At 39.9% G+C, this 541,796-nt stretch overlaps 17 protein-coding genes, 1 long non-coding RNA gene and 1 other non-coding gene across 37 annotated transcripts; 10 read left to right on the plus strand and 9 right to left on the minus strand.

Moving 5' to 3' along the window:
• The first annotated feature begins 16,419 nt into the window (after positions 1 to 16,419).
• ivns1abpa (influenza virus NS1A binding protein a) lies at positions 16,420 to 26,525 on the plus strand. Of its 2 annotated transcripts, XM_058073188.2 has the most exons (15): positions 16,420 to 16,660; positions 18,970 to 19,271; positions 19,349 to 19,483; positions 19,781 to 19,950; positions 20,049 to 20,124; positions 20,223 to 20,396; positions 20,904 to 21,029; positions 22,423 to 22,533; positions 22,923 to 23,064; positions 23,144 to 23,368; positions 24,551 to 24,672; positions 24,755 to 24,881; positions 24,957 to 25,088; positions 25,180 to 25,353; positions 25,428 to 26,525. In XM_058073188.2, exons 3-15 carry the CDS (start codon positions 19,373 to 19,375, stop codon positions 25,688 to 25,690), a joined length of 1,953 nt encoding a protein of 650 aa, XP_057929171.2. In that variant the 5' UTR covers positions 16,420 to 16,660; positions 18,970 to 19,271; positions 19,349 to 19,372; the 3' UTR covers positions 25,691 to 26,525. The 2 variants fall into 2 exon arrangements, with proteins under 2 accessions (XP_057929171.2, XP_057929172.2); XM_058073189.2 differs by lacking the exon at positions 22,423 to 22,533.
• A 1,807-nt stretch (positions 26,526 to 28,332) lies between these two features.
• On the minus strand, positions 28,333 to 51,565 carry swt1 (SWT1 RNA endoribonuclease homolog). The gene is made up of 17 exons (XM_058073185.2): positions 51,344 to 51,565; positions 51,105 to 51,167; positions 50,942 to 51,006; positions 49,950 to 50,844; positions 49,732 to 49,861; positions 48,067 to 48,168; positions 47,682 to 47,873; positions 45,488 to 45,581; positions 44,174 to 44,415; positions 43,743 to 43,885; positions 43,485 to 43,623; positions 41,616 to 41,755; positions 41,388 to 41,533; positions 39,481 to 39,627; positions 37,156 to 37,222; positions 36,993 to 37,060; positions 28,333 to 29,831 (listed from the first exon to the last, which is right to left on the minus strand). Exons 1-17 carry the CDS (start codon positions 51,344 to 51,346, stop codon positions 29,732 to 29,734), a joined length of 2,736 nt encoding a protein of 911 aa, XP_057929168.2. The 5' UTR covers positions 51,347 to 51,565; the 3' UTR covers positions 28,333 to 29,731.
• Positions 51,566 to 63,951: 12,386 nt separating this feature from the next.
• Positions 63,952 to 120,703, plus strand: anos1b (anosmin 1b). The gene is made up of 15 exons (XM_058074008.2): positions 63,952 to 64,128; positions 79,204 to 79,251; positions 95,684 to 95,746; positions 97,375 to 97,582; positions 98,022 to 98,206; positions 99,907 to 100,036; positions 106,514 to 106,607; positions 108,381 to 108,579; positions 112,484 to 112,622; positions 114,309 to 114,560; positions 115,713 to 115,807; positions 118,250 to 118,412; positions 118,502 to 118,731; positions 118,811 to 118,952; positions 119,946 to 120,703. Exons 1-14 carry the CDS (start codon positions 63,952 to 63,954, stop codon positions 118,949 to 118,951), a joined length of 2,124 nt encoding a protein of 707 aa, XP_057929991.2. The 3' UTR covers position 118,952; positions 119,946 to 120,703.
• A 448-nt stretch (positions 120,704 to 121,151) lies between these two features.
• LOC131129444 (uncharacterized) lies at positions 121,152 to 131,241 on the plus strand. The gene is made up of 10 exons (XM_058073028.2): positions 121,152 to 121,303; positions 122,181 to 123,819; positions 124,933 to 125,041; positions 125,135 to 125,282; positions 125,738 to 125,785; positions 126,521 to 126,598; positions 126,689 to 126,826; positions 127,132 to 127,215; positions 129,820 to 129,870; positions 130,032 to 131,241. The coding sequence occupies exons 2-10, from the start codon at positions 122,370 to 122,372 to the stop codon at positions 130,140 to 130,142; spliced, it is 2,217 nt and encodes a 738-aa protein (XP_057929011.2). The 5' UTR covers positions 121,152 to 121,303; positions 122,181 to 122,369; the 3' UTR covers positions 130,143 to 131,241.
• A 13,566-nt stretch (positions 131,242 to 144,807) lies between these two features.
• pde4ba (phosphodiesterase 4B, cAMP-specific a) lies at positions 144,808 to 293,504 on the plus strand. 5 transcript variants are annotated; one of them, XM_058074368.2, is made up of 16 exons: positions 144,808 to 145,112; positions 159,828 to 159,923; positions 172,561 to 172,799; positions 239,330 to 239,524; positions 239,975 to 240,011; positions 242,315 to 242,385; positions 245,170 to 245,222; positions 271,503 to 271,615; positions 281,710 to 281,803; positions 285,164 to 285,447; positions 285,558 to 285,722; positions 287,236 to 287,335; positions 287,424 to 287,578; positions 287,663 to 287,785; positions 288,972 to 289,154; positions 289,227 to 293,504. In XM_058074368.2, exons 2-16 carry the CDS (start codon positions 159,882 to 159,884, stop codon positions 289,665 to 289,667), a joined length of 2,295 nt encoding a protein of 764 aa, XP_057930351.2. In that variant the 5' UTR covers positions 144,808 to 145,112; positions 159,828 to 159,881; the 3' UTR covers positions 289,668 to 293,504. The 5 variants fall into 5 exon arrangements, with proteins under 5 accessions (XP_057930351.2, XP_057930353.2, XP_057930352.2 ...); XM_058074370.2 differs by lacking the exons at positions 144,808 to 145,112; positions 159,828 to 159,923; positions 172,561 to 172,799 and adding exons at positions 179,096 to 180,433; positions 180,493 to 180,833 and having other exon boundaries at positions 289,227 to 293,503; XM_058074369.2 differs by lacking the exons at positions 144,808 to 145,112; positions 159,828 to 159,923; positions 172,561 to 172,799 and adding an exon at positions 179,096 to 180,833 and having other exon boundaries at positions 289,227 to 293,503.
• trnam-cau (transfer RNA methionine (anticodon CAU)) lies at positions 268,992 to 269,064 on the plus strand. The gene has a single exon. It is a non-coding gene; the product is annotated as a tRNA-Met (tRNA).
• LOC144898346 (uncharacterized) lies at positions 277,022 to 278,129 on the minus strand. The gene is made up of 3 exons (XR_013627248.1): positions 278,023 to 278,129; positions 277,916 to 277,940; positions 277,022 to 277,837 (listed from the first exon to the last, which is right to left on the minus strand). It is a non-coding gene; the product is annotated as an uncharacterized LOC144898346 (long non-coding RNA).
• A 14,188-nt stretch (positions 293,505 to 307,692) lies between the features above and the next one.
• On the plus strand, positions 307,693 to 348,842 carry sgip1a (SH3GL interacting endocytic adaptor 1a). Of its 4 annotated transcripts, XM_078789960.1 has the most exons (25): positions 307,693 to 308,131; positions 321,950 to 322,013; positions 323,593 to 323,617; positions 323,801 to 323,821; positions 324,025 to 324,087; positions 324,195 to 324,258; positions 324,419 to 324,594; positions 329,384 to 329,395; positions 331,349 to 331,370; positions 331,482 to 331,566; positions 332,516 to 332,601; positions 334,749 to 334,817; positions 335,355 to 335,429; positions 335,496 to 336,242; positions 336,454 to 336,575; positions 337,725 to 337,872; positions 338,379 to 338,438; positions 340,962 to 341,021; positions 341,695 to 341,806; positions 343,286 to 343,441; positions 343,874 to 344,009; positions 344,935 to 345,137; positions 345,234 to 345,298; positions 345,479 to 345,643; positions 348,029 to 348,842. In XM_078789960.1, the coding sequence occupies exons 1-25, from the start codon at positions 308,122 to 308,124 to the stop codon at positions 348,049 to 348,051; spliced, it is 2,769 nt and encodes a 922-aa protein (XP_078646086.1). In that variant the 5' UTR covers positions 307,693 to 308,121; the 3' UTR covers positions 348,052 to 348,842. The 4 variants fall into 4 exon arrangements, with proteins under 4 accessions (XP_078646086.1, XP_078646087.1, XP_078646088.1 ...); XM_078789961.1 differs by lacking the exon at positions 338,379 to 338,438 and having other exon boundaries at positions 332,513 to 332,601; XM_078789962.1 differs by lacking the exon at positions 338,379 to 338,438.
• A 4,141-nt stretch (positions 348,843 to 352,983) lies between these two features.
• On the minus strand, positions 352,984 to 355,650 carry insl5a (insulin-like 5a). Its single transcript, XM_058073620.2, has 2 exons — positions 355,412 to 355,650; positions 352,984 to 353,334 (listed from the first exon to the last, which is right to left on the minus strand). The coding sequence occupies exons 1-2, from the start codon at positions 355,584 to 355,586 to the stop codon at positions 353,183 to 353,185; spliced, it is 327 nt and encodes a 108-aa protein (XP_057929603.1). The 5' UTR covers positions 355,587 to 355,650; the 3' UTR covers positions 352,984 to 353,182.
• A 3,219-nt stretch (positions 355,651 to 358,869) lies between these two features.
• pars2 (prolyl-tRNA synthetase 2, mitochondrial) lies at positions 358,870 to 364,676 on the plus strand. Its single transcript, XM_058073387.2, has 4 exons — positions 358,870 to 359,021; positions 360,418 to 360,748; positions 360,932 to 361,177; positions 363,088 to 364,676. Exons 2-4 carry the CDS (start codon positions 360,425 to 360,427, stop codon positions 363,967 to 363,969), a joined length of 1,452 nt encoding a protein of 483 aa, XP_057929370.2. The 5' UTR covers positions 358,870 to 359,021; positions 360,418 to 360,424; the 3' UTR covers positions 363,970 to 364,676.
• Positions 364,677 to 364,775: 99 nt separating this feature from the next.
• On the plus strand, positions 364,776 to 372,022 carry ttc4 (tetratricopeptide repeat domain 4). Its single transcript, XM_058073149.2, has 10 exons — positions 364,776 to 364,993; positions 365,347 to 365,464; positions 365,917 to 366,078; positions 366,171 to 366,248; positions 366,415 to 366,539; positions 368,235 to 368,321; positions 368,411 to 368,652; positions 370,951 to 371,035; positions 371,249 to 371,331; positions 371,800 to 372,022. The coding sequence occupies exons 1-10, from the start codon at positions 364,889 to 364,891 to the stop codon at positions 371,897 to 371,899; spliced, it is 1,185 nt and encodes a 394-aa protein (XP_057929132.2). The 5' UTR covers positions 364,776 to 364,888; the 3' UTR covers positions 371,900 to 372,022.
• LOC131129512 (cornifelin-like) lies at positions 371,979 to 374,076 on the minus strand. The gene is made up of 4 exons (XM_078789965.1): positions 373,991 to 374,076; positions 373,035 to 373,115; positions 372,754 to 372,941; positions 371,979 to 372,679 (listed from the first exon to the last, which is right to left on the minus strand). Exons 1-4 carry the CDS (start codon positions 374,052 to 374,054, stop codon positions 372,488 to 372,490), a joined length of 525 nt encoding a protein of 174 aa, XP_078646091.1. The 5' UTR covers positions 374,055 to 374,076; the 3' UTR covers positions 371,979 to 372,487.
• Positions 374,077 to 384,580: 10,504 nt separating this feature from the next.
• LOC131129514 (cornifelin-like) lies at positions 384,581 to 388,440 on the minus strand. The gene is made up of 4 exons (XM_058073155.2): positions 388,300 to 388,440; positions 386,762 to 386,832; positions 385,042 to 385,229; positions 384,581 to 384,923 (listed from the first exon to the last, which is right to left on the minus strand). Exons 2-4 carry the CDS (start codon positions 386,829 to 386,831, stop codon positions 384,795 to 384,797), a joined length of 387 nt encoding a protein of 128 aa, XP_057929138.2. The 5' UTR covers position 386,832; positions 388,300 to 388,440; the 3' UTR covers positions 384,581 to 384,794.
• Positions 388,441 to 391,420: 2,980 nt separating this feature from the next.
• On the minus strand, positions 391,421 to 399,190 carry ttc22 (tetratricopeptide repeat domain 22). Of its 2 annotated transcripts, XM_078789964.1 has the most exons (9): positions 398,749 to 399,190; positions 396,971 to 397,271; positions 395,392 to 395,447; positions 395,195 to 395,310; positions 394,810 to 394,928; positions 393,415 to 393,576; positions 392,425 to 392,577; positions 392,291 to 392,365; positions 391,847 to 392,202 (listed from the first exon to the last, which is right to left on the minus strand). In XM_078789964.1, the coding sequence occupies exons 1-9, from the start codon at positions 399,009 to 399,011 to the stop codon at positions 391,987 to 391,989; spliced, it is 1,461 nt and encodes a 486-aa protein (XP_078646090.1). In that variant the 5' UTR covers positions 399,012 to 399,190; the 3' UTR covers positions 391,847 to 391,986. The 2 variants fall into 2 exon arrangements, with proteins under 2 accessions (XP_057929130.2, XP_078646090.1); XM_058073147.2 differs by having other exon boundaries at positions 391,421 to 392,365; positions 398,749 to 399,188.
• Positions 399,191 to 403,802: 4,612 nt separating this feature from the next.
• On the plus strand, positions 403,803 to 416,999 carry lurap1 (leucine rich adaptor protein 1). Its single transcript, XM_058073150.2, has 2 exons — positions 403,803 to 404,426; positions 412,226 to 416,999. Exons 1-2 carry the CDS (start codon positions 404,202 to 404,204, stop codon positions 413,057 to 413,059), a joined length of 1,059 nt encoding a protein of 352 aa, XP_057929133.2. The 5' UTR covers positions 403,803 to 404,201; the 3' UTR covers positions 413,060 to 416,999.
• Positions 417,000 to 417,117: 118 nt separating this feature from the next.
• ak4 (adenylate kinase 4) lies at positions 417,118 to 514,484 on the minus strand. 4 transcript variants are annotated; one of them, XR_013627249.1, is made up of 7 exons: positions 507,850 to 508,073; positions 507,613 to 507,761; positions 506,711 to 506,830; positions 501,851 to 502,023; positions 501,346 to 501,464; positions 498,062 to 499,736; positions 417,118 to 417,628 (listed from the first exon to the last, which is right to left on the minus strand). XR_013627249.1 is itself a non-coding variant. In XM_058073725.2 (6 exons), exons 2-6 carry the CDS (start codon positions 507,752 to 507,754, stop codon positions 499,610 to 499,612), a joined length of 681 nt encoding a protein of 226 aa, XP_057929708.1. In that variant the 5' UTR covers positions 507,755 to 507,761; positions 514,338 to 514,424; the 3' UTR covers positions 496,958 to 499,609. The 4 variants fall into 4 exon arrangements, 3 of the variants coding, with proteins under 3 accessions (XP_057929708.1, XP_057929707.1, XP_057929709.2); XM_058073725.2 differs by lacking the exons at positions 417,118 to 417,628; positions 507,850 to 508,073 and adding an exon at positions 514,338 to 514,424 and having other exon boundaries at positions 496,958 to 499,736; XM_058073724.2 differs by lacking the exon at positions 417,118 to 417,628 and having other exon boundaries at positions 496,958 to 499,736.
• Positions 428,988 to 439,511, minus strand: lepr (leptin receptor). The gene is made up of 19 exons (XM_058073736.2): positions 439,315 to 439,511; positions 438,745 to 438,969; positions 437,027 to 437,156; positions 436,444 to 436,625; positions 436,135 to 436,280; positions 435,279 to 435,420; positions 434,308 to 434,468; positions 434,105 to 434,210; positions 433,846 to 433,945; positions 433,334 to 433,548; positions 433,007 to 433,161; positions 432,728 to 432,881; positions 432,582 to 432,664; positions 432,303 to 432,516; positions 431,862 to 432,068; positions 431,550 to 431,633; positions 431,379 to 431,472; positions 430,701 to 430,776; positions 428,988 to 430,564 (listed from the first exon to the last, which is right to left on the minus strand). Exons 1-19 carry the CDS (start codon positions 439,403 to 439,405, stop codon positions 429,746 to 429,748), a joined length of 3,384 nt encoding a protein of 1,127 aa, XP_057929719.2. The 5' UTR covers positions 439,406 to 439,511; the 3' UTR covers positions 428,988 to 429,745.
• On the minus strand, positions 462,796 to 495,198 carry dnajc6 (DnaJ (Hsp40) homolog, subfamily C, member 6). Of its 5 annotated transcripts, XM_058073230.2 has the most exons (20): positions 494,893 to 495,198; positions 488,722 to 488,860; positions 485,570 to 485,705; positions 482,162 to 482,211; positions 480,723 to 480,871; positions 478,333 to 478,455; positions 477,786 to 477,919; positions 476,581 to 476,775; positions 476,366 to 476,483; positions 476,156 to 476,235; positions 475,167 to 475,360; positions 473,676 to 473,702; positions 472,675 to 473,052; positions 472,426 to 472,569; positions 471,018 to 471,119; positions 470,756 to 470,893; positions 469,577 to 469,909; positions 469,344 to 469,492; positions 467,595 to 467,771; positions 462,796 to 463,879 (listed from the first exon to the last, which is right to left on the minus strand). In XM_058073230.2, the coding sequence occupies exons 2-20, from the start codon at positions 488,732 to 488,734 to the stop codon at positions 463,778 to 463,780; spliced, it is 2,742 nt and encodes a 913-aa protein (XP_057929213.2). In that variant the 5' UTR covers positions 488,735 to 488,860; positions 494,893 to 495,198; the 3' UTR covers positions 462,796 to 463,777. The 5 variants fall into 5 exon arrangements, with proteins under 5 accessions (XP_057929213.2, XP_057929211.2, XP_057929207.2 ...); XM_058073228.2 differs by lacking the exon at positions 494,893 to 495,198 and having other exon boundaries at positions 472,501 to 472,569; positions 488,722 to 489,762; XM_058073224.2 differs by lacking the exon at positions 494,893 to 495,198 and having other exon boundaries at positions 488,722 to 489,762.
• A 1,334-nt stretch (positions 514,485 to 515,818) lies between the features above and the next one.
• jak1 (Janus kinase 1) lies at positions 515,819 to 535,245 on the plus strand. 3 transcript variants are annotated; one of them, XM_058073795.2, is made up of 25 exons: positions 515,819 to 516,143; positions 521,249 to 521,459; positions 521,929 to 522,052; positions 522,753 to 522,906; positions 523,749 to 523,912; positions 524,130 to 524,398; positions 524,696 to 524,811; positions 524,999 to 525,172; positions 525,303 to 525,460; positions 525,900 to 526,014; positions 526,121 to 526,319; positions 527,897 to 528,006; positions 528,446 to 528,592; positions 528,686 to 528,773; positions 528,875 to 529,002; positions 529,090 to 529,228; positions 529,820 to 529,971; positions 530,102 to 530,252; positions 530,615 to 530,703; positions 530,928 to 531,120; positions 531,978 to 532,102; positions 533,375 to 533,547; positions 533,647 to 533,764; positions 533,922 to 534,032; positions 535,079 to 535,245. In XM_058073795.2, exons 1-25 carry the CDS (start codon positions 516,138 to 516,140, stop codon positions 535,196 to 535,198), a joined length of 3,534 nt encoding a protein of 1,177 aa, XP_057929778.2. In that variant the 5' UTR covers positions 515,819 to 516,137; the 3' UTR covers positions 535,199 to 535,245. The 3 variants fall into 3 exon arrangements, with proteins under 3 accessions (XP_057929778.2, XP_057929777.2, XP_057929779.2); XM_058073794.2 differs by lacking the exon at positions 515,819 to 516,143 and adding an exon at positions 518,208 to 518,271; XM_058073796.2 differs by lacking the exon at positions 515,819 to 516,143 and adding an exon at positions 518,708 to 519,144.
• The last annotated feature ends 6,551 nt before the right edge of the window (positions 535,246 to 541,796 follow it).

Below are 541,796 nucleotides of genomic sequence, written 5' to 3' on the forward strand. Positions count from 1 at the left end.
TGAGTGTGAATGGTTGTTTGTCTATATGTGCCCTGTGATTGGCTGGCCACCAGTCCAGGGTGTACCCCGCCTCTCGCCCGAAGACAGCTGGGATAGGCTCCAGCACCCCCGCGATCATTGTGAGAAATAGTAAATAAAAATAAAAATAAAAATAAAAATAAAAATAAAAATAAAAATAAAAATAAAAATAAAAATAAAAATAAAAATAAAAATAAAAATAAAAATAAAAATAAAAATAAAAATAAAAATAAAAATAAAAATAAAAATTTGAGAAAAAACACGTTCATTGAAGTCATAGGATCAGGAGAAAAAAAGAAGTTGTAATTTTTGGAAAATTTTATTGCGGAAAAAGTTGTGACAACAAAGTCAAAATATTATGGGCAGGCCTCACAGCTAGGAGACCAGGGTTCAATTCCACCCTCGGCCATCTCTGTGTGGAGTTTGCATGTTCTCCCTGTGTTCTCCGGGTACTCCGGTTTCCTCCCACATTCCAAAAACATGCTAGGTTAATTGCCGACTCCAAATTGTCCATAGGTATGAATGTGAGTGTGAATGGTTGTTTGTCTATATGTGCCCTGTGATTGGCTGGCGACCAGTCCAGGGTGTACCCTGCCTCTCACCTGAAGACAGCTGGGATAGGTTCCAGCACCACCACGACCTTTGTGAGGATAAGCGGTAGAAAACGAATGAATGAATGAATGTCTGTACTTTTTACAAGAGGGAGAAGAGCAGTGGAGAGAGAACACACCCTTGGGGGACGCCAGTGGTGTTGGATTAGGTGCTGAAAGTGATGCTCACCTGCTGACTCCTGTCAATCAGGAAGCTGGTGGGATAGCTTCTGGTGGATGATGGTGTTGAACGCCCAGCTGAAGTCCACAAACATCATCCTTGCATGGGTGCCTGAAGAGTCAATGCCGTGTAGTCCCATGTTTACTGTATCAGATGTAATCATGTGACACACCAAAGAAAGAAGGCATGCCCATACGTCTGTTATTATATGTGTACCATACTGGTTAAGATGAGTATAAAGTTGACTATGGGGTGCAAGAGGGCTGTAATAATGTTAAAAACTGTATTTAGAAGGTTGCAAACAGGTTTTCTGTGCTCTAACTATAAAAACACAGTTGGGTCTGGGACCAATGAAACGATTCACGACTGTATCCAAGCCCTGCAGTACATAAAGTAACCTCAGAAATCTGTTCATTTTCATAAGGTCTATTCTGGAGCTGAAGTGTTGTGTCAGAAATGTTTTTGTTCAAGTCACAGCAAGGTATTGCTCTTGGCGGTGTTTGTTAACAGTAGGTGTAGTAGAACTCACATACCATAAGTCACAATGTCAAAGCACTAAAATGTGTATACAGCACAGCTAAAAAAAAATGTATTTGAGATATGTGGGCGCGTGATCAAGAAGAGATTATTCCAGTTTTGAATCAAGTTTTGTTTATCGTGAAAATAGCACAAAGGAACATTTTAGGAATGTTCTCCTGAAAAAATAAATGTGTTACTGATATTATCTAAAACACTGGAACCTGCTCAAATCATTTTTTTACTGGAATGTGTCATTGCGAAAATAGCATGACAACAATAGATTTGGCATATTTTGAGATAAATATGTTTCCTACATTGTACAATGTTTTGCCATGTTGATGGATATGTTTTCAGATGGTATGCAAATGCATGTAGAGCGAGACAATGCTGACTACCCACATGGCTTTAGTGGTGATAGAAAGATATGAAATATGAAAAAGATATGCTCGGGTCTGGGTGAGACTGGGCCGCATCAGGTTTTCCAAAAAAAAAAAAAACCCCAAAAAAAACGCATTTATTAAAAACAAAAAAATGTAAAAAAAACTTCGCTTTGGTTCCAATTTTCGACAAGAAAAGCTCTGATAAAACATTCCACTGTTCTCAAATATCTTACTTTTATTTTTCTACACAAAATAAGATGAAAAATAAATAAACAAATCAAGAATAAAGAAAATCAATCAATCAGTAATAAATAAATAAATATAATAATAATAATAAAAACTTAAGAAACCACATATAGTTGGTGGGTAGACAAATTATTTTTTTTCAGATTAAAATGAACAAAGCATTATTAGAGCCCTGTAGACATGACAAAACACGACTATAGTCTAGACTAATATAGACTATTTTTTTTATTTACAACATATTGCGCAACTGCAGGGTCTTGAGACACATGCTAACTCGCAAACGAGAGAGCTAGCGACCTAAACGGTAGCCTTCAAGTTATTTCCTTTAAACTTAAACAGACAAAAACTTACCACTTCCACACGGATAGCGAGGATAACTATTAACAGTTATTTAACCTTTAACATGAACATTAATCAAACGTGATAAGTTTTTTTTTTGGGTACACGTGTCGTCAATTGAATCTACATTTTATGAATTACTTTTCACTATCACGATAATAAGGAACAAAATGAACGTCAACAAGTTTGTGTAGTTTTATATTTCAAACAAAAAAAATAAGAACAGCACCACGGACTAGCATGTTTTACCAATAGTGGTTTATCGGTCCAATACCAGCATAAAAATCTGATATCGGTCGATATCGGTATCAGATTATGAGAACCGATATTTAAAAAATGCAGTATACAACACATAGTATGTGTTCATTCCACCACATGAGATATCATGTTGCACTTATTGGTATCGGCTGATATCGGTATCAGCTGGTATAGGTTTTGGAAATTAAGAGTTGAACAATATATCGGTTTTCAGCAAAAACGTCACCTTAACTGTTCGATTTTATTCATCATTTACATGTATTTTGATTAAAAAAATGTTTTTATTGAATTGTTACTTAATTGTTTCTGCATGTAAAACTCGAAAAACTTGTTTTGTGTTAACATTTTTAGCTTTCTAGAATGGATTCATAGGATTTACATGATTTCTTATGGGACAAAAATATTAATGTAAGGTTAGTTTCGGCGTGGGTTGCAACATTGGAGCAGGTAGTGGGCGGAATAAACCATTTTCCATGCAGTACCTAACCATGCCAGGCAGCAACTTTAATGTCTCCTTTTATTATTTTTTTTCCTATTTTACTGGACTGAATGTCCTGGTTTCCAGTAATCAATATACGGTCACACTCGTCAAAGTGATGTAAGATTTTCCTCCACAAGGAATGCTGGTTAAAAGTTAAACTGCATTGTTGATGAATGCGGGTACGGGTGTGTACAAGTTCGCTTGTAGGAGCAACATTACCCGTGCATGGCGGTGTATGCCTGCATGCATTACGTTTTGACCTTGGATGTTATCTGGGTCACCCTTGCTATAGCTAAGCCACTAAGAAGGTCAGACTCGGTCTATTGCAACATCGTCTCTTGAACGGTAGAAAGCTTCTCTTTAAACGATTGAGTGTGAACAATTATTAACTGTTTTCCATGAGGCAATCACTGGCCTGTATACTTGGAAGATGGACTTTGGCTAGTGCTGGATAGCGGTTTCACACTTCCAGTGTCTTGAAGCTGATCATCTTGGGTCGTTTATAAAAGTCAGTCAAACATACCGAGTTAATTTAACATTGGTGTATCATTGTCATACACAGGGCCAGAACCCGCCCCTCCGTGTACGCCAGGCACTCGCTGTGTGCGTCCTTGCCAAAAACGGGAATTCTGCGGCAAGAATGAGCATCGCTGCCGTGAGGCATGCATAGCGTGCTAAGTCAGCCTGGAGCGAGTAAAGACGCTGTGATCGTTGCAGCAATTGGAATTGGCAAGCAGTAGAATAAGAGAATAAAATGGCATAATTCACTCTTTCACCTGTCAGTCCCTGGTTGTGTAATGGTACAGCTGCTGCCTCTTAAGGGTCTGACTTGTTTTTTTATTATGTTAATTTGTTACACTTGGCCAATGGCCAATTTCTCCTATGTATTCATTCATTCATTTTCGACCGCTTTTTGGGCGAGAGGCGGGGTACACCCCGGACTGGTCGCCAGCCAATCACAGGGCACATATAGACAAACAACCATTCACACTCACATTCATGCCTATGGACAATTTGGAGTCGCCAATTGTGGGAGGAAACCGGAGTACCCGGAGAAAACCCACGCATGCACGGGGAGAACATGCAAACTCCACACAGAGATGGCCGAGGGTGGAATTGAACCCTAGTCTCCTAGCTGTGAGGTCTGCGTGCTAACCACTCGACACCCAAACATATTAACACAAAACATACTTTATAGACAAAAATTATAGCTTTGCATATATATGCATATATTATAGTATATATATATAATAGCCGGAATCTATCTGTAGTGTCCTAACTCTAAAAGAGTAACTATACCCACTCTTCACAGAGACTGAGTCATGTTTTTGTGAGCACTCATTTCCACATGATGCATCAGCAAACGGACTAGTTTGTTAGGCACGCTGTCCTGGTCGTATGCTAACTGAGACGGTGTATGAAAACCAAGGTACTGTTGTGTGGGGTTGGCTTTTTTAGAAGACTATATGTTTGTCAAGTTGCACGGGGAGAACATGCAAACTCCACAGAGATGGCTGGGGGTGGAATCGAATCCTGGTCCTCCTAGCTGTGAGGTCTGCACGCTAACCACTCGACACCCAAACATATTAACACAAAACATACTTTATAGACAAAATTTATAGCTTTGCATATATATGCATATATTATAGTATATATATATAATAGCCGGAATCTATCTGTAGTGTCCTAACTCTAAAAGAGTAACTATACCCACTCTTCACAGAGACTGAGTTATGTTTTTGTGAGCACTCATTTCCACATGATGCATCGGCAAACGGACTAGTTTGTTAGGCACGCTGTCCTGGTCGTATGCTAACTGAGACGGTGTATGAAAACCAAGGTACTGTTGTGTGGGGTTGGCTTTTTTAGAAGACTATATGTTTGTCAAGTTGCACGGGGAGAACATGCAAACTCCACAGAGATGGCTGGGGGTGGAATCGAACCCTGGTCCTCCTAGCTGTGAGGTCTGCACGCTAACCACTCGACACCCAAACATATTAACACAAAACATACTTTATAGACAAAAATTATAGCTTTGCATATATATGCATATATTATAGTATATATATAATAGCCAGAATCTATCTGTAGTGTCCTAACTCTAAAAGAGTAACTATACCCACTCTTCACAGAGACTGAGTTATGTTTTTGTGAGCACTCATTTCCACATGATGCATCGGCAAACGGACTAGTTTGTTAGGCACGCTGTCCTGGTCGTATGCTAACTGAGACGGTGTATGAAAACCAAGGTACTGTTGTGTGGGGTTGGCTTTTTTAGAAGACTATATGTTTGTCAAGTTGAAATGTGTACCTGGAGAAAACCCACGCATGCACGGGGAGAACATGCAAACTCCACAGAGATGGCCGGGGGTGGAATCGAACCCTGGTCCTCCTAGCTGTGAGGTCTGCACGCTAACCACTCGACCACCGTATCGCCCCCCTATGTATTCATATTACTCATATTATTTCATAATTCAGGTTTTAATGCATCATTTACTGCCTAAAAATGTGGAGAGGAGGGACCAACGTGATTTTTTTTCCACTGGGCCCAGAACTCCTGGCGGCGCCTCTGTTTGTGAAACAGTCATATTGTAATGGGGGATGGTGGTTGACAATAGAAAACTGTTTTACAGCAAAGCATTCCATAAACGACTGGTTTAGCGACCTATGACGAATGCACACTGTACATACGCACATCATTGGTTGTTAAGCCAGTGCAGTGCATGGTATGATATTAACGAGGTATTGTTTCATCCCTGAACTCATCATCAACATGGAGCTACATAAAATTAATACTGAGTTTATGTAGGAATACATGAAGAAATGTTAGCCCTCAAGTGATGATGTAGTTCTTTCAGCGTGACTTCTGGAAATGCTTTAATGGCGTCATGTCAGAGCTCCTAAGGGTATATGGTGCACTGCTTATCGAGCAGATTTTTGCAGTTCTTCATAGTTACTGTGGGAAAAGCATGTTAACACAGATCTTACTTGTTGGTTACGTTTTACTAAAAAAAAACTTTCAGCAGTTTAATCATAAACGGATGAGTACACGAAAAGAACGCAATTATACATACAGTAAACCTCGTATATATCGGACTCGGATATATCGGAAATTCGCTCACAACGGACAGATAAAAAAGAACCGATTTTTCTGTAACGCATTTCCAATAAAAATTCATTGCAGATATCGGATTATTTATAACGGATTTCGCCCATTTCGGACAAAATCTCCAGTCCCGTTCCAATGCATTTCCATTAAATTTCCCTCGCATATATCGGATGGCCGCATCGTGGCGCTACGATTCGCCGAATCGTGACAGGCTGCTATACGACGTCATTTGCAGCGTTGCCTGCGCGATTTATATTCACGTTTATTATTCAGATTTAGGACAAATATAAAAGTGAGTGACGTCAATAATACTAGCACAGCAGTGAATGAGATCTTAACCTCACTATTGGAAGTAACGTAGGCCTGACGGGCGTAACAGGGCCTAGCTTAATTAACAATTTGTTATGCTCAGAGTCCAACAAAGTTCAATTCTCATTACCTTAGGTCTCTTTTCATTGCCCAGTCCAGGTACATTGGAAACATAGTCAAGGAAGTGCCTTTTTATAACGGATAAAATCCGATATATGCGTAAAACGGACATTTTCCGGTATACGCATATAACGGGTTTCGCTTATATCGAACAAAACCAGTGAGAACAATTGAATCCGATATATCCGAGGTTTACTGTATAACTGTGATATTTGTCTGTATTATTATTTTACATTTTTTTCCATGGTCTCTCTTTCTTCAGTTCAGTAGCAATCCCAGAAGACTCGGCGGTGGATTGGGAGCACAGTAAAGTGCAGCTCTGTGATCTGGATGTTCTTATGAATAATTCAGGTGCACAGATTGTGTTGTAAACATCTCGTCTGGTGACACGCTGTCGTTGTTTCTTCTGCCAAGTATTCCATGTGATGATGAGAATGCGTTTCCGGTATGGGGTGTACCAATTACTATTTTCTGACCGGTCACCAATTAAAAAACAAATGAAAGCATACAGCGTCAGTGTTGAAAAACACTTGAATAATACTTACGTGTTGTTTTAACAGCATGAGGTAGTTCTCTGAGGTAGTGCATTGTGACCGTAAACGGCTAGTCATCCAGTGCCATAAACTCCATCATTTTCCTCTTAGTTAGTAAAAAGGTCAAAACAAGTCAAGCATGGGGAACAGCACGGAGTCTGCATTGTTTGGAATTATCTGAGACAAAACACGTACAGTACGTCGCATGATTAGTTAAGTGTGAGAGGTCACAAGTGAACCTTAATCAATTACAGTATAACTATATCCATACAAACAGTCAATGTTGCCATTGGATGATTTAATCTTTTTTAGGAAATAGATAGTGGTGGATAAAGGTCCTAACTTATTCTTAAAAATCAGATTTTTGCTGACTTGGGATCTGGAATGGGATCAAAATATGTCAAACAATTAACAAGACTTTGCGTGCCTGTTTCAAACAGAAAAACAAATCACTAAGACTAAAATAGATTGCATTTCTCAATGCATAGTACCTATTGATCTGTATCAGTGATGTGGTTCCATAAAGGCACACCTCACTGGGCATTTGAGGAGAATGGCCTCCCTGGCTGACTGTAACAGATTTTCAAATAGCAGTAGCATGTGAGTGTGTACGTGTGTCATGCGGCTTCCTGACTCTTGACTCTTTGGATTCGTACATCCTATAAAAGCGGACTGGTTGAACGGATTGATTAGGTTGGAATGCAGCCATTCAAAATTTCACCATTGCCATTCATCCATCCAGGTGATACTCCACTCCTCCCTCCAGGAGGCATCTTGCTGAGATCCGTTCTGCTCAAGAAATAATGGGTTTATTTTGAGTCTCTCCGGTATGTTCAACATCCATCTGGCCATTTTTTTTATACAGCGTGGCCTGATTAGGGTGAGCTAAAGCCTGTCAGTGGCATGGTACAAATAGACAACCATTCATACTGACATTCACACCAATGGATAATTTAGAGCAGGGGTCTCAAACTCAATTTACTTGGGGGTCACTGGAGCTAGGGCAAGGCTGGGCCGCATCAGGTTTTCAAAAAAAAAAAAACGCATTTATTAAAAACAGAAAAATATACAAACTTTTTCAGTGCTTTGGTTCCGATTTTCTACAATAAAAGCTCTGATAAAACATTCCACTGTTCTCAAATATCTTAATTTTTATTTTTCTGCACAAAATAAGATGAAAAATAAATAAACAAATCAACAATAAAGAAAATCAATCAGTAATAAATAAATAAATATAATACTAATAATAAAACCTTAAGAAACCACATATAGTTGGTGGGTAGACAAATTATTTTTTTCCAGATTAAAAGCATTATTAGAGCCCTGTAGACATGACAAAACACGACTATAGTCACATTTATACTCTTTTTATTTACAACATATTGTGCAACTGCAGGGTCTTGAGACACATGCTAACTCGCAAACTAGAGAGCTAGCGACCTAAACGGTAGCCTTCAAGTTATTTCCTTTTAACTTAAATAGCCAAAAACTTACCACTTCCACACGGATAGGGAGGATAACTATTAACAGTTATTTAACCTTTAACATGAACATTAATCAAACGTAATAATTTTTTCTGGGTACATGATACCATACAGGATCCATATCAAACTTGCGCGGGCCGCACTAACATTAAACTTTCATATCAAGGCGGGGGCCTCAAACTCGTATCCTGCGGGCCACATTTGGCCCGCGGGCCGCGTGTTTGAGACCCCTGATTTAGAGTCTCCGATTAACCTAAAAGTTCCAATAGAGATTTAAACCCTGATCTCCAGAATTAGAGGCAGACCTGCTAAACACAACCACTAACCCCCATGCCGTAGCTCAGCACCCAATATCTAAAGGAGAACCCTTCAACCCTCCAAAGAAAGCTCGTTTTGGACACTTATTGTATCTGCGATTGTTTCCTTTCAATCACGACCTAAGTCACCACAACTGTCTGATCACGCATTCCTTTACGAAAAGTTACGCACCAATCCGATTGAAGATTTCGAGTACTAGTACTACGACGTCCCTGGTTTGAGGCCAGCTTGGACATATCCATACATTTTCTACCTCTTATCGTGTTCCGAGTGTGACCAAGTGTAACCATTCACATTTGCATTCACACCTATGGACAATTTAGAGTCTCAAAGTCCACAAATGACATATAGACTGGTTGGGGAAACTCATCTGAGTAAACCTTATATAAAGAGTCATGTGATGAGTTATAAGCCAGAGTGGCTCCAGGCGTACTGAAGTAACACTAAGGCCAGTATACAGTTCAGCTGTAGAAGAGGCTGATCATGCATTTCCATATGGGTTGTATTTTTGTGTCGTATCTATTTATAGTGACTAATTTCCTTTGCAGAAGTACATACATACATCAGGGAGGACAGTTTTAAAAGTAAGAGACTGGATGATACTGTTCTTATTTTGGACAACTCTTGCGACTCTCTTGTGATGAATTTGTCTCTTGGAACTTATCACTCATCTGTAAGTCACAGCAGTTGCACATCGTTCAGTGGTGCATGGTCGGGGTTTTAAAGGCTGATTTTCCACATTTATCTGTGGAAATCAGGGTGTTATAGGAACATTTCGTTCTTAATTCTATCATCTTTCACTACACAGGTGGCCAGGTCTCCGGACTAATAGTCACTAGAGCTCTCTTATCCGTCCATCCATTGTTTACGGCTTATCCTGTTCAGGGTTCCAGGGAGTTGGCTCCTATCCAGCTGATTTCAGGGAAAAAAAGGTAGACAACACCCTGGAGTCTCCAGTCAAACTATGATTATTAGCTGATTAAAGCCATTCAACTACTCACGCATGAAAATAAATCAGTCCTCACTCGCAGGCAGATCATATTTAGTGGGCGTATTGTCAAGGGTAGGACATTGTTGCGCTGTTGTCGTGGGTTTTGCAGTTAAGGATTTTCCACAGTGGAAAATCGTCTTAGTGCCAACACCTACACAACATTTGACAATGACGTCCTTGTATTCATTCCACCCAACAGAATCTGGGAATGTGGATTGCCTTGCTGCTTGGTGGTATACATGAGAATCAGTGATGAATACAGATGTGATCTGGATGTGTGGTATGCTACTGTTCTGTCATTGAATAACACCACTAGTGACCTACCTAGTTAACATGTCATCTACTTTGGGGTATACACTCATCCCTTGCCACTTTGCAGTTCAAAATGTATTAAATTAGAAATCATCATTGTTTTGTGGTTGAATACAAAAGCATGCATATTCAAATTCTACATATTCTTGGCCTCACTGAAACATTTTCAAGCATAAAAATGGCTAAAGGGCAGCACGGCGGGCAAGTGGTTAGTGCGCAGACCTCACAGCTAGGAGACCAGGGTTCAATTCCACCCTCGGACATCTCTGTGTGGAGTTTGCATGTTCTCCCCGTGCATGCGTGGGTTTTCTCCGGGTACGCCGGTTTCCTCCCACATTCCAAAAACATGCTAGGTTAATTGGCGACTCCAAATTGTCCATAGGTATGAATGTGAGTGTGAATGGTTGTTTGTCTATATGTGCCCTGTGATTGGCTGGCCACCAGTCCAGGGTGCACCCTCTCGCTCAAAGACTGGAATAGGCTCCAGCATCCCCCGCGACCCTCGTGAGGAAAAGCGGTAGAAAATGAATGAATGAAAAATGGCTAAATGAACAAAAATACAGATATAATGAAAAAAAAGATGTAATATGTCGTATTCTACACTGGTCAGTAGGTGTCAGTAATGTCACTGTAGCACCACATATACAGTATTGTACAATTCTGAGCTGCTGTTGCTGTAGTGTAGGCCAGGGGTCTCAAACTCAATTTACCTGGGGGCCACTGGAGCTAGGGTCTGGGCAAGGCTGGGCCGCATCAGGTTTTCCAAAAAAAACCAACAAAAAACGCATTTATTAAAAACAGAAAAATATACAAACTTTTTCAGTGCTTTGGTTCCGATTTTCTACAATAAAAGCTCTGATAAAACATTCCACTGTTCTCAAATATCTTAATTTTTATTTTTCTGCACAAAATAACATGCAAAATAAATAAACAAATCAAGAATAAATAAAATCAATCAATCAGTAATAAATAAATATAATAATAATAATAAAACAGCAAATAATAAAAACTTAAGAAACCACATATAGTTGGTGGGTAGACAAATTATATTTTTCAGATTAAAATGAACAAAGCATTATTAGAGCCCTGTAGACATGACAAAACACAACTATAGTCACATTTATACTTTTTTTTATTTACAACATATTGCGCAACTGCAACTGTTATGTCTTATTTTCTGTTTTGGGTAATATGACTGTAAAGATCATTACAAGGGGTGTCATTTCAGGTCTAGAGGGTTCTAATAATGTTAAAAACTGACTTAGAAGGTTGTAAACAGGTGAGTTGCATTATTTTTGCTGTATGGTGTCTGAATCACATTAGAAAACAATACTATGTCCTATTAGTGAAAGAAGAACCAATGTAAATATTGAACTGGAGGCCAAGAAATAGTCAAATCTTGTTGGTAAAACTGGTGCTAACTGACTTACTAAAGTAGATCATTCTTTTGAAGCATGTAAACCTTTATCTTTGAGAAACCCAAAGGCCCTTTTTATGTACGTCTGTCTGCATGTCACGAGGTCGACCTAATCACTTTATCAGTACTTTATCAGAGAACTCCGCTGACATGGAACTCAATCAATTGATGTCCTTAAAGGGATGTGTAGCTGAGCAATATTGTGCATACATTATGCAAATAATAGCAAGAGCCATCCTATTTGCTTGAATTGATTGGTGGAAATTTGCAGAGCTTTTTAACACTGGTGTTTCTCGAAATGTTTAATCCATCGCCAACCGTGTGTTTGTCTCCAACTGCGTGCACACAGCAGGACTGGCCACGTGTTCCTGCTGGGTGCAGGTACCTGAAATATTCATGGTGTCCTTGTCAGAGTGGATTTCTGCAGCCTCACTGCACAAATCTCTGAAGTTAAGAGGGGCTGAGGGGAGGGATTTGGAGCACCGGAGTCTGGAAGATGTCATATTTTGCATTGCACTATTTTAATTCGTAAATGACACAGCTGCTATTTACATACTGTATACTAGATCACCATTCCTCCATCTGTCACTGCTGTTTGTTAGAGGTATTAATTTAACAAGATGTCTGTCATTTGAATGGTGTACAACTGCAGTGCATTGCGCGAGAGGCAACGTTGTGTAAGTTTGTGATACTGAAGTTGTGGTGTGTGGCGAGGGGGGGGCAGGGCCAGATGTCGCTAGATGATGACTTACCTAAGATACAAATGTATTTCAACAAAAATGTGCTCCCTCGATGCAAATTTACATTGGAAATGCCATATATGTATGAGTGATTAGCGTGGCAATTTTGAACACCTCCAAATACGACAACTAATTAGAAAAAAATTCTGTCCCCCCAAAGGATCATCTCAAAAAATAATTGAGACCCACTAGTGCCAGGGTGTTCAAATTGGCCCTATTAAATGTAATTTAATAAGAAAACTAAACAACAGCAAAAATAAACAGTATTTGTACTAAGAATAAAGTCAAAATATTGAGCAATTTTATCGAAAAAATGTCTTAATATTATGAGGGAAAATAATTATAAACATATATTTTTTACAGTCATAATATAACAGACAAACAAAACAACAAACAAAGTTGTCTATATATTTCTATATAATATCACAAGAGTACAATCATTACGTATATTAAAAAGGACAAAGTCAAAAGGACAAAAAAAATGCAGAAATTAAGAAAAACACCTGCCATTTATATATTAAAAGAAAAAAAGTTGTATTCTAATGAAGAAAAGAGTTATGAGTATAATGTTGTAAGGAAAATTTTAATTTTAGTGGCACAGATTAAAATATTATGCAAAATCCCCATACAAAATAAAGTTGTAATTTGGGGAAAATCAGGTTATTTTGGGAATGAAGTGAAAATATGGGAATAAAGTTATAACATTATGAGAAAATATTATAAGAAAATTAATGAATGTTATTTAAGGAGAAAGTTTATAGAATATTTGACAAATTTTAAAAGGCAAAAATGGGAAAAAAGAAGCAAAAAGAAAAGTTAATTTTAATTAAAGGCATTTTCACCTATAATCAAATCAAACCTCATAGTATAAATCAAGGGCATATACTGTATGAAGTAGGGAACAGTTAGGACTCCCTTGACATATGTACATGTATTCATTCATTCATTCATTTTCTACCGCTTTTTTCCTCACAAGGGTTGCGGGGGTGCTGGAGCCTTGTACATGTATTGGTTTACAAAATATCAAAGTAGCCCTTGGATTTTTTTTTCATTTGTCAGTGGAAATATTACATTTTTGGTGGAAAATGTTTGGACGCCAATAAGTGAATTTTAGGTTGTTTATATTGGGATAAGATATTTTGATGCCATTGCTGTGCTGGACCTCATTTTGTGCATGTATACTTAATGAAAATATAGTGTTATGGTGGGTAAGTACTCTGCATTGTGTTACATTTTAGTGCAAATTGTATTCAGCCCACTGAGTCAGAAAATCTATTCGGTAGAAAATAAATCTAGACCCTAACGTCAAAGCAATTAAGTCTCAATTTATTGTGTCCTTCTGTAGCTTTGCTTACACTATTATTCCTATACTGGAGGTATTTGGCAACATAAGCTTTTATGAGTTTACCTCTTCACAAACCAATTTCCTGCCCATGTTTATGGGAGGGGGATCCACTCTGGCCAAAGCAAACAAAAACCTGACAAAACAAATAAGAGGTGAAATGCAATGCAGGTGCCTCCTGGTAACAGCCCGTCACTTCTTGCCAGTAATAATCTCTATTGCCTTGCCAGGAATGAAAAAAAAAACAGCAGAAGAGTTGTTTTGAACAAATTAATTTACTTGATAGACCAGGGGTCTCAAACTCAATTTACTTGGGGGCCACTGGAGCTCGGGTCTGGGTGAAACTGGGCCGCATCAGGTTTTCCAAAAAAAAAAAAAAAAAAAATGCATTTATTAAAAACAAAAAAAATGTAAAAACTTCACTTTGGTTCCAATTTTCTACAAGAAAAGCTCTGATAAAACAATCCACTGTTCTCAAATACCTTACTTTTTATTTTTCTACACAAAATAAGATGAAAAATAAATAATCAAGAATAAAGAAGATCAATCAATCAGTAATAGATGAATATAATAATAAAACGGCAAATAATAAAAACTTAAGAAACCACATATAGTTGGTGGGTAGACAAATTATTTTTTTCAGATTAAAATGAACAAAGCATTATTAGAGCCCTGTAGACATGACAAAACACGACTATAGTCACATTTATACTCTTTTTATTTACAACATATTGCGCAACTGCAGGGTCTTGAGACGCATGCTAACTCGCAAACTAGAGAGCTAGCGACCTAAACGGTAGCCTTCAAGTTATTTCCTTTAAAATTAATAGCCAAAAACTTACCACTTCCACACGGATAGGGAGGATAACTACTAACAGTTATTTAACCTTTAACATGAACATTAATCAAACGTAATAATTTTTTCTGGGTACATGATACCATACAGCATCCATATCAAACTTGCGAGGGCCGCACTAACATTAAACTTTCATATCAAGGCGGGGGCCTCAAACTAGTGTCCTGCGGGCCACATTTGGCCCGCGGGCCACGTGTTTGAGACCCCTGTGATAGACCCTATCTGTGCTGCGGACTTCTTTGCTTTGTGCATTAAGTTACACTTATACACACAAATTAAGTTTCCCATACACACCACGCTTAGAGGTGCATTCACATACATCATAATACCTTTGTATTAAAGTGATTCATGAAATCTAATCCTATTATGGAGGCCTTGATGCAACCGTTAAGATCTGTTCAGTCAATGCAGGTGAATGGGATCTTCCTTAATGTGCAGCTGTGTGAATGGTTGTGTGTGTATGTGTGTCCTGCGACTGGCTAACACCAGTCCAGGGTGTAGCCTACCCCGAGTTTGGGCCTAAAGTCAGCTGGGATAGGCTCCAGCTCAACTGTGACCCTATACAGTGCAATATGAAGAGGTCATCACTGTGGACAGGTGAAAAATAGCATTTAGGAGGTATTCCAGACCACTGCGGCACAGTGGTTATCCAATATCACTTTTTATAATTAACATTTATTAATCATCATTTGCAAATATTATGTCAATATCCACGTATACGTGGACCCAAATATTCCAATTGCATTTGGTTTATTTGCTCAAACTGAAAAAATAGTGCCAATCCGAATGATTATATAATCGGATTAACAGCGGTGGAATATTCCTTTCCCCAATCCGATTGAGGTATCTTGTCGCCGCTCAAACGGAAAGTTGTCAGGGCGCGTTCTTCTTCTTCTTCTGTTGTTTATTGGCGGTTGGCAAGCAGCTTTCGTGTGCATTAGCGCCATCTGTGGAACAGAGTCTAAACCCTTCTATACGCCATTCATAAGTCCATAAATCAAAAGAAAATATATATCTATATAAAACATGTACCGAATTGAATTATAAAATATTAGCAAGATTGAATTTGATCCTTTCCTGGTTAAATTTATCATATCGCTTGCTCAGATATGACGCAACACGCAGCTCCAGATGTTCTTCAGTTTTAAAAATGGAGGCCAGCAATCGGCACTGGGCTAATACAAAAAGTTTGTTTTTGATCCAAACTACATTTCAAGACTGGACAAACGAAAAACTGGCAATACGGAATTATTCCAACAAGTGAAAGAACAACTCGGGGAAGTCGTTATCACGTGATGTTGATGTTTACGTTTTACTGGGCATGCCCCATTGACTATTCTGGACTATAGCGATGCATGTAGACAAGAGATTGGAATATTCCTTTCCATGTATACCATTGTTTCCGGAAAAGTCATTCAGAAAGAGAAACTCCTCATGTAAACATAGCTACTGTCGAGTGTCCGTGGTGTAAAGACTGGCAGGCCAATGTAATATCGCTAGTTAGCTAGTTACTCCTATAGACTTAGTGATGTTTTCCAATGTAAAAAAAAAAACGTGCCGTGGCTCAAAAAAGGTTGAAAAACACTGTTCCAGACATGTATTTATTGGCAGTCATGTATATATATTTATATGAAATTTGATGGGCGGGACGTAAAACATCATGGCAAATATTACTTTAATATTACTTTAAAATATTACTTTAAAGCATACAACGTATGAAAGTTATCTATTGCGTCAGGAACACGTGTTTGTAAATAATAGGCTACGTGTAATTCGTCAGGCGTTGTAAATTTCATCACATCAAAAGTAGAGGACTCGCCGAACAGACACGTCCCCCTTAGTGACGTCACGGGTGGCGTGGCTAGTGCGCGGCTTTAGTCGGGAGCGCGCCTCGCAGTCACAAAGCTGTACGTGTGTGCAAGCAGAGACCGGACTGTCCGCTGCTACGAGACGGAGGAAGAAGAAGAAGAAGAAGAAGAAGAATAACAAGAAGAAGAAGAAGAAGAAGAAGACACCCAGCAAACTAGCCAGAAACGCTGCCATTTCTCCAGCTACAAACGACCAACTCTGAATTCTTACTAAATATGTCTAATATCGTCTGCCGTCAAACCTTTCAGGTAAGATAATGTGTCGATATACGCTGTTAAATGTGTCGTTAAATGTTGAAAATGGACGTTAATGTGGCATACCTGGTGGATAGAAATGGCTGTCTTCACCCCACAAGACCAGGTGGAAACTGCGGGAAATGGCCCGGCTTTTTTTTTTCCCTCCCCCTTTCCATCCGTCGCTGACAATGTCGTACATTGAGAACATTCTTTTTGTCCTTCCTCGCCAGCCGACCCACCAGTGGGGAATGTTCTGGTTACCGACAATGGCCACAGTGTCATCATTTGTCATTGTCCGCATCGAGTCTGGATTCAGTGGGCCAGCGTGCGAGTCTCGTGGTTGCCGTTGTAGCCGGAAGGCTAACATTGGCTGCTAAATGAGCACCTCCATCTCCGTTTCGAACGCCTTCCCGCGTATTAGCAAGGAGGAATGTTTCGACGGTCAGGGTTTTTAATGGTGCTCTTGTTAGTCGCGCTCCACTGGTGGGATGTACAGTATGTGGGTGGCACACCGCCAAGGCCCCGGTACATTCCTTTAGCAAGGGACCGTTAAGGACATTGTGGCTAATGTGTTGTTTAGCCATCCTTGTGTGACAGCACTGAATGTCATTTTCTATTTTATCACATAGAATTGACATTTTGTCATATTGCACTAAATTCTATTAAAAATGTGTCATTACGTGTTAAAGTATTGATACCGCTGTACTGTCGACAGGTTATTGTTGCCTATTTTACGAAATACTATCGTTAAATCGATTTTTTTTCCCTGCTATGCTAGTAATCATTTACCGTAGAGGTAACAATCAATGTAGGTCATTACCATATGTTATTGCTCTATTTTCCTATAATAGGATTTGACTACTGTAGATGAGTACATTCTGTGAATACACTTCCAATCAAGCAAAATTAAATTATATAATCATATTTTTTCTGTGTAAAAATGCTTTCCCAAATAGTGGCGCAGTATTACTTTAGTGTACATGCAGTACACCGCTTCCTTTACATTTCCATTACATTTTCTACGTCGGTTTAATTGGTGCAGTACATTTCCATTAAAAGGAGGCGACATCCTGCAGTTAACTAGTCTCGCCACATGAGGGCGCTATAAAGAGACATGGGCTTAACTAATCACATGGAAACAGTTATGGTCTGTGCCCCCCCCAACCCACTCCCCTTAGTTTCTTTGCTCTTATTTTATTCCCCAGTTCTTGCTTTGGAAATGACCATTTTGTGGTTAAGTCTCAAGTTACTTTTTGCTTTGTAGTTTAATGTAAGAAAAACTGCACAATTTTATTTTTAATTCACTGTCACTGTTTGGTACTTTCCAAACATTGCACAAGATTATAATTTTACACAAGGTTGATTTTATTCGCAACAATGTGGTACAAATTGTTTATGGTTTTGGTGTGGGTGTCGCTTGCTTGTGGAGCAAGTCGGCAGACGGCTACAGCGGACTCAGCCAAGCGAGAGATTGCAGCTAAAAGCCTTCACAAGTCTTCTGAAAGTAGTTGCATAAGCAGTTAGAAGTGGGTCACTGTTTCCACTCGCCATGCACAGACTGGGAGAATTATAACTTCCAGTGCCAGCGCCGCTGTACATGTGGTTTTAGTGGATTACAAAGAGTCCACAGTATATGCAGTGTGCCATGATTGCTTTGGCCCTGTAAAAATGTTGACACTTGTTATTTTTATTCATCGCTGTTAGCCAGTTTGCCACCCCCAAGGCAATTTCCTGGTATGTTTCCTTTTCCCTTGACTGTTATCACGTCCTTGTACAATTTCTGGTTTTATTTTTTTTGCCTGAAGCCATGTAGTTACTGAGATCTGAGACAATTGGCTATTTTACTCTTTAAAGTAGTGAACTTTTTGTGATCATACAGTGGCACTGGCACATGTGCTGTCCTTTTTATAGGCCAGTGCTTCAGAAAGTGTTCCTATAAGGTGGAGCCAGCGAAGGGGGCTAGTCTTAAAGTTAAGGTGGAGTGGCTTGTGAGCGAGATGGGACGGCGCTGATGCCATAACGACCTATTTAAAAGCACTCGCTTGACTAATCAGCAGGTGTGGGGGGGAAAAGGATCATTTATGTTGCTTTGGGTTCTTTATGCCTAATTAGAAATGCAGTATTCCAATTTCGCTCTTAAAGCGACTGGTGAACTGGTTTTATTTTTTGAATGTGTAAACATTTTGGAGACACAGTCCTGCCACATGTTTGATGAAAGGAAAGGGAGAGCAGTTTAATTTGTTCAGTGTGTTGTTTCCATCATTTTTCAAGGAGCATTGTATCATGCTGGAGTTTGATTATTTTACTCTTTTCTTCTACAGGTTACAATGTATGACCAACACAGAATAAGAACAACTCTATAGCCAACGGGATCCCGAGGACTTGATTACAGTCGCTTCAAGCCTGATAGTTTGCTGGGGTGGAAGCCCTCCCCCTCCCGTCTGCTGCCGCCTGTGTTGTCGACTGGCATTTCTTCTGACAAATTTCTCCATCCCACTCCTCGGGTGAAGAAGACCGGAGTTTCCCTGGAATCTCTTGTCTACTTTGCCTGTTGCCTTATTTGCAGTTCCTGTTCTACATTTTGCCGTGGCACTAACCCGGATTTGAGCTACTTTCTTATTAGGTAAGAAATGTGTGCCGTCTTTATTTTTCCATGATAAAGGAGCATCATGTTAATGTTTGCCCCAATCTTTTCATCAGGCATACCACCCAAATTCAGCCAAAATGATTCCGAATGGTTATCTGATCTTTGAGGATGAGAGTTTCCTGGATTCCACTGTGGCCAAAATGAACGCTCTGAGAAAGAGTGGTCAGTTCTGCGATGTTAGACTGCAGGTATGATCTAAATGCAAACTCACACCACTCGAACACCATGAGCTGAGACTGCTGAGTCACTGTAACGTAAGAGCTCTGTAGTGAAGAGGTTGCAGATGGAGGGGGGCTGAAACGACGAGCTTGAGGATGAAATTTTCAGTTTAAACACAATCCACTTGTTTTATGTGTTGGAAACCTAGTTTAGACTTATAAGAATAGGAAGCTAGAAAATACTGAGTTCCTCTTGTGCCGTTAGGGTTATGTTTTTTTTTATGATGTTTTTTTATTTACGATGGGCATCCCTTTTTGCCTCCCCAGGTTTGTGGTCACGAGTTGATGGCCCATCGTGCTGTGTTGGCTTGCTGCAGTCCATACCTGTTTGAGGTCTTCAACAGTGACATTGAACCCCATGGAGTGTCTCATGTCACCTTTGAGGACTTGGACCCAGAGGCTGTGGAGATCTTGCTCACCTATGCCTACACTGCCCAGTTAGTATCTGTTATTGCCTTTTTAATTTTTAGTTTAAACGGATAATAAATGGAGAATCTTGAGCTTCGGCCTCAACTTGTTTCCGTGTATAACCCAGACTGAAGGCAGACAAGGGGCTGGTCAAGGATGTGTACTCTGCTGCCAAAAGGTTCAAGATGGAGCGAGTCAAGCAGGTTTGATTTCATATTCTATTTCCCTTTGCACTACTAAACTCCAGAACTCATGCTTTTATTGTGAAGATAACAAGAGTTCCACATCTCCACACCCTCAGATTTGTGGTGACTACCTGCTGTCTAAGATGGATTCTCAGAACGCCATTTCTTTTCGCAACTTTGCCAGCTCAATGGCAGATGCTAGAGTTTTGGCCAAAGTGGATGCCTACATTCAAGATCACTTACTGGAGGTGTCCGAACAAGAGGACTTCCTCAAACTTCCCCGTCTCAAGGTGAAATATTGTGTTCATGCATGCTTTAAGTTCTTAAAGTCATTGAAGTGTTGGTGCAGTCATTGTAAGGCATGTGGTTAGAAGCATGTCTTAGAGGAACGTGCAACTCTGCTCCAGCTGCTCAGACGCAACTATTTCTGACTGATTTATTCTCGTCCACTTGTATCACCATATTAGTGCTGCAACGATCCAGCAGTTGTAACGTGGCTGACACTGGACAATCTTGGTATTTTTACTGTTCAGACTTGAACAAGATTAGCACTGTAATGTTAGTCATCTTTATTACATTTCAAAATACTGTGATGGCATTGTTAGTGGCAAGTTGCAGTGTTCCAGAATGTTGTTGCGGAAAGGCCAAATAGTTGTCTGTGCTGCCAAAGAGGAATTGTATGCTATGAGACTCATTTGAAAGCTATTGAGCCAATACGGATGTATTGAAATTTGTGTAGCATACAGAGTTGTTTTCCCACATGCATGCGAACTAAACTCCACTTTCACTCTGTTCAGTTAGAAGTAATGCTAGAAGACAACCTGACCCTGCCCAGCAATGGCAAGCTTTACTCCAAGGTGCTAAACTGGGTGCAGCGTAGCATTTGGGAGAATGGAGAGCAACTGGATCAACTCATGGAGGAGGTCAGTAGCACAGTGTGTGCAGTTTTACCTCTGACAGATCTTCATCCTTCCCCCTCCTTCTGACTCCTCCTGTTTTTGACATTAAGAAGTCATTAAGGGGGCTGATAGAAATAGCATGCTGTTGTCATGCTGCTATGTCAGGATTGTTCTTTTCCCTCTGATTTGTTGAGGTTTTTGCAGTAAGAAACTGTATGCCTGAACCATGCCACAAATTAGAGGTGAGCCCAAAAGAGCCCCTGTTTGCTCTTTTGTTTTGTTTTGTTTCCATTCTTCTCCTTTTGGGTTGTAGTTGATTTTTCTTCCAACCCCATCTAAGTATTACAGTGCTCTTCTCCTGTGAAACACAGAGAAAAGGTTCTTGAAGGTTTGGCCCTTTATTCATCTGTTTCACTGCCACTTGACTATCTGAACAGGTGCGAGTTGTTGCTCCAGAACTAACAGGCACTCCTCCCCATTGATTTATCTCTCCTGTAGGTTTATTTGCAGCAGCAAGGGACCAGACTGAGGAGCCGGGACTGAGCCACCAGGGTAATGAGTCAGAGAAAAGAGAGGCGCACTACTGCCTCTCAGCAGCCTCTCTTTGCAGCCAAGCAACACTGTGCTCCCATCTGTCCATGCCTATTGCACACATGCTTCACATCTTTCACCATAGAAGGAAAGCCGATTTCTTTCAACGACGCCTCCAATGCCTCTTTTAAAATACAAGCTGAAAACGTAGGTTGGAGAACCACTCGAATTCGGCACCAGAAAAGGCATTTGGCTACAGGGCATTACATATTTTTAAAGATATATATTTTAAAATCTTTCCCTTTTTCCTTTTAAAAAAAAAACTTGGATTGCACTTGCTTCATGTACCCTTGAGTGGGTTAACTATTGGAGATATTTCAAGTGGAGAATTTTCAAGTCTTGACTTGAAATGAAGAGGTGCACTTCTTTTGGGGAGTAATACAGCTGCAGTGTACTCCCTGTTATGTCATCTGTATTTGACTGCCGACAGTGGCTGCTATCACAATGCGCAGCTCATTCAGCTGGAGGACCGGTTTCCAAGCAGCAGACCAAGCGAGGGGGCTCGTGTAGCCCCTCCTTGATGCTTTACTGAAGATCTCACTGAATGGACTGTCATTCTTCACCCGATCCCTTTTTGTTTTTAGATGCAATTTAGGGCGATCCCTTGCCAGGCACCTTCTTGGGCTCAAACGTTGAATCCGCTCTGTGCCTCGGCTGCAGTCTATTAAGGGAACTCTTCATCCGAGCAACTGAAGTTGAAGGACTCTGTCCGTCTCTTTCCTCCTCTTCACAGCACTGCCCTCTTCTAATCCCCTTCATGCTGGGGTTTCATGTTTGTTGCCATGGAGACAGCCACATGGGTGTGTTGTTCCTGTTTGTCTTTCAGGTGCAAATGCTGTACTACTCACCTGACCATAAGCTGGTGGATGGAGGGCTGGTGATTGAGGGGCACACTGAGGTGTTTGGTGGCGAGGAGGACCACCTTCAGTTTGTGCAGGTACTCAACAAGCGTGTGCCCAGTTTCACTGCAATGGCGTCATTAATACCACATGTTGGCTGCAGTGCTTATGCTTGGCCATGCAAAAACTACCAACAGCCTGTGGCTGTTCCTATTTAGCCACTACGTACAAAGTTATGTGCCAGCATACGTACATTTTGAAGTCACGGCCTCAGATATGCCAGCGCTTGGAGTTGTGATTTGTGTAGTGGATGACGACTGGATTTTGACAGCAGGGGCGGCGTTGTTGGTGTCAGATGTTGTTGGGTGTTAGTTTTGATGATGAGGAGTAGGCACTGGTGTGGGTAGCTGGAGCTGGCCATCATTGGGCCTGTGGTGTGTGTGTGTGGAGCGAGCTTGGCTTCTGTAGCTGCGCTGTGCTCTTGCAGAAGAAGCCAGTACGAGAGAGTACCCAGAGACAGATGAGCTGCAGTTCCTCGGGAAGTCTTTCACCCTCCAACCAAGCAGCAAATGCTCCCAAACAGACCACCAGGAGAGAGTGGAAGTACATTGCATCCGAGAAGACCACAAGTAAGCCATCTTTAAACTATTCCTCCAAAAATATGAAAGCAAACCATGTCCCCTGTTAACAATGGTGATCTTTTTCTAGACAACACCTACCTATGTCTGGCTGTGCTGGATGGTGTGTTGTGTGTGATCTTCTTGCACGGCCGCAGCAGCCCTCAGACCTCTCCCTCTGCCACGCCCTGCCTGCTAAAGAGCCTCAGCTTTGAGGCTCAGCCTGAGGAGTTGGAGGAGCACCCGTTGTCACCCATGCATTATGCTCGCTCCGGCCTTGGCACCGCAGCCCTCAACTCGAGGCTCATCGCAGCAGGTTGGTATTGATCTATGCTTCACCTCCATTTATGTACAGTGTATGACACACACTGCGGTACCTCGGTTTTCATTAATTTGTTACAAAATGTCAGATGAAACATACATAGACCAAAGAAAATTTTCCCATTGGAAATACAAGCCAATTTATTCAAAAACTATAAAGCTAGAAAGCCCCCAGCTTTTTGCACGTTTAATGCGAGCGGTGACTCGTCCCACTTGGTTTGAAGGCCCTTGAACGAACCATCTAATTTGGTCTTGTAGTGCAGACTGCTAAACTGTATTTTTCCACTTTTCTTTTAACTCACATTTGGTCCCGAATGCTGATACCGCATGGCAATGCATACAGATAAGATCTAAAGACCTTATTGCGTGCTAATGTGCATTTGTGCAGTGCACTCTCTGAAAAGATAAATCAGATGGCTATAATGTACATGGGTTTTCATGTACTTGAACGCCTTTTTTGGGTGACTAATTAGTACGCTGCAAATGCTTTTTTCATCCATTCTCGTCTTCAGTCATGGCCCGATTGACATAAGCCCTCAAGTAGCTGTCCTCTGCTATGCCTGCCAGCACCTTGTAACCCAAATTTTAGCTCACAGTTCAAGAAACTGCTTACATCTAAAGACAAATTACAAGCAATGGACCAGTAACTTCTCTCTGGCGGTCCACATAACTCTGTGATGAATGCATTCACAGTAACTTTAGTCTTGTGGAAGTCATCTGTCAGGTCTTTGAAGCTAAACTTATTCTAAAAAAAAAAAAAAAAAAATTAAATTTCTGCTTAATATTTTTTCCTGCTGTGTTCCCTCATACTACAGTGTGGAACGAGTGTCAAATGCATTACCTGACCAAAAAATGTACTTTGATGGAATTAAATAGCTTCTCGCATTTTTAAACAAGTTGCCGGCACTCGTAACTCGTAAGCAGTTGCAATTAAGTTAAAATAAAAATTACCGGACAGTCGGCATGTTTGGGCACTGAATTTTGCAAAACATAAGAGTATCGGTCAAACAGACTAGTTACATGTGATACTGTCTGACAACAAAACAGTTTGACTGATTAGACATATAGTAGAGTAGCACTGCATTTCAACATAGCAGTCAAACCAAGTAGGAAGAAAGATGATTTGGAAAGTTATTTTCCGTTGGATGTGTGATGGAAGCTTTCTAATTTTCTGCAGGCGGCTACAACAGAGAGGAATGTTTGAGAACTGTGGAGTGTTATGACCCCAAGGAGGACCGCTGGACCTTCATCGCTCCCATGCGAACTCCAAGGGCTCGTTTCCAGATGGCTGTGCTCATGGTATCCAATGTGATGGCATGTTGTGTTCACGTCACACATTCCCAAAGATGAGATGTTACTTAGTGGCTACTCCACCCCGCAGGGCCATCTCTATGTGATTGGCGGCTCTAATGGACATTCTGACGAGCTGAGCTGTGGGGAGATGTACGATCTGCATGCCAATGAGTGGACTCAGGTGCCAGAGCTCAGGACAAACCGCTGCAATGCAGGTGGGCCTGGCTGGTGTGCTTTTACTGTGAAGTCGAGATCACCAACTCCTGGCTAACTTTGTCCTCTCATTGAAGGAGTCTGCTCCTTAAACAACCATCTCTACGTTGTGGGAGGATCAGACCCCTGTGGGCAGAAAGGACTGAAGAACTGCGATGCTTTTGACCCAGTGAGCAAAACCTGGTCCAACTGTGCCCCCCTCAACATCAGTACGTGACCACACAGTTTCCTTTCAACACTTAAGCTAAAATAGTTTCAAAAGGTTTTTTTTTTATATGTGGAAAAATTGTTTATTTTCAGGGCGGCACCAGGCTGCAGTGTGCGAGTTGGATGGCTGTATGTATGTGATCGGAGGGGCGGAGTCATGGAACTGCTTGAACACCGTGGAACGTTATAACCCTGAGAACAACACCTGGAGCCTGATAGCGCCGATGAATGTTGCTCGTCGGGGGGCCGGCGTGGCTGTCTCTGCTGGTAAGCCGATAATAAAGGCGGACCAGGACAACTTAACAAGACAGAATGTTGACTCTGTTGTCCCGACTGTCCAGGCAAACTATTTGTGGTTGGCGGCTTCGACGGCACCCACGCGCTGCGCTGCGTCGAGGCGTACGACCCGGCTCGCAACGAGTGGCGGATGCTGGGAAGCATGACCACGTCTCGCAGCAACGCGGGCGTGGCCATGCTGGGCGAGACCATCTATGCCGTGGGCGGCTTTGACGGAAACGAGTTCCTGAACACGATGGAGGTGTACAACCCCGAGACAGATGAGTGGACCGACTGCACCAAGCCCCTCACCCCCCTATCTGAGTGAAGGGTTAGGAAGTTCCACAGCGCTTCACTCTTTTTCCAAACTAACAGGCTTAGTGACGTAATCAATGTTTCGTGATGTGTGTGTGAACGTGTCTGTGTGTGTGCGCGAGAGTGTGGTTGGGCGGGGCGGGAGGGGGGGTTGTAGGACGAGGGGTCTTCAATGAAGACTAGCTTATATTTAGTGGGGGTGGCGGCTTGTTGCCCAAAGCAACATGAATGAAGCCTTTTCATAATGCGTACATTGTTCTACGTGATGTATATATTGTTACTCATTCCTGTCATATGCCAACATTTACCACACACTTAGTGCTTTTCTTTTTCTCTTCAGAGTGGAAGGTTTTGTCACTTTGGAAGGTTTTCAGATGAAGCGATCTACTACCGGTCACTTAGAAGAAGTGGTGAGGAGAATGGATCTGTTGTGGATGTCATTTTGCTCACATACTAAAGGTTGATTATTTGAAGCCTTATTCACTGCAAGTTCATAACACCTGTAAAGGAATTGTGTGTGTGTGTGTGTGTGCGTGTGACATTTTCAAGCAGCTGGATTGTGTTTTGAATCTTGAATAATGGCCTTTTTATATTTTTATACACTGCAGCGTTCTCAAAAATTAGTAGCAGACGGCTAAAGTCAATAAATCTAACCAGTGCCAGTTTTAGTTCAGTTTTATTGCGCACAAAAGACACGCACAGCCAAGCTTCTGCTAACCAAACATTACTAATGTGATTTAACTCATGTACGTAGATGCAGTTTTTTTTTTGTCAATTTTATTTCTGAAAGGGGTGTTCGGATTCAAATTCACATTTGTAATATTTCTTAATAAATCATTTAAATTGAATTTGTGTCTGGTTATCCTTGAATATTGATCCATAACTCTAAACAGGAGCGACAAAGCCTCCCGCCAGCATTGCAGCAGCTGACTCCCTCCAAGCTTTATTTAGTACCTAGCCTCTTGCGCAAAGGTCAGGTCATGTCTGATCTTCCATGGCTGCCATTTCCTCAGACGACGCTAAGCCACGTGCTTCCTGCTCAGGATGTGCTAAGTTGGCCAACAGTGACAGACCTGTCTAAGCAGATTCCTCAGATGACACATTGCTTCCTGTTAATTGACCAGAACCCAACCTAAACTCAGCTATAATTTACTAGAATCCAACCTTTAATCCGTGTTTGACCGTATAAGAGATTCACTGTGATCCTTCAACTATCATATGCAATGCAACCAATATAATACCTCTTAGCCAAGGCAATGTAGTTTGAGTGCTCATCACTGGCCGTGACCAAATTAACCTCACCCACTCACTTCCTGCTGCGTGACGCATGATGCCCCCAGGCAGTGTGTCAACGCGTGACGTCACCGCACAGTGCCCGTTAATTCCTTCCAGTCACCACACAGACACGTGAAACCGCAATCAGCTTGGATCACACACACACACACACACAGCATGTGTACTGTACTACAGTACTACAGTACTACAGTATGCTTAACATAAGAGTAGTCATTGAAAAATCGACTGTCATTTGGTTCGACAGCGACAAACTCCATATTGATAAACGGAATATTTTCGTGTTTAGAGCATAGGAAGCCTGTTTGACTTTCTAAATAAGGGTTTTTATTATTATAATCTCGTATACATGAAATAAAACCGCTTGAATGAATGAAATAACACCCCAAATAGTCACATTTACGCTTATTCTTTGCTTACATCACATTGCCCCAGCTATGGGATCACTGTAGGGACATATCAGACCGCCGCGCTAGCATCGTAAGCTACCAAGCTACCTAATTAGCCACGCCAATTTATATATATATATACTTTTGTACACATAAAGCGATAGTTCGATTTTTTTTACATGAAGTTTTACGACACCCCCATCAGCAGTGTAGTGCATAAAAAATGACTTACCCCCCACTTGGTCCCATGAGCCCAGTTCTGGTCAGAATTCGGTGATAAGGACGTACTTCCAATTTGTTGCTGGGGACATTTAGGTCAAGTTTGCCTTCTCGAAACAACATGCGTTCAAAAGAGGAATACATTTGCATCACAAAAATGCTTCCTCAAAAAAAAAATTAAACCTAATAATCACTCAGCTTTACTTTCCCCTGTTCAGTCATATCATTGCGCGCCTGTTCATTGTTGTGTAATCTAATGGCGGCGCCATCTTGTTTACGAATGTGAAGAGATCTTCATCATATACATAATGGACGTATGGGATGAGTTGTGCATAAATGTGCGCATTTTCCTACACACAAATGGATAAATCTCATAATTTGCGTGGGAATATTCTTCGGTACACACATCTCTGCAGTGGTTTGCTTCCCAAGATGCTATATTAGAAATAGGCACAAATGTGTATCTAAAAATTATGACTAGCTTGAAACACAAAAATGCTAAGTCTGTTTTCATGGATGACTAAGGAAATGTAAAAATAGTCACATTTGGGAGGTCGAAGTCAAGATATTTACAGTATATTTTTAATTGAAACAATTAATCGACGACTAAAATAGTTGTTATTGGGTAATCAGTTAATCATTAATAAAAAAAAGGGAACTATCATCCTCATAAAATATGGACAGTGGTATAAAATAGGCACAAATGACACAAAAGCGTGCCATTGTTGAAATGTACATTTTTTAATCAAAATATATTTATCTGTGCTGCTTTAAGCTACATCCAATGTGCAACAGCAGCATTATCACAAAGGAACAGTGAAAACATAATACAGTAAAGTCTCGTTATATCGATATTCTCGGGAGTCGGAAAAAATACCGATATAACCGGACTATCCATATATCCTGCGCCGAACTGCATTAAAAGTGGGCAATAATGGCCATAATAACACATGCTGTATAGAATCTATACACACAAGAGAAATCACGAACGCCAGCATGTACATATGAAAAACAGTGATTATTGCAAGCGATAAAAAGATATCTGAATACAACACAATTAAATACATGTATTTGTACGCTTGTGTCTTCGTCGGAATAGGTGTGTATGCTATGTCAGTTGGTTCTTCTCTTGCAGGCATGTGTTTGGCCAGCTATGTGGGGCGGGTTAAGCATGACCTGTGAACCAGGAAGTGCGGGAATCGGTGTGTGTGTGCTGCGCTCTGGTGGTGGAAGTGTGAAAAATAAAGTTGACTGGAAGCAGCCGTTCGCCGTGTTCTTTTTTGGTATTGAAATCCTTAAGCAAAGATTGATTTAAGCTGCTTTTGTATCGATATAAGCAGACCAAATTGGCTGGCGGGAGATGAAAAGGGCATCGTAGTAACCGGATTATCATAATAACCGGGTATCGTACTAACAGAACTAATTATATCATAAAAGACTAGAAATTTGCCGGTAAATGAAAATAGTATCGTAATAAGCAGTACTTCGATATAACCGATATCGATATAACGAGACTTTACTGTACATAAAATACTTTCAAAATATTTGTAAACTATTAAAACATTCACATGGTCCAAAAGTATGAAATTGATTATCAAAAATCAAAATAATCTGTGCATTAAATAAGTGAAAAACCTTAATGGACTGCATTTTATATAAAATGTCAAAAGCATCTCACATAAGTGACCACACCTCTCACCTCTCAAGAGCCAATACTGAACCTGGATATCAATTAGGGGTAGTCAGTGTACAGCTTGTACAGCAGTATAGGTTTAGCATCTACTGAAAATGAGACAACACAGTCAATACCGTCTAAATAGCTGTCAGCACAAGTGAGTGCCAACATTACTGTGTATTGCTTGCATGAGAGCTGCCAGTGCTGGGGAGCTGCGGTTCGTTATGAAGCAGCAAATACTTCAGAATGAATGCAAATTCAGGCTGGCCTTGATTGCTTCCACGACTGAACGTTGGTGCCAACTCAGTTAGGCTCCACCTTCCTTGTGGTCTCAAACAGGATAAGTGGTACAGATGACGGATGGCTGGATGAGCTCCATCCTTGGGTTGATGGTTGACAGGATTTAGGCTCCTTGTCGCCGGAGTACGAAATGAGGAGCGGTGATGGCAGTCAACCGTGACCACTGGTCAGATGGTGGCTACATATTAACAGTGGTGAGTTGACCCGTGACGTGAAGACAATGGTCCAGGACCTCCTTGAGCTCTGTTAACTGGTTCACTCCAACTCGCAGCTTCTCCCTGGGAACACAATGAAGGCGACATGAGGCCATACAGAAAGAAAGAGTAGACTCATCTTTCATCGGAAAAAAGTTAATTTCTTACTTTTTTCCGTTCATTAGCTAAGTTTTATTTATGTCAAGCATAACTTTCACTTTGAAACAAATTTAGCCATACACATTTAGGCAAAATGTGTTAATGTCTGTATGTAAACATGATAACAGAAAATAACATATTTATTAGTAGAGCCCTCTAGGCATGAACTAACACCCCTACAGTCACGTTTACACTTGTATTACCTGATATAGTAAACATTCATTCATTCATATTCTATCGCTTATCCTCACAAGGGTTGCGGATGTGCTGGAGTCTATCCCAGCTGTCTTTGGGCGTGACTGGTCGCCAGCCAATCACAGGGCACACATAGACAAACAACCATTCACACTCACATTCATACCTATGGACAATTTGGAGTCGCCAATTAACCTAGCATGTTTTTGGAATGTGGGAGGAAACCGGAGTACCCGGAGAAAACCCACGCATGCACGGGGAGAACATGCGAACTCCACACAGAGATGGCCAAGGGTGGAATTGAACTCGGGTCTCCTAGCTGTGTGGCCTGCGCGCTAACCACTCGGCCTATAGTAAACATGATAACAGAAAATAACACATTTATTAGTAGAGCCTTCTAGACATGAACTAACACCCCTACAGTCACGTTTACACTTGTATTACCCGATATAGTAAACATTCATTCATTCATTTTCTATCGCTTATCCTCACGAGGGTTGCGGACGTGCTGGAGTTTACCCCAGCTGTATTTGGGCGAGAGGCGGGGTACACCCTGGACTGGTCGCCAGCCAATCACAGAACACATATAGACAAACAACCATTCACACTCACATTCATACCTATGGACAATTTGGAGTCGCTAATTAACCTAGCATGTTTTTGGAATGTGGGAGGAAACCGGAGTACCCGGAGAAAACCCACGCATGCACAGGGAGAACATGCAAACTCCACACAGAGATGGCTGAGGGTGGAATTGAACTCAGGTCTCCTAGCTGCGAGGCCTGTGTGCTATCCACTCAACCGCTGTGCAGCCCAGAAAAAAAACAGATCAAATAAGTCATTCCCATCAATAAATTCCTGGCCATAGTAAGCCAGCAACTGTAGGTAATACGCATAATTTATGGCAGTATTTCATCGTATAAGTCCAGTGTACCTTTTCCGTCTAGGAAAAACAATTCCCAACACCGGGTCTGTGAGAGCAACTTTTCCTGTGACGAAATTCAATGAAATCACCCATGTGCTCTAATTGTGCATCTGTTTTCATGTGGCCTGTTGGATAATAGAATAACCGGACCGTAACATTAAAATGGGAAGTTATTCATGAACGTCGGACATGAGCACCCTCTTGCCAGAAGAAGAGAGGGAATAAAAGGTTGTGTTGTCCTATCGACTGTGGGACGGTCTTGGCAACGGCTGCCGAGCAGCAAAAGCAGCGAGGGAACATGCTGGCTTGTTTGCTTCCTTTCGAACTTTACATAATTTCAGGGAGGAGAAGACGGAGTGTGCTGACTGTTGACAGTTTCCATCCTGCATTTATTTAACATGATTCTTCCACTCATCAATGCAACATGAGTCAATAGTTTTGTCACCTGTGGTTATTTATCATTCCATCCACTGTTGGTTTAAGAAAAATGGTGCATGTTTTCACATTCCCACAGTCACTGATCACAAGATATGAGAAAAAAATTATAAGTGTTTCGAGAACTTTGACCATGCAAGCACACACAGTCACTGGCCTATAACACACACACACACACACACACAGGGTGAGTATGCCAGGGTCTCTTACACAACAGCATGTGACAGGTAGCCACAGACAACGGTCACGTGACACTTCACAGGGATGACATAACTCATTCAAGTCTTCCAAAGAAGACTCAAATAGGACACACTCTGATCATCGCCATGGTGACCGCGTGTTGGTCAGCACAACGGATTTTTTTTCTTCCCAATTAGACAAATGAATGGAGATCCATCTCTTGTTCAAGCCCCAATTTGATAAACATTATCAAGACAGCCATCTCTTGTCTTAAAGAAACACTAACCCTAATCTACTATGTTGACAGCCAAGATGCTCTTTCAGGTCAATGATATTATGCATATGTATTCACATAAATAGGTGGTGTCGCTTTGCTTACAGAAAGAAGGCAGTGGCAAACAAGGCCTATGCTTTTTCCACCTTTCTTACCTATAAATGTTGTTACAATGTCCAATTCCAGTGTTATGCCGATGCCGATACATCAGATATTGAGGAAGACCCGAGTTCAATTCCACCCTCGGCCATCTCTGTGTGGAGTTTGCATGTTCTCCCCGTGCATGCGTGGGTTTTCTCCAGGTACTCCGGTTTCCTCCCACATTCCAAAAACATGCTAGGTTAATTGGCGACTCCAAATTGTCCATAGGTATGAATGTGAGTGTGAATGGTTGTTTGTCTATATGTGCCCTGTGATTGGCTGGCTACCAGTCCAGGGTGTACACCGCCTCTCGCCCGAAGACAGTTGGGATAGGCTCCAGCATGTCCGCAACCCTCATGAGGATAAGCGATACAAAATGAATGAATGAATGTTTACTATATCGGGTAATACAAGTGTAAACATGACTGTAGGGGTGTTAGTTCATGTCTAGAAGGCTCTAATAATAAATGTGTTATTTTCTGTTACCATGTTTACTATAGGGGCGGCACGGCGGTCTAGTGGTTAGCGCGCAGACCTCACAGCTAGGAGATCAGGGTTCAATTCCACCCTCAGCCATCTCTGTGTGGAGTTTGCATGTTCTCCCCGTGCATGCGTGGGTTTTCTCCTGGTACTCCGGTTTCCTCCAACATTCCAAAAACATGCTAGGTTAATTGGCGACTCCAAATTGTCCATAGGTATGAATGTGAGTGTGAATGGTTGTTTGTCTATATGTGCCCTGTGATTGGCTGGCGACCAGTCCAAGGTGTACCCCGCCTCTCGCCCGAAGACAGCTGGGATAGGCTCCAGCACCCCACGACCCTCGTGAGCATAAGCGGTAGAAAATGAATGAATGCCAATCACATGATTTTTTTCACGGAAATGATACTGATCGGTGGCCAATCAATTTGCGCCTCCATAGATGTCTTATATATAGTATAATACTATCTTAACAATGTTCTGGGCTGTGATTATGAAATAATGAGAACCAGCCTCTGACAGTCAGGCAGCAGCATGAAGAGAGGACACATACTGGTAGGGAAGTAAATAGAGCGCTGGCTTGTTTCCATGGCAGCTGTTGGGTTCAACCTGCAGTCACACATAACGCTGCAATTTAGCTGCACAACCATGTGATGATGGGACTGATACCGATGATTTGTTTCTGCGCATAGCATGAAAAGTACCATGCTTTGTTGAGCGTGGGGGTGGCTGTTTGTACTAAAACAAACCATTTACTGCTTATGGGATGAAACTAGCATGTTAAAAGACATTCAGGGGGGTATTACATTAGCACTGTGCTTATGACAGTGCTTATATCATGCAGTGGCATAGAACCACGATGCAATACGCAGAGAAGTGTTTCTAATATTCAATTAGCGTGGTGCAACATTTCCAGGAACAGCTCTCACCACAAACTACACCCAAGAATAATGTGGATATTTAAAAATGTATGCAAAACATAACATTAATATATTTCTAAATGTACATTTTGCCTACAGTTCTTGCACTAGAGCAGGGGTCTCAAACACAATTTACTTGGGGGTCACTGGAGCTAGGGTCTGGGCGAGACTGGGCCAAAAAAATGCATTTATTAAAAACAGAAAAATGAATAAACTTTGCTTTGGTTTCGATTTTCTACAAGAAAAGCTCTGATAAAACATTCCACTGTTCTCAAATATCTTACTTTTTATTTTTCTACACAAAATAAGATGAAAAATAAATAAACAAATCAAGAATAAAGAAAAAAAATCAATCGGTAATAAATAAATAAATATAATAATAACAATAAAACGGCAAATAATAAAAAAACATATATAGTTGGTGGGTAGACTAATTATTTTTTTCAGATCAAAATGAACAAAGCATTATTAGAGCCCTGTAGACATGACAAAACATTATTATTTACAACATATTGCGCAACTGCAGGGTCTTGAGACACATGCTAACTCGCAAACTAGAGAGCTAGCGACCTAAACGGTAGCCTTCAAGTTATTTCCTTTAAACTTAAATAGCCAAAAACTTACCACTTCCACACGGATAGGGAGGATAACTATTAACAGTTATTTAACCTTTAACATGAACATTAATCAAACGTAATACTTTTTTCTGGGTACATGATACCATACAGCATCCATATCAAACTTGCGCAGTTCGCACTAACATTAAACTTTCATATCAAGGCGGGGGCCTCAAACTAGTGTCCTGCGGGCCGCATTTGGCCCGCGTGTTTGAGACCCCTGCACTAGAGTGTACACAGTGACCTCCACACTGTCATTTTTTCTTTTATAATCACTTATTTGCAAACTTGTCTTTCTCGGTCAGTGACCTTGACGCTTGACCGGCCGGATTCTAATCAGCTCATCCTTGAGCACAAGCAGACGTTTGAGTCAGTTGGAATGAAATTCCCTGTGAGCGTTTTTCTGCGATATCACATTTATCAGTCAACAAAATGCCTCCGGCAAGGGCTGTTACTAACACGGCGCGGTGGCATGATTAAGCTAATATTTGTATTTGGAAAAAAGTAATTTGGAACTACTGAAAACTATTTATTCAAAACAATTAGTTCTGAGTTCAGTGCTGAAGTACAGTATTAATCATTAATCGACTTACAGCAATTGTTTATTTTGACTTATTTCTTCACATAAGCCTTGATGTCTGAAAATGGAAACAAATAAATGATTAATGTTTGAGCGTGTGGAGTTGACTGCATTTTTTTCCTTGACAAACATTTGCAAAAATATGTCAATAATCGCAAAGAAAAAGTAAAGAGCTTTAACTTGTTTTTTTATGCTATTTCTTGTTTCACAGTATATTTACTCTCAACATCCTTTTTTTAAACTTTTATTAAAAGACAAATGTAATGTTAAGTAATAGTTATTCATATAAATGTTTTTTGTTGTTTGTGCAATATCATCGTCAGTAAAAAAAAAATAAAATAAAAAATGTTTTAAAAAGCCACAAATGACTCCCAGGCCTCATTTGGGACAGCCCTACTTTTATAGCTCTTCATCAGCGTGGACATGTCAACTCTGTTAGCAACCACAACGCTTGTTGACTACTTAGCTTGTTAGCGTCCTTTGTTGCGAGCGAATGATGGTAATTAAAGAGGAGAATGAGAGAGAGGGAGAGAATGGAAAACGGAGTAAGTGTCTTAGACCAGTGGAGATAATCTCACAGCATCTATAAATGTAAGCGCGTCAGGTCCAAGGGTTTGAGTCCCAAATTTAGCCCCTGGAATCGATTCTGGAAAAATCGCCATAAGATGATGTCACAGTGCGTTTCAAAAGGTCATAAGAAACACTGGTTAAAAAAAAAGAGGGTGGTAAAAATTGTTTGACAATGTTGCCCTGGACACACAGCCGTCTCTTGGTGATTTTAAGAGGAGCAACAAGTCAAACACTCAACAAATAGCATGCATACTTGCCAGGACATGCACCAAGAACAATGACAGACATTTATAAAGATAATACAGCTCAGTTTGGTTGGTATTTGCTGAACAGACATAGAGTACATGCAGACAGGTCCAACAGCAACTTGACTCCTGGACAACAGCTTAAAAGGGGATCGATTGTGCTCATTTTCAGCCCTTTGTTTTGAGTTGTGGACTCCCATAGAGCAGCTACACACAATAACTAGCATATAAAGCTTTCTAGATCTTCCAGATTCTGCACCCCTTCTTCCGTCTTCCCATGGATTTCTTCCGTTAAACGGTTTGTTTAAGTCAGGGGCCTCAAACTCGTGGCCCGCGGGCCAAATGTGGCCCGCAGGACACTAGTTTGAGGGCCCCGCCTTGATATGAAAGTTTAATGTTAGTGCGGCCCGCGCAAGTTTGATATGAATGCTGTATGGTATCATGTACCCAGAAAAAATTATTACGTTTGATTAATGTTCATGTTAAAGGTTAAATTATCCTCCCTATCCGTGTGGAAGTGGTAAGTTTTTGGCTATTTAAGTTTAATGGAAATAGGAAATAACTTGAAGGCTACCATTTAGGTTGCTAGCTCTCTAGTTTGCGAGTTAGCATGTGTCTCAAGACCCTGCAGTTGCGCAATATGTTGTAAATAAAAAGAGTATAAATGTGTCTATTTGTCATGTTTACAGGGCTTTGTTAATTTTAATCTGAAAAAATAATTTGTCTACCCACCAACTATATGTGGTTTCTTAAGTTTTTATTATTTGCCGTTTTTTTATTATTATTATTATATTTATTTATTACTGATTGATTGATTTTCTTTATTCTTGATTTGTTTATTTATTTTTCATCTTATTTTGTGGAGAAAAATAAAAATTAAGATATTTGAGAACAGTGGAATGTTTTATCAGAGCTTTTATTGTAGAAAATCGAAACCAAAGCAAAGTTTATTCATTTTTCTGTTTTTAATAAAAGCGTTTTTTTTTTTTTTTTTTGGGAAAACCTGATGCGGCCCAGTCTCGCTCAGACCCAAGTTATTTAAGCATCTAATACATAGCATAAGATCCAACAAATAGCCACAACAGATATGATGGTGGTGATGGAAGCACATATTTTGTTGCTGTATAAGGAAAACAAAACTCTAACTGCAGCACTACTGTACCTCCAATGTCAATGTCGCCAAACCTCCTGCATTTGTATCAGTACCCCTTCACACGGCGCAGCAAAGGATGTAAATATCTACAGCAAACGCACTTGCACATACTTTGTCGCCGACGTCCTTTACCACAGTAATCAATTCAGCACTGTTGTGCAAACAAAAAATCTGATCCTGTCACTTGCAAATGACAGTGTGGCCATGAATGCTTCATGATCAGATTTTGTTGACAGATTTGATTTTCAAATGTGAACAAGACCTACAGGGCCTCTCTCAGGTCCAACATCAGTGACGTAGTATAACCTGGACTATTTCTCTTACAGTAGATGTCCCAATTTTTTTTGCCCATAATATAATATACTGTGTCCTACCTGTAGTCTTGCAGTGAGAAACAATCCAATAGGTCTGTGTCTGTCAACCTGCAATCCACATCAACAATCTGAAACAAAAAAAAAACAAGCACAAAGGCCACAGTAAGAGGAAAAAAATACATTTCCAGGACTAAAACTAGATGTCATATGAATAGGCAAGGACCTTATTGGATTTGATAATGCCGAGAAGCACCTGCACTTCATGTAAACCAGGAGATGAGGTCAGAACACTAAAAAAAAGAAGAAATACAGTGTAGAAGACTATATATACATATAGTACACATACTACACTAGGCTACACAGCCCTGTGATACACTGGTATGACCATTCCGGAGTGTACTGGTTCGATGGACAAACTATAGTAGGCTTCTAAAAGAGGAGGAGGATGCACTTCCTATTATATTAGCTTAAATGGTTTCCTGTTACTCATAATAAACAGAGAATCAATATATCAAATGTAGGTCACGTCTAGGAAGACAAAAGGAGCATTTATCCAATATCTTTTCAAAATAGCTAGGTAAAATATGGAAATAATAGACAGAAAGAATTAGAGCGATATAAAGCTTGTACTAGATGAATCCAAGACAAACAAGTGATGATACGTCTGGCTGTCTCCTAGGCAACTATACTTCCGAAGCCACAATGCACATGTTTGTGTACAGAGAGGTATATTGTACGCAACCTATAAATAGCATAGATTCCTGCAGAAATACCTGAAGGCAGAACAGTACCAGTAGACCTTTTGAAAAAGAATGTGAGCAAGACAGAGGAGGAAAGAAGAAAAACAGGGCAGACTTGCAACAGGACATGCTACCATGTTACATTATGGATTTGAAGAATTTGCCTGAAGTGCAGAATATTTTAAAAGGGGGCAGCTACACAAGATAACCCGTACAGAAAGCTTTCTAGATCTTCCAGAATCTGCACCTATTCCAGGTGTATTTCCTTTTATTCCGCCTCCGAGCATGCCCACTCCACTGTGATTGGGCTAACTCAGCTTGTACATGGGCACGCCCATATAAGGAAGTCTGGCTCAGTGTGATGTCATAGGGTGCCGGTGTTAGAAAAAAAGTCTTCTTTCAGGCCTCACTTCCAAATGCACAAACCTCATTGGCATCATTAACACGAGAATACAACATTATAACAACATTTATAGGTCATTAAAAAATCACCTTATATTAACATTCATAAAAATATGACATTTAATATTTTGGGAATTACAGTCATTTTATGCACACCCATTTTCAGGGTAGAAATGACACCATAATCTTTCATACTTTTGCAAACTATCCGTGGACCGGCCAATGACTAGCCTATGACTGTCAAGCTACACTACAGGCTACACTAGCTGCTTGTTCGCAGAGCTTACTGCCTTCACTTTTGTCTGTAGTACTTGAAAAGATAGAAGATAAAAGTTGAGCTTTTTGTCATCTGGCAAAGCTTCTGGCAAAATTCGGGCTGGATATTTGCCTTACTTTCAATTAAAAGTTAATTTAAATCTATTGGTTTCCTGGCAGAACCGGTTTTTCAGCATAGTCAACAAATGGCCTACAGGGTTGAGGTTGTCCAATTCCAAAATGGAATGTTTGGAGTTTTTTGGGTGGCACACTCAGTCCATGGCGATGTACAACTTAACCCACTGAATACATTTCCAATACAGGTCCATACCTGACTTAAATACCCTTATTATGGATTATGTTGGGAGTTAGTTTCTACTGACTATTTTTTTTATCAAAGGTGATGGTTTACATATATAAGAGTCATCATATTACGATCATTCCGTAATTTGGCTGCATGTGTGTTTATGTCAATGTTTGTCAAAATTGCACCATTCAAATCGAGTATATCGTTAAAATCCCCCCCGTAAAAGCCCTGACCGTAACTGACACAAACAGTCCCCATAATTATACACTTCATTCTTTTACTTCAAATCCATTGTGGAGAAGGCGTAGAACCCGAGTTCAATCCGAGTTTGTTATTTTGTAAATGCACAAGCACATGTTGCAAAGTCAAGACCAGACAGGAGAGATTCCACGCTACACTGAGTTTAACAGCGTTCAAGTGTATTATGGTCTGCGCCACTATGGGAACGGTGATAAAGCACAGTGAGAAGGTCGAGCTGATTAGAATGTATCCAAAAATCACATGTCTGTGAGATGCGAGTCGGTACGAGACACACAGACTGCAAGGACGAGGATTACAGACGGGCCAAGGACTGAGGGAGAAAACACAAAAACACACCTGCGGAGGCATGAGAAAGGCTTAGTCCTATCTGTGGAAACAAGTTACTTATGGAAAAAACTGAGGCTGACAATAACAGCTTGATTCAGAGCCCACTGTGGCTGATTCTGTATGCTACATTGTTTTTTTTTCCTCATTTGTATTACCGATACAGGTCTGACAAACAAAGCCTCCCTAATCTACATAGAGAAATACAATGTTAACTAGTGAGCTGGCGCTGGGATCAGTGAGAGTGGGGCCTAAATACCTGATAAAGGCTTGCAGCAGCTGTGAGACCATGGAGCACATTTGGCTCAGATATGCCACGGCGTCCTGTGGCGGCGGACGACCTCCTACTGGCAAAGAACTCTGTCTGGTGTGAGGGTCAAAGGCCAAAGCTTTGAACACTTCCAAGCTGGAATAATGACAGACAGCATGACCTGTAGTGTCAGAATACTTCATATAACATTTTATTGTAGTTTTAAACATAGGAGGGGCTTATGTAAGCTACACAGCCAGGGATCGTGTAATGATGTGGGAGGTCTACGTGAAGTAGTATATAGATCACAAAGAATACATCAAGAGCACCGAAAAGTGCATTTTGGATTTGGATGTATAGTAATCTTAATGCGTTTGAGCTACAAAGATCCTACATAATAAAGCCCGACCTGATCAAATGAGATTAAACAGACAGAAGCTTCTGATCACATCAAATGGGCTTTGCCATGCTAAGTTTAAATGACCTGAAACCTGCCTTCACATTACACACTCCACGCTATTTTATTTTTCCTTACTTTTCTTTGCAAAATTTAAATGACACAATGCAGATTTGTTATATAAAATCCATTTATAGAAAAAATTTACCACAATTTCCCGAATATTTTGCCTGACATCAATATATTGTGCGGCTTATATTTTGCATATATACCAAATTTCATTCATTCATTTTCTACCGCTTTTCCTCACGAGGGTCGCGGGGGTGCTGGAGCCTATCCCAGCTGTCTTCGGGCGAGAGGCAGGGTCCACCCTGGACTGGTGGCCAGCCAATCACAGGGCACATATAGACAAACAACCATTCACACTCACATTCATACCTATGGACAATTTGGAGTGGCCAATTAACCTAGCATGTTTTTGGAATGTGGGAGGAAACCGGAGTACCCGGAGAAAACCCACTCATGCACGGGACACACAGAGATGGCTGAGGGTGGAATTGAACCCTGGTCTCCTAGCTGTGAGGTCTGCGCACTAACCACTAGACCCCCGCCCTATACCAAATTTAAAAGACAAAAAAAAATTTCTTCATACATAGGCCTTTGTAGCTGCACAGCGACTCAGTGGTTAACGCGTAGGCCACACAGCTAGGAGACCCGAGTTCAATTCCTACCATGGCCATCTCTGTGTGGAGTTTGCATGTTCTCCCCGTGCATGCGTGGGTTTTCTCCGGGTACTCCGGTTTCCTCCCACATTCCAAAAACACGCTAGGTTAATTGGCGAGTCCAAATTGTCCATAGGTATGAATGTGAGTGTGAATGGTTGTTTGTCTATATGTGCCCTGTGATTGGCTGGCCACCAGTCCAGGGTGTACCCCGCGTCTCACCCGAAGACACCTGGGATAGGCTCCAGCGCCCCTGCGTCCCTTGTGAGTATAAGCGGTACAGAAAATGGATGGAAGTTGTATGTAGTATTCTGATCACTTGGCGTCAGTAAAGGTTCTACATTGTGTGTGTGGAAGTGGTACATTTTCACTTCTTACTTTGTTACTTTGTTCACTCTGTTTGAAACTAGTTAGCTTGGTAAGTTGGTTGCTTGCACATTAAGCTGACTATAGGGGTGTAATTTCATGTCTACATGGTAAAAAGCATACATAAATATGTAGGCATAGGCATGAATATAGGCCGTTGTGCCGCAAGGCATGCTGGGAGCCGGAAGCAGTCCCAGCAACGCTGTGGATGAGAACATATGAGGTGTAGAAAAGAGACGCCGATGTTCTGAAGAACCGTACTGATATTAATAAAAAAAAATAAGAAGACTGGATTAGTTGCACTTTTTTTTTTATACATGAATCTCTTTTTTGTGGAATACTTGATGCAGGCCAGACTCTACCTCCAGCAGCTCCCAGGTAAATCGAACTTGTGCCCCTAGTCTAACACCGAAACTGTTTAGCATGCTCACCTTATTTGATAAACTTTACACCAGATGTTTTCAAACAGGGCCCAGACTTCTTGATGAGTGACATGAGATACAGAGGATTGTTTGGCATCCTCATCCTCATTCATGACAACATCACTGACCAGTGATGTATCCGGTACCGATTCAACCTGAACCAAAAGAAAAGGTGAATTAGGAGGGCTTGTTTCTTGGTTATCAAAGCAGAACAAGCAATTCATGCATCAAGCAGACCTTATGTTGTAGCTTGTGTACAATATTGTCGATTGTAGTAAGGCCTCTGGGCACAAGGCTTGAACTTTTCCGAAATTCCTGCACAAACTCCTTAGCTTCTTGGAGTGTCATCAGTGTTGAACTGCGGTCCCTTGATTGCCCTGAAGACATACATATAGAGAAAACCAGATCTTAAACCATCACTGGGTGATTAAATGAGCCATAAAAACAATGAAGCCTGAAGTTAATGTGACTTAAATAGCACGCATGGGAAAATAATGCATATGCAAGAGGTGTTTAATCTGATTATGTTATGTGTAATGTATATACAGACATCTAAAAATTGCATAAATTTTGTTTTGAAAAAATATAACAAAAACGCAAACACTACAGTGCCCGCGGATATGGTGAAGACAGAGACTTTATTGACATTATTAAGATTCTGAGGTGGATTCAATTCCATTGTGGTTGTAGTTAGATACACCCGCCTACACAGATGCACTGTGAGAGAGCATGAGAGGCACTTCATGCCTCGTGAGTAAGGGTAATTTAATTTGATGGAGTAAAGGGATTGAAAGCCAGAATAAGAAGCGGTACGGAGGACGACTCAGCGGTATACTGACACATATTATAATGGCCTGTTTTAGCAGATGACCTAATTCTGTCTGTATTTCCAGGGAGATCTGGCGCAGTGCAGGGCAGCAAAAAAAAAAAAAAAAACACGTCATTCCCCAGTGGACTGAGGATTTTTTAGCAGAGGATGACTCAGACACTTTCCTTCTGTTCAATCAGAAGGCAGCGAGATGTGTGTTTGCATTTAAACACCTCATCATTTCTACTGGGTGAATACTGCAGGTGGGCTAAATGCTGCTGCAGTCAACAGAAAATATAAATATTTTACAGTAAATGTATTAATAAGCTGCACGGCAGCTGCATGGCGGTTAAGTGGTTATCGTGCAGGCCACACAGCTAGGAGACCTGAGTTCGATTCCACTCTCGGACATCTCTGTGAGGCGTTTCCATGTTCTCCCCGTGCATACGTGGGTTTTCTCCGGGTACTCCGGGTTTCCTCCCACATTCCAAAAACATGCTAGGTTAATTGGCGACTTCAAATTGTCCATAGGTATGAATGTGAGTGTGAATGGTTGTTTGTCTATATGTGCGCTGTGATTGGCTGGCGACCAGTCCAGAGTGTACTCCAGGATAAGCGGTAGAAAATGAATTAATGAATGTATTAATTATGTTGTAAATGTATTGCAATGTATATTATTCCAATTATCTGTAATATATAACATATATAACGCGCAAGATGAGACGATACACAAGATTGGCTCCACAGCAACAACACTGAACCAGATTTTAACAAAAGTACAATGAAAACATAAAACTCAATGGAAACGTTATGGTTTAAATGAATCACCAAACAATGAAATGTTTACTGTCCCACAAATTGATGCTAAGTAATGTTATTATCAATATTTTTGGAGACACCGCTAATGTTATGATGACTGAATATCATATTTCATCTTTCGCATTGTCTTTCACTGAAGTGAAATTGATGTTTGTGACACATTTTCTCACAAGCATTCTGTAAAGTTTGCAGCATTTCTTGAAATGCTGGCTTTTCAATTGTATTGAAGAGCAGCATTTCTTTTTGCGTTGTATTAAAAATGCACTCTCTGTGAACACACACCATTTTTCTGTGGGTTTTTCCAGGATATGTTTAGGCGGATAAGTTCCTTTTGTTTATGTTGCCACCACTTTTGAACAAATTTGCCACTCTGGCTCGTTCATATTGATTGCAATGAGATCCAAAAAACAACTTTATAAAAAAATACAATTAACAGCCTACTTATTCCGCATAAGAACTCTACAAAAAAATGCCCATACCTCGTTTAAAGAAGTCAATGAGATTTAAAACTGTTTGCAGTTTTGGCCGTGGGACGATGAAGCCAAATACTGCCCTCCAGTGCTTTTTAAAACAATGTAGGACGTCTAGAAAAGTCCAGGGTGGCTTTAGGTATACAATCTATAAAAAGAAGAGAAAGAAATGTTTGAAACCATTTTAGGACAAATGTTTGAAACAAGACTCAAACATTGAACTGATATTATATTATATTACACAACACATTGATAAATCGACCCTACCTCTTGCCACAACTCATTAAAAGCAGCTTTCATCTCCTTTTCCAGCACATCGGACAGCACCTCCTTCAGGCAGTCTTCAAACTCAGAAACACATCTGTTTATTTTCTCCAAATCTTCTTCTTCCAGGCTCCGCGTTTTGCCAACTGTAATTTTATGTACATACATTAGTTCTTATATGTATTGGAACTAAAAGTTGTATACTTTCCAGAGATTTTGTCTTAGGGAAACTTATTCATACAGGGGTCAAAAGTTCGATGAACTAGGTCAGAACGATGAAGGTTTTCTCAAAATACTGTATATAAAGATAATTAAAAGACTTTGTGTCCCTTATACTTTTCCCCAGATGAGAATCTGTTATGAAGGCAAAACATGGCGGTATGTGTTGTGAATGCCATCTTATTTCCTGTTCTTCACAAATCATGCCGTCTCACCTTTCTCTGGAAGACTTGAAGAAAGACTTCTTCTTTCTTGAGTATGAGCGAGTGTTGGTGTACAGCTGATTCCCAACATTGGCGAGGACACCCGGAGGTCGATTTGAGGAGCCCCCTGTAGTACGGTGCTCGGTAGGTGGTTAAGGTCGTGTTTTGATCGCTCAACCTCCGCCTCCAGGTCGGTCTTACTCAGGGCCTTGACGCCACTTAGGACGGCCTTACTGCATAGATTTTTATCATTTCTACAGTGGAAAAATAAAGTGTTACATATTAAACAAAGGTTTTCATTGCAGTGGAACGTCTGAATTTGGTTGCTTCTGATGTTGTACAAATCGGGTCAACAAAAGTTTAAGTAAAAAAAAAAAAAATAGGTCATATATAATGAGACTTCATATTTCAGGACACTTCATGTCAGTCAGTTTCAGACCGCGGCTTGTTTTTTTTTTTTAATTGACTGTCTGCATATTCTGTCTGATTAAATATTGTTGCTACATGATCAGAAGAGGGGGAATCGTACGTAGCAGAAAAAAAAAAAGACCATCCCCTACGCCAGGGGTGGGCAAATATTTTGACTCGTGGGGCGCATTGAGTTAATAAAATTGTCCTGGGGGCCAGAACATACATTTAACACACACACTATTTTATGCTTATAATTTTCTAATTGACTGCACGGTGGACAAGTGGTTAGCGCGCAGCCTCACAGCTTGGAGACCCGAGTTCAATCCCACCATCGGCCATCTCTGCGTGGAGTTTGCATGCGTGGGTTTTCTCCGGGTACTCCGGTTTCCTCCCACATTCCAAAAACATGCTAGGTTAATCGGCGACTCCAAATTGTCCATAGGTATGAATGTGAGTGTGAATGGTTGTTTGTCTATATGTGCCCTGTGATTGGCTGGCGACCAGCTCAGGGTGTATCCCGCATCTCGCCCGAAGACTGGACTGGAATAGGCTCCAGCACCCCCCTCGTGAGGATAAGCGGTACAAAATGAATGAATATTTGTCTAATTTTATCTGTATGTTTTCTTTTCAGGAGCACTTTAAACATCAAACTATGTAATTCAAACACTCGGTGGGCCGCATACGGCACCCGAGCCGTAGTTTGCCCGCCCTTGCCCTACTCTGTCATGACCCAATACATGCTTAGACATAGGATTCCTCAACCTATTCTTTCCCATTGACTGTGTCTGGCCTTCCTGTCACCCCAACTAGAACAATCTGCCTGAAGCCACTCACAGTCACATGCATGCATATCTGCAGAGGGCACAGGCTGCAGAAGCAGCAGTCGTGTAGCACTTGGGGGGAGGGGTAACTCACGTGCAGAGGATGAGAGCACTGCCTGGGTACAGAGTCTGGTACTGTAGGCAGCACTGCAGCACTTTGTCATCGTTATTCTCAGCCATCATACTACCTGAGGACAATGACACAGGAGATAAAGAGACGGAAAAAAGACAACAATTTGATCAAATACACTGGTAATGCATTTAGAGAATTTGCATCACAAGTGTTCTAAATTCAATGGATAGATGGAAGCTGCAGTGGGAGAAAAAAATTAAGATTTTCAGTTTATGAGTTACTATGCTCCCGTATTTTGAAACATTTTTGATGAGCAGTAGTCAAGTCTAAAAGTACTAAACATTAAAAATACTGTATTTTCTGGAGTATAAGTAATATACTTAGGTGCATAATGCACCTATAATTAGTGCATAATTAGAAAAAAAACTGGAGTATAAGTCGCATTTTTTGCGGGTATTTTATTTTACAAACTACTTGACCAAAACAGACATTAGGTCCTCTTGGAAGGCAAGTTCTAACAACAAAAGAATAGAGAACAGGATGAATAGATGTAAGATATGCTAACACAATGGCTATTCAGCTACACAAAAAATAAACATGAACAATAAACATGAACAGAAAAGGTGTCCAGTGTTTATGTAACATAAACCGTTTTTTTCATTTATGAGTCGCTCTGGAGTATAAGTCGCAGGAACAGCCAACCTATGAAAAAGAGTGCAACTTATAGTCCAGAAAATACGGTATTTTTAATTTTTAGTACTTTTAGACTTGACTGCTGCTTTTGACACACAGTGTACCATAGTATTCTTTTATCCCGACTTGACTGTGGAGTCCCCCAGGGATCAATTCTTGGGGCCCATCCTGTTTGCTCTGTACCTAGCCTCACTTAGAGTATCCTATCACTTTTATTCAGATGACTAGCAAATTTAACTACCACTCACAAAAAAATGACAATGCCCCCCCCCCCATCCTCTGTGTTTTTCTTTTTATTAGATGTATGTTTTGAACCGGGCTGCATGGCGGTCTAGTGGTTAGCGCGCAGACCTCACAGCTAGGAGACCCGAGTTCAATTCCACCCTCTCTGTCTGTGTAACATGCTAGGTTAATTGGCGACTCCACATTGTCTATAGCAGGGGTCGGCAACCTTTACTATGAAAAGAGCCATTTTACCCAATGCCCACTGAAGAAAAATAGCCTGGAGCCGCAAAACATATAGTATGTTTAAAACAACATTGGAGGGAATTTGGGGGTATCAAAGTAGTTCAGATAAGAAAAGACGAGTTGGAGTACTCTTGCTAGTTTTGGAGATAAACTTACATAAATGTATGTGTAAACTACTGTAAACGTAAAAACAAGTTCCCATGCCGCTGTTTTTAAATTATCTCGAAATTATTTTTTAGATTTGTAGGTAAGTATTACCTGTTTTTCTTCATGTACTGAACTGGATAGCAGTCAGAACTCACTCAGGATGCATTCATGGTCTCAGACAAAGTTGGATTTTTTAAAACTCATTACAAAAGACGTTCATTTTCCCCACTCGGGTGTTAAAAATATTCAAGCATCGCAAAGGGAGCCACAATAAAGAGTCTGAAGAGCCACATGCGGCTCTGGAGCCGCAGGTTGCTGACCCCTGGTCTATAGGTATGAATGTGAGTGTGAATGGTTGTTTGTCTATATGTGCCCTGTGATTGGCTGGCCACCAGTCCAGGGTGTACCCCGCCTCTCGCCCCAAGACAGCTGGGATAGGCTCCAGCACCCCCAGCGACCCTCATGAAAATAAGCGGTAGAAAATGAATGAATGAATGAATGAATGTTTTGAACGGTATTAATTTTACTTCTAGGACTTTAATTTAATTTATTGCACATTCTTGCAATTTTTCAAATGCGCTTCAAATTTTCATCAAGAGCGTATATGTAAATACGGCAAAATATTTCATGTAAGAACATCATTCATGCTGTAATAATGAATTATAAACAGTCAGCATGCTACTACTGCCACCAATTGGCCATATAGGGAAGTACAATCAAATACAATATTAAGCATTGTACATACTGTAGAATAGTAGAAAAGTCAATTATAGTTATTTATTTCAAGTAATATTCTAGTTAGCAGACATGCATAAATTATAATGTGTAATAATTGACACACAGCAGTATGATTACCCCCCCTGCAGGAAATATGAAATAAGAAAGACGGGTTTAACTGCACACTCACTGTTACTTTCAGCAGCCTGCTGCATTGATTGGCCCCAAAGGTGTCGTTCTTTGCTTTTCAGGGAGTTGTAAATGTAGGAAATGGCGGGACAAGCCAAATGGGCCACAGATCCTGTGAGACCTTTGCCCTTTTTTAGGGAATCCAGCTCCTGAAGGACCACCCAGGGAATCAGGACAATTGGTAAACCCAAAGCTACAAACACATAAAATACAGACAAAAGCATTTGTAAGTGTGCTATAGCTTTGAAACCAGGACTTGGATGTTATACGTTTTGATCATCACTTCCACAGCAGTTAATGGGTCTTTGTTAAATAAATGTCATGGAAGAAGCATAGTGTACTTTCAGGAGTGAATGACAAGCGTATTAGATATAAAAAAAAATCACCTCCAAAGCTATGATATCTCATCTTTTTCACATAATCCAAGTGACTGAGGAGAATGTTGGTGTCCAGAACAAGGATGACATCTTGCTGAGCAGGTTGTTTGCCTGTAGAAATACATATTTAAAAACATTTAAAAACGACAACAATTAAATGAAAAATACCATCTTAATTTTTAAAACTGTTTACATTCCGTGTTTGTTATGCGAGGATGAAATACACCTGAATGAATGAACAATGTGAGGATGTATAAACGATTTCCTTTATAACAACCATATGATTTTATAAAACAAACACCGTCTTAGACAACCACAACGTAATCCACCAGGTAATCTTAAAAATGTATGATACTGTGCAGTAATCCCTCGTTTTTCGTGGTTAATTGTTGTCAGACCAGACCATGATTAATTAATTTCTGCAAAGCAGCATTACTTATTTATAATTACAGCACAGAAAAGTTGTTTACAACCTTATAAGGAAGTATTTAACATTATTTGAGCCCTCTAGACATGAACTAACACCCCTATAGTCACCTTTACAGTCGTATTACCCCATATAGAAGACATTAGAGAAAGTCATTTAAGACATAAATGTGTGTTTATATAAATGTGTTCCCTAGGGGGACCTGACAAAGAGGCGGACAGGAAGTAATGTTATTTGGGATTATTTTGCCTGTTGTGAGATAATTCAAACCTGCGGCCATCAAGTCGAGCGCATGTCATGGAACATTACATGCTAGGAGTCCATTGGGCCGGCGCCAGTTGGTACCAGTTAGCGCCAAAGATGATGTGATTGGAGCGTAGTGGCTTTCTGTGGCACCGAATGAATGTTCGCTTCACGTGTTGCCGTTAATTTGGCGCCACAGTGAGCCACTACGCCCGAACTGGCGCCGGCTCAGTGGACTGCTAGCATCATTGGCGCAAATTGGCTCGCACCATTACATTCCAGTGGATTCCAATAGGCGCATTGTTTGCTACATTTGGTTCCTCTTGGTGGACATTTTGCGCCGATTGATTGATGCAAGTGGCGCGATAAAGATTTTAAACATTTTGAAATTTTCTTGCGACCTCACAGCTATGAGACCAGGGTTCAATTCCACCCTCGGCCATCTCTGTGTGGAGTTTGCATGTTCTCCCCGTGCATGCGTGGGTTTTCTCCGGGTACTCCGGTTTCCTCCCACATTCCAAAAACATGCTAGGTTAATTAGCGACTCTAAATTGTCCATAGGTATGAATGTGAGTGGTTGTTTGTCTATATGTGCCCTGTGATTGGCTGGCCACCAGTCCAGGGTGTACCCTGCCTCTCGCCCAAAGACAGCTGGGATAGGCTCCAGCACCCCCTGCGACCCTTGTGAGGAAAAGCGGTAGAAAATGAATGAATGAAATTTTCTTGCCGCCAAACTCAATATTTGTCGCCGTTTACGGGCCACCATGAGCCAGTTTGATCCACTGCACGCCACTAGGCACCTTATTGTCGACACTCAGCACTCTGCGAACTGGCACCAACTGGCGCCGGCCATCTTTTAATGCTTGAAAATGCAGAATTTAGGCAAAAAAATGTAACATTTGTTTAAATATTAATTCATAATAGGCCATATTCAACCACAAAACGGAATGATTTGTGGTGTATTGTGATGTTCAATTCCAACATCTCAAAACCATCCAACTCACATAGAGTATATGTCGTGCTCTCTTCTGGCGGGTCTATGTCCATACCGGTGAGCTCTCCATAGCTCTGTAATACATCCACCTCCAATCTCCTCTCAGACCGGGCAAGGTGAAGCTCTTCCGCCACTTGCATCTAGAGCGCAACATATTATAACAAAAAAAAAAAACAATGACGCCACGATGTCATTATTTAAAAAAAAAAACACAATGTTGTATCTCACCTGGTCACTCTGCTGCTGAGCGATGGCATCGCTTTTATTTAGCGGAACACTTGACAAAGACGGACTCTCATCCTTGCTGTCAAATGCAAAACTTGGAGGAACATCCACAAAGCATGGAGCCTGTTTCAGGTTCTTTGCCGAGGTCTCCGAGAAAGAGACTTCAGTCCTACATGGGTCAGTTCGACTGGTCGAGGTAGCATCACTTGTCTCATCCACGTTTGTATTCACCAGTGTTGGTTGAACCTTCTTTGGTATCTTAAAAGTTGAATGTATATGTGTTAATTTTGTCCGAGCGCTTGATGTATTTGAAATTTTAAAGGACACTTTAGGTATGGTAGGAATAGAAGACGTTTCACTGGTAGAGTCGGTGGATGTTTTTACACCTTTTTCAAATCTCTGCTGGCTTTTCTGGGAGGCGTCTTTGACCGCTTCTGTTTCCTTGTCCTGGTTTGGTTCCTTGGCATCTTTTGTTGAGCGGTTTACTCCAGTCTTATATAGTTCCATATATTTACATTTACTCTTCAGCAATTCCAAACAGTTTTTCCTTTTCTCTTCTGGAACACCGGGACTGGTTCGCTTCTTTTTTGATCTTGGGGGGCTCATGTGGGGAGGTTTTTCATCTGAACTACGCTTTGAGTCTGTTTTTTCTTTTCTTTTCTTTTCATCCGTGTCTACATTGCTTTCTTTTACTTGACTCCTGCTTGCAACTTTATCTTTCCCTGAAATAATAGGTTCCGCTTTACGGGAGCAATCATTGTGGATCGGTGTAGAGGTATTTTTTGTCTTTGTATGGGCCTCGTCTGTCTTAGAGATGTGTTTCTTATATACAGCCTTTTTGATTTGGCGTGTTTCCATAACAGGGAGTGATGCATGTTCTCTGTCTTTTCTAGAACTCCTTTAAGTGGAAGAAGAAAAGCAATACCACAGTCAATAGTGATATTTATATCAATATTGTGACAGGTTTGTCAATAAAAGAGCAACACATATCAAACCTAGAGTGCTTGTTTACATCTTGCTTCCTATTGAACCTTTCACTCTTATGTCGTTCTTTGGATGGCTGAAATGAGAGAACATAAGTGTCAGAAGCCAGATTCACATTAGCACAGATGTTTACACTCAGTAAATTAATGAAACATTAATTTAAAGCATGTTTACCTCCTCCTCTCTAGATGACTTCCTGTGTTTCCTCTTTCTTTCAGACATTTTTTTTCTGCACAGCTTATTTCGAGATAGAAACAACCAGGTTAGGATTATATTTCCGTTCCACATTTGGCTATTAATACAAACACTGCAATGGAGTAAATTTTGAAAAGTGTCTTTATCTGTTGTACATACCTACATACATACAAATACAAAAACACAGCAAATAAACTACTGTAGATAGTTCAACTTACCATTCGTATTGTTATGCTAGCCTTTGTAATCGAAACATCACGGCAGAAAAATCACGGCTATGGTGCTCGTTAATGTAAATCGCTATTGTAGATTAGTCACGAAGAATAAACCATGTGAGGTTTTTAAAATAAATAAATATGGATAATTTCATTTGGTCGGAACTGTACAGACATACCACAGTAACAGGCACTGCTCGTCTTCTTCGACTTGCGGATATTTTGGGCTCGTTGATCGCCACGACACTGCCCCCTAATGGCTACAGAGGAGAAGCACAGGCTGAGAGACATAAAATGCCAGTCAGTTGTTGGTAAAATACTTTCCCTGGTGTTGAAATAAAATTTGCCATTCATCAAATATTAGCGTCTCTTGCCTTGCTGAGGAAGCAGTCACATATGGAGAGGAAGCAGCTAGAGGGGAGTAGACAGCTGAAGGCCAGTGGGTGTGAAATGTCATCTTGACCTTTTTTAATATAAAACAAATCACACTTTACTGCAACTACACATGTCGCCTTTGTGGGGTGGTTAGCCTTATCTTAATGTTAAACTGTTTTCTGAAATATTATTATTTGTGAGAAATGTTATCTGAATAAAAACTAAAAGGGATATACAAAATGTCTTATTAATGTATTTTATTTGGTAAACCGGATGTATTCTACTGTGAAAGGCACTCAACAGGATGTTGTGTGTGTCCGCCATCTTGGTTAGCAAAACCATTGAAAGGTACGTTGCTACTGCTACACTGTGGACTTCAATAAAAAAAGGCAAACTGTAAGTTCCGGAGAAGATATCCGTCACTGTCATCATTGAGAAGCTCTCACAGGACACATAAGCAGCCATTTATAGTCACATTCATCATCAATGTACGTCTCCAAATAGTCTAACAGGCATGTGTTTGGGATGTGGGAGGAAGTCAGTGGAAAGGAGAAAAGGTAGCAAGCAAGGGGGGGAAATGCTGGCCATTCCCCCAAATTAGTGTCATTTGCTGGTTGTAATGGACCTAAAAGTGTACTCCGGTTTCCTCCCACATTCCGTAAACATGTTTGTTAGGTTAATAAATCAATAAACCATAGGCTAATAAATCAATAAATCATTCCTATTCATAAATGTGTCTTGCTTGTTGTTGAATAGCTTACGTATTTGCGTCAATATGGTACATTCCAAAAACATGCTAGGTTAATTGATGACTCCAAATTATCCTTAGGTATGAATGTGAGTGTGAATGGTTGTTTGTCTATACGTGCCCTGTGATTGGCTGGCGACCAGTCCAGGGTGTACCCCGCCTCTCACCTGAAGACAGCTGGGATAGGCTCCAATATAGTGAGGATTAATCCAAAGATATTAATAAAGTATTCAGTCTGTCTGATAAGCGTCATAGAAAACGGATGGACCGCATTGCAATTTCTCTTACTTGCCACACAGTGACACTGTAGCTCCATTGAGGGACCAGTCTTGCTCCTCAAGGCCCAACCAGTCTAATAACTTAACAGACTTTTGAAACAAAACCTGCTTCATTGAAGACTCTGAATGTGACAGATATTTTATGACTAACATGTGGGCTGTGTTGTCCCAGCTGTCTGGGATAAACTCAGACCACTTCAATAGTGAATACTATAAAGGGCTTGTGATGTAAACAATTCTACGCAGTAATGTTAAATACACAGCACACATTGGATTAAATAAGTGGCATGTTTGAAATAGGAAATAATAACTGTTTGGTGGTTCATTGAGTGTGATAATGCTGTTTAGTGGCATGCAGTGACAGTCGACAAAAAGTCACTCAAGCTATCTTGTGATGAAACAATTGTTGCACAGCTGGAGCGTTATTTATTGGCAGGGATAAAGGTACAACAAAATAAAGGTGAAAACAAAATAAAACAAAAACAGTGCTGAAATGCCTCTTAAGTTCATACATCTGATACATCTTGTTTTGAACTTGTAGTTGATTAATAAATCAGTAATAAATAAATAAATATAATAATAACAATAAAACGGCAAATAATAAAAAATTAAGAAACCACATATAGTTGTTGGGTAGACAAATTATTTTTTTCAGATTAAAATGAACAAAGCATTATTAGAGCCCAGTAGACATGACAAAACACGACTATAGTCACATTGATACTCTTTTTATTTACAACATATTGCGCAACTGCAAAGTCTTGAGACACATGCTAACTCGCAAACTAGAGAGCTAGCGACCTAAACGGTAGCCTTCAAGTTATTTCCTTTAAACTTAAATAGCCAAAAACTTACCACTTCCACACAGATAGGGAGGATAACTATTAACAGTTATTTAACCTTTAACATGAACATGAATCAAACGTAATAATTTTTTCTGGGTACATGATACCATACAGCATCCATATCAAACTTGCGCGGTGCTGCACTAATATTAAACTTTCATATCAAGGCGGGGGCCTCAAACTAGTGTCCTGCGGGCCACATTTGGCCTGCGGGCCCCTGCTTTATAACAACCATATGATTTTATAAAACAAACACCGTCTTAGACAACCACAACGTAATCCACCAGGTAATCTTAAAAATGTATGATACTGTACAGTAGTCCCTCGTTTTTCGTGATTAATTGGTGTCAGACCAGACCATGATTAATTAATTTCTGCAAAGCAGCATTACTTATTTAGAATGACAGCACAGAAAAGTTGTTTACAACCTTATAAGGAAGTATTTAACATTATTTGAGCCCCCTAGACATGAACTAACACCCCTATAGTCACTTTTACAGTCGTATTACCCCATATAGAAGACATTAGAGAAAGTCATTTAAGACATAAATGTGTGTTTATATAAATGTGTTCCCTAGGGGGACCTGACAAAGAGGCGGACAGGAAGTAACGTTATTTGGGATTATTTAGCCTGTTGTGAGATAATTCAAACCTGCGGCCATCAAGTCGAGCGCATGTCATGGAACATTACATGCTAGGAGTCCATTGGGCCGGCGCCAGTTGGTACCAGTTAGCGCCAAAGATGATGTGATTGGAGCGTAGTGGCTTTCTGTGGCATCGAATGAATGTTCGCTTCACGTGTTGCCGTTAATTTGGCGCCACAGTGAGCCACTACGCCCGAACTGGCGCCGATTCAGTGGACTGCTAGCATCATTGGCGCAACTTGGCTCGCACTATTACATTTCAGTGGAATCCAATAGGCGCATTGTTTGCTACATTTGGTTCCTCTTGGTGGACACTTCATGCATCAAGCAATCGGTGCGACAAAGATTTGAAAAATTTTGAAATTTTCTTGCCACCAAACTCAATATTTGTCGCCGTTACGGGCCACCACGAGCCAGTTGGGAGGCAGTTTGAGCCACTGCATGCCACTAGGTGCCACGGCAAATTGCATTGCTGCGAAGTGGCACCAACTGGCGCTGGCCAGTTTTTAAATCTTGACAATTTGAACTCCAAAGTTCACCGTACAAATTCCAGTCCTGTTGGGGGGCTCCAATGTCTTCACTGATGGAGAAACCTGGAAAAGGCTTATCCAAACCCACTACTTTTTAATATTAAGGTACTTGAAAAGTACACATGGCACCGAAGCACCTTCAAGCCAAGATCAATGGGTAAATTTATTGTCATCAAATCAGATCCAACTACAGGAGGATTACATTCCTGAGCCACCTGGTGAAAGCTTATGCCAAAGTACGTGCTTGAAAGGAGGCCCCAGTTGATTGTCAAACCTCTGTTCCAGGAGGAACAATGAAGCCTTCTGGCCATGGAACAGTAGACCTGCTCTTTATGCTACATGCTTGTATTACTTTGATGATCGAAAGATAACATACATGTATTATAACAATTCCAGTTACCTCAACATTTTTCTGACCCCAATGTGACCTTAGAAAGAGCTGTGTTTGTATTCTACATGCTCTCATCATTTCTTAGCAAAACTGATTGATACTCTGAATTGGTCAATTGTATTGGACAATCTGCACTCTCTTATGTTGGTCTAATACAGGGGTGTCCAAACTTTTTTTTTTCACCAAGGGCCAAATGAAAGGAGGCAAAGGCCACTTTCATATTTTGTAAACCAACACATGTAGATACTATGCTAAGAAGCTATATATATTTGTTATATAGGTGAAATGGTTTATTATTTGTACGAACACAGGTCTTTGCTTTTTTCCTCATTTTTAAATTTCTAAATGTTTCTTTTCTCTTAAATAATTTTAAATTTCATAATATTTTGACTTTATTCTTTTTACCCAATTTAATTTTCAGAAATGTATTTTGTTTTATTTGTCATAATATTATGACTTTAAGAAAAAAAAAATTTTCCCCTATTTTTGCCAGTGTTATTTTTAATTTTGTAAATGTTTCTTTTCTTTTAAATAATTTTAAATTTTGTAATATTTTGACTTTATTCTTTTTACCCAATTTAATTTTCTGAAATTTATTTTGTTTTATTTCTCATAATATTATGACTTTAAGAAAAAAAAAATCCCCATTTTTGCCGGTGTTATTTTTAATTTTCTAAATGTTTCTTTTCTTTTAAATAATTTTAAATTTCATAATATTTTGACTTTATTCTTTTTACCCAAATTTATTTTCTGGAATGTATTTTGTTTTATTTCTCATAATATTATGACTTTAAGAAAAAAAAACAAATTTAAACAAAATTATTTTTCTTCATAATATTGTGTGTTTATTATCATAAAATTGCAATTTTTATTTTTTTTGCTTTTCCAACTATTTCAACTTTTTCTGTACGTATTCTTCTTATAATTATGACTACTTATGACATGTTAGAGCCACATAAACCATCTATGGTTTTGAGAAGCTGATGTAGTGGTAGCCCAGAGTCAGGACTAAACATGGCGAGGCCGTGTTTCATTTTTATGCTGCCAAAATATGGAACAGTCTTCCAAGATATGTGCGGCAATCCTCAAAACTTGGCAATGTTCAAATCCAGGCTGGATGGATAAATGTCCGTCCTGTCGCTGCCCCTATGATACAGTGGAAGTTGGTTGAAGATAAATAATTATATGCCACTGCTGTCCTCTCAGTAACATTGATGTATGTAAGATGTATACAGAGAGTGATATTATCACCTAGTGGCATTTTATAGCTATTACATTACCATCTGGCTTATACCATTTGGAACTGAAAGAGGAGTGAAATAGCACAGTGAAAAGTGATAAAGTACAGATTAAAGTGTTTCATCATTTGTATAAGAGTACAACTTGGTTATGTTAGGTTTCATACAAAGTGAATTATGTTTGTGTGAGTCAGGACTTCATTTATCCCATCCCCATTTTTGGGGAGTCTTGACTTCTCACTGCCTCCAAAATGTGCGTAGAACAGCTCAAGAGTCTGCGTGCAGGTACGCACATTGTCCTGCCAAATTGTTTAGTAAATCACAATATTGGCGTAAAAAGTGATTTACGCGACTTTCAGGCACTGTTTGTGCGGACACAACCTTTAGAAAGGAAACCCCTGATTGTTGACAGGTGTAGCGGCTCTGAATTTGTGAAACTTGCTGCACTACAGGTAATACTGTATGAGTCTGTTAACACTGACAATGTCGATAGAATAATAAAAATTATTTATAAAATAATAATACAAGAAATACAACTAGAAAATTCCCGCAGAAATTTTGATGGGCTTGCCACCTGTGCTGTGAACCTCGGGCCCGGTGTGCCAATGGCTACCATGCTAGCACCAAGCAAGAAGGCCTCAAGTACCGAAGAGGTTGATGCAGTCCCATAGTGTCCCTACATCATGCCATGTGTCTATTTGCCTTTAGACATTAGTAAATTAGCTTAAATGCTAACATGTTAACGGCTACATGCTAGCACCTAGCAAGACAGCCTCAAGTCCCAAAAGTGTCCAGGGAGTCCGATAGTGTCCCCACATCATGCCATGTGTGTATTTGCCTTTAAACATGAGTAAATTAGCTAAAACACTAAAATGCTAACAGTCATCATGCTAGCACCTAGCAAGACAGCTTCAAGTCCCAAAAGTGTCCAGGGAGTCCGATAGTGTCCCCACATCATGCCATGTGTGTATTTGCCTTTAAACATGAGTAAATTAGCTAAAACACTAAAATGCTAACAGTCATCATGCTAGCACCTAGCAAGACAGCCTCAAGTCCCAAAAGTGTCCAGGGAGTCCGATAGTGTCCCCACATCATGCTATGTGTGTATTTGCCTTTAAACATGAGTAAATTAGCTAAAACACTAAAATGCTAACAGTCATCATGCTAGCACCTAGCAAGACAGCCTCAAGTCCCAAAAGTGTCCAGGGAGTCCGATAGTGTCCCCACATCATACCATGTGTGTATTTGCCTTTAGACATGAGTAAATTAGCTAAAATGCTAAAATGCTAACAGTCATCATGCTAGCACCTAGCAAGACAGCCTCAAGTCCCAAAAGTGTCCAGGGAGTCCGATAGTGTCCCCACATCATACCATATGTGTAGTTGCCTTTAGACATGAGTAAATTAGCTAAATTGCTAACATGCTAACAGTCATCATGCTAGCACCTAGCAAGACAGCCTCAAGTCCCAAAAGTGTCCAGGGAGTCCGATAGTGTCCCCACATCATACCATGTGTGTATTTGCCTTTAGACATGAGTAAATTAGCTAAAATGCTAAAATGCTAACAGTCATCATGCTAGCACCTAGCAAGACAGCCTCAAGTCCCAAAAGTGTCCAGGGAGTCCGATAGTGTCCCCACATCATGCCATGTGTGTATTTGCCTTTAAACATGAGTAAATTAGCTAAAATGCTAAAATGCTAACAGTCATCATGCTAGCACCTAGCAAGACAGCCTCAAGTCCCAAAAGTGTCCAGGGAGTCCGATAGTGTCCCCACATCATACCATATGTGTAGTTGCCTTTAGACATGAGTAAATTAGCTACATTGCTAACATGCTAACAGTCATCATGCTAGCACCTAGCAAGACAGCCTCAAGTCCCAAAAGTGTCCAGGGAGTCCGATAGTGTCCCCACATCATACCATGTGTGTATTTGCCTTTAGACATGAGTAAATTAGCTAAAATGCTAACATGCTAACAGTCATCATGCTAGCACCTAGCAAGAGAGCCTCAAGTTTAGAAAGTGGCAAGGCGCCTCGTGAGGATAAGCGGTTAGAAAATGAAATGTCCCAGGCTGTCTGCTTTAAAAAAGCAGCAGCTGTACCTTTACACCACTGACAGGTGATCAGGTGAATTTTGCTATTTTATTGTCTTATTCTGCTGCCTGCTGTCATGCGTTGTCGGATTACTTGTCTTTTTTCTCAATGCATATTGAAAGTGTATTTGTATGAGGAAATACAGTAAATTAATGTAAATAATTATACTGCAATAATAAGTGACGTCTACTTTTTGTTCACAATATGGAGCTTGAAAGCTCTGTCTGAGCCTCTTTTTATGCTCCTGTCTGTCTGAGCCTCTTTGTGCCTTTCTGACACTCTTGTCGAAGCTTTGGTCTCTTTTAAGTTAATTCCATGACATTTGGCTTCAATCAAGGAGCAAACTCAGACAGACAGCAAATGCTTCAGTTGCGTGTATGTGAGTGATCACAAGCCCATGTGTGTGTATGGGATATTTAAGTATGTGTTGAGAAGGCTCCTTATGCCACTAATGCTTTATTCAGAAACCTAAGTAGTCTGATATGACAATAACCCTGTGGATATTCGGATAATGGGCAACTAATGTGTGTGCTGCCCATTATTCATATGTCATGGGTATGAGTGTGTGTGTGTGTGTGCATATCAAATATTTGAACTGCCTTTTTCCACGTTTGGTATGTACACATGAAAAAACAAACCCCGCCTCTCGCCTGAAGACAGCTGGGATAGGCTCCAGCACCTCGTGAGGATAAAAAAGTATAGAAAATTAGTATAGTGAGTATAGAAAATGGATAAATGGCTGGATGGATGATTAGTTATTCATTCATTTTCTACCGCTTATCCTCATGAGGGTCACCGGGGTGCTGGAGCCTATCCCAGCTGTCTTCAGGCGAGAGGCGGGGTACACCCTACACACCCTCTATGCCCAATATGGAGTCGCCAATTAATCTAGCATGTTTTTGGAATGTGGTAAGAAACCGGGGAAACCGGGATAATGCACCCTCCACACAGTGATGGCCGAGGGTGGAATTGAACTGGGGTCTCCTAACTGTGAGGCCACCGTGCAGCCCTGATTAGTTCTTCAAATACAATATATTTTGACTTTACTGTCGAAAATCTGGGCTGCATGGTGGACGAGTGGTTAGCGCGCAGACCTCACAGCTAGGAGACCAGGGTTCAATTCCACGGTTCAATTCCACCCTCGGCCATCTCTGTGTGGAGTTTGCATGTTCTCCCCGTGCATGCATGGGTTTTCTCCGGGTACTCCGGTTTCCTCCCACATTCCAAAAACATGCTAGGTTAATTAGCGACTCCAAATTGTCCATAGGTATGAATGTGAGTGTGAATGGTTGTTTGTCTATATGTGCCCTGTGATTGGCTGGCCACCAGTCCAGGGTGTACCCCACCTCTCGCCCAAAAGACAGCTGAGATAGGCTCCAGCACCCCCGTGACCCTCGTGAGGAAAAGCGGTAGAAAATGAATGAATGAAGTTCAAAACTGCAGTAAGTGCGCAGGCCTCACAGCTAGAAGACCAGAGTTCAATTCCACCCACTCTCTGTGTGAAGTTTGTGACTGTGAATGGTTGTTTGTCTATATGTGCCCTGTGATTGGCTGGCCACCAGTTCAGGGTGTACCCTGCCTCTCATCCGAAGACAGCTGGGATAGGCTCCAGCACCTCGTGAGGATTAGTATAGTGAGTATAGAAAATGGATAAATGGCTGGATGGATGATTAGTTATTCATTCATTTTCTACCGCTTATCCTCATGAGGGTCACCGGGGTGCTGGAGCCTATCCCAGCTGTCTTCAGGCGAGAGGCGGGGTACACCCTACATACCCTCTACGCCCAATATGGAGTCGCCAATTAATCTAGCATGTTTTTGGAATGTGGTAAGAAACCGGGGAAACCGGGATAATGCACCCTCCACACAGTGATGGCCGAGGGTGGAATTGAACAGGGGTCTCCTAACTGTGAGGCCACCGTATAGCCCTGATTAGTTTTTCAAATACAATATATTTTGACTTTACTGTCGAAAATCTGGGCTGCACGGCGGACGAGTGGTTAGCGCGCAGACCTCACAGCTAGGAGACCAGGGTTCAATTCCACGGTTCAATTCCACCCTCGGCCATCTCTGTGTGGAGTTTGCATGTTCTCCCCGTGCATGCGTGGGTTTTCTCCGGGTACTCCGGTTTCCTCCCACATTCCAAAAACATGCTAGGTTAATTAGCGACTCCAAATTGTCCATAGGAATGAATGTGAGTGTGAATGGTTGTTTGTCTATATGTGCCCTGTGATTGGCTGGCCACCAGTTCAGGGTGTACCCCGCCTCTCGTCCGAAGACAGCTGGGATAGGCTCCAGCACTCCCCACGACGCTCGTGAGGAAAAGCGGTAGAAAATGAATGAATGAATGAAGTTCAAAACTGCAGTAAGTGCGCAGGCCTCACATCTAGAAGACCAGAGTTCAATTCCACCCACTCTCTGTGTGGAGTTTGCATGTTCTCCCCGTGCATGCGTGGGTTTTCTCCGGGTACTCCGGTTTCCTCCCACATTCCAAAAACATGCTAGGTTAATTAGCGACTCCAAATTGTCCATATGTATGAATGTGAGTGTGAATGGTTGTTTGTCTATATGTGCCCTGTGATTGGCTGGCCACCAGTCCAGGGTGTACCCCACCTCTCGCCCAAAAGACAGCTGGGATAGGCTCCAGCACCCCCGTGACCCTCGTGAGGAAAAGCGGTAGAAAATGAATGAATGAAGTTCAAAACTGCAGTAAGTGCGCAGGCCTCACATCTAGAAGACCAGAGTTCAATTCCACCCACTCTCTGTGTGGAGTTTGTGAGTGTGAATGGTTGTTTGTCTATATGTGCCCTGTGATTGGCTGTCCACCAGTTCAGGGTGTACCCTGCCTCTCATCCGAAGACAGCTGGGATAGGCTCCAGCACCCCAGCGACCCTTGTGAGGAAAAGCGGTAGAAAATGAATGAATGTGAAAAATCTCCCAGAATCCCCCAAAGGCGTGATGAATGAATTTCCGCAAAGTAAGAGTCCTTATTAATAAGTGAACCTAGAGATAGAGTATCAAAAACTTGTTTACGACCTTCTAAACATTATGAGAGCTCTCTAGACATGAAACACCTTTACACTCACATAAGCGTCCACAAGGTGGCATAGGTGCATATGATAGGAGAACACAAATGTGTCTTTTGCATTATTTACACACACAAAAACACACAAATAAGGAAACAGTAACATTATGTAACATTAGTGGATTGTTTCCTCTGTATCACACAAAAGGTAGTCCGGGGCTCATCTCACATGTACACCAAATCATGCGTGGGCCTTCAAAACGATTTACAATGTTTTATTTCAATACATTTGAAATACTCTTAGTCCAGAACGTCAGAAGGAAAAAAATCAAAGATGAAAACTGAAAACAGATTTGAGTATAAAACATGATTCATCCGGCTCATCAATCATATAGAAAAACCTTCACTTTTGTCTGGTGTTTTTGGATATGAAACTGCAAATAACATCCATCAAACTGTCTTCTCTTGCAGCCGATTGAACACACCGATGCTTCAGAGTAATAGTACCTCATATAACATTGACTTAACAGCATTATTATAAGTATTGTTAAAGTCAGTGACCTGAATACGTTTTCCACTACGGGGGAAGTGTTAATAGCTTTTGAAAAACTCATTTAAATATACTACAGGTGTAATGGCGTCATAGACCATAATATGGCCAACTGAAAAAACAAATATAAAAAGGCATTCATTCATATAATGTACAAAATATAGTAGTAATACGTACCTGATTATTAGTTGATAGCTTTTTTTTCTGCTCCAAACTTTTTTTTAAAAATAATGAATATATTTTATTACAAACTTCAATTGTACAAAAACAATAACAATATAAGCAGAATTACAGGAACATAAAAGTGCAATTCTACAGAACAATATCAACATAAATAAAAAAAAATAAATCACAAAGAAAGGAATGTGTGAGGGATATTGCTTGAAAATAAGAACAACAAAATAAAAATAGAAAACATGTCACTTAAGCTTGTTTTTCATATGAATTGTTTTTAGAACGTTCTCCAATGTATGAAAGGATTTTCTGTTTTTGAATATCACTTTCGTATAATATTTTCAGTTCAGAAGAAAAACAGTGAATATTTGGTTTGCATAACATGACTCTGGATTTGTGAATATGGAATTTTACTAATAAACAAAGAAATTTCACAGCATTCTACAGATCTTTACGAAGGTTGCATTGTAGAAACAAGACCACTTCCATTTAGTTCAGGGGTCTCAAACTCAATTTACCTGGGGGCCACTGGATCTAGGGTCTGGGTGAGACTGGGCCGCATCAGGTTTTCCAAAAAAAAAAAAAAATGCATTTACTAAAAACAGAAAAATGAATAAACTTTGCTTTTGTTACGATTTTCTACAATAAAAGCTCTGATAAAACATTCCACTGTTCTCAAATATCTTAATTTTTATTTTTCTACACAAAATAAGATAAAAAATAAATAAACAAATCAAGAATAAAGAAAATCAATCAATCAGTAATAAATAAATATATTAATAATAAAACGGCAAATAATAAAAACTTAAGAAACCACATATAGTTGCTGGGTAGACAAATTATTTTTTTCAGATTAAAATGAACAAAGCATTATTAGAGCCCTGTAGACATGACAAAACACGACTATAGTCACATTTATACTCTTTTTATTTACAACATATTGCGCAACTGCAGGGTCTTGAGACACATGCTAACTCGCAAACTAGAGAGCTAGCGACCTAAACGGTAGCCTTCAAGTTATTTCCTTTAAACTTAAATAGCCCAAAAACTTACCACTTCCACACGGATAGGGAGGATAACTATTAACAATTATTTAACCTTTAACATGAACATTAATCAAACGTAATAATTTTTTTCTGGGTACATGATACCATACAGCATCCATATCAAACTTGCTGCACTAACATTAAACTTTCATATCAAGGCGGGGGCCTCAAACTAGTGTCCTGCGGGCTACATTTGGCCCGCGGGCCGCGTGTTTGAGACCAATGATTTAGTTGATAAGGGACAGTTGTGTGTAACAGTTGTGTAGGGTGCAATGCATGACCGCCAAGGTAGGGGGCAGTAATTAGTTTACAGGCTTATAGTTCATGCCTGTATCACCTGTTTTGATAAGTTCTGTGTCCTAATTAAGTCTTTGTCTAAATTTGTTAACAACACGCACTTTATCAAGTTAATGCTATCTTTTAATATTCAAACTCTCTGACAATCTTTTTCGGTCATAGTTTTGCTTCTGTGAGTGTCACAGTACATTTACGAGCCAAGGAGGCTGCACTTGCTTCCGTGGTGGGCGTGTCCACGTGGATCCACTTCACTCACTTCCCTGCTTCCAATCACATGTTCCCACTAAGGATCCAGAGAGAGAACGGGAGCTAGAATAAGCGCTAGCCAAGCGGATTTTTTTTTTTTTATTACACTTAACAGTGCAGTAGGTCCAGTCATGTCAGTTCCTAAGGCAGTCCTGGTGGTCCTGTGTTTGATCATGGCGGTAACGCGGGCTCGCCGGAGTTCAACAGAGCAGGAGGATGTTGAGGAGAAGATGAACAGCGCTAGATGCACCTCCAGGTGTCTCACCTTGCATATGACTCAAATCGCTGCTGCTTTCAGGAACTTCCAGGTAAGTACACGATCCAAATACGATTAGGTTAGGTTATATGCTGTATATTTAGCTGTAGTTTACAGTGGTGCTGAACTGTGTCATACTGAATTGGAATATTTATCACTAAAAGATATGTTACAAATTATGCCTAATTTGTGTAATAAATGTTGTCAAGTTGTAAGAAAATATTTGAGTTACCCCAATTTGTGGGCTTTAAAAAAAATATATATATATATATAAGGTTGACGTAGGGCGGCACGGTGATCTAGTGCAGGGGTCGGCAACCTTTACTATGAAAAGAGCCATTTTACCCAATGCCCACTGAAGAAAAATAGCCTGGAGCCGCAAAACATATAGTATGTTTAAAACAACATTGGAGGGAATTTGGGGGTATCAAAGTAGTTCAGATAAGAAAAGACGAGTTGGAGTACTCTTGCTAGTTTTGGAGATAAACTTACATAAATGTATGTGTAAACTACTGTAAACGTAAAAACAAGTTCCCATGCCGCTGTTTTTAAATTATCTCGAATTTATTTTTTAGATTTGTAGGTAAGTATTACTTGTTTTTCTTCATGTACTGAACTGGATAGCAGTCAGAACTCACTCAGGATGCATTCATGGTCTCAGACAAAGTTGGATTTTTTAAAACTCATTACAAAAGACGTGCATTTTCCCCACTCGGGTGTTAAAAATATTCAAGCATCGCAAAGGGAGCCACAATAAAGAGGCTGAAGAGCCACATGCGGCTCTGGAGCCGCAGGTTGCTGACCCCTGATCTAGTGGTTAGCGTGCAGACCTCACAGTTAGGAGACCAGGGTTCAATTCCACCCTCGGCCATCTCTGTGTGGAGTTTGCATGTTCTCCCTGTACATGCGTGGGTTTTCTCCGGGTACTCCGGTTTCCTCCCACATTCCAAAAAAACATGCTAGGTTAATTAGCGACTCCAAAATTGTCCATAGGTATGAATGTGAGTGTGAATGGTTGTTTGTCTATATGTGCCCTGTGATTGGCTGGCGACCAGTCCAGGGTGTACCCCGACCTCTTGCCTCAAGACAGCTGGGATAGGCTCCAGCACCCCCGCGACCTTTGTGAGTAAAAGCGGTAAAAAATGAATGAATGAATGTTGATGTAAATCTTTCTGATATGATTAGTCCAATAACAACATTTCAGTAGTCTATTGACCTCACAGCACTACTTCTAATGTGGTTTCCTACTAGGATGTTTTTATTTTTATCCTGCCAATTTGTTACCATTACAAGCACTTAAAGTGGTAGTTAAAATGTATATTAGTTTTAGTTTGCAGTTGACAAAATGAGCCATCTCACTCAAATTGCTGTCCGATGTTTCTGCAGCACTTTGTTGTTGTACGGAATGCGAGATTAACAGGGACATGAGGACGTTACCAAGTTTGAAAAGCCACTTATCGTTAACAGCTTCAACATGTGCCGTGGTGTGTAGTGGGTGGGAAAGTCATTAACCACAAAGTTCAGCTCCAATGGCTCTGATGGTTGGGGGCGGGAGGGGCACGTGTTCACATATAAAACCGCAGTTTGGTCTGGTCCTCTGGTCCTCCACCCTTTTGGAGTAGACTCCTGCCACCTGTGTTATCAGTAATGAGAGTGTGAGAAAAGCAATGTTACGTTTCAACCATTGTGAAGTGGAGTGCAGTAGTCCGATATCCAGCATAATACATCCCAGAAACACAGCCTGTGTGAATTTGTTTGCTGTTTTTAGCTTATGTCCATAATGTGCTTACACCACCAGGATTTCCTCACTTTGTCCGCTAACATTCACACTCAGACACAATAATCCCCAAGCCTTCCAGAAACTTTGTTTACAGTTTGCCAGCTACATTTTGTGGTACACTATCCACTGCTCTGTGAATTCATGCCACGTTTTTCTCTATATACTCTGTATTTATCGTCTGCCTTTTTCACTTGGGTGTTTGAGTTCTAAGTACGTGCATTTATCCATCCACTGCCCTCAAATATTCCACCATGGAAATAACGCCATGCACAAAATCCCCTAATGCAGTGAGCCATATTTTATACTTACTAAGACTGATATCATTACAAAGATATATTACTTTAAGTAACACATGAAGTATATATTACAGTCAACACTCCACATCTGATGCATGATGACCAGATTGTGTAAATTGCGATCCCGCTGTGTGCAGTCTCAACATGCTCCTCGCCATTGAGTAAACTGTTTATTGTGTGCTATGTAGCAAGTAGTGATTGAGAGAATGAGGGTGTGGTTTCAGGCACAGCCCATTGCAAATATGATTTTTTTTTTTTTTTTTTGTATCTGCTTCAGCTCTCGACTGTACTGTTTGTTTAGAAGTGGGGATAACTAAAGTGCAGCAAATTCTTACTGAATGACAACATAAGTAATGGATAGCAATGGCGTGCCTGAATGTGTAAGATTAAACTAATTTAAAGACATTTTCTCTAATCGGGTAGCATGAATCTCACATAAGGAAACACGTTTTTTTTTGAAGCGAGGACCGTTTCGTTTACTGTAACTTTCACAGGACAGTGTAGCAGATGACAGAGTGATGAATGAGTGCGGAAGTCAGTCTGTGAAAGAATTCATTCATTTAAAGGACATAGCGTTTGAAAAGAAGAAGCCTTTTGATGATGTCCCCAGAAAGTGGAACTAGTCGTGAGCAAACTAAGTTTTTTCTCATCCTCCTCTGTCACCACACACTGACACAAACACACATTCTTCCTCTGGCTTCATGTGGGTGAACCCTGTGTTTGTGGCTTGCTTAAGTGTGTGTGGCTACGGTCTAGCCAATAGAATGTGAATCACGGCACCTCTCTTTTTGCCGCCTCGCTGGGTTTTCCAATACTTTTCCTGGTATGGTGTCATAGCTTAATTTTATCCCTTTGTCTGGCGCATACATGTTGGTATGTTGTCATATTCCCAAGTTCCTCATTGATGTAACTCCTATAAATACAAAAAAAAAACATCAAGTTCATCTGCACACATGGAGCTTTTTGTACATAGAGTAGATTAGATTAGGCTGTGTGTCTGGAACACTTACAGGTCTGTGGTGCTGATGGTCGAAGGGGTTGAACCAAGGCTGAAGCCCAGTGGGAGCGTGAATGAACTGCTTGTCTTAAGGGAGAGCATTCAGCTATACCTTTATGTGTGTCTGTGTGTTTGCACGACGCGGTAGGTAGCAAAGCCCAGAGGTCGTTCAGCCAGCCAGTCACGCTCTGAAAATGACCGGAGACAACGGTCAGGTCAGGTTGCATCGATTCAGGCTCAGTCAGGCAGTAAGATGGGTGGGAGAGACGGGGGACGAGATGGATCCATCTATCTAAAACAGGGGTCTCAAACTCAAACTCGGGTCTGGGTGAGACTGGGCCGCATCAGGTTTTCCAAAAAAAAAAAAAAAAAAACGCATTTATTAAAAACAAAAAAATTAAAAAAAACTTCGCTTTGGTTCCAATTTTCGACAATAAAGGCTCTGATAAAACATTCCACTGTTCTGAAATATCTTACTTTTTATTTTTCTACACAAAATAAGATGAAAAATAAATAAACAAATCAAGAATAAAGAAAATCAATCAATCAGTAATAAATAAATATAATAATAATAATAACAAATAATAAAAACTTAAGAAACCACATATAGTTGGTGGGTAGACAAATTATTTTTTTCAGATTAAAATGAACAAAGCATTATTAGAGCCCTGTAGACATGACAAAACACGGCTATAGTCACATTTATACTCTTTTTATTTACAACATATTGCGCAACTGCAGGGTCTTGAGACACATGCTAACTCGCAAACTAGAGAGCTAGCAACCTAAACGGTAGCCTTCAAGTTATTTCCTTTAAACTTAAATAGCCAAAAACTTACCACTTCCACACGGATAGGGAGGATAACTATTAACAGTTATTTAACCTTTAACATGAACATGAATCAAACGTAATAATTTTTTCTGGACATTAAACTTTCATATCAAGGCGGGGGGCCTCAAACTAGCGTCCTGCGGGCCGCATTTGGCCCGCGGGCCGCGTGTTTGAGACCCCTGATCTAAAATATCTGATAGAGGCAGTCTTGATGTTACAATGTTATGTGATTTCCATGACTGGAAGAATACGGTACACTAAAAACTATTTGTACTAAAAGAAGTACCATGAGATACCAACAGTATACTGTTGGTAAAGGATGAAGGGTAACTGAAGTATTTTGATTGGTCGACAAAACAAAAATGGAATGTGAAGAACATTAAGGGTGCATTCACACTAAGCAATTTGTACCAAGCTTACGCTGAGATGAGCACAATTGCTTATGCATAAGCACGGGTACTGGAGATGGTACATTATCGATACACCGACATCAACTATTGACTGACCATCTGTAAAAAAATCAACACCATGCTAAAATATTGTTATTAAATTAACTGGCAGGACTTTCTCCCTCATGTAGCTTCCACCACTGTCACCATTTTGCCCACATACGTCATAGTGGGAGCGATATATGAAGTCATATCTGGGTCCATTATTCCAAATTGTACTTTTAGCGAGCCGAACTGCAACTCAAGTGCACGTTTTAAGCATCAGACAAAGACTCGCTTGGTTCAAGAGAAGAACCAGCTGCCTGCTTCTACATCTGAGGCCTCTTTGTCATTTGATCAGGCTGAACGAGGGATGGATGGAGATAAAATTGTTGTGATTGGGGGGGGGGTGTCACCTGAGATTTGGACAAGACATTCCAAGACAGTACAGTGAAACCTCCAAAGTCGAATGTCCCTGAAGTCGTACAATAAAATAGCAGTGAGTGTACCATTTAAAATAATAATGACAATTACAACTAAAAGGTGCTATGCAACATCAAGCAGGTGCTGCCCAAGCGGACTTCAGGCTGCGAGCTGAGCTGAGCTGTTGGATCAGGGCTGTAATGTCTCCTGGGGCCTGGTTGTGTGAACTGAGACTTTTGAGAATGGGTGTGATGTGGGCTCTCCTGTGCTGTGGGTCTGACGCCTTGCGGTAGCGTTCTGAACAGATTGTAGTCGAGCTAGCTCCCTCTTGTTACGACATGTAAAGAGGCTATTACAATAGTCGTCTTGTTGGACACCATGAGTGTAATTTAGAGATGTTGCGTAGTTGAAGGAAGCAGTTTTTCACAATGTGTTTGGACATAGACTGGCTAAAAATGGACACTGGAGTTTCTTATGTTAGTTTTTGGGCTGCATGGTGGTGGAGTGGTTAGCCCGCAGGCCTCACAGCTAGGAGTCATGAGTTTGATTCCACACATGGCCGTCTCTGTGTGGAGTTTGCATGGGTTTTCTCCAGGTACTCCGATTTCCCACATTCCAAAAACATGCTAGGTTAATTAGCGACTCCAAATTGTCCATAGGTATGAATGTGAGTGTGAATGGTTGTTTGTCTATATGTGCCCTGTGATTGGCTGGCCACCAGTCCAGGGTGTACTACTACAGGGTGTACTACAGTTCAGCTGAAGGCTGTTGTTTAGTACATAATACATCATTGAATTGCTGTATTATGTGACCAAGGGGGAGAACATACAGGAACAGGAGTGGTCCCAGGACAGAGCCTTGCTGCACACTGCATGTTAGGTCATCTGGGTTGGACTGGATGTTGTTAGTAGATACCCTGAAGCTTCTACCGGTCAAGTATCTGGTCCCGCAGTCTGTCCAACATGATGGAATGGGTTACCGGAGCGAGCCAACAGAACCAGGACCATGGATCTCCTAACGTGAGAAAAAAATGTAACTTTGAAGGTCTTGATGGCTTCCAAATCTACTGGTATGACAAGGAGATCCCACCTAAGATTTTTTCCACACGACACAGTGAAGAGGTGCCATTATGATTATGATTATGATTTTACAGCTACAGTGAAGAAAATAAGTATTTGAACACCCTGCTATTTTGCTATTTCTCCCACTTAGAAATCATGGAGGGGCCTGAAATTTTCATCGTAGGTGCATGTCCACTGTGAGAGAGATAAACTAAAAAGAAAAATCCAGAAATCACAATGCATGATTTTTTAACAATTTATTTGTGTGATACAGCTGCTAATAAGTATTTGAACACCTGAGAAAATGAATGTTAATATTTGGTACAGTAGCCTTTGTTTGCTATTACAGAGGTCAAACGTTTCCTGTAGTTTTTCACCAGGTTTGCACACACTGCAGGAGGGATCTTGGCCCACTCCTCCACACAGATCTTCTCTAGATCAGTCAGGTTTCTGGGCTGTCGCTGAGAAACACGGAGTTTGAGCTCCCTCCAAAGATTTTCGATTGGGTTCAGGTCTGGAGACTGGCTGGGCCATGCTAGAACCTTGATATGCTTCTTACGGAGCCACTCCTTGGATTTCCTGGCTGTGTGCTTCGGGTCGTTGTCGTGTTGGAAGACCCAGCCACGACCCATCTTCAATGCTCTGACAGAGGGAAGGAGGTTGTTCCCCAAAATCTCACAATACACGGCCCCAGTCATCCTCTCTTTAATGCAGTGCACTCGTCCTGTCCCATGTGCAGAAAAACACCCCCAAAGCATGATGCTACCACCCCCATGCTTCACAGTAGGGATGGTGTTCTTCGGATTGTACTCTTCATTCTTCTTCCTCCAAACACGCTTATTGGAATTATGACCAAAAAGTTCTATTTTGGTCTCATCTGACCATAAAACTTTCTCCCATGACTCCTCTGTATCATCCAAATGGTCATATGCAAACTTAAGACGGGCCTTGACATGTGCTGGTTTAAGCAGGGGAACCTTTCGTGCCATGCATGATTTCACATCATGACGTCTTAGTGTATTACCTACAGTAACCTTGGAAACGGTGGTCCCAGCTCTTTTCAGGTCATTGACCAAGTCCTGTCGTGTAGTTCTGGGCTGATTCCTCACCTTTCTTAGAATCATTGAGACCCCACGAGGTGATATCTTGCATGGGGCTCCACTCCGATTGAGATTGACCGTCATGTTTAGCTTCTTCCATTTTCTAATGATAGCTCCAACAGTGGACCTTTTTTCACCAAGCTGCTTGGTAATTGCTCCGTAGCCCTTTCCAGCCTTGTGGAGGTGTACAATTTTGTCTCTGGTGTCTTTGGACAGCTCTTTGGTCTTCGCCATGTTACAAGTTAAAGTCTTACTGATTGTATGGGGTGGACAGGTGTCTTTATGCAGCTAACGACCTCAAACAGGTGCATCTGATTCAGGATGATACATGGAGTGCAGGTGGACTTCTAATGGGCAGACTAACAGGTCTTTCAGGGTCAGAATTCTAGATGATACACAGGTGTTCAAATACTTATTTGCAGCTGTATCACACAAATAAATTGTTAAAAAATCATGCATTGTGATTTCTGGATTTTTCTTTTTAGTTTATCTCTCTCACAGTGGACATGCACCTACGATGAAAATTTCAGACCCCTCCATGATTTCTAAGTGGGAGAAATAGCAAAATAGCAGGGTGTTCAAATACTTATTTTCTTCACTGTATTTTGTTGTGGATGCACGGTGGAGAGTGGTTAGCGCGCAGGCCTCACAGCCAGGAGTCCCAAGTTTGATTCCACACTCTTGGCCCATTTCTGTGTGGAGTTTACATGTTCTCCCCGTGCATGCGTGGGTTTTCTCCGGGTACTCCGGTTTCCTCCTACATTCCAAAAACATGCTAGGTTAATTAGCGACTCCAAATTGTCCATAGGTGTGAATGTGAGTGTGAATGGTTGTTTGTCTATATGTGCCCTGTGATTGGCTGGCGACCAGTCCAGGGTGTACCCCGCCTCTCGGTTTGCTGTTCATTCTCAGGTTTTTTTCCATTATTATGTCAAAATTATTGTTAAAACACAAGTGTATTTTGACTTTATTTTGTTTTGCAACGGCCAAATTTCCATATTTGAAATGGATTTTCTGCTTTTTGATTCATATAAAGTCTGAAATCTACAACTCTCTGGTCCTCGAGTCAGGTCCTTAAAACCAGAACAGTTTGTTGTGATGCTTGTTGTTTTTCCGTATGTGGGTCTGAACTAACTCACAAATATAGAGTCATTAGTGGCTTCTGTCGGGAAGGTTCAGACCTCAACATGAGCTTTTTGGGAAGAACCGGTGAGTTCTGGTGAGTGGAAGTTAGTCATGATACGTTTACAAGTACGAGCGCGCATAGTTATACATTAGCAAAGTGTATACCTCGCACACATGCTGTTGTTGTGTTTGTCTGTGGTCATCTGGGGCTGATTAGCAGTGTTAATGTCTCATGCGAAATCGACTTTCTACTGCACCGCACCACAAACAGTAACCCCAGCACCCGCATGCAGCCTTGCTTTCCTTCTCTCTCTCTCTCTCGCTCTCTCTCTCGCTCTCTGTATGACACACACACAAACGCACACTTTTTATTGACGCATCTGGTTGAAGTGTGATTTATAAGTCACTCTTGTTTCAAACACCGAAGCCTGTCCACAGATGTGCATGTGCATGTGCATGATGAGAGTGCACAGATTTAAGTGTGCAACCCTCTGTGCTTTAATGCTGTCAATGTTTTCCTGCTGTTCCTATCAGGTTGTTACACTTCACTGTTTAATGTGGACTCTAATGGCCATTAGAGCCATGTGGAAGTCCTTTTATTGTAAGTGTTTCTTTTCCCCGAGTCCAGTCTCTTGTGTCACGGGCTCACTGAGAAATGTCCCTCTATTTTTTAGCTATTTTGTTGTGGCTGCACAGTGGTTGAGTGGTTAGCGCGCAGGTCTCACAGCCAGGAGACCCAAGTTTGATTCCACCCTCGCCCATCTCTGTGTGGAGTTTGCATGTTCTCCCCGTGCATGTGTGGGGTTTTCTCCGGGTACTCCGTTTTCCTCCAAGTTAATTGGCGACTAAGAAAAGTACAAAAAATATATACATATACGTACAATTGAATTTCAACTCGGCTGCACGGCGGTCGAGTGGTTAGCGTGCAGGCCACACAGCTTGAAGACCCAAGTTAAATCCCACCCTCGGCCATCTCTGAATGGAGTTTGCATGTTCTCCGGTTACTCCAAAACATGCTAGGTTAATTGGCGACTCCAAATTGTCCATAGGTATGAATGTGAGTGTGAATGGTTGTTTGTCTATATGTGCCCTGTGATTGGCTGGCGGGCACCAGTCCAGGGTGTACCCCGCCTCTCGGTTTGCCGTTCATTCTCAGGTTTTTTTCTATTATTATGTCAAAATTGTTGGGTAACACAAGTGTATTTTGACTATAGGGGTGCTATATCATGTTTACAGGGCTCTAATGATGTAAAAACTGGATTTAGAAGGTTATAAACAGGTTTTCTCTACGCGAACTACAAGAATCCTACTTTGCGGATATTCACTTATCACGGTCAGGTCTGGAACCAATTAACGCCGATAAACAAGGGACGACTGTAATAAGTAACACAAACCTTTGCCTTTAAATATGGAGGGAGGGGAGTACTTGGTACTGTTGGTAAGTCGATGTTTATGGAGCTACACTAAATGTGAAAATGTCTCTGAAGTATTTGTGTTGATTTTGTGGAATTTCTTACTTGAATTTCTTGCCCAAAGTCAGCTGGGATAGGCTCCAGCATACCCCTGTGACCTTATTGAGGATAAGCGGTATAGAAAATGGATGGATGGACAATACAGTATATATATTTTTCATTGTACTTCAAAGTAATGTTAAAATCTCATCTCGTCTCGTTCCCATGGACCCAATCTTGTGTATTGTCTCGTCTTGTGAGTGTCTCGTGACACCCCAGCAAAGCCATAAATCACTTGATTTACCATCCATTCATCCATTTATCCTCACTAGGGTCGTGGGTATGCTGGAGCCTCACTTGATATATATTATATATTATATTTATATATAATATATACACGAAGCATCAGGTAATACCAACCGCCTTATTTTCATCTGTCTGCTTTTGTCTGTTCAACGTCCTTCCTCGCACCCATTTCCTTGCACGTATATAAGCTCCTTTTTCAGGCTTTCCTCTCTGTTCTTTTGTTTCATTTTCAGCATGTGACCCTTGACCCTTTGTTACACAAAGAAGCAGACAAAGTCACACATGATAAGGCATTACAAAGCCTGACTTTGACCATTGTATTGGAAATGCAGTTCTTCCAGGATTGGCAGTATCTAATATTAGATACATCACAACAGCCCTAGAATGAGTGTGTGTGTGTGTGTGTGTGTGTGTTGGTTAGAGGAAATCAAGATGGGTTGACAACACCATCTCAGTGGTAAGAAAGAGAGAAAAAGAATGAGTATGCTAAAAAAAATTTACGAGAGTAGATGCTTGAAATGCCCTTCTTGAAAATCTGGAGACATTTACGCGTTGTCTTCAGTTCTTAAAATATGTACAGTATTTCATCACGACTGCTCTCAAGCAACATTTTGGCATTTCTTCAGCACTTGATGCTTGATGTGATGAGACTGGAAGGGAAGTGTATACAGAAGGGTATACAGAAAGGCTGGCAAGTAGACTGGATGAAAAGGGAAGAAATGGCCTATGTTATGTTTGTCTTCCATTGCTGTAATCACTCCAAAGTTAAGAAGACAGTGGCAGATTAAACTGCTCAGATCATCCCGATTGAGCATCACGGAGAATTTGATTGATGGAATTCCAGCGTACAGATCCGAGCAGAGTTTAAAAGCCTCACTCATACAAGGTCGAGTGCATTCATCTGGCAACACTACAGTGGCATTCTGGGAAATAAAGGGAATTTGAAATTGAAGCCAAAAGCACTAAAAAACAGTAAGTTGCATTGTTCCATCACAAACTCATTGCTCAAAGAATACAATAGGATGACCTCACTTATGGAGAAATGTTTTTGTCATGCATGCATATAACACATTTACATACAGTAAAGTCTCGTTATATCGATATTCTCGGGAATCGGAAAAAATACCGATATAACCAGACTATCGATATATCCGATCCTGCGCCGAACTGCATTAAAAGTGGGCAATAATGCACTCGACATTGTTCTATAGTATCGAACGTACCACGAACGCCAGCATGTACACATGAAAAACAGTGATTATTGCAAGCGATAAAAAGATATCTGAATACAACACAATTAAATACATGTATTTGTACGCTTGTGTCTTCGTTGGAATAGGTGTGTATGCTATGTCAGTTGGTTCTTCTGTTGCAGGCATGTGTTTGGCCAGCTATGTGGGGCGGGTTGAGCATTCTCTTTTGGTATTGAAATCCTTAAGCAAAGATTGATTTAAGCTGCTTTTGTATCGATATAAGCAGACCAAATTGGCTGGCGGGAGATGAAAAGGGCATCGTAGTAACCGGATTATCATAATAACCGGGTATCGTACTAACGGAACTAATTATATCATAAAAGACTAGAAATTTGCCGGGAAATGAAAATAGTATCGTAATAAGTAGTAATTCGTTATAACCGATATCGATATAATGAGACTTTACTGTACATTATTATTATTCCATCTATCATTTAAGAATCGGTGTCGAATGTGTGACCAAAAGTCAGAAAAGCAATCCAGTACTAGTATGTGATCCTGGTGGAGACATTGCAGGTAAAAAAAAATATCACATTACAGTGGAACCTTGGTTAGCATCATTCATTTGTTCCAGAAGGTCAGACTATATCCAAAACGGATGCTATCCAAAAAAAATTTTCCTATAAGTAAATCTAATTATCTGTTCCAGAAAGCCAAAAATCATGTGGTCATGGATGATCGGTATTAGAATCGGCAGCATAAAACCCTGATTGGATTCATCCCTAGTTGATATCATTAGTTTATCCACAGGAAGCCTGCTGTTGTGAATATGAGTAATGATATTTTCACACTGTACTAAATTACTTCATAAGAATGTAAACATTTGGTCAAAAATCTGACCAAATTTCTTATGGGAACATTTGCCCTGTTAGATTGGAGCAATACATCCAAACAGGGGCTGTACTTTGAGCGACTGAAGTCTTTGGCATGTTTTCGTTTTTCTTCTTTTATGCAGGCTACAGAAATGTGCACGGTTGTCACATCAGATCATTATGGGTTGAACTTTGTCAGTGAAAGAAAAAGCAGAAAATATATGCAAAGCAGGATATGATACCGACCTTCAGTGTCTCCTTTGTCGCCAACCCATTCCCAACAGACTTGACACTAATTTAACCTTTTGGGGGCTCATCATTATTTTAATCCTCCATTGTTGCTCTCCGTCTTGTCGTCTTCTTTCCTCAAAGGAGGTAGGTTTATTTTACCACCGATATCTGTTTGTACAACTAGCGGAGATATATTGTCAATGAAGTGTTAATCATAAATTCTGCCATTGACTAGTAGTAATAGTGGACATTGTATGAGAAGAATGACACAAACAAATTGCCTTCATTTTAGAAGATTTTTTTGAAGAACGGATAATCGGACTCCTGCCCTCCAGATGAAGAAGAAAACGCAACACGACCATGCAGACATGTCCGATGTGTACTATGTTAGGGTCTGTAGCTACAGCGGTAGTTGCCCCCTTATTGTGCCTGGACTGCTTTGTCATCCCTCGAGTAAACGGTTCATACCACTATATCATTGACTCCTGTTTTGTTCTGAATCACATCTCCACATTTGGTGTGATCCGCAACATGAGTAATATGTCATCTGACAACAATACCAGTGCTGCTCAATGCTAACTAACGTTGATGCTATAAAAGTCAATGGTTAAGTTGCCGGACTTTTAGCAACACAGCCCACGCCCATGATGTCACGGAAGCCCGGTTCCGGTTGTCAGGAATAACACAGGACATGACAGTAATTGTACACAGTAGCCGTGCTGAACCTCTCAGACTGCAGGAATAGTATGACGGAAATTTGTTATTGGTTTTGCACACATGCTCAATGGGTAAGAAAGACTATTTGTTGAGAAAAATATTATTGCCACAAATATGCCTGGGTTTTTTGTACAGTAGCTCAGTAATTTTACGGCCAAACACGTTGGTGACTGATTGTCCGTGAATAATTATTAGTGCTTCTGTAAGAATTGGGACACGAGAGACTGATTCCACTCAGGAAATCATTTAATCATCTCTAATATCGGTGTATGGGTGGTTTATTTGTTCATAGAACATAGTAACGTTCTATTTTCTTTGACCGTTTTGACACCCAAATGTAACCAGACACACAACAAGCTCGGTTGAGGCTCAGCATGGCTCACTTAGTCGAGGGTTTAGTCGTCATTAAGAAGGCTTATCTCACTCTCTGACACACATACGCATGCACACAGGACGAGGTTACTCTCTGGAGGAAAAACCCACATAGCAACAGACAGTTGCACAATTTGTGTACACAGTACTATATTTGTTTTGATGCTGGATGGCGACTTCACAATTGTGGTGAGAAAGTCTTTTCTAGGGAAGGCTGCCACATTTAGTAATGTATAAAAAAAAAAAACAACACGCAAGACTACACCCAGTCGTTCAGTTATGAATTCCCGATAACACTGTTCAAACTAAAGAAAATCTACCTACAATGTAGTGTTGGTGTAACTGCAAAGGATGTGTATTTCAGCCATTACACCGGCAGAATCTGTCAACTACTATATTTGTTTTGTAGACATTCATTCATTCATTTTCTACCGCTTATCCTCACAAGGGTCACGGGCGTGCTGGAGCCTATCCCAGCTGTCTTCGGACGAGAGGCGGGGTCACAGGGCACATATAGACAAACAACCATTCACACTCACATTCATACCTATGGACAATTTGGCGTCGGCAATTAACCTAGCATGTTTTTGGAATGTGGGAGGAAACCGGAGTCCGCGGAGAAAACCCACGCACACACGGGGAGACCATGCAAAAGATATGGGCGAGGGTGGAATGGAACTCCGGTGGCCTGCGTGCTAACCACTTGACCAGCGTGCAGTCCGTTTTGTAGACATGTACAGCTGCATCTCAATAATTTAATTTAATTTAATTTAATTTAATTTAATTTAATTTAATTTAATTTAATTTAATTTAATTTAATTTAATTTAATTTAATTTAATTTAATTTAATTTAATTTAATTTGGGAGGAATTTAATTTGGGAGGAATTTAAGGAAGGAGGAATTTAAGGAAGGAGGAATTTAAATGTGGGAGGAAACCGGAGACCACTTAGAAAATTTAAATTTTTTGCATGTTTTTAATTTTTTAATTTTAATTTTAATTTTAATTTTAATTTTAATTTTAATTTTAATTTTAATTTTAATTTTAATTTTAATTTTAATTTTAATTTTAATTTTAATTTTAATTTTAATTTTAATTTTAATTTTAATTTTAAATTAATTTAAAACAGCTTTGAAAAAAATATTTATAGCAGTAGTTCAAAGTGAAACTATTATAATTTATGGATTCACTACACATATTTCCAGTCTCTTTGGCATTTTTTTTCTCTGTTATATTTTCTAAACTACTTTTATAATACTTTATTTCCCTAAAACCTAATCTTGATTTAAAACATAACTGTGATCTCAGTATTCGCATAATGTTGACTAAAAAAAGCAAATAACAGTTTGTAGTTAGTAGTTTTTGCATCAAGTGGAGTCTCCCTCTGCTGGCTACTAGAAAAAATACTACTCTAAGAACTTCTATGACCTCGAGATACTTGTTGTTTTCCTTCAACATATTTAAATATGTGTCTGTATCTGTGATTGTGTGTCTGTGGACAAGTGATGATACCACCCTCTGTCACTGTGGCTTTATGTTATACAGCCACATTCATGGGTTGACGTGACTCACCAAGCAACAACTGTACACACACACACACACACACACACACACACACACACACACACGTATACAGAAGCATAACTCCTCCTAAGTGACAGTGTCTGACCACAAACAGTGTCTTCAGTCATTTATTTTGCACCCAGAGCATAACAGTTTAGTGTGTCTGTCTGCATGATAGTTCAGGTTATGTAATTTAGTCTTTTAAGCAGTATTTTGCTTTCGTTCTGCCTGTAAATTACACAAAATGTGCCACTCAGAATTGTTGAAATGCTGCAAGACGAGCATAAATCAACCATAAGGCCAGAATTTGTGAAAAACTTTCAGAATTGTAGGCAAATTCTTTTGTTTCTCTAATCAAATTTAATTTGTTTTTCTCCCCAGAGTGACCAAGTTTTGGTTTGGTGTGAGAACAACAGACGCTGCGCTCAGGTATGTTGTTACTGTCGTCTACTGTAACTCATAAGGACATTGAATAAACCTCAGTCAACCTCATTGCAGCATCACTGCTATAAATACTGCTATAAATGTGCAACGTTTCTGTGTTATTTGGTGTCTGAGCAACTTTGTTGAGTTGTTTGGGGGCTCTTGACCAAGATGTGTGAATAATGCATATTTTCATTATAACGTTAGTATGCTCGAATAGATGAAATAATGTTGCATGTGGTGTTTGTGAACTCTGTTCACCTTTGCTTCACTAGTGCACACTCAATTTAACCTTTTGAGATTTTTTTTTTCCCCCCCGGTACTTTGTGGGCTGGCTATTCAAGTTTTATATTACTTTTGCTCAGCTGGAAGTCATATTTCTTTTTTTTTTTTTTTTGGTTTTGCCATTCTCTATACATACTCCAAACCCACGTAGTCATTGGGCAAATCAAAAACTGGGCAGACGAATGACCTATTGTTATGGTCACTCACCAGCCATGCTGGACAGCAGCAATAACAACAACTATTATGACCCCCATGGGACACACCCACCAGAGACATAAATAGGGAGACTCAACACACACACAAAAAAAAAACTAAAGAAGCCTTTTGGGTTAAAGGTGAAACATCTTCAACAAAACAACCTCAATTCAACCTTTACGGATCACATAATATCTTTCAGTTAAAATGCTGCTGTAAAAAAGGGTGAAATATGTCACATAGAGAACAAAGCATTTGTATCATGTATAAAATACAGTCATAAAACATTCTGGAAGGTTTTATGAATACAACCGACATAAACCAGTGTCAGGTGTGAGGAAAAAATGGTATGAATAGAATAATGCTGCCTGCAGGAGATATGCTACTATATGAGAGGCCTGCAAGGATGTCTTCTTTTAGGTCTTTATTAGGCTGCAAACAAGTTCCGACTGATCACTAGCACCTCTGCTTGTTGCAGTCAATCAAGTAGTGCACACCATTGGTTCATTTCCCTATAATCTACAGTAAACCTCGGATATATCGGAAATTCGTTCACAACGGACAGATAAAAAAGAACCGATTTTTCTGTAATGCATTTCCAATAAAAATTCATTGCATATATCGGATTTTTTATAACGGATTTCGCCTATTTAGGACAAAATCTCCAGTCCCGTTCCAATTTCCCTCGCATATATCGGATGGGCGCATCGTGTCTTTCTCCTGGCTCCAGATTTAGGACAAATATAAAAGTGAGTGACGTCAATAATACTAGCACAGCAGTGAATGAGATCTTAACCTCACTATTGGAAATAACGTAGGCCTGCCTAACGTAGGGCGTAACAGGGCCTAGCTTAATTAACAATTTCTTATGCTCCGAGTCCAATAAAGTTCAATTCTCATTACCTTACGTCTCTTTTCATTGCCCAGTCCAGGTACATTGGAAACATAGTCAAGGAAGTGACTTTTTATAACGGATATAAATCCGATATATGCGTAAAACTGACATTTTCCGGTATACGCATATAACGGATTTCGCTTATATCGGACAAAACCAGTGGGAACAATTGAATCCGATATATCCGAGGTTTACTGTACTAAATTAAGATTTTTCAAGCGTAAAAATACAGTAGCAAATGTAACAAAAATGCAAATATGACGCATTCAAAAGATGCATTCCAAGATGTTGATAAACTAATGTTACTGTGACACGCACAATTCCCAGATTTGACTGCTGGAAATCATCTGGCAGGCACTATAATCCCTAATAATCCCTACTGTTGCTGCAGTAACCCACGCAAACCTGAAACTCAACTCTGAAACGCCAACAATCATGGTCCGTCCGCCCCTCACTCAGGTCCCCAATGCCACACATTTATAGTAACACACAAGCATTATTTGTCCTTATTTGTCCTACAGTTGTAGAAATCCTCCCCCTGAGGACTCTAAGTGAGTTTCGAATAGAGGATAAGGGAATCTCAAAGAACCAAATCACAGAATGAGAACCAGATTGTTTATTCCTGACAACAATACCTAATACAGACATCCGGGCTTATCTGCAGTCCCTGCATGCCTACAAGTAAGCGGGTCTTATGACAGCGCAGCTGCAAAAAAATATATATATATCGAAAGTATAATTTTTGTATTTGTATTTGTGAGACTATGTGTTTTGCTTTTATCTTTAGCTAACAAAATTGAGCAAATACTTTCACTATACAAGGTAATATGAGTGTAAAGGTGATTGTAGGGGTGTTATTTCATTCTAGAGTGCTCTAATAATGTTAAAAAATGCAGTTAGAGGGTTGTACACTGTTTTTTTCCGATACTCTAACTATGAAAATATTCCATTTATAAATAAGAAATTGTACTTTGCTTATCATAATCATATCTGGAACCAATTAGCCAATACCAATTTGAGTGAATACCTTCACTATATAAGGTAATATGAGTGTGAAGGTGATTGTAGGGGTGTTATTTTATTCTAGAGTGCTCTAATAATGTTAAAAAATGCAGTTAGAGGGTTGTACACTGTTTTTTTCCGATGCTCTAACTATGAAAATATTCCATTTATAAATAAGAAATTGTACTTTGTAGAAATCTTATCATAATCATATCTGGAACCAATTAGCCAATACCAATTTGAGCGAATACCTTCACTATATAAGGTAATATGAGTGTGAAGGTGATTGTAGGGGTGTTATTTAATTCTAGAGTGCTCTAATAATGCTAAAAAATGCAGTTAGAGGGTTGTACACTGTTTTTTTCCGATACTCTAACTATGAAAATATTCCATTTATAAATAAGAAATTGTACTTTGCTTATCATAATCATATCTGGAACCAATTAGCCAATACCAATTTGAGCGAATACCTTCACTATATAAGGTAATATGAGTGTAAAAGTGATTGTAGGGGTGTTATTTCATTCTAGAGTGCTCTAATAATGTTAAAAAATGCAGTTAGAGGGTTGTACACTGTTTTTTTCCGATGCTCTAACTATGAAAATATTCCATTTATAAATAAGAAATTGTACTTTGTAGAAATCTTATCATAATCATATCTGGAACCAATTAGCCAATACCAATTTGAGCGAATACCTTCACTATATAAGGTAATATGAGTGTAAAGGTGATTGTAGGGGTGTTATTTAATTCTAGAGTGCTCTAATAATGTTAAAAAATGCAGTTAGAGGGTTGTACACTGTTTTTTTCCGATGCTCTAACTATGAAAATATTCCATTTATAAATAAGAAATTGTACTTTGTAGAAATCTTATCATAATCATATCTGGAACCAATTAGCCAATACCAATTTGAGCGAATACCTTCACTATATAAGGTAATATGAGTGTGAAGGTGATTGTAGGGGTGTTATTTAATTCTAGAGTGCTCTAATAATGTTAAAAAATGCAGTTAGAGGGTTGTACACTGTTTTTTTCCGATGCTCTAACTATGAAAATATTCCATTTATAAATAAGAAATTGTACTTTGTAGAAATCTTATCATAATCATATCTGGAACCAATTAGCCAATACCAATTTGAGCGAATACCTTCACTATATAAGGTAATATGAGTGTAAAGGTGATTGTAGGGGTGTTATTTCATTCTAGAGTGCTCTAATAATGTTAAAAAATGCAGTTAGAGGGTTGTACACTGTTTTTTTCCGATGCTCTAACTATGAAAATATTCCATTTATAAATAAGAAATTGTACTTTGTAGAAATCTTATCATAATCATATCTGGAACCAATTAGCCAATACCAATTTGAGCGAATACCTTCACTATATAAGGTAATATGAGTGTGAAGGTGATTGTAGGGGTGTTATTTAATTCTAGAGTGCTCTAATAATGTTAAAAAATGCAGTTAGAGGGTTGTACACTGTTTTTTTCCGATGCTCTAACTATGAAAATATTCCATTTATAAATAAGAAATTGTACTTTGTAGAAATCTTATCATAATCATATCTGGAACCAATTAGCCAATACCAATTTGAGCGAATACCTTCACTATATAAGGTAATATGAGTGTAAAGGTGATTGTAGGGGTGTTATTTCATTCTAGAGTGCTCTAATAATGTTAAAAAATGTAGTTAGAGGGTTGTACACTGTTTTTTTCCGATGCTCTAACTATGAAAATATTCCATTTATAAATAAGAAATTATACTTTGTAGAAATCTTATCATAATCATATCTGGAACCAATTAGCCAATACCAATTTTAGTTTTACCAATTCTGTTTCTTTTAAAGTTAAAGTAAGTAAGATATTGGTTGCTTGATGTTTGCATAAACATCACATGAAAAAAAAAAGGTCCGAATGGTACAGATTATTTTGGGACATGTGTAAAAGCACACTCAGTAATTTGCATTGGAGGTTATGTCCAGCAAATATCTAAATAATGACAAGGACAAGGCCAAAACGCTTAAGAAGCCAAGTAAAAGTTATAGATCATTAAAGTAGGTGATGCGTGCGCGCCATGGCAATGACAGAGGGATATTTTTTCCTCTTTACAAGTCAGAGTAACGCCAGAAGTCATTTAAATTTGAATTATATTCACTTTGAATTAGTATTTATCAACAGTTTATTGTGTGTTGAAAAACTTTGATGGTGATACGTCGGGAGGAAAAAAGTGCTTTTTAACATTTTTACGAGTTCAACTTTTTCTCCTAGGAGCTACATTTACAAACCAAATCAAAACAATAATGGTGTTTGTAGTACTTAAATCAAACATGTTTTCCTTGGTTTCAAAGCACATTCCATTTCAATATCTCATAAAGCCTTTTGGCAGCCTTTGTTGTAACTAAGTACCGTTTGACACTGTAATTTGGCAGCTCATATTCATTTTTTCAAATGTTTTCATTAGATTTGATGTGGGTTATGATCCAGACAGTACACAGTACTGACCTGTATTGTCCTTGGTAGTGATGTCCAGTGTCACTCACACATGCAAGGAATGAAGACAACGCAAAAGCCAAGCCAGGTTCATAAAGTCACTTTTGGATGAGATGGGTGTGGAGGAACTTGATGACCCCAAACAGAGCCCTGACCTCAACCCCATTAATTAGACTTTTGACCTTTTTATAAATGTTATTTTTGATGGATGGACACTTTCCCACAGTTACATTGTGACTTCCGCTAAATGCAAGCCAACTTGTTTTTGCTGGCGTTTATCTGTGAGTTTGTGTTCGAAATAACTTCTGAAAAGTTCTGAATGGAATTTTCAGGACTTGTCGGAAATGGGATATGGAAGAACTGATAACATTTTGGAGGTGATCCAAAATCAAAAAAATGTCACCAAATTCAGCCTTTCCCCTACTATTATTATTTTTTATAATTATTATTACCTCAGACGGCTACACGGCGGTTGAGTGGTTAGCGCGCAGACCTCACAGCTAGGAGACCAGGGTTCAATTCCACCCTCCGCCATCTGTGTGTGGAGTTTGCATGTTCTCCCCGTGCATGCGTGGGTTTTCTCCGGGTACTCCGGTTTCCTCCCACATTCCAAAAACATGCTAGGTTAATTGGCGACTCCAAATTGTCCATAGGTATGAATGTGAGTGTGAATGGTTGTTTGTCTATATGTGCCCTGTGATTGGCTGGCGACCAGTCCAGGGTACTACTACTACTTAAACAGTTCTCAGCTGATTCATTTCATTCCGACATCAACTCAGTCTGAACATTCATGCTAAGTTCTCAACTCATTCGAGACATTTAGCCTTCCCGAGGTTAGCCTGCTAACATTAGCATGTTAGCATTAACAGGAAGCTATTGTTATTTTTAACTATTGTCATGGGTATACACATGCGTAACATGGGTTAACATGTAAAATTTAGCATGTTAGCATTGCTAGCATGTTAACATTAGCCTAGTAGCATTTTTAGTAATTTTCACAAGTAGACACATATAAAGACTTGGCACTATCACGATCGCTGTGAGCATGCTAACATTAGCCCGTTAGAATTGCTACCATGCTAACATTAGTATAGTATAATTTTTAGCCTTTTTCCTAGCTAGACACTTACATCAACACTGTTATTATGTTAGGTGTTAGCACGTTAATGTTCGCTTGTTAGCACTGCTAGCATGCTAACATTAGCCTGTTAGAATTGCTACCATGCTAACATTAGTATAGTATCATTTTTAGCCTTTTTCCTAGCTGGACACTTACATTAACACTGTTATTATGTTAGGTGTTAGCACGTTAATGTTTGCTTGTTAGCAGTGCTAGCATGCTAACATTAGCATGTTAGCATTAACAGGAAGCTATTGTTATTTTTAACTATTGTCATGGGTATACACATGCGTAACATGGGTTAACATGTAAAATTTAGCATGTTAGCATTGCTAGCATGTTAACATTAACCTAGTAGCATTTTTAGTAATTTTCATAAGTAGACATGTATAAAGACTTGGCACTATCACGATCGCTGTGAGCATGCTAACATTAGCCCGTTAGAATTGCTACCATGCTAACATTAGTATAGGATAATTTTTAGCCTTTTTCCTAGCTAGACACTTACATCAACACTGTTATTATGTTAGGTGTTAGCACGTTAATGTTCGCTTGTTAGCACTGCTAGCATGCTAACATTAGCCTGTTAGAATTGCTACCATGCTAACATTAGTATAGTATCATTTTTAGCCTTTTTCCTAGCTGGACACTTACATTAACACTGTTATTATGTTAGGTGTTAGCACGTTAATGTTCGCTTGTTAGCAGTGCTAGCATGCTAACATTAGCATGTTAGCATTAACAGGAAGCTATTGTTATTTTTAACTATTGTCATGGGTATACACATGCGTAACATGGGTTAACATGTAAAATTTAGCATGTTAGCATTGCTAGCATGTTAACATTAGCCTAGTAGCATTTTTAGTAATTTTCACAAGTAGACACATATAAAGACTTGGCACTATCATGATCGCTGTGAGCATGCTAACATTAGCCCGTTAGAATTGCTACCATGCTAACATTAGTATAGTATAATTTTTAGCCTTTTTCCTAGCTAGACACTTACATCAACACTGTTATTATGTTAGGTGTTAGCACGTTAATGTTCGCTTGTTAGCACTGCTAGCATGCTAACATTAGCCTGTTAGAATTGCTACCATGCTAACATTAGTATAGTATCATTTTTAGCCTTTTTCCTAGCTGGACACTTACATTAACACTGTTATTATGTTAGGTGTTAGCACGTTAATGTTTGCTTGTTAGCAGTGCTAGCATGCTAACATTAGCATGTTAGCATTAACAGGAAGCTATTGTTATTTTTAACTATTGTCATGGGTATACACATGCGTAACATGGGTTAGCATGTAAAATTTAGCATGTTAGCATTGCTAGCATGTTAACATTAGCCTAGTAGCATTTTTAGTAATTTTCATAAGTAGACATATATAAAGACTTGGCACTATCACGATCGCTGTGAGCATGCTAACATTAGCCCGTTAGAATTGCTACCATGCTAACATTAGTATAGTATAATTTTTTGCCTTTTTCCTAGCTAGACACTTACATTAACACTGTTATTATGTTAGGTGTTAACACGTTAATGTTCGCTTGTTAGCACTGCTAGCATGCTAACATTAGCCTGTTAGAATTGCTACCATGCTAACATTAGTATAGTATCATTTTTAGCCTTTTTCCTAGCTGGACACTTACATTAACACTGTTATTATGTTAGGTGTTAGCATGTTAATGTTCGCTTGTTAGCAGTGCTAGCATGCTAACATTAGCATGTTAGCATTAACAGGGAGCTATTGTTATTTTTAACTATTGTCATGGGTATACACATGCGTAACATGGGTTAACATGTAAAATTTAGCATGTTAGCATTGCTAGCATGTTAACATTAGCCTAGTAGCATTTTTAGTAATTTTCATAAGTAGACATATATAAAGACTTGGCACTATCACGATCGCTGTGAGCATGCTAACATTAGCCCGTTAGAATTGCTACCATGCTAACATTAGTATAGGATAATTTTTAGCCTTTTTCCTAGCTAGACACTTGCATCAACACTGTTATTATGTTAGGTGTTAGCACGTTAATGTTCGCTTGTTAGCACTGCTAGCATGCTAACATTAGCCTGTTAGAATTGCTACCATGCTAACATTAGTATAGTATCATTTTTAGCCTTTTTCCCAGCTGGACACTTACATTAACACTGTTATTATGTTAGGTGTTAGCACGTTAATGTTCGCTTGTTAGCAGTGCTAGCATGCTAACATTAGCAAATATCTCAGTTAATATGTAGATAAAATAAATGTAGGAGGTGTACATCACAATATGGGGGGGACTATGGCGCTAGGTGGAGGTCTGCATGCTTTCCTCTTTTCTTCCTTGTCTCAATTCTGCAACCTTTTTCTGACCATATTATAAAATACTTATCTGGAATCTGATCTTATCTGAAATACGACAGATATGACACAATTGGCTCTAACTGAGTCATGTAGAAATATACATGGATAAAGTTACAGAATAAGGAAACAATGGGAAAGCGTAATGACACAACTGATATTGGTAAGCAGTGTCTCATGAGCTGTCATGTTTTATCTGTTCTTTAGTTCCATCAATTGCCAGACTTTCCATATCAAAGACACACACGCCAGACAGATGTTGTAGCAACATATGGTTTGTGTCACATCTCCAGCAAACCCATGGAAAACTCACTTGGGAGTTCACTAAACCTAAACTGCAGCCCTCTCTCATATTCTTCATCTTTCCTGTTGCCCCTCTTTTATCTCTGCCCTTCTCTCTCTCTCTCTCACACACACACACACACACACACACACTTGCACAGATCTCACACACATGTAGAAAGATAATAATGTGTACCAGGTGTGTGAGGCGCCGTGTTGTCCATTAACAAATAAGCTGAATGCACTGGAAAGGAGCAGCCCTTGTCGTTAAACTTTATGTTTGGTATAGCAGATGAAATTATTTTGTCTTTTGTCTCCTGTGCAGGCAGAATCGAACGGGTGGGGAAATGTGTCAGGCATTGGATGTGTGATGGAAGAGATTCAGCTAAAATGAAAGTAAAGGTATACAAAACTGTGGTGAGACCAGCCATGTTGTTTGGTCTAGAGACGGTGCCACTGAGGAAAAGACAGGAAGTAGAACTGGAAGTAGCAGAGATGAGAATGCTTATTGGCTCAATGTTGTCATTGGGAGTGACCAGGATGGATAGGATCAAGAACGAGTACATCAGAGGGTCATGACATGTTAGAGGCCTCGGAGATAAAGTCAGAGAGGCCAGACTGAGATGCTATGTATTTGTGGCAGTGGTTTGGAGGGGTGGGGCATTAGATTAAATTATTATATAAGCAAGTCAGTATCGGGGCGGCACGGAGGTCTAGTGGTTAGCGCGCAGACCTCACAGCTAGGAGACCAGGGTTCAATTCCACCGTCAGCCATCTCTGTGTGGAGTTTGCATGTTCTCCCCTTGCATGCGTGGGTTTTCTCCGGGTACTCCGGTTTCCTCCCACATTCCAAAAACATGCTAGGTTAATTAGCGACTCCAAATTGTCCATAGGTATGAATGTGAGTGTGAATGGTTGTTTGTCTATATGTGGGATAGGCTCCAGCACCCCTCGCGACCCTCGTGAGGAAAAAGCGGTACCTGGAGAAAACCCACGCATGCACGGGGAGAACATGCAAACTCCACACAGAGATGGCCGAGGGTGGAATTGAACCCTGCTCTACTAGCTGTGAGGTCAACATACTATGTTGTGTATAATACGAAATGAAACTGAGACAGTGTTCAAAAACCATGGCACAATTGTTGAGAAAAACTGAATCACACATAAGGCTACACTGCACTAAGGCTGACGAGTGGTTATTGTGCAGGCCACACAGCTAGGAGACCCAAGTTCGATTCCACCCTCTGTGATTTCTGTGTCGAATTTGCATGTTCTCCCCGTGCATGCGTGGGTTTTCTTCAGGTACTCCGGTTTCCTCCTACATTCTAAAAACAAAACACTCACTTTCACCGAGTGCGGCTGGCATCCCTCTACCGTGGCAGGTGATTCAATAAAACAACAGGAGAGGCCATAGAAGGGCAGTGAGACAAGGTGTGTGTATATTATATAGATATCCAAGGAGATCCTACACAAACTGTGCCCGCATTCAGAAGCACACACACAGTCATTAATCTTAGCTGCTATAGAGTGTTGGTGTGTTAAGCAGCAACATTTCTGACTTCTGACCTAAGCTACGTCTACTCCTCTCTCACACTTCCTTACTCACACGCATAAATCATCGTGTTGCCTTCAAGGCCACAAGTGTCTCTCAGACCCTCTCAAAGAAATACAGTGCGTGTACTTGTGATTTAGAGCTTGCCGGTGACATCTGAGAGTGTGAGGTCTGTACCGCATACATACCAAGAGTGGGTTCAACCTTAATGCATTAGCCTCGGGTCTCTTCTATTTCCACTGTGTACATTGACTAAACAGTGCAGAGGAGGAATTGATATCATTTACTTTGAAGGCGGGGATACTCCACATGTAAATGCATTGTATTTCAAGTTTCATGATGATGGTGTATCAAATCAAATCAACTTTATTTGTATAGCACTTTTCCTGCAAAGAAATGCAACACAAGGTGCTTTACAGAATTAAAACAATTACCACAATTAGGAAAAAGGAAAGAAAAACAAAGAAACAAAAGAATCACGCAATCACACACAGTATGGAGACATGGCATGGCACTGAGGAACAAGGAAACGCCACCTTTGGGGGCCGTCCACACTGGGAGGAGCTGCAGGCCGTGCCATCGGGGGACCAACACCCGGGCCCCCCGACTCCGACAGAGGGGAGGACCCCCAGCCGGTTGGGTCGAAGGGACCCAAGGATGGCACCCTCTCAGCAGACCCGACACAGCCCCCAGGGTGGAGGACCCCCCCTGAGGAAACACTGGAGTTAAAAGCTGAAGACCAAGAGCAAAAAAAAAAAATGACTAAAGAGATAAAAACAAAACACTGGAGTTAAAAGCTGAAGACTAAGCGCATAAAATAGGACTAAAAAGTTAAAAACATAACACTGGGGTTAAAAGCTGAAGACTAAGAGCATAAAATAGGACTAAAAAGATAAAAAACAAAACACTGGAGTTAAAAGCTGAAGACTAAGAGCAAAAAAAAAAATGACTAAAAAGATAAAAACAAAACACTGGAGTTAAAAGCTGAAGACTAAGAGCATAAAATAGGACTAAAAAGTTAAAAACATAACACTGGAGTTAAAAGCTGAAGACTAAGAGCATAAAATAGGACTAAAAAGATAAAAACACAACACTGGAGTTAAAAGCTGAAGACTAAGAGCAAAAAAAAAAGACTAAAAAGATAAAAACAAAACACTGGAGTTAAAAGTGGAAGACTAAGAGCATAAAATAGGACTAACAAGATAAAAACAAAACACTGGAGTTAAAAGCTGAAGACTAAGAGCATAAAATAGGACTAAAAAGATAAAAAACAAAACACTGGAGTTAAAAGCTGAAGACTAAGAGCAAAAAAAAAAATGACTAAAAAGATAAAAACAAAACACTGGAGTTAAAAGCTGAAGACTAAGAGCATAAAATAGGACTAAAAAGATAAAAACATAACACTGGAGTTAAAAGCTGAAGACCAAGAGCAAAAAAAAAAAATATGACTAAAAAGATAAAAACAAAACACTGGAGTGAAAAGCTGAAGACTAAAAGCATAAAATAGGACTAAAAAGATAAAAACAAAACACTGGAGTTAAAAGCTGAAGACTAAGAGCATAAAATAGGACTAACAAGATAAAAACAAAACACTGGAGTTAAAAGCTGAAGACTAAGAGCATAAAATAGGACTAAAAAGATAAAAAACAAAACACTGGCGTTAAAAGCTGAAGACCAAGAGCAAAAAAAAATGACTAAAAAGATAAAAACAAAACACTGGAGTTAAAAGCTGAAGACTAAGAGCATAAAATAGGACTAAAAAGATAATAACATAACACTGGAGTTAAAAGCTGAACACTAAGAGCATAAAATAGGACTAAAAAGATAAAAACATAACACTGGAGTTAAAAGCTGAAGACTAAGAGCATAAAATAGGACTAAAAAGATAATAACATAACACTGGAGTTAAAAGCTGAAGACCAAGAGCAAAAAAAAAATGACTAAAAAGATAAAAACAAAACACTGGAGTTAAAAGCTGAAGACTAAGAGCATAAAATAGGACTAAAAAGATGAAAACAAAACACTGGAGTTAAAAGCTGAAGACTAAGAGCATAAAATAGGACTAAAAAGATAAAAACATAACACTGGAGTTAAAAGCTGAAGACCAAGAGCAAAAAAAAAAAAAATATGACTAAAAAGATAAAAACAAAACACTGGAGTTAAAAGCTGAAGACTAAGAGCATAAAATAGGACTAAAAAGATAAAAACATAAGAAAAGTTTAAAAATATTAGTTAAAAGCCTGATTAAAAAGCTGCGTTTTTAACTTTTTTTTTTTTTAAATATCAACAGTCTCCGCAGTCCTGAGGCTCTCCGGCAGGCTGTTCCACAGGTGGGGGCCATAGTGGCTAAATGCTACCTCACCGTGGGTTTTAGTTCTGGGTTTTGGTATAGCTAAAAGACCAGTTCCGGAGTACCGCAGGGTCCGTGGTGGGTTGATATGGTAAAAGCAGATCAGATAAATACGAAGGGGCAAAGCCGTTAATTACATTTAAAAACCAGTAAGAGAATCTTAAAATCGATCCTGAAGCGTACGGGGAGCCAATGTAGCGACTTTAAAACTGGTGTCATGTGCTCCCGCCCTCTGGTCCTCGTCAGCACACGTGTAGCTCATTCTTACAGTACATCCTGACAGTAAAAATGTTCATTATGCAGTGGTAGTAGTGCTGAAATGGGACTTTTGGTGCAAAACAAGATGAAAATGTGGTTTTCATTTAATAAAAAAAAACATCTAAAGCAGTGTAAACATGATATGACCTCCAGTAAGTAGTCTCTATGTACTATCAACTTAACAGTCCTTATAGTACGAGTGTATCCAAGGGTTATACTATACATCCATATATGCTGGATAGTTTATAGTTGGAGTAAAAAAAAAAAAAAAAGGCAATTCATCCAAATGTTTCTTATTTAATAATGACCTATGCCAGGGGCCCTTGGAATTGTCTAATGATAACGCTCATCATAAATAAGTTGAAAAATGGCCGACCTCACTCAGGGATGAAAGGTATTGGAATCCTAAAACCCTGATCTGAGCATCCCTATGCTTTGCCATTTTCTCCATTGCCAGACCAATAAAGGATGATTTTATTTTTTTTGAATAGACTCCGACTCCTCACCGAGCATTGGAGACAGTAGTAGCAGAAAGATGACTTTACCGGCGCTGTGATATGAGATTATGAAAAACTGAGCTGAAGGTGGAAAAAATTGGGGGGGGGGGATGGGATGCAGACAAAAAAAAGAACAAAGGAGGCGGCATGGGAATGGAATGGAAGGGTAGGGGAAATGCATAATGGTAAAGGGGTGAAGGACAAAAGAGGAGGAATGAAAAATGAAAACATGTCTGTATCTGATCAAAGTGGCAGCAAACGCAAGAGTAATGCACATTGTGTATGTGTGTGTATTTCTTTGTGTTTATGTACTGTATGTAAGTTGTAAGTATGTAAGTATATCTTGCAAAAAGGGGTAGGCATTTATAAGCTTTTGCTTCAGCCTACTCCTTTTGGGCTTACTATCAGATAGTTGAATACAAATGTAAATAATGGAAAGTTATATTTTGATTTTGATTGATGTAAGAAATGCACTGTTATGATTCATATATTTGCCCAAATAAAGCGAAAGTTGTTTAGGACACATTTTGGCAATGGGATTTCTTAGAAGGCCACTCACATGAAACCCAGAAATGGATGTAGCTTGGCCTTAAATTACTTTGCAGATCATCAATTTTGAAGAAAATCAAAGTAATTTTCATGGATAAAACAAAAGCTAGAATACAGCAAGCATACACTGCATTAGTAACACGTAACAATGGGCGGTTTTCCAGGGAGATTTAAGTTTGGTGCCTTGCTCAACACCACAAAAAATAAGCAAAGATGATGAATTAGAGCTATAATACTTTCCACTCATCCAAGAAGACCTTTAACAACATTTTTTTTGTGTGTGTGTGTGTGTGTGTGGGGGGGGATTTTTATCCATCCATCCTAATCATTGTGAGGTCAGCGGTACCAGATGTTGGACACCCTGGTTCGTAATCTGTGTTGTAGTTCATCCCAAAGATTTCGGATGGGGTTTCATCAAAAATGGTTTGAGGTCTTTCCCAACTGTTGATGAATTGTTTGAAAGCGAATAACACTTGAGTCGCAAAACAGCATTTCACATACATTCATTTATTTGTGGCGGCCCGCCACAAATACATTTGGACCGTTGCGTTACCTTTTATAATGGGACTGCTTGTGATTGTAGCTTGTCTGTACAAGTCTGTACAATACATACACATGCAAATGTATTACGTTTTATGGTGCCTGCCTTAGAACTACAAATGAAATTTTGCTATTCTAGACTGAATTTGAAACTGATGGAGATATTCCCGAGCCAAACTGCATATAGTACAGTAAATTTGTACACGTTGGCAAGTCTGCACTAACATTGACAGTACTGCCTGCCTCTCAAAAAGGTGCCTGTCCCTCTATTTGAAAAGCACTGCCTTATACGCACCTGCTCTGTCAGAGAATAAGAAGATGTAGCAGGAGGGATGAGTGTTGTTAACTATATTTAGAGAGTATTCGGACCCTTCTATCTTGTCGCGACTACTGACAACAAGCAGCGGGTCCCCATACTTTGTATTTCTAAACACATTTGTTTACTTTTTGCTACACTGTCCATAAAAATTACATTCACATGCGTCATGGACAGTTATGCAAATAATATGATAGCATCATAAAAAAAAAAAACGTATCCTGCTGGCACGGATAGTCCTGCATTCCTGTGGGATACACTTTTAAACACTACTAATGCATCCAAACTATCTAATACTCTTAACAGATTCAGTGCAGTATACTACGTCCGATTTAGAGTGGTTATAATTGTCTGCATGTACTATGGTGCTCTGTTTTATGTCTTATATAACAATCCATCATTTTCTTAGTAGTAAATATTCAAAACGACACCAGTTTTGTAGGCAATTAATTCTGAATTTAAGACAGGAATGTCTCCAATGTAGACGTCAGCTCTAAGTACCAATGAAAATGTTGGCACTGGGAGAAAAAAAATATGTATTTGGGAGAGAGATATTGATGATATTCTCTGATTTGTCGGCTCTTGTAACGACATTAGCGTTCAAAGAAAACAACAACCCACTTTTGGCAAACTCTGAAAGAAATATTTGACTCCTCTAACTGAAACCAAACATTTTCTCCCCTGATTTAAATCAAATGAACCAAATGTTATGCAGCTCTCGAGACCCACGCTTACCCACTAGTTAAGAACCCAACATGTGGTTTCAGCCGCCTTTGTTGCCGCTACTTGAGGCCCAATTTCAACATTGTGCTCATGTATCGAATCCACTCCTCAATAATAACGATGAACCCTAATGGCCTGCAGTTGTCATTTAAAAAAAATATATCATCACCAGGTTATTAAGAACAGCTGAAGTTGTTTGAGAAGCCATTTACATCAAAAAAAAAAAAAAAAAGGCCATTTATTTGTCGAAATGTGACTTTTTATGGCTTTTTCTTCTGCTTGTTCTTCTCAAATCAATGAGATGCAAGGAACTGGAGAAATGATGAAAGCCAGAAACGCCGGGCAGCGGGCAGACAAAAAGACAGTGAAGCAGAGAGAATGGAGGTTGGGGCCGAAACCTCAGTTTTTATATGGTGTCTGGTTGTAATTTACTAAGAGCCATCATTCAACAGTTATGTCAACCTCTTCTGTGTCGCCTGAACCCTTGAAGGAGACCATCTCCTTTATGTACTCAAACTTCCTGTTCAGAGAAAGACAAGAGTCAAGACGTTTACTTTGCCTTTTATACTATATACTATACATAACATTATATAATTGTGTTATTGTTAATATTACTTATTATAATTAACATTAGCAGTAGTATTAATACATTTTTTTATTTGTATAGCACTTTTCAAAATACTCCAAGACACTTTACAGAAGAATGGAGTTGAATAAAAGCAAGTAAACAAGAGTAAAAGATACATTAAAATACAACATTCATTCGTTAATACACAGCTAAAATAAAAGTAAAAGCGGGGCACAGTAGTATCTCAAAGTGAAAAGAACTATGCAGACCGCCAGCCCACATAAATTTGGACCGCCACAGATACATGTACTTTACTTTTTTTTATTATTTGCCCCCTCTCATAAACAAATTATAATGGCACACAAAAAATCAGCACATAAAGGCACGGAGCCCAGGAAATTTTTAATAACAAAACAAAAAATACTGCAAAGCCTAATTTGTTTTCTTTGTGTTTATTTTTTCATGTCAAGTGCCTTCAGCCATGCAAAGAACTTTGGGAAACCAAGAAGATGCTTTCGCCAAAGTCCTGTGAGGTAAAATAGAGTGTGTGTTGTGTGTGTGTGTGTGTACGTGGATGTGTAGGTCAAAACACACTTTATCTGCACCAAGAACTTGTTTTTGTTGGCACACAAGAGTTGGATTTCAGACTTGAACAGTTCTGTGGATGTTTGTTCACACAAGCTGTCACAAGTACATGCACAAACACACACTTATATACACAAAATATATATCTCTCTTCTGCAGATGTTAACCAAAGCAAATACTTTTGTCTCTGCTGTATGTGTTCTTGTCGTGGAGTGTATATTTGGATGTATTTGTAGTAGGGGTGTTATGCAACGAAATGTTGACATTACTTTTAAGAAAAGTACAAAAAATATATACGAATTTCAACTCGGCTGCACGGTGGTCAAGTGGTTAGCGTGCAGGCCACACAGCTTGAAGACCCAAGTTCAATCCCACCCTCGGCCATCTCTGTATGGAGTTTGCATGTTCTCCGGTTACTCCGGTTTCCTCCCACATTCCAAAAACATGCTAGGTTAATTAGCGACTCCAAATTGTCCATAGGTATGAATGTGAGTGTGAATGGTTGTTTGTCTATATGTGCCCTGTGATTGGCTGGCCACCAGTCCAGGGTGTACCCCGCCTCTCGCCTGAAGACAGCTGGGATAGGCTCCAGCACCCCCTGACCCTCGTGAGGAAAGGTAGTAGAAAATGAATGAATGAATGTAATAATAGACGAGTGGTTAGCGCACAGGCCACACAGCTTGGAGACCAGAGTTCAATTCCACACTTTGCCATCTCTGTCAGTATGTGGATTTTCTCCGGGTACTCCGGTTTCCTCCCACATTCCAAAAACATGCTAGGTTAATTAGCGACTCCAAATTGTCCATAGGTATGAATGTGAGTGTGAATGGTTGTTTGTCTATATATGTGCCCTGTGATTGGCTGGCCACCAGTCCAGGGTGTACCCCGCCTTTCGCCCGAAGACAGCTGTGATAGGCTCCAGCACCCCCGCGACCCTCGTGAGGAATTAATGAATTTCAACTCTGTTACCCTGTTACTGCACTGGGTGTGTATGCTACCCGCCCCGCCTCCACCCACAGAGAGTCTGAAGACTTGGGGCTGACAAAAAGGCTCACTCTGTTCATGCTGTTGTTTTATGGAATAAACATGCTAAGGTGTTTGAGGAAAATGGACACACATGCACATGGCAATATATTAAGGCCGACAAAATAATCAACTTCATTTTCATTTATTGTATGATTCATTGATTATTATGGTAATGGTCATGGTTTTATTTCATTTGAACATGCATCACATAATCAGTTCACAGTTCCACATGTCCAAAAGGAGTAGGAAGAAGCAAAGCTTATTAAATCCTACCCCACTTTTACAATCACTAACTGTTACATTTGTTCACTTCCTGCTTTCCATAATACAGTTTAAGTTTTTACACCTTGTACCGAAGTATTTTCTGTAGTCTACAATGTTCTGTGTAGGCGGCATTATGAATTATCCTTACTGACCTTTTTTGCAGTACATTTAGCGAGTGAAGATTGCTTTTATAGTTATTAGCCCATATTTCCACACAATAAGCGTGGAAACCAACCATCTTGCAATATCTCTAATTTGTAGTGAAAGCCTCTTTTTCTTTCAACAGAAGCAGACGGAGTGTGTGACCAGTCGAGACTTTCTGTCATCTTTGAGGTCATCCCGACAGGGTGACTGCCCTCCACCTCATCGTGCGACTGGATTTGCGGCAGCCTGCGTGGAGAGCTGTTCGCTAGACCGACATTGTCCTTCCCCCAGGAAGTGCTGCTTCAATGGCTGTGGACACACGTGTCAAACACCAGCCAGTCTATATAAAGGTGAACGATCTCCTCAGTAGAAGTAGAGATACTCGATATTGGCGTTCTTATGATATACATCCATTTTTCTATGGGTTGCAGGGGTATGCTGGAGCCTATCCCAGCTGACTTTGGGGTCAGATTGGCCCCTTGGGCACATATAGATAAACAAACATTCACATTCATGCCTATGGACATTCATTCATTCATTTTCTACCGCTTTTTCTCCCGCACGAGGGTCGCGGGGGTGCTGGAGCCTATCCCAGCTGTCTTTGAGCGAGAGGCGGGGTACACCCTGGACTGGTCGCCAGCCAATCACAGAGCACATATAGACAAACAATCATTCACACTCACATTCATACCTATGGACAATTTGGAATCAAACCCAGGTCTTCCCGATCCCCTGACTGTATGGCCAACATGCTAACCACTCTTCATCCGTCTTCTCCTGCTCCTCCAGGTGTTCCTCTGAAGCCCCGCAGAGACATGAGCTTTGTGGAGGATTCAGTGGGCCGGGTGAAAGTGGTGTGGGTATCCAAGTTCAATGTCAGCGTGGAGCCAGTTGTTTACATGCTGCAGTCACGCTGGAACACGGGCATTCACCCCAGCGAAGATCATGCTTCCCCGTGGACAACTGTTGCCATGGTAAATGCATCTCTCACCTCGACATTTTGATATTAATAACAGTTTTATCAAAAGGTAGATACCTCATAACTCACCTTCACTACTTTGGAAATGATGGGCGGTTTCCACCTCATCAGTCTGTTGCCTTACTGTCTAAACCAGGGGTGGGCAAACTTTTTGACTCGCGGGCCGCATTGATATGACAAAATTTACGGGGGGGGGGGGGCAGACTATATATTTTACACGTAACAGTCCACCTGGTATTATTGTATCTGTAAAATTGTCATGCAATCTGCTATTATTATTTATAATTTTATATTTATATTTAAATATTTTAAAAATAATAAAATATTATAATAATTACAATAAAATTTAAATAATAATTATTATATTATTATTATGTAAAATATGCAAATATAATAATAATATTATATATAATTAATATAATAATTAGCATTAATATAATAATTATAATAATCATAATAGTTCTAATAATAATTATAATAATCTAATAATAATCTAATAATTATTATTATTATTATGTGCTTGTGTCCCTTTTTTCAGGAGCACTTTGTAAACCACAGACCATGTCAAAAAACGAAATTGATAAAACCATCAAAAGGTTGGCTCAGGCCATGATGCCAGGTTGTATGTTGAGTTTAAATGAAATACTTTTGGAAAGATTGGGCGGGCCGTATTCAAACACTTGGCGGGCCGGATGTGGCCCCCGGGCCGTAGTTTGCCCATCCCTGGTCTAAACGTTCTCCCTAGCCTGTGTCACACTCTGCTAGGGTAAACCCTTCATGTCAATGCATGGGCGAGTGTGTGTGTGCACTGTGTGAGGTTAGGTAAATAAACAGAGCTTAAAAAGGAACCACTGGCAGCCGCAGTCTTTCAAACGACTTATACTGAACGACTGAATGTTCACTAAGGACTTAAATAGATGACGGCTTGTGTATGAAAGTGTGTGTGTGTGTGTGTGTCAGCAAGCCATGGTATACACATAATATCTGGAACAATTTCAAACATTACCGTGAAACATGTTTTGAATTACTGCCCATCTCTTTTTGTATGTTCATTCATTTTCTACCGCTTATACTACCAAGGGTCGCGGGGGTGCTGGAGCCTATCCCAGCTGTCTTCGGGCGAGAGACGGGGTACACCCTGGAGTAGTCGCCAGCCAATCACAGGGCACATATAGACAAACAACCATTCACACTCACATTCATACCTATGGATAATTTGGAGTCGCTAATTAACCTAGCATGTTTTTGGAATGTGGGAGGAAACCGGAGTACCCGGAGAAAACCCACGCATGCACGGGGAGAACATGCAAACTCCACACAGAGATGCCCGAGGGTGGAATTGAACCCTGGTATCCTAGCTGTGAGGCCTGCGTGCTAACCACTGGTCCGCCATGCAGCCTATATGCAGTTATTCATTCATTTTCTACCGCTTTTCCTTATGAGGGTCGCGGGGGTGCTGGAGCCTATCCCAGCTGTCTTTGGAGGAGAGGCGGGGTACACCCTGGGCTGGTCTATATGCAGTTATGTTCTTCTAAAATAATAAAAAAAATTCTAAAATGCACTTTGAACATAAGCTCAAAAAGGTAATAGTTGGGAAAAAATAACAAAAAAAACAACAAATGCGGTTCCCTGCCAAAGACCATTTAATAACCCCGTTCGTACTGTACATTGAATATGATGTGTTTGTATTTTTAGACCCTCTCCGAGGATGCCCTTCTGTCCGATTTGAGACCTCAGCGTTGGTACCAGTTCAGAGTGGCAGCGATAAACAGCCAAGGCAGCAGAGGCTTCACAACACCGGGCAGACACTACATTTCCAGTAAAGGTCAGACCAGCAACTGCGACTCCATTGTTCCGTATACAGACAGCGTCGTTGACTGCTGAATCTTGATGTTCTCATGAGGCACTGAACATTTTTATTTCTTTCTCTTTACGGAGAGGATGAGAAAGTATACATGCAACAGCATGCACTCTCTCCTTCTAACAAAAGATTCGGGTCTTATTGCTGCTGTGCCAGAGTGAGATGAATTCAAGGCATCATGTGCACAATGAAAGTCTCTCGCACCCACCCAACAGTTCCCTGCGGCCCCCCCCACGGTTGGAGAAGCACTGACTCAGTGCAACCTTGGTTATCATTAATAATTTGCTCCAGAAGGTTCAGTGTTAACCAAAACTGACTCTAACTGAATACATTTTTGTATTAGAAGCTGAAAGCCAAAAATGTTAACACAGAACACATTTTATTGTTTTAAAAAAATGCAGAAATCTTTTTTAATGCATATAAATACATATAATTAATAATTGAAAGACCCTAAAGACCGAGAGAGACCAACACCACCTTCCTGTTTTGCCATGGGTTTATTTCTTGAATTCAATATTGCAAGTATTTCTCACCTCAATAACCAAAAATGGAGCCAAAGAAGGTTGCGAGTGCCAGACTGATAGAGAAAGTGAAAAACATTGCTGAATAGAGGAAGGGTGTTGATCTCGCTGGCACATTGTGACTTTGGGAACAGTCACACTAGTAAAGGTAAATGTAACCTGATTTTTACATTTATTTCTTTCATTCGTCATGTACATACATATAGTTTCATAGTTAATAGTTTTAGGTATACAAATGCTGATAAAAATACATTACGAACATATTTGGACTCATGTAGTGCAGTGATAATACGACATATTGTACAGTAACCGGAAAATGCATCAAAAAAGATTTGCTTACTCTTTTTTTTCTACCGCAGCATAAACATAAAATTCTGGAATTCCTGCATGAAATTCTCCTTGCAGAATATATTGGCCCTGAAATAAATCAGGGCTCGACAATAACGATGTACCGATGGCCCGGGGCAAGTTAAAACAAAATTCGGGCAAGTAAATCCAATCAGTGATATTCCAGTCACTTTGCCATACTGCCAAGAGTTTTTTTTAAAAGCGGTTCTTGTTGGGTGTTGGTAAAACACGGACTGCGTAATTCCGGTGGTAATTTGCAAAGCAATCCTTGCAATGGACCAATCAGAATCGTTTATTTAGACCGCGGTCCGTAAACCATAGTCCGCGTTTTACCCACACCCGTTGTTCGCGATCAACCAATCAGCGATCGTTTGACTACGAAAACATCCATCATGGCGTCGCTGCCAACATCGTCTAATTCTGAAGGAAACAGCAAAAAGTGATGAACCTCTATTGTTGCATGGTTTTTATTCTCCAAGGCAGCATGAAAAACAACTTACTGGCCTGTTGCAGACTTAACTAACTAGCTGGGCGCACGGCAACCGAACTTCTCCTTTTTTCCCCTCTCGTTCCTCTTCTTCGGTCCCAAAACGCCCGCTCCAAGACAGCGAGCTGAACATGACTGCCCCCCAGCGTCCATGCATGAAACTACAGCCCGGAATACAACACACACGCAACGCTACAGTATTATTTTATTATTTTATTTGAGATTCTCATGTGATGCCACAAAAAATTACATGATATCATTATGGCAGTCTTTTCATTTTACATGGGGCAAGTTCGGGCAAGTAGTTCTCACCTTAAGGATTCCCTATGGGCAAGTCATTTTGGTTTTTAATGTAGAGCCCTGTAAATGTTTTCTTTTTTGAGAATATTGATGTGGCATCAATCTCACATCCGTCCTTCATACTTGTAGGGGTCCTTGGTATAATAACTGGAGACAGCGGTAAGAGAGTGAGCTGTTTGTAAACTAGCGAATACAATGGGATCAATCTGTAATAATCTTTAATCTAAATTGTTTCCTTCTTGAAAAAACTGAATGGGAGAACTCAGTATTGCGTGTATTTCTGCAGGCTAAAAAGTATTACATGAAGTCGACTTTTTAGCCGTTCAGCTGTTTCCTTGGCTTACGATAATATCTCTTGAATGTCATTCTGTCGGTTTCATACTATTGGTGTGTGTGTGTGTGTGTGTGTGTGTTAAATGTGGGTTCAGGGTTAAAGGTTAAAGACACACACAGGCATTCCAAATACCATCTGATAGCAGTCAGTCTTGTGTTTCTAGTTCATTAGTCTGATTAGTCAGGGGGTGGGGGTCAGGGGTCAGAAATCAGGAAGCTAGCAGATGTCAAACAGGTTCCTCCTCGGTTCTTCGGGTCTTCTTATGTGACTTTTCCTGATAAATAATACCAAGATGTTTTTATTATTCCTCTACTTGGTGCAGTGATTCACAGTTATTTTTTGTCGTGCCCACACAAGGAACCAAAAAAAAAAAGAATTCAATTATCTGTACGGTACACACTGAACTTGAAACTGAAACCAGGAAAATCCAAACAAAATGGAGAGTATACAAGGATATTCAAGAGTCAAAATGCATTTTGAGTACTATAAATGTGCACAATGAAAGTCTCTCGCACCCACCCAACAGTTCCCTGCGGCCCCCCCACGGTTGGAGAAGCACTGACTCAGTGCAACCTTGGTTAGCATCAATAATTTGCTCCAGAAGGTTCAGTGTTAACCAAAACTGACTCTAACTGAATACATTTTTGTATTAGAAGCTGAAAGCCAAAAATGTTAACACAGAACACATTTTATTGTTTTAAAAAATGCAGAAATCTTTTTTAATGCATATAAATACATATAATTAATGATTGAAAGACCCTAAAGACCGAGAGAGACCAACACCACCTAGTTTTAGGTATACAAATGCTGATAAAAATACATTACGAACATATTTGGACTCATGTAGTGCAGTGATAATACGACATATTGTACAGTAACCGGAAAATGCATGCAAACCGAGGCAAAATTTTGACATACATTTTGTAGAAATCCTCCCCCTGAGGACTCTAAGTGGATTTCGAATAGAGGATAAGGGAATCTTAAAGAACCAAATTATAGAATGAGAACCAGATTATTTATTCCTGACAACAATACCTAATACAGACGTCCGGGCTTATCTGCAGTCCCTGTATGCCTACAAGTAAGCGTGTCTTATTACAGCGCAGCTGCAAAAAAAGTACCTTTCTTTTCTTTTATACACTCGAGGCTGGAGTCCTGGACCAATCAGTTTTCGCCACTGCCCTTGCCCTGACAACAATACCTAATACAGACGTCCGGGCTTATCTGCAGTCCCTGTATGCCTACAAGTAAGCGTGTCTTATTACAGCGCAGCTGCAAAAAAAGTACTTTTCCTTTCCCTGCCCGGTCTTTTATACACTCGAGGCTGGAGTCCTGGACCAATCAGTTTTCGCCACTGCCCTTGCCCTGACAACAATACCTAATACAGACGTCCGGGCTTATCTGCAGTCCCTGTATGCCTACAAGTAAGCGTGTCTTATTACAGCGCAGCTGCAAAAAAAGTACCTTTCCTTTCCCTGCCCGGTCTTTTATACACTCGAGGCTGGAGTCCTGGACCAATCAGCTTTCGCCACTGCTCTTGCTTGAACTGCTTTCATGGTGTTTCTCTTTTTGTTTGTTCGCTGAGGCATCAAGGCATCAAGGCATCTTTCCTTTGCAGGGGCATCAAGGCTTCGCTGGAGCATCAAGGCGTCTGGAACATTCTGCTTTTCCTTTGTTGCAAAGCAAGCTGTCATATGCGTACTCGATGTTTCCACCATCTTTAGCTAGCACAATTGAGCAAATACCTTCAATTTTTGACCTTTAACCAAAAACACGCTAAATGGGGCGGATGCTAACCAAGGCTCCACTGTATTAGTACACCCTAATGTTTTCATCATATCAAATGATGGAGTGACTGAGAGCGAAAAATGACGTAAAGGCCTTTTGGGAAACAACTAAACACATGCTTGCACACAGAAACAGACCAAATCTTTCAATCCTAATATCGAACTTTGATCTGTGCATCAAGGCCAGCTGAGAACATTCTGTGGTCGGTGGGAGGCCTGCCATGGGGGATGTACTTCTAATCAGATACTTTTTGTGGTTGTAATCAAATACAGCATCGGGCAATGAGGTACTAATGAGACACAGAGTCTATGCTGAAAGAGAAGTGACCTCAGGATCTCTTCTCCGAGGCAAACAGTGACTCGTTGTGGTCGTTTTCCGTGTTGTGGTAGCTACCGAAAAAAAAAAAAAGAATTGTCACGCTTCTCCAGTATCGTTCACCTTTGATGCTATTAATCTAATTGTCTGAGTCGAGGTTAATGAGACCAGGAGGAAATTAGCTTTTTCCTCTTGTAGATTTTCTTTCTTCATTTGGCTCCTCAGTTGCTTCCATCCATCTATTTTATATACCCTTTATCTCAGGGGTCTCAAACTCAATTTACTTGGGGGCCACTGGAGCTCGGGTCTGGGTGAGACTGGGCCGCATCAGGTTTTCCAAAAAAACCCAAAAAAAACGCATTTATTAAAAACAAAAAAAATTGGTTCCAATTTTCAATAATAAAAGCTCTGATAAAACATTCCACTGTTCTCAAATATCTTACTTTTTATTTTTCTACACAAAATAAAATGAAAAATAAATAAACAAATCAAGAATAAAGAAAATCAATCAATCAGTAATAAATAAATAAATATAATATTAATAATAAAACAACAAATAATAAAAACTTAAGAAACCACATATAGTTGGTGGGTAGACAAATGATTTTTTTCAGATTAAAATGAACAAAGCATTATTAGAGCCCTGTAGACATGACAAAACACGACTATAGTCACATTTATACTCTTTTTATTTACAACATATTGCGCAACTGCAGCGTCTTGAGACACATGCTAACTCGCAAACTAGAGAGCTAGCGACCTAAACGGTAGCCTTCAAGTTATTTCCTTTAAACTTAAATAGCCAAAAACGTACCACTTCCACACGGATAGGGAGGATAACTATTAACAGTTATTTAACCTTTAACATGAACATGAATCAAACGTAATAATTTTTTCTGGGTACATGATACCATACAGCATCCATATCAAACTTGCGCGGGCCGCACTAACATTAAACTTTCATATCAAGGCGGGGGCCTCAAACTAGTGTCCTGCGGGCCGCATTAGGCCCGCGGGCCGCGTGTTTGAGACCCCTGCTTTATCTGGTTCGGGGTCGTGGAAGGGGCTGCATTAAAAATACAGCAGTGTTACGCAAACTTTAATTTATTTGTGGCGACCCACCATGAATAAATAATGGTGATTATACACGCAGATACGTATATTTGGTGCTACATGTTTCTAACATTCTAATTAGAGGTGGGTCGGTCATGAAAGAACGGGTGAAAAGAACTAGTTCTTTTTTGTGAATGGAATGAACAAAGTCACCGCCCCTAAAATACCTGTTCAGTTGCAAATGCTTTTTTTTTTCGATTGGCTGGAGAGTCGGTTCACCGTTCCTTTTGTTGCGCTGTTGAGTCGGACCGAACGTGAACATGAGTGAACGGACTGACTCGACACGGCTGAACGGGTCTATGCACAGGGGGAGATAATATGCCAACGACCAATTGATTGAAATGAACGGATCTTTTTACTGAATGAACCGGAATGATCTGGCTCACTGAAATGAACATCAGTTCATAAATGGTTCATCAATATCAGGAGATATTAGATATACAGTACAATGATTTGTACATTATCTATCTGCATTAAATGAAGCCAGCACCCTTTAGTCAATAGCTTTGTGTTCTGTTGTCAAATAAGCTTTAAAATATCAGATAGTATTGCACATTTCTTGTGAACCAAGCCAAAAAGTTCGGTTTTCTCTGTTTTGGAGTCTGAACTTTTGAGTTTTGCGAGCATATATGTATATTGTATGGGAGAGAGGCATGCCAAGCTCTTATAAAATGCACTACTGCCACCTCTTGTGATCGTTTTTTCAGCTTTAAACTGCACCAAACATGATCTCTTTTATTGTGGAGTTGCATCATCATCACTTTGGGCCTCTTAAAACATAAAAGATGTACTATGAATACATCTTTAGGAGCGAGTTGTTGGTTTGGAGGCGGCACGGTGGTCAAGTGGTTAGCGCACAGACCTCACAGCTAGGAGACCAGGGTTCAATTCCACCCTCGGCTATCTCTGTGTGGAGTTTACATGTTCTCCCAGTGCATGCGTGGGTTTTCTCCGGGGATTCCGGTTTCCTACCACATTCCAAAAACATGCTAGGTTAATTGGCGACTCCAAATTGTCCATAGGTATGAATGTGAGTGTGAATGGTTGTTTGTCTATATGTGCCCTGTGATTGGCTGGCCACCAGTACAGGGTCGCACCACAAAAGAGGCGTTAGCGTTCACAAAACTGCCATTAGACGGTGAATGAAAATGTAATAACATGATGCATAAAAAGTCTTAAGTGTGAACTTTGGGGATTTATTTTAATGATCATTTTCTCTCTCTGTCTTGCTGCAGACCCGTCACCTCCAGAACCTCCGATAAATATCCAAGTGAGCAACCAGACTCTGGTTTGGATGGCTTCACAAGCGGGGTCCCGCCTCACAGAAAGGTACATTAGAAAATAGTAATAGTGTTTTACATTATTTGCTATGTATTTTTTTTGTGCTTTGCATCATTCCAATATACTGTTTAAAAAAAGAGCTTCATCACATATGTACTGCAAAAAGTAAAGATGCAACATTTTTGAGCCTCCATTGCTCGTACAGTGATAGTGTAGTGTTACAAAAACCACAACGAAATCAGTTGACAAACCAGCAAGAAAAATTTGACTGCAACATCAATGACTTCATTTTTTTTCCAACTTTATTTTTGATCAACAAAAACAGGCCATAACCGCACAAACCACCAAATTCCAAACCTCTAACATACCATAGACAAACACCATAGAATGAAAATGCAGAGACAAGGACACCATTCAAAAACCACAACAGAAAAAAAAGGCAGCATACACACAAAACATAACCCTGAAGAAAAGGAAAAATACCAAAGTTACGACCATCATTCATATCATTCTTCAAAAATGGGCAGCAAATTCAAATGCCCCCGCCCGCCCCTAAACCAACAATAGGGGCAACAGTAGCCTATTCTTAAAAAAGTTGGCCTGGTGTATGTAGGTGTTGTGTCAAAACCAGCATGGAAAGTAGTTTCCTCCCCATCCCTGCTTTGATACTCTTGAGCAGGGGTGTACACCCCATATAGAAGCCTCAGGAAGACCCCCCTAAATCCACCCCCGACGCCCCCATCAGTACATTTACATGCACTAAAAATAATACATGAATTCAGTTGAAACCAGCTTTTTAAAACACATATAAACACCTTAATTAGATCATGTTGGCATTTTACAGTGTGGGAGTGGTTAGCTCACAGGCCACACAGTTAAGAGTTCCAAGTTCGATTCCACTCCCTGCATCTCTATGTGGAGTTTGCATGTTCTCTCATGTGCCTCTTAAAACATAAAAGATGTATGAATACATCTTTAGGAGCAAGTGGTTGGTTTGCAGGCGGCACGGTGGTGGAGTGGTTAGCGCACAGACCTCACAGCTAGGAGACCAGGGTTCAATTCCACCCTCGGCTATCTCTGTGTGGAGTTTGCATGTTCTCACCGTGCGTGCGTGGGTTTTTGTCCGGGTAATCCGATTTCCTCCCACATTCCAAAAACATGCTAGGTTAATTGGCGACTCCAAATTGTCCATAGGTATGAATGTGAGTGTGAATGGTTGTTTGTCTTTATGTGCCCTGTGATTGGCTGGCGACCAGTCCAGGGTGTACCCTGCGTCTCTCGCCCGAATACAGCTGGGATAGGCGCCAGCACCCCCACGACAGTATCACTCGGATACTGTGAACATCCAGCAGCAACACAACATTTTGGCATGACTACTATTTTGATGAAAAATATACTGAACCAGGGCTGCACAGTGGCCCGGGTGGTTAGCACACAGGCTTCACAGCTAGGAGACCCAAGTTCAATTCCATTCTCGGCCATCTCTATGTGGAGTTTGCATGTTCTCCCCGTGCATGCGTGGGTTTTCTCCGGGTACTCCGGTTTCCTCCCACATTCCAAAAACATGCTAGGTTAATCGGCGACTGCAAATTGTCCATAGGTATGAATGTGAGTGTGAATGGTTGTTTGTCTATATGTGCCCTGTGATTGGCTGGCGACCAGTCCAGGGTGTACCCTGCGTCTCTCGCCCGAAGACAGCTGGGATAGGCTCCAGCACCCCCCGCGACCCTCGTGAGGAAAAAGCGGTAGAAAATGAATGAATGAATGACTTGTTGACTTTTCCGCTATAATATGGTTTGACATCTTGCCCTTTCTCTGTAGGTCAGGAGGAAGTGGGCTCACTGTGGCCGTCTTGATACGCTGGGACCCCCCTCGGGAGGGAGACCTACCAATCCACAACTACAGAGTCACCTGGACGTCTCGACATACCACATACAAACCAACAAATACACATACTTTTACACAACCACGTGCACACCAGCAGAGTAAAAAGGGAATCAACAGCAAAGTGACCGAGGGGGTAAGGAAACATTCCCAACCTTTACCAACATTAATTAGATAATTGTGTCAATGTCATATTTTTATTATCATTGAGAAAATGAGAGTTAGCACTCAAAGAATCTATCTTCGTGATAGAGTGAGAATAGTCATGACTATAAGCTCTTTTTAAAAGTATGGGTGGTACATAAATACATATTGAATGACTACAGCTGCCACAAATCATATAAATACAGTGAGAAGCCCGAGTCCTTGGGCGTTATGAGTCATAAAGTCAGTAATGTGTTTGCTTTGTTGCCTTCAGGGACGACTTAAACTTAATCCACCTCTTAATACCGCCACTATTACATCGCAATTATACAAACCATCAATAATGTACAAAAACGCAATAAAACAAGGTGGGGCATTTCAAAGAGAGAGGGATTTTGTGTCTTGGGGATAAAATAATAATTAATAAAAATCAACAAAAATTCGAGTTAAGCCTTTATCTTCTTATACATGGCCGCCCATATGCCCAAGATACATTTCTTCCATTAACTTTAACTCATTCAATGCTTTGCTTCTTGTCTTTTCCATTCTTTAGTAATCAGTAGTAGAACATAATGTAGGGTGCCACAACATAAACAACACAACAAATGGCTGTGTTACATGAAAATATTTATTTTTTAACAAATATAGCATTTAGAATTTTCACATTTGGAACAGAACCGGATGGATGTGTGCATTTGTGCATGCGATAAAGTTTCCCTTCAATGCATAACCTCCTTCACGCTACACAGCGAGATACCTTTTCACTTCCTGGTTTGCTATAGAGCATATATGTATTTGTATGGGAGAGATGCACGCCGAGCTCTTATAAAATGCACTACTGCCACCTCTTGTGGTCGTTTTTTCAGCTTTAAACTGCACCAAACATGATCTTTTTTATTGTGGAGTTGCATCATCATCACTTTGTGCCTCTTAAAACATAAAAGATGTATGAATACATATTTTATGTAGGAGCGAGTGGTTGGTTTGGAGGCGGTACGGCGGTAGAGTGGTTAGCGCACAGGCCTCGCAGCTAGGAGACCGGGGTTCAATTCCACCCTCGGCCATCTCTGTGTGGAGTTTGCATGTTCTCCCCGTGTATGCGTGGGTTTTTGTCCGGGTACTCCGGTTTCCTCCCACATTCCAAAAACATGCTAGGTTAATTGGCGACTCCAAATTGTCCATAGGTATGAATGTGAGTGTGAATGGTTGTTTGTCTATATGTGCCCTGTGATTGGCTGGCCACCAGTCCAGGGTGTACCCCGCCTCTCGCCCCAAGACAGCCAGGATAGGCTCCTCCCACACTCCAAAAACATGCTAGGTTAATTGGCGACTCCAAATTGTCCATAGGTATGAATGTGAGTGTGAATGGTTGTTTGTCTATATGTACCCTGTGATTGGCTGGCCACCAGTCCAGGGTGTACCCCGCCTCTCGCCCCAAAACAGCCAGGATAGGCTCCTCCCACATTCCAAAAACATGCTAGGTTAATTGGCGACTCCAAATTGTCCATAGGTATGAATGTGAGTGTGAATGGTTGTTTGTCTATATGTGCCCTATGATTGGCTGGCGACCAGTCCAGGGTGTACAACGCCTCTCGCCCCAAGACAGCTGGGATAGGCTCCTCCCACACTCCAAAAACACTCTAGGTTAATTGGCGACTCCAAATTGTCCATAGGTATGAATGTGAGTGTGAATGGTTGTTTGTCTATATGTACCCTGTGATTGGCTGGCCACCAGTCCAGGGTGTACCCCACCTCTCGCCCCAAGACAGCTGGGATAGGCTCCTCCCACATTCCAAAAACACTCTAGGTTAATTGGCGACTCCAAATTGTCCAAAGGTATGAATGTGAGTGTGAATGGTTGTTTGTCTATACGTATGTGCCCTGTGATTGGCTGGCGACCAGTCCAGGGTGTACAACGCCTCTCGCCCCAAGACAGCTGGGATAGGCTCCAGCACCCCCCGCAACCTTCGTGTGGAAAAAGCAGTAGAAAATGAATGAATGAATCAGTTAACAGATCAACAAACCTCTACACTACAACGTCATCTGGAGTAGTTCAGAATTTAATATTCAATATTCATGTAAGGACACGACTAAAACATTAAAAATATGAATAGAATATGTCGGACTCACCAGAGATGCTGATTATAGACAAAATCCATCCTCCTTTCCAGATCGCTGCAGACTATTTCTCCGACAGTCTTGCTCTGATCAACCTTTGACTTTTAGAGGTCCCGTAATAAATCTCTTACCATAACATGCACGGGCTTTAGACCCACTTAGCTAATGTGAGCATTCACTTTAAGATATAAAGTCAAACGGGAACATAAACATCAGGGTTTCAAGCTTTTAATGCAAGTGTGCTCATATGGACTTAGCTATCCTAAGTAATGATGGCGATACCAGACTGAGCCCGGTGGAGCCATTTATCTTTAGTCTGGTTCTCTGTTCTGCTTGGCTGGGAGACCTGGAATGTAAATGAGATGTCTTAAACAAGTGTTTCTTACTTTTAGCCGCATCTGCTAGCTCAGGGGTGGGCAAACTTTTTGACTCGCGGGCCGCATCGATATGACAAAATTTACGGGGGGGGGGCAGACTATATATTTTACACGTAACAGTCCACCTGGTATTATTGTATCTGTAAAATTCTTTGTAAAATTATTTATTATTTTATATTTATATTTAAATATTTTAAAAATAATAAAATATTATAATAATTACAATAAAATTAAAATAATAATTATTATATTATTATTATGTAAAATATGCAAATATCACAATAATATTATATATAATTAATATAATAATTAGCATTAATATAATAATTATAATAATCATAACAGTTCTAATAATAATTATAATAATCTAATAATAATAATTATTATTATTATTATGTGCTTGTGTCCCTTTTTTCAGGAGCACTTTGTAAACAACAGACCATGTCAAAAAAACGAAAATTGATAAAACCATCAAAAGGTTGGCTCAGGCCATGATGCCAGGTTGTATGTTGAGTTTAAATGAAATACTTTGGAAAGATTGGGCGGGCCGTATTCAAACACTTGGCGGGCCGGATGTGGCCCCCGGGCCGTAGTTTGCCCACCCCTGGGCTAGCTGAACACACACAGACACGGCAGCATCACTTAGCACATCCTTCATCCTAGTGCTCATTATCAAAATGATACATTTAATAGTTTCGAAACTGCAATTTATGTCAAGTCGGATTTTATGCAATGTGGGATATGCAGCATTAAAACTGATGTTTAAAAAGAAAATTGAAGGAAGCTCTGCTGAATTAGTGGTTATGAATATACGTTGGTCACTTTCATATAATATTCCCTGACATTAAACACTAAAATAGAAATCCAGGCTTGTCTTTCGGAGTGTCGCAAGTACACACACGCACGCAAACAGCTGTACTAGCCATATGTTTTGACTATCTTGGTCGTACTGGAAATACTTCAACCTCGTTTTCTCTGCTAGTCACCGAGGAACTTGCTTTTGACATTTGTGACATTTTGTCACACACACACACACACACACACACATAGCTGTGTTATCGTCCAAGCATCTCTTTGTTGTGGCTGGCTCAGGTTCACACAGGCAGACAGATTTGATTGGCTGTCAGTCAAACATCAGGCTAATGCAGAACATGTCTCGCCTGTCAGTCAAAAGGGAGGGCACACATCTTTGAGTTATAGGAGGACAAAACTGACAATAATGAATAAAAAAACTGACATTGTGGTGGTTTTTGAAGCCGCATACATTTGGCGTGATTTCCACAGGACACCCGGCTAAGAACCTGAAACAACATTGGAGCAGACTTAAATAGTGACGAATCGGAGATTCAGTGGATTTTTTTTTTATTATTATTATCTTTCCATTTTAATGTTATGTTACAGGCTCAGTGTGAACTGTCGCTACATGGTCTTCTTCCTGCCACTTCCTACTTCCTGTCTGTTCAGTCGGTGGCCTACTGGGGTCCGAAGAGATTGAAGAGCCCACGAGCCCACATTGTCTTTACTACAGTGTCTTATAAAGGTAAACACAACAAAACATACTCATTGATGATGTAGACGCAAAAAATACGTTGTGTCGATACGCCGTCATTCTGAATTAAAAAAAAATGGCTGAAACCGCCACAGCATCAAATCGCATCAAGTCCAAGGAGAAGAGAAGATCTCACAATAAGATGTCAAAAGTATGTGAGTACTTTTACACTTAAAGGTAACGATTCGGTGGTCTATGACCTGTGCAAAATGGAGAAAGCGTACCATAAAAGCACTACCGTGATGCACCAGCACCCGGGAGCTGCTTGTTTGGAAGATAAGACACCGTGATTCAGATTGTATTTTTTAATAAATATTTATTACATTTTATTTATTTATTTTATTAAAATGTATTTTTCAATAAATAGTTTTATTTATTGAAAAAAGTTTAATATCTTATTTTTGTTATTATAAGATTCCATTGTGCACTTTATTGTTGTATTGTTCAATACAATTCAGGTTTGAACTTTCATTCATTCATTCACTACCGCTTATCCTCACAAAGGTGCTGGAGCCTATCCCAGCTGTCTTTTGGGCGAGAGGCGGGGTACACCCTGAACCGGTCGCCAGCCAATCACAGGGCACATATAGACAAACAACCATTCACACTCACATTCATACCTATGGACAATTTGGAGTCGCTAATTAACCTAGCATGTTTTTGGAATGTGGGAGGAAACCGGAGTACCATGCAAACTCCACATAGAGAGTGGGTGGAATTGAACTCTGGTCTTCTAGCTGTGAGGCAGTTTTGAACTTGTTCATAAAAATATATTGATTTTATTCATGGAGATAAATTGGAATTAATTTCTATATAGGTCAAATTATGGGGAGATAATCGATAGTCGAATTGAAATCGAATCAAATCGGATTTGAAAATGAATCTTTAGATTAATTGATGCATCGAAAAACAAATTTCTAGATTAATCGATTACAAACATAATCGTTTAACCCAGCTCTTGTGTCCACACATGGGGGCCATTTGCAGCCCACTTCACATTGTAAAACAGGAAAAATTTAGAAATATAGCAAAAAGACACAATAAAAAAAACACTTGCAAGCTAAAAAAACTGACCAGCGCTCCAATACGCTCAAAAAATTGGCCAGAATTGTCAGCAAATGAAAAAAGAGCAGGTGTAAAATTGTATGCATAAACCAAAAACGCAACACAAAACACCTGTGATACAGTGTGCCAGTTTTTACACAAAGCCCCACTTCACCGAGCTGATATTTTTCAACATTTAATAACATTTTCATGCCATTAATTATTGCATTTTTCAACTGAGTCATACATAATTGAGTTTATGATATCTGCTGAATTTGTCAGCAAACTTTAGTCGTTTTTTTTTTTTTTTTTAAACCCACTGGCACATGTAGAGTGTGGAAAGTGGCAAGGTAATAGTCGCCCAGGCAACGTGGGTATTTATAGGTGACCTGTCAGGATGGAAGCCAGCTGCAGCTCAATTATGCAACTGCACAGCAACCATTTCATATGTAACGGTAATCCTGTACGCAGTTTTTAAAAGGTCAGATAGTACTTTGTGATGGTGATAATACAATAAAATGTGTAATTTATGTGTAATGTTTTATCAGCAAACCTGCAAAATAAAATAATTTTTCAGCTTCATTAAATGAGTCACTCATGCATTCGACTTATTTTGTCCTCCCTGTCCATTAGATTCCACCAAAGAAGACTTCTCCAATGAGCTCCCCTTCAGATCTTCCTCATCATCTCCATCACTGCCCTTGCCTCCTTCGGTCTCATCTTCTTCCCCATCTTCTCCTGACCTTCCTATTTTATCTCCTCCCGCTCACGCCGAATCCCCTCTTGACTCGATCGTTCCCAGTGAACTTCGATTGGAGGTTGCCGCCCCCCATTATCATAGCGGTCAGCTGCAGGTGAAGGTGTTCTGGAAGAGGTCTAACCATGGTGGGTTGCTTTAGAAACACACAAGACAAAAATAAAAGAAAAAAATTAAAATTAAAAAAGGGAGTTAAAATTAAAAATTAACTCCCAAAACATTGTAACAGCATGATATTATGACTTTGTTTTGTGTTGAGATGAAGTTATATTATGGTAATGGTAATGGTAATGGTAATGGTTTTATTTCATTTGAACATGCATCAGATTACAATTGAATGCATCACATAATCAGTTCACAGTTCCACATGTCCAAAAGGAGTAGGAAGAAGCAAAGCTTATTAAATCCTACCCCTCCATTTGGTACTTTTACAATCAGTATCTGTTACATTTGTTCACTTCCTGCTTTCCATAATACAGTTTAAGGTTTTTTTTTTGGTTTTTTTAAAATAATGTACCTCATACCGAAGTACGAGGTGATATGTTTGATTCCACATACTGAAATGCTAAGTCCTAGCATAGAAGTGTTTCAAATGTAGTTCTTCCCTGAGATCATATTTCTCCTCTCTTGTAGAGAAGTATTGGATGACATTTTTAGCTAATTTTAGCTAATTTAGCTGTTTGAACATGAACTATATCAGCAAGTTGAAGTATTTGTGATTTTAGAAATAAGGAGTTAGTATGTTCTCTGTAGGCGGCATTATGAATTATCCTTACTGACCTTTTTTGCAGTACATTTAGCAAGTGATTTTTTTTTTTTTGCTTTTATAGTTATTAACCCATATTTCCACACAATAAGTAAGATATGGTAGAACCATAAGTCCATGGTGTAAGCTTTAAAATGTGTGTTAATGGCCAAAAAAAATGACTAAACATTACTTTTACTTAGATGGATAACATTAGCAGATTGTGAGGCTCATAATGTGCATCATGTTCTATGTTTTATGAGTAATTCTTCCATGTTTGTTAAAGAACATTGACCTTGAATGAAAAAAGATTGTATTAAAAATATGGCAAGAAAGGCCGGATGACCTCAGACTGGGACAAAAATGTAGCCTGAGAGGTGCGCTCCTCTCTTTCTCTTGTGTAGATTTTGGCATCCGGACAATAAAAGGACATAGAAAATATGGGTACAAAAACAGGATTTGAACATGTTGGTCTTGCTCCTGCTCACTTACAGTATGCTTGCCCTGACGGCTCTTTTGTTTTGTTGTATTGCAGCCAGACATCGTCACCCCGGCGCATACATTTTGCGGTGGCGTCCACATACCTGCGGTGCTAATGTCACAGGCACCGAGGGCACAGCGAGTGTGCAGGTAAGACCTCTCCTGGCTGATTAATGATGTGTCACAACGCCTTGAAAGTGTTGCATATTGTTGCTTATGTGTGAATGGCAGGTTGGGTTTCAGCACCATAATTCATTTTTCATAATGGACCCCCCCCCCCCATCTTCTGTGTTTGTGTAACCATGTCTCTCAGGCATCAACACTTTGTCCGACATCGCTTTTCTCATCATGTCTGGCTCACATTTCTTTGCTTCTATTGAAATGTGTCGTTTGAACAGACACTGAACACCGACCGGGAACATATAGACATCTCTTCACAGTTATATACACATGGGTGGCCAAAGTGCAGCCCTGGGACCATTTGTGGCCCGCAGCTGTTTTTGTATTCTGAAAATATATAATTTAACAAGAAAAAAACAGCACATTTTTTTTAATGTGCAGTAATTTCACAATAATAAAGTAAAAAATATTTTAATTTTACATGAATAACATTGTAGTGGCACGGTGGTCTAGTGGTTAGTGCGCAGACCTCACAGCTAGGACACCAGGGTTCAATTCCACCCTCGAGCATCTCTGTGTGTTCTCCCCTCCGGTTTCCTCCCACATTCCAAAAACATGCTAGGTTAATTAGCGACTCCAAATTGTCCATAGGTATGAATGTGAGTGTGAATGGTTGTTTGTCTATATGTGCCCTGTGATTGGCTGGCGACCAGTCCAGGGTGTACCGTGCCTCTCGCCCAAAGACAGCTGGGATAGGCTCCAGCACCCCCGCGACCCTCGTGAGGAAAAGCGGTAGAAAATGAATGAATGAATGAATGAATAACATTGTAACATTATGAGGAAAAATAATATCATTTTAGTAGCACGAAGTTGAAATATTTAAACAAATGAGGTTTGTGGGAAATTTGTGGGAAAAAAATATAATCTTGTGGGAATAAAGCTTAAAGGCCTCACAGCGAGGAGACCCGAGTTCAATTCCATCCTAGTTTGTTTTTTTTTTTCAGAGTCTGCATGTTCTCCCCGTGCATGCATGGGTTTTCTCCGGGTACTCCAGTCCAGGGTGTACCCCGCCTCTTGCCCGAAGACAGCTGGGATAGGCTCCAGCACCCTTTTGACCCTAGTGAGGATAATGATTGGGAAATAATCTGATTCCGATATCAACCAATATTGCATTTTTATGCTGATATCGGCCGATAATGATCGGCACCGATAATTATCGGATATCTCTAGAGTAAAGTCATAATTTCAAGAAGAAAATTTACAAGAAAAAACTTGAAATAGAAGTTTTTAGAGAAAAAAAGCTGTATTCTAACGAGAAAAAAGTCACAATACAAAGTTAGAATATTACGGGAATAAATCATAATATTCATTCATTCATTCATTTTCTACCGCTTTTTCCTCACGAGGGTCGCGGGGGGTGCTGGAGCCTATCCCAGCTGTCTTCGGGCAAGAGGCGGAGTACAACCTGGACTGGTGGCCAGCCAATCACAGGGCAGATATAGACAAACAACCATTCACACTCACATTCATACCTATGGACAATTTGGAGTCGCTAATTAACCTAGCATGTTTTTGGAATGTGGGAGGAAACCGGAGTACCCGGAGAAAACCCACGCATGCACGGGGAGAACATGCAAACTCCACACAGAGATGGCCGAGGGTGGGAATTGAACCCTGGTCTCCTAGCTGTGAAGTCTGCGCGCCAACCACTAGACCACCGTACCGCCCAATCATAATATTATGAGAAGAAAATATACAAATATTTATAATGGTATATCTGTGATTGGCTGGCGACCAGTCCAGGGTGTACCCCGCCTCTCGCCCGAAGACAGCTGGGATAGGCTCCAGCACCCCGGTATATATGACGGTATATAGTTTGTAAAATTCCAAATAAACATTTTAGTTTGTACTAATAAGACACTTTTTTTTAATCTCACAAAACTTAAAAATAGCAATTTCTTTCATTCTTCAGTATGCTGCCTTCGGTGGAAAAAGTTTGGACGCCCCTTACTTTCACTGTAGGTTCCCAAATGAACCTAACATGCTGCCATGTGGGAGGAAGCCAGAGTACCCGGAGAGAAAACCCACACATGTAGAACGTGAAAGACACACAATGCCCACACCACATGATTTTTTTTGTGTGTGTACAAAAAAAAACTTGTGAGTGGTGTCCCAGCGGTGACCTCTTAATTCAAGCTGTCATAGTTGATAAGTATAATTGTCCTGTGTGCAATTTGTTGAGGTCATTGAAAGTGATATTTGTTCGCTGAAGTGTATAATTTAAACCATGACATCATCTTTCACTCTTTGATGGTGCCCAAATACGTAGCTGCCAAGTGCAAATTGTTTGCAAGTGGTTTTTATTCCAAGATTAAATTAATATTATATTTGGTTCCCAAAAGAAAAACACAGGTAATATGTCACGTAAAACACTGGGTCTCTCACAAATGTTGACATCTTTTCTCCCTCCAGGGTACCCATTACACCATCAGGGGCCTACTGTTTGCCTGTAAGTACTGGATAGCTGTGGCAATGAAGACTGATCCTGGATCAGAGGCTGTTGCCTGGGTTACAACCCCAACTTGCTCCTCCATTCAGGTCAAAGGAGGCAAGGTTTTACCTTGCAACACTGAAGGTACCATTAATGTTTTTATATAAATAGTGTTTTTATATAATTGAGGGTTTTATTTTAAAAGGTGAATGTTTTCTGTCCTTTTATGTCAGAGCGCCCCCCAGCAGGCAGAAAGGTGGTACTACGTCCTGAGCGGCTAACAGCAGATTTTCATCAAGTCAATGGTACGCTGCTGGCAGTGTTTCGCTGGAGGGTATCCCAGCATGCACTGGACATGGCAGACGTTGAGGGGTTCCAGTTCACTTGGACACTGCAGTCGGGTGTCACCCTGGGAGCAAAACGAGAGGACACGCTTATCTCTCAGACACAGACGGTTGCACCGGTGAGGCCGAAATCATATTTTTTTTAATATTTGTTATAGTTTCCATCTTTTAATTCCTCCGTTGTCTACTTAATTTCAGTCTCAACGGGCAGTGATTGTTGGGGGCCTCCAGAGAGACAGTGTTTACCAGGTGCAGCTTCAGGTTCTAACAACAGGGGGCAGCAAAGGTGCTGCAGTCTCCAAGACGTTTAACACTCCTGCGAATGACACGGCACTGTGAGGTAGTTTTTTCTTTAGATACGTTTATTAACTCAGGGCAACATCCTGAAAAATATTTTTGTATCCATGCCATTTATCCTCACTAGGGTCACAGATATGCTGGAGCCTATCCCAGCTGTCTTTAGTCCGAAAGGCAGACCCTTCTAGACATGATCTAACATCCCTACAGTCACTTTTACACTTGTATTACCTGATATAGTAAACATGATAACAGAAAATAACACATTTATTAGTAGAGCCTTCTCGACATGAACTAACACCCCTACAGTCACATTTACACTTGTATTTTTTTTTTCTTCATTCATTTTCTTATCCTCAAAAGTTCTTATCCCAGCTGAGGCGGGGTACACCCTGGACTGGTCGCCAGCCAATCACAGGGCACATATAGACAAACAACCATTCACACTCACATTCATACCTATGGACAATTTGGAGTCGCTAATTAACCTAGCATGTTTTTGGAATGTGGGAGGAAACCGGAGTACCCGGAGAAAACGCACGCATGCACGGGCCGAGCATGGAATCGAACTCAGGTCTCCTTGCTGTGTGGCCTGCGCGCTAACCACTCAACTTTTTTCTCTTTAATATTTTAAAAATTATAGCTAATTTTTTAAAAATTTTCTTGTGTGTGCCCTAGTCAGCACTTTGGAGTGAATATTGAAATGTACAATGAATGTTGTCATAGGCTGAACGGTGGATATGTGGTTAGCATGTTGGCCACACAGTCAGGAGATCAGGAAGACTTGGGTTCAAATCTCCGCTTGGGCATTCCAAAAACATGCTAGGTTAATTAGCGACTCCAAGTTGTCCATAGGTATGAATGTGAGTGTGAATGGTTGTTTGTCTATATATGTGCCCCTGTGATTGACTGGCGACCAGTCCAGAGTGTACACCGCCTCTCGCCTGAAGACAGCTGGGATAGGCTCCAGCACCCCCATGACCCTTGTGAGGATAAGCGGTAGAAAATGAATGAATTATTACTTTTTTTCTTTCAGATTCTTGTGCTGCAGGACTCTGCTGCACCACTATTTTCTTCTTTGCCAACAACAGCTTGTATGTCATTCAAAATTTGTTCTAATTTCAATGTAAAATGTAGTATCCTCCCTCCCTTGCCTTGATTGTTGTCCATCACTTTTCTAAGTATACATCAATGTTTTTAATGGATCAGGCTACACAGCGTTTTTGAAAAATAATCTAAAAAGTAAAGTCTGTAAGAACAATATATAACACACTTCTCCCAAGCCCAATGTTTACTGGACTGAAGACGTATGCACTCAACTTCACTGGAACCAAATGACGCCCTTATGGAGGTGTTGGCACCAATTTTGTATGATATTATGTAGAAAATGATTTAGCACTGACCTTATGTACAAATAGAAATGTATAGCAATAGATTGTGTTTATTTCAGAGGGACTGCAACATTATCTTGTGTGTAGTTCTTTTTGCTGAGGAAAACAAATCAAATATAGTATATTTTAAATATTTCTATTTTTTTTTTTTTTTTACCTTTGTACTCAAATGTGTGTTTGATACATTGTCGGTCTGTTCACTAATCATGACTTTTCCACAGTTTTATCTGTGCTTGTGGAAGAAAGAGGATTTAAATGTTTAAGAATGTTTATGTTAAATTACCCTTCATGTTGCCCTTTTTTCTGTTTTTTTCCCCCCATTTACTTTAATTCTGTGCATATTTTATTATATGCATCAATTGTTGTATTTATTTTTTTTCCGTCTTTGTTTTTGTAATTAAATGTTCAGATACCGTGTGTGTTAATGAGCTTTGTGAGCAGTGGTATTAAAAAATTAACTACTATAACTAATTATATTTTTAAAGTAAATAAAGCATAACAATAGTAAATTAAGTGCTCGTACATGCTAAATTAATATTAAATAATCATTAAATAATAGTGCTTTTCTTCAATTTCTCTTTTACGAAGGAAGAAATATATCTTTTGTAACCGCATCCAAATTCGATGAGTTAGTAGCAATTACTAGTAGATTAATCCCTCTTAAAGTTAAGATTTTTGTTCTTTTTAAATATTAAGAGCAACACATCTATATTATAGCTATATTAAGAGCAACCAAGAAAAAATATATAATAATGAGGTTTAATTTGATTGATTTTGTTATATTTTGGTTAAAAATATATACTATATAAACCATATCTAAGTTGAGTTACAATTACAGCAGGTGAGTAGAGTCAACACAAGGAATAAGAAGCTTAGTTCGCGTGGGTCCACGGAAAGAGACGAAGATGACGTACGCGTCGTGACGTCATCAACGAGCGCCCACAGTTTGACGCCTGTATCCTCGATTATGGCTAGACAAAACTGTTTCCATCCCAATAACGAGGTAATGTTCACGAATGTTTCTTTTGTACTTTCTCTCTAAGCGTTTATCGTGTGTATATTAAGAATTAAAAGTTCCCACTCAAAAGTTAATCTTTGCCCTCTCGATTCCGTGTCTCTGTTTAGGCTGAGAGCTAGCTAACTCAGTTAGCTTCAGGATCACAACTAACTTATTTGAACGAGCCCGAAATAACATACTCGCTCGCAGATGAATAGATAATTCATGCTGTGTCTTGAAAGATAAGTAAATAACAACGTATGCATCGTCACGTTAGCACATTAATGTCATCACTGATGTGACCAGTGGATTTTATTGTAGTGGAACCTGGGACGGGAGTACACTGCTTGTAATTTACCTCTCTTAAAATTGTCCTTTGAGACTTATAATGTACTTGTTTAGCTGTAAACCATTTTAATGCAGCACCGTGTTAGTAAATGGTAGTATGTTGTAAATATATTTATACGTAATAAATGGCTTCAATTTGGTCTTGAGCTTTCCCTCTCCAAAAACCTTTGCTTCACTCCACCGCGTTTTTTCAAAATTAATTAATTATCGCTGTTTCTAGGTTGACTACGGCCTGTTATTAGTCAAACATATCCATATTTAAGCACATTTTACGTATTCTGGGCCTAAATTAAACCTTTCAAGCACTGAAAAGTTTTCTCTTCAATATGGCATCCGAACTTCGAACTCTGGTTTTCTTTTTGCTAGCATTTATTTTATCTTGACCGCGTATTTTACACGTATATTGCGTACTTTGAGAGTCTGCATCATCAAAACCAATGTTCATATGCGACTGTAATCTTATTGTTGGTTTCACGGCCTGATTTTCACTCTTTTGCTCCTGAACGTCACAATTGCTTCTTTTTTTTCTTATTAGAAGCTGATGGTGGAAGTTGCTGATGGTAGCTACATTTGAGCAACTTTCAGTAATCCCTATTTGTCATCTGTTCCACCTGTAACATTTCTTGGGAAGACATAGAAGACGCAACCGGCCAATAGGGAAGAGGGGATCGGAGTGTGAAGTGGCGTCTTGGGGGATGGGTTTAAAGTGCCAAAGGAGGACGCCATGGTTCACAGCAACTCTGCTTCCCCAATGAAAACAACATCTATTTCAGCAGTTAATATATCTGAGGCAGCACCTCCTGAGCAAGAAACACCGCCTTTAGTGCTGCCTCTGAAAGATACCGAGAAGGACCTCTCTCATAAGGCAGCTAAGCTTGCCTCAGATGGGTTAGATGTTACCTCCATTTCAGATGTCTCCCAGCCGTCTACTCGGACTCCTGAGGAAAATGAGCCCACGGTTGTAACCCCGCTAATAGAACTGAAAGGTAATTCAAGTCCAGCATCGGAGCCGTCTTCTACACAGTCAACAACTCCCACTCAGGGCACAATCAATGGCCGCACATCAGGCAGAAAAAGAGTCCCTAAGGCCTGTGACTGTTGTGGCTCCAATAGCAAAGGGCACACTCTCACACCTTCCGGCAGAGGAAGAGGGAGGGGAAGGGGGCGAGGCAGAGGAAGGGGTGCTGGAAGTAACCATCCAGATACCCCAAAAAGGAAAGGCGAGGACGAGGTGATGACAATTAAAGACTTTGACCTGATAGAGGAAGAATTAAGTGAAGCCGAGGTTCAAAATGACATTAAACTACCAAATAAATCGCCTGAGACTGCTTCTCCTTCAAATGTCACTGTCAGTCGCCTGGATGACCCGGTAACAAACTGTGTTGTGCTGAAGAAGGACAACATGTTGACGGTCATTTCAGCTGTTGCTGAAACAGAACGGAAAAGAGTTGGGGAAGTTTTGGACATTGGACAGCTGCGTTTCCCGGGAATGACTGACAGAGGTAAGGTGTTTGTAAGAGGGAGAGTTAAACGGGGCAGGGGAAGGATGGCAGGTCCATTAGCATCAAAAGGAAAAGTGATCAAACAAGGTGTTGAGGACATTATCGTTAATTCTCAAGAGGCCCCCTCTGCATCGGAGTTGACGTTGCATGAAGAGCAGACGAGCTGCACGTTGGACATTTCACCGATGGGAAATGGAGATGAAATAAGTTTGTCTGAATCAGAAGCTGAAGGCGAGTCACTTGAGGACATAACCCACATGACTGAACCAGGAAATGCAACACTTTCCTCATCCAGGGAGCCCACCTTTCCTTCAGGGCCAGGAAGTCTTCCCAATCACAACTCGGAGAACCAGGTAGAGCTGGATACTGAGAGGACGGTATGTTTATCACCAGCTCTGTCCAACGGAAACGCCAACTCACCCACAGACCACGACCACACATCCACACCCATGGACACGGACGCTGCAAATTCAGCTGTGGTTTCTTCCTCATACCGTGGTCCTATTGCCTTGTGCAGCAGTGTACACAGCTATGCCCTAAGAGACCACAGGTTGTACTGTCAGACTGGAACCTGGGAGAAAGCGGAAGAAGCCAGTCAAGATCTGACAGAGGAACCAAATGCACAAGAGATGGATGGCGATGACCTGGAGCGACTTATTCATTTCGTTCATGGTAAGATATGTTTTGGAGCCCAGGCAGATTATGTTTTTCCATTTAATCAAAAACAGTTTTACATTATATAAGTTCTGTTATTTCATTACAGATTTCAAATTTTTAACCTTTCTTTTGTGTTAGCTTTCTGGTATCACCTCTTATGTTAACGGGTCGGTTTTGACCCATGTATTAAATCAGCTATAAAATACACTAAAAAAACAAGTTACCATCAAATTTGCTTCTCATCTCTTGGTTACCTTCTTACGCTTCCTCATCCATGAAAATGTTGGTTTTAATACTTTTGGTGTAGGCCTTTTTTGTCACTATACCCCTCGATTTCAATTTCCAAAAATGGACAAATGAACCTCAAAAGAATCATATTAATAAATTGAAGGTTCTTTTGTTACATGGATATTACTGAGGGATATAGAACAGCTTCACCACCAGCAACCGTGTCTTCTGGATCATACTCCAAGTTGTCCTCCTGCTCATCTCAATGGCTATGCTGGTCTGTCCTCGCCCTCATTGTCACCAGAAATGTGGTCCAGATCTTGGTTCACTGTACTTCTTATCATTTTTTTCCATGATCCAAAGTGTAAATGTGAAATCAGCCACTCAAATGAGTGAATTCATCTCACATTTCTGGACATTGTTTTTCTGCTGGTATACTGGAAAAGCGGTCAAAATGAGAATCCCCTGAAGCTTACATGATGAGAAGAGGAGCTGGTTGTTATTGTGTTGGATAATTGTACACTTCTGATTACAGTTTTGGCTCAAAATATTGCTTAATAGTCATATTATTATAATTGGGTCAAAACCGACCCTAACAATACAGTGGTCATAATTTCAACCAGACCGTTTTAAAATTTAGTAAAATTTGTTTTTGTTGAAATAGAGTTTCCTGACAAAGTCAAAAAGCCTTGATGCAATAAAGAAATATTATGTGATTCTTTTTATGCATTAAAATGTAAAACGGGTCGACCCTAACACAAGAGGAAGGTTAAAGGGGCATGTTGGCATTTTGTTCTCTTATAATATCAATTAACCAGATAAATGCCTGCACAATTAATCATGTAACTTTGTCAAGAAGTGGGGAAATCTAACCCTCTGACAATGATTTGTCCTTTTCAGAGTTTCTGGAGAGCTTCTACATTAAATATGGCAGTTTTATTCCTCTTAGTGAAACTGATGTCTTGGATTTCCTGAAGAAGAACTGCAACTGTGATGACCTCAGCAAAAAGTCAGTGCATGTGCACACAACATGCATGTTTTATATGTGAAATGATTAATGAAGTCCACCGCCCTGCTCACATCTTAACGTGTTTCCTTTTAGGGCCCTGAACATCCAGGGAGAGATGAAGCGGTACAGGGCAGCACTCGCCTCAGCTCCCGTTGCTGGCTTCATGGTCATGTATAACAAACACACATTGAGCCTGGAAGACCTTAGCACGCTGGAAGAACAGAACTGGATAAATGACCAGGTAAGGACAGCTGGAGATCTGCATGGAGTTATCTTGACATGGTACAGCACTTTCAGTACTGTAAAGTCTGGTGGATAAGCTGCTACATTGTTTTCTTAAGCTTTGAACTCTGCGTTTTATACAGCGGTGCGGCTAACCTATGGCTATATTCTAATCTTTTAACATCTTTACTTCAGAACTATTATTAATTATTCAAATACTGTGCCGCTCATGAGTCGGTGAGGAAATCCTTGGCACTCGCAACAAGCTTGTTAACCCATTGGAAATTTTATACTTACTGATAACACTACATTCATCACACAGCAACTTAACACTTAAGTTGAAAACGAAAAAAAAAACAGCATCGTGAGTTGTTTCATAGCTAACAAACTAACTTCAAAATTTGATTTTATTGTCTACACTGTGATCATTAAATATGTTTTTAATGTTTTTCTTCTTTGTGTCATATTTCTCAGATTATCAACACATATGGAGAATTGATTATGGAAGCAACACAGCAGAAAGTAAGTAAAATTCTGTGAAGGTGACTTCAGGGATTAAAAGGAAGATTTGTACAGAACTTAGAAAGGAGGTTATAATTCACCAATGTTTATGTAACAAAGTTTCAATATACTATACCAGGGGTGGGCAAACTACGGCCCGGGGGCCACATCCGGCCCGCCAAGTGTTTGAATACGGCCCGCCCAATCTTTCCAAAGTATTTAATTTAAACTCAACATACAACCTGGCATCATGGCCTGAGCCAACCTTTTGGTGGTTTTATCAATTTCGTTTTTTGACATGGTCTGTTGTTTACAAAGTGCTCCTGAAAAAAGGGACACAAGCACATAATAATAATAATAATAACAATAATAATAATTATTATTATTATAATTATTATATTAATGCTAATTATTCTATTAATTATATATAATATTAGTGTTATATTTGCATATTTTACATAATAATAATATAATAATTATTATTTTAATTTTGTAATTATTATAATATTTTATTATTTTTAAAATATTTAAATATAAATATAAAATAATAAATAATAATAGCAGATTGCATGACAATTTTACAGATACAATAATAGCAGGTGGACTGTTACGTGTAAAATATATAGTCTGCCCCCCCCCCCCCCCCCCCGTAAATTTTGTCATATCAATGCGGCCCGCGAGTCAAAAAGTTTGCCCACCCCTGTACTATACCATTGCAAACACCTTTTTATACACTTCTGAATATTTGCTTTCTAGGTTCACTTTTTCAACAGTTTCTTCCATAAGCAGTTGGTCGCCAAGGGTTACGAAGGTGTAAAGAGATGGACCAAAAAAGTGAGATTGATGATGTCTTACATTATGAATGAACGCCGACGGTGTTTCAGTCATGCCTTAATCATTTTTTCTTTTCTGGAACAATTCCAGGTGGATTTGTTCTCCAAATGGCTACTGCTCTTTCCCATACACTTAGAAATCCATTGGTCTCTTGTCACTGTCACCATGGCAACCAAGACCATCAATTACTTTGACAGCCAAGGCATCGTCTTCCGACACACCACAGATGTGAGTTCCAGTCCACATGTTGATCTCCTTTTGAAGCAAGTGTGACGAGATAATTTGTCGTTCTGGTCGGGGTTATTCACGTCGAGGCTTCTTTCGCTTTCACTGGTGCAGAAATGTGCCGTCTGTTGGTTCCACAAGAGAAACCTTTCACACTGTACTTGTAGGGAATTCTAAGCTCTGAAATTGGAATGCAATTTTACACCAGCGTCATCCCTTTGCAATTGTTGTTTCTTTTTGATTGTGATTGTTGTCACTGGGATATTATCTTAAGAGGAAATGTGTGTGTCTGTGTGGTCCACTGTCAGAACATAATGAAGTATCTTCAGTCAGAAGCCCAAGAGAAGAAGCAGACTGATTTCCTCAAAGGCTGGAAGATTGCCATCATCAAGGTAAGGAGGTGATATATTGGTTATACAGTGAAGAAAATAAGTATTTGAACACCCTGCTATTTTGCTATTTCTCCCACTTAGAAATCATGGAGGGGTCTGAAATTTTCATCGTAGGTGCATGTCCACTGTGAGAGAGATAAACTAAAAAGAAAAATCCAGAAATCACAATGCATGATTTTTTAACAATTTATTTGTGTGATACAGCTGCAAATAAGTATTTGAACACCTGTGTATCATCTAGAATTCTGACCCTGAAAGACCTGTTAGTCTGCCCATTAGAAGTCCACCTGCACTCCATGTATCATCCTGAATCAGATGCACCTGTTTGAGGTCGTTAGCTGCATAAAGACACCTGTCCACCCCATACAATCAGTAAGACTTTAACTTGTAACATGGCGAAGACCAAAGAGCTGTCCAAAGACACCAGAGACAAAATTGTACACCTCCACAAGGCTGGAAAGGGCTACGGAGCAATTACCAAGCAGCTTGGTGAAAAAAGGTCCACTGTTGGAGCTATCATTAGAAAATGGAAGAAGCTAAACATGACGGTCAATCTCAATCGGAGTGGAGCCCCATGCAAGATATCACCTCGTGGGGTCTCAATGATTCTAAGAAAGGTGAGGAATCAGCCCAGAACTACACGACAGGACTTGGTCAATGACCTGAAAAGAGCTGGGACCACCGTTTCCAAGGTTACTGTAGGTAATACACTAAGACGTCATGATGTGAAATCATGCATGGCACGAAAGGTTCCCCTGCTTAAACCAGCACATGTCAAGGCCCGTCTTAAGTTTGCATATGACCATTTGGATGATACAGAGGAGTCATGGGAGAAAGTTTTATGGTCAGATGAGACCAAAATAGAACTTTTTGGTCATAATTCCAATAAGCGTGTTTGGAGGAAGAAGAATGAAGAGTACAATCCGAAGAACACCATCCCTACTGTGAAGCATGGGGGTGGTAGCATCATGCTTTGGGGGTGTTTTTCTGCACATGGGACAGGACGAGTGCACTGCATTAAAGAGAGGATGACTGGGGCCGTGTATTGTGAGATTTTGGGGAACAACCTCCTTCCCTCTGTCAGAGCATTGAAGATGGGTCGTGGCTGGGTCTTCCAACACGACAACGACCCGAAGCACACAGCCAGGAAAACCAAGGAGTGGCTCCGTAAGAAGCATATCAAGGTTCTAGCATGGCCCAGCCAGTCTCCAGACCTGAACCCAATCGAAAATCTTTGGAGGGAGCTCAAACTCCGTGTTTCTCAGCGACAGCCCAGAAACCTGACTGATCTAGAGAAGATCTGTGTGGAGGAGTGGGCCAAGATCCCTCCTGCAGTGTGTGCAAACCTGGTGAAAAACTACAGGAAACGTTTGACCTCTGTAATAGCAAACAAAGGCTACTGTACCAAATATTAACATTCATTTTCTCAGGTGTTCAAATACTTATTTGCAGCTGTATCACACAAATAAATTGTTAAAAAATCATGCATTGTGATTTCTGGATTTTTCTTTTTAGTTTATCTCTCTCACAGTGGACATGCACCTACGATGAAAATTTCAGACCCCTCCATGATTTCTAAGTGGGAGAAATAGCAAAATAGCAGGGTGTTCAAATACTTATTTTCTTCACTGTATATATATATATAGAGTGGTTAGCACGCAGGCCACACAGCTAGGAGACCCGAGTTCAATTCCACCCTCGGCCTTCTCTGTGTGGAGTTTGCATGTTCTCCACATGCATGTGTGGGTTTCCTCCCACATTCCAAAAACATGCTAGGTTAATTGGCGACTCCAAATTGTCCATAGGTATGAATGTGAGTGTGAATGGTTGTTTGTCTATATGCGCCCTGTGATTGGCTGGCGACCAGTCCAGGGTGTACCCCGCCTCTCGCCCGAAAACAGCTGGGATAGGCTCCAGCACCCTCGTGAGGAAAAGCGGTAGAAAATGAATGAATCATATAGAGCTATATAGAGTGGTTAGCTCGCAGGCCACACAGCTAGGATACCTGAGTTCAATTCCACCCTTGGCCATCTCTGTGTGGAGTTTGCATGTTCTCCCCGTGGGTTTTCTCTGGGTACTCCGGTCTCCTCCCACATTCCAAAAACATTCCAAAAAAATTGTCCATAGCCCCCCACGACCCTTGAGGATAAGAGGTAGAAAATGAATGAATGAATGGTCCTACATAAAACACAATTGTACAACTGTGTGTGTGTATATAGAGTGCCGAAGAAGAATTAGACCAGCACCCAATGTAACGTTTCCACCACCTTTGATTGACCTCGTGTTTTAAACCTAATTTCAAAGATGATTGACCCGTCGTTGTGCATCTGATATCCTACTTTATTGACAAACAAAGGCAATAAAATGCGCAACCAAGCAGTTGTGGCATGTATGAGGTGTGTGAAGAAGCATGCTTAGAATGCTCACAGACGGTCCCGTTATAATGTGTTTATATGTGAGTGGCGAACAGGTGGTCCCAAATTTATCAGTGGCGGGCTGCCACAAATAAATGCATGTATGAGAAGTACTGGTAGTATTTAATACCTCGTTCTGTACCGTACAGGCGTATTGCCTTGAACTAACTGAGACTCACTGACTCCTCAGGGTATTCCTCAGCAGAAAAATGACAGCGACTGTGGCGTTTTTGTCCTGGAGGTGAGACATTATTCTTTACTGCTCCTGTCTTTATCTGTGCATGTTTCATTTTCCTGCCATTTCCTCATCCGTCCTGACAGAATGAGAAATGTTTTCTTTTCAATATGGCATCCCAACTTATCATTTGACTGTGTTTTTTTTCCTTTTTCTGCATGTGCCAGTATTGCCGTTGTCTCTCCGTGAAGCAGCCCCTGCTGTTCAGTCAGGAGGACATGCCTCGCATTCGCAAACGCATCTACAAGGAGCTGTGTGACCGATGCCTCAACTCGTAAACGACCGAACAATGGCCTGCCTCAGCTCTTTGCCGATGCACGCGAGGCTTGTCAGAGGCATCTTACTTTCACCGGGCGCCTGTTACATAAGATCAGCGCACAAGATCACCGGGCTGTTTTCCAACCGAGCAGCAGATTTCTACTCCCAGACTTTGGAAGAACTACTGACGTGGCCTCCTACTGATGCTGGACTCCTTTTTTGTTTTCACGCTGCCTTTACCATTTGCATTCGTCATGGCCAGTCGATATATGAGCTCGTCTTTGGACCAACCGGGTGGATTCCAAACGGAGTGGCTATTTTAAACGTTGTGACTTTTTAAAACTGTATATTTTATTGCAGGACCTCCACAGCGGAACACCCCCCCCCCCCCACCCCCGTGTCTTTTGGTGTTTTCTAACATGTAAATCGAGAAAAAGGAAGTGCGATTCAGTGGACCAACTGTTCACCTAAAACTTGAAGATGGGAGTTGGACTGCTCATATTTGCACGGTTATTGAAGTTTAAAGACTTTAGAATCTCAAACGAATGTACTGCTCATGTATCCTTCCTCGCTGCCTACTGACGGGCGGCGACTTCTTAGTTTAGACGCTAACTACAAACGTTGGCTCCGGCTGTAGAGTTGACTCCGTTTTAGAATATCAGGTTTTTTTTTTTTTGGTCAAATTACACCAAATCGTTTCTTCGTGAAATTCCTCCTTACTTCATGATGCTATTTACCAGATGTTTTAGCTATACTAAATGTTTTTTTTTCAATGTCCATCCATTTGAACTAATGTATGATTTCTCCTTTTTGTTAGTCGGGTGTACAGGTAAAGCTGCCACAGCTACGGGATAGGCATTAGCCAAGCAGTCACCCTTTCAACTGTTAGTTGTAGAAGCATTAAAGCCAGTGCAAAAAGACTCACTGCGAGACAATTGGACCTCGCTTCTTGTTCCAGAGTGTCCTGTCCATCCTTCTTTTTGTTCTTATATTCCTATATTAATCTTATTTGCAGACTTTATTGTACTTTAACTACTGTAAATGCTTACTTTGGCGAAAGACCACATAGAATTCTTTACTGTTTTTTTATTGTTCTTAAAAAGCCAAGACTGCTGCAAACGTGTTTCTCTTTCTCTCATATGTTTTTTTTTTTTTAAATAAGGTAATTTTAGCAGTATGCTGTTTTGATGTTTTATCTGTACTTGAACACCATTTTTTAGAGGATTAAATCCTCCAAAAAAATATTCAAATATAGTTGGTAAATTGCATGATTTTTTTTTTGTAATAATAACGTGACCTCAACAATAACTATTTACCTTCACCTTTGGCCTTTTTCTGTTATCAAATTATAATTTTTCTTTCAAGTTTCAATGTCTGAATCAGAATCGAAAATACATTTAGGGACAAATTGAGTCGCGTACAGTAGTCAACAAAAAGGAAAGTATGTTATTGAGTTGAAATGTTTGAATCATAGGGTTCAATTTGTATTATTAAAATGGTTAAAAACAGGATTGTGACTAATGCAATTGATGGAATATCATTGCATATCATGGAAATTTAGGATTTTGGGAGTTTTCTTGCTGCAGTACTAACATTGACCACGAGATGACGCGCTAAATCAGCAATTATACAATAACAAGTAATGAAGAAAATGCATAAGTGAAAAATAAAAAACTGCACTAAATATAATAATAGATATTCCACTTCTATTTATGCATTGAATAAATACCAATGATATGAAATATGCAGATTCATATCTTTTTACAAAATGTACCATTATTTTCTCTGCAGCATCCTGGAAACGTAGGTGACCTTTAAGAATAATCACAGGATTAGCACATGCATTATGCAGCTTCAGATTATCGTCAAGGTTTCCTCACTTTAGCCAAGCATAAAAATGCTAATAAACCAAGACGTGCATCAGGATGCCTGCACTCCAGCCAGTGTTATGCTGCTCTGTCAAGGCAATTCTATTCATCAAACCTTCCTCATGCAGTACACAACAACAGGAGCTCAATCCAAATCCCTGCTTCACTCACGGTGCTAACAATTAACAATATGTGTGGAAGACACGGACTACGCGGGTATCAAAATGAATGCTTACACGCTAATATACATGCAAAACTATATTAGCAATCTTATTAGCATATTAGCATTATAGCCCACAAGGTATGCTGGGTAATGTCTTGTTGATTAATTCTATAACGGAAGAAGCGGCATCATTGTGAGAGGTGTGTTTATCTCACCCACCAAATCAAATTCATCTTGCGCAGGGGTCTCAAACTCAATTTACTTGGGGGCCACTGGAGCTCGGGTCTGGGTGAGACTGGGCCTCATCAGGTTTTCAAAAAAAAAAAAACGCATTTATTAAAAACTAAATTTTTTTAAAAAACTTCGCTTTGGTTCAAATTTTTGATAAAACATTCCACTGTTCTCAAATATCTTAATTTTTTTTTTCTACACAAAATAATATGAAAAATAAATAAACAAATCAAGAATAAAGAAAATCAATCAATCAGTAATAAATAAATATAATAATAATAATAACAAATAATAAAAACTTAAGAAACCACATATAGTTGGTGGGTAGACAAATTATTTTTTTCAGATTAAAATGAACAAAGCATTATTAGAGCCCTGTAGACATGACAAAACACGACTATAGTCACATTTATACTCTTTTTATTTACAACATATTGCGCAACTGCAGGGTCTTGAGACACATGCTAACTCGCAAACTAGAGAGCTAGCGACCTAAACGGTAGCCTTCAAGTTATTTCCTTTAAACTTAAATAGCCAAAAACGTACCACTTCCACACGGATAGGGAGCATACCTATGGACAATTTGGAGTCGCCAATTAACCTAGCATGTTTTTGGAATGTGGGAGGAAAAACCGGAGTACCCGGAGAAAACCCACGCATGCACGGTGAGAACACACAAACTTCACACAGAGATAGCTGGGGGTGGAATCGAACTCGGGTCTCCTAGCTGTGAGGTTTGTGCGCTAACCACTCGAACGCTGTGCCGCCTCCAAACCAACCACTCGCTCCTAAAGATGTATTCATACATCTTTTATGTTTTAAGAGGCACAACGTGATGATGATGCAACTTCACAATAAAAGACATCATGTTTTACACTCTTTTTATTTACAACATATTGCGCAACTGCAGGGTCTTGAGACACATGCTAACTCGCAAACTAGAGAGCTAGCGACCTAAACGGTAGCCTCCAAGTTATTTCCTTTAAACTTAAATCGCCAAAAACTTACCACTTCCACACGGATAGGGAGGATAACTATTAACAGTTATTTAACCTTTAACATGAACATGAATCAAACGTAATAATTTTTTCTGGGTACATGATACCATACAGCATCCATATCAAACTTGCGCGGGCCGCACTAACATTAAACTTTCATATCAAGGCGGGTTCCTCAAACTAGTTTCCTGCGGGCCACATTTGGCCCGCGGGTCGCGTGTTTGAGACCCCTGATCTTGCGGGTTTAAGTGCTGTATTTTATGTCCTCCCCAAAGCGTCGGAACTCTAAAAAATTATACCCACAAAAGCAAAAAGTGGTGTTTGTCTGTGAAAGATGGTTAAATGTTGCTATTGAAATAATTCCTGCCCTTTTTTCCAATCCCTTTGTCTCTCTTGGCTTATTAAGAAGTCGCTTGTTTCCTGTCTGATGCTTTTCTGAGCAAAGTCCAAATTCAGTTGCAGCTTTAGTTTTGTCCTGAGAGAAATTGTGTTGACATCCGGGATTTTATCGTTTTACAAACAAAAAGTTACATGTAGAAAAATAAAAAAAATAACAATAACTTGTGATACATTGCGTTTATCGAGGTTAATTGTTTAGGAGAACCTGTTTACAACCTTCTAAATACTGTATTTAACATTATTAGAGCCTTCTAGACATGAGCTAACACCCCTATAGTCATCTCTACACACATATTACCCAATATGGCTGCTCTTTCACATCAATAAAAGCGAGTGGAGTATTTTTGTACCGAGCCCCGATTTGCCGATTTATCCTTCCCAACTGAGACGTTTGAACTCTCAACTATTTTGGCAAACACGCTGGGCGGCATCAGCTGTCGGTCCCACATCCTCATCTGAGCGGACTATTTTGCAACAGATGGACATCTTAATCTCCATCATCCCCTTCAGCACCACCACACTTGCGTCCTGAACCAGCACAAGTATTTATTTGACAACAACAATCCCAGCATTGAAGGGGATATGTATGTATATATGTATATATGTATGTAATATACAGTATGTATGTAATCAAATGACACACAGAAGCCATGGGATTTGACTGTTGTTGAGACAATACACACATACACACTTTTCTGTCCTCAAGCCCCAAAGATAGCCCAATCAAAGATCATTACAGGGCTCATCTTCCCTCCTCATTAGCATAACAATACCCTTAACAATAACAATACCAATAAGCGCTAAATATAACATGTAACTGTTATTTACAAATGCCCGCAAGGCATGCTGGGTAGTCCAGCTGCAATATTATGAACCATCAACAATAAAATATTGCGTATCAATAAGCAAAAATGCGACAAAACACAGACAAATGTTGGGAGAAAGTGTACCGTAGTAAGCTACCCAGCATGCCTTGCGGTGGGAATATGTGGCATGGTATTGCACTTTCATTCATTCATTCATGTTCTACTGCAGGGGGTGCTGGAGCCTATCCCAGCTGTCTTCGGGCAAGAGGCGGGGTACACCCTGGACCGGTGGTCAGCCAATCACAGGGCACATATAGACAAACAACCATTCACACTCACATTCATACCTATGGACAATTTGGAGTCGCTAATTAACCTAGCATGTTTTTTGGAATGTTGGGAGGAAACCGGAGAAAACCCACGCATGCACGGGGAGAACATGCAAACTCCACACAGAGATGGCCGAGGGTGGAATTGAACCCTGGTCTCCTAGCTGTGAGGTCTGTGCGCTAACCACTCGACCGCCGTGCAGCCTGGTATTACAGAAAGAAGAGTATTAGCAAAAATGTGACAAAATGGACAAATGTTGGGAGAAAGTGTACCGTAGTAAGCTACCCAGCATGCCTTGCGGTGGGAATATGTGGCATGGGTATTGCACTTATTAACTGTTATAACTGGGTAGTCCGGCTGCATTATTATGAAGTATGAACAATAAAATATTGCAATAAGCAAAAATGGAAAAAAATGTGACAAAACACGGCCAAATGTTGGGAGAAAGTGTACCGTAGTAAGCTACCCAGCATGCTTTGCGGTGGGAAAATATGGCATGGGTACTGTACATATATGTTTGTTGTTGTGCAAGCTACAGATTGCGGCTGATTATTTTGGCTACTCAAGCGTGCCACAGTAGAACAGGGGTTTTAAAAAAATGTTGAAATCCCCATTGGGCTGGATTAAGATGCTTGGTGGGCCTGAAGTAGCCCACCGGCTGCAGTTTGCTCACCCCTGCTCTGGAGTTTTGTTTTTTTTTGAGTGAAGTAGTACTAAAAACAGTCGATTTCCAAGTCATCTTGAATGGAAAAATTGTCCAGTTTGCTTCAATGAGACGCTCAGACGGTTGGTTGTCATGGTAATGGTAATGGTAATGGTAATGGTAATGGTAATGGTAATGGTAATGGTAATGGTTTTATTTCATTTGAACATGCATCAGATTACAATTGAATGCATCACATAATCAGTTCACAGTTCCACATGTCCAAAAGGAGTAGGAAGAAGCAAAGCTTATTAAATCCTACCCCTCCATCTGGTACTTTTACAATCAGTAACTGTTACATTTGTTCACTTCCTGCTTTCTATAATACAGTTTAAGTTTTTTTTTTTTTTTTTTTAATAATGTACCTCGTACCGTATGTGTTCAATTCTCTTTAGTAGTAATTTACTGCTCCAGCTCTGACAACCTCACGCTTTGCTTTGAGAGATGCAGACTTTACACAATTCATTTCAAGAATAGTTTATTGATCCCCGAAGGGGGAACCTTTGCTTCCTCCCACCAACAGAGCGCTGTTGACCTTCTAACTGAGTGAAAACGCGGGCCCATTCTGACGCCCCGTGGAGAGGAATTGTAACCACAACCACGAACAATCAGAGCTCAGTGAGCGCATTGCGGACACGCGTGCTGAGACGCATGGCTCGGCCCTGTGGATTTTCAGGTCAAAACTAATCTTAACTGCTGTATGCTTAAGCTACGTTCACACCGACGCCGAATGTCGCGCTTTGAATCGGCGACGAATTCGGCGTCATTTTTCAAAAAAAATCTCACGATCTCCTCAGATATGTTTATGCTCTGATAAGCTCTGATACGAAATTCGTTCCCGCTTTAGGCGACAAATTATTTCCCGAATCGCTACGGCTACTCACGCTTTGATGCCGATTGATCAGGATTTGTTACGCTTTAATACTCAAAATTTTTTGGAGCATAAATGCTACGTTCACACCGACGCCGAATCGATGGCGAGTTAAATCGGCGAGCAAAGCGGCAGCAAAGCGTAACAAAGCTTAATGAAAGCGTAAAGACCGTAATACAGCGTAAGAAAGGTTTGAGCAATTCGGGACATTCGGCAAGAGAGCCAAAAAATTTTAAACTGTTTAAAAATTTGAGGCGATCTGTCACGAATTGCGTAAAGCGGGGAGAGCGTATTAAAGCTTATCAAAGCGTCACAAAGCTTATCAAAGTTTTGCTCAAAGCGTAGGAAAGCTTAACAGAGCTTGGTTGAAAGGATCAATGGATCTGCTGCATCTTTATATATTGTAGCGTCGTTGCCGACGCTATGGAAATTACACGACTGCGATCGCTGACAAGCTTTTTATTGCACAACAATAATACTGGCTACTGTCGGCCGTAACCACGCCGTTGCAACCACCGCCAGCAACACAACAGTACTTCCTCCACCAGACACGCCCCCACCCCCTGGTGCATTCACAGTCACCCGGAACAGTCGGACACCCAAGAGCACAACGTCAACATGAATATGTCAGGGTCGCTACAATATGCTCTGGATCTCGAAATGTTCCATTGCGTAACAGAGCTTAACAGAGCCTATCAATGCACAAGAGAGCTTGATAATCGTATCAGAGCGTTATTTAAAGCGTGATAAGCGCACCAAAGCTTATCAATGAGTATTAAAGCGTAACAAATCCTGATCAATCGGCATCAAAGCGTGAGTAGCCGTAGCGATTCGGGAAATAATTTGTCGCCTAAAGCGGGAACGAATTTCGTATTAGAGCATATCAGAGCATAAATATCTGAAGAGATCGTGAGATTTTTTGAAAAATGACGCCAAATTTGTCGCCGATTCAAAGCGCGACATTCGGCGTCGGTGTGAACGTAGCATAAATAATAGGATGAGGGTCAAATGTTTGCTTTTGTCTCTAAAAGTGCACAGCGGGATTGAACATGAAAAAGACAGGAGGTAAACATGTTCCCTTTCAATTTGTAGTGATTTTTTTCCCCTCCGTACAGATAAAGATGCTATCATTACCTACACAGCAACAGATGGTATAAACACTCATTCTGAAGAGAAAAGGGTTGATGATGGAAGTAGAACACGATTAGCTCCTCAGCCCAGCGTCTGAAGAGGAAATGGAACATAATGTCTTCATGCAAAAGGTTCTATAGGTTGAGTTGATTGCTGTAGATTGAACAAAAATGCTGCTCTTTGGTCCTGAGGAGATGATTAACCCCTTTTGTGCTGATTTCTGTGTAAGTGTCTACTAGAACCATCGCCATTCAAGGGGATTACGGTCCCCAAGAAACACAAATAATAAGAAAATTATTCATTTATTCATTTTCTACCGCTTTTTCCTCACGAGGGTCGCAGGGGGTGCTGGAGCCTATCCCAACTGTCTCCGGGCGAGAGTCTTTGTAGACCCTGGACTGGTCGGCAGCCAATCACAGGGCACATATAGACAAACAACCATTCACACTCACATTCATACCTATGGACAATTTGGAGTCGCTAATTAACCTAGCATGTTTTTTGGAATGTGGGAGGAAACCGGAGTACCCGGAGAAAACCCACGCAAGCACGGGGAGAACACACAAACTTCACACAGAGATAGCTGGGGGTGGAATCGAACTCGGGTCTCCTAGCTGTGAGGTCTGTGCGTTAACCACTCGCACGCTGTGCCACCTCCAAACCAACCACTCGCTCCTAAAGATGTATTCATACATCTTTTATGTTTTAAGAGGCACAAATTGATGATGATGCAACTTCACAATAAAAGAGATCATGTTTGGTGCAGTTTAAAGCTGGAAAAAAACGACCACAAGAGGTGGCAGTAGTGCATTTTATAAGAGCTCGGCATGCATCTCTCCCATACAAATACATAAATGCTCTAAAACCCACGCATGCACGGGGAGAACATGCAAACTCCACACAGAAATGGCCGAGGGTAGAATTGAACCCTGGTCTCCGAGCTGTGAGGTCTGTGAACTAACCACTCAACCAACGTGCCGCACCTGGAAATTATTGATTTTTTTAATTTGCCCTCAGCATATTGTAGAAGTCAAATTAAAACCCAGCAAAAATGGGAATAACAGTGCAGAAAGGCACAATAGGAACAAAAGCTGAAATGCTGATAATAATAATTAATATACAGTCATCCCTCACTGCTTCACCTCATCATAGTTTTTCAAATATATTGCTCTTTTGTGTTTGATTATGGCCTGTTATTTGTCAAAATATGCATATTTAAATGTCAAAATGGCTGCACGGCGGAATGAGTGGTTAGCACGCAGGCCACACTGCTAGGAGACACGAGTTCAATTCCATCCTCGGCCATCTCTGTGTGGAGTTTACATGTTCTCTCCGTGCATGCGTGGGTTTTAGAGCATTTATGTATTTGTATGGGAGAGATGCATGCCGAGCTCTTATAAAATGCACTACTGCCACCTCTTGTGGTCGTTTTTTTCCAGCTTTAAACTGCACCAAACATGATCTTTTTTATTGTGAAGTTGCATCATCATCACTTTGTGCCTCTTAAAACATAAAAGATGTATGAATACATCTTTAGGAGCAAGTGGTTGGTTTGGAGGCGGCACAGCGTACGAGTGGTTAGCGCACAGACCTCACAGCTAGGAGACCCAAGTTCGATTCCACGCCCAGCTATCTCTGTGTGGAGTTTGCGTGTTCTCCCCGTGCATGCGTGGGTTTTCCCCGGGTACTACGGTTTCCTCCCACATTCCAAAAACATGCTAGGTTAATTGGTGACTCCAAATTGTCCATAGGTATGAATGTGAGTGTGAATGGTTGTTTGTCTATATGTGCCCTGTGATTGGCTGGCCACCAGTCCAGGGTGTACCCCGCCTCTCACCCTAAGACAGCTGGGATAGGCTCCAGCACCCCTCGTGAGGATCAGCGGTAGCAAATGAATGAATGCATGAATAATCATTAAAATAGCTAAATGAAAGAAAATACAAACATAGAAGACACATTCAAATAATGAATATGTCGTATTCTACACAATAATTTGTATTCTAGAAAAACATACATTTAAGACATCAATAAGACGTATTCAGGATTTAGATTTGAGTTTTAGCTTTAAAAGCACGTTTTTTTCCAGTTAAGTGCGATGCGTTTGTGTCTCGCCGAACATTACAGTAACATTACTGACACCTAGTGACCAGTGTAGAATACTACATACCATCATTGTATTTTTGTTCGTATAGCCATTTTTATTTTTCAAAATGCTCCACTTGGGCAAATATATATACATATTTTTGATCAATTATAGGCTGTATTCAACCATAAAAAAACATGATTTATTAATTCATTTACTTTTGAAAAAGTGTGATGGAGTGAAAGCACGAAATTTGAAGCGCAAAGTGGTATTTTTTTTATTCATTCACTACAGTGCAGTGCAGGCTTAAGCTTGACATTATTTCTATTTTTTTTTTCATATGAGATTAAAGCAACGGAAACTCAAAAGACTGACCTTGACATTAAGCAACAGTGAGAAATGCGTACAAAAAAAAACTTCTGCAACTCATCTTATTAAATATCAGTAAATGTAAGCTCCGCTCATTTTTTTTTATCAAGAATTTACTGTGGGAGACTTTAAAAAAAAAACAACGGCAGACATTCACGGGTGTAAAATATTTGCAAACAAGAGACAGATTCTGGCCTTTTCCCACATTATTCAGTCCCTTTATTGAGTGATGCAAGACAGAAATACCAAATTAGTTTTTTTTCCATGTCTGCAAATGTCTTTGAAAATAGAGGCAGATATAGCAACTGAATGAGTTATTAAGGTTTTTTTTAAAGTACAAATCATGCTGTGAGAGTGGGAGACAAATCAAGTTCATATTGTGTCTTATTTTCATTTGACTGGGAAAATAGGAGGAAGAGTGGTTAGCGCGAAGGCCTCACAGCTAGGAGACCCGAGTTCAATTCCACCTTGGTGGGTTTCTTCGGGTACTCCGGTTTCATTACACGTTTTTTTTTCCCCCCAGACATCGGTGAGTTTGTAATTTGCGTGAATGCGGGTAAGATGCTCCCTGTATGCACACTCTATAATGCTACACAGACAGATGCTTATTTACACAAAATAAACATGGTGCTAACACAGTGAAATCTTCTACAAAAGACTGCTGCAGAGTGAGGAGGCATGCCCATATAAGGAAGTCCGGCTCACTGTGATGTCACAGGGAGCCAATGTTAGAATGGGCTCGCTTCCAAATGTGCAAACTGAAACTTTTTGCATTGTTTAACAACATTCTATCGGCATTTATAGGTCAGAAAAGTGGAAAAATAGCATAATAGCATACACGTTTTTTTCCCCCCAGACATTGGTTTGTAATTTACGTGAATGCGGGTATGCACACTCTATAATGCTACACAGTCAGACGCTTATTGACACAAAATAAACACGGTGAAATCTTCTACAAAAGACTGCTGCAGAGTGAGAAGGCATGCCCATATAAGGAAGTCCGGCTCACTGTGATGTCACAGGGAGCCAATGTTAGAATGGGCTCGCTTCCAAATGTGCAAACTGAAACTTTTTGCATTGTTTAACAACATTCTATCAGCATTTATAGGTCAGAAAAGTGGAAAAATAGCATAATAGCATACACGTTTTTTTTCCCCCCAGACATCGGTTTGTAATTTGCGTGAATGCGGGTATGCACACTCTATAATGCTACACAGTCAGACGCTTATTGACACAAAATAAACACGGTGAAATCTTCTACAAAGGACTGCTGCAGAGGGGGAGGCATGCCCATATCAGGAAGTCCGGCTCACTGTGCCAATGTTAGAATGGGCTCGCTTCCAAATGGGCAAAGTGAAACTTTTGCATTGTTTAACAACATTCTATCAGCATTTAGAGGTCAGAAAAATGCAAAATTTGTATAATATATTAATATTCAGATAAGTATAGCCAAAACAACATAACATACCTAGTTTAGTAATCTGCAGAATATGACTTTCTTTCGGGGGGCATTTGTATTTTTTCTCAGTCGCTCCGGAGTATAAGTATCAGGACCAGCCAAACCATGAACAAAAGTGTGTCTTATAGTCAGGAAAATAGGGTACTTTGTTTTTTTGGTTTACATGCGCAACCATAGAGCGACTTTTTCAACCACTTCCAAACAAAGAGCCGGTCACAAAACCTTGCAGACCCGTATGACCCCCTTCAAGCCATTACGGTTTAGGGTTACCAAAGGTTTTCTTCATGACGCAATTTCAGCTCCCTTAGTGATTAGGAATCTCCCCCGTGTAGTTCTGGACTGATCTTTCACCTTTCTCATGATCATTCTTACTCCATGAGATGAGCTCTTGCGTGGGATGAGCTCTTTGGTCTTGCCCATAGTGTGAGTTGCTGAGTCTGTGCTGGTCAATGAACTTGTCACTGATTATATATAGCTCTTTGGTCTTGCCCATAGTGTGAGTTGCTGATTCTGTGCTGGTCAATGAACTTGTCACTGATATATATAGCTCTTTGGTCTTGCCCATAGTGTGAGTTGCTGATTCTGTGCTGGTCAATGAACTTGTCACTGATATATATAGCTCTTTGGTCTTGCCCATAGTGTGAGTTGCTGATTCTGTGCTGGTCAATGAACTTGTCACTGATATATATAGCTCTTTGGTCTTGCCCATAGTGTGAGTTGCTGATTCTGTGCTGGTCAATGAACTTGTCACTGATATATATAGCTTTTTGGTCTTGCCCATAGTGTGAGTTGCTGATTCTGTGCTGGTCAATAAACTTGTCACTGATATATATAGCTCTTTGGTCTTGCCCATAGTGTGAGTTGCTGATTCTGTGCTGGTAAATAAACTTGTCACCGATATATATAGCTCTTTGGTCTTGCCCATAGTGTGAGTACCAGAATTTTTGCTGCCTGATATAGGTTTTTTTTCTATAAAACCAAAAATTCGACTGATTTCCTACCAGGTGATTATGAATTTTACCAATAAGACAAAGCCACAAAGGTGAGATTCATTTTGTTTACCCAAGATAATATGGATCATATGGATGATATGGATATGAATATGGCCTACTAGATGAAGAACGTTTGGACATTGGCTTTTGGTGATTTCCCTTCTATTTTCTCATTCATTTTCTACCGCTTGTGCTGGAACCTGTCCCAGCCAGCCAATCACAGGGCACATACAGACAACCATTCACACTCACATTCATACCTATGGACAATTTGGAGTCGCTAATTAACCTAGCATGTTTTTTGAATGTGGGAGGAAACCCACGCATGCACGGGTTTTGTCCCGAACATGTAAACTACACACAAAAGGTTCCACGGACGGTGGACTCGAACTAGGTCTCCTAGCTGCGAGGCCTGTGCACTAACCACTCGATCACCGTGCAACTAGGTTTCATTCATTTATTATCAATTCCTGTATTGACAAAATTAGAACGTAGGGTTCGGCAGTAGTCCGGAAGTACTCCGGAGTGCTTGGGAGTGTGACCAATCACAGCAGAGTGGGCGTGCCCGGAGGTGGCCCGTGGGTGGATTGAATTATAACAGATTTTCAATGCAATACTTGTGTGTCTGTCAAATAAAGCTACCATATAAATTATATTATATACGTATACCATTCATTCCGTTGTGATTGAAAACAATATAGAAGATCAGGAAGGGCTTCATTAATTCCCCTCTCTTGTGCTTTATGTATGATGAGGTATGATGTGCTGTGATTAACAACCATTAGACTCCTCAATTTATTTAATTGCATTTCAGCACAGTGTCAGACGCTTTCATTAATCACCTGCAATTTCTGAGGGAGCTTGAATATTTTTGTCAGGTTACTTAGCGGAATGCAATTCAGGCAAAGTGAATGGCTTGTTTGGGACTTCATGTTTGTTTTCACACGCATCAAGGATGCAAATGATGAAGGATGAAAATGTCTATTTTCAACTCTTCAAAGGTAAGTCGTGTGGGGTTTTCTCCGGGTACTCCGGTTTCCTCCCACATTCCAAAAACATGCTAGGTTAATTAGCGACTCCAAATTGTCCATAGGTATGAATGTGAGTGTGAATGGTTGTTTGTCTATATGTGCCCTGTGATTGGCTGGCCACCAGTCCAGGGTGTACCCCGCCTCTCGGACCGAAGACAGCTGGGATAGGCTCCAGCACGGCCTCGACCCCCCATGAGGATAAGCGGTTGAAAATGAATGAATAATAAATTTTGACAAACCATCCCGTGTTTTATTGTAATCACAGCTAGGAGACGCAAGTTCAATTCCGCCCTCAGAGTGGAGTTTGCATGTTCTCCCAATGTATGTGTGGGTTTTTTTTCCGGGTACTCCGGTTTCCTCCCACATTCCAAAAACATGCTAGGTTAATTAGCGACTCCAAATTGTCCATAGGTATGAATGTGAGTGTGAATGGTTGTTTGTCTATATGTGCCCTGTGATTGGCTGACGACCAGTCCAGAGTGTACCCCGCCTCTCGGACCGAAGACAGCTGGGGTAGGCTCCAGCACCCCCGCGACCCTTGTGAGGATAAGCGGTAGAAAATGAATGAATGAATGAATGCTAGGTTAATTAGCGACTCCAAATTGTCCATAGGTATGAATGTGAGTGTGAATGGTTGTTTGTCTATATGTGCCCTGTGATTGGCTGGCGACCAGTCCAGGGTGTACCCCGCCTCTCGGACCGAAGACAGCTGGGATAGGCTCCAGCACGGCCTCGACCCCGTAAGGATAAGCGGTTGAAAATGAATGAATAATACATTTTGACAAACCATCCCGTGTTTTATTGTAATCACAGCTAGGAGACCCGAGTTCAATTCCGCCCTCGGAGTGGAGTTTGAATGTTCTCTCCGTGCATGCGTGGGTTTTCTTCGGGTTTTCTCCTCCCACATTCCAAAAACATGCTAGGTTAATTTGTGACTCCAAATTGTCCATAGGTATGAATGTGAGTGTGAATGGTTGTTTGTCTATATGTGCCCTGTGATTGGCTGGCCACCAGTCCAGGGCGTACTCCTCCTGGAATAGGCTCCGGCACCCAATCAAAACACCAAGATGTGTATATGGGCCACCTCTTCTTCCTACTGGGGGATTGACAGCTGTCATACGGTCTCACCAGGAAGAGATCTCTTGATATCTTTCAGTCGCTCTAACAGCCCGCCCCGCTCATCAGTGTGGGGGGGTTGGGAGGGAGGAGGAGGACCAGAGCACCCACCAACCCCCGTTAATGTAGCTTCTTAGTATTTCCACAGCGATAGAGAATGACTTTTCTCGATGCTTTGTGGAACATTTATATCAAAACGAGTGAATCCGAGCACAGGAAGCCAAGAGTCCGGATCAGCCCGCCGAGAGAGGAAGCGTCCAAGTCCAAACACTGACTTATCCCAGCCGAGGATGGCGGAAACAATACGAAATAAGACGGACTGAGCGGCATGTTTGATAAAAAGATGCTCCGTGTCGTCTAACGGAAGAAGTCAGCGGCATCGGGACTCCCTTTGTGTTTGTGTCCCCCCCCCTCACTTCCACGTGTGGAGGAGGCTCAAGGTAGGCTTTGTTTCCGCTTAGCGAACTGTGCATGTACTTTTACTGGGAAACTGGTGCTACCAACACTTTAAACGCGCAGAAATCTATTTCAAGAGAGGTTTGTGTGGTTTTGTTGAAAAGAAAACACTGCTGGTTGTTGTGGTGGTGCCCTTATTTCATCTGTCATACAGCCTGTCAATGTATTGATTGATGTCGACTGAGAGGGGGGGGGGGGTGAATATTATGTTACCAACAGTGATTAGTCGGTTTGTTTTCCATTCTAGACAAAGTACATGTGTTTAGGTGGTCCTGGAAAGCCTGGCAAAAAAAAAAAAAAATCATATTTTTTCCTAAGAAAAAAATGTGCTGAAGCAATTGCAGTTCTTCTAAACTTAATAGTGTCTGACCATGAAAGAAGATTCATTCATTTTCTACTGCTTTTTCCTCATGAGGGGGTGCTGGAGCCTATACCAGCTGTCTTCGGGCAAGAGGCGGGGTACACCCTGGACTGGTCGCCAGCCAATCACAGGGCACATATAGACAAACAACCATTCACACTCACATTCATACCTATGGACAATTTGGAGTCGCTAATTAACCTAGCATGTTTTTGGAATGTTGGGAGGAAACCGGAGTACCCGGAGAAAACCCACGCATGCACGGGGAGAACATGCAAACTCCACACAGAGATGGCCGAGTGTGGAATTGAACCCTGGTCTGCACGCTAACCACTCGACCGCCGTGCTAAGAAGATTCATTAATTCATTCATTTTCTACCGCTTTTTCCTTACGAGGGTCGCGGGGGTGCTGGAGCCTATCCCAGCTGTCTTCGGGCAAGAGGCGGGGTACACCCTGGACTGGTCGCGAGCCAATCACAGTGCACATATAGACAAACAACCATTCACACTCACATTCATACCTATGGACAATTTGGAGTCGCTAATTAACCTAGCATGTTTTTGGAATGTGGGAGGAAACCGGAGTACCCGGAGAAAACCCACGCATGCACGGGGAGAACATGCAAACTCCACACAGAGATGGCCGAGTGTGGAATTGAACCCTGGTCTGCACGCTAACCACTCGACCGCCGTGCTAAGAAGATTCATTAATTCATTCATTTTCTACCGCTTTTTCCTCACGAGGGTCGCGGGGGTGCTGGAGCCTATCCCAGCTGTCTTCAGGCGAGAGGCGGGGTACACCCTGGACTGGTGGCCAGCCAATCACAGGGCACATATAGACAAACAACCATTCACACTCACATTCATACCTATGGACAATTTGGAGTCGCTAATTAACCTAGCATGTTTTTGGAATGTGGGAGGAAACCGGAGTACCCGGAGATGCAAACTCCACACAGAGATGGCCGAGTGTGGAATTGAACCCTGGTCTGCACGCTAACCACTCGACCCCCGTGCTAAGAAGATTCATTCATTCATTCATTCATTTTCTACCGCTTTTTCCTCACAAGGGTGACAAGGGGGTTGCTGGAGCCTATCCCAGCTGTCTTTGGCCGTGAGGCGGGGTACACCCTGGACTGGTCGCGAGCCAATCACAGTGCACATATAGACAAACAACCATTCACACTCACATTCATACCTATGGACAATTTGGAGTCGCTAATTAACCTAGCATGTTTTTGGAATGTGGGAGGAAACCGGAGTACCCGGAGAAAACCCACGCATGCACGGGGAGAACATGCAAACTCCACTAGACCACCATGCAGCCCACTTTTTTTTGTTTCTTTACTTTATTTACCTTTTATTTAACCTACAAATGTATCTGATCATTTTGCCTGACTGTGTATAATGTAAAACATTCATCTTTGTAGGTACTACCTACTGAGTAGTCTGTCTCTCACAAGCATAGTATTTTGGTTATCCATGTACAGTATGAACAGTCCAAAAGACTGACCAGGAGACTACAATAAATACAATAAGTACTCACACCATCAGTCATTTAGTCTGACTTTCACACCTGGAAGCTATTCAGGACTTTGTCATTGTGTCCAATGATCATGAACACCCATTGGTCCCTAAGTGCACATATAAATTATGCTAATTCCGACATTCTTTTATTCTAAGAAATGTTCAGTACCATATACTCAATAGCCTACTTACCTGTTCTGTTCATGTTTTAGTTCTATTCTCACTTTACACAACAGTTTTTTTTTTAACTTGTGGAGTACTGAGTACATACCCTAAGGCCAGTGCCACCATCCTTTCATCCTTTTCATTTTAATTGCAAAAAGCATTATTTAAATGTGTTCAGCTCAGCCACGAGAGGTCCTTTAGGTATTTATGATAAGGAATAGCACATAAAAAACGCACACCGTGTACTAACAGTAATTATAGTTACAGTTTCTTTAAAATACAATCACAAGGATGGCCGTCACATCTATTTATTCTTCTTAATGAGAGCTTAGAAGGTGATGATACCATGCTTGTGTTTGATGACGTGTGTTTTGTAGCCATCGTCGCCCTCAGCTGCTGTACGTACTGTATGTGTTGTTTTATTGCTGACAGCAATGTACCGTCAAACGTGTAAAAAGTCTTTACTCACAAAGCTCTGGAGAAATCCTTCTGTGAGGTCTGGTAATATGTATGTGGTGAACAACCTTCAAGCATCGTAGCGCGACCGGAGTTGTGTGTTTTGATTACTTATGTGCGATACTATTTGAATTTCCGGTTCAAATATTTCAAATAAATGTCAGTGTTTACCAAATGTATGCAATCTATTTGTGGCGGTGGGTTGTAGGGAAGGAAACTGGAAACTGGCGGGACCCAGCAGATATCTGTAGCTGTGTGTCGGATGGATGGCAGGCTAAAAAAATCTTCCACTTAATGTCGCCTATAAACATGGCGCTATTCACGAACATCAAGTCATTACGTTATATATATATATATATTTTTTTTTGCCCATGACACACACATAAAACAGCTTCTCAACCCACACCCAGCAGTTGAGAATGACTACTCTAGATAATACATAATGCATGTGCATGTACTTTTTATGAGAGACAAAAACAGGAAACGCAAAACAAGTACACAGTCGTCCCTCGTATCGATACGAGACAATCTTATTCCAGTGTTAATGATCTCTGGGTGGGCGTCAGAGGTTATAGTGGACTCACACACTGTTTCCACGAGAATCGATCTAGACTCTGACCTTGATCAGCTTCATGGGGTATTAAACCATTTCTTAGCTTGCAGTTTTCAATTATGGAAGCGGCGTGTGTAGTCATCCCCTTGGGCTCCAGAGATCCAAATTATATATCAGTTCCTATTGATCAGGCAAGGCTCATAATGCATTAGTTTATAAAAACCATATGATTTATTCCTTTTGAGAAACCTCAGCATGAAGGCTGTTTATGACTTTGTCTTAGCATCTTTCAACGAGGGATCTTTCCTTGTTGATCTTAGCGGTCCACAAAAAAATCTCAACAGGATCACAGTAGATATTTTCTTCTACCAGTCCTAAAGCCAAACATGATAAAAAAATTACAAATGATTACTATTTTGGTGTAGGAAGACTCCATTTAGTAAGGATCCATTCTTTACGGTAGTGGAAATTCCACTTCATCAACACTGAACTGAACACTTTACCGCTTCTACTCAAGTAATTCTTGTTTATTGTGGTTAATTGGTTGCAAAACCAGCAGTGAATTTCCACAAAGTAGAATATTTTTGCATTTAGAGCATATAAAACCTGTTTGAATGTTGAAATGACTTTCTAAATATGGTCTTTTTAGAGCCCCCTGAACATGAAATAACACCCCTATAGTCATCTTGATCGTCAAAAATTTAACATAACATAGACTCACACACATGGGTTAGCACGCAGACCTCACAGCTAGGAGACCAGGGTTCAATTCCACTCTCAGCCATCTCTGTGTGGAGTTTGCATGTTCTCCCCGTGCATGCGTGGGTTTTCTCCGGGTACTCCGGTTTCCTCCCACATTCCAAAAAAAAACATGCTAGGTTAATTGGCGATTCCAAATTGTCCATAAGTATGAATGTGAGTGTGAATGGTTGTTTGTTTATATGTGCCCTGTGATTGGCTGGCCACCAGTCCAGGGTGTACCCCGCCTCAGCTGGGATAGGCTCCAGCACATTCGCAACCCTTTTGAGGATAAAGTAATGAATAAAAAAAATACAAGTGTAAACGTGACTGTAGGGGTGTTAGTTCATGTCGAGAAGGCTCTACTAATGTGTTATTTTCTGTTATCATGTTTACTATATCAGGTAATACAAGTGTAAAGGTGACTGTAGGGGTGTTAGATCATGTCTAGAAGGCTCTATTAATAAATGTGACAGCTGGGATAGGCTCCAGCACCCCTGCGACCCTTGTGAGGAAAAATCGGTAGAAAATGAATGAATGAATGAATGAATGGTTGCAAAACCAGCAGTGAATTTCCACAAAGTAGAATATTTTTGCATTTAGGGCATATAAAACCTGTTTGAATGTTGAAATGACCTTATAAATATGGTCTTTCCCAATTTTTAGAGCCCCCCCGAATATGAAATAACACCCCTATAGTCATCTTGATAGTCAAAAATTAAACATAACATAGACTCACATGTTAGCATTAGCTTATTTTTTCTGGACTGGATACTTTCTAGTGGCTATTGTCTCATTAGTGTAATATTACTGACTCCTACTGACCAGGGTAAGATACTACACTTCACAATTTTGAATGTGTCATTTGAATGCCTTATATTTGTATTTTCATTCATTTAGCCATTTTTATACTTGAAAATGCTATGCTCATTTTTCGGCCGTTTGTATTGCGTTGTGGACTCCTAAAGAGCAGCTACACACAATAACCAGCACAGAAAGCTTTAGAGATATTCCAGATATTCCATGCTTCCCGCAAAAACGTTGGTCACACTTCGAAGTGCTTAGAAGGACTGCAAACTGTTTTGGATCCCGAATCCGAGCCGGAAGTAGAGACTGGATTGTAGAGACTCCGATTGCAAGCTTGTAGATTCAAGTTGTGTGGTACAGTTCCTTAACGTTGTAGGTTGTCCAATCATTGTGATCATTGTCCATTATTTCCACACCATCGGTGATTGAGTCATTAATCCTTGCATTACATTACAGATGCAACAAATGTCCATTTTTGTATTCATCCAGCCATCACCAAATGAACGTCACTGGGCTTTTTAAGTGGGCTTTGGCTTCACTGATCAGTTTGAGCTGTTGCAGGCTCATGCCCGCAACCCTGCAGGCTAAGTGGTAGTGATATTTAATACAAAGACAGTTGTGTGCGTGCATTCATTTTTGACTGAACTGAGAGATACATGCAGACGGCCTGGGAATCATCTGTAATTGCATCGCTGACAGTCAGGGCACATTTTATGGTAAATGGCTGACTTTTGATGTTTTTGTTTTATATTCTTGTGGCACATTTTCACATTGTATACTCCTGATTGATATTTTAAGAACAGTTAACATTTTTTTTAAACATTTTCTGTCGGATCTTGAGGAGGTAATCATAATGCAAAAAAGAAGAAATGGGATGGAGGCAAAATCATTTTGAGTAAGCAATTCATTGGTGGCGGCATGGCGGATGAGTGGTTAGTGCGCAGGCCGCACTAGGCGCAGCTAGGAGACCCGAGTTCAATTCCATCCGTGGGTTGACTCCAGTTTGTCCATAGGTATGAATGTTGAGTGTGAATGGTTGTTTGTTTATATGTGCCCTGTGATTGGCTGGCGACCAGTCCAGGGTGTACCCCGTGTCCTGCGCAAAGACAGCTGGGATAGGCTCCAGCACCCCTACGACTCTTGTGAGGATAGGCAGGAGACCCAAGTTCAATTCCATCCTCGGCCATCTCTGTGGGTTTTCCGTGGGTTGACTCCAAATTGTCCATAGGTATGAATGTTGAGTGTGAATGGTTGTTTGTCTATATGTGCCCTGTGATTGGCTGGCGACCAGTTCAGGGTGTACCCCGCCTCCCGCCCAAAGACAGCTGGGATAGGCTCCAGCACCCCTGCGACTCTTGTGAGGATAAGCGGTAGAAAATGAATGAATGAATTCATTGGAATTCATTATTTCCAGGATTCACGAAAAGAGTGAGATTATTCCTCTGACAGAAGTCCTTTCTCAGGTGTGCATTGTGAACAGTAGCGTTGTCACACACGAGTCATGAGGGGTGTCCCCCTACACAATCTCCACCGTTTGACACCCCTGCACAACCTGGAGCTCCATTGTTCCATTGAAGGAAAAAGCTCCCCGGATCTTGATGGCACGTGCATGGTCCAACACATTCATTCATTCATTTTATACCGCTTTTTCCTCACGAGGGTCGCGGGGGGTGCTGGAGCCTATCCCAGCTGTCTTTGGGCGAGAGGCGGGGTACAAACCGAAACCGGAGTACCCGGAGAAAACCCACGCATGTACGGGGAGAACATGCAAACTCCACACAGAGATGGCAGAGGGTGGAATTGAACGAACCCTGGTCTCCTAGCTGTGAGGTCTATGCGCTAACCACTCATCCGCCGTGCCCCCGGTCCAACACAGTCGTAACTAAATGCAAGTAGCTGACAGTGTATGTGAGCTGGCCTGGCCAATAGAACACAGTGATGAAGACTTTGTGTGTTTGTAACAAACAGAGCCCTCAGTACATTAAATTAGGAAGAAACCTTATCTGTATTGCCATCAAACCTGATGTAATACCCCGGAAATCAATACTCAATTAGTTTACTGTTGTTACTGACATTCACTTTAAAACGGATATACACTTCGGACGTAGTTTAGTGTTCACCTTAAGTTAACCTACTTCCAATACTGTGAACATGCACTTCTGTAAGTACCTGTGTGTGTGTTGTATACGGTATATACTGTACATCAGAGGTATTCAGGAGTTCCAGGTCTGGTGCGGTCCCACAAAGCTGCATTTTGGGTTAGGATTGAAAAATTGATCTGCAAGATCAGTAAGTGTAAAGTCTAAAATATATGCACAGGTCAAAATGCAAAAATAATTTATTGACTATTGGTGCAGTTCTGGGCGGCACGGCGATCGAGTGGTTAGCGCACAGACCTCACAGCTAGGAGACCAGGGTTCAATTCCACCCTCGGCCATCTCTGTGTCGAGTTTGCATGTTCTCCCTGTGCATGCGTGGGTTTTCTCCGGGTACTCCAGTTTCCTCCCACATTCCAAAAACATGCTAGGTTAATTAGCGACTCCAAATTGTCCATAGGTATGAATGTGAGTGTGAATGGTTGTTTGTCTATATGTGCCCTGTGATTGGCTGGCCACCAGTCCAGGGTGTACCCCGCCTCTCGCCCGAAGACAGCTGGGATAGGCTCCAGCAACTCCCGCGACCCTCGTGCGGAAAAGCGGTAGAAGATGAATGAATGGATGAATGGTTTAGATTAGATTAGATTAGATTCAACTTTATTGTTATTGCTCATGTCACTTGTACAGGGCAACAAAATGCAGTTAGCATCCAACCAGAAGTGCAATTTTTATAAGTACATTAGTAGTAAGTATTGACAGATCTATGTAAATAAAAAATATACAGGCTATGACTATAATACAGTGAGGATATGTACAGGGATATAAATGACTATAATATGGCTATTGTAGATTATACAGATTATAAACAGTATGGATATGACAATATATAATAACAGTAATATGTACAGTATTGCAGTGAAGTGACTAGAGTAGAGAATGGTGCAGGTCGGCATGGGTTTTGTCTCGGTGATCCGCCACTTAGTGTTGATAAAACCAATTTAACCAACTATTGTTGGTTGAATTTGTTGAAAAATAGTATAATACGAGGCTTTTGAATTGCACAGCTGAAGCTAAGATTTGATTTGTGGGTCAGTATTGAAGAGTGAAATAAACGGGGTGAGCTGTAATTTGCTGAGATGCAACTCAGTTGCAGTAATGTGTATGCAAATACAGCTCCCGCCTTCTGGCCCTAACATGAATGGCAGGGATTAAGAAGCAACAGCGGCCTGGTGATTGTTTCAAATGTAGGTTGATCACATGCACGTAATCCTCCGCTAACTATGGAGACTGTGTGTGAAAATGGCATGCAGAAGTGCTTATCTTCTGAAAGGGTGCGAGGCTTTGCTTTGTCAAATGTCACACTGCGTGTGTGTGTGTTACATGAAAGTACTAGCTTCAATCAAGTGACCAAAATGCATTTCAAAAGCGTCGCTGACAAAATATTCCTCTTCCATACCAATCAACATTGATATTTCTGTGGTTGCTATAATGTCATGACCACTGACATAGCACTAAAACGCATAGAATCCATGATTTTTACTGTAAAAACTACACTTTTAAAATGTTGTCAGTGGTGACAGGGTTTAAGTGTTCACTCGCCAGGTTTATCCAGACCAACCACCCTCATCTGGAATGCATACGGTATCTCTGAAAACATCTCACACCATTTTCTAAATGGACTATTCTGTAAAGTGGCCATTTATTCGCAATGTTCTCACTTGGGATCTTATTTTGTATCATTATCCCTTAACATGGCATGGGCATTGGTATATGTGGGTGACTGCTAGGGCTGCAGAGGGATAGAAGTCATCACACTACATTTAATATCGTATACAGCTATCCCTCGTTTATCGCAGTAAATTGGTTCCAGATCTGACTGTGATAATTTCATTTCTGTAGTTGGAACATAGAAAACCTGTTTAGAACCTTCTAAAAAAATTTTTCAGTAGAGCCTTGTAGACATGAACTAACACCCCTACAGTCACATTTACACTTGTATTACCCGATATAGTAAACATAACAGAAAATAACACATTTATTAGTAGAGCCTTCTAGACATGATCTAACAACCCTACAGTCACTTTTACACTTGTATTACCCGATATAGTAAACATGATAACAGAAAATAACACATTTATTATTAGAGCCTTCTAGACATGAACTAACACCCCTACAGTCACATTTACACTTGTATTACCTGATATAGTAAACATAACAGAAAATAACACATTTATTAGTAGAGCCTTGTATACATGAACTAACACCCCTACAGTCACGTTTACACTTGTATTACCCGATATAGTAAACATAACAGAAAATAACACATTTATTAATAGAGCCTTGTAGACATGAACTAACACCCCTACAGTCACATTTACACTTGTATTACCTGATATAGTATACATAACAGAAAATAACACATTTATTAGTAGAGCCTTGTAGACATGATCTAACACCCCTACAGTCACTTTTACACTTGTATTACCCGATATAGTAAACATGATAACAGAAAATAACACATTTATTAGTAGAGCCTTGTAGACATGAACTAACACCCCTACAGTCACTTTACACTTGTATTACCCGATATAGTAAACATAACAGAAAATAACACATTTATTAGTAGAGCCTTCTAGACTTGAACTAACACCCCTACAGTCACGTTTACACTTGTATTACCCGATATAGTAAACATAACAGAAAATAACACATTTATTAGTAGAGCCTTGTAGACATGAACTAACACCCCTACAGTCACATTTACACTTGTATTACCTGATATAGTATACATAACAGAAAATAACACATTTATTAGTAGAGCCTTGTAGACATGATCTAACACCCCTACAGTCACGTTTACACTTGTATTACCTGATATAGTATACATAACAGAAAATAACACATTTATTAGTAGAGCCTTGTAGACTTGAACTAACACCCCTATAGTCACATTTACACTTGTATTACCTGATATAGTAAACATGATAACAGAAAATAACACATTTATTAGTAGAGCCTTCTAGACATGAACTAACACCCCTACAGTCACATTTACACTTGTATTACCTGATATAGTAAACATGATAACAGAAAATAACACAGTTATTAGTAGAGCCTTCTAGACATGAACTAACACCCCTACAGTCACTTTTGGGTAATTACTTTGCTTTTTCAGGCCAGTGATTGGCCAAAATGTGCATGCCAGCTAGGGAATATGTTTTCAACAAAGACTTATGGTAAACTCACAATTTCTTCCCGTTATTGGCTCCATATAACTCTGAAAATATGCAAAACACAATTGAAGAAAACACAATGAATATATTTACACTGTTGTGACCTTTTTTCCCTGGATGAAGTCCTCATATATTATTACCACGTGGGAGGCTTGGAGAGGCTGGAGGCTGATGAATGATGGCCTGTTTCACATGTATCACTCAACATCAAGAATATCTGTGCGCCAATGAATGCTTACATTTCGCTGGGAGAAATCTACTGAGTCATATACACGCAGGTTCATTGTGAACACCCACTGTAGTTCCAGAATATGGTTCTCCGTAAGCTGAAATGTTGTTTAAATATTGATTTGTGAGCAATGGTGGAGCTCTAGGACTTGAGTAAGAACAGTGAAGCAGCAAAGGGTACACATATGCATGACTGTACTGTATTGTCTGTAGGGTTTGTGACATTTTCTTTCATGGATAGTAGTAGTATATAATGTGATATTAAGCTATCCTACTGTAAAAAAAACATACATAGGATTTACTGAAATGCAAATCTGAAAATGTATGTGTCGAACCAAAGTACTATAAGTGATACACATGTTATTTATATAAATATAACATTTGTTGGCTGCACAGCGACCAAGTGGTTAGCGTGCAGGTCACGCAGCTAGGAGACCCGAGTTCAATTCCACCCTCGGCCATCTCTGTGTGGAGTTTGCAAGTTCTCCCCGTGCATGCGTGGGTTTTCTCCGGGTACTCTGGTTTCCTCCCACATTCCAAAAACATGCTAGGTTAATTGGCGACTCCAAATTGTCCATAGGTATGCTCCCTATCCGTGTGGAAGTGGTAAGTTTTTGGCTATTTAAGTTTAAAGGAAATAACTTGAAGGCTACCGTTTAGGTCGCTAGCTCTCTAGTTTGCTAGGTTAATTGGCGACTTCGAATTGTCCATAGGTATGAATGTGAGTGTGAATGGTTGTTTGTCTATATATGTGCCCTGTGATTGGCTGGCGACCAGTTCAGGATGTACCCCGCCTCTTGCCGAAAGACAGCTTGTTTACTATATCGGGTAATGCAAGTGTAAACGTCACTGTAGGGGTGTTAGTTCATGTCTAGAAGGCTCTACTAATAAATGTGTTATTTTCTGTTATCATGTTTACTGTATCAGGTAATACAAGTGTAAACGTGACTGTAGGGGTGTTAGTTCATGTCTAGAAGGCTCTACTAATAAATGTGTTATTTTCTGTTATCATGTTTACTGTATCAGGTAATACAAGTGTAGTGGTGGCTGGCCACCAGTCCAGGGTGTACCACGCCTCTCGCCCGAAGACAGCTGGGATAGGCTCCAGCACATCCGCAACCCTTGTGAGGATAAGAAAATGAATGAATAAAAAAAAAATACAAGTGTAAACGTGACTGTAGGGGTGTTAGTTCATGTCTAGAAGGCTCTACTAATAAATGTGTTATTTTCTGTTATCATGTTTACTGTATCAGGTAATACAAGTGTAAACGTGACTGTAGGGGTGTTAGTTCATGTCTAGAAGGCTCTACTAATAAATGTGTTATTTTCTGTTATCATGTTTACTGTATCAGGTAATACAAGTGTAGTGGTGGCTGGCCACCAGTCCAGGGTGTACCACGCCTCTCGCCCGAAGACAGCTGGGATAGGCTCCAGCACATCCGCAACCCTTGTGAGGATAAGAAAATGAATGAATAAAAAAAAAATACAAGTGTAAACGTGACTGTAGGGGTGTTAGTTCATGTCTAGAAGGCTCTACCAATAAATGTGTTATTTTCTGTTATCATGTTTACTATATCAGGTAATACAAGTGTAAACGTGACTGTAGGGGTGTTAGTTTATGTCCAGAAGGCTCTACTAAAAAATGATTTCAAAGGTCATATTAACAGGTTTTCTATGTTCCAATTACAGAAATTGACTTATCACGGTCAGGTCTGGAACCAATTAACTGCGATAAACGAGGGATAGCTGTATGTATATGATATTAAATGTAGTGTGACGACTTCTATCCCTCCACAGCCCTAGCAGTCACCCACATACCAATGCGCAGCTGGGATAGACTCCAGCAACCCTGTGACCCTTGTGAGGATAAGCAGTAGAAAATGAATGAATTTTCGGTCAAAAACCTAATGTTGAACTTCAGGCTAAATTCAGTCCAATCATTATATTACCCTTTGATTGGATTGACGTTATACTCGGGTGTTTCCTTTATGTTTTGATTATGTATTAAATTAATTTTTGCATATTGTCACAGAAGAGTCGACAGCCAGCTTTTTGACGTCCTCTTTTAGGTGTCCCACTGAGCCAGTCAGTCAACAGGATGCGTACACGCTGAGCTTATTATCTTTGCTCCATTAAGCTGATTTACATCTCCAACAATGATCCATATGACCTTGGCGTGCACAACAGACTGAAGATGAAATATGACAGGATGTGTGCTATGTTTTTTTTTTTTTTGCCCCGACTTTATCCTCAGAGGTCCCCCTCTTGAAATTACACATCTGTGAAGTGTGTGACTGTGTGGTTTATGACCCTGGGATGGTCCTTATCAAGACTATGTTTAGTCGGTGGGTGGATACCACTTTTATAAAAGTGGCAAAATTCACACTTTACATTGCCAAGTCAACCCCTTAACTCATTCTCTACAAAAGATGCATTTATACAATTTAGCAAACCCGAACGCCCAATCCCAAAGATATCATTTACATTTTTCTTAGGTGGAAGAATATGGAGGGCTGTAGTGTACATAAGGTTTTGTATTGCATGGACAAACACAGTTCCGATCCAAATGTGAAAATTGTAAATAGTATAGTAATAATGAAGTTGTTGGTGATGTTGCTTGACATCTTTTCACAAAAAAAGCTGTTTTTTTTTTTTAGTCGGGAACTCATATTTTCCTGAAACTTACCTACTGTATATTTTACTGCTGATTACTAAAGGATGGAAAAAGGTAGAAACTTTCTTTTGGTAGTTTCTATGTTTTTATAGCTATAGAACACAATATTCTGGATGCCTTCTGTCAAAATTGTCTAAACTGTCAGGAATCGAAGGGGTTGTTTTTTAAAAAATGGCTACAATCGATTAAGTAAGTAAGTTTTCCATATCCAATGGCACATTAAAAACTTTTTTTTCCTCTATAACACTGACTTGTAGCTAACCTAATAGCTGTATGAAATGCAGAGACATGGATTTTGAGAACAGAATGTTCTGTGAATAAACATTGGGTGTTTTGTGCAGAATACATTCACTGTGCAGAATCCTAATCTGAAAGAAGGGCAGCTCGAAGGGCAAGACGAGGAGCTTGAGGATGCATTAAAATAAATCATATACCAAACATAATATTAGATTTATGGTTCGGTTTGTGTAGTGTCTTAAAGCAAAACGTTTCGTCATTTATAAACCCTTTTTGTGAGACAAGAACACACAAAAACACGTTCGAGATAGCCACCTCGTCCTGCAGCTTTTCACCAACAATACAAGTCAAAGGGAGTCAACTATTCCGCCTATAAAGCCCTAAAAAACAATATTTTATATACACACTATAACCATGTAGTAACAAGCACATTCATGATAACATACTTTCAAAAGTACTTACAATATTTTGGTCATTCTTTCATTCATTTTGTACCGCTTGTCCTCATGAGGGTCACGTGGGGTGCTGGAGCCTATCCCAGCTGTCTTCGGACGAGAGGCGGGGTATATTTTGGTCATTTTAAGCATTATTGAGAACCTTATCTTTTGGGGCCTGCATATTCACTTTGAATGATATCGACAAGCTTATGCAGTTTGTTTTGTAATAATATATGGAAATGGCATGGCATTAAGCATGTGTGTTGTTAAAAATCTGTTAATTATGTATAAATAATGCTAATATAGATGCAACATGCATATACCGATGTTATGTTTCTGAATTATTTAGACCCTCTGCAACTCTCCTGTCATTTAAATTAAGTGTATGAATGAGATGTAAGATATTCATAGCAACTAAAGTATGCGGGACTAGAAAAATCCCAACTATCCCTTTTAAGTATACCCGAGCAACAAGTGTATGGTAGGAGACCGGGTAAGGGAAAGAGAAGACATCTTCTCGACATCTCCAATGAAAGAGTGCAATTGTCTTCCAGTGGTGCAAAAGCTAAAATGAGATCCCATTTAGGCCATTTAAACCAGACTGGGGTGCACTGTTGTACTGTACTAAAATAACATGTTCTGCTACCATCAAGTGAGGCGGGGTAGTCTTAATAAATTCACAAATAACTTACATAAATTACATAATGCTGGCAGAAAGCTGTCAGACCAAAGTCCGTGCAAAGTATGGACTTATGGATTAAAATACAATTAGTGAAACATGAAGTGAGCTTATTCAACACATGCACATGCAAGCAATTTAATTGGAGGACAAGCGATAAGGAAAGCTAATGGATGGATGGCTGCTGAGGCAGTGCTTTGCTGACTCTGTCTACAAAAGGGAGGCTGACATCATTGCAGCACTCCGGCAGGCACCATTGAACTCTTATTCGTATTGTATTCTTAGGAACCTTTCAAGTGTTAAGTTGCTGTGTGATGATTTTGATTTTTTTTTTTTTTGATGACTCACGATTACACCATGAGTCAGGTTGTTATATTAAGTAATGACATCCAGCAATTTCCAATGGATATGAATGTATGCGGTATAGTGTTTTTTTGTTCAGAGAAAATATTACATGGCAAGCATTTTTGACATTTCTTGAACCTGCTTTTATATATTTGGTTTGCAGGCGTGTATGTGAGACTACTCTTGGTGGACAGCGGGGGGACATACTCGAGGAAAGATGAGAAAGAGCCGGAGTGTCCTCACAGTGTCTCCTAACAAAGTAAGTCATTGTCATATTCAAAGCCATGACTGAACATGCATACGTGTAATTTCGCTAATAAACTGAAGGTAAGGGGCATGGCACAAAGGGATGTTTTGTTGTTGGAAATAATAATGGTGGCTGTGCAAAGAGGTTGAACCCTTCAAGGCCTACATAGAGTTGTTATACTAAGTGTAAAAGATACAATGAGGATGTAACAAGGGTTAGAAACTGTCACAGATGGAAATAAAGGACACAAGCTCAATAATGAGACAGGAGTGAAGCACAAGGATGACTTTAAGGACATCGTTTTTGACTGAAGAACATGAAAAAAAAGCATCAATAAGGTGAAAGAAAAAAATAATGAGGCCTGGTTTTGCTGCTGTCTGACAGGATAAAGCCGAAGTCAAAAAGATGGGGATTTTAGGCGCAGCCACAGAGACTTGAATGCTCAAAAACAAGTAAGGGGGGCTCTTCAGATCAAACTTGCTCCCACAAGAGTCTGATGTAAAAAAACGTAAAAGAAGTTATTTGACCTGATTAAGGTATGTGTTTGTTTTTCACGAACCGAGTAGCACCTGTATGCTTGGTGTAGTCATGCTTCCAGCTGCACTTAGCAGTGGTTGTGGGTGTTTGATAACGTTGCTCAAATAGTCCGTAGCAGAGAATGTGGGTGTGCATTACTCAGTCTCATCTTCTGATGTAAGTTTGAACATTGTGTGCTATTCATTCTGGATCAAAATAACTCTTTTTTTTCCTGCTATATAAATTGAAGGTCTCATATTATGTGTGGCTTGACACATGATAGAGCACTTGATCCACTTTTGACAGATACGACCACGTCACTTCACCTCATTTTATACTATATATGTATTTATATGTTTTTATAAACCTGAAGGTTTTGCTTTGTGTGAGTGGGAAAAAGAGGTGACGACGCGACTCTTCACTAATTCATTTCGCTTCAGAGCTCAGGGAGGCTGACATCATTGCAGCACTCCGGCAGACACAATTGAAATGCTTTGCTTGTACAAATGCAGAGATTTAAAACTTGTATTTTTAGCAACATTTACTTAACAGTGTTAAGTCGCAGTGTGATGATTTCAAAGTTTTTTTTTTTGTAAGATGACACTGTGAGTCAGGCTAATTCATTTCACTTCAGAGCTTTATAAGCCGTAAGAACGGCCACAAGGTGGCAGCAGCGCATTTGATAAGAGCTCAGTAAGGATAGTGTGAAGGGAAAAATCTTCGTTAGTGATACTGATGTTAATCAATACCAATATTCCGATCAGGTCACAACTGTTTGTGGGAAGTTATAGAAAAAATGTCTCAACAAAATAGCCTGATTAATAGTCAACTAAAATAACATAGCACAAAAGGGAGGCTGACATCATTGCAGCACTCCGGCAGACACAATTGAAATGCTTTGCTTGGACAAATGCAAAGATTTAAAACTTGTATTTTTAGCAACATTTACTTAACAGTGTTAAGTCGCAGTGTGATGATTTCAAAGTTTTTTTTTGTAAGATGACACTGTGAGTCAGGCTAATTCATTTCACTTCAGAGCTTTATAAGCCGTAAGAACGGCCACAAGGTGGCAGCAGCGCTTTTGATAAGAGCTCAGTAAGGATAGTGTGAAGGGAAAAATCTTCGTTAGTGATACTGATGTTAATCAATACCAATATTCCGATCAGGTCACAACTGTTTGTGGGAAGTTATAGAAAAAATGTCTCAACAAAATAGCCTGATTAATAGTCAACTAAAATAACATAGCACAAAAGGGAGGCTGACATCATTGCAGCACTCCGGCAGACACAATTGAAATGCTTTGCTTGTACAAATGCAGAGATTTAAAACTTGTATTCTTAGCAACATTTACTTAACAGTGTTAAGTCGCAGTGTGATGATTTCAAAGTTTTTTTTTTTGTAAGATGACACTGTGAGTCAGGCTAATTCATTTCACTTCAGAGCTTTATAAGCCGTAAGAACAGCCACAAGGTGGCAGAAGCGCATTTGATAAGAGCTCAGTAAGGATAGTGTGAAGGGAAAAATCTTCGTTAGTGATACTGATGTTAATCAATACCAATATTCCGATCAGGTCACAACTGTTTGTGGGAAGTTATAGAAAAAATGTCTCAACAAAATAGCCTGATTAATAGTCAACTAAAATAACATAGCACAAAAGGGAGGCTGACATCATTGCAGCACTCCGGCAGACACAATTGAAATGCTTTGCTTGTACAAATGCAGAGATTTAAAACTTGTATTCTTAGCAACATTTACTTAACAGTGTTAAGTCGCAGTGTGATGATTTCAAAGTTTTTTTTTTTGTAAGATGACACTGTGAGTCAGGCTAATTCATTTCACTTCAGAGCTTTATAAGCCGTAAGAACGGCCACAAGGTGGCAGCAGCGCATTTGATAAGAGCTCAGTAAGGATAGTATGAAGGGAAAAATCTTCGTTAGTGATACTGATGTTAATCAATACCAATATTCCGATCAGGTCACAACTGTTTGTGGGAAGTTATAGAAAAAATGTCTCAACAAAATAGCCTGATTAATAGTCAACTAAAATAACATAGCACAAAAGGGAGGCTGACATCATTGCAGCACTCCGGCAGACACAATTGAAATGCTTTGCTTGTACAAATGCAGAGATTTAAAACTTGTATTTTTAGCAACATTTACTTAACAGTGTTAAGTCGCAGTGTGATGATTTCAAAGTTTTTTTTTTGTAAGATGACACTGTGAGTCAGGCTAATTCATTTCACTTCAGAGCTTTATAAGCCGTAAGAACGGCCACAAGGTGGCAGCAGCGCATTTGATAAGAGCTCAGTAAGGATAGTGTGAAGGGAAAAATCTTCGTTAGTGATACTGATGTTAATCAATACCAATATTCCGATCAGGTCACAACTGTTTGTGGGAAGTTATAGAAAAAATGTCTCAACAAAATAGCCTGATTAATAGTCAACTAAAATAACCTAGCACAAAAGGGAGGCTGACATCATTGCAGCACTCCGGCAGACACAACTGAAATGCTTTGCTTGTACAAATGCAAAGATTTAAAACTTTTATTCTTAGCAACATTTACTTAACAGTGTTAAGTCGCAGTGTGATGATTTCAAAGTTTTTTTTTGTAAGATGACACTGTGAGTCAGGCTAATTCATTTCACTTCAGAGCTTTATAAGCCGTAAGAACGGCCACAAGGTGGCAGCAGCGCATTTGATAAGAGCTCAGTAAGGATAGTGTGAAGAGAAAAATCTTCGTTAGTGATACTGATGTTAATCAATACCAATATTCCGATCAGGTCACAACTGTTTGTGGGAAGTTATAGAAAAAAATGTCTCAACAAAATAGCCTGATTAATAGTCAACTAAAATAACAGCACAAAAGGGAGGCTGACATCATTGCAGCACTCCGGCAGACACAATTGAAATGCTTTGCTTGTACAAATGCAAAGATTTAAAACTTGTATTATTATTACATTTACTTAACAGTGTTAAGTCGCAGTGTGATGATTTCATTTTTTTTTTTGTAAAATGACACCGTGAGTCAGGCTGTTGTTTTGAGTAATTGGGATTTCCTCCACTTGACAGGAGGGAGGAAATGAGACAGCGTGGAAGGGTGTAACATGCAGAAGGTTACGCATTGGGAAATTTTAACACATTCATACACACAAAGCTGGTTTTGCTGCTCAAACTACTTTCCATGTTTCCTCGGATCTAATACAACATAACAAATGCAGTATATATATATATATATATATATATATATATATATATATATATATATATATATATGCATGGTGTATAATTGTCTTCTGCGTGTTTGCTGTGGGAAAAACTCAAAGCTATCATTAAGGAAAACTGCCACCCCTGCAATTTTGCACTGAATCACCTCTTTTCTAGTGATGCATCACCACAGATGCAACAACATTAGCATTTCTACCATTCCATCATAGAAATTTGAAGTGAATATTTCAACACCGTATTGCTTTCCCACCAAGTCTCTGGCTCCTCTGCTCCGCTACTCCACATGATTTTTTTGTTCACCTTCCACTGCTTTTGAGCTCGTGTTTACAAGGAGCACAGGTCAAACTGAACAGCTGCTCGTTCTCTAATTAGAAGGCATCCACATCTACGGATGGAATCTTTTCTGGCCATAGAAATACGTAAGTCCTCCATTAGTGCCTGCTGTGATTCCATTGTTTGGCATTCACATCTCTGATTTTTTTTTCTTTCCCTAATGAGCAGGGTTACTTGCTTCTTGCCTTCATGACAAGTCGAAGGTGGTGTGTGTGTGTGTTTGGGGGGGCGCGGGGGGTAAGGGGGGGCACACCATCAGCAGCAACAGTCGTAGTTCCCCATCTTGGTGAACTGTGACCCTTCATTATATTGTTCTGCTTTAATATGTGATCCTGTTAGTTTCCTTCACTATAACACTATTTTCATTCATATCTCCTGGACTGGTCGCCAGCCAATCACAGGGCACATATAGACAAACAACCATTCACACTCACATTCATACCTATGGACAATTTGGAGTCGTTAATTAACCTAGCATGTTTTTGGAATGTGGGAGGAAACCGGAGTACCCGTAGAAAACCCACGCATGCACGGGGAGAACATGCAAACTCCACACAGAGATGGCGGAGGGTGCAATTGAACCCTGGTCTCCTCGCTGTGAGGTCTGCGTGCTAACCGCTCGTCCACCGTGCCGCCCTGTCATGTTGTCAAAAAATATTATTGATTCAAGTACAAACCTAATTTTTAAAAATGTTTTCCTCAACCTAATTTCCCCCAAATTACAATTTTATCTTCTTTGGTTTTTCTAATAATATTTTTTTAAAAATCTTTAATATTTCAACTTTATGAAGTTGAAATTATGTCATTTTCTCTTGTAATATTACAGACTTTATTCTTGGAAAATTACAACCTTTTCTTCTTAGATTATGCATTTTTTTCTCTCAATATTCTGACTGTATTTTTGTGAAAAATTACTGCTATTTTTTCAATTTTTGGTGTTTCTTTTGTTTTCTTTAGAACAGGGGTCTCAAACTCGATTCACTTAGGCCAAAAACAAAAAAACGCATTTATTAAAAACAAAAACATTTTAAAAACGTTGCTTTGGTTCTAATTTTCTGCAAGAAAAGCTCTGATAAAACATTCCACTGTTCTCAAATATCTTAATTTTTATTTTTCTACACAAAATAAGATGAAAAATAAATAAACAAATCAAGAATAAAGAAAATCAATCAATCAGTAATAAATAAATAAATATAATAATAATAATAAAACAGTAAATAATAAAAACTTAAGAAACCACATATAGTTGGTGGGTAGACAAATGATTTTTTTCAGATTAAAATGAACAAAGCATTATTAGAGCCCTGTAGACATGACAAAACACGACTATAGTCACATTTATACTCTTTTTTTATTTACAACATATTGCGCAACTGCAGGGTCTTGAGACACATGCTAACTCGCAAACTAGAGAGCTAGCGACCTAAACGGTAGCCTTCAAGTTATTTCCTTTAAACTTAAATCGCCAAAAACTTACCACTTCCACACGGATAGGGAGGATAACTATTAACAGTTATTTAACCTTTAACATGAACATGAATCAAACGTAATAATTTTTTCTGGGTACATGATACCATACAGCATCCATATCAAACTTGCGCGGGCCGCACTAACATTAAACTTTCATATCAAGGCGGGGGCCTCAAACTAGTGTCCTGCGGGCCACATGTTTGAGACCCCTGCTTTAGAATGTGCTATCAATAATTGTGGGTGCAATAGTTGTGGATCCCAGAGCCACACAAGGCTACACAAGGTGATATTATGTACATAAGGAGACAAATATAACTTTTTGAGTGTATGTTGGTGGTTCATGGAGTGGTTCATTTGAAAAGTCTGAGAGGAAGAGATGTTTATAATCACATTCTTATTTATTCGTCCCTCTCCCTGCACCCCCAGTAAACTATTTGCACATGCCAACCACATGAATACAGCTAAAATGATTTAAATTACCCTCAACCAATTTCACTGAATACATTTTCAATGTTCAAAAGTCAGACAGCCTAAATTCACCAAACATCACATGTCTGCTCTCAAGAGAAAGTGGGCAATTTATTTCTTGTCTTGTCACAGACTGAAAGATTGGGCTATTTTATAACCATTAAGAACAGATGATGAGAAAAGAAAGGAAAGAAAAGGACTCGGAAAATTTTGCCACATGGTTTTATTAATATCCTGTTCTGCTTTGCAATCCTCACGGGACTGTCTTATCTCCATGAGCAGCCAAATATATCAAACTGCATAAACGTATTGTTGCCAAAATAATTCAAAGAGCAGAATCTCAGCTGTTAGGTAGCATAGATATGACATCGAGCATTTCTCATCTCTTCCTGACACTCTACTTTAATAATATCTGGAATTAATCCAACAGAAGCAACATTGTGTCAGCCTGTATATCAGTGCTTCTCAAATAGTGGGGCGTACCAGTAATATCATGAGGGAAAAGATTGTCATTGTAGTAGTCTAGTGTTGAAATATTAAATTAAAAACAATTATTAAAAGGTGTAATATGAAAAACAAACAAAAAAAGTTGTAATTTTTGGAAAATTAGGTCGCAAAAAAAGTTTTTATGCTAAGTGAATAAAGTCAAAATAATAAGAGAAAAAAATTCTTAGTCAATTTCAAAAGTCAAAATGCAATTTCCCTAGAATAAACTTCTACCAGTCATATTATGAGGGAAAAGATTGTCATTTTAGTAGTCTCGTGTTGAAATATTAAAGAAAAAAATAATTATTAAGAAGTGTAATATAAAAAACAAACAAAAAAAGTTGTAATTTTTTGGAAATTGGGTTGCAAAAAAAAATTATTACACTACAAGAATAAAGTCAAAATAATAAAAAAAAATTCTTAGTCATTTTCAAAAGTCAAAATTCCATTTCCAAAGAAAAAACTTCTACCAGTCATATTATGAGGGAAAATATTGTCATTTTAGTAGTCTAGTGTTGAAATATATAAAAAATCATTATTAAAAGGTGTAATATGAAAAACAAACAAAAAAGTTGTAATTTTTTGGAAATTAGGTTGCAAAAAAAGTGATTACACTACAAGAATAAAGTCAAAATAATGAGAGAAAAAAATTCTTAGTCAATTTTAAAAGTCAAAATTCAATTTCCCAAGAATAAACATCTACCAGTCATATTATGAAGGAAAAGATTGTCATATTAGTAGCCTATTGTTGAAATATTAAAGAAAAAATCATTATTAAAAGGTGTAATATGAAAAACAAACAAAAAAGTTGTATTTTCTGGAAAATTAGGTTGCAAAAAAAAAGTTATTATGCTACAAGAATAAAGTCAAAAGAATAAAAAAAAATTCTTAGTCATTTTCAAAAGTCAAAATTCCATTTCCAAAGAATAAACTTCTACCAGTCATATTATGAGGGAAAATATTGTCATTTTAGTAGTCTAGTGTTGAAATATATAAAAAATCATTATTAAAAGGTGTAATATGAAAAACAAACAAAAAAAGTTGTCTTTTTTTTGGAAATTAGGTTGCAAAAAAAAGTTATTACACTACAAGAATAAAGTCAAAATAATAAAAAAAAATTCTTAGTCAATTTCAAAAGTCAAAATTCCATTTCCAAAGAATAAACATCTACCAGTCATATTATGAGGGAAAAGATTGCCATTTTATTAGACTAGTGTTGAAATATTAAAGAAAAAAAATCATTATTAGAAGGTGTAATATAAAAAACAAACAAAAAAACTTGTAATTTTTGGAAAATTAGGTTGCAAAAAAAGTTATTATGCTACAAAATAAAGTCAAAATAATAAGAGAAAAAAATTCTTAGTCAATTTCAAAAGTCAAAATTCAATTTCCGGAGAATAAACTTTTACCAGTCATATTATGAGGGAAATGATTGTCATTTTAGTAGTCTGGTGTTGAAATATTAAAGAAAAAAAATAATTATTAAGAAGTGTAATATAAAAAAACAACAAAAAAAGTTGTAATTTTTTGGAAATTAGGTTGCAAAAAAAAAGTTATTTTGCTACAAGAATAAAGTCAAAATAATAAGAGAAAAAAATTCTTAGTCAATTTCAAAAGTCAAAATTCCAGAGAATTTCCAGAGAATAAACTTTTACCAGTCATATAAAAGGTGCAATATGGAAAAACAAAAAAAGTTGTAATTTCTGGAAAATTAGGTTAAAATGAATGTATATAATTCGGTTATGAGAATACAGTCAATCTGTGACGACAGTAAAGTCATAAAATTACCAAAGAAAAAGTTGAAATATTTGTGACACAAAGTCGTCAGTGAAAAACGTTTTTCCACCTTTGCATCCCACCAATCGTGGAGCAGCATACTCATATGTACATGCGTGTGTGTTCATATGCATATGTGGGTGTTTTCCATTCATGTTATGTGTAGGAAAAGCACTCTACTGCTTATACTGTAAGTGCAGCAATCAGCTTAAGGCTGTGAGGTGCACACAGCTGTAGATAAACATCTTATTTCATACATTACTAATCAGCCTCTTTCACTTAACACCACTCTCATCTGTCTTCTACCAGCCTCCCTCTCAGTAAGGCCTTCACTCAACAGCTGATCCAGCTGTTCCATCCTGTGTCAGACCTCCCTCCCTCCAGCCCTCCCTCTCCTTGACCAAGAACCCGCTTTCTGTCTTCCTTTTGCCGCCCCCTTGATCTTCTTCTCCTGATGGGAAGCAGGTGTTGTTTTCTCAGCTCATCTCGTCATTTCCTCCCTGTTGCTTTGTTGCCTTGGCATCAAAATGGCAAGTGTGCAGAGGGATTAGGGCTTTGGTGGGGGCGGGTGAGAACCAGTGCATGGCCTGTGATGCCACAAAGACGCATCAAATGTTCCTGTTGTCGTACAATTTGGAATTCGACCAAATATTTTTGGAAAAAAAAAAGCCTCATAAATGACACAGAAACTGTAATCAAAAAAATCTTATAGGACTTCAGGTCAGTGAGCATCTGATGGTTGAATTCCACGTTCATTTATGTGGAAATCAGCGATGGTGACCATAAAACGTGAGCTGGACTTGGGAAAGCGACTCCACTTCTGAGTTTTCAGTGCTCATTTCATTTCATTTCAGCCGTCACAATTTAGAGGCTGAAATCAGGATATTTACAGTACGTTTTTAAATGAAACGATTAATCGATGAGCAAAATAGTTGTAGATTAATTGGATCATGGATTAATTATCCATTGCTGCAACGTCACGCCTCATATCAATAATAACTGTAAATAACTGTAATAACTATAAAAGCAATCTTCACTCGCTAAATGTACTGCAAAAAAGGTCAGTAAGGATAATTCATAATGGCGCCTACAGAGAACATACTAACTCAGGGGTGGGCAAACGTTTTGACTCGCATTGATATGACAAAATTTACAGGGGGGGGGGCAGACTATATATTTTACACGTAACAGTCCACCTGGTATTATTGTATCTGTAAAATTGTCATGCAATCTGCTATTATTATTTATTATTTTATATTTATATTTAAATATTTTAAAAATAATAAAATATTATAATAATTACAATAAAATTAAAATAATAATTATTATATTATTATTATGTAAAATATGCAAATATAACAATAATATATATAATTAATATAATAATTGGCATTAATATAATAATTATAATAATCATAATTCTAATAATAATCTAATAATAATAATAATAGTAATTATTGTTATTATTATTATGTGCTTGTGTCCCTTTTTTCAGGAGCACTTTGTAAACAACAGAACATGTCAAAAAACAAAATTGATAAAACCATCAAAAGGTTGGCTCAGGCCATGATGCCAGGTTGTATGTTGAGTTTAAATGAAATACTTTGGAAAGATTGGGCGGGCCGTATTCAAACACTTGGCGGGCCAGATGTGGCCCCCGGGCCGTAGTTTGCCCACCCCTGTACTAACTCCTTATTTCTAAAATCACAAATACTTCAACTTGCTGATATAGTTCATCTTCAAACAGCTAAAATAACGCATACGGCTAAAAAGAACCAATTAGCTACAGTAGCATGGGTGTGAGAGAGAGATTCCATAGGTATATTGTATATTGTCATTTCCATAGTCATTTCATCTAATAGTTGAAGCCATTGTTGAAGTATTGTGCAAGTGCAAAAATAATGTAAGTTTGTTTTGTAACCCAATATATTGACAACCGCATTATGAACAAAACCAAACCATAAAACGTGACTCCAAGGAGGTTTACTAGCTGACAAACCCGATATCTTCTACAATGATAAAGGGCTGGTCATCCAGCGCCATCATTTCCATGACAAAACGCCGCAGTGATAGGAACAAGCCCTGGGCGTTTTGAACAATGCTGGCGTTTTAGGCGGCTGTGACGTTTGTTGTATTGAAGCTGTTTATTTTTCCCTTCATCATGGAATGTTTGCATAGCATTCGGTACAACGAGTAATCAAAATGTCTTCCCCTGAAACAGTAAAGTGGGAAGTCATAACAGGCCCGTGTGTCACATGCAGGAGGACACTCATGATTGGTTATCAGAGCTAACAGCTAGGAGACCCGAGTTAAAATTCCACCCTCGGCCATTTCTGTGTGGAGTTTGCTTGTTCTCCCCGTGCATGCGTGGGTTTTCTCCGGGTATCAGCTTGGATAGGCTCCAGCACATCCGCAACCCTTGTGAGGATAAGAAAATTAATGATTAAAAAAAAATACAAGTGTAAACGTGACTGTAGGGGTGTTAGTTCATGTCTAGAAGGCTCTACTAATAAATGTGTTATTTTCTGTTATCATGTTTACTATATTATATGTGCCCTGTGATTGGCTGGCGACCAGTCCAGGGTATACCCCGCCTCTCGCCCGAAGACAGCTGGGATAGGCTCCAGCACCTCGTGAGGAAAAAGCGGTAGAAAATGAATGAATGAATGAATGTTTACTATATCAGGTAATACAAGTGTAAACGTGACTGTAGGGGTGTTAGTTTATGTCCAGAAGGCTCTACTAATAAATGTGTTATTTTCTGTTATCATGTTTACTATATCAGGTAATACAAGTGTAAACGTGACTGTAGGGGTGTTAGTTCATGTCTAGAAGGCTCTAGTAATAAATGTGTTATTTCCTGTTATCATGTTTACTATATCAGGTAATACAAGTGTAAACGTGACTGTTGGGGTGTTAGTTTATGTCCAGAAGGCTCTACAAAAAAATAATTTCAAAGGTCATATAAACAGGTTTTCTATGCTCCAACTACAGAAATTGATAGGGATATCTGTATATGATATTAAATGTAGTGTGACGACTTCTATTCCTCCGCAGCCCTAGCAGTCACCCACATATACCAATGCGCAGCTGGGATAGACTCCAGCAACCCTGCGACCCTTGTGAGGATAAGCAGTGAAAATGGATGAATTTTCAGTCCAAAAAAATCCGGGTACTCCGGTTTCCTCCCACATTCCAAAAACATGCTAGGTTAATTAGCGACTCCAAATTGTATGAATGTGAGTGTGAATGGTTGTTTGTCTATATGTGCCGTTTGAATCCATGCATATTGTTAAAGCAATTGGTTGTATTTATTATCAACAAGAGTTGAGTAGGTGGTATCCAATCTGCAAGGAGGAAGTGCTGTTGAAGAGAAATGACTACTGTCTTAAAATAAGAACCGATCCACATGATTTGGCTTCTTGTTTGTAAACAACGCTACTGCCAACTGTTGGGTGCAGATGGTGTGAATGAAAGCAACCCTTGCGTGTGTCCGTAAGCCACTGTATAGAGCCATTCCATTCCATGTCGATAAATAATGGTCCAATAGTTAAAAGTCTTGTGTGGCTCACCCGGTTTCCTCCCACAGTCCAAGTGGATATTAGGTTAAGTGGCACTCTAAATTGTCCATGAGTGGACGCATGGTTATCTACGTATGTGTGTGCTGTGATTGACAAGTGGATATTGATTGTCCAGTGTACCTCGCACCTTGCCCAAAGTCAACTGGTATAAGCTCCAGCTCACCCGTGACCTTGTAAAGCAGGGGTGTGCAAACTACGGCCCGGGGGCTACATGCGGCCCACCAAGCATTTGAATCCGGCCAGCCATTTGCTTTCCAAGTATTTCAACTTTAAACATACAAACTGGCAACATGACTTCGGATGTCTTATTTAGTAAAAAAAAAAAGCAACAAAACTGTAAAATTAAATTGCCTAGTTTGATGTGCTCCTGAAAAAATGGACATGAGAACATACAGTTGATAGTATAACACTTTCACAGATAAAATTAGACAAATAATTCAAGGAAAATTATAAGCATATAATAGTGTGTGTGTGTGTTAAATATATGATCTGCCCCCCCAGACAATTTTGTTAACTCAATGCGGCCCACAGTCAAAATATTTGCCCACCCCTGCTGCTGTACAGGATAATGAAAGAATGAAAACAGACACTTAAACAGAGATGTAGTGCCCCCTAGTGGACAGATTCAAGGTAACACATGGAAAATAACTTCAATTTATCTCTTCACATCCAGATAGTTCCGCATGATTCCTTTTTAATCTTCTTTCTAATCTTAATGAGTGATATCTCCCTAGATGAGGCTTATGTAACCTTCCAAATCCTAAAACGGCCTCATTTGCTTATCTCTCTTTTCAGGATGGCAAAGAGCTACCAGATTGTTGCCTCAGCGAATCTTTTACATCTCCAGCATGCACATTGGGGGTTGACCTGCGCCGAGGTCGTAGGCGTTTATCTGGCAACCTGCAGCTGCCACCGTTGTCGTGGCGGCAAGGGGACAGGGCTCGGACACCTGATGATGAAATCATGACCCGGCCTACCTCCTTACCTTTTGGAGCTCCTCCCAGGATAGACATCACACCGGTTGACCCTGAATGGTAAGTACAATGTAGACGGTGACGGGGTGTTTCATCATGGAAACAAATTTGAACACATCCCTTATTCATAACACATAAAGCGACCACATGTCAGATAACCCATGCAGTAAATCCTCACGACATTATTGGCTTGTTTTTTTTGTAGGCTGCCATCTTTACTTCAGTTTATTCATTCATTCATTCATTTTATACCACTTTTCCTCACAAGGGTCACGGGGGTGCTGGAGCCTATCCCAGCAGTCTTTGGGCGAGAGGCGGGGTACACCCTGGACTGGTCGCCATCTGGTGAGGATTCAGTTTCAGCATTGACAGCCCCGCAACTTTGCAGTTTTTGTCCTTTTTTTTTTTTTTGTCTTCCAGAAAACACTCCTCATTCCCCTTAAGTCGGTAATAAGTGAATATTTGATCGCACCCTGGACTGGTGGCCAGCCAATCACAGGGCACATATAGACAAACAACCATTCACACTCACATTCATACCTATGGACAATTTGGAGTCGCTAATTAACCTAGCATGTTTTTGGAATGTGGGAGGAAACCGGAGTACCCGGAGAAAAACGCATGTTGATCATGCAAACGCTACACACAGATGGCGGAATCGAACTTGGGTCTCCTAGCTGTGTGGCCTGTACACTAAACACTCATGCAGCTCGTGATGGAGGCTAACAAGCTAAATCCAAGTTTAAGTTCTAAATACAGTAAAGTCTCGTTATATCGATATTCTCGGGAGTCGGAAAAAATACTGATATAACCGGACTATCCATATATCCGATCCTGCGCCGAACTGCATTAAAAGTGGGCGGATCTTTGATATGGCATGTAATTTTCTCCTTGAGTTCATGGATTGCGTATCTAGCATGCTTTTGTACTACAATAAATTTTGTACTACAGTAAATAAAAATAAACTTAAGCTGTAGTGATTACCGGTTACCGGGACATAATTCACCCCGGAACTATCGATAGGGAAGGTGTTGCCACCCGGAGGGGTAGGCGCGAGGGACGGGTGTTTTCCGCTTTGTGTGTGCTGCGCTCTGGTGGTGGAAGTGTGAAAAATAAAGTTGACTGGAAGCAGCCGTTCGCCGTGTTCTTTTTTTGGTATTGAAATCCTTAAGCAAAGATTGATTTAAGCTGCTTTTGTATCGATATAAGCAGACCAAATTGGCTGGCGGGAGATGAAAAGGGCATCGTAGTAACCGGATTATCATAATAACCGTGTATCGTACTAACGGAGCTAATTATATCATAAAAGACTAGAAATTTGCCGGGAAATGAAAATAGTATCGTCATAGTCAAGTAGTAATTCGTTTTAACCGATATCAATATAACGAGACTTTACTGTACATGCATGCTCCTTGCACTTATTAACAAATTTGAAGTATAAAATGTATCAGGTACACGACTTAAGGGGAATGAGGTGTGTTTTCTGGAAGACAAAAAAAAAAAGGACAAAAACTGCAAAGTTGCTGGGCTGTCAATGCTGAAACTGAATCCTCACCAGATGGCTTGTTTAGCAAGACAGAGCCTCACAGTGTTTAGCGTCACAATTCCATGTGCGAAAAGAACTGATAGTAAAAAAGAGAAAATTAATTAAATTCTACCTGTCATACATCATTGATCAATTGGAGGGTAAACGTCAGAGCACTGTGACTGACAACCAGTCAAGTCGCTCCCCCTTAAGTATGGTACAAACCTCTTATAAAGGAGTCATGTATGTAAGTTCAAATAGTAACTCATCTATGGTAGCATCAACATTAATCACATTAATCTCAAGCCTCATATTTTAAACCTTCACCATATTTGCTGCATTATCATTTCAGAAGACTGATTGACTCGTTTAATACAGCTTTGTTTTTCCACAAAGACTGCTTTAGGCCTATATCATTTGTGGACTTGCAGTGATATTTTTCTCCACAAGAGGGCAGTGGAAACATTGGACATAATTCTATCCACATCCTCACACTTTGCTTTCTGGATGGATATGCAGTAGAATATGTTGAATTCATTCATTCATTTTCTACCGCTTATCCTCATGAGGGTCGCGGGGGGTGCTGGAGCCTATCACAGCTGTCTTTGAGCGAGAGGCGGGATACACCCTAGCCAATCACATATAGCCTGTGCGCTAACCCATTCAATATAAATGATAATTCAAATTGTAAATATAATATTTGTGTAGGCTGCACTGCGGTCGAGTGGTTAGCGCGCAGACCTCACAGCTACGAGACCAGGGTTCAATCCCACCTTCGGCCATCTCTGTGTGGAGTTTGCATGTTCTCCCCGTGCATGCGTGAGTTTTCTCCGGGTACTCCGGTTTCCTCCCACGTTCCAAAAAAATTGTCCATAGGTATGAATGTGAGTGTGAATGGTTGTTTGTCTATATGTGCCCTGTGATTGGCTGGCGACCAGTCCAGGGTGTACCCCGCCTCACGCCCGAAGACAGCTGGGATAGGCTCCAGCACCCCCGCGACCCTTGTGAGGAAAAGCGGTAGAAAATGAATGAACGAATGAATTTTAGTGCTACATTTATTTTACCAACACATTTTGAATCCTTGGTATAAAAACAGCCAATGAAAACGTTTTAATGACTTAAAGAATCCTAACAATGCTAACATTAGCATGCTAACACCTAAAGGTTTGTTGTAGTGCCGAACTCTGAAATTGTTAAAAAAGTCATAATTACACATTTATAATTCATTCATTCATTTATTTTCTACCGCTTATCCTCATGAGGGTCGCGGGGGTGCCGGAGCCTATCCCAGCCGGCTTCGGGCGAGAGGCGGGGTACACCCTGGACTGGTCGCCAGCCAATCACAGGGCACATTTGATTTTACAAGATCCATCTATCCATTTTCTATTCTGCTTATACTATTTAGAGTTGCAGGGGTATGCTGGAGCCTACCCCGGCTGTCTTCGGTACACCAGCCAATATAGACCATTCAAGCTCACATTCATACCTATGTTTTTTGTAATGTGGGAGATTCGAACCCAGATCTTCCCGAGCTCCAGACTGTGTGGCCAACATGCTAACCACTTGATCACCGTGCGGACCAATAACTCTCATTCATAATGTGCAACTATTTGCTTTATCGCCTGTTGTACAAGGCTGTGTCATTGGCCCCCTTGTGTTTTTAAACGTCTATCATTTAGTTCCCACTGCTGCTAATGTCTGGGTCAGCAGCACCTTTCCGAATGTTGTCAAGTCTTAGACCGTGTGTACTATATGTGTGTGTTTGTGTGTATGTACGATATGTGCGTCCATAATTTCTGCACAGCTCTTTTCCTCTTGTGTTGAAAACCCTCTTTTTCCACTACAATTTATTGCAAGTGCTCTGCCAGTGTTGGAGAGCAGAGTGGAGGGTAGGATAAGTTATTTTGGGAAACAGGTACTTCTCCTGCTGATCCATTTTTTGTTCCAAAGCTCAAAGTGCTTTACAGATTCATTCATTCATTTTCTACCGCTTTTCCTCATGAGGGTTGCAGAGGGTGCTGGAGCCTATCCCAGCTGTCTTTGAGCGAGAGGCGGGGTACACCCTGGACTGGTGGCCAGCCAATCACAGGGCACATATAGACAAACAACCATTCACACTCACATTCATACCTATGGACAATTTGGAGTCGCTAATTAACCTAGCATGTTTTTGGAATGTGGGAGGAAACCGGAGAAAACCCACACATGCACGGGGAGAACATGCAAACTCCACACAGAGATGGCCGAGGCTGGAATTGAAGTCAGGTCTTCTGACTGTGCGCTAACCACTCGTCCTATGGTAAACATGATAACAGAAAATAACACATTTATTAGTAGAGCCTTCTAGACATGAACTAACACCCCTACAGTCACGTTTACACTTGTATTACCCGATATAGTAAACATTCATTCATTCATTTTCTACTGCTTATCCTCAAAAGGGTCGCGGCCGTGCTGGAGCCTATCCCAGCTGTCTTGGGGCGAGAGTCCGGGTACACCCTGGACTGGTCGCCAGCCAATCACAGGGCACATATAGACAAACAACCATTCACACTCACATTCATACCTATGGACAATTTGGAGTCGCCAATTAACCTAGCATGTTTTTGGAATGTGGGAGGAAACCGGAGTACCCGGAGAAAACCCACGCATGCACGGGGAGAACTCCACAAGAACTCCACACAGAGATTGCAGAGGGAGGAATTGAACTCGGGTCTCCTAGCTGTGAAGCCTGCGTGCACTCCTTCACCAAATAACTTTGAAAATAACGCTGCTGGGTGTGACGCAGATCCAACTACCATGAAACAGTAAGCACCATGCTGTAGCCTAGCCTAATGCCTAGCCTGGGGGGCCGGTGTGGGATTCAAGTATTTGTCCTGGTTGGGGGGGGGGTAAGGGGTTGCTTCTACCTTCCAGGATAAATATTCGTATCCCTCACCACCTCCCCAGACTAAATCTATCCGATGTAGTTTGAAGTAGCTTTTTTCCCCCAGATGGAAAAACTAGATAGGATGGTTTTGTCCGTGGTGAGTTCAGGTTCATTCAGTTTGAAGCAGCTGTGGGATTTTGCTCTGGAACATATTTTTGTTTCTGCCGTGACTTACTTGCTACACTATGTGTGCTGGCTGTCTCACCCCCCCCCCCCCACACACACACAGACATTATGACTGACAAGAGGTCTCACTCCCTGCGAACACTGTTCTTTTATGGAATACTGTCCTTCTATGAACCGACCAAACACTTTTTCTGCCTTTTTGGAGGCGAGGGACGATGAAAACAGGCTTATCATGTGAGTAATGAATTGAACTTAAACTGTAGCAATGTGGTATCTGTGCTCCATAACTAATGAAACCCCTTTGGATAAGGTCACCTTCAAAAATAACATATCATTGATCATCTTTCAGCTACGGTAGATTTGTTTCCCCTTAAAAGCTCCTCGTGCCTCTTCATTTTTTCCCTCGCATTCGTCTTCCCTGAATGTGCTCTGTTTTCTAAGCTTTTTCCACTCTCCACTCTTCTCTCTGACGTTCACAGACCTTTGTGTATCAATTTATGTCCTCTAATCTGGCCCACAATGCAGTATTGTTTGCCTTCAAAAGCGAGGGCTGGGCTATAAAAGCGGGAGCAAAGGAAAAAAAAAAAAAAAAAAAAAAAAAAAGAAAGGCGGGTGTTATGTAACCAGAAGCAGTACATTAAGGGCTCGCATCTAAAGACATTAGCCCAACACATAGACACACCCGCCCCCATCACCTACACCTGACCCACAGTTAGACGTGCAACTTCCTGTCCAGAGATAATCATAAAGCATATTTTTGTGATGATGTAAATTCTCTTTAGTAGCTGTCCAGGTTTCTCTTCAGTTACTTATGTCGTTGAGAATTCATTAACGCCTTCTAATGGTCTTGAACCTGCCTATTTGTCAAATTTATATTCACTCCTTGAACCTTCTTGAACCTTCATGTCTGCTTGGAGACATGAGATCAGCAGAGAACATTAATAGTGTATACTCACATATAGAGTATTGGGTACATTAATGGGGTTAACTACCAGTGTCATGAAGGTAAGGGTTTTGTTACGTGTATGTTAGCAGGGTTAGGGTTCGACTACTGCAATGTTCATAGTGTGACTTTGTGGAGGGGTTGTGTATAGAGGAACCATTATATTTTATTGGGTATCCTTTAATTCAGGGGTTCTCACTTGTTCTCACTCAATTTGTACAAGGGAGAACATTTTTGTTGGAACCATATGTTACCAAAACAGCACTTGTGCCAAAGATTGTGTGATTGGCGCGTCGTGGCTAGCTATGGCGTAGAATTAATGTTCGCTCGTCATGTTGTCGTTATTTGTCACTACACGCCAATCACATAATCTTTGGCATGAACTGGCGCAAACTGGCACCAACTGGCGCTGGCCCAGTGGACTCCTAGCATCATTGGCGCAACTTGGCTCGTGCCATTACATTCCAGTGGATTCCAAGAGGCGGATTGTTTGTAACATTTGGTTCCACTTGGTGGTGACACAGAGATTTTAAACATTTTGAAATTTTCTTGCGGCAAAACTCAATTTTTGTCGGCGTTACGGGCCACCACGAGCCAGTTGGGAGGCAGTTTGAGGCACTGCACGCCACTAGGCACCTTTTTGCCACAGCAAATTGCATTGGCGCGAACTGGCGCGAACTGGCACCAACTGGCGCTGGCCCAGTGGGCTCCTAGCGTCATTGCCGCAACTTGGCTCGTGCCATTACATTCCAGTGGATTCCAAGAAGCAAACTGTTTGTAACATTTGGTTCCACTTGGTGGTGACACAGAGATTTTAAACATTTTGAAATTTTCTTGCGGCAAAACTCAATTTTTGTCGGCGTTATGGGCCACCACGAGCCAGTTGGGAGGCAGTTTGAGCCACTGCACACCACTGGGCACCTTTTTGCCACAGCAAATTGCATTGGCGGGAAGTGACGGGAACTGGCACCAACTGGCGCTGGCCCAGTGTACTCCTAGCGTCATTGGCGCAACTTGGCTCGTGCCATTACATTCCAGTGGATTCCAAGAGGCGGATTGTTTGTGACATTTGGTTCCACTTGGTGGACAAAGAGATTTTAAACATTTAGAAATTTTCTTACATCCACAGAAAATAAAGTGATCACAGTCGGCAATTTTCTTCCCCCGAGAATGTATTTTGTCCTGTTTTGTTTTCCTCAATGTTGTGGAAGTGGTTAAATAACTTTCATTCAGATCAGCCAGAATTATCGATGCATACAATTTTGTGCATGCGAGTGTGTGGCTTATTCCCAAGGACCGTTATTCACAGTGTTTATTTAAATCAGCTGACCTTTTGCGCAGTGTGTGTGTGTTTCAGTTCCCATTAAGCTGTTTGCCTTTACCGCATGTGCAAATAATGCTTTTTCTTGGCCTGCACTTGGTGCTTGCCTGACTCGCTAAAGGTCACAACATCATGAAAATCACCACAAATCCGCTCAATAGCAAAAAAAAAAAAAAAAAAAAAAAAAAATGAACAACCTGTTACCGAGCCTGCCTGCTTGTCGTCACGCCAGCCACCAGCCTATCCTTTACCGCGGAGGCGTGGCTTGCGCTCGCTTACATGCCTGCTCTCAGCTGTGTGTATCCTGAATGAAAGAGCAAGTGAAGCATTTCCTTGCATGTTGTGCTCCGCTCACCACTCTGCCTGTGAAAGTGACGTGCAAACTGACTCGGGGCTCTGCACACTGCTTTCCACACCGGGAGTGCCTTTTTTGGAGAGAGTTGGCTGTTTTCTCACTGAAGAAGGTCAGTCAAGCAGGGGATGATGGAGAGAGCAGCGCAAGACAGGAGAAGGCAATTTGAAAATCATCTGAATCTTTCATAAGGTGGCTCCTCAACATCACGCTGCGTGGATGGAGAGCTGGTCCTGGGATGTGCTTTTATCCGGAGCCAGCAGTGACACAGAAACATAGCAAGAACTTAACATTCATCTACCCCTTGTGTCCTCCAAGGAGTTAGATGTGACCCTCTTGTGGGTAAACTCGTCTTGTGAGCCTCAGATTAAAACGGCGACCAGCAGGAGAGAGAGAGAGAGAGAGAGAGAGAGGGAGTGGGCACGACCGCTGGGTGCTATAATCCCTAAAACCGTTAAGAACAGCACGGAGGCAAAGCAACCCCAAACTACACAAAAGGTATGTGTGTGCTGGCCTTTTCGGGGGTGTACGACATAGCCTCATTGCTTTCTCTGCAGCTCCAGCCTCACTGTGTCTGGACGTCCAAGAAGAAGACTAAACCACCTGCACATGAATAGCTGACTTTGGACATTTAAAAAGGTCCGTCACACAGGACTTGAACCTAATCTGCAGAGATGTCCTCAAATGAACTGAGTGTCGAGATGGACTCCTGTATTCGGACATTTAAGGAACATATGCATCTCGAGCTGGAGCCCCCAAAGATCCCGGGTGTGGTGGGAGGGAAACGGGGCGCCACATCCCCTAAACTTTCCCCACGGAGCTCCCCGCGGCTCTTCCGTAAGCTGATGGTCAACAAAAGCATCAGACAGAGGCGCCGCTTCACTGTAGCACACACCTGGTAAGGCTGATGGGAGCTGAGCCGGGGCGGGGGGGGGAGGAGGGATGCGGGGTGCGGGGAATACGATGCTGAAAATAGGGAGGAGTCTGTGTTAAACTTGGTACACGCATGGGATGTGACAAGATTATAGAAACGATGGGGAAATGGGATGTAATTGAGGGAAATAGCCTGCAGCGAGTGCGTGGAAAACAAAGATAACGGGGGCAAAAAAAATGACACAGTGGCGCTAATCTAATGCAAAAAATTGAAGAAAAACATACAAAAATATTTCCATATCCGTCACAAAATTGCAAATATTCTTGTCATCATGAGTGAGGCTAAAAATACGACTGCTGTCTGGTGGTTTGTCACTGGGTTAAGGGGTTATGTAATAAAGAAAAAACATCACATGCAGGCTTTCCTGTCCGCTATTTTCCTGTATCGGCTCTCTGCCTGATTTTATACCTAAGTGCATTTTAGTGATGTAGGTCGTATCGGTTTTGGATGGTTATCATCATGCTAAGTGCTGCACGTCAACACAACTTCATAAAGCAACACAATGCATCTCACTCATATAATGTGTCATACACATGATTTATCCCTAAATATTAACCTATGCTTTTTCATCCTCATAAATTGACTTTATGAATGAATCACATTGCCGTTATCTATTTCTGTCCTTTTTTCACCCCACCCCCCACCGTTTCCCGTTTTTTCTGCAGTTCGCTACCACAGTAACGTGAGGGTTTGCCATGTTATGCAATGTATGGATTAGTATCATGGGGAAAAGAACTGCTATGAGTACTTCCAAGGCTCAAGGTGACTCTTGCCCTTAAAATAAAAATAACCACACATTCCATTCAGTGTTTTAGCGACACAGAAATGTTCAACATTTTGAAATTTTCTTGCCGCCAAACTCAATTTTTGTCGCCGTTACGGGCCACCACGAGCCAGTTGGGAGGCAGTTTGAGCCACTGCACGCCACTAGGCACCTTTTTGCCACAGCAAATTGCATTGGCGGGAACTGGTGCAAACTGGCACCAACTGGCGCTGGCCCAGTGGACTCCTAGCGTCATTGGCGCAATTTGGCTCGTGCCATTACATTCCAGTGGATTCCAAGAGGCGGATTGTTTGTGACATTTGGTTCCACTTGGTGGACACAGAGATTTTAAACATTTTGAAATTTTCTTACGTCCACAGAAAATAAAGTGATCACAGTCGGCAATTTTCTTCCCCCGAGAATGTATTTTGTCCTGTTTTGTTTTCCTCAATGTTGTGGAAGTGGTTAAATAACTTTCATTCAGATCAGCCAGAATTATCGATGCATACAATTTTGTGCATGCGAGTGTGTGGCTTATTTCCAAGGACCGTTATTCACATTTTAAACATTTTGAAATTTTCTTGCCGCCAAACTCGATTTTACCCCCAAATATTAACCTATGCTTTTTCATCCTGATTGCGACATCCTCATAAATTGACTTTATGAATGAATCACTTTGCCGTTATCTATTTCTGTCCTTTTTTCACCCCACCCCCCACCGTTTCCCGTTTTTTCTGCAGTTCGCTACCACAGTAACGGGAGGGTTTGCCATGTTATGCAATGTATGGATTAGTATCATGGGGAAAAGAACTGCTATGAGTACTTCCAAGCCTCAAGGTGACTCTTGCTTTCATAAGTATAACCACACATAGGAAGTCAAGTGTACTTTTTTTATTTTGAATGGGATTTATAAAGGTGAAGACCATCTACCAAAGCACTAATCAGCATATGATGAAGTGGCTTGTCACTGCAGGCAAAGAGGAGGGAGGCAGGGAGGGAGTGTTTGTGTGCTAAGGAAGGAAATGAGTTCAGATATAAATCTGGCCCTGCACGTTGTGTCTGCAGGCTGCACTGTTTGTTTGATGGAGAATAGAGATACGGCGATCCTGCCGCTGTGTTTGATTTTTCCTTGCCCATATGTCATCATTGTGTAGCTGATACCGCTTATATCCATATGCATCTACACTACAAACTGCATATGTGTGTGTTCAAATATGCATCATTGCTTTAAAACCGTGTTACGGGTATAATCGCTTCCTATTTCTGTATGACTGGCCTTCTTTAATAGCAGCCAGGGATGTGCTTATCGCTTTATCTCTTCTTGTATAGCCCATTTCTGAGCAAAGAGGGATTTGTGGGGGGTTGGGGATGGGAGATACAAGAGAAAAATGAATTTATTTAGATTTTTTTTTTATATATCTCTTGTGTCCTTTGCCATATTTGCTCATAAATGCACAGTATATGATCCTAACTTGTGACAACACCCATAAGAGTCATTAACAGTCCAGCCTGTTAACAGCCCTGCTCATGATAGTACCCAAGTACCCTTGAGGCCGGCAGTGGAGTCTACTTGTAGTCTTTAAAAATTCCAAAGGGGGAAATAAACAGTCATGACAATTATATACTATATATATATTAGAACTGCAACGTTTAATTGTGGTTAGCGCGCAGGCCACACAGCTAGGAGACCCGAGTTCAATTCCACCCTCTGTTCTCCCCGTGCATGCGTGGGTTTTCTCCGGGTACTCCGGTTTCCTCCCACATTCCAAAAACATGCTAGGTTAATTGGCGACTCCAAATTGTCCATAGGTATGAATGTGAGTGTGAATGGTTGTTTGTCTATATGTGCCCTGTGATTGGCTGGCCACCAGTTTAGGTTGTACCCCGCCTCTCGCCCGAAGAAAGTTGGGATAGGCTCCAGCACCCCCTGCAACCCTCGTGAGGAACAGCGGTAGAAAATGAATGAATGTTTGTTGACTCGGCTGCACGGTGGTCGAGTGGTTAGCGCACAGGCCCCACAGCTAGGAAACCCGTGTTCAATTCCACCCTTTGCCATCTCTGTGTGGAGTTTACATGTTCTTACCGTGCTTGCATGGGTTTTCTCCGGGTACTTTGGTTTCCTCCCACATTCCAAAAACATGCTAGGTTAATTGGCGACTCCAAAATGTCCATAGGTATGAATGTGAGTGTGAATGGTTGTTTGTCTATATGTGCCCTGTGATTGGCTGGTGACCAGTCCAGGGTGTACTCTCGCCCGAAGACAGCTGGGATAGGCTCCAGCACCCCCGCGACCCTCCTGAGGATAAGCGGAAGAAAATGAATGAATGAACATTCAATTGCAGATTAATCAGTTACCCAATTAATTGACAGCTATTTTGGTAATCGATTAATTTTTGGATATAAATATATGAATATCTCAAATTTGAATATATATATATTTTTTTAATTAAAGTTTGTGCATTTACTTGCTATGTCAGTTCAAGGCAGAAATTAAACTGTGGTTTTTAAAACCCCATTCATTGATTAATTGAACAAACAATGGATTAATCTGTTATCAAAAATAATTGTTAGTTGCAGACCTATGTATAGGAAGAGAGTCTCAGCACCTTGGAGCATTTTGTCACGGACCAAACCATGGGTTTGATTTATATTTATTTGGCTCATCTGGGATAGGGTTGTCCAAAGTGCCGCCTGGGGGCCATTTGCGGCCTGCAGCTTGTTTATTTTTGGCCCGAAGCACAATGTAAAAATACAACTAAACAAAAAAACAGTGCAATGAGAATAAGTTGAATTGGTAATACAACCAAGACAGTTTTCTCCCGTGAAAACTCTTTGATTCTTCAGCCTTTAGTGGAAAAGGTTTGGATACCCCTGATCTCCGATTATTCAATTAATCCAAAAAACAAGCTTCGGATTAATCAACTATGAAAATCCTAGTTAGCTACATCCCTAAATTCCATTAACAGATATAATGACTATCTCTTATTTTTCAACAGTCTGGATGCATGTTATTGTAAAGGAAAAATGCAAACGCTTTAAAAGTAGAAAATATGAAAATATGTTTAAAATATTGCATGTTGAGGACAAAACAAATGCATGTCGAGATTGTGTATGTGTATGGTGCTCACGGTTTAATAAAGTTTTTATCAACATGCCTAACTTTTAGTAAGACCTTCTACTAAAAAACTGTTCTTCAGATGTATCAGATGCACTTAAAATGACCAGGAAGCATCCACACATTTTTATTACAGTTATACTGACACATATCTCATCTTTTTAAATATGCCTGAGTCTCTTTCCGCCTCGGGCTTTATTTTTAAGAGACGGTTGGTGAAATTAAGCCTGTTTCAACCTTGATTGCAAGTCAACCAAGTCCTTTTCAAATTAAGGCTGCTTTTCATGTCTCGTCTGGCAGCGTCAGTCATGCAGCTCCCGATTGGTTCGTATGACAAGCGGTTTAATTTTTGGCATGTCAGAAATGTAGTCATCTGTGAAAGAATTATGACGAGACTTTGCCAAACGGTGCACCTGCGTCAAATGGCAAAAACAGACGAGTAAAATCGTGTTATGAAGGGAAGGATGGTGTTGTGCTGTCTTTGAATTCAAACACGGATGAAGGCCCAAACAATTAAGACTAAATGCACTGAAACGTGACACTAAACCAGGGGTGGGCAAACTTTTTGACTCGCGGGCCGCATTGATATGACAAAATTTACGGGGGGGCAGACTATATATTTTACACGTAACAGTCCACCTGGTATTATTGTATCTGTAAAATTGTCATGCAATCTGCTATTATTATTTATTATTATATATTTATATTTAAATATTTTTAAAATAATAAAATATTATAATAATTACAATAAAATTAAAATAATAATTATTATATTATTATTATGTAAAATATGCAAATATAACAATATTATATATAATTAATATAATAATTAGTATTAATATAATAATTATAATAATCATAATAGTTCTAATAATAATTATAATAATCTAATAATAATTATAATAATCTAATATAATAATAATAATAATAATTATTATTATTATTATTATTATTATTATGTGCTTGTGTCCCTTTTTGTCAAAAAACGAAATTGATAAAACCATCAAAAGGTTGGCTCAGGCCATGATGCCAGGTTGTATGTTGAGTTTAAATGAAATACTTTGAAAAGATTGGGCGGGCCGTATTCAAACACTTGGCGGGCCGGATGTGGCCCCCGGGCCGTAGTTTGCCCACCCCTGCACTAAACACTAAACATCACTGACAACGTGTGTGTGTATGTATATATATATATATATATATATATATATATATATATATATATTATTCTCCACATTATTATTTATTATTTATTATTATTATACGGGAGCCAGGCAACGACATTTTGTTGGCAATTTCACTGCTGTGTTTATCTCTGTCTATCTATCGTTCTATCGTTCTATCGTTCTATCGTTCTATCGATCTATCGATCTATCGTTCGTTCGTTCATTCGTTCGTTCTATCATTCTATCGTTCGTTCTATCTATCGTTCGTTCTGTCTATCGTTTGTTCTATCTATCTATCTATCGTTCTATCGTTCCATCGTTCTATCTATCTATCGTTCTATCTATCTATCGTTCTATCTCTGAGAAAATGATTTCGTACGAGCTAGCTAACAATGCACATCATTGGGACACAGCTACTTTGATGCCGAAGCCCTAACAAAAAAATAGTAAACAGTGTTCCATTTTCATAACCAACCTGTATATTAACCGAGTTACAGCAATATTGTTATTGTAGCAGCTAACATACGCTATAGGCCAGCTACTCCCTAGTAATGCTACCTAATGGTGCTGGCACTGTGTTGTTAGTTTTGAAAAGTGAATGCTAGGTTATAAATCATGCCTCGCACATGTATGTATGTATGTATGTTGAGATTCCACAAGCCACCAACAAAACAAACAGGACAGACTGAAGGATACCAGCCTTGTGCTGGAAGATACAGCTATTCCATCATGAGAGCGGAAATTGTTAGGAACTGCTTTGTGTGTGTATGTTGCACTATAGTCTGATCTGCCTAGCACACAGTAACATAATTCTCTGCCTGGGGGAGGGGGGGGGTGTCTTACCTTGTTGGCAGAAGTAGTTCTGGGGTATGTGAAATCAATGTTTTGAATAATCAAAATAAGACAAGATACTGTAAGTATTACATGTTATCATTAATGTACTTGTTCATGCATGATCACAGCATTTATATAAAATGATAAAACATTTTTTAGAGGGCTTTGTAGTCAAAATAGGTGTGTGAAAAATGAAAGAAATATACAGTGAACACATAAGTATTGTAGCAACACCCTAATACAGTAAAGTCTCATTATATCGATATCGGTTATAACGAATTACTGCTTATTACGAAACTATTTTCATTTCCCGGCAAATTGTTCTATACTATAGAACAATGTCGAGTGCATTATTGCCCACTTTTAATGCAGTTCGGCGCAGGATCGGATATATCGACAGTCCGGTTATATCGATATTTTTTCAGACTCCCGACAATATCAATATAACAAGACTTTACTGTAATAGTCTGGGCATTCTTAATATGTCTGTACCATTGGACTCTTTGACTTTCCAAGGTCACAATGTGACTTGTAATATAAAGCCAAGACTTTTTACGGTCATACAGCATCTCCCCCCTTTAGCTGCATTTTGCAAAGTCTTGTGCAATCCATTATACTTTCTGCCCTTGCTGTTGCTCATGGTGGCATTATTTGTCCCTGGTGAACTCCTGACCCACTGGCGCTCAGACAAAGAGTGTTCTGTGTGAGCCAGTCGGTCGGTCGTAGGCCTGTCTCTTTCTCAGTGTGTCTGTCTTTTTTTTTTACACATCTTTGTCTCCGTATATGTCTTCTTCAGAGACATTCTTTGTGCGACTTCCACACTCTACGCTGCCTTCGTTTAGTTAGTTTTCTCATGTCTTTGTTTCTGCTGTTAGGCATTCTTTTTTTGCCTGTTTTTTTTATTCTGAAGCGCCACAGTATGTAAATGTTTGATGGGTGGCTGAGGCGTATGCATGCTCAGTTTTCCACTCACACAAAAAGCATGTCAAAGTGAGGAAGAAACTAAAGAAGAGTAAAAAAAATCACTGTGATAATAGAAGGGACATTAAAAAATTCCCTTAAAGCATTCCTTCTGCAACGTTTATTGAAAGTTCTTACCTTTACATTACAATCTTACTGTTAACGTAATATTTTGCAAAGTAATAAATTACTGTTTACGGGGTACATTGTTGTTCATATTTAATGTCATCTATTTATTCTCCACATTATTATTATTATTAATTATTATTATTTTTCGGGAGCCAGGCAACGACATTTTGTTGGCAATTTCACTGCTGTGTTATTGTGCAATGACAATAGAGAAAGTCTATCTATCTATCCATCCATCCATGAGAAAACGAGTTAGTACGAACTAGCTAACAATGCACATCATTGGGACACAGCTACTTTGATGCCGAAGCCCTAACAAAAAAATAGTAAACAGTGTTCCATTTTCATAACCAACCTGTATATTAACCGAGTTACAGCAATATTGTTATTGTAGCAGCTAACATACGCTATAGGCCAGCTACTCCCTAGTAATGCTAACATTAAAAAAATCCCTTAAACCATTCCTTCTGCAATTTTTATTGAAAGTTCTTACCTTTACATTACAATCTTATTGTTAATGTTATATTTTGCTATGTGTTTTTTTTTTATTGAATTCACCTTCTTTATTGAATTTCTGGCACTTGCACTGGCACCGTATGCAGCTGGCAAGATCTGTCCATAGTGTCCCAAATGGAAAATAATCATCATTATTTATCGAAACGGGGATGTTTTGTTGGGTTTTTGTTAGGATTCCACGGACTTGACCTTTACCAAAACTGAAAATCAAGACATATGATTTTCCAAGGTCACAAAGTGACTTGTAATATAAAGCCAAGACTTTTTACGGTCATACAGCATCTCCCCCTTTAGCTTTTGAACGTCTCATTAGGCAGATATGAGTTGTTCATCCATGCATGTGGATCTGTCCATAGTGTCCCAAATGGAAAATAATCACCATTATTTATCGAAACGGGGATGTTTTGTTAGGTTTTTGTTAGGATTCCATGGACTTGACCTTTACCAAAACTGAAAATCAAGACGTATGATTTTCCAAGGTCACAATGTGACTTGTAATATAAAGCCAAGACTTTTTACGGTCATGCAGCATCTCCCCCTTTAGCTTTTGAACGTCTCATTAGGCAGATATGAGTTGTTCATCCATGCATGTGGATCTGTCCATAGTGTCCCAAATGGAAAATAATCACCATTATTTATCGAAACGGGGATGTTTTGTTAGGTTTTTGTTAGGATTCCACGGACTTGACCTTTACCAAAACTGAAAATCAAGACATATGATTTTCCAAGGTCACAAAGTGACTTGTAATATAAAGCCAAGACTTTTTACGGTCATACAGCATCTCCCCCTTTAGCTTTTGAACGTCTCATTAGGCAGATATGAGTTGTTCATCCATGCATGTGGATCTGTCCATAGTGTCCCAAATGGAAAATAATCACCATTATTTATCGAAATGGGGATGTTTTGTTAGGTTTTTGTTAGGATTCCATGGACTTGACCTTTACCAAAACTGAAAATCAAGACATATGATTTTCCAAGGTCACAATGTGACTTGTAATATAAAGCCAAGACTTTTTACGGTCATGCAGCATCTCCCCCTTTAGCTTTTGAACGTCTCATTAGGCAGATATGAGTTGTTCATCCATGCATGTGGATCTGTCCATAGTGTCCCAAATGGAAAATAATCACCATTATTTATCGAAACGGGGATGTTTTGTTAGGTTTTTGTTAGGATTCCACGGACTTGACCTTTACCAAAACTGAAAATCAAGACATATGATTTTCCAAGGTCACAAAGTGACTTGTAATATAAAGCCAAGACTTTTTACGGTCATACAGCATCTCCCCCTTTAGCTTTTGAACGTCTCATTAGGCAGATATGAGTTGTTCATCCATGCATGTGGATCTGTCCATAGTGTCCCAAATGGAAAATAATCACCATTATTTATCGAAACGGGGATGTTTTGTTGGGTTTTTGTTAGGATTCCATGGACTTGACCTTTACCAAAACTGAAAATCAAGACATATGATTTTCCAAGGTCACAAAGTGACTTGTAATATAAAGCCAAGACTTTTTACGGTCATACAGCATCTCCCCCTTTAGCTTTTGAACGTCTCATTAGGCAGATATGAGTTGTTCATCCATGCATGTGGATCTGTCCATGGTGTCCCAAATGGAAAATAATCACCATTATTTATCGAAACGGGGATGTTTTGTTAGGTTTTTGTTAGGATTCCATGGACTTGACCTTTACCAAAACTGAAAATCAAGACATATGATTTTCCAAGGTCACAATGTGACTTGTAATATAAAGCCAAGACTTTTTACGGTCATACAGCATCTCCCCCTTTAGCTTTTGAACGTCTCATTAGGCAGATATGAGTTGTTCATCCATGCATGTGGATCTGTCCATGGTGTCCCAAAAGGAAAATAATCACCATTATTTATCGAAACGGGGATGTTTTGTTAGGTTTTTGTTAGGATTCCATGGACTTGACCTTTACCAAAACTGAAAATCAAGACATATGATTTTCCAAGGTCACAATGTGACTTGTAATATAAAGCCAAGACTTTTTACGGTCATACAGCATCTCCCCCTTTAGCTTTTGAACGTCTCATTAGGCAGATATGAGTTGTTCATCCATGCATGTGGATCTGTCCATGGTGTCCCAAAAGGAAAATAATCACCATTATTTATCGAAACGGGGATGTTTTGTTAGGTTTTTGTTAGGATTCCATGGACTTGACCTTTACCAAAACTGAAAATCAAGACATATGATTTTCCAAGGTCACAATGTGACTTGTAATATAAAGCCAAGACTTTTTACGGTCATGCAGCATCTCCCCCTTTAGCTTTTGAACGTCTCATTAGGCAGATATGAGTTGTTCATCCATGCATGTGGATCTGTCCATAGTGTCCCAAATGGAAAATAATCACCATTATTTATCGAAACGGGGATGTTTTGTTAGGTTTTTGTTAGGATTCCACGGACTTGACCTTTACCAAAACTGAAAATCAAGACATATGATTTTCCAAGGTCACAAAGTGACTTGTAATATAAAGCCAAGACTTTTTACGGTCATACAGCATCTCCCCCTTTAGCTTTTGAACGTCTCATTAGGCAGATATGAGTTGTTCATCCATGCATGTGGATCTGTCCATAGTGTCCCAAATGGAAAATAACCACCATTATTTATCGAAACGGGGATGTTTTGTTAGGTTTTTGTTAGGATTCCATGGACTTGACCTTTACCAAAACTGAAAATCAAGACGTATGATTTTCCAAGGTCACAATGTGACTTGTAATATAAAGCCAAGACTTTTTACGGTCATACAGCATCTCCCCCTTTAGCTTTTGAACATCTCATTAGGCAGATATGAGTTGTTCATCCATGCATGTGGATCTGTCCATGGTGTCCCAAATGGAAAATAATCACCATTATTTATCGAAATGGGGATGTTTTGTTAGGTTTTTGTTAGGATTCCACGGACTTGACCTTGACTGAAAATTAAGACATATGATTTTTGTCGAAAACCGGGACATACAAACACCTAACATGTTTTGTTAGGTTTTTGTCAGGATTCCACAGACTTTACCAAAACTGAAAATCAAGATATATGATTTTTGTCGAAAATCGGGACATACAAACACCTAACATCTGTCCATAGTGTCCCAAATGGAAAATAATCACCATTATTTATCGAAACTGGGATGTTTTGTTAGGTTTTTGTTAGGATTCCACGGACTTGACCTTTACCAAAACTGAAAATCAAGGCAAATGATTTTTGTCGAAAACCGGGACATACAAACACCAAGGTTCCAGGTTATTGATTCTGACAGCCCAGTGACTAACTTAAAATCATCACCATGTAAACATCATAGAGAGCTTGACGTGATTGTTTCACTACAGGCATCAATCTAAAAGGAATCTAAACAAGCTAGTCGACTGGTTGACTGGCCTAACTTCAGTTGCAGACTCGGATGAGAAGTTGAATCATCTTCCTATGCATGTGCTCCCACATTTCTCTCAATGATCAAGTCCTTAAAAAACATTATTATAGTCATTTCCTGTTTTGACAGTGCTCCTCTAATTACATAGCAGACTGTCAATATCCTTGATGCAAAGAATGATGTCAAAGCAGCTGAATCCAAGTCACTTTCTTCTGTATGAGTACCCTTCAAGTGTTGTTGCAGCTCTGAGTCATGTCGGTGAAACAAAACGAGAGGACAGACAAGGAACATAATGGCCTATAATTTCTAAGGAATTACTTTGATAGTGGCAGAAGTTCAGAATAACAGATAAGCCATTCGTGTTATTGAGCTTTCTTATTGTAGAGCAGTCGTCACCAACCTTTTTGAGCCCAAGCTCTGAACCGAGGTAAGATGCTCGAGCAACTCCGAGAGTCAGTCAGAGAGCCAGACGCTTTATTAATACGCAGTTCAGATTTTCATGCAGAAAATGTCTGCTGTATTGTCTGGTATTGTTTATCACCAACACAGACAGACATATAAACACAAAACGGACAATCATTTCGACAATAGCTCTCGGGATAGCTCAAATGTGCCATTGGTTCTTAGAAGATGCCTGACGTAAAAAAAAAATACAAAGTCCGCTCTGAACAATCCCTGCACTAAATATAAATCTATAATGAGGGAAGCGATCGACCGGGTAAGTCTGAACCATAACGATCAATTTGAGTTGTATCCAAGGATACAACTCAAATTGTCTGAGTATGAAGTCAACAAATTCTCAACCCTATTACACTTTATTTTTTTCAGATTTCAGATTTTTCAGTTTACATCTATGAAGCTTATTGGTTATTGATGCTGAATGATTATGGCAAATATTTTGCTTTATTCATGTGTTTGATGATGGCATGGGAGCCAGTGTACAAGAGCAACACCGATGGAGTCGAATGGATGTGTTTTGGCACCAACCGTCTTTGGCATCATGTTTTCTGCAATGCTTCACAATGCTTTCAGCAGCGATTCCCCTGGCATCGTATTTAATTATCGATTTAACGGTGGTTCATTCAACCTGAGAAGATTACAGGAAAAAAAAAAATCAAACCACGGAGGGGAAAAAACGCTTAGTGGGGGCTCTCTTGACATGTGACAACTTTTGACTTACCATCAGGTCATCAGAAGTCAACCTGCCGATGTGTGAATGGTTGTTTGTCTATATGTGCCCTGTGATTGGCTGGCGACCAGTCCAGGGTGTATGCTCCCACTCGAAGAAAGCTGGGATAGGCTCCAGCACTCCTGCGATCCTTGTGAGGAGAAGCGGTAGAAAATGAATGAAGATCACATTGGAGTACATCCAATTTCTGTATCACAGCAATCATTAATACTAATGATAATACTAATAATACTAATAATTAATAGACTTCCTGTCTAAAATATACACCACATACAAAAAGCTAGGGATATTAGGACCTTATTCAAGTCAACCAGTAATGCTTTTTATGTATCATATCCAATGTATTGCCCTTAGTCACTTAATAACATAATATTGTATATCAGGTTATATAGTAATAACCATAAAAAATGTTGCACAGTTTTGTGAATATTATCCCAATTAGAATAGATGCTCATCAGATGTGTTTTTTCTCGAGGTTCAATTCCCTTTCTTCTAATCTGATCATCACATTGACTCAAATCAGTTTACTTCAAGGAAAGTAACGCATCCAATATAAAACCTCTTTTCCTGCTTCACTGTTCCAATCCTCCTCTTCCTCCACTGCGCCTTTTTCTTCAATCTCCCCTCATGACTTGCTTCAGCACCCTCCATTTCCATCTTCTGCCTTGCTGTGCCGAAGCAGCCAAGCACAAAGTTACCTATTAGGGAATGGCTGAGGGAGTGTATGCATGTATGTGTTCACATGTCTGTAATGTAATTATACTAGCATAGATTGGGATTACACTTTTAAAAAACACTTGTGCCAAGAATGTTTCACAGATGTCAATGAAATACGCCACTAATGGCTCAGTACATTCCCAGACTGGTCACGTTCATTTCTTGAATGTTTGCATTTACAATATTTTTCCGACTATAAGTCACACTTTTTCATAGTTTGGCTGGTCCTGTAATTTATAGTCAATATATACATATATGTATATTATTCAATATGTGTTCAAATGTTAATTCATACTAACTGACATGACCCAAAAAGTAAACATTGACAACCACAAGAAGTAGTTTAAGGCTTTTTGATGACAACAATACGCTGCTGAATGGATACAGTGATGTGGAATGAGATCGAGAGCTTGGTGAACCTGGTTACTGGCTTGTTGGATTCATTGGCTTGTTATGTTAATTTACCCTTTTCACGAGGGTCACGGGGTTGCTGGAGCCTATCCCAGCTGTCTTCGGGCGAGAGGTGGTCGCCAGCCAATCACAGGGCACATATAGTCAAACAACCATTCACACTCACATTCATACCGATGGACAATTTGGAGTCGCCAATTAACCTAGGATGTTTTTTGGAATGTGGGAGGAAACCGGAGTACCCGGAGAAAACCCACGCATGCACGGGGAGAACATGCAAACTCCACACAGAGATGGCTGAGGGTGGAATTGAACTCGGGTCTTCTAGCTGTGTGGCCTGCACACTAAGCACTCGTCTGCTGGTTTATAATTTTGTGAAAAGGGTTTACTTTACCATAACACGATAGTCTTTGGATGGATGCTGGGTTCACGGGCTGATGGGAAGGTTTTTGTTGTCTTGGAATGTTCTGCCAGTTGCTTAAAGAGACGGTATAGAACATACTGTACCGTATACTTAAAGTGCTGTCACTTTTAATCTAACCGATGAAGTGAAATGCTCCTCACTCCACTCTTGCCTCTTTTGTGCTCTGCTCTGCTGTGTACTTTCTTCCAAAACAGGAATCTACTCATGTGTTTCTGTCCAGTAGTAAAGCTGTATGTAATGCATGAACGGTGTGTCATTAGGAGTGAGGAAAAAAATCTAGTGTGATGTAGAGCGGGCAGCGCATTGGAAATGCGGTTAACGAGTCTCCAAGCCAGAAAATTGTAAGATTGAATCATCTGACCTCTCTGTGTGGAGTTTATGTGCATAATTATTGAGTGCATATTTATCTGACTTGTCCCTATATTTTGAAATCACTGCCACAGTAAAAGACTCTTATCCATTTGGCCTTTAAAAAACATGTGACCTTTACCTCTAACATTTATGTAACACTGAGAAATTTCATTACGTAGCATGCCCTCCTCCTCTCATTGTGCCTCCCGAACTCCTTTCCCATCTCATAAATGACTTTGAAAGATGCTTTGTCGGTATTTTATCGTTATTGTATTTTATAAGTTATTGTTTGCTTACAAACCAAATCATTATTGTAGAGAAACATGTTTTTTTTTATGCATCCGTCCATTGCCACAGCTTTTTGGGGGTGCTGGAGCTTATCCCAGCTGTCTTCGAGCGAGAGGCGGGGTACACCCTGGACTGGTCGCCAGCCAATCACAGGGCACATATAGACAAACAACCATTCACACTCACATTCATACCTCTGGACAATTTGGAGTCGCTAATTAACCTAGCATGTTTTTGGAATGTGGGAGGAAACCGGAGTACCCGGAGAAAACCCACGCATGCACGGGGAGAACATGCAAACTCCACACAGAGATGGCCGAGTGTGGAATTGAACACGGGTGTCCTAGCTGTGAGGCCTGTGTGCTAACCGCTCTTCAATCGTCAATAATAATAATCAATAATCCCTAATAAAAACATTGCGGTCGAAACCCAGGGCAAGCTCAACACTGAACCCTGACGTCACTTCCTGTCTGCCATTCACTCTCGTCCCCAAGTCAACACATTTATAGCAACACAGATGAGCATAAAAGTCTTATTTACTCATATTTTGTCTACAATATTGGGTAATATGAGTATAAAGGTGGCTGTAGGGTTGTTATTTTATTTCTAGAGGGCTCTAACAATGTTAAAAATTTAGGTTTTTTTGAACATTTCCTTTTAAAAATAGGCAATACTACTACACGGAAATGAAACCAATTAACCACAATAGACAAGGACTTATATACTGTATATTATGTTTGAGAAAACTGAAATGTGTTACAGTAAAGTCTCGTTATATCGATATTCTCGGGAGTCGGAAAAAATACCGATATAACCGGACTATCCATATATCCGATCCTGTGCTGAACTGCATTAAAAGTGGGCGGATCTTTGATATGGCATGTAATTTTCTCCTTGAGTTCATGGATCGCGTATCTAGCATGCTTTTGTACTACAATACATTTTGTACTACAGTAAATAAAAATAAACTTACGCTGTAGTGATTACCGGTTACTGGGACATAATTCACCCCGGAACTATCGATATGGAAGGTGTTGCCACCCGGAGGGGTAGGCGCGAGGGACGGGTGTTTTCCGCTGTGTGTGCTGCACTCTGGTGGTGGAAGTGTGAAAAATAAAGTTGACTGGAAGCAGCCGTTCGCCGTGTTCTTTTTTTGGTATTGAAATCCTTAAGCAAAGATTGATTTAAGCTGCTTTTGTATCGATATAAGCAGACCAAATTGGCTGGCGGGAGATGAAAAGGGCATCGTAGTAACCGGATTATCATAATAACCGTGTATCGTACTAACGGAGCTAATTATATCATAAAAGACTAGAAATTTGCCGGGAAATGAAAATAGTATCGTAATAAGTAGTAATTTGTTTTAACCGATATCGATATAACGAGACTTTACTGTATTATCATATTACTCACCTCTTATGAAATGTTTCCTGAATATTAATACTTTTACATTTATCCGCATGTGTTTATTTCCAAATAGGCAAGACTCCCATTATATTGCAATAATTCGTATCTAATTGTAGATATTTAGTTGGTTTCAGGGGAAAAAAACAGAATTGTCTTGATTGCAGTTTTTCACATTGACAGAAAGTGCAGCATCATGCTCAGTCTTTAGGCTATCGTGGAAATGTGCAGCAATGCAGAAGTGAGACAGACCCAGTTCAGGGAAGCAGGAGAAAGCTGAAGCTTATCCCAAATGACAATGACAGGGCATATATCGACAAACCATTCACACTCACATTCACATCTATAGACAAAACTGTGATTTACTAATATAGGATGTGGGAGGAAAACTAAAGTACAAGGAGAAAACTCCAAGTAAGGATGGGGGGAAAACATGCAAACACTCAGAGAACATAGTTTGTTCCACATGTGTTTGCCCACACCTGAGTGTTGAGATGTGTGTATGTTTTCCTTTGTGGGTTGCATGAGTGTGCGCTGTCCTTTTAGTGATTGGGTCTGCGTGCACTTCCTGTCTCCTTGACTTATTGTCACCACGGCCCTATGGGGAACCACCACCCACACACACTCACGTATTCTTTGTTAGATGCTCTGTATGTGTGCGTGTATGTGTGTGTGTGTGTGTGTGTGTGTGTGTGTGCAAGTTCATGCATGCTGAAGTGAATAAAATTGGATTTGAAGTTTGTGTTGTGGGTGTGTGTGAGCAGGACACACATTAAGCCTTGGAAAATGTGTAAATAGTCCATGGAAAGTCATTGGAACTGGAATTATTTATTCACATTTATATGTTCCTTTCGGGCGGCACGGTGGACGAGTGGTTAGCACGCGGACCTCACAGCTAGGAGGACCAGGGTTCGATTCCACCCTCGGCTATCTCTGTGTGGAGTTTGCATGTTCTCCCCGTGCATGCGGGGGTTTTCTCCGGGTATTCCGATTTCCTCCCACATTCCAAAAACATGCTAGGTTAATTAGCGACTACAAATTGTCCATAGGTATGAATGTTGAGTGTGAATGGTTGTTTGTCTATATGTGCCCTGTGATTGGCTGGCGACCAGTCTAGGGTGTACCCCGCCTCTCGCCTGAAGACAGCTGGGATAGACTCCAGCACCCCCTCGACCCTCGTGAAGTTAAGCCTTGGAAAATGTGTAAATAGTCCATGGAAAGTCATTGGAACTGGAATTATTTATTCGCATTTATATGTTCCTTTCGGGCGGCACGGCGGTCGAGTGGTTAGCGCACAGCTAGGAGGGCTAGGGTTCAATTCCACCCTTCGGCCATCTCTGTGTGGAGTTTGCATGTTCTCCCCGTGCATGCGTGGGTTTTCTCCGGGTATTCCGATTTCCTCCCACATTCCAAAAACATGCTAGGTTAATTGGCGACTCCAAATTGTCCATAGGTATGAATGTTGAGTGTGAATGGTTGTTTGTCTATATGTGCCCTGTGATTGGCTGGCGACCAGTTGAGGGTGTACCCGAAGACAGCTGGGATAGACCCTCGTGAGGACAAAGCGGTAGAAAATAAATGTTCCTTTCATGTTATTCTCCATAATTGTTTATTTTTATGTTCGCAGTCAAATATTGGCACTACTTTCACATCTGTTTTTAGTTTTCCATCTTGCATACAGACGCTGGTTCTGGCCGTACCAGTTGGTGTGCTGCAACATAAGGTTCCGTGGGTACAAACACATAGCATATTGCTCCTGGAAGCTGTGGGTTTAAAGTGACGAGAGGGACGTTTTTTGATGTTAACAGGCTGTGGTTTTTTTTCACCGTCTCTCATTTCACTTTCCATCATGTTCATCCCATGATTAAGGCTCAGTTTGTCTTCAGTCCATTTTCCGCTCATTAGCCTTTCCTTCCAGCGGTGCTTGTTTAGTTAACGTCAAAGTGATTTACACTAAATGTTACAATTGACTAAATCCAGGATTTTACAGATTTCAACACACAATATCATTCTCAGTCAGTGCTTTAGCATTACCAATTACATTGAAATACTAACCAGATGACTTTCTAACCATTTCTTTTTGGTAGTCTCAGTATTATAATCATTAGAGCTGCAGTACACAGGAAATATAATTAATATGTGAGTTAGATGTTATTGTCGGGACATATACATAGCCTCTTATCTTCATTTTATAGCCTTTAACTGCACCACTTTGTGGATGTTAGATTTCAACTTGCCATATTCATTTAATCTGCCCAGGGCCTTCATAATCAGGAGTGCTGGCCCATGTCACATACACACTATTAGAAATGATGTGTCTTTAACCAAAACTTCAGCGTCACCTCTACGGGCCTTCTAGCTGGCCCACAGTGACATCAGAACCTCTTTGTCTGCTGATTGGTTAATGTTGTGAAGAAAGTTAAACAACAGTTTAACAAATTAAAAACAACACCTGTGATCTGAGTGGTTAGCGCACAGACCTCACAGCTAGGAGACCAGGGTTCAATTCCACCCTCGGCCATCTCTGTGTGGAGTTTGCATGTTCTCCCCGTGCATGCGTGGGTTTTCTCCGGGTACTCCGGTTTCCTCCCACATTCCAAAAACATGCTAGTTGCTAATATGCTAAACATGCTAATTGGCGACTCCAAATTGTCCATAGGTATGAATGTGAGTGTGAATGGTTGTTTGTCTATATGTGCCCTGTGATTGGCTGGCAACCAGTCCGGGGTGTACCCCACCTCTCGCTCAAAGACAGCTGGGATAGGCTCCAGCACCCCCACGACCCTCGTGAGGATAAGCAGTAGAAAATGAATGAATGAATGTTTACTATATCGGGTAATACAAGTGTAAACGTTATTTTCCGTTATCATGTTTACTATAGGCCGAGTGGTTAGCGCGCAGGCCACACAGCTAGGAGACCAGGGTTCAATTCCACCCTCGGGAATCTCTGTCTGGAGTTTGCATGTTCTCCCCGTGCATGCGTGGGTTTTCTCCGGGTACTCCGGTTTCCTCCCACATTCCAAAAACATGCTAGGTTAATTGGCAGGTGACAAAACATGCTAGTTGCTAATATGCTAAACATGCTAATTGGTGACTCCAAATTGTCCATAGGTATGAATGTGAGTGTGAATGGTTGTTTGTCTATATGTGCCCTGTGATTGGCTGGCGACCAGTCCAGGGTGTACCCCGCCTCTCGCCCGAAGACAGCTGGGATAGGCTCCAGCACCCCCGCGACCCTCGTGAAGAAAAGCAGTAGAAAATGAATGAATGACCTGTGATCTTCATAAAATAACACACCTACAAACACTTGCGTGTCGCTCTTACTTACTCTTGTGTGTACATGGTGCGCAAAGCAAAATACTCTGGCTGTATTATGTATACTGCTCTAAAGCGCCAAGAAAAACCTTCCAAATCCCCAAATCTGTCTGTCAGTATTGGCAACAAATGAGTAGATAAGACAGGAAAAGAGCAATGAAGGTTACTTGGTGTGTGCCTTGGCACATATCAGCATTATTGGTATTCTGCTTTAACTCCTCCAGTGTCCTTGTCTTTGAGCCCAGGAATCAAATTGAGCTCTGGTGAATAAATCTCTACCCCACACAAGATTACTTTACTGAGTTTTCGTTATGTTATCCCTGGCCATGTTGCGCACTTAGCCAGATTGACTCGAGTGCCACTCCTTTTCGGTCTCCCCTAAACTTCAACTATGGTCCAGAACACTGCAGAGTGCAAACTCCTCCTACGTACTGTACCTTTAAGGCCATACACAACCTCAGCCCTCCATACCTGACTGACCTCCTCCACGTTGCTGCTCCGGCTAGCTCCCTCAGATCCGCTTGTCCTCACATGGGTCATAGGGGGTGCCGGAGCCTATCCCAGCTGTCTTCAGGCGAGAGGCGAGGTACACCCTGGACTGGTGGCCAGCCAATCACAGGGCACATATAGACAAACAACCATTCACACTCATATTCATACCTATGGACAACCCCATGCATGCACGGGGAGAACATGCAAACTCCACACAGAGATGGCCGAGGGTGGGTTTTGAACCCAGATCTTCTAGCTGTGAGGTCTGCGCGCTAACCACTTGACCGCTGTGCAGCCGCTGTAGGTTCAACAATCCTTTATTTCCCATACTCTGTTATTGTCTGATCGAAAGTCACAATTTGCCCATGAAAGTTGGATAACATGGTTTTTACAGAAGTTTCTCCTTTATAGTTATTGTTTAGTTCCTCATGTGTTCAAAATAATTAATTTTATGCTTCAAAGAAAGGCATAATTGAAGAATTTAGGTAGGCTAGACGATTGGGAGAATTGGCTTCTACTCCCGAAGTGATTACCTGCTCACACTTGTGTGTAGCTAAGAGGATATTTCATGTAATCGCTCTCCTCCATTCCCTCTCCTGGCCCTTGCACCAACAGCTTCTCTCTTCAGTCAATCGCTGCAATACATTTGCTCGACCCGTTCATTGACTTGATTCCGCTCTTGCTGCCTAATAACTGTTATCTTAATTGAAATCAATAGAGGGATATATGTAGAATTGACTGTGGCCAGGAGGCGTCGGGCGATGGTAACTTATCATTTCCAGGTACGATATCAACTGTCTGTCTCACAACACACCTCAGCCCCCGAAATAAAATCATGTTTCAAAAACCGAATCCTCAATTCCGCATTAAGCTTCGACACAGTGTTCTTGTTTTTCTTATGCATTTGGCATATGTGTAGGGACAGATTGTCAGGGAAAAATGGGACGGAGGCAGGGAATCAGATATGTACTTACACTTTGTGTGAGTCAGCTCAGCTGCTACAACACCAGGGAAGCTAGAGTTCGGGTTCCTCGTTGATAAGGAGCCAGAAAAATTGTTAAACAACAATTTATAGCCCAGGCAAAGTATTGACTGAAGATTTAAGCACAGATTCAAACGGTTATCCCTGCTACCTTGACACTCTTTGATTGAATGGCACACAAACTCAACAATGTTGAATACTACTTAGTTCCTTTGGATTCCTTCTAGTAACTGTGGATGTTTGATTAAGTGTAGAATTACTATGGCCAACCATCAAAATCCTGGACTGAATGAAGAGGATAACACCAGAAAAATGGCTTATTCACCTCATGAAGGAGAGACAGAGAGCGCTAGAGAGACTGACAACATGTGTAATGAAGGAATGATGAGGTTGTTCAATTGTGTGACTCTTGTCAAGACGACTTGAGTGGTAATAGTTCCCAGGAGGAGGACGACAAGGCCGGTTGATGAATGACTATTCGTTAACTAGCTCCTTAACTAGCTCTTTAACTAGCTCCATAACTAGCCATATTACATTCACTCTTCTTCAGAAAAATGTCACAACGCGGTGGTGTGGTGGCGACGATGCAGAGACGGGTGCAACATTTTCTAGATGTTTTAATAGTGGCCTTTTTAGTTGTGTCCCATTATGTGCATTAATTACCTGCTTTTTTAGCTGTTTTTTTATCTTTATAACTCACCGAAATGCTGTTTTCATGTCTCACATAAGGATTGTGGATGATGGGAACATTTTTTTTCAATTTTCAATTTAGATTAGATTAGATTAATTAGATTAATTAGATTAATTAGATTAAACTTTAATCTAATCTATATCTAATCTATAGTATGGCTCATGTCACTGGTACAGGGCAACAAAATGCAGTTAGCATCCAAATACTTTATTAGTAAATAAATTACTATACAAATTACTATACTAAACAAATGATCCTGTCTTAGTGGCGACATGCGTGCATGAATATTGGACATCGTAGAGGGACCGAATGATTGTGCAAGCTGCTCATGTTCTGACAGCGAGCTAGAAGCATCTCCAAGGCAGATAATTGGCCCCAGTGACTAAGTGACATCTTTCAGCCCAGCTGTAGGGGATCTGAACTGGTCTTGGCATACAAATGCTGCGTGTGTAGGAGAGCGTTGCTCACCTGGGTTATTACAGAAGAGCCAACTTGATATAGGAAATGAGTTCTCGGGTTCTAAAATAAATATGAATATCATGTGGGCTGCACGGTGTCCGAGTGGTTAGCCTCACAGCTGGGAGACCCGAGTTCAATTCAGTTCCACCCTCGGCCATCTCTGTGTGGAGTTTTCCGGGTACTCCGGTTTCCTCCCACATTCCAAAAACATGCTAGGTTAATTGGCGACTCCAAATTGTCCATAGGTATGAATGTGAGTGTGAATGGTTGTTTGTCTATATGTGCCCTGTGATTGGCTGGCGACCAGTCCAGGGTGTACCCCGTCTCTCGCCCGAAGATAGCTGGGATAGGCTCCAGCACCGTGACCCTTGTGAGGATAAGAGGTCGAAAATGAATGAATGAATTAGGTAGAACTCCAATTTACTGAATGTTCGTGCATTGTTCTCAGAAAATATAAACATGTAAAACTACTGATTGACATATGCCGATCACATGCTTTTCCATGAAAATCGGCCAATAACTATAACTATTGAGCGCCACATCTTTATCCACCTCTGTAGAAAGTATGAATATCATGTTATTTTTTAACATTGTAGCTAAATAAACAATTAGAAAAACATAAACAATATAAATAATTAGACTTTCACAATGTTTCATACTAGTTCCACACGGCACATGTGTTTGTTTTGGCTTTGGCATGCCAGAGGTGATCGGCTTTTGTGATCAGCGTTGAAAGCAAATTATCATCCTATGCATATGCTGATTGTTCAATGATTCTTGGGGAATGTGTTGGAATGTAGAAGGATTTTTTTTTTTAATATTTCATTCCCAGATGCTCTTGAAGCAACAGTTTGCTTACATCTGAAATGTATAAAATGTGTGTTCATCTGCTTAGGCTGCTTAGCATTAATATTATTAAAGCAGAATGCTTACCAAAAGGCAAAAAAAGCACATGTTGAGTATAAAGTCTGCCCTAATTAGCAAAATGATGCACTCCTTGGTATGCAAATCTGAGTTCCAGACTCTTACTGACAGCCACTCAAGCTCACAAAGTGATTTATCGGCATTATATCAACGCATTACTATATTAGTGGGGTTTTCTGAAGGTCATTTGAATGTGACTTTATTATGTTCTGCATTAATTCAAGTGTTGTTTGTCAATTTAGAATGCAAAAATGTTTGATTGCGGTTTTGGAAAATATGCAGGACACCTTTCTGTTTATGTGGCCGTGCGTTGTACTGATGCGGCCATTTGTTAATGACCTTGGTTAACAGATTGGGTGTCAGCCAGATGGGCGAGATCCATATTGAATACAGAATCGTAGCCTGGCTTGCTGTTTAGAATTAGAGTAAATTTAAAATGGTATCCAGCTGTGCTGACGTATATAAATGATTAGTATAGCAACAGCAATTGGGTTAAAAAATTAAACTACCTTTTTATAGTCACAGGCACACACACACACACACACACAAAGCAATTCCCTTCAGTCACCCCACCACTCCTCAATCTATTTGTGTGTCAAGTACCATAAGTGTCCAGATGTCTAGCAGTGATGGGGTGAAGATGAGGGGGCTGATTGTTCCATCTCTGTCCACAATAATCCTGCTGACCTTTTGGGTCTCGCAGGGATAGTCATTGCCTCATCAGTGTGTGTGTGTGTGTGTGTGTGTGTGTGTGTGTGTGTGTTAGCTTAATTATGTGTGCACATGTGAGGGATAGGTTTTTGTGTGGATGTCTGTGACAGCAGTGAAATGCCAGGGGTGGAACTGGTTCTTGTTTCATTCCGTCCACGGAGACAGCTGCCACTCGGTCTCTATGGTAACGAATCGAGCTTGAACCGTGATGTTGAATGTGTGTGTGTGTGTGTGTGTGTGTCTTTGTTAGTTTGACAGAGATGGGTGTGTGCAAGTGACATGCTAAGGAGTGACATTGTCTGTTTTGGAACCCTTCAACGAGTGTAGACAACACATTTGTAATTTAAACTTAAGCAACTCCTCTTCATCGGTGACATGACTTTCCAAGCAAATATTGTATGACGGAGCATAAAAAAAAAGAAAACTGAAATGAAAAAAATGCTGTAATTTTTAGAAGAATAAGGTCAAAATATTAAGAGCAAAAAGGCGTATTCTAAAACAATTGTTTATAATAAACATGCAAAATTATGAAGACAAATAATGCAATTTTAGTAGCATAGAATCGAATTTTAATCATTTTGACTTATATGACTTATATTTTCATTTTTTACTTGTATGTCATTATGACTTATATTTTCATTAATATTTAAACTCTTTGCCACTAAAATTACATTATTTGTCCTCATAATTTGAGGAAAAATAAATTTTTTTCATTTTAGTAGCATAAAAGTGAAATATTTTAGAAAAAAGAAAAATTTTTTATGCCATAATATTATGAGAAACAAAGAAAACAAATATTAAATTGTCATTTTGGGAAAATTAGGTGACAAACAAGTTGTGCTGTTATGAAAATAAAGTCAAAATATTTTGAGAATAAACTCATAACTGTGAGAAAAGAAAAGAACGCTGACATAGTTGGTAGAAAACTGAAGAAATGCAAAAAATGGCTTGATGCATTGATAACAGTTAGCGAGTGGTTAGCGCGCAGACCTCACAGCTAGGAGACCAGGGTTCAATTCCACCCTCGGCCATCTCTGTGTGGAGTTTGCATGTTCTCCCCGTGCATGCGTGGGTTTTCTCCGGGTACTCCGGTTTCCTCCCACATTCCAAAAACATGCTAGGTTAATTAGCGACTCCAAATTGTCCATAGGTATGAAATTGAGTGTGAATGGTTGTTTGTCTATATGTGCCCTGTGATTGGCTGAAGACCAGTCCAGGGTGTACCCCGCCTCTCACCCGCGACCCTCGTGAGGATAAGCGGTAGAAAATTAATGAATGAATTAAATATTTCATGACACCCTTATTTTGTTTACACAATGAGACAAGAAGTGGCAAAGTGCGCTCTTATTTTGAAGGCCGGAAGTGTGTTGAAAATGTCGGTTGATGGTTCAGATAAGCTGGGGGCCTCTCGTCTTTTTTTTCCCATTCAGAACACTTGTATAAACACTCATCCAGCCTGAGTCGCACACACACACACAGAGCTGCACTAGCATGCTCTGCTAAACTAAGCTAACCCAGCTAGCTTCCAACCACGCATTGTGAGAGAGGAGAGTCCAGGTTGTTTCGCCAAATTTTGGTGCGCTTTTCCACTGTCGACTTGTTTTTGGGTTTTGGGTTTTTTGGTCCCCGCTCAGCCAATCATGGGGCACATATAGACAAACAACCATTCACACTCAAATTCATACCTATGGACAATTTGGAGTAGCCAATTAACCTAGCATGTTTTTGGAATGTGGGAGGAAATCGGAGTACCCGGAGAAAAACCCACACATGCAAACTCCACGCAGAGATGGCCGAGGGTGGAATTGAACACTAGTCTCCTAGCTGTGAGGTCTGCGCGCTAACCACTAGCCCGCCGTGCCATCTCCTTCAAGTTTCAATGTATCCAAATTAGCTCGGCTGTTTTTTTTAAACATTCGATTACACTGTGAAAAGAATATTCCAAATTTTCCCGAATATACTGTGTATTTGTATCACCTTGTTCTCAGCACTGACCTACAAATGTCATACCAGACCCAAGATGAGGAATGACTTTGCAGTTGTTGTTCACCTCCCGATTCATCTGTATGGAATTGCCCCTGCCGTGTTTAACGTTGACCTAGGCACCAAAGAAGCCCCCCCCCTCTGTGTGAATGTACGCCGCCACTCTGCCTGCAGGCAGCCTTCACACGACATTCGTCTTCCAGGGTTCCTGCCAACTCTCGCCATCTGCCAGCGTCTTTACAGCGCTTCTTGTAAGGAGTCCAGACGCAGTGCAAAAAAAAAAACAACAGACCCCTCTGGAACACAGAGACATCGCACACGATGACACACACGCGGTTCCCACGAACACGTTCATCCCAGCGACACCTCTTCTTGCTCATCACCATGCAGTGACTGTTGAGCCTGATGAGGATGCGGGTGCTAAATGCCAGTAACTCTCCACAGCCTTAATTAGAATGATGATGCTTGGTGATGACAAAAGACAGCAATTATTCTGAGGTCACCGAAAAAGGGGTCGTGATAGTGAAGATGATGATGACAACCTTCATTAGGCTTTGCCATCGTGATGTTTTGACACAGTTAAAAAGGGGTCACATCTCATTTCATTTCATCTAAGTTATGAAATTCAAATTTATCTCGTGACACCGTGTTGGTCACATTACGCTGGCAACTGGTGACAATCATTAACATAGTGGTTGTGAATAATTTTAGTAAGTCAATACCTAATATCTGGTTTGGAAAATGTGGAATTAATCCATGTGATCGGTTTCGTCCGATCTCACTCAATAACCGCGTATACATGGACCCAAATATTCCAATTGCATTCGGTTTATTTATTTGTAAAACCTTTGTATACACCTCATTCCCAAAGAAAAGTGCCAATCCGAATTAACATATAATCAAATTCCCAGGGATGGAATATTCCTTTCCCTAATCCGATTGAGGTATCTTGTACCTGCTCAAACGGAAATTTCTTCTTTGTGGTGTTTTTCTTCTTCTGTTGTTTATTAGCGGTTGGAAAGCAGCTTTCGTGTGTATTAGCGCCATCTGTGGAACAGAATCTAAACCCTTCTATACGCCAGTTTTTCTTTAAAAATAATATATATATCTACGTATATAAAACATGTCCCGACTTTAATTATAAAATATTAGCAATATTGAATTTGATCTTTTCCTGTTTAAATTTAATCCCGGGTGCGTTCTTTCAGGGCATGCTCAGATATGACGTAACACGCAGCTCCAGACGTTCTTAGGTTTTAAAAATGGAGGCGAGCAATCGGGACTGCTGCGGAAAGTTTTTTTTTTCATCCAAATTAAATTTCAAGACTGGACGCACGGAAAAACTCACAATACGGAATTATTCCAACAAGTGAAAGAAAAACTCAGAGAAGTCAGTATCACGTGATGTTGATGTTTACGTTTTACTGGGCATGCCCCATTGACTATTCTGTTTGATTATACCCTTACGAAAAAAAATTTATTTATCAATATATTACTAAATATATTGCATTATATTATAATATATTATTTTTCCATTATATTTTCCAATACATTATATATTATAATCATATATTTTTGTACATATATTATACAATATATTATATATTCATGTAATATATGGCAATATATTGCAGAATATTCAAATGATTGCCGCTTTCAATATAATGAAATATATTAAATCTAAATATATAATATATGAGTTTATATACCCCAAATTTTTTGCAATTTTAATGTAAAAATATAGTCCTTTTTTGGTCTTGATCGCAAGAGATTTTGTATATGTATCAATATATACACATATATGATCTAGGCATATATTGCAATATATTGGAAAATATAAACATAAGATCCCATATATGGAAATATTTTTCCTAATACATAGCATTATATTTGCCAATATACTGCAATATTTTTTTTTCCATAAGGGTAGCGGCGCATGTAGACAAGAGATCGGAATATTCCTTTTTATGTATACCATTTTTTCGGAAAGGTCATTCAGAAAGATTACATATATGATATATGAGTTTATATATCCCAAATTATATGCAATTTTATATATGTAAAAATATAGTCCTTTTTTGGTCTTGATCGCAAGATATTTTGTATATGTATCAATATATACACATATATGATCTATGCATATATTGCAATATATTGGAAAATATGAACATAAGATCCCATATATGGAAATATTTTTCCTAATACATAGCATTATATTTGCCAATATACTGCAATATTTTTTTTTCCATAAGGGTAGCGGCGCATGTAGACAAGAGATCGGAATATTCCTTTTTATGTATACCATTTTTTCGGAAAGGTCATTCAGAAAGATTACATTTGGAAAGAGGAAAAAACTCGTGTAAATGATCGGTATAGGAATCGTCAGCATCAAACCCATCATCTGATGCGGATCGCTTCAAATGTTAGCGTTTGTATAGCTGTCTGGGTACTTCACGGTGACTGAGAAACCGATTCCACTCCACAAGGGAAACACAAAAGAAACAGCCTTTTAATTACAGCCTTGTTTACTGATGTCAATTTTTAGGACCTCCATATGTCCCAGATGGCCCCGTCTCCTTGTCTGCGTGTCTGTCAATTTCAGCACTCAACTAAGCAGACCTTGCATTTGGAGCAACGGCAGATTAAGTAGTTTAATATTGACTTGCTTTAGGCTTGTGGGTTTTAATGAAGAAACATTTCAGCTCTAACGAGGGACGCATATGCAAGCAGAGTCTGGTAAGCGGTGGGGATGGCAAACAGAGATTACAGGTAATATTTCTCATCCAAGTGGTCCTCGGTTTATGACGGTCCGTTTCATGCTCATTAATGCACCTCCAGAAATTAATTAAAAATTAATTTTGATGTGTAAACAACCCATGAGAGGTAGTTACGGCGCGGTGTGGCGTGGACGAATACAATAGGCTCGGAATTGGCTTCACTTGTCTCACTCGCTTCAGTGTTGCGGCCATTGTTATGGATAAACTCCTGAGCATTATACATAACTGCCAGATCGTTGCCGCATCCTTGAGCATGTTAAAGGATCCCGTTCTCTGAAAACAACGGTAATAAATAAGCAGTGTAGTGGCCTTATTATTGAAATTAAAACATTGCTAGTGCTTTTGTTTACTTTTTTCTGAGTTTCATCTAATCCTTAATTCTATGGCCTTCATGTGTTCTTTATACAGTATTCTGAGTCCAGGAATGGAACTCAATGGTACTCGAACTTGCACATGTTTTAATTCTCAACAGATTTTACTATTACTTGACACAATATAATCAATAAAACAGGATTATTGTTCGGCTGCACGGCAGAAAAGTGGTTAGCTCGCAGCTGGGAGACCCGAGTTCAATTCCACCCTCGGCCATCTCTGTTCTCCCCGTGCATGCGTGGGTTTTCTCCGGGTACTCCGGTTTCCTCCCACATCCCAAAAACATGCTAGGTTAATTAGCAACTCCAAATTGTCCATAGGTATGAATGTGAGTGTGAATGGTTGTTTGTCTATATGTGCCCTGTGATTGGCTGGCCACCAGTCCAGGGTGTACCCCGCCTCTCGCCCAAAGACAGCTGGGATAGGCTCCAGCACCCCTCGCAACCCTTGTGAGGAAAAAATGATAGAAAATGAATGAATTAATTAATTAATTAATTAACATTTAATTGCCGATTAATCAGTTACCCAATTAATTGACAACTATTTTGGTTTTTTGATATAAATATGTGAATATCCTCAGATTTTAGCTTCTCAAAAGTGAATATTTTTTGTATATGTGCCCTGTGATTGGCTGGCCACCAGTCCAGGGTGTACCCCGCCTCTCGCCCAAAGACAGCTGGGATAGGCTCCAGCACCCCCCGCAACCCTCGTGAGGAAAAGCGGTAGAAAATGAATGAATGAATGTAATAATGGACAAGTGGTTCGCGCGCAAGCCACACAGCTAGGAGACCCGTGTTCAATTCCACCCTTGGCCATCTTTGTGTGGAGTGCATGTGTGGGTTTTCCTCCCACATTCTAAAAACATGCTAGGTTAATTGGTGACTCCAAATTGTCCATAGTTATGAATGTGAGTGTGAATGGTTGTTTGTCCCGAAGACAGTTGGGATAGGCTCCAGCACCCCTGCGACCCTTGTGAGGATAAGCGGCAGAAAATGAATGAATGATTATTGTTCCTATAGCATGTGGTGGACTTGGACATCACCAACGCCGCACACGTTTCCATGAGTTTGTCCTCATATGTGAAGTCTATTTCACTTTTGGATGCCCTCAGTGTTGACCACACACAACAGGTTTTTCGGTTGTAAATATTTTATATCTGAATTCATCTGCCCCAGACTCTTTCTGAGTGGACCGTGGAGAAAAAACACACCTCACACCAGATAGAGATAGATCTATCCTAGCTGACTTAGTCTGCCTTAGTCGACCTTGTAGTAGTTACCAACCAATCACAGGGAACATCTCAACAAACAACCATTCACACTCATGCCTATGCACACTTTAGAGTCGCAAATGAATCTAACATGAATGTTTTTGTGCCACATAGAGATTTCGTAACCCGGATCTTCTCACTGCAAGTAGTGGTGGGCAAAACCGTTCATTTCAGTGAACCGGATCATTCTGGTTCATTCAGTAAAAAGATCCGTTCATTTTGGTCATTTCGTTTAATTGGTCGTGAGCCTGTGATCGCCCCCTGTACATAGACCCGATCGGCCGTGTCGAGTCAGTCCGTTCACTCATGTTCACGTTCATTCCGATTCAACACGTGATGACTAATGGTGTGTTGGTCATGAACGAACGGGTCAAAAGAACTAGTTCCTTTTTGTGAACGGAATGAACGAGGTCACAGACAGTGTCGGTCAATCTCTTGGTCTCGGTCTTTCAGTCAGCTAACCCTACCCGCCCACAGAGCGAGGTGCGACTATAGGATAAGACAGGCAAAAGGAACGGTGAACTGACTCTCCAGCCAATCAAAAAACAAAAAGCATTTGCAACTGAATGAACTGAATGCGTATTTTAGGGGCGGTGACCTTGTTCTTTCCATTCACAAAAAAAAACTCGTTCTTTTGACCCATTCGTTCATGACCGACCCATCTGCGAGGCAGAACCATAGCATTTCAGTATGTGGAATCAAACTATGGAATGGATTGAGTAAGGACCTCAAACAATGCACAACGATGAGCCAATTCAAGAAACAATACAAGCAGTTGATGTTTGCTAAATACAAGGATGAAGAGTCTTGAACCAGTCATGATGTGCTATATATATCACTATATTGACACTTACTATGGTACCCATTATGGCATTGGATGCTCATATCACCTTGTACTTCGGTACGAGGTACATTATTAAAAAAAAAACAAAAAAAAACCTTAAACTGTATTATGGAAAGCAGGAAGTGAACAAATGTAACAGTTACTGATTTTAAAAGTACCAGATGGAGGGGTAGGATTTAATAAGCTTTGCTTCTTCCTACTCCTTTCGGACATGTGGAACTGGGAACTGATTATGTGATGCATTCAATTGTAATCTGATGCATGTTCAAATGAAATAAAACCATTACCATTACCATTACCATTACCAGAACTGCTACGCATTTTTCCACTTTGCAGCCTTTGTATCTTATCGGATTGGCTTCTAACTAAAGTATGTATGTATGTACGTATGTACGTTTGTACCGCTCACTTTGATGTGATTTGAACATAGAGAGCAATATAAAAATAACTACTAGCTACTAAATAACTACCTTATGCTGAGCCGGACCTTAATTTCTCTTTGGCCTCATAAAACCGATGTCTTTTAGGGACATGCGCTGTAGTTGAAGCCATGAGAAATGTGTTTTTTTTTTCTGCTTATGTAATGTTAATGTCATGGACTAAGAAAATAACTCTTCATATATAAGTCTTTATATTTCTGTTCAAATTGAACAATATGGTTCCTGATATTGTTCTCATAGGCGACACACAAATGACATATTTTGGTGGTTAATGCCAAATAAAGTTCCATCATCTTTACTGGAGATAACAATATTTCCACTAACAGGACTGGAGTGGCAAATCAGACCAGTTTGTCCACTTTGTACTGGAGACGAGATAAGGCAAAATGAAGTGTTTTTGGCATGGATAATTTGTAGCATGTTAGTGGAGTGGAGTGTGTCATTGTTGTGGAGTACCTCACCGTAGGGGTTCCCCCCCCCCCACACACCCCTCAGCTTGTGCTGGCACAGTGATGCTAAAGAGGACGGATAACCATCCCATGAACTAAATATAGTACTAAATATATCTTTTAAGTGGTCTTGGCTGCTATGTTGTCACAGTGACTGTTTTTCCCGCTGAATGGAACATTTGCACGGTCACAGCCATTTGAGTTGCTCTTTGTGAGATGAGTTCTACTGCATCGTGTGTCCGACAATTACAGTGTAGCCACTGAATCGTGGCTTTTTGGGGAAAAAAACAGCTAAGGCTTATAAATTGGAAGTCATTATGCCGTGAAACTTCAAATGCTGCTGTGGGTATAGTGTCCGAGTCACTGAGTGTGGCTGTGCATGTCTGATAAGCTGTTTGAGACAACGGCATCATATCTGTTAAACCTCAAAGCTTTGCCTTGATTGCTACTTGGATATTTTAAGTACAACCGAATGGAAGTGATAGAAATTTTTTTGTTGTGTTTGCATCATAGATTTATGCTAAGAGTCCACTGTTAGACGCCAGTTGTTGCCAGTTCGCGCCAATGCGATTTGCTGCGGCACCTAGTGTCACCAATAAGGTGCCTACTGGCGTGCGGTGGCTCAAACTGCCTCCCAACTGGCTCGTGGTGGCCCGCAAAAATTTAGTGTGGCGGCAAAAACACCTAAAAAAAGTTTAAAATCTTCGTCGCGACGATTGCTTGATGCAAGTGTCCACCAAGTGGAACCAAATGTCGCAAACAATCCGCCTGTTGGAATCCACTGGAATGTAATGGCGTGAGCCAAGTTGTGCCAATGATATGTTGATATGTTGATATGTTAACGCCAAAAAAATTTATTTGTAATATAATATTCATTTATATGTTCGGATGTGTATGTAATGCTAGAAGTCCACTGGACCGACGCCAGTTGGTGCCAGTTTGCACCAATGCAATTTGCTGTGGCACCTAGTGTCACCAATAAGGTGCCTACTGGCGTGCGGTGGCTCAAACTGCCTCCCAACAGGCTCGTGGTGGCCCGCAAAAATTTAGTTTGGCGGCAAAAACACCTAAAAAAAGTTTAAAATTTTCGTCGCGACGATTGCTTGATGCAAGTGTCCACCAAGTGGAACCAAATGTCGCAAACAATCCGCCTGTTGGAATCCACTGGAATGTAATGGCGTGAGCCAAGTTGTGCCAATGATATGTTGATATGTTGATATGTTAACGACAAAAAAATCTATTTGTAATATAATATTCATTTATATGTTCGGATGTGTATGTAATGCTAGAAGTCCACTGGACCGACGCCAGTTGGTGCCAGTTTGCACCAATGCAATTTGCTGCGGCACCTAGTGTCACCAATAAGGTGCCTACTGGCGTGCGGTGGCTCAAACTGCCTCCCAACTGGCTCGTGGTGGCCCGCAAAAATTTAGTTTGGCGGCAAAAACACCTAAAAAAAAGTTTAAAATCTTCGTCGCGACGATTGCTTGATGCAAGTGTCCACCAAGTGGAACCAAATGTCGCAAACAATCCGCCTGTTGGAATCCACTGGAATGTAATGGCGTGAGCCAAGTTGTGCCAATGATATGTTGATATGTTAACGACAAAAAAATCTATTTGTAATATAATATTCATTTATATGTTCGGATGTGTATGTAATGCTAGAAGTCCACTGGACCGACGCCAGTTGGTGCCAGTTTGCACCAATGCAATTTGCAGTGGCACCTAGTGTCACCAATAAGGTGCCTACTGGTGTGCGGTGGCTCAAACTGCCTCCCAACAGGCTCGTGGTGGCCCGCAAAAATTTAGTTTGGCGGCAAGAAAAATGTAAAAAGTTTAAAATCTTTGTCGCACCGATTGCTTGATGCAAGTGTCCACCAAGTGGAACCAAATGTCGCAAACAATCCGCCTGTTGGAATCCACTGGAATGTAATGGCGTGAGCCAAGCTGTGACAATGATGCTAGGAGGTGACTATAGGGGATTTTGTTCATGTCGAGAGGGCCCCAACAATGTTTTCTTGCCACCAAATAAGTTTTCTTGCCGCCAAACTCAATTTTTGCGGGCCACCACGAGCCACTTGGGAGGCAGTTTGAGCCACTGCACGCCAGTAGGCACCTTATTGGTGACACTAGGTGCCATAGCAAATCGCATTGGCGCAATCTGGCGCCAACTGGCGCCGGTCAAGTGGACTCCTAGCATTACATACACATCCTAACATATAAATGAATATTATATTACAAATTATTATATATATTATAAATTATGATATTACAAAGTCCCTTATAGCCACATTTACACTCGTATATAGTAGACAGAATAAGAGGAAATAAGCCATTTAAAACGTGCTCATGTGTGTTACTATAAATGTGTTCCATAGAGAACCTTAAAGAGAGGCTGACAAGAAGTGTGATGATTTTAGAGAGGAATTTTTATTAAGAATTATTGTGCTTCTTCTGTGATAATTCAAACCTGCAATAAAAGCCTGTTTTTCCGGTGGTAATGTTAGATCTCGGTGTGTGTTACCCTAACACCATTGACACCTAGTGACCAGTGAAAAATACTACACTTTATCTACGTCTTTGAATGTGTCTTTGGAATGCCTTATATTGTATTTTAGTTCATTTTTATGCTTGAAAATGCTTAATATTGGAACAAATATGTGGAGTTGTTGAGGCCAATGTGAGCAATCATTTATTAGCGTCTGTGCTTCCAAGTCAACGTTGGCAGGACCAGAGGTGGCTCGGCTCTGCGGTTGCTCTGCAGTGAGTGACTCAGCTGGATCAAGACCTGTCCGTCTCCCTTTTTTTTTTCTTTTTTGGATCTCACCTCTTTTAATGTGTTGTGCATTTGATCCCATGTCTCTTTGTAAAATATATGTTGCTTTTCTCATTAGATTTCTCTCAATTCTTCTGACTTTGTGTGTTTCTCTGACCATTCCACCGCTCTTTCTTTTCTCGCATCCACTTCCATCTGTCCGTGTTGTCCCTGCAGGGCTTAAGACTGATACAGGCACTTTTTTGTGACTGAGCTGTACGGATGCTGTTTGCACAGCAAATAGCCTTGGAGTGGCATTGAATCGATCTGTTAATGCCTACATAAATCCGCTACACCATAGAAATAATTGGACTCATTTTCTGTCTGAGCACCCTTTATCTATTTGTGGCGAGGACGAGGTATGGGTGTGGAGGTGAGCAACCGTGTTCAAAGGCAGCGATGCAGGGAAAATGTTTTAATCGGTGAAAATGATGGATATTTCAGAGCTTATGTTAGCCAAATGTGTTCATATTCTATTTCCAATGCTTTCCTCCCACATTCCAAAAACATGCTAGGTTAATTAGCGACTCCAAATTGTCCATAGGTATGAATGTGAGTGTGAATGGTTGTTTGTCTACGTATATGTGCCCTGTGATTGGCTGGCGACCAGTCCAGAGCGTACCCTGCCTGTCGCCGGAAGACAGCTGGGATAGGCTCCAGCACCGCCGCAACCCTCGTGAGGATAAGCGGTAGAAAATGAATCAATGAATGAATGTGGAAGAAACACAAATAATTGATACGCACCAATGGTGGGTTATTTTGTAGTTCACACAACACTCAGTAATACATAATGTACTTGAATGCCTCATCAGGACAGGGCACACACAGTTCTTATAAAAATGATGAAAAGAGACAGAAAATATGATTGTCAACATTCAGTATGAACACATAATCCACCCGCACACATGATTCCCTGATCCATGCACAGCAGTCGAGTGGTTAGTGCGCAGATTGAACCAGGGTTCAATTCCATCCTTGGCCATCTCTGTGTGGAGTTTGCATGCCCCCCCTCCTTGCATGTGTGGGTTTTCTCCGGGTACTCCGGCTTCCTCCCACATTCCAAAAACATGCTAGGTTAATTAGCGACTCCAAATTGTCCATAGGTATGAATGTGAGTGTGAATGGTTGTTTGTCTATATGTGCCCTGTGATTGGCTGGCGACCAGTCCAGGGTGTACCCCGCCTCTCGCCTGAAGACAGCTGGGATAGGCTCCAGCACCCCCGCGACCCTCGTGAGGAAAAAGCGGGAGAAAATGAATGAATGAATGATTCCCTGATCCCTGCATGGCAGCTGAGTGGTCAGTGCACAGATTGAACCAGGGTTCAATTCCAGCCTCGGCCATCTCTGTGTGGAGTTTGCATATTCTCCCCGTGCATGTTCTCACCCATTTTCTCCGGGTACTCCGGTTTCCTCCCACATTCCAAAAACATGCTAGGTTAATTAGCGACTCCAAATTGTCCATAGGTATGAATGTGAGTGTGAATGGTTGTTTGTCTATATGTGCCCTGTGATTGGCTGGCGACCAGTCCAGGGTGTACCCCGCCTCTTGCCTGAAGACAGCTGGGATAGGCTCCAGCACCCCCGCGACCCGAAAATGAATGAATGATTCTCTGATCCAAATCTGTCTATAGTTTCCCAATTCTTAATAAAACAAACAAAACACCATACAGAAACCATACCAATGAGCAATGAGGTTTGTCAAGAGCTAAGTCATATGTAAAACTGTATTTATCTTTCAAAAACAAGTGAAAAGCAAAAAATAGTGTTAAAGTTCATACTTGTATCAAACTTCTCCCTGTTAAATAATAGAACTGAAGAACCCCAGGAATGTAAGGCAGCACGTTTGATGAAATGACTGAGTGACAGGCTGACGTCATGAGTAGAGGTGAGGGGAGTCCAGGAAGAGCGTGAAGAAACAGAACAGAGAGAGACTTTGTGCAGATATTCCTGAAAGACTGTCTGCTCTTTGTCAGTTATAATCTAGAATGACGTAAATAGTTCCTTGTGGTCTTCTCTCGTGCAGTGCTGGCATCATATGAATTACGAGACTCCATTTTAATTCTACTGGGTTTTTTTTTTGTTAGATAAAAGCCCCTGTGTGTGTTTTGTTTTGTGTACTGTATGACTTGATGGAGGGACGAAGCTGACGGGAGTAGGAGAGTGGTTGGAATATGATTCCTATACTCAGGTTGCACACAGTGTTCTGTGTGTGTGTGTGTGTGTGTGTGTGAGCACACATTGTATAGCCATGGGCCAAGCTGCACAAAGAACACATTGAATGAAAGAATACCCTGCTGTACACACACAGGAAGTATACCTAAACACACAGAGATCCCACCTTGACGTCACTGCACTACTCTCATCAACTGGGATAACCTGGGACCTCCAGGGGAGTCTGGCCTGGAGATTGTCTCATGACATCAAACTCGTTCTGGTCGCCAGCCAATCACAGGGCACATATAGACAAACAACCATTCACACTCACATTCATACCTATGGACAATTTGGAGTCGCCAATTAACATTTTTCTAATATTTACATTTTAATTTTGAGATTGTGTGTCAAGCCACTAATAAGAGTGGAGCAGATTGTTGACCACAAGCTTTCTAGCTCTTCCAGAATCTGCACCTATTCCAGCTGTATTTCTTTGGATTTCGCAGTAGGGGGGAAACCCCTTTCATTCATTCATTCATTCTCTATCACTTTTCCTCACGAGGGTCGCGGGGGTTGCTGGAGCCTATTCCAGCTGTCTTCGGGCGAGAGGCGGGGTTCACCCTGGACTGGTCGCCAGCCAATCACAGGGCACATATAGACAAACAACCATTCACACTCACATTCATACCTATGGACAATTTGGAGTCGCTAATTAACCTAGCATGTTTTTGGAATGTGGGAGGAAACCGGAGTACCCGGAGAAAACCCACGCATGCACGGGGAGAACATGCAAACTCCACACAGAGATGGCCGAGAGTGGAATTGAACTCTGGTCTCCCAGCTGTGAGGTTTGCGCGCTAACCACTCGACCATTATTAGATTCATTCATTCATTTTCTACCGCTTTTCCTCACGGGGGGTGCCAGAGCCTATCCCAGCTATCTTTGGGAGGCGGGGTACACCCTGGACTGGTGGCCAGCCAATCACAGGGCACATATAGACAAACAACCATTCACACTCACATTCATACCTATGGACAATTTGGACCTAGCATGTTTTTGGAATGAGAAAACGGGAGTACCCGAAGAAAACCCACACATGCACGGGCAGAACATGCAAACTCTACACAGAGATGGCCGAGGATGGAATTGAACTCGGGTCTCCAAGCTGTGAGGCCTGCGTACTAACCACTTGTCCACCGTGCAGCCCATTCAAGAACACTCGGAAATAAATGTGCAAGTTATATCTATGTTTGGTTATGTCGACAACCCTTTATGTTGACAACCGTTTATGTTGATAACTTAAAGGGGTTGGACTGTATTTCAGTTTTATTATTACTAGGATCCGTGCAACCGTTTCCCTTCCGTTACGATATCAATATTTCAGCCTTGGGTATTGCCTGATAGTGATATAAATCTGATATGATATCGGCATGTATTATACATACTTTCATTACTTATTTTGGAGTGCGGAGTGTTGGAAAAGACTGGAGAACTTAAGGACAATAAGTCAACTGTCATGATTTGCAGATGTTTTGGACGCCGTTGGTTGTTGGTTGTTGGTTGTTGGTTGTTGGTTGTTGGTTGTTTCATCTTCTGGTCTTGCAAGGATCCTCATGCTGTTGTCGGTGGTACTGCTTTGGAGGCGGGTTGGGGTTGGTTGTGTTGAACTTCCTTGGTTTTGTGCCACCATGGTGGACTTTTGCATGTCGGGTTTTGCACTAGACTGCTGCAGTGATGGACTATTTGAGTCCGAGTGTGATGTAATCCATTCTCATTGTTTTGCTACTATCCGAATGATATCGATGTCAGATCAGGACGCCACTAATTTTTACAACATGAGTAATGAGGTTTTTGACTTTTTATTTTTTTTATTATTTATTATTTCATGTCATGGCACATACAGGAAATAAGAAGAAAAGGGGACATATGACTAGATCAGACCAGAAAAGAAAACAAAGGCTGAAAACAAGATACAGGATCTTGTTGAAGTTAGGCTTTGTTCAAACCAACCGCCATGGCAACCAGACTGGCGTATGTACAGTATGTATGTCACACTGACGTACGCACGGTGTCAGAGCATGCATGCTTCAGCTCTCTTAACTCACTCCGTGATAATTACGTTGTTGTTCTGATGTCGCTGATGGTCTTGGGTGGTGTGGTGCCCCCCACCCCCCCCAGCCAGTGATATGGAGCCTATCCCACATGACTTAAGCTGAATCCTTAGAGGAGTAGGTTGTAGATACCAGACCGAGACCTGGATTCGAATCACCACTTGTTAGCTTTCTGATGGTTCCTTGTGAGGTAAAGTGTAAAGCCTGTGGAAGTGAAGACCTGGATTGTGAGATCAATCCAGCTTCCTCTGGTGAACCAGAGCCCACGGGTCGATGACCAGAGCGCTGGTAGACTGTGACATGCAGCTGAGCGGTGTCACTATTCTTTGTTCATGCAGTGTTTAACATGACAGGAATACAGTTTGTCTTCATTCCGGAACAAAACACGAATCCTTCTCCTCTGGTCGACAAGAAAAATGCTTCTGGAACAAAAGTAGTGAAATTTTACTCGTTTTAGTTCACTAATAAAGAAAAAGTACATCAGAAGTGCAGATCAGATGTGGTTTCCAAGATACGGTATTGGGTCAAAATAGGATACCAGCAAAAGTGGTAGTTTATGTCTAGAGCAGGGGTCTCAAACTCAATTTACTTGGGGGCCGCTGGAGCTCGGGTCTGGGTGAGACTGGGCCGCATCAGGTTTTCCAAAAAAAAAACAAAAAAAAAACGCATTTATTAAAAACAAAAAAATTTAAAAAACTTTGCTTTGGTTCCAATTTTCTACAATAAAAGCTCAGATAAAACATTCCACTGTTCTCAAATATCTTACTTTTTATTTTTCTTCACAAAATAAGATGAAAAATAAATAAACAAATCAAGAATAAACAAAAAAAATAAATCAGTAATAAATAAATATAATAATAATAATAATAATAAAACGGCAAATACTAAAAACTTAAGAAACCACATATAGTTGCTGGGTAGACAAATGATTTTTTCAAATTAAAATGAACAAAGCATTATTAGAGCCCTGTAGACATGACAAAACACGACTATAGTCACATTTATACTCTTTTTATTTACAACATATTGCGCAACTGCAGGGTCTTGAGACACATGCTAACTCGCAAACTAGAGAGCTAGCGACCTAAACGGTAGCCTTCAAGTTATTTCCTTTAAACTTAAATAGCCAAAAACTTACCACTTCCACACGGATAGGGAGGATAACTATTAACAGTTATTTAACCTTTAACATGAACATTAATCAAACGTAATAATTTTTTCTGGGTACATGATACCATACAGCATCCATATCAAACTTGCGCCAAATGCGGACTTACCACTTCCACACGGATAGGGAGGATAACTATTAACAGTTATTTAACCTTTAACATGAACATTAATCAAACGTAATAATTTTTTCTGGGTACATGATACCATACAGCATCCATATCAAACTTGCGCCAAATGCGGACTTACCACTTCCACACGGATAGGGAGGATAACTATTAACAGTTATTTAACCTTTAACATGAACATGAATCAAACGTAATAATATTTTCTGGGTACATGATACCATACAGCATCCATATCAAACTTGCGCGGGCTGCACTAACATTAAACTTCCATATCAAGGCGGGGGCCTCAAACTAGTGTCCTGCGGGCCACATTCGGCCCGCGGGCCGCATGTTTGAGACCCCTGGTCTAGAGTTTTGACATGAAATATTTTGTTTTTATTTGCAGAAATCTCTCTCTCTGAAGTGGACAGAACGCATTCATGTAGAGAAAGTTTATGAGCAGTCGCAGAAATTGACTTTTGCATCAGTGTTTATTGGAAACCAACTACATTTATAAGCAGCTGGTGGCAAACCTCCTGAGGTCCTAGAAAGCTTTAGGCTGTAATATGTCACCGAAGTTACACTTTTTGCATTCCCGTCTATTGCAGCTATGGATAAAAGATATCAGGGACAGTGGAACCCCCCCCCCCTCCACCCCCACCCCAATTATCAAACCCTCTGTGGAAAAAGTTTGGACACCCCTGGTTTAAACGATGCTTCAAGCTAGTCAACACAGGCCGAACCACAGATCTCAAGTCAAGTGCTTTTCAAACCACTTGTTTCTAGCAGCCTGTCATTCATTTCAATAGTGGCACTCAAATTGGTCTAACAAAAAAATAATAAAATCCTTTTTGTGCGCTTGGTGAAAGCTATTTCATATGTGCCGTCTCAAGTGTGAAGACGCAAATGAAGCGGTTGTACCCACTTTTTTCCAACAAGGCACTTGGAAGCGTGTCGCCTACAAAACATCTAGGGAGAGGTTGTGTATCCTGATGCAGGATGGAGTCGTTGTTGTTTTTATGTTTTTATATAGTGTGTTGCTGCTCTGTGTGACTGTGTGATATCGAGCAAAGTGACAGGAGAAGAAATAAATGATAAATGGAAGATGATGCATAAATAGTGGTACATGTATGCTGTACATTTTACCTGTATTGACACGTATTATACCCTATTTTCTGGACTATAAGTCGCGCCGGAATATAAGTCCCACAAGGCCAAAAATGTATAATTAAGTAGAAAAAACATACATAAGTCGCACTGGAGTATAAGTTGCATTTTTTGCAGTTAATTTATTTTCCAAACTACTTGACCAAAACAGACATTACGTCCTCTTGGAAGGCAAATTCTAACAATAAAAGAATGGAGAATATGCTGAATCGATGTAAGATATGCTAACACAATGGTTATTCAGCTACATGAAAAATAAACATGAACAGAAAAGGTGTCCAGTGTTTATGTAACATATTATCAGCGAATTCAAGAAACGATACAAGCAGTTGATGTTTGCTAAATACAAGGATGAAGAGTCTTGAACCAGTCATGATGTGCTATATATATCACTATATTGACAATTACTATGGTACCCATTATGGCATTGGATGCTCATATCACCGAGTACTTCGGTAAGAGGTGCATTATTTAAAAAAAAAAAAAAAAAAAACTCAAACTGTATTATTGAAAGCAGGAAGTGAACAAATGTAACAGTTACTGATTGTAAAAGTACCAGATTGAGGGGTAGGATTTAATAAGCTTTGCTTCTTCCTACTCCTTTTGGACATGTGGAACTGTGAACTGATTATGTGATGCATTCAATTGTAATCTGATGCATGTTCAAATGAAATGAAACCATTACCATTACCATGACATAACAAACTGTTTTAAGTACAGTAACTGTTTTGTTTTCTTCATGGAAGTAAGAGTAGCCTGTCCTTTATGCCAAACTTTCTCTCTGCTGTTCGATTCCCGTTTTCAGCTGCAAATTTAGGATTTTCTTTTGGGGGGCATTTGTGTTCTGTCGTTCTCAGTTGTCTTTGTAAGCTAACGTCTACTGTTTAAATATGGAATTGTTAAGGATTAGGAGATATCAGTGCGAAAGTCTAGAGTGCCCTCTTGTGGCTGTCTGTGAAATTGTGTTTTTTTTTCTTTTTTTCATTTATAAGTCGCTCTGGAGTATAAGTCGCAGGAACAGCCAACCTATGAAAAAAGGTCTGAAAAAATATGGTATTCTAATTTTCCATATGGTGAAAGAGAATTTTTTTTTTTACAAAAATCTCAGAATTTGTGGTGATCCACTGTATTAATATTGTTATATAGCTGAGAAATATATATAACATAGAAATATTGTTTTTAGATTTTTTGGGGGGAGAAAGTCAGATTTAGCAAGATTTTTACAAATTTTTTCCTGACAAACGCAAATAAATTCTTTGGTTACTCGAAGCTGGGAGATCAGAGATCAGCCATGAAATGTGACCTATACGTGGTCCACCAAACCTGAGCTGATGCCACAACAAGAAGGAACAGTGTCAGTTTCAGAGGGACAAGCAGAGTCATACAACAAGGACAATACAAAAGCTCTGATGAAGACTGGACTACATACTTCTACTTCTATGTACTCTTTGCATTTATCCGATTCTAAGTGCTCGGTCATCACTTTTTACATTTATTGCTGATATATATATTCCTGAACGAGGATGCTTTGAGATCTGTTTGGACCCTTTTGATTGTTTGATACACTTTTTTTGAACACCCTGAAGAGACATGAGATAACCCATCTGCCTTCATGAGACTACTTTGTGACGTCAGGATGCATGGTCTGTGTGATCGAGATCTGTTCATTAATACTCATCTTACACTTTCACCAGCGATGAATCAAGTCAAGTAAGTTGAGCTGAGACTTTGCAAGAAACACATTTATTTTTCCCAGACTTAGCAAGATTATGACGACGTTGTCAACCAGTCTGGAAGTTCCTATTGGTCCTTTCTGCTACCGGCGCCACTCCTGGGTTGGGTATGTGAAGCTTAATGAGAAGTGGGCGGCCTAGGATACTAGGATATTCTACTCTATACATTCAAGTGTACGTATATGGTGTTGTATTTCATGCAAGGTTTTGTAGTAGCTCCATGTGCGGATCGCGTCGAAACCGCGTTTACAGAAAGTCTTAATCGGTGGGATGATGAGGTTAGTAGCGCAGTCAGTTGTTTAAGGGAAAGATTATGATTTGGTTAGAAAAGACGCATTGAAACGCATAACCCCATTGTATACAATACATATTACATATGTGAGAACATAATTCCCATTCATTTTCTATGGGAAATATCTCTGGGAAAAGTCGGAATTTGCAGAAACTCCCTAATCTTCATGACATCTCCTTTACTTCAGAACTACTACCAATGGTTTAAATAGCTTTCTTTGGCAGGAGCCAATCACAAGCCACAAGCTTGTCAATACACCGGAAAATTGCATGAGGTCATTACTCAGTATAACAGTCTAACTTTATAATGCTATAACCATCGCGCAGCAACTTAACACTCACAACTGAACACAGACAGCTGAACGAATCATTGCAGTGCCTCAAAGTAACGCATAATAATAAGTTAAAATAGTTGTTTTTATTCTAAATTCATATTGGTACTTGTATATTTCTTAGCTACCCTTTGAGTGTTAAGTTGCTGTGTAGTGATTTTAGAGTTCTCCCAAAGATGATAAGTCAGACTGTTGTATTAAGTAATGACCTCCTGCCATATCCACCGGGTTGATAAGCTTGTTGTGAGTTTTTTCATCGCTCATGATTGGCTCCTGTCAGATACCTGGTCCTCGTCGACACGTATACGCCCCAAATTTTCCATTTTATGAGGTGTAGATGTGTATGTGACTTAGTGTATATATACTTCATGCTTACCTAAGCCTTTGAATGTGGAAATGATGAAAACCGAATGAAATGAAAAAATTATTGACGCTCTCGTAGACGTATTAAATGAACAATATGAGTATTATTGTTGTTTGTAGTGCTGTAGAACCGTACTGATATATCATACCGAGGTGATCTAAGATTTCAGAAACATCTCTGAAAGGGTGTATGCCTTCTGGCTATCCCAGCGTGATTGTGTGTGACGTCAAATAGAATAGAGTGCGTTGTTGTGCTGAGAGGAGATGCACTCAACAACCGCAGATTAGATTAATAACATGCCCCCGTTTTCAGAGAGGGGAATTGAGTTTATTCAGATAGTGGAAGATAGGAAACAGGTTAAGGAACTGATTGAAAAGGATTTCTCTTCACTGCTCTTACGGTGTATTTTCAGCCTGCTCTTTTTTCCCCCTCGTTATTTTACTAGATTACTTCTTTTTTAGTCATTCAAATAAATAACGATAAATACAATGTGAGGAGATTCTGTGTGACAACATTACATAGGCTTTCTCATTTTAAATACTAATTTTAATTGTGGGCTTAATGTTTTAAACCAGATTAGCTCTTCTTATTGTTCAGTTCTGAAATCCATGCTTCAATAATAAAAAATTATCAATTTTTTTATGCTTACCTTCTACTGGGAATGATCTGAACGTCGCCTCCATCATCTGTCTGCATGTGTTGTTAAAAACGTACCCTTTCGCTCTGTCCCTCTGATCTCTTTGTGCTCTAATTTTAGAGTGAATATCCAAATAGCTTTGAGGGATCATGTGTGTTTTTGTCGGTGTTTATTTATAACGGGCTGCATGTGTGGTTTTGCACACCGGCTGATGTACTTTTATGTCCGGAGTTGAGGAAAAATGAGGATGAGAACTGCCTTGAAGCCAAAAAAAAGGGACATTTTGTCCCTTCTTTTGTCTTTGTCAGTGCACACCATTGAAATACAAATTTATTATCAAGTATACTATAAAGTACATGTAAATTTGCATTATTTCAACTCTGGGTCACAATTATGAGCATTTGTAACACGTATATTAAAACCTTAGCACCCTAAAATACCACTGTAGTAGTTTTCCTGATGGTGTGCACCACCTGGTGGCATGTCTTGCATACTACATCTTGTCATGCATATGAAAGTCAACTGGAGGTGATCAGTCGCAGTAACACAGTGCCCTCTTGTGGTTACTGGCAGAACTGTTCACAGTGGTATCCTGTTTAAGTAGCTTAGCGCTGTCTCAGGTGTTTGTGTACGTGAAGGCACCTTTCCAAGGGTGAATACCTTCACTGAGTGACTATGTTTTGCTTGCCTGAAGAGGATTTATAGTGAAAATCTTCTCTTGGCACAACGATTGAAGGTGAAACACATGCAGTATCATCTTTTGACAGCCGTGCTTGTTTTGCAGTAGTCTTTTTATTTCCTTGCACAATTCTTAAGTTCTTGTGATTGCACAATCACAAAATCACAGTGTGTTCTAACTATAATTCTACATTCTAAAAATTCAGTGGCTGAATTATGTACAAATCAATATGATTTAGTGATTTCATGATTTTGGCGATCAGTCCAGGTTGGACTGGACTTTTTCCACCGAGGGTCACAGATTGAAAAATAAAAGGATGCCAGGGCTGCTTTGATATATTATTAGGAAGATATATGTTGAATATAAGAATGGCAGCTCAGCTTTGTGATGTAGGTGAAAATATAGGTATATATTATAAAATATAGGTATATTATTAGTATGAACTTCAGTGTTTGCTTGTTTTTTCCTACATTTTACTCCCAAACTGTTTCAAGTAAATAATCTTCATAAATTTTCTTTTTTTAAAGTATAATTTTATAAAATTACAACATTATTTTGTTTTGGTTTATGACTTCTGAAAAATAATATTTATATATAATATATTTTTTTTAATATTTCAAGCCTGTGCTGCTAAAAAATAATGTCATTTTTTCTATTACTATTCTTATGTAGCAGGGGTCTTAAACACGCAGCCCGCGGGCCAAATGTGGCCCGCAGGACACTAGTTTGAGGCCCCCGCCTTGATATGAAAGTTTAATGTTAGTGCGGCCCGCGCAAGTTTGATATGGATGCTGTATGGTATCATGTACCCAGAAAATATTATTACATTTGATTAATGTTCATGTTAAAGGTTAAATAACTGTTAATAGTTATCCTCCCTATCCGTGTGGAAGTGGTACGTTTTTGGCTATTTAAGTTTAAAGGAAATAACTTGAAGGCTACCGTTTAGGTCGCTAGCTCTCTAGTTTGCGAGTTAGCATGTGTCTCAAGACCCTGCAGTTGCGCAATATGTTGTAAATAAAAAGAGTATTTGAGTTTAAATCGAGTTTGAGACCCCTGTTGTAAAGTTATTTAAAAAAATAAAATTTTACAATAATAATAAAAAAAAATTCATTAGAATATATTTTTTCTCATAATATTTTGACTTACTTCTCATAAAATTTCAGCGTTTTTTTTCTTCATTTTTTCAAATATATTTTTAAAATGTGTCGCCGACCATACGTCATAGGCCCCCAGGTTGCACTTTGAACATCTCTGCTCGAACTCATTATTATTGTTTTTTTTTGCAATATGGATGCCTTCATATTGACTGGGGGTCCTGTAACATATATCTTGGGCAACATTTAATTCCTATGAAATTATATGCCGTCAAAACAATTCATATTTTAACTGACATGCACTCACTGGCCACAACATGAGGTTGGTCATACTTCAAGCATTGAAAAAAAATCTGATACAGTTGTTGTATTGGATGTCAGATATACAGTATGTTTTAGTACTGTATATTATACCGTACGCTGCAATGTCATCAGGCTCAGCGGCCCCCCTGCAGGCATGCCAGATGCCACCTATTTCTCTCACACACCAACAAGACAAGCACGGCACTTAAGAATGAAGTAATTATCATCATCGTTATTTCTTTTCATCCAGGAAACAAGTCAGGAAAAAAAAAAATGTGAGGCGATACGGAGGAGCTGATATCGGTTAGCCATGCACACACAACTTCGTTCAAGCTAATTGGCTGTTAGATGAGATGGCTGACTCCATAGTCCTGAGAATCCAGTCCGGAACTTGAATGCACCTCTTACTCTGCTGGGCTGCACTGAAGGGAAACACACACACATACACGTACACACATACACACACACATACACACATACACACACACATACACACACCATGGGAGGGAACTATAGGCTTTGCCAAATAGAGAGTCCACAAAGAAAGAGTGGCAGACCATGAACAAGAGCAGAAAGAGTTGCATGATGTGATGTGTGTTGTTGTGTGTGTGTGTGTGGGTATGTGTGAGACATGAGATCAAGTGTGTGTGTGTGTGTATATGTTATATATGCTAGATAACTTTTGAAATGATCATAGCTTTATTTACATTTACATGTAAAGGCTTAGTGTGATTTTTTTTTTGTATGTGTAATATCTGCAAGGAGTGTTTGTGGTTACATGCGTTTAGCAGCTATTGTGTGCATGTGTGTGTCGGGGCAATGTACCGGCGTTCACCTTGTGCCAGGGGAAGGGTTCATTTTGACTTCAGCGAGGAAGTCATCAGGAAACTCCATGCCGCCAACCACGGCCACGCTCACAGGTCAGGACACTAACCACAATAAGACACGCTCGAGCTTATTCTTACTCTGTTTGTGTTGTTCTGTGTACTGTACAGTATTTTAGGTCTCTGCTTGCTTCCTGTATCCATTCAGAGTGACGTCTTACATCCTCTTTTGCACGTGTTTGTATGGAAAAAAAATCAACTTTTACATATCATGTAACATTTTGCCCCTAGAATCGTTATGCAATAGTCTTTCTCATTTTACATTATAGATAAATCATTTTCGGGGCTGCATGGTGGTCGAGTGGTTAGCGCGCAGACCTCACAGCTAGGAAACTAGGGTTTAATTCCACCCTCAGCAATCTCTGTGTGGAGTTTGCATGTTCTCCCCGTGCATGCGTGGGTTTTCTCCGGGTACTCCGGTTTCCTCCCACATTCCAAAAACATGCTAGGTTAATTAGCGACTCCAAATTGTCCATAGGTATGAATGTGAGTGTGAATGGTTGTTTGTCTATACGTGCCCTGTGATTGGCTGACGACCAGTCCAGGGTGTACCCCGCCTCTCGCACGAAGACAGCTGGGATAGGCTCCAGCAACCCCCGCGACCCCCGTGAGGATAAGCGGTAGAAAATGAATGAATGAATGAATGAATGAATTACTTTCGGACAGCACAGCCAGCACAATGCATGCATTTGGAATAAACCATCATAGTGTGGTTGAAGTGCTGATGTTCAACTGTAATTTAAGAGTTTTTTTTTTTAAATATGGCATTTACCATTTAGGAAAATCTGTGTATCATTTTATTCATTAGTTTTTCCATTTAACACCCCCCCCCCAAAAAAACCCCCAGAAAATTATGAATTTTTTATAATTCAAAGCCCCCAAAAAACAAAGCTTTGTTATTCTTATTTAACATCTATTAATTAAATCAAATATAAAAAAATATGAATAACAAGCGTATCAATTTAATTAATTTTTTTTTTTAACATTTTTGTATTTTTCATCCATAAGAGGTTTGGAGCGGGAGGAGCAAAGTGGTGAGACTTTACACTGGCGTTGTGATCCTCATTCATAATTTTATTATAGTAATCCCTCGTTTATCACACTTAATTGATTACAGACCCGACAGTAATAAAGTGATTTTCCATGCAGTAGGATTCCTTATTTTTTAAAAAGCATAAAAGACCTTTTTACGACCTTGTAAATATGCTTATTAACATTATTAGAGCCCTCTAAACATGAAATAACAGCCCTATAGTCACCTTTACACTCCTATTACCTAAACATGAGATACTAATCAGTGTAACATTACTGACATCTAGTGACCAGTGTAGAATATTACATATCACTTACCGTGTATTTGAACGTATCTTCTGAATGACTTGTATTTTAGTTAATTTAGTCATTTTTCTGCCATGTTTAGGCTAGAAAACCATAATTTGATTGTGAATGTCACCTTTCTAGTACCATCTTTACTTCCATCATGTAAAAAACAAATACATTGACATGATTTTGAGACTAAGAATGTAAATATTATATAGTAAATATTATAGTTATTGTGTGTCTGAATTCCATTTCCAGACATAACTCATTGATGCATGATCATTTGTGTTTCCAAGTGAATGTCTCCCATCAGGAAATGAAATGTGAAAAAGTAGGCTAGGTCTCACCTCGGGAGTACTGGGAGTATTTTGACTCAGGTGGAGAAAGATGAGCTTACTGGGATTAGGTGAGGACAAAGAAGTGTGAGAATATTAATGCTTTTTGAGGTGGACTAATTGAGAATGGATCATGTAGGCCTGCCAACGTGTACACGTTTTTTGTACGTTATTAGCCTTAAATATGCTTGTATGCTTCACCGATCTCACGGTTTGTTGTGATTGGCTGGTTTCAGTTTGGAGTTCACTCTGTGCGTAGAAGTTCTACACGGCAGACATATTTGTTTGTTGTTTGCCGCAGTACACCTGAACAATGTGAAGGAATGGTGGCGTTTCGTGTAATTGCCATTGAAAGTCACTAGTCACGTTTGCATGGACCCGAATATTCCAATTGCATTCGGTTTATTTGCTGAAACGGAAAGAATTTAACCTTTGTATACATTCCCAGGGGTGGAATATTCCTTTCCCCAATCCGATTGAGGTATCCTGTACCCGCTCAAACGGAAAGTTGTCAGGGTGCGTTCTTCTTCGTGGTGTTTTTCTTCTTCTGTTGTTTATTAGCGGTTGGCAAGCAGCTTTCGTGTACATTACCGCCATCTGTGGAACAGAATCTAAACCCTTCTATACGCCATTCATAAGTCCAGTTTTTCTTTAAAAAGAAAATATATATCTATATAAAACATGTCGGGCTGCACGGTGCTCGAGTGGTTAGCACGCAGACCTCACAGCTAGGAGACCAGGGTTCAATTCCACCCTCGGCCATCTCTGTGTGGAGTTTGCATGTTCTCCAGTTTGCATGCGTGGGTTTCCTCCCACATTCCAAAAACATGCTAGGTTAATTGGCGACTCCAAATTGTCCATAGGTATGAATGTGAGTGTGAATGGTTGTTTGTCTATATGTGCCCTGTGATTGGCTGGCCACCAGTCCAGGGTGTACCCTGCCTCTTGCCCGAAGACAGCTGGAATAGGCTCCAGCACCCCCGCGACCCTTGTGAGGATGAGCAGTTGAATGAATAAATGAATGAATGAATTAGGTAGAACTCCAATTTACTGAATGTTCACCTTGTGCAGTGGAACGTACATTGAATGATACATGCGAGGGAGACAAAATAATGCTTTAAATACAGTGGTGTTTTGTTTTTGTGTACTAAAAAACAAATAAATTAAAGCAGAGAGAGAAACGTGTTGACTAAGGCGACCATTTTTGTTTTTTAAAGTGCTGAAAATATGCATGTCTATATGTGCTCTGTGATTGGCTGGCGACCAGTCCAGGGTGTACCCCGCCTCTCGCCAGAAGACAGCTGGGATAGGCTCCAGCACCCTCGTGAGGATAAACGGTAGAAAATGAATGAATGAATGAATTAGGTAGAACTCCAATTTACTGAATGTTCGTGCATTGTTTTCAGAAAAGTCATTGGGAAAGATTCTATTCAGAAAGAAGAAAAACTCCTCATGTGAAACTACTGATTGACATATGCCGATCACATGCTTTTCCATGAAAATCAGCCTATTTTTTTTAACTATTGTGAGCCACATCTTCATCCACTTCTGTAGAAAGTACAAGGCTGCTAATGTTTTAAGCAGAAGTACACAGATGGCCCACTTTGTTGTGCAGCACGTTTAGATTGATGGATGCAAACGTGTTTAAAGACACACTCGGCTGCTGGTTTAGAATGACTCCCTGTCTTCATCACTCTCATGCAGTACGTCTGTTTGTATATCCGTGTGCTTTTTGTTTGACACCCAGCATCACTCAAGATGCCCTGCACCATATATAGTACGTTTAGTTCATCAAACACAGCACAGGTGGATTTCAACTAGCATTGGCACACGTCATGTGACTGGATCCTGGATCCTGCACACCATCGGTTATGATGATTAAGCGCTGTCATTTTCAAAGTACCAGTTAACACACCATGATGTGAAATGATGTGACTGGGAGAGACATTGAACATTTTCTATAAACTGTATGGGACTCTAGCTCTGTTTATAACGCATCCACAGTTGGGTCCTCTACCCAAGCCACGATAATCAACACTAGAGTGACCATATTTGGATTTCCAAAAAAACTAGGGCACTAGTCCCGGCAATGAGATACTCTAATGATACTTGACATGTGCTTATTTGGGGGAAAACGTGCCCTCTAAAGTTGTATGAATTTGGCAATTTGAGCCACTGTTGGGTTTGTGTGATGTCCCCACTTTTACTGTGTGTGTTGGTTTTGCTTTGTTTTTAGCTTTTTATAACATTACTTAGATCCAGATGCCGTAGTCTCCCGATGCCAATCAATATAAAGGCACAATAACAAAGAATTAAAACCATGCATATTTTCAGCAATTTAAAAAACAAAAATGGTCGCCTTAGTCAACACGTTTCTCTCTCTGCTTTTATTTGTTTTTTAGTACACAAAAATAAAACATTATTTTGGCTCCCTCGCATGCATCATTCAATTTATGTTCCACTGCACAAGGTGAACATTCAGTAAATTGGAGTTCTACCTAATTCATTCATTCATTTATTCATTTTCTACCGCTTATCCTCACGAGGGTCACGGGAGCCTATCCCAGCTGTCTTCGGGCGAGAGGCGGGGTACACCCTGGACTGGTGGCCAGCCAATCACAGGGCACATATAGACAAACAACCATTCACACTCACATTCATACCTATGGACAATTTGGAGTCGCTAATTAACCTAGCATGTTTTTGGAATGTGGGAGAAAAACCCACGCATGCACAGGGAGAACATGCAAACTCCACACAGAGATAGCCGAGGGTGGAATTGAACCCTGGTCTCCTAGTTGTGAGGTCTGCACACTAACCACTCGACCGCTGTGCAGCCCTGGTTCTCTATATTTTTCATCAAAATAGTAGTCATGCCAAAATGTTGTGTTGCTGCTGGATGTTCACAGTATCCGAGTGATACTGTCGTGGGGGTGCTGGAGCCTATCCCAGCTGTCTTTGGGCGAGAGGCGGGGTACACCCTGGACTGGTCGCCAGCCAATCACAGGGCACGTATAGACAAACAACCATTCACACTCACATTCATACCTATGGACAATTTGGAGTCGCTAATTAACCTAGCATGTTTTTGGAATGTGGGAGGAAAACGGAGTACCCGGAGAAAACCCACGCATGCACGGGGAGAACATGCAAACTCCACACAGAGATGGACAAGGGTGGAATTGAACTCAGGTCTCTTAGCTGTGTGGCCTGCACACTACCCACTGGTCCGCTGTGCAGCCTCTACCTAATTCGAACGTCTAAAAATGCCCAAATAGTGGGGTAAAATAGAGTAGTTGTATTATGTACATCAGGCAAAAAGCCTCCTTCAGACTTGAATTGTGGACAGACTGCTTGGAATTGAACAGAAATGTTCAAACTGTCGCTGTTTACAGACCTTCCTGTTGCTATGAGTCCAAAAGATGACAAGCCCATCCTTTTAAAGGGCAAACTGTGCATACTAGACCAAAAACAATTCAGCTTAGAGTGTCCCAGCTGCTGGCGGATTGACCCCCCCCCGCCACCCCCCACCCAAAAATATCTCCCACATCTGCTTGAGGCCGCATAGAATAACTGAACTAAACTGGCCCGGGAAGCTGCTCTTTAGATTCATTTTCTATTTCTTGCCAAATAGCATTTCAAATTGTTGGCCCATTTTTTGTCATGCAAATGATTTCCAATTTTTGTTTCGCTGGTTTATGGGTGGGGTGCAGCAGTGTTGTGAAGTTTCTGCTTTGACGGTAGGGAACCTATGGCTCGGGAGCCAGATGGGACTCTTTTGATGGTTGTATCTGGCTCTCAGTTTTTTTTTTTGCTAAGGTTTTAAAGTAAAACATTACAGAAATTACAGTGTTTTAAAAATAACATTCAAAATATCAAACTTTCTTAATCCATCCATCAATTTTCTACTGCAATCTGGGTGGCTAGAATCGATGCTAAATGCCTGATTTTTTCTGGGTCAGACACCAAAACGTGATTATTATTGGATAATGCCGTCTCCTACCTGGGTTTATTGATGATGGACAAAATTCCAAAATTAGCATTATGACTAAAATATTATTATAATGTAGTCCAGTCTTTTCTCGACAACATTATGATGGCAATTTAAGATTTAATATTCCAATTAGTCATAAATGCATAATGCACGGTGGTCGAGTGGTTAGCACGCAGGCCTCACAGCTAGGAGACCCACATTCAATTCCACCCTCAGCTATCTCTGTGTGGAGTTTGCATGTACGGGTACTCCGGTTTCCTCCCACATTCCAAAAACATGCTAGGTTAATTAGCGACTCCAAATTGTCCATAGGTATGAATGTGAGTGTGAATGGTTGTTTGTCTATATGTGCCCTGTGATTGGCTGGCCACCAGTCCAGGGTGTACCCCGCCTCTCACACCTCCTTGTCCAGTTCTGCTTTTCAGTTCATGAAATTGTGCAACATGCAAGCTGATCTAATGATCTGTAAATGAGCCCATCTGTTGTATTAATGTGAATTTACTGTGCATGGCTAATGACTTGGCACACATTCGGATGACGTTAGTAACCTGATTTCTATTAATAAGTTCAGTATTCAGTATGGAGCTTGGAGTTTTCTTATTAATGGTATTAATGGTAATGGTTTTATTTCATTTGAACATGCATCAGATTACAATTGAATGCATCACATAATCAGTTCACAGTTCCACATGTCCAAAAGGAGTAGGAAGAAGCAAAGCTTATTAAATCTTACCCCTCCATCTGGTACTTTTACAATCAGTAACTGTTACATTTGTTCACTTCCTGCTTTCATAGTATAGTTTAAGTTTTTTTTTTTTTTTTTTGTCACATACCGAAGTACGAGGTGATATGAGCATCCAATGACATAATGGGTACCATAGTAAGTGTCAATATAGTGATATATATAGCACATCATGACTGGTTCAAGACTCTTCATCCTTGTATTTAGCAAACTACACTGAAAGATCATCAGAAAGATAAAGTTTTGTACCTTCTAGCCGGACTTTGTATGGTAATGGTAATGGTTTTATTACATTTGAACATGCATCAGATTACAATTGAATGCATCACATAATCAGTTCACAGTTCCACATGTCCAAAAGGAGTAGGAAGAAGCAAAGCTTATTAAATCTTACCCCTCCATCTGGTACTTTTACAATCAGTAACTGTTACATTTGTTCACTTCCTGCTTTCAATAATACAGTTTAAGGTTTTTTGTGTATTTTTTTTTAATAATGCACCTCGTGCCAAAATACAAGGTGATATGAGCATCCAATGACATAATGGGTACCATAGTAAGTGTCAATATAGTGATATATATAGCACATCATGACTGGTTCAAGACTCTTCATCCTTGTATTTAGCAAACATCAACTGCTTGTATTGTTTCTTGAATTGGCTCATTGTTGTTCATTGTTTGATTTCCTTACTCAATTTTTATTTTATAAAAGGCCATATCATTCTCAATGTGTTTTTTTTTTTTTTTGGCCAAGAACGGTGGTGCACTTCTAGCTTATTGATTAATAAATGCATATTAAATATTGTCGCAGTTGATAAAATGGGAGCGCATTTCTAAGCAAGTGTGTCAATGAAGACACTAAAACACACGTGGTGCAGTGTTTTGGTTCAGTGCTGTTTTACACTACCATGCTTGACGAATGCGTTTCCAGTTACTAAAAGGCTTAGAATTGGTGATTCATTGATGGTTTCTTTTCGAATTCCAGTCAACTCTACTCGGCCAAAAGGTTTAGAATTTAGCGTAAAAAAAACATTATTGATCCACTCTTTTCTCTCCAAATATTTCATGTAATCCATCAACAATTCAGGTGTACAGTTGCAGTCATTTCAGTTAGTTGGAGCAGCACAGTTGGGAATGGGAACATGGGAATGGAATGTTTTGTCATCCTAAGTAAATTGCTTGGGGGCGGCGGGAGAGAGCTTCCTGTTTTAACAGCAAGAAACTCTTCTGAGAAAACCTTTTATCTTTAATTCTTCCATTTTAAATTAGATAAAGCGTTTAATTTGATGAAATTTAGAAAAAAATAGATCCATTCCCAAAAGCTCCCCTTGTTGTACATCATTTGATATTGAATCATGGAAAAGAGAACAATGACACTGATTCAAGCTGCTGTAGTCAAACCAAAATTGAGTAATTTCCCATCATCCCAGAAATTTCATCATCAAATCTATGAAATGAAACTTTCACTCTCGAATTTTCGGTTTGGGGTCAACACTTCTCATCCTGTCACTTTTTGCATCATCACTCCCGGTCAATATGCAACATGTGTTTTTCCGTAGGTGAACTTCCATAAAAAGTGTGAGAGTGATGATAAGTTCCCAGACAAATACACCCTATTACACAGAAAGGGCTCCCAAAATATGTATTTGTGTTGTTGGACTTAAACATTCAAGTATTTTCACCATAGTACTACTTTTCCATCACTGCCAAAATTCGGAATTAACCTTAAAGTGTCAATCCTTATACAATCCGTTTTCATTTCGGCTAGTCGAATAAGACACATCTATCTATGTGTGTGTATGTAGTGTATTATACACGTGATCGTTTGACATAAAACACCAAACTGACCCGAGGCGAGACGCAGTCAAGCGTTGAATGGATGGTGCAAAGTGCAGGCATGCATGTGTGAACATGTATAATAATAACGTGCATACACATTTGCTTTAGATGTTTTAGACTTGCTCTGTAATGACCACTCTGGTAGAAACCTGTAAAAAAAAAAAATGTCACCCGTACCTCCCTGAAACTCTGTACTACTTTTTTTTGGAAGTGGTGGTAATGTGGGAACTATACTTATTATATACAAATTTAAATCATTAATGGTGGAGAACAGTCTGACAAGCATGCCTCAGTCGTGCTTCATGAGGGAAATATCATACACAAATTGAGTGATAGCACCAGAAAGGGGAATAAACAACAGAACAATAAACAATAATTATAATTATAATGACAGTGGCTGAGTGGTTAGCATGTTGGCCACACAGTCAGGACATCAGGAAGACCTGAGTTCGTTTTTCTCCGGGTATATGTATATGTGTGTTATGCAATTGGCTGGCAACCAGTCCAGGATGTACCCCGCCTCTTGCCCGAAGACAGCTGGGATAGGCTCCAGCATACAACCGAGAAACATAGGGATGAATGGATAATATATAATCCTTATGTGAGGCATGAACATACAATCATTCATTTTCTACCGCTTATCCTCACGAGGGTTGCGGACATGCTGGAGCCTATCCCAGCTGTCTTCGGACAAGAGGCGGGGTACACCCTGGACTGGTGGCCAGCCAATCACAGGGCACATATAGACAAACAACCATTCACACTCACATTCATACCTATGGACAATTTGGAGTCGCCGATTAACCTAGCATGTTTTTGGAATGTGGGAGGAAACCGGAGTACCCGGAGAAAACCCACGCATGCACAGGGAGAACATGCAAACTCCACACAGAGATGGCCGAGGGTGGAATTGAACTCAGGTCTCCTAGCTGTGAGGCCTGCATGCTAACCACTCTCACATGAATACATGTCTTTCTCTTTTCTGTGCATTCTAAAGATATACAAACAGCTAAAAAGAGGCAGGTAATTCATGTACGTAATGGGACACACCTATTCGGCCCTCCAACAACATATTTCATATACATGCTCTGACCATGTAGTAACAGGTACATTCATGATAACATGTAATACTTACAGTATTTTGCGGTATTTGTCATTTTAAGCATTAGCGTAACTTCCTTTTTGGGTACAAACTCAAAAACAAAAATACAGGTCCAATCTGTAGCATTACATTTCGGCTATGGTCTGACGTATTGTTAGCGTGGCGCTAACGCTCTGCGGGTGAGTGTGTGGTGAAGCTAGTCGCCATACGGCTAGTAGCTAACTATTATGGTGTGGATAGGTGTCACTAGTAGCGTGGTTCTTCGGCAAAGTTAGTTAATTTCAATGGTGGGAAAGTTGCAATATCATGGGAATAAAGTCAAAATATTATAGGAATAAAGTCAAAATATAATCGGAATAAAGTCAAAATATAATCGGAATAAAGTCAAAATATTATGAGATTAAAGTCTCAAATAATAATAAAATATTATAAGAGAAAAATTTATGAAGACTAAGAAGAAAATTAAAAAAATTCTCTAGCAATAAATTATACTTATAATTTCACCTACAGTAGATAGATAGACTTTCTTTATTGTCATTGCACAAAAACACAGCAGTATCACTGAGCTGGTATGTAATTTTTTTATAAATAACTTCTTAGCGTATTTTTGTGTATGTGGCACTCACCGGAAAATCCCTTGTGTCAATGTTGTGTAATATCTATAGTTATGTATGATTGACTATTGCAATAAACGGATCAACTTTTGCAACAGATTCATCTCCGGCACCCTCCCCTTTACCCTCTTTAGTTGCCATTGTTCCTGGTTTAAGCCATAAATATGCGTCACATATGCAAAATATGCATAATTCTTGATGTAAACATATTACCATTCATTCATTTTCTACCGCGGAAGCCTATCCCAGCTGTCTTCGAGCGAGAGGCGGGGTACACCCTGGACTGGTGGCCAGCCAATCACAGGGCACATATAGACAAACAACCATTCACACTCACATTCATACCTATGGACAATTTGGAGTCGCTAATTAACCTAGCATGTTTTTGGAATGTGGGAGGAAACCGGAGTACCCGGAGAAAACCACACAGAGATGCCCGAGGGTGGAATTGAACCCTGGTCTCCTAGCTGTGAGGTCTGCACGCTAACCACTAGACCGCCGTGCCGCCAACATATCACCAGTGAAGGATAAAACAAACATGTAAAGACTATGTGGTTTATGTGTACTGTATGTACATTGATTATGTACCTGAATTATCACTTTTTTTATGAATTATTATTGAATTTCTGGAGAATGCATATAAAAAAAATACGTTTCTGACCACACTTTGTGAGGCTTTCGCTTTCCCTTACTTAGGATTTCCAAGCTTTTTTACTGCTTTACTCCAATGTCAAGATGTGCTCCACTTTAGAAAATCCTCTTGCTTACATTCACTCAAGTATTTTTTTTTATTTGCGAGTACAATGCAGTACTCTGCAGAGAGCGGAGGCTACGTCGGAGCACTGACACGGGAAAAACAATTTCAATTAGTCTTCCTGAACGCAGTAGCCTTCGTCTCACTAATTCCTATCAGTGAATGAGCACAGTGCACTGTAGCGTGTCACTGTGCCCTCTCGTACCAGGTCAAGTCTGTGTGTGTGTGTGTGTGTGTGTGTGTGTGTGTGTGTGTGTGTGTAGAACCGAGAGCACAAGACAAGCACGAGCGTGTGTGTAGGACAGCAGTTTATCTCATAAGGGGATATTGATAGTGCTCATGAATTAATCCGTGCTGCGTTGACATCATCCTCCGTCATTCATTTAAACCTACATAAAACCACATTGTTAAAATTAAATATGTAAATAGCATAAAAGTCAACTATATTTTTTGAGAATGTTTTATTACATAGAATATACGTGGGTTTTTATCTACAAAGTATGCCTATGGTATTAGATGAATTTATCAAATATTATGTCTTGCTATGTTTGCAGTTTTGATGTGGAGAATGGCCCATCTGCCAGCTGCAGTCCTCTGGACCCACAGGCATCGCCCGGCTCTGGATTGGTCCTCCACACCAACTTCCCTGGTCACAACCAGCGGCGAGAGTCCTTTTTGTATCGCTCCGATAGCGACTATGACCTTTCACCCAAGTCCATGTCACGGAACTCCTCCATTGCCTCGGAACTGTGAGTAGAACCCTCATGCAAATGTGATTCAGCCTCAATGACAATAATTCTATTCTATTTCATTTGCTTCTTTACCATCTCACCACATCACTGGCCCATGCAAGCTAAGCTGTGGTAGATCACCCAGCCTGATGTTGATCTACTGATGCTGTAGTCCCAGTGGGGGGTTGGTTGTAAACATCCCCCGCAGTAACCGACATGACAATGATTTGAAGTGTCTTGCTCTTTCTCAGCTTACAAAAATAGATTAGTCTTTGAACAAAATGCCTTACAAGGTCGCATCCCTCCACTACTGAAGACTCCCAATTTTGACCTTCCTCCCACTCTCTTTGGAGTCCGTCGTTCTTAGTTGAAATTAAAGTGATGCGACAGCCTCCATCATCCTTGCATACAATGCTAAGTATTTGGTGTTTGTAACTATGTCTAAACACTTTTAATTTGTCCTTGCAGACATGGTGATGACCTAATCGTGACGCCTTTTGCTCAGGTAAATAGTTCTCCATTTTTTTGGTCAAAATTCTTTATTATTAAGTTGTACGCAGTCTGTTCCGATGATGGTAATTGTCCCTTAATTTATTTGAATTTTGTTCATAAAACTTTATTAACTGTAAAGGTAGTCATAAATAATGAGTAATAAGTCTACTGCCGTCCCTCATTTATCTTTATCCCTCTTTATCGACTGTGATAAGTGAATTTTCCCTATGGTGTAGGATTCTTTATTAGTAAATAAAATATATAAAACCTGTTTTAAAACCTTCCAAATACAGATTTTAATATAATTAGAGCCCTCTAGACATGAAATAACACCCCTACAGTCAATTTTACACTCGTATTAACCAATGTAGCAGTGATAAGTGAATTTGCCCTATGGTGTAGGATTCTTTATTAGTAAATAAAATATATAAAACCTGTTTTAAAACCTTCCAAATACAGATTTTAATATTATTAGAGCCCTCTAGACATGAAATAACACCCCTACAGTCAATTTTACCCTCGTATTAACCAATATAGTAGTGATAAGTGAATTTGCCCTATGGTGTAGGATTCTTTATTAGTAAATAAAATATATAAAACCTGATTTAAAACCTTCCAAATACAGGTTTTAATATTATTAGAGCCCTCTAGACATGAAATAACACCCCTACAGTCAATTTTACACTTGTTTTAACCAATATAGTAGTGATAAGTGAATTTGCCCTATGGTGTAGGATTCTTTATTAGTAAATAAAATATATAAAACCTGTTTTAAAACCTTCCAAATACAGGTTTTAATATTATTAGAGCCCTCTAGACATGAAATAACACCCCTACAGTCAATTTTACACTCGTATTAACCAATGTAGCAGTGATAAGTGAATTTGCCCTATGGTGTAGGATTCTTTATAAGTAAATAAAATATATAAAGCCTGTTTTAAAACCTTCCAAATACAGATTTTAATATTATTGGAGCCCTCTAGACATGAAATAACACCCCTACAGTCAATTTTACACTTGTTTTAACCAATATAGTAGTGATAAGTGAATTTGCCCTATGGTGTAGGATTCTTTATTAGTAAATAAAATATATAAAACCTGTTTTAAAACCTTCCAAATACAGATTTTAATATTATTAGAGCCCTCTAGACATGAAATAACACCCCTACAGTCAATTTTACACTTGTTTTAACCAATATAGTAGTGATAAGTGAATTTGCCCTATGGTGTAGGATTCTTTATTAGTAAATAAAATATATAAAACCTGTTTTAAAACCTTCCAAATACAGATTTTAATATTATTAGAGCCCTCTAGACATGAAATAACACCCCTACAGTCAATTTTACACTCGCTTTAACCAATATAGTAGTGATAAGTGAATTTGCCCTATGGTGTAGGATTCTTTATTAGTAAATAAAATATATAAAACCTGTTTTAAAACCTTCCAAATACAGATTTTAATATTATTAGAGCCCTCTAGACACGAAATAACACCCCTACAGTCAATTTTACACTCGTATTAACCAATGTAGCAGTGATAAGTGAATTTGCCCTATGGTGTAGGATTTTTTATAAGTAAATAAAATATATAAAGCCTGTTTTAAAACCTTCCAAATACAGATTTTAATATTATTGGAGCCCTCTAGACATGAAATAACACCCCTACAGTCAATTTTACACTTGTTTTAACCAATATAGTAGTGATAAGTGAATTTGCCCTATGGTGTAGGATTCTTTATAAGTAAATAAAATATATAAAACCTGTTTTAAAACCTTCCACATACAGATTTTAATATTATTAGAGCCCTCTAGACATGAAATAACACCCCTACAGTCAATTTTACACTCATATTAGCCAATATAGTAGTGATAAGTGAATCACAGACATCAGTGTTGCCAGGTTTTTTTTTGTAAAGACACTTGCAAATTCTCAAGTTCCATGTTGTTTTGGGATTGTTTTCCCTGTGATTGGCTGGCGACCAGTCCAGGGTGTACCCCGCCTCTCGCCCAAAGACAGCTGGGATAGGCTCCAGCACCCCCCTTGTGAGGAAAAAGCAGTAGAAAATGAATGAATTTTAGTTAATTTAGCCATTTTATGCTTGACAATGCTTAATTTAGGCCAAAATATTAGGCCAAATTGCTGAAATATGCATGTTTTTTAATAAATGATAGGACTTAATCAATCGCGAAACAGTAGACACTGTTATTTTATAATTCTCAATCAACAGATAATATTGTATTTCCATCAAAAAACGTCCTGAAGTTTAAAAAACAAAGTAAACAAATAAAGGTGATCTCTCTTTCCATGTGTCCAGGTCCTGGCCAGCCTTCGAAGTGTAAGGAATAACTTCACCGTGCTGACCAATGTCCAGTGTGCCTCCAACAAGTAAGTCATTCATTATCTTGCCCGCGATTACTTATTTCAGTCATCTGAATGTATTTTGACCTCACAGCTAGGAGACCAGGGTTCGATTCCACCCACGACCATCTCTGTGTGGAGTTTGCATGTTATTCCCGTGCATGCGTGGGTTTTCTCCGGGTATTCTGGTTTCCTCCCACATTCCAAAAACATGCTAGGTTAATTGGCGACTCCAAATTGTCCATAGGTATGAATGTGAGTGTGAATGGTTGTTTGTCTATATGTGTCCTGTGATGTGTCCTATCGGCCAAAGACAGCTGGGATAGGCTCCAGCACCCTCGTGAGGAAAAGCGGTCGAAAATGAATGAATGAATGAATGTGAAAAAAATCCACAGTCCCACAAAACTGAAGTTATTTGAATCTGCATCATCATCAAGCTACCACAAGAGGGCAGTAATGGACTGCAGGGTCCCCTCCTCTCATAAATTGGAAGCATACACAACACAGAGCATTGAAAATGTCCAAACCCTCATATTCAATCATATTAATATTTCTTCACCATCAGTCCCTTTCTACATTTAGAGCTGTTTTCCAAAGGCTATAATAGTTTTCACACCACAATGATATCAGTGAATTAGCTATCGCACCTCGTCGTGAAAGTGAGACTGCAAATGCAGAGAGGCTAGAAATATGTATGTAGGGCAGCGTTGCCTGTTTTTTTTTTCACCCGCAGTGTTGTGAAGGATGCTGCAAGCCATACAAATATTCACTTGTCTGCTCTGCATCCCATAATCGTCCCTGACCTACATTCAGTCACATTGAGACAAACATTAGAGGAAAAATACATGCAGTTTTACAGTAGAACAGAAGTGTCCAAAATGTAAAGTCATAATAACAAGGAAAAACGTGCAAACGTGATCGAGTCTGTGAGTGGAGTCGGGACATTTAAGTGTGTTTTCTGGGGCCGTGACTTCCTCCCAATGGCCAAAACATCAATGTTTGCTTAGTTGCTGACTCAAATTGACAGCGCTGTGATTGCTTTCTGCGACTCTGCCCAGGATAGGCAGTACAGATAATGAATTGCACTCAAAAGCGAGACTAATGGCTGCGTGCAGGGTGCACGTTGTCTGGGCACTGGTTGCTTACCGATTCATAATGTTGCACAAAGAGAGCCGGGCCTTGTTGGAAAGGATGTTATGTTTTACAAACATCGCCTAAGCATTAGGAATACACTTATTTGAGTCACTAAAATGAAGAATGCGCTTCAAATATATTAGTTTTATCACCCTTCATAACTTGTTAGCTGTCATCAGTCTAAATAAACTGTTCAAACATGTTGAAACTGTTGACACTGACGATGATGTTGAACGTACCTCTTACTTAAGTGCTGACGTTGACAAAATGCTTGACTATCCCTGTTATCCTAAAGCAGACGTATTATGCTCATTTTTCAACCTTTTTGTATTGAGTTGTGGTCTCCTATAGAGCAGCTACACACAATAACCCACACTGTAAACTTTTTTAGATCTTCCAGAATCTGCGCCTATTCCAGCTGTATTTCCTTTGATTTGTGCTTCCTGCCAAATGGGTCTGTTTTAATTTATTCCACTCGGTTGTGATTGGTCACACGCCCAAAGTGCTTCCTAGATATGAACCATATAAGGAAGTCTGCCCCATCTGTGACATCACAAAGGAGCAGTTTTACCACGCCTTTTGAAACCGAGTGTTTTGAGCCATCCGAAACTTCTTTCAGGGCTCACTTTCAAATGTGCAAACATCTTTATTTGAAACTTTGGCATCCTTTAACACGAGAATACAACATTCTAAATACATTTATAGGTCAGAAAAGTGTTAAAAGCATAATAGGTCCCCTTCAACATATGCATATGTTTACTGTATGATCGTAATGTAACAACGTACTCTTAATAACATTAAGATTCCGGCTTTATTGTCATTATTGTCATTATCATCTTCATTCATTCATTCATTTTATACCGCTTTTTCCTCACGAGGGTACACCCAATCACAGGGCACATATAGACAAACAACCATTCACACTCACATTCATACCTATGGATAATTTGGAGTCGCTAATTAACCTAGCATGTTTTTGGAATGTGGGAGGAAACCGGAGTACCCGGAGAACACCCACGCATGCACGGGGAGAACATGCAAACTCCACACAGAGATGGCCGAGGGTGGAATTGAACCCTGGTCTCCTAGCTGTGAGGTCTGCACGCTAACCACTAGATCGCCGTGCCGCCCGTCATTATCATCTTGTGTCATTATAAATATAAAATGAAAATATAAAATGAAAAAAATACACATACTCAGCCGGAGACAGCTGGGATAGGCTCCAGCACAGCCCCCACAACCGGAAAATGAATGTATGAATGAACATATACTCAGCGCAGTAACAATGGACTGCACCATATACACATGACCATCAGCATGATGCAACTAACTTATATAAAACTTATGTATATGCAATTAAATTTTTATTCAAATTATCCTTCCCATTCAAATCAGCAGCCAGAAGAAAGTTCCAGGGGGAGTTATGGGAGGATTTGCAACACGTTTGTTCTTCTGAGGCATATTTTCATGTATTTAATGAGCATGCGAGACTTACTGTATTTAGTACATAAACCTGGATTGTGTTTTGCGAGTGAACAATGGCAATGGAAGAGCAATTGGTAGTGTTCTGTAGCTGAAGTCATATTTACACAGTCACACTTTTAGACATGGGCATATCAGTTACTCCTAGTTTGGCACCATTCATTTGTGATTTTCATTATTTTTGTCATCTTACAGGAGGTCTCCTGCAGCCACAAACCAGCCTGCAGTCACCAAAGTGTGCCTCCCAGGTAAGAACATTTCGGGTTGCAATGCACCTTGAACATTTATACGGAGTTTTGTCAGAAAAGTTCCGGGACAGTGTCTTCCCACATGGCCATCAATCAACCAGCAATTTTTTTTGAAACCATTTTGCTTATTTTGTATGATTTTATCATCCCATTCTGCCTTTCCCCATGCTGTCTTTTTGTCATTTATCACAGTCGCCGACGTGACAACTTTCACTTTGAATGCCGTCACTGTTGTAGTCCAGACTTCTTTCTCATCAGTCTCATTAAGCTAACCAAAACTGATAAGGCAGGCCAATGACAGATGAGAGAAACCTCCCTCTTCTTCTATGGTCACATGATTGTTATTGTGTGCATGTAGTGTATTTACATGTGCTTTGCTTATGAGCAGTTTGGAGATGACAACAACCACTTAGCATACACACAGATGTTTTTTTGTCAATAATAATAATACATTTTATTTGTATAGCGCTTTTCAAAATACTCAAAGACACTTTACAGAAAAATGGAGTTGAATAAAAACAAGTAAACAGTGTAAAAGATAAGTTAAAATACAACATTCATTTGTTTATACGCAGTTAAAACATGAGTAAAAGCGGGGCGTCACACTGAGTAGTCGAGTAACAATTAATCTATTTGTGTTGATGTGACAAAGTGTACTGCACACTTTCTACACTATATATTATGAAGTAATATGGATAATTTGACACACCAATATATTCTTGGGCCGAGTGGTTACCGCGCAGGGCTCACAGCTAGGAGACCCGAGTTCAATTCCACCCTCGGAATCTCCCGGGTACTCCGGTTTCCTCCCACATTCCAAAAACATGCTAGGTTAATTAGCGACTCCAAATTGTCCATAGGTATGAATGTGAGTGTGAATGGTTGTTTGTCTATATGTGCCCTGTGATTGGCTGGCGACCAGTCCAAGGTGTACCCCGCCTTTTCGACAGCTGGGATAGGCTCCAGCACCCCCTGTGAGTCGGTAGAAAATGAATGAATATATTCTTATCGCAGGACTTTAGCACATGCAGGACAGAGACAAATATAATCTGTTAATATGTAAAAAAAAAAAAAGTCATTTTCAGATAATGAAATAAAAACGGTGAAAGTGGAGTAAAAATGACCATTAAGAACCAAAAGAACCATTATAACGAGCACATTACTTTACTGGGTGTGTGTGTGAGCGTGCGTCATGCGGGTGTATAATTGAGTATTTCTTACCCTGATGGTATTTAACCTGTAATATTAGTACAACTGTGGTTTGACAACATGTGGAACTTGAACGAGTGCTTACTGTGACACATATACATTGTGTGTGAGTGTGAATGTGCGTGCGTGAGTCGGTGTGTGTGTGTGTGTGTGTGTTGTTGGGAGGTGTTCCTGTGGCTCTGATTGACGTCAGTGCGCCTTTCTGTGGCTTCTGTTGACTTCCTGTAAAAGCAGATGGACTGACTTTTCACTTCCTTCGTTGCAACCGCAGCTCATCAGGTGCTGTATGTCTGCGTGTGTGTGTGTGTGTGTGTGTGTGTATGTGTGTGTGTGTGTGTGTTGAGGCCTCATGTAAAGACAAACACGCTTGTTTGTGAAATATGTGTTATGTATATCTTTATTGCTTCCGCTAAAGAGGCTATGTTATTACCAGCAACGGCTTGGCTAATTTTCACAGAATTGGATGGATGTGGTCAACATGAGACAAGGAGGCTAAGCTAAACTTGTTAATGGCCGCATATAAACATATGCGCATATTAGTTTCATAAAGTCAAATTAAAAAGACGTATTTGTTAGATGTTCAATTTGCCGAGACACACGAGCCAGACTTGATTGCAGGAACAAGGCTTTGAATCACAAGAATCCCTAATAAAAACACGGGCGTTTGCCAAACTAAAACTCAACTCTGAACCCCTGACGTCACTTCCTGTTTGTCCGCCACTCAGCTCCGCTTTGGAACACATTTATAGTGACATACACCAACACGATTCTTATTTATGTCTTAATTGGCTTATTTACTGTGACTATGTCTACTATATTGGGTGATACAAACGTAAAGGTGACTATAGGGGTGTTAGTTCATGTCTGAAAGGCTCTAATCATGTTAAAAAACGAATTAAGAACGTTATTTGTAAACACATTTTCTATAAGCTCTTAACTATATAAATATGTATATGTTGTTTGTCTATATGTGCCCTGTGATTGGCTGGCGACCAGTCCAGGGTGTACCCCGCCTCTAACCTGAAGACAGCTGGGATAGGTTCCAGCACCCCCGCGACCCTCGTGAGATTAAGCGGTGGAAAATTAATGAATGAATTAATGAAAAAATAATCTTACTTTGCGTGAATTCACTGATCACCATGGGGTCATCGGGTCTGCTCGCCAGCCAATCACAGGGCACATATAGACAAACAACCATTCACACTCACATTCATACCTATGGACAATTTGGAGTCTCCGATTAACCTAGCATGTTTTTTTGGAATGTGGGAGGAAACCGGAGTACCCGGAGAAAACCCACGCATGCACGGGGGGAACATGCAAACTCCACACAGAGATGGCCGAGGGTGGAATCTAACTCGGAACTCCTCGCTGTGTAGCCTGCGCGCTAACCAGTGCCCAGTGCTTGTCAAATCATGACCCCCCTAAAGTACCCCCCTCTAAATGAAACCAGGGAAATGTAACAAAGTATGGAGAGCGTACAAGCATACTCAAGAGTCAAATTGCATGTTGAGTACTCTAAATTTGTACATGTTGGTAGGTCTGCATTGAAATAAAAGCCTATGCCCCATTCTACATTATTATGCTGTCAGCCTTTTGTCTTTTGGCTTCTCTCTTCCAGCGGTGGGTGAGGAGAGGGAAGGAGGGCAGGAAGTGTGAGGCAGGATGAGAAGTTCGGATTGTTCCTGTTTTGTTGTCATTAACAGTCGTAACTTGACGGAAGAAAGGAGGAACTGTGTCTAGATGAGGTTTTGTGTGTGTGTGTGTGTGTGTGTGTGTGAAGGTGTTTGTGTCTGTGACTGTGTGCGTCAGAAAAATAGGATGCAGGGAGACAAAAGCTCATTGTCTCTACCCACACAATGCACATGTTAATACAATGTTATCATACGTAAGTGCACAGGTGAATCTCATTTTAGCTCTCTGGGGATACATGCATGAATTGGTGATGTAATCTGGAAGATAATAACATAAACTATGCATGCTGATGTGGCGTGAAGGCCTTGTGGTTTTAAAAAAAAGAGCATTGTAGCAGCGGCATGGGAAAGTCTTGCATTACAAACACAAAAAACCTGGGAGCCACATATTCCAATTTTTTATCCAAGTTGTTTTTGTTGGTTACAAGGTGTCAGTAATGTTACACACTCAAGCACTGGACTTGGTTGCCAGAACAATAGGATTTTATTGCAGGTTTGAATTATCTCACAAATTACCTCCCTAATGGCAACGATAAAACTCTGAACATCACTTTCTGTGTCCCCGAGCCAACACACACAGGACACAAGTCTTATTTACTCTTCTTATGTCTACCATGTAGTGTAATAGAGTGTAAAGGTGACAATAGGGGTGCTATTTCATGACTAGAGGGCTCTAATAATGTCAAAAAAAATTTAATTTCCATTTTCAATGCCGCTTATCCTCACTAGGTTGATATCAAGGTTGGTATAGGTAGGTTGGTCACAGGGGAATGCTGGAGCCTATCCCAGCTGACTTCGGGCGCGAACCGGCGTACACCCTAGACTGGTTGCCAATATCCCTCCATGCATCCATCCATTTCTGTACTGCTTATCCTCACTAGGGTCGCGGGGGAATGCTGGAGCTTATCCCAGCTGACTTTGGGTGCGAATTGGGGTACACCTTCAACTGGTCGCCATATCCATCAATCCATCCATTTTCTGTACTGTTTATCCTCATTAGGGTTGCGGGGGCATGCTGGAGCCTATCCCAGTTGACTTTGGGTGCAAACCGGGGTACACTCTGGACTGGTCGCCATATCCATCCATCCATTTCTGTACTGCTTATCCTCACTAGGGTCGTGGGGGAATGCTGGAGCCTATCCCAGTTGACTTTGGGCACGAACCGGGGTACACCCTAGACTGGTTGCCAATATCCCTCCATGCATCCATCCATTTCTGTACTGCTTATCCTCACTAGGGTCGCGGGGGAATGCTAGAGCTTATCCCAGCTGACTTTGGGTGCGAATTGGGGTACACCTTGAACTGGTCGCCATATCCATCCATCCATCAATCCATCCATTTTCTGTACTGTTTATCCTCACTAGGGTTGTGGGGGAATGCTGGAGCCTATCCCAGCTGACTTTGTGTGTGAACTGGGGTACACTCTGGACTGGTCGCCATATCCATCCATCCATCCATCCATCTTCTGTACTGCTTATCCTCATTAGGGTCGCGGGGGCATGCTGGAGCCTATCCCAGTTGACTTTGGGTGCAAACCGGGGTACACTCTGGACTGGTCGCCATATCCATCCATCCATTTCTGTACTGCTTATCCTCACTAGGCTCGTGGGGGAATGCTGGAGCCTATCCTAGTTGACTTTGGGCACGAACCGGGGTACACCCTAGACTGGTTGCCAATATCCCTCCATGCATCCATCCATTTCTGTACTGCTTATCCTCACTAGGGTCGCGGGGGAATGCTAGAGCTTATCCCAGCTGACTTTTGGTGCGAATTGGGGTACACCCTGAACTGGTCGCCATATCAATCCATCCATTTTCTGTACTGTTTATCCTCACTAGGGTTGTGGGGGAATGCTGGAGCCTATCCCAGCTGACTTTGTGTGCGAACTGGGGTACACTCTGGACTGGTCGCCATATCCATCCATCCATCCATCTTCTGTACTGCTTATCCTCATTAGGGTCGCGGGGGCATGCTGGAGCCTATCCCAGTTGACTTTGGGCACGAACCGGGGTACACCCTAGACTGGTTGCCAATATCCCTCCATGCATCCAGGTTGTTTGTCTGTATGTGCCCTGTGATTGGCTGGGTGGAGCTGGGATAGGCTCCAGCACCCACCGCAACCCTTGTGAGGAAAAAGTGGTAGAAAATGAATGAAAGAATGAATATATTCTTGGGCCGAGTGGTTACCGCGCAGGCCTCACAGCTAGGAGACCCGAGTTCAATACCACACTCGGCCATCTCCCCGTGTATGCGTGGGTTTTCTCCGGGTACTCCGGTTTCCTCCCACATTCCAAAAACATGCTAGGTTAATCGGCGACTCCAAATTGTCCATAGGTTTGAATGTGAGTGTGAATGGTTGTTTGTCTATAGTATTTTTAATAAAATGAACATTGCACTGCTAGAATTGAGCTGTATCCATTAAATAATGTTGTCATCTGTTTTAATACAAGCATAAGACCAGACGTGAAATGACCTCTTAATTCGGCTGATCTCGATGTGAGGTTATATACACCAGAAACCGCATCTACATTCCCTCCGTGGCTGCAAACCATCTTTTAACACTGAGGTAATGCTGGATTGAGTCCACTACCTCATTTTACGGCCCAGCTACCGTGTCTAAATGTCACTGCTTACACTGACGCTGTCTCCTCTGTCGCACCGGAGGAGGACCACTTTTGAGAAACACAAATTCCTGGCTGTGTTCCTCTCTTTGCTGGTAGTTAATAGGTGTCGGTATTTCTGTCCCATGGCTGTCTTGTGTTACAGGTCTATTTCATTACTTACCGCTATCGGCGTCCTCTAATAGGCACAGTATCTAGCGGCTTGGCAAACCCTGAAACAAGGTTATCGCTGTGGCATCATCCTATGTCATGTTTGGAGGATATTATGAATATGATTTTAGGATGAAATTATGAATAAACATATGGATTTCATTTAAACGATAACCACCATTGAAGCTTTAGCACCTCGATTATCATACAGGTTTAGTTATGTAAGCATAGTTCATAGTTCTCAGGTCGCCGGGCAGTTCTGACGAGGTGCCACCTGAGGGGGGAAACAACTTGTGTGACGTCGTGAGAGCTTGTGTTTCTCTTACTGGAACTGTTTTGACAGCTGACAGGAGAGGCTGTCATTTGTGCAGAATAATCCCTCCTTGTAATTTACTGCAGAGCAACACATACCATGTCATTGCGTGGGACCACGCCTGCCCCCGTCTACGTCAAAGCTGGTGCACATCCAGTGTCTGCAACGAGCCTTGTTCACAAAAAGTATTTAGCAGTTGTCATGAAGAACGTGGAATTTACAGTGTTTTCTTAAAAACATGTTTGAGTGTGACGTGGTTGAGCAAAATAGCAGAACATTTGAATGACACAGTGGAACCTTGGTTAGCATCAGCATCGGACTCTAACCAAAACAGACTCTAAAACACATAAGGAATCATGTAAACCTATGCAGTGTGGTAATTATATGGTAAGCGCCATATTGTTCACTGACTAAAAAATGTATGCAAACCGAGGCAAAAGTTTAGCATCAATTGTATATGTTAACCAAAAAACATGCTAACCGCGCTAACCATTCATTCATTTTCTACTGCTTATCCTCACGAGGATCACGGGCGTTGCTGGAGCCTATCCCAACTGTCTTCGGGCGAGAGTCGGGGTACACCCTGAACTGGTCACTAATCAGCCAATCACAGAGCACATATAGACAAACAACCATTCACACTCACATTCATACCTATGGACAATTTGGAGTCGCTAATTAACCTAGCATGTTTTTGGAATGTGGGAGGAAACCGGAGTACCCGGAGAAAACCCACATATGCAAACTCCACACAGAGATGGCCGAAGGTGGAATTGAACTCAGGTCTCCTAGCTGTGTGACCTGCGCACTAACCACTCGTCCGCCACGCAGCTTTATTTTGTTTTGTTTCTTATAATATTCTGTTTTAAATAATAATGTGTTTTTTTTCCATTAATATTTAATATAACTCTATGCAATTAAAATGACATTATTGTTTTTCCTCATATTATTGCTAATTTGCCCTCTTAAAATTGCATTTTTTTTCTTGTTATAATCCACTTTTTCTGATAATATTTTTAATTTATTCTCGTAAAATTATAGCTGTTTTCTTTATTTCTGCTGCAGTTTTTTCCTTTAATATTTAAACTTCATGCTACTAAAATGACATTAAAATTACCTAAAAATTACATTTTCATAATTTCACTACATTGTACTCATAAAATTATTAAAAAAAATCATTAAATGACAACTTTTTTCTTTTAATATTTTCTCTTCAAATTATTTTAAAATTACTGACAGATAAGATGCTCCCCAGTTATTACTGATAATGAAAGATGATCTATCGAACAGATGGACTGGGAGTGGAATTGAACTCGGGTTTCCTAGCTGTGAGGCCTGCACGCTAACCACTCGAGCACTGTGTAGCTTACCACGCTAACCAAGGTTCATTATTTTGGCACAAAGTTGAGATATCTGTTTTTTGTGGCATCAAACTGTACCACAGTCCACAGAGCCACAAAATCAATATGTCTGGAGTTGTAAATATATAATTTGACTCTAAAGCGCCGGTTATGCAAGAGGTGTAATCGGTCTTCCTTCGATACTGAGAGATGGTGGTTCACAACTGTAGAAGATTGACATATTTTCTGATGACGCGCCTCCTATTATTAACCATCATCAAGTAGTGAGTAGCGCTATGTAGATAGCAGCTTTTTACTGGAAATTATGATGACGGGATATCTCTTTATATATCTTCCTGGCAGTGGTAGCAGGTCTCTAGTTGCCCATCTGGTTCTCAACTGCCTGGATTGTACCTTTGCCAGTGCTCCGCCATCTGTGTTGATAGATAAATTAACATGGTGTGATGGGTTCATGGAAGCACGGCCATGTAAGATAACACGCTAAATGCTGTTGGTTTAAGCCTGGCACATATAGACAAACAACCATTCACACTCACTTTCATACCTATGGACAATTTGGAGTCGCCAATTAACCTATGTTATGTTTTTGGAATGGTGCTGCACGGCGGTCGAGTGGTTAGCGCGCAGACCTCACAGCTAGGAGACCAGGGTTCAATGCCACCCTCGGCCATCTCTGTGTGGAGTTTGCATGTTCTCCCCGTGCATGCGTGGGTTTTCTCCGGGTACTCCGGTTTCCTCCCACATTCAAAAACATGCTAGGTCAGGGGTGGGCAAACTACGGCCCGGGGGCCACATCCGGCCCGCCAAGTGTTTGAATACGGCCCGCCCAATCTTTCCAAAGTATTTCATTTAAACTCAACATACAACCTGGCATCACGGCCTGAGCCAACCTTTTGATGGTTTTATCAATTTCGTTTTTTGACATGGTCTGTTGTTTACAAAGTGCTCCTGAAAAAAGGGACACAAGCACATAATAATAATAATAATTATTATATTATTATTATATTAATATTAATAATAAATAAAAAAAATAATAACAATATTAATTAATATTAATATTAATAATTAAAATAAAAACTAATTAATAATAATTATTATTATAATAATAGATTATTATTAGATTATTAGATTATTATAATTATTACTAGAACTATTATGATTATTGTAATTATTATTAATGCTAATTAGTATATTAATTATATATAATATTATTGTTATATTTGCATATTTTACATAATAATAATATAATAGTTATTATTTTAATTTTATTGTAATTATTATAATATTTTATTATTTTTAAAATATTTAAATATAAATATAAAATAATAAATAATAATAGCAGATTGCATGACAATTTTACAGATACAATAATACCAGGTGGATTGTTACGTGTAAAATATATAGTCTGCCCCCCCCCCCCCCCCCGTAAATTTTGTCATATCAATGCGGCCCGCGAGTCAAAAAGTTTGCCCACCCCTGTGCTAGGTTAATTGGCGACTCCAAATTGTCCATAGGTATGAATGTGAGTGTGAATGGTTGTTTGGCTATATGTGCCCTGTGATTGGCTGGCGACCAGACAGCTGGGATAGGCTCCAGCACCCTCCGCGACCCTCGTGAGGAAAAAGCGGTAGAAAATGAATGAATGAATGATGGGTTCATCATTGACACGTACCAAATGAAGCATTGGAGTTGTCCGGAAAGAGACATTTGAGAGCGTTTTGGATATCGTGTTATTACTATGATTGATATCAGATGGAATTGTATGCATAATATGTACTGTAATGTTATAATGTAATCCTAAATCCTATCATTTCCCTAATTTTCTAATACAAATATACTAAATTCAAGACATGTTTACATAAGATTAGATTTGAATGTGTTCTCTACTTATTTACTTCAAGCAAACACATCTATCTAAATTAGACATGGGCGAATCACAGCCTGCAGGCCGTTTAAACATGCAAATCGTGTGACTGTAGCGGCGTAGCGACTGTAGCATATTATCAAGTCAGCACATCATTCATTCATTCATTTTCTACCGCTTTTCCTCACGAGGGTCGCAGGGGTGCTGGAGCCTATCCCAGCTGTCTTCGGGCGAGAGGCGGGGCACACCCTGGACTGGTCGCCAGCCAATCACAGGGCACATATAGACAAACAACCATTCACACTCACATTCATACCTATGGACAATTTGGAGTCGCTAATTAACCTAGCATGTTTTTGGAATGTGGGAGGAAACCGGAGTACCCGGAGAAAACCCACACATGCACAGGGGTGGAATCGAACTCCGGTGTCCTAGCTGTGTGGCCTGGACGCTAACCACTCGCCAGTTATTTATATTTCAAGAAAAAAAATGCATCTCAGCTTTGTGATATAGGTGAAAAAGTGGATTATTAGTATGAACTTTGGTCTATGTTCATTTTTTTCATATTCCAATTATATAATTTTTCTAATACATTTTCTTCTGGTAATTTTGACTTTATTGCCATAATATTTTGACTTTATTCCCATAATATTTTGACTTTAGTCCCATAATATTATGACTTTTTCCACAGCCAAATTTTCCAAAAATTACTTCATTCATTGTTTTGTTTGCTTTTCATAATATTGTTATTTAGATATTTGAACTTTATTCATTCATTCATTCATTTTCTACCGCTATTATGAATTTATTCTAATGAAATTGTAACTTTTTTTATTAGAATACAATGTTTATCTGGTAATATTATGACTTAATTCCTATAGTATTTTAACCTAATTTTCAAAACATTGCTAATGTAATTTGTTTTGTTTGTTTCTTATACTATTTGGACATTTTAATGACATTTTATGCTACTAAAATGATTTATTTTTATTTATAATATTATTCAATTATATAATTTTTCTAATACATTTTCTTCTGTTAATTTTGACTTTATTCCCATAATATTTTGACTTTATTCCCATAATATTTTCACCTTATTTCCATAATATTATGACAAATTCTCCAAAAAAATACTTCATTTATTGTTTTGTCTGCTGTTCATAATATTGCTATTTAGATATTTGAACTTTATGTTACTAAAAAAATGGAAATTTTGAGCTACTGTTGTATACAAGGTAAGTTGTGCTAAGATAAGCTTACTTTGCATCAAATGCATGTGCTCCTGGTAGCAATGCTAAACCGGCCTTGCGGGTTTAAACGGATTGGCGGGCCTGTATAGAAGTCGCGGGATTACATGGGACGGGCTAGCGCTTGGGGGTTACTCCTCTAGTGGACCAAAAGATCATCAAAAGATGCATTGTGGTTAGTATAGATTGTATTAGAAGATAATGACAACTCATCGAGATGCTTGAGAAATGAAATGCTGAGACCTTGCTACTCTTTTGCTATAATGATACCACTGGGGAAATTCTAAATAAGAACGGGAACCATGGCTCTGGGTCAAGAGGGCCATCAAACTGTCTTATGTCCTTGCAGGTCTCACAGACGTGCTACGATGAAAAGTATTGTGTATACAACGCAGGTCGCTTTTAGATCTGCACGTCTGTCTGTGTATTCACATCCTCACATGTGTGAGCGTGTTTACTAAAGCCGTGTTTGCCCAAACGGTCCCTTGCATGACTCGGTGAAGTTATGAGTGGACCTGTGTTTGTACTGTAAATAAGTCAGAGCTTGCCATCAGTGTATATGTGTGTGTGTGTGTGTACGTGTGTACGTGTACAAAGTTGTGACAGATGCGGGTAGCTGTGTGTTTGCTCTCCGAGAGGATGTGAGGAATATCTCGTCCTTCCTTCAAAACGGTTGCTCTCTGCTTTGGCCGTGCAGATCTATGGCTTGTTGATACGTTCTGACTCTTGGCAGCGAGGTGACATCATCACTAGTCCTTACCGGAGCTTCTTCATCATTCGGGTTGGAGTTGTAGACGGCGTAACAGTTTGCTTACTCACAACTACGTATGTCCATATCACCAATCTGTCAAGATGAGATGTTGGGGTTTGTTTTGGAGACCCAGGAAAACGGCAGGGGTGGGAAAATATTGAAATCGTGGAATATCACGTGAGGAACGAAGGGCCAGTTGGATGTTTCGTAAACCAACTTATGTACATACGTAGATATGCTAAGAAGTTATGTATGTGTATTTCATCACTACTTTGCAATTTAAGTAAAAAAGCATATGAACTTTGCTCTTTTTTTTTCAAAAATGTATTTTGACTGAAATATTTTTTGCAATATGACTTTATTCCAATTATATTTTCATTTTATTTTGACTTTAGTCCTGTAGTATTTTAACCTAATTTTCAAAAACATTGCTAATGTATTTTGTTTTGTTTGTTTCTTATACTATTTTGACATTTTTTTAATTACATTTTATGCTACTAAAATGATATCATTTTTTTTATAATATTATGAATTTATTCTAATAAAATTGTCACTTTTTTTATTAGAATACAACGTTTATCTGGTAATATTATGACTTAATTCCTATAATATTTTAACCTAATTTTCAAAACATTGCTAATGTATTTTGTTTTGTTTGTTTCTTATACTATTTTGACATTTTTTTAATTACATTTTATGCTACTAAAATGATATCATTTTTTTTTATAATATTATGAATTTATTCTAATAAAATTGTCACTTTTTTTTGTTAGAATACAACATTTATCTGGTAATATTATGACTTAATTCCTGTAGTATTTTAACCAAATTTTCAAAAACATTGCTAATGTATTTTGTTTTGTTTGTTTCTTATACTATTTTGACATTTTTTTAATTACATTTTATGCTACTAAAATGATATCATTTTTTTGTAATATTATGAATTTATTCTAATAAAATTGTAACTTTTTTTATTAGAATACAACGTTTATCTGGTAATATTATGACTTCATTCCTATAGTATTTTAACCTAATTTTCAAAACATTGCTAATGTAATTTGTTTTGTTTGTTTCTTATACTATTTGGACATTTTAATGACATTTTATGCTACTAAAATGATTTATTTTTCTTTATAATATTGTGAATTTATTCTCATAAAATTGTAACTTTTTTTGTTAGAATACAACGTTTATCTGGTAATATTATGACTTCATTCCTATAGTATTTTAATCTAATTTTCAAAAACATTGCTAATGTATTTTGTTTTGTTTGTTTCTTATACTAATTGGACATTTTTTTAATGACATTTTATGCTACTAAAATTATATTATTTTTCTTTATAATATTATGAATTTATTCTCATAAAATTTTAACTTTTTTTGTTAGAATACAACATTTATCTGGTAATATTATGACTTAATTCCTGTAGTATTTTAACCAAATTTTCAAAAACATTGCTAATGTATTTTGTTTTGTTTGTTTCTTATACTATTTTGACATTTTTTTAATTACATTTTATGCTACTAAAATGATATAATTTTTTTTATAATATTATGAATTTATTCTAATAAAATTGGAACTTTTTTTTATTAGAATACAACGTTTATCTGGTAATATTATGACTTAATTCCTATAGTATTTTAACCTAATTTTCAAAACATTGCTAATGTAATTTGTTTTGTTTGTTTCTTATACTATTTGGACATTTTAATGACATTTTATGCTACTAAAATGATTTATTTTTCTTTATAATATTATGAATTTATTCTCATAAAATTTAAACTTTTTTTTGTTAGAATACAACATTTATCTGGTAATATTATGACTTCATTCCTATAGTATTTTAACCTAATTTTTAAAAACATTGCTAATGTATTTTGTATTGTTTGTTTCTTATACTATTTGGACATTTTTTAAATGACATTTTATGCTACTAAAATTATATTATTTTTTTATAATATTATGAATTTATTCTCATAAAATTTTAACTTTTTTTATTAGAATACAATGTTTATCTGGTAATATTATGACTTAATTCCTATAGTATTTTAACCTAATTTTCAAAAACATTGCTAATGTATTTTGTTTTGTTTGTTTCTTATACTAATTGGACATTTTTTAATAACATTTTATGCTACTAAAATGATATTATTTGTCTTTATAATATTATTAATTTATTCTTGTAAAATTGGAACTTTTTTTGTTAGAATACAACGTTTATCTGGTAATATTATTATCTGGACTTCAATCCTATAGTATTTTAACCTAATTTTTGCTAATGTTTCTTATACTATTTGGACAATTTTAAATTACATTTTATGCTACTAAAATTATATTATTTTTCTTTATAATATTATGACTTTATTCTCATAAAATTGTAACTTTTTTCTTTTTGGAATGCAACTTTTATCTGGTAATATTATGACTTTATTCGCCTTAAAATTACAGTTATTCCAGCAATTTCTTCTTTCTTATTGTAAATTTTCTTCTCTAATTTGTTCTGACTATGATTCTTGTAACATACGTAAAACTTCTTTCTGCAAGCTTATTTTTCAAAAATTGCAACTTTATTTATTGCTTTGTTTGTGTCACATAATACCAGGAAAAAAAATAACGTCTTTCTTTGATATTTAAACTTTAAAAATGACGTTATTTTTCCTCATAATATTACAATGCCATTCTCATAAATTAGCCATTATTATAAAACTTTTCTCATATTATTTTGAATTACTCCTGGGTTGTTTTTTTTTTTTTTTTTTTTTTTTAGATATTTTTTGCTTTTGTTGTTTTTATGGGGGGGGCACCCTAATTCTCCTGTCATTTCAGGAAGGGACTTTTTTGTCTTCTTTCTCGCCGGTGATTGATAAGACCTACCCTGGGAATAGGAGGGCAAATTAGGGAGGGTCGGGGTGCCTGTTTGTACCCGGGAAATGTATTGCGTAAGAGCTTAGTTCATTGCCACATAGTGATGGAAAGGCGGATGTCGATACGCCAGGGTCATTAATATACTCTCTTTGACCTTTGAACTTGAGCCAGCTCTTAATGGTGGCTTCAGGGCTTAGCTGCTCTTGTTTGTATTGATTTTCTTCATGTGAGGTCTTTTGTGTGTGTGTGTGTGTGTGTGTGTACTATTTATTTTGTGGTAATTCATCAATAAATAAGAACGGACACGTGTGTTCAGATGTGTGACAAGACTGCTTAAGACTATTTTAAACCTCCACCAATACCGAATGCTTAAACAGAGATATTCAAATTTGCTCCAATTTTTTTGATGGATTGTTCCCTCAAAGCATAGCCGCTAGTGTCAGAATTTTGTTTGTTTTTGTTAATCTGCTGGAATAGTTATTGGAATTATTATTGCTTTTCGTTTGAATGAACAAACTTATGTCTATGCAAAAAAGAAAAAAATGGGTCAGTAAAAAGATCAAAGTTATTATTAGCAATCAGGCACAAATAAGTTCCCTTTCACCCTCGCTCATGAACACATTATAATGGGACTGTATAATGCTGAACTCCGTAGAGTAACTTTGCTTCTTTGCAACTGAGAATTAAAAAAAATTAAAAAAAAAAAGATTTGGAGACGGGTGGCACGGCGGTCTAGTGGTTAGCGCATAGACATCACAGCTAGGAGACCAGGGTTCAATTCCACCCTCGGCCATCTCTGTGTGGAGTTTGCATGTTCTCCCTGTGCATGAGTGGGTTTTCTCCGGGTACTCCGGTTTCTTCCCACAAATTGTCCATAGGTATGAATGTGAGTGTGAATGGTTGTTTGTCTATATGTGCCCTGTGATTGGCTGGCCACCAGTCCAGAGACTAAAGACAGCTGGGTTTTTAACGGAAAGTAATCCCACTGTTGAAATGCGACCTGCTGCACATGCAAAGTTTGCAATGTCATAAACAAGTCGTGGTGCCAAATACTCTCCTCAAAGGTCTTTCTCTATATACATGCTGACACCCACTGGATCCCAGCCAAGGGGAGATCCACAGCAAAGTTTTGGGAAAATACCCTATACGTGTGTATATGTGCGTGTATTTTTAAGTTTTTCCCCGCCAAATGTTTTTTTTTTGCACAGATAGTGAATGCATTACTTCAGTATTTATAATTTTTTAATGTACTGTACACCCTACACCCTGGACTGGTCGCCAACCAATCACAGGGCACATATAGACAAACAACCATTCACACTCACATTCATACCTATGGACAATTTGGAGTAACCAATTAACCTAGCATGTTTTTTTGGAAAACCCACACATTCACAGGGAGAACATGTAAACTCCACACAGAGATGGCCGAGGGTGGAATCGAACCCGGGTCTCCTAGCTGTGTGGCCTGCACGGTCGTCGTGCAGCCAGAAAAAAAAATCTCAGCTTTGTGATATAGGTGAAAAGTGTATTATTAGTATGACCTTTGGTCTATGTTAATTTTTTTCATATTCCCAATATATAATTTTTCTGATAAATTTTCTTCTGGTAATTTTGACTTTATTCCCATAATATTTTTACTATATTTTTCCACAGCCAAATTTTTCAAAATTTACTTTTTACATTTTACATTTTTTTTGTTTGCTTTTCATAATATTGCTACTTAGATATTTGAACTTTATGCTACAAAAAAAAATCTCATATTTTTAATATGATATATTTATAATTAACCTAGCATGTTTTTGAAATGTGGGAGGAAACCGGAGTACCCGGAGAAAACCCACGCATGCACGGGGAGAACATGCAAACTCCACACAGAGATGGCCGAGGGTGGAATCGAACCCGGGTCTCCCAGCCGTGTGGCCTGCACGGTCGCCATGCATCCAGTTATTTATATTTCAAGAAAAAAATTGCCTCTCAGCTTTGTGATATAGGTGAAAAGTGTATTATTAGTATGAACTTTGGTCTATGTTCATTTTTTTCATATTCCAAATATATAATTTTTCTGATAAATTTTCTTTTGGTAATTTTGACTTAATTCCCATAATATTATGATGTTTTTTTTCCACAGCCAAATTTTCCAAAATTTGCTTTATTCATTTTTTTGTTTGCTTTTCATATTATTGCTACTTAGATATTTGAACTTTATGCTCCAAAAAAAAAATCATATTTTTCATATGATATATTTATAATTAACCTAGCATGTTTTTAGAATGTGGGAGGAAACCGGAGTTCCAGGAGAAAACCCACGCATGCACGGGGAGAACATGCAAACTCCACACAGAGATGTCCGAGGGTGGAATCGAACCCGGGTCTCCTAGCTGTGAGACCTGCATGCTAACCACTCACACACCGTGCAGCCATACTTGTAAATAATATAATTTGTTAATGAACTGTTATCTTCTTTTACCAATCGTCACCTCTGAGGGGAAATCAGTACTCACTAAAATATGTGCCAATGTATGTTTTTGTGATTATTAAAAATACCTGTTCAGTACCTTTAGTGGGCCGGACAGATTTTTTTTTTTTGCCATACACTGCGAAATCCAGTATCAAAAAACACCACCGGTGCTTATAAAGTTGTCGCTCAGCCAAATATGACGAATGCAAAAAAAAAAAAATCGGATACTAGATACTACACAGGCCTGACCAACTCTAATAAATAAAACTTTCCTTCATTCATTCTATGTGAACCCTTAAAATGTGTATTTGAGTACCGCTGATGTATACAAAGCAGGTACTGAATTCCATGTCAGATTTTAGCTGTGGCCCTCCCCCGGCCAGGCTCAGAAAAGCTGGAAGGGTGTATTCTGCAAGTATTTGAATTATGCCATTGACGTCAGCACGGCCATAAAATAGACGGCTGTCCTTCCCCTGAAGTATTCCCTTGCCAGCAGGGCCTGTTCAGCTCAGTGCAGATGGATTGAAACACACTCTGCCTCACAGACAGGCTCTTTTGTTTGGGTATTTTGGATACTTTTGGGATGCCCTCCCCCACCCCCTTGGAAAAAAAGATCACCATGACTCTTAACGGAAGAGGGCAGAAATTAGAGTTTTTGCAGACATATTCAGAGCTGCATAGTGTCCATGTGGTTTGCATGCAATGACCTCATAATTCGTAATCTCTTATTTAAGCATCTAATTGTCTGCAAAAGGCAGCAGCGGTGGGCCAGAGACCACCCGGGATGCAGCGAAATAAAAATAAGAAGCTTAGCTAAGCGTTAACGTAGCTGGTTATACGCTTATCTTATTCTATCACAGTAACTGGTCATTTGTCTCACTTTAAGGTTTGCACTGTTGTTGGTTGCTTGTACTTTGATTCTGTCATTTGGGTATTGTGTAAATATTCTGCTTGCCAGAATATTCTGGAACAATATTCTGGAACAATATAGTGTAGTAAGTCGCATAAAAGCCACCTCCATCCATCCATTTTCTGGTCCACTTGTCCTCACTCGGATCAAGGGTATGCTGGAGCCTATCCCAGCTGTCTTCAGGCGAGAAGACATTGTCATTAAAGATAAGCCTGGTGAAGCAGCTGTCAGTGAAACATAACAGGCCTGATTGCAACAGGTGGGATAACTCTCCATGATGAGTTTGTCACCCATGTTGATTCTGTTACTAACTCTGGGAATTTCTATTTAGGCTATTTTTGCATAGACAATATTCCCAGTGTTGTTGCTACCCACTGTGGATTAATAGAATAAAATTGAACCACTGTACTAAACAGGCATGTGCGGATTGCTTTTTAGAGGACTCATAGAGCACTCATAAATAGTGTTACCAGTCTGTGCCTTGTAGATATTCCACGTTTCTTACTAATGAGGTTGACATTTGGGGGGTGTTTAATTGATATCTTACTATCTGAGTTATTGTGTGTTATCATTGTATGGTCATATCACCTCGTACTTCGGTATGGGACAAAAAAAAATTATTAAAAAATTAAAAATAATAAAAAAAAAAACTTTAACTATATTAAGAAAGCAGGAAGTGAACAAATGTAACCGTTACAAAAGTACCAGATGGAGGGGTAGGATTTTTTTACTATGGTACCCATTATGTCATTGGATGGTCATATCACCTCGTACTTTAGTACGGGACAAAAAGAAAATATTAAAAAATGTAAAATAATTAAAAAAAAAACTTAAACTATATTAGGAAAGCAGGAAGTGAACAAATGTAACAGTTACAAAAGTACCAGATGGAGGGGTAGTTTTTTTTTTTTACTATGGTACCCATTATGTCATTGGATGGTCATATCACCTCGTACTTCGATACGGGACAAAAAAAAATTATTAAAAAATTTAAAATAATTAAAAAAAAACCTTAAACTATATTAGGAAAGCAGGAAGTGAACAAATGTAACAGTTACAAAAGTACCATATGGAGGGGTAGGATTTTTTTTACTATGGTACCCATTACGTAATTGGATGGTCATATCACCTCGTACTTCGGTATGGGACGAAAAAAAATTATTAAAAAATAATAAAAAAAAAAACCTTAAACTATATTATAGAAAGCAGGAAGTGAACAAATGTAACAGTTACTGATTGTAAAAATGCCAGATGGAGGGGTAGGATTTAATAAGCTTTGCTTCTTCCTACTCCTTTTGGACATGTGGAACTGTGAACTGATTATGTGATGCATTCAATTGTAATCTGATGAATGTTTAAATGAAATAAAACCATTACCATATATTGACTAAACCTGAAAAAATGTAATTAATTGCATGCCAGGTTTCCACAGACAAACTCTTGTGTGTTTAGTTCCACCCTGGTTGGTTCTCCACCAAACCAAAACATATTTTTTGTTCATGTTGATTTTGCAAAACTTTTGTAAATTATTTACTTAGCTTCCACTGATCCATGCTAATCAACCCAAAGGGCAAATACCAGTCAGCATGACACTGAAGCCTTTTTGTTTCCAAGTATGCCATCTCAGGTAACACAGGCATGCATGGTCCACTGTGAAAGGAAAAAAAGAGTGTTCAAACCTGTGGCCAGGAAAAAAAAAAAAAAAAAAAGGTCATGATATGATATTGACATTTTATGGTAGCGGGAGTCAAGACAGACAAAGAGAGGCATTAGCTCAAGGACAAGACAGTGTTCAACTCCCTGGTCCTTCAAGTGGAATCGCAAACATGCCTCATTGACGTCGGCTACCTTATCAAAAAGAGTCAGAGTGTGTAACAAAACACAGGATTTCTGCATCACAGCTTGTCAGTTTGTATGATAGCAGCAGATGTAAGACTCTGAGACTGATGCCTTCAGGGGCTTGGAGAACCCCCACTGATGTCAGTCCGTCCTGGAACTCTATTCACTCTCCTCCCGTATGCGTAAATCCCCATGTCTATCTGTGTGTGACTAACACCAATGTGTGTGGGGGTGGAATCGTCGGGCCTGGGAATTATTACCCACAACTTTTGATACAGCTTTTACGCTATATTGGATTTCACTTTGAATGACAGCTAGGAGACCTGGGTTCAATTCCACTCTCAGCCATCTCTGTGTGCAGTTTGCATGTTCTCCCCGTGCATGCGTGGGTTTTCTCCGGGTACTCCGGTTTCCTCCCACATTCCAAAAACATGCTAGGTTAAATTAGCGACTCCAAATTGTCCATAAGTATGAATGTGAGTGTGAATGGTTGTTTGTCTATATGTGCCCTGTGATTGGCTGGCGACGGTGCAGGCCACACAGCTAGGAGACGCGGGTTCGATTCCACCCTCGGCCATCTCTGTGTGGAGTTTGCATGTTCTCCCCGTGCATGCGTGGGTTTTCTCCGGGTACTCCGGTTTCCTCCCACATTCCAAAAACATGCTAGGTTAATTGGCGACTCCAAATTGTCCATAGGTATGAATGTGAGTGTGAATGGTTGTTGGACTGGACTGGCTGGCCACCAGTCCAGGGTGTACCCCGCCTCTGGGATAGGAGACAGCTGGGATAGGCTCCAGCACCCCCCGCGACCCTCGTGAGGATAAACGGTTGAAAATGAATGAATGAATGAATGAATGAATGAATGACAGCCATTTTCCAATATGGGGTACCGGATCGTCGAATGCGGATGGTTCGCTTCCTGTATGACCATTGTGTCAAACCTTGGTCCGGTAAGGAGTTGGACTTGTTTCCAGTGAGGGTTGGACTCCACCAATGCTACCCATTGTCACTGATTTTGTACACAACTTTTATCGACATAATTTCCAGGTGTAGCCAGTACATGAAGGGGTTCTAGTTTGGTGGCTGCAGAATTGGGTCTCTGCTTTTTCGCAGATGATGTGGTCTGTTTTGAATCTGCTTTGATGAGACCCAACACGTCCAAGTCCAAGTCTGTGGTTCTCACCCGGAAAAGGGTGGAAAACATCTCTGAATAGTCAATGAGCTCCTACCCAAAGTGTTGGAGTTTAACTACCCCAGGTCTTGTTTAAAATTGAGGGAATGATGGAACGTGAGATGGACAGGTGACACTCTGCATTGGTGTGTTGTGGTGAAGAAGGAACTGAGCTGAAAGGCAAAGCTCTTAATTTACCAGTCAATCAACATTCCTAGCGGCAGAAATGAATTACCTCCGTAAGATGGCTGGGTTCTTCCTTAGACATAAAGTGATAAGCACTGTCCTCCGAGAGAAACTTGGAGTAGAGCCGTTAGTCCTCCGCATTGGGAGAAGCCAAATGACGTGACTTGGGCATCTGGTCACGATGCCTCCCAGATGTTCAGACGTTGGTAGGAGACCCAGAACACGTTGGACACTATGTCTCTCAATGACACTAAGACACTATGCTCTGCGTCTTAGGTTACTTTGCCCAGTATCACTGTCCATCCATTGGGAATTATTGTTTTTGTAAATCCAGATTAACAGCCTTCCTGGTCATGCCTCCCCTGTGTACTACAGTAAATCCAACAGAAATGTGTACATGTGTATCTTCTGAGAAGTACAGGGAATGCTTTGTCCCAGCAGAGCGGGGAGACGAGCAGGCAACGAGTGAAAGCTGTTACTCGAATTGTGACTATACTACCAACCAGGGTAGACATTTTTGATTTTTAGATATGCAGTTTGTGTTTTTTTGGTGTGTATACACTGTGTTGCTGACAGAATGGAACGTGAGACCCATTCACAGAGTTTTTAACACAAATATTTAGAAATCTACTGAAAATTACTATTCGGTCACAAAGGCATTTCATTGGGTTTGTGTCATTTGTTTAAAGTTTTTGACTTAATTTATTCATTAGATTAGATTGGATTATTCAGGGCCATTGCCACATTTTCAAGATGATAGAAGATGATATTGGTTAGTCTGTATTGTCAGACATCCCTACATTTTAGTGAAATATCATCGTCAACATTATTATTGTAATATTGTACATAATTTGTATATATTTCATAAAGGCAGACAGCAGACGTGTGTGTCATCCTCACCGAAACCACAAACTCTTTTTTCATAATGGATTTTGCAATTCTGTACATGTAAAGTCTGGATACTGCTTGTAAAAAGCAGAAGAGAGAACTTCAATACACTCTGTGGTCATTGTTAGACTGTGGAACCACATACTGGGGTTTATAGACCATCTTGCATCTTCTTCTCTGTTTCTCATAAAGCAATGGATTGTTATTAGAAGCATGTTGTGGGTTCTTTTTAGTGTGTAACTTACTGGAAATTTACAATGAAAAATGTTGACTATGAGTCTCTTTCCGCCTGTGTGCATGTGTCAAAGGCTGACGTCATTGTTAAGATGGAAGACAACAATGTGCAAGGCAAGGTGCACGACCAGCATGGTTAATCTTCACACATCCATGGTGTAGAAACAACGCAGTGCCCAAGTTTTCATGCGCTACGTCACACTTCCTCTAAGCAGTCAGAATGTGGGAAGTCCAACAATAAATGACGTCTGTCTCATGCCAGTGTAACCCAGAGGTTCAGGATGGTGGTTGATGTGGAAGGACGGGAGCCATGGTTACGGCTGGGCAGGTTTATCATTTGGACTGGACGTCCGATGCAAATAGTAAATATTTACTAAACTTAAATTACTGCCAAAAATATGTTTGTTGTTACTTATAAGGTCAAAGATTACTAACTAAAATGTGTAACTGTAACTTTTTACGCACTTTGACACCATAAAGCCTACTATTTGATTTGTTTAAATTTGTCTCAGACCGGGGCTGCACGGTGGTCGAGTGGTTTGTGTGAAGACCTCACAGCTAGGAGACCCCAGTTCAATTCCACCCTCGGCCATCTCTGTGTGGAGTATATAATATATGACAAGTGTCATGCTTTTGGTAAAGGTGTGCACATGCTAATTAATTACTTAATTAATGGATTTAATACGGCGTACGAGTGGTTAGTAGGAGACCAGAGTTCAATTCCACTCGCGGCGATCTCTGTGTGGAGTTTGCATGTTCTTCCCGTGCATGCGGGGGTTTTCTCCGGGTACTCCGGTTTCCTCCCACATTCCAAAAACATGCTAGGTTAATTGGCGACTCCAAATTGGTATGAATGTGAGTGTGAATGGTTGTTTGTCTATATGTGCCCTGTGATTGGCTGGCGACCAGTCCAGGTTGTACCCCGCCTCTCGCCTGAAGATAGCTGGGATAGGCTCCAGCACTTCCGCAACCCTCGTGAGAAAAATGAATGAATGAATGTTTACTATACCGGGTAATACAAGTATAAACGTGACTGTAGGGGTGTTAGTTCATGTCTAGAAGGCTCTACTAATAAATGTGTTATTTTCTGTTATCATGTTTACTATAGGACGAGTGGTTAGCGCGCAGGCCACACAGCTAGGAGACCCGAGTTCAATTCCACTCGCGGTGATCTCTGTGTGGAGTTTGCATGTTCTCCCCGTGCATGCGTGGGTTTTCTACAGGTACTCCGGTTTCCTCCCACATTCCAAAAACATGCTAGGTTAATTGGCGACTCCAAATTGTCCATAGGTATGAATGTGAGTGTGAATGGTTGTTTGTCTATATGTGTCCAGTCCAGGGTATACCCCGCCTCTCGCCCGAAGACAGCTGGGATAGGCTCCAGCACCCCCCGCGAGCCTTGTGAGGATAAGCTGTAGAAAATGAATGAATGAATGTCTCAGAAAGGGAAACGACTCAATACTGAGGAGGAAACATCTTGCCATATTTGACCTAGAAACGACATATAATCCATTTGTGCGCACACACACACACAAAAGCAGTCTCGGGGAAGTGACTGACAATTGGAGTCATTGTGTGTTTATCATAGTCCATACATCGAAATGATAGCCGAATTTAGTAGCCAAATTGCTATAATTAGCTAACAACTAACATAACTAGTGTGCATGCATGTGCTACGTCGGCGTGCTCAAAGCTAAACAAGAAAAGATTTAATGCTAGCAGTGCCACAAAACAAAACATTTTCAAGGTCTTAGTGTGTGGGAATTGTTCATTTGTACGCACAGACACACTGATGTTCGACCCAAAAGGGGGGCCAGCTGGCTCTGGATTTTTGTTGTAGTTAATCCAAAAGGGGCTGATACTTTCTTTCTTCTTTATTTCCACACTAAATTCAGCCAAGTAAAGTAAACTATCACTACCGAGCTTGCTTTGTGCATTGCGGCTGAGCCACTCGTGCTAGAGCAGAAAAGACCCCACCCCCCTACAGCTGTGAGTTGTCCCAAGCCTCGATAGCGCAGTAGGCAGCGCGTCAGTCTCATAATCTGAAGGTCGTGAGTTCGATCCTCACTCGGGGCAGATATTTTTGGAGCTGCAGTCGCTCCGCTCTGCTGAGTCAAGCGTTGACGTTGTAAGCTCAACAATGCAACATGTTAACTAATGTGTGTCGGCATTGAATGTGGGGGCTGTCTGCTTCCTGCCTGTTGAATGGACTCCGCTGTGTTAATGAGGTGCTGGTGGAAATTCCCTTTTACAATGCATACAATACATGTGTGTGTTTTCAGTCGGAAAACAGTAGTACTATGATTGCACAAAAGTGCTACACATGGAAAATTCAAGGAATTCAAGCTATTTGACTTTGGACAAAAAGTCGTGTTTAATGTCCTTGAAGTCACAAGATAAAAATTGTAGTATCAGTCATTGTTGTTTTGGATTTTAAATAGCATGTTAACAGTAGTAACAAATCTATGTAACGCATTTTATAGCGTAATGAACACAAGCACATCATGGTAAACTCATTCATGACGGCAGAGTCTGACGCTCTTTTATAACTTTATTATTATTTATTATTTATTATTTCATCCTTCTCGTCACATAACCAATTCACTGACACGCCAAACTGTGAGAATCACAACAAAATTACGTAATACAAGTGTAAAGGTGCCTATAAGGGTGTTAGTACATGTCTAGAGGTCTCTAATGTTAAAAACAGTATTTAGAAGAGATTTTTAAAACATATTTAAAGTAGTATTTAACAGGTATTCTACGCATTTGGTAGTATAGTCGCATTTCATTTATAAACAAGAAATCCTACTTTGGTGCTGCACGGAGGCCTCACAGCAAGGAGACTAGGGTTCGATTCCATCTCTGTGTGGAGTTTGCATGTTCTCCCCGTGCATGCGTGGGTTTTCTCCGGGTACTCCTCCCACATTCCAAAACATGCTAGTTGCTAATATGCTACTAGCGTAACGCAACGCAATTATCCATAGGTATGAATGCGAGTGTGAATGGTTGTTTGTCTATATGTGCCCTGTGATTGGCTGGCGACCAGTCCAGGGTGTACCCCGCCTCTCGCCCAAAGACAGCTGGGATAGGCTCCAGCACTCCCCGCAACCCTCGTGAGGAAAAGCGTCAGAAAATGAATGAATAAATGAAGTGTAAAGGTGCCTATAGGGGTGTTAGTACATGTCTAGAGGTCTCTAATGTTAAAAACAGTATTTAGAAGAGATTTTTAAAACATATTTAAAGTAGTATTTAACAGGTATTCTACGCATTTCATTTATAAACAAGGAATCCTGCTTTGGGGCTGCACATTGGGAGAGTGGTTAGCACGCAGGCCTCACAGCAAGGAGACCAGGGTTCAATTCCATCCTCGGCCATCTCTGCGTGGAGTTTGCATGTTCTCCTCGTGCATGTGTGGGTTTTCTCTGGGTACTCCGGTTTCCTCCCACATTCCAAAACGTGCTAGTTGCTAAAATGCTAAATATGCTAATTGGTGACTCCAAATTGTCCATAGGTATGAATGCGAGTGTGAATGGTTGTTTGTCTATATGTGCCCTGTGATTGGCTGGCGACCAGTCCAGGGTGTAAGACAGCTGGGATAGGCTCCAGCAGCCCTCTCAAGCGACCCTTGTGAGGATAAGCTGTAGAAAATGAATGAATGAATTCTACTTTGTGGAAATTCACTATAAACGCAATCAGGCCTGGAACCAGTTAACCGTTCAGATGATTAAAAGTCAGACTAATCACAAATAATCATCTTAACCATGAAGCTATTCTCATACTTGAATGCCCCAAATGAAGATAAAATGACTCCCAGTGCTCTTCAGGAACACAAACCAACCTCACACGTGTCAGGAACACCAGGAAAAATCTCTTCCAGTGCCGCCAGTTCAACATCAGAGACTTGTGGACTTGAACGAGTTGCACAGCCTCCCTCTGTGTCTCTCGCTGCCCTCAACGGAGTGACGGAAGGCTGCAGGCGGGCTGCCAGGTGCCTCTCATGTTTGGGAGAGGCAAACAGCCTCACGTCTTTGATGGAGAGGAGATCAGAGCAGGGGACACATTCTACGCGGCCGCGCTAAGGTCGCCGCATTGCATGCGGCCTTGTTGTGCTCTGCAGCTAGGATACGCCGTGTACACACAATGCAGCAGACACGTGTGTGTGTGTGTGTGTGTGTGTGTGTAGGATAACACAACTGCAATTCATGTACAGTTTGTGATGAAAAAGCACCCATGAAGTAATAAATAGGCCTTCATAAGGCATGACATTAATAATTGTCTCCATCTTAAATGGCATAACACAAACAAGCAGAATCCAGCCGTCTTACCACAGCTACTCCTTGGAAGCATGAGAGCACCCAGCACTCTTGGGTGCCACCTAATGATTCAGCGTCCTCAGCGGCAGCTGCAGCACGCACTCCCAAACATGACCGGAAGGTCCTGCGTTGCGTTACGCTCGGGCTTCACGTGTGCAGTCCGTTCTCACCGTGTGTTGCTTGCTTGCTTGTTGACAGATGAGGCGTACCAGAAGCTGGCCATGGAGACCATGGAGGAGTTGGACTGGTGTCTGGACCAGCTGGAGACAATCCAGACTTATCGCTCTGTCAGCGACATGGCCTCCACCAAGGTAGGACCGGCTGGATCTTTGATTTTTTTTTTTTTAATCAATGTGCACGGAAGGCTAATGTTGCCCTTATTTATTGTGCAAATCATTTTTAATCAAGGAACTGCCCTCACAGTCCTGGGGGCTGAGTAGAAAAAAAGATTAGTTATTTTTTTAGTTATTCTTAAAAAGCTTAAAACAAAACTCTATGCTGGTTTCTTCAAAATCTGCGTGTTCTTCAAATGCTATTGTTGGACAGGGTTTCATTACATAATTTGTAAATTAAATACCCGCGGGGAAGAGTGGCTATGCGATGGTTTAGGGCGGGGAGGTAGAGGGTAGCATTAGAAAAAACGGTGGCCGAGTGGTTAGCATGTAGGCCACACAGTCAGGAGATTGGGAAGACTCGGTTTGATTCTCCGCCCGGGCATCTCTGCGTGCAGTTTGCATGTTAACGGTAATGGTAATGGTAATGGTAATGGTAATGGTAATGGTAATGGTAATGGTAATGGTATTGGTAATGGTAATGTAATGATAATGGTAATGGTAATGGTAATGGTTTTATTTCATTTGAACATGCATCAGATTACAATTGAATGCATCACATAATCAGTTTACTTTTACAATCAGTAACTGTTGCATTTGTTCACTTCCTGCTTTCCTAATATAGTTTAAGGTTTTTTTAATTTTTTTTAATATAATTTTTTTATCCCGTACCAAAGTATAAGGTGATATGGTGTATCACCTCGTTCACAGTTCACAGTTCCACATGTCCAAAAGGAGTAGGAAGAAGCAAAGCTTATTAAATCCTACCCCTCCATCTGGTACTTTTACAATCAGTAACTGTTATATTTGTTCACTTCCTGCTTTCCTTATATAGTTTTTTTTTTTTTTTTAATTATAATTTTTTTATCCCGTACCAAAGTACGAGGTGATATGGTGTATATGGTATATGGTATATGGTGGCCAGCCAATCACAGGGCACATATAGACAAACAACCATTCACACTCACATTCATACCTATGGACAATTTGGAGTCGCTAATTAACCTAGCATGTTTTTGGAATGTGGGAGGAAACCGGAGTACCCGGAGAACACAGGGAGAACATGCAAACTCCACACAGAGATGGCCGAGGCTGGAATTGAACCCTGGTCTCCTAGCTGTGAGGTCTGTGCGCTAACCACTCGTACACCGTGCAGCCCATTCCAAAAACATGCTAGGTTAATTGTCGACTCCAAATTGTCCATAGGTATGAACGTGAGTGTGAATGGTTGTTTGTCTATATGTGCCAGGCTTAAACCAACAGCATTTAGCGTGTTATCTTACATGGATCGTGAGCAATGGCAATTGAAGAGAGAAGTGGCCTTGAATGTAATCTAATAATTACAACAGTTACTCTTATTGCAAATGTTGATTTGACATTGGAGGACAACGTCAGCCTTTCAGGAGCGTTTGGAAAGAAATGTTAATTTTAGAAAAGTTTAGAGTTTAGTTTCATGTGTCACTTTCTCACAAAGTCACTTTCTCTGTTGATGTACTTGTTCATTTCCATGGCTGTGATCCTCTGATCGACACAAACACAGACAACCACACATCAACACAGACAACTAGTTCAGCATGTTCTTTTTTCAACAGTTCACTCATTTAACTATTAAGTATTATTTACATTTAAATGAAGAAATATTTACAGACGCTTAAAATATTGAAATGATTGTCTCAGAAATTGCGTGTGTTCAGTCTGCGGTGCCTTTTGCCTTAAGTCAACTGTGGTAGGATCCAGTTTAAAAATACATTCTTCAGCATAAAAGATGGATGGAAAACTATTTATTTCCTTTTTTTCATTGTTGTTCATCAATTTTGCAACGACAACTACTAGAAATATCATACAAAAGCAACTGATTTTAAGACTTGGTAAGAAAGCGACATGTTGCATCTCTGCACGTAACCTCATGTGGATCCAACAAACCGATGACGAACCGGCATCAAACACGTCTGTTGATGTAAATAAGCTAAAGCTTCTGAAATCCAAGCCGTTTCCTCCCTAGTCTTGTTTCTACTTGAAACTAAAAATTACACAACTCCTACTCCCCTTACATCTGACCTGGTTTAAATACTAGCAGTCGGCGAACTTGACCCTTCTGACATCTCGTATTTAGGATGGCAAAACCACAGCGTATGAAACGAGAGAAGAAAGAAGGCGAAATGCGAGTGGCGACTGCTTTACCTCCAAGGTCAAAGTGCGGGGGGAAGATGTTACTGCTAAGCGCTAAGAGTTCTGTCCTCTTTGTGGTGACGAGCTGTTATGGCACTGTTATTGATCCAGATATTAGGAACAGTACACAGTAATCCCTCGTTTATCACGGTTAATTGGTTCCAGACCCGACTGTGATAAGTGAACTAAGTGAATATTCAATTTATAAATTGAATATTTTTGTAGTTAGAGCATTGTAAATATGTTTACAACCTTCTAAATGTGTTTTTTTAACAGTATTAGAGCTCTCTGGACATGAAATAACACCCCTATAGTCACCATTACCCTCATATTACCCAATTAATAAACATATTAACAGTAAATAAGCCATTTAAGACATAAATAAGTTGTTATAAATGTGTTCCCTGCGGGCAGGAAGTGAAGTTTTGACTTTTCAGTTGACGTCAGTTATAACCGCAACAGTCAGCGATCAAGTTTGGTGATTATGTGCATCACCGAACATTACATTAACATGATTAGTACACAGTAATCCCTCATTTATCACGGTTAATTGGTTCCAGACCCGACTGTGATAAGTGAACCTCCGTAAAGTAGAATTCCTTATTAATAAATGTAATATTTTTGTAGTTAGAGCATTGTAAATATGTTTACAACCTTCTAAATGTGTTTTTTTAACAGTATTAGAGCTCTCTGGACATGAACTAACACCCCTATATTCACCATTACACTCATATTGCCCTATTAATAAACATATTAACAGTAAATAAGACATAAATAAGTTGTTATAAATGTGTTCCCTGCGGGCAGGAAGTGAAGTTTTGACTTTTCAGTTGACGTCAGTTATAACCACAACAGTCAGCGATCAAGTTTACATTAACATTAACATGATTGACACCTAGTGACCCGGTGTAGAATACAACATATATTTCACGGCGTCTTTGAATTGTGTGTCTTCTGAGTAACGTATATACAGTATGTACATATTTGTACTTCTTTTAGCCATTTTCCTGTTTAAAAATAAGCAGTTCTTGTACTGGATTGCTTTTTTTTTTTTTTTTTTTTCTACTGGATTGTACTGGATTGCTTCACTTTACTTGTACAGTAGCTGCACAATGTTGGTTAAAGGTAGATGTTTATATGTCTTTGAATGCAACGCGTGATGTGCACCAAGCATGTAAGTGTTTGGAAAGTGGTTTAGTTTAGTGTGTTTGTGTTTCATGCTCGAGTGCCTGGTTGTTATATTCAAAGGGAATGGGAATGGGAATGGAATGGAATGGAATGGCCTTTATTGTCATTATTATTATTATTATTATTATTATTGAAGAGTTTAAAAAAAGTATATAAAAGTAGAGTAAAAAAAGACAGTTTAACAAGATATATACAAGATATCCAAAATATACACATAGTATTGCACAGGAGCATATGCAGGAGCAGACATATTGCAGATATATTAATTTTAGTGCAATGATAAATGGGTCATAGTGCAAATAATGACTGGTGTATACAGGTGAGTAAAGTCACATATGATTGTATTGTTTTGGGTTGTTAAATAAATAAATATGATTGAGGTAGTAACAGAGGCAGTGATGGAAATATCGCACATTCAATCATCACAACACCAGCACAAATGTTATTTTCATTAGTTGTTCAGTCGGATTGAGACTGTGTCCACCAGGCAGCTGTGACTTCTGGCTGCAGGAGAATCGAACGTGAAGCAAGGCGCAGGACTGAGGCGGGACTACCCTGATGAGGGAGTGTGTATGGGGCAGAGGTCTCTCTCTCTCTCTCTCTCTCTCTCGCTCTCGCTCGCTCATGCACACATGTGAATGAGTTAAAGCCGAGTCAGACCTCACAGCCCGAACTGAGTCACTTTAGCTGTGGCGTTTCTCAGCGTCAGAGAACCGAGTCACACTTTGCCACTTGAACGGGCTGCTCCGCACTTCCAGCAACAACAATGGGAGCCTGCTACTTTGACAAGAAAGAGAGGAAATTGGGGAAACTCAATGGTTGGAAAAAGGTGAGCCTACTTTACACTTAAAGGTGAATTGTTTCGGGTTTGGGAGCGTTGTCTTGGTGTGGGCTTTGAGCGCCGAATGTCTGCTCGGAGTCTAAGTGTACTGAGTTACTTTGTGAGAGCCTTGAGTCTTACGCTTTCAGTTGCTCAAACAACATGTGGTCGGTTGTTAAGCGTCGCTGTTTTTTGTTGGACACCGATAAACCAGTATTGTTGATCTAAATGTACAAAGTTCTTATATATATATATATACAATATTTAAGCCAGACAGTTATTTTATTATATTATTCATTAATTAATTTTCTGGAGCCTATCCCAGCTGTCTTCGGGTGAGAGATGGCCAGCCAATCACAGGGCACATATAGACAAACAACCATTCACACTCACATTCATACCTATGAACAATTTGGAGTCGCTAATTAAACTAGCATGTTTTTTGGAATGTGGGAGGAAACCGGAGTACCCGGAAAAAAACCTACTCATGCGCAGGGAGAACATGTAAACGCCACACACAGATGGACGACAGTGGAATCGAACCCTTGTCTCCTTGCTGTGAGGCCTGCGTGCTAACCACTCGTTGCACAACATGCAGCCCCAAAGTAAGATTCCTTGTTTATAAATGAAATACGTAGAATACCTGTTAAATACTACTTTAAATATGTTATTAAAAATCTCTTCTAAATACTGTTTTTTAACATTAGAGACCTCTAGACATGAACTAACACCCCTATAGGCACCTTTAGACTCCACACAGAGATGGACGACAGTGGAATCAAAGTCGGGTCTCCTAGTTGTGTGGCCTGCACGCTAACCACTTGTACATTATATTATATTACAGATATTAAAACTGGCTAATTACCATGATCTCAAAGTGGAAAAGCTTATGTAAAATTTCAAACAATGGCCAATTTGTATGAGAACAATCATCCATAATTTTTGTACTTATGTAATTGTATATACTGTAAGTATTTTATATTGCTTTTGTATACGGTTATTTGATTTAGTTTGTATATATGGTGGAAAAGGAGTTATTGTCAGCAAAGTGGTAATGGTAATGGTTTTATTTCATTTGAACATGCATCAGATTACAATTGAATGCATCACATAATCAGTTTACTTTTACAATCAGTAACTGTTGCATTTGTTCACTTCCTGCTTTCCTAATATAGTTTAAGGTTTTTTTTATTTTTTTAATATTTTTTTTTAATAATGTACCTCTCGTACCTAAGTACAAGGTGATATGAGCATCCAATGCCATAATGGGTACCATAGTAAGTGTCAATATAGTGATATATATAGCACATCATGACTGGTTCAAGACTCTTCATCCTTGTATTTAGCAAACATCAACTGCTTGTATTGTTTCTTGAATTGGCTCATCGTTGTGCATTGTTTGATTTCCTTACTCAATCCATTCCATAGTTTGATTCCACATACTGAAATGCTATGGCTTTTTAACGTAGTCCTAGCATATAAGTGTTTCAAATGTACTTCTTCCCTGAGATCATATTTCTCCTCTCTTGTAGAGAAGTATTGGATGACATTTTTAGCTAATTGGTTATTTTTAGTCTTATGCATTATTTTAGCTGTTTGAAGATGAACTATATCAGCAAGTTGAAGTATTTGTGATTTTAGAAATAATAGTGTGTTCTTTATAGGCGGTATTATTAATTATCCTTACTGACCTTTTTTTGCAGTACATTTAGCGAGTGAAAATTGCTTTTATAGTTATTTGCCCATATTTCCACAAAGTAAGTAAGATATGGTAGAACCAGAGAGAAAGTTTGCATCTGAAGTTAAGTCAATAATTCCTCAGTGAGCATTGTTCTGCAGCAGTCTTGACACAGGGCGCCCACTAGTGGGCAGTGTGATATTCATAAACACAGGCTATTCAAATAGATAGAAAGGGATATAAAGAGTATCGTGTTTAAGGGAGGGAGGTTCCACCTGTGCCTCCCACCTACCTGTACCTGTACGCCTGGTTGGCCTCTGCAGTGAGCTGTCTGATGGGATCACGTCTGAATGAATGAAGGCACGCGGTGTTATTTGTTTTTTTTTTTTTATGCTCTCACCTAAATGCCACAGGCTCCCTTCACCTTCTCCGTCTCCGTCACAGCAGCTCTGGAGAGACATTGAGGCAGAATAAGAGAATAAAAGATTACGGAAAAATGAGTAACGACGACAACACATCATGCCTGCCTACCTCCTCTGAATAAGCACTAAAAATGAAATATTCCAGTCATGTGTGTTTAAACATGCGTGTGACAGCATCCAGTGTGTCTAACTGCAGATAATGGCGTTTGACAGCACCTCTATCTGTATGTTTGTGCACTGAGGCATTTTCTGTAAGCCTCTGGGGAAGCATAGCTCTTCCACACACTGCAGAGAGACATCCCTCGCTGTTATTTGTGGTTTCTTTATATATTATGCACAGCGGTATTATATAAAGAGCCGCCTCCTCGCTTGCTTTTTTTTTTTTTTTTTTGTTTTTTTTTCCCCACTGCATCATCTCACTGCTTCTGGTTCTTTCCCTCAGTGGGAGGATAAGCTGGGATCCTCCCAGAGTAGCTTTCATCTCCCCCTCAGAAGCCTATACACATGTCTGGGAACGGGTGTTTTCTCATGAGAAAAAAAAAAAAAAATATGGCTTTGTAACAGAAGGGTCTCCCTGCAAAAAGCTGCCGTCCTTGAGTCGTGACAAAAGCAGCAAACGTGCATGAATGATGTAAGAGTACGTTCCACTCAGGTGGCCCCAGCCAGCGTCCACAGCACATTGATGGTGGCTGAGAGGCAGCCAGACAGAGATTGATGACCGCGTTGGCAAGTGGCAGCCAGTAGAGAAATCGACATGTAAGTGGAGGATAGTGAGGGAGAGACGTGGCGTGAAGTGGGGGGGGGGAGGGGGATCAGTTTATGCACGCGTCGAATGTGAGCTGAGGCGATGTGTGTGTGGTGTGTCCTTGTGACAGCTCAGCAACTAAAACACATGTCTGCCTGCAAAGGAAAAAGGGGAAGCCTCTTCTTCTGAGAACATCCATCTTGTCTGACTGATGCTGTTGCCATGGCGTTTGGGTGTTCTGGTAATTGGGACATACACAGTAGACGCAAAAATGAGTGGGCTGATGTCACCTAAATTGGGAAAGGATGCAATTATCTCCCATTTTTCTTTTTTTTTTTTCACACTGAAGTCATCTCCTTGGTGCAAGGTGGTAAAAATAGACCCGTACAGACACTCAATAACAATATGAACAGTCTTATGAGTCCTCGACAATGGCCGCCGTATGTTAGCAGACAAAAGAGGGGAGGATCAAATCATACTTATTATAGACTATATATTTTACACGTAACAGTCCACCTGGTATTATTGTATCTGTAAAATTGTCATGCAATCTGCTATTATTATTTATTATTTTATATTTATATTTAAATATTTTAAAAATAATAAAATATTATAATAATTACAATAAAATAAAAATTATAATTATTATATTATTATTATGTAAAATATGCAAATATAACAATAATATTATATATAATTAATATAATAATTAGCATTAATATAATTATAATAATCATAATAGTTCTAATAATAATTAGAATAATCTAATAATAATAATTATTATTATTATTATTATTATGTGCTTGTGTCTCTTTTTTCAGGAGCACTTTGTAAACAACAGACCATGTCAAAAAAGGAAATTGATAAAACCATCAAAAGGTTGGCTCAGGCCATGATGCCAGGTTGTATGTTGAGTTTAAATGAAATACTTTGGAAAGATTGGGCGGGCCGTATTCAAACACTTGGCGGGCCGGATGTGGCCCCCGGGCCGTAGTTTGCCCACCCCTTAGTGCCTAAGCACTCGTGCGCTGTTCTCTGATTGGTTGTTTCACAGGCACGGATACCAGAGCAGCGCGCTCTGAGTGGACAGCTACGGGGGCTGATACTGGACATGGTTAAAGTCTATATTTTATCAGTATCACTGCCCTGGGCTTTGACACAGTATCATTTCGGCCTTTTCCCGTATCATTCATGGTCGGTTTCTAGGGTATGTGATAATGTAATTTATCACATATGATATTATTATATTATTGTTGAAATATTTTTGCAGTTATTGTGTTTACACTGTTTAGATATAATACATGTAATAAACTAAATTTTTTCTGGAAACAAAATGGTCTTTTGATTAAATAGTACGTGATAATAAGATCATCACATGGTTTGTCTGGTATCAGGCCCGGTATCATGCCCCCCGCGTGCCAGTATCAGCCCTCGACCGACACTTGTGGGCATGATACCTGGCCTGATACCAGACTAAACCATGTGATAACCTATAAAGATCACGAGGATACGATGCTGCACAGTCACATTCCTGAAAATGTGACCACCATTCATGAGGCGGAGGCATGTCGTCGAAGTGAAATCCCCCCCCCCCTCCCCCCACCCACCCATGTATATTATACACAGTACCAAGCTGGAAGGATCCCCCCCCCCCCCTAACCCACCTCCTGCTCCCCACTTTCTGTCAAATCACGTGTTCTGCTTGGGGTGTGTTGCTGGGGATGGCAGACTACAGCATTTGTGGGGGGGGGTACATGCGAGAGCACCGAACCGAGACAAATCCAGCGGAGGAACCCCCCCCCCCCCTCTAGTCCAGATGAACATCGCTGCCTCACTCCCCTCCTCCGTCTCCTCCTCCTCCTGTCTCTATCGCTCTTTCCCTCCCTCCTCCACCCCCCCCCCCCCCCCCCTCCTGGTCGTCTCTCCTCCATTATTCATCAGTGTGCTGTGAGTCCCTCCGCTCACGGCTCACAGCTGCTGCTGCTGCTGCTCCATACCATCTCCAGTGTCCGTCTTCCCATCGCATCCCCCCGTCTAGGCGTCCATCCACAGGGATGGAGACTCCAAGCCGGCCTATTTCTGCTGCTAGGAGGGAGAGTGAGACGCAATTAAGCTGCTCTCTTAGCTGCTGAAAAGGAATTGCACCAAGAAAGGATTTTTTTTTTTGGGGGGGGGAGGCGCTGACAGAATCCTGTTCGACTGCCTGTATTTTGTTTTTTTTTTTTTTCTTCTAAGTGGATTATTACAGTTCTGGCTTTGATTAGGAACGAGAAAACAGGATCCAAAATGCCTGAAGCCAATTACCTGCTGTCAGTCTCTTGGGGTTACATTAAGGTGTGTAATTCTTAACTACATATCTTCTCAGCGCCTCCGAGGCTGAGGCGTTTTCTTGCAATCTAGTTGTCATGTTGAAGTTTTGTCGGTGATTTCATTTTTCTAAAAAAAAAAAAAAAAACAATTAGTGGCTCAGACTCCATTTTGAGCCCTCTGCAGAACTATGTGCTTGATGTGTGTTGGTGTGTGTGTGTGTGTGTGTGTGTGTGTGTGCACGCGCATGCATCAGTCTGTCAACAGCTGCTACTGCAGTGCCCTGGATCTTAATGTAATGACTTGCATCCAAAATGTTCATTCAAATTTAATATGTTTTGTAATTGAAAATGTTTATAATGTAATCAGGTGCAGATTTTGCACTTCATTGGAATTCTTGCACAGTGATGCTTATTATAGAAACAAAAAAAATTTTATAATAATAAAATTAATATTTAATATTTAGTAATAACATTAAATAATAATAAATAATTATAATAAATTATAATAAAAAAAAATAATTAATTAGAAAATATATATTGGGTGTACCAATGGTAAAAGTGTCAAATAATGTTGTATTCCTCAAAATAACTGGCGAAACCAAACTGCTGAGTTTTCCATGGAATTTTCTGCCATCATTTCCTCCAAGGTTTTTCTCTGGAAACTGACGGCATTGTTTCTCTCCCCACCCGTCTGCCCACCCACCCCACGCACACCCACCCTCCCCTGTCTTCTCTCTTGCAGTTTAAGAGAATGTTAAATCGGGAGTTGACGCACCTCTCCGAGATGAGTCGGTCTGGGAACCAGGTGTCCGAATTCATCTCCAACACCTTCCTAGGTAATGAAAAAAAAAAATGGAAATGAATGTTACGTGTATTCAAAAAGTCAAAAACACATTCAGAAATGTCAAAATTCACAAAATCCACAGTAATTGCACCAAAAAAAAAAAATATGGAAGTGACACACAAAAAGGCCAATTTCTTAAACGATTCATTTTACTTTGGTCTTTTTTTATAATGCTAAGCTGCGGGTGAGTTGTTCTGGCTGAGATGTTCCTCTGTGGGGGCGTACCATTAAATACTGCGCCACTGAGCTTCAGCTCGAGGTTTATTGCATTAGGCTGTAAATGCTCATATAGTTTGTGAAGAAAATGTGTCATGATTTCTCAAAATGTATATAATGCTATAATTACTTTAATATATGTATATACTTTCATTCATTGTAGCAGAAAACTGTGGTAATTAGCAATGGATTAGCAAGTGGATTCAAACTGGCATTGATATATGAATGAGGAAAAGAAATACATTCCAGGCCAAATCCTCCTGGAGGTGGTTGGGTCTATTTATAGCCACTGTGCTTCCAATCGATCAGCATCCTGATCCGGTGGAGTGTAGGTGGCGTATCCCTCACTGCTTGATCATAGACGGCGGGAGGAGGGGAGACGAGGGAGGGAAGGAGGGAGGGAAGTGACTGCAGCGAAAACAGAGGTACAGAGGAACCCCCTTCGCTGGCATTTCCCATACCGTGTGAGTCATCTCCATTTTAGTGCATCTTTGTCAGTGTCGATGCTTCCTCCCTACATCAAATTGAGTGATGTAAAAAAAAAAAGAGAATATACTAATTTTTATTATAACGAGTGCCAAATTGTAAAGGAACTGACAAGAATAGAAACTTAGCAATTTTTTTACTTGCACAATTCGGAAAAATTTCAGAGCTAGTGTCTATTGGGTTGCAACAGTTTCTGTGATGTCAAATGCAAATAAAATTTCCCAGCAAATACAATGAAAACACTTTACAAATACAGTTGGTAAAATATGTTGATTTAGCTATATATTACCGCAAAAATCAAAAATAGAGTTTTTTTACGATTACATTGATCAAAATTCCTACGAAAACTGGCCCTTTGACTCTAATGGCTCCACAGTGGTTCACAAAGGGTGCTATGATCAACGTCGTAAACTGTAACATCTCAATGTTCACTCATTAATTATTGCCAACCATCCAAGGGTGTACTCACACTGTTTTTGGCACAGCATGTTTAGCAAATAAAAAAAAAAATTCAAATAGGTACGATACCATGCCCACTTACATTTTGCATCACAGAATGACAGTAATGTTATCATTCCTCGCTAATTGATAATGATAACCACACGTCATAATATAAAGGAAAATTGAAAATAATGCAAAAGTTACTTTGTGTGCATAATAAGTACGAGTCATTCAATTGATGCAATTGCTCCCATCACAAGTAATTAATGACATAATAATAAAAACAACTTGAAATAAGACTGGACATAGTCCACAAAATAAGGGAAATTGTACTAAGTGATGGGACGAGCAAAAGGACGGAAAGGGAAAGAAAGGATTTACTAGTTGACTAGTTAAGTGTGTAACAAACTGAACTGCATCACTAAAAAAATGGCGTTAAATACAATTAGAGGGGCAATGCATTGTTCTTTGTCTTATTTCCAACACTGCACATGTCTGTTGGAACTTAATTGGCCATACTTGGATTGGCTAGAGCACCGTGGATTAAAGGAGACAGACAAGAAAACAAGAGGAGAGGGAGAGCACGAGAATGAAAGTGATTATTTGAATTACAGCTGGTAATTGAATAACCCTTCATTGGCTGATAAGGCAGTAATGAGCTAAGTCGGGGCCTGACATGGCAGCAGTCATTCACTGCAGGATTTAATCCTGGATATCTGGAAAAGAAGGACAAAAAAAAAGTGACAGGAATAACATGGTTTTATGGAGTGGCTGTGATATTAACTGGAATTGCATCTGTAAAGTAATTTGCAGTGGAGGTTGTTATTGAGGACCTGTTTGCGAAATATGCACATTTTGGCTAGCAAATAAATTTTCTTCCGTATATTCTCACGAGTGTCGCGGGGGTTGCTGGAGCCTATCCCAGCTGTTTTCGGGCGAGAGGCGGGGTACACCCTGGACTTGTGGCCAGCCAATCACAGGGCACATATAGACAAACAACCATTCACACTCACATTCATACCTATGGACAATTTGGAGTCGCTAATTAACCTAGCATGTTTTTGGAATGTGGGAGGAAACCGGAGTACCCGGAAAAAACCCACGCATTCACGGGGCGAACATGCGAACTCCACACAGAGATGCCCGAGGATGGAATCGAACTCGGGTCTCCTAGCTGTATGGACTGTGTGCTAACCACTCATCCTAAAATGTATCAAATAACTTAAATTTGTCATGATTATTTTTGAAAGATGTGATAATTCCTTCATTTATTAATTTTCTACCTGTCTTCAGGCGAGCCAGCCAATCACAGGGCACATATAGACAAACAACCATTCACACTCACATTCATACCTATGGACAATTTGGAGTCGCCAATTAACCTAGCATGTTTTTGGAATGTGGGAGGAAACCGGAGTACCCGGAGAAAACCCACGCATTCACGCGGCGAACATGCGAACTCCACACAGAGATGGCCGAGGATGGAATCGAACCCGGGTCTCCTAGCTGTGTGGACTGTGTGCGAAACACTCGCTCTAAAATTTATCAAATAACTTAAATTTGTCATGATTATTTTTGAAAGATGTGATAATTCCTTCATTCATTAATTTTCTACCGAGCCAGCCAATCACAGGGCACATATAGGCAAACAACCATTCACACTCACATTAATACCTATGGACAATTTGGAGTCGCCAATTAATTGGCATGTTTTTGGAATGTGGGAGGAAACCGGAGTACCTGGAGAAAACCCACGCATGCACGAGGAGAACATGCAAACTCCGAGGGTGGAATTGAACTCGGGTCTCCTAGCTGTGAGGCCTGCGTGCTAACCACTCGTACACCGTGCAGGCCTGACACACAGTTATGAGTCCAAATTATATCTAAAAATTATGTAGTGTCCAAATCTTCAGTTGTGTTGCACATCAAAAGTGGAATCCATAAGACTAATCTTGGTGGGGGGTAAAAATGTTCAGTTTTCGTAGGGCCGGCCCCCAGCTGACATACTGTCAATGGTGTGACCTGTAAGAATGAAAGCAGATACGCCGTGTACTCCAGATAGGCTGATGGGTTTCATGGTTCTCAGATAGCATGTCCATGAAAACAAAGGTGTACCATACGAGGTTAAATAGCCCTTTATGGACCTCTCCTGCACCCACGCCGTCCATTTTACATGTCATTTAAAACAGCATCTTTCTTCTTACCTCAGACAAACAGAATGAGGTGGAGATACCATCACCGACACCCAAGACGCGGGAGAAGAAGAAACAGCAGAAGCAGCAACTGATGACACAGATCAGCGGGGTCAAAAAGGTCTCCCACGGATCTTCGCTCTCCAGCAGCAGCATCTCGCGTTTTGGGGTGAAAACCGATAAGGAGGAGCTGCTGTCCAAGGAGCTGGAGGATCTGAATAAATGGGGTCTGAATATCTTCACAGTTTCCGAATACTCAAACAGCCGACCTCTGACCTGCATCATGTACGCCATCTTTCAGGTAGGAAGCTTTGCTGTTTTTTCCTCTTCCATGTTTGACGTGTTTTCCTAAAGGGCTGTACTTCAATTATTCACCCTTAACGACGTGTATTATGATGTTGTGTTTCCAAGGAGCGAGACCTGTTAAAAACATTTAAGATCCCAGTGGATACATTTGTGGCTTACATGATGACGCTGGAGGATCACTACCATTCAGATGTGGCCTACCATAACAGCCTGCATGCGGCTGACGTAGCCCAGTCCACGCACATCCTCCTCTCAACCCCAGCCCTTGATGTAAGTAAGAACTTATATAAGTATACTACACCCAGGAGATGACTGCAATTTTTTGTACCGTGTGTGACATAATATGCCTTTTTTTTTTTTTTTTTTTTGGTCCATCTGCTCTGGTGGATGCGAGTGCTCAAGGGAAACCGTGGTTCAAACTTTTATTACATTTGAAATCAATGAGTTGAAAAATACATTTTGATATATATTTGAAATTCTAAATTTTTTATTATTTTTTTTATTTATTTATTTATTTATTTATATTTATTGTTACATTTGTACTGGAGTCAACTTGACATACTAGCAGACACATAGATTAGATTTGACAGTGATATATTGATTTTTTCACCATTAAAAAAAAAGATATTATTATACCATGGCATAACTTCATTGTTTTTTTTTTCACTTTCAAAAAAAAAATAATAATTTTGAAAGGTGGAAAACAACAACAGAACTTAAAGGAGACCTATTATGCTTTTTCCAATTTTTTGACCTATAAATGTTGTTAGAATGTTGCATTCATGTGTTAAAAGATGCCAAAGTTTCAGATAACGAGATTTACGCATTTGGAAGTGAGTCCTGAAAGAAGTTTGGGATGGCTCAAAACGCTCAGTTTCAAAAGGCGTGGTAAAATTGTCCCTTTGTGATGTCACACAGGGGCGGACTTCCTTATATGGTTCATAGTTAGGAAGCACTTTGTGGCGTGTGATTAATCACAGAAGTGGTCATGCCCGGAGACGGGCTGTGGGTGGAATAAAAATTAAATTAAAACAGACCGTTTTGGCAGGAGGCACAAATCAAAGGAAATGCAGCTGGAATAGGTGCAGATTCTGGAAAATCTAAAAAGTTTTGTATGCGTGTTATTGTGTGTAGCTGCTCTTCAGGAGACCACAACTCAATACAAAGGGTTAAAAAATTAGCATAATAGGTCCATTTTAAATAAGTAAAGTATAAATAAAAATGGGGGCGGTACGGCGGTCGTGTGGTTGGCGCGTAGACCTCACAGCTAGTTGACCAGGGTTCAATTCCACCCTCGGCCATCTCTGTGTGGATGTTTTGCATGTTCTTTCCGTGCATGCGTGGGTTTTCTCCGGGTACTCCGGTTTCCTCCCACATTCCAAAAACATGCTAGGTTAATTAGCGACTCCAAATTGTCCATAGGTATGAATGTGAGTGTGAATGGTTGTTTGTCTATATGTGTTCTGTGATTGGCTGGCGACCAGTCCAGGGTGTACCTGGATGCCCGAAGACAGCTGGGATAGGCTCCAGCACCCCCGCGACCTTTGTGAAGAAAAGCAGTAGAAAATGAATGAATGAATGAATGAATGAATGAATGAATGAATGAATAAAATGGATAAAGCTAAGTATATAACTTTTTAGCATATCTACATGTGTTTGTTTACCAAATGTAAAATATCAAAGTGGTCCCTGTATCCTTTGATTTGACTGTATCGGAACCTCGCTGGGAAAGATGGAGATTTTGATTCTTTATTAAATTCTGTTGATTTTTTTTTTTTAACAGGCTGTTTTCACCGACCTTGAAATCCTCGCTGCCATCTTTGCTGCAGCCATCCACGATGTTGACCATCCTGGAGTATCAAACCAATTCCTCATCAATACCAGTAAGTGAAAAAGTTACAATTAGTCACAATTAAGGCTCCTTCAGCAATGGTCAGAGGTGCCTGATTCTTATTTTTCACCTGCGTCCAGACTCGGAGCTGGCGCTGATGTACAACGACGAGTCCGTGCTGGAGAATCATCACTTGGCTGTGGGATTTAAACTCCTGCAGGAGGACGGCTGCGATATCTTCCAGAACCTCACAAAAAAGCAGCGACAGTCCTTGCGGAAGATGGTCATTGACATGGTAACAACACCTTGATCCATAATGTTATCTTCTGTATCCTCCCTGGTCCAATGATGCTGAGGAACAGTTGTCTTTTTGGTTCAGGTTTTGGCCACTGACATGTCCAAACACATGAGTTTGTTGGCGGATCTGAAGACAATGGTGGAAACCAAGAAGGTGACAAGCTCAGGGGTGCTGCTGCTCGACAATTACACAGACAGAATACAAGTAAGAGCTGAACCTTCACCTCTTTTTACCTGCTTCTAATGGCTCGAATCAATTGCTTGTGCTGGTGGAGAACGCTCAGCAGGTGGCCATTAGCCAGCTGACCTTTGCCCCCACTGTCATTCCTTTTTTCTCGCTCGATTCATCTTCTTTTTTTTACCTGTAAGCGTCCTTAGTGGATTTTACTTTATTAGTCTCCTGCTAGAGACCATCCTTCCCTGGTAACAAAGAACATGATGCAATTAGACTCAGGTCTGTCCTGCAACAATCAAATCTCCTCTAAATGGAGTTATTGTGAAGTAATCCACTTGTCTTCGTTTTTATGATCAAAACAGGTTCCGTAAAGTTGGGATTAAGCGTTATTTACAGTGGAACCTCGGTTCTTATCATGAATCTGTTCTAAAAGGTCAAACAAAAACAGAAACGCATGCACGGGGAGAACATGCGAACTCCACACAGAGATGTCCGAGGGTGGAATCGAACCCGGGTCTCCTAGCTGTGTGGACTGTGTGCTAACCACTCGGCTTAAAATGTATCAAATAAATGTAATTTGTCATGATTATTTTGAAAGATGTGATAATTCCTTCATTCATTCATTTTCTACCTGTCTTCAGGCGAGCCGGCCAATCACAGGGCACATATAGACAAACAATCATTCACACTCACATTCATACCTATGGACAATTTGGAGTCGCTAATTTAACCTAGCATGTTTTTGGAATGTGGGAGGAAACCGGAGTACCCGGACATGCAAACTCCACACAGAGATGGCCGAGGGTGGAATTGAACCCTGGTCTCCTAGCTGTGAGGTCTGCGTGCTAACCACTCGACCGCCGTGTCGCCCTACACCCAAAACATATTAACACAAAACATACTTTATAGACAATAATTATAGCTTTGCATATATATGCATATATTATAGTATATATATATAGTGGCCGGAATCTATCTGTAGTGTCCTAACACTAAAAGAGTAACTATACTCACTCTTCACAGAGACTGAGTCATGTTTTTGTGAGCACTCATTTCCACATGATGCATCGGCAAACGGACTAGTTTATTAGGCACGCTGTCCTGTGCCGTATGCTAACTGAGACAGTGTATGAAAACCAAGGTACTGTTGTTTGGGGTTGGCTTTTTTAGAAGACTATATATATTTGTCAAGTTAAAATGTGGTCATTTTTTCAAGGTGCTGCGGAACATGGTTCACTGTGCTGACCTGAGTAACCCCACAAAGTCCCTGGAGCTGTATCGTCAGTGGACCGATCGGATAATGGAGGAGTTCTTCCACCAGGGAGACCGCGAGCGAGAGAGGGGGATGGAGATCAGCCCCATGTGCGATAAACACACAGCTTCCGTTGAAAAGAGCCAGGTGGGAATTACTCCTAAGACGTCCATTTTTAAAGATATTCCAGTCTCATTTGTACATCTCAATGTCCTCCAGGTGGGTTTCATCGACTACATCGTCCACCCTCTGTGGGAGACTTGGGCCGATCTCGTTCATCCTGATGCACAGGACATTCTGGACACCCTTGAGGACAACAGGAACTGGTACCAGAGTATGATCCCCCAGAGTCCCTCGCCACCGTTCTATGACCAGGGAACCCACGGACATGGGGGAGGCACCGGCGGGCAAGGAGGTGGGGAGAAGTTTCAGTTTGAGCTAACCCTGGAGGAGGAGGACTTGGATGGAATAGAGAAAGACGGTGACGTGGAGAATGATGAGGAGGAAGAAGAAGATGACGAGGCGATCGATGAAGAAGATAGCCTGGGAGAATCCCGTTCTCCTCCTCTGGACTATCAGGATCACGATGAGTGTGACATGATGGAGCCCACGATGGCGATAGAGATCGTGACACACGAGGCGTCACCCACAGACACATAAGGGCGGACACATGCGTTGATTTGAAAGAAGTTTGAAAAAAAAAAAAAGAGGGGGCGATCCTCTTGCAGCTGTGCTTTTTAAACAAGGCCACAGAAGTAAAGGCTTAGTTTTGGCCCCGCACGGGGGGGGGCGTCTTGCACTTGGGTGTTTGAAGCCAGACACGGATGGACAGTTTCAGAGAAGTGGCTTCAGAGTTCTCAGGAAATAATGACTGCAAACATTTGAGTCTTGATGGACACACATGGTGGAAAGTGAAGGATTTAGGCCAGTCTTTTTTCTGGACTGGCAGTAAATAAACATTGACACTACTGAGAGAAATTTTATAACTTAAGACTTTTTATAGATATGATATAGAAATAGCAGATATGATCTACTGATTGAGAGACACGTTTGTATAGCAAGAGAAAGTGTTTACTTTTTTCCTGTACCATTTGTCAAAGAAATTTTGTGTGCCTTTTTTACTAATGTCTTTATATAGTTATTTTTTTTAATTTATTGAACACTCTAAGTATGTCTGTGAAATGTTTTTTTCTTATCTGAGAAAGTAAAAACATTTTTGTATGTTTGAAAAAAAAAACAGTCTTCCATGTATTGGGCAATAGAGAAACAACGTCGACAAACAAACTCCTCTTAGTAGGGAAATATTATAATATAAATGCGCACATTTATATTCATTTCATACTTTTCTTCATCACATGCATGTTTTTCCATGTAAAGTCAGTAAACCTCGCAGGCTTCCTAACGTCACACCAAAACTGGAATTTTTTTTGTGTTGGAAATTCAAATTATAACAACCATTGTCCTAGCACGATATGAAAATGCAGCGGAACCTCACTTTTTGTCATTCAAACAGAAACCTTCAAAAATAATCATGTCAATCAAATTAATCCGTTCCAGACACACAAATATATCAACAAAAATAATTCTCATCGAGAATAATTACAGTTTCTGACCTTCAGAAAACAATGCAAAATACATGACTGATGCGTACTTCCCGTGTATCCTGCCAGGATCAAATTCTATAGTGTTTCTCACCTTCTTTAGCAAATTGATGGCACTTGCAACATTATTTGGCCCCATGGCGGGTTATTTGGCAGTCCAAACAAAAGCCACCGATGCTGAGTCCGCAGCATGTAAGGATGTTGTTTTTGGGCACTCGACTACTTTGTTATGTGCAATAAACTAAAACAGCTGAAATATTGTTTGAAAACTTTTCAATGAAAAATAAATACCGGAAAATCGGTTCCAATCGGACCCAACCTATGAATTTCCGAGAAGTAGTATTCTTTTTTATAAATGGCATATTTTTGAGCATAGAAAATATGTTTTCGACTTAAACATCATTAGAGCTCTCTCAACATCAAATAACACCCCTATAGTCACTTTTATATCTGTATTACAATAATAAGAGAAAATAAGACATTTAATACCTAACCAGACATAACAGACTCACACGTTAGCAGTTCTTTGTAGCACTACTGACACCTAGTGACAAGTGTGCGATACTACAAATCACATCTTTGAACGCGTCTTCTGAATGCCTTATATTTGTATTTTTGTTAATTTTGCTATTTTTATGGTTGATGATGCTGACTTAATTCAGGCCAAGAATATGTAACATTTGCTTAAATATGCACTTTTTTTTTTTTACTAAGAATAGATTATAGTTAACCATGAAAGAGCAATAATGTATTAAATTGTTCATTTTTAATGGAGTGAAATTTGAAGCGTAAAGTGGCGAAGAATTGGGGGGTACAAAAAAAAACGAGGTTCCACTGTATTTTCATAGAAATTGTTAGAGTCAAAGAAGTTGGCAGTTCAAATCTGAGATAAAAAAAACTAGTTTTTCCTTCCATTGACTTTTGATAGGACAAATCAAATCAAAGATGGAGTCCGCCAAGGACGAACTCAAGCAAATCGGTCATGATTTTATTTTTATTTTTTAGCTGACAGGTTTGCTGCAGTCTTAATAATCCTGTTAGTTGGAACTAGTCCTGACCCCCAGATCGGTCTGATGCAATGCCCTTCCGCCCCTATGCAGTCAGGCCCAGACTACATGATTTAAAGGTGCTCTTACAGTTGCCAGTGTAAAAGGCGCCCTCAGAGCCTCATCAGTGCCACTGTTCACTTGGTTTTCAAACCCCTCCAGGCTCCATCAACACAACACAAAACAATCAGGCCAGCTATTTATTTTTTTGCAAAGAAAATCCCTCAAGTGCTGCTTCCACCCTTTGACGTCATTTTTTCTCTCCTCCCGCCGACCCCCACTGCATCAGGTTTCCAGGGCAGTTTATTATGAAATGACACAGATAGACGTGATAAAAATACATAAGGGAAATAAGGTGCTGTATTTTGAAAGAAAACTGGAAAACATGATATATTTTTTAGAAATAAGGGTTTATAAATCCGACATTTCCGGCTCCTTCTGGCTTCCAAAACCAAGTTTTTCGAGTTAATAATCACATCTTTTTATGCATATATGTTGTTTTACTGATGTACTAAAATGGTACTTTAAAATATTTCAGTCCAAGATAGTTAACCGGCAATCATTAGTGTGTGGCGTGAATGTGCAGTACGAGAGTTTTTTTTTTTGTACACGGTATGTGTGTTTAGCGTGTTTAGATGTGTTGACTTTGCCATCGGGCCTTATCCTTCTTCCCATCACGCCTCACCTTTTGTCTATAACTGTTTGTCGATTGAAGCTCAAGTTGGTCTTTTTTGCTGTTTATAACAGTGTGTATTTATTCTATACTTTAGGCATGTAAATAAGAAATACTGGTTCAGTGTAAAATCTATTTTAATTTATATGCACTTGCATTGCCTGGAGGTGGTGTTGTCTAATCTGTAGAAAGCTCTGGAATAGAGTCTTTTTTATATATATATGTATTATATATTGTTATATGAATATATAATATAAACACAACACAATTTAACATTGTTTATATATGTGCACAATGTTTGGAGTGCCGAGCAGTGCAGGAGCTAAAGGAATGTTGTCACATGAGAACCTTGTAACTCCGAAGTTCCGTTCATTGTGATGATGCATTCACAGATTTAATAACAAAATTCAACATTCAACCAAAAAAAAAAAAAAAAAAAAATACAGAATTATTTCTAAGTAGTAGCTTCCTCGTTTCAATAACTGAAGGTACAAGGTTGTCATCTGGCAACAGTTTGGTGAGCCACACGCGACACACAGGACAACAGGCTTATTTTATCTCTGCTTCTATTTGAATATTATATCATAATATCATATTTGAACGGCAATGGCTAATACACGGAAACACGAGCTGTCTCCTTTTACACTTATTGCACATCATGTAAAAGTATTGGTGGCATGCTACAATACACGGCATGCACGGCACTCAATCCATCTGAGTTAACAACAAAGTATGGTCTTCTGTAACTGATTGTGCTACTTTGTGAACTATTCCTGACCAAATTTATCAGTTTTGGAATACTAATTTGTTCAATATTAGCACTGTTTATTTATGTTCATGCTTTTTTTTTTTTTTTTTTTTTTGGTCCTAGTTGTGTCCAAATGGTTAGCCTGCTTTAGCGCTATCTGCATGAGAGATGGTTTTTCGTTCTTGTCAATATTTACATCTATAGGTCCGCCCCTATAATAAATGTTTCACACAATGTATGGCATTATATTGTATATTGTGTTCAAAAATACATCTGAAATGATTTTTCTAAGAAGTGATTAAAAGCATGAGTATACTACATCCATTCTTTGTTTTTGTTTTTTTTCTGTAGATGTCCAAAAGGAAAATATCGCATATCATTGACAAAACTTATGCGAGACATGCACTGGTCCGTGTATTCTAAATATTGGAAAAACTGCAATGCAATGTCATAAAGTCTTCTGTTCTATTCAATACCAAACACAGGGCTGCATGGCGGGTGAATGGTTAGCGCGCAGGCCACACAGCTAGGAGACCCATGTTCGATTCCACCCCCACCAGCGGCAACTTTATAAGCGCCGGTGTACTGCTGATCACCAACGTGATGCTACTAACAGTAATGTAAGTCAGGTGTATTGGTGGCTACGTATTGGAATATAAGCTTACATTGGTAAAATATTTCAATTCAATTCCAGGCTTGATTCCACCATCTCTGTGTGGAGTTTGCATGTTCTCCCCGTACGGGTACTCCGGTTTCCTCCCACATTCCAAAAACATGCTAGGTTAATTAGCGACTCCAAATTGTCCATAGGTATGAATGTGAGTGTGAATGGTTGTTTGTCTATATGTGCCCTGTGATTGGCCGGCGACCAGTCCAAGGTGTACCCCGCCTCTTGCCCGAAGACAGCTGGGATAGGTGAATGAATGAATAGATGAATTAATATAAATAACCGATTAGCATACAGTATCTACATAGTGTATGTTTCTGTTGGCCTGTAAGGCGAGTGGTTAGCGCGCTGGCCACACAGCTGACCCGAGTTCGATTCCACCCTCTGTGTGGAGTTTGCATGTTCTCCTCGTGAATGCATGGGTTTTCTCCGGGTACTCCGGTTTCCTCCAACATTCCAAAAACATGCTAGGTTAATTAGCGACTCCAAATTGTCCATAGGTATGAATGTGAGTGTGAATGGTTGTTTGTCTATATGTGCCCTGTGATTGGCCGGCGACCAGTCCAGGGTGTACCCCGCCTCTCACTCGAAGACAGCTGGGATAGGCTCCAGCACACCCTTGAAAATGAATGAATGAGCACATTCATGATAACATTTTAACCAATACCAGAGTTTCCTTCCAGAGTATGTTTATTCATATTATATTATTCATATTATATTTACCCTAGCAACAAACACGACTTCCGTCAACAACAGCAGCATAGAGAGAGCATCTGCGACCACTAATCATGGCAGACTTCACAGAAAATGAAACCTGTGTTTGAGACCACGTCTTACATAAGTCTTGTGGATGACAAAATGACAGTAGTCCTTCAGTAGTACTTTGAGTGTGATATCACACTGAAATCATTTCCCCCACAGAAAGTAGAAATGGAAGAAAATATGACTTATATAATATATAATATAACACCTCTTCCTCTCCTTCTGGGAGGACAGAGTGTCCGTTCATCCAGAAGAACATTTCTGATGTCAGAGGTCATTGATGTTGATCCTGAGCATCTCCGCGCCCGCATCTGTGGTTTAAATAGACTTACAAAAAAAACGAATGATATTGTTTTTTATTGGTAAGAAAACATGTCAACTAATTTTTAATTTTCAAGATGAACAAATTACAAATAAATAAAACCTTGCACATGCAAGCACCTAGAAAAAGACTGTATACTTAAACGTCTCACTGAACAGTATGAATACAAAAGGTGTTATGACATATATAATGTATATGCGTTTGAAAATCAAGCTCTGACCCTTCATATGTAATTTCAACCTGTCCTTGTATCTACTTCAAAAAAAAGTGAATTACGTATATCATCAGGTACGAGAATATTATTTTTCCCTACTTCTCTCACCCTTGAGTTTTCCATAATATAGGTCTCTATCATCTTGCCTTTGATATGACCTATAAAAAGCAGACATTTTATTTGATGAAGCAGCTTGCGTACGTATGACGAAAGATGGATAGATGGAGGATAAAGAAAGACGAGGCAAATGGGACAGGAAGTCTCCCCTGTCACTCCTTTAAAAGGGCATTGACGTCTGGAGGGAGGACAGTTATCTAATAAACCCCAAAACGGAGGGAAGCATTTCCCATCATTTGAGGCCAGCAAACACCACTTAACTTTGTGTGTGTGTGTGTGTGTGTGTGTGTGTGTGTGTGTCGGAGGATTTAATGAGGTAACAGTTAACTTGGGAAATGATAAGGAATTGGATCAAAGTCTCCATCTTTCTCTTTGGAAGACAAAAGCAGGGGAAGTAAAATTCTGTAGCTGCATGGCGGACAAGTGGTTAGCGCGAAGGCCTCACAGCTAGGAAACCCGAATTCAATTCTACCCTCGGCCATATCTGTGTGGAGTTTGCATGTTTTCCCTTGCATGCGTTGTTTTTCTCCGGATACTCCGATTTCCTCCCAAATTGTCCAAATTGTCCATAGGTATGAATGTGAGTGTGAATGGTTGTTTGTCTATATGTGCCCTGTGATTGGCTGGGTGTACCCCGCCTCTCGCCTGAAGACAGCTGGGATAGGCTCCAGCACCCCTGCAACCCTTGTGAAGATAAGCGTTAGAAAATGAATGAATGAATGAATGTAAGTCTGTAACCTAAGTACACACCTTGTAGATACACACTCCAGTACAGTAGGTGGCGGTATACACTTCAAATGTTAAACACGAAGAAGAACACACCTGTAACTGATAATACTGATAATCTTTACATGCTTCTGCCATTCTTGTTGGAAGGTTTTGCTTCACTTTGCCTCCATTTTGTCTGCTGGTGATCTGCTCTCTGCCTCGATGTAAGTCCTTTTGTGTCCTATATTTGCATCTTTTCACTTTGGTTTGGTTTGTCTGTTTATATTTTTTCACCAGGTTTTGTGTCTCAACTTTATTACAGTGTCCCTTTTTTCAAACCTTGCGCTTTGCTTTTTGATTAGTGTTTGTATTTTCTTGTTGTACATCAAATATGCTAAAGCTAGAGATCCATGATCACGCCAAAAATGGCCTCCGGGCTACACTTTGGACACACTTGTTGTAGAGAAATACATACTTGTCAACATTTGTGTTTGAAAATTTCTGGAAAAAAAAACTGGAAAATTGAAATGAAATTAACGTTTTAAACAAGAGGGTGATGGGAAAGAAGGTCAAAGTATGTGAGTTTCCCAGGGAAAACAGGAGGGTTGATGGAGGGAAAAGACATACAGAAGGTGGAGAATTATACCTACTTAGGGTCAACAGTCCAAAACAATGGAGATTGTAAAAAGGAGGTGAAGAAGCGTGTGCAGACAATATGTAACAAATGGAGAAATGTATCAGGCGTGATGTGTGATAGAAGAGTTTCAGCTAAAATGAAAGTAAAAGTATACAAAACTGTGGTGACACCAGCCATGTTGTTTGGTCCAGAGACGGTGCCACTGAGGAAAAGACAGGAATCAGAACTGGAAGTAGCAGAGATGAGGATGCTGAGGTTCTCATTGGGAGTGACCAGGATGGATAGGATCAGGAACAAGTACATGAGAGGGACATTACATGTTAGAGGCCTTGGAGATAAAGTCAGAGAGGCCAGACTGAGATGGTTCGGAGGAGAGATAGTGAATATATTGGGAGAAGGATGCTGCGTTTAACTGCCAGGTAGGAGGCATAGAGGAAGACCAAAGAGGAGGTTCATGGATGTAATGAAGGAGGACATGAGGGTAGTTGGTGTGAGAGAGAGACAGATGCAGAAGACAGGGTTGGATGGAGGAGGTTGATTTGCTGTGGCGACCCCTGTAGGGAAAAGCCGAAAGAGAAAGAAGAAGATACATACGGAGCCATGATTACAAATGTCATTTTAAAAAAATAGCGTGGTTTTCAAAGTGAGGAGACAAAAGACTTGAAGGAAGTTGCAGCAAAATGGAAAAAAAAAACATTTTTGATGAGTAGAAAACACCACAAAGTATGCTCAAGAAAACCAGTTATTAGATTGTCTTCTATGTAAAAATCTGTTCCAAGGAAAAGGGAGCTGATGGTCCCGTTGGGGTCCCTTGAGGCTGCCTTAACCTTGTAAGCAAAGCACATAAATCAGTCTGGTGATGGATGTTGCTATTTATACCTTCTGAGCCAATTACGGGAGCAATGAAGGCAGAGCAACATCATCGATAGACTGGAAAGGACCACAGACAGTCTTCACAGCTGTACCTATTTGATCTTACAAAAACCTAGAAACCAGTGCCTACTAGTACATTCATATAGATAATATCTTGAAAACCAGATAATTCATTCATTTTCTACCGCTTATCCTCACAAGGCCTATCCCAGCTGTCTTCAGGCGAGAGGTCGCCAGCCAATCACAGGGCACATATAGACAAACAACCATTCACACTCACATTCATACCTATGGGCAATTTGAAGTTGCCAATTAAACTAGCATGTCTTCGGAATGTGGGAGGAAGTCGGAGTACGCGGAGAAAACCCACGCATGCACGGGGAGAACATGCAAATTTCACACAGAGATGGCCGAGGTTGGAATCGAACTCCGGTCTCCTAGCTGTGAGGTCTGCTCGCTAACCACTAGACCGTCGTGCCGCCCCTAGGAAACAATATTTGTGTCAAAATAAAAGTATCTTTTCACTTTTTTTAGTTGGGAACTGATATTTTCCTGAAACTTTCCCATGTTCTACTGCTATGTTCTAACTGAAAAAGGTCGAAATAACCAAAAGGTTACCTTTTAATCGGTTCCATGTTTACATAGCCATAGAACACAATATTCTGTGTGCCTTGAACAATCAGTCAAACATGTCCAAAAATGTCCGGGAGTGAAACCGGAGTACCCGGAGAAAACCCACGCATGCACAGGGAGAACATGCAAATTTCACACAGAGATGGCCGAGGTTGGAATCGAACTCGGGTCTCCTAGCTGTGAGGCCTCCGCGCTAACCACTAGACCGCCGTGCCGCCCCTAAGAAACAATATTTGTGTCAAAATAAAAGTATCTTTTCACTTTTTTTAGTTGGGAACTGATATTTTCCTGAAACCTTCCCATGTTCTACTGCTATGTTCTAACTGAAAAAGGTAGAAATAACCAAAAGGTTACCTTTTAATCGGTTCCATGTTTACATAGCCATAGAACACAATATTCTGTGTGCCTTGAACAATCAGTCAAACATGTCCAAAATGTCCGGGAGTGAAACCGGAGTACCTGGAGAAAACCAACATGCACGGGGAGAACATGCAAATTTCACACAGAGATGGCCGAGGTTGGAATCGAACTCGGGTCTCCTGGCTGTGAGGTCTGCACGCTAACCACTAGACCGCTGTGCCGCCCCTAGGAAACAATATTTGTGTCAAAATAAAAGTATCTTTTCACTTTTTTTAGTTGGGACCTGATATTTTCCTGAAACCTTCCCATGTTCTACTGCTATGTTCTAACTGAAAAAGGTAGAAATAACCAAAAGGTTACCTTTTAATCGGTTCCATGTTTACATAGCCATAGAACACAATATTCTGTGTGCCTTGAACAATCAGTCAAACATGTCCAAAATGTCCGGGAGTGAAACCGGAGTACCTGGAGAAAACCAACATGCACGGGGAGAACATGCAAATTTCACACAGAGATGGCCGAGGTTGGAATCGAACTCGGGTCTCCTGGCTGTGAGGTCGGCGCGCTAACCACTAGACCGCTGTGCCGCCCCTAGGAAACAATATTTGTGTCAAAATAAAAGTATCTTTTCACTTTTTTTAGTTGGGACCTGATATTTTCCTGAAACCTTCCCATGTTCTATTGCTATGTTCGAACTGAAAAAGGTCGAAATAACCAAAAGGTTACCTTTTAATCGGTTCCATGTTTACATAGCCATAGAACACAATATTCTGTGTGCCTTGAATAATCAGTCAAACATGTCCAAAATGTCCGGGAGTGAAACCGGAGTACCTGGAGAAAACCAACATGCACGGGGAGAACATGCAAATTTCACACAGAGATGGCCGAGGTTGGAATCAAACTCGGGTCTCCTGGCTGTGAGGTCTGCGCGCTAACCACTAGACCGCTGTGCAGCCCATGAGCAGTATAATATTTCTGAAATACTGCACATGCAGTTATTTGAATGTAAAGTTGTTGGAATCAAATAACGACGAGCTATCAGAATATTCTAGAATCTACAATCTGAAGAAAGGAAATCTATTACACAGTATGATATCCAATCTGATATGTCGGATACATCGAAGAGAAGAACACCAAAATAAAAAGCAAAGGGAAAGAAAATATGACATGGAGTGAAATTTGAGTGGGGCCTCTCTCTCTTTCTCTCTCTTTCATTTGACAGGGACGACCAAGTCCTCCCTGTGGGGTTGCCATAGCAACTGTGCCAGAACCTAATACTGAGACATATTCTCCAGACATTTTATATATATGTGTGTGTGTGTGTGTGTGTATATATATGTATACGTGTATATTCGGGATGTAATATTGGCATTTTTGTGCTTTGTTGTACTGTTGATGTAAATGGCGAATAGATTACAAGTTTAAAGCTCACATAGTAATGTGAATTCTTTACTATGTGTTTGAAGAGTAAAAATGCAAATACACTAAGTCAGTTCAGTCACTGAGTGCACTTAGACTGTAGGTATGGCTTGTGCACTAAGCAAGAGGCAAGGCTAAAGGCTGCCTCATGTCAGGTTTCTCTACTCTATTTGATCAGGGAATGTCACAATTCATTTGTGGAGCTCAGAAAATTGTTATAAACAATTGGAAGCACATTGCAAATATGTTAAAGTATTCAAAATCTAGTGAAAGCAGTCACTGAGTGCACTTAGACTGTAGGTAGGGCTTGTGCACTAAGCAAGAGGCAAGGCTAAAGGCTGCCTCATGTCAGGTTTCTCTACTCTATTTGATCAGGGAATGTCACAATTCATTTGTGGAGCTCAGAAAATTGTTATAAACAATTGGAAGCACATTGCAAATATGTTAAAGTATTCAAAATCTAGTGAAAGCAGTCACTGAGTGCACTTAGACTGTAGGTAGGGCTTGTGCACTAAGCAAGAGGCAAGGCTAAAGGCTGCCTCTTGTCAGGTTTCTCTACTCTATTTGATCAGGGAATGTCACAATTCATTTGTGGAGCTCAGAAAATTGTTATAAACAATTGGAAGCACATTGCAAATATGTTAAAGTATTCAAAATCTAGTGAAAGCAGTCACTGAGTGCACTTAGACTGTAGGTATGGCTTGTGCACTAAGCAAGAGGCAAGGCTAAAGGCTGCCTCTTGTCAGGTTTCTCTACTCTATTTGATCAGGGAATGTCACAATTCATTTGTGGAGCTCAGAAAATTGTTATAAACAATTGGAAGCACATTGCAAATATGTTAAAGTATTCAAAATCTAGTGAAAGCAGTCACTGAGTGCACTTAGACTGTAGGTAGGGCTTGTGCACTACGCGAGAGGCAAGGCTAAAGCCGACCTCATGTCCGGTTTCTCTGTTGTATTTGATTAGGGAATGTCACAATTCATTTGTGGAGCTCAGAAAATGTTTATAAACAATTGGAAGCACACTGGAAATACCTTAAAGCATTCTAAACTAAGTTAGAGCAGACACTGAGTGCACTTAGACTGTAGGTAGTGCTTGTGCACTAAGCGAGAGGCAGCCTCATACAAGGTTTCTGTACTGTATTTGATTGGGGAATCAATGAAATAGTCCATGTCATATACAGGAAGTGAACATATATGTATTAGTAAATTATGTGACTTGTGAATATAGTTCATATTCTATAATTATGAGACATTTAATGTACAGTAAACTGCACGCATGTTCGAAATTAAAATAAACCATAGCCATGACCAAATAAGACACATTAGATCGCTATAATGTTGGACTTAATGTTCTGCCAGAGATTTGTGGGAACACGAGCAATTGAGAAACATTATCGGGTTGTTGGTTGTATTTTTTTTTGTTGTTTTTTTTTTTTTTTTGCTTTTCAAATCTGAACTTAGAACCTCAAAGATAAATAAGAGAGCTGTTTGCTATCCAGCTCACTAAAGTTTATTAATACCATACTTGCCAACTGTAATGGCACTAATTGTGTTGTGGCCACTGTCGATTCATTCAGGTTGATTAGTTGCATTCACTGCATCAGACTCTGGCTCAATAAATAATTACCATGAGCTTGAGAAATGATTAATCTGTTTGATTAATTATTCTGAAGGTGTTTCATAAGAGTGTTGATGCCCGGGGATGGTTGAATAAAAATATCTTATGCCAGTTTGTTTGTTTATCAAAACATTATTGGTTTACAATATGTTTGGGTTCTGTTTTAATTTGAAACCGTGCTGGTGCATGTGACATTTCACATGCACCAGCACCTGAGTTCCGTGTTTGTATGTCATTCCATCACTTCTATCAATTTATATTTCCGGTGGTGACAAGGAGCCTGATCACTGAACACGAGCATACAACATGACAATAATAATAACTACAATAAAATCAATTGTTTTTTTCCCACAATTCTTTGTGTTTGCTTCACAGCCCAATGCATGAAGCACTGGGAGTGCACTCAGATACTGCATATCCTAAAACTCTATGTGCCTATTTTAAGATACTTCATGAATTATAGGTACAGAATTTAATGCGTCACTGGGGGGGGGCCCGTCTGGGCACCCACCTGCATGTCATACTTTGGACACATGCACACACACTCTCTCTTGTAACCTATATACCAGCAGGTGTCATACTAACCTGCAGTTGGGGTTTTTCACCCATTAAGGTTATTATTTTTTTTCCACTTTAGCAATTATTATTTTATGCACAGAAAATTGTTACATTTATCACAGTCATTTTTTTTTACAATCCTTATTTTAGAAATCCCTGTGAGCTTACCTAGCTCCATTCTGTCATCTCAGCAAGGGCTTCCTCGGAGTGGCCTAATTTAAGATGCATGATTTCTCCTAAATATAGCCTGATTGTAATTCGTGGGCTGACTTATTTAGACTAGGGGCCCGATGGGGGACGGTAATTGGTGTAGCCAAAGAGAGACATGTTGGGCTGGTGTTGACATCCAAGAGACCACTAAGGAACCCAAAGACCATGCAGCATGAGCAATGCGCAGCCATGAGCTCATCTATTCCATCATCTGTCCAGTTGTTACGTGGACCACTGGGTTCCAGAGAGGTCTTGTAGTAATCTGTTAACTATTAGTCATGTATTATAAGATTATACTGGAGAAAAATATAATGGCTGAACAATTTGACAAGTTTGGTATTGTTATGTAAGACAAACTTATGGTTCCTAGACCCAACTGTGTTAATGAATTTCTGCAAAGTAAGATTTCTTATTTATAAATCTAATATTTTCATAGTTAGTGCATTGAAAAATGGTTTATGACCTTACCAATAAAATTAACATTATTAGAGTCCTTTATATATAAAATAACACCCCTATGGTCACCTTTAAACTCGGAGGAGGAAGTGGAGAGCATGAATTGACATCAGGGGTCCATAGTTCTAGATTGGAGTGGATTGCGGCTGCAACAGTAACCAGTGTTATGATTATTATGATTATTGTTATTATTATTATTGGGCCTGTTGTGAGATAATTCAAACCTGCAATAAAGGCCAGTTTTTGCGTCAATCAAGTCTCACAGAACATTATACTAATATTACTGCCACCTAATGACAAGTGTAGAAAACTACACACCATCATGTCCTTGAATGCATTTTCTGAATGCAATATATTTTAGTTAATTTAGACATTTTCTGTTTTGAAAATGCATAATTTAGAAAAAATATATATTTTTTTTACTAAAAATGGGCTGCAACAACAAAATTTTGGTGCCTGCGGTGCAACCAAGAGAGGATACAAACAACCAAACGATCCTTGTCTCTCCATAAGAAGAATGTATGTTGATGAAAAGTAGCCTAAGCGGCACAAGCCTAAACATGCCGTTTCTTGTGGTGTATAGTATGTGTATGCCTGTACTGCAGAGCAAGGCAGTAAGCGGGGTTGACAGGGAACAGTGTGAGCGGCAGCCTGCATCAACAGTTGCTGAATGGCACGTAGGCACTGAAAATGGCATCCTGCCATCCCCACGCCTTATCACCCAACAAACCTTTTCTCTGCCGCTGAGTGGAATGTTGTTTTGGTTTGAATGCACTCATTGCGGCCTAATCGGTGGGTGGGTGCTGCCTAATCGTTATCCCTCATTACCGCATTGTGGGGGTGGTGGGCGTAGTAGAGCAGGTTGGGGATTTGCAGGGAAGTTACAGCATTCAAGAGTGATTCAAGTGATAGTTTTCAACATGAGCCAAGGGAAGTCCTGTTATGGAGATGATGTCAACAAAGAATTTGAATTATAAAAGCAAGCAAAGTTACTTCAAATATGTCTTGTTATGATTCAAATCAATTGTTGTGGTGTATAAAGGCAAATGCATAAAATGCCTTAGATATATATATTTTTTTGCTCTGACACATTTTTCAGACACAGTGTTTCCATTTTTTTTTATCACTTTTGATGAGGTTATTGAAGATTTTCCTACCTGTTACGGCAGTTGAAGTATGGCTGTTTCCTCAACAGCAGATGGCAGAAGGGTATATTACAGGGAGAGCTAGGACTAGGACTACATACACTACATAGTACTCTATTTACCTGGGGGCCACTGGAGGTACAGTCTGTGTGAGGTTAGGCCACATCAAGTATTCCACACAAAAAGGTTTTGAGAATAATAAAAAGAATAATTTTTGCAGTCTTTATTCATAACAGTCAATTCTCCAGTTCAGCTAACATGTATGTTTTCAGACTGCGGGACAAAACCAGATGACTTCAAGTAACAATAAAGCTTACTTATTTAAATTCTAATGCTTTTTATCTGAAGATATTAGGTAATTGGCACCACTATATGATATGGAAGCCCGTTTCAGCCACTAAAAAAAAGTTATCTCAATGGTAAGTCATAATTATGAGATAAAAAGTCGAAATTATGAGATAAGAAAGTCAAAATTATCAGATAAAAAGTAGTTCTTATTAGATAGAAAGTCGAAATTATGAGATGCATACTGCGCATGTGCCACAGGTGCCTCCTCCTTCACTTGCCAAAAATGGCGAGGAGACTGTAGGTGGGTATACTTTGTGACCTTTGTAAATGTTTGACGTTTGCTCCATGTGTAATGAGTTGTCCGCGGTTGCGTTGTTGTTCAGTAGGATACCCACCTTGCTTACAATTGTGTTGACATTTTTGCCAAGTAAAGAAGGCGGCACCTGTGGCACATGCGCAGTTTGTATCTTATAATTTCGACTTTTTATCTCATAATTCTCATTTCGACTCTTAATCTCATAATTATGACTTACCTTTGGGATAACTTTTTTTTCATTGGCGGAAATCATTGGCTTCCATAGTATGGCACTCTGAAGTATACTTACATATTGTAATGACCCTTAGGGGTATTATGTGTTACGTGTTATCTGTTGTATTTGCATAGGTGTTGCCATGGAGAGATATGTTCCGGGTTGGGAAGGAATAGGGGTGGCGGACAGGAAGTGAAGAGAGAGACCGCATGTCAGAGAGTTGTCTCCTGTGAGCCTTAAATAAAAACCGGCTGTTGTTCCGCCTGTCTGGTCTGGTGTTTGGCCGATCGAAGAGTGTTACAATATTTATAGCTGGAAACTGAAAAATGTCTTTTTGTACTTCCTCTTTTGAACATTTTAACCAATCTACAAACATGATGTTGATAAATTGCCAGACTAAGGCAAGACTGCCCCCCACTGGTGAAAGGAAGAACCAAAAATCGGGGGACAAATGCTAAATAAAGGTGGGACTAGGTTAAATTGTATCTTTTGCAGTCAGTAAATCTGGATTTCCACAATTTCCCACCGTTACTATATCTAAATTTCAACTCATTCAAATAAGATATATATACCAAATATATAGCACTTGGTGTCGAAAGTTGAATTTCTGTAATGTCAACCGGTAATGTGAAGTAGTGTGTGTGTTTTTTTTTTTACGAATTACGAAGGCTTTGCTTCATTTAAAGCCATCTTATCTGTTTGGGTAACATCATTAATCGGTTCCCCCTCTTTATTTGTACAGGAAATATGTCAGCGGAGTTAAAAACAAACACAAAGTAATACAAGAAAGTGCCAAACGCAGCCATGGATGAATATTTTTCGCAAAAGCTGTTGTGTCAAAATGGCCGCTAGATGGCGGGAGAAGATATGATATTGGACAAGGACAAGTGAAAGAGAGGCGGTGTGACGTTCAGGGATGTACAATATTATCACATTTTATTCACATTCATACATCGCCTCTCCATTTGTTTTTATAAAATAGAAATATGTTTCACGTTTTATTTTATTTTATTTGTTGGCAAATTTACATTGAGATGATTATGCGGTGAAAGAATTGTTGAATATCAAAAACCTGATGATGATAACAAATATAACTCATACGAGTTTTCATTTTAACAATTTCCACGGTTCTCTCAAAATCACGTAACGTACTGCAAGTTCTTACATGAACAGCAATGACACTGTATTGCCATAAAACTATTTGTGTTGTCATCATTGCATTTGTCTAAACCAGGGGTCAGCAACCTGCGGCTCCAGAGCCGCATGTGGCTCTTCAGCCTCTTTATTGTGGCTCCCTTTGCGATTCTTGAATATTTTTAACACCCGAGTGGGGAAAATGCACGTCTTTTGTAATGAGTTTTAAAAAATCCAACTTTGTCTGAGACCATGAATGCATCCTGAGTGAGTTCTGACTGCTATCCAGTTCAGTACATGAAGAAAAACAAGTAATACTTACCTACAAATCTAAAAAATAAATTCGAGATAATTTAAAAACAGCGGCATGGGAACTTGTTTTTACATTTACAGTAGTTTACACATCCATTTATGTAAGTTTATCTCCAAAACTAGCAAGAGTACTCCAACTCGTCTTTTCTTATCTGAACTACTTTGATACCCCCAAATTCCCTCCAATGTTGTTTTAAACATACTATATGTTTTGCGGCTCCAGGCTATTTTTCTTCAGTGGGCATTGGGTAAAATGGCTCTTTTCATAGTAAAGGTTGCCGACCCCTGGTCTAAACAAATGTGCCGTTTAGTTGTACCAGGCATTAAATTAAGCAATAGTCTGAATAAACAAGAGTGGTTTTATAATTTTTTCCAAGACAGTAGATGGCTACATTGAGAGTGATTTGCTTACCGAAAGCCCTCCAATACAACTAATGTAATATAGTGGACAGATATGAATGTACTCATAATTCTCAATTAACTTGTGAACATGCTATGAGAATCTATCTCTAAACCCAATAACCTATATCGAATGGCTTTGTGAGTGTCATTAATGTTAAATTTAATCAGTAGCAATAAGTAGGCTTCATGGTGCATATGTGTTTAGCATGTCTAGATGGTTCTGGGTTAAAAACTATACTCAAAACTATAAAAAGGTGGTGATCTATAGATCGTGATAGATAGTGCTTGGTTGAGTATGTATGATGTATGAATATGTATGATGACGGAATAGTATGTTAATACTTCACAGGTTGACCCACGGACATTGAATGCACCTACAGAAAAAAAACACTGAATTTTGAGAATTTCAAATGTCTTTATTGTTTATTTTACATATGGCGTCACATAGACTTAAAGCAATGTTGTGTTTTGGAATTGTTTTCTCTTTTTTGAGTCCTTTCTCTTGCTCCACCCTTTAATTTGCATAAATAAATGACCCGCCGCCACTTGTCCACTTTATTCCATTACTTACCCCACTCAGATTAGCCAGCCCTCACTGCAACATGCACGCACCCATCTCAGGGGGCTGAGGTCAGTGCATCTGGTTGTTGGTTGCAGTCGAAGCTTGGGTTGCCATGACGTCACCCAAATCAATCAATGTCCCATTGCTTTAGGAGAGCACAGAGGCTGGGAATAGAAGGCAAGGGAGTGAGGGAAATGAGTAGGCTATTCCAGGTAGGGTTTGACCACAGAGGCAAGACGTACTGGAGTAGCTGTAGACATAGTGCTCAGCAATTTTGTGTTTTAATAGCTGTGTGTGTGTGTGTTGTAGTGCCTCCCTGCTTCCCATGAGCAAGCAATTCACTTGCCTGTGAGCAAGTAATTGTCATTCACCACCATTGTGCAGACGTAGTGTACTTCACTGACATAATAAGGTAGAATGGGGGTGGAGCTGTGTGTTGACATGTGTTTATTTTTATACTGTGTCTTCTGATCCTGTTTGGCAGTTGGCTATTGAGTTAGTATTTTGTCAAGCAAAGAGAAGCTTGAAGAGAAAAGAGAGCCTCCCAGTGAGTCAGGCTGGAGGCCATGTGACTCCTCCAAGGGCTTCAGTGATTGGCTGAGCTTGTCTATGACCTCAGCAAAGCTGCCTCAACACAACAACCCTCCTCTCCCAAACACACATGCAAGCAAAACCCCCCCCCCACCTTCTCACGGTCTATCTCTCTTCTCTGTGGTTCTTTACCCCCAGTTAGCTTTTCCCCTCCTCTCCGGCATCCGATGCTGAACGTGTAGGTTAGAGCCGCAGTCGCAGCAGAGAGGCAGGCCCCGCAAACAGCAGCATCCATGGATTAAAGCCCCTAGCTCGTATTATCTGCAGTTAGTCTAACCAGGCCTCAATCCCTCCCGGTCTCTATCTCTTTGTATCTCTTCTATGTCTGGCCTTTTTCTCCCTTTTTGGCTATCTGACAGGCGACGTCTGGGGGTGTTAGAGGCTCACAGTTAGCCAGGGCGTTAGCCACACACACACACACGGCCGCTGTACCGTCCATCAGTACTGACGAGGTTTCTTCTCTTCTCCACATCTCCACGCTTTCGATTCAGTATCATTGGCGGTAGAGGAATGCAAATCTGCAACCATGATGGAAGGTAAAATGGAATATTTTATTCGCATGCTGTTCTCTTTCCTTAGTGTGATTTAGAGTAATCCTCCTGTATGTCCTTGTCCTACAAGAGCTGGCAAGTGTACTCTATATTAGAGGGTTCAAATGTCAAATCACTTATTCTCGGGATGAACACAAATTGAACCGTGTATACCTTTTTTTTGTCTTTGTTCCCAACACCCCCCTTTTAACACTTCCATTCTAAAGGATTATTTAGAGGTATTGTGCAGGAGAGCTTATGTGCCCAGCTGGCTCATTTGTATAAATTCTCTTTGTATGGTGTTGTGTTAAATATTCGCATGCATCATGTCTGAACAGGTCGTACATATGTCTTATTGGCACCTACACACGTTTGGATTCATCATTGACTAAAAACAAATTAATGATAGCTTTACACGTTTTGATGACATCATTAAGGAGAAGGCCGCAGCAGACACTGAAATATCTCCAATAATGTGTTCTTTTTACTGTAGTTCTTAGTTCCATTTTGTTTCTAGTAAGTAACATTTAGAACAGGGGTCAGCAACCTGCGGCTCCAGAGCCGCATGTGGCTCTTCAGCCTCTTTATTGTGGCTCCCTTTGCGATGCTTGAATATTTTTAACACCCGAGTGGGGAAAATGCACGTCTTTTGTAATGAGTTTTAAAAAATCCAACTTTGTCTGAGACCATGAATGCATCCTGAGTGAGTTCTGACTGCTATCCAGTTCAGTACATGAAGAAAAACAAGTAATACTTACCTACAAATCTAAAAAAGAAATTCGAGATAATTTAAAAACAGCGGCATGGGAACTTGTTTTTACGTTTACAGTAGTTTACACATACATTTATGTAAGTTTATCTCCAAAACTAGCAAGAGTACTCCAACTCGTCTTTTCTTATCTGAACTACTTTGATACCCCCAAATTCCCTCCAATGTTGTTTTAAACATACTATATGTTTTGCGGCTCCAGGCTATTTTTCTTCAGTGGGCATTGGGTAAAATGGCTCTTTTCATAGTAAAGGTTGCCGACCCCTGATTTAGAATCTTGTGTTTAACAAATCAACATATCTCATAACTCCTGATTTAAAAAAAAAAACATAGCAATGTTGGTAGTACAGTACTATATTTTCTTTAAAGATGTAATATTGTATCACAAGTCATCTTAATTGTGGTACATCTTCACATCAAGCCGGTGGCTGCTATTTGAAGGAAGTATATTATTGTTGTTTTGGTTGTTGACATTATTACACAAACAATCTGATTGGCCCTCAATCGACCCTTGAACAAAACAAAGTGTCAGCATGAAGTGTTTTTGCTTCAAGCCAGAAGTGGGCATCTGAATTAAACTGACTAATTCAGTAATTAGAAATTTAAAAAAAAAAAAAAAAAAACAGTGCAGCAACATACACAATTAAATGAGCACAACGAGTGTTGCGTTCCTTCTCACGATGACTGCATTTCATTCATTTTACGTAGCAATACAGTCCATCCACAGCATGCATTTATCAACTGGGCTTGTTTATCATTTATACCACTCTAAGACACTTTCTTATCACTGCAAGAATCTATACCCCTGTTGAGACTTGTGGTCAGCAATTCTAAAATAATACCAGAATATTTTGAATTATTAGAAAACAAATCTATTTGCAGTTACCGGTGTCTTATTTAACAAAACACAATTCAAGTCCAATTAAGAATCATATCATGTAATGTTCCTTTCTTGCGCTTAGTGCTCGGCTCTTTCATTGACCAGATTTTTCACAAGCCAGTCCAAGTGTTAGGCAGCCACTGCATTCGGAGGGAAAAAAAAAAAAAAAAACTGTCTCCAAACAACTTTGCTTCCATTTGCATGGCTAGCTCAGGCTTAGCAGGGGCCTGTGTGATTGCAGGATTATAGTCAAGTGTTAAAACTGGAAGCTAATCCTTGTTAGCTTTGCTTTTTAAAGCTTCATGTCATTGCCTGTATGGGTGTTAATGGCAAACAAATGGGGTTGAAGACGAGGGTTGATTACTTTGTTTTGGTTTCAAAGCATAGAAGAAAACATTCAATAATTGTTGTCATTGATTTACCTGTAAACCTCTTTCCATTACAAAAATATATCTATTCCATATGATATTCCATAAATATATTCCAAGTGAGAATTCAGTCCACAAAAATGTGACTTTACACATTACAGAGTGTCAAACCTGTTGGCCTGGTAACTCCAGTTACTCGCAGGCCACGTTGTTGCCACAAGACTTGGTTCTTGACACTTACTTGACCGACTGAACTGAACGAACTTGTATATATAAACCCTTGATGTGCAGAATAGAGTTCAGGGATCACACACTGCATTAGTCCTCTTTTAACTGTATATCAAACTGAAATCTTATTGGCAGTGTTTTTGTTATGTGTACAGTTATTTGTTTTTAAAGAATAATTAATACATGGTTGTTATTCCTAGTTGCAAAATATTGAACGACAAGTCATATGTAGTATTCTAGTCACTAGGCATCAGTAATGTTACATTGATGAGACATTACCTTACATTACATTACCCTATCACTGCACTGATTGAGCCATAGCATGTCTGGCAATACATAGCGAAAAAGCAAATTTTCCCATTCCATGTAGAAGTTGTACGTTTTCGGCTTTTTCTTTTCTCCTTCCCCGCTCCATTTGAAATTTTTGGGTTTAGAATAAATAGACTGGGGGCTAACCAGGTAGATTGGTAGCATGTTAGTATACCTGAAGCTACGTCAGTCTGCTACTTTAGAAGCCTTGGAGATTGGTTATTAATGTCATAATAGCCGGTAGTAATGTCAAAAGAGTCAGGGCATCTCTTGTCCACAATAATTTGAAGTGGTATTCGCTACCATCTGGTTTCCTTAGCAACAACTGTGTGTCATTGTGTCTTTAGGTACTTGGTTTAAGAAGAGATTCCCCAAAGCAGTAGAACATCATGCTTGGTGTTTCACACTTTATATCAGGGGTCTCAAACACGCGGCCCGTGGGCCAAATGTGGCCCGCAGGACACTAGTTTGAGGCCCCCGCCTTGATATGAAAGTTTAATGTTAGTGCGGCCCCGCGCAAGTTTGATATGGATGCTGTATGGTATCATGTACCCAGAAAAAATTATTACGTTTGATTAATGTTCATGTTAAAGGTTAAATAACTGTTAATAGTTATCCTCCCTATCCGTGTGGAAGTGGTAAGTTTTTGGCTTTTTTAATTTTAAAGGAAATAACTTGGAGGCTAGCGTTTAGGTTGCTATATCTCTAGTTTGCGAGTTAGCATGTGTCTCAAGACCCTGCAGTTGCGCAATATGTTGTAAATAAAAAGAGTATAAATGTGACTATAGTCGTGTTTTGTCATGTCTACAGGGCTCTAATAATGCTTTGTTAATTATAATCTGGAAAAAATAATTTGTCTACCCACCAACTATATGTGGTTTCTTAGGTTTTTATTATTTACTGTTTTATTATTATTATTATATTTATTTATTACTGATTGATTGATTCTTGATTTGTTTATTTTCCATCTTATTTTGTGCAGAAAAATAAAAATTAAGATATTTGAGAACAGTGGAATGTTTTATCAGCGCTTTTATTAAAAAGTTTGTACATTTTTCTGTTTTTAATAAATTCGTTTTTTTTTGGAGGGGGTGGGGCTGATGAGGCCCAGTCTCACCCAGACCCTAGCTCCAGTGGCCCCCAAGTAAATTGAGTTGGAGACCCCTGCTTTATATGATTTTGGCACGTCGTTGGTGTCATAACAATACATGACGAAATTTATGTTTGAAGTTTGACTTGGTCCAATTACGTATCTCAGCAACCAGTCTTTTCTGAGTCATAATGTGTTTCTTTTTAAATTTGGTTTAATGTGGTGTCTAGGGTCTAGGGACATTTTGTGTTTTTTTTTTTTTAAGCAGGCACACCCAGCCTCAGTGACACACTTGCCTAATCACAAATAAGATTCAGGGCCAGATAAGAACAGACATGCTGGTGTAATCCTGTGGCAGCTGGGGAGACAGGTTTATTCTCAAGTGACAAACTATTTCCTTTCAATAACGCATCCGATTCAGTTTTGGCTTGAGCCCTTTGTATTCTGAATACCGATGTGGAGATTCGAACCACTACACCACGGCGCGAAATGTCCTGGCCAATCACCGATCTTTAAAAAATCCTCGAAAAAAGTTACTTTACTTCAACCATTGTGTGTGGAAATGGGAAGTTTTTGGCTTCTTATTGTGTCCCCTTTTCCCACAACGGTTTAGAATCAAGAAATTGGAATCTAACTAGTTAGCTTGGTAGCATGCTGTGGTTAAAGCAGTGACCGTCTCTTTTTTTTTTTCCCTGCAGTGTAGCCTGCGCATTGCAATTGAGAAATGTGTTGTAAACAAATAATAGGAATTTAAAGGTGACTATAGGGGTGTTATTTCATGTCTACGAGGCTCTAATGGTGAAAAAGCGATTTAGAGAGTCGTACAGAGGTTTTATATGCTCTAACTATGAAAGTATTCCAACCCTACTTCACGGAATTTCACTTATTACGGGCAGGTCCGGAACCAATTAAGTGCGATAAACGAGGGATGACGCCCACAACAGTTTAAAATCCTTAAGTTTAGAATGAATAAATTGGAATCTAACTAGTTAGCTTGGTAGCATGCTGTGGTTAAAGCAGTGACCGTCTCTTTTTTTTTTTTTTCCCTGCAGTGATTCCGTAGCCTGCGCATTGCAATTGAGAAATGTGTTGTAAACAAATAATAGGAATTTAAAGGTGACTATAGGGGTGTTATTTCATGTCTACGAGGCTCTAATGGTGAAAAAGCGATTTAGAGAGTCGTACAGAGGTTTTATATACTCTTAACTATGAAAGTATTCCAACCCTACTTCACGGAATTTCACTTATTGCGGTCAGGTCCGGAACCAATTAAGTGCGATAAACGAGGGATGACGCCCACAACAGTTTAAAATCTTTAAGTTTAGAATGAATAAATTGGAATCTAACTAGTTAGCTTGGTAGCATGCTGTGGTTAAAGCAGTGACCGTCTCTTTTTTTTTTCCCTGCAGTGATTCCGTAGCCTGTGCATTGCAATTGAGAAATGTGTTGTAAACAAATAATAGGAATTTAAAGGTGACTATAGGGGTGTTATTTCATGTCTACGAGGCTCTAATGGTGAAAAAGCGATTTAGAGAGTCGTACCGAGGTTTTATATGCTCTAACTATGAAAGTATTCCATGTAACGTATTCCAACCCTACTTCACGGAATTGCGGTCAGGTCTGGAACCAATTAAGTGCGATAAACGAGGGATGACGCTATGTACCATTGCACCCGCTGATAGGGTTCACTATGACCGTGATGTGGATTTTAGGGACAAAATGAATAAATAGGGTGTGATGTAAGTTTTTCCTGCAAAGGAACTGGAAAAACTGGGATTTAAATTATTTTGTTCAACACTAAAACATGCTTTGCTTGGCTTATCTTTTAGTGTTTTTTTAAAGTTCCCGACTTGTTCTCAAGTTGTTTTCATACATCTTACTTTCTGCTTTAACATACTTTTGTCAACACATTGTTCTAACATAATAGAGCCAATGAAAATGTTTTCCAATCTGGTAGTTTCACATGTTATTGAAGCCTGAGTGTGAGCAGTCACCCGATGTATTTCTAGTGCACGGCTTTAGACGTGGACCCAATGCAAACAGATGTCAGTTTCAATCAGCAGACGATACAACAGCACAGTGATGCAAAAACACAGATACCGGAAGAGATTAGAAGCATTTTGAGCTACGCTGCTCAGGCACAGAAATGTCACGATGTTTGTGGGTGGGTGACAGTTGTACAGTGGATAGTTTTGAGGAACTCAGCAGGTGATAAAAATCAGAAGTTTCTGACCATTTGTGACATTTTCCACAAAGAGTTTTTGGAGTATTTTTTATGTTCGAGCTGACTAATCACATTGTATATTTAAGTTTACATAAAGGTTTGTTAGGAAAGGTCTGTCGTTCTTCTAGCACCTCTCATGGGTGACTCATTGGGGATATTTCATTTGCAATTCTCAGCCCCCACCATGGAATAGAGCAGCCATTGATTTAGAACACATCTAGAAAAACAAAAGGAAACTTGGGAGTTTGCTGAACAGAAAATTGTTCAGTAATTTAACCAACTCGTATGGCATAGAGCACCTATATCATATTTGGCTGGTTGTTTTGTTGTATTGTCTTTTAGCTGTTATTTTGTCAATATCAATCAGCCAATTGGTAAAAATGAAGGATTGAGACTTGTCAGTGGTTCTTGTTCTTGTGTTTTTTTTGTTTACATACATTCAGTGTTGCCAGGGTGCTAAAGTCTTAACTTGGATACACATCAGGGCTCGACAATAACGATGTACCGTTAAAACAAAACAAGTAAATCCAATCAGTGATATTCCCGTCGGGTAAGTGCACTTTGGCATGCCGAACTGCCAAGATTTTTTTTTTAAAAAGCGGTTCTTGTTGGGTGTTGGTAAAACACGGACTGCGTAATTCCGGTGGTAATTTGTAAACCAATCCTTGCAAATCTTGAAACAATCAGAATTGTTTATTTAGACCGCAGTCCGCGTTTTACCCAAAACCGTTCTTGTTCGCGATCAACCAATCAGCGATGGTTTGACTAGGAAAACATCTATCATGGCGTCCCTGCCAACATGGTCTAATTCAACAATTCAACAACTTCTGAAGGAAAACACCAAAAAGTGATAAAACAGTGCCTCCTAAACAAGTCTTTTATTAGCGGCAGCAAATCAAATGATGGCACAGGTGAGTGAATCACATTTCTGTGACAATTTGAAGCGGTCACAATGAAACACCACCGATTAGATCCAATACCAAGTGCTGATTTTGCACAAGCTACAAAATCTAGCGCTTCCATTTCTGTGTTTTTTTTCTCACCTTTGCTTCACAAATTATTGTTTGACCATTGAGCATTTGTTCTGGATTAAAAACACTTTACTAGTACACAAATGTGTCTATTCAATAATGTTTCATTGTGGTGCACAACTTATAAAAGGCAAAGTGCCTAGAAGTCTCTTGACAATCCAGATTTCCATGCAAAAACAACCACAAGAAATGATGAGATTCTCACGTGATGCCACAAAAATTAGATGATATCATTATGGCAGTCTTTTCATTTTACATGGGGCAAGTTCGGGCAAGTAGTTCTCACCTTAAGGATTCCCCATGGGCAAGTTATTTTTGTTTGTAATGTACATAGAACCCTGCACATGGTCCAAAAGACACTGTTAAAAACTACTGCTTTACTTCATTTGTTTGCATGCAAAGTTATTCATTTAAAAGTCTAAAGTTATTCAACTGCACTTTTTTGTACCCATCATCCACTAAATATGTAACAGCTAAAAAGACACAGCCAATCAATGCATGTAATGGGACATACGTAGCACCTATTCCACCGAAAATATTGTGCTTTTGAGTATTGCTTTAGTTGCATTGAGTGTATGTTTGCCAACCTCACTTAAGTCAGGTTTTCATAATTGTAGTTGCTACATTTCCTTTGCGGTGTCTCTGCTGAAACAACTCACATTTTTTTGTATATGAATACAATAAAAATTGACCTTCAATAAATGTTAAATTAAAGAAGACTTGATCACAAAGACATGTTGGCAGTACTTTTTCCGCACCTTTATAATGTACTTTTTTGTGATTGTGGAAAAATGCAGCATTCCTTTTTGCCAGACAAACCTATAATCAAGGTATTAACAGGCAAGGGTGGATTTCGCGGTGCGCCTTAACCCAAATGGGAATTCCGGTTATGGGATGGAAGAGGAGAGATGTTAAACCACGGACATTCTTTTAATGCTATGTCAAAGAGTTTGTCAGTTTGAAAGATGTGGCTTCAAGCTGTTTACAGTTTTCCATGGTGTACTAGTTTAATTTGTGGTAACCTTATTAATTAATGCTTTCCTCTTTTTATGTTATTTTATATTTATGAAGTATTACTGTGCATTGATTGGTGATACCTTTGCTATCACCCATTCTAACTTCTAACAGAAACTGACTAGAATAACAAAAATGACCAGACTCTATTATGCAATAAAGCCATAGAGTCTCCTAAGTGTTTTCAGTGATGGTGTTCATTTTATCCTCAAGTTATCCTTGGAGTCTATTGAAGGGAGTGCTGACCTATGAAGAACTGACTCCCCGATCAATGGGGCTTTTTTAATAAACAGACCTGTGGGAGGAGAGGCAGTTTATTAGTAACACTCAGTTTGTTTATGCGTCGCTGTTGACGGACTTATGGGGCGTCATACAACTTCCATGTCAAAAACTGACTGTTTAATTGATATTACATTATATTATTTTGTTCCACTTGCCGCTTTTCTAAAACATTTATCATATACCATTTATTCATTTTCTACCGCTTCCTCACGAGGCTTGCGGCTGTGCTGGAGCCTATCCTAGCTGTCTTTAGACGAGAGGCACTCACATTCATACCTATGGACAATTTGGAGTCGCCAATTAACCTAGCATGTTTTTGGAATGTGGGAGAAAACCCACGCATACACGGGGAGAACATGCAAACTCCACACAGAGATGGCCGAGGATGGAATCAAATTCGGTCTCCTAGCTGTGGGGCCTGCGCGCTAACCACTCAACTACCATGCAGCCTATCATGAAGCTCTGCTTCAGTCACACCAGTTAGACTACCTCAAGAACTGTTTTTTTTTCTGCATGCATTCAAATTGCATATAGTTTGTATATACTGTGTATATATATAGCCCTAAAAAAACACCAATTACACTACACACAATGTCAATGTAAGAAATAAAATGCTTATCTAAAAAAAAAAAATTAAACCAGTTGGTTATTCATTATTGAGTGAAATGTTTTTTTTGTTCCTTGTAATTTTTTCCCCCATTACTCGATTAATCAACAAAAATTTTGGTAAAATACTTGATTACCAAAATATTCTATAGCTGCGACCCTACCCGCTACAATACAAAAATTCAACATCCGAGAGAAAATGAATTAAACCACTTATGTAATTTATGTTATTAGACTTTTTATGTTTTAAAATGTAGCATGTACTTCTTTTGCATTCATTGAAAATGATATTCCATTCATTCTTTTACACTTGAGTCTAAATAAATGAATAACAACAGAACATGTACACAGATGGACGCATCGTCATGCTCTGGCATTTTCAAATTTTGTTCATCTCCACAGAAACAGTCGTCATGCTGTTATATGGTTTCTGGCCCTGACCCACTTTCCTTAACAGTGGATGATGATGATGATGATGATTGACCCTAAGGGGCACCAGCAACAAAACTGGCATTTAATGTGGGTGTTTCTTTACATCTTTTTGTCTGCATGAAATGCTTTGTTACTGCAAGTTAATAGGTCACAATGTAGCCACCTGCATTGTGAAGCCAAGGCCTATTTTTTTAGCTTGCACAGGATAAAAACCTGACATTGTTACTTTTGTATTTTTCTCCACCACAGACTCAAGTTCTCACACTGAAACAACAAGAACAACACTGAAAACTCAAGATATATGGGCTTTACGTTGTCTCCTTAAATGTTTGTCTATGGATTCACTAGGCATACTGCTTTTCCTCTGCAGGGTTGAGTCAAGAAATACTCTATGTTGGTGTTGCATTTGTCTGGTTTTGCCCAAAGCATTCACAGCAGGAAGTCCAACCAGAAAAACGATGTTGATTTTGACAGGCGTGTCACAACCATAGTAGTCGGTGTTGTTTCTTTGCAGCATTTAAAGAGTTCATTTGTGTCAGAAATAGTATTTATCACTGATTAAGATTTGTGTAGTACCTACCAAGATGGTGTCTTAACACTCTCCTTGTATACCAACCTTTGTGTTTGTGTAGCAGTTGAGCCATATGCTTCTTTTTTTTGGCACCGCCCACTTTTGGGGCTTGGTTGCCAAGAAATTCCAGGTTAGTCCCCCTCAGGGAGTGTTCAGATGTTTAACTGTGTCTCAGGTTTTTCATCACACCTGAACATTCCTTAAGGCGAAAGGCCACAATATTTCTAGTCAAGAAAGTATAATATAAGAAGAATAATATATGAAGAGCTTGCAACCAAAAGGCGCTAAATCCATTTTGACTGATTTCGAGAAAATCAATGATTTTTAACTACGCGCATATCAATCTATTTGGTCATCAAGTCTATATTGCAAATGAAAGAGCTATCAATATAGGTCATAAAAATGCATGCTATAAAAATCCTGCACACACCATGTATTTTATATATTTTTTTATTTATTTATTTTTCGGATTTAGCGCCTTTTGACTGAAATGATGGATTTAGCGCCTTTTAGCTGAAATAAATTTGAAGTCACCTTTAACTTCTTCAATGGAATTGTTGTAAAAGAATGTAAGGTGCTTTAATGTGCTATGCTAATAAAATAATTACAACACAGAAGCCATTCTCAACATACAATGCAAAATAATAATTATTAATTAAATTAATAAAAATTGTATTAAAAGCAGTGCTCATAATTGACTGCACCATGAAGGTGACAGTGACAAAAATCATCTCATTACAAACTCTTTACATTGTATGTTTTTTAGTACAAGTAAAATAATGTTTCTCATGGAAGTTGGAGGAGACATGCCTTTTATGGCGTAAAAAAAAAACTTCAATGTTACAGAATACTGTAAAAACACATTTTGTGTTCTCCTGAATTGCATAACATACTGTAACTATCATACGTGTACTTAATGTACACAAACAAAACAGGGTGCACACTGATACTGGCTTTCTGTATGTGCAGTGCCAATTGTATTCTTCTCTCTGATTGGTCAGATTATCAATAGATGGGAAACTTGGGCCAATCAGAATAATGAAAGGGATTTAGCGCCTTTTGGTTGAAATCTGAAATGGAAATAGCGCCTTTTGGTTGAAAGCATAAATTTCATATCATTTTTTTTCATATTTTTAAAAATGATTTCAAGACCAAAATATGTGATTTGGATACACATGACAGAGGTCTATTAAACTCATGAAAAACATGCAACTTAGTGAAAATTGGATTTAGCGCCTTTTGGTTGCAAGCTCTTCATATATCTTCTGTATGGACTTGGCTTGAAAAAAAATTCTGGACAAACTTGCATGGACATTGTGTGAAACGTTCTAAAAGTTATATTGTTGCAGTAAGCTGTGTGTTTTTTTTTTAACACTCCTCTTTTTTTCCAAAACCCTTGGTTAAAGGGTGGCCCTTTTGTTGATGAAATATTAACATACTCTGCTTTTCTGCTGCTCTTCACCGGGTAGTTTTCCTCCTGTGGTTTGTTTTCTATTTTTAGGACTGTTTCTCAACATTCTCTACAATGATTTGTAGAATCACAAATTGTTTATTTTGGATAATGTCCACCTTACTGTATGTCAGACAAGTTAGAATTGGCACACTTTCAGTTTCAGCCAGAGAGGAAAAATGTAATGACTCAAACCAATGTGCAAAAATCATGTAGATTTCAAGTGTTCTTCGGTGTCTACTTCAATTCATCTAATGGAAACGACATTTAAACACGGCAATTAAATAAGCACTTTGTCAGCATCCTTATGAAAGGAACTTATTATAACATTTCTTCATGTAGTCGTCACGTGTATGTTATCCAGTCACAATTAGCTTTTCTCTGTAAAAATTTCATTCACGCTCACGTGTATAGATGTACAAAAAAAAAATACCCCACAAAGGTGTGTGGGAGTTTACACTTTCTTATAATACCTACATTAAAAAAATAAAAGCAGAAGTACATTTTCTAGTATCTAAGCCAGGGGTGGGCAAACTACGGCCCGGGGGCCACATCCGGCCCGCCAAGTGTTTGAATACGGCCTGTCCAATCTTTCCAAAGTATTTCATTTAAACTCAACATACAACCTGGCATCATGGCCTGAGCCAACCTTTTGATGCTTTTATCAATTTCGTTTTTTGACATGGTCTGTTGTTTACAAAGTGCTCCTGAAAAAAGGGACACAAGCACATAATAATAATAATAATTATTATTATTATTAGATTAGTATAATTATTATTAAAACTATTATGATTATTATAATTATTATATTAATGCTTATTATAATATTATTATATTATTTATATATAATATTGTTATATTTGCATATTTTACATAATAATATAATAATTATTATTTTAATTTTATTGTAGTTATTATAATATTTTATTATTTTTAAAATATTTAAATATAAATATAAAATAATAAATAATAATAGCAGATTGCATGACAATTTTATAGATACAATAATACCAGGTGGACTGTTACGTGTAAAATATATAGTCTGCCCCCCCCCCCCCCCGTAAATTTTGTCATATCAATGCGGCCCACGAGTCAAAAAGTTTGCCCACCCCTGATCTAAGCTCTAATCTCTTGCAGCACAAGTAGATGTGCCATATTAAAAATGTAGCTTTTTAAAAATACTACAAATTAATGAGATTACCAGTAATTAAAATTTGAAACTGAAAGTTGGGCAAGAATTCTTGTTTTTTTTTTCTTTTCTTAATTTATTTCAGACATGCATACTATGTTACATTATTCTTTCTCACATATACACTTACAATACAATACACAATATCTATTTATATATATATATATATATACATATACATATATACATATACATACACACAACACCTCATTACTACACATGTCTGAAAAGGAGCAGGATGAAGCAAAGCTTATTAAATCCTACCCCTTCTCCACGCCATAGCAGTTACCAATTCAATAAGTGATTTTTTTTCCACACATATAATCACAGAATCTTACATATGACAAAACAACAAAAGAAAGAGTGGGAACATCGGACACCCCAGCAAAACCCCAGGACATTGCTGAAGCACACCACCAACCCACCTGGCCCCGACCCCCCTAACCCCTGAGTGCACCCACCGAGTGCCCAGCACCCTCCAATAAGATGCCATTTTGGCTGGACCCACAATTATGTGTGATCCCTGGGTGTTCTCAATAGCAGCTGGAACTAGGTCCACCAAAATGTATTGTTTTTTTTGTTTTTTTTGTTCATTGTTACTATAATTTATTTCATACACAGATGAACTAGTGGTGAATGTAATTGCACAAATCAAGAGCATGATTGTGTTACTGTGTGTGCGTATGCATGCAGCTGTGTCTGGGTGTGTGTTACATGCCGGGAGCAGCATCAGGTTGCTGCTCTGGAGTTCGCTGTGTGTGTGTGTATGTGGAGCTGAGGAAGTACATGGCGAGATAGGTTAGTCAGGTCATCATAATCGGTCGAGGATGAGGAAGAATTAGAGCCAGAGCAGTAAAGAACACATGGAGGGTGACAACTGGGCTTTCATATGGGGTAAGAGTGGCCGCCAATGGGCCTTTTTTATGATACCAATACAATCTATACTTAACAACAACTACAATCTTATACTCAACAAATTCTGTTGATGCAAAGTCTGTTGAGGGATTGTATCGGTCGATGCAGGCTGATATAATCTGATACTTGTTTTATTGCTGAAGGCTGATATCGGTATCTGCTCGGGACTCCCCTATAAATAATTACGTTTTTAGTGTTCCTGAATGCACAACTTTGGTACATTGATTCTCATTATGCTAATGGCTTTTCCAATTAAAATAGCTAATGTGCGTCACAAGGCTACTTCCATCTACAATGTCCATGAAGAAAGATATGCAAACAATCAATATTACCAAAAATAAAATGTCAAGTCATAATCTACATTAACACATAGATTGCAGAGGATATTTTATAGCTGGAGGACAGGTATAATCTTTGCTGTATTTTTACCTCATGCAATTACTCATCATTTATCTCTTTTTCTCAGGATTGAAAAAACGTACCAGGAAGGCCTTTGGTATACGGAAGAAAGAGAAAGACAGTGACTCTGCGTAAGTTGTTTTCTCTTTTATTCATCATTCTTTCCGATCCCACATTTTCAGGGGTTAGATGGTGTGCAGTGTAATCGCTACTAAATCATGCTCCTAATATGAAGTACAGTAAAGTCTCGTTATATCGATATCGGTTATATCGATAGTACTGCTTATTACGATACTATTTTCATTTCCCGGCAAATTTCTAGTCTTTTATAATATAATTAGTTCCGGTTATTACGATAATCCGGTTACTGCGATGCCCTTTTCATCTCCCGCCAGCCAATTTGGTCTGCTTATATCGATACAAAAGCAGCTTAAAGCTGAATCAATATTTGCTTAAGGATTTCAATACCACCATTAGCGAAATCTGTAAACGGCGTATTGTTTGATTTTCGACTAACACCGTTTCGGCTTTTCCACCGACGGACAGTAATTAGAGGATTACAGGTAATTAATATGAGGTAAGTATTGAACAATCTTTTGAAGTAAAGGAGTAAATATTTGTATAATTTAGAGGGAAGATTCAGTGAATAGACTCAGTGTTTTCATGACGAGGATGACGAGGATGATGAGGATGAAGAACTGACATAGCATACACACCTATTCCAACGAAGACACAAGCGTAAAAATACATGTATTTAATTGTGTTGTATTCAGATATCTTTTTATTGCTTGCAATAATCACTGTTTTTCATATGTACATGCTGGCGTTCGTGGTTTCTCTCGTGTGTATAGAACAGGGGTGGGCAAACTACGGCCCAGGGGCCACATCCGGCCCGCCAAGTGTTTGAATACGGCCCGCCCAATCTTTCCAAAGCATTTCATTTAAACTCAACATACAACCTGGCATCATGGCCTGAGCCAACCTTTTGATGGTTTTATCAATTTCGTTTTTTGACATGGTCTGTTGTTTACAAAGTGCTCCTGAAAAAAGGGACACAAGCACATAATAAAAATAATAATAATTATTATTATTATTAGATTATTATAATAATTATTAGAACAATTATGATTATTATAATTATTATATTAATGCTAATTATTATATTATATATAATATTATTGTTATATTTGCACATTTTACATAATAATAATAATATAATAATTATTATTTTAATTTTATTGAAATTATTATAATATTTTATTATTTTTAAAATATTTAAATATAAATATAAAATAATAAATAATAATAGCAGATTGCATGACAATTTTACAGATACAATAATACCAGGTGGACTGTTACGTGTAAAATATATAGTCTGCCCCCCCCCCCCCCCCCCCCCCCCCGCAAATTTTGTCATATCAATGCGGCCCGCGAGTCAAAAAGTTTGCCCACCCCTGGTATAGAACAATGTCGAGTGCATTATTGCCCACTTAATGCAGTTCGGCGCAGGATTGGATATATCGATAGTCTGGTTATATCGATATTTTTTCCTACTCCCGAGAATATCATTATAACGAGACTTTACTGTACTTATGGCAATACTTATCGGATACCGTGCATGCCAGTCTTTTTGTAGTTTAATTTTGGTGTGGACTTCTTTCAAATTCCATTTCTATTCTCATTTCTCCTATCTTCTTTCATTTCATACAGGGGGTCCCCAGACAGAGAGGGAGGTGTAAGTACCTGTACATATATTATGTATGCGGTGTATCAATGAAAAATGTATGTTGTTTTTAGATTATTCACTTCGAAAACGCATTAAACGACACAGATGGTTTGATTTGACTTTGACTGACATTAAAAAGCAAGAATGAATCAATCATCCACTTTTAATGTATTTGTCCTTTTTACTGGCCAGGAAACCCAAGAGGCTGAATCGGTACTGAATACAGTCATCATAGTAAACTAGTCTATAGAGTAGAAAGCAGTATATGCATCTAGACTCTTTAGCTGTCATTGTCGTTTACACTAGATTGCTATGTATTGCTATTAATAAAAATTGCAAAGACTGCAAATAGTACGTACTTTGCTATTCTAAGGTTGTCTGATGGCGGTTTGTGTTTTGTAATTTTCTTTTCTCAGTCTCAAAGAAAGACCAATGGCGCTCCAAATGGATTCTATGGAGAAATTGACTGGGACAGATATGTAAGAACCTCTTAATGTATAGCAAGATTAAGTTAAAGCACTTAAAGTGACAATCGGGCAATTAAGCTGCCAATGGAAATTCTAAATGGTGCTTTACTGTGTTTCAGAACTCCCCTGAGTTGGATGAAGAGGGTTATAGCATCAGACCTGAAGATGAGGCAGATAAGGCAAATATCCTCATGCAATGCTTGATGAATCCGATTCTACTAAAACTCATCCCCGGATTGTTTTAGTATGCATGATTATCATTTGCAGTTGGTAATGGTAATGGTAATCTTGCTGTTGGTTTTGTTGTATGAACAAACACAAACTTTCCTTGACTCTTTTAAACCACGTTGCCCGAAGTCGCATTTCTTCTCCTCTGATGAGTCGGAAGAAGAGGAGGACCACAGGAAAAAGTTTAAAATTAAGATTAAACCCCTCCCGTCTGATCAAGTTGTGGCAGTGCCCTCGTTTGAAGAACTGAAAGCCTCCATAGGCAACATTTCTTTATCCCCATCTCCTCTGGTGAGTAATATGGACAACATTGTTGCTTTTCAGTGTGTTGTGTGATGTTTATTCTGATTATGTAAATTAACATATTTCCTGGACTATTACATCACACTTTTTGTCATGGTTTGGCTGGTCCAGCCACTCCAGAGCGACTTATACGTTTTTTTTTTTGTTTGTTTGCTTGTGTACCACTATCTGCTACTCCTATTACTCCTATATCACAATTTAATTTACAATGTAATTCACAATTCATTTACAATGTAAACATCAACATCAACTGTCTATATGTGCCCTGTGATTGGCTGGCAACCAGTCCAGGGTGTACCCCGCCTCTCGCTCGAAGACAGCTGGGATAGGCTCCAGCACACCCCCGCGACCCTTGTGAGGAAAAGCGGTAGAAAATGAATGAATGAATGAATTTAAAATGTAAACATCAACATCAACTGTCTATATGTGCCCTGTGATTGGCTGGCAACCACTCCAGGGTGTACCCTGCCTCTCGCTCGAAGACAGCTGGGATAGGCTCCAGCACACCCCCGCGACCCTTGTGAGGATAAGCGGTAGAAAATGAATGAATGAATGTTACTGCTCATTAAGAAACATAATTATAGAGTGACTCAAAATTGCCAAAAAAGACATTTTGAAATTTATCATCAGAGTTCTCTTTCAGACCTTAAGAATCTGTAATTTAGAAGCACGCCCCTCATACATTAAAGAGAACTAACGGAACCCCACATGGGCAAGCACTTGAAGACCGAGGCAATGCTATAAACGTGTATGTTGTACTTATACAATAACAGACATATAAATAGACCACTATTTAGCTTTTTTGTGCATCCATATGTACATGAAGGCATCTTTAAACCTAAAGTTCTTTGGTTTTGTTGTGATGTTTTGCAAGAACTCCCGGTGACCTCAGAATCCAAAGCAGAGACAAAGCAGTCTCATCACATCTGCTGACGACCGACTGCCAAAACAGCACAGTGTGAAAATAGTGTTCCATTTAAAAGTGCTTTGTAATCATAGCAAAAAAAATTAGCAGTAGGATTTGTGGCAAGGATGCATTTTTTATTTTTCTATTCAGCACAGAGGATGCTAGCTTCAGTGACCATCTTGAATAATTTAGATAGGAAAGTGGGCACACAGAAAACTGTGTGTCATTTAACTGTTTGAGGTTGGCTGTCGTCACATGAGCTCTGGATCTCAATAATTAATTTGTGACTCAGTGGCATCACCCGCTATTGACCACAGCTTTGTTTGACCCCATCAGGTGTGAAGGTCTTTTTGTGCCGGCAGTGGTTGTGTTCAGTTGTGAAGGTAGTGGTACAGTAGATGTTGACATTTGTTGCCCTTATCAGGAGTATTTCCCCTTTTCTCTTTAAAGCATGAGTCCCAAAGTGGGTTCATGCGTACATGCAGGGGTACGCTGATTGTCATGGGGGTACATGCATAAAAATGAAAAAGTAGAGAAAAGAGTCCACAATCAGAGCGGAAAGTAGGAAGCAGACAGAACATGAAGTTCCTCACTTCTCTGTGTGAGTTCTATGAACCAGTAAGTATGTTTGATGATTATTTTGTGTATTAAGAGTACTTAATCCTTCTTCTGGTCCCTGCGAGCCTGCGCACTGAGCAATAATGCTACAGTACGTTTGCTTCTATTGTCCCGTTTTACAGCACTTTCTGACTTTGTGGTTTATTTACAGCAGGGGTGGGAAAACTACGGCGCAGGGGCCACATCTGGTCCGCCAAGTGTTTGAATACGGTCCAAAGTATTTAATTTAAACTCGACATACAAGCTGGCATCATGGATTGAGCCAAACTTTTGATGGTTGAAGTAGCTATTTTATCAATTTTGTGATTTGATGTGGTCTGTTGTTTATAAAGTGCTCCTGAAAAAAGGGACACAAGCACATAATAATAATAATAAATTTAATTTATAACACACTTTACATCAAATAAATGATCTCAAAGTGCACATATATCAGATTGCATGACACTTTTACAGCCACAATAATTCCAGGTGGACTTTTACGTGTAAAATATATAGAATACCCCCCCCAATTTTGTTAAGTCAATGGATCCCACTCCATTTTGATTATTTATAGTACAGAAGGTGCAGGATTTTATTACTTTTTTGCAAGAGGGACGATCACATGCATTAAATGCTTAGTTTTTACTACCCACATCGCATGCACGCATGTGCATGGAATCGTGCCAAAGGAGGGCATGTTGGCCATGCCTAGGTGTGAATCAGTGTGTTCATGTTGTGCTTTAGGTGTTAAGTGTGATTAATGTGAGTATGCCCCTGAATTAGGGGCGGGCAATTAATTTTCTCACGGGGCCACATAAGACACAGAAAATATTTTGGCAACAGAATGAACTAAATTAAGCAAGATATGGTAAAAGTAATGGAAATGTACCCCACCAAATATGAATCTGTTGTAAAAAATATTTACCTGTAGTCTTTTTGAGCAATGAGGTGTTGCATTCAAAGACACAACGTAATTTTAAGTTGAATTTCTGAGTTTTCTGGGATTTCAAATTACACTTAAATGTGGTTAAAAATATCCAGTTTTTGTTTTTTTTTCTTGTCTCGTTCATTTAGACCAGTGGTCAGCAACCCACGGCTCCAGGGCCGCATGTGGCTCTTCAGCTTCTTTGTTGTGGCTCCCTTTGCAATGCTCAAATATTTAATACCCAATTTGTTAGGGGCCAGAGTAAACATGTTTGTCAACAAACGTAAAGAGTTTATATTTAATTTACACAGATATTTATGTACATTTATATTCTATATTAGCAAATTCCGATACTAGCAAGAGTACTCAATGAACTCCGCTTTTTCTCCTCTGAAGTACTTTGATACCCCTTTTTTGCTTTTGAAAGTTTATAAGATATTGTTTATGAATTGTTTTGCGGCTCCAGTGTATTTTCTTTTAGTGAGCGAGGAGGTAAAATGGCTCTTTTGATAGGAAAGGTTGCCGACCCCTGATTTAGACCAAACAAACATGCATTGTGACGGTTGGAGTTTGAGAAGATACATACATGGTGTTTAAACTGCGGTTGATGTGTTCATGTCATATTATTGTTATAAAACACTACAGGACGCTAAACTGTGCCTCCGTCTGCCGTCATAACAGAGGTGTGTGTCTTGCCATGATGAACATGCGCGAATTATGCTAGAACAGGGGTCGGCAACCTTTACTATGAAAAGAGCCATTTTACCCAATGCCCACTGAAGAAAAATAGCCTGGAGCCGCAAAACATATAGTATGTTTAAAACAACATTGGAGGGAATTTGGGGGTATCAAAGTAGTTCAGATAAGAAAAGACGAGTTGGAGTACTCTTGCTAGTTTTGGAGATAAACTTACATAAATGTATGTGTAAACTACTGTAAACGTAAAAACAAGTTCCCATGCCGCTGTTTTTAAATTATCTCAAATTTATTTTTTAGATTTGTAGGTAAGTATTACTTGTTTTTCTTCATGTACTGAACTGGATAGCAGTCAGAACTCACTCAGGATGCATTCATGGTCTCAGACAAAGTTGGATTTTTTAAAACTCATTACAAAAGACGTGCATTTTCTCCACTCGGGTGTTAAAAATATTCAAGCATCGCAAAGGGAGCCACAATAAAGAGGCTGAAGAGCCACATGCAGCTCTGGAGCCGCAGGTTGCTGACCCCTGTGCTAGAAGTTGTGACATAATTAATAAAATAAATAACATTAACACATTATTTTTGATAGCCCGAGTTGTAACAGTCTTTGTTTCTCTTTATTTGCCATTGTTTGCTACATATGAAGGAAAATAGCCAAAGATTGTCGTGATTTTGGTGGATGTATGACGACGTATCAGGTTATTAAAATAAATGTTTAAATCTGCACATGAATTAAAGTAATTGAATTTTACTTTCCTATTATAATTAACCCGATAGGGGCGGGCCAGGGACAGGGATAGCGTTGTTAGCTCATGGCTTCCCTAATTCATGTATTATTGTTTTAGTTGTATATGATTTGCTTCCTAATCTTCCTTCTATTTCCCCTTTTTTTGTGTTGCCTCTGTTATCCTTTGTAGAGGAGTCCGGTAAGCTTTTGCTTTGCATGCTCATGTGTAACAAATCTTAGTGATCCTGCACGCTTTGCTTTATTTCACAGCACAGTTACTTAAAGTACAAGGGCTTTTACATTGCATTTAAATCAGCAAACAATTGTGTGACTAAGACATTTTAGTATTGAGATAATTAGTAATTGTTTTCATAAATTCAGCCGTTTTTTTATTGAAACTATTCTTTACATTGCATATTGTTTGTTAAAATGCGAGGCAGTAGGCGATGACTATGAGAGAGGCACAAAGGTCATGATCTCATCACTTCCTGTTTACATTGTGGGAACAACAACGATTGGTTACGAGACCCGCCCGTTGCACTGTGTGCTCCTGCATGCCCCTCCCCCCCAGGTTGCGTCACTGTAATCACTCATGGCTCACTGCACAACTGGAGCGAGGGGTGGAGACGGAAAGGGTTGTGATGGCGTGACACGGGCAGATGGCGAGCTAGCTTACAATATAAATTAAAGAGATGAAACAAGTAGAAGGGATAATAGGGGAGAAAATTAAAAGAAATTATTAAATGGTGGGTTTAAAAGTGGTTATAACATTACATCGGTGAAATGATTTCTTAAAAAATCCTAGAAAGCTTGCATCCTTCACTCCTCCACCTGTCATCCTCTCATTCATATAATGTCTATGTTACTGATTTGTTACTCTCTGATCAGGTGTCTCTTCTCTCTTCCTTTTTGCTGGTCACAGAGACGTAGCCCGGTAAGTGTCCCGTTTTCTGCGTCTTCCTTTGGTCACATGGCTTCACTTGATTTAAATACAAGAGAAAAATACATTGATGGGATCAGTGGCTGAAGGGATGGCTGGATTCTATCAAAGGTATAAATAAAATGTGCACAGTCAAAGATATTTATATATACATGTGCATATAGTATATGAGTTTCCTGATTGTCAGGATTACTATTTTGCATGTTTACTTTACTGGGATTTCCAACAGCACTTTGATGTCTTACTTCAGTCACTTCCCATTTTGTCTTCTTATATCCCCTGGTCTCTTCTTTGGCTTTCTCCTTATGTCCTCTCTCCGCCTTCCTTGGCTCCTGTTCATACATGCATGCATATACTGTAGACATGAATGTTTAATTAAGAAGACAGTTCAACAGGCAGCATCATTTCTGTGTTACCCTTCCAGTAGTACTTGTCTTCTTAGTAGTTGTTTTGCCCTTAAAGTTGAACTGCAATTTTGGCGGAATTATGCTCATCATTCACAGTTTTTTTTTCCCTCTTCTGTGCATCATAACAAGAGAAAACAAGTTAATGTCAGCTAGCTAACAATGCTGTCATTGGGATACACCTATTTCGACTATGAAGTCCTGGTTTGATTATACATGCTGTGATCATTAATTAACACGTACACTGATGATAACATGCAATTGTTGCCATATTTGGATGATTTAAAAAAAACACTTATTAAAGCTTATTTTCGAGGCACATAAGGATTGTGAATGATGGGCAAAATTCCCCCCAAAAGTGCAGTTCTCCTTTAAGCCCGCATTGAAAGCCTCCCATTGCCACAAAAACCAAAAATAGTAACGTTGTGGATAAAATATTTGTAATGGTAATGGTTTTATTTCATTTGAATGAAATGCATCAGATTACAATTGAATGCATCACATAATCAGTTCACAGTTCCACATGTTCAAAAGGAGTAGGAAGAAGCAAAGCTTATTAAATCCTACCCCTCCATCTGGTACTTTTACACACTGTTACATTTGTTCACTTCCTGCTTTCCATAATGCAGTTTTTTACACTTTGATATTTTCTCATGGTACTAGATCAGGGGTGGGCAAACTTTTTGACTCGCGGGCCGCATTGATATGACAAAATTTACAGGGGGGGGGGCAGACTATATATTTTACACGTAACAGTCCACCTGGTATTATTGTATCTGTAAAATTGTCATGCAAGCTGCTATTATTATTTATTATTTTATATTTATATTTAAATATTTTAAAAATAATAAAATATTATAATAATTACAATAAAATTAAAATAATAATTATTATATTATTATTATGTAAAATATGCAAATATAATAATATTATATATAATTAATATAATAATTAGTAATAATAATAGTTAGTAAAAATATTATAATATAATTAGTAATAATATAATAATTAGCATTAATATACTAATTATAATAATCTAATAATAATCTAATAATAATAATAATTATTATTATTATTATGTGCTTGTGTCCCTTTTTTCAGGAGCACTTTGTAAACAACAGACCATGTCAAAAACCGAAATTGATAAAACCATCAAAAGGTTGGCTCAGGCCATGATGCCAGGTTGTATGTTGCGTTTAAATGAAATACTTTGGAAAGATTGGGCCGGCCGTATTCAAACACTTGGCGGGCCGGATGTGGCCCCCGGGCCGTAGTTTGCCCACCCCTGTACTAGATGAATTACTACAATTGGAAAAGGTCTCTTTAGTGTAATTAGAGTTTATGATAATATAGATCAGTTAAGTGAAATAGACACTACAAAGAAGTATTTAGTCAACACTGAAAATAACAAATACTACAATTATAGAGCCATATAGAATAATGACAATAAAGGAAATATATTAACTTCCTAGTTTAACTTCTTTGTTTACATTGTAGGGATTAGTTTATTTGAGTTTTTAAATGTTATTTTCCATGTTTTTAGGGGTTGAAAAGCAACACCTCCTGTAAGTACCACTTTTATTAAACCTTCAACGTAGCTTCCTTTTTAATCATAAAGAACTAACAGAATGGGATTTAGACGTCTTATGTTAGACACGTTCAAATATTATGTCCAGGTGAAGAGATTGTCAGACCACGACGTGTTGTTCCTTCTGTGCCTACTACGGCCCCCACACCAGCTCCTGTACCACAAGCCCCCAGGTATGTACTACGCTGTGTTTGTACATACTGTACTTCACTGCATGATAATGTAAACCATTAAAAAATGGTGTTTTACTTAAAATATACAGTCATCCCTCGTTTGTAGTGGTTAATTGATTACAGACCAATAAAATTAATTTATTTTTATAAATGAATTTCCATGTTATAGGAGTTAATGTTAATAAATTAAATGCTTTTGTAGCTTAGACATAGACTCCCTTTATTGTCATTGCACAAAAACACAGTAGTGAAATTGCCAACGAAATGTCGTTGCCTGGCTCCCATATAATAACAGACACAAAAGAAGATAAGTAATAATAAATAATAATAATGTGGAGAATAAATAGATAGAATAGACACCAAATATGAACAACATTGCCCAAATAATTTAAATAATTTAAATAAATAATAATAATGTAAGCTTATTTGGCATTCAGCAGTCTGATGGCCAGGGGGAAGTAGCTGTCTCTGAACCTGGTCGTCCGATTGATCCGATCAATCAAGCGAATAAAGTTGATTCTTGGTTTAATTAAAAATTGGCCATCACTTCATGGAAATAAAATATTAGTATTATCATTATTATCTCAGCCAGTGTCTCTCAAAGTCTGGACAGCTTAATAATTACATCCGGACTCGCCTCCACTTTTTATCATGTAAATAAGAAATATTTGTTTAATTTATCACAACGTTCATCCATCACATGTTTTGACACAGTGTCTCATTTTGTGTCGTTATTGCAACCTAGTGACCGCAATACTACATATCACTTGTATTTCAATATGTTTTGACTAATTATAGACTGTAGTCTACCACTAAAGTGATAATCGAGTCGTAATATTGCAAGGGATGACTGACTGTATAATATGTAATTTCATTAATTTGATAACATGAATTGTACTTAGATATTGTTAACTCCATGCAGTGTTTTTTTTCTAAAATGTCCCAGTAGTAGTCAAATTACACCAGCCCCAGAAGACACCACAGATTTATTTGGGCCTCCTTTGGAAACAGCCTTTGGAGAGCAGAAAGTAGAAGGTAATTCTCCACTCTGTATCGTTGTTACTTTTCATTTTGGAAGACTTATGTTGTGATGACACTTGTGTGTACAGCAGGATAAATAATACTGCATACATCAAGACAATGGGAATCGGAACCATGCAACTTTAGTACCCGTTGGAGAGGACCTTTTTTGGCGTTTCTTGTACTAGATTACCAGGCTTGCGCTCAATTTTAGTCTCATCTGACCACATGACATTCTGACAAACAGGGCTGGGCATTGGGTCTCGAGCATTAATGAGGCTGGGACTACATTGCGATTCTCCTGAGACCATTCAATGTTTTTTTTTAAATTTCGATGCCCAGTCCGCTGACTGGTAGAAATAAATGCCGTTCTGCGCGGACTCCAGGCTATATTTCTGGGCTGCTGGAGGCCCGGTTCTCCGCTGCACTTCCCAAGAACCTCTCAGGTATGCGGCATCGGAATGCCATTAAGGCCATTATGGCTGTCAAAACCATGAACACATTGTCGTTCTGTACGGGAATTTTTGCTACATGAAGCCCAGTTCCTTGCTAGACTTCTCCGTCGACACTGGAACCTTGTTAGCTGTGCTCAAGGAGGAACATGTCATCACTCTGGCCGGCCTCCTAGGCTGCTTTTTTTTTCAATTTTTTGTCTTCCGACCTGAAGGTTGCAGGTTCGATGCTCCATCCTCACATGATTGTGAGGAAATGTTCTTGGGCAAAATACTGAAACCCAAGTTGCTTCTGATGATGCTTCAAAAAACTATGGGACTGTTCATGTCCTTGTAAGAGGAGGACAGAACTAAACAGGGTATCAAATAATGACTTATATCTCAAAGGCTTTCAGACAAATCCTGCTTTTTCGTGTTCTCTCCCTCCTTTCCTCACCGACAGTATATTGTAACGTCCCTGTCCTTCCCTTAAGGCTTACTTGTCTTTTTTTGATGAATTACTCTGCGTTTGCTGTGGTTCCAAGTGTCACTGCGAGACATTTGCACAGTGCACCTTGTCAATATGCAGAGCCTGTTGTCACCTGCTCTTAGTGAGTCCAGTCAGATTTATTGAGGCAGACTCTGGTTGAGCTCTTAGCTGTTACGTAACCTGCATTTTACATTTGTTTCAGGAAAATAGATTAGATGTTAGATGACTTGTTGTACTGTACTACTTCTTATAGATGTGAATGAGGAATTATAAATTATAGTGTATGATATGGATACAATTTTACATACAATACTCATTATAACCTGAAACTAGAAACCTGAAGCAAGTGCAGTCTAAAGACATTCATTTTCTACCGATTATCCTCACGAGGGTCGCGGGGCGTGCTGGAGCCTATCCCAGCTGTCTTCGGGTGAGAGGCGGGGTACACGCTGGACTGGCCGCCACCCAATCACAGGGCACATATAGACAAACAACCATTCACACTCATATTCATACCTATGGACAATTTGGAGGGGTAAATATTGTTGGAATTGAACTCTGGGTTCCTAGCTGTGTGGCCTGCGCGCTAACCACTCGTGCGGCCCAAGTTATACGTATATATTTAAAGAGAAAAGGCATCTCAACTTTGTAAAAGAAGGGAAAATCATCTTTGCTTTCCTCCATTTTTTTTAAATACTTACACTTTCTTCGTAAATTTGGACTTTATTCTGATATTTTGACTTTATTCCTATTATATTCTAACTTTTCATTAATTCATTCATTTTCTACCGCTTTTTCCTCACGAGGGTCGCGGGGGTGCTGGAGCCTATCCCAGCTGTCTTCAGGGGCGAGAGGCAGGGTACACCCTGGACTGGTCGCCAGCCAATCACAGGGCACATATAGACAAACAACCATTCACACTCACATTCATACCTATGGACAATTTGGAGTCGCCAATTAACCTAGCATGTTTTTGGAATGTGGGAGGAAACCGGAGAAAACCCACGCATGCACAGGGAGAACATGCACACAGAGATAGCCGAGGTTGGAATTGAACTCGGGGCTCCTAGCTGTGAGCCTTGCGTGTTAACCACTCATTCACCGTGCAGCTGTCTGAATACATTATCATTTATTATTATGTGTTTTACACTAAATGTACTATACTGTACCTGGAGTGGTTTATTTCATCTGACAGACTTTTAACGCTCATGTTTTGGTGTTCTGTTCCCTCCTGAACCTAGTGGTTCTATCTGAGACTGATGTGTGGGGGGCTCCACTGTCAGAGTCCTCAAGACCCTTCCCCACAGGAAGTAAGTTTAGAGTTTCCTGCTAATTATAGTATACTTCTTCATCTCCCTGGTGACTACACAAGTATTCATCAAATCAATCAATTCATCGCCTAAATAACAGACACAATCGCAACATGGTGCTGTGATTATAACACTCTCCATTTGTCAGCATCTCTTCTTTCATTTCAGCACCCACCCTTTTTTGCTGCCTTTTCTTTTGCTTTTGGCGTGCATGAGCTGTGTCGCATGGGTGATGTTTTCGAGGGGCCATCTTTCACAGGTGGAGCTTTCGTCTGTACTTGTAAAATCATTTCAATCAAACAAAAGCCTGAAACTCACACTCACTCTCTGTGCATTTTGTGCTGTAATCCGTTTTCCTTGCACCACCAGGTGTATTGCTGGAACTTTTGTGGATTATTTTCACTCTTATTTCGAGTCATTCTGTCTGATTTTCGTATGGTTGAGTGATGATTGAGTCGCTGTAACAAATTCAACTGAGTAAAATGAATAAATCCTGTGTAATATTAGAGATTATTTGATTAGATTTTCCATCACTAGGTCCACCTCCACTTCCACCCAAGAATGTCCCAACGTCTCCCTTGGCAACTGGCCCTGCTTCGTCAGATAACACTGGTATGCAAACCGACTAGGCGTCTCCACAAATGATCTTTTATTGAGCAGTTGTTGTGTTTTTGTCAGATGAATCAGGAGAAGCAGAGAACTCCTCAAGAAAGCCATCCATTGCTGACTTGGATAACATATTTGGACCAGAGCAGGCTCCCCCAGCAGATGAGGATGCCGGTGACACGTGGGTCTGCTTCACTGAAAAATCTCCTGACCGACCACCTCTACCAAAGGAACCTGCACCTCCGCTTCCCTCATCCCCACCCAGAGAGGAAGCAGCGCCTCCGTTACCCACCTCTCCCCCACCACCGGAATCTCCTGTCCCACCATTACCGATGTCCCCACCTCCCTCAGAAGACACTTCATCGCATCTGCCAAAATCCCCTTCAACAAAAGAAGTTACCAATGCTTCTTTAACCACTTCCCCACCTCCCTCAGAGGAGCCTGCTGCACCTTCTATCCCTTCTGGGCATTCTACACCTGATAACCCAAATCCACAATCTCCATCCACTTCCTCACTTCCTTCACCCAAGGAGCTTGCCTTTTCACCCGCTTCTACTCATCCTCCAGCAACTCCCAAACCAAGCACGCCTCCAGCGGTGAAGTCCCCCGCTGAGGAAACAGCAACATTCTCCATTCCACCGATCCAGTCAAAGAATACAGACGCCACCCAAGCTAAAGAAAATGAAGGTGAAATTGCCACCTCGCCCAAAGATTCAAGCCAGGGCAACCGAAGTACACCTCCACCACCCCCTCCTCCTACATACCGGGCAGTGGTATCATCACCGGGTCCGGCATCAGGAGCTGGTGGGACAAAAAGTGGTGCGTTGATAATGATTTTTTTTGAACAACATAACTTTGTGGATGGGGCTTTCTTTTGTTTTTTTGTTTTTTTTCCTTTTAATTATGGAAATTGTTTTAATTCTGTAAAGCACTTTGTGTTGCATGTCTTTGCAGGAAAAGTGCTATACAAATAAATTTGATTTGATTTGTTGTTATCATTAATATTATTATGTTATCATGTGCTTTATAGGTTCTTCTTCTCCTGTACGACCTTCCACTCCTTCAACAGTCAACCCCACTCCACCTCCTCCTCCGCCCCGCCCCCCTTCCAGACCCAAACTCCCTCCTGGAAAACCATCTGTAGGAGATACTGTAAGTATACTTTAGTTAGGGTTAGCACAGTTATATACAGTAAAGTCTCGTTATAGCGATATCGGTTATATCGAAGTACTGCTTATTACGATACTATTTTCATTTCCCGGCAAATTTCTAGTCTTTTATGATATAATTAGTTCCGTTAGTACGATACCCGGTTATTATGATAATCCGGTTACTACGATGCCCTTTTCATCTCCCGCCAGCCAATTTGGTCTGCTTATATCGATACAAAAGCAGCTTAAATCAATCTTTGCTTAAGGATTTCAATACCAAAAAAAGAACACGGCGAACGGCTGCTTCCAGTCAACTTTATTTTTCACACTTCCACCACCAGAGCGCAGCACACACACCGATTCCTGCACTTCCTGGTTCACAGGTCATGCTCAACCCGCCCCACATAGCTGGCCAAACACATGCCTGCAACAGAAGAACCAACTGACATAGCATACACACCTATTCCAACGAAGACACAAGCGTACAAATACATGTATTTAATTGTGTTGTATTCAGATATCTTTTTATCGCTTGTAATAATCACTGTTTTTCATATGTACATGCTGGCGTTCGTGGCATGTGTTTGGCCAGCTATGTGGGGCGGGATGGGGGGTGGAAGTGTGAAAAATAAAGTTGACTGGAAGCAGCCGTTCGCCGTGTTCTTTTTTGGTATTGAAATCCTTAAGCAAAGATTGATTTAAGCTGCTCGACATTGTTCTATACTACATTGTTCGGCGCAGGATCGGATATATCGACAGTCCGGTTATATCGATATTTTTTCCGACTCCCGACAATATGGATATAACGTATATTTTGTGAATTTGTGAATATTTTGTGCATTATTGCCCACTTTTAATGCAGTTCGGCGCAGGATCGGATATATGGATAGTCCGGTTATATCGATATTTTCTCCGACTCCCGACAATATCGATATAACGAGACTTTACTGTATATTTATAATATAATATATATAATATTTTGTAGCACAATAACAGATACCACAGGACTGCTCAAGTCTAGCGGGAGGACATATCACAATTACTATAAAATCATAGTTACTGTAGTTTGGGGCGAGTGCTGTTGAAATATTAATATTGAGTTTTTGTCAACTTTATTTCGTTTTTTTGTTGTTTTTTTTTTTTTTTCCAGAATCGACCATTTAGTCCACCAGTCCATGCAGCCAGCCCCCCACCCATTGCTCCTTTGGCACGTGCGGAGAGCACCTCTTCCATCTCCTCCACCAACTCCCTCAGTGCCGCCACCACTCCCACTGTCAGCAAGGACCTTTCTGTGTCAGGTTTGTACATTATCGCCTGTTCCCTGAGCTTTGCAATCGGCCTACATAAATACATAGTGTTTAGAAATTAATGCAGTATATAATTGATTTCAACATCACTCAAGCGTCTGATCCCACCATAATCATATTAATGAGGTAGGTCATTTGAAACAATACTCACATCAGATGAGTGTGTAACTGTTACAGGCGTTAATAGAAATGGTAGGGAATAGTTACCCCTCCAAATTGTCCATAGGTATGAATGTGAGTGTTCTCATATTCTCATAGCTATCTTACACACACATTCTAGATATGATGCCAAAGGTTGATAAATAATAACTAACAAAACCAACTTAACTAGATAACAATAACTTTAATTTTATTTTGTATTTTTATACTTTAATTTTCATCCTGTTTATCATTTGTATGCATATATAATTTTTACATTTTCATACTTGTTGTCCCATTGGTTTGATTCGCTCTCTTTTGTGCTACCCCATGTTTTTATTTGTCCTTTGGCTTGTCAGAAGATGATGCTTATGTAGACAAGCTGCCTTCCTTTGGGAGACATTTTGATTCATTTGCAGGTATAGTAGAGATCTCATCAGAAGGTTGTCGTTGATGCATTTCATCTAAAGTGGATATTCTCTGTACATGTCAGTCAAATATATGTAGGTAAAGGGCCAAATGTAACATTGATAGAATATAATTGCTTCCCCCATTGTATACACCTGTATATACAGTATTGTACTCCAAGCTTCATTTACTCTAAGTTGGGAGTCTCAAAATATCTGCTTTTCAGTACCCTTTTGCTGGTACAGTAGTACAAGTGTACGTTTCTACTTGTCACAACAAAAATCAGAAGCATTAATGTGAATGATGGCATCTTAGCATTCACAAAATATACGTTATATCGATATTGTCGGGAGTCGGAAAAAATATCGATATAACCGGACTGTCGATATATCCGATCCTGCGCCGAACAATGTAGTATAGAACAATGTCGAGCAGCTTAAATCAATCTTTGCTTAAGGATTTCAATACCAAAAAAAGAACACGGCGAACGGCTGCTTCCAGTCAACTTTATTTTTCACACTTCCACCACCAGAGCACAGCACACACACCGATTCCCGCACTTCCTGGTTCACAGGTCATGCTCAACCCGCCCCACATAGCTGGCCAGGATCGGATATATCGACAGTCCGGTTATATCGATATTTTTTCCGACTCCCGACAATATCGATATAACGTATATTTTCGTCATGAAAACACTGAGTCTATTCACTGAATCTTCCCTCTAAATTATACAAATATTTACTCCTTTACTTCAAAAGATTGTTCAATACTTACCTCATATTAATTACCTGTAATCCTCTAATTACCGTCCGTCGGTGGAAAAGCCGAAACGGTGTTAGTCGAAAATCAAACAATACGCCGTTTACAGATTTCGCTAATGGTGGTATTGAAATCCTTAAGCAAATATTGATTCAGCTTTAAGCTGCTTTTGTATCGATATAAGCAGACCAAAATTGGCTGGCGGGAGATGAAAAGGGCATCGTAGTAACCGGATTATCATAATAACCGGGTATCGTACTAACGGAACTAATTATATCATAAAAGACTAGAAATTTGCCGGGAAATGAAAATAGTATCATAATAAGCAGTACTTCGATATAACCGATATCGATATAACGAGACTTTACTGTACATACAATACAATACAATATACATTCCCTTATGCCTATACGTATATTTGACTAGACTTCTAAAGGTTTGGCTCACAAATGTCGGGATCACAACACGGTTGCCTTCGTCTTTTCCACACACTCATTGCCTTTTAGGATAGCCTCCCCATCTCTCATTTTCACTCTTTCTCTCTGCACTTTCTGCAGATATTCACACATGTCCCCCATAACATTGGAAGCTATGGTGGCACATAAAGCTTTATCCCGCATACCCATTCATCACCACATTTGGGTGTCTTTCTCATATGACTGTTAAGGCTCTTCTCTCTGTTTGATGACTGTGCACCGGCGGCTGTCTCACCATGTCACCATGGTAACTTCCTGTCTCTTTTCCAAGCAACACATATTGTATTATGTGTTCATTGAGTGCTGTCTATTGGCTCAAAAATCATACATCATACATGCATACTGTCAGATCAGAACGACGGAATTAGGAAGGCATGGTATTTTGGTATTTCCGCCATCTTCTTCATGACACAGCCTCAAAATCAGCCAATCCTGACAGCTCTTAAAGCCGCCACCACCTCCTCCTATGCTTGAACCGTGACCCGTGCCTTTCAAACCTGTCATTTGTACACTCTCCAAAGAAAGACGGCCCTTGAACACCTCCCTCACCGTCTGAACACCTGCCATTGCTGTTGTCTTCATCAGGCCCTCAGGCGACCCACCTAATTTGCATCTCATTCACAATATTTGTCTTTCACTCTTGTCATTTGCAGGATAGCTTGCACAATTGGAATATGATAATAGGCCTGTTTTACTATTAAATTAAGTATTGTCAGTTAAACGACAATATGATTGTTATATTGTTAGCCGCTTGCATGCTCTGTGCACCAGTTGCCTTTTTTTTCCTGCACCCTACGAATGGCCGCATTGCTGCCTCCTACAGGAACTTTATAAAAAGTGCAGTCAGCCACCATCCATTTTATAGTGGTTAGAAATGTGTGCATAAGGTTAAAACCTATATGAAACCGATATTGATTAGCTCTAGTGGGGTATGTGCAGCATAAAGTGTACATTTAAAAACTGCGACCAACTATTGTGGCAACATTTCATACTTCAGAACCAATGTCTAGTGACGGCACTCACACAACACTCCATATTGTCACATGTTCTATCATAACTATGTCTGGGCTTGCCGTGGTCCTCTCTCGCCCCTCCACACCCCGGCCCCCACCTCCGTTTCACCTCACAGTGACGTGATAGACCTGCCATGTAAGACTCACGCTACTATCCTTCTCTCCTCCCCTTCTCACCCACCTCCGTTAACTCCTTCCTTCCTGTTCCTGTTCATCCCCCTCCTTTGCCACCCTCCGCCCCATCCCCACTTCTGTCCTTCAACCCTCACCCCTTGACCCCACACAGAGAATGACCAGCCATCCCTTGTATGGTTTGACAGAGGGAAGTTTTATTTAACCTTTGAAGGTAAGTTTTTTTTATCTGCAGCAGGGCTAACTGTAGCATTTACGCACTCTTTTGAGGCTCATCTGTGCAAGCTTGGTTCCTGCCCTGCCCTGCCCTGCCCTCTCCTCCTTCCTCGACCCCTCCCTTTATTCTTCCTGTTCCTACATCTTCCTCACCCATCACAACCACACTAACATCTGGCTGTCACCCATCATTGTCCAGTCAACTATGCTGTGGCCTCGTTTTTTTTGTTTTTTTTTCCAGTCTTGTCCTCCTGACATAGTGCATCCTTGTTTATACCGCACTCCCACTGAAGAATCATCATTCATTGTACATGTGACTAAAATGTCTTCCATGGTCTCCTTTTGTGTTTTTGGGCTCATCTTTGCACTTTGTGGTCTTTTGGCTCTTGTCAAACTATTTCAGCTTTAACAAAAAAAAAAAAGCTTGCACATTTCTATGACAGCCTCTTTTCTAATACATGCTTGCTTTATTGCAATGAAAATGTCAACATAGAAAATATTTAACAATGATATGTAGCTTCATAGATTCGCAGTCAAAGAGCAGAGAGAAATGCATACAGCATGCACATAACTTACATTTTAAACAGTAGTTGGTTAAGAAAACAAGGAAAACAAAGCAAAAATACATAGAGTATATGTTGGTATGTTTATGTGTGTGTCTGTTATATCAGGCTGCTCCAGAGGGCCAAGTCCTCTCACCATGGGGGCTCAGGACACACTCCCAGTGGCTGCTGCATTCACTGAGACAGTCAATGCCTTCTTTAAAGGGGCCGACCCCAGCAAGTAGGTCAATCAAATGCATTGCTATCATTGCTTAGGTCACATTTTAGGTTTTCCTTATTCTAAGAAGACTTTTGTGTTGGAGAAATACAGTACAGTAAAGTCTTGTTGTATCGATATTGTCGGGAGTCGGAAAAAATATCGATATAACCGGACTGTCGATATATCCGATCCTGCGCCGAACTGCATTAAAAGTGGGCAATAATGCACTCGACATTGTTCTATAGTATAGAACAATGTCGAGCAGCTTAAATCAATCTTTGCTTAAGGATTTCAATACCAAAAAAGAACACGGCGAACGGCTGCTTCCAGTCAACTTTATTTTTCACATGCCTGCAACAGAAGAACCAACGAACGCCAGCATGTACATATGAAAAACAGTGATTATTGCAAGCGATAAAAAGATATCTGAATACAACACAATTAAATACATGTATTTGTACGCTTGTGTCTTCGTTGGAATAGGTGTGTATGCTATGTCAGTTGGTTCTTCTCTTGCAGGCATGTGTTTGGCCAGCTATGTGGGGCGGGTTGAGCATGACCTGTGAACCAGGAAGTGCGGGAATCGGTGTGTGTGCTGCGCTCTGGTGGTGGAAGTGTGAAAAATAAAGTTGACTGGAAGCAGCCGTTCGCCGTGTTCTTTTTTGGTATTGAAATCCTTAAGCAAAGATTGATTTAAGCTGCTTTTGTATCGATATAAGCAGACCAAATTGGCTGGCGGGAGATGAAAAGGGCATCGTAGTAACCGGATTATCATAATAATCGTGTATCGTACTAACAGAACTAATTATATCATAAAAGACTAGAAATTTGCCGGGAAATAAAAAATAGTATCGTAATAAGCAGTAATTCGTTATAACCGATATCGATATAACAAGACTTTACTGTAACAGCGACAAATGAAGGATGACTGTATTTCTCATGAATTCCCAATGTATTCCCGCATATGGCCATCACTAAGACCGGTAAATAATGGCTATAACAGGTTGGATACTGACCTGGTAAAGCAGCAGAGGGAGCTGTCTGTAGGACAGGGTGGTTTGGTGAGCCACCAGTGTGGTCACAGCCTCCTCGTGTGTGGGACCCAAACAGTAGTCGACATTATGACGATCTTTCAGACGGAACAGTTCCTTTCCCATCAAGTCCCAACGCTCACTGGTTCTCCAGAGATCTGCTGAGCACAAACTAGGCATTGTTTCTAAGATTGATTTAAGCTGCTTTTGTATCGATATAAGCAGACCAAATTGGCTGGCGGGAGATGAAAAGGGCATCGTAGTAACCGGATTATCATAATAACCGGGTATCGTACTAACAGAACTAATTATATCATAAAAGACTAGAAATTTGCCGGGAAATGAAAATAGTATCGTAATAAGCAGTAATTCGTTATAACAGATATCGATATAACGAGACTTTATAACGAGATATACTGTACTCTGTATCGCTTTTATATGAACCCTTCTTCTTTTTCCTCTCCCTCAGATGTGTTGTGAAGATCATAGGTGAGATGGTTTTGTCGTTTCCAGCGGGAATCACACGGCACTTTGCCAATAACCCGTCCCCCGCTGTGCTAACCTTCAGCATAACCAACTACAGTCGACTGGAGCATGTGCTGCCTAACCCCCAGCTGCTCTGCTGGTAATGAAACAATTGTGCACTTTGAAATATTATCAACAGTAAAGTTATTCAATGCAGAGTCTCGGTGAAGTTTTTTTTTTTTTTTTCAGTCTGTTAGTCCACTTACATGTTAAAACGCTTACTAAACTGATATACCCCATCCGTTTGTTTTGTGATGTTTGTGTGCATGTGGAATAAAAGGCATGACACATTTTGTTTTAATGCTTAATTCAAGTACTATATTTGTGGCATTTGTAAATAATAGTCATTAGTGTAATTTTTTTTTTTTTATCATAATGCACATCAATATATTTCTTATACAGATGGTCCTCGGTTTACAGCAATCCTTCTGCATGTACTTCTTCCACTGCTAATACTCGGTTATGTTAAACGCTTACACTCACTTACATGATTGGTTAGTGTATTTTGTTTTTCTGTGTGTCTCCTCGCTAGCGACACCAGTACACAAGCCAAGGCTGATGCCAAGGACTTTTGGGTGAACATGCCAAACCTGATATCTCATCTAAAGAAGGTGTCTGAACAGAAGCCGCAAGCAACATACTATAATGTGGATATGCTGAAATATCAGGTGAGCTAACTGAATATAAACTAAATATATTCAGGATGATGATAGATATGTTTTCAAAGGAGGGATAACACCTTTAAATGTATAAATCCATCCCTCCATCTGGTACTTTTACAATCAGTAAGTGTTACATTTGTTTGTATAATTTTAAATTTTTTTGTTGTTTTTTTTAACTTTTGTTTATTTTTTGACACATACTGAAGTACAAGGTGATATGCCATATAATGACCATAGTAACCGTCAATATGTGTCATAATGTGTGTGTGTGTGTGTATTTTATATATATATATATTTTTATATATATATAAAATATATATATTTATAAATATATATATATGTATTTTATATATATATATATATTTTATATATATATATATATTTTATATATATAAAATATATATAAAATACACACACACATATAAATACACACATTTTTATATGTATATTTTATATATATATAAAATACACACATGGTATGGGTACCATAGTAACCGTCAATATATTGCGATATATACGGTTACTATGGTACCCATTATGTCATTATATGGCATATCACCTCGTACTTAGGAATGTGTCAAAAAATGAATAATAAACAATAAAAAATTATGTCAGAAAGGCAGGAAGTGAACAAATGTAACAGTTTGTGAGTGGGTGGTCATATACGAGGTGCATTATTTAAAAAAAAAAAACTTAAACTGTATTATGGAAAGCAGGAAGTGAACAAATGTAACAGTTACTGATTGTAAAAGTACCAGATGGAGGGGTAGGATTTAATAAGCTTTGCTTCTACCTACTCCTTTTCGACATGTGTAACTGTGAACTGATTATGGGATGCGCTCAATTGTAATCTGATGCATGTTCAAATGAAATTAAATAATTACCATAAAATGTCCCAGATTCATATAATATTTCTGTTTACCTTTTCCAGGTATCAGTACAGGGCCCCGTGTCCACCCCACTGAATCTTGCAGTGAGCTGGAGGTGTGAGCCGACCAGCACTGACCTGAGGATAGACTACAAATATAACGGCGAAGCCATGTCAACGCCAATGGCGCTGAATAATGTCCAGTTTCTTGTCCCGGTTGATGGAGGCGTTTCCAAACTACAAGCTGTGTTACCTCCTGCTGCATGGTGTGCATACAGTGAATACAGTACAGCACCAACCAAATAAAGAAGCTCATAGATTTTGAAAATATATACCGAACTGAACCAATGTTTTCCTAACAGGAATGCAGAGCAGCAAAGAATCCTATGGAAGATTCCAGATATCTCACAGAAATCAGAAAATGGAGGTTTGTACATTATGATATTGCCTCCCTTGTGTTAATCGGTGAGGCTAAATTGTCCATAGGTATGAATGATGGTCTGTGATTGGCTACTAGATTATGTGGACAAAGCCGGCATTATCCTTGCTGTCAGCAGGAAAAATAGATGTTGTCATAATCACATGGCATCAATGTGCAATTTTTCAGGTGTCGGATCTTTGTTAGCCCGCTTCCAGCTAACAGAAGGCCCAAGTAAACCAGCTCCATTGGCTGTGCAGTTCACGAGTGAAGGCAGTACCCTGTCAGGCTGTGATATAGAACTGGCTGGACCCGGGTATCGCTTCTCGCTTATCAAGAAAAGGTTTGCTGCTGGTGAGTATGAAATCATGATATAGACTCCTAATTCATTCAGTGTCATTGAAATATACAAAACCAGCAAATCGTTATTTACCTTGCACTGGATAGCTGATCTTCATCTGACAAGTTATGGAACGACTGCAGTCACTGGCTTTTTATTTAGGAAAGCAAATATCCTGCAGTTGTGGAATGAGTAAAGAATAATTATATAAATATGAAGAAAATAGGCTGCACGTTGGACAAGTGGTTAGTGCGCAGGCCTCACAGCTAGGAGACCCAAGTTCAATTCCACGCTCGGCCATCTCTGTGTGCAGTTTGCATGTTCTTCCCGTTCTTGGTTTTGTCCAGGTACTCCGGTTTCTTCCCACATTGCAAAAACATGCTATGTTAATTGGTGAGTGTGAATGGTTGTTTGTCTATATGTGCTGGGATAGGCTCCAGCACCCCCCGCAACCCTTGTGAGGAAAAGCGGTAGGAAATGAATGAATGAAGAAAATAGTGTAACGGTATTAACTGCTTTTATTACATTCATTCATTTTCTACCGCTTATCCTCATGAGGGTCACGGGGGTGCTGGAGCCTATCCCAGCTGTCTTTGGGCGACACCCTCGTGGTTCGCAATTGGTTTGACTGCGGCAACCCAAATTTCAGAAATTTTTAAACTCTTCAAATATCTTAGCGAATAGCCCAAACAAGAACATGTGACACATTTATGGACATCGGGTCATTACCTTTTTATTTTTGGTACCCAGGCAAGACCCCTGACCCATTTTTGGGTCTCAACCCTCCAGTTGAGAATCACTGATTTAAATGCGTTTTAATTAGTTGTTAGATTTAGTGTGTGAACCAGATTGTGTTGTGAGTAAACAGTGGCAATTGAAGAGAGAAGGTGAGCATTCTGAAGCTGAATCTAATAATTACGACACTTTTATTGCAAATGTTGATCAAAAAAATTGGAGAAGGATGTCAAATAACAGGAGGGTTTGAGCTGTGGACAGATCAATTGTGTCCCAGAAACTATTCATTCATTCATTCATTCATTCATTTTCTACCGCTTATCCTGACGAGGGTCGCGGGGGTGCTGGAGCCTATCCCAGCTGTCTTCGGGCGAGAGGCGGGGTACACCCTGGTGGTTCGCAATTGGTTTGACTGCGGCAACCCGAATTTCAGAAATTTTTCAACTCTTCAAATATCTTAGCAAATAGCCCAAACAAGAACATGTGACACATTTATGGACATCGGGTCATTACCTTACCTAGGCAAGACCCCTGACCCACTTTTGGGTCTCAACCCTCCAGTTGAGAATCACTGATTTAAATGCATTTTAATTAGTCGTTAGATTTAGTGTGTGAACCAGATTGTGTTGTGAGTAAACAGTGGCAATTGAAGAGAGAAGGGGAGCATTCTGAAGCTGAATCTAATAATTACAACACTTTTATTGCAAATGTTGATACAAAATCGGAGAATGATGTCAAATAACAGGAGGGTTTGAGCTGTGGACAGATCAATTGTGTCCCAGAAACTATTCATTCATTCATTTTGTACCGCTTATCCTCACGAGGGTTGCGGGGGTGCTGGAGCCTATCCCAGCTGTCTTCGGGCGAGAGGCGGGGTACACCCTGGTGGTTCGCAATTGGTTTGACTGCGGCAACCCGAATTTCAGAAATTTTTCAACTCTTCAAATATCTTAGCGAATAGCCCAAACAAGAACATGTGACACATTTATGGACATCGGGTCATTACCTTACCTAGGCAAGACCCCTGACCCACTTTTGGGTCTCAACCCTCCAGTTGAGAATCACTGATTTAAATGCGTTTTAATTAGTCGTTAGGTTTAGTGTGTGAACCGGATTGTGTTGCGAGTAAACAGTGGCAATTGAAGAGAGAAGGGGAGCATTCTGAAGCTGAATCTAATAATTACGACACTTTTATTGCAAATGTTGATACAAAATCGGAGAATGATGTCAAATAACAGGAAGGTTTGAGCTGTGGACAGATCAGTTGTGTCCCACACCGCTTATCCTCACGAGGGGTCGCGGGAGGTGCTGGAGTCTATTCCAGCTGTTTTCGGGTAAGAGGCGGGGTACACCCTGGACTGGTGGCCAGCCAATCACAGGGCACATATAGACAAACAACCATTCACACTCACATTCATACCTATGGACAATTTGGAGTCGCTAATTAAGCTAGCATGTTTTTGGAATGTGGGAGGAAACCGCACGCATGCACGGGGAGAACATGCAAACTCCACACAGAGATGGCCGAGGGTGGAATTGAACCCGGGTTTCCTAGCTGTGAGGTCTGCGTGCTAACCACACGGCCACCGTGCAGCTTATTTTTTATTACAATTTAGTATAAAAAGTAGATTTAATTAAAGTTGTTGTTGTTGATGACCTTCAAGGAAAGTACCTGGCAGACAACTAACTGATGAACAAACAAGTCCAGTGGACGGAGGACGACACAGAGGACAGACCAACATTGTCCCTTCGCCTGTTGTCCGAGCGCAGGACCACATCTTACCTACCCAGCAGTATTGTAAATCTTTCATTTTGCATTGTGGAACAGTTTATAGTCATGTAATAATGGTATTTGTATTTGTTTCATAACATCTCAATTGCTGCCGTTCCACTCCTGGACTCTTTTCCTCTTTTTTTTGTTGTTTTTTTTTAAAGTCTGTGCCTGTGGTCAAACGGTGGTAATACTTCGCTGCAGCTGCCTGACCAGCCAGGTCCAGCCGTGTTCTACTTCGGATCTAAAAAGTTGGCAGTAAAAAAACGATTTTCCTGAAGTTCTAACCAAGCCGCTGTCTTCCACCGATGTCAGTGCTTGTGTTAAAACTTGATATACTTTCCTGACTTATCATTCATCCTCTGGTTCGACAGGGTCTTACCGCCTTTGGATCACATACATATATTTGCTTTTGTAAATATTAATATAAAACCGCTGAGCAGGCGTTGTATTTCTTTGTAATGGTGGTGATAATTTCATAATTTCAGCCGGTGGGCAGCTGCAATGATGAACAAGTCTACTGGTGATGATGTAACAACAATGGGTTGTCCCTTAAAAAGAACTGTGTACAAAATGTCATTTTAAATCAATAATATATATCTATAAGGGCGTTTGGTGTTCTCCTTGTATTGTCAGATAGCCTTTCTGTTGTTGACCAGGACAGCAGTGTTAAATCCAGATAATATTTCTTTTTTTTTTTTTTTTTTTTAATTAATGACATGATTTGTTGTATAAAATGTGATTCTGTACATGAATAGAACATGACTCTGAACCCTTAAAGGTATACAGTAAATATTTCCATTTTTTTTTTTGTTATGTGTAGTCAAGTAACGTGTACAGTATAACGTATAATTTTTGAATTTTTTTCAGATCTAATTTTTTAATTCAAGTGCAACAGAAGTTTTGAGCTATATATAAATATATATGGGCGGGGTCGGGTAACTTAAAAAGATATAAATATCATCCTGGATGCTGTGTTTTTGCTTTGTGAAAGCAGTGTTACTGTAGAGTTAGTTTTACCATGGGCAAGGTCCACGCTGAAATAGAAATGTACTTTCATGCTGGAAGTTAGCTGGGGGCCACCGTGCCATTTTTATGGCTGTACCACCTGTCAATCACTAATGCATTCGTATAATATTTGGCATTCGTACACCCATATTTCTCCGCTTTATATTGTAACTACATTTATTTTTCATAACTTAAATAAAAAGCAGTTTGATGGCGCTATCTACAAGGGGGGAAAGTGATGCAAAGGGTGCTGTTTCAAATCACTCAACATTTTCCAGCTGGAAGATGCTTTGACAAGATGTGAGGATTTGCGATGCGGCTAATGCGAAATTTGCGTCCCCTAATTTGTTTATTATTGGCCCTCGGTACATTGCAGAAATTCAACACAAAACTGCAATATACTGTAAGTACATACAAATATCAAAATTTTCTGTATGTGGCCCTCTGTGAAGGTATCCAAAAATCGTCTCTCTTTTCATTTTCGCGAGGTACACCCTGGATTGGTCACCAGCCAATCACAGGGCACATATTCAAACCCACGCATACACAGGGAGAACAAGCAAATTCCACACAGAGATGACCGAGGTTGGAATTGAACTCTGGGTTCCTAGCTTGGGCTAACCACTCGTGCAGCCCAAGTTATGCGTATATATTTAAAAAAGAGAAAAGGCATCTCAACTTTGTAAAAGAAGGGAAAATCATCTTTGCTTTCCTCCATTTTTTTTTTAAATACTTACACTTTCTTCGTAAATTTGGACTTTATTCTGATATTTTGACTTTATTCCTATTATATTCTAACTTTTCATTCATTCATTTTCTACCGCTTTTTCCTCACGAGGGTCGCGGGGGTGCTGGAGCCTATCCCAGCTGTCTCTCATGCGAGAGCCGGGGTACACCCTGGACTGGTGGCCAGCCAATCACAGGGCACATATAGACAAACAACCATTCACACTCACATTCATACCTATGGACAATTTGGAGTCGCCAATTAACCTAGCATGTTTTTGGAATGTGGGAGGAAACCGGAGTACCCGGAGAAAACCCACGCATGCACAGGGAGAACATGCAAACTCCACACAGAGATGGCCGAGGGTGGGAATTGAACCCTGGTCTCCTAGCTGTGAGGTCTGCGCGCTACCCACTCGACCACCGTGCCGCTATTCTAACTTTTCTCCAACCTAATTTTAGATGAATCATATATTTTTTTAAGTTATATTTATAGAATGTACCACGGGCCAATAAAAAAAAACAAAAAAAACAGTGGGCTACAAACAGTTGTACTGACACTTAAAGTTTCAAAATAAAGCGAGTGACCGTAAACATCTACGTAAAACCATTCATGAACTTGACCCATGTGACGATACAAGCCTCTGTCCACTTTCACCATGCTTCTTTGTCCAAACATGCCCCCCCCCCCCCCTCAAATCACCCTGGTCCTTCAACCAGCGTTTGAATCCATAGCTTTATTTAACATCATTGTAACGGTCTCTGTGAGATGACATGATGAGGTTGTGGAGCGAGGCTAAGTTGACCCAAAGGCTTTTGTGTGTGTATGAGTTTGTGTGTATACCCCATGTGAATGAAAATAAGCTGAATATTTTTCAAACTGATGAAAAAAAAAAAAGAAAATATTTTATTGTTAATTATGGAGGGGGAAACAATGTGCTGATGTATATTTTCTCGAATACTCTTGACACGCCATGCGAACATTACGTTTGGATGTGTGGGAGTCACGCAAGACCCCCCCCCCCTTGGTACTGTCTTGTCAATATTGTGTTCAATAAATCCAAACATAGTCTTGTAAGGTCTGTTGTAGAACCATCTTAAACCGGGTTTAGAGCAAAAAAAAAAAAAAAGCCCCATTATCACTTCTCCTTTTAATGTTCCCCATCAGATACCCTTTTTAAAATGCAAATCTTAACACTGGACTGTTGTATTGGAAAGTACACAGTCCAGCTAATTGGTTCAAAGTATCAATGCAACAGTCACATTATTTATTTACTAAATTAACATCGGAACAAAGGTTACCACTCACTTCTGGCCTCCATCTTTTAATATCAAAATGAAACAAACTTATGTGTCCTGCAAAAATTCATAATTGCTTGTAAAGCATGCAGAAAAAAAAAGCAGGGGGGGGGCTTTACTTAACCTTTACTTGATGTGCTGTGCTGTGTACTCACTCACCTGTATTGATGTTGACCAGAGCAACAGTCTGTTTTTCTCTGCTGCTGTTAGTAAGAGAACTTGAACATCAAACACGTGCAAGATCAATGCTAAAATGGATTGACAAACTTAGTTCGCTTCCTTCCGAATCCAATAAAATTGATTAAAACTACAGATAAATAACCAATGTTTGTCTTGATTGTGTGCATCTCCCATTGTGTTTCTTTGTATGTATGTTTGGAGACACTTACCCGTGCTGTTGTATAGTTATAGGGTCAGGCAAAATGATGTGACACATTTGTAGGTTAAATAAAAGGCAAATAAAGTAAAAACAATAAAGTGATTTTATTTTTGAAAAGTACATATGGCAATTTTTTGTTTCTTTTTCAGTTGCTGCCATGAATTGGACTAGTGAGCAAGGAGGTTTCATTGTGGAAATGTTTATCAAAACAAAACAAATCTTGGTAACAGTCTTAGTAGACATGATCCCATACCAGTTCGAAACCGTCTTGTTATGAATTACCAACTTCAGACCTACTGGATCTGCATTGAAATGAAAGTCAAACAGCTGACCTCGCACCGCCAGAAGTTATTTAATTTTTAACGAAACAAAATGGCATTATATGTACTTTTCAAAAATAAAAATACTTTTTTGTTTCTTTACTTTATTTGCCTTTTATTTAACCAACAAATGTGTCAGATCATTTTGCCTGAACCTATATAACACATTCCCATAAATATTTTTTTCAACCTTCCCAAAGATGATGGCTGGGTAGCTAAGATTAAAAATCAGTTCCGAATATATTTTTTTAATTTCATTTTTCATCGGTTATCACCGCAGGGAACTTGCACTAGAAAACTTGCTATGTGATGTTACACTGTCAGCCCTTCCCCAGTTAAAAACACCATCTTGTTATGAATTACCAACTTCAGAGCTACTGGATCTGCATTTAAATGAAAGTCAAACGGCTGACCTCGCACCGCCAGATGTTATTTAATTTTTAAAACATAACGAAACAAAATGGCATATGTTTTTTTCGAAAATAAAAAGACATTTTTGTTTCTTTACTTTATTTGCCTTTTATTTAACTTACAATTTTATTTAATTTAATTAAAGTTATTTAATTTTTAAAACATAACGAAACAAAATGGCATTATATGTACTTTTCAAAAATAAAAAAAAATGTGTTTCTTTACTTTATTTGCCTTTTATTTAACCAACAAATGTGTCAGATCATTTTGCATGACCCTATATAACACATTTCCATAAATATTTTTTTCAACCTTCCCAAAGATGATGGCTGGGTAGCTAAGATTAAAAATCAGTTCCGAATATATTTTTTTAATTTCATTTTTCATCGGATATCACCGCAGGGAACTTGCACTAGAAAACTTGCTATGCGATGTTACACTGTCAGCCCTTTTCCAGTTATTGCCTTGTGCAAAAGAACACAAACGTAAAAAGAACGTGAGTCCTCCATGTGCAACAACATTTATTTCACAAAAAAAAAAATAGTAAAATTAAACAGTTCCAAGATATAAATAAAAAAAAAACAAACAAACATGGGCATTAAAATCAAAGAATACACATTTCTCATCCTATCAATCTGATAGTATTGCATTACACACTCTTAACTACTTTCCCTGAGTTCCTGTTCTTTATTGGTTTACTTTTTAAAAAAAAAAAAAAATTTTTGAAGAAATCTTATTCTAGTGATTCACATCTACATTTAATTTAAACTCCCCTAACACATAAGACATACATTATATTGTAAAAAAAAAAAAACCAACACATTCTAGTTGCTATAGCGATCATGTTGTCTAAGTGCTGTGATTTATATTTGCATTCTAGTAAGTTTGTGGTCCGTGGTGGTGCTCAGCACAGGAAGGTGAGGTCGCTCTTCCTGCATCCCACCTGGCAGCAGACTGTGGACAGGATGTTGTTTATGTCCCGTCTGATCAAGTCTGAGCCTGGGTAACTTTTCATGCTGGGCAAACTTTCCAAACTGTTCTCATCTCTGGATAGACCTGGATCAACAACACACAAAAAAAAAAAAAAAACGGCATATGATCTGCATCATTATTGTTTACATGACAGATGGAGTCGATCCATCTGGTTTTAATTGAGTATGATGTTCCCATTAAAAAAGAAACACTAATGGCAAAGTAGATTTCCGCTATGCTATTTGTCGTGTGCAGTGTAGCTTTCCTCTTTGCGATCAGTCCAGCTGATAGCCTGAATTAGTGACTGCGCTACTCAGCCTCCATACGAGCTTTTAATCTTAATATGTGGGCCCCTTGGCTTAATGATGCAGACAGCATGTCCCCGTCAGCCCACACACCAGTGGAACATTTTGGATTAGTGGTATATCACAGAGTAAATAAACTATGTCATGCTTAGGGACGTGTCTCGTATTGTGTATTGTAATATTGTAATATTGTTACATTAATATCTCGGTGAATGTGTATTATATTTGTGAAATGCAGAATAATGTGTTGCTTATTATGTCCAATAATTGTATATATTGGATATTAAACATTCATGATTTGCTAATTTTTTTAAAATATATATATATCAGTGGACAAGTGGTTGGCATATTGGCCACACAGTCAAAAAGACCAGGGTTCGAATCTCTGTGTGGAGTTTGCATGTTCTCCCCGTGCATGCGTGGGTTTTCTCCGGGTACTCCGGTTTCCTCCCACATTCCAAAAACATGCTAGGTTAATTGGCGACATTCATCAGTATTGAGTACCTATTTATTTTATTCTTAAAACCAGTAATTCGCAATTGGTTTTGACTGCGGCAACCCAAATTTCAGAAATTTTTTAACTCTTCAAATATTTTAGCGAATAGCCCAAACAAGGACATGTGACACATTTATGGACATCGGGTCATTACATTTTATTTTTGGTACCCAGGCAAGACCCCTGACCCACTTTTGGGTCTCAAACCTCCAGTTGAGAATCACTGATTTTTGATTAGTCGTTAGGTTTAGTGTGTGAAGCGGATTGTGTTGCGAGTAAACAGTGGCAATTGAAGAGAGAAGGGGAGCATTCTGAAGCTGAATCTAATAATTACAACACTTTTATTGCAAATGTTGATACAAAATCGGAGAAGGATATCAAATAACAGGAGGGTTTGAGCTGTGGGCAGATCAATTGTGTCCCAAAAAGTATTCATTCATTCATTCATTCATTTTCTACCGCTTAATCTCACGACGAATTTCCCCAACCAAATTTTCAAAAAATTATTTCCAGTCATTTCTTCTAAAATGACATTATTTTTTTCATAATATTACGGGTTTATTCTTTTCAAATTGCCAATTTTTTTCTCAATATTTTGACTTTATTCTTGCAAAATTACAGCTGATTTTCCAGTTCTGTTAACTATTTCAACTTTCTTCTTGTAAGTTTCTATGCCGCTTATCCTCACTAGGATTGTGGGGGTGTGCTGGAGCCTATCCCAGCTGACTTCAGGCGAAAGGCGGGGTTCACCCTGGACTGGTGGCCAGCCAATCACAGGGCACATATAGACAAACAACCATTCACACTCACATTTATATCTATGGACAATTTGGAGTCGCTAATTAACCTAGCATGTTTTTGGAATGTGGGAGGAAACCGGAGTACCCGGAGAAAACCCACGCATGCACGGGGAGAACATGCAAACTCCACACAGAGATGGCCGAGTTTGGGATTGAACTCGGGTATCCTAGCTGTGAGGCCTGCGTGCTAACCACTCGATCACTGTGCAAAAAGTCTTGCATTCAGACTCTATAGATCTACTGTGGAGTGCAAAGTGTCAGATCAAATAGATAAAATAGACATAAACAAAGTAGTAATGTGAGTGTGAATGGTTGTTTGTCTATATGTGCCCTGTGATTGGCTGGCCACCAGTCCAGCGTGTACCCCGCCTCTCGCCCGAAGACAGCTGGGATAGGCTCCAGCACCCCCCGCGACCCTCATGAGGATAAACGGTAGAAAATGAATGAATGAATGAAAGTAGTAAAGCACAAATTTAATACCCAAGATCTGAGCGTTTAGTGAATATGTTGGTTAGGAGCAAATAACTGGTACTAAAGTATAAGATCTAGAGTTGTCTCACCATCCATGTCTGACTCTGTGAGGAACCTCCTCCAGCGGGATCCTCCACAGGTGTACACCACAGCCCTCATCAACTCTCGGCCACACAATTTCACCGCCTTCACTTCCGCCCTCGCCCTGTCCACGCAGCATACGGCGGCGCACATCAGCAGAGGCAAGACCAACAAAACCCGCATCCTGGATAACTAAAATGTTTTTTTTTTTAGTTTTTTTTTTTTTTTTTTTAATCTCTCTTCTGGTTTCTGCCGCAAACTTTGACTGCTCTGTCTGCTCTCCCCGCTATATACCCGTACACCTTTCAGTTCCTGGATGCTGAGGATGTCTGCACCTCCTACTGACTGCTGCTTAGCCCATCCCAGTCCTATACAAAGTACACACACGTACAATTGTAACGCCATTTCCGTTTCCATCCCCTTTGACCATTTTTGGGGAATCCATCAGCCGCCACATAGCAATCAAATTAAACGAAGGCAACCTTGACTACATAGCGATTGCACGACCTTCAATGTTGTACACGGCTAATTAGATGATGCAAAGTGATCCCCGTCTTGCACTCAAGCAGATGTTTGGTTCGTTTACGACACTTTGATAGCCGGGCTGCCCTCTTACTTTACAGCAGTTTGGTACATAGAAGAGGAAAAAGTCAATGTTGACACTCCCATCAACCACCTCATGATGGTGGTGATGATGATGGTGCATTGATTGTCAGTATGACATTTCAGCATCATTGCTATCAGCAAGCTCACTTTGGGCGTTCATGCAATTATATCATGCTTTCTTGAGCAGAGTGGCGCCCGTGTTTGAGGAAAACGAGAGATGTTTTTGTTTGGGAAAGTGTTTTCTGACTTCAGCGGTATAACGCCTTTCCATATTTAGATGCATTCACTTGCATTTACATGATAGAATGTGAGCTGATTCATTATTATGAGGCTAAAATATTGAAACTTGTTTGATAGGCAGCTCAATTTGAGTGTTGATACTGTTGTATCATTACAGGATCAGGAAGCACATCGATACTATAGAGATCAATATTTTCATATATCTTCTCTGTTTATTGTCACAAATGTGTGTTTTATTGTTGTGTTGTTCGCTAGAAGAGCGAAAAGCCAAAGAATTTGACCGAAACCAATACTGGAGTTGCACCAGTGACCTTATTTTGCTTGAGAAACTCAATGTAATTAAAAGTAATAAGGGAATATTTTTATTATAAGAAACTAATTCAACTTTTTTTCCATAATATTACTATGTATATCATCTCTGTTTATTGTCACAAATGTGTGTTTTATTGTTGTGTTGTTCGCTAGAAGAGCGAAAAGCCAAAGAATTTGACCGAAACCAATACTGGAGTTGCACCAGTGACCTTATTTTGCTTGAGAAACTCAATGTAATTAAAAGTAATAAGGGAATATTTTTATTATAAGAAACTAATTCAACTTTTTTTCCATAATATTACTATATCATCTCTGTTTATTGTCACAAATGTGTGTTTTATTGTTGTGTTGTTCGCTAGAAGAGCGAAAAGCCAAAGAATTTGACCGAAACCAATACTGGAGTTGCACCAGTGACCTTATTTTGCTTGAGAAACTCAATGTAATTAAAAGTAATAAGGGAATAATTTTATTATAAGAAACTAATTCAACTTTTTTTCCATAATATTACTATATCATCTCTGTTTATTGTCACAAATGTGTGTTTTATTGTTGTGTTGTTCGCTAGAAGGGCGAAAAGCCAAAGAATTTGACCGAAACCAATACTGGAGTTGCACCAGTGACCTTATTTTGCTTGAGAAACTCAATGTAATTAAAAGTAATAAGGGAATAATTTTATTATAAGAAACTAATTCAACTTTTTTTCCATAATATTACTATATCATCTCTGTTTATTGTCACAAATGTGTGTTTTATTGTTGTGTTGTTCGCTAGAAGAGCGAAAAGCCAAAGAATTTGACCGAAACCAATACTGGAGTTGCACCAGTGACCTTATTTTGCTTGAGAAACTCAATGTAATTAAAAGTAATAAGGGAATAATTTTATTATAAGAAACTAATTCAACTTTTTTTCCATAATATTACTATATCATCTCTGTTTATTGTCACAAATGTGTGTTTTATTGTTGTGTTGTTCGCTAGAAGAGCGAAAAGCCAAAGAATTTGACCGAAACAATACTGTAGTTGCACCAGTGACCTTATTTTGCTTGAGAAACTCAATGTTATTAAAGGTAATAAGGGAATATTTTTATTATAAGAAACGAATTCAACTTTTTTCCCATAATATTACTATATCATATACATTTTTCTCTTAATATTTTGACTTAAAAAAATTAATTAAAAATTAATTGAGTATGATGTTCTCATTAAAAAGAAACTAATGGCAAAAAAATACATTTTTTAGTTTCCTGGTTAATTTATGTCTTTTGATTGTCCTGCACACTAATTTTTTTTTTTTTTATGAAAGTGCGATTTCATTACAATTTATTTTCATTGTATATTTTTATTATGCATTTTTGGGGAAATCCATCCATCCATTTTCTGTGGTGTTTGTCCTCAATAACATTGTACGGATGATGAAGCCTATATCAGCTGACTTCGGGTGAGGCACAACCTGGACTGGTCATTTTTTTTTGGCGAATATCAAATTTTATTTTATAGGAGTCCAAATAATATGAAATTAAACAAAGAAATTAGTTTTTTTTTTTTGCAGATTGAATCTGTGCTGCGGGGCTTGTTTTATTTTCTCTATCTCACCGAGACAATTGGTCGCCTGTTTCTCTGAGAACTAATGTTGGAACAAGTCATGAACTACACACCCATTAATATATGTGTCTTTATGTATATCTGGAGCCTGAAGATGATATCTACAATGTCTGGCTGAAAGAAAGGAGCATGGGGAGACCTTCACCATCAGGTGCTATCTCCTGGCAGAATATTAGTTTAGATTATCAGGCATAAAATGCTATAAAGCCAGCCATGGTGCATTTACAGACTGTAGTGCAGCTTTCATCTCATATTCTTGCATGTTCAATTTTAAAAAATGGCTTAAATTTTAAAGATGTTCTGTGCAAAGTTAAAATGAGTCGACGTATGACCACACCTACTCAACAATGTTATTCAGTGAAGCGGAAACAATGCAGATTGTTGTTTACACCAGGGCTGAAGGACGGATGTGTACATTATGTGATGGAGAGGACATCTCATTGGACAATTCATACGTCACATCTAAGTAAATACAGCTCTGCAAGGTCATGTGTTATAGTCATTAAATGACTCGTTAAAAGCATTTTAAAACACAGTGTCCTTTCCTTTTTTATGTAAACGGTTTACTTTAGATCATGTGAAATTTATTGTAAAAAATCTGCAGATTTGGGTCATTTTTATTTTTTATTTAATCCACGTTTTACATTTTACAAAAGCATTGCTTTTCCTGAAATGCGGCCTTTACTCCTCCAAGCGGATAGGGGGCAGTATGGTGCGGCGAACGCGGACAGGAGGACCGGTTAGCTAAAGCATGGTGCTGACTGCAGAGCCCTTCAATGTTTTGAAGGATTATTAAATAAGTTAACAAGGTGTTTTGTAGTGTAGCAGAAAGAATTAGGCACTCGCGTATACACACGGTGTAAGTCTTACTTATTTTATTGTCATTTCATGTTGTCGTGAGCTAACTTCGAGTGCTTTTCACGGCTAACCCATGCTAAGTGAGCTAGCATAGCTAGAACGCACCCACCAGGAAATGATGTGTGTTTGTGACTACTACATTGACTCTTAAACCTGGGGGGTTTGTTGGATGTGCACATGGGTGCCTCACTACAGCAAATATGCACCTATTTCGACTTTCGAATTAAATATTATTAGTTATCTTAGTAAAATGAATATGCAGTTCTTAAGCTACGTTCACACCGACGCCGAATGTCGCGCTTTGAATCGGCGACGAATTCGGCGTCATTTTTCAAACAATCTCACGATCTCCTCAGATATGTTTAAGCTCTGATAAGCTCTGATACGAAATTCGTTCCCGCTTTAGGCGACAAATTAATTCCCGAATCGCTACGGCAACTCACGCTTTGATGCCGATTGATCAGGATTTGTTACGCTTTAAATCACGCTTTGATACGCTTTAATACTCATTGCTAAGCTTTGGTGCGCTTATCACGCTTTAAATAACGCTCTGATACGATTATCAAGCTCTCTTGTGCATTGATAGGCTCTGTTAAGCTCTGTTACGCAATGGAAAATTTCGAGACCCCGACTGCATCCCGCCTCTGATCCAGAGAATATTGTAGCGACCCTGACATATTCATGTTGACGTTGTGCTCTTGGGTGTCCGACTGTTCCGGGTGACTGTGAATGCACCAGGCGGTGGGGGCGTGTCTGGTGGAGGAAGTACTGTTGTGTTGCTGGCGGTGGTTGCAACGGCGTGGTTACGGCCGACAGTAGCCAGTATTATTGTTGTGCAATAAAAAGCTTGTCAGCGATCGCAGTCGTGTAATTTCCATAGCGTCGGCAACGACGCTACAATATATAAAGATGCAGCAGATCCATTGATCCTTTCAACCAAGCTCTGTTAAGCTTTCCTACGCTTTGAGCAAAACTTTGATAAGCTTTGTGACGCTTTGATAAGCTTTAATACGCTCTCCCCGCTTTACGCAATTCGTGACAGATCGCCTCAAATTTTTAAACAGTTAAATTTTTTGGCGCTTTTGCCGAATGTCCCGAATTGCTCAAAGCTTTCTTACGCTGTATTACGGTCTTTACGCTTTCATTAAGCTTTGTTACGCTTTGCCGCCGCTTTGCTCGCCGATTTAATTCGCCATCGATCCGGCGTCGGTGTGAACGTAGCTTTAAGGAGAAGGGTATAGCATTCTATACACTAGGAGCGGTGTTCGCCACCATCAATTGAATCATCTAAGTACCTTTCTACTTACTAAATATTTTGTGAATTTAAATTAAATAGGTCTGTACACAACTGAAGCATTTAAAAAAACAACTGATCACGTTTCTATTATTTGAATTAGGTCCACTATGGAGCCTGTAGTGCACCAGGTTCGACATAAAGTCTTTCAGACCCTTCACAGAATTGGACTGCTTTCCCGAAGCCACCATTCTGTCTGCACGGACCATTCACATAAACCCGCCTTATCTTCTGCTCGACAAATGAAACCCACACTCCTGGTGTCTCGTCTTTATCAGCCATCAAACCTGCGTGATGCAGGTCTTGACAGCCGAATGCAAGGGGACGCTACCTGTAAGAGCCAGAGACTCATGCAGCAAGCTGGACTCATTTATCCTTCCAATCCAGGCTGCTACTACTACCTTCCTGCTACTGTGCGCTCAATGGAGAAACTGGTGAGATTTCATTTTGTTGAAGGGACTGTATCATAATTATTAAAAAGATAAGAACATTACAAGAGGTTCCCATGAAAGATTATTTCATATATGCCCGCTTAATCACCGTCTCAATGCAGGAAAGTCTTTCTTCACCCAACAAAATGCACTAATAGTCATGTATAACTTCCTTTTATCCACCAGGTGAGAGTGATTGACCAGGAGATGCAGCAGATCGGTGGGCAAAAACTGGATATGCCTAGTTTGTGCTCAGCAGATCTCTGGAGAACCAGTGAGCGTTGGGACTTGATGGGAAAGGAACTGTTCCGTCTGAAAGATCGTCATAATGTCGACTACTGTTTGGGTCCCACACACGAGGAGGCTGTGACCACACTGGTGGCTCACCAAACCACCCTGTCCTACAGACAGCTCCCTCTGCTGCTTTACCAGGTCAGTATCCAACCTGTTATAGCCATTATTTACCGGTCTTAGTGATGGCCATATGCGGGAATACATTGGGAATTCATGAGAAATACAGTCATCCTTCATTTGTCGCTGTTACAGTAAAGTCTTGTTATATCGATATCGGTTAAAACGAATTACTACTTATTACGATACTATTTTCATTTCCCGGCAAATTTCTAGTCTTTTATGATATAATTAGCTCCGTTAGTATGATACCCGGTTATTATGATAATCCGGTTACTACGATGCCCTTTTCACCTCCCGCCAGCCAATTTGGTCTGCTTATATTGATACAAAAGCAGCTTAAATCAATCTTTGCTTAAGGATTTCAATACCAAAAAAAGAACACGGCGAACGGCTGCTTCCAGTCAACTTTCTTTTTCACACTTCCACCACCAGAGTGCAGCACACACAGCGGAAAACACCCGTCCCTCGCGCCTACCCCTCCGGGTGGCAACACCTTCCCTATCGATAGTTCCGGGGTGAATTATGTCCCGGTAACCGGTAATCACTACAGCGTAAGTTTATTTTTATTTACTGTAGTACAAAATTTATTGTAGTACAAAAGCATGCTAGATACGCAATCCATGAACTCAAGGAGAAAATTACATGCCATATCAAAGATCCGCCCACTTTTAATGCAGTTCGGCGCAGGATCGGATATATGGATAGTCCGGTTATATCGGTATTTTTTCCGACTCCCGAGAATATCGATATAACGAGACTTTACTGTAATTGTCTCCTGGCTCGACCGCGATAAGTGAATTTGCACTTGATTCCATAATGATAAATTGAATATTTCCACACTTGATCTTCTAAATACTTTTTTATACATTATTAGAGTCTTCTAGACATAAGATACATTTAACACATTTACATTTCTATTACCCAATGTAAATATAATCTAATAATCTAATATATATATATAACATAATCTGGTATATATATATAATATTATCTAATAATTACAACACTTTTATTGCAAATGTTGATACAAAATTGGAGAAAGATGTCAACTAACAGGAGGGTTTGAGCTGTGGACAGATCAATTGTGTCCCAGAAAGTATTCATTCATTCATTCATTTTCTACCGCTTATCCTCATGAGGGTCGCGGAGTGTGCTGGAGCCTATCCCAGCTGTCTTCGAGTGCGAGGCGGGGTACATCCTGGACTGGTGGCCAGCCAATCACAGGGCACATATAGACAAACAACCATTCACACTCACATTCATACCTATGGACAATTTGGAGTCGCCAATTAACCTAGCATGTTTTTGGAATGTGGGAGGAAACCGGAGTACCCGGAGAAAACTCACAAATGCACGGGGAGAACATGCAAACTCCACAGAGAGAATGCTGAGGGTGGAATTGAACTTGTGTCTCCTAGCTGCGAGGCCTGCGTGCTAAGCACACGGCCTCCGCCGTGCAGCCTATAATCAGACATTCATTCATTCATTTTCTACTGCTTTTTCCTCACGAGGGTCGCGGGGGTGCTGGAGCCTATCCCAGCTGTCTTCGGGCGAGAGGACTGGTCGCCAGCCAATCACAGGGCACATATAGACAAACAACCATTCACACTCACATTCATACCTATGGACAATTTGGAGTCGCTAATTAACCTAGCATGTTTTTGGAATGTGGGAGGAAACCGGAGTACCCGGAGAAAACCCACGCATGCACGGGGAGAACATGCAAACTCCACACAGAGATGGCCGAGGGTGGAATTGAACCCTGGTCTCCTAGCTGCGAGGCCTGCATGCTAACTACTCAACCGCCGTGCAGCCTATAGTCAGACATATTACACATAAATAGGATAACAGACTTAATGTTTTAACCTTTTTTCTTGTCCCCTCTTCGCTGGCACTTAACTTGATTTTTAAATTTTTGTCTTAAATAGATCACCCGCAAATTCCGAGATGAGCCGAAGCCAAGGTTTGGTCTTCTCCGAGGAAGGGAGTTCTACATGAAGGACATGTACTCTTTTGATGTTAGCGAGGAAGCTGCTCATAAAACATACAAGTCTGTGTGCCACGCATACACTCAGATTTTCACACGACTGGGCCTGCGTTGTGTTCAAGTGCAGGCCGACACTGGGAACATAGGTGGAAAACTCTCCCATGAGTTCCAGCTGCCCGCCGACATTGGCGAGGACAGGCTTCTGGTGTGTGGTAGCTGCTCCTTCTCAGCCAATGTAGAGACTATGGCGTCGGATCGAAGTGACTGCCCACAGTGCAAAAGCGGTATCTTAATGGAGTCTAAAGGCATTGAGGTCGGCCACACTTTCTACCTGGGCAAAAAGTACTCTCAAATGTTCAATGCCACCTTCAGCAATGCCCAGAACAAGACAGTTGTTGCAGAAATGGGCTGCTATGGCCTCGGCGTTACACGGATTCTTGCTGCAGCCATTGAAGTGATGTCAACAGAGGAACGCATCCGCTGGCCAGGTCTTCTAGCACCTTACCAGGTTTGTGTTTTACCCCCCAAGAAGGGCAGCAAGGCTGATGAGGCGACTGCTGTGGCGGAAGATCTCCTTGACACTTTTGCAGAGACTTTGCCTCATTTGAGAGGCGAAGTTGTTCTCGATGACCGTACCCAGTTAACCATTGGGAAAAGGTTGAAGGACGCCAGCCGACTGGGTTACCCGTATGTTATTGTGGTTGGACAGGGGGCGCTAGAGGACGTACCCAAATTTGAGGTTATCTGTCAACAAAGTGATGAGACGGTGTTTCTTAGTAAAGACGAACTCTTACAGCTTTTAGGAAAAGTGGAAACCATTTGATTGGAAAATGAGGTCTAATTTATATTTTAATTATCGATTAATCAACTGCTTTGAAGTGTGGTGTTGTTATAGTGGTAGTAGGAATTCAATCAAGGGCTTGGTATGATTGTGTGGCGTTGGTAAACTAGTGTGCATCCATTACAGTATATCAGTAGCTCCCAATTGCCCGTTACCTTTATTAAATTTGGAAAATTATCAAGGTCATTGAATGATTTTAGGCAAACATATTTGTATGAACATACTTATTTGTCAACAATTTAACAATGTTGGCTACGACAATGTCAAGCACATTTATATCATGTCACAAAATAAAATAATTCCTTTTGTAATACATAATTGTTTGAGGAAAAATAAAGGTCATAGTGCAAAAATAGCCCAAAAAAAATCAAAATCTATGACTGCACTTATTCATATCGTATGGTGTTTTGCTCCCAGTACACTCAATGAATGTGTAAACAATACTTTCTGCACTATCATCTACATTAGGGTCTCCCTCTAATAACATAATAAGTTTTTCCTCATAGAAGACACAAGACAATTCGATTAATTCCTAAATTGAATTACAGTACAGTAGTTCCACTCAGAAGTCAACTTAAATTACATTACTCAAATTATTTTTATCATTCAGGACATACTGTAGCATCACTGACTGCCAAAGGAAAAATGTATTCTATATTGTGTGGTTGCAGACTAACGTAAGCGAAAATAAAAATATACATAAATAAATTGGATGTTGTCGATTGTGATTACTTTTGGTTTTACTCGTTTCCGGACTGATGTGGAACGGACTCTCATTACCGTGTTTCCACACGGACCATTCTCCACGACGTAGCAGGATCACAACGTGCAGTCATTTTTTTCCCATGCTAGTGAAAAGCTAACGTGTCTTATATATTTAACAATATATCTTGACAGTATCATGGCGTCCACAGCTACACAGAACGACTCCGACGATGACGACTTCGCCGAAGCATTCAAGCGCTATAAATACAAAAATGCCTTCAATGAAGACAAATGGGAAGAGGTTGGAACGGAGAATTAATTTGACTATTTATTAAATGCGTGTTTCTATTTGTTTACATGTAGATGTGGTTAGCCAGTAAGCAAAACCGGTGTTTTTCTTAAATATGAGTTGTATTGTAATTATATTTCAGTCATTTGCAACTATGTACGTAAATGTACATTGACAAGACCTCAGCAAGTAAAGTGTAAACATTTGTGAGCATGATGTATTTTTTTACCACCTAAACACAAAACCAGCGTGACATTTTTTTTTAGATTTGTTGTTCTATTATTGCTCTATACGGTATATCCACAATATACATTGATATCCATCATTATGGGTTAAATCTGTTCCTCTGCTGTGGTCTCATGCAGGAGTTTGACAAAATACCCATGTTCATGAAAACGGCCCCAGAAGAGATTGACCCCCAAGAATATCCAGACCTTGCATGTATGCAGGCTATCATCCATGATGAAAATCGGAGCCCCAAAGGTATGTGTGCCACAGTTGTCTGGATCTGGACTGTAAAATGGTGTAATGGTAATAATTTTATTTCATTTGAACATGCATCAGATTACAATTGAATGCATCCCATAATCAGTTCACAGTTCCACATGTCCAAAAGGAGTAGGAAGAAGCAAAGCTTATTAAATCCTACCCCTCCATCTGGTACTTTTACAATCAGTAACTGTTACATTTGTTCACTTCCTGCTTACCATAATAATAATAAGTTTCATTTTTTTTTTTTAAATAATGTACCGAAGTATGAGGTGATATGACATAATGGGTACCATAGTAATTGTCAATATAGTGATATATATAGCACATCATGACTGGTTCAAGACTCTTCATCCTTGTATTTAGCAAACATCTACTGCTAGTGTTGTTCATTTGTCAAATGTTTAAAAAAAAAGATGCTAATTATCTGCATTGTTGTTTTCCAGAAAAAGCACAGAGTTTAAAGAATGAGGGTAATGAATTTTTCAAAGAAAAGAAGTACACAAAGGCTATCGTGGCATACACGGAGGCTTTAAAGAAGAATTGTGGTGACCAAGAGCTGGATACGGTTCTTCTCACCAACCGAGCAGCGGCACACTTTCATATCGGTAACGTTTTTTTTTTTTTTTTTTTTTAAACACCAAAGTGAAAATCTGTATCATTCAAAATGACTGCAAAAAATAACAATCATTTAATACAGGCAACATGCGCTCTGCACTGAATGATGCTACAGCTGCAAAGAAGATTAAGCCAGAGCATCTTAAAGCTTTGATCCGAGGTATGTTGTCATACATTAAAAGGGTAGGTGCATTACAGAGAACTTGTGCCTGAAATACGCCCACAAATTTCACTTCAATTCACATACTGTATCATGGGAAATCCCTTGGTGGCGTATGTTTAATTTCTATTATATTTTACCTACAGTTGTGATGATTTGTGTGCAGGTGCTCAGTGTTGCATCGAGTTGCGTAACTTTGTGGCAGCCATTCAGTGGTGTGAAGAAGGTCTTCAAGCTCATCCTACAGACAAGAAGTTACAGGAGCTGAGAGCTGCAGCAGACAAACACAAGGTAACGTCACTCGCAAATGCAAATAATCTTATATTCATTGCCGGCCTTAAAGTTATCGTTTGCTGTGGATTTTTGTCAGGTGGACAGTGTCCATAGCAGCTGTGAAGAAAAATGCAAACTCAATATGTCAAACGTAACTCATTGGATTTTAGTCATTACAACACTCAAATGTCAGAAATGAACCCGACAGTACATTCGTCCCTTCACAAAGTAGGATTCAGTATTAATGAATGGAATATTTCCATACTTATATCATAGAAAACCTGTTCTAAATACAGTTATAAACATTATAAACAGGAAGTAACACTCAGTAAAGTCACTTTTGCATTTGTACTACCCAATATAGTAGATATGAGAGAAAATAAGACATATTAGACATAATTAAAATAACATAAACTCACACATTCCTTTTTTTTTTCTGGACAGCATACTGTCTGCAGTGGCTATTTTCTCATGTACATTGTAATTATATTAGATTAGATTAGATTCAACTTTATTGTTATTGCTCATGTCACTGGTACAAGGCAACAAAATGCAGTTAGCATCCAACCAGAAGTGCAATTTTATAAGTACCTTAGTAGTAAGTAAATGTAGAAAAAAACAATGGACAGATCTATGTAAAAAAAAAAACTATGACAGGCTATGACTATGATACAGTGAGGATATGTACAGGGATATAAATGACTATAATATAGCTATTGTAGATTATACAGATTATAAACAGTATGGATGTGACAATATATAATAACAGTAATATATACAGTATTGCAATGAAGTGACGAATATGGCTATTGCAGATTATATAAATGGCTTCATACTTAGTATAGAAGACATAAATAAGACATATATAAGACTAAATAAGCCATTTAAGATGTACATAAATACCTGTTTGTGTGTGTGTGTGTGTCACAGTAAATGTCTTCCCTAGCAAAGCTTACATGCGGGCAGACAGATGTGTAGAGGACAGGAGTTGACATCAGAGGTTCAGGGTTGACTTTTAGCTTTGTCGTGGGTTATTGCCCCAAGTGGTTAGCGCGCAGGTCACACAGCGAGGAGACCCGAGTTCGATTCCACCCTTGGCCGGGTACTCCGGTTTCCTCCCACATTCCAAAAACTTGCTAGGTTAATTGGCGACTCCAAATAGGTATGAATGTGAGTGTGAATGGTTGTTTGTCTATATGTGCCCTGTGATTGGCTGGCGACCAGTCCAGCGTGTACCCTGCCTCTCACCCGAAGACAGCTGGGATAGGCTCCAGCACGCCCCGCGACCCCTGTGAGGATAAGCGGTAGAAAATGAAAGAATGTTATTGTGTCTGTTGTGAAGTGATTTCAACTTAAGACCTTTTCTGGTGATCACATCTGGCCCTTGACACACCCAACATGACACCTAGTGGCTAATGTAGACTACTACATTCACAACTACAGTATGATGCTTCTTCTGCCTTGTATTTGTAATTTTGTCAATTTTTATGCTGGAAAATAACAACTGATTCCAAACCAGATTATTGTAATTTGTCACCATGCATAACTAACCCAAAGAAGCAATCCTTGTTACATGCACATGATATATAGAGTGATATTTGAGGCCACTAACATATTTCATATTTCAAAATATGTTTTTTTTCTTTAAATCTTGCCATTGTTATGAATTGTTCTTTTAACCATAGATTTTGTCATGCTTTTTGTGTGTCACAGAGAGCAGCAGAAAGAGACGCCAGAAAGGCCAAAGCCAAAGAAAAGAAGTTGAATACTGAGAAAGAAGCTCTTATGGCTGCTATAAAGGTAATAGAAATAAACATTACCCCTTTGTGAAATGAGTCATCCTCCCATGACAAGCAGGACTGACGTGTTACATTCATGCTCTGTTGCAGGAGCGAGGCATCAAACTCCTCCAGTCTGTGAAACCCTGTCAGTCTAATTCAGACAGCCAGGATGAAGACGAGGGAACTTCGGACGCCATGGACAACCTGAGCATGAACGGCCTCAGCTCACAGGAAGCCACGGGGGCTCAAGTCTTCCTGGACGAGCAGGGCTCCCTGCACTGGCCTGTGCTGTTCTTGTATCCTGAACATCAGCAGAGTGATTTCATCTCTGCTTTCTGTGAAAGCAGCAGGTAAACCTATCACCCTTTGCTCACTTATAAGGTATACAGTAAAGTCTCGTTATATCGATATCGGTTAAAACGAATTACTACTTATTACGATACTATTTTCATTTCCCGGCAAATTTCTAGTCTTTTATGATATAATTAGCTCCGTTAGTACGATACACGGTTATTATGATAATCCGGTTACTACGATGCCCTTTTCATCTCCCGCCAGCCAATTTGGTCTGCTTATATCGATACAAAAGCAGCTTAAATCAATCTTTGCTTAAGGATTTCAATACCAAAAAAAGAACACGGCGAACGGCTGCTTCCAGTCAACTTTATTTTTCACACTTCCACCACCAGAGTGCAGCACACACAGCGGAAAACACCCGTCCCTCGCGCCTACCCCTCCGGGTGGCAACACCTTCCCTATCGATAGTTCCGGGGTGAATTATGTCCCGGTAACCGGTAATCACTACAGCGTAAGTTTATTTTTATTTACTGTAGTACAAAATTTATTGTAGTACAAAAGCATGCTAGATACGCAGTCCATGAACTCAAGGAGAAAATTACATGCCATATCAAAGATCCGCCCACTTTTAATGCAGTTCGGCGCAGGATCGGATATATGGATAGTCCGGTTATATCTGTATTTTTTCCGACTCCCGAGAATATTGATATAACAAGACTTTACTGTAGTTGAGCACGTTCTGTTTTGATGGCTGTTCATGTTTAGAATAGACAAAATTGAAATAGTCAGTGTCACAATTGTGTAACATTTTTCATACAAAAAAAATACAGAAAACGCATTCAAAGACTCTGTGAGGCTTTTGTTGCAGCTTTGCATTATGTCATTCATTCATTAATTTTCTACCGCTTTTTCCTCACGAGGGTCGCGGGGGTGCTGGAGCCTAATCGTTAAGCCAAATCGTTCTTTACCTCTCACTGCTGATAGCTGATCTTCATCTGACAAGTTATGTAACGACTGCAGTGACTGGCTTTTTATTGAGGAAAGCAAATATCCTGTAGTTGTGGAATGAATAAAGAATAATTATATAAATATGAAGAAAATGGGCTGCACTTTGGACAAGTGGTTAGCGCGCAGGCCTCACAGCTAGGAGACCCAAGTTCAATTCCACCCTCGGCCATCTCTTTGTGCAGTTTGCATGTTCTTCCCGTTCTTGGTCTTGTCCGGGTACTCCGGTTTCCTCCCACATTCCAAAAACATGCTATGTTAATTGGTGAGTGTGAATGGTTGTTTGTCTATATGTGACCTGAGAAAATAGAAGAAAATAGAGTGTAACAGTATTAACTGTTTTTATTACATTCATTCATTTTCTACTGCTTATTGTCACGAGGGTCGTGGGGGGTGCTGGAACCTATCCCAGCTGTCTTTGGGGCGAGAGGCGGGGTACACCCTGGACTGGTCGCCAGCCAACCACAGGGCACATATAGACAAACAACCATTCACACTCACATTCATACCTATGGACAATTTGGAGTCGCCAATTAACCTAGCATGTTTTTGGAATGTGGGAGGAAACCGGAGTACCCGGAGAAAACCCACGCATGCACGGGGAGAACATGCAAACTCCACACAGAGATGGCCGAGGGCGGTATTGAACCCTGGTCTCCTAGCTGTGAGGTCTGCTTGCTAACCACTTGACCGCCGTGCCGCCCGTGTAACATTTTGTCATCCTTAATATTTAATAGAAGTGTATCCAGAAGTTTGTCTATATGTGCCCTGTGATTGGCTGGCTGGCGACCAGTCCAGGGTGTACCCCGCCTCTCGCCCAAAGACAGCTGGGATAGGCTCCAGCACCCCCCGCGACCCTTGTGAGGAAAAGCAGTAGAAAATGAATGAATGAAGTGTACCCAGAAGTTAACCTTTAGCAGATGTGTGCGGTTGTCATGGCAATATAGACTAAAACATATGGGTAAACCTTTACTTTATGCTTGTGGGATATATTTTCATTCAAAATGTAGTCGGGCATAATATAGCAAGGTTTGAGGTACTCAATGAAGCGTCTAAACTTGACATTCCTCACCTCCAAAAGGAATTGGATCTTTTCTGTTGTCGTTTGTGACATTTTGCTGAGTTTCCTGTATGATGCTGTTTCAAATGCGCAAATGAGCTTGGTCGTATTAAATTTTCCTGATTCTGAGCCGTCACGGGAAACTTGTGCATGACAAGTTTTTTGCATTTTGATCTCTGCTCCTTGTTACTTTAAGACGTTGGCACAAAGAAAAAGTCTGGAATCGACTGCTAGTATCGGAGGTGTTAGATGCAGGCTGATATCATCCATTTTGTTTCCTATTTAGTTTTTGTCACCACTTTGCCGTCATGTTTGGAGAAGAACTTCCACCTTGGGATATTGACAGAAAATATCACCCGCAAAATTTGCAGGTTTGTGTACTCAGACTCTTATCACATTGATTCATTACCCTAACATGGAAGTCTGCAAGCACATTCAACTGTATAATTTTCATCTCTTTGTTTTTCTTCTACATGATTGAATGCATTATTGGTCACTTTTGCTGTTTTGTAGTACTCGTAAGTAGTACTGATGCTAGTCGTCAAAACCATTGCAATTTAACTGAACCACCCTTCACTCGCTAGGTGTTCTTTGAGGATGAGGAGAGGGAGGTGCTCTACAGAGTTGACCCAGAAATATCGCTTTTGAGTGTGTCACAACACAAAAGGTAATCATGTCCAAAATGTAGTGTTCTGTAAGTATTCAGATATTTTTTAGCTGTTTTTTTTCCAATTAACCACAATTATTGGTTGCGCTAATGAATCGTGTACAACTCCTTGTACTTGTATTTTACTACGCATATTAAACAAAGTCTATGTTAATGCTTTGTATTTATTATATATGTAAATCATATCTAAAAACAAAGTCCAACAGTGTAATTTGTCACTGGCAAGTATTTCCGAACTGTACTCGAACTGACCAAATCCAACAATTGTAATCCACAATTGTTGACATGGTCATCTGAACGGGTATTCAAGCCTCGGATGATTTGACAACATTACAAAAATTTCTTGGTTTTGCCTCAGAAAAAAACATTTTCAAGTCATCCTACATGTTTTGTATGGGATTGAGATCAGATGATCGGACTGGCTAATTTACTTGACACTCTCGGTGATACACTTTCCTTTTGTTGCAGGTTTTTTGTCAAAGCGGGTACACCCAGCTTCATCGTTTTGGTGAATGGCTCATCATTCTGGACGCAATATTTAACAGGAAGGAAAATACGGACATTGTGAAACTACCCACTTTCATTTTTTTTTTTTTTTTTTTATATCGGAAAATGTCCTCCAGAGATTGCCAGTGTGACAGAAAACGGCAGATTCTAAATGCAGTTTATTTAAACAATTACATATATGCAACATCTAATCACAGTTAGTTACACCAACAATTCATGAATTGCACAGAATCAAGTCATAAGTATTTGCTGTAAAAGCTCGCCTCTAAAAGAAGGCAATAAATACAACCCGAGTACTGTCTGTACTACAAAACATGCATGTCAACTGAGTAATACTCCATTGTCATTGTTTTTATGCCGAGAAACTTCACCCATCTTTTAAAATACTTCCTATAATCAGCTCTGATAAATACATATGCTTTGTGTAATTCTGAATTTCCCATCACCAATTCCAATACAAATATATATAAAAAAAAACTACCTTGCCACTTATCGCAGTGTTCAGTTGGATCATAATCATGATTATAATTACTTACTGTAAGTGACGACAAAAATGGGATTAATGTGTGGAAATAAAACGTGGCTTGAATGAACTCAGTCTAAATCCTGACTAACCTCAAACACATTGAAGCCGTACATTTGTAGTGTTTTACTGTTGAGCAACAAAAACCGTTGGTTGTGGCTGCATTATCATCATAGGAGCAGGCTGGTTGACGACAGTTTGGTTCACAACATTCACCACAGTCGATGTTTTGTTTTGGTCTTTCAGCTCACGGTGCATCTGACACCAGCTGCACCACATACAGAAACAGGAAACCAGAATGTCCTTGCAGATGGACCCCTGGACCAAAACGTATGCGTTAAAGTTGTTAATGCATTCTTTTACAACATGGCTGTAGCGCTGTGCGTCAATACCTTGATACGGTATGTTCTGCGAATGGATGTCCTCATGGACAAGACGGCAGGGGGGACAAACAGAGGAATCCCAAAAGTTGTGAACAGAGCAGGGCTGCAGATGTCACACAGGGGTAGACATCGGTTCTCTCCATGTCTCCCTGCAACCGTGCAAGCCAGGCAGGGGCAGCACCAGAAACCATAGCAGCCTGAACAACACATGAAGGTCTATTATTATTATTATTATTATTATTATTATTATTATTGAGAAACCGATTCAATGGCTTGATTGTCCATCTTACAAGTGCTTGCATTTTCAAAGCAATCGCAGAGACCACTGTGCCATTCTGTGAGAGGTTGAAAGGCCATCTCTGGTTGGACAACTAAAACGGAAAACAAAACGTGAGTAAAAATTGTTTTCTTCACAATGAAAATACAGTATGACCAAAATATCATCACACAGCAACTTAACACACGACAGAGGAGCTGCTGGGAGTGATGCCTGAGTAGTAGCTCCCCTATGTATAACTGATAGCCCATAGAGTGCAGCTACTAGTAGTGGAGGATAACACATAATTATGTTAACCCTTAGCCAAATTTAACCAAACCAAGTGCCGCAAGGCATGCTGGGAGTGATGCCTGAGTAGTAGCTCCCCTATGTATAACTAAAACGGAAAACAAAACGTGAGTAAAAATTGTGAAAATACATTATGACCAAAATATCAAATATCAGAACTAACTAAAACACATAAATAATTGGGATGTCTAATGTCTTCATGTCTAATACTGCCTGTTCTTTATGCGCTATAACAGGAGGCCCACAAGTCATATTCAGTCGATCATGTTTCAACCAACTAACTACAAACAGTAGGTCATCACTCAACACAACACATCAAGAAATAACGCTACAATCATCACGCAGCAACTTAACACACAACAGACTGATAGCCCATAGAGTGCAGCTACTAGTAGTGGAAGATAACACATAATTATATTAACCCTTAGCCAAATTTAACCAAACAAGTGCCACAAGGCATGCTGGGAGTGATGCCTGAGTAGTAGCTCCCCTATGTGTGCGAGTCACCCGTTGTGCACGACAATAGTTAATGTATTTATCTCAATGTGTGTACTTACAAATAACATGTAATACCCATCATGATTTATTGTGTCAATTCAAAACCAATTGTTAAGCAATGTTTGTTCAAAGTAAATCATATAAAAACTCATAGTAAATGAATCTATAATTGTATAATCTTACCAGATAGAGGTGGATGTGCTCTCGTTGATAGTGAAACTGAAATGAGCTTTAGTGAGTACAACATGGTGGACTACTTTGATTTTTTAAAAATGCTGCCAAACCTGAATCCATGTGTGAATGAAAGCAAGGAACGGACAAATAGAAAGAGTACCTGGTGGATTAAACTACAGATATTTGGGAAGATAAACTAATAAATCATTCCAAATCTTATTTCAGTAGGAACATTTTTGTGACCGACAATAACTCGTGCCAAATGTTTACCATTTAGCAATGCTGGCGGTATCAGGAATTACATAACAAAATACGTATATAATCAATTAGTGTCAAACAACATGATTGTTTTGAGATGCATGTCCATATGAATTATGCACAAAGCCTATAAACACATGAACGCTTGTACGTATAGTTATTAGCAGTTTCACTCAAACTAAAAAAATGAAAATTATGCAGAGAGTGTTAAAGTATGTAACAGGATCAACTAGGTGTTGATAAAATACTTCACTTAACAGATTACATTGTCATCACCCTGGTAGTCAACACCTTAAAACACAACAAATGTGTTGTATCAGTGCATGACCCGTAAATGACACCAATCTTTATTCTCGTCTTTTTTCTTCATAGGTGGACTGGGTATGGACAAGATACCCTATATGGGCGCACAGGAACATCCATGACCCATCTTCGGTCTTCCTGTACTCGTAGTAGCGACGCAATCCCAAAGCAGAATGTTTCTACATCAAAGACACGTCAGGTCAGTTGCTAGTTTGTGTTTTATCTCATGGTGACCGTATGTTGATTACCGAAAACCAGGACACTTGGCCTGGCAATGAGATGCGGTACTCAAAATTCATTCAGAGATACCTTCAGATATTTAAAGTATAATTTCTCTGTATGAATAGAACAGGGTTATATCATATTACAAATTATCCATACTATCTCCAAAGACACACATTTCAAAGGAAGAACACTCAAAAGCAGGAACGTGAGGTGAAACACAACATAATCAATATTTTCAGTGGGAAAATTTGCTGCCTAAAGTCTGAAGTACTTGACGATTTGAACCCCAGCAAGTGTCAGAGGATGAAAACCGTGCATAGTTTTTGTTTTTTCTTTGCTTTTTTGCTGATTTCCTAACAACACTAACTAACTGACTAACAAACCTGAGGATTATTAGGTTATAGGTTATCTAAAAACAAACAGGAAGGACATCACATGAAAACAATATATCAATCACCATTGTTTAACGTTATTTGATGTTTTTATTATATTTTATAGTACTTGGGGCGGCAGGTCCGAAGCAGGAAGAGATAGTGAAGTAAAGGAATGGGGGGGTTGTGGGATCAAGGCGGAGACAGCAACAAATATGCCTACAAATATAGCATTAATAAAGATAGTAGTAACAAGATAATAATAGTACCAGTTTATAGGTGTTTATGTTAATCTATGTTTATATAGCCATACAACACAATATTCTGTGTGCCTTGAAAGAACAGTCCAAATCATGTAAAATAGCCGGTACTGATTCAAAAGGGGTTTGACACCACTGCTATAAGGTTTTTTTTTTTTATTTGTGTATCGTCACACTGACAAATTCAGTGGCAAGCAGGAAGTTCTCTGTTATTTTGTCTAATCGGGTTTTGTTTCTTAAGGTGTGTTCAATCACAATTAGTAAACCACACAGTGAAGTACTTTTAGGCTCTACTTCCTTGAGACTTTATGAGGTGGCATTATGGAAGCAATATTTCTATTGCCTCTAATTTTATATTATGTCGAGGGTTCAGGGTTGAATTTTAGCTTTGTGTGGCTTGTTTTCATTTATTTATTTATTCTGTTAATGTGATTGTGTCGGCTGCACGGCGACAAAGTGGTTAGCGCGCAGGCCTCACAGCTAGGAGACCTAAGTTCAATTCCACCCTCGGCCATCTCTGTGTGGATTTTGCATGTTCTCCCCGTGCATGCGTGGGTTTTCTCCAGGTTTCCTCCCACATTCCAAAAACATGCTAGGTTAATTAGCGACTCCAAATTGTCCATAGGTATGAATGTGAGTGTGAATGGTTGTTTGTCTATATGTGCCGTGTGATTGGCTGGCGACCAGTCCAGGGTGTACCCCGCCTCTCGTCCGAAGACAGCTGGGATAGGCTCCAGCACCCCCGCGACCCTCGTGAGGAAAAAGCGGTAGAAAATGAATGAATGAATTATTAAGTAGGGCGGCACGGCGGTCTAGTGGTTAGCGCGTAGACCTCACAGCTAGGAGACCATTGTTCAATTCCCACCCTCGGCCATCTCTGCATTGCATGTTCTTCCCGTGCACGCGTGGGTTTTCTCCGGGTTTCCTCCCACATTCCAAAAACATGCTAGGTTAATTGGCGACTCCAAATTGTCCATAGGTATGAATGTGAGTGTGAATGGTTGTTTGTCTATATGTGCCCTGTGATTGGCTGGCGACCAGTCCAGGGAGTGAATGAATGAATGAATGAATTATTGAAGTATTTGTAACCCCTTAGAAAGAAAGTAGCACATGTGCATTGTCTACTTGTACTGGAGCTGGTGCGGAACATAATAAGCAGGTGGGCTTGTCTGCTCCGTCATCATCTGAGGAGGTTGTTGGACGACTGGGAATGTTTGGGGTACATTCAAGACAGGCGTCGTTTTGTTTCGCTCTTTCAGCTCACGGTGCATCTGACACCAGCTGCACCACATACAGAAACAGGAAACGGCAATGTCCTTACAGAGGGACCCCTGGGGGGGGGGAGTATTCAGTCAAGTTGTCAAGTCATTATTTTAGAACATGGCTGTTAGCACTGTGCATCATACCTTGATACCGTATGTTCTGCGAATGGATGTTCTCAGGGACAATGCTGCAGGGGGCACGAAAAAAGGGATCCCCAAAGCTGTGCACAGAGCAGGGCTGAAGATGTCACACAGGGGTAGACATCGGTTCTCTCCATGTTTCCCTGCAACCGTGCAAGCCAGGCAGGGGCAGCACCAGAAACCAAAGCAGCCTGAACAACACATGATCTATGATTATTATCAGTGGGAAACTGGTCCATGGACTTGATTGACCGCGTTATTATATCTTACAAGTATTTGCACTGTAAAAGCAATCACAGAGACCATTTTCCCAGTCTACGAGAGGTTGGGAGGCCATCTTTGCCTGAATAACTTGAGCGAGACAAAAAAAAACACACATTCCAAAACACATCTTACAGCAAATATTAAAAATTAGTTACTGTAAATTACTGAAAACATATTTACAGTAACCAGCACAAGTATTATTCATGTCTTAAATGGCTTATTTACTCTTATTATGCCTAATATCTTGGGTAGTACAAGGGTAAAGGTGAATATAGGGGTGTTATTCCATGTCTGTAGGGCTCTAATGTTAAAAACAATGGTCATCAACAGGTTTTTATGCTCTAACTTTGAAAATATTGCACATATTCATGTGTCTGGAACCAGTTAACCGCGTTAAACTACAGGTTACGATACTATGAGCACTTATAGTTCAGCTTTTTGATGTCAGTTTGTCAAAAAGATGACTGCTCTTGACTGCATGTTTGCAGTTGAAAGTCATATTATTTTCGTAGAATCTTACCTTATGTCGGGTAGATGTGGTCTTTTCACTGGCACAACAGAAATAAGCGATGGAAGGCGTGTCATTCTAAATACAGTATGTTGGATAACTAAGTTAATAACATGCTGTCAAACCTGAATCCTTGAACAATTAAAAGAACAAATACACATACTCTGGGGATTCAACTTTAGGTAACTATAAATATAAGCGATAATGACCATTTTCCTTTTTTTGACCATTGGCACAATATGAAAATTAAATGAATGTATTATTATCAGATATATACTAGGAATTGTTTTTTTGTCACCTATAACACAATAGGTGTTTTTCAACCACTATTATGTGAGAATTCGTCAGATGTGCCGTAAGGAATCATCCAATATCACTCTAAAAAACTTTTATTAATCGTTTTCTGCGAATATTATGTTATTGTCGAGTGTCCGTGGTGTAAACACGGAAATAGAAAGACGTAGAAAGCTCACACCCGGACACACGGTGTCGCCGCCGCGCAGTGCTTCAGTGCACACGTCGCCATCTTGTGTAGCACAACTTTGCAGCTAAGCGTACGCAGTGTATAGGCATATATAGGTAGTTTACAGCCGCGCAGTACGGCATTTTAATGCCTTATCGAGTCCAGAATTTCAGAAACCATCAGTAAAAACGCCGAAAGTCGTAAACGAACAAGGTAGTGCTACACAAGATGGCGGACTTGCGGCGACAAACACGACCGGCTCATGAGTTTTCTACGTAATGTAGTTCTGTGGGTGGAAAGATATTGTAGCGACCCTGATGTTTGCATGTTACGTTGTGCTCTTGGGTGTCCGACTGTTCTGGGGGACCGTGAATGCACCAGGGGTGGGGGCGTGTCTGGTGGTGAGAGAGTGTGTTGTGTTGCTGGCGGGAGTTGCAACGGCGGTGACGGCCGACAGTAGCCATTATTCTTGTTGCCAATAAAGAGCTTGTCAGTGACAACAGTTGTGTGATTTCCTTAGCGTCAGCAACGACGCTACATTGGTGTCAGAAGTAAAGACAAACCCGGGCGGCGTGATGGCTCGGCGGGCCGACGGCGGCGGCCGCCTGAAAGTTAAGGAGGAGGAGGTGGATGCTGTTGGCGGCATGTGGCGAGGCGAGCCGGTGCTCGACAGTGTCGCGGAGCACGCTGCTCACCTTCGCCGGGCAGCCAGACGGCTCGCGTCGGAGGCCGGCTTCGGATCGCTGAGAGACGAGAGGTACGCTGAAACAGAGAGTGAAGACGATCGCGGCGCCCATGGCGGCAACATGGCTGCCGGCGTACGAGGCGTGAGCAAAGATGGCGGCGCCCACGGCAGCCAGCAGCATGTGAAGACGCCGAAATACAACGGAAGGGCAGATTGGGAAGCATTCCACGCCCAATTTGAACTGTTGGCAAGGGCTGTTGGCTGGTCAGATGATAATAAAGCTCTACAGCTTGCCCTGTGCCTTACTGAGGAAGCTTTGTCATGTTTACTCTTGCTGAGCCCAGCGGAAAGACATGACTATGGGGCCTTGGTGGGTGCCCTACGGCGGCGTTTTGGACAATGCAGCCAGCCTAGCGTTCTGCGCTCTGAGCTGTCTAACAGGCAAAGGCAGGTTGGGGAACCGCTCCGTGTGCTGGCTAATGACATTGAAACCCTGACGAGACGTGCGTATGCACACATGCCCACTGATGTGCAAAGCGAGCTAGCCAGAGACCAGTTCATCCGGGCCATTACCCCCAGGGAGCTGCGCATACAGACACAGTTGGCACACCCCCTTACCCTGCAGGAGGCGCTGGAGCTGGCGGTGGAAAGAGAGGTCGTAGGAGGCGTCGCACACGGCGATCATGGGGGTGGCAACCCTGTGGTGAGGACCGTGGTGCAGGATGGCCCAGACAAAGAGAAGCCAGTGTGGGTGGACGAGCTGACCAAGCTTATCCGTGCGACAGCACTGCAATCACCGCAACGCAGTTCCCGTTCTCGCCGTGGGCCTCCAGGGTGTTGGGTGTGTGGCCGCCTTGGACATATCAGCGTGCATTGTCCCAAAAAGACTGACATCCAGGGAAACGCCCCGGGGTCTGTGTGATGGGAACAACACAGACCCCTGCACCTGTGTCCCAGAGTGCCTGGCTTCCCAAAGACGGAGCCCGGCTGCACAGACGGGGGAGCATGGCTCCACTCCCCCCCGAAGCAGATGACAGCATTGAGTCGGCAAGGGTGGTAGGGTGGACCCATGTGGGGAATTTTTGCCATGTCCCCATCACCCTGGCAAGGGGCCCATGCGTAGCCCTTGTCGACACCGGATCCACGGCAACTTTGATGAGACCCGATGTGGTTCCACCTGGGACGCAGTTGGAGCCCACCGCTGTGAAGCTGAGAACGGTGACCGGCGAGCTTGCCCCTATGCTTGGAAGGGGAGTGGTAGCCGTTCAGGTGGGGGGACTGGAGGTGAACTTTTGGGTGTGGGTGGCAGCAGTGCAAGACCCCTGCATATTGGGACTGGATTTCTTGCGGGCAGCCGGGTGTGTGTTGGACCTGGGCAGGAACACCATGACCTTCCCAGGGGGTCCCACAGTTGATATGGTGCACCCCACACAGGCTCCGAGACCACCCCCCCCAACTTCTAGGGCAGTCGAGGCCTGTCGGGGGCAAGACCCTCCAAGTGTAAACTCCCCCACATCCCCACAGCCTGCTCACGTCGACACGCTGCCCCCTGACCCGAACCTGCAAAATTCAGCAGCCGGAATGGACAGAATTACCGCAGTAAGAGAGGTGTGGGAACGCAACCGGGATAACTTGGATCCCGTACAGCAGGGGGAGCTGTGGCAGCTGCTGGTTGAGTTCAAGGACATCTTCGCGCTGACGGAGGAGGACGTGGGCCTGACGAACATGGTGCAGCACGACATCAATACCGGGGACGCAAGACCTATCAAAGCGCGTCCTCGCCGCCTCCCACTAGCTCACCGGGCAGAGGCAGACAGCGCCATCGACGAGATGCTGAAAGCGGGCATTATTGAGCCATCTGACAGCCCTTGGGCCTCAGGGGTCGTGATGGTAAACAAGAAGAAGTCGACCAAAAAGAGGTTTTGTGTGGACTACAGACCATTAAACAAGGTGACAAAAAAAGACTCGTACCCCCTGCCCCGCATTGACGAGTCCCTAGACACAGTGTCTGGTTCATCATGGTTTTCCTCATTGGACCTACGCAGCGGTTACTGGCAGGTACCCCTGAGCACTGAGGCCAAGCCAAAGACTGCTTTCTGTACCGGCAGAGGTTTGTGGCAGTTCAGAGTCCTCTGCTTCGGCCTTTGCAACGCACCAGCTACATTTGAACGCCTCATGGAAAAGGTGCTGGCGGATGTCCCCCGAGAAGAATGTGTGGTCTACCTGGACGACATTCTGGTCCATGGGAACACCTTCCGAGCGGCCTTGGGATCCCTGCGGCGGGTGCTGCAGAGATTGTCAGCGGCTGGTTTGAAGCTCCACCCCGACAAGTGCTGCTTCCTGAGGAGGGAGCTAGAGTTTCTCGGACACAGGATCGGGGGAGAAGGCATCAGCACGCTGCAGGACAAAGTCCAGGTAGTGAGGGAATGGCCAACCCCCACCAATTTACGAGAATTGAAGGGCTTCCTGGGACTTGCGTCCTATTATAGGAGATTTGTGCGAGGCTTCTCGTGCATTGCCGCACCCCTTTTCCACCTCCAGCGTAAAGACTCAGATTTTTCCTGGACACTCGAGTGCGAACAGGCCTTCAACTCTTTGAAGGGGGCCTTGACTGAATCTCCTGTCCTCGTTCCCCCAGACCCCAACCGGCCGTTCATCCTGGACACAGACGCCAGTGACGTTGGGATGGGGGCGGTGTTGAGCCAGGTTGGGGGGGAGGGAGAGAAAGTGGTGGCTTATTTCAGTAAGACTTTCAACAAGGCAGAGCGACGCTACTGTGTCACACGGAGAGAACTTTTAGCCATTGTTAGAGCAATAAGCCACTTTAAATATTACGTGTGTGGGCTGCCCTTCATAGTCCGAACTGACCACGCTGCACTCCAGTGGCTCATGTCCTTTAAAGAGCCAGAAGGACAAATCGCACGTTGGCTTGAAGAACTGTCACCATATGTCTTCCAAGTGGAGTACAGGGCTGGGTCCCGCCATGGTAACGCTGATGCCATGTCACGGCGGCCTTGCGCTCCTGCTGGATGCCGTTACTGTGAAAAAAGAGAGGCCCGGGAGAAAGAACTGTGTGGAGAGGAACAAGGCCCCATACTTGACGGGGATGTTCCTGCGTGTCGGGAGGTGCAAATGGTGGACGCACCTGACTGGAGGATGCAGCAGGAGCAAGATGCAGATATACTTCCAGTGCTGCAGTGGGTGGAGTCAGGGCAGACTCCGTCATGGGACGAGGTGGCGCGGCACTCCCCAGCCACTAAAGGACTGTATGCACAGTTTGGAGCACTTCGGATTAAGGATGGAGTGCTCCAGAGGGCCTGGAAAGAGCCAGCCACCGGAGAAGAAAGATGGCAGGTGGTGGTCCCCGGGTCTCTGAGACAACAGGTGCTGAGCTTTTCCCATGGGACTAGTGGAGTAGGCCACTTTGGGGTGTCAAAGACACTTCGTCGGCTCCGGCAAAGTTTCTACTGGGGACGGCTCAGGAGGGATGTCGAGGACTTCTGCCGACGGTGTGACCCCTGCACGGCGCACAAGGGTCCCCCAGGTCAGTCACGTGCCCAACTCCAGCAGCTGGCAGTGGGGGCCCCGATGGAGAGGGTGGCGGTGGACATACTGGGCCCGTTCCCCCGCACGGACAGCGGAAACCGGTACGTCCTGGTCGCCATGGACTACTTCACCAAGTGGCCTGAGGCGTATGCCATCCCGGACCAGGAAGCAGGCACCGTTGCAGACGCTCTGGTGGAGGGCATGTTTGCACGATTCGGCGCAGCGGAGGTCCTGCACAGCGACCAAGGGAGGAACTTCGAATCGGCTCTGTTCTCAGCAATGTGCAGGCGAATGGGAATTCAGAAGACGCGGACCACCCCCCTGCACCCACAGAGTGATGGGCTGGTTGAGCGGTTCAACAGAACCCTCGCGAAGCAGCTCGCCATCCTCACGGCAGAGCATCAGCGGGACTGGGACACGCACCTTCCTTTTGTGTTGTGGGCCTACAGATCAGCTGTGCAGGAGTCCACATCATGCACACCTGCCTTGCTCATGCTGGGACGTGAACTGCGTACGCCAGGGGAAATGGTCTTTGGTAGGCCTCCAGATGCGCCGGAGGTCCCGCCTGGTCCTGAATACGCCAGGAGGCTGCAGGACAGGATGGACTCAGCGCACGCTTTCGCTCGAGACCAGCTGCAGAAGGCGGGCGTAAGGCAGAAAAGGAACTACGACATGAGGGCCACGGGCAAGGATTTTGAAGCCCGAGACTTGGTTTGGGTGTATAGCCCAAAGAGGAGGAGGGGCAGGTGCCCCAAATTGGACAGCCACTGGGTGGGGCCTTGTGAGGTTTTGGAGAAGCTGGGGGAGGTGGTATATAGGGTCCAACTGCCGCCGAGGGGGAGACGGGTGGTCCTCCACAGGGACAGGTTGGCCCCGTACTTGGGCGAGGGTCACCCACAGCAGTGCCAGAGGCCTCAGGCACCTCCCCAGCAGCACCAGGAGGCCACACCCCCACGCCCGAACACTCCTGGGGGGTCCCAGCGTTCTTTCCCATTCCTGGACCTATCACCTGCCCCCCAGCAGGTTTCCCCAAGACTGCAGGTGCAATCCAGAGAGCCCCCTGCGGGGCGGCCTCAGAGGGAGAGAAGGCCTCCGGCCCACCTCAGGGACTTTGTGTGACCCCCTCGGGGCGAGGGTTTTTGTACGGGGGGGGCAATGTAGCGACCCTGATGTTTGCATGTTACGTTGTGCTCTTGGGTGTCCGACTGTTCTGGGGGACCGTGAATGCACCAGGGGTGGGGGCGTGTCTGGTGGTGAGAGAGTGTGTTGTGTTGCTGGCGGGAGTTGCAACGGCGGTGACGGCCGACAGTAGCCATTATTCTTGTTGCCAATAAAGAGCTTGTCAGTGACAACAGTTGTGTGATTTCCTTAGCGTCAGCAACGACGCTACAATATATTCGTCCGTGTGGCAACACGTACCTGATTGCCTGGTTCCTCCGATAGACTTAGTGATGCACGTGAGAAGTCGTGGTGACATTTTGTAACATTTTTGGTTAGTGCTGTGCCGCAAGATTTGTCCAATGTAAAAAAAGGCTGAAAAACACTGGTTTACCATATACTGACCAATTCTGGATTGGTTTTAGCATATTTAATGTACACAATTGAACAACGTTGCCCCCCACTTTTTTCAATGTTTCTCTATGCTGAACCTCGGTGGAAAAAGTTTGGACACCCTTGCGTTCTGTAAGTATTGACAAACTTACAATAATGATCAGTATTGTACACTAGTAATAATGTTTGTATGATAAGTTCCCCTTATTTCTATTATGATTAGTATAAAAAAATCACATAACCCCTTCAATACAGTATTAGACACGAACAGGATACATGCTGCTCTGTCTCACATACCGCTTTACAGCCAGGTGAGGGCGCTGTTGTGCCAGGGAAATCTTTTTCAGCAGTGCTGTGTTTATTTATAGGTAAAGCTGCACTGTAAGCTATACTAATACTACACGCGGTACTTGGTAATGTTTACTGTAACTTAACGTACTGAGCCTGGTCAAATTTGGTGAATACAATCATTTGTCATTTCTCAAGTTTGACAGTTTTATTTACTTGAGTCTTCTGACAATTTCACATACAATTTCTCATACCTCTGGGCCCGCCCCAAAAATGATAATAATTGTTGGGATTGAGGATTTGTGAATAGCAATTGAAAGATAGTTAATTGAAGAATTGAAGTAGTATCTTTGAGGAACATACTCAAGGGGTAGTTTGGATTTTTAACAGGAAGTTGTATGTTGACTTACCGCCCATTTGGTACCATGACCCCAGCTCACAGGACCAAGTGGGGGGATGTCATATGACTTGATGTAAAAAAAAAAAAAAAAAAATCTATCCCTTTAATGATTAACATTCCCCACTGTGGTACATGTCTTATTTTTTTGTATTAATTAATTAACTATGTACCAATAAAGGTCATCTCACTAGAAATTAGCTGCAACATCATCATTCCATAAGCCGTAAAAAGACAGAATATCTCAAGCTTGTCTCAGAAAGCCTGCATTTGTTCGATTTCAAGGAGACGCTAGAGGGATGCCGGCTGCATGTTGACGACAGTGGGGTGTTTCTTGCGAAACTTCAGCTCACGGTGCATCTGACACCACGAGCACCACATGCAGAAGCACGACGTCATGATGTCCTTACAAATGGAGCCCTGTGAACAACAAGAGGTCTTATTATTAATTATCTTATTATCCAAGGTGAACTTCCACATTGTTAAGTTCCAATGAAACCCAACACTAGTACATGATATCAGGTACCATGCATCATACCTTGACACCATATCTGTTGCGGATACCGACTCTGAGAGACAAAGCTGCAGGGGGTGCAAACAGAGGGATCCCACAAGCTGTCAAGGCAGCAGGGCTGAGCATGTCGCACACTGGGAGGCATCGGTTCTGCCCAAATTTTCCCGCCACTGAGCAGGCCAGACAAGGGCAGCAAAAGAAACCATAGCAACCTGGAAAAAAACAGATTTGAGTTTGAATTGAGTCAACACATTTGGAATATGTATTTGGGAGATGTTCACCCAAACCGGCACCTATTGTGTTGCTATTAATGGGTTTCAGAGGGGTGCTGAGTGGCGAGTAGACAGGAAGTGATGTTGGGTTTTAGCTTTGTTTGGGTTTTGCCCTTGTTTTTATTTGCGATTTTTATCAGGAATTATTATTAAGATGCAATAAGAGCCTGTTGTTCAGTAACATTACTGACACCTAGTGACCAGTATAGAATACTACATATCACTCACAATGTGTCATCTGAATGCCTTGTGTTTTATACTCAATTTAGGCAAAACATGCTATAAATGTGTTTCTGAGGGGTGCTGAGTGGCGAGTAGACAGGAAGTGACGTTGGGTTTTATCTTGTGTGGGTTTTGCTCGTGTTTTTATTTTGGATTTTTATCAGAGATTATTATTAAGATGCAATAAGAGCCTGTTGTTCCAGCAATCAGTAACATTACTGACACCTAGTGACCAGTGTAGAATACTACATATCAGACACAGTGTGTCATCTGAATGCCTTGTATTATCTACTAAATTTAGGCAAAACATGCTATAAATGTGTTTGCTGAGTGGCGAGCTGACAGGAAGTGACATTGGGTTTTATCTTGTGTGGGTTTTGCCCGTGGTTTTATTTGGCATTTTTTATCAGGGATTATTATTAAGATGCAATAAGAGCCTGTCGTTCCAGCAATCAGTAACATTACTGACACCTAGTGACCAGTATAGAATACTACATATCACTTACAGTGTGTCATCTGAAGGCCTTGTATTTTATACTCAATTTAGGCAAAACATGCTATAAATGTGTTTCTGAGGGGAGCTGAGTGGCGAGCGGACAGGAAGTGATGTTGGGTTTTAGCTTGGTTTGGGTCTTTTCCGTGTTTTTATTTGGCATTTTTATCAGGGATTATTATTAAGGTGCAATAAGAGCCTGTTGTTCCAGTAATCAGTAACATTACTGACACCTAGTGACCAGTATGGAATACTACATATCACTCACAGCATGTGTCATCTGAATGCCTTGTATTTTATACTCCATTTAGGCAAAAACATGTGTATAATTCCTTCACTATGTGTACGTATATATATATATATATATACGTATATATATTACTAATAATAGTATCAACCTTAAAACAGCATGAGTTATTCATTCAGATATATATACTATATATATATGTATATATACGTATATTTTTTTTAATCCAACTATGCACCACAATGTATTGGGTTCTTGTTCTGTACACGTTCCCCTGATTGACAAAGTACCATAGAACAAAGAACATCATTAGGTTGTCATTCCAAGAACTTTTCTCGTTGTACAGGTTCTCTGTTGAGCAATCAACAAAGTGCAACATTGTGGGTGTGGAATGGTTTAAGTTTAGTATCCCCCCCCCAAAAATAGCTAAGATTCCTAACATTTCTGCCAGGTGGAAACAAAATATCAATTGTGAGGATTATATACGTTAGTGTAGGAAGTGGTTCTTACAAGAGCATTTGTCTTCACAACAGCCAAAAAGGCCCGTGTTCCACTCTGTCAGAGTCGCTTTGGCCGTCATGCTGGATGATCAAAGAAGACAAGTAAATCACACCATAAACTGCACCTCAACACTTATACCCGAAAAAAAAAAAACACTCAAAAATCTTTTTGGGGAGAGATGTTAGGACGTTGTTACAAGCACATGATAGATGATGTCACAGTACGACAACACGGACATCAACATGGAAACTCCACATCGAAAGTTTTAGGACTGAAGAAGTCTGCAGTGACTTTTGTAGTTTCTGAATAATGACCACGTATAGGCCACTATTGACTATTTATGCTATTTTATTGCTCTCATTTATTTACTTATGCACAGTGTATTTATATATATATATATAGTATATTCTATGTATACACATTTTAGATTATATTTACATTATATGGCTATACAGTATATTTATTTCTTCACTGTGTAAGCACTTACTTACATACTGAAGGATGCAAGGGTCATTATAATAATAATAATAATAATACATTTTATTTGTATAGCGCTTTTCAAAATCCTCAAATACACTTTACAGAAGAATGGAGTTGAATAAAGCAAGTAAACAAAGTAAAAGATACATTAAAATACAACATTCATTCGTTAATACACAGTCAAAACATGAGTAAAAGCGGGGCGGGGCACAGCAGATATAAAAATTGAGACATTAAAAACATATTTAAAGAGGTGGGTAATAAACCAACACATACGTATACAGTACTAAGAGGTTATAAGAATATGTATTTCAAGAAAAAAAATTACATTAAAAAGCGTATGAACTTCAGTCTTTTCTTCCTTATTTGTCCTTATTTTTTTCTTGTTAGAATACATATTTTTTCTTAAAATTTTGAATTTATTCTCATAACATTAATTATAACCTTACTTTCCAAATATTACAATTTAATTTATTTTATTTGTGTTTCATGAAAACCTTTTAAAATAGCGTCTTTTGTCTTTATTATTTCAACTTCATGCTGCGAAAATTATTTTTTCACATATTATGTTATTTTAGACATTTTTTTCATTAAATTATTGTTTTTTTCTCATAATATTTTCACTTTGTTCTTGTAAAATTACTGTTGATTTTTCCACTTTGTTGTTATTTTTTCAGTTTTCATGTTAAATTCTATGTTTTAGAACGTGCTGCAGGCCCCCCACAGGCAGCACTTTGGACACCCCTGGTTTAGTTTAGAATAAGCTCTTTTAAATAGTGAACCTGTATATAAACCTGTGATGTTCCTTAACATAACAAGTTACAGCTAAGTTAATTAAAAGTGAGTTAAAAGAGTAGAAAATTCCTGATGGAATATACTGAGGAGTGTCAAGGGCGTCATCCGAGGCGTTGAAGCAGCAATAAGGCCGTCTCCAGGTTCCCCTTATAGAATGATGACAAGGTGATGATAACCCCAGAAAAGCCAATCACCATGCACCTCCGACATGTTGGTTTGGGTTAAAAAAAAAAAAAAAAAAAAAAAGGCAAAAAAATGTAAACATTTCTTACCTGACTGAGCTGGCGTCTTAACACAGTGGAAAGCTGGAAAGAAGTATAGCTAGTCTGAGGCTGTCGTCCAACCTAAGTGTGCTGAACAATGCCGTAGAACCTGAATGGAGCTTCGACTGTATGTTTTGAAAAGTGGTCATTGTTTTGTCAAGCAGGTGTGTCCAACCACTGGAAGGCTAAAAAATCCTGAAAGACTTGCAACATATTATGCATGCCGAGGCCCTTGCAGGAGGGGGGACGCTCACTGATGGGTGCTTAAATAGCATTTCAATTAAATTCACTTGCAGTAAATAATAATAAGAAACAATTTAAATATAAATGAATGTAATTCCTATGTGTTGTTCATTTTAAGTGGTGTTTATATACTGTATGGATATATTAAAAAAAAAAAAAAAAGAACAAAAGCGGAGAAAGCATGCATAGCTGGAAACCTACTTGTGAAGAACTCCACCTTAGAAGGTCTTACTGCACTGCTTTCCGAGTCCTAAAACCTAGCGATTAACCTAGAACACAATGAGTCATCCATTGATTCATAAACTGATTAATTAATTATTCTCCTATAGTTAATTTATTTTGATTGCAGCCTCATGCACTAGCCATAGGTTGTCCAAAGTGCGTCAGGGGGGGGTCATGTGACGAGAATAAAGTCACAATTTTAACAGAAAAAAGGTTTTATTTTTATGAGAAAAATGTGTCAAATTTATGAAAATAAACTTTGAAAAATTATTACAAATTATATAATTTTAGTATATTTTTTGTAAATTGAGGTTGAAGAAAAAGTTATAATATGGGAACAAAATAGAAAATATTATGAGGAAAAATAATGTCATTTTAGTATAATTTTTGTAACCTGAGGTTGAGGAAAATGTTATAATATGGGAATAAAATACAAAATATGAGGAAAAATAATGTCGTTTTAGTATAATTTTTGTAAACTGAGGTTAAGAAAAAAGTTATAATATGGGAATAAAGTTGAAAATATGAGGAAAAATAATATTTTAGTATAATTTTTGCAAAATGAGTTTGGGGAAATAGTTTTTTGGGAATAAAGTAGAAAATATTATGAGGGAAAAATAATGTCATTTTAGAGTAATTTTTATAAAATGGGTTTGGGGAAAAGTTATAATATGGGAATAAAGTACAAAATATTATGAGGAAAAATAATGTCATTTTAGTTAAATTTTTGTAAAGAGTTTGAGGAAAAAGTTATAATATGGGAATAAAGTAAAAAAAATATGAGGAAAAAATAATGTCATTTTTGTATATTTTTGTAAACTGAGGTTGAGGAAAAAGTTATCATATGAAAATAAAGTACGAAATATCATGAGGAAAATAATGTCATTTTAGTATAATTTTTGTAAACTGAGGTTGAGTAAAAAGTTAAAATATGGGAATAAAGTAGAAAATATTTTGAGGAAAAATAATGTCATTTTAGTATAATTTTTGTAAAATGAGGTTAAGGAAAAAGTTATAATATGAGAATAAAGTACCAAATATTATAAGGAAAAATAATGTTGTTTTAGTATAATATAATTTTTGTAAAATGAGTTTGGGGGAAAAGTTATAATATGGGAATAAAGTAGAAAATATTATGAGGAAAAATAATGTCATTTTAGTATAATTTTTGTAAACTGAGGTTAAGGAAAAAGTTATAATATGGGAATAAAGTTGAAAATATGAGGAAAAATAATATCATTTTTGTAAAATGAGTTTGGGGAAATAGTTTTTTGGGAATAAAGTAGAAAATATTATGAGGGAAAAATAATGTCATTTTAGAGTAATTTTTATAAAATGGGTTTGGGGAAAAGTTATAATATGGGAATAAAGTACAAAATAATATGAGGAAAAATAATGTCATTTTAGTATAATTTTTGTAAAGAGTTTGAGGAAAAAGTTATAATATGGGAATAAAGTAAAAAAAATATGAGGAAAAAATAATGTCATTTTTGTATATTTTTGTAAACTGAGGTTGAGGAAAAAGTTATCATATGAAAATAAAGTACGAAATATCATGAGGAAAATAATGTCATTTTAGTATAATTTTTGTAAACTGAGGTTGAGTAAAAAGTTAAAATATGGGAATAAAGTAGAAAATATTTTGAGGAAAAATAATGTCATTTTAGTATAATTTTTGTAAAATGAGGTTAAGGAAAAAGTTATAATATGAGAATAAAGTACCAAATATTATAAGGAAAAATAATGTTGTTTTAGTATAATATAATTTTTGTAAAAAGAGTTTGGGGGAAAAGTTATAATATGGGAATAAAGTAGAAAATATTATGAGGAAAAATAATGTCATTTTAGTATAATTTTTGTAAACTGAGGTTAAGGAAAAAGTTATAATATGGGAATAAAGTTGAAAATATGAGGAAAAATAATATCATTTTTGTAAAATGAGTTTGGGGAAATAGTTTTTTGGGAATAAAGTAGAAAATATTATGAGGGAAAAATAATGTCATTTTAGAGTAATTTTTATAAAATGGGTTTGGGGAAAAGTTATAATATGGGAATAAAGTACAAAATAATATGAGGAAAAATAATGTCATTTTAGTATAATTTTTGTAAAGAGTTTGAGGAAAAAGTTATAATATGGGAATAAAGTAAAAAAAATATGAGGAAAGCATTTCATTTTTGTATATTTTTGTAAACTGAGGTTGAGGAAAAAGTTATCATATGAAAATAAAGTACGAAATATCATGAGGAAAATAATGTCATTTTAGTATAATTTTTGTAAACTGAGGTTGAGTAAAAAGTTAAAATATGGGAAAAAAGTAGAAAATATTATGAGGAAAAATAATGTCATTTTAGTATAATTTTTGTAAAATGAGTTTGGGGAAAAAGGTTCTAATATGGGAATAAAGTACAAAATATTATGAGAAAAAAGTACCAGAAGAATATGTATGAAGATTATTCAGTGGCACTTATGAGAAAATATGGAAATTATTACAAAATATGGAGTAATTGAAAATGTATTAAATGTCTTAAATACAGTATATCGACATTAATTTTCTATCCTACCACTACTCTTCTTATCTATAGTATGTCATGACTGGAAATTTGTATTTTTTATTTGTAAGCATTATTAATATTATATTACCTGAATGATGGTGAAGCAACACAGATAATTAAAACTAGTAACAACATTCAAAAAAACAACCCCCACGCCCCAGCCAAGCAATTTCACCTTATTTTAATGATATCTGAAGATACACACTGAAGACAGTAATACCATTATTATTATTATTATTATTATTATTATATAAAGTCACACGTCAATCCATCCATTCGATATAGTGCTTATTGTGTTCGGCTTGACGAGGAAGAACGACTGGATGGTCAGGTGGAGAAATTGACACTCACTAAGTTCTTCTTTAGCCCCCAACTACCTAAACCCGCCCCCACCTGTCTTATTCTATGGAAGCAAGCATTGAATCCAAATGCGGCATCCTGGTGACTGCTTTAAAATACTACTCATTTTAGTAGAGTAGTACAGTTCACAGTAAAGTATAGTATAGTATAGTGTACTTTTGCATCAAGCAAAGGAGAAAGATCTTGTAAACGGTCTCTTCTTGGTTTGTTTCGGCGCCACCGTCTCCAGAAGCCTCCTGACCAGTTCGAGTCGTCCGGTCCTGATGAGCGCCCGAGACAACTCCGTGACCTCCGCTGTGTTTGTCCTGTAAAGGCACCTCAGCTCGGCTTTAACCACATACTCGGGGTACTTCTCCTCCGCTTTTTGCACGCACTGCTCCATCTGGGTGATGATGTGTACGGGGTCGGGGTCCCCCTGCATGAACAGAGCCAGTAAGGCCTGTAGGAGGCAGCGCAGGGCTGTGGTATCAACGCCTGCGGGTCTCTCCAAGTCCAGAGCGTGTTTGAAACAGTCTGCGGCGTTTTGTTCCTCGCCTTTCAGCAGGAGGCAGCGTCCTCTGAGCAAATGGACTTCAGGCAAGCTGTCACCCAGTTCGTACTGCAGCGTATGAGACAGACTCACCAAGGCGTTGTTTATTGCTCCTTCGTCCACCAAAAGGCTCTCCTGCAGCGCATCGACACCCATGTAGTAGTACACCTAGCGTGAAAAGCACAATGGGGTCAAATGTCAAATGTCGGGTCTCATTTGTGTCCTACCTGAGCCATCTCCAGGTGAGTCCTCAAACTTGGACACACGGTCAAAACTTTATCCAGGTTTTTCCGGGCTTCAGTTAGCATTTGTCTGTCCGGGATTCCGCCTTCCCCGATTTTGGCCTTTTGTAGATCCCTGATGTAAAGCATTGTGTTGATCTAAAAAGGAGCAATATTTTTTGTTCATTCATTCGTTGATTGATTGCGTGCAAAAAAAAAACAAGATTTGTACATATACTGTATAGTTTATATAGGAGCCAATTATTCGCTCCGAAAAAAAAAAAAACTCCTGTTAACTTCAGTTTGTCATGACTCAATATAATATAGACACTCACGGTGTCATTTTACAAAGAAGCTTAAACTCATCACACAGCAACTTAACACCCAAAAGGTTGGTAAGAAATTTACTTTATCACATACTACAGTATTAATTGTCCCTGTACCCTAGAAACCGCCCATGAATGATACGGGAAAAGGCCGAAATGATACTGTGTCAAAGCCCAGGGCAGTGATACTGATAAAATATAGACTTTAACCATGTCCAGTATCAGCCCCCGTAGCTGTCCACTCAGAGCGCGCTGCTCTGGTATCGTGCCCGTGAAACAACCAATCAGAGAACATCACACGAGTGCTTAGTGTCTAGTGATTCTCCAGTCACCAAAAAACCCAAACTTGATTAATGGAACTTTAATTGTCAGACATTGATAAGATAAGACTGTTGATAAAATATTATTGTTGAAATATTTTTTGCAATTATTGTGTTTACACTGTTTAGATATAATACATGTAATAAACTGAACATTTTCTGGAAACAAAATGGTCTTTTGATTAAATAGTACGTGATAATAAGCTCATGATTAAATAGTATGTGATAATAAGGTCATCACATGGTATCATGCCCCTAAGTGACACTGACACTTGGGGGCCTGATACCAGACAAACCATGTGATCACCTATAAATACGAGGTAATGCTAAGATTCCTGATGATCTCGTACCTTGGCGAGGGTACAGTACGCCTGCCAGTTGAGCTCCGGATCTGGAAGCACATTGAGAGCCATGTTGCAGATCCCCGTGGCCATCTCGTGTTTGCCCAGCAGAAAAAACAGCTTGGCCAGGAGGTTGAGGATGAATGCGTCATCATTTGCCAACTTTATGGCCTACAAAACAAAACAAAAGTGAATATATTTGCGTTTATGGAGCATAGGAAGCGAAGGCCCTTCCTGCCGCTAGTTTTGCCAAAGAAAATATTCAAGTTCAGAAAAGGTTTTGTCGGAGTTTGTGATTCATAATATTTCATGAAAAATGCAGAAACAGATGTTTTGATATGCTAAGATGTTGTATATACTTCAACGGCATCACAGCTTTGTAAAGCTTCTGCGTTTTTCGGTGATTTATTTCCATTTTTGATGTTTCAAATATGTAAAATTTTCCTTAAATAATCCTGTTAAATTTGTTTTTGTAAATTAGAAATGTATTCCCACAATATTTTGACTTGAGTCCAGTAATATTATAACTTTTTTCTCAACCTAATTTTCCAAAAATGATAATATTTTTGTTTTGTTTCTTTCTCATAATGTTATGACTTTTGAAAAATACACTTTTTACATACAATTTTTTAAACTTTTTTTCTTTTGTTTTTTTCTTGCTATTTTGACTTTATTTTCATTTTTCCATTTTCCTCTTGAAAATTTTCTTCTCTTGAATGATTTGATTCTCATATTTTCACTTTATTCCTGTAACATTACAAGTTTTTCCACAATGTAATTTTTTTGTTTGTTTTTCATATTCATATTTATATCATTCATTCGGACTTCTAAAAAATAATGTTTTTAATTTTAATATTCAAAGTTCATGCTACTAAAACAGTGGTTTTCCATTATTTCATCAAATGCCCCTACTGGTGGACAGAACCCCCCCCCCCCAAAAAAAAGAAGAAATATGTATGTATGAATATTATCGCCCCACTTCTCGAGCAGCGCTGTACTTAAATAATGTTCTTTTTCTCCACAATATTATGTTATTCTCAGAAAGTTTTTTCTCTTAATATTTTGACTTTATTCTTGCAAATTTACTGATGATTTTTTAATTTTTTCCGTTGTTGGCTTTTTTTTATTAAATTATGTTTTTTAGAATGGCAAATTCGGCCAATAAAAATGACCGTAAATGGCGTCTGAGCCACATTTCTCACGGCCCCACTTATTTTTCTCCACAATATTATGTTATTCTTATAAAAAAAAAAAATCTCTCAATATTTTGACTTTATTCTTGCAAATTTACTGATATATTTTTACATATATACTCTTGCTGGCTTTTTTATTAAATTATATTTTTTAGAAGGAATTTAAAAAAAAATACCACAAATTTTGAACACCCCGGGAGTTAGCACTTACAGTTCCATAGCAGGATAGAGGATCAGTGGCCGAGTAGCCACAGTCATGTACCGACATTGGCACTGCGATGAACTCATCCTGTCTCTCCAGCATGATGCCAATGTAACACCAGGAGAGGGCTGCAAACGAGACGGTCATTTTTAAGTGTTGTGTTCAAGTGTTGTCACCCAATAGACTAAGTAGATATGATGACCAGGGGAGGCAAGACAAATACATTATGTTTATGTTCTGATGAATGAATGAATTTGACTGCCAAGATGGAGGATTACATATCCAATCTCAACAGAAGGGGATCGGACTTTTACCACCAAGTAACAGATTGTATAGACAAGTAGTGCTTTAAGTTGATTTACATTGTAAACACGCGTTGCGTTCATGTGTTTACCTTTTTGTTGTGGTTTCTCAGATTCAAGCGTTTGTCTGAGAAGTCTCAGTCCTTTATTATAGTGAGAAAGTCTGGAATATTCCACGTCCTCTTTAGTCTTGACTATGTCATCCAGTCTGCAAGTAGAGACAACCAAACAATATTACGCCAATACTTTGATCATTTTAGAAAAGTACTATATCATATTAGTTGTATACCTTATATAAATGGTTGCCATCTTAAAGTACCAGCTTCTTTTTTCCTCTACTGGTATCTGAAAAACAGATTCATGATTACTTCAGACAGGCCAAAAATGAATACATGTGTTGCAAATATTCATAATTTGGCCGAATTAAAATGAACATTTTCATGAAAAAAAAATCATCATTTTTGATGAATTATGAATTTAAAACATGCATACTTAGGTATGCCTTAAAGATTCAGAATCATTTTGGACATGGAACCTTTTGTCAGAGTTAGGGGTGTCTAGTAGGGGAGATAAAAACGTGACAAGATTTCTCGTTCAGAAAACAAATGTCCTGTGGCCCCCAGTTTTGGGACAATAATCAATAAATAAATCACGCAATAATTGGAAATGAACTCGATCGTTTTAATACATTGCCATGTGCATGTGTGTCTGACTTTGGTCATTGGTTCAGCACCTCGAACAACGGCATGAACGGAGTGAGCCCTTTTGTCAGTCATAGTCTTTTTGTATCAGTGGCGTAGGCGGGGCTGCTAGCATACGCCCAGAGTGTAACGTAATAGAAAATACATTTGTAGATTGCAGTATTCTTAATATTCTTCCACTTATCCTCACAAGGGTCGCGGGGGCTGCTGGAGCCTCTCCCAGCTGTCTTCGGGTGAAAGGCGGGGTACACCTTGGACTGGTGGCCAGCCAATCACAGGGCACATATAGACAAACAACCATTCACACTCACATTCATACCTATGGACAATTTGGAGTCGCTAATTAACCTAGCATGTTTTTGAAATGTGGGAGGAAACCCACGCAAACTCCACAAAGAGATGGACGAGGGTGGAATTGAACTCAGGTGTCCTAGCTGTGAGGCATGCGTGCTAACCACTTGTCCACCGGGCAGCCTGGAAATGAACTTGATCATTTTAATACATTGCCATGTGCATGTGACTTTAAGAGAGTTCATACTGTGCATTGGTTCAGCACCTAGAACAGCGGCATGAATGGAGTGAGCCCTTTTAATAATAATTCAAACCTATGGACAATTTGGAGTCGCCAATTAACCTAGCATGTTTTTGGAATGTGAGAGGAAACCGGAGTACCCGGAGAAAACCCACGCATGCACGGGGAGAACATGCAAACTCCACACAGAGATGGCCGAGGGTGGAATTGAACCCTGGTCTCCTAGCTGTGAGGTCTGCGCGCTAACCACTAATAATAATAATAATATAAAATTTTATTTCAAAGCGCCTTTCAGGACACCCAAGGTCGCTGTACTTTTGTCAGTCATACAGTCTTTTTGGCGTAGGCGGGGCTGCTAGCATACGCCCAGAGTGTAACATAATAGAAATTAAATTTGTAGATATATTGTCACATATCTTTTCATTGTATTTTTCTTAAAGGTAAAGTTCAAATCCAACCTCCTGAAAACCCTTGAGTGTCTTGTGACTCCCATAGTCAGAATGTAAAAAGTAATATTTTTCATAAAAAGGTATTTTATGTTATGTATTATGTATTTAAAAAAAAATACAGATCCACTAAATACAAATAGACTTCTACTCCTACTACTGGTTCTGATGTCCATGATTCCACCTCACCAGTTGACCCCCATAGTTCAGTGCTCTCTTATACAGCATCAGGGCCGCCGTAAGTCTCTCCCTCAGGTCCTCGTCTCTGTCCAGTTCCACATCATAGGGGTAAACGTAGGCCTGTTCGGCCAGGCAGCGGGCCGCCATGTGCCTCGTGTCGTCTTTGGGGTTCTCTCCATTTTCTAAGTCCATGAGCTGGGACACTTTCTCCACACATTCTGCAGCATCCAGCTCTCTTCCCAGCTTGTCGTACACATAACCCAGATTGGCCCAAGCATTGAGGTTACCCGGGTCTTCTTTACAAATGCCCCTGAAAGACCACATGAGATGGACATATTATTGGAAAAGTTAGGCAAGTTAGGGAAAACCCCCAGGGCCCCCCAGGCCTGAGTATACTATACTTTATGCTGATTTCTGATGTTGTTTTTGGTAATGGTAATGGTTTTATTTCATTTGAACATGCATCAGATTACCATTGAATGCATCACATAATCAGTTCACAGTTCCACATGTCCAAAAGGAGTAGGAAGAAGCAAAGCTTATTAAATCCTACCCCTCCATTTGGTACTTTTACAATCACTAACTGTTACATTTGTTCACTTCCTGCTTTCCATAATACAGTTTAAGGTTTTTTTTTTTGTTTTTTTTTAATAATGCACCTCGTGCCAAAATACAAGGTGATATGAGCATCCAATGCCATAATTGGTACCATAGTAAGTGTCAATATAGTGATATATATAGCACATCATGACTGGTTCAAGACTCTTCATCCTTGTATTTAGCAAACATCAACTGCTTGTATTGTTTCTTGAATTGGCTCATCGTTGTGCATTGTTTGATTTCCTTACTCAATCCATTCCATAGTTTGATTCCACATACTGAAATGCTATGGCTTTTTAACGTAGTCCTAGCATAGAAGTGTTTCAAATGTAGTTCTTCCCTGAGATCATATTTCTCCTCTCTTGTAGAGAAGTATTGGATGACATTTTTAGCTAATTGGTTATTTTTTGCCTTATGCATTATTTTAGCTGTTTGAACATGAACTATATCATCAAGTTGAAGTATTTGTGATTTTAGAAATAAGGAGTTAGTATGTTCTCTGTAGGCGGCATTATGAATTATCCTTACCGACCTTTTTTGCAGTACATTTAGCGAGTGAAGATTGCTTTTATAGTTATTAGCCCATATTTCCACACAATAAGTAAAATATGGTAGAACCAGAGAGCAATAAAGAGTGTGGAGTGATTTCTGATTGGGAATAAATTTTGCCTTGTTCAATATTGAAATATTTCTGGCCACTTTATGTTTGTAATATGAGATTTCCAGCTCAAATTTTCATTTATTGTGATGCCCAGAAATGTATTTTCCTTCACCTTTTCAATGTCTACACCGTCTATTTGTATTTAGCCGTTTGTTGGTGGTCAACCCCTACAAAATGTTGGGCTCTACCGTATATTGAATGAATAATTGGAAAACCAATGACCTTTGGAGTCATTGAGCGGCCATTGTTGTCATTGCTTATCATTAACATCGATGAATAAGCTGAACTCCAGTGACTGGAGACCAGTCATGGATGAATGCTCAACTGAGATGGTTGAGACCCGAGTGCACAATAGCGTACTCAAACCTTAACTAAACAATATCTGACTTAAGTACAAACATGGCTGCAAGTGTCACGTTACAATATGGCCCCTGGCCTCGCCTGAGGGAAATGAATATTGACTCCAGAGTCAAACAAACCGCTGTCTTTGGACCGTAGTGGTTATTCTTCTGTAACAATGAAGCACCTGAATATTTCCTCAGCGCTTTGAAGATGGTCGAGGTGAAAAGCCAGCAGGCCGAGAAGATTCCGAACAGCATACTGTAAATATCCGGCTTCAGCCTCCAGCTCCCCGCTGAGGCTCTCCTGTTTCAGGTACGTGTCTCTGTGCCTCAGTTTCACAGGTCCAGAAGGATCACAGTTGAGGTTTAAGTCCAAGTGGAAGTGACCAGGGATATATTCCATGTCCTCCATCAGAGATTCAATATCCTCTGTGTTATCCGCCTCCATGGCCCCCCCTCCTACTCCTCCTCTTCTTCTACATAGGCTTTGCTACAAAAATAAGGAAGAATATAATGAGACAAAAGATGAAAATCCTGGGGTTACATATGTTGGCGGTGAATAGCGCAAAAATAATGACGCTAATCCTGCTCAGCCTACACCTTCGTCTGCTTTGACACGATTCACTGCCTGTTCTCGGTGCTTGGTGCAGACAGGTTGAACAGGTTGGACTTGGGAGTGACCAGGAAGAGGAGTACGGCAGTAACATGAAAAGTAGTGATTACCAACAATCAATCCCCTTTTCTACTTAGTCAATGTACACAGTCTTTATCAGCATCCATGCATACAGTTAGTATCTATGGTCTATTATTCAGTGTGGGGGTCTCTATTCGGGGTCTCTATTTTGTAAGAACGACAGTTCAACCGGCATTCCATGAAGTTTATTCCAACAGCTACTTATGTTGTTTAAGAGATTAAGATTAAGATTTGCCTTTATTCGTCCCTCAGTGGGGAAATTTGCATTGCACAGCAGCAAGAGTGCAGAGTCAGTTAAGCAGTACAAAATACACAATATAGAAAAATAAACAATATAAACAACCCAAGTATTAACAAAATCAACAGTTCTTTCCAGAGTTATATATACAATACAGTATGTAGATAATATGAAACGAGATGAGATATATGACCAGTCTATACACTGAGATCTTGTTAGAGAGTTAATATGAGGCATTATGGAAATACTTCACATAGAACTTAGTATATTGGGAAATACTTCACATAGAACTTAGTATATTGCTGTGATTATGCTGTGATTTGTGTTGAAAACATTTGTGAAGCCAAGGAGTGGTTGATATCCGCTCATATCAGCAATAGTCAGCTGAAGAATGCGAGCCGTCAAGCGTAGTTGGAATGCATGACTTATTTGTCTTTTACCCTATGGAACAGCAATAAAAGCATAAGCACAGGTGACAGTAATGTGCATCCTTTTAATTAAAGGTGGAAATATTCACTTTCTCTTGTTACAATAACATCCACCCATCCATTTCCCGTGCCGCTTATCCTTATTCTGGGATAAGCGTGGCTTGTTATAATACAAAAAGTCACAATAATGTGTCAGCAAAATTATCAGAGAAGAAATGGTCACACTAAAAAGATGGTTTGATGATAATAGATTGTTCTTGAACCTAAATAAAACTAAAATCATGCTGTTTGATAACAGCAGAAAGGACACGCACCAGCAAATACAAATAGACGGTGTAGACATTGAAAGGGTGAACGAAAATAAATTTCTGGGGATCACAATAGATGAAAATATGAGCAGGAAACCTCATATTACAAAATATACAACATAAAGTGGCCAGAAATATTTCAATATTGAACAAAGCAAAATTTGTTCTCAATCAGAAATCACTCCGAACTCTTTATTGCTCTCTGGTTCTACCATATCTTACTTATTGTGTGGGAAATATGGGCTAATAACTATAAAAGAAATCTTCACTCGCTAAATGTACTGCAAAAAAGGTCAGTAAGGATAATTCATAATGCCGCCTATTATTTCTAAAATGACAAATACTTCAACTTGCTGATATAGTTCATCTTCAAACAGCTAAAATAATGCATAAGGCTAAAAATAACCAATTAGCTAAAAATGTCATCCAATACTTCCCTACAAGAGAGGAGAAATATGTAATCTGATACATGTTCAAATGAAATAATACCATTACCATTTATTAGCAACGGACGTCATGGGAAATACCTGTTTTGACGCTAAAGCCCTCACAAAACCCCCCCCAAAATGTATTAACCAACGTACAGCGGTGTTATTATTGTAGCAGCTAACATAAAAAACTATTTGTATCTCTAGTACTAACACAACACATGGCTAATTGCTAAGCTGCTAGTATCATTCACAGACAGAAGAGCTCTCAATTTCACTACAAAGACTCAACAAGATGCTTCAGCACCTAGAACAGCGGCATGAATGGAGTGAGCCCTTTTAATAATAATAATAATAATAATAATACATTTTATGACAGTATTGTAGCTAGCTCATATTAACTTGTTTTCTCATGTTGTAATGCACAGAAAAGGGAAATAAATACATGTTCACGTTTCACATAAGGATTGTGAATGATGGGCAAAATGCCCCAAAAAAGTGCAGTTCCCCTTTAAGAAAGCTTTTGACACAATACACCATAACGTTTTTATAAAAATAACAAACAGTGTTGGACTAAATTAAAAGTTATTTACAGAAGAGAATGCAGTTCAATTAAGTGATGTTTATTTTTCATGTTTTGTTTGTGGCGGGGCGGCACGGCGGTCTAGTGGTTAGCGTGCAGACCTCACAGCTAGGAGACCAGGGTTCAATTCCACCCTCGGCCATCTCTGTGTGATTGTGTGAGTTTGCATGTTCTCCCCGTGTATGTGTGGGTTTTTCTCCGGGTACTCCGGTTTTCCTCCCACATTCCAAAAACATGCTAGGTTAATTGGCGACTCCAAATTGTCCATAGGTATGAATGTGAGTGTGAATGGTTGTTTGTCTATATGTGCCCTGTGATTGGCTGGCGACCAGTCCAGGGTGTACCCCGCCTCTCGCTCCTGAAGACAGCTGGGATAGGCTCTGGCACCCCCGCGACCCTCGTGAGGAAAAGCAGCAGAAAATGAATGAATGAATGGTTTGTGGCGTTCCCCAGGGTTCAGTGTTGGACCCCAATTTTTTTTTATCTTGGGTACATAATAGAGGAAAAAAATCAGTTGGAAGCCACACAAGCAGGAAAACATTATTATTATTATTATTACTGTGATTATGATTATTATTTTTGTTTGGTTTTCACGCCCAGATAAGCGTCAAATACAATCACTGATTACGAGCTGGTTGCTAGGATGTCGGGCTTTTCAGTGGAGCTTAGGGACTGAGGTGTTATAACTGCGGGTGGGCTTAGCTTAGAGTCCGTCTCTGGGTTGTGGATGGACACATCCGGCTATTTGGTGTCTGTGCTTAGCTTTGCTGTTCTCTGATGGGGGGACTGGGTGGCAGGGATCCCAACGGCCTTCTGGTGGCTCTTTATGGCGCTCTTGGCTCAGTTTGGCGCCTTGCACTGATGGCTGACGCCCAATTGGGTGTCGTCCTGGTTCTTGGCTCTTGGCTCATGTTAGAGGTGTTGGGGGTTTTGAAGGGGTACTCGGGTTCGCCTGCCAAGGTCATGGTGCACACATGGTGCATAGTCCTGGGGTTTCTGCTCAAGGCCCAATGCCCCTAGCGCTTTGTGATTGCTGTGATATGGAAAGGGGTTAATATTAAATAAACTCTGCTTTTTTTGTACTTTTTTAAATACATGTTGAATTGTGGAAATGTAAACATAACTCCAAGCTAACCCTTTGTGACAGAAGTGGACTGTGAAGAACACATTTTAGCCGTCATTTTGCGAGGAAGTCCACGTGCTGCATCACTTTCACTGCCCCTGACAGCATTCAGGAGTTAGAAAAAGCATATTTTTACGAGCGTAGATATAGCTCTCTGTGGGCAGCACTTTCTGCATGCACCGTGTGGGTGTTCGGAAACACTTGCACCACCGTTGCCATGGTGGTCATCATGGTAACCAGAATGATTGCATGGCAACCATCACATTTTCCAGGTTTAAAAAAACAATATATTCCAGCGGATAGAAGACAAAATCCACATTGATGATAATAATCCGTACTCTATATTCTTGGCAGTGTTCCCCTTTTAGAGGAGGATTAGGATATGTGCCTTTAAAGGTTCTATTGACCTCAAATTAATCCTACACTAACCTACGCTACCCTACATACTTGTCCTAATTACAGAGATAAACGACAAAATACAGTCTGTTTTGGACAGGATTTATCATTTTACCTATATAGATGTCTGGATTAGAAATACGCGTACAGTGGTTTATGTTATTAATTTGTTCCAACAAGTTTAATTTGTTCCAGAGACCCAAAAATATGAACAAAAAAAATAATAATTTGAAAATTGCCGACTCCAAATTGTCCATAGGTATGAATGTGAGTGTGAATGGTTGTTTGTCTGTATGTGCCCTGTGATTGGCTGGCCACCAGTCCAGGGTGTACCCCGCCTCTGGCCCGAAGACAGCTGGGATAGGCTCCAGCACCCCTCCCAAAATTATTAACAAAAAAATAATAATTTGAAATTTGGCGACTCCAAATTGTCCAAAAGTATGAATGTGAGTGTGAATGGTTGTTTGTCTATATGTGCCCTGTGATTGGCTGGCCACCAGCCCAGGGTGTACCCCGCCTCTCGCCCAAAGACAGCTGGGATAGGCTCCAGCACCCCCGCGACCCTCATGAGGAAAAGCGGTAGAAAATGAATGAAGTTTAATTTTTTCCTGAGACCCAAAAATATTAACAAAAATAATAATAATTTGAAATTTGGCGACTCCAAATTGTCCATAGGTATGAATGTGAGTGTGAATGGTTGTTTGTCTATATGTGCCCTGTGATTGGCTGGCCACCAGTCCAGGGTGTACCCCGCCTCATGCCTGAAGACAGCTGGGATAGGCTCCAGCACCCTTGTGCTGGACCCTCGTGAGGATAAGCGGTTGAAAATGAATGAATGAATGAATAATATTTTGAAGAGAATAATTACAATATTCCATGCAGAAATTCTAAATTATGAATTTATTGTTGATGTACATACTCAGTTGTGTAATCCTTGTTATATGTACTTTATTTGTAGATAGTGGGTGTTTATTTTGGTAGTCCGTATACATGCTGCGCTTTGTATGTTTAATTTTGAAAGGCCGTACCGGAAGCTGTGAGATATCATGTGTGGCTTTGACAGTCCGGGCCAGGCTACTTTCTCTGCAGCGGCAGCTGTCATGCAGGTGGAATGTACGCAGTGTAGACTCTGGTTGGGGGGCTGGCAGCCGGGGCGCACTTATCCTCGGCCTGCTGCGGTCTCAGACGGATCCTGGAGACGAACTCATCCCCGGTAGACTACACACCGGAAATGCATTCACTTAATAACGCTAAACGCAACACGAGAATCTAGTTCCGTTATATTTGCTGCGTTGCTGCGCTGGATGCTGACTGTTTGTTTTTCTGGGCTGGCGCAGTCCTTCTTAGCTGATGGCACACATCACTCTTTTAGGAAGTCACTATTTTAACCATTTCTAAGAAAACAGGATAAAGTCCGTTCCGAACAGTTCTCGTCAATCCATGACCATGATGGATGAAGCCGCTTCTTGCGAGAACACCCCGGACCTGAGAGACATAGAGGCGAAAATCGGCCGGAAGACCCCCGAGGGTTTGCTCAGGTGGATGCGGGAGGAGGCGTCCACCTTCCGGGGAGAAGTCAAACTGGTCCCCGGAGGGCACGAAACCACCAAGGAGAATGGGAAGAAGAGCCTGGATGAAAAGATCAGAATATTAAAGGCTGAGATGGTAAGTGCACGGACATTACACGGCTGTGTGTGCGTGTGCTGCAGTATGAAATAGGTCATATTATAGTTATAAAAAAAATTATTTTTGTTATTAAAAATTTAAGTGTTCACGTTTGGTGTCATTGCATCAGAAGATCAGATGCCTGTACAGTCAGGTCCAAACTTTTTACACCAAAGAAAGGATTGTTTATATATTTTACCATATATCATTTGTTTTGTAAAAAAGCTAAAAACCATATACTGTACACATTTCAAGACAGTGTTTTATGTTATTATTAGTTATTAGTGTCAACATTTTAGCTTTTTTGCTTTACATTATATTTTTCTAAATTTTTCTCTGTGCATTTTTGTTTTTATTTATACAATGTGCCGTGGGCCAATAAAAAACTAACCAAGTGTTGCTGAGCTGCACTTTGGATACCCTTGTTGTACATAGTACAAATCAATACGGTAGCACAAGCTATTTGCCGGTCGTACATTGACATAATAAACACTAACTTCATTGTGTTAAACCAGGGGTCTCAAACTCAATTTTCCCTCGGGGCCACTGGAGCTAGGGTCTGGGTGAGGCTGGGCTGCATCAGGTTTTCAAAAAAAAAAAAAAAAAACGCATTTATTAAAAACATAAAAATATATAATATAATTCCGATTTTCTACAATAAAAGCTCTGATAAAACATTCTACTGTTCTCAAATATCTTAATTTTTATTTTTCTGCACAAAATAAGATGAAAAATAAGATGAAAAATAAATAATAATAATAAATAAATATAATAATAATAATAATAAAACGGCAAATAATAAAAACTTAAGAAACCACATATAGTTGGTGGGTAGACAAATGATTTTTTTCAGATTAAAATGAACAAAGCATTATTAGAGCCCTGTAGACATGACAAAACACGACTATAGTCACATTTATACTCTTTTTATTTACAACATATTGCGCAACTGCAAAGTCTTGAGACACATGCTAACTCGCAAACTGGACAGCTAGCGACCTAAACGGTAGCCTTCGAGTTATTTCCTTTCAACTTAAATAGCCAAAAACTTACCACTTCCACACGGATAGGGAGGATAACTATTAACAGTTATTTAACCTTTAACATGAACATGAATCAAACGTAATAATTTTTTCTGGGTACATGATACCATACAGCATTCATATCAAACTTGCGCGGGCCGCACTAACATTAAACTTTCATATCAAGGCGGGGGCCTCAAACTAGTGTCCGCGTGTTTGAGACCCCTGTGTTCAACTATAGTTTGTTATATTAGTTACATTAACAGAAATAGCGGTATGGTGAGTCTGTGAGGTCAAGTCTAAATTGCAGTAACATACTGCAGAGCTAATGGTGGAATTGGAAACGAGGAATTGTTAAGTTCTGTATAATATTTGGTATAAGACTGAGAATGACGTCTGTATGTCACATTCTAATGGAAAGTAAGCTGCCGATGAAGGGTCATGATCTATACTCCATGTTATGCTGTATAGTACTAGTAGATTTGCCTCCCGTACCAATAATTTATTGTCTGATTGTCCCTTAATAGTTTATTCCCAACATATTGGTTACGCAGTGATACCTAATTAAGCATTGTTCCTGATGGCGGAAAGAGCAGGAAAGAGGCATAAAGTAGAAAAAAAAGAAGGCATGGACAGTGTGGGAGAGGCTTTGGCTATTATGATTACTTGTTGACAGAAATTCACAAGGAAGATACAAGAGGCGATAGAAATGACTTGAAATTTCTCACCCGACTTGCTCCAAAAGGTGAGAGAAATGACTCTGAGGCTTTTTTTTCCAAACATATTTTTCCCGAGGACCACATTTTCTTTTCATAAGTGGTGTCTGTTTGTGATTTAATGAAAGAGGCGCACCCGTGTTAACATACATACAGTAATTAGTTATATATATTCGCCCTATTTTGCTGTATTTTTAAAAAAATATTTAAACTGTTTTCTTAAATCATCTTGAGACATTTTTTTTTCAGAATATTATGACTTTTATTCCCATAATAATTTGACTCCAATAGTGTTACAACTTTTTCCCAACCAAATTTTCCAAGAATAACAACACTATATTGTTTTTTGTTTCTCATAATATTAAAAAAATTAATTAATTCATTTAATTAATTAAAAAATATATTTTCTTTAATAATTTAACTCTATGGTACTAAAATGATGAATTAATTTCCTAAACCTATAGTTTATTCTTCTAAAATTATAACTTTTTGGTCGTAAAATTTTGACTTAATTCTCATTTTTTTGTATATTTTTCTTCTTATAATCTTATGAATTTATTCCCTTAATATTTAGATTTCTCATTATAATTTTTCTAGCATTTTACTTTGCCAAAAATTATAGCTTTATTTGTTGTTTTTATGTTTTTCATAATATTACATCTTTATTCATTTCTTGGCCCTTTGTATTGATTTGTGGAATCCTATAGAGCCGCTACGCATGATAAACAGCACAGAAAGCTTTCTAGATCTTCCAGAATCTGCAACTATTCCAGCTGTATTATTCCACCTATGGCCTCCCTTAAGGCATGCCCACTCCACTGCGGCTCTTGAGTACTTCCAGATAGCTGCCGAACCCAGCTTTATAGGAGTATAGTATACATACAGGAGACGGTATTTATCTTTCGGAAGTGACTGGACAGTCCGAAGTTTTTCAAGAAAAGAAGTAATACTTTAATAAATATATTTTTTTACCTATGCATCATCAGGGTGGATTTCATTACATATTTTTTGCAGGACTACCAGTGTTTAAAAAAAAACTTGGGTATACCCACTGATTGTCGTGGAAAATGGCTGTTAGCAACTCCACACTCGTTGAGCTTGTAATTTTCACACTGCTACCTTTATGCACACTCTATAATGCTACACAGACAACCACTTTTGTTCCATTACTTACACAAAATAAACAGTTACGACACTGATATATTGTTACTTACTGCTTGCTATACTGATTCTTCGACACGACCAAGTAACGTTTGAAAGGCGTCGCCCATATTCACAAAACAGTCCAGTGTGAAATGCCGTTGACAGATTAAAATGTTTTTCTTTTGCTGGTATGGAATCAGGAACTCCAACCACTTCTGCCTGATGTTTGCCTCGTTAGGAGTAGCTTTCACTTTCTGGGAGACATTGCTAACACCGTAAACAGAGAAGCAGAGAAACTATATTATACTGCTTTTTAACCCGCAAGGCATGCTGGGAAGCCAAAACACACGCTTGACTAACAATTCCCGCGTATTCCCTGAACATAACCCCTTGTGAAAAGCTGCTTTCTCCTGATTCTGAAGATTAAGTGACATCTGTACATGCTAAGCTGTTGTTATGCAACAGATACGGATACAAGCACGTAAATGATGCTTGCACACTATATCATTCTTAAATCAACACAATGACTGTTATCCATCCATACATGCACACGGTGTGAGCGTGGTTGTTTATTCCTGCAAGAAGCTCAGACAGGAGTCACACTCAAGGTGAAATGCCCGCAAGGGGTCTTATCCTACGTCTTTCCTGTCACTTGCTGTAATCGTCAACGTGTTGTTAGATGCACGAAACATATCAGCTTAGAATCAATGAATTAGTCAGCCATCTGTCTTTTTATGGATATTGGCAACCGGCTTCAAATATGTCCAAAGTGATACCAAATTGATATTGTTCCATTATTAAGTTTTCCTACGGTGTGTTCAAGTCTGTCTGAAAAACTCCCCCTCTTGTTTCACATCAAAATGTGTACGTGTGTTGAACAGCATCTTGTGTTGATATTAAAAATAGATAAAGGATGATGATGAGTCAAACCCAGAGATGTTATATGCAGGCAGATGGAGCATTGGAGGTTTATAAAGAGATGGTAATGGTGAGGTGGCAAGGTGAAACGATACTGGGAGACACGGGAGGGGGGGGGGTCTGTGCACAATGAAATGGGGGTGGGTGCCTTGTTGTTGTTGTATTATTGAGTGCCTGTCGCTCTGTTGCAGCTAGGAGTGATTCAGCAGTCTAGGGTGGAGCTCTGTGACATTGGGAAGCAGTTTTTGACAAAACGGAGCATTTGCGTCACGGATCGGTCCTTATTTGTGCATTTGATAATCTTTTCTATTAAATAAATATAATAATAATAATAATAAAAACTTAAGAAACCACATATAGTTGGTGGGTAGACAAATTACTTATTTCAGATTAAAATGAACAAAGCATTATTAGAGCCCTGTAGACATGACAAAACACGACTATAGTCACATTTATACTTTTTTTTATTTACAACATATTGCGCAACTGCAGGGTCTTGAGACACATGCTAACTCGCAAACTAGAAACCTAGCGACCTAAACGGTAGCCTTCAAGTTATTTCCTTTCAACTTAAATAGCCAAAAACTTACCACTTCCACACGGATAGGGAGGATAACTATTAACAGTTATTTAACCTTTAACATGAACATTAATCAAACGTAATATTTACATAATATAATATCAAACTTGCGCGGGGCGCACTAACATTAAACTTTCATATCAGGGCGGGGGCCTCAAACTAGTGTCCTGCGGGCCACATTTGGCCCGCGGGCCGCATGTTTGAGACCCCTGTGTTAAACTATAGTTTGTTATATTAGTTACATTAACAGAAATAGCGGTATGTTGAGTCTGTGAGGTCAAGTCTAAATTGCAGTAAGATACTGCAGAGCTAATCGTGGACCCATGGGCACCCGCCCCCATTTCCCCTAAAATTCATTATTCATTCTTATGATGTTGCATGGTTTTCATTTGGTGCGGTAATCCTGTCCTGCGGTGTCAAAGTGTGTGAATTATACACCAAGTTTGTCGTTTATAATTCAAACAGTAATGACTATCACATGCTGTCTACAGTTTCCTTTGCTCAGCACAGCTTTATGGCATCGCTCAGCTGCCTGGCTTCAGTTTTTTAAGCCGCAAGTTGACTGTTTGGGTTCACTTACGACGCTGGTAGCGTTTCTGTGGTAAAGGGCCAGTTTGCTGACGGACGCTTGCTGATGAAATAGCTGCAGTGTTCATCTTTTGATACCCTTTAATGATGAGATTTTGATGTAAAAAGTATTCTTTTAGTAACGGTATCTGATAAAATCATCCAGCCTTGTCTTTCGTTCCAAGTTTGGAAATCCGTTCAAGCCACAAGTTTTTTTTGCCATGAGTGTAACTCAGGAAAGTTTTAAGAAATATCGCAGGAAAAATACATATGCAACATGTGGATGACATACTTTATTTCTGTATCATTTGCAAATCGATGTAGAGTTTTTCCAGTTTTTTTGTCTTCAAAAGGTAAAGACTAAAAATCAAAGGATCCATTTTTGAAACCAACCAGACCAAGTGGATAGATTTATCACTTTTCTGACCTATAAATGTTGTTACAATATTGAATTATCGTGTTAAACGATGCCAACGCCTCAGATAATGAGATTTACACATATGGAATTGAGCCCTGAAAGTACACATGGCTCAAAACATGCCCCTGGACGCTCTGTTTTACAGAGTTTTTTCCAACATCAACTTCTACTAACATCAATGCAACCGGGACTTCTTTATATGGGCATGCCCCTGGACGCTCTGTTTTACAGAGTTTTTTCCAACATCAAGTTCTACTAACATCAATGCAACCGGGACTTCTTTATATGGGCATGCCCCTGGACGCTCTGTTTTACAGAGTTTTTTCCAACATCAAGTTCTACTAACATCAATGCAACCGGGACCGGGACTTCTTTATATGGGCATGCCCCTGGACGCTCTGTTTTACTGAGTTTTTTCCAACATCAAGTTCTACTAACATCAATGCAACCGGGACTTCTTTATATGGGCATGCCCCTGGATGCTCTGTTTTACTGAGTTTTTTTCTAACATCAAGTTCAACTAACATCAATGCAACCGGGACTTCTTTATATGGGCATGCCCCTGGACGCTCTGTTTTACAGAGTTTTTTCCAACATCAAGTTCGACTAACATCAATGCAACCGGGACTTCTTTATATGGGCATGCCCCTGGACGCTCTGTTTTACAGAGTTTTTTCCAACATCAAGTTCTACTAACATCAATGCAACCCGGAACTTCTGTATATGGGCATGCCCCTGGACGCTCTGTTTTACAGAGTTTTTTCTAACATCAAGTTCTACTAACATCAATGCAACCGGGACTTCTTTATATGGGCATGCCCCTGGACGCTCTGTTTTATAGAGTTTTTTCTAACATCAAGTTCTACTAACATCAATGCAACCGGGACTTCTTTATATGGGCATGCCCCTGGACGCTCTGTTTTACAGAGTTTTTTCTAACATCAGGTTCGACTAACATCAATGCAACCGGGACTTCTTTATATGGGCATGCCTCTGGACGCTCTGTTTTACAGAGTTTTTTCTAACATCAGGTTCTACTAACATCAATGCAACCGGGACTTCTTTATATGGGCATGCCCCTGGATGCTCTGTTTTACTGAGTTTTTTTCTAACATCAAGTTCAACTAACATCAATGCAACCAGGACTTCTTTATATGGGCATGCCCCTGGACGCTCTGTTTTACAGAGTTTTTTCTAACATCAGGTTCGACTAACATCAATGCAACCGGGACTTCTTTATATGGGCATGCCCAGATACGTGCTGCGGAGCGCTTTCATGCCGAGCTCTTATCAAATGAACTTCTGCACCAAACATCTCTTCTATTGTTCACCTGCATAATCATCTTTTTTTGTCTCTCGCACAAAAAGACGTAAAAATTTGGACGTTTGGGTTGAAAAAAAAAGTATCAATATGTCTTTGGTTGCAAATGAGTTAATAGTATGACTTTTCTCTGTACTGCTTATTTTTAGATATTTACTATTTTTTAGCGAGAAAAAAAACAGCAGCAGGCCACAAGTGGCCCCCAAGCTGCACTTTGGACATCCCTGATTTAAACATTCATTCATTTTCTACCGCTTATCCTCACGAGGGTCGTGGGAGGGGGGTGCTGGAGCCTATCCCAGCTGTCTTCGTGCAAGATGCGGGGTACACCCTGGACTGGTGGCCAGCCAATCACAGGGCACATATAGACAAACAACCATTCACACTCACATTCATACCTATGGACAATTTGGAGTCGCTAATTAACCTAGCATGTTTTTGGAATATGGGAAGAATCCCACAGAAAACCCACGCATGCACGGGGAGAACATGCAAACTCCACACAGAGATGGCCGAGGGTGGAATTGAACCCTGGTCTCCTAGCTGTGAGGTCTGTGCGCTAACCACTAGACCACCGTGTCGCCCTAAAGTGGATTTATTTACATTTTAATTTACATTTTAAAAGAGAGAAAATAAATCTGTGAATATGCAGGGAGTACAAATTCTAAACCTACTTTATATTATATTTCTCACCTTCTTCCGTGAGATGAAAACATTAATCGTAAACAAAGTAATGAATTGTTAACAACGCTTTGTTAGCAATGTGCCACCTCAGCGCTGACAAGGTCTGGAGAACTTTTACTGCCACTCTCGTTCTCCAACCTCAAACCTCAAGCACACCTCTCACGTCAGCACGCCAGGGCGGCAGGAAGTTTACCACCACACATTCACATGTACTCTGTGGTGGTACTGCATGGAGTATTACAGTATAACATCTGTGTGTAATACTATATATCGCATGAGAGGAAGGAAACGCCTCACTTTTTGTGAGTAGTGAGTAACTACTGCATCAGCTGTGATGACCACAGAGACAGATTCCCAAGTACTTGCCAAAGTGTCCTTGAGCAAAATCCGAGTTATTAAAGATTTGCATCTACTTCTCATGTTTCCACAGGCACACTTGCGCTCAGTGGATGTTAAGATCCTTCAGCAGCTTCTGGCGGTCAACGAGGGCATCGAGGCAGTGAAATGGTTGCTGGAGGAACGTAGCACGCTAACGAGCCGCTGCAGCAGCCTCACGAGCAGCCAATACAGCCTGGGAGAGGGTCCAGACACCTCCTGGAGAGGTTCTTGGAGTAGCCTTCACGACCCCAATGATAAGCTGGACAACATTTCCATAGGCAGTTACCTGGACACCCTGGCAGATGATATGGATGAATACTGCCCTTCAAGCTCAGAATCTGTCCTCTGCTCTTCCACACCGCAGGTCTCCGAGGTTACTGCCGTGGGGCGGACAGCTGGAGGCTCCGCAGCTACTGTAACGGGGGATAAACCCGGGGTTAGTACCGGGGTTGAGAATGGACTTGCAAATACCATTCGGTCCAGATCAACTGAGAAAACTGGAAACGGGGCAATCGTTGTCAGTGATGTCAATGGGAACGGGATAATCGGGACCGGAACTGGAAAGCCGTCGCTTCTTGGCCGCATTCCTGAATCTCAGTCTAAAGCCAAGCAGGATTCTTTAGTTTGCTCGAAGGTGGCAGAGACAAGCCCGGTTCCTAGGAACAATCCTCAGACCCAGATCATTAAGACTAACGGGGCGCTGGAGAAGACAACTCTACAAACTAGACCTGGCCTCACTGAAAAACTGAACCAGAGCCCGAAACGTAAACCTTACAAAAATGGAAATGTTGACTTGGATACCTGCAAACTGAATAGTAAGATGCATTTGGAGTACGACGCTCACTGGCGGTGGGTGCAATCGCAAGAAGATGTGACATTTTTGTAAGAAGACTATTATTGAGTATGCGCTGCATCAGGAATGCTTCCCTTGCTAAGAGTACATCGCTGGCGGTGCTGAAAAAGAACTAAGCAACATTTTCGTTGAGTTGGTCCCCCTTAAAATGCACAAATAGCACACTGGGTCAACGGCCATTACAAGAAGTTGACCATTACCAGTCTTCTAAGCACACATCCTGTACCAAATGAGACATCGACATCATTGTAAAAATGGACCTTCTACTATTCTACTATTCACTACCGGACATTTTGGACATGTTTGACTGATTATTCAAGGCATACACAATATTGTGTTCTATGGCTATGTAAACATGGAACCTATTAAAAGGTAACTTTTGGTTATTTCTACCTTTTTCAGTTAGAACATAGCAGTAGAACATAGGAAAGTTTCAGGAAAATATCAGTTCCCAACTAAAAAAAAAGTGAAAAGATTTTTTTCATTTTGACACAAATATTGTTTCCTAGGTGCGGCACGGCGGTCTAGTGGTTAGCGCGCAGACCTCACAGCTAGGAGACCAGGGTTCAATTCCACCCTCGGCCATCTCTGTGTGGAGTTTGCATGTTCTCCCCGTGCATGCGTGGGTTTTCTCCGGGTACTCCGGTTTCCTCCCACATTCCAAAAACATGCTAGGTTAATTGGCGACTCCAAATTGTCCATAGGTATGAATGTGAGTGTGAATGGTTGTTTGTCTATATGTGCCCTGTGATTGGCTGGCCACCAGTCCAGGGTGTACACCGCCTCTCGCCCGAAGACAGCTGGGATAGGCTCCAGCACCCCCCGCGACTTTTGTGAGGAAAAGCGGTAGAAAATGAGGGAATTAATGTTTGTTGACTAGGCTGCACGGTGATCTAGTGGTTAGCGCACAGGCCTCACAGCTAGGAAACCTGTGTTCAATTCCACCCTCGGCCATCTCTGTGTGGAGTTTGCATGTTCTCCCCGTGCATGTGTGGGTTTTCTCCGGGTACTCCGACTTTCTCCGACGTTCCAAAAACATGCTAGGTTAATTAGCGACTCCACATTGTCTATAGGTATGAATGTGAGTGTGAATGGTTGTTTGTCTATATGTGCCCTGTCATTGGCTGGCCACCAGTCCAGGGTGTACCCCGCAACCCTCGTGAGGATAAACAGTAGAAAATGAATGAATGAATATTGTTTCCTATTGTGACAGCTCAAATATCTAAACCAACCATAAATAACACATCAAAATAAAGTATTTACAAATATAACATCATGAACTATTGACAGTACTACGTAGGCGCACCCATTAGTGTGCGTTAAGATTTCCCTGAATTGTGTAACCTCCAGGCTACACTCCTCCATGCTTGCTCACTTCCTACTTCCTGTCATGTGAGTTGTCATTTAAATGATCCTTGCCGAGCTCTAACGCATCAGTGCAGAGTTGCATCATCTTTTTGACTCTTGCACCCCGGCATTCAGGATTTAAAAAAATTATAAATACGTCTTTGGTATTGATCGATTTTCTCACCTTTAGGACCTCAGGATCCCGTATCTGTATGTTCTTCTTTTAGAACCCCGTGATCAACGATCTAAATAACTCCATAGATGACTGGATTGGACTATGTTTGGGTTGCACAAATTATGGGTATTCCCGTTGTGTGTATTAAGTATGACATGTGTTATATGCTATCTGCTAATGTATTGACAAGTGAAACACATGTATTATTACCCTCATGAGTGCAAATTTGTGCATGTTTGTCTCAAACACTTAAGCTGACAAGGATTCCTTCATTCTATGTACTATTATGCAATGTTTTGTCAATGCAAGCTGGAGCTTAACCTATCATCTGCAATATGTTGATGTCACTGTACGGGTCCCTCTGTACCTGGCAGGGCCGGTTGTGGGTTCAGCGGCTATTGTGCCTGATTGGTCGAAAACCTTATACTGTATATGCCTGGCCTGTTTTGTTTTTTTTTTCTTCTTGAGTAGAACTTGCACTTGTTATGATAATCTTGGGTGGTTGGTGTATTTTGCCTGCTTGTGTGCATAAAAAGGCTAGACTATCAGTCTGTGTACTTTATTTTACTATTGTTTCTTTTGGGCTAAAGAGTCATGAGTCATTTGACACACAAGAATCATAATCAGAAATGAGAGAAATGCTTCAAAAGAATCTTACAATAAAACCCAGCATATCCATACACACTGTAATAAGAATAGTCAAAGTTGGATAATCCATCCAAATTGTAGACATGAAGTCATCCGAGTCCTCCTTCCTTTCTAGCATATGTGCTGGCTGTAAAGCAACATTGCATGCCAAAGAGACTGTCTGCTCCACTAGTTTGTGGTTTTCTTTCCAAATTAGCTCAGGCATATGGGAAAAAAAAAAAAACAGTGAGCAAACCTGTAGAACCCATTAGGTCAAACTATAGTTCGTTTCTCTGAAGACAAACTGCAGCTCGCCGATGTAGTCATGTGTTTTGACTGCATAGTCAGAATGGAAAATGAACATTGTTTCAAAATAAGGGTGTCGGTGCCTGGAGGAATTGTTTTGAAAATTCATCTTAATCAGATTTTAAAAAAAGACTGTATAATTAAATAATAAAATAATAATAATAGTATTAATAAATAATATATGAATCTTGGTGGCACAGTGGTCGGGTGGTTAGCGCGCAGACCTATTTTGTATTTTACAGACCTCACAGCTAGGAGACCAGGGTTCGATTCCAGCCTCGGCCATCTCTGTGTAGAGTTCTCCCCGTGCATGCGTGGGTTTTCTCCGGGTATTCCGGTTTCCTCCCACATTCCAAAAACATGCTAGGTTAATTAGCGACTCCAAATTGTCCATAGGTGTTAAGAAGATGAATGTGAGTGTGAATGGTTGTTTGTCTATATGTGCCCTGTGATTGGCTGGCAACCAGTCCAGGGTGTACCCCGCCTCTCGCCCAAAGACAGCTGGGATAGGCTCCAGCACCCCCCGCGACCCTCGTGAGAAAAAAGTGGTAGAAAATGAATGAATGAATGAATATTGGTGGCACAGTGGTCGAGTGGTTAGCGCGCAGACCTATTTTGTATTCTACAGACCTCACAGCTAGGAGACCAGGGTTCGATTCCAGCCTCGGCCATGTCTGTGTGGAGTTTGCATGTTCTCCCCGTGCATGCGTGGGTTTTTTCCGGGTACTCCGGTTTCCTCCCACATTCCAAAAACATGCTAGGTTAATTAGCGACTCCAAATTGTCCATAGGTATGAATGTGAGTGTGAATGGTTGTTTGTTTATATGTGTTCTGTGATTCGCTGGCGACCAGTCACCCAGAAGACAGCTGGGATAGGCTCCAGCATACCCCGGCGACCCTAGTAGGACAGGCGGCATAGAAACGGCTGGCGACCAGTCCAGGGTGTACCCCGCCTCTCACCCGAAGACAGCTGGGATAGGCTCCAGCACCTTGTGAGGAAAAAGCGGTAGAAAATGAATGAATAATAATAGTGGTAATAAAACCATAGGAAGGTAAATAGCGCACAATGTTGCAATACCAATCCCTGTTCAGGAGTCATCATATTCTTTTCCATGAGACTTTCAAATGAGAGATTGATTCACTAGAGCGAGTGAGTGCCTAGTTTTTCTCCTCTTGTTCATTTTTCTTTCTAGCAACATCCCAGCCGTCCACTCCATTAGCTACCTTGGATGCTCTTGAGATGCTTTCGCATCAGCTGAGTTCATTTTGGAGGAACTAAAAGACAGACGGCTTCTTGTGTTTTTCCCCAGGAGGCAGAAAACAGAGATGAACAGTGCAGCTCTCAGCACGCAGCTGAGTGGAAGCGTCCACTCCCGGTGTCCCGCTGCTTTCTTTCATTCCCTTGTGGGAAGTCTCCTTGGCAGCAAACTGAGGGCCGTTAAAAGCAGTGTCTCTTTCATTTGATTGGTAATTATACTTGTCACTTGTTTCATGCTTCCAACTGCATAAAGACACGGATGTGAGTGAAAAGAAATTCAAATTCATTCATTCATTCATTTTCTACCGCATTTTTCCTCACGAGGGTCGCGGGGGTGCTGGAGCCTAACCCAGCTGTCTTCAGGCGAGAGGCGGGGTACACCCTGGACAGCCAATCACAGGGCACATATAGACAAACAACCATTCACACTCACATTCATACCTATGGACAATTTGGAGTCGCCAATTAACCTAGCATGTTTTTGGAATGTGGGAGGAAACCGGAGTACCCGGAGAAAACCCACGCATGCACGGGGGGTAACATGCAAACTCCACACAGAGATGGCCGAGGGTGGAATTGAACACAGGTTTCCTAGCTGTGAGGCCTGTGCGCTCACCACTAGATCACCGTGCAGCCTAGTCAACAAACATTAATTCCCTAATTTTCTACCGCTTTTCCTCACAAGGGTCGCGGTGGGTGCTGGAGCCTATCCCAGCTGTCTTCGGGCGAGAGGCGGGGTACACCCTGGACTGGTCGCCAGCCAATCACAGGGCACATATAGACAAACAACCATTCACACTCACATTCATACCTATGGACAATTTGGAGTCGCCAATTAACCTAGCATGTTTTTGGAATGTGGGAGGAAACCGGAGTACCCGGAGAAAACCTACGCATGCACGGGGGTAACATGCAAACTCCACACAGAGATTGCCGAGGGTGGAATTGAACCCTGGTCTCCTAGCTGTGCGGTCTGCGCGCTAACCACTAGACCGTCGTGCCACCCCTAGGAAACAATAATGAAAAAATCTTTTCACTTTTTTTAGTTGGGAACTGATATTTTCCTGAAACTTTCCTATGTTCTACTGCTATGTTCTAACTGAAAAAGGTAGAAATAACCAAAAGGTTACCTTTTAATAGGTTCTAGACCGCCGTGCCGCCCTCAGATGGCATTTTAAGTTATATGACTCAAGTTGGAAATTTAGCTGATTTTGGAGTCGATTCTGCCATATCATCAAAGACTCGACTTGGACTCGACTCAGACTTTAATCTGATCACTTGAAAATACTTATGTGTCCCCATTCAAAGTTTTCAAACTACCGTGACATTTAGGCAATTTCCAGCAAGACAACTAATTTTTCCCACAGAATCTGGAATGCATTTATAAACGTCCAACAACAAACAACAAGGGCGTGGCTTATATTTCTGTGACTGCTGGTGAATGGCAGTGAATAACACCGAGGTGTGTCATGCTAACATGCTAACGAGGGTCATTTTATTTGCATTTGCACATTATGAGGTCATGTTATTTTATTTAGTGCGCACTTAACAGTGCTTTTGACATGTAAGGACTTGAACATTTTAAGCCTATGACTTCGGACTTGGGCTGCACATTGGTGGAGTGGTTAGCACACAGGCCACACAACTGGGAGACCTGAGTTTGATTCCACTTTCGGTCATCTCTGTGTGGAGTTTGCATGTTCTCCCCGTGCATGCGTGGGATTTCTCCGGGTTTCCTCCCACATTCCAAAAACATGCTAGGTTAATTCCAAATTGTCCATAGGTATGAATGTGAGTGTGAATGGTTGTTTGTCTATATGTGCTTTGTGATTGGCTGGCGACCGGTCCAGGGTGTACTCCGCCTCTCGCCCGAAGACAGTTGCGATAGGCTCCAGCACCCCCTGCGACCCTCGTGAGGAAAAGCGGCAGAAAATGAATGAATGGTTTGCGGCGTTCCCCAGGGTTCAGTGTTGGACCCCAATTTTTTTTTTAATCTTGGGTACATAATAGAGGAAAAAAATCAGTTGGAAGCCACACAAGCAGGAAAACATATGTAAAGTTTCTACTATCCATTATTATTATTACTGTGATTATTATTTTGTTTTGTTTTCATGCCCAGATAAGCCCCCGCGACCCTTGTGAGGATAAGCGGTAGAAAATGAATGAATGAATGAATGAATGAATGACTTCGGACTTGACTTAAGATGTGTTGTCTTGACTTGCACCTCTTTAATTGAGACTTTCTCCCACCTCTGGTGAGAAGTCACAAAAGGTGCCCAACCGAGTCGTACTTTATGTGTATGTTTTGACTATCTCCAATGACAGAAAAACCAGTGTGAAAGTTAGGCTAACTCCCCCACAGTGCAGTCCTCTTTGTTGAAGACTAAATGATGTCGTTCCTGAAATCTTCTCAGCAGTTCCGGTTCCTTTGGGATCACTTTGTGAAAACTATTTTAGATAATAATCCATGTTGGATCTTGCCAACTTCTTCTCCTTTGACGTCTTAATGCAAACTCAATAAGGACTTTAAGTGAACCATAAGTACGTTTTCCAATCAATACTTGGCCTCACCCTTCCGTCAAAGGTTTATCAGTGCAGATGCATTAGCAGTTAAAGCACTTACCGGACTTGGACAATTTAAACATAACACTAAAGTATGCTGACTGATGGCATGGAAATATGTACAGCATGTAATCTACATGGTTTATTGAAATTAAGCTCTGGATGCTTTGTTTCTTTCATGATGACTCCACAGATTATGTTGGTGGGACTCTTTTCAAGGTGGATTGTAGAAGTGAGCATTAGAGCAGGAGTGGGAAAATATTTTGACTTGTGTTAAAAAAAATTGTCCAGGGGTCCAGAACATATATTTAACACACACACACTATTTTATGCTTATAATTTTTCTTGAATTATTTGTCTAATTTTATTTGTAAAAGTGTTATACTATCAACTGTATGTTCTCATGTTCCTTTTTTTAGGGGCACTTTATACATCAGAACTGCACGGTGAACGAGTGTTTAGCGCACAGACCTGGGTTCAATTCCACGCTCGGCCATCTCTGTGTGGAGTTTGCATGTTCTCCCCGTGCATGCGTGGGTTTTCTCCGGGTACTCCGGTTTCCTCCCACATTCCAAAAACATGCTAGGTGCTAGGTGACTCCAAATTGTCCATAGGTATGAATGCGAGTGTGAATGGTTGTTTGTCTATTTGTGCCCTGTGATTGGCTGGCGACCAGTCCAGGTTGTACCCGGCCTCTTGCCCGAAGACAGTCGGGATAGGCTCCAGCACCCCCGCGACCCTCGTGAGGATAAGTGGTAGAAAATGAATGAACTTTAAACATCAGACCACATCAAACTAGGTAATTTAATTTTACAGCTTAAAAATTTTTTTTTTTACTTTAAACGCTTGGTGGGCTGCATGTGGCCCCCGGGCTGTAGTTTGCCCACCCCTGATCACAGTGATGACCTGTTTTGAAATTGGAGGTTTTGTTATTTGAAACGCTTCACACTATCAGGTTTTCAAAAATATATTAACTAAATATCATGCCATTTCGTGGTTGAATAAGCCTATTATTATTAGTGCAAAATTCGGCAAATTATACATATTTTTTTTATATCTGGGCATCCCTACTGAGACTGCTACCCCACCGACCCGGACCCAGATAAGCTGAAGAAAAAATGATGATTTTTTTTTTACACACACACATTCTCATATGGAATCCCAATTCACAAGATGCTTTATTATCCACTCTTATGATTACAGTACAGCTCAGCAGTATCTCAAGTTTATCTCCTGCAAAGGTGACATACTGTATGAAGGATACCTCATTCTCAGAAGACCTCCCGACCTCTTTGGAGTCTGGAAATCACATTAGAGGGGAGGATGGTTGATGTGTGATGTAGATCTTCAGATCTAAACATAGGACTGTTTGGTTAAGTTGTATGAGGTGTTGAGGGTTCCGTGTTTGGGTGAGGTCTTGTCTGAGACTTATTTATATTTAGTTTTTATTATTGACTTTGGTCGGAGGCCAAACGCCCTTTATATTCTCTCAGCTTCCTGGTCCAAAAAACATGTATGTAGTAAGGGTGTGGAAAATAATCGATATTAATCAATACATCGATACATGCACGCTATTATTCACCGGGTATAGACGCAATTGACTGGTGAAATCGAGATTCATCGCGATGCGTTTGTGGGTATCAGTAAAATCCGATACAAGTGCCGTTTATTGATAGTCAACTTCACACCATATGCCGTTCCCCAGGTGCAATGAATGCACCATCATTATGCCGCGTTTTGTGTGGAATACGGACGGAAGCCGCGAGGCACATACAACTACTAGTAAAACAACATGGACGTTCGTAAGCACGTAGCAGCGACGAAGTTTCTTTATTTAACCCACCCGCAAGGTTTAAGTGGTATGTTTGGAAACACTACGGATTCTCAAACAACGATAAACACGCAGACTACCTTAAAAAGGGTACACACAACACTACCGTCTACGTCTACCGCCGCCTCCCCGTCTAGTTCCTCATCGGACACCGGGGGAAAACCTAGCAAATAAAGGTAAGTGGATCTTTAGCTGCTTTCCAAATTGTACGTCCCTGTAACAAGTGTGCCCCCCCAAACAAGTGTGCCCCCCAACAGCAGAGCAGTTACTTCTTCTTGAATTTTGAAACAATTTAAAAAAGGGTATAAGTTGTTTTACATTCTGCTCCTCACTCCTGTATTAGCCTAGCTGCTAGCTCATTCATATTAGCAGTATGTTTAGCAGACAGGGATATAAACAAACATTGATTCCACTGTTGAAAGTGTCACTTTAACTTTGTTGTTTCTACATATTGTATTTTTTTTACAGCAGTAATTATTGTTTAATTGTTTTACTCCACCACTGAACCACTGCTATTGTAATTGCGTAGCCGATGTGAAATTGTGCGGAAAGTTGTTTTTGAAAAGTTGTTGCTGTTTTAAGATGGCAAAAAAGAACGATGAAGAAGTGGTGCATAGTAAAAAAAGACAAAGATTTCTTAATTGTCACTGCACAATAACACAGCAGTGAAATTGCCAACGAAATGTCGTTGCCTGGCTCCCGTATTATAATAATAAGAAATAATAATAAAAATGTGGTGAATAAATAGATGACATCAAATATGAACAACAATGTACAGCATAAACAGCACTTTAGTAGAATTTACTGCCAAGTGCCTAGAAGGAATAAAACCAAATCCTTTTTGTATGACCATACTGAATTATTTTATCTTATTTGCATTATTTGCATCATGTTGAATTGCACCATATCGGATTACATTGATTTGAACTAAAGGATTATCGCATTGCATCGTATCGCATCGCATCGCATTGTGAAGAGGGTGTATTGCCAGAAAATTCCATGTATCGTTAAAGTATGGTATCGCTGGCAGTGCATCGAGATGTGTAACGAATCGTCCTCAGTGTTGAGATTCCCACCCCTAGTATGTAGGTGTGTCTGTCTCCATGTGTCGGTTCTGAGAGTGACATGTGACCATTCCAGGGTATACCCAACATAACATAAGATAAGGTATGCCTTTATTAGTCCCACAAGGACTAATAACAAGGACTGATAGCTTTATAGCACGGTTATTGTACAGAATTTTTGGAACAGTTTACATTAAGGGGCGGTACGGCGGTCGAGTGGTTAGAGCGCATGCTAGGTTAATTGGCGACTACAAATTGTCCATAGGTATGAATGTGAGTGTGAATGGTTGTTTGTCTATATGTGCCCTGTCATTGGCTGGTGACCAGTCCAGGGTGCACCCCGCCTCTTGCCCGAAGACAGCTGGTATAGGCTCCAGCACCCCTACGACCCTTGTGAGGAAAAAGTGGTAGAAAATGAATGAATGAATGAATGAATGAATGAGTTTACATTAAGGAGTCAGACAGTTGCTATAGAAACCAAACAATTGACAACTGAAATAGTCATTTTCCAATGACTATTTCCAATCCAGACATAAACAAGCTTAACTTTTATTAGACTATTCCCAGATCATTGAATCTGTGTGAGCATCCCGGCATCCCATTGCTACTGGTGGATGTTTTCATCCAGGAGTCCCTGGGCGATGTGGGAAATAAACAAGTGGGGAAGTAGGGCGCAGTGTTCCCATAGAGTGATGTAATTCACCAATGGTGAATGGCTATTGGAAAATTCTTGGAAGACTGGCCAATAATTTTTTGAATATTGCCTTTTCAAGGAATGACTTTGTTTTTGCCTGTATATATGATCCTGTAGATGGGATTTGAAAATGTATCAAAATGCTAATGTATTATTGTTCTTGTAGATACACTGCTGTTTACTCAAAGGTTGCAGCACGTTCTGTTTGTTTCAAGACAGGGCTCTACATTAAAAACAAAAATGACTTGCCCATGGGGAATCCTTAATGCTCCGTTCGAATCGATGGCGAATTAAATCGGCGAGCAAAGCGGCGGCAAAGCGTAACAAAGCTTAATGAAAGCGTAAAGACCGTAATACAGCGTAAGAAAGGTTTGAGCAATTCGGGACATTCGGCAAGAGCGCCAAAAATTTTTAAACTGTTTAAAAATTTGAGGCGATCTGTCACGAATTGCGTAAAGCGGGGAGAGCGTATTAAAGCTTATCAAAGCGTCACAAAGCTTATCAAAGTTTTGCTCAAAGCGTAGGAAAGCTTAACAGAGCTTGGTTCAAAGGATCAATGGATCTGCTGCATCTTTATATATGCTCTGGATCAGAGGCGGGATGCAGTCGGGATCTCGAAATTTTCCATTGCGTAACAGAGCTTAACAGAGCCTATCAATGCACAAGAGAGCTTGATAATCGTATCAGAGCGTTATTTAAAGCGTGACAAGCGCACCAAAGCTTATCAATGAGTATTAAAGCGTAACAAATCCTGATCAATCGGCATCAAAGCGTGAGTAGCCGTAGCGATTCGGGAAATAATTTGTCGCCTAAAGCGGGAACGAATTTCGTATCAGAGCTTATCAGAGCATAAACATATCTGAGGAGATCGTGAGATTTTTTGAAAAATGACGCCAAATTCGTCGCCGATTCAAAGCGCGACATTCGGCGTCGGTATGAACGTAGCTTAAGGTGAGAACTACTTGCCCGAACTTGCCCCATGTAAAATGAAAAGACTGCCATAATGATATGCTCTAATTTTTGTGGCATCACATGAGAATCTCAAAGATGAAATGATTATCATTTCTTGTGGTTGTTTTCCTACATAGATCATGATGTTGCATGGAAATCTGGATTGTCAAGAGACTTCTAGGCACTTTGCCTTGATAAATAAAAGTACATTCATGATTGAATAAACATTGTGCTTATTAAATAATAAATGACAACACAAGTTATTGGGTAAACGCTATTGGGGAAGCGCTAGATTTTGTAGCTTGTGCAATATCAGCCCTTGGTATTGGGTCTAATCGGTGGTGTTTCATTGGGACCACTACAAATTGTCACAGCAATGTGATCATTTGCTGCCGCTAATAAAATACTTGTTTAGGAGGCAGTGTTTCATCACTTTTTGGTGTTTTCCTTCAGAAGTTGTTGAAGAATTAGACCATGTCGGCAGGGATGCCATGATAGATGTTTTCCTAGTCAAATGATCGCTGATTGGTTGATCGCGAACAAGAACGGAAGTGGGTAAAACTCGGACTGTGGACTGCGGACCGCGGTCTAAATAAATGATTCTGATTGGTCCATTTCAAGATTTGCAAGGATTGGTTTGCAAAATTCCCACCGGAATTATGCAGTCCGTGTTTTACCAACACCCAACAAGAAGTGCACTTGCCCGACGGGAATATCACTGATTGGATTTACTTGCCCGAATTTTGTTTTAACTTGCCCCGGGCCATCGGTACATCGTTATTGTCGAGCCCTGCAAGACTGCAGAGAATATTGATCAGGTCCTTTATGGCCACACAGTTGAGGCTCTTACTCTTGTAGTGTACATCTCATGCAACGACTGACGGTGTATTGTACTGTATGAAACCTTGACTAAGCAACAAAGATGTGGTGAGATGGAGCCTTCCCGTGGCAGTTCTACCTTAAAGCGCTCTGCCTCAGCACTTGCATGCATGCATGAACGCACAGACGCACATTCACCCCCATACATAGATGTATTTCAAAGCCCAGTGGCTCCATGTTCCTTCATGTGAGTTCATAGCCACACTTGACTTTTCTGATCCCGTCTAGGTCAAGTTATCAGCGCTGACTTCATCTGTTAGTGAAATGAACCGAAAGAGGTGCTCTAAAATGCTACTCACAAAGAAAATAGCCTCTCGGCCTGCTGCTTAAGACCTGGCTGATTCCCACATCAAAGGGATATTTCCAGGGGGTGGAGTTAGAAAATACCAAACGAGTGCACAGAAGCATGGGGTGTCGCTTTAGTACATGCCTGCAGTAGATCCCAGGACCAATTAGGTCTTAATTGAGTGTCGGAGTGAAAGGGGGCCATTCAGCTGCACCTCTTTCACCCTGCTAGCCAGAGACAAGCATGCTTTGTGACACACGCACACACTGATCTGGAGGCATTCCGCTCGCCCCGACCCACTTATGGCAGACAAGGACCGGGCCAGAGGGCTGCCCTCGGTTTTCAAAAACATGGATCTCACATGCTGTGGCACAAATAAGAAGTTGCCGATTGTCTTGCCAAGGACTGGGCTTTCATTGTGCATCAGAGTAATGGTCTTCTTATTAGCGGTAGCTTGTCAGTGGAAATACTATGAAGGAAGGTAATGGTAATGGTAATGGTTTTATTTCAGTTGAACATGCATCAGATTACAATTGAATGCATCACATAATCAGTTCACAGTTCCACATGTCCAAAAGGAGTAGGAAGAAGCCAATCACAGGGCACATATAGACAAACAACCATTCACACTCACATTCATACCTATGGACAATTTGGAGTCGCCAATTAACCTAGCATGTTTTTGGAATGTGGGAGGAAGCCAAAGTACCTGGAAAAAACCCACGCATGCACGGGGAGAACATGGAAACTGGAATTGAACCCTGGTCTCCTAGCTGTGAGGTCTGCGCGCTAACCACTTGACCACCGTGCAGCCCAGTATATATATTCATTCATTCATTTTCTACCGCTTTTCCTCACGAGGGTTGCGGGGGTGCTGGAGCCTATCCCAGCTGTCTTCGGGCGAGAGGCGGGGTACACCCTGGACTGGTGGCCAGCCAATCACAGGGCACATATAGACAAACAACCATTCACACTCACATTCATACCTATGGACAATTTGGAGTCGCCAATTAACCTAGCATGTTTTTGGAATGTGGGAGGAAACCGGAGTACCCGGAGAAAACCCACGCATGCATGGGGGGAACACGCAAACTTCACACAGAGATAGCTGGGGGTGGAATCGAACTCGGGTCTCCTAGCTGTGTGGCCTGCTAACCACTCCTCCAACATGCAGCCTGGATAAATTATGAATGAATAACAGATTGTAAAGAACTGTGTACAATATTTGAGACATATGTTTTTGTGCACATAGAAAAAGTTTTATATCTTTGAGTTCAGTTAATGAAAAATGGGGGCAAAAACAAAAGTATTGAAAGAAATTCCGTAATGGAGGTTGATGTACTTCCAGCCCTGTCTGACTGAAATGCCTTCGCAAACCCTCCTTCTGGCCTCCAGTTTGGGGAAAGGGCATTGGGGGTCAGGGAAGCCTCTGCATGCATGTTTTTCTTCCACCAAATAGCATGTGTGTGTGTGTGTGTGTGTGTGTGTGTGTAATTATATGGATTTAAGTTTTCCTTCATACAACAAACACAAAAAAGAAAACAACAAAGTTCTCCAAATTCCCAGCTTTCATCCATTTCTCATCTATTTTCTCCCGCTTTTTTTTTCCCCTCCAATGTCCTTTGTGAATGTAATGACGGATTTCCTCACAACTGATCTTGCGTTTGAGCAAAGATTATAGATTACAAGAAGAGAAAGGATTTACATTCCCTGGGAGCCAAAGTGTGGCCAACATGAAGTAGCGCGGTGCCAGGCAACCAAAGCTCTCTGTTTACTGAAAGAGGGACTGCAGAAGGAGATGCCCCCCCCCCCCCCCCACGCCATTTCCTTTATGGTTGTGCACTTCTGTAGTGAACTCAACACAATCTAACCTTTAGCCTACATGGTGAGGCCTTCAAAGACTACGTGGATAAACATCAGTAGCTAAAGCCCGTCATGATTGTTGCATGAATTAACGTCAGGAGATCAATGAAGGATTTACAATGTCAAGCTCTTGGTTCCAGTTACCGGTTGATGGACGCATGAGCACTGACACCTCGACACACGCTTTTAAGTCAGAATTCCTGAACCACATATCAATTAGTATTCACTGCATAAGTTTAAGTATGTTGTGTAAATCTCACTCCCCTACACCTCAAGAGCTGCACTGGAGAATGAGTTGACAGCCTGGGCTTGTGGTCTACTGGGAGTACACAGTGATGGACCCTTACCACCCTGTGTTCAGCTTCTTGAACTGGCCTGGTTGGAACATTTGTGTCAAGGTTTGGAGCCTATGATATTCTTTCCAGGGAGAAAAATATTCCTTTTCTCCATGACTGCCTGTGTCATGACAACAAACCCGGCTTTTCTCCCTCTCTGTCTCTCTGAGAGGTATTTTCTTTCCATGACCATATCTGAACCTAGCATGGCACCCGGCCTTTGTGCTGTCTTTGCCAGAGCCGGTAGCTCTTTCACCATCGCATGTCCTTCTATGGCGAACACCAGAGCACAGGAGTCAGGGGTTCTTTAAGGATAGAAATGAGTCACATGACTGTGACTTCTCTGCCTCCCCATGGATGAAACATAGCACAGCAACCTTCTTTTCAATTCCAAAAATACCACAAGCCTTCATTTAGATTAGCTCATTTTTTGGACAACAATGATGTGGCCTATTTTTAGAACACGCTTCTGTTTCATGCAGAACTTGACATGCTATGCTATGCTATTGTATAACACGGTTAATGTTTCAGATAAATATTTCTTCTTAAATGATCTTTGTAAATTTTCTTTTTGGAATATTATTACTTTACTTCCATAATATTTTGACTTCATTGCCGTATAACTTCTTCCCTGACCTAATTTTCCCAAAATTACAACTTTATTTTGCTTTGTTTGTTTCTCGTTTTACAACTTTCTTTAATATTTACTGCTAAAATGTAATTTTCCCCCCTATTATGAATATATTCTTGTAACATTTTTTTTTTTGAATGCATATAAGACTTGTTGGGGCGGCACGGCGGTCTAGTGGTTAGCGCGCAGGCCACTAGGGACCAGACCACAATTGGCGACTCCAAATTGTCCATAGGTATGAATGTGAGTGTGAATGGTTGTTTGTCTATATGTGCCCTGTGATTGGCTGGCGACCAGTCCAGGGTGTACCCCACCTCTTGCCTGAAGACAGCTGGGATAGGCTCCAGCACCCCCGCGACCCTTGTGAGGAAAAAGCGGAAGAAAATGAATGAATAAGATTTGTTATATACGGTAGTTGAAAAAGCCTATTAGTATATACTTTGCACTTTTGCTGTTTTTTCATTTTTACATTTCCAAAAATTTAAACTTTCTTACTTTCTTCTTAAATAATCTAAATTATACATGTTCTTTTTGGAATGTTTTGACTTTATTCTCATCAAATTACAGCTATTTCTTTTTTTTTGGGGGGGGGGGGATTTTCCAACGATTTAAATTGTAAATTTTGTTCCCATAATTAGGACTTTATTCTCATATTTAGTTACATTATTACTTTTCCTGCAATCTCATGTCCCAACAATTACAAATTTTGGGGTTTTCATAATATTTCAACTTTGTTACGTGTTGTTGTTGTAAAATTGGAACTTTTTCCTAATTAGATTTCAACAAAATACAAAAAACCCTGGGGTGCACTTAGGACACCCCTACGTAAACGTAATGTCAATATGTGAATTCATATGACCACACCATCAATGACTGAAGATGAAAATAATAATTAAATAAGAATAAAACTACTGGTTAAGTTGATCTTAAATTGAAGAAAAAAAACAATCAGTTTTTATGAGACGTTTGGGACAATTGCCTGTTTGCCTAATGGCAGGTCGACACCTGATATTGGTGGATGCCAAAACATAGTAAGATGCAGTTACATCTTGTAGCCACATGGTGGCGACATCCTACTACTGTTGAGTAGTATCATTGCAGCCTGTTCGTGAAGCTTGTCTTTACTCATATTTCATATCACATTCTTTACAAGACAATTGTATGTTTTTATTCATTTATTTTACTGTACATACTATGGTTGTGCAAGCTAAAAATCTTGTTTATGTTAACGATGTGGGCTTCTTGCATTTAACCAGCATAGTACCACGTGTTTAAATAAATACATACATGAGTCTAATAACAAATACTTTAATATCACCATGAAAAATTGACAAAAATATATCAATATGCCACAAGAGATATTTCTTTTTTGGCAATTTCACTTCAATTAAATACAGTACACCTGAACAACGTAATGATGAATTATTTCTGAGAAGGCATCTGTCAAACAGCTTTTCTTTTAGATTGCATTCCTGTGCAGATGTACATAAATATTGTTTTATTCACAAGAGACAACGGCGTACAATCACAAATGTCACTGATGATATGTCATCAAAGCCGTCTTTACTCTTTAACATGTTCCGTTTCTTTAAATAGTCTAACATATTCCATGTTTTATTTACAACCTTTCATCCCCTTATCAGTAACCATTGTAACATGGCTGTAGAATAGCAGTTTGACCCTAACTTTGATCTATAGGCGCAGTTGCAACAAAACATGCCTATTAGCGAGGGCCATTACCTCCCACTGAACCAAAAAATAGCAGCATTGATGAACGTCGCTTTGGAGTTTTACACCATTTTTTTTGACACATTCAATGTGTCTGCAGGAACTGATTTTCCTTTGAAAGTCTTTCGTGATGATGCAGTTCACAACACAAGCGATGTAATGCAGAGCATTGTGCCAGGTTTCTAATCGGGTAGCTTCCTGGTGTCGGGGGCAGTTCTAAACTGGGGTAGGTAGAGTGGTGGTAAAACACAGGATGATGGTGAAATAAGTTGGCTGGATTCCACATCTCTGTTGAATATGACATGTTTCAGCGGCTCTTCTTTCTGTGCGGTTTCTCCGTCACTCCCCTCATCCTCAGCTGGGTAGCCCATACCCAGATAGTACAAGTCCTTCCTTTCCGTCGCATCGTCTTCTTGATCTGATGTTTCGGAAAGTTCCTCCACTGAGTTGTAGGAGCAGGATCGCCGTGGGTCGTCCAACTCGCCGCCGTGACAGCTCTCCAGCTCCCACAGGCCGCCGGGAAAAGATCCGGATATGTCAGAGTTGTTGGCAGAGAAATTGCCCTCGTCACTGGAGCTGCTGCCGCTGCCGTCCTGATCGTGAATGGACTGTTGTTCCTGTTTCGGGTCTGTTAGCAATACTGTGGCGTATGCTACTGAAGATTGAGCTGAACTCTCCCTGATGCCCTGAGAGGGATCCATGAGCTGCAACTCATCTATCCTCGGGCCGGGAGCGTTTGAAATATCGAATTCTGAAGTCGAGGAGGGCCTGTCACATACGAGAGCTTCGTTGCCGACTGACCTACTTTGGTCGAGAAAGGAAGGAAGGGAGACTAAATCAGCAGTTGGGGGTGTAAGCGGGTTTCGGACCAGGGCTGAACTGAGAGCTGAGAGGTCAGTCTTGTCCATGATGACCACTGTGGAAATGTTCTCAGAGGGGAGCAGCAGCGGCCAGGCTGGCAGTGCATCGGAGACCTGGAACAGCTGCTCGAAGGTGTCAGCCTGGAGAGATAATAGGAAATAAACACCAAAAAAAAACATGGCTGTTTGCAAGTTCAAGTCACATAATCTGGAAAAATGCAACTGGACTCCTTCAGTATGTGGTGGCCTAATCTTATTTTATAAATATTGTTTTTACCTTCTTGAAGTTGAGTCCTTTTGCCCAGGAGCATTTCTTTGGGTTGGGCACATCTTTCCAAACAAACCTTTTCATCCTGGGAACAAGTACAGCTCATGTTAGCATAAATGAAGCATCTTCAAGCATAAAAATAGCTAAATTAAGAGAAATACAATACAAGGTGTGATATGTGTGTGTGTGTGTCTTTAAGAAGCCGGGCCTAGGAAGTTGCGTGACGTGTGCGACGTCAGTTAACCCGAGTTGACCGTAGCTGAGTGATATCAGCAGGTTAGTGGTGTAGAGAGTGGCCGACAGCAGCTCCTGTGTCAATGTTCACTGTGTTCTCTGCTTGTTAATAAATGGATTGACGTACATCGTAAGTCCTCTCTATAAACACAAACAGCGGCAGTACTCTACACTGGTCTCTAGGTGTCAGAAACGTTACATTGTTGAGACAAACGTCTGCATATTTTCTAGGATTATCTCTACTATAGGGGTGTTATTTGATGTCCACGGAGCTCCAATAATGCTAAAAACAGTATATAGAAGGTCACAAACAGGTTTTCTATTATTATTTTCCATAATATCCCAATTCATAATTGTGAATTCACTTGACGGCGATTGGGTCTGAACCAATTAACCATAATTAACAAAGGACACCTGTACAATATACAGCATATAATAATGTCCAGCGCTTACTGGTTTTGGGAGAGGACCAGGGTGAAGAAGAGTATGATGGAGAGGACGACGATGATCAGCAGTGTCATGTAAGTTGCAGGGTCTCCTCGAGTGGCTGCATTAGGTGGCAAAACGCACAGGAAGTTAGAAATGTCATTGCTGCGGTATTCTCAAATATCCTAGCATGCATACCTATTGTGAAGGCAGGCTCGCCCTCTCCATCAGCAAACACAGGATATAAGTAGAAGCCATAATCCTTAGTGGAATAAAAATCACCTGAAAACATAGATCAAATTTAGAGCGTGTTTACACTTGTCATGTTTTGTTTGGTTATACTAACGCTGATGCTTAAAGCGGAACTATTGTGTTCATTTTTTGTCCCTTTGTATTGAAAGAAACAGAAAGCTTTCTAGTTCTTCTAGAATATGCACCTATTCAGCTGTATTTTAATGTATTCCACCCACGCCCCGCTTCCAGGCATGTGGTTGGTCACTGTACTCGTACCTTTTAGGTAGATGGGACGGTCAGTGAAACGCAGCCTGGTCCATGTGTGCCCACTGCGGACTTTGTTAGGGTTCGATTCCTCTTCCCCCTGTGGTGCCCACTGTACCACCATGAATAGTGGAGCAGAGCTGCTATCCAGGAGGCTCCAATGCATTGAAACACAGGAGCTGTTGACAAACAGCACGTGGAAAGAATGCACACCGCGGCCTGAGGTGCACACAAAACAGCAGTTTTGGGTCATCAGAAAAAAAAAAACACTCAATAGCTGTCTTTACACACTAAGTAATAATTGGTGGAAGATTGTATGCCTGCAACTTTGGGTGCAAATGTGGCCCTTTTCTGTTGTAACATGAATATACCCCAAGAAACAAGATGGCCCAGACAGTAACATTACATCATCGGCTGCTATGGGTTAGAATGGTGACAGCCTGGCTCACTCACGTTTGGGTCTTCTCTCCAGTGTCATGTTGGTGTTGTTTCTCGATGACCCCAGACTGTTGAAAGCCTTCACCGTCACAGTTTGGACATCTCTGTCCCACTCAAAGCTGTAGGAGGATGCCAGCTCAATCTTCTCGCTCTTCAAAATGCCATTTGCATTGTGGCGTTGTACTATAAATCCATTTATGCAGTAAGAGCGGCCCGGGGTTGAAAGATGCTAGAAAACAGCAAATTAGCACAAGTCGTGATGTGAACTCAAAATGTATATATTGTCCTTCATACCTTAAACAGCAAAGTAACATTTGTCCGGTTTGTGAGCGGATCATCTTGAAGAATTCTCCAAAAATCAGGCCCATTTTCAGGAGCTGGGGGAGAAACCGTCCGATGTTAAGGTGTTACTGGGATGTTTGTAATAATGTGTTACCTACCTCTACTGTTTTGGGGTATAGAATAGACCGAGTCACTCCAGTCACTCCAGTAGCCAGTGCGGTTGGTGGGCATGCACTGTACCTGAACCACATAAACACGACACATGTCCAGAACCGAAACCTCTGCCCACGGCACTTCCACTGGATTATAGACCTGCATTTAGCAAGATTAAATATTAAAACAAAGCAAAATACCACAGTAGTACACCTAAGTCGTACCAATCATTTGGGTAAATTAACCCTTTTTGTTGTTTTAAATGTACCCAAAGAATAGCTCACCTTCCACTCTTGCTGAGCTGTGATGGTCGATGGGGAGTGGAGACGAAAGCGGTACAGGAGATCCTGCACAGGCAAAGATGGAGGCTCCCATGTGATCCTTAGGACCCCGCTTCTCAGACTCACTGCCTTCACATTAGTTGGTGCATGAGGCTTTACTGCAAATCAGACGATGAAGACCTTCTTTTTTTCCTTTCATTTTTCCTCATTGAATACCTACGTTTTTATTACGTTCTATACTTACATCAAATAATGAAATGCAATGACTAAATTACTTTAAAAAGTCTCACAAGAAGCATGCGTTTTCAAGAGATTTGATTGGTTGCTTACCATGATCTATAGGTGATATGTATATAGGTTTGGACCTAACAGGACCCTGGTGGGACAGCACCTCCAGCCACAGCTTGTAGCAGGTCATTCGTATTGGCTGGATGGAACAGGCTTGTGGCTTGGAGCGGACTGGCAAACATGTAGGCCCCACCTCTCCGACCGTCTCACCCTTGTTCTCTCGGTCCTCCATCACATCGCATGGAAGGTCTGCCCATCTATGGTGGAAGACAGTGGAGATTTTTGAGATAGCTGTCACATGGTTTTATTCACAATTGTCTTGCAAAAGCAATATATTTTATTATTCCTGTGTATTTTTATTCATCTTAATCCACTATTTATATCGCTCCGAGATCAGAAATGGCATCATCTCCGTATTTCCGGGGAGTGACCATTAAGAACATTGTTTTATTCAGTACACTGTGTTCAGTTCCACAGGACATAGGACACAGCCATTAAGACTGAGGACATGTGACCATATTCTAAAAAGGCAACAGCTCCGAAATAAAATCTACCTGTATTGGAATGTGAGTTTAAGCCACAGTGTGTTTTGCCAGCTACAGTCCATTGCATCAATATCGCCACTGGTTTCACAGCTGATGTCAACAGAAGCTCCTACAAAAATACAGAAGTATGCATCGATTAGAGAAAGTGAAAACAACACTCTTTCCTGCCTTTGTCAGCAGCAGGAAAAAGGAACACACGGCTTCAAAAAAAATGAGATGAAAGTGTGCACATGGAACAATTATAGCTGTTTAAAGATGACACAGGCACCTTCTATGTAGATGAGGCTGTAAGGGATGGCCCACTCCTTTGTGGCGGTACACTGGAGCAGGTCATACAACCCAGAGTCTGATGGGCGTACTGTGATTTGACTGACCTGGTTAGAACGAGATAAACACGCCATTCTTTTCGTTAGAGAAGACAACATTTTGGAACTGGATCCAAATGATGCAAAGACAAGCCTGCTCTGGTACCCGTTGGTTGACAGTGTGGTAGAGGCTGGGATGGAGAGACTCTTGGAAGTTCAGCATCCACACGGCGGAGCTGGCATTGATGCTGTGGTCGTTGAACACACAATAAATGCTGACGTTCTCTCCTGGGCGGGCCAACACTTTTTCAGGGATGTAGCTCACCGCTGAAAATACACATACATACAAAACATATTGTTTATTGCTTATCTCTCTTAGTCTCTGATGGTGTTTAAAATGTGTTGTGTTTGTAGCCGATGGGTCGACCTTGAAACGTCTGTTGCAGACGGACGTACTAAGAGGAGCGCTTCAATAATGGGCAATGCAAATTAGCTCCAGTAATGTTTAATGTTTGAGCGCTGACATTAATATACCTGTGGAATAATTGAGGTCAACGGATTAATGTAACACAGTCAGGAATTCATATCCTCTATGCGTAGCGGTCAGGTCTTTGTACAGACAAGGTAGGCACAATGCACAATGTAGGAGGAGAGTGGTTCGAGACCTGTTTCGTGTGTAAAATGCCCTCAGATAAGATATGCTTTTGACTATTGAACTTCTTTCCACAACTGAAACAAAAAGCACAAATCATTGTATATGTTAATGTATCGTAACACATGTAAAATAGACTGCAGATTGCAGTAGATTAGCCTTAGATTTACACTAAAAGATCAACTGTTACCATAATTATAGTGCTGCATCAGGAAGTAGTGCATTCCAGAGATTCTACTGTCATGTGTTTTGATAGAAGTCAGGCACAATCGTGTTTTGATCTGACAAATCTTAAGTAACTTTGAGCAAATGTAGACTTACTATGGCTACTGTTTGGAAATTAACAATGCAGCAGCTGTTGAACTCCAATAAAAAGGCACACATAGCGAGTGATGCTGGGAATGCAGAGTACACGTAGTATTGCAATGTTTATGGTGTGCATAACCAAAAAGAATCATCATAAAAAAACAGGAAGTGTTCCTTACTGTCAAGGTAGATGTGGTAAGGTTCACTCCAATTGCTCCACAGTGGAGGGTCATGCAGACCGGAGCAGTGAATCTCAATAGTATACTTTACTTTGGGCTTCAGATCCAGACTCAGTTTGCGCTTTTGGCCTGTATAAATCACCTGCAGGGAAAATGGAAGGAGTGTGTAAAATGTGAATTGCAAATACTGGCTAATAAACACATGCGTTATATAAAACCACCATTTGCATCTTTTTATGAGCGAGTGTTTAAAGTCTTTAAAGCATATAGTAGGTGTGCAATGCTGAATGCTAAACACATTTACTGAGACTGCTTAGGCCCAGACAGCCTGTCAGCCAGTAACATAATGTAAATAAACAGCCATGAAAGGCAAACATTGAAAGAGAACGACCCGCTGACCTGTTGCATTAATACCACGTACAGTGTCTTGTACATTACTGCATTTGCGTCTAATGGAAGCTTTGTTGTTGGGGTTTTTTTTTAATACTGGGAATACATAATTGTTCTGGTCTGCATAGGGTCAAAGGAGTATGTTGGAGCCTATCCCAGTTGACTACAGTTTGGGTGAGAGGAGAGGGACACTAAAACCATTCTAATGTATAATAAGTAATTATTCAGTGTATTTAAAGGGGACCTATTATTATCACTTTTCAATGTTTTGTATTGAACGGAATTGGAACGGATTAATGACGTTAAACAAGGTTCTAGTGTATCTGCTTTTATCGGTGGGACCTCTGTTAAGCTGATCAGGTGCTTTGCAGCGGAAAAGGGAGGTTGGTTCTTATACGGTAAATTACACCTTGAGTAGAGTAAAAGATATAAGGTGTAATATTGTGTACTCTGGCTTGGTATTCACCTGCCATGAAGGATGGTCGACATCTGAGTATCGGACCTCATATCTTAAAGGGCCAAAATCATCGTCTTTTGGTTCGTCCCACTGTAAAATCAGGTCCGGGTCGATGGTCTGGAAATGTGAGAGGTTGACAGGAGGCCTGGGTTTCACTGTCGGATCAAATATGATTATTAAAAAAGAGGCTAACAGTTGTCATCAACAAAATATTTATGCATTTATTCATCTTTTGTGTTGATCTTATTCAATTAAACTTGAGCAAGGATTTGGATGCACACACAATAAAAAAAAAAAAAAAAAAGAGTCCTTTCTTACCGGGTCGAGCTGGTACATTGAGAAGAACTGTTTCAGCATCAGAGCCAGAGATGTTGACAGTTACCATAGTAACAGAGCTTATAGTGTCAAGTGGAATTGAACATATGCAGGAATCCTTTGCTTCACAGACAACATAAGATCCCTTAGTCCTCTGGTTAACTTGATCATCATTTTCTTTAAACCTGTAAAATTGAGAAAATATAATTTCCTTTGTGTGGGATTATTTTCACACAAAATGGTTTCTTGTGGTAAGGTCTCATGAGTAAAAACAAAAAACTACATGATATAAATGTGGTGCTGTGACAGCTATACTAAGTATTGCATGTGATAAAACCACATTACAATTTTAGATGAGGCTGTTTATGAAAAAAAGTCACATGCACCGGAGTTGCTGTGACAACCGAAAAGCCAAGTACAATCAAACAACTTAATCTGTTTTAAATTGGTCTTTTTTAAGTCACTCGCAGTAAATGGCCGGGAGGCTGTGCTATCTCGAGTGACTTTGCATCTGCTGCTCAAAAGGTAAGACACCAACTTGGATTGTAAATGTGCAATTGGAATGAAACAACGGGAGCATACTCACGGCAAGCGCTGCAGGCGAACCGCCACGGGAGCAGTGGTCAGCGTGCCTAATGGAGTTCGGGGAGACCCAAGATCGCAAGTCAGAATTTCCCAATTGTCATCAATCCTGCACAGCATGTCCAAACAGGTGCCTGAAAAGAAATGCCATTCACATGAGATTGAAACTTGTTTAGCAGATGGATTAGTGTTGCTGATTTCGCAAGTATTCTCTTTTTCTTGTCTAGTGACACGTTTTGATTGTGTCTTATATATTTGTATTTTAGTTCATTTGGCAAAGAGATAAAGAGACTGTATACTGAGAAGAGGCTCACTCTGTTCTATGGTATAAATGCGCCAAGGTACTACAACCAATACACAGATTAAACAGTCTTCCTGCCTGATTGGAGGCAGGAGACAGTAAAAAGACACATATGCACGTGGCAATTCATTGAAGCCGGCAAAATTATAGAATTGATTTTCATTTATTGTGACTTTTGACACTAATATTCAACCATGAAACAGCTTCATGTCTTCAGGATCATGATCACAGGACAATAACCTTCACGGTCACCCACTTTGAGGCTGCAGGGGATGTTAGATGAAAACCCAATAAAGCGTAATGAGCCTGTGGGAGTGATCTATGTCGGTGACAATTGATCGTGCTGCAGGCTGAGTCTTGATGCTGTAGATGTTTGTGGTTTTGCTGCGTGGTTTGGTTGCGTCATCACCTACCCCTTTAGCATGGTCTACCAAGAGCTTTTTTTTTTTTTTGCAAACAGTCACAGCTCAGTTCCTTCAGATAGTGACTGTTGCTCGACTTTTACTAAACCGTCAACAAGAATGAATCATCACCGCGACAGCAGTAAACAGGTCCCATTAATGTGTTCTGAACATGTCAAGTACATTGTGAAATTTAGCACCCAAAGCTAAACAATATTATTTAATTACAGATCATGCTCTATTCAGCAGGAAATTAAAGAATACAGTCATCAATTTTTCAGTGACTAAACAAATGATTGCTGTTTTGTGGTTGACTACGGCCTATGTAATTAGTAAAAAATTAGTAAAAAAAAAAATTTCAGCAAATTGTACATATTTTTACTTCCTTATTGTTTTTGTGCCATGCCAACTCGTTAAGCAAGTGTGCAGCTATGGATGTTCATCTCGTTACATTTGTAGCTTGCGCCACTGTTGACACTCAGGAGCAGCTGACACCGAATGATTGGATATATCCCCGTGGAAACATGGAGGTACATACATATATGGACTTTGGTCTAAATTCAGTTTATGGAAAAAATCAAGATATATCTCATATTGATGTTCTACCTAAATATATCGAGATATGAGTTTTGGTCCATAGCTCCCAGCCCTATGTTCATTCATTCATTCATTTTCTACCGCTTATCATCACGAGGGTTGCGGGGGGTGCTGGAGCCTATCCCAGCTGTCTGTACATATATTTATACTGTATAGTTTGTATTTTCATTTTTTAATAGATGTGTCTGCACCTACTTCACCAAAACAAATTCCTAGTATGTGTTTGATCATACCTGGCAATAAAACCGTTTCTGATTCTGATTCTTCAGGTGAGAGGCGGGGTACACCCTGGACTGGTCGCCAGCCAATCACAGGGCACGTATAGACAAACAACCATTCACACTCACATTCATACCTATGGACAATTTGGAGTCACCAATTAATCTAACATGGAAGATATGATTCATTAGCAAAACGATTTACCTCCAGAGGCCTTATAAGGACTTGATCCTGTGGCATTGCTCTTGAAGTAGCAGCGGCGATGCTGTGGGCGGTTTGACACAGAGAAGTTTGTCTCAGGTGCGGGCGCGCCATCCGCCTCCCCCTCCGGCACTGAGGGTGAGTCACAGCACAGTTGGTCTTGCCAGGGCAAGTCGAGAGCACCTGCAGAGAGACCCGCTCCTTCCTGAGGCTCCAAACACAAAGTACCTAGTGATACAGAAGAAGAGAGGTTAGCAATGGCTGGACTAATTGCCAAGAAAAGCTGGCATGCAATCATACATTTTTGCAGTGTTTATCCAAGACAACAAACACCCCATTCCTTGCTTTTTTCTTCTTCATTTTTTTTTACAACACTCAATGGAAGTCTGTCATCTTGCAATACTTCATGTGTGTCAATAATGCAATGATACTGCATTACTACATTTCAGGTTATTACTGTACAGGACTTTATACTATATTCTGTGTTTCCTTAGCTTTATGTTATAGGTGAGTTGTGTCCCAAAAAAAGTGTCCCACAGATGCTTAGAGGTGACAGCAGGGGGTGGAACTCACCACTGGATACCAGGAAAACATGGACAAAGAGAGACAACATCACAGATTGACCCCTGTAGAGGGACAAATAGGATACATGAGATGGACTCATAATACTGCAGTATAAGAGATGGAAATGGACGAGACAAACAAATCCACTCAAAACAGCATATCGACTGAGCAAGCATGAAGTGTTTGTTAAAACACAAATGCAACACGAGTCCTTTTAGCTCTGCCTGCATTAAGTATTGAAGGGTTCATTTTTCAGCTTTTCACAAAGTCAGCATTTTTATGTGTATATATTCCTGTTATTTACATAACCATTTTAGGCTTCTCATCACAATACCAATCAGTGAACAAATATACTTTCTGTGTTGTGTCAACTTGTTCTTGGATGACCGAGAAGATCAAAATCTCCACTTACATCTCTAGGTTGGTGTTGTGTGTAATTCTCCTTTAATATTTTGTCATATTTCTGATGTCAGACATGCCTTCTGCAGTCAATCCACACGGTCATGCTTTCTCACTCACATTGACTTCATTTCAAGTATCATTGGTGGAGATGAACACATGCAAGAGAACTTACATTGCTGCATTTAAAGCGTGGGCATGGCTGTGCTGGAATCTTCCTGGCTTTTACTGTAGGTAAAAAAAAAGACTGTGATTGGTTCATTTGTGTAAAATTACATTTCTGTAATAAAATCCATTGAATTATAGAGTACCGTCAACATCAATTTGCAATGTTTAGGTTTTAAAACATAAAAGGGCATTACAGCCACACTGGAAAGACACAGTGAAAATACAAGACAAAAATCACAACATTCATTTTCGCGGGGGGGGGGGGGGGGGTGCTGGAGCCTATCCCAGCTGTCTTCAGGCGAGAGGCGGGGTACACCCTGGACTGGTCGCCAGCCAATCACAGAGCACATATAGACCCACGCATGCACAGGGAGAACATGCAAACTCCACACAGAGATGGCCGAGGGTGCAATTGAACTCTGGTCTCCTAGCTGTGAGCCCTATGCGCTAACCACTCATCCGCCGTGCAGCCAAATCATAACATTATGAGAAAAAAAAACTTGTAATGTTAAAAGAAAGTCCTAATTTTAATGTTATGCGAGTGAACGACAAAATTCCTACATAAACGAAAACAGTCTGAGACAAGTAGCTGCCCTTTTTTCTTTTATGACCTGCAGGTAATAGGATAATATGACAAAATTCACAATAGTTCTGATCCTGAAGCAAGAATACAATATGTTTATGCTTGTAAAATTACAACTTCTGTCTCTCTTTTTTCTATATTACAACTTTATGCTTGCAAAATAATTACTTTCTGATTTTCCTCCTTTTCCTCACAATGTTCTGTTTCTAGTGACTTCATTCTTTTAATTAAGACTTTAGTCTTGCAATGCAACAGCTCCCTTCTAAGAGTCATTTCCTTGTTTTGGTCCCAGAAAACACCAGAGGCAGCGAAGGGATATCCTATAACGTCACGCCAGCTGCTGCGCGCAAGCATGAATTAATTCAGTGACAGGCGAGACTAGAACCAAAGTGAAAAACAGCCCCAGATACACGTATGTGAACTGTGACTGGTCTTATGGCGGCGCATTAGCATGTAGTCACATGTAGCACATAATTCTTTGTACACAGAAACTGGAACATTCTGGAAAATAATAAACACAAGCCATCATCATCATAAAAAAAAACACTGCAGGGTATCATCACACAAACATCCAAAAAGGTATTCAGCTGTGCTTTTGCCAAACAGACATGACATTTACACTCTGGTTGCACAATTCTTCAAAAGACATGAATCACAATTTTCTCTTGCTTATGCAATTTTTACGCATGATTATTATTTTTAAACTCCTTATTGTCTTCTGCTTTAAGTTACTACGGTTTCCTTCCACATTCCAAATACATGCATGTTAGGTTAACTGACAACGGTAAATTGTCCATAGGTATAAATGGCAACCAGTCCATTCTGGGATAGGCTCCAGCATACCCCTGCAACCATAATGAGGATAAGCGGCACAGAAAATGAACGGATGGGTGGATTTAAGTTGACCCTGCAGCGTGAATGCATTTAAGGTTACTAAGGTTCTGTAAGGTTATGACTTTTTCGCTCTTCAATGTTAATATTTTAAGATGCACATGTTAAATAAGGTAACTTTTTTTATTTTTTGTTGCTCTTGATGGAGTAGTATCAGCCAACAAAAACCAGTAAGTGTCTTGTGCAAATATTTATTTTAAAACCTAAAACATGACATCAGACTAAATGAGACCTTTTGTGCCAACTGTAATTTCCACATGCAAAGGAAGCACTGGTTCCTGGCGGTTATTTGCCAACTACCCATCCTAGGCTGACTCACCTCCTCCCACTGGTAAACTTCTGCTTGGTGCCACCAAGGGAATGTTTTTACTCCAAAAAAACACCGCCATAGTTAGCTATAGCTATAATATACATAAATGGCAGCAGCAGCATACTCTACGTGCGACAAGTTTTTAATTCCATTACTATGGTAGTTATGGGGAAGACATGCAAAGTAAAAACAAAACAAAAAAGTGTAGTAGTACAGTAGTAGTACAGTAGTAGTATTACCAAGAAAAATCATCCATTCAACATTTCAGTGAGACAGAACTAGCAAAACAATTTCGCTAAGGTGATGATGAAAGTATTATTTAAACAAGTAGTGTTAACAATGCGAGCTTACATTGTTCCAGTGGCTCTCTCTCCTTGTTTCTCTTTGGTCCTTTCAAATTAGTTAAAAATCCTCACCGAAAGAAGAAAAACGCTTGGATTTGAGAGCAGACATTAGCTTATCTACACTACATCAACTCACTTTCGCTCCCGACAAGCCGTTGCCGGAGTGAAATCAGCTCAGCTGAAGGAATCACACGTGGTGACGTCAACTGAGAAGGGCGGAGCCCACGAGGATACATTCACTGAACCTCGGATATCACAGTTAAAACAGTTTTTTTGGTTTATCTGTCTCAGACATCCTAATTGTAAAACTATTAGATTGTTATTTAATTGTTTTACAACTCTATATCAAATTATCAATTTTAATATGTAAGAAAAATACTTATTAGTATACTTAGTATTATTTTTCAAGATTATAATATAGATCACCTTTCAGTGAGCCTGTGCAATAACTGCAGTATAACTGTGTATAAACTGCAGAATATAAATATGATCATCACAGACTGTAGTGGTTCACTTGGCTGAGTTCCGTTGCAGCCAGGATTCATTTCCCACCCTCACAAAGCTCTGAGAAGTTTATCTCATTCCTTTTTGCAGCATCTCTCAAGCTCCATCGGGCTTCAACATGTGCCTTGTGATTGACTGACTAGTATCCAATCCAGGGTGTACCATATCATTCGCTTGAATAGGCTCCAGCTTCTCACAAATTATATCGAAAATGAATGAATGGAGTAAAAGCAAGTTTGTATTCCCGTCAATATTTATCAAACAACCAGCAGGCTAAAATAGTTAGTTAAATAAATAGTAAAAAATAGTTTCCATCCAGATGTGGACAATAAACCACACACAACTCCAACTTTTCCAAATGAAAACAGTCTGTCTATTCAATAACCCGCAGTCTGAAAGGAAGGAATGTCCATGTTACTATTAATAACATAGTATTCACCATTTAGGAATGAAAATAATCTGAAGTAAATTGTCTCAAATGTCATAATTATGCATCAAAAGTCCTAACAAATAACATAATTGTGCATAATTGTATTGTATTATTAAATGTTGAGAATTCAGCCTCTGTACACTGCAGAATAATAATATTGATATGACTGAAAAACACATTACCATTATCAGTATGGACAGTTCATCTGTGTTTCTGTGCTTACCACACTTTTATTTATTGTGTTGACACTGCCACAATGGACTTGTTTAATGAATAGTCATTAATCAAACGTCACATAGACTGAAATATATCAGAATTAAAACCAACAAATAATTGGACTGCTATTTTTAAAATATGACTTTTAACTTTATGACGTAGAAAAGACGTGTGACTGTGTGACGTGTATATATTAGAAAGGTGAGGAAAATCCATTCATGCAAATCTTTTTCCTTGAGCTGCGTCACGATGAGGGTGCATTAATTTCACACTCCAATGACTGCAAAGAGATTATTTTGACAGATTATTGTCAACAGCCTGGCATCATCCTGCTGCTGTATTTACGGTGGTTTTGGTTTATAAGAAGCTGTGTTTGATTTTGCTTACAGCAATTATAATTACAGACAGCATATATTATTATTTCTCTCTGTTTTTAGAAACATGACTGATTGATGCTGTTACGTGTTTGATAAATGTCAGGAAATAATTAATTCATAAACCACTACTTAGCTTGGTTAAAAAACAGAAAATCCAGAATATTTAAAAATTATTTATTCTAATATAAAAAAAACATTGGTGGTGATCAATAAAAAAAAAACTTGGTTATGATTGCTAATCCTGCAAAAGTGGCTTGGAATGTGATGTTCACTGACCATAAAGCAGTAGGAAAAAAGCACAGTGAGGGAAACACCCCTAGCAGCAGTGCTCCGTGCAAGGAGATGACATCATTCACTGATATCATCTAGACCAATCGAGGTATGACATCATGCTTGAGATATCCAATACTCCCGTGACAATGCTTGTCTGGTACCTATCATGGCATTTCTGTATGTATATCAATTACCTCATTTATTATGGTTTATTATGGTTTATATAATATGAACCATAGGGAATCAGCAATTGAATCCCCCTTTGTTGTCGACCTCTTTACTACAATGTAGTGTCTGTCATGATCATTTAGAAAATCCCTTCTAAAATGCAATATCACTCATTTAGGTTATGTCATTGGTGCTTGTAGGGTGATGATGTCATAACTCGGTGACACCACTTATTGATGTGTTCAAGTTCAAGCTATGCAACACGATGAGATGTGGCTTTCTTACAAAGGCTTTACACCTCAAACAGCTGCAAGCTCATCATGAATAATTCATGATGAGCTTGCAGTGAACCGTGACAACACGCCTTCGCAGGGTGGACTACATACCAAAGGGATGATGTCATACCTGGATGATGTCACTTGATGGTCTGCTTTAATCTGTTGTGTAGCAAGCCAATGCCTTTCACACTGAGATTGAGGTGTGAGTGTTAAATCTTGTTGTGTTCATGCCTACCTTTGCAAAATAATGGACAGTTTCATTTTAAAAATGCATGATAACTTTACTTTTAGACTGGCTTATAATGTCCTAATAGGTTTAAACAAAGCTTAAAGAAAATCCATCAAAAGCACAATTAAATTATGTTAGAAATATTGAAAGACAATCATGAAACTTCAATAGGATGGCACTTCTTTTTCATTATGTATTTAATATGAAGGCTGAAATAAAGTAATTCTTCATGGTGCACTTTTGCACGGAAATTATTGGGTTCCAAAATTTGTGCCTGGCAACAAGCACTTGTCTTCCAGGCAGCCTCCCATTATTTATAATACTGTAAGAAACACATGTACTTCTAAATGATTGTGTACCCCACTTATTGCCTGAGCTGGGATAGGCTCCAGCTCAACCTAATGAAAAAAAACAGTATAGAAAAGAATGTAAGGATGGTTTATTATTGTGGTTGTTCTTTATCAATTTATTATTTTCTAAAACAGTCTTAGGAAACCTGATTATGACTTTCTAATTGAGTTTTTTTTAACATTATTAGAACCCTCTAGACATGAACTAACACCCCTATAGTCACCTTTATCCAATATAATAGACATAATAAGAATACATAAGACTTGTACCATAGTTCTCACATACAGTATTGATATATCGTCCGAGTGACAATTTCCTCTCCACGACTCAAAGTCGTCAACGTAATGAGAAATACTGCACAGTACTAGTACATGTGAGTAATTGTTTTGTCATACAGTCATAATCATAGTGCTGACAATGTTTCTGTGTGATGTATTTTCCAGAGCACCACTGAATCATGGCTCCTATTAAGCGACTCGCGCTGAAATACAAGCTGATGTGACATTTGTCAGGAGATCTGGTTAATGCAGCTGACAATGTAGCATATTCTTTGGGATCGAAAAAGCAGACCGCTTGTTAAAAACAGTCGTCAAACAACAGTAAGGTGCTGATCTGCAGACGGGAATGGAATTGTAAAACATTTGTAATATTATTTTAGAAGTTGTGGGAATTGTTTTGCAATAATAGGAATCATGAAAGGCATAATTGCTTCACTATGTTGTTCAAAAACCAACTCAAACAATGGAATCAGCAATGACCGCTGGTTTTTCACAAATAAACACTATTTGCACAAAAGAAGACAAATACTGTAAGTTATAGAAAAAGTGCCATATTTTTTTTAACCATTTTGTTCCAACATAATAATGATCAATAATAAACGAAAATCACAAATACTTCAACTTGCTGATATAGTTAATTTTCAAACAGCTAAAATAATGCATAAGGCTAAAAACAACCAATTAGCTAAAAATGTCATCCAATACTTCTCTACAAGAGAGGAGAAATATGATCTCAGGGAAGAAGTACATTTGAAACACTTATATGCTAGGACTACGTTAAAAAGCCATAGCATTTCAGTATGTGGAATCAAACTATGGAATGGATTGAGTAAGGACCTCAAACAATGCACAACGATGAGCCAATTCAAGAAACAATACAAGCAGTTGATGTTTGCTAAATACAAGGATGAAGAGTCTTGAACCAGTCATGATGTGCTATATACGTATATCACTATATTGACACTTACTATGGTACCCATTATGTCATTGGATGCTCATATCACCTCGTACTTCGGTACGAGGTGCATTATTAAAAAAAAAAAAAAACTTAAATTGTATTATGGAAAGCAGGAAGTGAACAAAAGTAACAGTTACTGATTGTAAAAGTACCAGATGGAGGGGTAGGATTTAATAAGCTTTGCTTCTTCCTACTCCTTTTGGACATGTGGAACTGGGAACTGATTATGTGATGCATTCAATTGTAATCTGATGCATGTTCAAATGAAATAAAACCATTACCATTACCATTACCATTACCATTACCATTACCATTACCAAAATAACATGTCCCCCTACTTACCAAAAGTAAGACAGGTTTACAATCATGTTGTTTGGTCTAGAGACAGTGCCACTGAGGAAAAGACAGGAATCAGAACTGGAGGTAGCGGAGATGCTGATGCTGAGGTTCACATTGGGAGTGACCAGGATGGATAGGATGAGGAACGAGTACATCAGAGGGACATTACATGTTAGAGGCCTTGGAGATAAAGTCAGAGAGGCCAGACTGAGATGGTTGGGACATGTCCAGCATTGAAGGTAGATGTTTTATTGATTTTTTCTCCAGTTTTTAATAAATGCGTTTTGTTTTTTTTTTTTTGAAAACCTGATGCGGCCCGGCTTCACCCAGAACCTAGCTCCGGTGCCCCCCAGGTAAAATGAGTTTGAGACCCCTGGTCTAGAGACAGTGCCACTGAGGAAAAGACAGGAAGCAGAACTTGCGGCAGCAGAGATAAGGATGCTGAGGTTCTCATTGGGAGTGACCAGGACGGATAGGATCAGGAACGAGTACATCATAGTGACATTACATGTTAGAGGCCTTGGAGATAAAGTCAGAGAGGCCAGACTGAGATGGTTGGGACATGTCCAGAGGAGAGATAGTGAATATATTGGTAGAAGGATGCTGACCAAAAGAAGGAAGACCAAAGAGGAGGTTTATGGATGTACTGAGACATACTGAGCTGGCAAGCTTTCTGTAGTCTGGAGCATATCATCACTTGTGCACCGATATCAGTATCAGCAAAAAAAAAATGGGGAAAAAGATTCCTCGAAGTGTCAAACAAGCTAAAATATCTTTCCAGTGGAATGTACTGTACCCTTGAATATTCCACTGCCCTGACTGTCCTATTCATTCTGAAATTTACTGTAGGAAAGTACATGAAAATATTCTATATATTCCCCACAGTGCTGCTACATATTATGAGACAACGTTTTTCCACATTTTACAGAATCAACAGAGACACGTCTCCACTGCATATAAGAGCCAGCACCTGCCAACGTTCAATTCTCAAAGGAAACAATGTCTGAGAGCTAGTGGGAAGAAGCCAATGAGTCAACATAGTCATTGGACCAACTATGTGGGGCTGAACCACAGAAGAAGATCATCATTGGCAATGTGCCGACAAGACAGGACAAATTATCATCAAATTGGTATTTCATAATCTTCCTGATTTTTAACCCTGTTTGTCGGTCCGTCCATCTGTTCATCTGTCTATCTGTCCATCTGTCCATCTGTCTATCCGTCCATCTGTCTATCCGTCTATCCGTCCATCCGTCCATCCGTCCATCTGTCTATCCGTCCATCTGTCTATCCGTCCATCCGTCCATCCGTCCATCCGTCTATCCGTCCATCCGTCCATCCGTCTATCCATCTATCCATCTATCTATCCATCCGTCTATCTATCCATCTATCTATCTATCCATCTATCCATCTATACATCTATCCATCTATCCATCTAGCCATCCATCCATCCATCCATCGTTCTATCGTTCTATCGTTCTATCGTTCTATCGTTCTATCGTTCTATCATTCTATCTATCGATCGTTCTATCTATCGATCGTTCTATCTATCTATCTATCATTTTATCTATCCTTCTATCGTTCTATCGTTCGATCGTTCGATCGTTCGATCGTTCGATCGTTCTATCGTTCTATCGTTCTATCGTTCTATCGTTCTATCGTTCTATCGTTCTATCGTTCTATCGTTCTATCGTTCTATCGTTCTATCGTTCTATCGTTCTATCTATATATCGATCGTTCTATCTATCGATCGTTCTATCTATCCTTTTATCTATCGTTCTATCGATCGATCGTTCTATCGATCGATCGTTCTATCGATCGTTCGATCGATCGTTCGATCGATCGTTTTATCGTTCTTTTGATCGTTTTATCATTCTTTTGATTGTTTTATCGTTCTTTCGATCGTTCTTTCGATCGTTCTTTCGATCGTTCTTTCGATCGTTCTTTCGATCGTTCTTTCGATCGTTCTTTCGATCGTTCTTTCGATCGTTCTTTCGATCGTTCTATCATTTTATCATTCTTTCGATCTATCGTTCTTTCGATTGTTCTATCGGTCTTTCGATCTATCGTTCGTTCTTTCATTTGTTCTTTCGTTCTATCTTTCGTTCTAGTGTTTGTTCTATCGTTTGTTCTTTCATTTGTTCTTTCGTTCTATTGTTCTTTCGTTCTATCGTTTGTTCTTTCGTTTGTTCTTTCGTTCTTTCGATCGTTTGTTCTTTCGTTTGTTCTTTTGTTTGTTCTTTCATTCTTTCTATCGTTTGTTCTATCTATCACAATTAGCTCCATCTATCCATCTATCCCTCCATCCATCCATCCACATGTCAGTAGTACAAACCGAACTCAATAATGAAGTCATTAGTTGTTAGTGTCCTCATTATTTTGCAGACCGAATCAGACATTTTGCAAATGTAGAACACATCCACTGATTTTAAGTGAGTGTGTGAGTCAGTCCACCAATATTCAAACCTTAATGACACGAGTACATAACATGGAAAGATAATAGACATAATGGGTCCCTATTAGTGATAATGCTGTGGAACCAAACAAGAGCTCGTACAGAGGGATGTTTTTGGGGTTTTTTGTAGGTAGGTCTGAAACATGTTAACAACACATTAGAGCCAGATGTTAGCGGATAACATCTGGTAATGCTGGGGTCAACAAACAAAATGAGTTTTTTGGGCTTTTTGTTAACATCACATGGAAAAAGACAGATCTTATGCTTCTTTTTTTTCGTGTCTGCCTCGCCAACATACTACGACACAAACATACATGAGTATAGAAGAGTGGGTGTAACAGAATGTGACCAAAAGTACTGTCCACTGACAGCTTGTTTTTATTAAAGCACCACAGCGTCAACCCCCAGAAGCACAAAGACCACCTTGTCTTAAGTCGTCAGCAATGTCACTTCTTCCATACCAAGTATTCTACAGAAAGTAATTAGGTTCTATCTGTCTTTTTTTTCCAACGAAAAAACAAATATGGAAAGAATTAGGGAAGGGCTGAGGGAGGGAAAGTGCGGAGGTTTTCCAAAGCCAAGCTTGTGTGTCATCCAGTTTTATTGTCTAAAATCCAATGAGCTGTCCCCATCCAAACAGAACCATGAGGCAACAGTAAAGCAGTCATTCAGGCAGCAAGGTAGAAGGTTGGGCTGTCGGGGGTAATTTCGTTGCCTCCATTGGAGTGTAAGCCAGTGGGACGAAAACACAACTGCCAGTGGGATGGGAAATGTGCCAATCATGTCTCTTATTGAGCCTGAAAGTATCGTATCATGTACAGTACGTATATGGGATTTGAGCTAGCACATTTGTTTTAATGTATATTTTAATGCATGTTGAATGTCAAATAAATATTTACTTAGTAGTTTAAAACATTTAATTAATTTTACAATTTTATTTTTGACATTAATTGGACCTGTTTTCTGTGTGCTGACCTAGCAGAAGAAAGAACACTGATTGTATAATTCCCCCTGCTTTTTGCACCTCCCCTGGCAACTCGGTCCACCCTCACATGGGGACGGGGCGCCCCATGATGTGAGAAGCACTGCTGTAATGTATATAGTTTATGCAGTTTTGTAGAAATTCTGATTTTATTTAGGAATAATAAGAACATAGTGGGGTTGCACGGTGGTTGAGGGGTTAGCACACAGACCTCACAGCTAGGAAACCCGAGTTCAATTCCACCCTCGGCCATCCCTGAGTTTGCATGTTCTCCCCATGCATCCATGGGTTTTCTCCGGGTACTCCGGTTTCCTCCCACATTCCAAAAAACATGCTAGGTTAATTGGCGACTCCAAATTGTCCATAGGTATGAATGTGAGTGTGAATGGTTGTTTGTCTATATGTGCCCTGTGATTGGCTGATGACCAGTCCAGGGTGTACCCCGCCTCTCGCCCAAAGACAGCGGTAGAAAATGAATGAATGAAAGAACATAATGGACCAAGACTTAAAGACAAAGACGGGTTGGTGATATTATCAGGACGGACTTGGACGGAGTTGGTTTCATTGTACTAGATTTCCACAATGCTGTCCACTGCATGTATGTAATTCTTTATCCTGGGAATTGGAATTTCTGCAAATGGGAGCCAGTCCAAAGCAACTGGTTATAGGTCCCCATCAGTCTTGTCTGTGCCTGAGCTATTTTTATTTTTTTATCCACCACTGTGCTCAATGGTGTCTATCAGTCAAATAGAGGGCAAGAATATCAGCATTATGACTTTGAGTCATTCATTGGTGCCATTTGATGAAATGACAGTGAGGTTATAAAACCAGAAAGGGTGTCTTGGAATAGTCACCTATTCGGCCGTTCAATTTGACTATAAACCACACAATTGAATCATATGAAAATGTCATGTGATCAACACTGTGCTATTCTGACTACACCAAAAGCCAAATGCTTTTGATGCAATTAATCACAATATCCGAATTCAAAAACTAGAAAGGTATGGAATCAGAGGGTTAGTTTTGAACTGACTAAAAAGCTACTTAGCAAACAGGGAGCAATGTATGAAGCTAGGATAATATACTGTAATAATAATAATAATAATAATACATTTTAATTGTATAGCGCTTTTCAAAATACTTTACAGACACTTTACAGAAGAATTTAGTTGAATAAAGCAAGTAAACACAGTAGAAGACACACCAAAATACAACATTCATTCATTAATACACAGTTAAAACATGAGGCGTACCCCAGGGGTCAATGCCTTGACCAGAACTGTTCAAAGTATGTCTTAATTAGAAGAATATTCCAACAACACAACATCAGCATAATAAAACTAACCTATCTTAGAACGGTCTGATCCCAACTCACATTCCCTATCAGTGGGTGAACAATCCAATACTTGATGAATTCTACTTCACGATGATAGGAATAGCCGACATCGAAGACATCTGTAAAGTCACAAAAGACAAAAAGCTAGTATTATTTGCAAATGATACTATTTTGTTCTGGAGGAAGCACACACAAGCTAATAAAAAAAAAAACATCACAGATGGGGGGGTCAGGGGGGTCATGACAGAAAATAATTGAGAAGCACAGTTTTAAATGAACTTTTAATACTTTGTGTTTTACTGTTAAAAAGCAACTAAAAATGTCTGCTTTTTGAAGCCTTGTTTTAATCCAGCTTGACGTGACTGCTAAATAAATGCACCCTGACATTTCAATTTACTGACACAGGTCCAACAATCATTGACCGGCAGACCATTTTGTGTGTGTGCGTTTTCTGTTGACATGCATGAGGGACTAATTTGCTGTGTGGTTTTGTGTTCCTGACCCGTCATTAGCAGAAGGACAGCGTCTGAGTGCTCATGTGGAAGTTGAAAGATTTAAGATGACAACAATAATAGATATGATCTAAATGACTGCAAAGCCTTTTCTGTCTATCTGGGAAGACAGCATAGGGTTAAAACTGATTAGTGGCGATCACTTTAAGCTCATGTTTATCTTTAGCCCCTTGAAGGTCTATTGCAGCCAGTGGCACAGTGCAGGAGTCCTGTTACCATGGATATAGCTTTTGTACCTCGAGTTCAAGTAACACAAATGGTCAGTGAATTGGCTCTTAGCTGTGACATCGATTTAAAAACAGGAGTCCCCGTGTGCCGATTTAACACTGTGAGACTGCCAAATGAAACCAGCCTGTTCAAGCTGTAGCCCACGGCTCTTTTCAAATGTTTGTCTTGAAGCTTACCTCACTTCTAACTAGGCCACCGCTGGCCCATAACATTGACTATTCACGTGAAGGACTGCTGTCACCGTTTAAGGTGGGTGGGTGTAATTTGACACTCGTAAAAAGTTGGCTAGATATTTAGGTGAAATGTCAGGATAAACCTAAAATGTGCTATCACATCTATAAAGGTGGATTTAATTTACATAAGGCACGGCCCCGTGTTGCAAGGATCTGCACACAATTCCCAGAAGCTGAAAACATCCCAGTTCTTAGATGGCCAGCATACTCACTCTATTTGTCACTCATTTAGCATGTTTGGGGCGCTCTGCATTGGTGTATATGGTATATGGGGCAAAAATCCTACTGTTGCCGCAGTAATCCACGCACAGCTAAAAGTCAACTTTGAACTCCCGATATCACTTCCTGTCCGCTTGCCTCTCTGCTCTTCCAGAAAATGCATTTATAGAGACAACTACCAGCAGAAGTATTATTTATGTCATAAATGACTTATTTACTCTTAATATAGGGGTGTTATTTCAAGTCTTGAGGGCTCTAATTATGTTAAAAACATATTTAGAAGGTCGTAAACAGATTTTCAATGCTCTAAATCAGGGGTCTCAAACACGCGGCCCGTGGGCCATATGTGGCACGCAGGACACTAGTTTGAGGCCCCCGCCTTGATATGAAAGTTTAATGTTAGTGCGGCCCGCGCAAGTTTGATATGGATGCTGTATGGTATCATGTACCCAGAAAAAATTATTACGTTTGATTCATGTTCATGTTAAAGGTTAAATAACTGTTAATAGTTATCCTCCCTATCCGTGTGGAAGTGGTAAGTTTTTGGCTTTTTAAGTTAAGTTAAGAAATAACTTGGAGGCTATTGTTTAGGTCGCTAGCTCTCTAGTTTGCGAGTTAGCATGTGTCGCAAGACTTTGCAGTTGCGCAATATGTTGTAAATAAAAAGAGTATAAATGTGACTATAGTCATGTTTTGTCTACAGGGCTCTAATAATGCTTTGTTCATTTTAATCTGAAAAAAAATTATTTGTCTACCCACCAACTATATGTGGTTTCTTAAGTTTTTATTATTTGCCGTTTTATTATTATTATTATATTTGTTTATTTATTACTGATTGATTGATTTTCTTTATTCTTGATTTGTTTATTTATTTTTAATCTTATTTTGTGCAGAAAAATAAAAAGTAAGATATTTGAGAACAGCGGAATGTTTTATCAGAGCTTTTATTGTAGAAAATAAGAACCAAAGCAAAGTTTATTCATTTTTCTGTTTTTAATAAATGCATTGTTTTGTGTTTTTTTTGGGAAAACCTGGCCCAGCCTTGCCCAGACCCTAGCTCCAGTGGCCCCCCATGTAAATTGAGTTTGAGACCCCTGCTCTAAATGCAAACATATTCTACTTCTAAATAAGGAATCCTACTTTCAAATTCACTAATCATCAATCGGGTCTGGAACCAATTCACCATGATACACAAGGGATTACTGTTCTGTACGATTCCGAGTGGCCTTTTATTGTGTCCAATGTAAGACGCACGTGTGCAATGACCATACCGTATAATCAGTATCTTGATATGCCACATATGAAGGTGGATGAATTATAATTGCTACCTCAGATTTAGACACATTTATGATCAATATTTGAGAGATAGGCCTTTGGTGTAAATAGAAAGCGTAACAAAAATCGAAAATATTTGTATTTTTGTTGTGTGTATTTCTGTTGACTGTTGGGACGACATTTTTGTTTGTATATTCACTTCAGAAATGTACTTTTAAGCATGCAGATGGTTTGTCTTTGGGTTTTTTTTTCTGTCACATTTTGACATAAACAAGGACTCATCATTTTCGCAATCTTTAAACTTCTAACAATTTTGTATTGATGCTGACGTGCGTACCGTTTGATTCCGGCCTTGAGATGTTACGACGTCAAACGTACAAAACTAAGAACAAAAATAACGAGCCGGGGTGGGAGTAACGTTATAATGTCAGGGTAGGCGCTTTGACGCTCCTACAAAAGGAGAGAAAAGTTTAGAATTCTCAACAAAGAAGCACGACTGTGGCAAGCTTATTGTTTAAAAGTAAAGTTCCACAGAGTGTACAGGCTGTGTTGCATTCTGCAGTATGCAGTACTAACTACCAGTTATAACTACCAGTTATAAAAACAAACAATCACTCACCTGTTGCCCAGAATCAGTGAGAGAAATATAACGTTAGAAGTCCTAATCCGTCACTGTCAACAGTACTATGAGTCCAATAGATGGGGAAACTTTATGCAGAGTGTGTGTGTGTGTGTGTGTGTGTGTGTATCTGGGTATAGTGAGCTATTTCTGATCCAAGGTGTTAGAATACACACCAACCCGAGATGAGCATGTGTGTGCTTGCACTGGTCTTTGAGTGTAGTTGGCATGGGCAGACTACTATTTTTGTACGCATGTATACAAAGTGGATGTCATAATAACAGCTGTGGGAGATAAGCTACAGCTTAATGCAAAGTGTCAATCACCTGTTTCGATTTTACCCTCCAAGAGGGGTTTTCCTTGTTTCCGTGTATATAAGTGTGACGAATGATATTTGAGCTGCACTCTCATGCACTCACACCCAAAAAGCAGGTGCCTTTGACCTGCAATGTCTGGCCATTAACGGCCCTCCCTCACCCCATGCAGACCTATTCAAACACTGGAACATTACCTAGTTGTCAGGCTTTGTGGAACGGTGGAACACAAATACAGTAATCCCTTGTTTATCACTGATAATTAGTTCCAGACCCAACCGTGATAAGTGAATTTCCACGGTATTTGTTAATCAAATATTTACATTGTTAAAGCATAGAAAGCTAGATTATGACCTTCTAAATACATTAGAGCTCTCTAGACATGAAATAACACCCCTAGAGTCACCTTTACACTCTTATTACCCAATGTAGTCGACATAATGAGAGTAAATAAGCCATCTAAGACATAAATAAGACTTGTACTTGTGTGTTTTAGGGTACCTAGTGCTAGGGCTGGCGGGCTGACAGGAAGTAATGGTAATGGTTTTATTTCATTTGAACATGCATCAGATTACAATTGAGTGCATCCCATAATCAGTTCACAGTTCAACATAGTCCAAAAGGAGTAGGAAGAAGCAAAGCTTATTAAATCCTACCCCTCCATTTGGTACTTTTACAATCAGTAACTGTTACATTTGTTCACTTCCTGCTTTCCATAATACAGTTTAAGTTTTTTTTTTTTTTTTTTTTCATAGAAGTGTTACTGTTTTTGCTACTCTATTTTGGAGAAAATGAAAGGATGGCTGTATTTTTGTTTCAAAAATATCAATAATAATGAATAATAGTAAGAGTGTAATATAGTATTGTCAGGTATTGATTTGCATTTACATTTTTAAAGCACCAACATAACAAACGTAACAAAGAGCTAAATGTGGTTTAAAGAGCGACCTAAAAAAAAAAAACAAAAGACCAAACCTAACTAGTCTGCCTGATGACACGATGTCCTAAAACAAACAATGATGATGCTTTTCCCCGAGGGACTGTAACACAAGCTTACTGTACCAATAATAAATAAACAACCCCCCCCCCCCACCCACCCACACACGTTTGACTGGCTATCTGCGAAGGAATAAGCCACCGGCACTGTGGTCATGTGGTTATGAACCCCATTCATACACAAAAAAGATAAACAATTAATTCTTAAAATCACAAATACACATGGTTCGATTGAGCTCCAGAACCATACCCGCCTCTTGTCAATATGCCTCACACACACTTACGTACGTTTCAAAGTAAGAAATACAAGTAAGAAAGGTAAAGGTACTCACCACTCATGAATCGGTATACAGTTCAGTCGGTTCCACTAACAGATCAGCCATTTACAGTTTTTCTCGATTGTTTAAACCAGGGGTGGGCAAACTTTTTGACTCGCGGGCCGCATTGATATGACAAAATTAGGGAGGGGGGGGGGGCAGACTATATATTTTACACGTAACAGTCCACCTGGTATTATTGTATCTGTAAAATTGTCATGCAATCTGCTATTATTATTTATTATTTTATATTTATATTTAAATATTTTAAAAATAATAAAATATTATAATAATTACAATAAAATTAAAATAATAATTATTATATTATTATTATGTAAAATATGCAAATATAACAATAATATTATATAATCAATATAATAATTAGCATTAATATAATAATTATAATAATCATAATAGTTCTAATAATAATTATAATAATCTAATAATAATAATAATCATTATTATTATTATGTGCTTGTGTCCCTTTTTTCAGGAGCACTTTGTAAACAACAGACCATGTCAAAAAACGAAATTGATAAAACCATCAAAAGGTTGGCTCAGGCCATGATGCCAGGTTGTATGTTGAGTTTAAATGAAATACTTTGGAAAGATTGGGCGGGCCGTATTCAAACACTTGGCGGGCCGGATGTGGCCCCCGGGCCGTAGTTTGCCCACACCTGGTTTAAACACATTTTCTGAAAGGATGCCTCATATTCTCAGAACTCACAAATCCAAAAATCACTCACACATTTCTGAAAAACCCCGTCAAAATGAAACTTTACGTCCAAAACAGTCTTCATTCTTCTCAAAATGGTGTTTTGTCTCCAAATGAGGCACACAAACCACTATATGAATAAACTATATTTATATGAACCAGCTGATGTGCTCAGTGTAAAACACTGGGATTAAATCATAATCATCATGACTCGAGCCTTTTTGTATTCAGTGTGACACTTCTTGCAAAATATTTCAGAATTGTTTTTTTGGTTTTTTTGTATTTTTTTTTTTTTTACTAAGAACACAAAATTACACTGAAATATTATTTTTATTTTTCACAGAAAAACTTTTTGTTCTCGCAGCCAACAAAAAGTTCCACATACAGTGGTCTGCATCTAAATGTATACAGCTTCAGTTCAAGAAATAATAATAATCATAAACAAAAAAAAATACATCATTAACAAAGCAAAAGACTATGCTGCATCACGTCTTCTGTTTGGGTCAGGCCACAGCAAATATCGCTTAGCATGGCCAATCCAGCCATGGAAAGCATCCGCTGGAATGTCTCCACATGCATCTTCCATAGCTTGGAGAAGGGGATTGTGTGTTTGTGGATTTCTGAGCCTTTGCCCAGCTTCCCTCATTGTTAGACCGCTAATTGTAAAAATGTGTGATAGGTGTTTACCCATGTGATGAGTCAGTGGGAATAATAGGAATATTCATTTGACTGTTTGTGAAAACAAGACATTTACTTCATGAAAATTGTGCCAAAACTGTGTTGTGAATTGTGTGTGTAGTGTTTTGAAAAAAGTATGTTGTTAGATCTGCATTCTGAGTGTAAAGCAGGAATTGTGCTTATAGTTTAGCAGACTTGGTTCATGGAGTTGGTGCATCGGTTATACGTTGCGGTCATTGGGTCTCAGGCATCACAAATTGTGGGTAAACAATCGAGGAAAAACTGTCATTTACTGGGAAAACTGGCACCTGCTGAATTTGAGTCATTACAACACAAAATACCCAGCTGCTTGGACCCAACTTGTGATGTCTCCATCAAGTCGGGACAGATACTTGATGTACATATCCACAAATGTGCCTTTTAGTGAGTCTGTAGCAACTTCACGTAAGTAGTAAAACACTAAAGATCATAATGAAAAATATTTAAAATACTCATAAGGGTTATTATTAAGCCTCTATTGTTATTTTTCCACCACAGCTGCGTTAGCTCCTAGCCATGAGAAATGGAACGTAAAAGGAATCCTATTTTTAAACTTCCAGTAAGCTTCTGCAAACCACGGCACAGACGACCTGCAAGGCACCTCCCGAAGCTAAGACCAAGTTGCTATTATGGTGACTTTACGGCACAATTATTACTGCCAAATAAGAATGTTTATATTGTTCATATGTATTTATTGTATGCACTTTCAAATGCTGCTACCTTATTGAGGAGAGCTACTGAACTTTTAATCAGGGTTGCAGGTTGCATTTGAGGAGTCCGCATGATGAGTTCGTGGTACTGTTCTGGGAGAGCATATAGAGTACACTGTCATGGAGGCCATATCAGTGAGTATGCAGAAGCCAAAGAACACTTCGAATGGGCTTTACTGTGTCCAACGTAGAGCTAATAATGCTAAAAACTAACACGTATAGAAGATGTAAGATAGACAATCCCTTTGCCCATTGTCAACATTGTGGAACTTTAAGCTTATAAAAGTGTGGTGAGACCAGTCATGTTTGGTCTAGAGCAGGGGTCTCAAACTCGCGGCTCGCGGGCCGCATTTGGCCGCGTCATAAATGACTTATGTCATAAATGACTTATGTCATAAATGACTTATGTCATAAATGACTTATTTACTCTTAATATAGGGGTGTTATTTCAAGTCTTGGAGGCTCTAATTATGTTAAAAACATATTTAGAAGGTCGTAAACAGATTTTCAATGCTCTAAATCAGGGGTCTCAAACACGCGGCCCGCGGGCCACATGTGGCACGCAGGACACTAGTTTGAGGCCCCCGCCTTGATATGAAAGTTTAATAATTAGTGCGGCCCGCGCAAGTTTGATATGGATGCTGTATGGTATCATGTACCCAGAAAAAATTATTACGTTTGATTCATGTTCATGTTAAAGGTTAAATAACTGTTAATAGTTATCCTCCCTATCAGTGTGGAAGTGGTAAGTTTTTGGCTTTTTAAGTTTAAAAGAAATAACTTGGAGGCTAGCGTTTAGGTCGCTAGCTCTCTAGTTTGCGAGTTAGTATGTGTCTCAAGACCCTGCAGTTGCGCAATATGTTGTAAATAAAAAGAGTATAAATGTGACTATAGTCGTGTTTTGTCATGTCTACAGGGTTTTTATTATTTGGTGTTTTATTATTATTATTATTATTATATTTATTTATTACTGATTGATGGGCCCGCGAGCCGCATCATAAATGACTTATGTCATAAATGACTTATTTACTCTTAATATAGGGGTGTTATTTCAAGTCTTGGGGGCTCTAATTATGTTAAAAACATATTTAGAAGGTCGTAAACAGATTTTCAATGCTCTAAATCAGGGGTCTCAAACACGCGGCCCATGGGCCAAATGTGGCCCGCTGGATGCTAGTTTGAGGCCCCCACCTTGATACCAAAGTTTAATGTTGAAATGACAGCTTATAAAACTGTGTGCACACCGGACAAAATTAACATGATTTTTGCCCCGCCCATACTGTTACCCTACCCTGTTACCCCGCCCTGTTTTAGCTTTGGATTAGCAATGAAGCTAAAGGCTTATGACGCTGGGTACAAATAAATGCAGGAAATGATTTGGAATAAAAGTGAAAATACACGTCAAGATAAAGCGTCTCATCAAACATGTTGTTAAAGTTACGACGCTGCTCCCAGATGGAACTGAGTACGATGCTAACTTGCTAATTGGTTAAAAATTATTAAGTTTCATTAATGTTCATGTTAAAGGTTAAATAACTGTTAATACTGTACATTTGAATCTGAAAAAAATAATTTCTCTACCAACTGTATGTGGTTTCTTACGTTTTTCTTATTTGCTGTTTTATTATTTTACTTATTTATTACTGATTGATTGATTTATTGTCTTTATTCTTTCAAAATTTTTTTATCTTATTTTATGTATAGAAAAATAAAAATTAAGATATTTAAGAACAGTGGAATGTTTTATCAGATATTTTGGTGTGGAAAACCGGAACCAAAGTACTGAAAAAGTGTAGCGTATAGCAGAAGTAAAAGCATTGAAGATAGTTTTTTTATTGATTTTTTTTTCAGTTTTTCATAAATGCGTTTTGGGGTTTTTTTTTTGAGAAAAATAAAAATTAAGATATTTGAGAACAGTGGAATGTTTTATCAGAGCTTTTCTTGTAGAAAATTGGAACCAAAGCAAAGTTTTTTAAAATGTTTTTGTTTTTAATAAATGCATTTTTTTTTTTGGAAAACCTGATGCGGCCCGGCTTCATCCAGAACCTAGCTCCGGTGACCCCCAGGTAAATTGAGTTTGAGACCCCTGGTCTAGAGACGGTGCCACTGAGGAAAAAAGACAGGAAGCAGAACTTGCTGCAGCAGAGATGAGGATGCTGAGGTTCTCATTGGGAGTGACCAGGATGGATAGGATCAGGAACAAATACATGAGAGGGACATTACATATTAGAGGCCTTGGAGATAAAGTCAGAGAGATGGTTGGGACATGTCCAAAGAGGAGGTTTATGGATGAAGTGAAGGAGGACATGAGGGTAGTTTGTGTGAGAGAGACAGATCCAGAAGACAGGGTTGGATGGAGGCGGTTGATTTGCTGTGGCGACCTCTGAAGGGAAAAGCCGAAAGAGAAAGATAATGTGTATCATAGCAAAAATACATAATTATAACTAAAACAGCATTAATCAAAACAAACACAAAAGTGCAATAACAAACCATATTTTCCTGACAATACTTTTCAGCCATCATCACTGATTCTCAGGAAGTGCGTCAGCAGAGTTTTGCTTAGAGAAAAACAGACTGTGATTCATCAAGTAAGAGTGGGGGTATTGATAATTACCCCAAATTTCCTTTTGGATGCTCAAGACTGACACTACAGTCTTGATTACACACACTTTTGCCCCAAAGGGAAATGTGATACGCACTAGTCTTAAGTGGTCCCATATGAGGCCCCAGGACCAACATCAGTGCTGTGATGCACATCTTCGTTGGTGACGTCAATTCAACCATCCAGGTTGTCAACACATATCAGGCCTGTGAACGCTCGGGAAATTCTCGTATTTTGGTCTTATTTACCGGTACCCTCCTATTTTAATGATTTCCCATATTTTAATTTTCATGACAAAAAAACTCTGATGCTACCAAATATTATCAGCAAGAACAGTCTCTTAAAAAATAGATACTTACCAAGACCCCATCAAGACCAACCAATATAATATAAGCTATAAGCTACGCCGATGATATTCAATTATACATTTCTACCACCTCCAACATCTACTCCACCCTCACCAACTGCTTAGCTGATATCAAAACTTGGATGGAACAAAATTTTCTCAAACTTAATAGTGACAAAACAGATATGATCATCATCGGTCCCAAAAACATCACTACGCCCACCCATAACTTAACATTACCCCTGTCCTCCAAAACCTCCACTGGCTTCCCGTCCCCCAACGCATTCACTTCAAAATTCTTCTCATCACCTACAAAGCCCTCCATGATCAATTCCACTGTTAAACCTAAAAAGATGAATCTCAAATGTCTATCTGGCGTCACTATTCGTGAAGAACTTCAATCCGTGACACTTAAGGTGTTACTTTGTACGAGGGTGTTGAGTCCGAACTTTTTCCAATTTTCCAAAAAGTTCCACAGATTAAATGAATTTGCAGCTACTATTATGATTCATGAAAACCCAAAATAACATCTCAAATCAGCAAACCCCTTAACCCAGGGGTGGGCAAACTACGGCCCGGGGGCCACATCCGGCCCGCCAAGTGTTTGAATACGGCCCGCCCAATCTTTCCAAAGTATTTCATTTAAAGTCAACATACAACCTGGCATCATGGCCTGAGCCAACCTTTTGATGCTTTTATCAATTTCCTTTTTTGACATGGTCTGTTGTTTACAAAGTGCTCCTGAAAAAAGGGACACAAGCACATAATAATAATTATTATTATTATTAGATTATTATAATTATTATTAGAACTATTATGATTATTATAATTATTATATTAATGCTAATTATTATATTAATTATATATAATATTATTGTTATATTTGCATATTTTACATAATAATAATATAATAATTATTATTTTAATTTTATTGTAATTATTATAATATTTTATTATTTTTAAAATATTTAAATATAAATATAAAATAATAAATAATAGCAGATTGCATGACAATTTTACAGATACAATAATACCAGGTGGACTGTTACGTGTAAAATATATAGTCTGCCCCCCCGTAAATTTTGTCATATCAATGCGGCCCATGAGTCAAAAAGTTTGCCCACCCCTGCCTTAACCCAAACAGTATATCCTGTGACAGTAACATGAAATGAAAGTAAACACAGGGTATTTTACAGTTTAGTGATACTTTGCAGACGGGCAAACACATAACATACAATAGTCCAAATCACTTTCATACATACAGTAATCTAAATAACACACATCCACTGAGTACAACACAGGGGTTATTGTTTATAGCCTACTATTAAGACTGTAGTGGGACAATACGGTCAGCAAAAAGAGCTTATGAGGGTTTTTTTTTTTTTTTGTACATACTCAAGGTCCTCAGTGTCAGTACAGCACAGAAGCGCACACAGTGCACTTCCTCTGTCTGCAGTTATTTCAGTTTTTTTTTTTTCCAGTGTTTAACTCTTCTCTTGTTGAGTGTCCACTGCAGTTCATAATAGTCAAAACCATTTTAGATCCCAGATTTCATTATTTCCGTCTTAAAAACATTCAATTCCAAGAAATGTTTCGGCTAAATAAGCATGACAACAGTAATAGTAGTGATTTCCTTTTTTAACTGACAGCAGGCGTAAAATCACCAAACTGCAATTAAAAGTCCCTAAAATTTGTACGAGAAGCTAGGAAAGGGGGGCATAAAATCGGTGTCTCCAATATGTCCGCCAAAATTTGACATGCATTGCTGCTGTTCCTGCATGAGTATTAATTACAAAAATAAAAGTGTCAGTGCTGTGATTAAAAACTATCGTCAAAGGTAAACTCATGGCATCAAGTAATAAATATTGAAATACATGTCATTGAATTGTTTACAGTACCGTTCGACGCATTGATACCTGAAACAAAAATCATAAAAAAAAACTTTTATTGCATTATAACAAGCGCAGGGGAGCAACCAGACGTAATTTCTGTAGTTTCTGTAGAGAACTATTGCAGCCACCAGAAGGCTCAACACAGAAATACTTCAATATTTTCAATAAATGATCCAAAAAGTTTTCCTAACTTCTTTTGGACTTCCTTCCAAGCTCCAAGCCCTGTTAAAATTTGTGCTTTCCCCAAACTCCGCCATAGCAACCCCTGAAAATCGATTATTATTATTATTACCAATGTTTTTACCATTGTTAGAGCCCCATAGACATGAAATAACACCCCTATAGTTATTATTATGTGAGTGTCAATACACGAGGCTTCACAAGGAGTGGGGTTATCACTTCAAAATGATGTCATTTGTGGTGTGGACTTATTACACTTAAGTCTTCATAGTCGATTAAAGACTGAAACTTGGGATTTATAGCCAATAATAATAATAATAATAATAATAATGGGAACACTTAATGTAGCACACATGGTTTTTAGTTTGTATTGTGGGCTTCGTTGCTGTTAAATGCTTCATCTCACACTCGTTCATCTCATTCATGACGTCTTTTTCTCTTATCTTCTGTGCCCTCTGTCTTGTCTTCTAGTTTGATGTCTTCAGTTCAAAACAAAGACATCCCATTGTGTCTGCTTTGATGGGGGAGTTGGTCAGAGCTGAGGACACTCCCCAAGGAGGGATGATGATATTGCACCAGAAGTTTTACAGTAGGAGGCTATGCCGCTCTCGAAAAAAGGAGCCCATCGGTTAGTCTGGACTCGGCAGTTGAAACAGGATCTTTAGGAGTTGAGAAGTCGGCACGGCTGCATGAATAACAGTTGTTGACAGCGGTTGTTTACTTCCTGTTCAGTAGAGAGCTTTTTGACCTTGACTTTCAAATTCGGACCAGGCATCATTCAGCTCCATGAAAATCATCTTGGCATATTGTTCATAAGGTTGTCCTGTTGCCTGTAAGGGGGGGGGGGGGACATAAAAGCACAATATAAATATGCAAGTGCTACATGAATTAAACACTCTGTGTGGAGTTTGCATGTTCTCCCCGTGCATGAGTGGGTTTTCTCCGGGTACTCCGGTTTCCTCCCACATTCCAAAAACATGCTAGATTAATTGGCGACTCCAAATTGTTTATAGGTATGAATGTGAGTGTGAATGGTTGTTTGTCTATATGTGCCCTGTGGTTGGCTGGCCTATTGATCATTCACTTCCCACTCACACACTGGTGGTGGTAAAGTACATCCGTCATGAGGTAGACTGACAGAAACATGACTGATAATTCCCACCAAGGGCGTCTCTGACCACCAATCATCAATCTCTGGTTGACTTTGTAGGTCTTTGCTAAATAACAGTTACATCACAAGTCCCTGCTATTTTATTGGGTATGGCTGGAAAAATAACCCATCACGGGGACAAAAAAGTCTTCAATCCATGTAAAATTGACTTTAAATATTAATTCATTCATTCATTTTCTACCGCTTTTCCTCGCGGGGGTGCTGGAGCCTATCCCAGCTGTCTTTACACCCTGGACTGGTCGCCAGCCAATCACAGGGCACATATAGACAAACAACCATTCACACTCACATTCATACCTATGGACAATTTGGAGTCGCCAATTAACCTAGCATGTTTTTGGAATGTGGGAGGAAACCGGAGTACCCGGAGAAAACCCACGCATGCACGGGGAGAACATGCAAACTCCACACAGAGATGACCGAGGGTGGAATTGAACCTTAGTCTCCTAGCTGTGAGGTCTTGCGCGCTAACCACTCGACCACCGTGCCGCCCGACTTTAAATATTCATTCAAACAACCATTCACACTCACATTCATACCTATGGACAATTTGGAGTCGCCAATTAACCTAGCATGTTTTTTTTGGAATGTGGGAGGAAACCGGAGTACCCGGAGAAAGACTTAATTTAATGATTTTTGGATATGAATGCAAAACTATATTTGTTCTATATTAAATATCTGGAACAATCTGAAACAGATTCATTGGGTTTACATTGTTTCCTTCAGTTTGCGTATAATTCGGTTTCAGATGGACCCCTTAGAACAGATTAATAACAAAAACTGTAAGACCACTTGCATGTAGGTCAGTGCTGCTGAGCAAACACCTAACTAGAAAACATGCCGACTCTTGTTGAGTTTGGGCCAAAAATCTTCAAAAACTGGCTTTTCAACCACTAGTGGAAAAAAAAAAATGTACTTTCTGCAGTAAGTCAAGAAACAGTGTCAACAAACTGAGACTGTTGACATATAAATGAAGAGCCAAGTGGAATCAGACCAGATTATGCACCAAAGATGTGACTGTGACATAAGATTACTCAAAATAACATTTGAGAAGGTTACCTTCTCAACCTGGCTCCTTCTTTTATTGGTTTCAAAAGCCATTAAAAATGTCACTGAATCCAGATTTTCGATGATTTTCGATGATTTTCGATGATTTTCGATGATTTTCGATGATTTTCGATGATTTTCGATGATTGGAAACCTTGCACCTTGAAGTGACTGATTAATGGCTATTGATTTGTGAGATAAAGACACCCATGTGACATGTTGGGGTGTGTCTATCTAAGCTATCTGATATTTAACCAGTGATGAGTAGTCTTGCTGTTCACTTTGTTTATTTTTCTACTGACCTCAACTCAGAAGATGGTGTTAAAAGTCTTTTTCTCCATGAGGAACCCCTCCGACAATTTCAGTTCTTTAAGACCCTTGACTTCAGTCGCAAGAATGCTCATGCTTCTGGTACTGGTGGGTTCCGTCCTAGCAGTTCCGCAGGTAACGAAATCCGAGGATGTAGACGATATCAATGTTTTCCTGACTATGGCGTGGCAAGTGGCCCAGCACATACAGCCTAATTCTAGCTGTTATGTCTGTGGTTTTATGCCCTACACCGCTGGAGAGGGCTTACCTCTGATGGCCCTGCCCGCCTCCGACTGCGACACCTGCCACCTACTTCATATCCCATTTTCTCAGTCTTACTCTCACCCGGAATGCCGTCCCCTTTCAAAAATGAGACCTCTTAACTGTTCGGGACCCCATGTAAACTGCAACAAATGCGTAAAAACTCCCAAACCGGTCCCAGTACTACTGATTCCTCAGAGGTTCTCCTGGTGTCTTGAGAATGACGGAATATCACATGTAGGAGAATCGGACTGTCTTCACACTTATAAATGGGACCCAAGTAATCCTAACAGTGAGTTCGAGTCTCTGAAATCGCCCCCCCAGCAGTGCCTTGAGGCTGCAGGCGCACCTCGGCTCAATGCGCTAGCTCACCGCGCAGCGAGCTGTTCCATATCGTCTCCAATCGGAATGTACTGGGTGTGTGGATACATGGCTTATCCTTATCTTCCCGTGGATTATAAAGGACGCTGTGGCTTAGCGTATGTCATCCCGGCGATGAGAGTGACCGAGTCTTTACCGAAGAAGTCGCCTCTTCACCGAACGAGACGTGGAGTTTCTGATTTATTCCGGACACATCATCAATCTCCGTTCAAGAATGCGATTGGTTCTCTTCTGCCGTTTTATGGAGTTATGTCCGCTTTGGATCAAATTGCTGATCTGTCTCGTGCAATAGAAACAATTGCTAATGAAACCGCACGGGCGCTCGTGCTCATGTCGAGTGAACTGGCTTCTGTGAGACTACTAGCTTTGCAGAACCGAGCGGCTTTGGATTTTCTTTTAGCCGCCCAAGGAGGAACCTGTACTGTGATTGGATCTGAATGTTGTACCTTTGTGCCTGACTATAATGTCACTATCGGTAATATAATCAGTCACCTTCATGATAAGGCTATTTCTGTTCAGCAGGACAACAGTTCTTTATTTGACTGGCTGAAGCCTACATTTGGATCTTTGACTTATCGCATTATTGAAGGGGTGATCATTTTTATGGTTTTAAGTTTCATATTGTCACTGTTTATATCATGTGTCAAAAGGCTACTCTTACAGTCATTAAAGTAATACACACATTACATTACTTTCAGCCTCGTTCAGTAAATTGAAGCAAGGTAATTAAACCTATAGTATAAGTGTATATTACACTATTATCACATACTACAGTATTAATTGTCCCTGTACCCTAGAAAGCGCCCATGAATGATACGGGAAAAGGCCGAAATGATACTGTGTCAAAGCCCAGGGCAGTGATACTGATAAAATATAGAGTTTAACCATGTCCAGTATCAGCCCCCGTAACTGTCCACTCAGAGCGTCTGTGCTCTGGTATCCGTGCCCGTGAAACAACCAATCAGAGAACAGCGCACGAGCATTTGTTTTGCTGCCGTCTGTGCTCTGTCAACATGTCAGCGGTTGACACTCCCGGTGAAAGACAAATAAGGAAAATAGCATACAGAATATTAGAAATTGAATGTTTTATCACCATTAATGAGGAGGACACTCTTGAAATGATCGAAAAAACTAAAAATGCATGTAATAAACTGAAAATTTTCTGGAAACAAAATGGTCTTTTGATTAAATAGTACGTGATAATAAGCTCATGATTAAATAGTATGTGATAATAAGATCATCACATGGTTTGTCTGGTATCAGGCCCAGTATCATGACACTTGGGGGCATGATACCTGGCCTGTATCATTGAGCTTTCTCTCAAACAACAGCAACATTTTTAAATATTTCAGCTCGTTTTGTCTTATCTGTCTCACCTTATCCGGGTGGACGACCAGGACGGCTTTGCGGTAGACCTTTTTGACCTGCTCTGGAGTAACCAGGTCAGCCATGCCTATAGGTTTCCAACGTGTTTCCCCTTCCCACAACACTGTATGCATAGTGGAAAGAAGGGCTCGAATGTTCCGCTCTTTCCCTTCGATCCAGTCCAGAATCTAGAAAGCAAAAGGTCGTCATTAACCAGTCATGACTACGTATGAAACATTGCTTGCGCCGTAATTGGCTGTGGGCTGCAGTGGCTGGCTGCTGGCCGCACCGGGAAGCCTTTCCCTTTCGTGGCGCTGGTTAGTTTTAGGAGGTTAGTTGTTTTTGTGTTTTTTTTTTTCTCTCTCCACTCTCCTAGTGTTGTTCCACTTCTTCTCACTCCTTTATCGCCCAATCATCCCGTCCTGGTCACCCTTTGTATCACTGCATAGTATATTGTATATGTATGGACGCATGATTGAACAATTCCGCTTGTACTTCTGTATACAAATAAAGGCTTGTTCAAATATTTTTATAATCATAGTTTTACATGCATAAAACAATTCTGAATGCATAAAAAAGGGATAAATCAACATTTAAGGTTACTTTTACCTTAATTGAAGACATGTGTAGAAGCTATTAAGCTTTATTAAGGTGTTCCAAGGTTTCTAATATCTGTTGATTTATTTTTTTTTGTTTTGTTTGGATTACTTGATAATATTTTCTTGTTAGTTATTTATCATATTTTCTTAATTTAAGTTAAGTTTATTTTTGAAGGACAAATAGCCACTACAACGTGATTATTCCCAAAGACACGATGTGGCAGCAAGACAACGTCTTGCGTGCGTTATTTCTTGAATACAATGGTGTTTATCACCTTAGTTATCCAAATGCTAGCCGTTGCAACTTTCCTTATCTACATTTTGAGTCACTGAGGTAAGAAACACAACTGAATTCAAGAAGTAACTCATGGCAAAACAGGAAGGTGGTTTTTGTTTGGTGTCTCGCTGCTGTCTCATCTTTGGGAACAATCGCATCTTCAATGAAGATCCACATAAAGTTAAACGTTTATTTTTATGAATTTAATGTACTGCATAGGCATTTTAAAATGTTTTCTGCATTTACAACTATAATTGTAAAGCTACAAAATTTGTTTTTTGTTAATATTTTTGGCTTTCTGTAACAGATTAAATGGCTTTAGATTAGTTTTTTAATGGGAAAATTGTATTTGGTTAGCATCTGTTTCTGTTAGTCGTACTTTCTAGAACAAATTAACCAAGGTTCTGCTGTACACCGATGGAAACATTAAGCTCAATTTTAGTGACTTTCTCACTCAGTTGTTTAGTTTATTCTGACAGCTTTGTTATTTGATGAACGATCAATTGATCAATGAATGAATGATCAATGATTAAACAATCCCTGTGCTACTCTATGCAGGAATCAATTAATTCAGTTCTCAATACAAGCAAATAATTTCATACTGTTAATCCAAATATATCTCAGTATCCTTCTATTTTCAATACTATTATTCTATTGCTTGATTTATATACTAAAATAAATATAAATATAAATATAAAATACCTCGATGACAGTGTCAATCAAAACTAAGCATTAGTATCTTTGTAAAGGCAGACTTTTTGATACAGGTCTTGCATTGGATTAGATGTAATAATAATATAATACAGTATTTTTAAAAAACAAAAACAAAGTTTAATTCAAAAATAGTATAGTTCATCGTAAACCAGCCATGACACAGCTCCTACCTTTATTTTCTCAGGGTCCATCTCTTTGGCCATTTCTTCCTTTCTCATTTCGGCAATAGTCCTTGGTCCTTTCTTGTCTTTGGTCCCTGCAAAGCCTTGACCAGACAGCAGGTCATCAAAGTTGGCATCTGAGGCCCTGGGCTTAGAGCCTGGGAGAAAATGATACAGAAATCGATTACTGGGAGGTCTGGTTTTGCTTTAAAAAAAAAAAACAGGCAATGCTTGATTCTCACCAACTCCCGTTTGTGCTTTCGCCCCTGCACTCGGTGATCCACCCCCCATTGCGGAGAAGCTAACATTGTAGTTGGGTCGGTTCTGTGGGGAAGTGTGAGGCATGGACGTATGGCTGGGGCTGGGCTTCTGCTGCGGGGTGGGGCCTTGTCCTTGTGGTTGCCATCCTCCAGGACCGGCGTTAGGCTGCCATGATGGGAAGCCAGCTCCTGAGTGGGGCTGCCATCCTCCTGCATGCTGGGGAGATGGAGGAGGCCGCGAAGGGGAGCCCATGGGAGGAAAGGAAGGGGTGGTTCCTGTTGGTGTAGTGGGCTTGCTGGAGAATCCAGAACCAACTGAGAGAAAGACCAGAAATTATACTCTAAGGCAGGGGTGTCAAACACGCGGCCCGCGGGACGAATGTGGCCCGCAGGACACTAGTTTGAGGCCCCTGCCTTGATATGAAAGTTTAATGTTAGTGCGGCCCGCGCAAGTTTGATATGGATGCTGTATGGTATCATGTACCCAGAAAAAATTATTACGTTTGATTCATGTTCATGTTAAAGGTTAAATAACTGTTAATAGTTATCCTCCCTATCCGTGTGGAAGTGGTAAGTTTTTGGCTATTTAAGTTTAAAGGAAAAAACTTGAAGGCTACCGTTTAGGTCGCTAGCTCTCTAGTTTGCGAGTTAGCATGTGTCTCAAGACCCTGCAGTTGCGCAATATGTTGTAAATAAAAAGAGTATAAATGTGACTATAGTCGTGTTTTGTCATGTCTACAGGGCTCTAATAATGCTTTGTTCATTTTAATCTGAAAAAAATAATTTGTCTACCCACCAACTATGTGTGGTTTCTTAAGTTTTTATTATTTGCCGTTTTATTATTATTATTATATTTATTTATCACTGATTTATTTTCTTTATTCTTGATTTGTTTATTTATTTTTCATCTTATTTTGTACAGAAAAATAAAAAGATATTTGACAACAGTGGAATGTTTTATCAGAGCTTTTATTGTAGAAGTTTGTAGTTTGTATATTTTTCTGTTTTTAATAAATGGGTTTTTTGGGGGGGGGGAAACCTGATGCATCCCAGTCTCACCCAGACCCTAAGCTAATTTAAATTGAGTTTGAGACCCCTGCTCTAAGGTTTAACCAAAAATGCAATTTGGGTATTTACGAACATTGCCAAGGCCTTACTTACCTCCAAGGCTTCCCCCGAGATTGCCGATGTCAGCAAAAGGGTCTAGAGTGTTTGGCTTGGTTTGATGAGTGGGTGTGCTGTGGACCGAACCCGTCGGGCTAGTAGTGGCTGATCGACTGCCCATTCCCAAACCTCCTCCTCCAAAAAAAAAACATTCAAAGTGACAATTATGAGTAGAACTCTTACTGGCTTATTGTAAAGTGAACACACAGGGAAACAGCTGTAGTTGGTTCCACTGGATGCTCAGTGCAGTCGGGTGTACCTGTGCTTGTGGTGGCGGTTCTGTTCCATTCCCAACCTCCCATGACATTTTGCTGCTGAATGTTGACAGTTGGTGTGGCAGGTGGCACGGGTGAACTGCGGCCTATTCAAAGCACAGCAGATTTGCCACAGTAAACATTGAAAATGGAAAACCGGCCAATATGGAGTCACACAACCCAGAAGCAGCAGGTACGGTAACACATAGATGGATGCCACAATAGACAGGCAATGTTTTGCAGTTGGGCTGCACGGTGGGGGAGTGGTTAGCGCGCAGACCTCACAACTAGGAGACCCGGGTTCCATTCCACCCTCGGGCCATCTATGTGTGGAGTTTGCATGTTCTCCCCGTGCATGCGTGGGTTTTCTCCGAGTACTCCGGTTGTGTGTATTTGCCTTTAGACATGAGTAAATTAGCTAAAATGCTAACATGCTAACGGCTACCATGCTAACACCTAGAAAAACAGCCTCAGGTCACAAAAAGTTTGGGGCAGTCCTACAGTGTCCCCACATCATGCCATGTGTGTATTTGCCTTCAGACATGAGTAAATTAGCTTCAATGCTAACATGCTAATAGTCATCACGCTAGCACAATCAGGATAGCGGCTACTTTCGGGTTCTTGTAGAATGACAAACAAATCCTATAGGATGTGGTAATAGAGTCGGTGACTTTGTAATGAATAATCGAGTCGAGTGGTTAGTGCGCAGACCTCACAGCTAGGAGACCAGGGTTCAATTCCACCCTCAGGCCATCTCTGTGTGGAGTTTGCATGTTCTCCCCGTGCATGCGTGGGTTTTCTCCGAGTACTCCGGTTGTGTGTATTTGCCTTTAGACATGACTAAATTACCTAAAATGCTAACATGCTAACGGCTACCATGCTAACACCTAGCAAAACAGCCTCAGGTCACAAAAAGTTTGAGGCAGTCCTACAGTGTCCCCACATCATGCCATGTGTGTATTTGCCTTTAGACATGAGTAAATTAGCTTCAATGCTAACATGCTAATAGTCATCACGCTAGCACAATCAGGATAGCGGCTACTTTCGGGTTCTTGTAGAATGACAAACAAATCCTATAGGATGTGGTAATAAGAGTCGGTGACTTTGTAATGAATAATCGAGTCGAGTGGTTAGTGCGCAGACCTCACAGCTAGGAGACCAGGGTTCAATTCCACTGTCAGGCCATCTCTGTGTGGAGTTTGCATGTTCTCCCCGTGCATGCGTGGGTTTTCTCCGGGTACTCCGGTTTCCTCCCACATTCCAAAAACATGCTAGGTTAATTGGCGACTCCAAATTGTCCATAGGTATGAATGTGAGTGTGAATGGTTGTTTGTCTATATGTGCCCTGTGATTGGCTGGCTTGTCCAAAATCAGCGTGCAGCAGAGCAACAGAGCAACACAGACATGCCTTACCAAAGCTTGTGGGCTGCAGGGTGGGGGATGGAGAGCGAGCAGCATGCAGGAAGGGGTCCGTCTGCCCCATGTTACCTGGTCCAAGGAATGAACCCATCATCTCCTGTGGCTTCGGCATGGGACTGGCCCCAAATGGGTCAAACACTGTGGGCCACAAATAACAGCATAACATGTGAGAGTCTATTAAATCTGAAAAGGTTAGCATACTTCAACTTGAAATAAATCACTTCAAGCTATAGACTTCCGCACCTGGTGGGGCAGGGGAAGGACAAGGCGAGGCAGAGCCGGGCGCTATTTTATGCGGGGTGGATTGCGTAGATGAAGGACCGCTGGTAGGCTGGGGTGGAGCCCCAAACAAGTCCCCCAGGAGGTCAGTCGTTGCCGCTGCGGAAGGTGGAAGCTGGGATGGAGGACACGGCTGCTTTATCTCCTCTCCATCTAAACCGAGAAGATCCACATCCCTGGATGGATCTGAGGCCACCGGCTTTGGAGTAGGCGGGTCCGGTTTGTGGGGGGCTGTGCTGGTACTACTTCGCTGACTGGAGAGAGAAAGCATCTCATCATCAGAGGGCTCACTCTCCTCACCACGGCCTCGACCATCAGGGCCTCCATGTGGCCTGCTCGGCTCTGTCGGACAATTTAAAAGAGAATAGAAAGAAACAAAACATATTTTCAATGTGCCAAAATATACAATGGAGAAAAGTGGGAACACGAACACGAACAGGGTAAAGAAGGAAATAAAAGGCAGCTGAATCTACAGAATAAGCATCTAAGGCAGCACTCAAAAGATACTAATGTCATAACAATTCTTATAATAATTATCTTCATGTAACAAGATAGGACACGATAACCCCAAGCTAGCCTGTTGCAAACATCCTGTACAGCTGAAAACTACTGTCTAAACCAGGGGTCGGCAACCCCTCAACCTGATTTGAATCTGATCAGTCACATTTTTTATTTTTATTTTTTTTACACATTTTTTCAAAGAAATGTGCGTTTCTTTTGTTTACTGCAAAGGAGATGGTAAAGGTTGCTGACCCCTAGCCTAATCTATACAACTACATTTATATCTGATACTGGTAGAAGAGAACTAGAGAACAATTCATTTAAATTCAATCAATGCACATTTTGCCAAACGCGTGTTTTTCCCAATAGCAAAAAAAATATATATCACATATTATCCTTGTCCTGCTGCACTAAAGTGGATATATCACAAAGGTCAATGTCAGCGTCCTATTCTGCTGCCTTACCCTCCAAATCCAAGCCCTCCATCTCATCTTGTAGGAACAAAAATAAAACAAGTTATTTTGTGTCTGAATTACTATACTCCAACTATATTACTTAATGCATGTAAATACAGACTGTGATGTTACAACACACAAACCATTGAAGAAATGTTTTGGTCTTAAATGACGTATTTTTGTGAATACCGTAAATTCCGGTGTTTAAGCCGCATCCACAAAATTTTCCGTTAGGATCAGGTCGCTCTTTATTTGACCGCAGCCGATCATGAACGATGAAAAAACTCATAACCCATTGGAAACTGTTGGACGTGACTATTCAATGTAGCAGTCTGACTCACGGTGTCATCTTACAAAGAACACTAAACTCATCACACAGCAACTTAGCAATCAAAAGGTGTGCGATTTGACCTAAACATCACTTGACAGTATATGTGTTCATCATAGAGTAAGATAAATCTTATGACAAATATGATGCTAAAAGTGTGCGTCTTACAACCCCCTGATACAAATTATGATGGTAATTCTGATGATTTCTTTAAGACCCATGTGACATCACTATGACACGCATTACACGATCCTAAGTGGTTGTACAAAGTCAACAATTCAAAAGAGTAGACCGGAGAGACCACCGGTATCTAATGACTAGTAATACTCATTTTATACTGTGCTCCTATGAAGTGTGAAATAAAATTCAAAAAAGTCTATTGGAGTTTAGTTTATAAGACGTCTTGTGCAATATTCTCGACCTTTTCAAGTTCAGGCCGGTGCAAGTCCTAGCGAACCTATACCTAACTATACAAGTATATAGCAATTTGAGTTCATGTTTAAAAAAAATAGTTTGCCCATAATGCATTGCATCTGAGCAAAGCATTTAGCTGGCAGACAAACAGCATAGAAAATGGATGGATTGATGGTGCAATACTGCCTCTGTCCACCAGAGGGAGCCAGAGAACTCAAGAGCCCAAAGGGAGGCTGACGACATTGCAGCGCCCCCGGCAGGCACCAGGCACAATACATTATGGGAAAACAAGTTGTTGTTTTTCATTCTAAACCCGTATTGATACTTGTTTGTATATTTCTTTCTGACTACTTCTGAGTGTTAAGTTGCTGTGCGATGAGTTTAGTGTTCTTTGTAACATGACAACCATTTGCTTGCTGTCAACTATATAAACGATTAGTAGTAGTTGTGAAGTAAAGGGAGGTGACTAGAGATTAGAACTTTGCTATAAATTACCCACACCGCTGTATAAGCTGCAAGGGTTCAAGTTCAAGAAAACAGTAGTGGCATATACACCGGAAATCACGGTACACGATGATGTACGTAAATGCGCCAGGATGCTGAGATAGCTTTTTGAAAATAAAACTGTTGTAATTACATTTAAAATTAAAAAAATTACTACATTAATAATCTTCATAGTGAGGCATTTGTGAAGTAAGTCCACTATTTAAATAAAGTCAGTGTAGTAGCGCCGTGCTACACTCCAGTGCAATAAATACCAGCAATGGCGAGTGCATCTTGATGTTCCTGATGGCAGGAGAAGAGCACACTGGGACTCAAGTCTTTCGATGGGAACTGCTCCCAAGGTGGCGTCAGGTCTTTCTGCTTGTCTAGTCCTTCCACCTCCACGTCCAGTATGACATGAAACAGCTGCGGATACTTGTCCGGAGAGTCACATGCATCGAGCTCTGGTCTGAGAAGAGAAGTATGTCAAATATATGTGTAGGGTAGGATTATGAGGTACAGTATATAGGTAATCATTAACACATTTCAGTCTGTAATGTAATGGTGGCTAGTATGGAGGACCAAAACTGCCAAAATAATAAATAAATAAATAAATAAAAGTGGAAATAAAAACAAAAATGAAAAAAAAAGCAGGCATACCTAGTCGATTTTCGCACTCACATGTCGATCAACCAATAGGCGAACAGTTCAACCCAAAACACACTTAGGACCGCCCCCTCATTTGAATAGTTTTTCCTTCTGCATTTCTGAGGACCAAAACTGCCAAAATAATAAATAAATAAATAAATATAAGTGAAAATAAAAGCAAAAATGAAAAAAAAATCAAAAAATTAAATACAAAAAAATACATATAAATGGAAATAAAAACAAAAATAAAAAATATATACATAAATAAATAAAAGCAAAAATAAATACAAAAATAAAAAACAAGATTCAAAAATTTAAAAAATAATATTTTTGTTTTTATTTCCATTTATATTTATTTTTTTGTATTTAATTTTTTATTTTTTTGTCATTTTTGTTTTTATTTCCACTTTTATTTATTTATTATTTTGGCAGTTTTGGTCCTCCATAGCTAGAGTGCTGATGCAGTAAGTCAAATATTTATGGTGTTCCAGGGGCTCCCCCTATTGTTCAGTTTCATATATACTTCAGTCACTTTATGTCATGTATTGATTGTTATTGTATGGAACGGGTATCAAATTGTCTAATTGCTGCTATTGTTGCAAAAAAAGAGACTTACTTGTTAAATTTTAACATGGTCGTTCCGGGAGAAATGAAGCCAGTGTGGAACTGGATCTGGAAAATTTGCGTGTTGGACACCTAAAAGATTCAGAAAAATGTTTTGAGAGTAATTTCGATTTTTGACCTACTGTTATTGCCTTCAAATTTAATTTTTACTTTGGTGATGTGAAAAAGATGGACTGAAATAACACTTCAGTGTTATTATTACCTTAGCTTGCAAACGTCCCCCAATCGTGGACCGCATGTGATAGACAGAAACTACGACATCGCCTTGAACGCTGACACCAAGAGGAAAAACCACTTTCCCCTCCTGAACTCTGTGCTCTCTGCAGAAACAGAATAAGTCGTGATACAAATTATTTTAAAAAATGATGCAGCAACTACAACACCTCAGAATCCTCTGTGAATGCAGTCTTAATGTACCTCATTCTCTCATACTCCTGCACCGTGGTGAAGATTTTGGTCTCTCCAATGAGGACATCGCAGAAGGGCCGACAGCCACTCCGTTGCTTGTTGAAACAGGGAACTGGACTCATGGTGAGAGCCTTGATCACAAGCGGCTTTGTGTGGGGTAGACTGGGCTTGTCTGACACCATGCTACAGACATAGCCGATGTACCTGCCGCAGGACAAGGGCAAATTTAACGACTTCCCAGATGTTCCAGCTGTACTTACTGTAACTGATATTGTAATAATGAGATAAGAATACTGTCTACGTACACCGTACACAGATGCATGACAGCCATGGTTGTGTAGTACATAAAAATCCAAGAAGATAGTGTCGGATTAGGCTGCACAGCGTTAGGCAGGCCTCGCAGCTAGGAGACCCGAGTTCAATTCCACCCTCGGCCATCTCTGTGTAGTGTTTGCATGTTCGCCCCGTGCATGTGTGGGTTTTCTGCGGGTACTCCAGTTTTCTCCCACATTCCAAAAACATGCTAGGTTAATTGTCGACTCCAAATTGTCCATAGGTATGAATGTGAGTGTGAATGGTTGTTTGTCTATATGTAATGGTAATGGTAATGCCAATGGTTTTATTTCATTTGAACATGCATCAGATTACAATTGAGTGCATCCCATAATCAATTCACAGTTCCACATGTCCAAAAGGAGTAGGAAGAAGCAAAGCTGATTAAATCCTACCCCTCTATCTGGTACTTTTACAATCAGTAACTGTTACATTTGTTCACTTCCTGCTTTCCTAATTTTTTTGTTGTTGTCACGTATCGAAGTACAAGGTGATATGACCATACAATGACAGCTACAATCAATATGTGCCCTGTGATTGGTTGGCGACCAGTCCAGGGTGTACCCCACCTTTCACCCAAAGACAGCTGGGATAGGCTCCAGCACCCCCGCGACCCTCGTGAGGAAAAAGCGGTAGAAAATGAATGAATGAATGAATAATAATCTTTGTTCAGTGTCAGGTTGAATTGCAGTCCCTGAATTTGCCACTAGATGCTCCTACAGCCCATAGAGTGGTCCTATCAGCATACCCCTATTATAACCCTCTATAATGAAATGGAAATTTAAAATTTTAATACAGTACAAGAATTATAGCAGTACCCAACTTTTTTCCACAATGGATATTTATATTGTGTGTCGTCATGTCATATGATGGATGCAAACCTGCGGTGTGAAGGCCAGAGGCCCGAGCCTGGTCTCTTGGCGCTGAGGAGCTGCATGGCAGGAACTGGATTGCTAAAAAGGTGGCAGAAGCAAAACATGGCACAAACCAAGACGCCTGACGGAGCACGGCCATCCTAAAAAAAAAACACACACACAGTATGGACTCAGGCAGTGATCCACATTCAAGGGTAATTCACATTTTAGCTTCTATGTGTTGCCTTGCCAATGTCATTTTCCCCATCGCCTTCAGAGTTCCGAGTGCTGGCCCCATGACACATAAACTCTTAGCAATGGGGATATTTATCTTGTATTTTATATTGGTGTTTATCTTCTGTACAGCGACCTTGGGTGTCCTGAAAGGCACTTTTGAATAAAATGTATTATTATTATTATTGATGGTTTGCATAAATGTGACTTGTGGTGGTTTTAAGATGTGCACTCGGGACACTGAAAGCAACAGTAACAATGCATGTCCTGGTAATTTGGTTATACCAGTAGCTTCTCTATTAAAGACCTGACTCAGTGAAATGAGGCAAAATAATCTTACCGAGCAGGTGATGACACACACATTCTTGGGATTCTGTTTTAGCCAGTTGTGCATGTTCTTGCACACAGCAAAGAGGTTGTGGAGGCTGGGAGCCTGGCGAGAAGGCCAATTACACTCTGAAACCTGGAGAGGGGACGGAGAAGAGAGCGGGGATAGACGGAAGAACAGATTGAGCTCAGACAAAAGGAACGGTGCAAACAGAGGGATGGGAGGAAACAGGGAAAGGAATACAGAGCAATACAAGCTGCCATGATGAGTCATCTGTGAAGAAACACTAACTTCCGCGGGCAGCTATGTAGGCCATGTTAACTCCATAACTGCCTTGGAGTTAGTTGTGAGGTGGATATTTCTTTCCGTTGAATTCTGGAACTTACACAATCAGGATAAGTGCTTATCTACAGCGGAGAAACATTTCACTGGGAACAAACACACCCTGTTCTTTTTAATTAATCACACACACGGTTTTATTATGACTCACCCTTCTGTCACTGATTGGTTGAAACCACATCAGACCGATACACAACCAGTTAATGGGAAGTATCCTGATCATTAGCACTGCCGAAAAGTTTGATGCAGTCCCATAGTGTCCCCACATCATACCATGTGTGTATTTCCCTTTAGACATGACTTAATTAGCTAAAATGCTAACATGCTAACAGTGATCATGCTAGCACCTAGCAAGAGAGCCTCAAGTTTACAAATCGCCAAGGTTCTCCTGTAAACTCCCTACATCATGCCATGTGTGTATTTGCCTTTAGAAATGAGTAAATTAGCTAAAATGCTAACATGCTAATGGCTACCATGCTAACACCTAGCAAAACAGCCTCAGGTCCAGAAAAGTTTGGGGCAGTCCTACAGTGTCCCCACATCATGCCATGTGTGTATTTCCCTTTAGACATGACTTAATTAGCTAAAATGCTAACATGCTAACAGTCATCATGCTAGCGCCTAGCAAGAGAGCCTCAAGTTTACAAATCGCCAAGGTTCTCCTGTAAACTCCCTACATCATGCCATGTGTGTATTTGCCTTTAGAAATGAGTAAATTAGCTAAAATGCTAACATGCTAACGGCTACCATGCTAACACCTAGCAAAACAGCCTGAGGTCCCGAAAAGTTTGGGGCAGTCCTACAGTGTCCCCACATCATGCCATGTGTGTATTTCCCTTTAGACATGACTTAATTAGCTAAAATGCTAACATGCTAACAGTCATCATGCTAGCGCCTAGCAAGAGAGCCTCAAGTTTACAAATCGCCAAAGTTGTCCTGTAAACTCCCTACATCATGCCATGTGTGTATTTGCCTTTAGACATGAGTAAATTAGCTAAAATGCTAACATGCTAACGGCTACCATGCTAACACCTAGCAAAACAGCCTCAGGTCCCGAAAAGTTTGGGGCAGTCCTACAGTGTCCCCACATCATGCCATGTGTGTATTTGCCTTTAGACATGAGTAAATTAGCTAAAATGCTAACATGCTAACGGCTACCATGCTAACACCTAGCAAAACAGCCTCGGGTCCCGAAAAGTTTGGGGCAGTCCTACAGTGTCCCCACATCATGCCATGTGTGTATTTGCCTTTAGACATGAGTAAATTAGCTTCAATGCTAACATGCTAACAGTCATCACGCTAGCACAATCAGGATAGCGGCTACTTTCGGGTTCTTGTAGAATGACAAACAAATCCTATAGGATGTGGTAATAGAGTCGGTGACTTTGCAATGAATAATCGAGTCGAGTGGTTAGCGAGCAGACCTCACAGCTAGGAGACCAGGGTTCAATTCCACCCTCTGCCATCTCTGCGTGGAGTTTGCATGTTCTCCCCGTGCATGTGTGGGTTTTCTCCGGGTACTCCGGTTTCCTCCCACGTTCCAAAAACATGCTAGGTTAATTGGCGACTCCAAATTGTCCATAGATTTTGAGTGTGAATGGTTGTTTGTCTATATGTGCCCTGTGATTGGCTGGCGACCAGTCCAGGGTGTACCCCGCCTCCCGCCCGAAGACAGCTGGGATAGGCTCCAGCACCCTCCGCAACCCTTATGAGGATCAGCGGCAAAAAATGAATGAATTAATGAATGAATAATTTACATTATGATTATTGTACAGGTGTGCTTTAGGTTGGCCACAATAAAAGGCCACTCCAAATGTGCACTTTATTTGGAGGTGTGCACAGGTGTATGAGGGGTTCCGAACCAAAAAACGCCCAGTATCTGGTGTGACTACCGTTTGCTTCAAATACCGTATACAGTAATCCCTCGTTTATCATTTGGGATAGGCTCCAGCACCCCCGCGACCCTCGTGAGGAAAGGCGGTAGAAAATGAATGAATCCTTAACCTGATCCTGTACTGTTTATGCATGCAATATGGTCTCATCAGGCATGTTATTTTACTCACCCTGTTGGAGAATTTGGCGCCGCGGTAGTTGCGTTGTGACAGGTTGAAGACAGTGTAGTGGTCTGCGTGGCGACTGTCAAGGAACGATCGGATGTCCTCCACATGGTTCTGGTAGCCAATCTGCACAGACTCTGCTGGGTAGGTCATCACTGATAAAAATAACACAAGATCCATCATTGAGAGAATAGTTTACACACTCAGCAAAACATAAAGTATTGTGCTATTAAGCTCGTAGTGCAAAATGAGAATCTGAAATTATGAAATAAGAAAATTCAAATAGGAGCATCCATTTTTCCCAATAGCCTGAAGTGGGAAATTGTCCAGCTGACTATGTCCTCTGAAGGACACACTGCTGCTCCACTAGACTGCTGTGCATGTACTGCTGAAGGCCGGTCTATTTGTGGATATGCACATGTTATTGCAATATTAGACGCAGAATTGCTCTACATAATATTGGATATAGTGGAGTCCTCCACTACAAGGATTTTTTATTTGGCTTTGGAGGAAATGGAAAAAGAACAATGTCGTCAGTAGTAAGTGGTGAAGGTGAATGCAACTTTCATCTTTATTATTCCGATTACGGATAAACTAACTGAAGTTCGACTGACATGCTAATCCAGTTATGAACAGGACTATTGAGAAATGATGTGTAATTTTGTATATTGCCATATTGAATTGAATTATGAGCTATATGAATGCAATGTCAGGACATTGTGTGTGAATGCCCTTGTTAGCATACGTAGATAATAGCAAAAATGTCCCGAATGAATGAATGTGGCTCATGTACTGTAAGAAGGGGCTATGTTTTTTGCCAAAAGTTTTGGTCTGTTCCGTATGTTGTGGGCTCAGGTGTAAACTCCAGAGCAGTAAATTAGAGTGCATGCACTTTTGAGTCCCCAAATACCCCAAAACTCCGTAACGAGCCCAGATAAAGTCGCGAGATTTGAAAAAATACGTCCTCAAGGGGGGTTGGAACGTCACCAGCGACAAAATCACCAAGTTGGCAACACTGCCGTCAAATAATGATGGCGGTTTTCAAAGTTTACCGGTTCGAATTTATATACAGAATGTTATGTTTTCCTGGTTTATAGGGAGATCATTTTGTAACTGATATACATGTACAATGTAAATATGCACATTTATAAATATATTAAATATAGATATATGTATGTTCTCTATGTTTATAGTAGGCGGTAGATCTTTCTGACTTATGGGACTCTTGCAGGCTGAAAAAGTGGGAGCACCCCTGCCTCTATATTGTGATATGTTACCATGCGGGTTTGTTAAGAATGGTGCAAAAGACATGAAATCTCAAATATTTTTGTTAACATCTCAAATATCTCAATATCTCGAAAAAATTGACCAAGGTATGAATCATTTTGGCTTAACATGACCTCCATATGATGATGCGGGTGTTTGTCATACTTGTGTTTATTTACCTATGATTCGTGACGTGATGTAGGCAATGTCCAGCTCCCCTTTAGTGTACCTGTAAGACAGAAAGTTCCCTATCAAGGAGTGACAAAAGCAAAGCTGTGTTTCTATACAAAATATGCAACAATAAAAATTTGTTTGAACTGTTGTTGTAGATACACTGATAAAGCTGGCACTACTGAAAACAGGGTAAACTGAAAAAGCAGAATGGGGCAGCTATGGCTAGCTGCTATAGCTAGAGTTTGTATTGCTTATAGCTATAGCTTTAAGCTATAGGTATAGTTAGCTAGCTAGAAAGAACAGTTTCTCCTCAAAATTGTTTATAGTTATAGCTTGAATGTTTGCTACAAAAGTAGTTTGTCCTACAAAATTGTTTATTTGGAAGCAAACATTTAAGCTATAGCTAGCTATAGCTATAGCTATAGCTATAAGCAATACATACAAGCTATAGCTATAGCTATAAGCAATACAAGCTATAGCTATAGCTATAAGCAATACAAGCTATAGCTAGCTATAGCTTGAAGTAGTTTGTCCTACAAAATTGTTTATTTGGAAGCAAACATTTAAGCTATCACTAGCTATACCTATAAGCAATACAAGCCATAGCTTAAAGCTATAGCTATAAGCAATACAAGCTATAGCTATAAGCAATAAAGCTATAGCTATAAGCAATACAAACTATAGCTATAGCTATAGCAGCTACAAAAGTAGTTTGTCCTACAAAATTGTTTATTTGGAAGCAAACATTTAAGCTATAGCTATAAGCAATACAAGCTATAGCTATAGCTATCTATAGCTTAAATGTTTGCTTCCAAATAAACAATTTTGTAGGACAAACTACTTTTGTAGCTGCTTTAGCTATAGCTATAGCTTGTATTGCTATAGCTAGCTGCTATAGCTATAGCTTAAATGTTTGCTTCCAAATAAACAATTTTGTAGGACAAACTACTTTTGTAGCTGCTTTAGCTATAGCTTGTATTGCTTATAGCTTAAATGTTTGCTACAAAAGTAGTTTGTCCTACAAAATTGTTTATTTGGAAGCAAACATTTAAGCTATAGCTAGCTGCTATAGCTATAGCTTGTATTGCTTATAGCTATAGCTTAAATGTTTGCTTCCAAATAAACAATTTTGTAGGACAAACTACTTTTGTAGCAAACATTCAAGCTATAGCTATAGCTATAGATATAAACAATTTTGTAGGAGAAACTGTTCTTTGTACACCTGTTCCATTGTGCTTTTTCAGTTTAGCCTGTTTTCAGTAGAGCCAGCTTTATCTTTATCATGATCTATAGCTATAGCTATAATGCTATAGCTATAGTTTTAAGCTATAGCTACAACAGCACTGTCGTGTAAATTTTTTTTTAACATATTCATATACAACCATAGTTGTTGTATAGTCCAAACTTCCTTCACACGTTCAGTATATGCATTGAACACACAAGGAGCAATGAAATGGAACCTCCTGTACAGAAGCAGTGCACCGACCATTTGGCACAGTGAACTCCCATGAATTATTCATAATAAGGAGAGGAGCGATGGATAAGTGAACTGGCGAGCACAGCGGAAAAAACAAGAAAAAAAAAACCAGACTTGCTGAGTCAACAGCAAGACGAAATGTCGGTGCGTGATTCAAACAACAGAGAGCCCTTTGTGATGCCATTACACAAACACACCGATTGACCCGAGCTGTGCCAGACGCTAGTACTCCTGGTCCTCGCTGATGTTGTTCACATCTACGTATAACCCGAGTCTTTATTTAAATACTCATCAAAGGAGGACACAGACTCAGTATATAATGCACAGACATGCTTACTTGGACCACATTACAGTCTTGATGTGCTATATATATCACTATATTGACAGTTACTATGGTACCCATTATGGCATTGGATGCTCATATCACCTCCTACTTCGGTACGAGGTACATTATAAAAAAAAAAAAAAATTTAAAAACCTTAAACTGTATTATGGAAAGCAGGAAGTGAACAAATGTAACAGTTACTTATTGTAAAAGTACCAGATGGAGGGGTAGAATTTAATAAGCTTTGCTTCTTCCTACTCCTTTTGGACATGTGGAACTGTGAACTGATTATGTGATGCACTCAATTGTAATCTGATGCATGTTCAAATGAAATAAAACCATTACCATTATCAGTGGATAATGGGATCAGTTAATAATGGGATAAAGGGATCAGTCCCTTATTATTTTCACATCACCGCATTGAAAGGCCAATGAACAAGGTCATGTATACTATAAAATCTTGAATAAAAACCTCCCAGCTTCAACCATAACAGTGAAGATGTGTCATGGATGTCCCAAGGCAACAAAGGTGTGGCTCAAGACGAACCACATTAAGAGTCTGGAGTGGCCTAGCCAGTATTCAGTCCTCTTTGGAAACTTTGGAGTCACCAAGTGACAGCCTTGAAGCCTTAATAAGGAGTATCTTTAAAGAGGACTTGACCAAAATACCCCCCTTAGATGTGTGCAAAAGTTAGCAATGGCATATTTTCCGTTTTCTGTTCTGGATGGAAGTGCTTATCTACAGCAGAGAAACATTTCACTGGGAACAAACACACCCTGTTCTTTTTAATTAATCACACACACGGTTTCATTATGACTCACCCTTCTGTCACTGATTGGTTGAAACCACATCAGACCGATACACAAACAGTTTCCTGATCATTAGGACTGCCGAAAAGTTTGAGGCAGTCCCATAGTGTCCCCACATCATACCATGTGTGTATTTCCCTTTAGACATGACTTAATTAGCTAAAATGCTAACATGCTAACAGTTCATCATGCTAGCACCTAGCAAGAGAGCCTCAAGTTTAGAAATCGCCAAGGTTGTCCTGTAAACTCCCTACATCATGCCATGTGTGTATTTGCCTTTAGACATGAGTAAATTAGCTAAAATGCTAACATGCTAACGGCTACCATGCTAACACCTAGCAAAACAGCCTCAGGTCCCGAAAAGTTTGGGGCAGTCCTACAGTGTCCCCACATCATGCCATGTGTGTATTTGCCTTTAGACATGAGTCATCACGGTAGCACCTAGCAAGACAGCCTCAAGTCCCAAAAGTGTCCAGGCAGTCTGATAGTGTCCCCACATCATAGCATGTCCATATTTGCCTTTAGACATGAGTAAATTAACTAAAATGCTAACATGCTAACAGCTTAATGCTATATGAGGAAGAGGAACTCAGTTTCACTTTGCTTGGATCCAAAAAATGAAATTTGTATCCATTCCTTTTAATGTTAAAAAGTAAACCTTCACAGACAGTGGAACAGGAGGAGGGCAGGTCCTAACACAAGCCTAGACCAACTAAAACAATGAAATACTTATTTGACTCAGTAAAATATAAATATAAATCTGTTATCTTCACTGTATGTATGAATGCAGATGGGACTTACGTGGCAACCTGGTGCATGACCTTGGTGGAAGTGTCTTTTAGCGTGTCCTTGAGATTGTCCTTAAAGTTACTGAAGAACTTTCCAGCTCCACCCTTCACCATATCCAACAGTCCGCCGCCATAGTTAGCATCCATATCTGAAGAAAGAAGAAATAAAGTTTCATACAAACATGGAATTCACTATTGAAGGATGTTATTGTTGATGCATTGACGTCATTCACTCATTCATTCATTTTCTGCCGTTTGTCCTCACGAGGGTCGCGGGGGTGCTGGAGCCTATTCCAGCTGTCTTCGGGTGAGAGGCGGGGTACACCCTGGACTGGTGGCCAGCTAATCACAGAACACATATAGACAAACAACCATTCACACTCACATTCATACCTATGGACAATTTGAAGTCGCCAATTAACCTAGCATGTTTTTTGGAATGTGGGAGGAAACCGGAGTACCCGGAGAAAACCCACACATGCACGGGGAGAACATGCAAACTCCACACAGAGATGGCCGAAGGTGGAATTGAACTCGGGTCTCCTAGCTGTTAGCCCTGCATGCTAACCACTCGGCGCCGTGCAGCCCCCTAATTATTTCAGTATATGATATATTTTTATGTTAATGAACTCTTTCAAAATACCAAAGACTCTATTTATAGATTCTCCCTTTTTTTTTAGTTGGAAACTGATATTTTCCTGAAACTTGCCTTACAGTATGTTCTACTGCTGATTACTAAAGAACGGGTAAAGGTAGAAACACGTTTTTTTTTTGCTGATGAGAGACAGGAGTCTAATCTTTCTTGGGTCTCCGAGCTGTGTGGCCTGCGTGCTAACCACTCATCTACCATGCAGCCCGTATTGATGTAATTGTAAAGTCCAGTCCAGGGTGTACCCCGCCTCTCCCCTAGAGTCAGCTGTCATAGGCTCCAGCACACCCCTGTGACCCTGAAGCCCTAAAATGCTAAAAAATGAAACCTTTGAATCAAAAAGTGAAAAAGTTTCAGTTTGACTTAAATTTGAGAAATTTGGGTCCTTGCTTGGCATGGAAGGCTGACTGTGGGTACCGCAGCCAAACCAGTTTAGAACCACTGCTTTAGAGCAAAAAACATAGCATCTCAAGTCAAAACAACGTCTCACAGCTACAAACTGAATAGAATTCATCTAGCTGGAGCCATTCAGTGCTTATTCGGCGTGTTTTATCATCACACAAGTTATCAATCAAGCAAATTGTGCTTTTGAATGTTGTTTTTGTTTCGGGATACTTCAGTATTTCACGCTACACATCTGAATTACTATGAGAAGGAGAGACTCGCATCTACTCATGCATGCAGACAAACCATCTCACGTTACTGCACACACAAACCTACCAAGAGTGTGATGTGTGTATGTGAGTGTGTTTTTCTGCTCAGGAAGCCATCACTCCATTGTATCTTTGCAAAGGGATTTCATTTAGCAGATCCTGAAGGAGCAGTTGCAGTTTGGTACGTGTACAAGTCATAACATTTCACAGTAGCTAATTCTGGCATGATGTTAGTCCAGGGGTGGGCAAACTTTTTGACTCACGGGCCGCATTGATATGACAAAATTTACGGGGGGGGGGGGGGGGCAGACTATATATTTTACACGTAACAGTCCACCTGGTATTATTGTATCTGTAAAATTGTCATGCAATCTGCTATTATTATTTATTATTTTATATTTATATTTAAATATTTTAAAAATAATAAAATATTATAATAATTACAATACAATTACAATAATAATTATTATATTATTATTATGTAAAATATGCAAATATAACAAAATTATTATGTATGATTAATATAATAATTAGCATTAATATAATAATTATAATAATCATAATAGTTCTAATAATTATTATAATAATCTAATAATAATAATAATTATTATTATTATTATGTGCTTGTGTCCCTTTTTTCAGGAGCACTTTGTAAACAACAGACCATGTCAAAAAACGAAATTGATAAAAGCATCAAAAGGTTGGCTCAGGCCATGATGCCAGGTTGTATGTTGAGTTTAAATGAAATACTTTGGAAAGATTGGGCGGGCCGTATTCAAACACTTGGCGGGCCGGATGTGGCCCCCGGGCCGTAGTTTGCCCACCCCTGTGTTAGTCCCAAGAAGCCATCTTTTATCGTTTTGCCTATTGCATCTTTTGACAAAGGTGTGCTGAGGTAGGCATTAGACAAAGATGTTGACACTTGTCAACAAACTGTGGAAAACAGTCTCACTATCTTTTGCAAGTGGTTAGCGCGCAGGGCTCACAGCTAGGAGACCGGAGTTCAATTCCTCTCTCTGTGTGGAGTTTGCATGTTCTCCCCGTGCATGCGTGGGTTTTCTCCGGTTTCCTCCCACATTCCAAAAACATGCTAGGTTAATTGCCGACTCCAAATTGTCCATAGGTATGAATGTGAGTGTGAATGGTTGTTTGTCTATATGTGCCCTGTGATTGGCTGCCGACCAGTCCAGGGTGTACCCCGCCTCTCACCTGAAGACAGCTGGGATAGGCTCCAGCACCCCCGTGAACACACCAGTCATGACATAATCATAAATATCTGTTTGTGTCCAAGTACATATCTCCCAGTCAAGTCCAGATGGATGCACAATATTTGCCTTTTCACACATTGTATAGCACATTTGTAAAGCCTGGCTAGCAAGATAGACATCTGACACCACGAACACCCCCCCCCCCCCATGTCAGCCATAATCCTACACGCTGGTTCATTAAGGGCTTTGTGCTTCACATGAACATTCATCCAAGAAGACAGTGAGGTGACAGCAATAATTACCTTTCACATATGAAATACAAATTTGTAACATACTTAGTAAATTGTGTATGGTGTAAATATAATATTCAAATAATAACATAATGCAATATTATTCCTTCATTTCTATCTACGCATGTGTAAAAAGATTTTTTTAATGTTTTTAATTATGTGTGTGGTGTACTATTCTGCAACCCAGTAAAGAGCATTGACAGTAGGTGGGGCCTGGTGATCACTGGGAGCACTGGGAAAGGATTCCATGGTCCCATCAACCTCCTCTACACTTAAGACTGGTTAGGATAGGTGAACCCACACGAGTGGCTAACCTCTACAATAGCCACGATGAGCGTGACCGGAAACGATGCGGGGACTCTTACCTGAGCTGTCCATGGTGCTGCAGTCCTCCTCTCTGTGCGGGCCTGCCTTCGGTCCGAGGGGAGCCGCTACCGGGCCTCCAAACGTAGTGCTTCCGCCTCCTCTGCCGGTATTGAAGCTATCTCTGCCGCTATCGACCAACTGCAAAGATTCATAGCCATCGTAACTGCTCTTTTTCTTATAGGCGCCCAGCAAGCTCATCACCGAATGACACAAAAGAGAGATTTAAATGTAAGTTATATTTTACACACAAAAAAAATGATCTCTTAAAACGGACGCGGCAGGCTGTGCCGTCGCCTCCACAGCCGCCGATACTTTTGCTGCTAAAGCTAGATGTAGCACATGTCCATGGAAGAGAGTATACCCACAGCCTGATGTCTCTCTCCCCCTCTCTCTCTCTCTCTCTCTCTCTCTGTCCGTGCCGCAGTGTTGTACTCGGCTTCTGAGTCAGTGGCGTAACTTGGCTTGCCAGCAAATACAACGTATTCTGGTAATGGTATTAATGGTAATGGTAATGGTAATGGTAATGGTTTTATTTCATTTGAACATGCATCAGATTACAATTGAATGCATCACATAATCAGTTCACAGTTCCACATGTCCAAAAGGAGTAGGAAGAAGCTAAGCTTATTAAATCCTACCCCTCCATCTGGTACCCACCAAATCAGTAACTGTTACATTTGTTCACTTCCTGCTTTCCTAATATAATTTTTTTTTAATTCATTTTTTTTGTCACGTATTGAAGTATGAGGTGATATGACCATACAATGACAGCTACAATCAATATGTGCACCTGTGATTGGCTGGCGACCAGTCCAGGGTGTACCCCGCCTTTCGCCCGAAGACAGCTGGGATAGGCTCCAGCACCCCCCGCGATACAAAATGAATGAATGAATGAATAATGTCGGATTAAAATGTATTGCATGGTCACATGTTTCAAGCCAATGGCAATACACAACAGAGTATCTAGTTCAAATGCTGCATTTGTTCACTTCCTGCTTTCCATAATACAGTTTATTTTTATTTTATTTTTTTTATTTTATTTTTTATTTTTTTTTTTTTAATAATGTACCTCGTACCGAAGTACAAGGTGATATGAGCATCCAATGCCATAATGGGTACCATAGTAAGTGTCAATATAGTGATATATATAGCACATCATGACTGGTTCAAGACTCTTCATCCTTGTATTTAGCAAACATCAACTGCTTGTATTGTTTCTTGAATTGGCTCATCGTTGTGCATTGTTTGATTTCCTTACTCAATCCATTCCATAGTTTGATTCCACATACTGAAATGCTATAGCTTTTTAACGTAGTCCTAGCATAGAAGTGTTTCAAATGTAGTTCTTCCCTGAGATCATATTTCTCCTCTCTTGTAGAGAAGTATTGGATGACATTTTTAGCTAATTGGTTATTTTTTAGCCTTATGCATTATTTTAGCTGTTTGAAGATGAACTATATCAGCAAGTTGAAGTATTTGTGATTTTAGAAATAAGGTGTTAGTATGTTCTCTGTAGGCGGCATTATGAATTATCCTTACTGACCTTTTTTGCAGTACATTTAGCGAGTGAAGATTGCTTTTATAGTTTTCTTATTCTAAGAAAAATGCTGTATTCATTAACTATACTTTAATTGTTAATTTAATTAAGATACTTTTTTTCACATAAAAGAGACACAGCACTGATCCAAAGCAGTGCTCATTTGTGGTATTTATTTTTTGAAATATTTGAAAATAAAAAAAAATCCCTTGTTTATTGTGGTTAATTGATTCAGACAAGTATTTTTGTATAGTTTTAGCATATAGCAAACCTCTGTAAGGTTTTTAACAACATTAAAGCTCCTCTAGACATGAATGAACACCTCATGTTTATTATACAAATCTAACAGACTCACATGTTGTCAGTTCCTTGCTGTTTTTTTCTGGGCGGTGTACTACCTGCGTTGGCTGTTATCTCATGAATGTATTGTAATGGTGGCTTTAAATGGCTTTGCAGTCATGTCACTTAATATAGTAGACATAATAGGAGTGAATAAGCCATTTAAGACGTAAACAAAACTCCTGAGACTCATGTGTGTCACGGTAAATGTGGTAGCTTAGTGGTTTAGTGGAAGATGTTTGGAGGACAGGAAGTGATGTGAACAGGAACTCTGATGAGGTTCAGAGTTGAGTTTTAGCTTCTCGCGGGTTATGGCCCCAAGAGTAGCCTGTGTTATTATTATGATTATGATGTTATTTTGCCTTTTGTGAGATAATCTAAACCTGCAATAATTGCTCCCTGAACTGGTTATCTGATAACGGTTATTAGTTATTTCCAATGCAATTTCCAATCATTTTCCAAGCATTTTCCATCAACTTAAGTTGATGCAGACCAAGGATGGCATGCTTTCTTCTTCTGCCTTGTCCCCTGGCAACACTTTCATGGTTCTGAAAAGAGGACATGAGCCTGGGAAACTCTTTCTGGAGCAGACGGAAGCACAGAGCACAGCGGGAACGGAATGTCCAAAAGGAAGGAATGATACCCCCTCTGTAGCCGGACCCGATGCACTGCCGCTTCATTGTTGCTGCAGAGCTTCCTGTCTCATTTCTAACCATTCCAACCAATAATTGGATGTGTGGAATTAACTAGAAAGAGTAGTACCTGCACCATGTGACATACTAGTCTATGTAATAGTTTTTTTTCTTGTGAGAGCTACTTTTAGAAAATGAAAATGGCCAAGAGTTTCATTTATTTTTAGAACTTATTTCAAGCCAAACAATGCCAATATGCTTGTGACCAAAATGCTATTATCCACAACTCACGTTCTGTATTTCACAATGCATTTATTCCTAGTTTTCTCCCATTATTGACTGAAAACCTGAATGAAAAGCAGGTTTATTCATCTCTGCTGGGTCCCTCCAGCCGCATCCGCTGCTTTCTGAAGCGCAGATGCAGCCGACTCCCTCGTATGTGCCCGGAGAGATCAAACATAAGTGTGATATCAGTGTGCACAACGATTTTTTCAAGCGCGCATCATCCGCAGCCCCGCACACAACAAAAGTTGCTCCTGCACTAAAAGTGCAGATATCGATACTGTGCTTTTTTTACTGATATCGTCTTGATTCCGATTGGTGAGGGGGTGTCACATACTGAAAGGATGCAAGAGCAAAGATTTATAAAGTATCTATCAATCATATTTCAGCTTTGTAATGTACATGAAAAAACGTGAATACATTTGTTTCCCATTTATCCTTTTTGTTTTTTTTTATTTTCAAAATATTAAAAATTCCGCCTTAAGTTAAATTATGGCTTTATTCCCATAATATCTTGACTTTATTTCCATGATAATTACGTTTTTCCCCAAGCTACTTTTTCAAAACTTTATTTTATTTTGTTAATGATAATGCTATTAAAATTACATTCTTTATTTTCATTTGTATGTGAATATTTTGTTCTCATAAATTGACAGCTGTTTCCTCCTTTTGTGTTGTTTTTATTCCTTGACTTCTTGTAAATGTTCCTCTTGGAATTTAGACTTTATTCCCATAACTTTTTTTCCGTATTTAAAGCCCAGGTATCATGGTGATATAGCCCAGGGGTGGGCAAACTACGGCCCGGGGGCCACATCCGGCCCGCCAAGTGTTTGAATACGGTCCGCCCAATCTTTCCAAAGTATTTCATTTAAACTCAACATACAACCTGGCATCATGGCCTGAGCCAACCTTTTGATGGTTTTATCAATTTCGTTTTTTGACATGGTCTGTTGTTTACAAAGTGCTCCTGAAAAAAGGGACACAAGCACATAATAATAATAATTATTATTATTATTAGATTATTATTATTAGATTATTATAATATTATTAGAACTATTATGATTATTATAATTATTATATTAATGCTAATTATTATATTAATTATATATAATATTATTGATATATTTGCATATTTTACATAATAATAATATGATAATTATTATTTTAATTTTATTGTAATTATTATAATATTTTATTATTTTTAAAATATTTAAATATAAATATAAAATAATACATAATAATAGCAGATTGCATGACAATTTTACAGATACAATAATACCAGGTGGACTGTTACGTGTAAAATATATAGTCTGCCCCCCCCCTCGTAAATTTTGTCATATCAATGCGGCCCGCGAGTCAAAAAGTTTGCCCACCCCTGATATAGCCTCTTGAAAAAAAGTGCCGCCTTCGTTGTACAGACTCGAGAGACCTCGCTAACCCACTAAAGTGGCTTCGCAGTAAACCCCCGTGGTCTCCAATGTGTTAAAAATACCAGGTTTATAGCAGGTCTACCTCCAATTCTTAGATTTACTAGACTTGTTGTTGCACAACCTACACAGCAATATGGTTAACATCCTGACAAAGGTACAATAAAGTCCCACAATGAATGCCTGAAGTACAGGCAGTGTTACTTGCAACAATATAAGTGACAGTAAAACAGGCATGTGTCTAAAATAAAGCAAAAGAAGACCAAAGTGCAAACCACATTACCACCATGTTGCATTTTACACATTCATTTGTCTCCCTGCGGGTTTCCTTTTCAATTCCTTGATGTTTCAAGGTCGGACATAATGCTTTTTTAAAGACTAATATTTGTATTCATGCACTATTATGAGAAGATGAATGATTATCCACAACAGGCAAAAAGAATTTATGGTTATACAAACTTGACTGGAATATGTTGCTTTTGAGCCCACCAATGGCTCCTATTTGTAAACATTTAAAAGTGATCAATTTGAATGGCGGCTGCATGGTGGTCGAGTGGTTAGCGCGCAGACCTCACAGCTAGGAGACCAGGGTTCAATTCCATCTCTTTCGCCCGTGCATGCGTGGGTTTTCTCCGGGTACTCCGGTTTCCTCCCACATTCCAAAAAACATGCTAGGTTAATTAGTGACTCCAAATTGTCCATAGGTATGAATGTGAGTGTGAATGGTTGTTTGTCTATATGTGCCCTGTGATTGGCTGGCCACCAGTCCAGGGTGTACCCCGCCTCTTGTCTGAAGACAGCTGGGATAAGCTCCAGCACCCCTGTGACCCTCATGAGGAAAAGCGGTAGAAAATGAATGAATTAATGAATGAATTTGAATGGCGGCTGCATGGTGGTCGAGTGGTTAGCGCGCTGACCTCACAGCTAGGAGACCAGGGTTCAATTCCATCTCTTTGTGTAATTTGCATGTTCGCTCGTGCATGCGTGGGTTTTCCTCCCACATTCCAAAAAACATGCTAGGTTAATTAGCGACTCCAAATTGTCCATAGGTATGAATGTGAGTGTGAATGGTTGTTTGTCTATATGTGCTCTGTGATTGGCTGGCGACCAGTCCAGCCCGAAAACAGCTGGGATAGGCTCCAGCACCCCCTGCGACCCTCGTGAGGATAAGCGGTAGAAAATGAATGAATAAATTTGAATGGCATAATCAAGAATTAATAACATTGTCCCCATATACATGCATGCAAATGGTACGTTCCTCACTCTGGTCATTTACACTATTAAACACTATTATATCTGCACAATGAACGAATAAAAAGTGACATTTATAAAGTAAGCACCAAATAAATGACGTACGTTTCTGATCTTTTCGAGGTCTCAACGTGAGCGTGCTGTGAATGATGGGCGGGAACATGAAAGGCACTAAGCCGCTCACGTGACGTGCGTGACGTAACTCCGGTGTCGTCGTGGTTGCTCCGATCCAGTTCCTTGTTGTGTTTGTGTTAAAATGTCCCTGTTACAGCTCATGTGAATTAAAAAGAATTCACATGAATTCACAAAAAAAAAACACTGCTATGGATTTTAAACGGAGAACCGTGCAGTGGGGGGGTTGGGGATGCTCGAGAGCGGAAACGATCACGTGATTCAACAATACGAAGCAGAGAGAGGCAACATGGCGGAACTAGGAAATCAACCGGGGACCGTAAACTGTACCGCTCAGATGATAACGTCATAAAATACAGCATATTATGTCATTCGGTGCATTTTGAAGCAATATAAGCGTTGATATAACACCAGTATAGATGCAAGGTGTTTCCTCGGGGAACAAGTTCATGTTGACGTCCCTGTTTGTTTTGGTGGCTCCGTATTATGTAACAATATGTATCCGGCTTTTGTATCATTTAGTACCACCACGCGTAAACATGAATATAATAAATGCGTTATTATTTTTACCTTTCAGGGTCGATTCCGGCATTCTCCACCGCGGTAGAGTCTTCGAGCTGCAAAGATGCGCTTCAAAGCTCCTCTCCGTCTGACAGCGACCTTTGCATTGTCATTCGTCTCAAGTCAAAGGTCAAACCATTTCATGTCGTAGAAGCAAAAAAGGTGGTGCGTTAAAAGCATTTGTAGAGACCCGGTACCGCGATATAAATACATTTGTCTGTAGAAGCAATCCACAGCATTCCATCAAAGCTTGTGCTAAATCCCGAAGAGATGCAGCTGGGTGGGAAGAGGACGAGCACAAGGTGCGTGGACTTGTACGTGGACGTGGAATCTGCAAAAGTGCGCCCCTCAGCTGCCATGACTGGAGCAGCCTGGTAAAACCTGGATTGGACACTTGTGTTTTCTCCGTGTAGCATCTCCATTTAAAAAAAAAAAAACAATGAAATAATGTGACGTCAAACTTGAAATAAATGCAATTAGTAACCAAATATTTGCTGATATTTTAAAACTGCATTAGACGAGTCAGTAGAATGAGTAGTACAACGGTGATAAATACATCAAAGCATCACAGCAACCCCACTTAGAAGGCAAATATGACTCAAAGCTGTGATGATGACATCACGGCCATTTGAGAGCATCAGAACATTCATTCATTTTCTACCGTGGGCGTGCTGGAGCCTATCCCAGCTGTTTTCAGGCGAGAGGCGGGGTACACCCTGGAGAGGAGAAGAAATATGTGAGAGAGTGGGATACTGTCACATGACTAAACATGGTGTTTTCATTCATTTTCTATTGCTTTTTCCTCACGAGGGGGTGCTGGAGCCTATCCCAGCTGTTTTCAGGCGAGAGGCGGGGTACACCCTGGACTGGTCGCCAGTCAATCACAGGGCACATATAGACAAACAACCATTCACACTCACATTCATATCTAGAACCATACCATACCGGAGAAAACCCATGCAGAGATGCAGCTAAGGGGAATCAAACCCGGGTGTCCTAGCTGTGTGGCCTGCGCGCTTACCACTCGGAGTCACACCTTTGATCATTTTGCTCAAGATATCCTCATATGGAATTGCCAAAACTATTGCCACAGGGCCACATAAAGTACTATAGTACTTATACTATAGCTATAGTATGGCTACTTATATTATAGTATAATACTATAGTACTAGTATAGTATAGTACTAGTACTATAGTATCACAACCTGTTGTTTAAACATTAATTTTCTGTATCGCTGGAGCCTATCCCAGCTGTTTTCGGGCGAGAGGCGGGGTACACCCTGGACTGGTCCCCAGCCAATCACAGGGCACACATAGGCAAACAACCATTCACACTCACATTCATAACTATGGACAATTTGGAGTCGCCAATTAACCTAGCATGAGGAAGCTGGAATACCCGGAGAAAACCAATGCAGAGATGCAGCTAAGGGGAATCAAACCCGGGTGTCCTAGCTGTGTGGCCTGCGCGCTAACCACTCGGAGTCACACCTTTGATCATTTTGCTCAAGATATCCTCATATGGAATTTCCAAAACTATTGCCACAGAGCCACATAAAGTACTATAGTACTTATAGTATAGCTACTATTATAGTATAATACTATAGTACTAGTACTAGTATAGTATAGTACTAGTACTATAGTATCAGAACCTGTTTAAACATTCATTTTCTGTATCGCTGGAGCCTATCCCAGCTGTCTTCGGGCGAGAGACAGGGTACACCCTGGACCGGTCGCCAGCCAATCACAGGGCACATATAGACAAACAACCATTCACACTCACATTCATACCTATGGACAATTTGGAGTTTTTGGAATGTGGGAGGAAAAACCGGAGTACCCGGATAAAACCCACGCATGCACGGGGAGAACATGCAAACTCCACACAGAGATGGCCGAGAGTGGAATCGAACTTGTGTCTCCTAGCTGTGAGGCCTGAACGCTAACCACTTGACCACCGTGCAGCTGCTTAGGATATACCGTGGGCAAATTTAAAAACAATGAGCTGCCAGCCACACCCGCCCGAGTTGATTAAAGGGAATAACCTAATCACATTAAAACAAGGAGCGTATCACAGAGGGGGAACATTTTTATTGTTTTTATTGTGTTTGGAATGTAAGCAGTTAAACAGACTTTGTAATAAAATCAGAAAAACAAAAGAAGTCTTTCACAAGTTCTGCGAGGTGTAACTACGACCAACTTACTACTTTTTCACACCACACCCAATTCAGCTTCCTGTCCAAACAAAGTGTCAGAAAACCACACGCAGGATTGTGTTGAGTCATATTCCCAGGTGTGGCCGCAATCAATCTTCCACACAAAAACAAATCTTGATTCCAAAAGAGGGCACAGCCACAGACATCTGCTTAGAGATCATTTCCTATTGTGAACAAATATACAACAGAAGAAATATAACATTCATAACCTGCATATCAGTCAAGCCACTAGCGAATGAATATAGTTTTTTTTTCCTGCAAGAAGACCTTTAACATCCCATTTCCCATGCTAATACTAACATGTTGTTTTTGTTTGAAATACAAAAAAGACAGAAGACACAGTAGGAGGATTTGACCTTTGAACAAGGTCAAAATCTGTCAGAAGCACATATAGACCGCCCCCCGTATATTCACAGATCTTTTGTCTGCTTTAACTATTAATATTGTTTTATGGAAAAATTTAAATAAAAATGGTTTGATGGCGCTACCTGCAGGGCGGTGGGCGGGGTGCAGACATGCCATAATTGACTTTTATAGTATTTTTTACAGTGTGCCGTGGGGCAAACAACAAACCACAGGTTGCAAATTTATCAGGGAAGTACTACTGTATATCTAATAATTGAAGAGCGCTGAGTATTACAAACAATCCCATTACAAGAAGTACAAACAATCCAGGAACTCGGAAATCTTCTGAGCATAGATGGTCATCCTCGCCACACAAGGGGGGGGCACTGTATAAATTAATTCATTCATTTTCTACCGCTTTTTCCTCACGAGGGTCGTGGGGGGTGCTGGAGCCTATCCCAGCTGTCTTTGGGCGAAAGGCGGGGTACACCCTGGACTGGTGGCCAGCCAATCACAAACAACCATTCACACTCACATTCATACCTATGGACAATTTGGAGTCGCCAATTAACCTAGCATGTTTTTTGGAATGTGGGAGGAAAGTACCCGGAGAAAACCCACGCATACACGGGGAGAACTGTATAAATTCAGAAGGAATATTTCCATAGACAATTTGCAGCATTCTTGCACAAATAAAACAGGAGGAACGTATGCAGCATGTTTATCTATGGCTAAATACACATTATCCTATGCTTAGTTACATTTGAGATAAGAGCAAAATAGTAACAAGTAGCTGATTGTCCTCCACAGTTACACAGCAGCTGCCTAATGCATATACAGCAAAGGTGACCCATTTAACCGCTGTCAGTTAAAGCACTAATCCGGAGAGAGAGGAAAGAGACCTGTCACGATACAGTGGAACCTCCAAAGTTAGAGTTTAAGAAAAGCTTAACAAAAGACTAAGATAGTATGTTGTATATATGTATGGACGGATGATTGCACAATCTAAATTAGTGTAATATCCAATAACATACTGTAGCCATTTACTTCTTAATTTTTCCTCACGAGGGTCGCGGGGGATCCTGCAGCCAATCACAGGGCACATATCGACAAACAACCATTCACACTCACATTCATACCTATGGACAATTTGTCGTAAAAAAGTCGTAAATACTACGTACAAGATTGAATCAGTTCTCCGACAAATTCAATTTTCCAAGGATTTTCCTCGCACATATGTAACATTACGGTGCTGATAATGCAAAATCAGTGATGCTGATCAGTTTTTTTTTATTTGATTCATGAATGCAGCACCACTTTCGATTATGTAATGCTTATGGATGCTCTGATCGGGATTTTATGCTGCTGATTTTAATACCGATCATTCAGGACTGAAATCGGTTGATACCAATTACATCGGATGAATTCAACATTTTTCAATTAATTTAGTGCTCATTTAGGGGTCTTATGAGAAAAGTCAGGGTTATTCTACGGCTAATTAGTAATTCATTAATAAAGGGGAGGGGCAGAATTCCTGGCGCCCCTGCTACTTGCTGTATGAGATGAAAAAAAGGAAGCATAAAATCACTTTAATTTCGCCTAAAATACTCACCATACTCCATCAAATGTTTGTTCTTCAAATACCGTATAAGCTTTTGAACTTGCTACCCTCTTGCAAGATAGTTCCACACGGAAGACATGATCGCCGTTGTTTTGTGGGAGGGGAAAGTGAGAGGACGACGCTGCCCGAGACGTTACTTAGGCAAATACTACACAGTGCGAGCCAAAGGAATCGGCTTTGAAAGGCATTTATCGGCATTTGCCGATGTCGTGATTTTTCACGGATATCGGCCAATACAGATCGGTGGTCGATTGAGCACCCTGGTAATTACAAGTTAAGCTGATTTTGTATAGAATGTTTTGAAGGATACCATTTCTTTTATCAGAATGAGCAATGCACTACATCAATGCAAATATCCATGAAGCCATGAAGCAAAAAAAAAAATATATATATATATATATATATACATTTACATACCCTTGGGTGACTACAGGTTGGATGCTCTATGACCTGAAAGGACAACCAGTAGAGGGCAGGGGTTAAGTAGGATCCCTCCAAATCTCTGATTTGTCTCCTTGATGGTCTTTGCGGTCTTTTCCGTGAGTCAGGGCGACTGGCTTTGACAGGCATCTAATGGCTTAGTGGGCATCTTGCTGCTGAGGAGAGAGTTGATGTAAGGCCAAATCCGATCCGTTTCTGTACCAGAAAATGAGTGCAGGATTCCTTGTGACCTGTGAGTAGAGATAAAAGAGCGAGTTATGAGGGCAATTTGTCACTGTTATATGTACATCCAACCGTTTTTATGCCCCTTATAAGAACTACAATGTCTGCTATTACTATCCTGTCTCCACTGATGTACGCTGAGGTGCATGGCTGGTGAGGCACTGACTTTTTTTTTTTTTTACATTAATACTATAATATTATAAGGTTGCAGGCTGCACATTGGTTAAGTGGTTAGCACACAGGCCTCGCAGCTCGGAGACCCAAGTTCAATTCCACCCTCGGCCATCTCTGTGTGGAGTTTGCATGTTCTCCCCGTGCATGCGTGGGTTTTCTCCGGGTACTCCGGTTTCCTCCCACATTCCAAAAACATGCTAGGTTAATTAGCGACTCCAAATTGTCCATAGGTATGAATGCGAGTGTGAATGGTTGTTTGTCTATATGTGCCCTGTGATTGGCTGGCCACCAGTCCAGGGTGTACCCCGTCTCTCGTCCGAAGACAGCTGGGATAGGCTCCAGCATCCCCGTGACCCGTAATGTTTAATGTCCCTTGTTACTTGGTGCCAAAAATTTGTGCTTGGCTAAAAAAAAATATATATATATATTAATAATTCCTACTGTTTTGTGGTTGAATACAGCCTATTGTCAGAAATTCAGCAGTTTTTTGCCTAAATTATGCATTTTCGCGCATAAAAATGGCTGAACTGAAATAAAAACTGACATTCATCAAACGTAGTATTCCACACGAGTCACTAGGTGTCAGTAATGTTACTCTAACGTTCGGTGAGACACACGACAACTGAAACGAGGCTTTTATTGCATGCTTGTGATTGGCTGGCGACCAGTCCAGGGTGTACCCCGCCTTTCGCCCGAAGACAGCTGGGATAGGCTCCAGCACCCCCCGCAACCCTTGTGAGGATAAGCGGTATAAGTGAAATATACAGTATTTGTGGTTTTACCTTTTATTTATATACGAAGTATCCTTTTTCCAGGAAAAGCCCTGTTACTTTGTTGTAAAAGTCTAATTACCGTCTGTTGATCTTAGATATATAATCCTCAATCTTGGCAGTCAAATTCACTCATTTATTCATCAGAGCATAAATAATCCAGCTCTAGCTGGCTCCACTGCTGTTGAAGTAGTTCCATAAGGCAAACAATAACAATAAAAAAACACTAGCTTTTCCTCTCTATAGAAGAACGACAACGAGTACGACAAGAAGTACGACAGTGCCTGACATTTCTCCGTATTTTATGATCCGATTAGCAAGAATAATGTCATGCTTATTACACAGGCTGTAGAAAGTCGCAACATGATATTATTGGTAACATGCTGACAGAAAACAGAAATCGCCATCCAAGTGAGTGCACTGAATGCAGTGCACTCAGCTCTTGCACTTAAGAATGAAGAGAGACTGCTGTGAAAGGTAGAAGGGGCAGGATTAATAAATAAGCGCCGCTTACGCCGACTCCTTTTGGAAATGTAGACATTGTAAATACACAATGTAACCTTGTATGCATGTTGGAAATAAATCACAAATAAATAAAGCTGCCTATAGAGGTGCCTGTCTGATACATAAAATGAATGCTTGCAGACTTACAGTTGCAAATGAGTGTACTAACTTGTATAAGTCTATGACAGGTTTAGCCACATCTTTGTAATGCCTCAGTCTTGCCATCAAAGCTTCGGGTTTGTCGTCGTCATGCTGAATCAGGGGCTGCCCGGTGACGTCATCTTTGCCCTGGGGGGGGGGGAAGAGCAGCGGCATCAGACATCAGCAGGCAGATAATGATATTAAACATCGACAGGAAAGGAAACTTTTTTTTTATTTTTAAAAAAGCACATCATAATAAAAGTTAAAGAGCATGCCGCATTTTCCATGTGCATGTCATTCACACAGTACACATGACATTATTAACATGAACTCAGTGTCACATGATCTGCTCTGCTTTCCTGCATGAGAATGTTGCACAGCAATATGATGATGACTCATTTTCCTGTAGTGAGTCTGACAACTGTTTGCGAGGACAAGTATCACAAATCTTTTCACTTCACAGAAAGGAATCAAAGCTTGCTTTTAATAAAAGCCTTTCTAAGTAAGTATTTCAGTATTTCAGTTTCCCACACCTGCACTCTCGGTGGGTTGTAGCCCATGTTGTATACTCGGCCACTGCCTGGGTGGATCCAGCGGTCACTCAGTCTGTCTTTAAGAGTTTCAAAGGGTATGTTGAGGCTGATGACCATGTCCAGCTGGTACAAACTGTTCAGGGTCTGGGCCTGGGTAAGTGTCCGTGGAAAACCTGGAGAGGAGAAGAAATATGTGAGAGAGTGGGATACTGTCACATGACTAAACATGGTGTTTTCATTCATTTTCTATTGCTTTTTCCTCACGAGGGGGTGCTGGAGCCTATCCCAGCTGTCTTGGGGCGAGAGGCGGGGTACACCCTGGACTGGTCGCCAGCCAATCACAGGGTGCATATAGACAAACAACCATTCACACTCAAAATTTGGAGTCGCCAATTAACCTAGCATGTTTTTGGAATGTGGGAGGAAACCGGAGTACCCGGAGAAAACCCACGCATGCACGGGGAGAACATGCAAACTCCACACAGAGATGGCCGAGGGTGGAATTGAACCCTGGTCTCCTAGCTATGAGGTCTGCGTGCTAACCACTTGACCTAAACATGGTATTAAGACATGATAAATACATAAAAGGCTGCACGGTGGACTTGTGGTTAGCTCGTAGGCCACACAGCTAGAAAACCGGAGTTCAATTCCACCCTCTGTGTGGAGTTTGCATGTTCTCCCCGTGCATGCGTGAGTTTTCTCCAGGTACTCCGGTTGAATGTGAGTGTGAATGGTTGTTTGTCTATATGTGCCCTGTGATTGGCTGGCCACCAGTCCAGGGTGTACCCCGCCTCTCGCCTGAAGACAGCTGGGATAGGCTCCAGCACGCTCGCGACCCTCGTGAGGATAAGTGGTAGAAAATGAATGAATGAAGTTCACTATATGGAACAGCCATGTCAGCTTGGGCATTTTTGTGTTTTTGTGGGTTTGCTAAGTACCTGAGCTTCCTCCCACAGTCCAGAAACATGCATGATTAAATGAGGACCTATTGTTCATAGGCCTGAACGCCAGTTTAACATTTGTCTTTCTGTATTTTCTGTACAAAAACTAAAACATTTTCCTTGTTTAGCATAAATGTTTTTCATACATACGACAAAATTGCCTAAAGCACTAATTGAGTGAATGCACCTTGCATTCTTGCCAGTGCTATTTCCTTGCCACGCAAACCTCTAGGTGCGGTCCATTTTTATGGCAACTTCAAGTTTGAGTGGGAAGGGAATGACATAAGAGTGGGGACTTAGTTTACTTTTCATCCAACACACAGTTGCAGATATCCGCAAGACAAGATCGAGCCATAAAGGTGTCCCTGAATGCTGCAGCTCATGTTGTTCTGCATGGGAAAATTCCGACCATTATGATGACTCCCAGGTATGGAATGACAAAACTGGGAGGCCTTTCATGCTTAATTTAATCTATTAACCTGGACCAGAGGGACGGTCTAAAGAGGATATGCCCATCCTATTATAATACTTGCAGTAACCACTCCAAATAGTCCATTTATACATAAGATATTTTTTTTAAATCGTTTGTCATTAAGGCGTCTATACAATCTGTAAAAAAACAATGCCTACCAATTGCTTGCTTATGTTTGTGGGTCCAAATTATCCATCAAGTGTGTATCACGCTTGTCTTCTTTAGGGTAAAGGTGAGCTGGAGCCTCTCCCTTCTGACTTGGAGTGGCAGAGTACGCCCTGAGCACGTCTTAACTGTCATAATAAGTACTGGAAATTCAGTGTCTGGTGAGTGGATGCAATAACTGAAGAGTAAATGCATACATTTGTGGACATAAAGTGTCATTATACATGAAGACAAGTTGTTGTTGTTGTCTGGTGTCCTGCTCCGCGCCGCCTATATTGGCTCTGGGGCAGGGGTCTCAAACATGCGGCCCGCGGGCCAAATGTGGCCCGCAGGACACTAGTTTGAGGCCCCCGCCTTGATATGAAAGTTTAATGTTAGTGCGGCCCGCGCAAGTTTGATATGGATGCTGTATGGTATCATGTACCCAGAAAAAATTATTACGTTTGATTCATGTTCATGTTAAAGGTTAAATAACTGTTAATAGTTATCCTCCCTATCCGTGTGGAAGTGGTAAGTTTTTGGATATTTAAGTTTAAAGGAAACAACTTGAAGGCTACCGTTTAGGTCGCTAGCTCTCTAGTTTGCGAGTTAGCATGTGTCTCAAGACCCTGCAGTTGCGCAATATGTTGTAAATAAAAAGAGTATAAATGTGATTATAGTCGTGTTTTGTCATGTCTACAGGGCTCTAATAATGCTTTGTTCATTTTAATCTGAAAAAAATAATTTGTCTACCCACCAACTATATGTGGTTTCTTAAGTTTTTATTATTTGCCGTTTTATTATTATTATTATATTTATTTATTACTGATTGATTGATTTTCTTTATTCTTGATTTGTTTATTTATTTTTCATCTTATTTTGTGCAGAAAAATAAAAAGTAAGATATTTGAGAACAGTGGAATGTTTTATCAGAGCTTTTATTGTAGAAAATCGGAATTATATTATATTTTTCTGTTTTTAATAAATGTGTTTTGTTTTTTTTGGAAAACCTGATGCGGCCCAGCCTTGCCCAGACTCTAGCTCCAGTGGCCCTGAGGTAAATTGAGTTTGAGACCCCTGCTCTAGGGGAACAAGAGTCTCTTGTGTCCATTGGGTTGTGGGGGTTACATGTTACACCCCCAAGATTAACCAGCAATGGCCCCAAGTGACAAACATTAGCACACTCGATCACACACGCATGTATGGTCTGTTTCCTGCAAGTAACAATATTAACTAGGGATATCTGATATTGGGTTTTTTTGCCGAAAACTGATATGCCGATATTATCCATTTCTCAATTGCTGATACTAGTATCAGGGCAGGACAGGTTAAAAAAAAAGAAAAGGTATACATGTCTAGATAGTTCACATCAGATTCACATAATGTATATTAAGGTTAAATACTGTCCATGCATTGGGCGTGTATGTGCATGTACGCCTGAGTATTTGACCTTGAAGTGACTGCTCTGGTCTCTGGCCAAACTAAAACACATTTGTTTACGGAATGACTACCGCTCGTGCTTCAAGGTTTAAGCTTGTAAAACAACAATCAGTCGGGTATTTTAATGTTTGTCCACTTACTAGATACTAGATAATATTTAACTTTGAAAAAGCCACATTGACCTGTTTCAGGCCATCTCTGGTCAAATATTTCACCACAATACAACATATTTATGTTCATTTTTATCATGAACACCTCACAAACCCTGTATGTGTATAATGTATAATGTAACTAAAAATATCACTATTATTTTTATGCTCATTCATTCATTCATTTTGTACTGCTTATCCTCATGAGGGTCGCAGGGGGTGCTGGAGCCTATCCCAGCTGTCTTCAGGCAAGAGGCGAGGTACACCCTGGACTGGTGGCCAGCCAATCACAGGGCACATATAGACAAACAACCATTCACACTCACATTCATACCGATGGACAATTTGGAGTCGCCAATTAACCTAGCATGTTTTTTGGAATGTGGGAGGAAACCGGAGTACCCGGAGAAAAACCCACGCATGCACGGGGAGAACATGCAAACTCCACACAGAGATGCCCGAGGATGGAATTGAACTCTGTTCTCCCAGCTGTGTGGCTTGCGAGCTAACCACCAGGCCACCGTGCAGCCTTTTCATACCTATGGTATGAATTTGGAGTCGCCAATTAACCTAGCACAGGGGTGGGCAAACTTTTTGACTCGCGGGCCGCATTGATATGACAAAATTTACGGGGGGGGGGGGGGGGGGGGCAGACTATATATTTTACATGTAACAGTCCACCTGGTATTATTGTATCTGTAAAATTGTCATGCAATCAGCTATTATTATTTATTATTTTAGATTTATATTTAAATATTTTAAAAATAATAAAATATTATAATAATTACAATAAAATTAAAATAATAATTATTATATTATTATTATGTAAAATATGCAAATATAACAATAATGTTATATATAATTAATATAATAATTAGCATTAATATAATAATTATAATAATCATAATAGTTCTAATAATTATTATAATAATCTAATAATAATAATAATAATAATAATTATTATTATTATTATTATTATTATTATTATTATTATTATTATTATTATTATTATTATGTGCTTGTGTCCCTTTTTTCAGGAGCACTTTGTAAACAACAGATCATGTCAAAAAATGAAATTGATAAAACCATCAAAAGGTTGGCTCAGGCCATGATGCCAGGTTGTATGTTGAGTTTAAATGAAATACTTTGGAAAGATTGGGCGGGCCGTATTCAAACACTTGGCGGGCCGGATGTGGCCCCCGGGCCGTAGTTTACCCACCCCTGACCTAGCATGTTTTTTTTTGAATGTGGTAGGAAAACCCACACTGCACTCCACACAAAGATGGGCCAAGAGTGGAATTGAACTCGGGTCTTCTAGCTGTGAGGCCTGCGTGCTAACCACTCGATCGCCGTGCAGCCTATTTTTATGTTTACGCTACCAAACATCAACAAAAACATGCTGCTAAAAATAGTAAAAATGTTCTACAATATTAAAGTTTGAATCCAGACCACATCATAGAATCTGGATCTAGAAGTTGATCTTTTGCACTGATAATAGTGGATGTAGCACAAGCCCGTAAACAGAACAGCACTTTATAGGGTATGCATGCCTTTCTATGATATAGTAGAGTAGACGTCTTTCCTGCTGTGATGGGGCGGAAGCTTGCCCTTCCCATTCTTGGGATGCATTATACAACATTCCTTACTGTCCTTAGAGTAAATAAAAGCATATAGGTAGATTGACAGATCACAAAGTCATGAAATCTTTGCTTACCATCTAAAAGCCAGCTTTGGCCACTCAGTTGTTCCAACCTGGGCATCATCAGCCTGGTCATGACGTGATCCGGCACCAGCATGCCTCTCTCCACGTAGGTCTTTACCTGCACTCCTGCCTCTGGTTCACAACAAACAGTTCAAGTTAAACAGTAAACATATTTATTGACTTAGTATCCAAAAACAAGCCTCTATTTATTCAGCTGCTGACTATAAGAGGTTGGTAAAACTGTCAACACAAAACCCCCAGCAATCCCCAACTGGACTGTCAAACCACTGTTATGTAACTCAGGCAACAAGAGGGTCCTTTAACTGAGATGCAACTACAATGTATAATGAACACTGCTACGGATTGAAGATGAATAGAGGCAAATCCAAAGCTTAAGTTGTCATTATTCCAGCCAGCAAAAGTCCTATAAACACACATACATGTGCTTTTACTTAAGTCCACAGCATGTATATCCAGGTTTTTTTTTTTTTTTTTTTTCGCTTTATTTGGGCAAATATATGAATCATAACAGTGCATTTCTTACATCAATCAAAATCAAAATATAACTTTCCATTATTTACATTTGTATTGTAAAAAAAAAAAAATGTATATCCAGGATTAGCATCAGTATTTGCGAGACTTGCCCATGCTAGGGCATTCAATTGGTTCCTTATGGGAGGCTATTAAAGTAATGCGTTCAAAAGCTTTCTTGTACTCTGGAGACTAGAGAGATGAAGTCACAACATTTTCCCAAGATGATAAATTATTCATATACAGACAGTGTGGTGCTAAATTAAATAAGAATGTTAATATTTAAGCATACAGTGTTGAAAAAGACATGTCTCGTGCATCACCATTTCCGGTATAAAAGAAATAAATAAAGATTTCAGGCTGTTATCCAAACTGTATCTTACCTGTTTTAGCTGCGATGCTCTCACGCAAAAAGTGACCACTGGATAGATATTGCAGGCCAAAACTTTGCGCAATTCTCTCGGATATGGTTCCTTTACCTGACCCCGGAGGACCCATAATAGCAGCTCGGAACAACTTGGCCATGTTCTTCCTTCAACAAAAAAATAACAATAACAGACCGCTCCCGTTAAGACGGTGTTACGTTCCGTTTGGAGAAGAAAAGCAAGGACGACAATCACATTCAAAGGGAAAACTCCCAGTCAGTTCCACGCGTAAGTAAAACCTCCCTTCGAATGTCTGGATGGTGTGTTTTGCCAAAGTCAATTTCTGTTTATCTCCGAAGTCTCAGACCGTCTCTCTGTGCCCATTGCTGTGCCTGCTCTGGTCGACAGGCGGGACCGCCTTTCCTACTTTCTTCGAGCTCTTCTTTTGGGTACATTACGGTAACCTTCGTCTCTTAAAAAAAAAAAAAAAAAAAAAAAAAAAACAAGGGTTTGTCCACGAATGAATATCCGCGTTTCTACGACGCCCCATTTCTCCGCACACATCATCATATCATCCAAAAAAAATGCGGATGTGTGATTTACGTCATGCCGCCGGGTGGTGTGGTATTTGTAGTTTTTCATGTCGCGATGTAGTATGTGATAAATTATTCAAATGACATGAATGAATATTTCAACAAGAAGTGATGCATTTATGTGCATCACACTGTCACGGACGCATAATTGATTCGTTTGCAAGTATATTGCATTGGATTTTGAATCTAACTTGGCGTGTATGTTGTGTAATGTGAATTAATCTAGATGAAATTGGAATTATTTCATAAAAAGTTTACATTCGGTGTAAGTGCGAGGCACAATCCCCCCTTTTATCCAGCAGATGGCGCCGAAGCACAGAAAAAGCTGTTTTTTCTCTTGCATACTGATTCTTTCACTTTATTTTTACTCATTGCATGATTGTCTATAATTTGTTTATTATTAATATAATCTGAATAAAACACAGAACAAATATTTTAGGTAAATTAAATTATTTTTATTTTATTAAATATATATATATATTTAATAACTAGTTGTGAACATTAATTCATTTGTTTTCTATGCCACTTAATCGTCATTAGGGTCGCTGGGGTATGATGGAGCCTATCCCAGAAGATTTTGTGTGAGGTTTTGTGTAATTCATTCACACCACATCTTTTATTGACCCTTATAATAATTACTGTTTGTTTTGTCATTTAAAGCCTGTTCACTTCCTGTGTTTTCGGTATTGTTGACTTATACTCCATTATAGCCATCCATACATTCTGAAGAATGGCGGGGCAAACATGAGGAAGAGGTTAAGTAACTTCCTGTCCCAACCACGCACACTGGCATTTCACACTTTACTTCCCTTTTCTAAAAAAAAAACTATTCATCTTCTTCTGTAAGCATTTATAAGTCAATAATCGGGTGAGTGCCATATAAAAGCTTGCCTATGGCGCCATATTGTTATACAAAACACTGCTATACAAAAAGATACACCTGTAGTTGATTGCAATCAACCTTCTTGAGCACAGCCGCTACATGTGGAGGGTGTCGGATTATAATTGGTTAGACCTGCAGAGAGGCTACCTGTATTCCTCTAAACCTTTTGTTTACGTTTCATCTATTCAAGCGTCCATGTTATTCATTGCTCACCAGTGTTAGTCTAGTTGGATTATACTTGTATGAGTTTGTGCTGCCTTCAATTGCCATAGTAAATTGTTAATTTGTATGTATGCCTTTTTTTTTTTTTTTTTGCTTTATTGCTTATTTTCATCCCATCTGAAGTCGACCTCGCCTTTTCATTCTTGGATTATTCTTTTTTTTTTATTGTTTTATCCCTCTTGTGTTGCATTTTTATTTTTAAAAGACACTTTCAAACCGGAGTGTACGCACCATAACAGAATAATCCCACCAAGATCATGGATCCTGCAAAGTCTGACTCTGTTTGCATGACCCCGTCTTCACAGGGGAAACTAATTGGCGACCATGTCGGAGCCCTGAGAGACTTAACGACTGCTCTGAAGTCTTTATCGACCAGCCTGGAGAAGCTTGTCAATCAACTGGAAAATGTCATCTCACCGCCAGCCAGTAATGGGACCCCCGGTTGCCTGCCCGTGTGGCCGATACTGCCCTCACCTCAAGTAATCCGAGAACCAAGTTTGCCTCACCCAACAAGATATTCAGGAGATTTTGAGACGTGTAATCAGTTCATACACCATTGCCGACTTATTTTTGAGCTGCAACCCTATACCTATTCAAATGACCGTGCCAGAGTAGCCTTTATTGTTACTTTGCTATCCGGGAAAGCCGCAACCTGGGCTTGTGCTGTGTTGAATAAGCGGCCAGAGTTAGGACATTCGCTTGAGGAGTTTCTTTCTGAAATTCGTAAAGTTTTTGACCATCCGGTCGGAGAGCGAGAGGCAGGAAGAAGGCTTTATACTCTGTGCCAGGAAAACTCCTCTGTGGTTGAATACTCCGTCTCTTTCCGCATCCTGGCTCTGAAGAGTGGGTGGGATGACCGTGCTCTGTTCGCCGTCTTCCACGCAGGTCTCAACTCGAGGATAAAAGATGCACTAGCCGCCAGAGACGACGTACACGACCTGGAGGAGCTCATTGCGCTCGCCATTCGGCTGGACAGCCGGCTACGTGAGAGGAGCATGGAGAGAGCTTTGGAGCAACCAGAAGCAGAACCACAGCACTCTTCTTCACTCCGTCATGCCTCCTGGTCACAGTCCACCACAGCTGCTGTAGCCGGGGACATCTTCCAGGGGACTCTTGCTATCACGGAACCGATGCAGCTTAATCGCACCCGTCTGACCTTGGCTGAAAGAAATCGCCGCCGAAGGATGCGTTTATGCTTATACTGCGGCCAGGCAGGCCACGCCTTATTGAATTGTCCCGTTCGACCCGTTGAAAACCACTAGTCCACTCTGCGAAGACCGGATAGTTGACCTCAGATTAACTTCCGGTACGCTACTTCGGGTTGGACGGTGTTGAGTATCATTGAAGCACTAATGGACTCCTGATCTGATGACTGTTTTGGATTATTTGAATTTTAAGTTTGTGGATCCCTTAGTGAGCTTTAAGCCGTACTGTTACGTTCCGTTATCCTGTCTTGCACTTTTACTCTGTTCTTCCCTCTTTTTTCTGTTTGCTATTAGATCTCTTGGCCTGTAGCTGATTGCAAAGACGCTTCTTAAACGTTGTTGCTACAAGAGGACGCTTGCCTGGATGCTACCTGCATTTCTCTACACCAGGGGTCTCAAACTCGATTTACTTGGGGGCCACTGGAGCTCGGGTCTGGGTGAGACTGGGCCGCATCAGGTTTTCCCCCAAAAAAATTAAAAAAATATTTATTTATTAAAAACAAAAAAATTAAAAAAACTTCGCTTTGGTTCGAATTTTCTACAAGAAAAGCTCTGATAAAATATCTTACTTTTTATTTTTCTACACAAAATAAGATGAAAAATAAACAAGAATAAAGAAAATCAATCAGTAATAAATAAATATAATAATAATAAAACGGCAAATAATAAAAACTTAAGAAACCACATATAGTTGGTGGGTAGACAAATTATTTTTTTCAGATTAAAATGAACAAAGCATTATTAGAGCCCTGTAGACATGACAAAACACGACTATAGTCACATTTATACTCTTTTTATTTACAACATATTGCGCAACTGCAGGGTCTTGAGACACATGCTAACTCGCTAACTAGAGAGCTAACGACCTAAACGGTAGCCTTCAAGTTATTTCCTTTAAACTTAAATAGCCAAAAACGTACCACTTCCACACGGATAGGGAGGATAACTATTAACAGTTATTTAACCTTTAACATGAACATTAATCAAACGTAATAATTTTTTCTGGGTACATGATACCATACAGCATCCATATCAAACTTGCGCGGGCCGCACTAACATTAAACTTTCATATCAAGGCGGGGGCCTCAAACTAGTGTCCTGCGGGCGTGTTTGAGACCCCTGCTCCACACCTTGCTATTCATTAGTATCATTGCTTCACGTCGCCCCAGTCACTCTTGGTGGCCTCTTTAAGTAAATTCTTAATTTGTTCTTAGAGGCCTAGTTCATAGCTTTTTTTTTCCAAGCGCTTTGAATTCCTCTTGTTAAGAGCGCTTTATTTTTCAAATCCCTGTGGGCTGTTGGATTTTTGTTATCATTAAAAGACACTTGCAAATTGGAGCTTTGTCAGACTGCCTCTTGGGACCCACGCACTTACTGAAGAAATTGTCATTGGAACAATAACATAAACACTATTTAAACTGCTTTTGCACACAAGATCATTGTAGAACTTGTTGCAAGGAAGCGCCGACCCTGAGCTGTCAAATATTGCGCACGCCATCAGTCAGTAACCAGACTAATCCATAACAAGTTGTTGTTTATACAGTAAAGTCTCGTTATATCGATATCGGTTATAACGAATTACTGCTTATTACGATACTATTTTCATTTCCCGGCAAATTTCTAGTCTTTTATGATATCATTAGTTCTGTTAGTACGATACCCGGTTATTATGATAATCCGGTTACTACGATGCCCTTTTCATCTCCCGCCAGCCAATTTGGTCTGCTTATATCGATACAAAAGCAGCTTAAATCAATCTTTGCTTAAGGATTTCAATACCAAAAAAGAACACGGCGAACGGCTGCTTCCAGTCAACTTTATTTTTCACACTTCCACCACCAGAGCGCAGCACACACACACCGATTCCCGCATTTCCTGGTTCACAGGTCATGCTCAACCCGCCCCACATAGCTGGCCAAACACATGCCTGCAACAGAAGAACCAACTGACATAGCATACACACCTATTCCAACGAAGACACAAGCGTACAAATACATGTATTTAATTGTGTTGTATTCAGATATCTTTTTATCGCTTGCAATAATCACTGTTTTTCATATGTACATGCTGGCGTTCGTGGCATGTGTTTGGCCACCTATGTGGGGCGGGATGGGGGGTGGAAGTGTGAAAAATAAAGTTGACTGGAAGCAGCCGTTCGCCGTGTTCTTTTTTGGTATTGAAATCCTTAAGCAAAGATTGATTTAAGCTGCTCGACATTGTTCTATACCAGGGGTCGGCAACCTTTACTATGAAAAGAGCCATTTTACCCCCTTGGCCACTAAAGAAAAATAGCCTGGAGCCGCAAAACATACGTTTGAAACAACGTTGGGGGAATTTGGTGGTAGTTCAGATAAGAAAAGACGAGTTGGTAGTACTCTTGCTAGTACTCTTGCTAGTACTCTTGCTGCGCCCCGCCCCGCTTTTAGCCTTGTTTTAGCTCTGAATGAATGTTTTGATATTGTATTTTAATGCATCTTTTACTCTGTTTTTACTCAACTCTATTTTTATTTCTCTTTCTCTACTGTCTTACTATTTTTTTTCATTTTATTTTTATTTTTCATTTTATTTTTATTTTTATTTTTCATTTTATTTTTATTTTTATTTTTATTTTTATTTTTATTTTTATTTTTATTTTTATTTTTATTTTTATTTTTATTTTTATTTTTATTTTTATTTATTATCATTATTGGAGATATAATTACATAAATGTGTAAACTACTGTAAACTTACCTGATTTGTGTACTCTGGCGCCCATGCAGCTGTTTTTAAAATGTCAAATATCTTTATAAAAGTATTACTTATTTTCCTTTATGTTTACCTGTGCTCATGCAATCAGTCAAAACTCAGTCAGGATGCATTCATGGTCTCACACAAAGTTGGATTTTTTAAAACACATTACAGAGACGTGTATTTTCCCCAATCGGGTGTTTAAAAATATTCAAGCATTGCAAAGGGAGCCACAACAAAGAAGCTGAAGAGCCACGTGCGGCTCTGGAGTTGCGGGTTGCTGACCCCTGTTCTATACTATAGAACAATGTCGAGTGCATTATTGCCCACTTTTAATGCAGTTCGGCGCAGGATCGGATATATGGATAGTCCGGTTATATCGGTATTTTTTTCCAACTCCCGAGAATATCGATATAACGAGACTTTACTGTAGTTTGTAGTTTGAGCTGAGCCAAAAGAATAGTTTGAAACTGCCTGTCTGACTAATTCCAACCCCCTCAGTGAGTGTTTACTGTCAGAGCGAATACTTAATGTGCATTTTAATGTGTAGTTTCCCCCCCCCCCCCCCGGTATTTGGCACACTGGCTGGTTTCTGTTCTGTTCTGGCTCACCTAGCTCATTAATATTATCACACTTAGCTTTCCAAATATGTGTTTCCATTCTAATTTCCCTTATAGTACTTTGCTCTTCAAGAGGCTCCACTCTTTTGCTGTGTTTTTACTTATGCTTATCACTGTATGAGTGACAAGAGGTCTCACTCTGCCGTTGTTCTATGAAGCGTGTATGTGCTTAACCAATGTACAGAGTGAACCCTATCTGCCTGTTTGGAGGCGAGAGTAAAGACAAAAGACAGAAAAACTGAACGGATTACTGCATATCCAGATATTGATCCAGGTATTGATCCCAAAATCATCAGTTTTTACAAATTTGTGTGTGATTATTTGCTAGCTAAAATAATGTTTTCAGCATTATTGACCTATCCCAGCTGACCCCTGGACTGGTTACCAGTCAATCACAAAGCACATATAGACACAATTATTCGCACTTATAGCACTTATATTCACACTATAGCAAAAATAAAGAACATTTGAAAGACTGACAGCAGTGACATACCTCGTTTTACATGGCAAGGGTGTTCATTTCCGCTTATTATTTTGCCGTCTTGCAAGTTATCTTGCTTGACTCTGGTGAAACAGTCACTGGTCATGAGAACTATAGTGTCTCTATGATGTCATCTTTCATGTTATTTGATGTCTTTGGCACCGAAGCTGCCAATGATATCTTTTTTGACATCACTTTGCCATCTGCTTTCTTAGAATCTGTCTCAAAAACACCAAAGAGGGTTTGCCTGAACTCAGAAGCTGTATAAGTGAGAAAGAAATGTGATTGGCTGACAACCAGTCCAGGGTGTACGGTAGCTGGGATAGGCTCCAATAGAAAACGGATAGATGTTTTTTCTGTTCAAAATGCTTTTCCAGGGACAAAGTAATTTTCAAACACATTCTGACATTTTTCTGCCAAGTTACATTACAATTATTTTGCACCAAAAAAAATCACCAAACTGTACTTAATTCTAGCATCCCTCCAGTGTGTCTGAGTGTCAGGAACTAGCAATGTCTTCACTCAGACCTTCCTTAAAATTGATAAGCCCGGCTAAAATGTGCTTTCTGAAAACAAGAATAATAATTACCATCGACCCTTTAATGACCCCTGAGGTCTATAATAACATTTGAGGTCGTAATAACACTTGTTGACTATGACTGGTAGCCACAGTATAAACACAAATGGGTGCCCATGCTGACTCAATGGCGCCACTCTCTGGCCAATTGTGATAATTCAACCTTTTTTTTCAAACTTGCAGGTTGCAAAGATGACTGAAGTGCAAATATTATATATATGTATAATCATTTATATCAATAATTTGCAGTAAATACTGTATATAAAGAAGAAAATATTAAAGAATATTTTTTATTGGAATCTGCTCACTTGGACATTTTTTATGGTATAATAGTGAAATACGGGGCGGCATGGCGTTCTAGTGGTTAGCGTGCAGACCTCACAGCTAGAAGATCGTAGTTCAATTCCACCCTTGGCCATCTCTGTGTGGAGTTTGCATGTTCTCCCTGTGCATGCGTCGATTTTCTCCGGGTACTCCGGTTTCCTCCAACATTCCAAAAACATGCTAGGCTAATTGGCGACTCCAAATTGTCCATAGGTATGAATGTGAGTGTGAATGGTTGTTTGTCTATATGTGCCCTGTGATTGGCTGGCGACCAGTCCAGGGTTTACCCCGCCTCTCGCCCAAAGACAGCTGGGATAGGCTCCAGCAACCCCCCCGCGACCCTTGTGAGGAAAAGCGGTAGAAAATGAATGAATGAATGAATAGTGAAATACAAGCAATTGGACATTGTTACAAGAGATACAATTAATTAAAATAACATTTTAATTGAAATGCATACCGGATGTTGGTAAACTTGCCACTTGTTGACAGAATTTCTGTCAGATTAGAGCTTTATTTTGTCAGATGATATCTAATTAGCTGGCAACAGATACAGAAAGGCACATGAGTCTCTGTCATTCGTGCATTGCACACAGGAGTGATGTGGGACTTGTTGCAAGGAAGCTCCGTCCCTGAGCTGTCAAACATTGCGCACGCCTTCTAGTCAGTAACCAGACTAATCTATAACAAGTCGGAGGATCAACGTGCTTCAGGCTAATTTGAATCTTTTTCATATATATGTTTTTTTTTTCTTTTCGTACTCGGAAGACTATTTTTTTAAATCAAGATCCTCTTGTCACATGGCATTGGAGAATTCAATAACAACAAAAAATGGCGACAATCACGTTGCTCGGTGTGCTCTTGCTGCGTCATTAAAAATATTCATGTAAACAAGGGGGCTCTGAACGAGCGGAATGCAGGTAAGTGAGCTAAATGATACTTTTATCTAAATACGTCGTAAGTGCTTGTAAAAAATTACATGTTGATATTAGGATCTTGTGTCTTGTTTGGGTGTTTTTTTTTTAACCCAGAAAGGGGTGTGTGTGCACAACACTGGGCGTTAACGTTAGCCTGTACACTATTCCGTATCAATGTTGCACTTTTTTTGCTTTTGAAAATGCGTGCTGATACACATTTTAAACACGCGTACGTAAACATTATGTAACGTCGTAAATAGCGGCGTGGTTATTTTATTGACTTTTATTGTTTAGAAGTGCAACACGCTCCATGCTCATCGTCGTCACTGTTGTTACTAGAGAGCGACGGCATTTATGTGTAGCTAGCTTGTATGCTAAACTCCTAACCTATGGAAGCTTTACCTTTTATCAAGATATCAAAACACTGCACGTTTGGCGGACGCTGTTATGTTTGAACGTCACTGCGCTTTTTTTAAAAAATAATAACAAAGAAATGAATAACTTAATGAGGTCAGCAGATGTGCTGTGATAGCGTCATGGCCGTGTTATTTTTGCCTTTTTACACACCACGCGTAGACATTGTCGAGCTGCGGGGTTAATGGAGTTGTTTACATGAAGTCCAGAGGGTGGGACCGAAGAGGAGGCGGGAGCCGCCACGTCGGAGATCTACGTCACCAAAGAGGGGGCGGGGCCTATGTGGAGACTCATAACAAGTCTGACGTCACTCGGCCTTTCCAACGGCTATGAATAATGAAACAGGCCTAGCAAGAAACATGGATGTTGGTCGAGAGAATTTGGAAATATTTGTAAACACAATGAAGAAAGCTTATCCCTCGCAGGAATTTTAGCATGTTTAGCGTTCAGGGTGATGAAACGGATTTGCTTCTTATTATGGTTGTGCTCAAAATAACATTTTAATGGGGTCCTGAGCAATTGTAGCAATACATGTTTGTACTGTCTGGTCTGGCCACATACAATCAAAGAATGCAGTAGATCATTTTACATACATTCATATACTGTATACCCACAACCATCACTGTTTAACACACATGAACAAAAGGCCAAGTTAGGATTTAGCTGTTTACAACTGTACATGTATTTTTAGTCTGGATTGTGTGTATGTATGTAAATTACAATATACAGTATATACTGATTGCACGAGTATTGATTATACATAATGTACATAAAGGCTATGTTTTTTTTTACTGCCTTTTATTTACATTTTTCTTTTTCACTTACATTTTATTTTATTTATTCTCATACTGTACTGTATGTATGTAAATAAAGTAATTACCTGCAAAGGATCAATAAAATATATATTTTGTTTTGTAAATTTGTATTTTTTAAATACAAAGATTTGTGTTGTTATTAGTATTGTCATTTCAGCATTTCTCTTTACATTGTGTCTTTTTGCTTTATTTAAAAAATGGGTCCTTGACTGCAAATGGGCCCCAGGCCGCACTTTGGACACCACTGCAGTACATCATGATTTGATTGTTTTTGTTCACATTTTAATATACCTTTCTGTAAGATTTTGTAATTTCTTTTCATGATTACAGCTTACACTTCATAAAGACCATAAATCTTAAAAAAAACAAACATACAGTGAACCTTGGGTTTGCGCCCTAGTCAACAAATTAACTGCAAAACTTTAATTATTCTGAATTGAACTCCTGAAATCAAATATCTTATTGCATGGTATTCTAATTTATTGAGATGCACCTGTAATTTAAAGTTGTTTCACTTTATTTAGTAAAATCCTCTGGGGGCTTGAAAAAAATATTTGCTTTTACATCTGGATGAGGGAATGTAAAGTTAGGATTCCTTTATTATTAACTTTTGTCAATGTCAGAAATGTGAAACAATAATGTATTTGAATCTGTGTATATGAATTATATATTGTATACCCCTACGCTCGTGTTGGCACACCTGAAAATCAACACCTTACGGATGATAGTTGGATGACGCTTGTCAACTGCAAAAACTGACTGACAGGCTGCCCTGGTTCAGTTATCACAGTGCTGATGCTGTCCCCATCGAAGGTACAGTACTGTGATAACTGAAGGATGGCTGCCAACTTGACACAGCGGATGAAAGTGTGTTCAGCTAGTGGTCCAACATGTGGAGAAATGTGAGTATATGTTCAGGAAAACTACTCATTTGCAACTTCAGTTGGTTGTGCTTTTACATCGATTTCCCTATGTGATTATATCAGTGCATGATGTAATGTTACATGACAACATTATTAAGATGTCTTATACAATAACTTACTCAGCACACATGTATTGGTGTCACTTTTAATCTATGTATCCCTACATAATTAAAATTGGTGTATGTATTGTCGTAACTCTGATGATTTTAATAAAAATAATACTTTAACCAAAGGACAAAATTACTGCTTATTAGTCACACATGACAGAATTACTGAGGAAGTCCCCACAGACTCATGATGGACAACCCAATTGTCTCACCCTAACCTCACATTCAAGACCTACATAAATACAATATAATAATCATATACAGTACCAATCAAAACTCTCGTAGGCTCTCATAATACTGTGTAAATGTTCATGATGCTACCGTAAAACATGGTAGTTCTACCATGTGATTTTTCCATACAACAAATACTGTTTGCTTTACTTGCAATTGAAGGTACGGTATGTTAAATGTCTATTGTAAGCGGAGCTTGTGACGTCATTCTGAACGATGGCCCAACGAGCCAATCAGCATTCGTGCTGCTGCCACTGTTGCTGCGTAGTTTTCAGGAAAGGGGACGTGACTTGTCAGGAAGTCTTAGCAGAGCCGAGTGATTGTGTCTTCGAAACTTCACAAATAATCCCCTCAAGAAACTCGAAACTGGGCAGCATTAGGTGTTTTTTCCCTCACCATTTTTTAGATGAGCGATTTTAATAACAGTTGTAGGAGAGCAGCTTCAACTTAGACGGGGCGTCAAATGTACTAAACGAAACGGAAGTAACCTGCCAGCTGTCTGTCAGCTTGCTAGGTGAGTAAAAGACGCAACATTTTATTCGAAAATGATTAATATCTCTTTCTGGCTTCTTACGTACACACACATTGTTTCCATTTTCTTCCCTAAGTGTTGTTTATTGAGTGTGTGTGTGGTTTTTTTGGCCTTACTCGGTGACAACCTGGCTAATAGAATAGGCTAACTAATGTCGACTAAGCTAGCGGTTCACCTCCTTGTATATGTGTTTTATGTGTATTCAGCTCCATGACTAGACAGGAAGATGAAGCCCTGGTGTTGAATTTGACTCTAGATTATCGTAAATAATAGCAATATACATAACAAACTGTTGCAGAACATGATGCGGCCCTTTTAATGATAAATCATCTCTTACAATAGTGTGATACTGCAACTTTAAATGTGTTAACGTAAATATTCATTTCTTGGACACAGTTCATCATTTTCCTATGACGAAAAGTAGAAATATTTTACTTTAAAGTTATTTTTCTATTTTGGATCATTTGCTGTTTGCTTTTGTGCAAAATATATTACATGGATTCAGCTTTACTCAATTTAATTCCCAATATCATATATCATACAATATGTTTTTTAAATTATACTGTATGTTACAACCAATCACATCGTTGAAATGGAAAGGGTAATGTTTTCAAATGGTATATTTTAATAGCAGTCATCACATGAAATTGGAATAATTTCATGTCATTTGAGGTGAGGATTTGCTACCTACCACATTGGACTAGCCGGACAATATGTTATTATTACAATATGTATATAACAGATTTGCTGAGAGATCAACAAATGTTGGATTTTCACACTTTCAGCAGAGTTCAGAGTGCTTGTCAATATGCAATGAAGATTGTGAGTTGTGGTTGTCACAGTTGTCCAGATGTACAACCAAATTAGGACTTCGCTGGATGCAATTTTTGTATTATTTTTGTTCCTATTGTTATGTTTTACTTTATGAAAGCACCAAATTGCTGTGACCAAAATGACACAAATTACTCCTAAATCACTCCCTTGTACAAAATAACACCTTAAAGAGGGATAAAGCTGTCAAAAGTGATCGTTGGAACTACAGCAAAGCATGCTGGGAAATCTCAGCTTTGTGATATAGGTGAAAAAACATCTTAGTATGAACCTGCTGTTTGCTATTTTATTTCCATGTTTTTTAAAAATAAGTATTTCAACTTTTTATTTGAATAATCTTTTAATAAAATTTTCTTCTTGTAATATTATGATTTAATTCCCATGATAATATAACTTTTCACCAACCTAATCTTTCAAAAATTACAACTTTATTTAGTTTAGTTTGTTTCGACATTATGATGTCATATATTTTCATTTAATATTCCAGTTCAGTGCTGCTAAAATTAAAATTTTCCCTCATAATATTACAGGTTCATTCTTGTAAAATTGCAAGTGTTTTATTAGTAAACTACAGCTTTTTTTTCCCTCTTAATATTTTGACTTTATTCTCATATAATTACAGCAGCTTTTACCATTTCTGGAGTATTTCAACTTTGTTTTTGTAAATATTATGACTGTATTCTTATTCTGTATTGACCTTATTCGCATAATTCCATAATATTGTAACTTTTTCCCCAAGCAAATGTCCAGAAATGACAATTTTAATTTGTTTTGTTTGTTTCTCATAATATTGCAACATTATCATTTTAAAATTATGGCTTTATCTTTTCATACATATATTAAAAAAATCTTGTTAAATTATACAGTGTTTATTTGTGCCAAGGGCCAATAAAAAAAAAACTGTTGCAGTCCATAAATGGCTTCCAGGCCGCACTTTGGACACACCTGCCTTAGACGAATCAAATCAATATGACCCAAATACCAACATTTTGTGATTTGCACTTTATGGATGGAATATGACATTCTTATTTTAGACGTTGACTAATTGTCACTTCAACTTTGTGTTGAGCAGCTCAGATGCAAATGCGTTTGCAACTTTTCTACTTCATAATAAGTTCAAGTTGCAAATGTAGCAGTCCCATTTTTCCCTCACTGTGTGTCAAAACCTGTTGGGGACGTTTCTATGGATTTTAAGGCAAATGTTTTGAGGATGAAGCCATTGTAATTTGACCTGTTATGTCATTCCCCAATGTAGTGTCTGCATGCCATCTCTGTGGTGATGGAGTGGAGCAGGCTTCTCTGTGGGAAAATGAGGAGATTCAACAGAAGGGCTCAACTCACCTCTTCTCCTTCATCGTCTTTGGGCTTGGAGATCCACTTCTACTTACAAGACGTGCATCAACTGGAGTTCTTCAAAGGTTGCTATACTGCAGAGGAGCTTTGCGTGGAGGCTGCAAAGAAATGCTGTGAGTAATGATTGCTTAGTTGGAAAACAGACCATGTCATTGATTTGGTTTTAACCCTTTTGGAACCACAGTTTAAAAATAAAATATTCAGTTTTCATATTACTATTTCAAAAGGTTGACGCTTGAAAATAAAGGGATACTGTAAAGGAGAAAAATTATCAGTATGACCCAAAGTTTTTGATGTGAATAAATTCACTCATCTAATTTGTATATTATGACATTTTTACATTCCTGCTAACCACCTCACCATTAGTGGTGTTATGAACAAGTTTAAACTTTGTATAGAAACATACCCATACAGTAGATAGATACTTTATTAATCTCTAAGAGACAACTGTACACCACTACACCGGGCACTATAATTATTTAAAATGCTTAAGGTAAATTGTGTCATAATGTTTGTTTGAAAAAAATGAAATGCAATAAATGGGATTTGTATACTAAAAATGCTCTCCTTTCTTGTCGTCAGCAATTTCTCCTTTGTGCCATAATCTATTTGCCCTCTACAATGAGACGACAGGCGTGTGGTGCCCCCCTAACTATGAGTTCAAGATCACAGATGAGACCAGTATTAAGTTACACTATCGTATGAGGTAAGTTTGCCTTATCTTCATTGAAATATTGTAGTTTATTATTTTTACTGAAGTAATTCCTCTTTGAGTCCATACACAGTCACGGAAGAAAATGATTAGACCACATGTGTTTCTTCAGTTTATTCATCAATTTTAATTTTAATAATAATTGTAGCTCTTTTGACCTGTTTCTCATTTGTTGTCATTGTTGTATTTGTCAAAACAAAGGTACCTGAACAAGAAACTGAAGAAAAATGGGTAGTCTGATCATTTTTTTCCATGACTGTATATGTCAAATCATACTTTTTTTTTTCCATTGAAGTATAGCGGAACAATTGGTTTGGGGTGCTGGCGGTTCTCCAATTTCATTGACCTATTGGATTAAAAAATCCCACAGGAAATAATGGAACTATAATGAATCTGTTTCAGGGTGAAGGTGTCACCTTTATAAAAATGTTCTTAATTGTAGAGGAAATGTTCAGTTGCCTTTACAAAATACTTTAACATATACGTATTCATTCATGCAGCCTCAACTTTAAAATTAATGACTAAGGAGTAATGATGCATACATGTAGTTCAAAAATGTGTTTCATTGAACTGCAGCTAAACACTGACATGAATTGAAAGGTACGATTTGTAAATGTGTTTAACTGTCAAGCAAAAATGTAGTCAGTATTGACCAATGTTTGTAATGTGTTTATAAATACGACTTATTTCTCAGGTTTTATTTCCGAAATTGGCATGGCACCACTGAAGGTGAGTCTCCAGTTTGGAGACACTGCATCAGTAAACTAAAAGGAAGCCTTAAGCAGCAAAAAACACCTGAAGGAACACCACTTCTGGATGCTGCATCTCTTAACTACCTGTTTTACCAGGTATGTAAGGGGCACATTTGACTGACTTTTGAATTGCTTGTGTACAAGCCTCCCATTTATTTATTCAAGGCTCCAGAATAAAAAGGGATATTGTTCAGTGTCGTGGCATTTCTAACGGCATGTGTGTTTACAATGGTTTGTTGGCCCTACAGTCAGGATATTGGGAAAATCTGGGTTTCGAATTTTCATTTGGGTAATTTGCATGTTTTCCTCCTCCATGCTTGAATTTTCATTGGGTACTCTGGTTTCATTCAGTAGCCACATCATACCCCCTTGAGGACAAGCGAGGTGGCCAAATTTTTGTCCCAATCCATCCCTGGCAGATGGTGATGTTGCAATCTGGCAAATCTACATGATAGAGTATGTCAACAGTTCAAGTAAAACTGAAGTGCATAAATGCTAAATCAGGGGACTGATGAATGGAAAGGCTTCATTATGAGCAATCACAGCTCTTGTTGACTAGCTACCTGTGTAGTAATAGTGAGCAATGGCAACTGAAGCAACATTCAAATCATAGCTGGAGCTGGAACATCAGTTACTTTTATCGGGCGTATTTAAAAATGGCACTTTGGCAGAGGGAAAAACAAACAAACGCCTACATACCAGAAATGATTAACCCCCCCAAAAAATCTGACCGATTACAGCTTTGCGGCCTGCAAGGGAAGAATGTTATTGAAGTTCATGTCAAGCTCTGTGGGAGAAGCGAGCCAGCATGGTTTATGTGGTTGCTGAAGTTTTATCAATATAATCCTTTAGATACGCACCTTGTTTTAAAAAAAAAAAAAGAGTGCCTTCCTCTCCTAAACTTGACTCATTTTACATTTTTTGATGTTTCTTGTCAGGGACAACATGATTTTCAGACAGGTATGGTGCCCCTGCGGGCCTGTCAGTCAGAGGCAGATCAGCATGAGACAGAAAACGAGTGTTTGGGAATGGCTGTGCTAGCCATCACACACCATGCAATGAGCAACGATATGCCCCTGTCCATGGCTTCACAAGAAACCAAGTAAGAAAGTTCTCCAATACCTGACTTGGGCTTTGTTTTTCTATATTCAGTGCAAGCTCAGAGGTTGAAATGTTCATATTTCTAAACAAAACTTCCCATAAGAAACAAGCTAGTTACACATGTGCTGTTTTTAAGCTGTACAGACAAGTGACAAAGGAATAGCATATGCATTAAGGAGGTTTAAGTAATAATCTTTCTGTCTGTTTTGTCCCATCAGCTACAAAAGTTTCATCCCAGAGGCGCTGAACAGTAATATAAAGCAGCGCAACATACTGACCCGCATCCGCATCAACAACGTCTTCAAGAAATTCCTCAACGAATTCAACAACCGAACAGTCAAGGGCAGCAACATCAAACTTTACGATCTGAAGATTAAGTACCTGGCAACTCTGGAGGGGTTGACCAGTGGCCTGGGTAGTGAGCTCGTGGAGCCCGTTTGTCTCAGTGTCACAAGGGAAGTGGATGTCGCCAATGGAAGTAACTTCGGTACGACTCCTGATATGTCGTTCTTGGAAATCATGGTGCAATTGAAGGATACTGCATCTTAAGATACAACAATGTAATTATATAGTAATAGGAATAAAACATGTTTTTATTACTACAGAAGAAGAATGCATTAATTATAATTGCTACTAATTGGAATATGTAGTGTAGTTTAGCTAATCTTAAATTGGCTCTATTTGGTGGTACTGTATTTTTTCATTCATTAACTGAAATTTGATTGGCATTTTCAGCACAACATATAATAACAAAGTTTCTTGTGTTATCCGATGATGTTTACAGCATACTACAACCAGATGCAAGGACAGAGCCCAAATCAGAGCATGGATACATGGTGTGACATTCAAGTCAGAGTGACTGGTACAACAGGCATTTCCTGGAGGAAGAAGCCTTTCACAGTAAGTAAAAGTGTTATCTTTCCTGCACTTTTTTAGTACATTTAGTCCCAGTAGAATAATGTATAGCAATAACAGACAGCATAGTAGCGTGTATATGTGCTTTTGAACTGCTTGTATGTTCACATGAGAGTATTTGCTTGGCTGATGTACCTATTATTCAACATAACCCATGTCTCTATTGAAATAGACGCCGGTGATTTCCAAAGACAAGGGCAAGTCAAAGAAGAACAAGCTGGACAGAAAACTGTTAAAAAAAGAGGCTGATGAAGGCTGGGAAAGGTTCTGTGACTTTCACGAGATCATGCACGCTGCCATCAAAGAGGAAATAGTCACAATTCACAGACAGGATCACAAGAAAATGGTGAGATTAACGACTAATCAGAACATTGTTGTCCATTTTGGGACCAGTGTAAAGACTGTATGTTTGCTCACATCAATGGTCATGCCTATTCAGTATTACCTAGCTTTACTGACACCTCTTGTCTTTTCAGGAGTTGAAGATGAAATCTCGGACTGAGGCGCTTTCTTTTGCCGCTCTTGTGGACGGATACTTCAGGCTGACCGTGGATGCTCACCACTACCTGTGCAAAGAGGTGGCTCCATCTTCAGTGGTCCACAACATCAACTATGGCTGTCACGGTCCTATCTGGTTTGTATTATTAGTTTTTGTGACTAGCATTAGCTGTTTTATTTATTTAACTTAACTCAACCTTCTCGTCTTAAAGTCTGCATGTACAAGACACATTTGCATAAATAAATATTTCTAAAAAAATATATATTTCTAGCCATATGAGTAGTTGTGCAGGAGCTGCTAATTAGTTGTTGCACAACTAGCAATGCCTGATGAGACTGAATTATTAATTATTAATTAATGAATGTTTAATTCTTGCAGTAATACATTTTCATTATTATGTATTATTATATTAAGTTGATCATGCCACTGCCACACTATTTTAGGCACCAGGATTACGAGGAAAGCCAATGTCTTATTTTGTCACTTATATTTAAGTATAGTATTCAGATCACACCTTCTACCATCATTTCATTTAATTTTTAATTGAATTGACTGTGTTTGTTCCCCTCCTAAGTACGGAGTATGCCATGCAAAAGCTGCGTCAGGAGGGTAATGAGGAAGGCATGTACATTCTCCGCTGGAGCTGCACTGAGTACCAGTACATCATCATCACTGTGGTCTGCAATGAGGTAGTTGCACTGTTTGCACTCATCATCCTCATTGCTTTGTTTAGAGGCCTTATTTCCAAAACTTGTTGACTACGGTCTTACTGTTTAACTAATCCTTGTTCTCTAGATTGACCTCAAGGAATCCCGTCCTGTGCGACAGTATAAAAACTTCCAAATTGAAGTGACTCCAGATGAGTTTCGACTGCACGGCACAGAAATTGTCAGACCCACTCTCAGGGAGCTCTTGGAGTACCTGGAGGGCCAGAGCCTTCGCTCTGATAATCTTCAGTTCCATCTGCTCCGCTGCTGCCCGCCTCAACCTCGAGGTAAGACTTTGAAAGTGTAAGTAGTAGTAGTGTAATGTGATGTGATGCTTTGGGGAAGCAGTGCTGTGCTGCAGTAGCAATATAACCTTATGGCGTGTCAGAATGTTACAGTTCATTAACACCTTGTCTCATTGTAAACGCTGCATTATGATAAAACTGACCGAGGTAGTGCTTAACAAGTTAATGAACAGGAAAAGTAAGAAGAAGCAAATTATTCTATCCTACCTCTTCTGCAAATCTTAGCAACTACGGATAATTAGTTGAATGTTGAATGTTTATGCCTTTATTCACATCACACAGGCGTGACGGTGGAGTTAGTACATCAGTGTTGCAAGATTCAGGGTGGTTACACAAATAGTGCCATAAACAGGCCCACCACTTGTGCACAGGCACGTCTCATTTTTACATGCACACATCGGTATCAGAGAGGAAGAGAGTTGTAGATGTGGGTTTCCGGAGTCAAACTATAACTCTTTTGTTTACTTCACAGAAAGAGACTCTGTACAGTTGTAATTTAAATTGATTTTCTTAAGTGTTGCAGGTTTGGTGTTTTGAGCTACAGTGTAAATATTGGACGTCTTCTTTCCAACAGTTTATTGTTTAAGCCTTTCATAGGATTTTTTTTTACCCCGAGCCAACCAATAATCATAATAATAATAAGTTTAATGGAAACATTTTATTTAAATATGAAAGAAATGCTCCACAATTATTATCAATATAAAGAGTAATCAGATATATTTTTTTAGTAATAGATGTCTTCTACTGTACAATCATTTTCTGAGGTTAAACCTTTAACTTTCCTTTTTTTTTTTAAACAATCTATAGTTTGGTGCTATTATGGTTTTATATTACTGTTATGGTTGAATAATGGGCCCTGGTAGTTTTGACTGCAGGTTAGCTTAGGAGTGTGCATGAGAGCTGAAGGAAGGAAGGCTGATCCTGTGCATTGTCTTCCTCCAAAAACCACATTGTGTGTGTGGTTTTTGTCTAAACATCACACCCAAACACACACAGACACATACACAATACCGATGCTGACAATAACCTTATGTACAGTGAAGTTTGACAAGATGATTGAAATTGTAAGACCAGTTGAAAAATTGTAAGAATTTACATTTTGCACTGTTGGATCTTAAGGAACATCTAAGTAGAGCTTCAAAATCCAAAAAGAAGAAATGGGAGTGAGATGAAAAAAAATTGAAGAAGCAATTTATTGCAAACCACCGTTGAACCAAAATAGTTTGCTCATCAGCTGATCAAATGTTTAAGACCATAGCTAAAAAACCCACTAAAATAGAAATAAAATGTTCATTAAAAAATTCATTGCCACACAGATGAGGGCCTTTAGTCATGACGGATGCCCACTGCATCGTCTTACTGCGTCCAATGACAGCTGCGAAAGGCCTTGCTTATGATGTTCAACAATAACATGACCTTGAGATTGACAGTCACTATAAACTGCAGCTATCATAATAAAAATGAAAGTCTAACATTGCTACATAGTGGTGTGTAAATACAACCAAACACTTTTATGGTAATCTTCATTATGTATGTATGTATGTATGTATGTTTTGCAGAGATTTCTAACCTGCTGGTGGTCACTAACGATAGAGCACCTGTCCCTCAGACACCCATGCAGGACAGTCAGGTCATTATCCATCGCATTCACAAGGAGGAAATTGAACAGGTACGCTTAATTAATTTTTGTTTCTGTGTAAGTTCTGTCTCCCATCAAATCATTATTATATGTAATACGTAATTATTATTACTATTATTATTATTAATTATACGTAATAATGTGGGTTGCGTTACTAACGCGACAAAATGCAAGTTATTGATAAAAATGGAATCTGAGTAATGGTGTAGACTTTAGTCTAGCCGCCAGGCTTGCACTACGGGCTAGGAGGCGAGAGAAGGCGCTTCTCCAAGCTGCGGGTTCGGAGACCGGATAGACTGCATAAGCCAGAAGTTCCCTAACAGGTTTTGGGGAAAAAAAAATGAAAGTCCCTTGCCTGCCCTTTTTAACTTTTGTGTTCCGGCCAAAATTGCCACGTCCACAGACTGACTCCAGTGACGTTGCAGTATTTGCTAACAGCCAATACTCTGGTCTCCACGCTGTCCACTAGGAGGAGCACCTCGGACTCGGAACAAGAACTAACATCTTCTCTGGCACGCTGAGGGTGAAAAGCGATGACGATGCCGGTTATGGTTCCTTCCAAGAGTTTAAGGTGGTGCTTAAAGTGCTTGGTTCAGGACACAGAGACATTTCCCTGGTGAGATTGGTTTACACATTCAAAACACCTTCTTCTACATCTAGCGTGAAATACCATCCACAAAATACAAATGTATACCATCTTGTTTGGTAGGCCTTTTTTGAAACAGCAAGTATGATGCGACAAGTCTCCCATAAGCACATAGTGCTCCTGTATGGAGTGTGTGTCCGCCATCTGGAGAGTAAGTGCACATTAAGACCCTTATCAATAATGCATGTACCTGTGTGATGTATACCGCGTGTCTATATTTCACATCATTTGACATTTTTTGTGGCGTATCAGATATCATTGTGGAAGAGTATGTCGAACAAGGACCGCTGGATCTGTTTATGAGGAGACAGAAATGTCAACTCAGTACATCTTGGAAGTTCCAGGTGGCAAAGCAGCTGGCTTCAGCGCTTAGCTACTTGGTAAGAAAGACACACTTGATTTAAAGGAAATCTCAACAGAAGTGTGAAAATATTTTTTCTGATCATATATATGTTTTTATCTTGCAGGAGGACAAAAAGTTGATCCACGGTTTTGTGTGTGCTAAGAACATCCTGCTGGCGAGAGATGGACTGGATGCTGATGAAGGAGGTCCCTTCATCAAGCTCAGTGACCCAGGAATACCAATCACAGTACTCACGAGAGAGGGTGCGTATACACACACACAGACACACACACAGACACTCACTTTCAGTTACACATATGAAACCTAAAGTAATTCCAAATAGAGAACCAATAGGTATTTCTTTCTGCATGCATGCACTGTCTAGTCCACAGTAGTTTTGCTTTCATATTTTACCGCTGCAGTTGAATGTCTGTATTTGGCTCTGTGTGAATAAACCCTGGCACACACCCTTGCCATTTCCTCCTTGTACCTTGAGAGTCCTCAAATGTAGATTTGACTGAACGCATTGCATTAGATGTGCCTTGAGAGTGCTCTTTTTCTTTTTCCCAGCAATCATATCACTCTCTTGAGCCACTGTTGCATGCACTCAATTAGGTTCTTTCCTACTCCTACTCCATCTCACACGGTTTCTGTGCTCCCTTTCTCCCCTTCGTCACATCCACAGATGGTGGATGTGGAAGCCAATGAAAGATAATTTTTCATTGTTTGTAGTGATGCCAAAGTTGTAATGTAGGTCTGTCCACCATTAGAAGTCTTCTTGTATGGTTCAGAACACCCTTTTTCTTACCCATATGTATTTGTGCAATATTGAAGATGGTTATTTTGCTCTGCAGAGTGTGTGCATCGCATCCCCTGGATTGCTCCGGAGTGTGTGAAGAGTGTGTCTTCTCTGAGTGTTGCAGCTGACAAGTGGGGCTTTGGGACCACTCTGTGGGAGATCTGTTATGATGGAGAGGTCCCCCTCATGGAAAAGAAGCTCACAGAGGTAAGGTGACAGTCTACAATCGGATGTCTCTCCTTAATCTCCCATCCTTCACTGCAATGATCTCACCTCCATTGTCACCTCATCTGTTTTCACCACCTCATTGTAGTCTCATGTGTTTTGTGTTGAGCAGAAGGAGAGGTTTTATGAAACTGAGTGCCAGCTGGCTACCCCGGACTACAGAGAGTTGGCTGAACTGATGATCCACTGCATGAACTATGACCCAAAGAAGAGACCTTTTTTCAGGGCTATTGTCAGAGACATTGACAAATTGGAGGAAAAAAGTAAGAGTATAAGGATCATATGCGTTTTATGTGAACCTGTAGGTAAAACAACAAAAGCAAAAAACTACTAGTTATTAATAACCACCACTTTGAACTAAAGAAAATAAACAACTGCAAATAATCCAAAAAGTCAGGAAATAATAATAATAATAATAATCTAAATTAAGCATTTTCAAGCATATTATTTGCTAAATTTAACGAAATACAAAAATAAGAAATTCAGAAAAATCCACTTCATTCTTTGCTCTAACTATGAAAATATAAATAATATAAATAAAACTAATGATAGAGAAATACATAACTCGGCAGACTGTAAAGGTCTCAGATGTTTTAACCTAAATTGTGTTTTTTCCCTCTGATAGACCCAGCTATCAGACCACAGCCAACACCTGAAGTGGACCCGACTGTGTTTGAAAAGCGATTCCTGAAACATTTCAGAGATCTGGGACAGGTTGAAATCCTTTCACTATTTACACCTTGCACATCATTTTATTCCAAAGTTTGTTAATAAGTGTTTTAGAAGTATAAGTCTAATAAGATCCAGTGCATTAAAGGTAACTTTTGATTGACACATCAGAGATATTTCATGAACACTATAGTTATGATGTTTGCCGTGATATTGAATTATCCTTACGTTGACAATAGCGAAATATTTTATGTATGATCTTCCTAAAGGGCCACTTTGGGAAGGTGGAGCTGTGTCGCTACGATCCCCGGGGAGATCGAACAGGTGAATTAGTGGCAGTCAAGTCACTAAAGCCAGAGAACGGACAGGAGAAGGGCAGCAACCTCTCTAGTGAAATTGATATACTGAAGGCACTCTACCATGAAAATATTGTCAAGTACAAGGGCATCTGCCTGGAAGAAGGTAAGCTAACATATAGGAAGTGTGCACGCTGATAATTAAGTGTTCATGTTTTTCGATGGTGTTTGCCCCCTTCCTGATTACTTTATTTATTTTTGTGTCACACCTAAATGCTAAGGTCAGTGTTGATGACTCCACCATAAAAAAGACAATGGGCAAAAATGTTCCAAGACAAAAACACACTGCTGAACAAAAAGAACATTAAGGCTTGTCTCTATTTTGCCCCAAAACATCTTGATGATCCCCAAGACCTTTGAGAAAATACTCTGTGGTCTTACGAAACAAAACTTGAACGTTTTGGAAGGTGTGTGTCCCATTACATATGGCATAAAAGTAATACCACATTTCAGGAAAAAAAATCAATACCAACAGTAAAATGCGGTGGTGGTAGTCTGACGGCCTGGAGCTGTTTTGCTGCTTCAGGATCTTGCTGTGACAAATGGAACCATGAATTCTGCTGTCCTGAAGGAGAATATCCGGCCGTCAAGCTTGTGACCTCATGCTGAAACCAATTTGGGTTCTGCAGCAGGACAATGATCCAAAACACACCAGCAAGTCCACTCAGAATGACTGAAGAAAAACACAATAAAGACTAGTCCAAAGTCCTGACCTGAACCCCTTGAGATGCTGTGAAATGACCTCAGAAAGACGCTTTGTGCTGGAAAACCCTCCAATGTGGCTGAATTACAACCCCATTCATTGATTATTATTTACATTTATTTGATTTGTAACATTTATGTGTGACAAAATAAAATAAATCAGGATGGGGAAAACATATTTTTACCTCCATGTACATACTGTACATGGTTACCTTGTTCAACACTGACCTAAGTCTCCCTCTTGGTTTTGGGTTTGAGCAGGTGGTCAGGCTACTAAGCTGATCATGGAGTACCTCCCTCTGGGTAGTTTGAAGGATTACCTGCATGCCAACAAAAGCAAGACCAGTCTCAGCACCCTGCTCAGCTATTCCACACAAATATGTCGGGTAGGTAACGATGCCACCATTGGGCCTGATGTTCCTTCATTCTTAATCTTAATGGCTAACAGACATCATTTGTTTGTGGTATATTACTAGGGTTGGGTCTTGTTTACATGTGATATGATACTGGTGCAAACAAAAAATATATATATATCCTGTGGTGGAATGAACATATATTATTGTTCATTCATTCATTCATTCATTTTCTACCGCTTTTTTCTCAAGCCTATCCCAGCTGTCTTCGGGCGGGAGGCGGGCTTACACCCTGCCAATCACAGGGCACATATAGACAAACAACCATTCACACTCACATTCATACCTATGGACAATTTGGAGTCGCCAATTAACCTAGCATGTTTTTGGAATGTGGGAGGAAACCGGAGTACCCGGAGAAAACCCACACATGCACGGGGCGAACATGCAAACACTACACAGAGATAGCCGAGAGTGGAATTGAGCTCGGGTCTCCTAGCTGTTAGCCATGCGTGCTAACCACTCGGCACCGTGCAGCCCCCTAATTATTTCAGTATGTGATATATTTTGAACGCTTTCAATACCAAAGACTCTATTTTCATAGATTCTCTTTTTTTTTAGTTGGAAACTGATATTTTCCTGAAACTTACCTTACAGTATGTTCTACTGCTGATTACTAAAGAACGGATAAAGGTAGAAACAAGCTTTTTTTTGCTGATGAAAGACAGGAGGTTTATGAATTTGTTTATATAGCAGTAGAACACAATAATCAGTGTGCCTTGAAAAATCTGTCCAAAATCATCTGGTTAGTACTGTGTTTGTTGGTTTTGTTTTTTTTTTTTGGGTTAGTGATAAGCATGTTGGGCGGCACGGCGGTCTAGTGGTTAGCGCGCAGACCAGGGTTCAATTCCACCCTCGGCCATCTCTGTGTGGAGTTTGCATGTTCTCCCCGTGCATGCGTGGGTTTTCTCCGGGTACTCCGGTTTCCTCCCACATTCCAAAAACATGCTAGGTTAATTGTCTATAGGTATGAATGTGAGTGTGAATGGTTGTTTGTCTATATGTGCCCTGTGATTGGCTGGCGACCAGCCCAGATTGTGCCCCGCCTCACGCCCGAAGACAGCTGGGATAGGCTCCAGCACCCCCCGCGACCCTCGTGAGGAAAAGCTGCAGAAAATGAATGAATGAATGAATAAGCATGATTGAAATATGACAAGACAGAGGTTCCACATGGTTTGATTTGCTTGGAATATTTCAACATGAAAGGAACACACCCATCCAACTTATATCGTCCTTTCTGTTCAGGGAATGGATTATCTGGGATCTCGGAATTACATCCACCGCGACCTGGCTGCCCGAAACGTGCTGGTGGAGAACGAGAGCACGGTGAAGATCGGAGACTTCGGCCTGACCAAAAGCATCAAGGACAATGAAGTCTATTACACCGTCAAGGATGACCACTTCAGTCCTGTTTTCTGGTGAACTTTTACACAATCGACGACACGTCAGCTTGAGAGAACGAATCAAGTATTTCACGTGTCGCTTTGTCATGGCGCCACTGTGTTTGTGCGACTCAGGTATGCGCCGGAGTGCCTGACTCTCTGCAAGTTCTACCTTGCCTCGGACGTCTGGTCTTTCGGGGTGACCATGTACGAGCTTATCACCTACTGTGATCCCTGCAAGACCCCGATGCAGGTCACTACTTCATCTTAAATATGTGCTTTTTTTAAAATTTAGAATGTAGAAGTAAAAACACAATGGACCCGACTTAAGCGGGTTCCACTGGAACTAGTGTTTTTAGTCAATGCTGACATTATGATGCTAACATTACTGTACTTTCATCACCTCGTAGCTCTTCTCCAGCATCATTGGTCACACCCAGGGTCAGATGACCATCATTCGATTGGTCAACGCTTTGGCAGAGGGCAAGAGGTTACCACGCCCTGACGGCTGTCCTGAACCTGTAAGAGATGCATTTGCCCCCCCCCCTCCACCGCCAAAAACATTATTTCTGGCATTGAAGAACATTGTCTAGAATTTCTCTGTGAATACAGATTATGTATGGTCATATCACCTCGTATCTCGGTACGTGACAAAAAAAAACTATATTAGGAAAGCAGGAAGTGAACAAATGTAACAGTTACTGATTGTAAAAGTACCAGATGGAGGGGTAGGATTTAATAAGCTTTGCTTCTTCCTACTCCTTTTGGACATGTGGAACTGGGAACAGATTATGGGATGCATTCAATTGTAATCTGATGCATGTTCAAATGAAATACAACCATGACCATTACCACAATTCAGCCATAGATAGAATCAAATCAAATCAACTTTATTTGTATAGCACTTTTCCTGCAAAGACATGCAACACAAAGTGCTTTACACAATTAAAAACAATTACCACAATTAAAAGGAAAAACAATTACTAAGAAAGCCCCTCCCTCCCACCCTCCATACTAGACACACCCACACACACCTTTGGGGCCGTCCACACTGGGAGGAGCCGCAGACCGTGCCATCTCCGACAGACGGGTGGACCCCCACATCAAAGGGAGGAACCCCCAGCCGGCCGGGTCGAAGGGACCCAAGGATGGCACCCCCTCAACAGACCCGTCACAGCCCCCAGTGTGGAGGAACCCCCTTGAGGAAACACTGGAGTTAAAAGCTAAAGACTAAAAGCATAAAATAGGACTAAAAATATAAAAACATAAGAAAAGTTTAAAAATTAAATTAGTTGCCTGATTAAAAAGGTGTGTTTTTAATCTTTTTTTAAAAATAGAAGTAGGTGTACGCTGAGAACCATTCTTTAGTCTGGTTTGATTTGCACCAGGGCTCCCCCTGCTGTCGAGGAGTGGATGCATCATGTCTTTTTAAGGATTTGAATTTGGCTTGGTTTGGGGTGTGTGGGGGGGGGGTAAAAAATGTCAGTTTTATGTCAGTAAATACTAAGTAACTAAACACTAAGAAAACTAACTAAAAGGTGTGTTTTTGTTTTTTTTTCTCGTACAGTTGTACGACCTGATGCGCAAATGTTGGGAGCAAGCCCACGAGAAGAGAATCACCTTCAAGCAGCTCATCCATGAACTGACCACCATGCAGCAGCAGCACAGCCCCCCAAACGACCTTTGAACTGTGACGTGGAGCACACGCATCAGCATCTTCATCATCATCATCATCATCATCATCATCATCATACTGGGACACTCGGCCACGCTACTAACCATTACTGGCTTCAAGCTGACATTTTACTTTTACTATTAGGGGATGCTTTATAATGCGGCATGCCCTTTGCCCATATGATAATCAATGCTGTTCAATAATCTATATCATGTTATTTTATATGACGCAAAGGAGGCCATCTTACCAGTGGGGGATTTTTAAATGTTATTTTTTTAAATCAGTGTCGGTCTTTTCTCTCCATCCATGGAATGATGATATGTGACACTTTTATCACGGGAGTTTATGGCAGCCTGAATTATTGATTATCAGGTTTGCGATAAGGTGGCGACAAGATGGCAATTATGGCATTTTTTGTTTTTAATTTTTATTTTTTTTTTTACCATTGATGTTGCAGGACTGAAAAAAAACTGATGAGCTCCACCTTTGTGTTCACTTATGCGGCATTTCAAGCTCTCAGTTGACATGTATTTTATGCACTTATGTTACATTAATACTTGTATTATTGACATTTTATTACGCTTGTATGCTAGAGAAAAGCTCTGAGAAAGCTCCACTCCCCCCCCCCCACCCCCGCAGCCTCTCCCCCAATGTGACAAAAACACAAACTTCAGTCTACATTTTAATTAGGAATGTAAAAGACAATTCCTTCAATAAAAAAAACCATAAATGTATCCATAGTTATACAATGGAAAAATAAATAAAACCCAAATCATTGTTGTCGTCGTCTTCCTTCTGTCAATCCAAAAGGCATGCCTACGTTGCTCTAGAAATACTTTTATTCACAGTAAAACTATGCCAACGTGATACTGTACAAAATATAGTAAAAATCTACAGTATCTAGCACATCAAAAGAAAAACAAAGCCATCCTTTTGCAGGCGTAAAGCACAGACATTCGATTCCTTATTTAATGATGGATATCATTGTGCTCCAGCAAGTGGCATATATTTAGGATATGGCAAAGCACATTTCATGTATTGTCTAACACACACACACACACACAAAAATCACCCACAAAGTAACAGCAGATGAAGTATTTAAGTATTTAACTGTATTTAATATCAATATTACAAATCTAGTGGAATTATAATGAGATTTGGTTTTGGGGGTCACTTTAAGTGTGTTCATTTGGGGGTGACACGATCCACAGACAACACGGGAAAAATGGCCGCAAACCAAAGAAATGGCTGACAAAGCTGCAGGGGTAACACGATAACTCACGCATGACTTCCACTGTGGCACCAGACCAGGAATCAGACAGGCACTTTTCTCGTCTGCTGACTCAGCATTTATCATGCCATGTATGTATGAGTAGTTATGATGTGTCGCACTAAAGGACAAAAGCTTGTCATCAATCTATCAATTATTATTAGATTTAAATTATTATTATTTAGATTAGATATTAGATTTAACAGGACTTGAGCTATGAAGGTAAATAATAATAATAATGATAATAAATATAATAATATTTAATAATAAATAAAATAAATAATTAAAAATAATAAAAAATAAAATAAAAAAATAATATAATAATGTTTGGGAAGTTTTGAATTACACATTTTAGGAATGATCACACATGATATATTTTTTAGCTAATAAAAAATATATTATTAGTAATGACTTGGTTCTTTTATGTCTCACATTTGTCGCATTTGCCAACAATGCGCCCCCTTGAACAAAATGGGGTGTTTTGTGTGTTTGGCCATAACACCAATCTTGTGAAACATTGAATGTTTGTCATTTTGGGTCTACCGTACATTATAATAAATTATTATATTATACTATATATAATAACAACATAGCCATACAAAAGACATAAACAAGCAAAAATGCCAAAACAGAAACAGAAGTCAGCTTTAAAAATGAAATGTGGACCGTGTTTTCCATGATTGTTATCCATGATTATTATCCCGAGTAAATGAAGAGAATGGTGGATCAATGTAGGAACACATCATGGACCCCAAAAAAACTCACGCCAGGATCTTCAAACCATCTCATCTGCTGTTGCTTTTCACAGTGAGGGAAACTGTCAAGTTGTTGAGCACAACAATAACTTCATAAAAGTATAGAAACCAGTTTTAGGGCCACACTGGAAAGAAAAAAAAAGAAAAAAAAAGAAATACAGTCGTCCCTCGCCACATCGCGGTTCAAATTTCAAAGCTTCACGCTATCACGTTTTGGCTATTATTATCATATTGACGCAAATGTTTGCTTAGTTTCTTGCTTATTGAAGCATCAAAATGTTTAAATGAACTAAAATACAAATACAAGGCATTCAAAAGACACATTCAAATACGCGTTGTTGTGTAGTATTCTACACTGGTCACTAGGTGTCAGTAATGTTACTTTATTGTGACTTTTTATTGCAGCTTTGAATTATCTCATATATTTTCCCTGTAAATTTTCTATTGAAATATTAAAAAAAATTCTCGTAAATTTACAACCTTATTGTAGTAAATGTTAGACTTTTTGCCTTGTCAAATTTCAATTATTTTCTCATAAATGTACAACTTTTTTTGAGAAAATTACTCTCGTAATTTTTTTTTCGTGTAAACAAATTACTTTTTGTCATAAATGTTCAATTTTTTCATCGTAAATTTGCAAATATTTTCACATACATTTACAACTATTTTCCCATAAATGTATTCTTGGAATGTTTCGACTTTATACATTTACAACTTAATTCTTGAAATATTTTGTCTTTGTTTAAAACTTTATTTTCGTAAACGCTATCACGTTTTGGCTATTATGATCATATTGACGCAAATGTTTGCTTATTTTCTTGCTTATTGAAGCACTTTGAAGCATCAAAATGTTTAAATGAACTAAAATACAAATACAAGGCATTGAAAAGACACATTCAAATACGCGTTGTTGTGTAGTATTCTACACTGGCCACTAGGTGTCAGTAATGTTATTTTATTGTGACTTTTTATTGCAGCTTTGAATTATCTCATATATTTTCCCTGTAAATTTACAACTATTTTCTATTGAAATATTTTTAAAAATTCTCGTAAATTTACAACCTTATTGTAGTAAATGTTAGACTTTTTTCCTTGTCAAATTTCAATTATTTTTTTCATTAAAAAAAAACTTTTTTGAGAAAATGTATTTTTTCATTAACAGAATGTTTAAACTTTATTCTCGTAATTTTTTTTTCGTGTAAACAAATTACTTTTTGTCATAAATGTTCAATTTTTTCATCGTAAATTTGCAAATATTTTCACATACATTTACAACTATTTTCCCATAAATGTATTCTCGGAATGTTTCGACTTTATACATTTACAACTTAATTCTTGAAATATTTTGTCTTTGTTTAAAACTTTATTTTCGTAAACGTACAACGCTATCACGTTTTGGCTATTATTATCATATTGACGCAAATGTTTGCTTAGTTTCTTGCTTATTGAAGCATCAAAATGTTTAAATGAACTAAAATACAAATACAAGGCATTCAAAAGACACATTCAAATACACGTTGTTGTGTAGTATTCTACACTGGTCACTAGGTGTCAGTAATGTTACTTTATTGTGACTTTTTATTGCAGCTTTGAATTATCTCATATATTTTCCCTGTAAATTTACAACTATTTTCTATTGAAATATTTTAAAAAATTCTCGTAAATTTACAACCTTATTGTAGTAAATGTTAGACTTTTTTCCTTGTCAAATTTCAATTATTTTTTCATTAAAAAAAAAAATTTTTGAGAAAATGTATTTTTTCATTAACAGAATGTTTAAACTTTATTCTCGTAATTTTTTTTTCGTGTAAACAAATTACTTTTTGTCATAAATGTTCAATTTTTTCATCGTAAATTTGCAAATATTTTCACATACATTTACAACTATTTTCCCATAAATGTATTCTTGGAATGTTTCGACTTTATACATTTACAACTTAATTCTTGAAATATTTTGTCTTTGTTTAAAACTTTATTTTCGTAAACGCTATCATGTTTTGGCTATTATTATCATATTGACGCAAATGTTTGCTTATTTTCTTGCTTATTGAAGCACTTTGAAGCATCAAAATGTTTAAATGAACTAAAATACAAATACAAGGCATTCAAAAGACACATTCAAATACGCGTTGTTGTGTAGTATTCTACACTGGTCACTAGGTGTCAGTAATGTTACTTTATTGTGACTTTTTATTGCAGCTTTGAATTATCTCATATATTTTCCCTGTAAATTTACAACTATTTTCTATTGAAATATTTTTAAAAATTCTCGTAAATTTACAACCTTATTGTAGTAAATGTTAGACTTTTTTCCTTGTCAAATTTCAATTATTTTTTCATTAAAAAAAAAATGTATTTTTTCATTAACAGAATGTTTAAACTTTATTCTCGTAATTTTTTTTTCGTGTAAACAAATTACTTTTGGTCATAAATGTTCAATTTTTTCATCGTAAATTTGCTAATATTTTCACATACATTTACAACTATTTTCCCATAAATGTATTCTCGGAATGTTTCGACTTTATACATTTACAACTTAATTCTTGAAATATTTTGTCTTTGTTTAAAACTTTATTTTTGTAAACGTACAACGCTATCACGTTTTGGCTATTATTATCATATTGACGCAAATGTTTGCTTAGTTTCTTGCTTATTGAAGCATCAAAATGTTTAAATGAACTAAAATACAAATACAAGGCATTGAAAAGACACATTCAAATACGCGTTGTTGTGTAGTATTCTACACTGGTCACTAGGTGTCAGTAATGTTACTTTATTGTGACTTTTTATTGCAGCTTTGAATTATCTCATATATTTTCCCTGTAAATTTACAACTATTTTCTATTGAAATATTTTAAAAAATTCTCGTAAATTTACAACCTTATTGTAGTAAATGTTAGACTTTTTTCCTTGTCAAATTTCAATTATTTTTTCATAAATGTACAACTTTTTTGAGAAAATGTATTTCTTCATTAACAGAATGTTTAAACTTTATTCTTGTAAATTTACAGTTTTTTCGTGTAAACAAATTACTTTTTTTTGTCATAAATGTTTAATTTTTTTCCTCGTAAATTTGCAACTATTTTCCCATAAATGTATTCTCGGAATGTTTCGACTTTATACATTTACAACTTAATTCTTGAAATATTTTGTCTTTGTTTAAAACTTTATTTTCGTAAACGTACAACGCTATCACGTTTTGGCTATTATTATCATATTGACGCAAATGTTTGCTTAGTTTCTTGCTTATTGAAGCACTTTGAAGCATCAAAATGGTTAAATGAAGTAAAATAAAATAAATACAAGGCATTGAAAAGACACATTCAAATACGCGTTGTTGTGTAGTATTCTACACTGGTCACTAGGTGTCAGTAATGTTACTTTATTGTGACTTTTTATTGCAGCTTTGAATTATCTCATATCAGGCACAATAATAATAATAATAATAATAATAATAATAATAATAATAATAATAATAATAATAATAATAATAATAATAATAATAATGGTAACAAAAGCTAAAACTCACTTCCTGTCCTCCTCACATCTGGAACACATTTATAGCAACACGATCTTATTCACGTCTTAAATGGCTTATATTCTTGGATTATGTCTGCTATATTGGTAATAATATTGGTCCTAAACAGGCTTTTCTATATTCCATTCATATTTTAGGAATTCACTTTTCATGGTATTTGGAGCCAATTCGCCGTGATAAACGAGGGATTACTGTACAACTCAAAGAATAAAGTCATATTAATATACAAATAGAGATGTAGTTATGATCTTTTAGGTCGTATATTACTAAAGGAATCTTACAAAAAAATCCTAAACAGCACTTTTTGATGAGTCATGAAATGTAAATGATGACTTTATTCTTGCAATATTCAAATGAGTACCCGATACTTCTTTTCAGCTTGGTCCTAATTCTCCTTGGAAGAAGTACTGTGTTACAAAGCTGTGCTTGAAATCACTGGTTCTCAAATGGGGGGGCGGGCGGGTACTAGTACCCCTGGGGGTACTTGAAGGCACTCCAGGGGGTACTTGAGATATTCAAATATATACAGTGGGGAAAAATATTTGGTCCCCTGCTGATTTGGTAGTAAGTTTACCCCCTTGTAAAAATAGAAACAATGACAAAAATAACAATAATACAGAAAAGCAAATGTATAAATCATTTTGTGCACATAGCGTTATTCTTAAATAATTGTATATGTATTTTTTACTTCAAGACCACTAATACGACGGAGTATAAGTGCCATCGTGAAAAACACACAAAAAAGAGATTTTGAGAATAAAGTTGTGCATCCATGAGAAAAAAAATCATACATTTATAAGAGTAAAAGTCATTAATTTATGAGAATAAAGTTGTAAATTTACTAGAATAAAGTCAGAAATTTAGGAGAATAAAAATCGTAAACTCACGAGAATAAAAGTCATACATTTCTGAAAATAAAGTCGCAAACTTTCTGGAATAAATCTCGTAAATTTACAACTTTATTCTCAAAAATGTACAAAAAAAGTACCAAGAGAAAAAAAGTTATGTACACCATTTTTCTCTTTTTTTACTTTTTTCTCATAAATG

This window comes from Doryrhamphus excisus, linkage group LG4, assembly GCF_037039965.1.
Source record: "Doryrhamphus excisus strain RoL-2023G ecotype Guam linkage group LG4, RoL_Dexc_Guam_v1.1, whole genome shotgun sequence".
NCBI lineage: Eukaryota > Metazoa > Chordata > Actinopteri > Syngnathiformes > Syngnathidae > Doryrhamphus > Doryrhamphus excisus.

Bases quoted from the DNA above. Each gene is read 5' to 3' on its own strand.
- ivns1abpa (XM_058073188.2), top strand. From the start codon at position 19,373: ATGATTCCGAATGGTTATCTGATCTTTGAGGATGAGAGTTTCCTGGAT. The intron at 23,369-24,550 runs GTTGGTATTGAT...AATTTTCTGCAG, and splicing joins CTCGAGGCTCATCGCAGCAG to GCGGCTACAACAGAGAGGAA. The intron at 25,089-25,179 runs GTACGTGACCAC...GTTTATTTTCAG, and splicing joins CTGTGCCCCCCTCAACATCA to GGCGGCACCAGGCTGCAGTG.
- swt1 (XM_058073185.2), bottom strand. The intron at 47,874-48,066 runs GTGATTTTTTTT...ATGTGTTTGTAG, and splicing joins GAGATATCATAGCTTTGGAG to CTTTGGGTTTACCAATTGTC. The intron at 41,534-41,615 runs GTCTGCTTGATG...CTTTTGGTTCAG, and splicing joins TACACAAGCTACAACATAAG to GTTGAATCGGTACCGGATAC.
- anos1b (XM_058074008.2), top strand. From the start codon at position 63,952: ATGTCAGTTCCTAAGGCAGTCCTGGTGGTCCTGTGTTTGATCATGGCG. The intron at 64,129-79,203 runs GTAAGTACACGA...TTTTCTCCCCAG, and splicing joins CTGCTTTCAGGAACTTCCAG to AGTGACCAAGTTTTGGTTTG. The intron at 118,732-118,810 runs GTGAGGCCGAAA...ACTTAATTTCAG, and splicing joins AGACACAGACGGTTGCACCG to TCTCAACGGGCAGTGATTGT.
- LOC131129444 (XM_058073028.2), top strand. From the start codon at position 122,370: ATGGTTCACAGCAACTCTGCTTCCCCAATGAAAACAACATCTATTTCA. The intron at 123,820-124,932 runs GTAAGATATGTT...TGTCCTTTTCAG, and splicing joins ACTTATTCATTTCGTTCATG to AGTTTCTGGAGAGCTTCTAC. The intron at 125,786-126,520 runs GTAAGTAAAATT...TTTGCTTTCTAG, and splicing joins TGGAAGCAACACAGCAGAAA to GTTCACTTTTTCAACAGTTT.
- pde4ba (XM_058074368.2), top strand. From the start codon at position 159,882: ATGAGAAAGAGCCGGAGTGTCCTCACAGTGTCTCCTAACAAA. The intron at 281,804-285,163 runs GTAATGAAAAAA...TTCTTACCTCAG, and splicing joins CATCTCCAACACCTTCCTAG to ACAAACAGAATGAGGTGGAG. The intron at 287,579-287,662 runs GTAACAACACCT...TTTTTGGTTCAG, and splicing joins GGAAGATGGTCATTGACATG to GTTTTGGCCACTGACATGTC.
- sgip1a (XM_078789960.1), top strand. The intron at 332,602-334,748 runs GTAATTCTCCAC...TCCTGAACCTAG, and splicing joins TGGAGAGCAGAAAGTAGAAG to TGGTTCTATCTGAGACTGAT. The intron at 336,243-336,453 runs GTGCGTTGATAA...TGTGCTTTATAG, and splicing joins AGCTGGTGGGACAAAAAGTG to GTTCTTCTTCTCCTGTACGA.
- insl5a (XM_058073620.2), bottom strand. From the start codon at position 355,586: ATGCGGGTTTTGTTGGTCTTGCCTCTGCTGATGTGCGCCGCCGTATGC. The intron at 353,335-355,411 runs GTGAGACAACTC...TTGTTGATCCAG, and splicing joins CACAGAGTCAGACATGGATG to GTCTATCCAGAGATGAGAAC.
- pars2 (XM_058073387.2), top strand. From the start codon at position 360,425: ATGGAGCCTGTAGTGCACCAGGTTCGACATAAAGTCTTTCAGACCCTT. The intron at 360,749-360,931 runs GTGAGATTTCAT...TTTATCCACCAG, and splicing joins TGCGCTCAATGGAGAAACTG to GTGAGAGTGATTGACCAGGA. The intron at 361,178-363,087 runs GTCAGTATCCAA...TGTCTTAAATAG, and splicing joins TCCCTCTGCTGCTTTACCAG to ATCACCCGCAAATTCCGAGA.
- ttc4 (XM_058073149.2), top strand. From the start codon at position 364,889: ATGGCGTCCACAGCTACACAGAACGACTCCGACGATGACGACTTCGCC. The intron at 368,322-368,410 runs GTAATAGAAATA...GCTCTGTTGCAG, and splicing joins CTCTTATGGCTGCTATAAAG to GAGCGAGGCATCAAACTCCT. The intron at 368,653-370,950 runs GTAAACCTATCA...TTTCCTATTTAG, and splicing joins GCTTTCTGTGAAAGCAGCAG to TTTTTGTCACCACTTTGCCG.
- LOC131129512 (XM_078789965.1), bottom strand. From the start codon at position 374,054: ATGTTGTACTCACTAAAGCTCATTTCAGTTTCACTATCAACGAGAGCA. The intron at 372,942-373,034 runs GTAAGATGGACA...TGTGTTGTTCAG, and splicing joins CTTTGAAAATGCAAGCACTT to GCTGCTATGGTTTCTGGTGC. The intron at 372,680-372,753 runs GTATTGACGCAC...GTTTTGGTCCAG, and splicing joins GCAGAACATACCGTATCAAG to GGGTCCATCTGCAAGGACAT.
- LOC131129514 (XM_058073155.2), bottom strand. From the start codon at position 386,831: ATGACGGCCAAAGCGACTCTGACAGAGTGGAACACGGGCCTTTTTGGC. The intron at 385,230-386,761 runs GTAAGAACCACT...GTTTTTTTCCAG, and splicing joins TTGTGAAGACAAATGCTCTT to GTTGCTATGGTTTCTTTTGC. The intron at 384,924-385,041 runs GTATGATGCATG...TGTTGTTCACAG, and splicing joins GCAACAGATATGGTGTCAAG to GGCTCCATTTGTAAGGACAT.
- ttc22 (XM_058073147.2), bottom strand. From the start codon at position 399,011: ATGGAGGCGGATAACACAGAGGATATTGAATCTCTGATGGAGGACATG. The intron at 393,577-394,809 runs GTAAGTGCTAAC...TTTGTTTTGTAG, and splicing joins CTCTATCCTGCTATGGAACT to GCCATAAAGTTGGCAAATGA. The intron at 392,578-393,414 runs GTACGAGATCAT...GCTCCTTTTTAG, and splicing joins CGTACTGTACCCTCGCCAAG to ATCAACACAATGCTTTACAT.
- lurap1 (XM_058073150.2), top strand. From the start codon at position 404,202: ATGACCATGATGGATGAAGCCGCTTCTTGCGAGAACACCCCGGACCTG. The intron at 404,427-412,225 runs GTAAGTGCACGG...ATGTTTCCACAG, and splicing joins GAATATTAAAGGCTGAGATG to GCACACTTGCGCTCAGTGGA.
- lepr (XM_058073736.2), bottom strand. From the start codon at position 439,405: ATGAGTCCATCTCATGTATCCTATTTGTCCCTCTACAGGGGTCAATCT. The intron at 433,549-433,845 runs GTAGATTTTATT...CTTCCACCATAG, and splicing joins AAACTCACATTCCAATACAG to ATGGGCAGACCTTCCATGCG. The intron at 432,517-432,581 runs GTATGAAGGACA...GCTGTTTTCTAG, and splicing joins ATGTTACTTTGCTGTTTAAG to CATCTTTCAACCCCGGGCCG.
- dnajc6 (XM_058073224.2), bottom strand. From the start codon at position 488,920: ATGAGCTTGCTGGGCGCCTATAAGAAAAAGAGCAGTTACGATGGCTAT. The intron at 478,456-480,722 runs GTGAGTAAAATA...TCCCCTCTCCAG, and splicing joins GCGCCAAATTCTCCAACAGG to GTTTCAGAGTGTAATTGGCC. The intron at 469,493-469,576 runs GTGAGAATCAAG...ATTTTCTCCCAG, and splicing joins GAAAGCACAAACGGGAGTTG to GCTCTAAGCCCAGGGCCTCA.
- ak4 (XM_058073724.2), bottom strand. The intron at 501,465-501,850 runs GTGTGGGAAACT...CCCCCCCCCCAG, and splicing joins ACAACCCACCGAGAGTGCAG to GGCAAAGATGACGTCACCGG. The intron at 499,737-501,345 runs GTTAGTACACTC...CTCTACTCACAG, and splicing joins CCTGTCATAGACTTATACAA to GTCACAAGGAATCCTGCACT.
- jak1 (XM_058073794.2), top strand. The intron at 524,812-524,998 runs GTAAGTAAAAGT...CTATTGAAATAG, and splicing joins GGAGGAAGAAGCCTTTCACA to ACGCCGGTGATTTCCAAAGA. The intron at 534,033-535,078 runs GTAAGAGATGCA...TTTCTCGTACAG, and splicing joins CTGACGGCTGTCCTGAACCT to TTGTACGACCTGATGCGCAA.